Source organism: Carex rostrata, chromosome 34 (assembly GCF_964058835.1).
Source record: "Carex rostrata chromosome 34, lpCarRost1.2, whole genome shotgun sequence".
Classification (NCBI taxonomy): Eukaryota; Viridiplantae; Streptophyta; class Magnoliopsida; order Poales; family Cyperaceae; genus Carex; species Carex rostrata.
In genome coordinates this window covers 3,618,198-4,098,758 of record NC_135951.1, presented here as the reverse complement: position 1 = coordinate 4,098,758, position 480,561 = coordinate 3,618,198, and the positions used below count along the sequence as shown (strand labels likewise).

The following is a 480,561-nucleotide window of genomic DNA, read 5'->3' as shown; positions in this document are numbered from 1 at the left end:
GTACTTACAAATCAAATTTTACATTTTTTTCTTAAATCTTTTACTATTTTTCTGGATAGGTAAAAAATCATTCCTTTCGGATATAATCTAGAATCTTTAGATCATGTGATTTTCTACATATCTAAAAAAAAAGAAAAAATATGCTAAATAAATATAAATATTTGTTTGCAAATATATTTTGATAAATTCATCTAAATCGTCTCAAATGTCAACACAAACTAAAAACAAATTAAAATAAATAAATGAATCATATGTATTAATAGAGTGAATTCTGCAACAATTGTAAAGAAAAAAAAAAGACTTTATACTAAAGAAAAAGATAGAAGAAATTAAAAGGATATCAATTTGAAAAGCAAATAAAGATTACAGGTGAGGTGAAAGTTTGACCCGCCACATGAACAGTTGCACGGAAACATGGTTCATGCGGCAAACCTCTTCAATGTGGAATTGGTATCCTCTGAGATATCTCAAACTTTGCATGATTTTATGGAAAATCTCAACCGTTTAAGTACGTTTTGCACGAATCTCAAAGCACACAATACTGACTCCCTACATCACCCCCGAATAGGCACCGGACACGTCGGTCACGCAAAAGTTGAGATATCTCAGAGGATACGCACTCTTCAATGTGTAAATGCTTTCACTTTGTACTTCACACCTCTTCAATGTTCAATGTAGGGAGTTATTGCATCTCTATCGTCCATTCTACAATGGACAGCTCAGATTACTTCTAATCACCTTTCAAAAGAAGCATGTAGAAAATATGTTCCAATTTCATAACAACTCCAGTATAGTCCAGACGTTCACAATTTTTTTTTTAATCAATAAATTTGACTATTAGTGGCATATCATGGTTTTTTTAAATAAGAATTAATTGTATGCATAAAAAGGTTTTTGTGTATTTGTGTTTTAAGTAAAGCAATGAAATCATTATATTTATTTGTTTCTTTTTTTTCATAAAGTTAGAAATATGTTATCTTTTTAAGTTGATTTATTACTTTCTATTCTCGTTCTTATAAGTACAAGTAATTAAAAGGGGAAATATAAGCTTTTCTTTGGTATCTGACTTCCATTGACAGGTGGGCCTCAGCTGCCAGTACCCCTGTTAAGCGTCTCCAAGTCGTATCAGGTTTTGGTTAGGGCATTCTGCTAGCTAGGCTTCTCTCATAATTCTTCATATATAATTTTATCATGAATTTAATTTCATGAAAACCATTGTTCATAAAAAATGAGAATTACACTCTTCCTTCAATACTCTTTGGTTCTATAATTAACATTATTCAAAGATCAATATTTTTTTTTTTTGTGATTCCTTCATAAAAACATACAAAATTGTAATTGATTTTTGTGCAGTTATATATTAGCATACAAGACCTTGTCAGGAACCAAATATTTTTGAAAAATTGCAATTAGTGGCCTTGATTTTTGGAGCTGATTGGAAGTTGGGCTACCTACAAATTTCAAAATGAAAGAGGAATTAATCCACAACTTTTATAGCCTCCATTTTGTTTTAATTTTATTTGACATACATGTTTGTATGTTATTTGTAATAGTATTAGCGGTTGCGGTAGCTGCTTAAACGAGGTGATAAGAGAAGATATGACGAAGGTTTTTTTTGCAATTGGGTTCGAAGGAGATGGTGATCCACTGTCAGAGCGGTGGGTATAGAGAAATAGGTCCAGTTGCAATTAATCACTGATTAGTTGTAGTTTTTAAAATTGATTAGTTGTAGTTTTTAAAATTGCAAACATAATTAGTTTGAATTTTTAGTATCTCTCATTCTTATTAAGGAGTTTAGTGTCTAGATCCTGCAAGGATTCTGATTTATTATTTTTTTTTCGGAAGGATGCTCAGCGTTGAATTTCCAGATCGCATATAGACGAATTTTTGAAATTATGCGCTTCAACAATTATAAAATTGTAAACATAATTAGTTTGAATTTTTAGTATATATTTATTATATATTTAAGTTATATTGAATAAATATGTGAGTTGTTAGAATTTATAATAGTAAATATGTAATTATATAATAAGAAATTGTAACAAATCAAGAATCATTTTATTTTCCAATTTTTTAAATTTTTAAATTTTCAAGTTTTCTCTGCTCATTAGTTAATAATTTAAACCATAACAAATCAAGAAACAAGTTTCAATTTAAATAAGAATAACTTAAGACACCTTATGAAATTTTTTATTTTTAGTAAAATTGAGGATTAATTAGCCACCCAAATGTTTTTAACATCCACAAATAATTATCCTATATGAATTTAATCTTAAAATATTGAATTTAAGTAGCAACTAAACAAGCGTAACCTTTCTTTCTTTGCTTAAATACCGGATTAATAATAAGCCTAATTAATAACGGGTGTTATTTCAAAACCCGGAGCCAGATCCGACACAATCCGGAAAGCCCGGGAGAGGTCTAATTTCAATCATGGCCGTCCATTTCAAAGATAGAAATGTGAGGCCTACATGATTTCTTGAGAGGCATGGAGAAGTCCAGCACAGCTATATATATATATATATATATATATATATATATATATGAAAAGTTATTTGCAATAACGCCAAAGATAGAAGCAGCTTTTAATTCTGATTTTGACACCTCAATTTCCTATGATTTCAACACCTTACCCAACCCTACAATTTATTTATTTAGACAAGTACCTAATTTATTGACATTTCACATTTGTAAATTGTAATTATTTTGGCTGAAGAGTTATTTCAATAATTAGGATTCACAGATTGTTTCTAGTTTTTTTCACACACAAAAAAAAAATGTACAACTATGTATTGTGTAAGATGGAGATAAATTGAAATCTTGATTCTATATTGGAATAATGAGGCCCTATTTTATATTGAAAAAAAAAAGATTGTTTCGAGTGTTTTCACACAAAAAATAATAATAAAATTGTACAATAATGTTTTCTGTTAGGTGGAAATAAAATTGAACTCTAGATTTTATATTGGAATAATGAGGCCCTATTTTATATTGAAGTAAATTTAACCAACAATTTTGTTTTCAACAACCGTAAATCTTACATCTTTCTACCCACATATTTAACACCACAAAATTAAAAGAAAACAAAGATAAAAGAAAAATTAAAAAAAGAGGCAAAAGTAATCTACCTAGTAAACACTAGCATAAAACTCTCTTAAGCTAATTTATTAATTATGCACAAGGAAAAATCCTAACAATACCACTGTGATTGAATTGCCGAAAATTGTACCGGTGCGTGCCAAACTATAAGCCGATGATCTTGGAGGCGGTGGCGGGTTCTTGTAGTAAAAGGGGAACCAAGGCAATATAGGGTTAGGCGGAGGCGGTGCCGGGTACATGTAATTAGAAGGCTGAGAAGGTGGAGTGAAATAATTATTCGGCGTGGTACCCAGAGGTGGAGGAGGGTAATAATTATTCATGTCCCCGGGATTCACCCCTAGAGGCGGCGGAGGCGGATACAAGTTGGAAGAATCGGGAAATTGAGGAGGTGGCGGGTAGCTAATTGCGGCACCGATCGGAGGTGGTAAACACGGGTAGGGACACACCGGGGATGAACTTTGTGTCATGTAACATGGCAACAATGTGTTTATGAGGAGAAGAAACAGTGTTGATTTGGTGATTAAGTGATTTGAGAAGATTAGCATTTTGATTTACAAATGGAGAGAGAGAGAGAGAGGAGGAGGAGGAGGGGGTGTAGCTGATAAATATATGGAGAGAGAGGTAGTGTTTGATTTTGTGTTATTGTATTAGTGTTTGGTAGACTTAATTAGTATTAATTAGAGGATATTGCTTTGTAATTAATTAAATGGGTCCATAAAATTGACTTGCATCATCAATTTTCCCTTTAATTGAGGATAAATGTCATGTCAAGGAAGTGAGCCCATAAATTATTTTATACAAATGATGGATGGGATTATTATATATTGTTGTTGTTGTGATTGTTATGGTTATTATTATTTTATTTTATTTGTCTAATTATTATATAGTGTTGATTCTCAACCTCAAAATTGGTACAAATAACATTTTTTTTTTACCATATCAGCTGTCTTAGTAATTATTACTCAATATATTTTATATCATCTCTAATCTTACAATTTTATTTGTGTCTAGTAGTTTTGTAATTTTAAAATTTGTATCTCCTTATAATTGTGAATTATAAGTTGACATGACACTTTCAAAGATATTGTTATATAAATTAAGCAATTCATTTTCAAGTTTTCAGGTTTTCAATTGAAATTGAAATTGCTTAATTTGTCATCATTTGCAATTATTTTGTAAGTGGAATTGATGCTCTAACAAATTTATTATGACGATAATAACGATTTTTTTTTTTTTTTAAATATAGACTAACTTCGGATTTTTTTTTTTTTTTAATTCTAACTAAAAATATTTGGTATGTTCTCACGTGCATCTTCAAACTACCAATATATTTTCTCAAAAATCTTTGGATCATCTGATTTTGATGAAACGATTAAAATGGATTTGCCTGATCCTTATCACAGGATACAATTTTATTTTATTAACAATTCCTTATTTTTTTTTAATAAGTTAATTTCCTATTTTTTTCTTGTAATTTGTTGCGTGCATGTAGGTGAATTAATTTTACTTACAAGATCATGAACCAAAGCTTACATTTTACCCTTTTACTTATGGAATGATAATAAAAAACAATAAATCAACTTTACTGCATCGTTTGAAATTAATGTTTTAAAAAACGTCCGGAAACGTACAATTAATCCACCAATGAGTTGTTCGCAGTTATCAAATCGTTACGAATTTTCTTAATTAATAGGCTAATTATTTTTTATTATGTCTTATTATTCTCAATTATTTCTAATTAATCGCTTGACGACGTACCATATCTGTCCAACAAGCACAAATAGTCACACAACTAGTGTCTAATTCGTGTTTTATTCGTTTTTTTTTATGTTTTTGTTACATTCTGTAAAATACAAATATGAAATTAATAAGTGATGATAATATACGAATATATGAGGGACATTTTTCAGGTAAATACATAACATTTAATAGAATAAATTTTACTAATTCGAAGTAATCACCAATAATTATGATATCTAAAAAAAAAGGTATTCGACTGTATAATGAATATTTTTTTATAAGGAAGTGTTTAATAAAGATGTTTTCAAACAATTTTGGATTAGTTATCAATTAAGAAAATTTGAGGGTTTATTTTATAAAATGTGTAAGCAAAACAATATTAAAAAAAAGAAAGAAAGAAAGGAACACCGTGGCTTTTGTGCCACGCGGCTCTCCTCCATTAAGCATCACCCTCTAACCGACTCACTACCCTATGCTATCTGCCTCTCTTCAATTCTCTGAAGGAGAAAAAGGAAACAAATAAAATGAAAAAAGAGAGAGAGAAGAATACGGTAACAGAGAAAGGGAGAGGAAAAATAATGGAAAAAGAGAGAAATATTAAAAGGGAAATTGGTAATATGTTTAATTGAAAGTAAATAGAAGCTATTGCTATCCGTCGTCTTAATTATGAAAGAGATTGGCGAGACAGATGTGATGCAATTTTTCGAAGTAGTACGGCTTACGAGTTCATTGTTTTTCCTACGATATCAGGTGCGGGGTTACTGGATTTGTTTGATATTACATTTTTAGAATTAAATTATTATTTGTTTTTCATGTTGAACAACTAATTGTTGCATTATTTGAGATGTGTGAATCATGTGCATAGCCCAATCAAATTATAACTGGATTTTTGTGATACTGTTGACCTATCATTTTGAATGGTTTACCGTTTGTATGAATCTCCTATTCTGAACTATAGTTGAGTCACTACAAGTTTATGTTTATGGAAATCTATTGAGCTCTGCAAAGTCTAGAGTCATGACTAGACTTTGGTTACGGAATCCTTATGCGCATATGGTGAACGGCCCTCGCTAATCCCAGTACCGGTTGGGAGGGGGAAATCTGATTCTGATTCTGATTCTGACGGTGATTATGGGTGACTATAAATAGACGTCTGATTGATGTCATATCCAGTCTGGGACCGGAATGACAGGTTTATTTAATGTGTTGAGAATTACCGATTCTGAGTTTATTGCATACGAAATATTATCTGACTATGAACCAGACTTTAATTAACGGTATAAGCCTAAGCACATCAGATGAGGGTCAGTGGATGGTATTGAGTACCGGCAGGTGTGGGTTTAGCGTGGCCACCTGTGTGACAAGTTGGTGGATCATCTGTTTGTGATACCAGACCTAATAATCTGAGTTTAAGCCAAATATATCTCTGTTGAGCTTCATTTGAGATTCTGTGAGTTGAGATTCGATTGAATACTGTGATTGAGCATTTGCATTCACTTATATATAAACTGAACTGTTAATGTTAAGTTGCAAGGATTTAATTCTAGATATGGATTGATTGCAAGTCCAGTGGCCTGATTGTGGCAAATTCGCACTGGGAGATAATATTTATATTATTTCTCACCCCCCACCTTTTGGGTTATTTTCAGGTTTATTACACGGATACGGAGAGACGGTTTTGGATTGCATCTGACAGCATAACCACATAATACTGAGGTTTTGGGTTGTTATAACTGACAGGATGCGGGAGACATTTCTAAAATATATAGTTTGCCGTATTATGTCAGATAATTTCTTAAATATTGGGATTGTGGTTAATATGTAATGGTGCTATTGGTAATGCATATAAAAGATCCACTGCCTTACGTATATGTTTTAATAAATATACGTGGCAGGCTGTTATACCCGATTTGGGGTGTGACAGTTTTCGAACTGAACTTTGAATAAAACTAAAAAAAAATTATTATTCGAATTATTCGCGAGAAAAATGTGAATTTTTTTCGGAATTTTTTTTTGGGGTTTTTTTCTTGGTTCTTTATTGTACCAAATCATTTCCGAACTATATCCGAATTATATCTAAATCACGAATTTTTAACCCTGCCAAACTAAATTTGAACTATTCATTTGTCACCATACGAGCACATACCGTTATTTACACCACTGTTTGAATAAAGCTTACTCGTTTTAGATAACATATTTGTGACTTCATGTCAAATAAAGAAATAAAGCAAAATAATTAAATAATTTTTCAGTCATAAAACTAATACAAAGTAATTTCCTTATAAAAACAATAACGTTTTAATGCATACAATTAATAGTCAAATTTGGAACATTTAGTGCATCGTTTGAATCCTGTTTGATTCGAAGTAATCTGAGCCGTCCATTGAAGAATTAACGATAGAGATCCAATAGTTCCCTCCATTTGATTGGAGAGGATCTGAACCTGTGAGTGGGGAAAAGACTGTGTGAATCCACATCCTCTATACTAACGCACCTTGTGAGATTATCTCCAAACCATCCGATCAGAATCCCGACCATTCCAAATCTAAATCGGACGTCATAGATCTAAACCTAAAATTTGAGGTAACTCAGTGGAACGAATTCGGGTAGTACTAGATGTGGAAATAAATCTGCTGTGATCCAAAAGTATTGCAGGTCCCTGTTATCTTCAAACTACCAATTTTCTTGAAAATATCTGGACCGTCTGATTTTTATCAAACGATTGAAATACTTTGGCCTGATCTTTATCATAAGATACAACTTTATTTTATTAACAATTCCTTATTTGTTTAATAAGTTAATTTCCTATTTTTTTCTTATAATTTGTTTGGTGCAATCAATATATAGGTGAATTAATTTTTCTTATGGAATGAGAATAAAAAATAATAAATCAATTTACTGCATCGTTTAAAATATCAATGCTTTAAAAAACGTTTGAAAATAGACAATTAATCAACCGATTATTCATTGACAGCTATCAAATTGTCACTAATTTTTTTAATAATTGGCTAATTATTTCTGATTATGTCTGAGTATTCCCAATTATTTACACCACTGTTTGAATAAAGCAAATAAAGAAAAAAGGAAAAAAAATAATGTTTCATTTATAAAACTAATACAAAGTAATTTCCTTATAAAAACAATAACGTTTTCACTTTTCATGCATACAATTAATAGTCAAATTTGGAACATTTAATCCGTCGTTTGAATCGTTGTTCAATTAGATGTAATCAGAGCCGTTCATTATATTATAAACGATACAGATCCAACAGTTGTCTCCATTTGATTGGAGAGGATCTGAACCTATATAACAAGTAAAACGATAAGCTCGTGACACCGGAAAAGACAGTGTGAGTCCACAATCCTCTGCACTACCGTACCGTCTACGGTTACATGTAAACCGTCTAATCACAATCGGACGGTTTATATCTAAACTCATAATTTGAGTTATCTCAGAGGATAGGAATTCGAGTGGTAGTAGATGCGGAAATAAATATGCTGCAGTCTAATGAATTGGTGGTCCCTGTTATTTCAAATCTAACCTTTCATTTTTGAAGTGCCCTAATCTCGAAAAAAATGAAAGGTTCGATTTCAATTAACAAGTCTCTGTAATTCCTTTGGATCACAGGAGATTTATTTCCGTAGTAGATAGTAGTGGGTACTGTAGGTGAAAGCATTTACTCAGAGAAGGTGAAGCAAAGCGGTAAAAACCTAGAAAATTACTGAGCAATGGAGGCGACTTCTTCTTCTTCCAGTAAATCTCTCTCTTTAGGCTGTTTTCTTCTCCAAATTAAGATTCAATTTAGCTCCAAAATTGAGCTAATGCCATTTTATTTACTATAATTTTTCATTACAGAGATGTATTTATACAAAGGCAAGCTAATCACCTATGCTACAACACATGGCTTTGACAAACCAGACTACCAATTTGAAAGCCAAGGTTTGCCGCATGAACTGTGTTTCCGTGCAACTGTTCATGTGGCGGGTCAATCTTTCAGCTCACCTGAAACCTTCAGTCGCCGCAAAGATGCGGAGCATTTTATATCCAAGTTGGCATTTGAGAGCCTTTCTACTCAGACCCAACCCAATGTGCCTTCCATCTCTTTTCTCCAGGTATCTTACCAGTATGTCATACCAGTATAATATTTGCACTTGTTGGATTGCCATATCATTGCTAATAACTTGTGTGTTGATTCTCTTTCCAATATATCATACCAGTATATCTCTGGTATATCATACCAGGATATATCATTGTGCCTTCCATCTCTTTTCTCAAGGTCTATTAATTAATTACTTCTAGTAAATGTTCATTATATCATACCAGTATATATAATGAACCAGCTATGAGGACTTCGTTATATCATACCAGTATAATATGTGCTAATTGAATTATTACAGGGTTCCAAATTATGCAAAACCATACTCCATGAATATAGTGTGAGGAAAGGACAGCTGGATTTGCCTTCGTATAACACTAAAGTTCCCGAGAGCGGGCCCTCCACTGTGTTTGTATCAGAAATTGAGCTTGATAACAAAACATTTGTGGGCCCGCTTTCAAAGAGTAAGAAAGAGGCTGAGCAAAATGCCGCACGGTTTGTCATCAATTCTCTCTTAGGTAATTATCTGTTAATCTCTTTTAATTCAGACTTTTGCTTTTCAAATTGATCTTTTATTACTTTTGACTATTTGATATTTCAGAGAACTCTGAAACAAGGTGCTTGATGTCAGAAGTAATAAAAAAATTCGCGCCAGCGACAGCTGAAAGTGGCCCCAACCCAAACCCTAACCCTGATTGTGATGCTGTCTCTCAAGTTGACTCTGCTCAGGAACCTGTACAAGTTACAGAAGCGAATCCTCCCGTTTTCCCGCAATGTCTAATTGCGGTAAACTATCTCTTCTTACACTATTTCATTTGCAAAAAAGAATTTTATAGGATGTAATTTTTTTGAAATTTTTAAATTTTATGGAACACAAATATGGTATATGTTGAATGCAGAATAACACATTTAAGTCGATCCTAAAAGAATATGGAGATAAGAAAGGAATTCAGGATGTGCCGGTGTATAAAATCTACACACAGGAAAGTGGGCCCCCACTGAAATTTGTATCCACTGTCTCTTTCGAAGGGAATACGTACTATGGACCACTAATGAAGAGTAAGAAAGAGGCCGAACAGGCTGCTGCCCGTGTTGCCATTGATTCTATATTAGGTACAAAAATGAATTTCTTAGTAGGTCTATCTAACATATCTACAAACATTTGTTTTTGGTTAAGTGTGTCATGCAAAAATGAATTACATTTGTGAGTGATTGCTATATGCACACACAAGAATTGCACACATTATACTAAAGAAGAAAACAAGTACCTCCAAAGATTTGACCTAAAATCTGATGACATAAATTATTTATCTTTTTTTCTTAAATTTGCAGGAAACCCTGTTTCAAAAAAATTTATGTTACAGGCAATGCAATCCAAAATTGAACTCCAGCCCTCTTTGGATGTCAATTTGATATCTAACCCTAGTGCCAACCCAAATCCTGATCAAGTAAATACCCCTCCGGAGCAAGTTAGCACTAATCTAAAAGCGAAACAAGTGGCGGACAGTAGTATTGTTTCAGTGGAGTCTCTTCCATCGGTCAAGTCTAGTGTGGGCCAAAGCGAGGAAATAAAAGTAGAAAACCTGTCAGGTGTGGGACCCAGCAAGAGTGCACGAAAGCGTGCTAGGAAGAAGGAAAAGAAGCGGGAGGCTAAGAAGGTTAAAATGGAGTAATTATATTTATATATAGTGTTCGTAGAGTTGTAGGCTAATTATAGTGTTTTGGCAAAACATTTGTATGCAAATGCTGTTTTAAATCTCTACATCTTACTTAATTTGCTTGTGTCAGTGTTAAAACACTGTTTCTCTTGTGGATATGATAACTTATTAAGGTTATGTGATAAATATGCTAAATTGGTTTAAATTAAATGACTTGTGCTTATGTGGAGGTAAAAGGGATTAATTTGAGCATCTTCAGTAAATGCTCAGAATTCGTGCAAAAATGGATGACACACACTGTTACTGGTACAATTACCAGGAGGATTGGGCTCAATTTCTTATTGGTTCACCTTTACAAATTAATGGTTGGTATCCTAAAAAAAAGTATATTTAATTATGAATTAAGCATGTCTGTTTATTTCTCATAATTATACCGATTTATATTTATATAATAGATGTAGCTAGCATTACACAGGGATGTTTGATGGAGTAAATTTGGGCCAACTCAACCAGGCTAATAATACCCGGGAATTTCCATCTCCATTCCACCCTAAAATGAATATCTCCAGTGGAAATTCCAGTGGGTCAAACGGATCCAATGCAGCAACTATTGAAGCGGCTTTTTGTGTGTGAAGATGATCCATTGATTTGTACTTTCCTGATTCTATCTCAAATATCAGCAAATATGAGGGTTCTAAATAGCACGTTATAGCACTACTACAGTGTTTTTGGATCATTAAAACTATGATGCTATTGGTGCTATAACGTGCTATAGTGACGCAATATGGTCATAGCTCTATTTTTTTAACTGTTCTGCTGTGATGCGATAAATACTATTTATAATACCAAAAATTATTTACTCACTTTTGACCACTAATTATTTATATATTTATTACTGTCAACTTTCTAATTGTACATCTTTTTACAACAAAGACTACTTTTATAAATTCCCATATTTATTTTTAGGAAGCTGATAATTATACCCCAAACAAAGTATCCGTGTGCGTCCCCCAACCTTCTAGAATATTAGAGACAAAAAGATCAGGTTTTACTTCATACAGTGCAACAACAGTATCAATCTTTCTTTATTGTATAGAATTTCGCTGCATGAAGAGAAAAACGCTCTGTTAAACAAATTTAACAAAAGCACCGCCAAATGCAGCGAAACAATCGTATAATTTAAACATATAAATGAAAACGTTTAATCTACTGCGTTCAAGTGTTTAACTTTCATTGTAAATGAGTTAAATTTTTTGTTTTAAAAACAAAAACGAATCCCGGAATTCGTCCCCGAGCAAAAATTTACAAATCTAAACTGGAACCAATCCCAAAGCGCGTCCCCGAGCATGAAATTTGGGTGCATTTGAACCCAAAAATTATAGATCGCATCTAACGGTTCGGATTGACTATTCGGACTTTGAAAACGGAGAAAAAGGATATGGTGGATTTGGGTGCACAAAAATTTGGGTGCATTTGAACCCTCTTGTTTTGAATGTCTTTACGATAAATTCAAGCCGTTCAACATAATATTTATATGAAAATGTACTTGCAGATTAAATTATATATATTTAAATTAAAAACTATTTTATTAAATATAAAAAATCACTTGATTTAAAAATTGTAGACTATTTAAAAACAATAATTTTTTAGATGATAAAATGTTTCTAAAAAAAAATGTATTAAAATTTGAGTGCTAAATTAAGTGCATTGCTGATCACTACATTTTGTTTCTCTCAATCAGTAGCTATATTTGCCACCAGTTAATTTCCCATAAACATCGTTAATAATAAATTTTGCTTGGAAGTTACAAATTTAGGTAACGACAGTTGTTTAAAGCTTAACTAAAGTAGAAGGCGGACAACAAATTAATATTGGGCTTTTGGGCCTAACTGGCTTACCCCAAATCTTTACAACTACCGGACTCATCTCAAACTATTGTTTTCAAATTACAAAAGCAAAATAAAGCAAATTGGAGTTTAAACTACAACTCCGAATCTAAACACATAAAAATATCAAATAATGACAATTTCACTTTCAAATGGTAAACATCATTGCGGTACAAGGGGAAGCAAAGCAAACCAAACCACACAAAACAAACACAAGGAAAAGGAAAATTAACAATATTACAGGCTTATTAATTAAGAGAACAAGATTACAAATTGTAAAGAAATCAAAACTGAAAGCTAATTAGTTCCTTGGGTTGTAGTATGCATAGATAGTGTAGAATGTCGCAAGTACCGTAAGAATTAGCAGGATCACACCTGCGAACACCGAGATGCCCGCCCATGGACTATTGAAGTAGTTATTCTGCAAACTCGCCAATCTACGGTTCCAACTTGACTTATAGTATTCCTCGACATTCTTAAACAAGTCGCAGAAAGGATTCCTGTCCTTGTCGATCGAACAAAGGTTACCAATATCATTGAAGAAAGTGGCCGCCTTTGTGTGAGTGGTCAGTGTGTTAAAGATAATGCCAAATTTTTGAGTTAACTCCACATCCTTTTCAGAATCGATAAGATCATCCAAAAGTTTTATGTATGTGCTAATAATTCGAATGGGGGATGGTAAGGAGTTCTCAAAAGCGATGAGATTTACAAATAAGGTCACCATAGTTGAGTCAATCTTTAGGCAACGCATCCGCATGATGCCCTTTGAAAATTGAACTTGAACACCTCGAGGATGTTCACTATCAGGACTGGACTCAGATAAATCACGTTGAAATTTTATACCTGCGATATCGTAAAGTTCAGTTGCATTTGCTATCAACTTTGGCAATGACCCGTCCCAATTATTTGCCCAGCTGGTTGTTTGCTGCTGCTTGTACTCCGGAATATTGTCCCTATTCATTAGTACAAAAATTCCACCAAGAAAGTCTTCCGTCCTTGGCACGGAGCTTTTCCAATAAAAGTCGAGCAAATGGTCTGATTCGAAAGCCAAGCAATTTAAACTGTATTCCCATGGCAAATCGAGATATATAAACCATATAAGGGGACCATGAATTTGCATGTACTTGTGCGCATTTGGAAAAAGCCGGTAATACAGCACGTTAATAAAAAAGAGGGGAATTTGATTTTCCAACAGAAGCAAGTCAGATTTTACCTCTTTTATGTTCACCTCTAGAGAACCCTTACTCTCCGCTATCGCTCCACACAGAGAGAGTAAAATTCGGATAACAAAGCAACTGTCCAGAAGTAGCATCTCAACAAATTCGACATCACTAATTTGGTCGAACTTCTCTTTATAGAAACTACGAGCACGCCTTACAAACTTCATAAATGAGTCGACAGGCACACGATCCATATTGCTTTCACCTCTATAATATAACTTGCTTTCTATTTCACCTTTACTTTTATCACCTACTCGCATCATAAGAAGGTCTGACATGCACCAGACTTTTTTCTCTTCCATTGGTTGGAGGTTTGGACGTCCACGGTGGTAGGGGCCAATAGAAACCAACTTAGGCTCAAAATCAGATTCTCGACCGTATCTCATGTGCTCTGGGGCACGGAAAATAGAATCTGATGATGAGTTGGAATCGTACCTCCAATATTTTCGAACCTCCAGGCCCTCTGCAGCAGATGTCTCTTCAATCTCTGGGGCCTCTGCGGCTGATGTCCCGCCAACCTCCGGGCCCTCTACAGCTGATGTCACCTCGATCTCTGGGGCCTCTGCGGCTGATGTCACTTTGATCTCGGGATCCATTTGGAGTGAAAAGTGAATATGGATTGAGGAATATCTTTGCTTCGGCGTTGGTATGTTTCGTGTTTTGGATGTTATAGAAGCAAAAAAATGATTCGGGATGCTGTTGTGTTTATATTATGACCAATTTGTGTATCAAATCTCAAATAAGAGGTCATCACGGAGGCATTGTATCTAGGTCGTCCTTTATACTTGAGGTCAGGTAGCCAGAAGAGATATACTCCAGCTAGGGGTGGTGCAAACGGATCCCATGTGGACCGGACAATGCTGAAATCATATATACGTATCCGTTTTTATTTTTCAGATACAAATAGATATGGATTGAATATTAAATAGATACTTATCGGATATCTTTCTTTTAGACGGATACAAATTTTTTATTTTAATTATTCTTACCGCTACAAAAAATTTAGCCTAAAAATATTAATCCGAATTATTTGTCAAGGTCATTCTAATAAATCAAATTATATAGTATTTCATCTATTTTTAAAGAAATATATAAAATATTTCAATATAAAAAATAAATAAATTATAAGATTTTCTGTTTAATTAGAAAAAACTTAAAATTGGAAATTTAAAATCCCAATTTTGGAATTCCAAAACCAAAATAGGAAATTTATTGTTTTGATTGTGGAATTTCAAAACCGGAAAATAAATTTGCGGCAATTCTCCTAAAACCGAGAAATAAATATGAGGTTTGGATAGTTTTCAAAATCTTGTCAAACAGAGTTCTGATTTTGAAATTTAATTTTTTTAATATTAATAATAATTTCGGCTAACCTTCAATTGAAATAGAATAATGAAGTACTTGCCTCTAAAACCGATACTTCAACTCTAATTTTAGGTTGACTAATATACAAAATATATATTTCAATTGTGAAGTATTTGCCTTTATTTGCATTTATCTTTTTACATAAACAATGTCTTTAATACATTCATAAAATTTAATTTAGGTCAAAAATTAGATTTTGGCTACCTCCAAATTCAATATTATTAAAACTACACCAATTCGTTTGCACCCGATCATTTGCACCTAATCAGATAGGTCTTATCTGATCAGATTAGTTCATAGACATAACTGATAATTAGGCACAAAGCACGCCTAAGTCAAAGAGAGAGGATTTTGTCAATCTTTATTAATTTACGTGCCCAAAGACAGCTAGTAATTTACAAAAAGTTAAAGGTATACAGAGACTTCAGAACATAATTTATAACGGAAAGTAGTGAAAATACTAATGCCATGAATGATTTCGTCACAGGATGGAATACATGTCGATCAGCGCATAGCCTCCAATCTGAAAATTCATAAAGCATGATATGACACACAAATCGATTTGATCGCAGCACGTACGGCACATTCTTTTCAAAATTATTTCTTTATTTTACATTTTTTCCATTTTTTTTTTCTTTTAATATTTTTTCTGATTCTTCTCAAAAAACTAACTTATATTATAAAAAATAATTAAACGTTTGACTTACATAACAAAATGTGATCAGTCACAATAAATATGATCACGAATAACTAATGTGTCGTGACTGTCTTTTGATAATTTAGTCTTATAATATATAATACGTAAAAAAACTATAATCACGAGTGACTAATGTGTTGTGACTACCTTCTACTAATTTAGTCTTATAATACATAATACGTAAAAATTTGACTTAAATATGTCATGTGAATAAAATAATAACGTATTATTCACAGCATGACATACATAAATTTAATTCACTAAAAGAAAACTGCATTTACTGCTCAAAATGACTTTGTCAGAATATAATTCAGGACAGGTAAATGTTATCTTCAACCAACAAGTATCTACACGGATATGTATGATCATGACACGCACGGCATCCTTTCTGTAAACTAATTTATGAAATTTTTTTTTTTTTTGTTGTCAATCAGATAAGGTTTATATTTTCTATTATATCTGAGTTGTGTATGGCTGTACATCTCTCTTCTTTCCGCAGTTGATAAAACAAGCAAACAATTATCTTAATCTAACTAATTAATAATTGTTTTTCAGGATCTTGTCATTGTAGGCTATTTCCTAACAGATCATGGGCACCATTACACAAATATGTAAGTGCAAAATCAATTAGGCACAGAGCATACCTAGCTCCCACGATTTTTAATTAGAAGTCAAAGAGAGAGGATTTTGTCAATCGTATTAATTTACGTTCCCAAAGCCAGCTAGTAATTTATAACAAGTTAAAGGAATACAGAGACTTCAGAACATAATTTATAACGGCAACTAGCTAGCTAGCGTGAAAAAACTAATGCCATGAATGAATGAATTTTTTTAGAGTAAAGATTGGAGGTCAAGTCATCTAACTATTTAATACCCTTGTTAATTATTATAATAAAATATTTCTTCCATTCGGATTTTGAACTCATGACCTCTTATATGGAAACCATGAGCCTTTATCACTAGACCAAATGCTAATCCTTAATGCCATGAATGATTTCGTCATAGAATGGCATACGGTCGGTTAGCGCATAGCCTCCAATATGAAAATTGATAAAGCATGACATGACTCACAAACCGACTTGATCGTAACACGGAACATTTCTTTTCAAAATTATTTCTTCATTTTACATTTTTCTTTGCAATTTTTTCATTTGTTTTTTTTTATATAATTTTTCTGATTCTTTCCAAAAAATAACTTATATAAGAAAATATAATTAAACGTGATGAAACGTGACTTAGATAAGAAAATATGATCAGTCACGGTAAGTTTGTTCATGGTACATATGATCACAAGTGACTAATGTGTCGGTACTAATTTACTTTTTAAAATCTCAATTTTGGAATTCCAAAACCAAAATAGGAAATTTATTGTTTTGATTCTGGAATTTTAAAACCGGAAAAAAAATTTGCGGTAATTCGTCTAAAACCAGAAAATAAATATGAGGTTTGGATAGTTTTCGAAATCTTGTCAAACAGAGTTCTGATTTTGAAATTTAATTTTTTTTAATATTAATAATAATTTCGGCTAACCTTCAATTGAAATAGAATAATGAAGTACTTGCCTCTAAAACCCATACTTCAACTCTAATTTTTATGTTGACTAATTATAATATACAAAATATATATTTCAATCGTGAAGTATTTGCCTTTATTTGCATTTATCTTTTTACATAAACAATGTCTTTAATACATTCATAAAATTTAATTTAGGTCAAAAATTAGATTTTGGTTACCTCCAAATTCCATATTATTAAAATTTCATGGCGGCGGACAGATTGCCACGCCCGGTTTCTCAACACATATCATTGCGCGCAGCTTTTTTAAATGGATCCACTATTAGCAACTCCTTTACTGGTACGTCCCAATACGAGCAATATTTAAAGTTTTCAGAAAACAAAGAGGTTATAAGGTACGACGCCTGAAAGTTGCGAGCTGTACAGTCCTACATTTCTATATAAATGTTTCAAACATATTTAAGTATCGCATTTGGGACTAAGGAATTGTTATTATTTGATTGTGGGAACGTTTAACTCCCGACGGATGTAAGTTCCGCTGTTAATTACATCAACAGACCTTTTGAGTCAAACTGAATACCTCGTTCATTACAGAATTTGTGCCTATTTTGTTGTGAACTGAGTAAATAGGACTAAAAGAGGGGCTCATGTAAAGTTCCTATTGGTCATTTGATTGGTTCTCGTTTGCTTGGACATTTATACTAGCATGTGTGTGTATGTATCATTTCAAGGAGTCAATTTAGAAATATATATCTTAGTCATTGCATTTATTTAGAAATATCAATTGCAAAGGAGGTGTGTTTTGGTAATTTCATAATGTCATTGAGAATTTATAATTTTCCATACTTAATTATAACTTTAGATGCATAAGACTTTTCATGGGATTTTAATTTGATGCATGAGATATTGTAGTTTTAACTTTAAAATTAAGTCAATTTGGTTATAAAGGACATTTTGGTCATTTCAAATTTTGACTGAAGTTTGGATATGTTTGAATTTGGCTTAGGAATATATAGAATTTGATTTGGGTTCATTTGGAATTAGTTTGAGTCGATTTGGACTTAAATTGGAGAAGTTATGGCTGAAAATAACTTGTTTATAAACATTTTTATTCCTCTAGGGACCTTTTGGTAAATATCTAGGGACCTGGAGATGTAATTTGGACTTTCGGCAGGGTCTGGAGTGAATATTGGGCTTCCAGGGACTTGTTTGAGAAGATTTTTAAGGGGCCAGGGGTCTATATGTAAATTTTCAGGGACTGTGCTGCAAATTTCTCATTGTCAGAGGGACTTATTTGTAAGATGGCTTTGTTTAATTATTTCTGAGCTTTAAGATCGGCGTTTGGGCTTTGAGATTGGGATATTGGACCTTGAGATGTGCACTGGACATTGGATTCATTAAAATAAACATTCAAATATACTACCAACAAGAATAACTCTATTTATTAGTTGTGAGGATAACTTAGATTAAATCACACAAATTTGATAATATGTATAGTATATATATTTAGTGTAGAACTATAGATTTAGCTTTTTACCGAAAAATAAAAAATAAAGGAAATAAAATAAGATATCACTAATATATAAATAAAATAAGATATTAGAAAAAATCAATAATAACTAAGTACTTTCATAAACTAATGATTTTAATTTTGAATAATAACTCAAGAATTATACAGAAATATATACTCTACATACTAATAAAGCTGTATTTTATTAACAATTCGATCCTTGTTGCAAACAGTAAGAAAAGTAATTAAAAAATGTATAACAAAAAAAATTAAAAAATAAGATATATAACAAGAAACTTAACATATTCCATAGTTGAAAAGTTTGTAGGATTTAGTTGATCACGTTATCGGAAAACACTTGTTCAGACGCCTGTTCATGAGATCTAGCCTAATCAAATGTTGTATTGTGAAGCTTAATTTGCTGGAGCGGGCTAAAGAAAAAAAAAAACCTAAATTGGGCTGGAAAGATGGGCCCAAACTAATTTAGAAGAGAAACATTGATCCAATTGGGATCAGTCAAGTCACCAATTGAAAGCGAGGTGTTTTTACATCTAGATAAAGCTTTACACCATGTTTAGTTGTGGCATAAAGAGTGAAATAAGGACTAATCTACAAGTTTCACACTTCTATTTATTATATATTTATAGTAAGATATATAGTAAATGAAATGAGAGTGCTCCTCTTGAACTTGATACTCTGAGGGAAAATTTTCCCATATTTTGTATATCTATAGCATTTTAATTTGCCCTCTTTCTTTCATTTAAAAAATGTTTGGAACTTTAGATTAACTAATATATAATTGGTGGAATCAATAGCGGTCAATCCGGAACAATATTCATTTAATAGTTTGCAAGTACATTATAACTAATCTATATTTGGTTTTGAATTTTGCAAAAAAAAAAATTATAACTTCTCACATACCTAGGAGCATTGACTAAGACCATTAGTAAATTAAATAGACCAAATTAACTTAAAATAAGTATTAAGGAACGTCCTGGGAAATAATTAATTAACTATGCATTAATTTCCAATTATATAAGACTAGAACCAAATTAAGCTAGATTAATTTAACACTAGCAAGATTAGTTAGTTTCAGAATCTATAACAAGTTCTCTTGAGACCAAAGAATCCCAATTAAGCTCCAGAATTATATTAATGGCTAGCGACGATATTGTATTTGTTGGGGATGGGGTACCAGTAGAGCTCTCTGAATCTAAATGCAACAGGTAATATATATATAGAGAGAGAGAGAGTGTGTGTGACTAATGTGCATTCGTATGCATATGGTTCGATATACATACGGTTCAAATTTGAAATTTCAAAATTTAAAATGTCGATCTGAACCGTTCATCTTGTTCTCCATATTAATATGTACTTGGAGACCAAATTTTATATTTTTATGAATTTGTTTACTATTTATTAAGCCACTTTAAAAATTGTTGATCCAACGGTGATTGCTGATTTTACTGTTTTGTTAAGCCACCGTTGGATCAACAATTTTCAAAGTAGCTTAATAAATAGTAAAAAAATTCAGCAAAATGAAAAATTTGGTCTCCAAGCACATATTAACATGGAGAACAAGATGAATGGTCCAGATCGACGTTTTGGATTTTAAAATTTCAAATTTGGACTGTATACACATTGGGTCATATGTATACAAATGCACATTGGTCACTCTCTCTCTCTCTATATCTCCATTCTATTATTAAGCACGTTGGGTGTCCGATCCGCCAACGGCTACGATTGAAAGATGAAATTTCAGATTTGATCTTAGCCCTTCAATTACATAATTTGTATTCTTTTGATTAAATGTATTTGTTTTATGTATAGAATTCTAAATTTAGTTAAAAACATACTCACCACATGTGCTGCCACACGATACGTTACAATTAAAATTGAACAGACTCTGAAATTTAGCGATATATTTCTATGTTTACTTATTTCTTTGTTTTCATATTTCTCCTCTTCAATTGAGAAGACTCCACCTTCCATTTTCTTATTTCTTTGTTTCTATACGGATCACAATGGAAATCAATTTTTATTTCCTTTTTTTCTTTCTTTGGGCAATTTAGAATATATTTTCAATATATAATATATCAATGTGTGTGTGTGTGTGTGTCTATATATATATATTCTAAATTGTAAACAAATAAGAAGAATATAAATTGGAAACAAAAAAGAATATAAATTGGAACGTGTAAGTGAATATATATTTCTCTTATAATATGTGTGTTTGTGTATTATATATCTTATACATTCACACGATAACACTTTTTTATTTATGTTTTTTGATATCATATTATATATATGTCGATATTGAATTGTTGTACGATATTTGATATTAGATTCGAATCAAGCTATTATTTGATATCATTAGTACTTAAAAATAAAAAATCATCACATCATCAAATTGTTGTCAGAGATCCGATTAAAGTTCATTAAAAATATAGAATCATATAAATTTTCTATTAACATGTGTCTTAATTTTTGGATAATTATTATTTTCATTGATATTTTTTTTTCTTATAATATGTCCCCGTTGCAACGCACGAGTATGATACTAGTGTATATATATATTGGGTTTTGTCCAAAGGGTTTTATTCGACAACTCTCATTCAAAACCGGACTTTAACTGTCTCTATTGGATTAATAGTCGTGCATAAAATAAATTTAAAAATTAAGTTAGCAAATTGATAGGTAATGGTTTTTAATTTACTAGACATAAATTACAAACATGTATTTTTTTATAATTTTATTATACTGAAAATTATTTTATTTATCAAATATTCTGAATTTATTTTTATACAACAACAAATATTATAAATTTAATTACTATTAAAATAAGTTTATTATGTTAGCCTTTAATCTTTCACTAAGTTTATTAGACGTCGCTAACGTCTCACCATGAAAAAAAGAAACAAATTTATGTTGACAAAATTGCCCTTTTTTCCTTATCTAAGGAAACAACTTTATTAGTGGGTTAATATGTCATGTACCCTCCATATTTCATTTATACAAGGAGAAAGAAAGGATTAAAAAGAACAAGGCACTTATAGGCTTCATGGACTACTGAAGTAGTTTAATTTGTTGATAGTTTCGTACATGAATGACAATTTCAAATAAAGTCTTTATCACGTCAAACCTTAAAAAATAATAACAAAGGATATGAATTCGTACATTAATGACAATTTCACTTTCAAATTGTAAACATCATTGCGGTACAAGGGGAAGCAAACCAAACCAAAAAAAAAAAAAAAAAAAAAAAAAAAAACAGAAGGAAAAGGAAAATTAATTAACAATATAACAGGCTTATTAAGAGAACAAGATTGCAAATTGTAAAGAAATCGAAACTGCCGCCTAATTAATTAGTTCCTTGGGTTGTAGTATCCATAGATAGTGTAGAATGTCTGAAGTACCGTAAGACTTAGCAGGATCACACCTGCGAACACTGAGATGCCTGCCCATGGGCTATTGAAGTAGTTATTCTGCAAGCTCGCCCATCTACGGTTCCAACTTGAGTTGTAGTATTTCTTGACATTCTCAAAGAAATTTTCGAAGTAGAAGGAAGAAGGATTAAACTCCTTGTCAATCAAACAAAGGTTACCAATATCATTGAAAAAAGTGGCTGCCTTTGTGTGAGTGCTAAGTGTGTTAAAGATAATGTCAAACTTCTGAAGGAACTCCACATCCTTTTCTGAATCAATGAGATCATCCAAAATTTTTATGTAGGTTCTAATCATTTGAAAGAAGGGTGGTTTGGAGTTCTCAAAGACGATGAGATTTACTAATACGGTTGCCATAGTTGAGTCAAGCTTTAGGCAACGCATCCGCACGATGCCCTTTGAAAATTTAACTTGAACGCCTCGAGGATCCTTATAAGGATTCCCACTATATAAATCACGTTGGAATTTTATATGTGCGATATCGTAAAGTTCATTTGCATTTGCTATCAACTTTGGCAATGAGCTTTCCCAATTAGTTGCCAAGCTGGTTGATTGCTTCAGCAGCTTTTTAATATTCTCTTCAAATATTTTTTGTGTAAGTACTGGGTCCGCGTATGGCACGGAGCTTTTCCAATAAAAGTCGAGCAAATGATCTGATTCGAAAGCCAAGCAATTTAAACTGTATTCCCATGGCAAATCGCGTTGTATAAACCATAAAAGGAGAACTCTAATTTGTATGGACTCGTGCGGATTTGGAAAAAACCAGTAATACAGCACGTTAAGAAAAAAGAGGGGAATTTGATTTGCCAACAGAAGCAAATCAGATCTTACCTCTTTTATGTCCACCTCTAGAGAACCCATACTCTCCGTTATTGCTCCAATGATAGAGAGTAAAATTCGGATAATAAAGCAACTGTCCAGAAGTAGCATCTGAACAAATTCAACATCACTAATTTGGTCGAACTTCTCTTTATAGAAACTACGAGCACGACTTTCAAACTTCATAAACGGGTCGACAGGCACACGATCCATATTACTTTCACCTCTATAATATAACATGAATTCTTTTTCACCTTTATTTTCATCACCTGGCCGCATCATAAGAAGATTTGACATGCACCAGACTTTATTCTCTTCCATTGGTTGGAGGTTTTGACGTCCACGGTAGTAGGGGCCAATAGAAACCAACTTAGGCTCAAAATCAGATTCTCGACCGTATCTGATGTGCGCTGGGGCACGGAAAATAGAATCTGATGATAAAATGGAATCGTACTCCCAATATTTTCGAACCACCAGGCCCTCTGCAATTGATGTCCCGCCAACCTCCGGTCCTTCTGTGGCTGATGTGACCTTGATCTCTGGGTCCTCTGCGGCTGATGTCCCGCCAACCTCTGGGCCCGCTGCGGCTGATGTGACTTCGAACTCTGGGGCCTCTGCGGCTGATGTCACTTCGATCTCCGGGCCCTCTGCAGCAGATGTCTTTTCAACCTCCAGGCCCTCTGCGGTTGATGTCACCTCGATCTCTGGGCCCTCTGCGGCTGATGTCCCACCAACCTCCGGGCCCACTGCGACTGATGTCACTTTGATTTCGGGATCCATTTGGAGTGAAAAGTGAATATGGATTGAGGAATATCTTTGCTTCGACGTCAGTATGTTTGGTGTTTTGGGTGTAGGAGTGTTATAGAAGAAAAAAATTGATTCGGAATGCTGTTGTGTTTATATTATGACCAATTTGTGTATCAAATCTCAAATAAGAGGTCATCACGGAGGCATTGTATCTAGGTCGTCCTTTATACTTGAGGTCAGGTAGCCAGAAGAGATGTACTCCAGCTAGGGGTGGTGCAAACGGATCACATACCGGAATAGACAATGCTAAAATCATATTCCTATCTATTTTTATTTTTCACATGCAGATATGAATTGAATATTAAACGGATACAGATGGATACAAATTTTTTATTTTAATTGTTCTTACAGCTGCAAAAAATCTGACCTAAAAAATATTAATCCAGATTATTTAATTTGTCGCAATCTTTCTAATAAATCAAATTATATAGATTATTTATTTTTAAAAAATATATAAAATATTTCAATATAAAAAAATTATAACATTTTATGTTTAATTAAAAAAAAACTTAAAATTGGAAATTCAAAATTCCAATTTTGGAATTCCAAAACCAAAATAGGAAATTTATTTTTTCAATTCTGGAATTTCAAAAACGAAATTTTTTTTTTTAATATTAATAATAATTTCAGCTAACCGTCAATTGAAATAGAATAATGAAGTTCTTGCCACTAAAATTGGTACTTCAACTCTAATTTTTAGGTTGACTAATTTACAAAATGTTTCAACTGTAAAGTACTGCTTCTATTTGCATTTGTCTTTTTACATAAACATTGTCTTTAATGCATTCATAAAATTTAATTTAGGTCAACTGTAAAGTACTGCTTCTATTTGCATTTGTCTTTTTACATAAACATTGTCTTTAATGCATTCATAAAATTTAATTTAGGTCAAAAAAATGAATTTTGGCTACCTCCAAATTCCATATTATTAAAACTACATGGCGGCTTGAAGAATTATTTTTTACATAAATCAAAACTTATGTTTAATTTATAACCATATCATAATATAACTTTTATTTCTGGTTCCATATAGCATAATAAATTTAATTTAGTTGCATGAGCTAGATAGACCAAAATGACTCATACAAAATGAAAAGAAAACAAAAAAAGAGGAAAAGGGAAATTTTGACGAAATAAATACTTGTATTTGGAATACATACCGTAAATAATTAGATAAAATATAACAGAAAATTAATCTGATAAAAAATTATATTTGCATGAATAACCTACCTGCTAAATTCATTTGCAACTAGCAGCCTCAATTATGTACAATTATTCATGACCCCATGTGCAATTATAGCTTTGCAGGTGCATTATTGCTTCGACACATGTAGTGTTCCGTCGTTGTGTTTCAATCTAATAAAATATTATAATAAAAACAAATGTGAATATTAGAAAAAGGAAACATTCTAATAAAAACAAATGTTAATATTAGAAAAAGGACGGATTGCAGAGTCACGGGACAAAAGTAATTGAAGCAATAAGTGTTTTTGTGAAAATCCAAAACAGCATTTACTGACAGTGTGGCGGGTCACTGACTAGTGTGTTATATTCACCTGCATGGATTATAACTCTGTGAATGCCACATAGCATCTGTTATTCTACAATAATGCAAAAGACACGAGATTTTGAAGTCAAGCTCTAGAGTGCGTTCTATTCACTTGCACGTTCTCTCTTTCCAAATCTCTTATTCTCATCTCTCTTGCTTATCAACCAACCAATCTCTGCCTTTAGTTATCAATCAACCAATCTCTATTCAATATTCATCTCCACTCTTTTAATATCGCTGTTTCTGATTCTCTCTGATTCTCCTGCCTTTGTCCTCTGCTCGATCTGTGGCCATCGGGTACACAATATCTCTTTCCAAAATCTATAATTCTCATCTCTAGCTCTTGCTTATTAATTACCAACCAATCTCTGCCTTTTGCTAGTGAATTGCTCACGGGCCGGGCACAGGCGGGCCGGACACAACCGGGCACGGGCACTCACAGACACAGGAGTCACGGGCATACAGGCACCACGGATTTTTTTTTTTCAAAAACTGTGCCCACTGTACCCTCAGGGGCAGGGCAGTCCGAGTAGGGGCGGCCGGGCGGTCCATATTTTTTTTTTTTTTTTTTACAGTGTCGTACGAATATATCAAATAGTGTGTATATATATACATAAAATTATCAAGTCACATCTTTATAATTTCTAAATAAATAAAATTTGTAACTTATATATAAAAATTATTCGTGCAAAAATTTGTATATTTATTCGACTAAGTAAAAATGTATTTATTTATTTCTTTACACGAGTTGTTTTATTTTATTTTCAAATTCTCATTCTAATTATATAGTTTCATAATTTATTTATATCTGAAAATTTTTATTTTACATTTTAAATTGATAATATATTTTCTAAACATTCATTTTAAATTGATAATATATTTTGTAAACGTTCATTTATTTTCAATAAGTTAAATAAAAAATATCTTAAATCAATTACTTTAAAACAATAAAATAAAAATAAAAAATTTCTTAAATCAATTACATTAAAAATAATTATGAATTATTTATTTTTTATTTTTATGAACATAAATAATTCACAATTTTTAATATTAATTTCCAAATAATAATATTTTCTTATTTCATATTTTTTTTTTAGTTCATTTACGTTTAAATTTAAAAATAGTTATATCCATTTTAATTGCTTATGTAATTATATCTTTCCTATAAAAATAAATAATACATATATACAAAACGAAATAAGAAAATCAAAAGATAAAAATTTCATTTGTTGTGAATCAAAGTCATAAATGTTCAATTTTTGAAAGTAAAAAACTAATTGAGATAAATGAAGGAAAAATAACATTGAAGTAAAGGAAATCACAACTAGGGCACAGGGTGGGCATGTAAAAATTATACAACGTCGAGATAATCCTAATCAGAATTAGAGTTCCACTACTTCTTTCATTTTCTCTTTTTCCTGCTTGGCTTGGACTTGTCTAAGGCGCAGGGTGGGCATATAAAATGCTTGAACCTTATATCCTCCCTTGTGCGTGCCGAATAGGCGCTAATGCAGGGAGGGTGGAAAGCTTGCAAACATTCCGCGCAACAGAACATCTCGCTCCTCTTCTCATATTGCTGACAGGGATTGCAAAAATCCACATTTTCTTTGTTTGTACGTTGTTGAGACTTTTCATGAAGGTTCTTGGGGTTTTCTTCTTTCATAAGTTCCTCGAGATCTCTTGAGTGGAAGTAGGGGAGGGCTCGCGTATGAGATTCCGCTGTGTTGGCACTCATTCTTAATAGAATAAATTCAGTTAGAATTAATTAATGAATACACTAATGAATATAAATTCGGTTAGAATTAATAATGTTAATAGGTCCGTTTGCATAACTTCGAATTCTTCTTTAAAATGAATATTTATATGAGCAATTCTTCATTAGTAATTCTTCTTTGAAATGAATATTTTTTGAAAAATCCAGGGCCATTCCAATACATCACCAAAACAATTTCAGTATAGACTCTTTTGCACGTGCATCCCTTGGGTCGATGTTCTGATACCAATTTTTTTGGTGATGTACCAGAATTGCCATGGATTCTCTTTCCTAAGTAGGCACCATAGCCTGTCTTGAGCTGTTTATGTTGCCCTCCAAATCTACAAGGGTATGTCTAGTTAGTTTAAAAATAGGTTATTTAAAAATAAATCTAACCTATTTTTTTAACCTATTAAAAATAATCCAAATTTTAAAAATAAAATCTAACATATTCAAAACAAATCTAATTACTTCACATATTTACAAAAATAAATCTAACTATTTTTTTAACCTATTAAAGATAAATTCGAATTTTAAAAATACAATCTAACATATTCAAAACAAATCTAATTACTTCACATATTCACAAAAATAAATATAATTACTAAACATATACCATAACATGTATCGATCGTGTTAGGCTTATATTGTTATAACTATTCTTATAATTGGTTAACGAAAACAATACGAAATCAGTATTCAATATTAATCATTTTTCACCATACGAAACAATCTGGAACAATGTTACAATGCTGTCATATCGGAAAGAAAATCAATGATAAGACAGTTACCACAGTTCATTAGTCTCACAGTCACAATTCACAATTTATTCAATAACCCTTACCCAACCGGTACTCCCGGGAAAGTGAAGAAAGAAGCGAGAAGCCGGCCGAATATCTCTCCTAGCTCTCCCATTGGTACTCATTTCTCTTCTCTCCTCTTCTCTCAAAACCAGAATTTTCGCCATTGTTACGATTCTTGTTTAAACCCAAAATTGGTGGATCAATTGCAAGTAATACCTCTCATTTGAGCTTCTTTGTTGTTTATTTATCGATTCTTCTCTCGATTTCCTCTCAATTTCAGATTTCTATTTCGGGGTTTTGAACCAAATCCGAATTTTGGGAATAATTGTGAATTGTTTAGTCCAATCCAACCAATTAGTGGTGTAATCGGTAAGTTTACTTCTTAATCTCGAAGATCTATAAATTAATCTCGGTTTCGATCAAATTAGGGTTTAAGTGTTCGAAAAATTGAATTGGTATCTCTAAAATCTTTTAGGTGACCCACCACCAAATTAGCTCGAGAATGAATTGATCAAATGAGTATAGTTGAAGAAAATTGTTCGGTTATCTTTTAGAATCTTTACACATTCAACCCTTAAATTGTTATGTAAATTTCATTAGTAAATTGAGGAATGATTAAATGGTTATTCTTACCAGTTGTTGCATAAATGGAATTGTGTATGGTCTAGAGGACCTAGATGTAAATTGTGTGAATTTTGTTGATGTTAAGTGATAAAGAAGAATAAAAAGGATCGGTACAAAAGTATAAGGATTATGTTAAGAAAAGTATAATTAAGCTCAAACAACTCAAGTAAACATATCGATCATCGAACAAAGATTAAATCAAGTACGTATGTAATATAGGTGTAGGCTCGGTTGAGCAAGACTTTGTGGGACCATTCGAGACGTCTGAACCGTAAGCGTGAGATAAGCTCTTCGTAACCAGGTGCTGGGTTCTTGGACTTTTTTGATATTTTATTTTCAGGAATTAAATTCTTTATTCGTTTATCATGTTGAATGTCTGATTGTTGCATCATTGAATTGCGTAAATCATTTGCATAGCCCAATCAAATTAAATTCGAATTGACGTGACTTAAATGATTTGCATGCTTATATAGTTGTCAGTTGTGTTGATCTATTATGATCTGATTATGGTTGAGAGTCACCACGAATTGCTGATTGAGAATGTACATGTGAGTGGATTTACGAAGTTGAGCTGTATAGGTGACTTGGATCTAACGAATTTGCAAAGTTGAGCTGTATAGCTGACTTTGAGCTTGGGATTCTTCTAGCGCTTTAGGTGAATGACCCTCAGTTTTCCCAGTACCGATTGGGACGAGGGGTGAGTGATTATATTCATATGTGAATTGAAATCGTCGGTGACAACTGTAACGTCTGTGGCTCGGGGGCATTTTCCTACGTGTTAATGCGTTTGGACGGTTAATTGAATATTACGGCAATTAGAATGATTTCAAAGTGAATTTTCTTTATATGACTTGAACTAGACCTTAATAAATGGTTAAGCCAAGCAATTACAGATAGATGTCAGATAAAGGGTCCAGCTCGGTGGAACGTCTGTATGTGTCAGTAACCCTACAGACGAGGGTCAGATAAAGGGTCCGGCTCGATTGAACATCTGTAGTTGCTACAAGCTCTAATAAATAAATGAGTTAAGCCAAATATGTGTTTGTTGAAATTTCGTTAATTGTGATTCACTTGATTAATTGTTGTCGAGCATATGCATCTCTTTAATTATGAATATATGTATCAGTTTGAATTGCTATTGTATGGGTTTCATTTTTGAATATGGAGCTTGATTGCAAGTCCAATAATCCAACTGTGGCATATTCGCATTGAGAATTTATTCTCACCCCCCACCCTTCGGGTTATTTTACAGGTTCTGGTGCGACTGATTTCGGGGAGGCACGCAAGTAGTAGGCCTTCGGTAGCATGCCCTTATATGATATAGTAAAAAAATCAGAAGCCACCGTTGGATTAGCGATTTTCAAAGTGGCTTAATAAATAGTAAAAAAATTCAGAAAAATGTAAAATTTGGTCTCCAAACACATTTTAATATAGAGATTAACTTGAACGGTTCGGATCGACGTTTTGATCTTTGAAAATTAAAAAACGATTTGGTAGCACCAAAGCCCAGGAACTACCACTTTGATCTTAGCCAACCCCTCTCTCTCTCTCTCTCTCTCTATATATATATATATATATATATATATATATATATAGAGTTAGGCTGGGGTGCTATGGATAGCATAGTGGCCTCTATGCTACGGCTCAATATTCGAGTTTTCAAAATCCAAACGGTCGATCCGAACCGTTCATCTTATTCTCCATATTAATATCTGCTTGGAGACCAAATTTTACATTTTTCTGAATTTTTTTACCATTTATTAAGTATTTTACAAAATTGTTGATCCAACGGTGGCTGCACAAAACAGTAAAACCGTTGGATTAGCGATTTTCAAAGTGGCTTAATAAATAGTAAAAAAATTCAGAAAATTATAAAATTTGGTCTCCAAGCAGATATTAATATGGAGAATAAGATGAACGGTTCGGATCGACCGTTTGGATTTTGAAAACTCGAATATTGAGCCGTAGCATAGAGGCCACTATGCTATCCATAGCACCCCAGCCTAACTCTATATATATATATATATATATATATATATTGTTGTATAGCTTTAGGGTAGGACTTATGGTTAGTATCCGGATGAGATACTTTTGATATATTAAACTCTGACCAGACTGTGTACTCAGGATTTATATTTATAAACTCGGTTTTATATTATTTGGTTGTGAATTTATGAATGTAAATTGAATTGCCTTGTAAGCATACACGGAGTTGAATGCTTACGGCGGGGTACTGTCGCGACCCCTGGCCGCGGGGTTTGACAGCCATACAATTCAACATCAGTTTATGTCAACATATTTAATCATAATATCAATTGGGTCTAGATTTTCAATAACAATAGTTTCTTTCCAGTTGGAATCCCTGAAACAGGCGATTCCCAATATTCCAGTCCATTAAAAACAACTTCAGTACCTAGACCCCATATTTTAATTAAATACACTATCATAATCCGATTACTCAATTCAATATCCAATTCAAACATTCAATTTAAACCACACAAATCGAAAACACAAATTATATAGAAATATGATTACCTTATATAGATCAGTACGGAATTCCAATTCGAGTTACAACGACTATTCGGACCGAAATTTTTAAAAATACCATTTTATAATAAATATTAAACCAAAACACCAATTTCGTTTGGATTTGTCACAATTCGCATGGCCGCTTCCAGGGCAAGCGGGCACCTGGAGCTGGGCCGCTTAGCAGGGAAGCGAGCACCTTTTATGGGTCGCTTTGGGGGCCAGCGGCCAGGGCCGCTTCCTGGGGGAGAGGGCACCCTGAAATAATATATATATATTAACAGAGTTGTATTATCAGCTACCGGACAATTCGCCGGTCGCTGAAAGTCATTTTTCCAAAAAAAAAAAATAGAAATACCAAAAATTATTGGCGACCAAAGAAAAAAACTGGCGCCAGACCAAAACCCTCCCGCCGATCTCCCAAAACCCATCGCGTCTTAGACACATCAGACCAAAACCTATCGCCTCGACTCGCCTCTCTGGCTCCTCCCCAACCCGATCCTTTCTCTCCCCATGCACGGCGTCGCCTTTCAGATTGAAAGAATCGACGAGCTCTTTCACTGTCTTCTGCTCTAGCGCTGGAAACCCTATCTCCGACGGACACTTCTCGAAAGGATTGTCGCTGGATTTGAGTAACGGAACTTCGATCTCTTCTAATGGTTCGTCCGCGATCGATTTTCTCACCCTCTGTCACCGACTCAAGGTATGCGATGATATGTCAGAGGAGAAATTTATATTTTTCCTTCTTTTTCGTTTTTAGATTTGTTTAGTTATTTGATAAGTGGGGCGTCTCTTGCATGTAGCAATTGCAATGTTTTAAAATGCCGTTGTGAGCTGTGACTTGGCTATTGCAGAATATTATTTGGCTAGAGGGTTGTCTCTTGAATGTAGCAAATGTGGTAATTTTAATTGGTAAAGAATTATTTTAGATGCATCAACATAGAAATTATAGAATGTGCTCAACTTGGTTTGTGTTATATGCAAAGCAACTTTCTCCACTTAAGATTGCTATAAAATTTTGACTGGTTATACTTATGCTGATTGCTGTGAAGTTAAAATTGTAATTAATACCAAATTATGAAAGAAAATGACAGTTTTTCATGTTATATAGGATAGTGCTGTTTTCTTATCCAATTAGTTGTCTTGCTGTTTTCTTATCCAATTGTATTCCAATTTCTTGTTAATTTGATTAAGATTGAGGGTTTAGAAGTGTGTTATTTAATTTGAATTTTTAGCTTTTATCATGGAATTAGAATTGTGGCATTGTACTTAACTTTTCTAACAAAAAGGCAAAAGGAGAGAACATATATTAAACAATTTGAGACATTACAATTGATGTCGGTAATTCAACCATGTGTTATACAACCAGACTATTAACATATCTCGGGATCAGCAACATGAAGAGGTTGGTTCCCCTATGATCGAACAGCCGCTTGCTGCCTCACTGGCCTAAGAGAGGAGGCCGATGAAGAAGAACATGAAGAAGCTGAATCAGGCCTCTTTCTTTTCTTTCTTTTTTCTAATCTAATTGGTGTCAGTAGAAACCCAATTATTTAGTGAACTACTAAACTGGTTCTATAAGTTTGCATGATTTCACAAATATAAATAAAACAAAACCAAGGACTAATTTGCATAATTACATCTAATATCTGACAGAAACTGAGCTTGAATTTTCTTTGAAATTTTGGTTTTCTTTTTTTGCTCATTGTTTGATTTTGTAATTAGATAGGAGAAACAGCTTGGAGAAAGAGGTACTACATCTTTTAGTGCATATTTTTATGAACTACTCATCTGGCTTGGAGAAAGAGGTACTACTCATCTTTTAGTGCATATTTTTTGCTCATTGTTTTCTTTTAGTGCATATTTATGCAAAGCTTGGAATTTTGTTAAATTTCTAGAATTCAAGTCTAAAAATAGTTTCTAGAGAACCTTGTACATTTACTAGTTTATGTACTCAAATTAGGCCAGTGGATGGAATTGCATAATTTGACGAATTTGCGTAAGTTCTTCATTGTATATTTGTTGATTTTTAAGTGAGAACAAATTGTTAATGGATTTGAAATAGGATAAGGTTGTTATTAGACTTGGAATTAGAACTAGGTTCTTCATTAGTGGACCTATTACTCAATGGTTGACAGGTCATGAGGGGGTTCTTTCATGTTTTCCATTTGTTGTCTTTAGATGATATATTTTAGTAATAATTTTACTTAATAATGAAGCTTTAGTACAATTAGGGTTTTCCTGTCACTTATTTCCTGCTTTTATTTTGTTTCATACTTTCATTTGGAGAATTTGATGTTTCAAGATTGGGCCAGTGCTTTTTCCTGTCACTCAAATTAGGTCAGTGCTTTTTTTATGTTTTCCTGTCCTATATTAATTTTTTGTTTCTGGACCTTTTTTAGGATGAAGGTAATGACTGAGCTGGACATGAATAGCTGGGTTAGAACTTTATTAATTACGTTATATGTGCTGTTTTGTTTCATGACTTGAGAATTTTGAGGAAATTGTAATTGATGTTATGGCAAAATTAGAATTGTTGTGTTGATATTGTTACTGTTGTATCTCAAATCAAAACCGTAATTTTGAATAATATTTGATGTTACAATTGAATCGATCTATTGTGTATGTTTTGAGAAAAGTAAAATGAAAAAAACCCCAAAAAACTGACAGAAAAGTAAATAACAAAAAAAAAAACTGACAAAATAGTATCAGCGACCGGATTTGACTATTAGCGACCGTCTCTTTGGTCACAGATGCCCTTTCATGATGTCAGCAAAAAACAACAACGGCAAAAAAAAATTGGTCGCAGAAAAAGTATCAGCGACCGGATGACGTCATTCAGGGACCGGCGACGTCATCAGAAGAGTATCTGCGACAATGCTTTCAGCGACCGGGTTATAAGCGACCGGAATAACTATCTGCGACCGGCGACGTGACTATCAGCGACCGGAAAACCGGTCTCTGATAGCCTTTTCTGCTGTAGTGTAATGATGACCTTGTAGGATATCAATTTTTACTATTTTTTATGATTATGAAAGATGACAAAAAATGGTCTAAAGGTTTTTATTGGACAATGTTTCATTCAAAGTCGGATTTGAACTGTCTGTATTGTATTAAGATTCGTGCAAAAAAATAAATTTAAAAATTAAATTAGCAAATTGATAAGTAATGACATTTAATTTACTTGAAATAAAAAACAAATATGAATTTTCTATAATTTTATTATACTGAAAATTATTAAACTTTTATATAACAACAATTATTATGAATTGAATTACAATTAAAAGTATGTTGATTATATTAGCCTTTAATCTTTAACTAAACTTATTAACGTCTCACCATGAAAAAAAAAAGTAAAACAAATTGAGTTAGATATAATGTTATTTTTCTCCTAATTTTAACTTATACTAGATGGAAAATAAATTCGAACTCAGTCTAATTAAAAATGATTCCCGAATAAAAGATGAGGATTCTTTTAAAAAATATATATAATTAGAAAAACACAATTTAGGAAACCAATTTGATTTTTTTTTCTTTACAAAAATTATAAGTATTGAATAGTCTATTCAGTACCTCTCATTTACATTTAAGCGGTACCGAATAGTCTATTCGGAACCATCCAATTTTACCTTTTTACTTGGCAGAAACTACGAAAAAATTGTAAAATTGAGAAACACCAAATAGGATATTCGGTACCGCTTAAATGTAAATAAAATTTACCAAATAGCCTATTTGGTACTTAAAATTTTTGTAAAAAAAATCAATCAAATTGGTTCTCTGTTTACTTTTAACAATGATGGTTTAAAAAAAAAAAAACATTGAGAAGTTTGTCCCATGGGGTTTGGAATTCGCATCCTCTGAGATATCTCATATTTTGCGTGACTTTTTGGAAAATCTCAACCGTTCACAGACATTCTGCACGAATCTCAAAGCTCAAACAATACTGGGCCCCTGTGCTATCCCCGAATAGGAATCGATATCTCACGGGATACGCACTCAGGGGATTGGCCCAATAACCAATAAACTCGTGTTCCATGTGATAATAAAAGTAGGGAAAAACCTGGTTCATTTAGTATCACTTGAGATAACGAATCAAACAACACTACAGTTGGTGTTGTGGGGTCCAAGGACTGTACTGAAAGGAACGTACGGTATAGACCAAGTTTGTCTACAGACATAATACAAAGTGGCTTGCGAGGAATATCAACGTGTCAAGGACGATAACTAATCTTTTACATTTTTTTTTAATTTAAATTTTGTTGACGAAATTGCCCTTCTTTATTTTCCTTATCTAAGTAAACAACTTTATTAGTGGGTTAATATGTCATGTACCATATTTCATTTATATATGGAGAAAGAAATAATTAAAGGAAAAACGAATCTTATGGGCTTGACTTGCTGAAAAAAAAGAAAAAAAAAAAGACGACACAACAGGCAATTTCGTCCAAAATATTTCTCACGCAAAAAAGAACAAGACACAGGGGGAATTTCTATTGGTGGGAATTTAATATTCTGACCTTCATTTTAAAATTTATTTAATTAGGATATCGTATTGTGCATAACATGAATTAATAACACAAATTAGTCTCTACTATATACGAATATTTTCATTTTCAAAATTTAAATAGTTATCTGAATTATTCAATTTGATTTTCATATGAAAATATATTTGTAGATTAACGTCTACATTTTTTAGATATTTTTTATATAGTTAGAAAATCATTATTTTAAAATAATCTAGAATCTTTAAATTGGTTTATTTTCTAGCTATCTGAAATCATAGTAAAATTATTTTAGAAAAATATAAAATTTGGTCAGTAAATACATTTTCGTACAACAATCAAATTGAACGTTTCAAATTACTTGTTTGAACTTTTAAAATAAAGATATTCATTGTATATATCCATTGTATATATCAATATCCAAAAACAAGTTTGAATAATAGAATGTCTGATTCCCTAGAAGCCCATCCTCTAAACACTTAATCTACTATCATTTCTTTTTTGTAATCTAACATTACAACTGAGAAACTAACAATCAATCAACCAAAACACTCTCAAGCAACCTAAAGGAACTGATAACCTAGACCTTAGTTTACATCTTAGATCTCTTAATATACCATCCCTGCGGATAGACACTTCAATCTCAATTATCTTTTTTTTTTCCTTGTGGTTCTAGATGAAGTCTGAAAGTATTAATACCCAGTATTGTAAGTATTTATATCTCATAATGTAAGTATTCATAATTATAACTGAAATATGAATTGTTACATTGAAAAATATCTTAATTTAATATTTTTTACAAATTACTCTGTTTGGTACTTAATTGTATTAATACGTAATATGAAAAATATTAATACTTGTGCATTTATGTACTAATATTTACGTTGTAGACTATGTTGCATGGATACGGCCGGGTACGGATATCGTATCAGATACGATACAGATACGATAATATGGCAATTTTCAAAAATCTAGAATATAATATAGCTATTATATATATTCTTTTTTTATTATTTTAATTATATTATTAATTCAACACAAAGATACAAATAAAAATTGATAAAGTTTCATGATTTTCCTATTCTACCTGTCACATTGTTTTTAAAGAAAGACCAAAAGGCCAACTATATATTAAACACTTGTGCATTAATCAAATTAAAATTTTTCTCTAACACAAAAGATATTTATTTCAAAAAATGAAAAATATAAATTTAGATTCGAGACTCGGGTATCATTGCCATATCTTGTTAATTTAGATGCTAAACAACTTGCACAAGGTGGCACTGCTATTGGTACTGGCATGCATGAACACCAAAAAGAGGTACTCATGCAAATCACGCCTTTTTATGATCTCTAAATATTTGTTGACATCTCATATTTCTTTTTTCATCAAGTAAAATTATTGAAAATTAGCTGAACTTTTTTTTTTTTTTTTTTGTTGAAACTATTTCAGATTTGATGTGAAAATTGCTAATGCAGTGTCTGAAGAGACGAGCCTACCTTTTGTGACAGCAAAGAATAAGTTTGAAGCATTGGTTAGTGTTTGTGTATAGGTTTTGTACTAGTAGTATGAGTAAATTATATTGGTTATATATGCTAGTTTTTATTAGATTAACCCCCCCCACATCCAATAGGTGGCACATACTGTAGTAGTATGTGACATACATGATGCATTTGTTGAAACAAGTGGCGCTTTAAAGATAGTTTTGACCTCTCTTATGAAGATTGCTAATGACCTAAGCTTTTCTGAGATGGTACTATATTTTTACTAAGAAAGCATCTCATATACTTGCTCAAATTACGAAATGAATCTGTTTAAATATGAAAAATGATCAAACCTTACATATAGAACTGAGATTCTTTTAAAAAATCGGTGTACTTGTTACACCAAACTAATGACCTATAGTAAATGTTCTTCCTCAAAAGTTTATTAAATTTGAATGATTAATTTCTTAATGTACTGTTTGGTTTATTTATTTATTTTGTTCTTAAATTTTGTGGACGTTGAGTTAGTTATAGAAAAGTTATTAGATGGGAGATAAATGATGGATAGAAGATGGGGATACAAAAATTTATTATTTTAATTTGACCTGGTTAGTCTTTCTTTCATTTAAAAAATGTTTGGAACTTTGGATTAATTAACTAGTAATTGGTGGAATCAATAGCGGTCAATCCGGAACTATATTCTAGATCTACATTTAATTGTTATTATCACGTACCTTTGTTGGAACCACGTATATAATCACTTAATTTTTTAGGTACATTAATCGATATATATAGAGAGACGATCCACTTACACTATTTCTGATTACATCCTGCATTTTCAAAGTTTAAACAGTCGATTCAAACTGTTCAACATGATGGATATATTTACATATCAGATTTTAATTTTTGTATTTTTTTTTACCAAGCCTTTAAAAAAAAAAGGAATTATTTTTTTTTAAGTTTTTACTATTTATTAAGAAGGGAACAAAAATTCAATGGACTGAAAATAACAATTATGTAAAATACTTAATAAATAGTAAACAAATTAAAAAAATATATAAAATTTGATCTGCGAGCACATTTTAATATATCTATCATTTTGAACGGTTTAGATCGACTATTTGAACTTAAAAAATATAGGATGTAATTCGGTGTCAAAAAAAATAGTATAAGTGATCCCTTGTCATATATATTTGTGTGTGGGGGTGGGTGGTTTGAATTTTGCAAAAAGAAAATATTTTGATAACTTGTCACATACCTACCTAGGAGCATTGACTAAGACCATTAGTGAGATAGACTAAATTAACTTAAAATAAGTACCAACGAAGACTGGAAATAATTAACTAAGACCATTAGTGAGATAGCGCACTGGGGAAATAATTAACTATGCATTAATTTCCTAATTATATAAGACTGGAACAGTCCTCTAGCTATACATTTCTTCCCAAATCTCTCATATATAACAAGTTCTCTATTAATTTGACACTAGATAGATTTAAGTTTCAGAATCTATAACAAGTTCTCTTCAGACCAAAGAATCCCAATTTAATTATAAGCTCCATATATAATTATATTAATGGCAAACAATGTAACGAGTTCTCTTGCGACCGGAGAGCCCCTCGAGGCGGCTAATGAGGGCAACCGGAGCGATTTGGTGCAGCTTCTTGCATTGAACAATGAACAACCTACCTCTCATACAAATGTACCTGTTGGGGATGGGGTACCAATAGAACTCTCTGAGTCTGAGTCTGACCACCTCAGAAGTGCAACAGGTAATATATATTGGAATTAAGTTTTGTCTAAAGGATTTTATTGGACAATGTTTTATTCAAAGTCGGATTTTAACCATTAGTACTGTATTAAAATTTGTGCGTAAATAAATTTGAAAATTAGATTAGCAAATTGATAAGTAATGATTTTTAGTTTGTTTGAAAATTAGTAGCTGCAAGGAATAGCAGCATGGACGATAACTAATCTTTTATATTAATTTTCGCACAACATGTTTAAAACTAGTTTAGATTAATGTTACAACTTCATTGTCAATATTTTGTTGACCAAATTGCCCTTCTTTGTTTTCCTTATCTAAGGAAGCAACTTTATTAGTGGGTTAATATAATAAATATATCATGTAACCATCATATTTCATTTATATATGGAGAAAGAAATAATTAAAGAGAACAAGAATTTCATGGGCTTGACTTGCTCAAAAAAAAGAATTTCATGGGCTTGATTAATTAGTATGAGTTACTATGTCAACCAATTAATTATGATTAATAAGTATGAGGAGATCGAGACAGTAAATTTGGTTTCAAGTTTCACACTTCTGTTTATTTATTTAGAGTAAGATATACCGATTTTAACAGCTACAAATTTAATTTGTGCAGATTTATGGTGAGAGAAATATTTTTTATGGACCAAACTGTCCTTTGTTCGGAAAGGAAATAATAAAAATGGATTTCAAATCTTTTAAATTAAAAAAATATTCTGGTGTGGACCCCGACCCCACCGACATTTATTTCTTAGAAGAAAATTTATACAAGTTCTTTTACCTGTACAGTTGAGCAAAATTAGTTAAAATATTTATAGATTTTCAATTCTAATTCAACTCAGATGTCCATTTCATTTTAATTCTCAATTTTCAATATCAGTAATTCAAAATTTATTACTGCAATAATAAAATTACACTATTAGCTTTTCATTCAAATAAGAAAAGTTAATTATATTTTATACCTTATTTTGTTTACTTGATGAATATCGATGAGTTGGCAGAACATGAGGTTGAAAATTTTTGAATCATTCAATTTCAGGTACGAAACTCGTGAAGATATACTTAATAATGTTTGATCGTTTTACTCAACTAAATGATAAGCATTATCTATTTATAATTCAAGATCATAGAAGTATGTGATTTTACAATATGACAGACCGATGGTCCATACTATATATCACATGAGAAAAGATATCGGAAACATGTCGGATCGATTGTACTTTTAAAATTAGAAATAAAAAGACAGATAAAGAAATATTGTGATACACGCAACAAGTGCAAGTTTTGGCGACCAAAATAACAAAGAACAAGAAGTTTTACAAATTGAAGAAATTAATATGTGCCAACAATCAAACTCTCAAGTCAATGAAGTGGTGAATGAAATTGAAGACTTTAATATGACCTTTAAAAATAATATTGCTACGTACTATGCTTAATTTAAATAATTTTTTCATTTTTTTTTTATGTTTTTAGTTATTTTGTTAGAATAATAATAATAATTTGTGCATCGGACATCCTATTTAAATTTATATTGTTAAAATAGTGTTTTTAGCTAGGAGTAGTGATTTTTATTTAGATCGTATGTTTTTAATTTAATTTTGTTTTTCTATTTTTTATGTTTTGTTTGTTAAGTTGTTAACTTATAGTTTGAATTTGTATGAATCTTTATAAATATCTACTGATAGTATTATAATTTTATGGAGCTTTTATGCATTTATGTATAATTTTGGAATCCATGCATATAACTTTGTAATTAATGTTGGCAGGTTAAGATAACTTGTTAATTTAAGATTTACATTCAACTTTATTATTTCCTTTTCAAATAAAGGACGGTTTGGTCTATAAAAAGATTTCTCTCATCACAGATTAAATGAAATGAGCGAGTGCTCCTCTTGGACTTATCACCTTTGTTGGAACCACTTAATTGTTCTTATCACCTTTGTTGGAACCACGTATGTAATCACTTAATATTTTTAGGTAGATTAATTGATATATATATACAGAGAGAGAAAAGGGATCCACTTAATATTTTTAGGTACATTAGGTACATTAGGTACATTAATTGATATATACAGAGAGAAAAGAGGGATCACTTAATATTTTTAGGTACATTAGGTACATTAATTGATATATACAGAGAGAGAGAGAGAAGAGGGATCCACTTAATATTTTTAGGTACATTAATTGATATATACAGAGAGAGAAGAGGATCCACTTACACTATTTTTTGGTGACATCAATTACATCCTGTATTTTCAAAGTCGATCTAAACAGTCAATCCAAACCGTTCAACATGATGGATATATTTGTATATCAGATTTAATTTTTTTATTTTTAGTTTTATACTATTTATTAAGATGGGCAAAAAATTCAATGGTCTAAAAACAACGATTTTGTAAAATACTTAATAAATAGTAAACAAATTCAAAAAAATATAAAATTTGATCTGTGAGCACATTTTAATATATCCATCATGTTGAAAGGTTTGGATTGACTATTTGAATTTTAAAAATATATAATGTAATTCGGTGTCACAAAAAAATGGTATAAGTGATCCTCGTTATATATATGTGGGTGGGTGGGTTTGAATTTTGCAAAAAGAAAATATTAATTTTGATAATCTTGTGACATACCTACCTAGGAGCATTGACTAAGATCATTAGTGAGATAGACTAAATTAACTTAAAATAAGTACTAAGGAAGATAATGCACCGTTACAGCGCACTGGGGAAATAATTAACTATGACTGGAACAGTCCTCTAGCTATACAGTTCTTCCCAAATCTCTCATATATAACAAGTTCTCTATTAATTTGACACTAGATAGATTTAAGTTTCAGAATCTATAACAAGTTCTCTTGAGACCAAAGAATCCCAATTTAATTATAAGCTTCATATATAATTATATTAATGGCAAACAATGTAATGAGTTCTCTTGCGACCGGAGAGCCCCTCGAGGCGGCTAATGAGGGCAACCGGAGTGATTTGGTGCAGCTTCTTGCATTGAACAATGACCAACCTACCTCTCATACAAATGTACTTATTGAGGATGGGTTATCAATGGAGCTCTCTGAGTCTGAGTCTGACCACCTCATAAGCGCAACAGGTAATATATATTGGAATTAAGTTTTGTCTGAAGGATTTTATTGGACAATATTTCATTCAAAGTCAGATTTTAACCATACGTATTGTATTAAAATTTGTGCGTAAATAAATTTGAAAATTAGATTAGCAAATTGATAAGTAATGATTTTATTAGACAATGTTTCATAAGTACTGAATAGACTATTCGGTACTAATCAAACGTGAATAAAATGTACCGAATAGTCTATTCGGTACTTGTGATTTTTGTAAAAAAAAAAATGAGCAATCAAGTGATTTTCTAAATTTACTTTTAAAAATTATGGGTTTTAATAAAGAAATATTCAAAGATTGAGAAGTTTATCCCAAGGGGATTGGCCCAATAACCAATGAACTCTTGTCCCATGCGATAATAAAAGTAGGAAAAAACCAGGTTCATTTAGTATCACTTGAGATAACGAATCAAACAACAGTGCAGTTGGGGTTATGGGGTCCAAGGACTATACCTAAAGGAAAGTACGTACGGTATAGACCAAGTTTATCTACAGATATGATACAAAGTAGCTAGCCTTGGACGATAACTAATCTTTTACATTTTTTTTAGTTTAAAATTTAAATTTAATGACGTTAGATATTAATTTTCTCACAACAAGTTTAAAACTAGTTTAGATTAATGTTACAACTTCATTGTCAATATTTTGTTGACCAAATTGCCCTTCTTTGTTTTCCTTATCTTTGGAAGCAACTTTATTAGTGGGTTAATATAATAATATGTCATGTACCCTTCATATTTCATAGTATCACTTGCTCAAAAAAAGAAATAAAAAACGACCACGACACAAGGGGCAATTTCTATTCGCCGAAATTTAATATTCAGACCTTCATTTTAAAATTTATTTAGTAAGGCTATGTTACTGTGCATAACACGAATTGGTCCGTACTATAGATTATATTTTCGTTTTCAAAATTTTAATAGTTTATCTGAATTATTTAATTTGATTTTCATATGAAACCGTATTTGTAGACTAAATTCTAAATCTTTTAGATTTTTTTTACTATTTTTTATATAGTTATAAAATTATTATTTTAAATAGTCCAAAATATTTAGATCAGTTGATTTTCTAGCTATCTAAAACCATAGTAAAATTATTTTACAAAAATATAAAATTTGATCAACAAGTATATTTTTATATGACAACTAGGTTGAATGGGATAAATTAATTGTTTGAAATTTGAAAATAAAGATATCCATTGTATATATCAATATCTAAAAAAATTTAAATATATCATTTTGAAAAAGGGGTTAAACTAAATTATCACGATTTGCCCAAAATTCCAATTTTAATACGATCAAAATATGAAATTGCAGACAAATGAATGTTCATAATAACTTATTTTTTGTGGTCTTTAAACTTTTTAGCCAATCAAAACACCTTAAAAACAAGATTTTGGTCAAAATCGTTGAAAAAAAAAAGTTGTTGTTCGCAATAGAAAGTTGCGGTACTCAATATCTGTTTGTAATTTTATGTTGCGTCTGTGTCAATTTTTTTTTTTAATGGTAAAAATTAAAATTTCAGTACCAATTTACGATGTTTGTATCAGTGTTGTCAAAAAAGTCCGTTTAAGCCGATTAGTCATTGGCGGTAATCAAACCGTTATGAATTTTTCTGATCAATCAAATAATTATTTTCAAATATAGTTAATTATTTCAAATTATTCTTAATTAATTATTTAGCGGTATCTGACGATCGCATACCGTTATTTGCATCACTAGTTTGTACCATAGCCACACTAATATCTAACATATCAAAAATATATGTGTATTGGTTGGAATTTTATATTAAGACCTTCTAGACGTTTAATATTAAAACTGAAGACTTTCTCAATAAATAAAAAGGAAGAAAAAAAGTGCCAGCCTTTTTTGTATTTTTTTTTTATAAAAAAAAGTGCAAAAGAGAAAAAAGAGAATCTGCTATTAACACCTTCAGTTTTGCTGCAGCAGCAGCACAGTATCGATCCAACCTCTCTCTCTCTCTCTCTCCCCCTCTAATGGCGATCCTACTAGGCGCATCAAGGCGGTTAGCTAGCCGATCCGGTCTGGTCAAGTCGGTGCTGATCCGGTCTATTTCGACCGGGTTCAGAGAAGAGCGCGATACTTTCGGCCCCATCCTGGTTCCCTCTGATAGGTTATGGGGAGCTCAAACGCAGAGATCGTTGCAAAATTTCGATATTGGTGGAGAGACTGAACGAATGCCTGAGCCCATTATTCGCGCATTTGGTGTCATCAAGAAATGTGCTGCTAAGGTTTCTTTTCTCTTCTCTTTTCAGACTGAAATCTAGGGTTTTACTTGTAAATTTTCCCCATTTACTGGTAAATTGTTTGCAGTTAACCACCTGATTATATTGTAATTCTAATTTAAACGAGCAGGAAAGTGGGCCAGTTTTAAATATTTTTAAAAGTTGTACTGGTACCAGTGTGTGGGTACAGGTACCAGTGTGTACTGGTAAATTATTTGCAGCTAACCACCTGATTATGCTGTAATTCGATTTGAACGAGCTAAAAAGTGTGTTAGCTTTAAATATTTTTGAAAGTTGTACTGGTACCAGTGTATGCTGTAATAACTCTTTGGTTTTCATATTAATGGTAATTGGTGGCCTAATCCACTTGTTAAAATAAATAAATATATATTTATATATATATAAAATGACTGAAATCTTTCTCAATAAGAAAAAGGGATCAGTTCTTCATAACTATTTCCAAATGCAATATAGGTGAACATGGAGTAGTATTGGTACCAGTGTGTACCAGTTTGTTGGTACTGTTAGCAGTGTATGCTGTAATAACTCTTTGGTTTTCATAGTAATGGAAATTGGTTGCCTAAGCCACTTCTTTAAAATAAAAAGAAATGGACTGACATCTTTCTCAATAAGAAAAAAAGGATCAGTTCTTCTTTAACTCTTTCAAAATGCAATATATAGGTGAACATGGAGTACGGGTTAGACCCGACAATAGCAAAGGCCATAATGCAAGCGGCTCAGGAGGTGGCAGATGGGCAATTAAACGATCATTTTCCACTAGTCATTTGGCAAACTGGCAGCGGGACCCAGAGCAACATGAATGCCAATGAGGTTTCTTCTCTGTTTCATGCTCCCGCTTTTCAAATTTTATTATTTTTGGGGGAAATTTCATGTATACCTCTCAAAAATCTCAAAATTACGTATTCCCCCCCTCTAAAATTCATAGTATCATATTTTTCCCTTCTAAATTTCAAAAACTCACAAATTTTAGAGATCGGTTGGAATTTGGTGCATCATTCTTTGAAGGCTAATATCAGCAATTTTGCATTAGATAGTCTTTTATGCTGGTTTTTCACTATTACTTTTGTGCAACGTTTTTCAAATTTTGACTTATTTTTGATTGAATTTATAAATAGGTGATAGCAAATCGAGCAGCTGAAATTCTAGGACATAAGCGTGGCGGAAAGTTTGTACACCCAAATGATCATGTTAACAGATCACAGTCTTCGAATGATACCTTCCCAACTGTGAGCTTTTAATTCCCTCGAGACTCATGCTAGCTTGTCTTTTACATATATACTGATGTATTATTTGGTTTTGCATTTTATAAGGTGATGCACATAGCTGCGGTCACAGAGATTAACTCTCGGTTAATTCCAAGTTTGAAAACCTTGCATGAGTCGCTTCATTCAAAGGCAAACTCTTAACTGAATTTCCTTTAATATTTCAGATTATATATTTTTGAGAAATGAACTAAACTTGCATTTTAACAATTTGCGAAAATTTATAGTCTGTTGAGTTCAAAGACATAATAAAGATCGGTCGAACACATACTCAAGATGCAACTCCTCTCACTCTAGGACAAGAATTTAGCGGTTACACCACTCAGGTTATTTCCCTTTTTTTTTTTTTTTAACATTTTTTAGCTGTTGGCCTAATTTAAAATTTCTTTAGTTGAACATTACTTGTATGATTTGCTAAAGTGTTTTACTGAGTGTTTAGGTGAAATATGGCATTGAACGGGTCATTTGTACCTTACCTCGCATGTACCAGGTACAAGTCATTTTCTTCTGATTCATGGCAAAAATATATATATATATAATACGAAATTATGTCAATTAATTTAACTTATCATGCTAAACAGCTTGCACAAGGTGGCACTGCTGTTGGTACTGGCTTGAACACCAAAAAGGGGTACTCATGCAAATCACGCCTTTTTCTTGACCATCTCATATTTCTTTTTTGATTGAGTGAAATTATTGGAAATTAGCTGAACCTTTTTTATTTGTTGAAACTATTTCAGATTTGATGTGAAAATTGCTAATGCAGTATCTGAAGAGACGAGCCTACCTTTTGTGACAGCAGAGAACAAGTTTGAAGCATTGGTTAGTGTTTGTATAGGTTTTGTACTGGTAGCAGGAGTAAATTATATTGATTATATATCCTAGTTTTTATTAGATTAACACCCCCCCTCAATCCAATAGGCAGCACATGATGCATTTGTTGAAACAAGTGGCGCATTAAAGACAGTTTCGGCCTCTCTTATGAAGATTGCTAATGACATACGTTTTCTGGGAAGGTACTACATTTTTACTGAGGACGCATCTCATATACTTGCTCAAATTTACGAAATGAATACGAAAAAAGTTCAGTAAATTGCAAAGATTTAAAAAATCCATCTGGTGACCTGTTAAATACATAAATCGTTAAAAATTATGTACTTGTTACACCGAAATGTTTTTCCTCAAAAGTTTATTAAATTTGAATGATTCATTTTTTAATGACCTGTTTGGTTTATTTAAACTTTTTTGTCCTTAAATTCTGTGGATGTTACTGACATAGTGGGCCCCGCTGTGGACTTGGAGAGCTTATCCTGCCAGAAAATGAACCCGGAAGCAGCATCATGCCTGTATAGTACCCCTCTTTTAATTTTACGTGTTCTTAAATTAGGTACAGTCCCTCTCACCTGTAGGTATCAATTTTATTGTTTATTTTATTTTACAGGGAAAGGTCAATCCCACTCAATGTGAGGCTCTCACCATGGTTTGTGCTCAGGTCAGTAATATACTCTTAAATATTACCAGTATTACCAGTACCATTGAAGCAATCTGAATATTATAGTTATCCTCTTTTGTTGACCTTTACTCTTTGATTTCTTCAGGTGATGGGTAATGATGTAACCATCACAATAAGTGGTTCAAATGGCCATTTTGAATTGAATGTGTTCAAGCCTGTGATCGCAAGTGCTCTTCTTCGAGTAAGATTTCCTCGCAATTTATAAAATTTGTTTAAAAAATTTCTGTAAATTAATAATAAAAAAGATTTTCTGTTAGTTTGTCTTATCTTATCACTTATATAAATTATGTTATTTTCTGGGACAGTCTGTGCGTTTACTGGCAGATGCATCGGCCTCTTTTGAGAAAAACTGCGTAAGGGGTATCCAAGCTAACCGTGCCAGAATTTCTAAATTGTTACATGAGGTAAGTTGTGCCATCTCACATATATTTCTTTATATATTTTCTTGTTTCTTTTACTGTTGAATAACAATTAATTTGCTCTCGTCTTTTTTTTTATTATCTGTGTAGTCGTTGATGCTTGTGACAGCTTTGAACCCGGTACGTACTCAATCTATAAGCTGTTTTTTTTTTTTTATTTCTTTTATTGCTTTACTTAAAAATCTTTGTTATTTCATTTTAATTGAATGTAATTTTATAACTATTTCAGAAAATTGGATATGATAATGCTGCAGCTGTAGCTAAGAAGGCGCATAAAGAAGGAACCACTCTTAAGGTATTGTTTTAGTTGTATAATAGCAAAGATGAGAAGATACTTCCCAGTTCTGATCTAGAAATAAGGATTACTTGAATGAGTGAAGCTATAGTACTATGCATAGCGCATAATAGTCTGTACTATGAATCAATTTCTTCAATTTCAAAGTCCAAACAATCAATCAGAACCGTTCAACATGATCCCTATATGAAAATGTTCTTGTAGATCAAATTTTACATTTTTTAGATTTATTTTTACTATATTTTTAGATAGGTAGAAAATCAATTGATCTAAAAATTCTAAACCATTTAAAAGTTGTGATTTTCTACCTATTTTAAAAAAATAGTAAAAAAAAATCTGAAAAATATTAAATTTAGTCTACAAGTACAGTCACATATGGAGATTGTGTTGAACAGTTCAGATCGACTATTAGGAAATGACTCAAGAGTTATTTGTGCTTTTGTTTGAAATAATTTTTCAGGAAGCTGCATTAAATTTGGGAGTATTAACAGAGGAAGAATTTCACCAATATGTTTTGCCAGAGAAAATGATCGGACCCACCGATTAATAAGATATTTTTTCGTGCCTAAATAAAGAGCCATTTTGAGATATATTTTGCTCCTGAAAATTCACATGGAGCATTTGTTTTGAGCTTTTTTTTTTCCTTTTGATTTGCTGTAACTACAGCAAATATTTTGTTGGCATAAATAAAAGCCAAGTATAAATTACTCTCCTTAGTAAATTTTTGATCAATTTGTTACCGTTATGGACTCAACTACTTAATTTCTCTCTAATTTTTGTTCCTACTTTTTAATTCCCACTTGCTATATCATGAATTATTATAATTTTTTCAACCATAAAACACGAACAATCAACAATTTACCCAGAATTTGGCTTTATGTGATTACTTGATTAATTAAATTTGGCTTAATTGATTATCAATAATAATTGTTTCAGATTCTTTTAGCTTGTTAGTATTTTTGCTATTTAGTTTTTATTCTAGTTTAAACCGTAGGTGCATGTTACATTTTAAATTGGAATTCTTAATTTCAGCTTTAATTTAGATTTAGTTTAAGCTTAAAGTTAATTTATGTTTAAATTTCTTCATGCTGTTTATACAATAATTCCAATATTTTTATTTTTGTCTTTTTCATTTTAAAAAAGGTATTATAAATATAATGTCTTCATTATTTAAATACGGATTTTTCGTTATATGAAAAAAAATCTTTTTTAGCACCATAGAAACTTTTTATTTTTTTGAAGATTAGTAGTTTTAAATGGATATTAATGATTTCATTGATAAATAATGTATTTACACATACCCTGTTTTATTCTCAATTCTAGATCAAACTCATTTATTATCGTAAATTAATCTAACCTACTCTAATAATCCAATTTATCTAAACAACGTATTGACCTGACATGATATATATTAACCAATTAGAATCCCTTATAAATGCCTTCACTTGACTAATTTATCTAATAAATTTTTTTACCAAATTGAGCAATGGTTTTTCAAAAATAAAAAATTTCAAGCATATTAGACTATTTGGTTATTTATCATAGTTTAATATATACACTGTTACAAATTTTAAATTTTCAGTAAAACATGGATCCAGTCTCATGATATTTTATATACATGACATGTATATGAAAGTTATTCATTATATGAATTATAGAAGCCATATAAGTATTCGAAAAGTTGATAAATTAGCATACATGATAGAATATTTAGTATACCTCTTAATTATCTTCTTTTCAGTTTATACTGTAGAAAAGCTGAGAGAAATACTGGATAGTGAAAACATGGATTTTGATGCATTAGTTTCACTGATCAGAGAAGTCGAGCAAACTTTGCCGGTAAATGATTAGATTTATTGTTTTATTTTGTTCCGTGTTGATTTTATGTAATTTCTGAGGAGAGATTATTTTGGGAAAACAATTATTTCATTCAGTTCTAAATGTGTTCTCCCCACTGTAGATGAAATATAAGAATCCATCTGCATCTTTTTTGTCCTCGTATAATTTCGAAATTATAGTCCCTTGTACCTATGTACAGTATACCTATTTATTGAATATATGCAAGGAGGTCCTTTACTTCCTTGATTTAATTCTAGCTTTCTATATATTTCTAGATCTATGATGATTATTAATTTGAGATCCTAGATCCTATTTCTCAACATTCCGACTTTTTACGATTTAATGGGTAAGTATGCTATTAAGTCCGAAACTTCATAACATTATTTAGTATTAGGAAACTTCCAAGTAACTTCACTTTAGTACTTTACTTACCCACTAAATAAAAAAACAGAAAAATAGAAAACATATCAGCACAAAAATAGCATTAACCTAATTTATGAAATTTTGGTTTCGTGTGCAAAATGACATTGGTGCCATAGACCTAATTTATGAAAAATTCCTACTGGAATTCCCCTTATGCTATGCATTTTGGGTCAAGTATGGAGCCCATAAGTTGCGCCTATGTGGGCCCAATGAGGTGGTACAAGTGTTTGAAAGAGCGGTACAAGCATAGACCTTCTCTGTGGATCTATGGTGTAATTATTGCACATTTGGTACTCTAACATTTAATGATCCATCTGATATCAGAAGGTAAACTAATGGGAACAAATAGGAGAGATCAAATTTCAGTTTGTTTGGTTCAACCGAAATAGGAGAGATTAAATTTCAAAAGGTCAAAACTCAATACATACACAAATACATTTAAAAATCATAGAAATAAATATCAAGATATATCAGTTGAATTGAAATAAGAGAGATTAAACCGGACCAAAGTAATTCAAAAATTCAACCGAACCAAACCATTTATTCCAAAATTTGTGTATTCAGCATTGAGCAGTGAACACCCCTAGCATAACTTTATTGATTGTTCTGTCCTTAATTGAATTGAATCAGATTCTAAAAGTTTGCTGGGATTGATCCGGATTATGATCAGATGGTCTGAATTGAAACTCAAACGGTGTGGCAATGTAGAGGATCCAGACTCGAAGATAGTAGGTGCATCCCCACAGTTTTTGAATAATTTTTGAGTTTGGAATTCTGGTCATCCAATTAGAATTTGATTCAATTCAATTAATTTGAAAATTCATAAAATTGTTTTCAAAATCATATCAATTTTAGCCGTTACTTTCAACAATTCGTTATTACAACATATATACTACAACAACATAAATTACCACAACCGCTGTCCAATTTTACATATAATACATATTTAGTGGATCCCTTTCTCTTCTTTTTCAATCCTTTTTTCTTAGTCTCTATGACCTAAGCAACTTTGTTCGTGTTGAGTTCAACTCCTTGGTAACATCTTTGATAGAAATACGCTCTTTTGACGACTCTTTGGAGCACAGAAGCCCGCATTGAATCACTGAAACCAAACAACTATAGACATTTTCAGGTGCATACAAATTGTGTTTTCCATCAGTTTCAGGGAATAATTTGGGGTCGACTATGTCCATGACTTGGTCGGGGAAAACCATCTCAACTTGCTTCCGAAGGCTCAAACCATCTCTGATTCTCTCGTCAGTTGGACTTACTCCAGTGAACAACTCGAGCAGAAGAACTCCGTAGCTGTACACATCTCCTTCTACCGATGGCCGACCACCCATCCCATACTCTAGACAATAAAAAGTTAATAGTTACATCCCTAAATTTAATTAGTACAGAAGCACAGTGAGCTGTGACTCTACCTATTAACATAAGTCTAATTCACCTAGTTTGGAAAACATGGGTCACATGATTTTTTAAAATTTTATAGCCCAAGACAGTAAATTAAAAAAGTATAGGTAGATAATAAAATTCAGTCTCAATCATGTCACTATAAATGAGGCAATAAATATTTTTCCCTTGGGCCTTGCCAGTGGAACAGCCTTGGCCAATTTTTTTCTTTGAACCTTAACAAAGTCTATAAATAATTTTGTAGCAGCAACATAAAAAAATTACTTCTCAAATAATAAGCTCTGCTATATATACCTGGAGGAATGTAGCCAATAGAACCTTTAATTCCAGCGGTGCTCGACATTGATTGAGAAGGCATAGTATCAGGTCGAACCAAAAACCTTGCTAATCCAAAATCACTCACATGTGCAGTCATGTCATCATCCAAAAGAACATTACTAGGTTTGAGATCACAATGCACGATTGGTGCAGTTAAATGGTAATGGAGATAATCTAGCGCTGCTGCCACATCAAATGCAATGTTCAATCTCTGGATGAAACTGAGGCTTTTGAATGGCCGATCCGTACATGCATTTGGATGCAACCATGTTTCCAAGCTACCATTTGGCATGTACTCAAAAACCAAAGCTTTGAAATCATTACCTTGGTGGTTTATGCTAGAACACAAACTCAACACTTTAATAAGGTTCCGGTGTCTCACATTTTTTAATGCCTCGCATTCAGATAAGAAACTTCTAGAAGCACTGTGTTTCTCATGGTTTAACACCTTCACCGCAACGGTTGTCACATTCTCGAAGCTCATAACGGCTTTGTAAACTTCTCCAAATGAACCTCTTCCAATTAGATTATTTGGGGAGAAATTTTCAGTAGCTCTAAGAAGGTCATTGTATGAAACAGGCTCTAACCCATATTTCAAAGCTTTATCAGATTGTGGTTTGTTTTGAGGGTTGTTTCTAGTATAATAAATCACTAACAAGCAAATGATTGCAATTATGCAAATAAAAGAACCAACAACAGAACTTATGAGCACCATGTTTCTTCGAAAGTGATTTCTCTGTGCGGAAGGTTGTGAAATGCAGTGTGGCAAATGCATTTGAGATACTCCACCACAAAGCTTTGGATTTCCTCTTACATCTAGACCACTAGCATTCTTGAAAATTCCTTCTTTTGGTAATTCCCCCTCGAAATTATTGAAAGAAATATTCAAATATTGCAAGTTCATTGTACCTAGGAATTCAGGGACTCGACCAGAGAAGGAGTTGTTAGAGACATCAAGGATTTGCAGCCCTGTTAGTTTGCTCAAGCTGGATGGAATTGTTCCTCTTAATAGATTGCTATCAAGATAAAGGGCCTCAAGTACCTGACATTCTTCAATTGTGCTAGGAATCTCTCCACTCAACTTGTTATTTGAGACACGAATTGATTGCAGGTTTTTCAAGTTACCAATTTTTGGTGGCAAGATGCCAGTTAGATAATTGTGTGACAAGTCCAAACTGATGGAAAGAGAAGGAAGACCCATGATTTCTTTGGGAATTTCACCTACCAACTTATTATTTGAAATCTCTAGGAATTCTAATGATTTCATGCTACTTAACTCTAGTGGTATTCTCCCTTCTATTGCATTATTATCTAGATATAGCTCGGTCATTTGGGTGAGGTTTGCAAAAGTTGCTGGGATTTGACCTGAAATCATGTTAATCTCCAGATCTAATATTTCCAATTTGTAAAGATTACCAATTTCTACCGGAATGCTGCCACTGAGAAACATTTCGCCTAGGTCAAGCCAGTTTAAGTTATTGAGTTTTCGGAGCTCTGCTGGTATGCTTCCAGAAGTTGGGTTATTAGTCAGTGAGAGTGTAAGAAGACTATTAGAAAGGTTTGTTATAGAACTAGGTAACACTCCTCGTAGTTGGTTGTCGCCAAGTTGTAAAACTTCTAACAATGTACAATTGGTCATAGCATCCATGAAACTCCAGTCAAGTGGTCTCTTGGCTTCTAGTTGATTAAAAGAAAAAACAACTTTTTGAAGATTTTGTAAGGCTCCCAAGCTAGATGGTATCACGCCAGTGAAGTAATTATTATCTAAATCAACATTAATAAGAGCAGAACAATTGGATATGGAATATGGGATCTGTCCTTTGAGTTGATTGTGATAGAGGAGTAGATATTTCAAGTTTGGTAAAGAATTGCACATATCGAAAGGGAGAGTTCCATCTAGCTGGTTATTAGCAAGATCCATAGTAGACAATGTTGATAGGTTGTAAAGGGAGTGAGGTATTTCGCCCAAAATGTTGTTATGATAAACATTAAAAAACTTCAGGTTTTGAAGCTTCCCTAGTTCATTAGGGATGAATCCACTTAACATATTTTCGGAAAGATCAATAACTGTTAAACCATGAAGATTACCCAAGGTATGTGGGATGGAACCATATAATTTATTTTGGGAAATAGTAAGTTCCAGTAAGTTAGTAAGGTTGCCCAAGCCAGATGGGATGTGACCACTAATGCTATTTTGGTCAAGATAAAGATATATTAGGCTACTAAGGTTGCCCAAGGTGGAAGGAATTGATCCTGTGAAATTATTGCCATAGAGTGATAATAATTGGAGCTGTGGAAGGAGGCCGAATTCCAATGGTATGCCTCCTGTGAGGAAGTTATTCGCTAGACTGATCTTTTTCAGATCTTTGCATTGCGCTAAGTTAGATGGGATGGTTCCTTGGAAATTATTATTTCTCAAATGAATAACTTCTAGATTTGAACAATTACTTAGAGTAGATGGAATACTACCATCGAGAAAATTCACACTCATGTTGACAAAATGTAGCCTACCCAAGTATCCAATCTCTACTGGGATGCTTCCTCTGAGTTGATTATCAGAGAGACTCATCCTTTGGAGGAATGTGAGGTTTGCTAGAGATGGAGATATATAACCTGACAATTGTTTGGAGTCGAGAACGAGGGCAGTCACTCTATCTGGATGGTGGCGGCCACACAAGATCCCTTGCCATTGACAGTGGTGCAGTGACTCGTTCCATGAGGAGAGGACTTCAAATGGGTCATCATGTATTTGGGACTTGAATGAGAGAAGTGCTGATAGATCAGTTTTACTAGTGGTTACTATGGCAGCGAGAGAAAAAGAGGATAAGGTTAAGAGACTTAAGAGGAGGTGAATAGTGAGCATGCTATAACAATGCTCCATGATTTGTGAAATGATGGTAATGGGTTTCTCTCTCACAGAGTACGTGCTGCTCTTCTTATAGTTAAAGGGAGATGTATGGTTAGAAAAAAGTTGACCACAAGAATCCCCTCATGAGTCGTTCTAGTGCTAACTGCTCTTCTGTCTTGTATGGACGTCTTATTTCGAAGTTTTGTCTTGAATTGTAAGTAGAAACTGACTAGATTGGACTTGACTATTTTCTTAATTGGAACCGGAATTGTGGCTCATTTTACATTGAACGCACTGATAGTATTTTGAATATGACTCATGCTAAAAAGGTCTAAATGCAGAATGTGAAAGCTGGAGATGACTGGATATGAAATAAATAAAGTATGACAGGAGATGAAAATATATTATAGTTTACACAAATTAGTACTTTTCGAATTAGAGAATAGCATGTTGAACAAAACACATTACTCATATAAAAACATATATATAGTGTGCAATATCGGTGGCGTAGCCAGGATTTTGATCAGGGGTGGGCAAAAAAAATGAAAAAAATTACAAATTTAATCCAATTTTTTAAATATTAATTATATTTTTTGACCATATCCTTATCCAATTAAAAAATAGGAAAATAAAAATGTAGAAGGAAAAATAAAGGTAAGAAAAAAAATATAAAACAAATTCAAACACAAATAAAACAACACAATATTAGGAGAAATGGAGGTGTACTGGATTTAAAATGAGAGTAAATGGATGGAAATGGAGACATCTTATTAATTTAAAATGGAGTGGAGGAGAAAAATATGGAGCCGGCTCTTCTCTCAATAAATCTCACATATTGCCTCTTTATGTTTGATATTTTATTGTATGGGCATAACTCACATAATTTCATTACAATCTCTTTTGATGGCTCATATGCTCACATAATTTCTCTAGGGAATATTTGAATATCCAAGATACAAAACTAGATCTGAATAAAAATTACGAAAATGGAAAATGAAACGAAAATTTCAAAATAATTACTTACAATTAAAGGAAGAGGGAGTTAAAAATAATACATTTGCCCCTTTTCACTGTAGGGGTGGGCAAAATTAACAATTTGGGGTAAACAAAAACTCAAATATACAGAGATTTAAGCTTGTTTATCAAAATTCAGGGGTGGGCAGTTGACCAACATGGTATATTGTAGCTCCACCTCTGCAATATGTTGCACAAACAAAGAAGTTCACAACAAGAAAACATGACTAATAAATTAAACCTAAAAAAAGACAACCTCAACAAATAATTCAGCATTTCATCCATCCATCCAATTGCAAAAATATTACACATAATATATATCACGGAGTAGAGGGCAGGGAAAGGATTTAGAAATATATATAAGTTCCGATTTTCCAAAAAAACGAGAAACAACTTGAACGCACTCACGCTTCAATGATGAGGAATAGAATTTCCGAAGTGTTTTGGACATAATTTTATTTAGATGTGTGTGTCTATCAGGCTTCTAAATAGCTAGCTATAGCGGCGCTATAGCTTTTCCGGACCATAAACGCTAAGCTATGAGATAAAATTGCGCTAACTCAGCTACGGCCGCTATAGCTATAATAGCTGACTGCTATTACCGCTATATGAGACCCGCTATAGCTACCGCTATGCTACATGATTTTTTTTTTGCAATTTATATGGACTTCTGTACTTCTATTCTTTTTTCTAATGCTACATGGTCTTCTACGATAAGTATACTAAACCAAACTATATGCTTCTATTTTTATTTGTGATTTATTCTATCATTCTATATCGAGAAATATTCAAATACTAATTATTCATTTTGATTACTCTTTTTATAGTATTCATTAGTAAAATTATTATCGTTCGTTTTAATTGAAAGCTGATTTTGATTATTATTATAATTATAAAATGTTTAAATATGTATATTGACTTCATTTACCTTATAAAATTAATTGCTCTTTGTCTATTATAATATGTAATACTGTGAAGTATAAACTATTAAATAATGTTACTTTTTAGATTTTTTTTCATTCTTATTTCCGTAATTGATAAAAAGTATTGACTTAGATTAGTTGTCATTTAGTTGTTACATCAATTCTCTAATATTGATTATGTTGATAATTAGTAGAAATATAGAATATAAAGTTTGAAAAGGAAAAATCGCTATGTGTGATAGCTTCCACTATAGCTACGCTATTCGCAATAGCTTTTTTTTTTGTCTCCCCGCTATGCCGCTATAATCGCTATTTAGAACCTTGGTGTCTATATATATATATATTAGGGTTAAAATGCACCCTCTCTTTTGTGCTCCTAATGTGCACCCTCTCCTCATATCTTCATTTTCAAAGTTCAAATAGTCAATTTGAACCTTTCAACGTGTTCTTCATATTAAAATGTGCTTGGAGACCAAATTTTACATTTTTTTTCAAAAATTCTAAAAAAATAGTAAAAAATTTCCAAAAAAATGTAAAATTTGGTCTCCAAACACATTTTAATATTAAGAACATGTTGGAAGGTTCGAATCGACTATTAGAACTTTAAAAATAAAGATATGAGGAGTGGGTGCACGTTAGGAATACAAAAGGGATGGTGCATTTTAACCCTCCTCATATATATATATATAAACATACTTTTTGTTTATATACATATCTTCAATTAATTTAATTGTCCCGACGACTTCTAAAAGACTAAAACAGTACCCATTCATAAACCCAAATAAGTAACAAAAATTATATACATGTCTTCAATTTTGTTTGTGTTCTTCCTCCTCCCTTTCACCTCTTCCGTGTTGTCTAATAAAGACAATGAAATTGTGCTCCTCAAAACGAAGAAGAAGCAACTAGGTAACCCTGACAGTCTTAGCAGGTGGGTCAAAAGATTAGTGATCCATCCACTACATTAGTGATCCATCCACTAGACCACTACATTAGTGCTCACTCACTAAAATGTATTACAACAATCATTCTTTGGTAGTATAAGTCGTCTGACACTGACCATGTTAATAAGTCATGAGAGTTATCGGAGCCTGATTATTCGATCCGAACCATAGGACATGCCCGACCCGATATCAAAACATGCAAGGAAGGGAAATGTTAACGTTGCATTGATTTATCACAGTGCTCATCCACTACAATAGTGGAATGGGTTTTTCTCTCACAGAGTGTTCGTCTCCTTAAAGGGAGATGTATGGTTAGAAAGAAGTTGACCAAATATTTTTCCTAATGAGTCGTTATAGTACTGACCTACTACAATAGCGATCCATCCGGACTTTGTATATTTTTTCTCCTATGCTCTAATTAATCTTTTAATGTTATCCATGGTGCTGCCACCTGAATAAATTTATAGGGTTTTGAACAAAAATGAATGCGAAATTGCATCATAAACAGACGTGCACACATGCGCACACACCATTAATTAAGTGACAAGTTAAGATAATTTTCTAATCCATATGCTTATTACCATTAAGCTAATTTTTAATTTTAATTTTTGTACTTTTCTAATAAGAAAATAAATTAAGGAAAACAATAATATTCATATTGGCTTTATTCATCGGATACAAGTCTGATAATGATCACGTAAACGAATTGTATTGAGACTCCTAATTAATATCAAAATTAAAATAATCCTGCACTAAATTTATGTTGCTAATGTAATTTTGCTCTTCTAGTTAGCTTGTTCTTACAGGTTACAATTTTAACAGATGGAAACCAAACTTGCTTCAGTATATTAGCAGTGAAATCAATAATGAAAAACAAGACAAGGATGAAGCAAGCATTTTACTTGATTTGACCAAAATTCTGCGAAGGAGAGTTGCATACAGCTGGAAAGTGAGACATAGCAAACTTGCATATAGCTGGAGACAACATATTTGACTGTATGTGAATTGTTTAGTTTATTTATAAATAATGCATGTGACTAGCTAGTATAGTAGTGCGTTGCTGTAGTTTAGTTGATCTATAAAAAAAGTGTTTTCTATTTGTAATACTTGTATTATATTATATAATTAATGAATTAGTTGATTGTAATATTTTGTTTTAACATATATTTTTTTACTATTTTCTTATATTTTTTTTTTGCTACAAAACAAGTTTCTGCCTAAAAAAAAATATGAATTTCCAATTCCAGCAGATACATCTTTCCAATTTCGAGTTTGATCATAAACCATGCTTTTATTCCAATTTTTGGTGCTCCATATATACTCGTTCAATTTCATGTTTTTTTTTGTTCTTTTGATGGTGTTATATTTTTAATTTATCAATAAAATGTAAGATTAGAAGTTTATCCTATCTTATTTTTTTTTTTTAAATAAGGATTCTCAAGTTGTCATCATCTTATTATCCTGTTATTTTATTTGTTTTTCTTGGTATTGGTACTATGTTTAATTAATATATTTTCCATGTTATTTACTGGGGTTGGCAACGAGTTGTTAAAGTGGGTCAAACTCAATGTTCACCCATTACATTAGTGATCCATCCACTACATTAGTGCTCAGTCAATACAATGCATTCCAACAATCATTTTTTGGTAGTATAAGTGGTCTGACACTGACCATAACAATAAGTCATGAGAGTTACCGGAGACTGATTATTAGATCCGAACCCTAGGACATGCCCAACCCGTTATCAAAACATGCAAGGACTTGGAAGGATAATTTCGTGGGGTACAATTGGGTGTTGACTTGAGCGTGGAATTGACTATGAGTCTATGAGGCTCTCAAAAAATCTCTGCCTTATCTTTGATTCTAAAGACATCTTTTAAGTGACAGCATCACAGCAATCTCTTTTATATCAGATGAGAAGTCCAACCAAGGTCTTTTGAAGTGGCCCTTACATAGATGTATGGTTTTTTTAATTGATTTAGATGGGCTTGGGCTTTGGCTTGGGCTTGGCCTAGGGGCAATTTTTGTTCACCAAATCTACGGCCCGGTTACTCAAAAAATGGAATGGCTGCCTTGGAGTGTTGTAAAACCTAATATATGAGATAGTGTAGCATGCATGTGCTATATAAGGTGTTGTTAGTTGAAGATTATTTTATTTATTTATTTATTTAAGTATTTCAAAATTATTAAAACTGGCAGTTGAAATTCATATATTTTCTTTCCAATTACAGTTACTCTACGTCTGTTGCTTATCTCTTCTTCTCCAACAAAATCAATACTACAATATATTTCATATATCTTTCACAATAGATTATGGACCTCTTAAGTAATTTTGAAAGTCGCTGATCTGATGGTCCAGAAAATTTTACTGTTTTTACTGTTCACAGCAAAACAATAAATTAAAAAATGCTTAATAAATAGTAAAAAATTCTAAAAAATGTAAAATTTGGTCTCCAAGCACATTTCAATATGGATTAAACATCTAACGGTTCGGATCGGTCGTTTGGATATTCAAAATAAAAATACGGCATGAAGTAGAAACGCATTTTACTTCGCAACTATATATATATACGTGAATTTTTATTTTAAAATCCGCATATGCATCCGCATACCGTATATGCAATATGTAATGATCTTATGCATGCATGAACAAAATCACATTTTAAAACACTGATTAAAGTGACAAACAAAACAAATACATGTCATGAAATTTCACATGATATATTCAAGAAAAAATATGCTCCACGTGTTCACCTCATCTGGGATCGACGAACTATATTTTTATCCCAGTTATTTCTCTCTCAAATGAAGCACAAAAGACTCAATTAGGGAAGCAGTTTTAGCTAATTAAATGCAATTGTTTTCTTAGCTATCCAAGACCGTTCAGGCGCGACTAGTACATCTGCGATCTACAATAAATCATACAAATAAATATGCAAATCACCAATTAAACACTACAACAAAGTAGACACTTTTTGCGAGGGAAAAAACGCATTTATGACGGTCGTCTGTCGCAAAAAGTACTGTCACAAAAAGAAAAAGCTGAACAATAAGAGTAGTCCGTCGCAAAAAGTCATTTTTTTATCCTCGCGAAAAGTGTCTCATTCTTGGTGTAATGCGAAGAAAATAGATAAAAGATGAAGAGTGAGGCTATGGTACTATGCATAGCACATATTGGTCCGTATTATCGATCAATATTTCCAATTTTCAAGAATAAACAGTTCATCCGAACTGCTTAACGCCTTAACATAATTTTCATATGAAAATATATTGGACGATCAAATTTTATATTTTTTAGATAGGTAGGAAAACACTTGATCTAAAGATTTTGAACCATTCAAAAGTAGTGATATTCTATCTATCTAAACAAATAGTAAAAAAATTCTAAAAAGTGTAAAATTTAGTCTGTAAGTTCATTTTGATATGGAGATCACGTTGAACGGTTCATATCAATTGTTTGGACCTCGAAAACAAAGATATTGATCCATAGTACGGACCAATGTGTACTATGCATAGTACCCTAGCCTCACTCAAAGATGAATATAAATTATATTTTCTTGATTCAATATAAACAAATTATATTTATTAACCTGTGCATTTTCAACACAGACAAAATCTTTGTGCCATGCTTCCATCTGTAACTTTAATGTTTAAACCAGCTAACCAGCTGCGTTTTAATGTTTAAACCATATTTAAATTAAGTTATCATACAATTTTCAAAATATTTGACGGTTAAAAGCGAAAAACATCTCTCTTCGATTCCCTCAATAGGATTTTGAGGATCTGGATCCTCGATCTTAGTGGTTTTACCACCCTTTAACCCTTTTACTTTAATTGTCCCCTGTAACTGTAATTGAAGCCTATCAAGAAAAGAAAAAAAAAGAGTTAGAAAAGAAAAAAGAAATTGAATATATTATTTTGGAAGAAAAGTAAGACTAATCCACAAGTTCCCTTTATAATAGCCTCAAAATATCATATATGTCCCTCAGAAATACAGCAACTAGTGACTTCACTAAATATGGATCTAAGTGATTTGAGACACTAGGTACACAGCTCGGAGGTGAAGATAATGGAGAGATGCACAGAAACACTGATGAGATCATTAATATATATATATATATATATATATATATATTGGTATTTTCAGGTGTTCCTTCTGAAGAAAAAGAGAATAGTTCAATATATAAATATGCAGCATTGATCCAATTCACTCATTGCAATATTCTTGTTTAATTGAGGGCATACAAAAGGTCTTTCAGTTGAAATGCTTAGACCCCCTCCCCCTCTTCCCCCAGAATTTGTTAATAGAAAGAAATAATATACATTATTACAACATATATACTAAATCTAATTCACTTTTCTGATAGAAGTGAGTCAAAATCTATCTAATTCACTAGTGATCACTACAATTATCTAACATTTTGGTGACGACCTATTTGAGAATAACACAATATTTTCACAAATATATTTCTTATAATGATGAACTATTGTGATTGTCACTATTTTACTACATAATAATGTAAAAAAAATCAATTTATTATCACTAAAATAATATACTGTGACAATAAATTGTTTTGATAACTTTGTTGTTTACACTGGTAGAATTATTTTGTTGTCATGAACTATACTTTTATATTTGGTCTAGCTACTGCATCTGCACTCATCACAATTTAAGTGAGCTAAAATACTTCTACATATATCAATATAACTGCAAATTTTAGACAATTTGTGATAACTCATACTTTTAAATATCATTAATTAATTAATCGTAGACCATAACTATAAATAAAAAAAAATTATAGATAATTGAAATTTAAATTAAAGATAACAACAATTTAAACTGGATTGTGGAAAACTGTATATATTTTAACTTTACATTCTACATATTTGTTTATTTAGAGATGATATAATCTTTTACTCTAAGATACTATATTGTCAATTTTAGGTATTTATTTTGGGATTTGGGGCTATTAGTCCAGGATTATATTCGGAAATTATTTTCGTTATCATATGCTTCTCAAACTTTCAAAATTCAAATTTTATCATCTATTGCCTAAAAATTCATATCATGTCACGTGCGCATACTGAGTCACATTTCATCAGTTGTCGTTTATATTGTTTTTGGTAATTTTTTTAACATAATGTATACTTTTTTTCTTTGACAATTAGGGTTTTATTGTTAAAATGTTATCTGGTTCTGTTAAGTTAAAATGTATCTGTACTTCTTCCTTTTTCTTTCTTTCTTTCCTTGAATTTTTATTCCTCTATTCATGTAAACTCTTTTTTGTCTGATTTAATGAAATTATGTAGTAGGTGAAAACTTTCTCAAAGAAAGGGGAAGGAAATTGAACTACGTCGGCGCTGTACGTCACTAGCTAGCTAGTCATGACTTTGAACTATTTTTTTAATAACTTAAGTTAGTAAGTTAAAAAATATATATAAAATAATGTAAAAATTCAGAAAAAAAATATGAAATAAAGAAATATGTTGGGAAAAAAAATATGTGTAAAAAATTAAATTATTAATGGCAAACTAAGAAGCGTGCAAAATTGGGTAGAGTTTTTTTAAAATTTAGTCTTTATATACATTTTCATATGGTGATCATTTTGAACAGTTCAAATCGCCTGTTTGGATTTTGAAAACTAAGATATTGATCCATAGTACAGACCAATGTGCGCTATGCATAGTACCATAGCCAATTTGCAAACAACCAGCAGTCTAACCAAGGAAAGGAGATGCCTCAGGTTTTTGCATAATTTTTTTATTAATTTGTTTATAATTTAAATTATATTTATGGGCTATGACACTTGAGCTAATTCAAATTTTGTGTGAATTTTATGCACTTTCAATTGTTTGCAGGATAAAGAACAGGTAGCATTTTCGCATCGGTCAACTCCTATCAAATAATCTTTGTTTTGAACTGGATATGTGGGGGCAATCAGTGGCTTCTTCAATTTTTGTGTTTTTTTTTTCTTGATAGATCTAATGGACTAGGTTGTAGTTTAGATGGAATTTGATGAAATATATTCTTGTTTTGGAGATGATTTAACAAATTGCATAGTGTTATTTAAAAGTTGTATCAATTTGCGCTTTATAACATTGCAGTTTTGACTTTGTATATTGCACTGGCTGTAGAATCAAAACAACATTGCTTATGCTTCGGGCGCTGCAGGAAGCAATAACTGCTCTGTTAAGATATTTACTCAGATTTGTGCTGGGTTTGTAATATCCTTGCATCTGATTTTTAACTATTCGTAATTAAATAATAATAAAATTAAAATATCAGAAGTATGTTAGTGTTAACTTTTACATAATGGTTTATCAGTAGTTTGAAATTACTTTTGTAATTGGGATACTACTTATCTCCCAATTAGCTTATTACCCAATTGATTCCTTAATTGTGAGGTTGTGCTGCTAAAATCAGTAGAAATAAAACCCAAATAGTGTTGTTATACCGCTCAAATGAAATCAGCCAAAATGTACTCCAGTTCATCAAATAAAGTAGCTCACAAGGAAATTTCTTATTTTCTGTTGGAATTTGAAATTTTCTTTTCTGCTTGATCATTTGCTGTTGAATCTATTTTATCTAATTTTTGCATCTCAAATTGCTAAAAAGTGTAAATCATCTTACTTTGATAATTAAAAAGAAGCTTTAACATATTTTGTAAATAAAATAAAATAAAGTTCCTTTCTCCAATTTTTTTATTTTTGCACACCTAAATCAAGTGTTGGAATAAATAAAGTGTTTTTACATTGATATATAAGAAAACACTTTAGTTTACACCTCTTTTTTTTTTTGATGGTTGACGGCAAAGCCGACAACAAATATATTGAATAAGAAAAAATAATTACAAAGATCGTTCTTGTGGCGAAGAGTTCTCCCACACTATTCACATCTAATGAAGTAACTCTATGCCATTCCTAATTCCTAACTCCTCTTTGATATCGCTAGCTATTGCCTAACCACTTGTCTATCTCTAGTGATGTGTCATTGATGAGATGACCCACCGTCTTTTCTTTGTTAGAGAAGCATCTTCGATTCCGCTCTCTCCAAAGTGCCCATGCCCCTGACGCCCATATTACGTCCCACCTACCTCTCTGCGTGCGTGTCATTGACAGTCCTGTTTTTATCCATAGTTCTAGGGTATTAGAGGCCCCTGCTGGTTGTATATTCTGTTGTGCCTGCATGCCTACCCAGAATCTGGTTGCATACGTGCATCCCCACATGATATGGTTCCTTGTCTCCCTCGTATCTTCTGAGCACAAATGACAGCCCCTCTGTACCGCGCATCCCCTTGCTGTTAGAACCTGTTGTGTTAATATCTTGTTATCCAATATTAGCCATATAAAAATTCTCACTTTCATCGGTACCTTAATTATCCACAGTCTCCTGTATATCGGTGAGATTATACCAGAGTTGTGCATCATATGGTATGCCGATGCACATGAGAAGGAACCTGATGTCGTCCATTTCCAGGTCTTATCTCCTCCCGCTTCCCCTGTCGTCTCAGTCGATACTGAACAGAAAGGTAAAATTGGTATTAGATCTTTGAGCAGAAATGATCCTTCGGCGCTTCTTTGTCTTAGATGTGCCGCTGTTGTTATGCCATGCAGTGATCGCATTGTATTGGTCCACAGTCCCTGCTGTCCTCCTTCGAGTTGCCATATCCATTTTGCTAATAAGGCCTCATTCTGACATGCCAGGTTAATTATGCCCAGTCCTCCATTTTCTTTTAGGGCACAAACCCTGTCCCAATTAACCAAGCAATTAATACCCTTGCAGGTCTCCGTGCCCTTCCAGAGAAAGCTTCTTCTCATTCTGTCGATGTGCTTCATTACCCCCACCGGTATTTTAAAGGCCTGCATATAATGTAGCGGCATTGCTGACAGAACTGCCTTTACTAAAGTGATTCTACCTCCATAAGATAAGAATTTTGAGGTCCATCCTTCAATTCTTCGCTGTACCGCCTCCAACATCGGTTGAAAATCTACCTTTCTTTAGTTTGCACCTCTACACGTGGTGCTTTTCTTTGACTACAATAAGACATCATTTTGATTGTTATTACAATAGCCACGTGACAATCACATGACAGCATCCCCCTTGCATTTTAGTTTTTAAGTTTCATCAATTAGTGTTGTGTTTTAAGATTTGAGAATCTTTATTGAGCCTTGATTCTCAGTCAGGCCATGTCCCACTGTCAGAGAAGAGAACGGAATTCATATTATCTAAGATACATTTTTTTTTGGGTTTAAATATGATTCGTTCATTACATATTAGCACGAATCTTAAAGAATCCATGTGCATTAAAAGTTTGACGGGATTGATCCGGATTATGATTAGATGGTCTGGATTAAAACTCAAATGGTGAGGTAATGCAGAGGATCCAGACTCGAAGAGAACAGGTGCATCAGCCATGGTTTTTGAATAATTTTTGAGTTTGGAATTTGAATAATCATCCAATTAGAATCAGATTTAATTGAATGAATTGGAAAATTCATAAAATTGTTTTGAAAATCATATCAATTTTAGCCGTTACTTTCAACAATTTGTTATTACAAAATATATATACTACAATGCCATAAATTACCACAACCACTGTCCAATTTTACATATAATACATATTTAGTGGATCCCTTCCTTTTCTCTTTTGATCCCATTTTTCTTTGTCTCTATGGTCTAAGCAGCATTGTTCGTGCTGAGTTCAACTCCTTGGTAACATCTTTGATAGAAATGCGCTCTTTCGCCGACTCTTTGGAGCACAGAAGCCCACATTGAATCATTGAAACCAAACAACTATAGATATTTTCAGGAACGTAAAGATTGTGTTCTCCATTAGTTTCAGAGAATAATTTGGGGTCCACTATATCCAGGACTTGGTCGGAAAAAGCCATCTCAACTTGCTTCTGAAGGCTAGAACCATCAATGATTCTCCCGTCGGTTGGACTTACTCCAGTGAACAACTCAAGCAGAAGAACGCCGTAGCTATAGACATCTCCTTCTATTGATGGCCGACCACCCATCCCATACTCTAGACAATAAAAAGTTAATAGTTACAACCGTAAATTTAGTACATAAGCATAGTGAGCTGTGACTCTACCTATTAACGTCTGTATAATTCACCTAGTTAATTTGAAAAACTTGGGCTCACATGATTTTTTAAAATTTTATAACCCAAAACAGTAAATTAAAAAAGTATAGATAGATAATAAAATTAAGCCTCAATCATGTAAGTATAAATGAGGCAATAAATATCTTTCCCAGGCAATAAATATTTTTCCCTTGGGCCTCGCCAATGGAACAGCCTTGGCTAATTTTTTTATACGAACCTTAACAAAGTCTATAAATAATTTTGTAACAGGAACATAAAAAAAAAATCTCAAATAATAAGCTCTGCTATATATACCTGGAGGAATGTAGCCAATAGAACCTTTAATTCCATCGGTGCTCGACATTGATTGAAAAGGCATGGTATCAGGTCGAACCAAAAACCTTGCTAATCCAAAATCACTCACATGTGCAGTCATGTCATCATGCAGAAGTACATTACTAGGTTTGACATCACAATGTACGATTGGAGCAGTTAAATAGTAATGGAGATAATCTAGTGCTGCCGCCACATCAAATGCAATGTTCAATCTCTCGATGAAGCTGAGGCTTCTGAATGGCTGATCCGTACATGCATTTGGATGCAACCATGATTCCAAGCTACCATTTGGCATGAACTCAAAAACCAAAGCCTTGAAATCATTACCTTGATGGTCTATGCTAGAGCACAAACTCAATAATTTAATAAGGTTCCGGTGTCTCACATTTTTTAATGCCTCGCATTCAGATAAGAAACTTCTAGAAGCACTGTGTTTCTCAAGGTTTAACACCTTCACCGCAACGGTTGTCTCATTCTCGAAGCTCATAACGGCTTTGTAAACTTCTCCAAATGAACCACTTCCAATTAGATTGTTCGGGGAGAAATTTTCAGTAGCTCTAAGAAGGTCATTGTATGAAACAGGCTCTAACCCATATTTCAAAGCTTTATCATGCTGTGGTTTGTTTCGAGGGTTGTTTCTAGTATAATAAATCACTAACAAGCAAATGATTGCAATTATGCAAATAAAAGAAGCAACAACAGAACTTATGGGCACCATGTTTCTTTGAATGTGATGTTTATGTGTGGAAGGCTGTGAAATGCAGTGTGACAAATGCATTTGAGGTACTCCACCACAGAGCTTTGGATTTCCTCTTACATCTAAACCACTGGCATTCTTGAAAATGCCTTCTTTTGGTAATTCCCCCTCAAAATTATTGAAAGAAATATTAAAATATTGCAAGTTCATTGTACCCAGAAATTCAGGGACTTCACCAGAGAGCGAGTTGTTAGAGACATCAAGGTTTTGTAACCCTCTTAGTTTGCTTAAGCTGGATGGAATTGTCCCTCTAAACAAATTGCGATCAAGATAAAGGGCTTCAAGTTCCTGGCATCCATCAATTGGTATAGGAAACTCTCCACTCAACTTGTTATTCGAGAGACAAATTGATTGTAGGTTTTTCAAGTTACCAATTTCTGGTGACAATATGCCAGTTAGATAATTGTGTGACAAGTCCAAACTAATGGAAAGAGAAGAAAGACCCATGATTTCATTGGGAATTTCACCTACCAACTTATTATTTGAAATATGCAAGAGTTCTAAGAATTTCATGCTACTTAATTCTGGTGGTATACCCCCTTCTAATATATTATTTTCTAGATATAGCTGGGTCATTTGGGTGAGGTTAGAAAATGTTGACGGGATTTGGCCTGAAATCATGTTATTACTGAGATCTAATGCTCCCAATTTGAAAAGATTACCAATTTCTATCGGAATGTTGCCACTCAAAAACATTTCGCCTAGGTCAAGCTTGTTTAAGTTATTGAGTTTTTGGAGCTCCGCTGGTATGCTTCCTGAAATTGGGTTACCAAACAGTGAGAGTTGAAGAAGACTAGTAGAAAGGTTTGTTATAGAACTAGGTAAAACTCCTTGTAGTTGGTTGTTGTCAAGATATAACCATTGTAACAAAGTACAATTGGTCAAAGCATCCATGAAACTCCAGTCAAGTGGTCTCTGCGCTTCTAGTTCATTAGAACCAAAAACAATTGTTTGAAGATTTTGTAAGGCTCCCAAGCTAGATGGTATCACACCACTCAAGTGATTATTATCTAATTCAAGAAAAATAAGAGAAGAACAATTGGATATGGATTGTGGGATCTGTCCTTGGAGTTGATTGTGATAGAGGTGTAAATATTGTAAGTTTGGTAAAGAATTGCACATATCAAAAGGGAGAGTTCCATCAAGTTGGTTATTACCAAGTTGCATAGTAGACAGTGCTGATAGGTTGTAAAGGGAGTGTGGTATTTTGCCTGAAATGTTGTTATGATAAATTCTAAAAAACTGGAGGTTTTGAAGTTTCCCGAGTTCATCAGGGATGAATCCACTTAACATATTTTAAGGGTTTAGGGTTTAGGTGAATAGTGAGCACGAGAGCAGTCACTTTCCATGACTGCAAACCTCACGTTTCTCCAGAGGAGGTGAATAACAATTGGTTATCAGAGAGACTCATCCTTTGGAGGAACGTGAGGTTTGCTAGAGATGGACATATATAACCTGACAATTGTTTGTAGTCGAGAACGAGAGCAGTCACTCTATCAGGATGGTGCCGGCCACACAAGATCCCTTGCCATTGACAGTGGTGCAGTGACTCGTTCCATGAGGACAGGACTCGAAATGGGTCATCATGTATTTGGGACTTGAAGGAGAGAAGTGCTGATAGATCAGTTTTACTAGTGGTTACTTTGGCAGCGAGAGAAAAGGTTAAGAGATTTAAGAGGAGGTGAATAGTGAGCACACTTTCCATGATTTATGTTATGAGTGTCATGGGTACTTACTTTCTCACAGAGTGCTCTTCTTATAATGAAAGGGAGATGTATGGTTTGAAAGAAGTTGACCTCAAAATGTTTCTTCTTGAGTCGTTGCATGAAATATATATAGCACGGAAGTTGTTGTTGTAGTGCTGTACCTACCACAATAATGATCCATCTGGGCTTTGTTTAATTTAATTGCTAACTTTAAAAGCAATTGGTAACAAGAGTCATTTTTTCACCTATGTAAAATCAAGAATAAATGGTGCTAGTGTGCATATATGCGCGTGCACAAACACTATTATGTGACAAGGCTTGCTATTTTTAATTCATTTGCATAATTACCAATAAGCTATTTTTCTAAATCCGTGTCCTTTTTTAATAAGCTAATAAATGAATGAAAAAAAATTATTCATATCCGACTTATCCATAATGTACAATTCTGATAATCACGTAGACGGGTTTTATTGAGATTCTTGATTAATATTAAAAGCAAGAAATGACTTGCAAATTTCCAGGACATGCTCTTCTTTTCCTGTTGGACGAAGACTTGAGTAGACCGCATCTCTTATGTTTTTATTCCAATCCCAGCTTTCTAATTTCTGTAATTTGCTATGAAATGGAGCTCTAATTTTCATATTATGCAAAGAGATAAAATCGAATATTTAGACATAACTTTTGTTTTATTTTTGAGTTCGTCAGTCAAATATTATCAGAAATGTAATATTTATTCTAATTTATCAATAAAATACAAGATTACGAGCTTGATCCGTTCTTATTTTAACAAAAATTAGATTGCCAGTATTGAGTTATTTTACTTTATTTTCTTGATTTTAGTAATGTATTTATGTGTGTCTTCATTAACTCACATAAATCTAAGAGTTTATGACTTGTATCCTACATGCATGAACATGCAACACGAACTCTAGTTGTGTGAGTTAATGAAGACACATAAATATGTCGTCCGTTGGTCGATCTGATCGAACCGTTCAAATTAAAGAGCATCAGATTTATTGTATTGTACCAAAGTTTGATCAAATTTTATTTTCATTTATCTATCCTTCAAGTTGACGGAAAATTGAAACATCAAAGGGCTATAAACACTTCACGTTGGATCGAACTACATAACTTTTTTGTTGGTTATGTTCAATGTTTTTCCTTAATAATTTCAAAACCAATTCGGAATCATTTAATTTCAAATTGATCATCCACCGCTCATGTGAAAATGAACGATCCATAAATATTAGCACACACTGACAGGGCAAATAATGCTGAAATTATATAAAATTGACAATTATAAGTATGATTTTGTCATAGAATATATAAAAAAAATCAAAATATTTTAATAAATATTTTTTTCATATTATTTGTACATATGTAATTTGAATCATCTGATTGGTGATGTGTTGTCTTGATAATTAATGGACGACTCCATTTAATAGTCATTTTAAAACAAAGAAGCAACATTCATTCACACACACTCATAACTCCATCAGTTGGTTTCTCTCAGTCGATGGTGTAGTTTGTCTTTATCAACTATTGGACAAAATGAACCAATGGCAAAGGAGGGGGGCTATCAACAACATCGGTTGGTTCGACCGAACAATCGGTACAAAGTTCAAAATAGTTACAACGCTGCCTCTAGTTACATCCACCATCTATGCCGAATGACATCCGATGATAAAGGGGCGATAGTAAATGTGTTTTTTTTTTTGTAGTGAGATGATCCTATGCTCTAACCTTCTATAATGTGCATGGTGCTGGCACTTGGACTGACAAAACCTAATGCATATTTGGCCAACAAAAAATTATTGCTTATTTCTTGCCATCAGCACACAATCATCTTTAAACATCTAAATTTATTGGGTAGTGAATTAGCTCTCACACACACACCATTAAGTGATAAGCCAACAAACTTTTTTAATCAAAATCATTTTTCAAATTAGCCAATTACAAATGAATGTTAAATTATTCGCTCTTGATTACTTTAAAAAGCAAGAATGTTAATATTCGTATGGTTGTGGCTGCAATGATTACATTTAATTAAGTACATTGCCTTAATTACATACATTGAGTGCTCCGAAAACACTTTTCTTTTATTAATACCAATATTGTTAGTGGCACCTTGCCAACTAACTTTAAAAATTCTTAAAAGAATATAGCATGACCTGCAAATGACATGAGGATAGCATTGTCCACAATAATAATTCCAGTCTAGATCGCAACGACGAATACTTAAAATGAGACCGTGTCTCTTATGTTTTTAATCCGATTCAAGATTTCTAAATTCTGTAAATTGTTATGAAATGGAGCTGCAATTTTAAGACAACAGTTTCATCTAATTTTCATATTCTGAAGAGAGATGTAATAGAATTTTAAAGACATTTTTTATTCTATTTTTGAGTTGCTTGGTGAACTACTATATGATAGATGCAACTTTTATTCCATTTTTTATGCTCCAAATTCAATGAAAAATTCATGCTTTTTTGGATCTTTTGATTGTTTTCTATGTCTAATTTATCAATAAAATATAGTATTAGAAGCCTGACCCCTTTCTCTCTTATTACACCAAAAAAAAAAGGATTGCCAATTTGTCATCTTGTAGCAGCAAAATATTTTATATTGTACCCGTGAACACTAGGCTAGAGATGACTAACTCTGAAAGTTGGGACATGGGACCCGAATTGTGTATCATTTTGCACTAAGAACGCGCTATTGGAGGCTTTTGAACGCACTAAGAAAATTCGTAGAACCAACGACAAAAACCAATATCAATACTACAAACTAATGAACTTTATCTCACTTTAATGAGATTTAGCTTTATCTTACTTTAATAAGATATAACTTTTGATGGTAGTCTGATAAATTAAGAACTACAAATCTCGGAGTCAACTTCAGATCCTCATCTCTAACCTGGGGTGGGGGATGGGGAGCTGTTGAAAGGAAGTGGAGGGTGGTCTAATTGGCATCGGATCAAATTCAGTCGGATATTCGGTCAAATTCTTTTGATTAGCGTCAAAATTTATGCACACTTGATCAACACAAATTAAAGTTGTGTATGTGATTCTTGATGTGGATCGGATATCTTTGATTGGTCATCGGATCTAATTTGATATGATGTCCAACGGAACCATCCTGGATTCCGTGGAAAGAACCTCATCATATCTATACAGCGAAAAAAATGGAAAATTTAATCATTTTTGTTTTCGAAAATTGAAAACAAATATAGTCTCCTCCAAATTGTTAGTGGCATCCATTTTGCAGCTCACTCTATATATTTTGCTTTTTTGTTCTGAAATTTCATTTAGCTTACCGATATATATTTTTTTGAAGGTTAGTGGCTTTAAGTGCCAACTAACAATTTCATTAAAATAAAAAAAATATTTACAATGGTTCAAATAACCATAAATTATAAATCTACTCTTTTATTCTTATAAAATATTTTAAACTAATCTAGTATTCTACCACCATCACACTTCACGACTAGATTCGCATCTTCGACTACCGCCGCGCTCCGACGGCAACCGGATACTTACCGTCACGCTCTAATCGAGATGTTGATCACCATAATTAATCGCCATCTCGCTCTACGATCAGATCTTCTTCTTCAACCGCCACCGCACTTCGACGATAGTTGGATCTACTCACCATCGCGCTCTAATCGAGAGTGAAACTTTACTCTCCAAACTCCGATGATACTGCACTCCAGCTCTGTTTGACTCTGTTCGGCTCCGGTTCCTCCCCCCTACCTCATTCTTCTCTCCACTCGAGAAGATAGAACTGAGAGAGAGAAGAGATGTTAAATGAAACTTTATTATGAAAATAAGGATCTTATTTGCCTTCGGTACCGATATATATATAAATGGAACTTTATTATGAAAATAAGGATCTTATTTTCCTTCCGTCAGTACTAAAATACGTACCGCGAAATCCAAAATTAGGAAAGTGTAGATCAAAAGCCTTGTTTTATTGCTTCCATCATTTGTGTGAGACTGGAGACTTCCAAATGCAATATTAGGGAATTTTAGATCAAGCTAGCCTTGTTTTGTCTTTCATTATTTGTGTGAGCCTAGAGACTTAAACAATTAGCTTATTTCAATTTGTCTTTCATTATTTCTATTGATGAATTAGCTTATTTCAACTTCGTCACATACACAATTATGCACTGGCAAGCAATAATTGAATATGATTAACACACATATATAGACATCCAGTAGTCTCAGAATTGTTAATTTTAACCAAAAATAAAAGAAGAGTAGTTTATTGCCTACTCTGTATTTAAAAAAAAAAAAAAAAAACTGATATATCGTAGTTTTAAACATTTTGACAATACTATTTTCAAATTTTCAAATCGATAAAACATCAACCTATTATATTAGGCCCAAACCCAACCCTATTATCCCTTTCAACAGGTAAACCTCATATATATGCTGTACATGTCTTTGATGTATAAAAAGACCCAATGCAACCTAATTCAAAAATAAGCCTATCTATCTCAGATCCACACCTTAAACTCCACAAATTAATGTCCAACCAGTCTTCTCTCCACCTAACCCCTTATCTCTCAAATCAGGTAATCTCGATCACTTTCTTTCTCTAGATTATACTTCGTCAACTGTGCAAATTAATTTCTCAACCGTCCATCTAGACTGTTTAGAAACTTATACAAATAATCAAGGATCAATTTATTTTCACAGATAGTTTAATAAACATTTTTTTTTTCTTCTCTTCCTTACTATTTCAGCAGAGTAAAACTGAAAACCACTTACACCTAAGGTACATGGTCTTTATTGTTGGATCTTAATCCAACATTGAGCATATATGTAATATAATTATGAATTGTTTACTGTCATGTATGGTTGTTACAATTCAAGTGATCTAATATGGAATTAAAATATTAGACAATCTATGTATTCAATAGGATGTGTTCCATAAATGTGTTGAAACAATTTAGGCAAAGACCAAATCATTGATGGACTGATTCTGAAATTTGCAAATACAAAAAAACTACTTTCAGAACCCTGAGTGTAGATGCACTAAGCCCCAGTGCGGACGCACTCAGTACTTAGTCATTTTTTGGGAACTTCAGGACAACACAAGAAAAAGTCCGAGTCTAATGCGGACGCATTGGACCCCAGTGCAGACGCACTCAGTACTTAGACAAATTTTCTGAAGTTCAGCGTAGAGCACAGAAAAAAGTCCCTTAAGCCCAGTGAGGACGAACTCAGGACTTAGGTAAAATTCGGGGCTGAAAGAAAAGCAGTCATTTGGATACGTCTCAACCCAGTGCGGACGCACTCAGTCCCAGTGCAGACGCATTCGTGCTACCAGATGTGTAAACCTATATAAGGATGGGTCCCCAAGGCATAAGATAACCAACTCAACTCAGAATTATGAAAGTGGTTATTTTTTATACATAATTTTGATAGTCTTCTCCTTTCTTCCACCATCAAAGAATTGAGAGAAGAAATTCATTAGAAATTTGGAGATGATTTCTCAAGGGCGAATCTTGTTGCTTTGAAAGACTTAATCCATGATTCAACCAAAAAGGCGAGAGGGAAATCTTGGCATCAAGAGTCTTCTCTCGTGCTCACAAAGACGGTTGTTGCTCCACCATAGACTTTTATATTCCATGGAAAACGGCATGGAATTAAGTATTATATTACGCACTAAAGATTATGTTTTTAGTCTCTTTGGCATAGGACGGTCCTTAGGTTAAGATGGTCATTGTTTCTTCTTTCCCGGGGTGTAAGTGTTTGACCCCTAGATGAGATATAAGTGTTTGATCTCTAGATAAGGGGTAATTGTTTGGCCTTTATGATTCCCAACATTATGTGAGAAGCCGTGAGTTCGAAACCTGAATGGGAAAAATATTTTATTATAATAACAAAAGTATTAAATAATTAGGTAGCACCTCCAACCTTTATACACAAAAAAAAACCCACCACTTACACCTAACTCATTTCCAAATACTCCGAAATTTTGTTCTGAACATTTTTCAATAAATTAGCTGATCGTTTAACCAAAGAGTTTCCTCAAGTCGAAAAACTATAGCTTGAAACTCTGCAAAATGTAAGTCATTGGGAGTGATAAGAATTAGAGATTGGATGGTTAATAAGCAAAAGTGTTTCACGGAAATCTCTGTTATGTTAATAAGCAAGAGAGATGAGAAATAATGATTTGGAAAATACAAACGCGTACCCTACGGCAAAAAAGAGGAGACAAATAGAGATTGAATGCAGTAACAGAGTAGCTTGACTTCAAAATCATAAGTCTTTTGAAGTCAAAAGTGGAACACTTTATTCCATCATAAAACTCTGTGATATTGCTCCAATTACTTTTGTTATGTGAGAAGCACTTTATTCCATCGTGAAAGAGATCGAATAAAATGCTTTTATTTATCCTACTCTGCAATCCGTCCTTTTTCTAATATAAACATTTGTTATGTGGGAAGTCTGTTTCTCACAAACGTTAACCCAATACATAGTGTTCTTAATAGAGCAGTTGTTAATAGCCCGTGCCCATCCCTCAATTGAGAATTAATAATTAAATTTTTTTACTAGTTAAAAGGTATTGCTCAATTCTCCTAATTATTACCCTTCACAAACATATATACAGTAGTTCTTAAAAGTCATGCAAACGATCAGTTCACTTCAAACCAAACAAAATTAATCGAAATTTATTTCGGTTTATTTGGTTAAATCCCACTTCGACCTGGAAAGGGACGGAAGGAAACCCAAAAAATATAATAAAAGAAAAGGTCGGTCACTTTTTTCTGTAGCATTAAAGGATAATAGAAGAGAGACATATGAAATGGAATTGTATTGCCTTGATTGTTCTTTGATTACAACTATGCTCTATATATAGAGTCTTGTCTAATTACATTTCTGCCACTAACAACCTCTTAACAACTCTAACAATATTTCTAACATCCTCTTAACCACTTCACTAATTACAACATATATAATACTAACTATCAAACGTAACTAACGCTATTAAGCATAAAAGAAAATTAAACCCATGGCAACAGAATATAGAATTCATACAATGAGAAAATAAGAGGGATGTATGGTTGGAATTTCCTCAATTGGTGCAAAATAATGAGATTACCAACATGTATATATAAGTTATACTGTATTTAATCACCGGAAATCTTGTATTTGTTATCATATATTACAAGAGGAGGGTTCAAATGCCTCCATGTTTTTGTGCCTCCATCTCTCTCTATCATTTTCAAAGTTCAAACAGTCGATCCGAACCGCTCAACCTAACCTCCATACTAAAATATGTTTGGAGACCAAATTTTATATTTTTAGGAATTTTTTTACTATTTTTTTAGATAGGTACAAAATCAGTAAATCTGAACCATCTAAAAACAGTATTTTTTTACCTATCTAAAACAATAGTAAAAAATTCCTAAAAATATAAAATTTCGTCTCCAAACATATTTTAGTATGGAGGTTAGGTTGAGCGGTTCAGATCGACTGTTTGAACTTTGAAAATGATAGAGAGAGATGGAGGCACAAAAACATGGAGGCATTTGAACCCTCCTCATATTACAATGCAATTAACAAGTCTTATCAAATAGTAATTGAAAGTATTGGAATTTTAATTAAGTTAATTACAAGAAAATTTAAATTTAGTTCATCAACTAGTTTCATCTTAATTAATTTGCCTTTAATATATAAAATACCAATTATTTCTACTTCGCTAAATATCCTATACATTAAAAATATCTAATTGCGCCATCAGTTTTTATATAAAAGTAGTAAACATCAATATCAAAATTATTTAATATTTGATAATTGATAATTTTTCTAATAATAATAATAATAATAATTGTAAGGATATATATCGATGAATAAATTTTTAATGGTTACTGTAAAAAATGACTATAATTATGAACTATTATTGTAAACTATAATAAGAAATAGTGCAATTGATGGAAAAACCTAGATCTGGTAGGCACTTACAATTACAATTTGAGATGAATTGAGGCCAGCGAAGTTCACATTTGTTATGGGCTAAGCGAGAGCAACAAATTGGTTTTTGCGCTAAGACTCAATTTGGTTTTGGGCTAAGAGTCAGCGAATTCCATCTTCGGCCCGTTATTTTTCTTCTTAAACAGCACTGAAGGTCTGGAAGTGGTTTTGGGCTTGGCCCGTTATATATTTTATTATAACTGCGCTGAAGAAGAAGATTTGAACTTACAAAGAAAAACTGAGCCTATATTTTTTCACTAAAATATATTTTTGTCGATTATTATATGTATTAAATTTTATTATCTCCCTTAAAAATGATTATCTTATAATAGAATCTACAAATACTGTCATTAATGCCTCCCTGGTGGAATCGGCCAATCCATTTAATTTGTTTCAATGTTTTCTAATTTTTTAAATATTTTTTGTTATTTCTTTAAAGAGAAAAACAGAAAAGGGGTCCAGTTCAGTCCAGTCCAATCAGGTTAGACAGGTCCCGACTCGACCCGAGCAAGGACCCATACTTTTCTCATTATTCTGTCAGACCAAGTCGAGCCAAGTCAATTATTGACATGTTTATGTGGGGCCAATTGAAGGGAATTGGTTCACACTTAAAGCTTTGGCATAGTGAATTGAGTAAAACCAGGGTGTTTTTAAATTTATCAAGTTTATTTGTGAATTCAATTCTAAAATTTATTAGATTGGCTTTAAACGATGAATTTCGAAAAGTTGAAATTCATCTGCCTACGATAGATGCGTCTACATATAATTTTTTTTTTAATATTTGAATAAATTTTGTATAGAGTTAAGAGGTCAAAATTATAAGAACTTTATATTACTTTGATGAGTGAGCAACCCCACACACATCCGCCACGGTTTTTGAATAATTTTTTTAGTTTGGAATTCTGATCATCCAATTAGAATCTGATTCAATTCAATTAATTTTAAAATTCATAAAATTGTTTTCAAAATTATATCAATTTTAGTCGTTGCTTTCAACAATTCGTTATTACAAGATATATACTACAACACCATAAATTACCACAACCGCTATCCAATTTTACATATAATACATATTTAGTGGATCCCTTTCTCTTCTCTTTCAATCCTTTTTTCTCCGTCTCTATGACCTAAGCACCTTTGTTCGTACTGAGTTCAACTCCTTGATAACATCTTTGATAGAAATACGCTCTTTTGGTGACTCTTTGGAGCACAGAAGCCCACATTGAATCACTGAAATCAAACAACTATAGACATTTTCAGGTGCATACAAATTGTGTTCTCCATCAGTTTCAGGGAATAATTTGAGGTCGACTATGTCCATGACTTGGTCGGGAAAAACCATCTCAACTTGCTTCTGAAGGCTCAAACCATCACTGATTCTCTCGTCAGTTGGACTTACTCCAGTGAACAACTCGAGCAGAAGAACTCCGTAGCTGTACACATCTCCTTCTACCGATGGCCGACCACCCATCCCATACTCTAGACAATAAAAAGTTAATAGTTACATCCCTAAATTTACTACAGAAGCACAGTGAACTGTGACTCTACCTATTAACATATGTCTAATTCACCTAGTTTGAAAAACTTGGGTCACATGATTTTATAAAATTTTATAGCCCAAGATAGTAAATTAAAAAAAAAGTATAGGTAAATAATAAAATTCAGTCTCAATCATGTCACTATAAATGAGGCAATAAATATTTTTCCCTTGGGCCTTGCCAGTGGAACAGCCTTGGCCAATTTTTTTCTTTGAACCTTAACAAAGTCAATAAATAATTTTGTAGCAGCAACATAAAAAAAAATCTTCTCAAATAATAAGCTCTGCTATATATACCTGGAGGAATGTAGCCAATAGAACCTTTAATTCCACCGGTGCTCGACATTGATTGAGAAGGCATGGTATCAGGTCGAACCAAAAACCTTGCTAATCCAAAATCACTCACATGTGCAGTCATGTCATCATCCAGAAGTACATTACTAGGTTTGAGATCACAATGCACGATTGGTGCAGTTAAATGGTAATGGAGATAATCTAGCGCTGCTGCCACATCAAATGCAATGTTCAATCTCTGGATGAAATTGAGGCTTCTGAATGGCCGATCCGTACATGAATTTGGATGCAACCATGTGGCCAAGCTACCATTTGGCATGAACTCAAAAACCAAAGCTTTGAAATCATTACCTTGGTGGTCTATGCTAGAGCACAAACTCAACACTTTAATAAGGTTCCGGTGTCTCACATTTTTTAATGCCTCGCATTCAGATAAGAAACTTCTAGAAGCACTGTTTTTCTCAAGGTTTAACACCTTCACCGCAACGGTTGTCACATTCTCGAAGCTCATAACGGCTTTGTAAACTTCTCCAAATGAACCTCTTCCAATTAGATTATTCGGGGAGAAATTTTCAGTAGCTCTAAGAAGGTCATTGTATGAAACAGGCTCTAACCCATATTTCAAAGCTTTATCAGATTGTGGTTTGTTTTGAGGGTTGTTTCTAGTATAATAAATCACTAACAAGCAAATGATTGCAATTATGCAAATAAAAGAACCAACAACAGAACTTATGATCACCATGTTTCTTCGAAAGTGATTTCTCTGTGTGGAAGGTTGTGAAATGCAGTGTGGCAAATGCATTTGAGACACTCCACCACAAAGCTTTGGATTTCCTCTTACATCTAGACCACTGGCATTCTTGAAAATTCCTTCTTTTGGTAATTCCCCCTCGAAATTATTGAAAGAAATATTCAAATATTGCAAGTTCATTGTACCTAGGAATTCAGGGACTCGACCAGAGAATGAGTTGTTAGAGACATCAAGGATTTGCAGCCCTGTTAGTTTGCTCAAGCTGGATGGAATTGTTCCTCTTAATAGATTGCTATCAAGATAAAGGGCCTCAAGTACCTGACATCCATCAATTGTGCTAGGAATCTCTCCACTCAACTTGTTATTCGAGACACGAATTGATTGCAGGTTTTTCAAGTTACCAATTTTTGGTGGCAAGATGCCAGTTAGATAATTGTGTGACAAGTCCAAACTGATGGAAAGAGAAGGAAGATCCATGATTTCTTTGGGAATTTCACCTACCAACTTATTATTTGAAATATCCAGGAGTTCTAATGATTTCATGCTACTTAACTCTGGTGGTATTTTCCCTTCTATTGCATTATTATCTAGATATAGCTCGGTCATTTGGGTGAGGTTGGCAAACGTTGCTGGGATTTGACCTGAAATCATGTTATTACCCAGATATAATATTCCCAATTTGTAAAGATTACCAATTTCTAATGGAATGCTTCCACTGAGAAACATTCTGCTTAGGTTAAGGAAGTTTAAGTTATTGAGTTTTCGGAGCTCTGCTGGTATGCTTCCAGAAATTGGGTTACTAGACAGTGAGAGTTTAAGAAGACTATTAGAAAGATTTGTTATAGAACTAGGTAATACTCCTTGTAGTTGGTTGTTTTCAAGATGTAACCATTGTAGCAAAGTACAATTAGTCAAAGCATCCATGAAACTCCAATCATGTGGTCTCCTGGCTTCCAGTTGATTAGAATAAAAATAAACTCTTTGAAGATTTTGTAAGGCTCCAAAGCCAGATGGTATCATGCCACTGAAGTAATTAGAACCTAAATCTAAATCAATAAGAGCAGAACAATTGGAGATGGATGGTGGGATCTGTCCTTTGAGTTGATTGTAATAGAGGAGTAGATATTTCAAGTTTGGTAAAGAATTGCACATATCAAAAGGTAGAGTTCCATCAAGCTGGTTAAGACCAAGTTCCAAATAATACAATGCTGATAGGTTGTAAAGGGAGTGTGGTATTTTGTCCGAAATGTTGTTATCATAAATGGTAAAATACTGGAGGTTTTGAAGCTTCCCGAGTTCATCAGGGATGAATCCACTTAACATATTTTCGGCAAGATCAATACCAAATGTTAAACTTTGAAGATTACCCAAGGTATGTGGGATGGAACCAAATAATTTATTATTGTTAAGAAGAAGTTCCAGTAAGTTAGTAAGGTTCCCCAAGCCAAGCGGGATGTGACCACTAATGCTATTTTGGTGAAGATAGAGAAATGATAATTCGGTAAGGTTACCTAAGGTAGCTGGGATGGAACCAGTGAAGTAATTATTGTAAAGATAAAGACGTGATAGGTTAGTAAGTTTGCCTAAATCATCTGGAATATCGCCATAAAAATCATTTTGTTCAAGATAAAGATATATTAGGTTACTAAGGTTGCCCAAGGTGGAAGGAATTGATCCTGTGAGATTATTTCCATACAGTCCTAATAACTGGAGCTGTGGGATGAGGCCGAATTCCGACGGTATGCCTCCTGTGAGGAAGTTATTCGCCAGATTGATTTTTTTCAGTTCTTTGCATTGCGCTAAGTTAGATGGGATGGTTCCATGGAGATTATTATTTCTCAAATAAATAACTTCTAGATTTGAACAATTGCTTAGAGTAGATGGAATGCTACCATCGAGAAAATTCCCACTCAAGTTTAGAAAACGTAGCCTACCCAAATATCCGATCTCTACTGGGATGCTTCCTCCCAACTGGTTATCAGAGAGACTCATCCTTTGGAGAAACGTGAGGTTTGCTAGAGATGGAGATATATAACCTGACAAGTTTTTGGAGTCGAGAACGAGAGCAGTCACTCTATCAGGATGGTGTCGGCCACACAAGATCCCTTGCCATTGACAGTGGTGCAGTGACTCGTTCCATGAGGAGAGGACTCCAAATGGGTCATCATGTATTTGGGACTTGAAGGAGAGAAGTGCTGATAGATCAGTTTTACTAGTGGTTACTATGGCAGCAAGAGAAAATGAGGATAAGGTTAAGAGACTTAAGAGAAGGTGAATAGTGAGCACTCTATAACAACGTTTCATGATTTGTGTAATGAAGGCAATGGGTTTATCTCTCACATAGTGCTGCTCTTCTTATAGTTAAAAATTAAAGAAGTTGACTACAAGATATTCCCTCATGAGTCGTTCTACTGCTAACTGCTATTTCGTCAGCTTGTATGGACTATTGGAATTTTTGTTTTCCTTCTAGCTACTTTTGAATGGTAGAAACCGACTATTTTCGTGTTCCTTCTATCTAACTTGTGGCTGCGAAGTAGAAACTGACTATTTTTTTTTCCTTCTAACCGTGGCTGCTATGAAAGTTCGGTTTACACAAATTAGTTGTTTTTGAATTAGAGAATAGCATTTTGAACAAAACTTGCACACTGCTCATATGAATGAATGAATGAATGAAGAACAATTGGTTACTGGGCCCAAACCCATCCCTCTTTGCCATTTCAACACAAACTCCATATATTTCTCTTTTCCACTAAAATAAAATTTTCTTATCTTTAATTGAGAAATTTGATCAAGGTATGAGTTCATTATTTTAAAATAAATATTTTTTTATGAGTGACAGAGCTATTAGCGAGAAATCATAAACATTGCTCTGATTTGAGGATTAAAATTGATCAACTCTGCACATAAATACATCATTATATTATTAATGTATACACCTATATGTCTAACACTTGGCAGTTGGCACACTAAAATTATCATCATTCTCGTTTTTAATTGCTACATAAAAAAATGTATCAGACACTTGGCAGTTGGCACACTAAAATGATAAAAAAATGTATTATAGCTTACAACCCAAAAAAAATACAGGTCATGAAAATTTCACATGATATATTGAAGAAAAATATGTTCCACATGTTCACCTCATATGGGATGAGCTATATTTTAAACCCAGTTATTTCTCTCTCAAATGAATCACAAAAGACTCAATTAGCAAAGCAGCTTTAGCTAAGTGAAATAGTTTGCTCTGCTATCCAAGACCGTTTAGGCGCGACTTGCACATCTTCAATCTACAATAAATCATAAAAATAAAAATGTAAATCACCAATGTGAAGAAAATAGATAGAAGATGTAAGGCTATGGTACTATGCATAGCACATATTGGTCTGTACTATCGATAAATATTTCCATTTTCAAAGTATAAACAATTGATCAAATTTACATTGGTCCGTACTATCGAACTGCTTAACATAATTTTCATATGAAAATATATTGGTAGATTAAATTTTACATTTTTGAGAATATTTTTTACTAATTTTTAGATAGGTAGAAAATCACTTGATCTAAAGATTCTAGACCATTCAAAAGTAGTGATATTCTACCTATCTAAAAAAATAGTAAAAAAGTTCTAAAAAGTGTAAAATTCAGTCTGCAAGTACATTTTGATATGGAAATCACGTTGAACGGTTCAGATCAATTGTTTGGACCTTAAAAATAAGATATTGATCCATAGTTCAGCATCTACCAGGCTGCATCTCTTGAACTTTCTCCCCAACCCAATCCAAGTGCTCCATTTCTTTCTCAGTCATTTCTATTTGTCACTTTTTTTTAAATGTCCCTTAATTCTAGTGCAGATGACGATCCTATAGTCGAACAGGCTGGAAAGCAAACTGATGCTTAGTATAATTTGATTTGTTATTAATTGCAAGTTAACCATGCTGCTCCTACTAATTAAGTGAATTTTTGAACCCTACTAGGTAAATATTGTACATGCTAATTTGTTCTTTCGGCAAAAGCAAAGAACAAAGAACATCAACAAAAGAAATACATCACAGTACCAATAAAGAAGAAATGTACAATAAACCAAAAATAGTTTTTTGACCTAGCAACAAAAATAATATTCTTCTTGTAAGAGGCCACATATTAATAATCATAATAAGAGATCTCTTGTGAATATTAACTCAGTTGGGTGCGTGGTTTGAGCCCCACTTTACTCAAATTGAAGAAATACGTACGTAAATTTTCTGAGCTCCAATCTTTTCTTCACAGCTGCTGCCTCATCATATAATATTGGCTTGATACAAATATATAATGTTTAACTATGCTCGAAAAATATAAATGATCTCATATAGAAATTATTAAAAAAAACACCTACAGCAAAAGAGCTGGAACAGCCTAGTACTGTCGTTAAATCTGTCGTCAGAGATAATTAAGATACCTGAGATTTGCCAATAGCCATATGGAAGAAAAAAAATTATATAATCTATATACCCTCCAACTCTTCTATATATTTCTTCTAAAAAGAAAATTAATCTGAAGCAAAAGATATTAAAAAATTAAAGAATGCTTATTTCTCTTCTCTCTGTCCATCAATGACACTATTAGGCCACCCTCTGTTCATCTTGTGATTTACCTCAAATATTCAAATGTGTGGCTCTAGCAAGTTACAAGTGCAGGTTTCATCAGAAATTAAACTTAAATGTCGTACTTACTTTTGTCTCAATATTGTAATTGAAAACGCAAATCAAATTTCAACGGATTTGCATTTTATATTACAATATTGTGAGGAAAGTAATTACGCGTTTTAAATTACAATATTGAGACGATGATTACTTCATTAGCAATTACTAGTAACTTCATTAGATTTTTTTTCCTTCTTTTGTTTATAACATTAATAATCCAATCTGGTTTAAAAAGTGTAAAACTTTTTTGCATCATTTAGTTGTTACCTCAATTCTCTAATATTGATTATGTTGATAATTAGTAGAAATATAGAATATAAAATTTGAAAAGGGAAAATCGCTATGTATGATAGCTTTCGCTATACGTACGCTATTCACAATAGTTTTTTTTTTGTCTTCCCGCTATGCCACTATAATCACTATTTAGAACCTTGGTATTGTGTTATGTTCAACCTGCTATATATTCTTTAAATTGAAAACTATTAATTTGTGTAAAGTAAAATATATTTTCATCTTCATTCATTCATCCTCAAAATCTTTACAAAAACCAAACTATAGATTAAAAAAAATTTAAAAGAGTTGCGTAGAGAATATGTGCAGAGGTATTATTGGGATTTTTGTTTTCCTTCTAGCTAGTTTTGAATGGTAAGTAGAAACTGACCAGATTGGACTGGTAGCTGCGAAGTAGAAAGCGACTATTTTTGTTTTCCTTCTAAACGTGAAGATTGGATTGGAGATGACTAGCTATGAATGTTTGCACATGGAATCGGAATTATAGCTCATTTTACACTGAACGCACTTATGGAGTCTTTTGAATATGGCATATATAATAGGTCTAAATTCAGAATATGAAAGCTAGAGATGACTGGCTATATATGAAATTATGAGAATGGTACTACTCAACTGAGAATATCCCTATAGAATCAACAAGCAAAATAATATCATTACGACACAGGTATGGAAGTTATCTTAATTAATTACTTAAAAGTAAGATTTAAATAACAAAGAAGCGGGGATTAATGAATCTTTTGAGTACCGTTGACGGTGATCAAGTCTAGTGCCCAATGAGGTGGTACAAGTGTATGAAATTAGAGTGGTACAAGCCTTGACCTTCTCTGTGGATCTATGGTGTAATTATGGCACATTTGGTACTCACACATTTGATGATCCATTTGATATCAAAAGGGAACCTAAAGGGAACAAATACACTAGTTAACTTAGGGGTGTTCATTGAGTTGGTTTGGATAAAACCAAATTAAAATGGCCAAATCAAAATTTTATTCGGTTTTCAAAAATCAAACCGAACCAAAAAACCGAAGTAAATTTTCGGTTTGTTTGGTTGAACTGAAATGGAAGAGATTAAATTTCAAAAGGTAAAACTCAATACATACACAAATACATTTAATAATCATAGAAATAAATATCAAGATATATATCAGTTGAATTGAAATAAGAGAGATTAAACCGGACCAAAGTAATTCAAAAATTCAACCAAACCGAACCATTTATTCCAAAAAATTTCTATTCTGCATTGAGCAGTACGTGAACACCCCTAGCATAACTTTATTGATTGTTTTGTTCTTATTTGATTTATTACATTTTTTGAATAATTTCAGGTTATTTGAGAGGGCCTTGTCTTATGTTTAAAAGGATTATGGCATAAATACATAGAGTTTGAATATTCTCGTAAACAGTGGCACCGGCTTGTTAATATTTACATTCTCATCCTCAAATTCCCTACTACGTAGAATGATATTAGGAAATGTATATACATAAAATGATATGTACTTTTGAGGAATGTTCATTTTGTGAAAACTATATTGTGTTCTCATTAGACACAAGTGATTAGAGTTAGAATTCGAGAGCAGTGTGATGAACAATAGGAGGAACAAATTTGGAGGTCTGAGCTCTAGAGTTTAGGTTTTAGGGTTTGGGGTTTAGGGAATGCTCATGCTAGTAATGATTGTTTGTAATTTTCAAAAACTAGCAACCAATGGTTTCTTCTCCCCTTTTATTATTATTATTATTATTATTATTATTATTATTATTATTGTTAAAACCCCTACTCATATAAACTGAATCCAGTTGAACTAACAAAAGAAATATGATAGAATGGAGATACCTCAGGTTTTTGTATAATTTTTTTATTAATTTGTTTATAATTCAAATTATATTTATGGGCTACAACACTTGAGTTAATTCAAATTTTGTATGAATTTTGTGTTCTTTAAATTGTTTGCAGGATAAAGAGCAGGTAGCATCTTCGCATCCGTCAACTCCTATCAAATAATCTTTGTTTTGAAATGGATATATGAGGCAATTAGTGGCTTCTTATATTTTTGTATTTTTTATCTTGATAGATCTAATAGACTAGGTTGTAGCTTAGATGGAATTTGATGAAATATATTTTTGTTTTGGAGATGATTTAACAAATAGAAGTGTTATTTAAAAGTTGTGTCAATTTGCGCTTTCTAACATTACAGTTTTGACTTTGTACAGCGCACAGGCTATAGAACCAAAACAGCATTTCATATGCTTAGTGCGCTGCATGAAGCCCAAACTGCTCTATTAAGATATTAACCCAGATTTGTGCTGGGTTTGTAATATCCTTGCATTTGATTTTTAACTATTGGTAATTAAATAATAATAACTCAAGAAAGCAATTAGCACATCGAATCTAACAGGACTAAAGTTCCCAAAAAAATTTAACATTAAAATATCAGAAGTATCTTAGGTTAAATTTTACATGATAGTTTATCGTAACAAATTTTAAATTGGGTATTCAAAATCAATAATTTGAAATTACTTTTGTAATTGGGATATCACTTCTCTCCCAATTAGTATGAGACACAATTAATTCTTTAATTGGAGGTTGTGCTGTTTAAATCAGTAGAAATAAAACCCAAATAATGTTGTTGTGCTGCTCAAATGAAATTAGCCAAAATGTACTCAAGTTCATTAAGTGAAGTAGCTCAATTTTCGTTTTTGCTTGATCATTTCGTGTTGAATATATTTCATCTGATTTTTGCATCTCAAATTGCTAAAAAGTGTAAATCATCTTGCTTAGATAATTAAAAACAAGCTTTAACATATTTTGTAAATAAAAAAAAATAAAGGTCCTTTCTGCAATTTTTTATTTTTGCCCACCTAAATCACATGCATATCTAATATGGAATAAATAAAGTGTTTTTACATTGATATTTAAAAAACACTTTAGTCTTCACCCCTACACGGCTACACCTTTTCTTTTTTTTTTTTTTTTTTCAAACCTGAACGTGGTGCTTTTGTTTGACTACAATAAGGCATCCTTTTGACTGTTATTACAATAGCCACGTGTCAATCACGTTACAGCAACCAGCTTGCATTTTAGTTTTTAAGCTTCATCAATTAGCCTTGTGTTTTAAGAGTTGAGAATCTTTATTGGGCCTTGATTCACAATCAGGCCACCGGCCCACTGTCAGAGGAGAGAAAGGAAATCATATCACCTAAGATGCATTATTTTTTGGGATTGTTTTGGATTATGATCAGACGGTCTGGATTGAAACTCCAACAATGATGTGATGCAGAGGATCCAGACTCAAAGATAGTAGGTGCATCCCCACACAAATCCGCCACTGTTTTTGAATAATTATTGAATTTGGAATTTTGATCATCCAATTGGAAGCTGATTCACTTCAATTAATTTGAAAATTCAAAAAATTGTTTAAAAAATCATATCATTTTTCAGCTGTTACTTTGAACAATTCGTTATTTCAACATATATACTACAAAACATAAATTACCACAACTGCTATCCAAATTTTACATATAATACATATTTAGTGGATCCCTTCCTCTTCTCTTTCAATCCTTTTTTCTGCCTCTATGACCTAAGCACCTTTGTTTGTACTGAGTTCAACTCCTTGGTAACATCTTTGATAGAAATGCGCTCTTTTGGCGACTCTTTAGAGCACAGAAGCCCACATTGAATCACTGAAACCAAACAACTATAGACATTTTCAGGTGCATACAGATTGTCTTCTCCATCAGTTTCAGAAAATAATTTGGGGTCGACTATGTCCATGACTTGGTTAGGGAAAGCCATCTCAACTTGCTTCTGAAGGCTTAAACCATCTCTGATTCTCTCATCGGTTGGACTAACTCCAGTGAAAATCTCAAGCAGAAGAACACCGTAGCTGTAGACGTCTCCTTCTACCGATGGCCGACCACCCATCCCATACTCTAGACAATGAAAAGTTAATAGTTACAGCCCGAAATTTAGTACAAAAGCATACTAAAAAAAGTACTACTCAAATAATAAGCTTTGTTATATATACCTGGAGGAATGTAGCCAATAGAACCTTTGATTCCAACAGTGCTCGACATTGATTGAGAAGGCATGGTATCAGGATGAACAAAAAACCTTGCTAATCCAAAATCACTCACATGTGCCGTCATGTCATCATCCAAAAGTACATTACTAGGTTTGAGATCACAATGCACGATTGGTGCAGGTAAATGGTAATGGAGATAATCTAGTGCTGTCGCCACATCAAATGCAATGTTCAATCTCTGGATGAAGCTAAGGCTTCTGAATGGCCGATCCGTACATGCATTTGGATGCAGCCATGTGGCAAAGCTACCATTTGGCATGAACTCAAAAACCAAAGCCTTGAAATCATTACCTTGGTGGTCTATGCTAGAACACAAACTCAACACTTTTATAAGGTTCCGGTGTCTCACATTTTTTAATGCCTCGCATTCAGAAAAGAAACTTCTAGAAGCACTGTGTTTCTTAAGATTTAGCACCTTCACCGCAACGGTTGTCACATTCTCAAAGCTCATAACGGCTTTGTAAACTTCTCCAAATGAACCTTTTCCGATTAGATTATTCGGGGAGAAATTTTCAGTAGCTCTAAGAAGGTCGTTGTATGAAATAGGCTCTAACCCATATTTCAAACCTCTATTAGATTGTGGTTTGTTTTGAGGGTTCTTTCTAGTATAATAAATCACTACCAAGCAAATTATTGCAGTTATACAAATAAAAGAACTAACAATAGACGGTATGAGCACCATGTTTCTTCGGAAGTTATTTTTCTGTGTGGAAGGTTGTGAAATGCAGTGTGACAAATGCATTTGAGGTACACCACCGCAAAGCTTTGGATTTCCTCTGACATCTAGACCACTGATATTCTTGAAAATTCTTTCTTTTGGTAATTCCCCCTCGAAATTATTGAAAGAAATATTCAAATACTGTAAGTTCATTGTGGCCAGGAATTCAGGGACTCGACCAGAGAATGAGTTGTTAGAGACATCAAGGATTTGCAGCCCTGTTAGTTTGCTCAAGCTGGATGGAATTGTTCCTCTTAACAGATTGCTATCAAGATAAAGGGATTGAAGTACCTGGCATCCACCAATTGTGCTAGGAATCTCTCCACTTAACTTGTTATTCGAGAGATGAATTGATTGTAGGTTTTTCAAGTTACCAATTTCTGGTGACAAGATGCCAGTTAGATAATTGTGTGACAAGTCCAAACTAATGGAAAGAGAAGGAAGACCCATGATTTCTTTGGGAATTTCACCTACCAACTTATTATTTGAAATATTCAGGAGTTCTAATAATTTCATGCCACTTAACTCTGGTGGTATACTTCCTTCTAATGCATTATTATCTAGATATAGCTGTGTCATTTGGGTGAGGTTGGCAAGAGTTTCCGGGATTTGACCTGAAATCATGTTACCACTCAGATCTAATATTCCCAATTTGTAAAGATTACCAATTTCTACCGGAATGCTGCCACTGAGAAGCATTCCGCCTAGGGCAAGGGTGTTTAAGTTACTGAGTTTTCGGAGCTCTGCTGGTATGGTTCCTGAAATTTGTTATTACACAGTAAGAGTTGAAGAAGACTATTAGAAAGGTTTGTTATAGAACTAGGTAACACTCCTCGTAGTTGGTTGTTGTGAAGGTCTAAAATTTCTAACAGAGTACTATTTGTCAAAGCATCCATGAAACTCCAGTCAAGTGGTATCTTGGCTTCTAGTTGATTAAAACCAAAAAGAACTCTTTGAAGATTTTGTAAGGCTCCCAAGCTAGATGGTATCACACCAGTGAAGTAATTATAACTTAATTCAACTTTAATAAGAGCAGAACAATTGGATATGGATGGTGGAATCTGTCCTTTGAGTTGATTGTAATAGAGAAATAGATATTTCAAGTTTGGTAAAGCATTGCACATATCGAAAGGGAGAGTTCCATCCAGCTGGTTATAACTAAGTGCCAAATTATACAATGCTGATAGGTTGTAAAGAGAGAGTGGTATTTCGCCTGAAATGTTGTTCTGATAAATGTTAAAAAATTGGAGGTTTTGAAGCTTCCCGAGTTCATCAGGGATGAATCCACTTAACATATTTTCAGAAAGATTAATATCTATTAAAATTTGAAGATTACTAAAGGTATGTGGGATGGAACCATAGAATTTATTTTTGTTAAGAGAAAGTTGCAGTAAGTTAGTAAGGTTGCCCAAGTTAGATGGGATGTGACCACTAATGCTATTTTGTTTAAGATAGAGACGTGATAGTTTGGTAAGGTTACCTAAGGTAGGTGGGATGGAACCTATGATGTTATTATTGGAGAGATAAAGTTCTGATAGATTAGTAAGTTTGCCTAAATCACCTGGAATACTGCCATCAAAAAGATTTTGGTGAAGATAAAGATAAATTAGGTTACTAAGGTTGCCCAAGGTGGAAGGAATTGATCCTGTGAGATTATTGCCATACAGTGATAATATTTGGAGCTGTGGAAGGAGGCCAAATTCCAATGGTATGCCTCCTGTGAGGAAGTTATTCGCCATACTGATTTTTTTCAGTTCTTTGCATTGTGCTAAGTTAGATGGAATGGTTCCATGGAGATTATTATTTCTCAAAGAAATAGCTTCTAGATTTGAACAATTACTTAGAGTAGATGGAATGCTACCATCTAGAAAATTCACACTCAAGTTGACAAAATGTAGCCTACCCAAGTTTCCAATCTCTACTGGGATACTTCCTCTCAGCTGGTTATCAGAGAGACTCATCCTTTGGAGAAATGTGAGGTTTGCTAGAGATGGAGATATATAACCTGACAAGTTTTGGGAGTCGAGAACGAGAGCAGTCACTCTATCAGGATGGTGCTGGCCACACAAGATCCCTTGCCATTGACAGTGGTGCAGTGACTCGTTCCATGAGGAGAGGACTCCAAATGGGTCATCATTTATTTGGGACTTGAAGGAGAGAAGTGCTGATAGATCAGTTTTACTATTGGTTACTATGGAAGCGAGAGTGAAGGAGGATAAGGTTAAGAGAATTAAGAGGAGGTGAATAGTGAGCACGCTTTCCATGATTTTTGTCATGAGTGTCATGGGTTACTCTCTCACAGAGTGCTCCTCTTATAATGAAAGGGAGATGTATGGTTTGAGAGAAGTTGACCTCAATGTTCTCTCTCATGAGTCATAGTGCTCACTCACCACAATATTTTCCCTAATGACTCGTTATAGTACTGACGTACTACAATAGTGATCCATCCGGACTTTGTACATTAAATTCCAATGCTAACTTAAAAGCAATTGACATGTGCGGTAACAAGAGAAGTCATTTTTTCTTCTATGCTCTAATTAACCTTTTACTATTGTGCATGGTGCTGGCTCCTGAATGAATTTATAGGGTTTTGAATAAAAATGAATGCGAATTGTATCATAAACAGTCGTGCACACCATTAATTAAGTGACAAGCTATGAAAATTTTCTAATCTATATGTTTACCATTAATCTAATTTTAATTATATTTTTTTTCCTTTTCTGATAAGTTAATAACTTAAGGAAAAAAATAATATGCATATCAAAATGGATTGTATTGAGAATAATATGCTATGAAAATAATATGCTTATTCATCGGATAGAAGTAAATGGATTGTATTGAGACTCTTGATTAATATCAAAATTAAGAATGATTACAAACCTGTATTTTGTGTTGACCTGCAAAGGCCTTGCAAAAATCCAAAAAAAATATTTTTACCATTTAAAAAAAAAATCCTTTTAACCATTTTTTTTTAATTTTGTTTTTATCAGGTTCGCAAGTTTATACTACCGAACCAGAAGGAAGGTTCCTATAAAAGATTAAAATAGATTAATTTAAGGATTTGGTGATCTGGTGATCATTTATTTCTCTCCATGCAACTGCCATTACCCATTAATCTTTCTTTAATACATTTTTTATCTTTCTTGAAATAAATAAATAAATAAATAAAAATTGTAGTGGGGCTGGGGGCTCAACCCATGTAGTGGGGAACACGTATCCTCTGCATTAACTCAAAATAGAATCTTTTGACTAAATACATCTTGGTCATTTGATTTTAAATGGAATTAATCTGACCATCTGATTTTAACACAGTGATTCTTTAATATTAGTGCAGATATAGTCCGCATAGATTTTAAAGCGGATCGAATGGTCCAGATGTATTAACTCGAAAGATTCATTTTTGAGTTAATGCAGAGGATACAAATTCTGTAGTGGGGCCACACTTTTTAAAAAACAAAAGCCTTTTGCAGTGACCTTTGTTAAAAAAAAAAAAAAGTTGGCACGGCAAATTTAAACATGCGGACCTATTGTGGTCCAAAACGTACGAAACCAGTAATTTGATTTTGTAGGTTTAAAATACGGACATGATCTTTATTTTAATTCAATAAGAATAGACCGCATCTCTTAATTATGAATTTAGTCTAATTCAAGCTTTCTAAATTCTGTAATTTGCTACAAAATGGAGCTGCAATTTGAAGACAATATTTTCATCTAATTTTCATATTATGGAGAGATACTGTAACATCCCAATTTTCGTATATTTGGTTATTTTGTTTGACATAAAGTGAAACACGTAATTGAAGAAATTTTATAGTGTCGTTGTAACTTATTATTATTTATCTTGATTTGTAAGAATTGACTATTTGGAAGTTATTTGATTGTGTAGTCAAACTATGATTAGATAAATTTTCTATTAGCCTTGAAATATTTTTCAAACTTTCTAACAACATGTTAATTAGAAAGTTATTATGTTATAAACTAATTTGGACACTTAAAAAAAAAGAGTTTTGCACTAATCAACTAATTATTAACTATTAAGAATAACTAAAAGAATGTTATTTTAAAATTAAAATTTGTAGGTGAGGGACACCTGTCAGCCATCTTGAATACTTTTCACCTAACTCTATTAATTATATATGCCGCTGAAAATTTTCAATCCAATGTTTGAGGATTAAATATGAAAAGATATAGATTGTTGAACTTATTCAATTATAAAATTATATCCATATTAACCATTTCAAAATTTAAAATAATGGAGAGAGGCCATCTTAGAGCATCTACATCTCTGAAACTCTTGGAGTTTCTAATATGATGTGGCAGTTTCTAAACCAGTTTCAGGGATGCAGATAGGTTTCTTATTTAACAACTTTACTTCAAAGTTTTTTAATAAGAAACCGTTTATAAACTCTGACGTGGCCAAATAATTCGTTGAAATTCTTTTCTCCTGTAATTTATTTGCTAATGTGGCAATTAAGAAACTTTAATTTTAGTTTCAGAGATGTGAAGGTTTAGAAACTTTCAGAGACAAAATTTCTAAAAATTAGTTAACAGTTATTTAGAAACTCCAAGAGTTTCACAGATGTAGATGCTCTTATTTTATTCGTTATTTTTTTTTTTTTAGGGAATCGTTTTATCTCTCTGGGGATTATTTTCTTTTGCTCGGTCGATAAGGAAGAACCATTCATATTTTTATTGCGATCAGTCCAAGAAAAAGAAAAAGAAACAAAAAAAGGGATACAGCAAACGTGAGAAGGAAACAGAGCTGACTGCAGTTGATGGGTTTGCAATTGGTTGGTTTCTTGAGATCTATGGTTGGTTTCGGATCACTCAGATAGCTTGATTACGAACAACAGACTTGACTTCGAGCCCCATTTTGCCGTTGATAATAGGTGCAGATTTCGAGTTATTCTCAACTCCTTCCATCCCGCTTATTTGTTTCTTGGTTCTTTACTTGAGAATTGTGGTTGCTTGAGATTTGTTTGGCTTGCTTGTGATTTTTAATTGGTTGGTCAAGTATTATCAGAGATGTAACTTTTATTTATGGATGTGAAAATCAAGTTGACAAGGCCAAGTCAGAACGGTATTTGTCGGGTCCGAGCCAATTTTCATCTAAGTCTCACGCCCATTCAATTTTTTCATCAAAAGTCAGTTGAATTGGGTTGACTCGGCTGAGTTATCTTATTTTTGGTCCGAGTCAGGCCGACTTCTTTGGTTAGAATCAAGGTTGTTTTTTTTTGGAATCCCTCTCTGTGAATTGTTACGATACCCCTCCTCAGTACCTTGTTAGTTGTTACCAACATTACTCTGTTTTGAGATTATTTTTGAACTGACAGGAACCAAAGTGAGAATATTTTAGATAGAGGGGCATATTTGCAATTATGTAGATCCTTGGTATATTTCTCTGGTTATGCGGACCTCGGTGCAAAATTTGGAGAATTTAATTTAAAGGTGTCGACTTGAAATGAACGAAAGAAAATAATAAAAAGAAAATGGAAATGTTCTCTGACTTGTGCCGAAATACATGAGAATATGAAAAATTTAATTTGATTGGGCAAACTAATTGAGATGTATTTCACCAAAGAATTTAATGAAACAAAAATTTTAAACTAATTACTTGCAGTTAAAGGAAGAGGGAGTTAAGAAAAATACATTTGCACCTTTTCACTGTAAGGGTAGACAAAATTTACAATTTGAAGTACGCAAAAACTCAAATATATTGAAATTTAATCTTGTTTATCCAAATCTAGGAGACAGTATTTGCCCACCCCTGGTATACTGTAACTCCTCTGTGCAATATGTTGTTCTCAACAATAAATATCCCTGGCATACTGTAGCGCCGCCTTTGTGCAATATGTTGCACAAACAAAGAAATTCACAACTAAATATTATTCTCAATCGACAATAAATATGACTAATAAATTAAACCTAAAAAAATACAACTTCAACAAATAATTCAGCATTTCATCCATCCAAATGCAAAAATATTACACATAATAACACCGAGTAGAGGGCTGGGAAAGGATTTAGAAATATAAGGTTACTTAATTGTTCCGATTTTCCAAAAAACGGGGAACAACTTGAACTTATTCACGCTTAAATGATAAGTAATAGAATTTCCAAACTGGTGGGTTTATTATCCCAAAGTGCTTTGGACATAATTTTATTTAGATTTATATAAACAGACATTTTGTTTATATACATATCTTCAATTAATTTTATTGTCCCAGCGATTTCTAAAACAGTATCCATTCATAAACCCAAATAAGTAACAAAAATTATATACATGTCTTCAATTTTGTTTGTGTTCTTCCTCCTCCCTTTCACCTCTTCCGTGTTGTCTAATAAAGACAATGAAATTGTGCTCCTCAAAACGAAGAAGAAGCGCGCAACTAGGCAACCCTGACAGTCTTAGCGGGTGGGTCAAAAGATTCGACTACAATGTTCACCCACTATATTAGTGATCCATCCACTACATTAGTGCTCACTCACTACAATGTATTCCAACAATCATTCTTTGGTAGTCTAAGTCGTCTGACACTGACCATATTAATAAGTCATGAGAGTTATCAGAGCCTGATTATTCGATCCGAACCATAGGACATGCCCGACCCGATATCAAAACATGCAAGGAAGGGAAATGTTAACGTTGCATTGATTTATCACAGTGCTCATCCACTACAATAGTGGAATGGGTTTTTCTCTCACAGAGTGTTCGTCTCCTAGTTAAAGGGAGATGTATGGTTAGAAAGAAGTTGACCAAATATTTTCCTAATGAGTCGTTATTGTACTGACCTACTGCAATAGTGATCCATCGATCCGGACTTTGTATATTTTTTCTCCTATGCTCTAATTAACCTTTTAATGTTATCCATGGTGCTGGCACCTGAATAAATTTATAGGGTTTTGAACAAAAATGAATGCGAAATTGCATCATAAAGAGACGTGCACACATGCGCACACACCATTAATTAAGTGACAAGTTAAGATAATTTTCTAATCCATATGCTTATTACCATTAAGCTAATTTTTAATTTTAATTTTTGTACTTTTCTAATAAGCAAATAAATTAAGGAAAACAATAATATTCATATTGGCTTTATTCATCGGATGCAAGTCTGATAATGATCACGTAAACGAATTGTATTGAGACTCCTAATTAATATCAAAATTAAAATAATCCTGCACTAAATTTATGTTGCTAATGTAATTTTGCTCTTCTAGTTAGCTTGTTCTTGCAGGTTACAATTTTAAGAGATGGAAACCAAACTTGCTTCAGTATATTAGCAGTGAAATCAATAATGAAAAACAAGACAAGGATGAAGCAAGCATTTTACTTGATTTGACTAAAATTCTTCGAAGGAGAGTTGCATACAGCTGGAGAGTGAGACAAAGCAAATTTGCAAATAGCTGGAGATAATATATTTGACTGTATGTGAATTGTTTAGTTTATTTATAAATAATGCATGTGACTAGCTAGTATAGTAGTGCGTTGCTATAGTTTAGTTTTTCTATAAAAAGTGTTTTCTATTTGTAATACTTGTATTATATTATATAATTAGTGGATTATTTGTGTGTAATCTTTTGTCTTAATATATATATATTTTTTACTATTTTCTTATATATTTTTTTGCTACAAAACAAGTTTCTGTCAAAAAATAAATCTGAATTTCCAATCCGATTCTTCTAATTCCAGCAGATACATCTTTCCAATTCCGAGTTTGATCAGAAACCATGCTTTTATTCCAATTTTTTGTGCTCCATATATACTCATTCAATTTCATGTTTTTTTTTTGTTCTTTTGATGGTGTTATATTTTTAATTTATCAATAAAATGTAAGATTAGAAGTTTGCCCTATCTTATTTTTTTTTTAAACAAGGATTCCCAAATTGTCATCATCTTATTATCCTGTTATTTTTTTTTTTTCTTGGTAATATTGGTACTGTGTTTAATTAATATCTTTTCCATGTTATTTACTGGGGGTGGCAACGAGTTGTTAAAGTGGGTCAAACTCGATCAATGTTGTTAAAGTAATCCATCCACTACATTAGTGGTCAGTCAATACAATGCATTCCAACAATCATTTTTTGGTAGTATAAGTGGTCTGACACGTTAGTGGTCATGAGAGCTACCGGAGACTGATTATTAGATCCGAACCCTAGCTAGGACATGCCCAACCCGTTATCAAAACATGCAAGGACTTGGAAGTATAATTTCGTGGGGTACAATTGGGTGTTGACTTGAGCGTGGACTTGACTATGAGTCTATGAGGCTCTCAAAAAATCTCTGCCTTATCTTTGATTCTAAAGACATCTTTTAAGTGACAGCATCGATCACAGCAATCTCTTTTATATCAGATGAGAAGTCCAACCGAGGTCTTTTGAAGTGGTCCTTACATAGATCATAGATGTATGGTTTTTTTAATTGATTTAGATGGGCTTGGGCTTTGGCTTGGGCTTGGCCTAGGGGCAATTTTTGTTCACCAAATCTACGGCCCGGTTACTCAAAAAATGGAATGGCTTCCTTGGAGTGTTGTAAAACCTAATATATGAGATAGTGTAGCATGCATGTGCAATAATAAGGTGTTGTTACTTGAAGATTATTTTATTTATTTATTTATTTAAGTATTTCAAAATTATTAAAACTGGCAGTTGAAATTCATATATTTTCTTTTCAATTACAGTTACTTTACGTCTGTTGCTTATCTCTTCTTCTCCAACAAAATCAATACTACAATATGTTTCATATATCTTTCACAATAGATTGTAGACCTCTTATTCTCTTTCATATCTCTCATGGTCTTTTGATGGCTAAATATGCTATTAAGTCCGAAACTTTATAACATTATTAGTAAACTACCTAGCTAGAAGAATCCAAGTAACTTCACTTTAGTACTTCACTAACCCACTAAATAAAAAATTAGAAAAACAAAAAACATAACAGCATAATCCTAATTTATGAAATTTTGGTTTCATGTACAGAATAACATTGGTGCGATAGACCTAATTTATGATAAATTTCTACTGGAATTCCCCTTATGCTCTGCATTTTGGGTCAAGTATGGAGCACATAAGTTGCACCTATGTGGGCCCAATGAGGTGGTAAAAGTATATGAAAGAGCGGTTTGGTTGAACCGAAATAAGATATATTAAATTGAACAAAATATAAAAAACCAAAGTAATTCAAAAATTCAACTGACCCAAACCATTTAGACCGAAAAACCAAACCATTCATTTTGTCGGTTTGGTTGAAAGCCAAATAAACCGGATCCAATGGACACTCCTACTTAACTTTATTTAAGGGCCATTAATTGTTGTGTTATTATTTGATTTATTACAAAGGTTAGGGGCGTTCATTGGGTCGGTTTGGTTAAAACAGTATTAAAATAGCTTGTTTATTTGTTTGGTTCAGTTAAAACCGAAATTAAATAGCCAAATGAAAATTTTATTCAGTTTTCGAAAATTGAACTGAACCAACTTGAATTAAACTTGTCAACTGAATAAGAACCGAACAAAAAAAACCGAAGTAAATTTTCAGTTTGTTTTGTTGAACCGAAATATGAGAGATTAAATTTCAAAAGGTCAAAACTCAATACACACAAATACATTTAATAATCATAGAAATAAATATCAAGATATATATCAATCTAATTGAAATAAGAGAGATTAAACCGGACCAAGGTAATTCAAAAATTCAACCAAACCAAACCATTTATTCCAAAATTTGTCTATTCTGTTGAAAACCAAATAAAGGGATCCATTGAACAGTGAACACTCCTAGCATAACTTTATTGAAGGTCATTGATTGTTGTGTTCTCATTTGATTTATTACATTTTTTGGATAATTTCAGATTATTTGAGAGGGCCTTGTCTTTTGTTGGAAAGGATTGTTTTGTCCTTATTTGATTTGTTACATTTTTTGGATAATTTCAGATTATTTGAGAGGGCCTTGTCTTTTGTTGGAAAGGATTGTTTTGTCCTTATTTGATTTATTACATTTTTTGGATAATTTCAGATTATTTGAGAGGGCCTTGTCTTTTGTTGGAAAGGATTATTTGTGCTATGAAATATGGGATAAATACATAGAGTTTGAATATTCTCATAAACAGTGGCACCGGATTGCTAATATTTACATTCTCATACTTAAATTCCCTACTAAGAAGTTACATGCATATTATGAGAGGTACATATCATTCTATGTATATACATTTCTTCTTTTGTTGAATATTTTGGAGTAGTTACAGTTTATACTCTGTAACTTTAATATATTTTGTAAATGACCAAGATCTCTTTTATTTGCTCCAGTAAGTACAAACATTTTTGTTTATTTGTTTAAAGCATACACTTATGTGTCAAACAAAGCTTAAGTAATAAAAAATCACTGAACTGCCGTTAGCCTTTTCTTTTAAATTCACCAAAATTGCTTCCAAACTGTATTTCTACCAAAAAAAGTTTCGGTATAGATGGGAGCAAAATTGCCAATATTTACAAAAAATTTCAAATATGAGAACTGCCGGTTTATGTCCAAATATTAAGCATTATTTGGAAGGTCTCAGTATTTTTTTTATTGGAAGGTCCCATTTTTAAGATAGGTTACACTTTATTGCTTTCTAAAGGATTGTTTATTTTCAAATAAGTGATTCAGTTTTAAGAAGCTAGCCTCTCTACTTGAAGAAGAAGCATCAATTCAAGGCATAGAACTTGTGTCACTGTCAAATCAAGATGGAGAAACAATGAAGAATATTAAAATTTCAGATATTTCAGTGCATGTAATTCAAGGCTGTACGGATGCTGACAGTCACAAAATTGATATTGACATGATAAAAAAGTATTTATGGGCTGGGAAGCAATTGTACCGGAGATCATGTGAAATTGAGAAGAAAATAATTTGCTATGAGAACAATATAACAAGGCACTATTTTCATGTGAAACCACTTGATGATTCTCAGCTTGAGAATTGGCACCAGTATCTAGATTTTGTTGAGACACAAGGAGACACTACAACAAAGTAGACACTTTTTGCGAGGGAAAAAACGCATTTATGATGGTCGTCCGTCGCAAAAAGAAAAAGCTGAACAATGAGAGTAGTCTGTCGCAAAAAGTCATTTTTTTATCCTTGCGAAAAGTATCTCATTCTTGTTGTGAGATTTTGATTGGGTACGAAACTCTTTATTTCCAATTATGCCCCTTAATGGGGTGGTACAATCTATAACCTTTACTTACATGTATATCTCTGGAAAGTATTTTTCTCTCCTCTTGATGGCCTATATCTAATGGTTATATTTTCTCTTTTAGATTTTTGTTATTAAGCGACTAATAAATTGAGGCATTTGAATCCTCCTCTATAGTTGATTACTTATTTCTAATATAATTTTTGTTATTTTTCTCTTTTTTTGTTGCTAGATGGTAAAGCTTTATGAAAGATGTTTGATTCCATGTGCCAACTACCCTGAGTTTTGGATTTGGTACATGGATTTTGTACATGCACAAGGTGGGAAAGAAATTGCCAATAATGCCCTTGGCCGTTCACCTCCATTCTTCCAGAAGGTAATTTTATTTTCTCGCAGTATATAAATATTATTTGCATGAGGGTTAGTGTACCGGACTACCGGCTTTTGTTGAATTGAAGTTGAGTAGGTATTAGGGTTAGTTTGGGGATTAAGCATTAAATTGTTACCAAACACCATACTAGGGATTTTGTTGTAATATCAGTATCAACCTGTACTTTGTACCATTTTTTTTGTCAATTTTTTTTTTTAAATTTGCCTTTTTTCTTTGAATGATAAACTGCCTTTTGTGAATTCTCATTTTGAGATAGAAAGTGCCAGCGTATTGTATGTACTGTGCAATGATGAAAGAGGAGTTGGGAGATTCACCGAGTTCTCACTTGTTACTTCTCCATAATTTCAACTGTTTTTCTTCTAATTATATTAAAGATATTTACCGGGGGCTAATTTGGAAAAACGCAAGGTAGGATGTTATTCCAACTAATTCAATTTTTTGGTTTAACCCTAAACCCTATAAATAAATAAAACTTTATTCCAGAAAATAAGCCTATATTCTTCTATATTCTAGTCTTAACCCTCTCTATTCTACTATACTCTAGAATAAAAAAACTTCATTCTAGAAAATAAGCCTATATTCTAGTCTTAACCCTCTCTATTCTACTCTACTCTAGAATAAGGATCTCTATTCCAGATCTACATTCTTCTTATTCCCCTTAATCCTCCCAAAATCTGAAAAATATTACCCTATTATCCTATTCTTACATATCTACTCTCTTTATTCCCTCTGTTTTCATGCCTTGTGTTAGTGTGCCAAGAATTTTTATTTATTGCTGTTTTATTTTCTGTTCCTTTAATTTTCTTTTACTTATTTTCATTATTTTTTATTTATATCAGGGAATATCAAGGGTGCTTCCGAGTTATATGAGAATGAAATTGAATATGCTATAGAGAAAGAATGTTGAAGTTGCTTCAAGTCTTTACATTAACTTTGCACAATTCACGTTTGCGGTATGATACAAAAAAAATTTAATTGTGAGGATTCAGCTGCTTTGCAAACTGTATGCCCCGATCATGCCTCCACATTGGAAAATAATTATAATTGAAATTTTAAAATTAATATCATAAAATAAATCAGAGGTATGATAGAAATTATAATATTTTAATTAATCCCCTTATAAATTTCTTGCAATTTTTTGTTTTTTTATAGGCAATTGGTAGCAAGGATGCGGCTAGAGAAGTACGTCTTTCTTAGGGGGATTAAACAAATGCCATGCAATTCTCTAATCAAAGTTGTGTAACTTTAAATAAATTATTACTATATTTTCATCTGTAAATTTTTCCAAGTAATGATTATTGAAAGTTGTAGGGTTTGATTCAATTTGAGATGATCCATGGTGGGACCAGTCATATACTGATTTTAGATTCGATAATATCTAATGTGATAGAACCTCAAACCAATGAATCTACACCTTTATGTTATGAAGAACGTGAAGAGATCTCTATGTTGTTTTTTGATGTGAGTGCCCTTTTTTATAAATATGCAATTAACTGATTATTCTTTTTGACTGTTGTTCCCATGTACTATATGTCTCTGTATAACATACCTAAGTTCGTGATCAAAAAAATTGACCAAATTAGATGTTGTTTCCTTTGGCAAGGTACCACTGTTAGGAAAAAATACTCTCTTTTGAATTGGTAAACTGCTTGCTTAGCAAAAGAATTTGAGGGATTAGGAATCCTTGATATAAAACAAATGAATATTGCACTTCTCATGAAATGGTGGTGGAAGTATAAAGACCACACTTATACTAGTGCATGGAAGTATATGCTATTGCAAAAATACATACATTCCTCTTTTCCTACCATGTCTGAATTTTGGTCAATAATTTCCTCTTTAGAAAATTTAGGATCTATCAGTGTATAATATACCCCTGGCATCCATACTTCTGTTCTGTTCTGGTCGGATATATGGTACCAAAATTGTCCCATGGCAACCAAATTTCCATATCTTTTTGAAATTTGCTCAACACCTGATATCACCCTACAACAAGTAATCAATTCTCAAGGAGATGCCCTTGGATTTAGGAGATCCCTTTATGGCATATTATATGTGGAATGGATTGAATTGCTTGATATCATTAGTCATTTATCGTTTACGCATCTAGAGGATAAACTTAGTTGGAGATGGGATGCAAATGGAAAATTTGCAGTCAAGTCCTTGTATAAATTCTTGAATTATAGAGGGGTCAAACTCAAACATACGATGCTTTGGTGGATAGTACCAATCCCTCTCAAGATTAGAGTCTTTATGTGGTTAACTCATAAAAATAGAATTTTGACCACGGATAATTTGTTGAAAAAAGGTTGGCAGGGCAATACTATATGTCAATTCTGTAATCAGCCGGAATCCATTAACCATTTGTTTGTTACATGTGCATTTACTAAACAAATATGGTTTTTCATGGGGTCATGTCAATCTGCTAGTATATTGTGGACTAAATTTTCTGATATTGTATATTTTGCTAAGCAGTTACCTAAACATCAAAGAACTGCCTTGTTGCTTGTTTGTAGTGCGGTTTGTTGGACACTTTGGAAACATCGCAACAAACTCTGCTTTGAAACAGGTAAGAAAAAATCACCACGACATATCATTCTTCTAATTATCTCCCTTGTGCATTATTGGACAGGTCGGGTCAAACCTCAAGTACAGGACTATCTGTCTCTCTGGCTGCCAGTGGACACGGAGGCTATTCCAATCTCTAGTTGGCATCCAGATGATCACTCCATGGAGCAGCAGACAACATCATCACCTGAGCAATATGGAACACCATCCCCTGTTGAGATTGAGCTCCCGATGGTTTTTTATGAAGAAGCTGCGCAATAGATGGCAGACTCTGGTTCTAATGGCCAATTTTTACTTAGCTAAAATTTACCCCAGCCCTTTGTGGCTTGTTGTCAGGCCCTTCTTGTGGCTTAGAGTTATAAAGTTAGATTTTATATTGCTGGTTTTATATGCAGTTTATCTTGTGGATTGCGTTTATTGCTGTTATTCGACTCTCTTTTGTTGCGGATATTAGATAATGAACACATGATGCTGTAAATTAACTTTTTCTTGAATGAAAAGGGCTTCGGCCTCTCTTATAAAAAAAAAAAACTGATTATTCTTTTGTTCAAACAAAGCATGGATCAGTCCGTACTATGGATTGATATCTCTATTTTCATATGAAAATGTAGTTGAAGACGGATTTTACATTTTTTTTAGAATTATTTTACTATTTTTTTAGATAGGTTGAAAACCACTACTTTTGTGTAACATCTCAATTTTCGAATACACGAAAGTTTATTTAATTGAAATAAAGTGATTTTAAATGGTAATGTGGATATTCAAGTAAATTTACTAACTTTTGCATTTTAAAAATCAGTAATTACTACTATACGTATAAACACATAAGATGTACTAATTCGAAAAAAAAAATTCTAATAATATTGTACCTAATATATTCCTACTAGACTTAAAGTTATGTGAAATAATCTAATTCATTATAGAAAATTCAATTACTTTTAAAGTCTTACAATGGTTATAAATATTTAGTTTAATTTGAGGTATTTTGAAGTATATCTATAACTTTATCTTAATTAAAATCTTAATATTTAAAATGGTCAAGTATATTTCTTAAAATGCAAAGGATTTAGGTGTAAAGATGCTAATCATTTCATTGAGAATAATAGATAATTGAATATCTTTTAAATGAATAAAATATATTTTGGAGACAAATATCCCCTACCTTTTTCTATTATAAAATTATTTATTTCTACCACTCACCTAATCTTACTTTTTCACTCATGGGACGTGTCACTCTCTCTGTTAATTATCTAATTCGGTTTTGCCACTCACCTAACCCCAATTTCTAACCCGTGTCATTCATTCTTCCCTTATTTCATTCCTTTTGTCTCCCAATTAGACCTCTACTCTCTCTCTCTTCTTGCAATATTTTTTATTGGTGAGTCCGTCAATTACATTTAGCACCCCTGTCATGCCATCTCGCTCTCATCGCCATCTGTCTTCCTTGAGTCATTACTAGAAACTTGTCAATTAAGGCATGGTGGCTCCAGCTCAAGCAAAGCATGGGAAGGAGCAATAGACGTTGCTCAAGACTCCTTGTCACTTAATTTTTGGGTCATGGTACTCTTCACCCTTGTTCATATCTTTGCTAAAATTTTAGTTGGGTTGTCATTAATTAATGGTGCCTTATTATTAGGTTGTAAATAACACTTGAATTTGTGATTAATTTTTAAATTGAGACTAATTATGAAGAAATTTTGAAAGAGTCTTGAGTCCCAATTTGATCAAGCTGTTGGGCAAATTTGGAAAAGAAAAATAGAAAAGAACACTTAATAAATGTCTTAGATTTTAAATAGTCAACAACCTAGAAAGTTTGAAGTTCCCAATCTAGACCTCAATTTGTATATGGCTAATAATAATTTAATAAGGGATCATTATATTTATACATTTCTGTCAAAGAACACAAAAATATAATATTTTGCTCAAAAGCTTAAATTAATTATTACGTACTAGACTTTTGTATAACATGTGTCCCCAAATTTTTATTGGTTTATAAATTTAGAAACTCCTTTATGTCCTTCACGAATATCATTCAGGAAGTTCATAAGTTGCACAAGAGGTGGCTGACAAAATTAACAGAAGACGTCATTCAATTACCGAACCAATCTAATAACTTGGCATAGGTGTGAACTTTGCATGATTGGATCAAGTAGGATTGTATAGTGAATCCACTCTGCTAGCGACACGCTAATCACATCGGCTCAACATTGCTAAGGTGCGGATTTCGAGTTATTCTCAGATTCCTCGAACTAATTTTATTACTGTTGTTTTCTTGTCAATTTCTATTGTTTGCTTGATATTGTTGTTGTGTGATGACCGTGCTGTGGGTAGCTTGCTTTTAATTGTCGAATCGTTTAATTGATTTCTAGATAAGTGTAGATAAGTTATATGGTTATGGTTCAAAATTGCATGGCTTAAATATGTGTTATAATGTAAGAAGCAATAACTATATACAAATTTTGTAATTAGTACATGCATGACGAAATAAAACCTGAACCATGAATTTGGTGCAAACAAATTCTGTTTGCATAACATTAACTGTAGAGTTTATAGAAATGAATTGCATTAGAAATTAGTAGATATTCTAATAACTTTTGTAGAGAATTGTTAACCAAATCAGTATGCATGGTGACAATCTTTAGACGAGATGTTATAATTTAGGCAAGTATGCATAAACCTCAAGTATAGTATTTAATGGTTGTTGTATTAATTGGTAAGATTAGACCACAGTATGATTTCAATCAATTGGTTTGACATTAGTTGAATCATGTGTTGGTTTCCATGGTTGCTAATTTATTGTCTGATGCTTGTTGTTCACTTGTTTGTTAATTGAACTATATTTGCTTTATTACTTGATTGGTAATTAATTATAGTTAAACTCTTGAATACAATTTTGAATGGCATATGCATATATGACATAAGACATGAGTTGAATCATAAATTTTGCATGATATACTTGATGCATGATACATAGCATGATAAGAACTATCTACTTGTTATAAATGAAATGTTTTAAAGAACCAGATGTCTGAAACCTGACGATCATGTATGCGCCCTATTCGGGGTAAGCGTGTAATTTCTGTTATGTAGGTGCTGAACTTGTAGCGCATAACAGAAATTGCATAGGCGCCATATTCGGAGAAATTGCATAGGCGCCATATTCGGGGTAAGCGTGTAATTTTTGTTATGTAGGCGCTGTACTTGTAGCGCATAACATAAATTGCATAGGCGCCATATTCGTGGTAGCGCATGACTTGGTCATGTAGGCGCTGTACTTGTAGCGCATAACTTTAGTCATGTAGGCGCCCTATTCGGGGTAAGCGCATAATTTCAGGTTATGGCCATAACAGAAATTGTGTAGGCGCCATATTCGTGGTAGCGCATGATCGGAGTCCTGAATGAGTCTTGACGGTCATGTAGGCGCTGGACTTGTAGCGCATGACCGGGGTCATGTAGGCGCTGTACTTGTAGCGCATGACCGAATATTGTTAACACCAAAATAGTTACCTAATATAATGATATTTTATTCTATCATGGATAGTCTTGAACAAAGCATAATTATATGAGATGGTTGCACAACTAAATTGGATTCAACTTTTACATCTATTGCACATGAACATTGCATGTCATAATATTTATTTTGCTTGATTGTTATTGCTATAAATTGTTTCTATAGCTTGTTGATTTTCTTTCGCGGTATTGAGCATTTCTTGAAGTGAAACTTATATTTAGTTTATTGATTGATGATAAATGGTAGCTAAGATTCTTTGATTCTTATACTATTATTGTAGTCTATATTTTTGGTACTCGGTGCTGTTTTAGTTTCAGTTGGTCGGATCGAGGAATAACTCGATTGGAACTGAATACCGCACTGGGAGATTTTCAATCTCTCATCTTTCCACTTTGTGGGTTCCAGGTACCAAGCGCGATATTCGGAAACAAGTTGTAGAACTTGAAGATATGCGGGAGTTGCCACAGAGTAAATTATTTGCTTCAAATAAATCTGCTATGGTATTTAGTTTGCATATTTTATACCGTAGTAGGTTTGTTTTCAATTGGTTTATAAAATTAAATTTATTCATGCAATGTGGCTCTTGTCTATGTCATTGGTAATTTATGTATATATTTGATTGTGTATGATAATTGAATCGTCTTGCGCTGACAGCGCGGCGGGTTGGCGGCCCCGTTGTCGGGGTGTGACATTTTGTATGGTCCATAATTTTTAAATTAGGTGATTTTCTACTTATTTTAAAAAATAGTAAAAAAATTCTAAAAAAAAATGTGAAATTTGATGTCCCAGAACATTTTCATATGAAAATCATGTTGAATGGTTCGGATCGACTGTTTGAACTTTGAAAATGAAAATATGGATCCATAGCACGGATCAATGTGCGCTCTGCGAAGTACCATAGCCTCACGCTCATAATTGAGATAACCTTATTTTTGTGTACAGTTTGTAGACCTTTATGGAAAACCCGCACAAACCAGGAAGGCCTGGGCCCGCCACTGCGTACTTTTTCCCAAGGAATCCCGAAATGCAATAAAAGAGCAAAACTAGAGAAAAATGAGGCCATATTAGGAGAAAAGGAGGTGATTTTGCAACCGAATTCGGAATCAATAGTATTGAAGGAAACTCAAAATCCAGAATCAAAAACCAACTTTGCTGTTCGTGCACCTGATAATAATTTTACTAGCAATAACAGTATCGATCATAGTAGTGATGTTGAGAAAACAGACCTGGTAAGAGCAAATCCAGAATCTGAAACTATAGACCCGAAACTTGACGAGTCTTTGCAAATAAGCCCAATTAGGCCTGCTAGCCCAATTCAGGTCGAATGCTCGAAGTCAGAAGTGGAATTGGGTCAAGATCGACCTGTTTTGAATCCAGACCTGGCAAGATCTAATAATCCAATACAGACTTCACAACAGCCATATCAGACATTTCCTACAGGAGCCTTGGCACAATATTTGGTTAGTGTTTTTGTGCATTTTGTACTTTTTTTTTTTTTTTTTTTTTTCATTTTAAGAGTCTATTTGTCACATGTGCTTGCTTGCACGAATATATAGCTTATAGCCCTCGTTTTACAACCCATAAATGTAAAATCACATGTATCCTTTAATAGAGAAGGGTTAATTTAATACAAAAGCTTCCTTACGATGACATTTAACAGAAGTTCTTTGGCCTATAACCCTCATTTTTTAGTTGACAAGAGTGAATTTAAAAATTTCCATCTAAATTATTGTGAAAACTATATTATGTTCTCATTAGACAAGTGATTTGAGTTAGAAATTTAGAGAGGTGTGATAAACAATAGGAGGAATAAATTTGGAGGGCCCTTGGAGAAATTACCTTGGTCTGACCTCTAGAGTTTAGGTTTTCGGGTTTAGGGTTTAGGGTTTAGGGAATGCTCATGCTAGTAATGGGTGTTCGTAATTTTCAAAATACCAGCAACCAATGGTTTCTCCTTCCCTTCATTTATTATTATATTTTGGTTAAAGACCCCTACTCATATAAACTGAATCCAGTTCAACTAACAAAAAAAAAATGGTAGAATGGAGGCGTACAATCAGGGCAAGTGTGTCCATCTCAGATGTGGCAACACAACCAAAACCAACTACAACAGATGTTCTATTGCCTCCAGTTACAGCAACAGGTTTTACAGCAAAATCAGTTGCAGTCCGATCATTCCTCGCCTAGGAACAACTCTTTACAGGAGAAGCAACAGCAGTTGCAGCAACAGACGATGCATTACCAGCAAATGTACCAGATGTATTTGCAGCAGTCGATGCAAGTTCAACAGCAACAGCAGCAGCATTGGTACCAGTTTCAGAAACAGCAGATGGCACTAGCCAATGCACCTCACTTTCAGGTCTTTAGTTTTTATGTTGTTTATTTTTTTTTATTTGAAAACTTTTTTATTTAAGTGATGCATAGCGCTGATTGGTCCGTACTATGGATCAATTTTTTCGCATGCAAAGTCCAAATGGGCAATCTGAACCGTTCAACATGATTTCCATATGAAAATGTACATGCAGATCAAATTTTACATTTTTTTAGATTTTTTTTACTATTTTTTAAATAGGTAGAAAATCACTTGATCTAAAGATTCTTGACCATTTAAAAGTAGTGATGTCAACCTATCTAAATAAAATAGTAAAAAAATTCTAAAAAAAAGCAAAATTTAGTCACTATGTACATTTTCATATGGTGATCATTTTGAACGGTTCATATCGACTGTTAGGATTTTGAAAACAAAGATATTGATCCATAGTACGGACCAACGTGCTCTATGCATAGTACCATAGCCAATTTGCAAACAACTAGCAGTCTAACCAAGGAAAGGAGATACCTCAGATTTTTGTATAAATTTTTTATTAATTTGTTTATAATTTAAATTATATTTATGGGCTACAGCACTTGAGTTGATTCAAATTTTGTATAAATTTTTTGTTCTTTCAATTGTTTGCAGGATAAAGAGCAGGTAGCATCTTCGGATCCGTCAACTCCTATCAAATAATCTTTGTTTTGAAATGGATATGTGAGTCAATTAGTGGCTTTTTTTTATTTTTGTATTTTTTATCTTGATAGATCTGATGGACTAGGTTGTAGTTTAACAAATTGCAGTGTTATTTAAAAGTTGTGTCAATTTGCGCTTTCTAACATTGCAGTTTTGACTTTGTACAGCGCACAGGCTATAGAACAAAAACAGCATTTCATATGCTTAGTGCGCTGCATGAAGCCAAAACTGCTCTGTTAAGATATAACCCAGATTTGTAACTATTGGTAATTAAATAATAATAACACAAGAAAACAATTAAATACTAATAACACAAGAAAACAATTAGCTGATCGAATCTAACAGGACTAAAGGTATCAGAAGTATCTTAGTGTTAAATTTTACATGATGGTTTACCATAACACGTTTTAAATTGGTTATTCAAAATAAATAATTTAAAATTACTTTAGTAATTAGGATATTACTTCTCTCCCAATTAGTTTGACACAATTAATTCTTTAATCGGATGTTGTGCTGTTTAATTCAGTAGAAATAAAACCCAAATAGTGTTGTTATGAACCAAAAATGTACTACTCAAGTTCATTAAATAAAGTAGCTCAATTGGAAATTTCTTATTTTATGTTGGAATTTTGAAATTTTCCTTTTTGCTTGATCATTTGCTGTTGAATCTATTTTATCCGATTTTTGTATCTCAAATTGTTAAAAAGTGTAAATCATCTTACTTTGATAATTAAAATAAGCTTTAACATATTTTGTAAATAAAATAAAATAAAGGTCCTTTCTGCAATTTTTGTATTTTTGCCCGCCTAAATCACATGCATATCTAATAATGAATAAATAAAGTGTTTTTACATTGATATTTACAATCACGTGGTGCTTTTCTTTGACTACAATAAGAGCATCTACAGCGGCTTTCATTTCCACTTGCAAAAGCTGACGTGTCATTTCAAGTCCGCAGAGGTAGCGATGTAGAGATAATTTCAGAAACGAAAGCTTTCAAGATTTGCAAGCTTGCAAATCGCTTGCAAAGCGCTGAAAGTTTCCGTTCGCTTCGCTGAAAATCCCGTTCGCGCGCACTCAACGGAAAGAGAGAGAGAGAGGATGGCGGATCTACTGGTCGTGGGCTTGCCTCCGACATTGGCGCCGGAGCGCCGGAGGTCAGATTCCCCTGCTCCGGTGTCAGGTCCAGCACCTCCCCCAGCTCTCCCACTGAATAGCGCTCTCAAGCGGAGCAAACCCTCCTCTCGCGCTACTGGTCGCTGCCATTCGTGAGTCAAAGTTCCTCTCCCCTTCTTCCCTTTTCCGCTGTCCCCGTTCCTCCTCAAATTATTGAAATACACTCAAATTGAGAGAAAAAATGTGGATGTCTAAGACCGAAAAATTAGATTCAAATATGCTAATTGAGCCTGCTTTGGTAGACTATCTGATTCATACTCAAATCTTAGCCTAAGTATTCCAATATCCAGAATTTTGTGAAATGGTCATTTCCCATGCATTCTCAGAACTGTATCTAAAAGGTGATTAAAATATTTTAAGTATTTGGTTCTAATTACCGAAACACCAGCAGTTCGCATGAGGAATTGAGATGTGGAATGTTTATTATATCAGCAGTAAGCCAGAAAGTTTACTGGCACATCTTATCTGACAAAAACTGATTTCTGGAAGTATACAGTAGTAAACAAAAAAGTTGCACTTATTTTTGTAGAGTCCTTTAATTTAAAATATCAATTTGGTGACAGATTATATCGGATGTGACATCTGTTGGTGGAAGGCTAATGCTAGTTGACATGGCCGGCTCAGAAAACATCGAAGCTGCTGGTCAAACCGGCTTTGAAGCTAAAATGCAGGTACTTATTTCTCTTGATTTCAGTAAATCAGAAAAATCATATGGATAACTAACAGGCTTTCAAGTTTCTACATATTTAGTTTCTGGAACACTATATATTATGCCTACTTTTATGTTATTTCTATAACATATGGCAACTTTAGGTACACATAGTTGTAAACAATATATTCTTTTTTGTGGGTGATTATTATTTCGTGTGCAAACCCTGAAACCATTCTCTGTAAACCTACAATATCTTTTGAAATATAACCAAAGGCTGTAATTAAATGATTATGCTAACTTATTTCTCTTGTCAATTATGTAACAGACCGCAAAAATAAACCCAGGAAACATAGCATTGAAGAGAGTGGTGGAATCCATCGCCAATGACGACTTGCATGTGCCGTTTCGTGACAGCAAATTGACCATGCTCCTCCAGGTCACTATTATTTTATAACTTTAATTTATTTTCTATTTTTAGAAGTCTATAATCAGTACAAGGATACCAATTTCAATCTGGTACACATCATCTTCTTCATGTTAGCACTTAGAATTACCAATTAAATGCGACGGACCAAGGGCTTGATAGGAAGAAAAATTCACTGAACAAATTAAAATTATAATACTTAATGAATTGGTGTTCATGCTGGACCAAATTAGTAAAATAGCAACCTAATTATATGAAAATTAAGAAATTTGCAATCACACCCTACTTTGCTGGTGCCAGAAACCACTGTTAGGCTGATACTACTGTTGTTGTTATTTGATTGTTACTTCCAGGTTTTCATCGGTGAAGAGTTTTCCATATATATGTTGTTTATTTTTGTCACTTACCCAAGATCTAAAGGTAGCTTCTACCCTTATGAGACAAGTAAGCTTTTTATTTGAATTGTTGCTCTTAGTTTGTAGCTGTTTTTCTAGTAATTAGTTGAGTATTTCTTAGAGCTAAATATCCAATATCCATATATTCAGCTAAGACCTGATTTCGACCAAAATTAGAATACATGAACCCTTGAATTTTAATAAGCTGGTAATTAGTTTATGGATAAATTTTCATATATATACTATTTATCTAGTTTGAAACATTAATTCTGTAAATTTTGATGATTTATTTTGTTGTACAAACTGCAGAGCTGCCTGAGATCGGTCCAGTGAAACAGAAGACCTTCAACACATCATGCACACAGCTACCAAAACTTCAGTGAAGATAATGGAAATCATCTCCTTGGCCAAATTTGCTAAATTTTTTTGTTATTCTTTATTTCTTTATTTTTTGTAGTATTAATGTGCTGCACCTATCCTAAACTTTGTAATAAGCTCCAAATAGGTCGTTGATCTTAAACATGAAGAGGAAAGGAGCGAGAGAGAGGGAGAAATGTTTTTGTTGTTGCTATTATCTGTTTTAGTTGGGCGGAGTGTTTTTTCTGTTTCATGGAGAGGAAAGGAGCGAGAGAGAGGGAGAAATGTTTTTTCCTTTTTTCTGTTTCTGATAAGCATGAAGAGGGTATCGTAGAGAGAGAGAGAGAGAGGGAGAGGGAGAGGGTGTCGTAGAGAGAGAGGAGAGAGGGATAGAGGGTATCGTAGGGGAACAGAGAGCGATCCGGGTTTTACGTATTTTGAATTTATAAATTAGTTAACGGAAAAAAATTACGCTGAATTTTGCTGACGTGGCATAAATGCAATTGAAATGCAATTGCATTGATGTATAGCATTTGAAATTATGTTTGAAGTTAATTTCATTTGACAGTTATTTTCTATTTGCAATTGCATCTCAATTGCATGAATGGAGATGCTCTAAGACATCCTTTTGATTGTTATTACAATCGCCACGTGACAACAACCACCTTGCATTTTAGTTTTTAATTAGCTTCATCAATTACCCTTGTGTTTTAAGATTTGAGAATCTTTTATTGGGCCTTGATTTTCAATCAGGCCACTGGCCCACTGTCAGAGAAGAGAAAGGAATTCATATCACCTAAGATACATTGTTTTTTTGGGTTTGAATCTGATCCATTCATTACATATTAGCACTAATCTTAAAGGATCCATGTACATTAAAAGTTTGACAGGATTGATCCGGATTATGATCAGACAGTCTGGATTGCAACTCAAATGGTCAGGTAATGCAGAGGATACAGACTTGAAGATAGTAGCTAGGTGCATCACCACACAGGTCCGCCACGGTTTTTGAATATTTTTTTAGTTTGGAATTCTTATCATCCAATTAGAATTTGATTAAATTCAATTCATTTCAAAATTCATAAAATTGTTTTAAAAATCATATCAATTTTAGCCGTTACTTTCAATAATTCATTATTACAACATATATACTACAACACCATAAATTACCACAACTGCTGCACCTTTTGATCCTATTTTTCTCTTTTGATCCTATTTTTCTCCATAAATTCAATTACTACATATAATACATATTTAGTGGATCCCTTCCTCTTCTCTTTTGATCCTATTTTTCTCCATCTCTATGACCTAAGCACCTTTGTTCGTGCTGAGTTCAACTCCTTGGTAACATCTTTGATAGAAATGCGCTCTTTTGGCAACTCTTTGGAGCACAAAAGCCCACATTGAATCACTGATACCAAACAACTATAGACATTTTCAGGTGCATATAGATTGTGTTCTCCATCTGTTTTAGAGAATAATTTAGGGTCGACTATGTCCATGACTTGGTCAGGGAAAGCCATCTCAACTTGCTTCTGAAGGCTCAAACCATCTCTGATTCTCTCGTCGGTTGGACTTACTCCAGTGAAAATCTCAAGTAGAAGAACACCGTAGCTGTAGACATCTCCTTCTACCGATGGCCGACCACCCATCCCATACTCTACACAATGAAAAGTTAATAGTTACAGCCCTAAATTTAGTACAGAAGCATACTAAAAAAAGTACTCAAATAATAAGCTTTGTTATATATACCTGGTGGAATGTAACCAATAGAACCTTTGATTCCACCAGTGCTCGACATTGATTGAGAAGGCATGGTATCAGGTTGAACCAAAAACCTTGCTAATCCAAAATCACTCACATGTGCAGTCATGTCATCATCCAAAAGTACATTACTAGGTTTGAGATCACAATGAACGATTGGTGCAGGTAAATGATAATGGAGATAATCTAGTGCTGTCGCCACATCAAATGCAATGTTCAATCTCTGGATGAAGCTAAGGCTTCTGAATGGCCGATCCGTACATGCATTTGGATGCAACCATGTGGCCAAGCTACCATTTGGCATGAACTCAAAAACCAAAGCCTTGAAATCATTACCTTGGTGGTCTATGCTAGAGCACAAACTCAGCACTTTTATAAGGTTCCGGTGTCTCACATTTTTTAATGCCTCACATTCAGAGAAGAAACTTCTAGAAGCACTGTGTTTCTCAAGGTTTAGCACCTTCACCGCCACGGTTGTCACATTCTCGAAGCTCATAACGGCTTTGTAAACTTCTCCAAATGAACCTTTTCCAATTAGATTATTCGGGGAGAAATTTTCAGTAGCTCTAAGAAGGTCGTTGTATGAAATAGGCTCTAACCCATATTTCAAACCTTTATCAGATTGTGGTTTGTTTTGAGGGTTCTTTCTAGTATAATAAATCACTACCAAGCAAATTATTGCAGTTATACAAATAAAAGAACCAACAACACAAGGTATGAGCACCATGTTTCTTCGAAAGTGATTTCTCTGTGTGGAAGGTTGAGAAATGCAGTGTGACAAATGCATTTGAGGTACTCCACCACAAAGCTTTGGATTTCTTCTTACATCTAGACCACTGGCATTCTTGAAAATTCCTTCTTTTGGTAATTCCCCCTCGAAATTATTGAAAGAAATATTCAAATATTGTAAGTTCATTATGGCCAGGAATTGAGGGACTCGACCAGAGAACGAGTTGTTAGAGACATCAAGGATTTGTAGCCCTGTTAGTTTGCTCAAGCTGGATGGAATTGTTCCTCTTAATAGATTGCTATCAAGATAAAGGGCCTCAAGTATCTGGCAACCATCAATTGTGCTAGGAATCTCTCCACTCAACTTGTTATTCGAGAGACGAATTGATTGCAGGTTTTTCAAGTTACCAATTTCTGGTGGCAAGATGCCAGTTAAATAATTGTGTGACAAGTCCAAACTGATGGAAAGAGAAGGAAGACCCATGATTTCGTTGGGAATTTCACCTACCAACTTATTATTTGAAATATTCAAGGTTTCTAATAATTTCATGCTACTTAACTCTGGTGGTATACTCCCTTCCAATGCATTATTTTCTAGATATAGCTCGGTCAATTGGGTGAGGTTGGCAAAAGTTGCGGGGATTTGACCTGAAATCATGTTACTCTCTAGATCTAATATTCCCAGCTTGAAAAGATTACCAATTTCTACTGGAATGCTGCCACTGAGAACCATTCCGCCTAGGAAAAGGGTGTTTAAGTTATTGAGTTTTCGGAGCTCTGCTGGTATGCTTCCTGAAATTTGGTTATTATATAAGTAGAGTTCAGAAAGACTAGCAGAAAGGTTTGTTATAGAACTAGGAAACACTCCTTGTAGTTGGTTGTCTCCAAGATCTAAATTTTGCAACAAAGTACAATTGGTCAAACTATCGATGAATCTCCAATCACGTGGTCTTTTGGCCTCTAGTTGATTAGAACCAAAAATAACTGTTTGAAGATTTTGTAAGGCTCCCAAGCTAGATGGTATCACGCCAGTGAAGTAATTTTCTCCTAATTGAACACCAATAAGAGCAGAACAATTGGATATGGATTGAGGGATCTGTCCTTGGAGTTGATTGTAAAAGAGGAGTAGATATTTCATGTTTGGTAAAGCATTGCACATATCGAAAGGGAGAGTTCCATCAAGCTGGTTATTACTAAGTTCCAAAGCAAACAATGCTGATAGGTTGTAAAGGGAGTGTGGTATTTCACCCAAAATGTTGTTATGATAAATGTTAAAAAACTGGAGGTTTTGAAGTTTCCCGAGTTCATCCGGGATGAATCCACTTAACATATTTCTGGAAAGATCAAATGATGTTAAACTTTGAAGATTACCCAAGGTATGTGGAATGGAACCATATAATTTATTTTTATCAAGAAAAAGTTCCAGTAAGTTAGTAAGGTTGCCCAAGCAAGGCGGGATGTGACCACTAATGCTATTTTGGTTAAGATAGAGAAGTGACAGTTTGGTAAGGTTAACCAAGGTAGGTGGGATGGAACCTGTGAAGTTATTATGGTAAAGATAAAGTCGTGATAGGTTATTAAGTTTGCCTAAATCATCTGGAATATTGCCATAAAAATCATTTTGGTCTAGATAAAGATATATTAGGCTACTAAGGTTGCCCAAGGTGGAAGGAATTGATCCTGTGAGATTATTGACAGATAGTCCTAATAATTCGAGCTGTGGGAGGAGGCCAAATTCCAATGGTATGCCTCCTGTGAGGAAGTTATTCCCCAGAATGATTTGTTTCAATTTTTTGCATTGTGTTAAGTTAGATGGGATGGTCCCATGGAGATTATTATATCTCAAAGAAATAACTTCTAGATTTGAACAATTACTTAGAGTAGATGGAATGCTACCATGGAGAGAATTCTTACTCAAGTTGAGAAAACGTAGCCTACCCAAGTTTCCAATCTCTACCGGGATACTTCCTCTGAGCTGGTTATCAGAGAGACTCATCCTGTGGAGGAATGTGAGGTTGGCTAGAGATGGAGATATATAACCTGACAATTGTTTGGAGTCGAGAACGAGAGCAGTCACTCTATCAGGATGGTGGCGGCCACACAAGATCCCTTGCCATTGACAGTGGTGCAGTGACTCGTTCCACGAGGAGAGGACTCCAAATGGGTCATCATGTATTTGGGACTTGAAGGAGAGAAGTGCTGATAGATCAGTTTTACTAGTGGTTACTATGGAAGAGAGAGAAAATGAAGATAAGGTTAAGAGACTTAAGAGGAGGTGAATAGTGAGAATGCTATAACAACGTTCCATGATTTGTGAAATGAAGGCAATGGGTTTTTTCTCTCACACAGTGCTTCTCTTCTTATAGTTTAAGGGAGATGTATGGTTAGAAAGAAGTTGACCACAAGATATTTCCTTATGAGTCGTTCTAGTGCTGACTTTTATTCTGTCTTGTATGGACTATTAGGATTTTTGTTTTCCTTCTAGCTAGTTTTGAATGGTAAGTAGAAACTGGCCAGATTGGACTGGTAGCTGCGAAGTAGAAAGTGACTATTTTTGTTTTCCTTCTAAACGTGAAGATTGGGTTGGAGATAACTAGCTATGAATGTTTGGACATGGAACAGGAATTATGGCTCATTTTACACTGAACGCACTTACGGAGTCTTTTGAATATGACTCATGCGCATATATGAAAGGTCTAAATTCAGAATATGAAAGCTCGGGATGACTGGCTATATATGAAAGTATGAGAATGATACTAAACTCAGAATATCCCTAGAATCAACAAGCAAAACAATATCATTACAACACAGTAATGGAAGTTATCTTAATTACATAGAAAGTAAGTTTTAATTAACAAAGAAGCGGGGATATTTTGCGAATTTTTTCAAGTACCGTTGACGGTGACCAATAAGTCTAGTACACGGAAAATGCAGTACTCCTTTGTTTGTGGACTACAAAAATATTCAACTAATTGATGAAATTTCAATTTGTCACTAAGCGCAGAATATTTTAACTAGGTCTGGAAAGAAAAGGATTATTTCTGGAAGATTTTAGACAATATATTATTCAATGTTTGTTTACATTCGAGAATCTGAGTAGTAGAGGCAATGTCCTCGGTATAAGAAGTAACTATTCTATTTCTAAATCCCTCTCAGCCCTCTACTCAATTTCCTTGATTTTGCAATTTTATTTCTTATATTGCAGGTGCATCCAGGACACAGTGATAATTTGTTCCATATTTTTGCAATTTGATGGATGAAATGCTGAATTATTTGTTCAATTTATATTTTTTTAGGTTTAATTTATTAGTTATGTTTTATTGTTAAGAACAATATTTAGTTGTGAACTTCTTTGTTTGCACAACATATTACACAATATATATGTTTTTATATGAGTATTGTGTTATGTTCAACCTGCTATATATTCTTTAACTTGAAAACTATTAATTTGTGATAAGATGAAAATATATTATTTTCATCTTCATTCATTCATCCTCAAAACTTTTATAAAAACCAACTATATATAAAAAAAAAAAATTGTTACATAAACAATATCGTCGCACCAATCAAAAGAGTTGCGCAGAGAGTACGTGCACAGCTATTATTTGCGTCCCTGTGAGTAAATTCATGTCAACTTCTTATGCATGGTACAAATGTAATATTAAATTCACATTATAATCCGGTTCCTCCCAAAGAATAAACCTCTGTAAAAAGTTATTAATTATCCCGGTGGGTAAATTCCCAACAATTTTGTTTGGCAAATTTCCCACAATATTTTTACTATCTTCGCGCTAGACCACCAATTATCTATCTCGCAATTTGTCACTAAGCTAAGACTGTTCTAACTAGGTCTGGAAAGAAATGTGCTTGGATTTTTTGAGAATTTTATACTACTTCTTTAGATAGGTACAAAATTAATGTTTTTCAGAAGATTTTGGACCATCCAAACAAAAAGTGATTTTGTACCTTTCTAAAAAAAAGTAAAAAAAGGAAATGATGTGGAACGGTTCACCGTTTAAACTTTAAAAATAGAGATAATTAAGGATCTAGGGCATAATTGGGGCACAAAAACAATGGGCATTTGAGCCCTCATCTTCAAATTCAGATTAACAGATGGGAATAAATATGTTCCCATATTAATTCTGAACCAGAATTATTCATTACCGACGATGACCAAATTAAGGAAATTATTCAAGCAAAACCCATGATAATAAACAAAATTTAAAAAAAAGAAGAAAAAAGTAGGGAATTATTAGCGAATCTTTTAACAATTGACGGTGACCAAGTCTGGTACACGAAAAATGCTTACTGTATAATTCTGTATTTACAAAGCCACTCCTTTCTTTGTGGAGGAAAAGATCCTCAACTAGTTCAGGCAATTTCAATGCATCCTGGACCAACAATTATTTTTCCCTCAATTTGTCACTAAGCGAAGAATGTTCTAACAAAGGTATGGAAATAAATGGAGTTTTGTCCGAAAGATTTTAGAAAATATCTTTCGATCAACGTTTTATTCCACAAACTAAGTTGGTGTGCAAATTGCTACAAATTATACGGACAATTCGATCAACTTTTATATTACAAATTATACGCAGAACATAAAAAAATTTAGGCCAAAAATTTCAAACAATTTAGAATGGAACTAAAAAAATAAATAAAAATTGGTGCACATACTGATGGTGCGCACCAAAAATAAAAAATAAAAAAAATCAATTTGTTGCGCAGACTATGTATGCGTGGGTGGTAAAAGCTGAAATTTGAGAGGTTGGGTGGTGTTTGTTTAATTCTAATTTATTAGGCTGCTAACTAAGAAAATTTCGGGTCGGTGTTAGAATCTTCTACATGATTTCTAGTACTTTATAATTTTTTTCTTAGTTCTGTTCTAAATTGTTTGAAATTTTTGGTCTAAATTTTTTTCTGTTCTATTCTATTTTGTTTAGTGGTATTTAGAATTGTATGTACACATAAAATTTGACGGTGAAATTGTAGAAAATAATACACACTTATTTAACAAATAAAATTTTGGAAAAATTTGAACTAAAAATTACTACAACAAATTGTACGAATAATTTGAGCAGCGTTTTGTACTAAGTTGGTGGGCAAATTGGTACAAATTATACGCACAATTCGATTAACGTTTTATACTACAAATTATACGCAGAACAGAAAAAAAAATTAGGTCAAAAATTTGAAACAATTTATAACAGAACTAAAAAAAAAAATTGGTGCACATACTGAGGGTGCCCACGAAAAAATAAAAAATTTAATTTGGTGCGCATACCCAGTTCGAACTGGGTATGGATGAGTGGTAAAAACTGAAATTTGAAGGAGTGGGTGGTGTTTTTTTAATTCTGATTAATTGGGTTGCTAACTAAGAAAATGTCGAACACCGACATATACTACTATAAATAGAGCTGATCAAGTATGTCGTGAATAAGAGAGTGAATGAGAAGTGTGAGAGTAGAAACATATCAAAGCTTTGTACTTAAATACTTGTACTTCATTAAATAAAAGAAATCAAGTTATATAAACTCCTCTCTTCTATACCCACAATCCGAGTTCTATTTCCAACAAAAACATTATACATTGAACTGATTATTCATATATGATATGTAACCTAACAGTTTCATGCTTGTTGCAAGTATCTCAAAAATGTCGATTACCAGTAGCAATTAATTTAAAAAGTTCTGTCATTTTTCTAATTGCCTACTCATTTATATTTTTATATACTAAAACTGTCAATTAATAAGAATATTAAAGCACTTGGAGTGTTAGCATAAATGTAATGAAAATGCATATAGCCAAATGTAACGTTTAAGATGAGAGATTATAAAAACTCTTTTTTAGTACTATGAGGGCAAAATTATCATATTTAGATGAAGTATAAAAGTTAAAATCAAAAATTAATCAAAGACCTGCCTTATACTCTGTGCATATTTAAAGGGAGTTGTATGGTTACTTGGTTAGAAAAAAGGGCAATGAGTTTCTCGATCACACGGAGTGCTCTTCTTATATATAGTTAAAAGGGAGATGTATGGTTAGAAAAAAAGTTGACCACAAGATATTCTATCGTGCTAGTGCTGAATGTTATTCTGTTCTGTATGGACAATTAGAAACTGAGTGGATTGGACGTGTGACTGTTATTCCCTCGTGGCCATGAAGGTGAAGGTATGGCTGGAGATAACTGATAGGAGCTTTTGAATATGACTTATGCATATAAGTGTTGGAAGTTTCGAAAAATAGAAAAACAGAAAATACAGAATCTGGATTTTTCTAACTCAACTTATTCAATAACTGATACAAGATACATAGTATTTAACACATAACATAATCCTAATTTAGAACCAACTACTCCCACTACAGACAGCTATATTTAGACCCCACTAATCCCAAAATAATTCTGCTATAACTAGCCTATAACCAACCCACTACATGACAAACTAAATATAGAAACTACCCTTTCCTGCACACATCTAAACAGAGAACGTGGCTGCCTATAATTAACAACCAGATTACAACTAATTCTTAACAAAGATAGACCTACAACTAAAAACGTAGCTTCTAGAAACTGCAGTTCTTATGCACCTTGCTGACTTGGCTGCTGACTTGGATTACATTCAACACTCCCCCTTAATCCAAAGTCATCTACATCCATCATTCTTCGACACCAAACAAACTTCTCTCTTGCAAGATGCCATTCTTCATTTTCTGCTGCTTCTTCATTGGTTGCTGCGTCTACAACAAATAATGCTTGTGTTGTTTCGTACAATTCCTGCACAGATTTCATCTTTCTTACAGGTGTTTCTGGAACAATGTGACGCCTGCTGTACACTCTTATTGTTGGTGTATTTGGGTCAGGGTTTCGATTCCTATCAGGACTGTCTGGAGATAAATCAGCATCAAAACTACTGCTGTTCAGATCTGAACTGATTGAGTTGCTTGGCTGTTGAAGTATTTCATCTTCCACATCATCTAAATCTGCAAATTCAACAATCTCCACTCCTTGCTTTTCTTCATTCCATTTCCAATTTGAATTTTCTTCAAACATTACATTTCTGCTCACCATGACTTTACCACTTTCTGGACTATATAGCCGATACCCTTTTGATTGTGTACAATACCCGATGAAAATACATTTTTCAGATTTTTCATCAAGTTTGGTTCTCTTTTGTGGATTGACAAATGCATAGGCTACACATCCAAATACTCTTAGATGACTTACCCCTGGTTTCCTCTCAAACCATGCCTCAAATGGAGTTTTATTCATCACGGCTTTTGTTGGTGAAATGTTCAGCACATACACCGCAGTTGCAACTGCCTCAGCCCAGAATTTGTTTGGTAATCCTTTTTCTTTCAACATGATTCTTGCTAATTCTACCACAGTTCTATTCTTTCTCTCAGCAACCCCATTTTGCTCAGGTGTATAGGGTGTGGTTAGCTCACGGTGTATCCCTTCATTTTCACAGAAATTAATGAATTCTTTTGAGAGGAACTCACCACCTCGGTCTGTTCTTAATGCCTTCAACTTCTTTTCAGATTGCTTCTCTACAACAGCTTTAAACACCTTGAAACTTCTGAATGCCTCTCCTTTGCTTTGTAGGAAATACACCCAACTCATCCTACTATAATCATCTGTGAAAAGTAGAAAATATTTGCTGCCTCCAAGAGATTCGGTTTGCATTGGACCACACAAATCCGCATGAACCAACTCAAGCACTTGAGTTGCTCTCTTGGCTTGGCCTTTTTGGAATGGAAACTTGGCTTGTTTACCGAATATACACCCTTCACAAACACCTATTTGGTTGATTTCGGGTAGGCCATAAACCATTTGTTTTTGGTTCAATAATTTCAGACCATTGATATTCAAGTGACCATATCTAAGATGCCATAACTCAGATTGGTTCAAATCTTTTCCAACCATTGCTTTTTCCTTTACATTTGAAACCTCCAAGGGAAACAATTTATTGGTTTCCATGTTCACTTCTACCAATACCTGGTTTTTGGATTTTATTACACAAGTTTTTCCTTCAAACACAATTGAATAACCACAATCCATCAACTGCCCGACACTCAGCAGATTTTGAGTCAAGTCCGGAATATAATACACATTATGCAAGAATTTCATACCGTTTTCTTTGGTGTGCACTGCAATTGTGCCCTTGCCTTCTACCTGAATATGCTTGTCATCGCCAAGTTTAACCTTCAACTTGTATGTTTCATCCAAATCTTCAAACAACTGCTTGAATCCGGACATGTGATTTGAACATCCGCTATCGAGAAACCAGATGCTGCTTGCCTCAATTTTGTCAATCGCGCTGCTGGCCATGAAGAGAGTTGGTTGAGCATCCTCCTCTTCTGTATAATTTGCTTGACTCCCTTCTCTTTGCTTCTTCTTGTAGCAATCAGCCTGCACATGGCCGATTCTGTGACAATAGTGGCATTCAACGCCTTGCTTACCTTGTCCGTCTTCCCTCTTCTTCTTGTAGCAATCTGCCTTGACATGACCAAACTTGTGGCAATAGTAGCACTCGATATCCTTCTTTGTTGTTTGTTGATGTTGACGGTTGTCTCCACTGCTCGTGCCTCTTCCACAACCTCTACCACTGCGACCTCTTCCTCTACTTGAGTTGCCTCTGGTGAGGAACGCCTTAGAATCGTCCTTCTCTTCAGATCTGAGAAGTCGTACTTCATGGACTTGCAGCGAACCCATCAACTCATCGAAAGAGTATGTGGACAGGTCCTTGGACTCTTCGATTGCTGCCACGACATGGTCGAATTTTGAGGTAAGGCTGCGGAGCACCTTCATAACCACGATCTTTTCAGCAAGATCTTCATCACAACTCTTGATTTGGTTGACGGTGGATGTGACTCTTGTGAGAAATGCTTGAACAGATTCGCCTTGATTCATGTTCAGCGTCTCAAACTCTCTTCTCAAGCCTTGTAGTTTTATCTCGCGGACTTTCGAACTTCCCTGGAATGCAGTTTTCAGGGTTGTCCAGGCCTCCTTTGCCGATTCTGCTGCTGCTATTTTTGTGAACACCGTGTCTACAACGGCTTGTTGAATGAAGAACAACGCCTTCGCATCTCGCTTTGTGACGCAAAGCGGTCCCGATACGATTTTGCCCGTTAAGCTCACGTACCGGTTTAGCAGCAAAGAGGAGAAATATAGAGTCACAAACAAAACGAAACAACAAACAATCAAACTTTTCTATTAAACGACATTGCCCCAACATAGGGGATTCGTTACATATTTATAGTAAAACAAAATTAAAAACTATCATAGGAATTGCTAACTAATAAATGCTAATTTTTAGTAAACCAACAAATTAAGTTTTAATTCTTATCAAGACCCATGCGTGCATGGTCAAAGAAATAAAAACTTGATTGTTTCAAGACTCCTAGAAGACCATGACATTTAATTGTTTCTTAGAAGACTGCTCATGTCATTATTTCGGATTAAATTTCAAGTTGTAGATATAAATTCTTGATCGGCTTGGATCTTATGTGGCCATTGTTTACGTCCAAATCTGAATCAAACATTTCTTTGATACGCACTGCGTCAAGCTCCCCGGGTTGGTTGAAGCTTGTCCTCAAGCTTGCATCTTTTTCGTAGTACTTGTGAATATGATTAACATTGAACTTATTGGAGATATGGAAATCATTGGGTAATTTCACGCGATAGGCATTCGCTCCAAACTTCTTTTCTTTGTAGAACTCTTTAAAACAATATAGTTTTAGATCACGTACCATTAAATCTTTGCAATCCTCTTTCAGATTGGATTTTCTATGCATGTGTTTCCACTGCACTACTCTAGAAATTAATGAACTAAAGCCAACTTCAATCGTAAATGGTTTGACACTTGGTTGTAAGAATGGATCATTGTAGTTGACCGGCAAGGCTTCATTGTTGGTGGAACACAAATGTTTGGTTTGCAACAAAAAATCATATTGAACCTCTATGGACAAAGAATTTGCTAAATTACCCGTAAGCATCGGAAAATTACCAACAAAGACTTCTTCAATGTTTGAAGAGTTCTCAACAATCACTGCTTTTGTCTTGAGTTCATCTGTCAAGGTGTTGGCTTCGTCTTCATCATCGAGCTCTTGAATTTCTTCAACCGTGACAAGCCTATCAACAAGCTCATCCGGCTGTTCTAGGTGCTCTTCTACTGGAGTGGTTGCCTTTCGGTCTATGACCTGCTGGGAACATGTGCTCAGTGAGGTGTTGTGTTGATGTCGAGCGTCTTCATCACATGAGACCAATGATTTGCTGCCGTGAAAGGGGTTCATCTCTTCTTCTACTCCATTGAAATTTTCTCCTTTTGAATCATAAGGCAAATGATTGAGGATTTTGGGATAGTTATCTCTCTGTTGGAGGTGAGGAGAAGGAGAAATAATATTAGTGGAGATATTGTATCGGTGTTGAGGAGAAATGTTGTTGTAGCTCGGTGGTGAGGAGAGATGTTGGTGGTTGTTTTGATTGTTGGTGGGAGCAAGGCGTTCAACAAGATTAATGATCAGTTGCATGGTTTTGGCATGGTTTTGTTGCATACGATCGAGAATAGCGAGAAGGTTAGGATCGGCCATGGTGTTGGCGATAGGTGGGAATAGCGTGAGGTTTTGTTGATGGAGGTGGTTGTCGAATTTGCCGATTGGTGGTGATACAACTTCACGCAAGCATGAAGGTGGTTGTCGAATTTGGCGGTTGGTGGTGATACAACTTCACGCAAGCATGAAGGTGGTTGTCGAATTTGGCGGTTGATGATGATACAACTTCACGCAAGCGTAAAGGTGGTTGTCGAACCTGGCTCTGATACCACTTGACGCAAAGCGGTCCCGATACGATTTTGCCCGTTAAGCTCACGTACCGGTTTAGCAGCAAAGAGGAGAAATATAGAGTCACAAACAAAACGAAACAACAAACAATCAAACTTTTCTATTAAACGACATTGCCCCAACATAGGGGATTCGTTACATATTTATAGTAAAACAAAATTAAAAACTATCATAGGAATTGCTAACTAATAAATGCTAATTTTTAGTAAACCAACAAATTAAGTTTTAATTCTTATCAAGACCCATGCGTGCATGGTCAAAGAAATAAAAACTTGATTGTTTCAAGACTCCTAGAAGACCATGACATTTAATTGTTTCTTAGAAGACTGCTCATGTCATTATTTCGGATTAAATTTCAAGTTGTAGATATAAATTCTTGATCGGCTTGGATCTTATGTGGCCATTGTTTACGTCCAAATCTGAATCAAACATTTCTTTGATACGCACTGCGTCACTTTGCTGTTTCTGCTGGTGTGGGATCTGCGGTCGGTGCTCCCGTCTCCACCAATTCCCATAGACCTTGTGACTTGAGCAAAGTTCGTATCTTGATGCTCCAAAACTCGTAGTTGTCTCCCTTGAACAGCGGAATCGATGGATTCGAAACGCTCATGTTCTCTGCCATGGTAGGATCTGCCCTGATCTCTAACCTTAGGCTCTGATACCATTCTATTGGGATAAACTAAGCAATACTGCACTGCTTTGTGCCAGTATGCAAAGGATTGAAGAGAGAAAAATATTTTTCTGAATAGAAACAACGCTTTATTTCCTTTCTCTCTTACTCGATTACATAAAGTTATGCAGTATTTAAAGCAATACAATGTTCCTAAAATAAGCACCCACAACTTTCCTAAATTAAGCACCCACTACACAACATGCTAAAAATAACTAACCACTACACTAACTAGTCTGAAAATAACTATGCTTAAAATAACCAATGCCCAAAATAATCCATGCAGTTTTTATGCTGTTAAAAACTGATTTGTACATGCTTTAATCAATTTGAATTAATTTTCAACACTCCCCCTTAATTCAAAATTGATTATATCAAGTTTGATTCTGAATTCTTCAAACTTTTCTCTTGCAATGCCTTGATCAGAATGTCAGCCTTCTGTTGTTGATAACTTGCACTCTTCATCTTCATTGTTCTTGCTGCTAGCAATTTTCTTGCAATGCTTGATGCTAGTTTTTCATTTTCTACCATTTCTTCAAAGATTGTGGATCTTTGCCTTCCACCTGCTATATACACCATGAAAGGTTGCTCTTTTTTTTCTTCTTCTTCACAGCATGCTTGCTGTTCTTCCCTCTGTTTTCTGAAACAATCGGCTTGCACACAGCCATATCTGTTCTGCTGGAAGAACTGGACATCTTTTTGTCGTGCTGAAACTCAAAATCGCCAAATCTACAATGGCCACGTCCACCTCTGCCTTGAGAGGACTCCCCCTTTCCGTAGAACGCCTTTTCATCGCCTTTCTCCTTTGATATGAACTTTGCTTCATGGGTCTGCAGTGATCCCATCAATTCATGAAAGGAATAGGTTGAAAGATCCTTTGATTCTTCTATTGCTGCAACTACATGATCAAACTTGGGTGTTAGGCTCCTTAACACCGTCGCCACCACCGTCTTCTCTTCCATGGTGTCTCCAAATGCTTGAATTTGGTTGATCACCTCTTGTACTCTTGAGAGGAAAATTTGCACGGATCCCTCCTTGTTCATCTGCAATGTTTCAAAGTCCCTGCATAGGCCTTGAAGCTTTATTGCCATGACTCGAGTACTCCCTTGAAATGCTGTTTTCAGGGATGTCCATGCCTCCTTTGCATTGATGGCTGCTGCAATTTTCGAGAAGATCGTGTCATGCACTGCTTGTTGGATGAAGAACAGCGCTCTTGCATCTTTCTTCATGGTTTCTTGTGGATTTGGATCAGGATTGGGAACTCCTTTCTCAATCAAGTCCCATAGGCCATGCGATTTGAACAAGGTTGACATCTTGATGCTCCAAAACTCATAATTCTCTCCTTTGAAGAGAGGAATTGCTGGTTGCATCACATTCACCAAGCTGTTGCTGTTTTCTGCCATTGAAAACGCCCTAATTCTTCAACGTTGCACAACAATCAACTCTACCATCAATTGCAACTTGACTCTGCCTTCAATTGCTTGCCCACCGAACCTTCGGCTCTGATACCAAAATTGTTGGAAGTTTCGAAAAATAGAAAAACAGAAAATACAGAATCTGGATTTTTCTAACTCAACTTATTCAATAACTGATACAAGATACATAGTATTTAACACATAACATAATCCTAATTTAGAACCAACTACTCCCACTACAGACAGCTATATTTAGACCCCACTAATCCCAAAATAATTCTGCTATAACTAGCCTATAACCAACCCACTACATGACAAACTAAATATAGAAACTACCCTTTCCTGCACACATCTAAACAGAGAACGTGGCTGCCTATAATTAACAACCAGATTACAACTAATTCTTAACAAAGATAGACCTACAACTAAAAACGTAGCTTCTAGAAACTGCAGTTCTTATGCACCTTGCTGACTTGGCTGCTGACTTGGATTACATTCAACAATAAGGTGTAAATTCAGAATATGAAAGCTGGAGATGACTGGCTATGAAAGTATGAGAAGCGGGGATTAGCGAATCAACAAGCAAAAAAATATCATTACGACACAGTAATGAAAGTTATCTTAATTACATAAAAAAAAAGATTTAATTAACAAAGAAGCGGGGATTAGGGAATCTTTTTAAGTAGCGTTGATGGTTACCAAGTCTACTACACGGAAAATTCTCCTGATATAATTCTGTATTGGAAAATGCAGTACTTTATTTGTGGAGAAGACATATTCAACTAGTTGGAGGAAATTTTAATGCATCCTGGATCACCAATTATATATCTCTCAATTTGTCACTAAGCGAAGAATGTTATAAGTTCTAACTAGGTCTCGAAAGAGAGGGAGTTTTGTCCGAATGATTTAACAAATTTCATAGTGTTATTTAAAAGTTGCATAAATTTGCTCTTTCTAACATTGCAGTTTTGACTTTGTACAGTGCACAGGCTATCAAAACAAAACAGCAATAGCATTGCATATGGTTAGTGCGCTGCCTGAAGTCAGAACTCCTCAGTTAAGATATTGAAAACATGTTAAAAAAAGATTTAAAAACGTGACACCTCATCTTTTGTTTAAAGAACATATAACTACGTTATTCTAGTACAATCATCAACAAACAGTACAAATCATTTATTTTCAATAAAAGAATTAAATGGGGAAGGACCCAAACACCAAACTGAACTAAATCAAATGGAGTTGTAATTTTATTCAAATTACTAGGAAATGACACAAAGAAAAGTGTTTTTTTAAATAATGAATGACGCCCTTTTGTAAAGATGGAGTTTTAATTTTTATTTAATCCATAGGTGCCGAATGATGCCCAATGGTAAATGGACGATAATACATGTGTTTTTTGAATATGACTCATGCATCAAAGATCTAAATTAAGAATATGAGAGGTAGAGATGACGGGCTATGAGAAGCGGGGATTAGCAAATCAACAAGTTAAACAATATTATTACGACACAGTAATAAAAGTTATCTTAATTACTTAAAAAGTAAGATTCAATTAACAAAAAAGAGGGGATTAATGAATCTTTTAAGTACCGTTGACAGTGACCAAGTCTAGTACACAAAAATTATGCGGACAAAGAAATATTCAACTAGTTGAGGAAATTTCAATGCATCCTAAATCACTAATTATCTATCTCTCAAATATGTCTCTAAATCCGCAAATATCAGATTGGAGATAACTAGCTTGCTATGAAAGTTGAGACATGGAACGGAAATTGTGCTGGAATTTTTATTCACAGAAAATGAAAAATGGAAAAGGTTGAATGGTGTTTTTAAAAATGAGAAGACAGATATATGGTATGCCGTTCCACTCGGATGTTGTACAGTATTTATGGGAAGTTATCTTCGTGTACATTGTATAGTCAACTTATTATCAAAATCATCAAAAAAATAAAGATTTTTCCTAAGTGAAGATGGAATATTTTGCTGGGAAATCTTAGTTATCATTCAAAACCCAGCGTCTCACTGCTTTGTTGCTCCTCAGCTTCTCTTTCAGCTATATATATGTTGTTTCAGGTGCAGTAAGGTTGTTTGGAAAGTATGGTGTCTTTTTATTTATTTATTTTTTTTATTAATGGGTGTCAGGATAGTATGGTATCCCACTTATATATATATATATATATATATATATATATATATACATACACTATATATATATATATATATATATATATACACTATATATATATATATATATTTTTTGCTGGGCGTGGCTGTATCAGAATATGCGTCTAGCTGAGACGTCATATCATGTATCTGTCTTTTCATATTTTAGAAGGGTAAAAATGATAATATGAATTTCAAAAAAAGAAATTACATAATTTTGATATTTTTGACTGGTATACATGAAAATATGAGATCAAAATTGCCTTCTTATTTTGTCAACGAGAGGTACATCCATGTATGGGTTGTATATAATAGAAGTTAGAACAATAATATATATATGGCGCTTCTAGAAAGCACCACCACCACTACCAAATTAATTAGATCAGTCAAGTCAGGGCTCTGTTGAAAATAAAGAAGATCTCATATGTAATGATCAACGATCTAGGGTCAAGATTTAATCAAGGGAACTAGAATTAGGAATTAGTACCAAGGGCTCTATTTGAAGCCTTGTACCAAGAGAAAGAGAGGTTCCTGTACAACATGCATGCTAATTTCATTAGTCTAACAACATCTACATTCCAGCTACTCAAATGAGTTTCTAAATAGTTGTTAACCACTTTTTAGAAATTAAGGTCTCTAAAATTTTCTAACTCTCACATCTCTAAAACTTAAGTCACATCAGCAATAAATTAGAAAGGAAAAACAATTTGAACCAATTATTTGGTCAGCATAAAGTTTATAAACAGTTTCTTAATAAAAAACTTGACTGCATAGTTTCTAAATAAGAAAGTCTCCCTCTTAGACATCCTCTTCCTCTTCCTCTTCCTCTTCCTACAAGTGATGAACCAACCTCTTTTACAAGTGCCAATAAATTGCCTGAATGGCGTGAGGCGATGTCAAAAGAATTGAATGCACTTGCCCACAACAAAACATGGATTCTTATACCCCCCTTCTCCAAATCAACAAGTCATCGGTTGCAAATGGATCTACAAAATCAAGCGCAAGGCCGATGGTACCATTGAGCGTTACAAAGCCCGCCTTGTTGCCAAAGGTTTTAGTCAAGAAGAAGGCATCGATTACCATGAGACGTTTAGTCCCGTTGTAAAACCAACGACTATTCGTCTTGTTCTTTCTTTAGCTGTTTCTCGCAAATGGTCAATGCGTCAACTTGATGTCAATAATGCCTTTCTCCATGGCGATCTTCAAGAAAATGTTCTTATGGCACAACCACCGGGCTTCGTTGATCCTCTTCATCCCTCTCATGTGTGCTTGCTCAAGAAGGCTCTTTATGGCCTTAAACAAGCTCCTCGTGCTTGGTTTCATAAATTAGCTTCCGCTCTAACCGACCTTGGGTTCAAGCCCTCTCAATCCGACTCTTCTTTATTTATTCGTTTTTCTAACAATTCTATTACTTTAATTCTTGTTTATGTAGATGACATTATTATTACCGGTTCTCACCCCTCTCTTATTACATCTCTTGTTAGTGATCTTGCTTCTAGGTTTTCACTTAAAGATCTTGGTCCTCTCCACTTTTTCTTGGGCATTCAAGTGTTATCCACTCCTCATGGTGTTCATCTCTCGCAGCCGAAGTACATTCGGGATCTTCTTGTTCGTTCCAAGATGGACGGTTCCAAGCCATGCTCTACACCATGTACACCAGGCCATACTCTCTCCAAATTTGATGGTTCTCCCATGGCCGACCCTCAACTCTATAGGAGCATAGTTGGGGCCCTCCAATATGCCACTATCACACGCCCAGATATCACCTTTGCGGTCAACAAAGCTTCGCAGTTCATGCATGCACCCACCGACGAGCATTGGGGTGCGGTTAAAAGAATTCTTCGTTATCTTAAAGGAACTCTTTCTCATGGCATTCATCTTCATGCCTCTTCTTCTTTCGAGCTCCACGCATATTCCGATGCCGACTGGGCAGGTTGTCCAGACGATAGGCGATCCACCACCGGTTTTTGTGTTTTCCTTGGATCCAACTTGCTATCTTGGGGCTCAAAGAAACAACCTACGGTGTCTCGTTCGAGTACTGAGGCCGAATATCGCGGCATGGCCACAGCTTGCACCGAGCTTATCTGGCTTCAACAACTTCTTCGTGAGCTTCGTGTGCCTTTACTTCACAAACCGACCCTCTGGTGTGATAATCTCGGTGCTACCTTCTTAGCCTCCAATCCGGTGTTTCATGCACGTACAAAGCATATTGAGATCGATTATCACTTCGTACGTGAGCGTGTTGCCTCGAAAGATTTAGAGGTGCGGTTTATTTGTTCCAAAGACCAACTTGCGGATTTTCTCACCAAAGGGCTCGCCTCTCCACGCCTTCACCTTCTCTGCTCCAAACTTGGTTTAGCTCCAGCTCCTCCTTCGTTTGCGGGGGGCTCTTAGACACAGCTGTTAGGAAGTATTTTAGATCACTTGACAACCAACTGTTTTATTATTTTTGTAGGATGGGTAACAAGGATGGTGGAACAGAGAGGGTTTGTGGAAATAGTAATGTTTAAAGGGATGGTGCTTGAACCGGGTATCAGGTACATCTCATCAGAGACAAAAGTGCAAGGAGGGGAATCATTGGTGTGCGTCAAAGCAGGGGCGGAACCAGGATTTGACTATAGGGGGGGGCTAAACATCATATTAAGAAAATTTTAATTGAAAATAAAATTTATATAACACAGGATAATAAACTCTTTCACTATTTGATTTCATAAATATATACAATAGAAATGTAAAGGCAAAAAGTTTGACATCTTTTACTATTTGTTTTTCTATTAATTTAACTCTTATTGTTTTTTGAAGATAGATTAATTTGTTGCTTTGGTTTGAATAAACTGGAGATATTGCTCTGCTAGAATTTGAAGATTTTCTTCCTTCATTGGACACTGCCTTTTTTATTTATTTTCTTCTATACGTTTGACATACTTCCAAAATCAAAAAGTTTCTCTTTTTATAATACAAATGATATGGAAACCGAAGAGTCAATATGGAAATGAAAAAGGCTGTCAGAAGTTTGCTTTTAAAAAATTTATCATTCAAGACCTTATAAATTTGTGATATTGTATAGGAGGGGCTATTATGTATGAAAAGTAAAATTCAATTGAAATTCTATGTACTTAGTAAGATAATTTTGAAATGATAGGGGTGGCTTAGCACCCCCAGCGTACACTATGTTCCGCCCCTGCATCAAAGTGGAGTTAATTAAGCCAAACTGGATGAAGTAATAGGGGTACTCAGAGTGAGTGAGATGGCTCTAGGGATGATAAGGGAGAGTAAGATAAAGAGAAGAGTTGTTTGATGTAAAAACTCCATTAATTAAAAAGAGATGAAGTTATCGGTAGAAAAAGATAAAGGATGAACAGATAGATATCAGCCAGGTATTAGAGATAGAATAAAGATATCATGTTTTGTTGGAAGTATAATTTCGTGGAGTACAATTGGGTGTTGACTTGAGCGTGGACTTGATCCAGTTTGGCTTAATTAAAGTGACAGCAATTAAGCCAAACTGAGGACATCTTCAAAGTGACAGCAATCTCTTTTACAACCGAGGAAAAGTCCAAAAAAGGTCTTTTGAATTGGTCCTCCATAACATAACATATATAGATGTGCGATATTTTTGAAATGATTTTGTTCGGCTTGGGCTTTTCGCCAGAAATTGGGTCCGGTTACTAAAAAAAATGGAATGGTTGCGTTGTTGTCTTCGCCAAATATATGAGATAGTGTAGCATGTAGCTAGAAAGGGGAGGTAACACAATTAGTTAGAAAAAAAAGTCATATGACTTGGTTACTCAAATGTTGAGAGTTCGATTCCTCCTCATGACTGTAGTCTCTGCAAAGGTTTTCAAAAAAGAGAGATAGTGTAGCTTGTACATTAACAAAGGTTTGGTTACTTAAAATTTTTTTTGACTTATTTTGGATTCATTTAAGTATTTAAAAATTGTTAAAACATATCATATAGTATTGCATTTTCAGCTGCTTGTGTGTATCCTAGATGTTTTTTATTATTTGAGTGAGACTGGAGACTTCCAAATGCAATATTAGGGAATTTAGATCAAGCCTTGTTTTGTCTTTCATTATTTGTAGGAGCCCGGAGCCTTAAAGATATATAAAGAGTGCTTTGGATTTCTATTGATGAATTAGATTATTTCAACTTCATCACATACACAATTCTGCACAGGCAAGCAATAATTGAATATGATTAACACACAAATATAGACCTCCAGCGCGCTGTCTCAGAATTGTTAATTTTAACCAAAAAGAAAAGAAGAGTAGTTTATTTGCCTATTCTGTATTTAAAAATAAAAAAAATGATACATCGATCATAGTTTTAAACATTTTGACAGTATATACTATTTTGAAATTTTAAAATCGAAAAACATCAACCTCCTTAATTACAGTTGGACCACTTTCACAATTGGTTTCTGGTCATGAAGATCACTCCTATTAATTATATTGGGCCCAAACCCAACCCTCTTAGCCCTTTCAACACGTAAACCTCATATACAGGCTGTACATGTGCTTCATGTATAAAACGATCGAATCAAACCTAATACTAATCTAAGACCATCTCTCTCTCAACCCTCCATCTCTACATAACTACTGTTTATAAGAACTACTACAAATTAATTATCAATGGTCAATTTATTTTTCATGATAGTTTAATAAAGATGTGGCTTTTTCTTCTCTTCCTTACTATTTTATTCATCGATCGAGTTTCACATTTAAGCAGAGAGTAAAAATAAAAACCAGTTACCTAAATCATTTCCAAATATTCTGAATATATTTTTTTCGTAACATAAATTTCCTAGCATTTTGAGTTATCCCGTTGGCATTTTCAGTTCCCAACATAAAGTCCCGTTGGCATGTACAAAAAGGATATGAACAAAAAACTTCAAAAGATATATGTAACTCTAGTTTGGAATTACGGACCATGCATGGTTATTTGTGACAGACCACCTGCATAATATCCAACTGGTGAGATTTTTTATTTTTACTGTAAAAGTTCAATTTTTCCCATGCTGGAGCTTGCTCCGGCCGAATTGGATCTGAAACTTGAATTTTTTTTTTTTCAAAAACTTATATTTTCTACTAAAAAATAGAAAGGTTAATAAAACATTAATTTTTCAAAAATTGAGGTTATGAAAAAGAAATTAATGGGTGTAATATTCATCCCTTAAAAAAGAAAAGGAAAAAAAAAATTAGACAAACAAATCAGAAACAAAGAAAATGGAGGTGTCCAGTGAAAACAAAAATGGAGCAGGAAAAAACAAGAAGAAATTTTTTTTAAAAAGAAATCGAACTAGACTCGGCCAATATTTTATAAAATGGAGAGCGAGAAAAACGAAGGGACCTTCTCCCCCAACCGGTCGCAAACAAAAAAAATGAAAATGTCTCCCTCAATCCGTCGCGGTGATGAACGATGAACGGTGATACCAAGCTGCTGGGAATTGGCTAATTAATAAAGGAAGAATCAGTGATGAACGGTGACGAATCGCTTGATCGGCCGAGTCACCACTGTGAGACCTGACTTTTCTCCTATTCCGCGTAACTCAATTAAATATCAGCTCGGTCTAGTCTGATTCCTATCTGACTCAGCCAAGTTTGCCTTCTATGCTAAAAACACTACACTTTTTCAATACAAACATTACAACCAATAATTTCATCATGGATCACTTTCAAACTACAAATTATTTTATTTTTAATTTATTTTATCACTTTAGAATATAAGTACAACTTCATAGTTCACTTTATTTTACTTTAGCCCAGTAAGAAAAAAAAAGATAACAGAGTGCTCAATCCGTGATTGAATGGGTTGGATATATTGCAAATTACAACACTGATATGTACATGCAGTTAAGTTTCTAACAACAAAAGTTCGTATGTTGTGATGGTAGTTGTATGCGGCTATGCGCCTCCTCTTAATCAAGAGGTGCCAGGTTCAATTCACGCGGGAATTTTTTTTGGAGATTGTTATATGTAGGTTCGGTGGAATCGGATAATTTCGGCTGAAATTTGACTGGAATCGGTTCGTTCCGGTTGAAATTTGACCGGAATCGGTACGTTCCAGCCGAAATTGGACGAAATAATTACTAACCGTGTGAATTGGCCTAAAATCGGATTGGTACAGTCCGATTCAGCTAAGGATCAGCCTATTCCGTCCGGAACGGCCGATTTTTTCTTCTATGCCGTGTGCTTTGATTAGTGATAGTTTCAAAATTGTAGTATGCATGCATGTATGTCATTTTTTATTTAATCGTTTGTGTCACAAAACTCGAGTCCGATTCTGATTGGACGTTCAATTTTTTCTCATTCTTTTAGTCCTTAAGAGAATAAGGACCATGCTTTCAAGTCATACCAGAAAGAGGTTGATTGTTCTTCAAAAGGGATGCATATTTCGCAAGCAATTACTTGATTACAAGTCAAAGCTGATTGCTTTCCTTTCCTGATACTTAGCATCAGTAAAAGGTACACAAGAAAGTTTATATTATCTTCTACATGTATCTAGCTTTTCTATGATATGAATGCCTGTGTCATATTTTGTTACAGTTTTATTGCATTTCTTTTCTGGTGTTTGTTGAGAGCTATTGGTCAAGCAATCAGCTTTTTCAGATATACAACAGCTTCAGCAGAAAGGTATGTTCAATTAATTCTTCAGTTATTTTGCAGTGGTTGTCACAATTTAGATTTCGTGTAAGGAATTTATTGAATTTAGAGAAGTATAAAAGATGAACAATGGTTTTTATTGATTGTATTTTCTAAATTTTACAAGCTCTATTGTAACATCCCATTTTCTTAACAGGTGGAAAATTTATTTGACATGAATTACTTGTATTATTTTTTTTCAATCAAAAATATTTCATGATAGTCTTTGTAATATTTTAAATAAATATATATTCCTACAAATTTTACATTTTCTTGCTTTTTTTTTTACTATTTATTAAGATGGGTACAAAATTCAATTGTCTGAATTTGACTAGTTTTTTGTAAAATACTTAATAAATAGTAAAAAAAATTCTAAAAAAATGGTTGAACGGTTTGGATCGAAGATTTGGTTGAACGGTTTGTAAAATACTTAAAAAATTTGATCTGCAAGCACATTTTATTGTGGAGATCATGTTGAACGGTTTGGATCGAAGATTTGGACTTTGAAAATGTAGAAAATGGTTGTGATAACTCAAAATTGTGTTAATCGGATCAATGTGCACTTTTTAAAGTACCATAGCCTCACACTCATAATATAGATAATCTTTTTTGCGAACAGTTTGTAGACCTCTATGGAAAACCCACACAGATCAGAAAGGCGTGGGCCCGCCACTGTGTACTCTTTCCGAATGAATCACGAAATGCATTCCCCCTAACTGATTCCACTAGGGGTGGCAACGAACCGAACCGAACCGAACTTACCTTAGGTTTGAGTTTGGTTTGAATTAATTTTGAACCGAACCTGGTTTGATTCGTTTCGAACTGAACCCATTTCGAACCAAACCCATTTCGAACTACACATTTTTCGAATCAAACCTGAATCGAATCACGAACTAAATTATTTTTTAGCAGTCCTAGTTATACCAGTAGTTTATACATTAATTTTTTCTCGTGGGACAATTCACATGGCTTCCTTTTACCGGTATAAACTATGAAATGAGTGTTTGTAAGTTGAAAAATTGTTCATGAAAAAATACATCAGAAACAGCTTTCCTAGTATGAACTATGAGAGACGACCGAAGAGAGAGGAGAGACAGTCATCTAGGCTGGAGAGAGGAGTGACAGCGAGAGAGACAGCCAGTCGCCGAGAGCGTCAGCTAGATTTTAGAGCTAGAGGGAGAGTAAGTTAGGGAGAGGTGGAGAGAGAACTAGGTTATTGAGATTTGAGAGCGAGGGAGTGTCGGCTAAGTTAAATTATGACTCTCTATCTTGGATTTTAATTTCATCAGGTAAATGGACGGCCGATGTTATTATGAGATTCGAACCATAAAAATGATCGAACCCATTTCGATCGAACCAGGCTAGGTTTGGGTTTGGTTCGAATTAATTCCGAACCGAACCTAGTTTGGTTCGTTTCAATTCGAACCCATTTCGAATCGAATTAAACTCGAATCAAACCCGAATCAAATCCGAATCGAATCACGAACCTCTAATTTTTTTGCCAGCCCTAGATTCCACTAGCAATAAAAGAGCAAAATTAGAGAAAAATGAGGCCATACTTGGAGAAAAGGAGGTCATTTTGCAACCAAATTTGGAATCAATAGTACTGAAGGAAACTCAAAATCCAGAATAAAAAACCAAATTCGGAATCAATAGTTCCTGCACCTGAGATAAGGGTTAATTTAATAGATAAGGGTTAATTTAATAGATACGCTTCCTTATGATTACATTAAACAGAAGTTCTTTGGCCTACAACCCTCATTTTTTAGTTGACAACGGTGAATTTAAAAATTTCCATCTAAATTATTGTGAAAACTATATTATCTATCAATAACTAGCAACCAATGGTTTCTTCTCCCCTTTTATTATTATGATTATTTTTTTTTGTTAAAACCCCTACTCATATAAACTGAATCCAGTTGAACTAACAAAAGAAATATGATAGATGGAGGCGTACAATCAGGGCAAGTGCGTCCATCTCAGATGTGGCAACACAACCAAAACCAACTACAACAGATGTACTATTGCCTCCAGTTACAGCAACAGATTTTACAGCAAAATCAGTTGCAGTCAAATCATTCCTCACCTAGCAACAACTCGTTGCAGGAGAAGCAACAGCAGTTGCAGCAACAAATGATGTATTACCAGCAAATGTACCAGATATATTTGCAGCAGTCGATGCAAGTTCAACAGCAACAGCAGCAGCATTGGTACCAGTTTCAGCAACACACTCTCAGGTCTTTTAGTTTTCATGTTGTTCATTGTTTTCTTTTATTTAAAGAGTGAGGCTTTGGTACTATGCATAGCAGGAATGGGTCTGTACTATATATGGATCAATTTTTTCACTTGCAAAGATCCAAATGGGTGATCTGAACCGTTCAACATGATTTCCATATGAAAATATACTTGTATATCAAATTTTACATTTTTTTGTAGATTTTTTACTACTTTTTAAATAGGTAGAAAATCACTTGATCTAAAGATTCTTGACCATTTAAAAGTAGTGATGTCAACCTATCTAAATAAAATAGTAAAAAAAATTCTTAAAAATGTAAAATTTAGTCTCTACATGCATTTTCATATGGTGATCATTTTGAACCGTTCATATCGACTGTTTTGATTTTGAAAACGAAGATATTGATCCATAGTATGGACCAATGTGCGCTATGCATAGTACCATAGCCAATTTGCAAACAACTAGCAGTCTAACCAAGGAAAGGAGATACCTCAGGTTTTTGTATAAATTTTTTTATTAATTTGTTTCTAATTTAAATTATATTTATGGGCTACAGCACTTGAGTTAATTCAAATTTTGTATGAATTTTGTGTTCTTTAAATTGTTTGCAAGATAAAGAGCAGGTATCATCTTCGCCTCCGTCAACTCCTATCATATAATCTTTGTTTTGAAATGGATATGTGAGACAATTAGTGGCTTTTTTTATTTTTGTATTTTTTTATCTTGATAGATCTAATGGACTAGGTTGTAGTTTAGATGAAATTTGATGAAATATATTCTTGTTTTGGAGATGATTTAGCAAATTGCACAGTGTTATTTAAAAGTTGTGTCAATTTGCGCATTGCAGTTTTGACTTTGTACAGCGCACAGGCTATAGAATCAAAACAGCATTGCATATGCTTAGTGTGCTGCATGAAGACAAAGCTGCTCTGTTAAGATATTAACCCAGATTTGTGTTGGGTTTGTAATATCCTGGCATTTGAGTTAGGGGGACATTTAGGGAGCTGGAGTAGGGGGACTGTTAGTTGATCCAACATCTAAATTTATTGGGTAGTGAATTAGCTCTCTCACACACACCATTAAGTGAGAAGCCAACAAACTTTTTTAATCCATATCATTTTTCTAATTAGCTAATTACAAATTAATGTTAAATTATTCGCTCTTGATTACTTTAAAAAGCAAGGATGTTAATATTCGTATGGTTGCTGCTGCAATGATTACATTTAATTAAGTACATTGCGTTAATTACATACATTGAGTGCTCTGGAAACACTTTTCTTTTATTAATACAAATATTGTTAGTGGCACCTTGCCAACAAACTTTAATTTTTTTTTTTTTAAATATAGCATGACTTGCAAATGACTTGAGGATAGCATGGTCCACAATAATAATTCCAGTCTAGATCGCAATGACGAATACTTAAAAATGAGACCGTGTCTCTTATGTTTTTAATCCGATTCAAGCTTTGTAAATTCTGTAAATTGTTACGAAATGGAGTGGCAATTTTAAGACAACAGTTTCATCTAATTTTCATATTATGAAGAGAGATGTAATTGAATTTTAAAGACAATTTTTATTCTATTTTTCAGTTGGTTGGTGAAGTACTATTATGATAGATGAAACTTTAATTCATTTTTTATGCGAAAAATTTATTGAAAAATTCACTTTTTTTTTTGGATCTTTTGATTGTATTGTGTCTAATTTATCAATAAAACATAGTATTAGAAGCGTGACGCTTTTGTATCTTCTTACACAAAAAAAGGAATTGCCAATTTGTCATCTTGTAGCAGCAAAATATTTTATATTGTACCCGTGAAGATCAGGCTAGAGATGACTGACTTTGAAAGTTGAGACATGGGACCCGAATTGTAAATTGTTTTGCACTAAGAACGCGCTATTGGAGTCTTTTGAACGCACTAAGAAAATTCGTAGAACCAACGACAAAACCAATATCAATAGGACACACTAGTTAGCTTTATCTTACTTTAATAAGATTTAGCTGTCTTACTTTAATATGATTTAGCTTTATTTTACTCTAATTAATAAGATATAACTTTTGATGCAAGTCTTATAAATTTAGAACTACAAATCTCGGTGTTAACTTCAGATCCTCATCTCTAACCGATGGCAAAGGGTGGGGGATGGAGAGCTGTTGAAAGGTAGTGGAGGGCGGTCTGATTGACATTGGATCAAATTCAGTCGGATATTCGATCAGATTCTTTTGATCAGCGTCAAAATTTATGCGCACTTGATATCCACACAAATTAAAGTTGTGTGTGATTCTTGATGTGGATTGGATAGCTCTAACCGGTCATTGGACCGAATTTGATATGAAGTCCAACGGAACCATCCCAGATTCTGTGGAAAGAACCTCATCATCTCTATACTACAAAAAAATGGAAAATTTAATCATTTTTTTTTTCGAAAATTGCAAACAAATATCCTCTCGTCCATATTGTTAGTGGCATCCATTTTGCATCTCTCTCTATATTTTGTTTTTTTGTTCTGAAATTTCATTTAGCTTACTGATATATATTTTCTTGACAGTTCGTGGCTTTAAATGCCAACTAATAATTTCATTAATAAAAAATATATTTACAATTGGTCAAATAATTGTAATTTCTATATCTATTCTTTTGTTCTCATAAAATATTCTAGACAAATATAGTATTCTAATCACCATCTCGCTTAACAACCTGTTCCGCATCTTCGACTGCTGCCGCGCTCCGACGGCAACTGGATACTTACCGTCGCGCTCTAATCAAGATGTTGATTACCGTAATCAATCGCCTTCTCGCTCTAAGATCGGATCTACTTCTTCAACCGCCGCGACGACTGTCAGATCTACTCACCGTCGTGCTCCAATCAAAATGGTAACTCTACACTCCGAACTCCGACGGTACCGCACTCTCAGCTTCGTTCGGCTCCACTCAGCTCCGGTTCCTCCCCCATTGAAAAATAGTTGTAGGTGGAGAACTTACTAATATTTATAATTATGCGTAATCAATAAATAAAAAAATTTACATCCCTTTTGCAAATAGTTAGGTTGAGAATTCACTAAATATTTGTAATACGTAATCAACGAAGATCCCATTTTTAACATGTTGTGTAATAATTGTTCCAGTCCAATCCACATTTTGGTCAACTTTTGTTTTCAAATGATGTGTAATGCATTCATTAAATATCTCTTCATTGTTTCCGGTAACAATTAAATCATCCCCATATAATAAATACAATTGTGGTTGAATTTTGTTTATTTTTTTATGAAATGGATGAATTGATCAAGTTTTTGGCAAAACCGAATACTAAACGGGCATGCCAAAAACCGAATACTAAACGGGCATACTACGTGACTGTTTGAGATCACATTTATATTGACTTTTGTCATTTGCATACAAAATATTTATTATTTTCTTTTAAACAGCTCTGTGTTAGGTTCATATTATACACTTCCTCATCTAATGTACCTTGCAAGAACAGATTTTTAATATCCATTGAGCATAATAGCCAACCTTGATTTACCGCAACCGAAAGTACTAACCTAAACGTAGTCATTATTACAATAGATGCAAATATTTCTTTATAATCTATTCCATCAGTTCCAATAAAATCTCTTTCCTACTAACTTAGCTTTATTTCTTATAATTAAGTCATCACTATTATATTTTATCTTCATATTGGGTTTGATTCGATATAGAGCTTTAGCTTAAATTTTGGGGCGGCATTATCAAATGACACCTGTTTTTGATTGGGCCAAGTATTTGTATGATATGTTATAGAATCATTTAGTCCCTGACTAGTACAGAAAATGCGACCATACACAATATATCATACACGGATGTGAGAAAATTCAACATTAATAGTGTGTAATAGGAGAAGGCGCTTGTGAAAAAAAAAAAAAAAAAACTCATACATATCCACACTGACATTTAAAACCCAACCGTGTACTAAAGTCACCTAATTTTGTACACGGTTTATTAATACTGAACCGTGTACATCTCTGGGACTATATACACGGTTAATAGTTTAGAAACCGTGTATAGTTGGTAAAAGTATCCAAACACTGATTTCTCTCTAAATCTGTGTAAAATTCATTCGCACCACAATCGACTGAACTAGTTAAAAATTTGTATGTATTGATTGAATTTGTATATATCTGTATTTGGAGTTCAATTGCATTCTTATTTCATAAACACATGTTATCAGATTAATTAATTTTTGTATCTTAAATTATGATTAGAAAATTAACATGGAAAATTGTCATAACATTAATTAATTATAAAACTCTTATGAGAAAAATATATATACACATTAAATAACACCCAACAAACAAGAAACATAAAAAAACAAAAAATATATAGATGAAAGTCAATATCATACATATTAAACAAACAAAATTACATAAATAAGTGTTAAATAGAAGCAACTTTTTTTTCCCTAGAGACTCCAGTAGTGGCGTGGCTGAAGTGGTGGACAGATCCTTTGGTTGGGCGTGGCTGAGGTGGTAGATGGTCTCTCATGCTGCAACATCGCTCAGACATTGGTGGCTATGACCAATTTCTCGTGGATGGTCTTTCACGCTGCAACATCGCTCAGACATCGGTGGATGGTCTCTCACGCTGCAACATCGCTCAGACATTGGGAGGGGGTCTGACTTCTTGATCTTCGTATCATTGGAGAGGGGGGGGGGGGTTGTGTGTGGGGCTTGAATTAAGGACATCTCACCACTCTCCAATTAATTGACATCATCAAGTTCTTCTTTTGGCTGAATTTCAAGATACTGATTACAAGCCATTGGAATTGATGAATTGATTTTTTTTTTGCTGAGAATTTGAAATATAAAACGACAAATTGAGAAAGATTAAAATATATGGAATTTCTTTTTCATATTATTTGTAGTAGGTACATAATTTTATTTGTACATATGTAAATTTGAGTTGTCTGATGGATGATTTTGTCTTGATAGCAATGGAGATCTCCATTTAATAGTCATTTTAAACCAAAGAAGCAATTTTAGTTCACACACACAGACGACTGTGGGAGAAAAACTATGGAGCACATTTTTATATTTAAAACATCACCACCTGTTTATATCTATGGACATTTGGTGTATATGTGACCTAGGTTCTAAGTATTCACAACATTTCCCATGATAATGTATGCTATATGTTCAATATAGTAAACAGTTGGGGTTGATCTACCCAACAAGAACAGCTCATATGGACCAACAGTTGACAAAGATGGACCCATAACACAATCGGTTGGTTTATCTCACCCGATGGTGTAGTGTATGTCTTTATCAACTATTAGACAAAATAAACTAATGGCATAGGAGGGGAGCTATCAACGACATCCGTTGGTTAGACCCAACAGTTGGTAAAAGTTCTATGTAATTAATGAGCTACCCATGGTTATAAAGACCATCCGTGCCAAAGAAAATCTCATAATAAAGGGGCAATAATAACTATGTTTTTTGTAGTAGTGAAAAGAAATAATGCCATGCCCTAACTTTCTACTAATGCATGTGGATGGTGCTAGCACCTGGATGACAAAACCGAATGCATATTTGGCCAACAAAAGTTCTTGCTTATTTCTTGCCATAGCACACAATCATCTTTAAACATCTAAATTCATAGGCTAATATATGAATAAAAATGAATGCGAATTAGCTCTCTCACACGTACCATTACGTGAGATGCTAACAAAGTATTTTAATCCATATGCTAACCAATAATTAGCTATTTTATTAATCCATATCAATTTTCTAATAAGCTAATTATAAATGAATGATAAATTATTCTCTATTGATTACTACTTTTAAAAGCAAGAATGATTACTGAACTAAAGATCCCTACAAAGGACATAATATTCCTATGGTTGTTGCTCAATGATTACATTTAATAAACTACATTGCGTTAATTACACACATTTAGTGCTCTGGAAACACTTTTCTTTTATTAATACAAATATTGTTAGTGGCACCTTGCCAACTAACTTTAAAAATTCTTAAAAAATATAGCATGACCTGCAAATGTCTTGAGGATAGCATGTTTCACAATAATAATTCCAGTCTAGATCTCAATGACGAAGGCTTAAAAATGAGACCGTGTCTCTTATGTTTTTAATCCGATTCAAGCTTTCTAAATTATGTAAATTGCTACGAAATTGAGCTGCATTAGGACAACAGTTTCATCCAATTTTCATATTATGAAGACAGATGTAATTGAATTTTAAAGACAAATTTAAAATCACGCTTTTTTGGCACTTTTGATTGTATTGCATGTCTAATTTTCATATTATGAAGAGAGATGTAATTGAATTTTAAAGACCTTTTATATTCTATTTTTTAGTTCTTAATTTTTATTCTATTATGATAGATGAAACTTTTATTCCATTTTTATGCTCAAAATTCATTGAAAAATTCACTCTTTTTTGGCACTTTTGATTGTGTTGCATGTCTAATTTATCAATAAAATATAGTATTAGATGCCTGACTCATTTCTATCTTACTACACAAAAAAAGGAGTGCCAATTTGTCATCTTGTAGCAGCAAAATATTTTATATTGTACCGTGAACACCGGGCTGGAGATGACTGACTATATATGAAAGTTTGGACATGGGACCCTAATTTTGAATCATTTTGCACTAAGAACGCGCTATTAGATGCTTTTGAAAGCACTAAGAAAGTTCCAAGAACCAACGACCAAATCCAATATCAATACGACACACTAATGAGCTTTATCTTACTTTAATAAGATATAGCTTTATCTTACTTTAATATGATTTAGCTTTATTTTACTTAATTATGAACTACAAATTTCGGAGTCAATTTCAGATCCTCATCTCTAACCTGGGGTGGGGAATGGGGAACTGTTGAAAGGTAGTGGAGGGCGGTCTGATTGGCATCAGATCAAATTTAGTCAGATATTCAGTCAGATTCTTTTGATTAGCGTCAAAATTTAGGCGCACTTGATACACACAAATTAAAGTTGTGTGTGTGATTTTTGATGTGGATCGGATAGCTCTGATCGGCCATCGAACCAAATTTGATATGATATCCAACGGAATGCGAAAAATTTCTTGCTTGTTTCTTGATCATTAAACATCTAAATTTATGGGGTTATGAATAAAAATGAAATGCGAAATAGCTTATGCGTGCACAAACACCATTATGTGACAAGGCTAGTTATTTTTAATTCATATGCATAATTACCAATAAGCTATTTTTTTTTTAAATCCGTGTCGATCCTTTTCTAATAAGCTAATAAATGAATGAAAAAAATTTATTCATATCCGATTTATCCATCATGTACAATCAAATCACATAGACGGATAATATTGAGATTCTTGATTAATATTAAAAGCAAGAAATGACTTGCAAATTTTCAGGACATGCTCTTGTTTTCCTATTGGACGAAGACTTGAGTAGACCGCATCTTATATTTTTATTCCAATCCCAGCTTTCTAATTTCTATAATTTCTTATGAAATCGAGCTCTAATTTTCATATTATGTAAAGAGATAAATCAAATATTTAGAGATAACTTTTGTTTTATTTTTTATTTCGTCAGTCAAATATTATCATAAATGTAATATTTATTGAGAAGGGATCCACTTATAACATTTGAAAGTTACAACATCTTACAACAATTCGATTGTGTGATTTTCAAAGTCTGAACAGTTGATCCAAACCGTTCAACATGATATCTATATTAAAATGTGTTTGGAGATCAAATTTTACATTTTTTTGAATTTTTTACTATTTCTTAAGTATTTTACAAAAATGCTATTTTTCAATGGTTCAGAATTGTCTAAAAATAACAATTTTGTAAAATACTTAATAAATAGTAAAAAAATTCAGAAAATGTAAAATTTGATCTGAAAGTACATTTTAATGTAGAGAACATGTTTAACGGTTTGGATCGACTATTTGGACTTTGAAAATTGCAAAACTAAATTGTTGTAAGATGTTGTAACTTTCAAATGTTGTAAGTGGATACCTGCTCATATTTATTTTAATTTATCAATAAAATATAAGATTATGATCTTGATCCGTTCTTATTTTAACAAAATTAAGATTGCCAATTTGTCATCTGCTTATCCAGTTATTTTATTTTATTTTCTTGGTTTTAGTAATGTATTTATTTGTGTCTTCATTAACTCACATAAATCTAAGAGTTTATGACTTATTTTCTATATGCGTGAACATGCAATATGAACTCTAGTTGTGTACGAGTCAATGAAGACACATAAATATGTCGTTCATCGGTCGATCTGATCGAACTGTTTAAATTAAAGAGAACCATCACATTCATTTTGTTGTACCGAAGTTAGATCAAATTTTATTTTCATTTACCTATCAATTAAGTTGATGCAAAATATAAACATCGACACTTTACGTTTGATCGAAACTCAGACATAATCAAACTTCAGAACTTTTATGTTGGTTATGTTCAATATTTTTCCTTGATCATATCAAAACAAATTTGTATTCATTTCATTTCAGATTGAACATCCACTGCTCATGTGAAAATGAATGGTCCATAAAAATTAGCAAACGTTGAAAGGGCAAATAGTGATGAAATTCTATAAAATTGACTTGCATACAATTAATGAGTGGGAGTGAGGGTATTTAATTATTATATGATCCCACTAATTATCATTCTAAAAAGATATTATATGATTACCACTAATTATTTTCTAAAATGTTTTCGATTCTCTTTCTCTGTGGTTCCTAGTAATTAAATGGTACCTCCTTTCCCAGTCTCCACACTCATCTCGCGTCAACCTAAAAATATTTGATAGACAACATATTAATACTTTGATACGTAACTTGTTATGATCATCTTTTTTTCCAGTTCCTCAATCGTCCTCGCGTCAACCTTCCTCTAATGAAGTCGTGGGGACCCTGTATCATTGCATCAACATTCTCAATCGTTCCCGCGTAAAACTTTCTCTAACAAAAATAATTGACCACATAGGTATAAGTACTTCAATACGTGCATAAGTATAAATACTTACAGTACTTGATATTAATATTTTCATATGTCATCCAGTATCATAAGTAAAAAATACTTGCAAGTATAGGTATAAATATTTGCAAGACGAGACAAATACTTGTGTAATGATAAGCCTGAAAGTATATCATCATGGATATCATTTGAAAGAGAAAATTACGTAGAAGACGTTCATGGTTTTAGATTCGAAAAATTTCACATAGATTGTTAGAAATATGGACAAGATTGAACGGAGAAAAAAAAATCACCTCTAAGAGCGTGTATGGTATTGATGGTGCGGGTATGTTTTGAAGATTTGATTGGGAAGATAATTATTTACGTAAAAATTGTTTACATAATATGTATAAATATAAGTATAAATATTTCCTTACATAGGTATTAATACTTTAGAAAAAAATAAGTCTAGAATTTTTGCGATTTCCTAAATAGTTATGGTAGTTATATGGTGCGGGTACTGTAGCTCGGATACTATTATCAGCTTCCTAAAATATAAAATGAGGAGCTTGATCCGTTCTTATTTTCACAAAAACAAGATTGCCAATTTGTCATCTGTTTATGCATTTATTTGATTTGATTTTCTTTGTTTTAGTAATGTGTTTAATTGCTTGGTTTTTCACTTTGAGTACTAACACAAATAATTAAATGTGATAAAGTAAAAATGAACATCCGAGCCCTAGCGGTATATAATTCCGTCTTGTGCCTAGGGAGTATTTTATAGACTACCCATGAAGACCGGGCTTGAGATGACCGACTATGAAAGTTGGGACATGGGACCCGAATTTTGAAACATTTTGCACAAAGAACACACTATTGGAGGCTTTTGAACGCACTAAGAAAATTCGTAGAACCAACTACCAAAACCAATATTAGTACAACACACTAATGAGCTTTATCTTACTTTAATCAGATTTAGCTTTATCTTACTTCAAAAATAGAAAACAAATATTCTCCCCTCTAAATTGTTAGTGGCATCCATTTTGCACTCTATATATATATATATTTTGTTTCTACGTTCAGAAATTTCATTTAGCTTACCAACATATATAAATGGAACTTTATTTTTTAAAATGAGGATCTTATTTTCGTTCCGTCAGTACTAAAATACGGCGAAATCCAAAATTAGGGAATTTTAGATCAGTTGCCTTGTTTTACCTCTTTCATTGTTTGTGGGAGACCGGAGCTAGACTTAGACATATACGAAGAGTGCTTTGGATCACTACTCGATCTCTTGATGGGCTTTTCGATTTCTATTGATGAATTAGCTTATTTCAAATTCATCACATACACAATTCTGCACAGGCAAGCAATAAATGAATATGATTAACACACAAATATAGACCACCAGCAGTCTCAGAATTGTTAATTTTAACCAAAATGTAAAGAAGAGTTTGAAACATTTTGACAATACTATTCTCAAATTTTCAAATAGAAAAACATGATCAACCTCCTCACAGGTAGCCCAAACACCATGTTGGACTGGTTTAACAATTGGTTTCTGGTCACGATCTCTCCTATTTATATTGGGCCCTAAACCCAGCCCTCTTAGCCCTTTCAACAAGAAAACCTCGTATATAGGCCTGTACATGTGCTTCATGTATAAAAGGACCCAATGAAACTTAATACAAATCTAAGTCCATCTATCTCTCACCCACCTCAAACTCCTCCACGACAAAAGCTTACATTATGTCTCAACCCTCCATCTATACATAACTATTGTTTATATATAAGAAACTTATACAAATTATCAAGGGTCAATTTATTTTATTCGTCGAATTTCACATTTCAGCGGAGAGTAATAAAAAGAAAAAAAACACACACACACACACACACTTAGACCTAACTCATTTCCAAATACACCGAATTTTTTTTTTTTGTAACATAAATTTCCCAGCAATTTTAGTTATCCCAAATACTTTTTGCAAATCAGTCCCGTTGGATAGAATACCTGCATAAATTACCGACCATGCATGGTTATTAATTTATGACAGAACACCTGCATAATATCCGACAGGTGATTTTTTTTTCCAGTAGGTGGGAAATATGACACACCGGAGCTAGCTAGTTCCGGCATGGAATGGGACACAAAACAGCACGTCACATGTGTCAGCTACATACTGTGACTCGTGTGTCATGACCACTTGCGTTTCATGACCAGTTCTTGGAAAAAGGACAAGACACATCACAACACGAAAACGACATGGAACGTCGTAAAACAGCACAGAAAGACACGTAGACACATGAGATACTGCATGGTATTTTTTCCAACATTATTTCTTCATTTTAAAATTAGTAAGAATAATTTTGTATTTTTCAGGAACTTCTCTGAAATTTTTTCAAAATTTAAAAAATTTAAATTACAAAAAAATTAGTTAAATATGATAAAACATAATGACTAATGTGACCGGTCATAGAACGTTTGACCACAACATGTTTGGCCACGACACGACTTGGTTAGGGCGTGAGTCACGTGACATGAGCATTGGCATGCCGTGACCACCCCTCGTCATTTTGGTCACGGCACGGCACAACACGTGAAAATTTGACTTGTTAACGGGATGACATGGCACATGACTAAAGTCGCGACATGTTAGTCATGGTATGTCATACCAAACTGACCAAATCTTTCCTCTCTTGACTCCAGGTTCTCTCTCACGAGCTTCTCAACTGTGTTGAGATGGTGCTTTTCTAGCTGATGAAGCAGCTCAAAGCCAGAGTGTAGGCTTCATTTTTCTTGGTTGGCGCTTTGGTGGCTCCTCTCTTACTCACAAGCTTCTTATAAAAACCTTTTTTAACCTCTCTTTACTCCCTTGGCAGCACTTCCGTTGACTTGATTCTTCTGTTTTAATACCATATTATCATTGATCAATTGAGTCCATATTTAGGCCTAATTGTCCAACTGACGTTAAATTGCTGGTGGGTTGTTTAAGGTTAATGCATAATTTTTTTTCCCTTTCTGAAGTAAAAAAATGTTTTTTATTAGAATAAACATAAATTTTTGAAGATGCAAATAGCATAGCATAGCAAATTTAGATTAAGAATTGGTTCTTAAGCTGTTTTCATATCATGTTTCTGAAATATTTGCTGGATTTGAAACCACCAGTTCACCTCTACAAATATATCCTAGGGACTTGTTTGTAAGAAAAGATTGAATTGGATGTACAATCTGTTAGATTCTGGAAGTTAGTAATTAAAGCATATAGGAAGGACTTAAATGAAAATGTAAACTTAAAAATCTGTTTTGAGCTTGGCCGGAAATAAATATGAGAATTTTGAATGGGCTCTTCGACTTGTCAGCCTCGGTTGAGAAAATTATGAAAAAAGAAAAATAAGCTTTCAGATGGGCTTTTCTTTTTTGGGCCGAATCTTAAAATGATCTAGAAGCAAATAAACAAAAGGGCTTTCTTCTTGTGGGCCTAATATGAAAGTAAAACAAAAATTGAATTTAGAGGACTTTGAACCTCCTTTTCAGAATTTGAGTTCGGTTCGGTTAAGAAAAAATATACGAAGGGTTTACTTTCATAATTCCACCAAAACGAAGGGTGTGGATTCATACTTCCAATATGGACCGGGTCTAGGGCAAATAAAAAAAAAAAAATACTCCTCTCACGTACAGCCGAAATCTTAACACATGAGAAATTGTAAGCTGGACCTGGTCTTTATACAGGTTTACACCTGTTCCACGAGTTCGCTTAATAATGGAGGAATCTATAGCTGCTGAAACCGGTTCTTCTGACCACCCACTGGACATCTCCAGTTTTTTTCTCTCTCTCTCTATCTGAGATTGTTGAGTGTAGGTGTTAAAGAATTGAAGTGTGAAAGTGATTTGGGCCAATTTTTGTCAAAATCTGATACTCTATGTGATTTGAAGAAGAAATTCAAATAATATACTTAAAGTAACTATGTGTAATATTTATTAGGACTGAAATGTTGCAATTTATTGGTTCATCAGTTTATCTCAGAAAAGATGCAAAACCTATTTTTATATTCAAAAGATTTATACTATACTCTTTTAAGTAATTAATTGGGAATTATTTTTGTTACAGAACCATGACTAGTAGATCAAATGTGACACTTCACTTGACCTGATATGAATACATGATATGTATGAACCTATTAGAGTCCCTTATAAATGGCTTGGCCTGAAAATGGTGATAATGATTTCTCAAAAATAAAAAAAAATTAAGTACACTTTGTTTGCCATATATTAAGATTGCCAATAATTTATCAAGCAAGTTACAGTACTGTCTGATTTTTTTATCATAGTTTAATACACTGTTACAATTTTTAATTTTTCAGTAAAACATGGATCCAGTCTCATCATCTTTTATATTCATGGGAAAAGTTATTCATTATATGAATATAGAAGCCATATCATGATAAAATATGTTAAATTTGCATACGTGATAAAATATTGTTGACAGATTGCCTCAATCTAGGATTGTAAGAGCAACACTAGACTCAGTATACTTCTTAATTTTCTTCTTTTCAGTTTATACTGTAGAAAAGCTGAGAGAAAAGCTGGATATTGAAAACACGGATTTTGATGCATTAGTTTCACTCATCAGAGAAGTTGAGCAATCTTTGCCGGCCGGTAATACCAGATTAGATTTATTGATATATCTTGATCCAATTTTTTGTTACTTTTTAATGGCTAAATATGCTATTAAGTCCCAAACTTTATAACATTATTTAGTATTAGTAAACTACCTAGAAGAATCAAGTAACTTCACTTTAGTACTTCACTTTATTTAGTAAACTCTTTACAGGAGAAGCAACAGATGATGTATTACCAGCAAATGTATCAAATGTATTTGCAGCAGTCGATGCAAGGTCAACAACGACAGCAGCAGCATTGGTACCAGTTTCAGCAACAATAGATGGCACTGGCGAATGTACCTTACTCTCAGGTCTCTAGTTTTTATGTTGTTTATTGTTTTTTATATTTAAGTGAGGCTATGGTACTATGCATAGCACATATTGGTGTGTACTACGGATCAATTTTTACACTTGCAGAGTCCAAATAGTCGATCTGAACCATTCAACATGATTTCCATATGAAAATGTACATGCAGATCAAATTTTACATTTTTTTTAGTTTTTTTTTTTACTATTTTTTAAATAGGTAGTAAATCATTTGATCTAAAGATTCTAAACCATTTAAAAGTAGTGATTTTCTACCTATCTAGATCAAATAGTAACAAAATTCTAAAAAATGTAAAATTTAGTCTCCAAGTACATTTTCATATGGTGATCATTTTGAATGATTCAGGTTGACTGTTTGGATTTTGAGAATGAAGATATTGATCCATAGTACCATAGCCAATTTGCAAACAACCAGCAGTGTAACCAAGAAAAGGAGATACCTCAAGTTTTTGCATAATTTTTTTATTAATTTGTTTATAATTTAAATTATATTATGGGCTATGGCACTTGAGTTAATTCAAATTTTGTATGAATTTTATGTTCTTTCAATTGTTTTCAGGATAAAGAGCAGGTAGCATCTTCGCATCTGTCAACTCCTATCAAATAATCTTTGTTTTTAACTGGATATGTGAGGCAATCAATGGCTTCTTTCATTTTTATGTTTTTTTTTTCTTGATAGAACTAATTGACTAGGTTGTAGTTTAGATGGAATTTGATGAAATATAATTTTATTTTTCGAGATGATTTAACAAATTGCATAGTGTTATAAAAGTTGTATCAATTTGCGCTTTCTAACATTGCAGTTTAGACTTTGTACAGTGCACAGGCTATAGAATCAAAACAGCATTGCTTATGCTTAGTGAGATGCATGAAGCCAAAACTGCTCTGTTAAGATATATATTAACCCAGATTTTTGCTGAGCTTTTTTTTTTATCTTGATAGATCTAATGGACTCGGTTGTAGTTTAGAAGGAATTTGATAAAATATTTTCTTGTTTTGGAGATGATTTAACAAAATGCAAAGTGTTATTTAAAAGTTGTGTCAATTTGCGCTTTCTAACATTGCAGATTTGACTTTGTATAGCCCACATGCTATAGAATCAACACAGCATTGCATTTGCTTAGTGCACTGCATGAAACTAAAACTGCTCTGTTAAGATATTTTCCCAGATTTGCACTGTTAAATAAGAATAACACAAGACATCAATATCAAATTTTAACATTAAAATATCAGAAGTATCTTAGTGTTAAATTTTACATGATGGTTAAACAATATCTCTCTCAAAATTTTGGTGTTAAATTACAAAAGTTGTGGTTAAATTTTGGTTAAATTACTTTTGTTAAATTTTACAAATGACATGTCAAATTACACAAGACATGTTAAATTTAAAATTACTATTGTTAAATATTACATTTCGGGTTAAATTTTGGTGTTAAACAAATTGTCTTTGATAATATCTCTCTCAAAATATGCCTACCATGTCAATTACAAAAGTAATTTCAAATTTTATCATAACAATATGAGAAGTATCTTGAGATGGGCTATGGTGCATTGCAATGCATAGGCCATGGTGTGCATTGGATAATAAATCACCGATTCAAAGTCCAAATGACCGATCCAAACCGTTCATCTTGTTCTCCATATTAATATGTGCTTGGAGACCAAATTTTATATTTTTTGGAATTTTTTTACTATTTATTAAGCCACTTTGAAAATCGCTGATCCAACGGTGGCTTCTGATTTTACTGTTCCAAACAGTCACCGTTGGATCAGCGATTTTCAAAGTGGCTTAATAAATAGTAAAAAAATTCCAAAAAATATAAAATTTGGTCTCCAAGCACATATTAATATGGAGAACAAGATGAACGGTTTGGATCGGTCATTTGGACTTTGAATCGGTGATTTATGGTCCAATGCACACCATGGCCTATGCATTGCAATGCACCATAGCCCATCTCAAGATACTTCTCATATTCTCATATGAGAAGTATCTTAGTGACAATCACGTGACAGCAACCAGCTTGCATTTTAGTTTTTAAGCTTCATCAATTAGCGTTGTGTTTTAAGATTTGAGAATCTTTATTAAGCCTTGATTCTAAGTCAGGCCACCGGCGCACTGTCCGAGAAGAGAAACAATTTCATATCACCTAAGATACATTATTTTCTGGGTTTGAATTTGATCCGTTCATTACATATTAGTACGAATCTTAAAGGATAAATGTGCATTAAAAGTTTGATGGATTGATCCGGATTATGATCAGATGGTCTGGATTGAAACTCAAACGGTGAGGTAATGCAGAGGATCCAGACTCGAAGAGAGTAGGTGCATCCCCACACATATCCGCCAAGGTTCTTGAATAATTTTTGAGTTTGGAATTCTGATCATCCAATTAGAATATGATTCAATTCAATTAATTTGAAAATTTACAAAATTGTTTTAAAAATCATATCAATTTTAGCCATTATTTTGAACAATTCGTTATCACAACATATATACTACAACAACATAAATTACCACAACTGCTATCCAAATTTTACATATAATACATACTTAGTGTATCCCTTCCTCTTCTCTTTCAATCCTTTTTTCTCTGTATCTATGGCCTAAGCACCTTTGTCTTTCAATCCTTTTTTCTCCGTATCTATGGCCTAAGCACCTTTGTTCGTGCTGAGTTCAACTCCTTGATAACATCTTTGATAGATATGCGTTCTTTTGGATACTCTTTGGAGCACATAAGCCCGCATTGAATCACTGAAACCAAACAACTATAGACATTTTCAGGAACATACAGATTGTGTTCTCCATCAGTTTCAGAGAATAATTTGGGGTCGACTATGTCCATGACTTGGTCGGGGAAAGCCATCTCAACTTGATTCTGAAGGCTTAAACCATCTCTGATTCTCTCGTCAGTTGGACTGACTCCAGTGAAAATCTCAAGCAGAATAACGCCATAGCTGTATACATCTCCTTCTACCGATGGCCGACCTCCCATCCCATACTCTAGACAATAAAAAGTTAATAGTTACAGCCCTAAATTTAATACAGAAGCATAGTGAACTGTGACTCTACCAAAAATCATGGGTTCACATGATTTATTAAAATTTTATAGCCCAAAATATTAAATTAAAAAAGTATAGGTAGATAATAAAAATAAGTCTCAATCATGGTGGAACAGCCTTGGCCAACTTTTTTCTTTGAACCTCAACATAGTCTATCAATAATTTTGTACCACGAACATAACAAAAATACTTCCCAAATAATAAGATTTGCTATATATACCTGGAGGAATGTAGCCAATAGAACCTTTGATTCCACTGGTGCTTGACATTGATTGAGACGACATGGTATCAGGTTGAACCAAAAACCTCGCTAATCCAAAATCACTCACAAGTGCAGTCATGTCATCATCCAAGAGTACATTACTAGGTTTGAGATCACAATGCACGATTGGTGCAGGTAAATGGTAATGTAGATAATCTAGTGCTGTCGCAACATCAAATGCAATGTTCAATCTCTGGATGAAGCTAAGGCTTCTGAATGGCCGATCCGTACATGCATTTGGATGCAACCATGTGGCCAAGCTACCATTTGGCATGAACTCAAAAACCAAAGCCTTGAAATCATTACCTTGGTGGTCTATGCTAGAGCACAAACTCAGCACTTTTATAAGGTTCCGGTGTCTCACATTTCTTAATGTCTCACATTCAGAAAAGAAACTTCTAGAAGCACTGTGTTTCTCAAGGTTTAACACCTTCACCGCAACGGTTGTAACATTCTCGAAGCTCATAACGGCTTTGTAAACTTCTCCAAATGAACCTCTTCCAATTAGATTAGTCCGGGAAAATTTTTCAGTAGCTCTAAGAAGGTCATTGTATGAAACAGGCTCTAACCCATATTTCAAACCTTTGTCAGATTGTGGTTTGTTTTGAGGGTTCTTTCTATTATAATAAATCACTAACAAGCAAATGATTGCGGTTATGCAAATAAAAGAACCAACAGAACTTATGAGCACCAAGTTTCTTCGAAAGTGATGTCTCTGTGTGGAAGGTTGGGAAATGCATTGTGACAAATGCATTTGAGGTACTCCACCACAAAGCTTTGGATTTCCTCTTACATCTAGACCACTGGCATTCTTGAAAATTCCTTCTTTTGGTAATTCCCCCTCGAAATTATTGAAAGAAATATTCAAATATTGTAAGTTCATTGTGGCCAGGAATTCAGGGACTCGACCAGAGAACGAGTTGTTAGAGACATCAAGGATTTGCAGCCCTATTAGTTTGCTCAAGCTGGATGGAATTGTTCCTCTTAACAGATTGCTATCAAGATAAAGGGATTGAAGTTCCTGGCATCCATCAATTGTGCTAGGAATCTCTCCACTTAACTTGTTATTCGAGAGATGAATTGATTGTAGGTTTTTCAAGTAACCAATTTCTGGTGACAAGATGCCAGTTAGATAATTGTGTGACAAGTCCAAACTAATGGAAAGAGAAGGAAGACCCATGATTTCTTTGGGAATTTCACCTGCCAACTTATTGTTTGAAAAATTCAGGAGTATTAATAATTTCATGCTACTTAACTCTGGTGGTATACCCCCTTCTAATACATTATTTTCTAGATATAGCAAGGTCATTTGGGTGAGGTTAGAAAATGTTGATGGGATTTGGCCTGAAATCATGTTATTACTCAGATCTAATGCTTCCAATTTGGAAAGATTACCAATTTCTACTGGAATGCTGCCACTGAGAAACATTCTGCTTAGGTCAAGGAAGTTTAAGTTATTGAGTTTTCTGAACTCTGCTGGCATGCTTCCTGAAATTGGGTTACTATCCAGTGAGAGTTCAAGAAGACTATTAGAAAGGTTTGTTATAGAACTAGGTAAAACTCCTTGTAGTTGGTTGTTTGAAAGATGTAAAAGTTGTAACAGAGTACAATTAGTCAAAGCATCCATGAAATTCCAATCATGTGGTCCTTTGGCCTCTAGTTGATTAAATTCTAAATGAAGTAAATTAAGATTTTGTAAGGCTCCAAAACTAGATGGTATCACGCCACTGAAGTAATTATCACCTAATTCAACAGCAATAAGAGCAGAACAATTGGATATGGATGGTGGGATCCGTCCTTGGAGTTGATTGATATAGAGGTATAGATTTTTCAAGTTTGGTAAAGCATTGCACATATCGAAAGGGAGATTTCCATCAAGCTGGTTATTACCAAGTTCCATAGTAGACAATGCTGAGATGTTGTATAGGGAGTGTGGTATTTCGCCTGAAATGTTGTTCTGATATATGTTAAAAAACTGGAGGTTTTGAAGCTTCCCGAGTTCATCAGGGATGAATCCACTTAACATATTTGTGGAAAGATCAATTCCTGTTAAACTTTGAAGATTACCCAAGGTATGTGGGATGGTACCATAAAATTTATTTTCATAAAGATAAAGTTCCAGTAAGTTAGTAAGGTTGCCTAAGCCAGGTGGGATGTGACCACTAATGTTATTTTTGTGAAGATAGAGAATTGAAAGTTTGGTATGGTTACCTAAGGTAGGTGGGATGAAACCAGTGAACTTATTATTGTAAAGGTAAAGTTCTGATAGATCAGCAAGTTTGCCTAAACTATCCGGAATATCACCATCAAAAAGATTTTGGTGAAGATAAAGATATTTTAGGCTACTAAGGTTGCCCAAGGTGGATGGAATTGATCCTGTGAGATTATTGACAAATAGTCCTAATAATTCGAGCTGTGGGAGGAGACCGAATTCCAATGGTATGTCTCCTGTGAGGAAGTTATTCGCCAGATTGATATTTTTCAGTTCTTTGCATTGCGCTAAGTTAGATGGAATGGTTCCATGGAGATTATTATATCTCAAAGAAATAACTTCTAGATTTGAACAATTACTTAGAGTAGATGGAATGCTACCATCCAGAAAATTCACACTCAAGTTGACAAAACGTAGCCTACCCAAGTATCCAATCTCTACTGGGATGCTTCCTCTCAGTTGATTATCGGAGAGACTCATCCTTTGGAGAAATGAGAGGTTTGCTAGAGATGGAGATATATAACCTGACAATTGTTTGGAGTCGAGAACGAGAGCAGTCACTCTATCTGGATGGAGCTGGCCACACAAGATCCCTTGCCATTGACAGTGGTGCAGTGACTCGTTCCATGAGGAGAGGACTCCAAATGGGTCATCATGTATTTGGGACTTGAAGGACAGAAGTGCTGATAGATCAGTTTTACTAGTGGCTATGGCAACGAGAGAAAAGGAGGATAGGGTTAAGAGACATAAGAGGAGGTGAATAGTGAGAACGCTTTCCATGATTTCTGTTATGAGTGTCATGGGTTACTCTCTCACAGAGTGCTCTTCTTATAATGGAAGAGAGACGTATGGTTTGAAATAAGTTGACCCCAAAATGTTTCCTCTTGAGTCGTTGCATTAAATATAAATAGTACGGAAATTGTTGTTGTGGTGCTGTACCTACTACAATAATGATCCATCTGGGCTTTGTTTAATTTCATTGCTAACTTTAAAAGCAATTGACATGTGCGGTAACAAGAGGAGTCATTTTTTCTCTTATGCAAAATCAAGAATAAATGGTGCTAGTGTGCACCTGAAAATGAAACATCTAAATTTCTTGCTTGTTTCTTGCCATCAGCAGAATCATCATTAAACATCTAAATTTATGGGGTTATGAATATTAAAAATGAAATGCGAAATAGCTTATAGGCATAATTATGTGACAAGGCATAGCTGTTTTTTGAAATCCGTGTCCTTTTCTTATAAGCTAATAAATGAATGAAAAAAATTTATTCATATCCGACTTATCCATCATGTACAATTCTTATAATCATGTAGATGGATTTTATTGAGATTCCTGATTAATATTAAAAGCAAGAAATGACTTGCAAATTTCTAGGACATGTGCTCTTGCTTTCCTGTCGGCCAAAGACTTGAGTAGACCGCATCTCTTATGTTTTTATTCCAATCCCACCTTTCTAATTTCTGTAATTTGCTATGAAATGGAGCTCTAATTTTCATATTATGTAAAGAGATAAAATCGAATATTTAGAGGTAACTTTTGTTTTATTTTTTTGTTCGTCAGTTAAATATTACCAGAAATGTAATATTTATTCTAATTTATCAATAAAATACAAGATTAGCAGCTTGATCCGTTCTTATTTTCACAAAAATAAGATTGCCAATTTGTCGTCTGCTTATCCAGTTATTTTACTTTATTTTCATGGTTTTAGTAATGTATTTATGTGTGTCTTCATTAACTCACATAAATCTAAGAGTTTATGACTTATATCCTATATGCGTGAGCATGCAACATGAACTATAGTTGTGTGAGTTAATGAAGACACACATAAATATGTTGTCCATTGGTCGATCTGATCGAACATTTTTTTTTAATTCATATACATAATGACCAACAATCTACTTTTTTTAAAATCCATGTCCTTTTCTAAGAAGCTAATAATAAATGAACGAAAAAAAAATATTCATATCCGATGTCCACTGAGTACAATTCTTATAATCAGGTAGATGAATGATTACAGAACTGTATTCTGGAGTTGACCTGCAAATGACTTGGAAATTTCCAGTCTAGAATTTCAGTAAATTGCGACGAAATGGAACTGCAATTTTAAGATAACTGTTTCATCTAATTTTGATATTATGAAGAGGATGTAATTGAAATTTAAAGACAATTTTTATTCTATTAATTTTGAGTTGGTTGGTGAAGTACTATTATGATGGATGAAACTTTTATTCCATTTCTTATGCTCAAAATTCATTGAAAAATTCACGCTTTTTTGGCACTTTTGATTGTATTGTATGTCTAATTTATCAATAAAATATAGTATTAGAAGCCTAACCCCTTTCTATCTTATTACACAAAAAAAAGGATTGGCAATTTGTCATCTTATAGCAGTAAAATATTTTATATTGTACATGTGAACACTGGGCTGGAGATGACTGACTATGAAAGTTGGAACATGGGACCCGAATTGGGAATCATTTTGCACTATTGGAGGCTTTTGAACGCACTAAGAAAATTCGTAGAACCAACGATTAAAACCAATATCAATACGACACAGTAATGAGCTTTATCTTACTTTAGTAAGATTTAGCTTTATCTTACTTTAATAAGATTTAGCTTGATCTTACTTTAATATGATTTAGCTTTATTTTACTTTAATAAGATATAACTTTTGAAATAATGAGTTGGAAAATACAAACGCGTACCCTACGGCAAAAAAGAGGAGACAAATAGAGACTGAATGCAGTAACAGAGTAGCTAGCTTGACTTCAAAATCTTAAGTCTTTTGAAGTCAAAAGTGGAACACTTTATTCCATCATAAAACTCTGTGATATTGCTCCAATTACTTTTGTTATGTGAGAAGCACTTTATTTATCCTACTCTGCAATCCGTCCTTTTTCTAATATATACATTGAGTGAGTCTATGGTACTATGCATATTACGATTTGGCACCGTGCTACGGCTCTATATTCGAGTTTTCAAATCCTAACGGTCGATCCGAACCGTTCATCTTGTTCTCCATATTAATATGTGTTTGGAGACCAAATTTTACATTTTTTGAAATTTGTTTACTATTTTTTTAGATTTATTGAAAATCACTGTTTTTGGATGGTCCAGAATTTTCAGATCAAGTGATTTTCTAAATATCTAAAAAAATAGTACAAAAATTTCAAAAAATGTAAAATTTGGTCTCCAAACACATATTAATATGGAGAACAAGATGAACGGTTCGGATCGACCGTTAGGATTTGAAAACTCGAATATAGAGCCGTAGCACGGTAACAACCCGTGATATGCATAGTACCATAGACTCACTCTATATACATTTGTTATGTGGGAACTGTGTTTCTCACAAAACCCAAAACATAGTGTTCTTAATAGAGCGGTTGTTAATAGCCCCTCCCCATTCCTCAATTGAGAATTATTAATTTAGTTTAAAGGTGCAGATAACAAAGTGCTTACTTACCCAATGATATTTCTAATTTACTCCGTAAGTGAAGAGAGGAAAAAAATGTTATTCATATATTTACATGCCGTCACAATAAAAAAATAAAAAAGTTTATTATTATGTGTAGTATGTAGAACAACAATAGGTACGTAGTTGTTTCTTTTCATTGTAATTGATCTACTATTAATTATTGCATGAATTATTGTGCGCAGGAGGAGTCTTTACATCGCAAAATAAAAAGAGACTAAATGCAAGTAGAGGATATCACACAATAATGCATATCCCCTCTCTGCCTAGAGACGCATGGTTGCTAGATTGTATGTTCCCTTTTTGAGTTAATTTGTTGTTGATGGATGGCTCTACTTTTCATACTTGCCATGGTTGCTATATTTAATTTTCTATTGTCTGTAGATTTTTCAATTTTATCATTGTAATTGTACTCTTAAATTTTGCACAGATTTGGATTGCGTTGGGTTGTTGTGGTTTCAATTCTCCTAATTATTACCCTTCACAAACATATATACAGTAGTTCTTAAAAGTGCCATGCAAACGGTCAGTTCGCTTCAAACAAGACCAAATTAATCGAAATTTATTTCAGTTTATTATTTGGTTAAATCCCACTTCTACCTGAAAAAGGATGGAAGGAAACCCAATAAATATAATAAAGGAAACGGTCGGTCACCTTTTTTTCTGTAGTTTAAAAGGATAATAGAAGAGAGAGATATGAAATGGAATTGCATTTCCTTGATTGTTCTTTGATTACAACTATGCTTTATATAAAGAATCTTGTCTAATTACAATTCTGCCATTAATAACAATATCTTAACAACTCTAACTATATTTCTATCATTCTCTTAACCACTTCACTAATTACAACATAATACTAACTATTAAACATAACTAACTCTATTAATTAAGCATAAAAAAAAGGAAGCAGCTAACAGTCCCCCAAAAATCTCCGGATATTTTCAACTAATTATGTAAACATCAATACTAAATCCTGTAAACATCAATACTAAATCCTATAAACTAATTCAACAAATCCTGTAAACATAAAAACGCTTGAAAATTGTTAAAAACGCGTGACAGGTGTTAAGAACGCGTGACAGCTGTTGAAAACGCGTGACAGCTGTTGGGGACCACCTTCTGTGAACATACACATAATATCATGTAAACATACACATATTATCCTGTAAACATATACACATATTATCCTATAAACATACATATATAATTCTATAAACATACATATTGTACTTGAAATTATAGCAGTTGAAATTATGGCAGTTGTGGCAGTTAAAAACGCATCAGAACTAAGCTAAAAAGTGAACGTTTTTATACACGGAGATTTTTGGGAGACTGTAGCCCGGGAGACATTACTTTTTCTCTAAATAAAATTAAACCCATGGCAACAGAATCTCCACATTCATAACATTACCACAGCCTTTGTAGTCTACAGCAGCTCTAGTGGTGCTGCTGTTTATTGTGGCTATAAGCAAATAAACAAATCAGCGTGAAACTTTTGGGGGATGATAAGAATATACGATTCATACAATGAGAAAATAAGAGGGATGTATGGTTGGAATTTCCTCAATTAATGCAAAATAATAAGATTGCCAACATGTATAAGTTATACTGTATTTAATCACCGATCGAAGATCTTGTACTTGCTATCATTACAATGCAATTAACAGGCCTTATCAAATAGTAATTAATTTAAAGTATTGAAATTTTAATTAAAGTTAATTACAAGAAAATTTAAATTGATTTCATGAACTAGTTTCATCTAAACTAATTTGCCTTCAATATATAAAATACCGATTATTTCTACTTGGCTAAACATCTTATACATTAAAAATATCTAATTAGGCCAACAGTTTTTATAGAAAAAAAGTAAACATCAATATTAAAATTAATTATATTTGATAATTGATAATTTTCATAATAAAAATAATAATAATTGCAAGGCTATCGATGAATACATTCTTAATTGTTACTGTAAAAAATGACTATAATTATGAACTATTATTGTAAACTACAATAAGAAATAGTGTAATTGATGGAAAAACCTAGATCTAGTAGGCACTTACAATTTGAGATTTATAGGAGCTACTGAAATTCACATTTGTTGTGGGCTAAGCGAGAGCAACAAATAACTCAATTTGGTTTTGGGCTAAGAGTCAGCGAACTCCATTTCTGGCCTTTTAAACAGCACTGAAGGTCTGGAAGTGGTTTTGGGCTTGGCCGTTATATATTTTTTTAAACTGCTCTGAAGAAGAAAATTTGGGCTAACCAAGTTGAGGAGGGGCAGGGAAGAACTAATCTGCCTATATTTTTTCACTAATATATATTTTCTCGATTATTATATTTATTAAATGTAGCCCCTTTGTATTAAATTTTATTATCTTCCCTAAAAATGACTCTCTTATATTAGAATCCATTTTGTTTCAATGTTTTCTAATTTTTTAAATAATTTTTGTTTCTTTAAAGAGAAAAATAGAAAAGGGATCTAGTCGATCTAGTCCATTCCAATCAGGTTAGATATAGGTCCGACTCGACCCGACTTGTATCGATCAGAGAAGCAAGGACCCAAACTCTTCCTATTATTCTGTCATATCAAGTCAAGTCAAGTCAAGTCAAGTCAATTATTGACATGTTTATGTGGGGCCAGCTAAAGGGAATTGGTTCACCCTTAAAGCTCTGGCATAGTTAATTGAGTAGAACTAGGGTGTTCTTAAGTTCATCAAGTTTCTTTGTAAATTCAACTCTAAAACTATTAGATTAACTTAAAATGAAGAATCTGACTCGCTAAAATTCATCTACCTACGAGTGATGCGTCTATATACAATTTTTTTGAATTTTTAAATAAATTTTGTATAGAGTCAAGTGGTCAAAGTTATAAGAACTTTATATTACTTTGATTTTTATTTTTTTTGCACTATGTAAAATCTTTCAAGGAAGTTTTTTCATAATTCCACCAAAATTAAGGGCATGCTTTAATAATTCCACCAAAAATTAAGGGTCTGTTTTAATAATTCCACCAAAAATTAAGGGTTTGCTTTCATAATTCCAATATGGACCAGGTCTAGGACAAAGAAGAGACGCTCCTCTTGCTCTTTCTCTAGTTTTCGACAGAGAAACAGATGAAAAATCTGATACTTTATGTGATTTGAAGAAGAAAAAATAATTAAATACTTAAGTAACTATGTCAAATATTTATTTTTTTAGGATAGAAATAATGCAATTTGTTGGTTTATCATTTTATTTTTCCATATGCAACCCTTATATGAAAGAAGGGTTTTTGAGTTTGGATTCCCTGTTTAAAACCAACCTGGTTGGTTTTTGAGTTGGTTATATACATGAATCAGTGTTGTAAATAACAGTATGCGCTCGTTAGACGGATAGGATACCGCCAAGAGATTATTCGGGAATAATTGGACATAATTAGAAATAATCGAACAATTATTAGGGAAAATCCGTGACGGTTTGATAACTGTCAATAACTAATCGGCCAATTAATCGACCTAAATAGGCATGTTTTACAAAATCGATATGAATTATAGAAGCCATATAAGTATTTGAAAAGATGTCAAATTAGCATACATGACAAATATTGTTGACATTTTGCCTCAATCTAGTATTGTAAAAGCAACACTAGACTCAGTATACTAATTAATTTTCTTGTTTTCTGTTTATACTGTAGAGAAGCTGAGAGAAATGCTGGATAGTGAAAGCACGGATTTTGATGCATTAGTTTTCACTGATCAGAGAAGTTCAGCATTCTTTGCCGGTAATACCAGATTGGATTTTTTTTTTTATCTTCATCCAATTTTTTACTATTTTAATGGCAAAATATGCTATTAAGTCCGAAACTTGATAGCATTATTTAGTACAAGTAAACATCCTTGAACAATCCAAGTAACTTCACTTTAGTACTTTACTAACCCACTAAATAAAAATTCAGAAATACAAAAAACATATCAGCAAAAAAATAGGCATAAACCTAATTTATGAAACTTTGGTTTCATGTGCAGATTGATATTGGTGCTATAGACCTAATTTATGATAAATTTCTACTGGAATTCCGCTTATGCTATGTATTTTGGGTCAAGGATGGAGCACATAAGTTGCCCCTATGTGGGCCCAATGTGGTAGTACAAGTGTATGAAAGAGCGGAACAAGCTTTGACCTTCTCTGTGGAACTATGGTGTAATTATTGCACATTTGGTACTCTCACATTTAATGATCCATCTGATATTAGAAGGTAAACTAATGGGAAAAAAATACAATGGTTAACTTAAGAGTGTTCATTGGATCGGATTGGTTAAAACCAAATTGAAATTGCCAAATCAAAATTTTAATGCGGTTTTCAAAAACGGAACTGAACCAAAGAAACCGAAATAAATTTTAGTTTGATTGGTTGAACCAAAATAAGAGAGATTAAATTTCAAAATCTCAAAACTCAATACATACACAAATACATTTAATAATCATAGAAATAAATATCAAGATATATATCAGTCGAATTGAAATAAGAGAGATTAAACCGCATAAATTTGTCGATTGTTGCGTCCTTATTTGATTTATTACATTTTTTAGATAATTTATTATTTGAGAGGGCCTTGTCTTTTGTTGGAAAGGATTATTTGTGCTACAAGATATGGGATAAACACAGAGAGTTTGAATGTTCTCATAAACAGTGGCGCCGGCTTGCTAATATTTACATTCTCATCCTCAAATTCCCTACTAAGAAGTTACATGCATATTATGAAAGGTACATATCATTCTATGTATATACATTTCTTATTTTCTTGGATATTTTGGAGTATTTACAGTTTACACCCTGTAATTTTTTTTTTTTGGGTAATGACCAAAATCTCTTTTATTTGCTAAAGTAAATACCAACATTTTTGTTTGTTTGTTTACAGCATACACTTATGTGTCAAACAAAGCATAAGTAAAAAAAAATCAACAAAATTAAATTCAACAAAATTGCTTCCAAACTGTATATTTACCAAAAACAAAAAAGTTGGCATAGTTGGGAGCAAAATTGCCAATATTTACAAAAATTCGGTAGGTCTCATGAATTTTTTTTTTATTGGAAGGTCCCATTTATAAGATAGGTTACATTTTATTTGCTTTCTAAAGGAGTTGTTTATTTTCAAATAAGTGATTCAGTTTTAAGAAGCTAGCCTCTCTACTTGAAGAAGAAGCATCAATTCAAGGCATAGAACTTGTGTCACTGTCAAATCAAGATGGAGAAACAGTGAAGAATTTGAAATTTCAGATATTTTGAGTGTAATTCAAGGTTTTACGGATGCCGACAGTCACAAAATGGATATTAACATGATAAAGAAATATTTGTGGGCAGGAGAGGAAATGTACAGGAGATCATGTGAAATTGAAAAGAATATAATTTGCTATGAGAACAATATAACAAGGCACTATTTTCATGTGAAACTGCTTGATGATTCTCAGCTTGAGAATTGGCACCGATATCTCGATTTTGTTGAGACATAAGGAGATTTTGATTGGGTATGTGACTCTTTATTTCCAATTATATACCTCAAAAGTTTTTTTTTATATATAATTTTGATTGGGTATGTGACTTCTAAATAATATGCATGCGGTTACCTTTCGAAGGTATTTTTTTATCAAAATGTAGTAGTTGTTATTGAGGGGTTTTAAATGAGTTCATCATGCCTCTTCTTTATGTGCATGTACTTCATTTTTCTCTTCACTTTGATGGGCATTGAGAGTTTGAAAAAAAAAATGCATATAAAATAGTCCACATTAGTGGATATTGACAAACCACTTGATGGTTCTTTTTTTCTTTTAGATTTTGTTTGCAACCCCTCAATAATAACTAAAAATGGAGGCATTTGAATCCTCCTCTATGGTTGATTACTTATTTCTAAAATATATATATATATTTTTTTTTTTCGTTTTTTTTGTTGCTAGATGGTGAAGCTTTATGAGAGATGTTTGATTCCATGTGCCAACTAGCCTGAGTTTTGGATTCAGTACATGGATTTTGTACATGCACAAGGTGGTAAAGAAATTGCCCATAGTGCTCTTGGCCGTTCACCTCCATTCTTCCAGAAGGTAATTTTATTTTCTCGAAGTATATAAATATGATTTACACGAGGGTTAGTGTCCTGGATTTTCTTGAATTGAAGTTGAGTAGGGAGTAGGATTAATTTGGGAATTGAGTGAGTAATATGGAATCAAACACACATCACACTTTTCTGCTACTTGCTGTAAGAGAATTAGGTGAGTAAATATGTAACCCCTATCATACTTTTTTTTATACTAATTTTACTAGTAATATTTAAATCGGTACAGTGTGAAGTATCAACCTGTAATTTGTACCATTTTTTTTGTCAAATTATTTTTAAATTTTCCTCTTTTTTTTATTTTTTTTTGGAATGATAAATTTCTTCTTGTGAATTCTCATTTTGAGAAAGAAAGTGACAGCTTAACGTATGTACTGTGCAATGATGAAAGAGGAGTTGGGAGATTCGCCGAGTTCTCGCTCATTACTCCTCCATGATTTCAACCGTTTTTCTTCTAATTATATTAAATATATTTACCGGAAGGCTAATTTGGAAAAATGCAAGGTAGGATGTTATTCCAACTAATTTAATTTTTTTTTTAAAGTTAGTGGTCCAAATTCCTAAAAATAGAAAAAACTCTATTCTATAAAATAATTCTTCTCTATTCTAGTATTAACCCTCTCTATTCTACTCTAGGCTAAAAAAAAACCTCTATTCCAGATTTAGATCCTTCTTATTATTCCCCTTAATCCTCCCAAAATCTGAAAAATATTACGCTATTCTCCTATTCTAACATATCTACTAATTCCCTCTATTTTGTTTTTTATTTGACCAAGAAGTAAAGATGTTATCATGCCTTCTGTTACTGTGCCAAGAACTTCTCTTTTTTGCTGTTTTATTTTCTGTTCCATCAATTTTCTTTTACTTATTTTCCTTATTTTTTATTATATCAGGAAAATATCAAGGGTGCTTTCGAGTTATATGAGAATGAAATTGAATATGATGTGTAGAGCAAAAGAATGTTAAAGTTGCTTCAAGTCTTTACATTAACTTTGCACAATTCACATTTGCGGTATGCACAATGCCTTCTGTTGGGCCGTTGTTGGGTCCAGCCCAATAGGCAACAGAAGAAACAAAAAGAAAAAAAAAAGGGTGCTGGTTGGCTGTTTCGCGTGAGACACAGAGAGAAAGGGGAAAAACACAGAGAGGAGACGGAAAGAAGAAAAGAGAGAGAAGAAGAAGAAGGAGAGAGAGAAAGAGGAGGTGGAGAAGAAGAAGAAAACGAAGAGCAAGCTAGTCTCTTCGATTTCACTACCTTGATCGACTTTCTTCTTGTTTGTAAGAGGGGAATTTCTCGTTTTCTCAAATCTAGGGTTTGCTCGGGTTTGAATGAAATTGGAAGCTTGAAAGGATATTTCTTTCTAATTCGTTATCTCTTGGTTTTTCTCATTATTATTGTGTGTATACCTCAGTTTAGGGCTTAAACTTGAGAAGAACAATTGTACCCGTTTCTTGTTGGTATAGTGAAATTTGCCGGTGTGCCCCGTGGTTTTTTACCCTCCAAGTTGAGAGGGTTTTCCACGTAAATCTGGTGTCTTTTGTGATTGTGCTTGATCTCATATTATCTTGATTTGGCTTGTGCATTTTGACATTTGAACTTTTCGGTACCAACTGGTACGGTGCTTATATTACCCATCTCTCTCAAATTAGTTGATTATACAATAGGCATTTCTCTCAACTGGTATTATTTTTAAAATTCCCAACAAGTGGTATCAGAGCCTCAGGTTTCTTTTCTTTTGAGAGTGCTTTTGTAGGTTGAGATGGAAGGCAGTAGCACCATGATCAGGTTGACAAATAACAACTGGCAGATCTGGAAATCCAAAATGGAGGATATCCTTTATTGAAAGGACTTGTATGAGCCAGTTGAAGGAGATAGTGCGAAGCCGGAAGATATGGCTGACGCTGATTGGACTAAATTGAACCGAAAAGCGGTCGGCACAATCAGACAGTGGCTCGATGACAGTGTGTACCACCATGTAGCGAGTGAGAAGAGTGCACATGAGTTTTGGAAGAAGCTGGAGTCACTGTATGAGCAGAAAACAGCAGCTAACAAGGCATTTCTGATCCGAAAGTTAGTAAATCTGAAATTCAGAGAAGGCACAAGTGTTGCTGAGCATTTAAATGAGTTCCAGAGCTTGATTAATCAATTGTCAGTGATGAAGATGACCTTAGAAGATGAGTTACAGGCCTTGTTGCTTTTGGGATCATTGCCCGATAGTTGGGAGACCTTGGTTGTGACAATCAGTAATGCAGCTCCGAATGGTGTGGTTACTATGAGTATAGTTACTAGCAGCTTGTTCAATGAGGAGACAAGAAGGAAGTCAACTAATACAAATAGTGCACAGGCCCTAGTCACAGAGAACAGGGGAAGAGCTGAATACCGACAACAATCAAGAGGCCGTAGCAAGTCCAAAGGCAGATCAAAATCCAAGGGAAGACAGTGTTATCACTGTGGTAAAGAAGGTCACATGAAGAGAAATTGTAGAGCCTGGAAAAGATTACAGAATGAGGGCAAAAATCAGAAGAAAGATGATGACAACAAAAATATCACAGCCACGGTAACTGCAGATGATGTAGTGATTCTCTCTTGTGAAGAGGAACAATGTCTACATGTGGAAGGTCACCAAGGAGTTGAGTGGATAGTTGATACAGGTGCTTGCTATCATGCTACACCGAATAAAGAGTTCTTCACGACTTACAGGGCTGGAGACCTTGGTACAGTGAAGATGGGTAATACTAGCTACTCGAGCATTGTGGGTATTGGTGATATTTGTTTGCAGACAGAATTGGGATATCAGTTAACACTGAAAGATGTGCGACATATTCCTGATTTACTTCTAAATTTGATATCAGGTGATGCATTGGACAAGGATGGATTCAAGCATTACCTAGGTGGTGGAGAATGGAAGCTTAGCAAGGGATCAATGGTTGTAGCAAGAGGGAAGTCGTGGCACTCCCTATACAGAACCCATGTGAAGGTACTCAAGAATGGATTGAATGCAGTACAAGCTGAAAGCTCTCTGAATCTGTGGCATCAACGCCTTGGCCACATGAGTGAGAAAGGGCTGCGAATTCTGGTGAGGAAGTCACACATCCCCTCGACCAAAGACGAGGTTCTGGATCTATGCGATTACTGCCCTTTTGGTAAGCAACATCGAGTCTCTTTTAGTCAAACATCAGAAAGGAAACATAATGTGTTGGACTTGGTTTATTCTGATGTGTGTGGTCCTTTTGAGGTGGAGTCGTTGGGTGGCAATCGATACTTTCTAACATTCATTGATGATGCATCTAGAAAGGTGTGGGTTTATTTCTTGAGAACGAAAGACCAGGTATTTAATTGCTTTCAAGAGTTCCATGTCATGGTAGAGAGAGAGACAGACAAGAAGTTGAAATGTCTTCGCTCTGACAACGGGGGAGAGTATACCTCCAAAGAGTTCAAAGCATATTGTGCAAAATATGGGATTCGACATGAGAAGACAGTACCTGGAACCCCACAACACAATGGTGTGGCTGAGAGAATGAATTGCACTATTGTAGAAAAGGTGAGATGCATGCTGAAGATGGCAAAGTTGCCGAAACAGTTTTGGGCAGAAGCAGTTCGCACAACTTGCTATCTCATAAACAGGTCACCATCTGTTCCTTTGAAGTTTGAGATACCAGAAAGAGTATGGTCCAAGAAGAATGTTTCATACTCTCATCTAAGGGTGTTTGGATGCAAAGCATATGTGCATATTTCAAAGGAGCACAGATCCAAGTTGGATGATAAAACAACTCCATGTATTTTCGTTGGATATGGAAATGAGGAATTTGGGTACAGATTATGGGACCCAGAAAAGAAGAGAATTGTTAGGTGCAGAGATGTTGAGTTCTACGAGGGTCAGACAGGGATAAATTTGGAAATCAACAAGAAGTCAGAGAGAGTTGATGAGTCCATAGAACTCATACCAATTCCTTCATCTGTACAGTCAACAGCAGCAAATGAAGATGAACAAAATGAAGAAGCCACTGAGGAAACCTCTGACATGAATGGTAGTAATGATGATGAGATCATTTATGATGCTCCTGGGCAGGGGGAGCAACATCATCAAGATGAGCCAGAAGAGCTCCAGGTAAGAAGGTCCGAAAGAGAGCACCAACCTTCTAAAAGATGCCCTTCTTCAGAGTACATCTTATTGACGGAAGAAGGAGAGCCAGAAAGTTTTCAGGAGGCACAAATTCATAAAGACAAAGCTAAGTGGCAAGATGCAATGAAGGACGAGATGAAGTCATTGCAAGAAAATGGCACATATGAGCTGGTGGAGCTTCCTAAAGGCCGAAAGGCATTGAGAAACAAATGGGTGTTCAAGCTAAAGAGAGATGGAAATGGAGAACTTATGAAGTACAAAGCCCGACTGGTAGTGAAGGGTTTTGGACAGAAACAAGGCATTGACTTTGAGGAGATTTTCTCACCAGTGGTGAAGATGACCTCCATTCGTGCTGTGTTAGGTCTAGTAGCTGGCTTAGATCTTGAGCTTGAACAACTTGATGTAAAAACTGCATTCCTTCATGGTAACTTGGAAGAAGAGATCTATATGGTGCAACCAGAAGGATTTGAAGTAAAAGAGAAAGAGAACATGGTTTGCAAATTGAAGAAGAGTCTATATCACTAGTGGAAAATATGGAATCAGGATCGGTTATATACACATATCAGTATCGGAATCCAACCGATCCTGTTGAAGGCGATACTGATACTATCAGGATCGGTTTTATATTTTTTAAAGAACCGATCCAAATAGAAACTATTAGGATCGGTTTTTTAACAAAACCGATCTTAATAGTTGTTATCTAGATCGGTTTTTGACTAAGAACCGATCCAGATACGTACTATCAAGATCGGTTTTTATAAAAAAACCGATCCTGATACAAATTTTTTTTTTTCAAAAAAATTTCTGCAAAAAAAAAAAAAAAAAAAAAAAAAAAATCAAGGTCGGTTTTTAATAAAAAACCGATCCTAATAGTATTAGGATCGGTTTTTTATTAAAAACCGACCTTGATTTTTTTTTTTTTTTTTTTTTTTTTTTTTTTTTTTTAAAATTGTATCAGGATCGGTTTTATTGCTAAAAACCGATCCTGATAGTACTATCAAGATCGGTTTTTATATAAAAACCGATCTTGATATTTTTTTCGAATTTTTTTTTAATTAAAAATTACATATCAAGATCGGTTTTTATATAAAAACCGATCTTGATAGTATTTTCGATTTTTTTTTTAAAATTACATATCTAGATCGGTTTTTGAATAAAAACCGATCTTGATACGTACTATCAAGATCGGTTTTTATATAAAACCGATCCTGATGTTTTATTGAGGCTAAAAAAAATATTTTTATTTATTTGACCAGCTTCCATATATATTTTGCTGGCCAGCATCCTAAATTTTTTTTTTTTGCACAGTAAGAAGCAATAATCAATTAAATATCATATACACATTCTAAATTAATTATCATACACATCTTAAACTATTACAAAAAATTCATGTACTTCATACAAAGTTTTGTGAAGCATTACATATTATAACAATAAATTTAAATCCAAAAAAAAAATTAATTAACAAACATACAAGTGACTAATTGGGCTATTTCTTCAATTAACACACATTTATGCAATATACACAATTATGCAATTAATGTAAAGCACAACAATAAAAAAATCAATAATTACCTCTTTTGCAATCACATCACTTGAGATTAAAAAAAATCCTAAAAACAAAAACAAAGGTAACAATTAGATAGAAAAACATTTTCCAATAAAAAATACAAAAAAATGTGTTTTAAAAGTATAATAATGAGAAAATTAGATAAAGCTAATACCATGATAGTTGATCGGCCGGATGATTAAGTAACTTGAGAGAGATGTCCTCAAAACTGTAAAACAATATACAAACACCATTAATTCATTTTTGAAACAATAAAAAAAATAAAAAATTGGCACAATTGAGCCGGAGGTGCGAGATGCTCGGATTTGAGAGGAAGAGACGGAGAGAAAGATAGAGAGACACACGGAGGAGAGAGAGAGACGGAGACAGAGAGAGAGAGTACTGAGGATTTGAGAGGGAGATACGGAGACAGAGACAGAGACGCTAAATTGAAAATGAGAGGCGCGAAATGAAAATAAGAAGAACCCTAGCTAAGCTGGTTATATAGAAAGTTATCATTAGGATCGGTTGTTTATAAAGAACCGATCCTAATAGTATCAGGATCGGTTTTTATAAAAAAACCGATCCTGATACTAATTTTTTTGAAAAAAAAATAGTATCAGGATCGGTTTTTTATTATAAAAAACCGATCCTGATACAATTTTTTTTTTCAAAAAAATTTCTGCAAAAAAAAAAAAAAAAAAAAAAAAAAAAAAAAAAATCAGGGTCGGTTTTTAATAAAAAACCGATCCTAATACTATTAGGATCGGTTTTTTATTAAAAACCGACCCTGATTTTTTTTTTTTTTTTTTTTTTTTTTTTTTTTTTTGCAGAAATTTTTTTGAAAAAAAAAAATTGTATCAGGATCGGTTTTATTGCTAAAAACCGATCCTGATAGTATCTGGATCGGTTTTTAGCAATAAAACCGATCCAGATAGTTTTTTTCTTTTATTTGGAAAATCTTTTCATATGGTTATGTTTAAATAAATATAAAAAATTACATATTAGAAATATAAGTTAATTATTTAATAAAAATTTTATTTAATTTTCAAATGACTTGTGCATATAATATATTTTCTTTTCATATGGTTATGCATCAATGACTTGTGCCATATAATATATTTTATTTTCCATTTCAACACTTAAATAAAATGAAGGAAGGGGATTTTTTTTTTTCAGCTATATGTTTAATTTGATTATCTTTAGATATATATTGTGGTATATGTATAATTACAATAATAATTTATGGAAGAAACTTTCTTATTAAAACAACAGTTATCGGGTTAATAAATTAACAATGGCTATTTATATGATTTTTATGTAGGAGATTCTCTCTGATTTATAACAATTGACGACCAATGTCAAATTCATTAATTTCTATGTATATTTTGACCGGTTTGAAATGATCAGATTTGCAACGACCAATATTGTTGCTCTTTATACTAGAATTGTTATTGGTCGTCAAAAGAACGACCAAAATGACTTTAAGATTCTCAAATATCATTAATAATAAGACAATAAACTTTTACATTTTTTTTAATTAATGTATATATATATATATATATATATATATATATATGACAAATGATGTAAGCCTCATATACATATAGTGGTAAGTATAATATGAGTAAGGCTGGGGTGCTATGGATAGCATATAGGCCTCTATGCTACGGCTCAATATTCAAGTTTTTAAAATCCAAACGGTCGATCCGAACCGTTCATCTTATTCTCCATATTAATATCTGCTTGGAGACCAAATTTTATAATTTTCTGAATTTTTTTACTATTTATTAAGCCACTTTGAAAATCGCTAATCCAACGGTTTTACTGTTTTGTGCAGCCACCGTTGGATCAACAATTTTGTAAAATACTTAATAAATAGTAAAAAATTTCATAAAAATGTAAAATTTGGTCTCCAAGCAGATATTAATATGGAGAATAAGATGAACGGTTCGGATCGACTGTTTGGATTTTAAAATATGAAATATTGAGCCGTAGCATAGAGGCCTCTATGCTATCCATAGCACCCAGCCTTACTCGTATAATATATATGGTTCATCTCTCATGAGTCATGATTATTAGATACATGCATTAATTTTGGATTGAGAAAAAAAAATGCACGCTTTCTAAAATTTCTATTAAATAATTAACTTATATTTCTAATATGTAATTTTTTATATTTATTTAAACATAACCATATGAAAAGATTTTCCAAATAAAAGAAAAAAACTATCTGGATCGGTTTTATTGCTAAAAACCGATCCAGATACTATCAGGATCGGTTTTTAGCAATAAAACCGATCCTGATACATTTTTTTTTTTTCAAAAAAATTTCTGCAAAAAAAAAAAAAAAAAAAAAAAAAAAAAAAAAAAAAAAAAATAGGGTCGGTTTTTAATAAAAAACCGACCCAGATTTTTTTTTTTTTTTGCAGAACCAATTTTGAAAAAAAAATTGTATCAGGATCAGTTGTTCTAAACAACCGATCCTAATAGTTTAACTATTAGGATCGGTTTTTTAGAACAACTGATCCTGATAGTATCAGGATCGGTTTTTTAGAACAACCGATCCTGATAGTTCACAAATTTGGATCGGTTGACTAAAAAACCCGATCTAACTAGTTTTTAGGATCGGTTTTGTTCAGAAAACCGATCCAGATAGGTATTAGTATCGGTTGTTTCATATAACCGATCCAGATAGGCCGATCCTGATTCATGTTTTTCCACTAGTGTATGGTTTGAAACAAGCTCCAAGACAGTGGTACAAGAAGTTTGACTCTTTTATGATGAGTCATGGGTACCATAGAACCAAGGCAGATCCATGTGTTTACTTCAAAAGATTTTCTAATGAAAAATTTCTAATCCTTTTGCTTTATGTTGATGATATGTTGATTGCAGGACATGATGCTCAGATGATTGCCGTGTTGAAGAAGGAGATGTCCAAGTCATTTGACATGAAGGACATGGGCCAAGCACGTCAGATATTGGGCATGCAGATTACTCGTGACAGAAAGGCCAAGAGACTTTGGTTGTCACAAGAGAAGTACATTGAAAGGGTGCTTGAGAGATTCAACATGCAAGGAGCAAAGGAAGTAAGCTGTCCACTTCCTAGCCATTTGAAATTGAGCAAGAAGCTGTGTCCATCAACGGAGAAAGAAAAGGATGAAATGTCAAGTGTACCATACTCCTCAGCTGTAGGGAGTTTGATGTATGCGATGGTTTGCACCAGGCCAGATATAGCTCATGCAGTCGGTGTGGTAAGCAGATTTCTCTCTAATCCAGGAAAACAACATTGGGAAGCAGTGAAGTGGATTCTTAGATATCTAAGAGGCACTTCCAATTTGTGTTTGAGTTTTGGAAATGGTGAACCTGTGTTAGAAGGTTACACAGATGCTGATATGGCTGGAGATCTGGATCACAGAAAATCCACTTCGGGTTATGTGTTTACTTTTGCAGGGGGAGCCGTGTCATGGCAGTCTAAATTGCAGAAATGTGTGGCTTTGTCAACCACAGAAGCAGAATACATTGCAGCAACTGAGGCTGGTAAGGAGCTATTGTGGTTGGTTAGATTTCTCCTAGAGCTTGGTATGCAACAGGAAGATGCAATTGTTTTCTGTGATAGTCAGAGTGCTATAGATTTGAGCAAGAATGCTACATATCATTCCAGAACTAAGCATATTGATGTGAGATTTCATTGGTTAAGAGATGTAATAGAAAATCAGCAGATGAAGCTGAAGAAAATCCACACGAATAAGAACCCGTCAGACATGTTGACGAAGATAGTTCCGAAAGACAAGCTTGAGCCTTGTTGCCGGCTTGTCGGCATGAATACCAAGTGATGACTTGAAGATTGGCGTGCCTCTCTCCGTGGGCTGGAGGGGGAGATTGTTGGGCCGTTGTTGGGTCCAGCCCAATAGGCAACAGAAGAAACAAAAAGAAAAAAAAAAGGGTGCTGGTTGGCTGTTTCGCGTGAGACACAGAGAGAAAGGGGAAAAACACAGAGAGGAGACGGAAAGAAGAAAAGAGAGAGAAGAAGAAGAAGGAGAGAGAAAGAGGAGGTGGAGAAGAAGAAGAAAACGAAGAGCAAGCTAGTCTCTTCGATTTCACTACCTTGATCGACTTTCTTCTTGTTTGTAAGAGGGGAATTTCTCGTTTTCTCAAATCTAGGGTTTGCTCGGGTTTGAATGAAATTGGAAGCTTGAAAGGATATTTCTTTCTAATTCGTTATCTCTTGGTTTTTCTCATTATTATTGTGTGTATACCTCAGTTTAGGGCTTAAACTTGAGAAGAACAATTGTACCCGTTTCTTGTTGGTATAGTGAAATTTGCCGGTGTGCCCCGTGGTTTTTTACCCTCCAAGTTGAGAGGGTTTTCCACGTAAATCTGGTGTCTTTTGTGATTGTGCTTGATCTCATATTATCTTGATTTGGCTTGTGCATTTTGACATTTGAACTTTTCGGTACCAACTGGTACGGTGCTTATATTACCCATCTCTCTCAAATTGGTTGATTATACAATAGGCATTTCTCTCAACTGGTATTATTTTTAAAATTCCCAACAGGGTGCTTTCGAGTTATATGAGAATGAAATTGAATATGATGTGTAGAGCAAAAGAATGTTAAAGTTGCTTCAAGTCTTTACATTAACTTTGCACAATTCACATTTGCGGTATGATACAAGAAAATATTTAACTTTGAGGATTCAGCTGCTTTGAAAACTGTAATGCCCCAATCATGCCTCCACATTGGAAAATAATTATAATTAAAATTTAAAATTAAAATCATAAAATAATTAGGTATGACAGAAATTATAATATTTTAATACATCCCCTTAACAATCAATTCATTTGAAATCTTCTCTTTTACTATCTGTTCTGAATTATATTTCTTGCAAATATTTGTTTTTATAGGCAACTGGTAGTAGGGATGCGGCTAGACAAGTCTTTCTTAGGGGGATTAAACAAATGCCATGCAATTCTCTAATCAAAGATTTGTAACTTTAAATAAATTATTACTATATTTTCATCTGTAAATTTTTCCAAGTAATGATTATTGAAACTTGTAGGAGTTGATTCAATTTGAGATGATCCATGGTGGGACCAGTCAGATACCGATTTTAGATTTGATAATATCTAATGTGATAGAACCTCAAACCGATGAATCTACACCTTTGTGTTATGAAGAACGTTAAGAGATCTCTATGTTGTTTTTTGATGTGAGTGCCCTTTTTTATAAATATGCAATTAACTGATTATTCTTTTGTTTAAATAAAGCATGGATTGGTCCGTACTATGGATTCATATCTCTGTTTTCATATGAAAATGTAGTTGAAGACGGATTTTACATTTTTTTTTTATAATTGTTTTACTATTTTTTTAGATAGGTTGAAAACCACTACTTCTGTATGGTCCATTATTTTAAAATTAGGTGATTTTCTACTTATTTTAAAAAATAGTAAACAAATTATAAAAAAAATGTAAAATTTGATGTCCCAGAACATTTTCATATGAAAATCATGTTGAATTGTTCGGATCGACTTTTGGACTTTGAAAATAAAAATATGGATCCATAGTACGGATCAATGTGCGCTTTGCGAAGTACCATAGCCTCACACTCATAATTGAGATAACCTTATTTTTGTGTACAGTTTGTAGACCTTTATGGAAAACCCGCACAAACCTAGAAGGCGTGGGCCCACCACTGCGTACTTTTTCCCAACGAATCCCGAAATGCATTCCGCCTAACTGATTCCACTAGCGATAAAAGAGCAAAACTAGAGAAAATGAGGCCATATTAGGAGAAAAGGAGGTGATTTTGCAACCGAATTCAGAATCAATATAGTACTGAAGGAAACTCAAAATCCAGAATCAAAAACCAACTTTGCTGTTCCTGCACTTGATAATAATTTTACTAGCAATAACAGTATCGATCATAGTAGTGATGTTGAGAAAACCGACCTGGTAAGAGCAAATCCAGAATCTGAAACTATAGACCGGAAACCTGACAAGTCTTTGCAAATAAGCCCAATTAGGCCTGCTTTGAATTGCTCGAAGTCAGAAGTGGAATTGGGTCAAGATCGACCTGTTTTGAATCCAGACCTGGCAAAATCTAATAATCTAATACAGACTTCACAACCGCCATATCAGACATTTCCTACAGGAGCCTTGGCACAATATTTGGTTAGTGTTTTTCTACATTTTGTATTTTTTCATTTTTTTTATTTTTTTATTTTAAGAGTCTATTTGTCACATGTGCTTGCTTGTGCGAATATATAGCTCATAGCCCTCATTTTACAACCCATAAATGTAAAATCACATGTATCCTTTAATAGAGAAGGGTTAATTTAATACAAAAGCTTCCTTACGATTAGATTTAACAGAAGTTCTTCGGCCTATAACCCTCATTTTTTAGTTGACAAGAGTGAATTTAAAAATTTCCATCTAAATTATTGTGAAAACTATATTATGTTCTCATTAGACAAGTGATTTGAGTTAGAAATTTAGAGAGGTGTGATGAACAATAGGAGGAATAAATTTGGAGGGCCCTTGGAGAAATTACCTTGGTCTGATCTCTAGAGTTTAGGTTTTAGGGTTTAGGGTTTAGGGAATGCTCATGCTAGTAATGGGTGCTTGTAATTTTTTGATTGAAGACGCCTACTCATATAAACTGAATTCAGTTGAACTAACAAAAAAAAAATGGTAGAATGGAGGCGTATAATCAGGGCAAGTGTGTGCATCTCAGGTGTGGCAACACAACCAAAACCAACTACAACAGATGTACTATTGCCTCCAGTTACAGCAACATCAGTTACAGCAACAGGTTTTACAGCAAAATCAGTTGCAGTCAGATCATTCCTCGCCTAGCAACAACTCTTTACAGGAGAAGCAACAGATTATGTATTACCAGCAAATGTATACCAGATGTATTTGCAGCAGTCGATGCAAGTTCAACAGCAACAACAGCAGCATTGGTACCAGTTTCAGCAACAGCAGATGGCACTAGCCAATACACCTCACTCTCAGGTCTTTAGTTTTTATGTTGTTTATTTATTTATTTAAATACATTTTTATTTAAGTGATGCATAGTGCTGATTGGTCCATACTATGGATCAATTTTTTTGCTTGCAAAGTCCAAATGAGCGATCTGTACCGTTCAACATGATTTCCATATGAAAATGTACATGCAGATCAAATTTTACATTTTTTTTAGATTTTTTTTACTATTTTTTAAATAGGTAAAAAATCACTTGATCTAAAGATTCTTGAGCATTTAAAAGTAGTGATGTCAACCTATCTAAATAAAATAGTGAAAAAAATTCTAAAAAAAGTAAAATTTAGTCTCTACATACATTTTTATATGGTGATCATTTTGAACAGTTCATATCGACTGTTTGGATTTTGAAAACGAACATATTGATCCATAGTACGGACCAATGTGCGCTATGCATAGTACCATAGCCAATTTGCAAACAACTAGCAGTCTAACCAAGGAAAGGAGATCCCTCACGTTTTTTTATAAAATTTTTATTAATTTGTTTATAATTTAAATTATATTTATGGGCTACAACACTTGAGTTAATTCAAATTTTGTATGAATTTTGTGTTATTTTAATTGTTTGCAGGATAAAGAGCAGGTAGCATCTTCGCATCCGTCAACTCCTATCAAATAATCTTTGTTTTGAAATGGATATGTGAGGCAATTAGTGGCTTTTTTTTATTTTTTATGTTGATAGATCTAATGGACTAGGTTGTAGTTTAGGTGGAATTTGATGAAATATATTATTGTTTTGGAGATGATTTAACAAATTGTACAGTGTTACTTAAAAGTTGTGTCAATTTACGCTTTCTAACATTGCATTTTTGACATTGTACATCACACAGGCTATAGAATCAAAATAGCATTGCATATGCTTAGTGCGCTGCATGAAAATATCAGAAATATCTTAGTGTTAAATTTACATGATGGTTTATCATAACAAATTTCAAATTGGGTATTCAAAATCAATAATTTGAAATTACTTTTGTAACTGGGATATTACTTCTCTCCAAATTAGTTTGACATACAATTAATTATTTAATTGGAGGTTGTGCTATTTAAATCAGTAGAAATAAAACCCAAATAGTGTTGTTATGTTGCTCAAATGAAATCAGCCAAAATGTAAAGTTCATTAAATAAAGTAGCTCAATTGGAAATTTCTTATTTTCTGTTGGAATTTTGAAATTTTCTTTTTTGCTTGATCATTTGCTGTTAAATCTATTTTATCTGATTTTTGCATCTCCAATTGCTAAAAAGTGTAAATCATCTTGCTTTGATAATTAAAAAAAAAGCTTTAACATATTTTGTAAATAAAATAAAATAAAGGTCCTTCCTGCAATTTTTTATTTTTATTTTTGCCCACCTAAATCATATGCATATCTAATCTGGAATAAATAAAGTGTTTATACATTGATATCTACAATCACGTGGTGCTTTTCTTCGACTACAATAAGACATTTTTTTTACTGTTATTACAATCGCCACGTGACAATAAGGTGACAACAATCATGTGTTTTAAGATTTGAGAATCTTTCATTGGGCCTTGATTCTCAGTCAGGCCACCGGCCCACTGTCATAGAAGAGAAAGGAATTCATATCACCTAAGACACATTTTTTTTTTGTTTGAATCGGATCCATTCATTACATATTAGCACGAATCTCAAAGGATCCATGTGCATTAAAAGTTTGACGGGATTGATCCGGATTATGATCAGACAGTCTAGATTGAAACTCAAATGGTGAGGTAATGCAGAGGATCCAGATTCGAAGATAGTAGCTAGGTGCATCCCCACACAGATCCGCCACGGTTTTTGAATAATTTTTTAGTTCGGAATTCTGATCATCCAATTAGAACCTGGTTCAATTCAATTTATTTCAAAATTCATAAAATTGTTTTAAAAATCATATCAATTTTAGCTGTTACTTTCACCAATTCATTATTACAACATATATACTACAACACCATAAATTACCACAACCATTGCCCAATTTTACATATAATACATATTTAGTGGATCCCTTCCTCTTCTTTTTTGATCCTATTATTCTCCATCTCTATGGCCTAAGCACCTTTGTTCGTGCTGAGTTCAACTTCTTGGTAACATCTTTGATAGAAATGCGCTCTTTTGGCGACTCTTTGGAGCACAGAAGCCCACATTGAATCACTGATACCAAACAACTATAGACATTTTCAGGTGCATATAGATTGTGTTCTCCATCTGTTTCAGAGAATAATTTAGGGTCGACTATGTCCATGATTTGGTCAGGGAAAGCCATCTCAACTTGCTTCTGAAGGCTCAAACCATCTTTGATTCTCTCATCGGTTGGACTAACTCCAGTGAAAATCTCAAGCAGAAGAACACCGTAGCTGTAGACGTCTCCTTCTACCGATGGCCGACCACCCATCCCATACTCTAGACAATGAAAAGTTAATAGTTACAGCCCTAAATTTAGTACAAAAGCATACTAAAAAAAGTACTACTCAAATAATAAGCTTTGTTATATATACCTGGAGGAATGTAGCCAATAGAACCTTTGATTCCACCAGTGCTCGACATTGATTGAGAAGGCATGGTATCAGGTTGAACCAAAAACCTTGCTAATCCAAAATCACTCACATGTGCAGTCATGTTATCATCCAGAAGTACATTACTAGGTTTGAGATCACAATGCACGATTGGTGCAGGTAAATGGTAATGGAGATAATCTAGTGCTGTCGCTACATCAAATGCAATGTTCAATCTCTGGATGAAGCTGAGGCTTCTGAATGGCCGATCCGTACATGCATTTAGATGCAACCATGTGGCCAAGCTACCATTTGGCATGAATTCAAAAACCAAAGCTTTGAAATCATTACCTTGGTGGTCTATGCTAGAGCACAAACTCAACACTTTAATAAGGTTTCGGTGTCTCACATTTTTTAATGCCTCACATTCAGAAAAGAAACTTCTAGAAGCACTGTGTTTCTCAAGGTTTAGCACCTTCACCGCAACGGTTATCACATTCTCGAAGCTCATAACGGCTTTGTAAACTTCTCCAAATGAACCTTTTCCAATTAGATTATTCGGGGAGAAATTTTCAGTAGCTCTAAGAAGGTCGTTGTATGAAATAGGCTCTAACCCATATTTCAAACCTTTATCAGATTGTGGTTTGTTTCGAGGGTTCTTTCTAGTATAAAAAATCACTACCAAGCAAATGATTGCAGTTATACAAATAAAAGAACCAACAATAGAAGGTATGAGCACCATGTTTCTTCGAAAGTGATTTCTCTGTCTGGAAGGTTGTGAAATGCAGCGTGACAAATGCATTTGAGGCACTCCACCACAAAGCTTTGGATTTCCTCTTACATCTAGACCACTGGCATTTTTGAAAATTCCTTCTTTTGGTAATTCTCCCTCGAAATTATTGGAAGAAATATTCAAATATTGTAAGTTCATTGTGGCCAGGAATTCAGGGACTCGACCAGAGAATGAGTTGTTAGAGACATCAAGGATTTGCAGCCCTGTTAGTTTGCTCAAGCTGGATGGAATTGTTCCTCTTAACAGATTGCTATCAAGATAAAGGGACTGAAGAACCTGGCATCCAGCAATTGTGCTAGGAATCTCTCCACTCAACTTGTTATTTGAGAGATGAATTGATTGTAGGTTTTTCAAGTTACCAATTTCTGGTGACAGGATGCCAGTTAGATAATTGTGTGACAAGTCCAAACTAACGGAAAGAGAAGGAAGACCCATGATTTCTTTGGGAATTTTTCCTACCAATTTATTACTCGAAATATTCAGGATTTCTAAGAATTTCAGGTTACTTAACTCTGGTGGTATACTCCCTTCTAATAAATTATTTTCTAGATATAGCCGGATCATTTTGGTGAGGTTAGAAAATGTTGATGGGATTTGGCCTGAAATCATGTTAGTGCTCAGATATAACATTTCCAATTTGAAAAGATTACCAATTTCTACTGGAATGTTGCCACTAAGAAACATTCCGCTTAGGTCAAGCACATTTAAGTTATTGAGTTTTCCAAGCTCTGCTGGTATGCTTCCTGAAATGGGGTTATTATTGAAGCCGAGTTGAAGAAGACTAGTAGAAAGGTTTGTTACGGAACTAGGAAATTCTCCTTGTAGTTGGTTGTCTCCAAGATCTAAAGTTTCTAACATAGTACAATTAGTCAAACCATCCATGAAACTCCAGTCACGTGTACTCTTGGCTTCTAGTTGATTAATACCAAAAATAACTCTTCGAAGATTTTGTAAGGCTCCCAAGCTAGATGGTATCTCGCCACTGAAGTAATTATTTCCTAATTCAACTTTAATAAGAGCAGAACAATTGGATATGGATTGAGGGATCAGTCCTTGGAGTTGATTGTAATAGAGGTATAGATATTTCAAGTTTGGTAAAGCATTGCACATATCGAAAGGGAGATTTCCATCAAGCTGGTTATTACCAAGTTCCATAATAGACAATGCTGAGAGGTTGTATAGGGAGTGTGGTATTTTACCCGAAATGTTGTTCTGATAAATGCCAAAAAACTGGAGGTTTTGAAGCTTCCCGATTTCATCAGGGATGAATCCACTTAACATATTTTCGGAAAGATCCATTTTTATTAAACTTGGAAGATTACCCAAGGTATGTGGGATGGAACCATATAATTTATTTTCGTCAAGATAAAGTTGTTGTAAGTTACTAAGGTTGCCCAAACTAGACAGAATGTGACCACTAATGCTATTTTGGTCAAGATAGAGAAGTGATAGTTCGGTAAGGTTACCTAAGGTATGTGGGATGGAACCAGTGAACTTATTGTTGTAAAGTTGAAGTTCTGATAGATTAGTAAGTTTGCCTAAGCTATCTGGAATATCGCCATCCAAATTATTTTGGTCAAGATAAAGATCTATTAGACTACTAAGGTTGCCCAAGGTGGAAGGAATTGATCCTGTGAGATTATTTCCATACAGTCCTAATCCTTGCAGATGTGGGATGAGGCCGAATTCCAATGGTATGCCTCCTGTGAGGAAGTTATTCCCCAGACTGATAATTTTCAATTCTTTGCATTGCGCTAAATTAGATGGTATGGTTCCATGGAGATTATTATTTCTTAAATAAATGAATTCTAGATTTGAACAATTACTTAGAGTAGATGGAATGCTACCATCAAGAAAATTGCTACTCAAGTTGAGAAAACGTAGCCTACCCAAGTATCCAATCTCTACTGGGATGCTTCCTCTCAGTTGATTATCAGAGAGACTCATCCTTTGGAGAAATGTGAGGTTTGCTAGAGATGGAGATATATAACCTGACAAGTTTTTGGAGTCGAGAACGAGAGCAGTCACTCTATCAGGATGGTGGCGGCCACACAAGATCCCTTGCCATTGACAGTGGTGCAGTGACTCGTTCCATGAGGAGAGGACTCCAAATGGGTCATCATGTATTTGGGACTTGAAGGAGAGAAGTGTTGATCGATCAGTTTTACTGTTGGTTACTATGGTAGCGAGAGAAAAGGAGGATAAGGTTAAGAGACATAAGAGGAGGTGAATAGTGAGCAAGCTTTCCATGATTTGTTTTCTGAGTGCAATGAGTTTCTCTCTCACTGAGTGCTCTTCTTATAATGAAAGGGAGATGTATGGTTTGAAAGATGTTGACCCCCAAAATATTTCCTCTTGAGTCGTTGCATTAAATATAAATAGTACGGAAGTTGTTGTTGTGGTGCTGTACCTACTACAATAATGATCCATCTGGGCTTGGTTTAATTTCATTGCTAACTTTAAAAGCAATTGACGTGCGGTAACAAGAGGAGTCATTTTTTTCTCTTATGCAAAATCAAGAATAAATGGTGCTAGTGTGCATATATATATGGTGTTAGCACCTGAAGGCAAAAAATTTCTTGCTTGTTTCTTGCCATCAGCACAATCATCATTAAACATCTAAATTTATGGGGTTATGAATAAAAATGAAATGCGAAATAAATGACAAGGCTAGCTATTTTTAATTCATATATATGCATAATTACCAATAAGCTATTTTTTTTTTAAAGTCCGTGTCCTTTTCTAATAAGCTAATAAATGAATGAAAAAAAAATATTCATATCCGACTTATCCATCTATGTACAATTCTAATAATCACGTAGACGGACTTTATTGAGATTTTTTATTTATATTAAAAGCAATAAATGACTTGCAAATTTTCAGGTCGTTTGCTCTTGTTTTCCTGTCGGATGAAGACTTGAGTAAACCGCATCTCTTTTGTTTTTATTCCAATCCCAGCTTTCTAATTTCTGTAATTTGCTATGAAATGGAGCTCGAATTTTCACATCATGTAAAGAGATAAAATTGAATATTTAGAGATAACTTTTGTTTTATTTTTGGGTTCGTCAGTCAAATATTATCATAAATGTAATATTTATTCTAATTTATCAATAAAATACAAGATTAGGAGCTTGATCCGTTCTTATTTTTACAAAAATAAGATTGCCAATTTGTCATTTGCTTATCCAGTTATTTTATTTTATTTTCTTGGTTTTAGTAATGTATTTATGTGTGTCTTCGTTAACTCACATAAATCTAAGAGTTTATGACTTATATTCTATATACGTAAACATGCAACATGAACTCAAGTTGTGTGAGTTAATGAAGACACACATAGGTATATTGTCTGTTGGTCGATCTGATCAAACTGTTCAAATTACAGAGCATCACATTCATTGTATTGTACCAAAGTTTAATCAAGTTTTATTTTCATTTATCTATCCATCAAGTTGATGAAATATTGAAATATCGAAGGGCTATAAACACTTCACATTGAATCGAAACTCAGATATAATCAAACTACATAACTTTTATGTTGGTTATGTTCAATGATTTTCCTTAATCATTTCAAATCAAATTTGGAATCAATTCATTTTAAATCGACCATCCATAGCTCAAAATGAGCAGTCCATATATATTAGCACACGTTGAAAGGGCAAATAATGATGAAATTTTATAAAATTAACAATTATAAGTATTATTTGGCCATAGAAGATATAAAAAAATTGATTTTTTTTTTTTTTTTTTTCATATTATTTGTAGTACATGCATAATCTTATTTTTACATATGTAAATTTTAGTCGTCTGATAGGTGGTGTGTTGTCTTGATTATCAACTGAAAATCCATATAATAATCATTTTAAAACAAAGAAGCAGTTTTCATTCACACACACCCATAACACCATCGGTTGGTTTATCTCAATCGATAGTGTAATTTATGTCTTTACCAACTGTTGGACAAAATGAACCGATGGCAAACGAGGGGGGCTATCAACGACATCGATTGGTTAGACCGAGCAATCTATAAAAAGTTCAAAGTAATTACAGTGCTGTCACTAGTTACATATACCATCTGTGTCAAAGGACATCCGATGGTAAAAGGGTAATAGTAAATGTGTTTTTGTAGTAGTGAGGTAATCCCATGCTCAAACCTTCTACTAATGTGCATGGTGTTGGCACCTCGACGACAAAACCTAATGCATCTTTGGCCAACAAAATATTGTAGCTTATTTCTTGCCATCAGCACACAATCATCTTTAAACATCTATATTTATTGGGTAATGAATAAAAATGAATGCGAATTACCTCTCTCTCTCACACACACACACCCCATTAAGTGAGAACCCAACTAACTTTTTTAATCCATATGGTTATGAATAAGCTAGTTTTTTTTAATCTGTATCATTTTTCTAATTAGCTAATTACAAGTGAATCATAAATTATTCGCTCTTGATTGCTTTTAAAAGCAAGAATGATTACAGAACTAAAGATCCCAATGCTTTTAAAAGGACACAATATTCGGATGGTTGGTGCTGCAATGATTATATTATCGTACATTCAGTGCTCTGGAAATACTATTTTTTTTTAATAAAAATATTGTTAGTGGTATCTGCCCAACTAACTTTAAAAATTCATAAAAATTATAGCATGATTACAGAACTATATTTTGGTGTTGACCTGCAAATGACTTGCATATTTCCAGTCTAGATCGCAATGACGAAGACTTCAAAATGAAAGTAGACCGTGTCTCTTATATTTCTAAATTCTGTAAATTGCTACGAAATGGAGCTGGAATTAATTATAAGACAACAGTTTCATCTAATTTTCATATTATGAACAGAGATGTAATTGAATTTTAAAGACAATTTTATTCTATTTTTCAGTTGACTAGTGAAGTACTATTAAGATAGATTAAACTTTTATTCCATTTTTTGTTGCTCAAACATCATTGAAAAATTCACGTTTTTTTTGGCTATTTTGAATTTATCAATAAATTATAAAATTAGAAGCCTGACCTCTTCCTATCTTATTAAGCAAAACAATAAAAAGGATTGCAATTTGTCATCATCTTGTAGGCCAGTTATTTGATTTGAAGGAATGTAAAAGAACCTTTCAAAAAAAAAAAAAAAAAAAAAGAGAAGGAATGTAAAAGAAAAAACAAGGAAAACACTTTTGATATTTTCTTGGTAGTATTAATTAGTATTGTGATTTTTGTGTTATTCCACTTTGATTCCTAACACACTTGAATGTGATAAAGGAAGTGGTGTTGACCTACAAATGACTTGCGAATTTCTAGACTAGCAAGGCACACTTGAATGTGATAATGGAATTTCTAGACTTGATGAATAGACCGCATCTCTTCTTTTTTATTCCAATCTCAGCTTTCCAAATTCTATAATTTGCTATGAAATGGAGCTCTAATTTTTATATTATGTAAAGAGATTAAATCGGATATTTGGATATAATTTTTATTTTACTTTTGAGTTGGTTGGTCAAATATTATCAAAAATGTAGCATTTATTATATTTTTGTACGCTCAATACTCATTGCTCACTTTCATACTTTTTGGTTGTATCGTATTTTTAATTAATCAATTAATATAAGATTAGGAGCTTAATCCGGTCTTTATTTTCACAAAATAAGATTGCCAATTGGTCATCTTCTTTCCAGTTATTTTATTTTATATTCTTGGTTTTAGTAATGCGTTTAATATCTTGGGTTTCCACTTTGATAACTGACACACTACTACAAAAATGGGATATTTAATGCCCATTTTCTTTCGGTTTAAACTAATTTTGATCTGAAACTGATAGACCAACGCTGTGGTGGCAAGTTTGTAAATAAGTTGTCATTTTCTTATATAGGTTCTGACTTTTCTTACCAATAGTAAATAGTCTCAATTTTCTGATATCGGTCGGTAACTGCATACCGTAGAAGATAAATGACTTATTTTAGCGGAACGTATGTTCTAACTGATATAACTATTTCATGATCTTCTGATATCAGATCTTATATTAGTTTCGATATAAGGAAGTCGAACTTGTTCTGTTGGTTGTATTTTGAACCGTTAAAATATAAAGACATTAATTTCACGCCTCTTCCTGGAGCCTGGAGGTCTTCTTCCTCTTTATTTCTCTTCTCTCTCTTTTACGGTTTAGTACCTGCTCTATTTCTCTTACATAATCAAGTTGTCCAATCCATTACTAAAGTTCGATATACAAAAGTTGTGAGATTTGTCACCCCCAAATTTGGGTGTAGCGAGAGTGAAATTAGCGCTCATCCTTCCCTTCCCTTTCTTCTCCCTTCCTCTACGTCATTGTTTGTGGAGCATAACCTTAATATTTCTTGAAATCTTCTTCAGATAGATTTTAATATTTCTTAAAATCTTCGTCAGGAATTTTAAATCATTGAAAAAAAATTGTACATTATATAAACCTTGTTGAAATCTTATTCAACAAGATTTATAGAAATCTCGGTCTCTCTATGGCTACACCCTTAGGATTACTATATAACCCCTCATGTAACAGGAATTAGTGTGCATGTTTCACTTGTGTAAGCCCATTGATTAGAGTAGAATTGTGTGTGTAAATTCTTAAGTTGGAGAAGGGAAAGCTCTCGAAGTCCTAGGCAGAAGAAGAAGGCATCATCTAAGAAAGTCGAGGTTTCCAATTTCTCTAGGTTTTAGGTTGTCTTTCTTATTGTACTTCTTTTATTTTGTCATGGCTTTGATTAGCTAAGCTTCTTCTCTCTAAGGTTTGGACGTAATGAATTCTATATTATATTTTTATTATATTTATTTTTCTTTTATGTTTATTTGAGATTTCATTTTTCTTTGAATGATATTAAAATATGTCATTGTATACATAGTTCTGTCTACTATATGCAATTGTCCTCCATATACCAATAGGTGCTAAGTCATTGTACCTCAGTATGAGAGGGGATACAAGTAAGTACTATAAACACTTTGGTTAACGAGGCTTGGCAGTGGTTCAAAGACTAGGGTTAAAACCTAGCGGGCTTCCATGACAGGATATAGATTAGATCTCATCTCGAATTATAATTAGGAATTTATTTATTACTTGTAATGAGTATGGTTTGGGGTTATTACTTAGCGAGTAATAGGAGAATGTAATTAATTAGGTTAGTGTGAGTAGCTTAATTTGTATATTACATATTGTGACAATCTGAATTGTTCCCCACAAGCCAACCTTAGAGTCGGAGAACGTTTCAAATATGCATAGAATCGAACCAAGGCATCCATAGGGAATAACAATACAGATATGCGGCTCTATCTGCGGGGTGGTCTATACTGTATGCGGTAGTGACAGAAGGTCATATGCAGGTAGAGATGAGTGCCATAAATATATTTTTAAATAATGAGAAGAATTTCATCTAAAATCTTAGAGGCTCCCTATTCTTTAGCTTACAGCAATTAGCATCTCCACTTATACCACTGCCAGAGTAAACTGTAAAATCACCCTTTACTACTATTATTATTAAAAGTTACGCACACGCAAACAAACCGAAGAACCTAGACTAGTGTTAAGTTGTTAAATATTTATAGATATATCCCTATGGATCGACACCTGACACTACTACACAGTAGGATTATGCGCTTGTAATCTGACAGAGTAGAATTAGAGTAACTAAGTATATATTTTATATACTAAAAGTTAGTAGTCTAATTTTGAGTCATCAGTCACTTCTAAATAAAAATAAAAAAATATTGTGGTCATTCTTTTTTAAAAAAAAAGTTGATTCTAACAAAATTGTCAGATGAAATGAAATTGCGGTTTTGACCGTGAATTAAATTCACGGTAAAGCCTAAGACCTTTACCCTATAACCGCAAAAAAAAATTCGGTTTCCCAAAACCTTGGATTTGTTCTACAGTTTTCGAGGGACTAATACCATGGATTTAATTTGCGGATTGTTGACCCCAAACTGTGAAATAAAATTGCGGTTTTAGCATATTTTAAAATCTTTTCAAACAGGATGTAGAATTCAATTTTTTTTTTTTTGAATATTAATAAAACTTTTGGCCGTGTCTCTTATGTTGGAGTTAAGAAGAATACATTTGCACCTTTTTCACTGTAGGAGTGGGTTAAATTTACAATTTGGAGTAGGCAAAAACTCAAATATATTGAGATTTAAGCTTGCTTATCCAAATTCAAGAGTGGGCAGTTGCCCACCGCTAATATACAGTAGCTCCTCCTTTGTGCAATATGTTGCACAAACAAAGAAATTCACAACTAAATATTGTTCTCAATGTTCACCCACTATATTAGTGATCCATCCACTACATTAGTGCTGGTAGTACAAGTCGTCTGGCACTGACCATAACAATAAGTCATGAGAGTTACCAGAGCCCAATTATTAGATCCGAACCCTAGGACATGCCCGACCTGATATCAAAACATGCAAGGAAGGGAGATGTTGCATTGCTTTATCACAGAGTGCTCATCTACTGCAATAGTGGAATGGGTTTTTCTCTCACAGAGTGCTCATCTCATAGTTAAAGGGAGATGTATGGTTAGAAAGAAGTTGACCACTATTTTTTCCCTAATGAGTCGTTATAGTGATCCATTTTTCTTCTATGCTCTAATTAACCTTTTACTATTATGCATGGTGCTGGCACCAGAATAAATTTATAGGGTTTGAATATAAAAAAATGAATGCGAAATTGCATCATAAACAGTCGTGCACAGATGCGAACACACTATTAATTAAGTGACAATCTAAGAAATTTTTCTAATCCATATGCTTACCATTAAGCAAATTTTAATTTTAATTTTGTTACTTTTCTAATAAGCAATTAAATTAAGGAAAAAAAATAATATTCATATCCGCTTTATTTATCAGATACAAGTCTGATAATCACGTAAATGGATTGTATTGTGACTCTTGATTAATATCAAAATTAAACTTGTATTAATTTTAATGGAACACTAGGTCCTTATTTTAAATGCAAACGGGGTTTAAGACAGGGTGATCCTCTGTCTCCCTTACTTTTTAATTTAGTGGCCGATGTTTTAAATAAATCGTTACAACAAATCCAGGCCGCAGGGTTTATATCTAGTATTGGTAATTTTGCCAATGTTGGTCCAGTTTTGAACTTACAATTTGCAGATGATACTTTATTATTTCTTCAAGCTGACTCTCGAATGGTGGAGGCCCTTAAATTACATTTGATTGCCTTTAAGAATCTTTCAGGTATGCGAATTAATTATGCAAAATCAGAAATGGTACCATTTAATTTAACAGATCAAGAAGGACTACATTTGGCAGATTTGTTTGGTTGTAAAATTGCATCTTTACCTATTACTTACCTTGGATTGCCTTTACATTTTAAAAAACCTAATATGTTAGATTGGCAAGCTATCATTGATAAAATCGAATCTCGCATTCAAGGTTGGAAAGGGAAGCTTCTGTCATATGGGGGGCGAGTAACACTTTTAAATTCTGTCCTGTCTGCCATACCTATTTATTGGTTGTCCGTCTTTCTTATGCCCGCAAAAATTAGATTGTGAATTGATAAATTAAGACGGAGATTTCTTTGGTTTGGGGGTAATTCAGTGCGAAAAAAATACTATTTGGTTTCATGGTTAACTGTTTGTAAAAGTAAATCACAGGGGGGTTTGGGTTTAATTGATCTCAAACGCCTTAATCAGTATTTGCTTGCTAAATGGTGGGTACGGTTTAAGGATCCTAATATTAGTTGTAAATGGAAATCAATAGTTCTGTCTAAATATGGCCACACAGGTTTTTCTTCCACTTGCTCTCCTTTTTGGAGAGGTATCTTAAAGGGTGCCCATGTAGTCAATACTGGGCTAGTCAGATCTTTGGGTAATGGTCTTACCATTTTATTTTGGAAAGATATATGGTGTTCCGAACATACTTTAGCTTGTTTATATCCAACTCTCTTTACTATAGCTTGAGATCCTGATTTGTTGGTCAGTGAGGCTTTCGAACATGATTTTTTAGATATCTCTTTCAACCGCCAATTAACAGGTGTCACTTTTCATGAGTGGCATAATCTGCTTTCTCATTTCAATAATTGTAGGCTTAACCCCGGCCCTTTTAAATGACACTTTGTTATGGAGGTGGTCTTCTCTTGGTAAGTTCACAGTACATTCTTATTATATATGGCTTGAAAATGGAGGTATTCCTAATTTTGAATTTACATCTATTTGGTCATCCAAAATTCCTTTGAAAATCAAAATTTTTCTCTATCTTCTCAAACGAAATAAACTTCTGACCAAAGAAAATCTTACTCATAGAGGTTGGGTGGGTAATACATCATGTCATTTTTGTGGTTCATTCGAATCTACTGATCATTTATTTGTGCATTGCCCCATCTCTTTTCAAATATGGAATTGGATTGCTCAACATAATAACTTTTTGTTTGAGGGTTCAACTATCGATGATATATGGTTTTTAAATGCCTTTATTCCCCTTAAGGATAAACCTTTGGTAGAGCTTGTTCGAGGGGCTGTGCTTTGGTGTTTATGGCTTGTAAGAAATAAGCTTTGTTTCCAACAATCTCGTATGCCTACTTTAAAGGCCATTGGCTCCAAAATTATTGCTTTAGCTACATTCTGGTGTAAGACTTTAAATAATGGTTCTTTGCTTAACCTATCTTTAATTTTGTCTTTGGACACTAATGACTTGCCTTCTCAGTATTTGATTATAGTAGGCCCACGGGCAACGGTTCACGAGGGGGATCCAGCGCTAGAGGTAGAGCACCCTCTGCTGGCACAGGAAGATTTAATCCATATGCTTGGGTTAGAGTTCCTCAATGATTAGTTTGTGATTTTTTTTCTGGTCTCTTGCTCTTAGATGCTTACTTTAACATGGCTTTGTTGTGTTGACTATTTGGCTAGGCATGATACTGTCTTGCCTAGGTGGTTTTTTTAATTTCTTCATACTGTATGCGTTTCTCTCTCCAGTTTAGTTGGAGATTGAAGCAAAAACAATTTTGTGATTTCTAATGAAATCGGTGGTTCACCACTTTTTCAAAAAAAAAAAAAAAGAATGACTAAAAACCTGTATTTTGTGTGGACCTGCAAATGCCATGCAAAAATCCAAATTTTTTATTTTTACAATTTAAGAAAGAAAATGTTTTAACCACTTTTTTTTTAATTTTATTTTTATCAGGTATGCAAGTTTATACTGCCGAACAAGAAGGGAGGTTTGCAAGTTTAAGGATTTCGTGATCATCCTATCTGGCAATACGTACACGTAGTCCTTTGTTGAAATGTAGTGGGACCCACCCTTTAATCTTTGTTTAATACACTTAGATCTTTCTTGAAATAAATAAATAAATAAATGTATGAGGAGGGTTCAAATGCCTCCATGTTTTTGTGCCTCCATCATGCCTCCATCCTTCTCTATTATTTTCAAAGTTCAAACAGTTGATCCGAACCGCTCAACCTAACCTCCATACTAAAATATGTTTGGAGACCAAATTTTATATTTTTAGGAACTTTTTTACTATTTTTTTAGATAGGTACAAAAATACTGTTTTTAGATGGTACAGATTTACTGATTTTGTACCTATCTAAAAAAATAGTAAACCAATTCCTAAAAATATAAAATTTGGTCTCCAAACATATTTTAGTATAGAGGTTAGGTTGAGCGGTTTAGATTGACTGTTTGAACTTTGAAAATAATAGAGAAGAATGGAGGCATGATGGAGGCACAAAAACATCGGCCATTTTTATTAATACCCAAAAAAAAAAACATTTTTACAATAATAACCTGACAATTTTTTTTTTTTAAATCTGACCAGACCGCCGGTAATTGGGGCGGTCCGATTCCATACCAGACCGCCAGGACCCTGGGCGGTCCAGTAGGGACCAGACCGCCGGTAATTGGGGCGGTCCACTATGCTGCCATATAGCAGCTCTGTCTGCTGTCTCTCTAGCACAGTATCATTTATTAAACCACAGAGAAGAAAGAGAGAGCGATTTTGAAGCGATTTTAAGCGATTTAGAGGCGATTGCTACAGGTATATTATTTTTTATTTAATTATTTTATGTTTAATTTTTAATTAATAATTATTATACCCGCAGTCTGTAAAAACTATAAATTAGGCTTTAAGTAATATTATAATTAACTTTTAAATTCCAAAAAATAATGAATCTATTATACTGTAATTCTTATGAATGTTTTTTTTTAAATGTAGTTTGTTAAGGACAAAATGCTGGTTGCACTGTACGTGGGCGGTAGGCTAATTAAGGGTGCAGATGGCGTGTATTACTCGAAAGATGCCTCATTCGGCTTGCAGGTTAATGAAAGAACCACATTTATTGAACTTAAGCAACTAGTATATGAAAAGACTGGTGTGAACCCCGACCGGTATGAATTAGAATTGGCTACCCGAATTGACACACAACGGGCTGGGGCGGGTAGACCTTACTTTGTGAGTTTTCCTATAACAGATGAGGAGTTGTGGAAGGCTGTGTACCAACAATTTGAGTCTAGGGGGGTCGCTATGATAGACTTATATTCCAGGAGGGTTCCCCAGGCCGGGGCTAGACCTTTTAGTGCGGCTGGGGCTGGACCTTCTAGGGCTCCCCCTGCTGGACCTTCAGGTTATGACAATTCGGCTTATGACAGCCAGGGGTACCACCACTCCCCTCATGACAGCCAGGGGTACCACCACTCCCCTCATGACAGTCAGGGGTACCACCACTCCCCTCATGACAACCAGGGGTACCACAGTCCCTGTTATGACAACCCGGGGTACCATAACTCCCGTGAGTTTACTGAAGTTGTACCACCACCACCACCACCGCCCAGACAGACACCCATAATCCCTACATTTCCAGCTATACCAGAGTCATTACCGATACAGTTATCCGTTAATCCAAATGATACTAATATTGATGTTGATGCTATTGATGCCATACCGGAAAGAGAAATGGAAACCGGAGATGAATACCAAGGAATTTGGGAATCTGATGACTTATCAGATGGTGATGCAAATGTACCAGGTTTGTCCAGGGAAGAAAAATTCCCAATCAGGGGTCGAGGGAATAGGCATCCTGTCGCCACATTCAACGATACCACAGCTTTTGAAGAGGCTGACATTAGTTTCTTTGGTCCTCGTGTTGTATACAATCGTGAACTTGCCCCAGGGCAAGTCTATACCAACATAGATGAACTTGTAAAGAAAATCTATGAGACTCACGTTCACGGCAACTGGGAATGTATATTAGAAAAAAGAGAATCAAAAAGATTGGTTGTGATATGCAAAAATGCCCCTCGTTGTGAGTTTCGCCTTTATGCAACCCCTGCGGGTTCGGGGGAAGCATGGATAATTAAAAAGTGTGAACCACCTCATACATGCAAGTCTGCGTCCACAAGGACAGACCATTCAAACCTGACAGCATCACTAATTGCCGATGCAATTGAGGCAGACATTAAGTTGGACCCATCGATGAGCATCAAGGCGGTGGCTATGGCCGTCAGACACAAATACATACATGTAATCCCAAAATATAACAGGTTGTGGAGAGGTCGTGAACTTGCGATTTGCAGAATATTCGGTAGTTGGAAGGATTCATACAACTATCTGACACCATTGCTCCAGGCTATGGCAAGTACAAATCCCGGCACTGTATTTCAGCGGTGGCATGGCCCCATTTATGATAAGAATGGAGTACTAATAGAGGGAGTTCAACAATTCAAGGGCATTGCATGGGCTTTTGGTCCTTGTATCCAAGCTGTGCCATTCATCAGACCCGTTATCAGCATTGATGCATGCTTCATGTCTGGCCGTTACGAGGGGAGGCTACTGATAGCATGTGCATATGATGCTGAGAACCAGCTGTTGCCTTTGGCGTTTGCAATTGTTCGGAAAGAGGATGGTGAGAACTGGGGATTCTTTATGCAATTTTTAAGAAGACGGGTGGTTGGGCCAACAAAGTTTTTCTCTGTAATATCAGACCAGCACAAAGGAATAAAATATGTTTTTGATCATGAAGAATACGGTTGGTCAACACATACTGGCGAGTGTGTGCACAGGTTGTGTATGCAACACGTTGCGGAGAACCTTAGCAAGGCAACCGGAAACAATAGCTGGGTCCTAGAAACATTCAGACGTAATTGCAAAAAGAAGAAGCCAAGAAGGGTGGAAGAGATGAGTAGAGAATTTGCAAAGGTATGTGTTTGTTGATTGTTTACATGTCTTATTGTACTTTGTTAACATATTTTTATTTTAATTGTTTACTTATATTATTTTATTTCCTTATTTATATGTAGTATATGCCGAAAGCAAATCTGTACTTAATGAAGGTGGGCAAAAATAACCCCAGAGATGTCCAAGAGCCACCAGCATACGAGAAAATATTTCAAGCACGTGATGGAGGTTACCGTTGGGGAATTATGACCACCAACGGCTCTGAATCGCTGAATGCAGTCTTCAAGGAGAGCCGGACGTTGCCGGTGGCTGCAGTTGTAGAAGACACTTTCTACAAGTTAAATACATGGTTTCAGGAACGGCGTGCTAAGGCCGCAGAATTAATAAGGATGAACCAGTCATTTTCAACAAGGGTGGAGGAGAAACTAAAAAAACACAGGAATAAAGGTGCAACTATGACCGTGATCCCGATGGGTAATGACGGTACAGAATTCGAAGTGCACAATCCAAATGAGTACGTTCCTTCCAGCCGTAGACCAGATGGCACTATGGAGTTTGTGAAGAGGGCTTTCAAGTACGTAGTGCAATTCGGAGAGGCAAGAGAGGTGACCTGTACATGCCAAGGACCCCAACTAGCTGGAATACCTTGTAGTCACGTGATGGCGGTATGCCGAGTGAGAAACTTCTGCGAGGATCACTATGTCGCCGACATGTATCGTACCGATTACCTTGCTTCTACTTGGGGTGGATCTTTCCATTCTTATCCCAACCAGCATGAGTGGCCTGCGTATGTCGGTGATAGAATACTCCCTTCAGAAGGATGGATAAGGAAGGGGAGGAGGAGACACAAACGTGCTATAATGACCATGGACGAGATGGGTGGTAGGAGGCCATCGGGAAATCAGGCTCGCCGTTCCGTTTCTGACAGGCGCAGGGCAGGTAGGTAGCATTTTTCAGAATTAATTTATGTTTTTATTATATTGATAACTGAACTCTGTTGTTATGTTCAGATGCCATAAACGAACACAATGAAAGAGAAAATGCGAGAGTTGTTGCTGAAGCAACTGGTAGAAGACAACCACCTCCTGCGACCCAATCATCTAGTAGCCAAGGGTCTACAAGTACTGCTGCACCTGCAGCTGGCACCAGAAAATCTTCCCGTCTATTGGGTCTATTCCGACGTCGTGAAAGATGAACTTATTATTTTGCTTGGGAGAACTTATTTTGTTTGGTTTGAACTAACTTATGAATATTGGTGAACTTCAGTTGTATCATTGAACTTTAATTGTATTCGTGGACTTTACTTGTTAGACTATGTTAGACTACTTCCGAACTACAGTTATATTATCTAGCATATTCAATAATTAATTCAGAGATAACTGATAAATTGTCTGACAAGATGATAAAATACATCAAGAAACATCTCACAACGAAAAAACCAAATTGACGAATTTAAAATCCTATTTCTTAGCAGTCGGCTTCTTACTAACTGACTTCGTAGCAGCCGAATTCTTAACAGCCGTATTCTTAGCCGCCGGCTTCTGATTGGTGACACCCGACGATGTGCTCGCCGAATTTTTTTTCATACCATATCCATATGGATTTTCCACAAAGTCATCGTCTGAAAGGGGTGGATTTTCAATGGGACATTTGACACCAACTCTTTTCAAAAGAAGTATTGCATCACAGTGACATTTGGTAGCATGAGTACATCTTTCGCTATTGTCCATCCTGTTGAACAGAACCACAAACGTAGACTAATTGTACAGTAAACATAGACTAATTATAAAATAAAAAAAAATACCTGCGGATTTAGTAGTGGAGAAAATCGTCTGAAATCGCCGAAACAATCGTCTGCGCTCTCTTTCTCCTTCTTTGTAGTGTGTGTTGGAGAGAGAAAATGCTGATTTTGTAGGACAGCTAGTGGACCGCCAGGGATACCAGCGGTCTGGTCCGTAGCAGCTGATTTTGTATTCGTGAACTTCACTTGTTAGACTATGGTAGACTATAATTATAAGTGGTGTCATAACTCTTTATAAGTTTGATGTAATTTGATTTGATAATGCACATATTTTTGGGCGATTTTGAGGCGATTGCTACAGGTATAAGACCGTTTCGATGAAATTGCTTAGTTTTAACACTTGATTACTTATAATTTGACGAAACAGATATGTTGTAGTTTCATAAGACCGTTTCGATGTAAAGTAGAAAAAACATAAAAACCATGGATCAACATAAAATAAAACTGCAATCATAATAATACTACAGTCCAAAATACATCATAAAAAACTGCAATCATAATAAAAACATCATTAAAAACTGCAATCATCTCTTATGCTTCTTCCCCGAGGGACTGAACCTAGCAGCTGCTTTGCCTTTGAGCTCCCTGTCCGGCTGCACACGCCTCGGTATCTGCTGGGAGTGAGGACTCATATCTCCTAAGTCCTCCTCTCCACCCTGACTCTCATCACCAGTGAGGTCAACCTCCCCCGGGCCCTGTGTATACATGTACGGCGTACCCGTATCGGCTCCCCATGGATCAAATGGAATGACTGATCTGGAATCGGTGGTCTGCGTACGCATCTCCCATGGATCCTCAGCCCAGCTAGGTGCATAGGTGGCAGGAGGCGGTGCGCCAAATAATGCAGATACAAATCCATCTGTGGTCTGAGATGCACTCCCACCAGACTCATAGTCGTGCTGCATCGTATCTCTGTATCTCGGTCTCGAAGAGGCAATCACCTCGTCATCTGTATCCTCACAGGGAAGGTCGTTCGTGCTAAAACCGAGGGGGTCTTGCCGAGCAGGTACTCCATCCTAAATTTAAATAAGGTCAGATCTAATATATACAAAAAAAACTCTGCTATAGAATGTAGAAAGCTGACATACCGGGCCAATCTCCACCGGAACTCCATATTTATTGTAGTAAGCGTCCCATCCTTGGGTATTCAGAATCCACTCGTGGAATGCCCAACCTGAGTCATCAGCTGCATAATTGAAAGTTAACTTAATTAGAACCGAGAATTCGAGGAAAATGAAATGATTATGTGTGTCCTACTTGTAATATTAAATTGTAATCACCTGCAGGAGGTGGCGGCATCTCGGAGGCGTAGATAGGGACTGGTGGCTCATCCGGATTTCGCCTGGTAGTCTTGATCGCCTCCCGCCAATTGATGTTCTCTCCAGCATCGCGCATCATGCCAATGAGGCGGCCTTCCCAACCGCCTACCTCCACGACTGGTGCCGTGTGCTCGAGCATTTGGCATCCTATGGCTCGCCAAGCATCCCTCGCCATGCAGACCAAACTGTGTCCAACCCCTCTCACAGCTGCCAGTAACTGCACACAACATATCATCATGATTATGACAACAATAAGTAATTAAAACTTGCAATTTTTAATTAAAGTATATTTCAGTTGTACTTACCGCACGAGCATGGATCGGACCCCAAGGCAAGAAACTCCTAGATGAATCCTCCATCAGTCTACGTCGAAGGGTGTCGCCGTAATGGCCTGTAAGGTAGACTGACGGCATGCCGTGTCTCTGGTACCAGACCTCATATCTCAAACGTCCGGGACCTACAGGCACTGACTCAGGAGATGGCGGACTCCATAAGTGCTGCTCCGGATGTCCAGCCCAGTCGTACTCCAAGCTGAAACGCTGCCTCCAGTCGACTTTGGGCTTGCAGTGAGTCGTTCTGCAAGTACAATTAATTAGAAAGTCCAGAAACGAAATTAAAATGACAATAGTAAAGTGATAACGATATTTGTTCCTTTGACGATAGTACTTACTTGTGGAACCTGTCCGTCTCATCCTGACCAATCAGCGGGTACTCCGGGATGAAGGCATCCAAGCCGAACTGTCGGGACACCCGATCGGGATAATGGTACTCCACTATCCAGTAACAAACTAACGGTCCCTGATAAAACGAGAGTGGTCTCTGCTCCAATGTCAACCGACTCAGAAGACCGCTACGATAAAATGCACGATACGGGAACCAATCGATGTTACAATGTCGGAGCATCTGGAGTTGACCCCGGACATAAGAAACCCCCTTGCCCGTCTCCTGGTAGTCGTGATCCCTGCCCCATATAGCAGCATATGCGGGGCATCTGTCTGGGTCTGGAACTCTCCAACGGGGAGGTGGATGTGGTATATCTGGCCGACATATGGGCAGATGTGACCACGACCAATGCTGGAGTAGAAGAAGTGGCCCTTGAATCTGCTTGTTCTTCACCTGAAATTTTAACTGTAAATATGAACTCGGTATGAATTTTCAACTTTAAAGTAACAACAAAATTAGTACAGACTTACCAAACAAGCGTGACACAGGGATCTGTATAAATGGGCGAGAACGGCTCCACCCCAGTTCCACCTCTTAGGCTTATCAAGGTCCCTCAGCAATGAGAGAAACATAATCGGGACCGAATCACCGCTAGAGTCCACGAACATGACGGCACCGCACAGATCCAGCACAAAAGCCCTAATATACCTGCAACATGAAACAATCAATATAAAACATTGAAATTATTGAGATTACGAATATGAACAATATTAACAATATTGAAAAGCGTAATGGTACCTCCTGACCGCCTCAACATCGTCTGTCTCAGGGAATATCTGATTCTGATTCTGGAAGAAGTGAGCCCGGAGTGATCTCAGAGAAATACAGTAAGCAGAAGACCGGGCCTCTTCCTCCTCCCCCTTCTTCTTGTTGAACTTCTTCTGTAGCTGATTCGGATGACACCCTAACAACTCCGGTATCATCCTCTGCAGGTCTGGATGGTCTGAGACGCCACCTATGGGCTCGCCATCGATAGGCAATCCCCACAATGCGCTCACATCACCGAGGGTGACTGTCATCTCCCCAGGCGGGAGATGAAATGTATGCGTCTCAGGTCGCCATCTCTCCGCTAGACCGTGCATCAGATACGGATTGATATTACTCTGTGGCATCATGGCAATCTGATACAACCCAAGCTGCAAGAGGCATTGGGTCATCAGCGGATGGGGAACAAACGGAATCTCAGACCTGCGGTGCCTCACCATAAGTAAGCCATCGTCCTGTATTTATTATAAATTTATGAGACTCAAATCGTGTTATTTTTTTAGTAATATGTACATTACGCATAATAATCACGTACCTCAAGAGATGCCAATGAGACACGGTGCTTAACATGATGGGTCCACAGAAGAGGACTGAAGGTGTCAGGATCGTGGCAGCGATAACTAGGCTCGGCCTCAGACGACTGACCCGCTCCAGTCGGATGCTCAAATCCTGCTCCATCTCCAGCCACATCCTCATCAGACGACGGGCCCGCTCCACCCGGACCCGCTCCAGGCGTAGGCCGTAGTCCCCACCGTCTAGATTTAGGCATACTACATTTAAAAAAAAAAAATTAAACAGTTCAAAAAATAAAATATTATGTATATGTGTATGTGTATGCCAAAAGATAAAATATTTGATATATTTACGAAGTGATATCGTAAATTTTTATAACTTTGATTTTTATTTTTATTTTTATTTGTTTGGTGAACTATATGTATAATATACACATACACATACACTTATTTCTAGCATATTCAAAAATAATGCAGCTCATGTTCAACTAAAATACCAGGAATTTAAAATTCATAAAATCCATATACATTACTAAATAATACAGAACCGTCGAGTCCATAGAATAAGGTAACATAAAATTAATACAGCAACAACCAGTTCAAATAGCAATTATACAAACCGTTACAGTTAAAACATAAAATACTACAACAACATACAATTGGGGTCTAAGCCTTACGAGACGAGGAGCTTGCTCCCTTTTTTTCCTCACCCCGACGCACGCACGCAGGACACTCCCACGTAGTGAGACGAGCGTCATTCAGCAGATCTGCATGCAGGTCCATGCAATTGGGATGAACAGCTTTGCCACATTTATAACAGAAGAACATATCCACCATATCTCCCTTCAGCTCACATAAGCAGCACTGTCCCCATCCAGGTGGAGGGACCCTGTCCACCCAGCCTTCCATCAGCATTTTTCTAATTGATGAATCAAGAGTGCTCAGAAATTCTTCATTATTTTTGGGTGAAAACAATCTTTCCAAATTCCGCATCGCGTAGGCTTCAGCCGTCCAAAAATTATTAATGAGTGCTCTTTTTGCTTCGCGTTCGGTTTCAGTTCTTCCTCTATTTTTTCCAACTTTGGGTGCCATTATAACTAGGGTTTCAAGTGACAACAATTGATTAGGAAGGCTAATTATGTGCGTAATTAAATACTAACTGTACAGTAATTGATTAGGAAGGCTAATTATGTGCGTAATTAAATACTAACTGTACAGTAATCAACGACTAATTAGAAAATAATAACAAAATATTTAAAAAATAATTGACATAAATATTTTAAAAATAATTAAAATAAATATTTTAAAAATAATTAAAATAAATATTTAAAAATTAATTAAAAGAAATATTTACAATTTTTACAAATAATTAAAAGAAATATTTAAAAAATAATTAACTAAATAACATACTTACAATTTTTAAATTTCTAAATTCAAACAACAATGTTGCATAATATAAAAAAAAATTATGATTTTCCTAAGAATATTCGGAACCATTATATTAAATGATATAATATATTAATATTTGTATTTAAGTGGTCAATCCAAGCTACAAATAGTAGGGTCCTCATATCAGATATATAAGGCTTAAAATTATAAGTATAACCAATTACAAGTGCATAAATAGAATAATAGATACATAAATAGTTATTAAAGGAGAAGCTTCCATAAACATACAATTTAACAGAGTTATGACTTATAATTCCTAATCAATTCTTACAAATTCTTAAAAATTATCAATTTTGTTCTTAAAACCCTAAACTATCAATTTGAGTTTTTATCCGTAAACCCTAACCATAAATTTTTATTAATAACCCAAATTTTAACCAATTCGACAAATTCGACCACAATTTTACAATTCTAAAGCCGATATCCAACTAATTTTATTCAAATATAGCCCAACAACAAAGTCATGGCCCCAATTCCATACAAATTCAACCAACAACAATCTTACGAACTAAACCAATTAATTTACAGATTCAACCGATTAATTTACAAAACCAACCAATTAACACAATTCATTTACAAATTTAACCAATTAACCCAAACCCTAAACCCTAATCGGGTCGCCTTCCGGGAAAATCAACAACCCGGGAAGGTCACAAGCAATTCGGAACAACCAATTCATAACGAGTTTTGATTTAGATAATTACCTGAGATAGCTTGAACACACAACGAGTCAGCGGGTTGCGGTCGGTTTCGAGATCCTTCGCTTCGCCTCCAAACCTTCCCAAAAGCACCAAATCACGATCAATGTACCACAAAGACACCCCTACGAGAGAGAGAGGGGCAAAAATATTCAAAATTGGTTAGAGAGAGAGAGAGGGAGAGTGAGGCAGAAAGAGAGAGAGAGGGAGAGAGAGAGGCAGAAGAGAGAGAGAGGGGCAGCAGAGAGAGAGAGTGCACCTGGCGGAGCCGAGCGGCGGGCGTGGCGGAGCTGGGCGGGCGTGGCGGAGCTGGGCGGGGTGGGGGGCGCGGCGCTGCGCTTTTCTTTTTTTTTTTCGTTCTGGTTCGGTAAACAGAGAAAGGAAGAAGGGGAGGGGGGGCTAACGGGTCGGGTATCTGGCAGCATAGTGGACCGCCCCAATTACCGGCGGTCTGGTCCCTACTGGACCGCCCAGGGTCCTGGCGGTCTGGTATGGAATCGGACCGCCCCAATTACCGGCGGTCTGGTCAGATTTAAAAAAAAAAAAATTGTCAGGTTATTATTGTAAAAATGTTTTTTTTTTTGGGTATTAATAAAAATGGCCGCAAAAACATGGAGGCATTTGAACCCTCCTCAAAATGTATTGGGACTGTGGGGCTCCATCTAATTCTTCTTTTCAAATGTAGTGGGGCCACCCTTTTTGAAAAACAAAAACCTTTCGCAGTGACGTTTGTAAAAAAGTTGGCTCGGCAATTTAAACATACGAAACCAATAATTTGATTTCGTAGGTTTAAACCAAGCAGAATTTATTGCAGACAGGTATTCTTTTTCTTCCTGTCGGACGAAGACTTCAATAAGAGTAGACTGAATCTCTTAATTATGAATTTTGTCCAATTCAAGCTTTCTAAATTCTGTAATTTGTTACAAATGAAGACAATATTTTAATTTAATTTTCATATTATGGAGAGATACAAATGAATTCTTAGTGACAGTTTTTGTTTTATTTTTAGTTGGTTGGTCAAGTATTATCATAGATGTAACTTTTATTCATGGATTGGAAAATTGGCCAAGTCCAGGTTGACTTGGCCGAGTAAGAATGGTATTGGTTGGGTCCGAGCCAAGTTTCGTCTGAGTCTCACGGCCATTCGTTTTTTCATCAAAACTCGTTTGAATCGTATTGATTTTGCCAAGTTATCTGATTTTTGGTCTGAGTCAGGCCGAGTCCCTTGATTATATTATGTTTTTTTCCGGATAGTTGATGATCTATGATTTCAAATAAAAAAAAAATCAAATTATGCAAACATAATTTGAACTAGAAAAGTTCTTAACACATACTTTGTCAAAATAATTATGCACTAAATTTATGCTGCTAAAGTAATTTTGCTCTTTTTTACATAAATTCTAACTAGCTTAAGCTTGTTGTTACAGGTTACAATTTTAAGAGATGGAAGCCAAACTTGCTTCAGTACCTGGGCAGTGAAATCGATAATGAAAAACAAGACAAGGATGAAGCAAGCTTTTCATTAGATTCGACTAAAATTCTGCTAAGGGGAGTTGCATACAACTGGAGGGAGACAAAGCAAATTTGAATATAACTGGAGACAACATATTTGAGTACTGTATGTGAATTGTTTAGTTTATTTATAAATAATGTATGTGACTAGCTAGTATAGTAGTGCGTTGCTATAGTTTAGTTTATCTATAAAAAATGTTTTGTATTTGTAATACTTATATTATATTATAAAATTAGTGAATTATTTGAGTACAATATTTTGTTTTAACATATATTTTTTTCTACAAAACAAGTTTCTGGCAAAAAAAAAAATTTGAATTTCCAATCCGATTCTTCTTATAAAATTTGAATTTCCAATTCTGAGTTTGAGAAACCATGCTTTTATTCCAATTTTTTTTGCTCAATATATACTCGTTGTTCAATTTCATGTTTTTTTTTGTTCTTTTGATGGTGTTATATTTTTAATTTATCAATAAAATGTCAGATTAGAAGTTTGAGCCGTATCTTATTTTTTTTTAAACAGAAGGATTCCCAAGTTGTCATCATCTTATTATCCTGTTATTTTATTTGTTTTTCTTGGTATTGGTACTGTGTTTAATATCTTTTCCATGTTATTTACTGGAGGTGGCAACAACTTGTTAAAGAGCAAGCTGGGTCAAACTCATAATAAATCTATATGTGGGTCAAACTCAATGTTCACCCACTACATTAGTGATCCATCCACTACATTAGTGCTCACTCACTACGTAGAATGTATTCCAACAATCATTCTTTGGTAGTCTAAGTCGTCTGACAATGACCATATTAATAAGTCATGAGAGTTAACGGAGCCCGATTATTAGATCCGAACCCTAGGACATGCCCGACCCGATATGAAAACATGCAAGGAAGGGAAATGTTGCATTGCTCTATCACAGAGTACATCCACTACAATATATATTGAAATGGGTTTTTCTCTCTCACAGAGTGCTGCTCTTCTTATAGTTAGTTAAAGAGAGATGTATGTTTGGTTAGAAAGAAGTTGACCACAATATTTTCCCTAATGAGTCGTTATAGTACTGACCTACTACAATAGTGATCCATCCGGACTTTGTATATTTTGTTCTCCTATACTGTAATTAAGCTTTTACTACTAATGCGAAGTTGCATCACAAACAGACGTGCACACATGCGCACACACCATTAATTTAAGTGACAAACTAAGAAATTTTTCTAATCTATATGCTTGCCATTAAGCTAATTAAAATTTTTTTTTCCTTTTCTAATAAGCAAATAAATTAAGGAAAAAAATAATATTCATATCCGCTTTATTCATCGGATACAAGTATGATAATCACGTAAATGGATTGTATCGAGACTCTTCATTAATATCAAAATTAAGAATTATTACAAATCTGTATTTTGTGTGGACCTGCAAATGCCATGCAAAAATATAAATTTTTTATTTTTACCATTTAAGAAAAAAATCTTTTAACCATTTTATTTTATTTTATTTTTATTAGGTGTCGCAAGTTTATACTACCGAACCAGAAGGGAGTTTCCGATAAAAAAAATGAAAATATATTAATTTTTTTTATTTCGTGATCCTTTATTTCTCCCCATGCAACTGGCATTAAACGTGCTCCTTTGTTGAAATGTAGTGAAACCCACCCTTTAATCTTTCTTGAAATAAATAAATAAATAATGTAGGGGGGCTGTGGGGCACCCGTTTTAAAAAAAATATTTGGAGTGACCTTTGTACGTAAAAGAAAAAAAAAAGTTGCTCCACAATTTAAACCTACAAAACCAGTAATTTGTTTTCGCAGGTTTAAACTGCGGACATGATCTATATCGAATTTTCAAGAAGAAGTGGTTATTTATTTTTTATTTTTTTTGAAAGAAGGTAAATAAAAAAAAAATCGTGCAAAAATTTCCAAGCTAGCTAGCTAGCAGGATGCACAACAATAAATTCAAGTCTAGATCAACATAGCAGTATTTATTGCAGACATGTATTTTTTTTTTTTTCCTGTCGGACGAAGACTTCAATAAGAGTAGACTAATTATGAATTTAGTCCAATTCAAGCTTTCTAAATTTTGTAATTTGCTACAAAATGGAGCTGCAATTTTAAGACAATATTTTCATCTAATTTTCATATTATGGAGAGATACAAATGAATTTTTAGTGACAGTTTTTGTTTTATTTTTACATGGTTGGTCAAGTATTATCAGATATGTAACTTTTATTATATTCATGGATTGGAAAATCGGCCAGGTCCAAGTTGACTCGGCCAAGTTAGAACGGTATCGGTCGGCTCTGAGCCAAGTTTCGTTTGAGTGTCACGCCCATTCGATTTTTCCAACAAAAATAGGTTGAATCGTGTTGACTCGGCTGAGTTATCTGATTATTGATGCGAGTCAGGCCGAGTCCTTTGGTTATTTTACGTTTTTCCCTGATAATTGTTGATCTATGATTTCAAATCACAAAAAAAAAACAAATCAAATTATGCAAATATAATTTGAACTAGAAAAAAAACTTAACACATATGTTGTCAAAATAATCCTACACTAAATTTATGTTGCTAATGTAATTTTGCTCTTCTATGCATAAATTCTAATTAGCTTGTTCTTACAGGTTACAATTTCAAGAGTTGGAAACCAAAATTCTGCGAAATCAATAATGTATATTAGCAGTGAAATCAATAATGAAAAACAAGACAAGGATGAAGCAAGCATTTTACTTGATATATTTGACCAAAATTCTGCGAAGGAGAGTTGCATACAGCTGGAAAGTGAGACATAGCAAACTTGCATATAGCTGGAGACAACATATTTGACTGTATGTGAATTGTTTAGTTTATTTATAAATAATGCATGTGACTAGCTAGTATAGTAGTGCGTTGCTGTAGTTTAGTTGATCTATAAAAAAAGTGTTTTCTATTTGTAATACTTGTATTATATTATATAATTAATGAATTAGTTGAGTGTAATATTTTGTTTTAACATATATTTTTTTACTATTTTCTTTTTTTTTTTTTTTTTGCTACAAAACAAGTTTCTGCCTAAAAAAAATCTGAATTTTCAATTCCAGTAGATACATCTTTCCAATTCCGAGTTTGATCAGAAACCATGCTTTTATTCCAATTTTTGGTGCTCCATATATACTCGTTCAATTTCATGTTTTTTTTGTTCTTTTGATGGTGTTATATTTATAATTTATCAATAAAATGTAAGATTAGAAGTTTGTTTTTTTTGTTCTTTTGATGGTGTTATATTTATATTTATATTTATAATTTATTCTTTTGTGTATATAACCGATCCTGATTCCATATTTTCCACTAGTGAAGGATTCCCAAGTTGTCATCATCTTATTATCCTGTTATTTTATTTGTTTTTCTTGGTATTGGTACTGTGTTTAATTAATATCTTTTGCATGTTATTTACTGGGGGTGGCAACGAGTTGTTAAAGTGGGTCAAACTCAATGTTCACCCATTACATTAGTGATCCATCCACTACATTAGTGCTCAGTCAATACAATCATTCTTTGGTAGTATAAGTGGTCTGACACTGACCATAACAATAAGTCATGAGAGTTACCGGAGACTGATTATTAGATCCGAACCTTAGGAGATGCCCAACCCGTTATCAAAACATACAATTGGGTGTTGACTTGAGCGTGGACTTGACTATGAGTCTATGAGGCTCTCAAAAAATCTCTGCCTTATCTTTGATTCTAAAGACATCTTTTAAGTGACAGCATCACAGCAATCTCTTTTATATCAGATGAGAAGTCCAACCAAGGTCTTTTGAAGTGGTCCTTACATAGGTGTATGGTTTTTTTTAATTGATTTAGATGGGCTTGGGCTTGGGCTTGGCCTAGGGGCAATTTTTGTTCACCAAATCTACGGCCCGGTTACTCAAAAAATGGAATGGCTGCCTTGGAGTGTTGTAAAACCTAATATATGAGATAGTGTAGCATGCATGTGCAATAACATAAGGTGTTGTTACTTGAAGATTATTTTATTTATTTCTTTATTTAAGTATTTCAAAATTATTAAAACTGGCAGTTGAAATTCATATATTTTCTCTTTTCAATTACAGTTACTTTACGTCTGTTGCTTATCTCTTCTTCTCCAACAAAATCAATACTACAATATGTTTCATATATCTTTCACAATAGATTGTGAACCTCTTATTCTCTTTCATATCTCTCATGGTCTATCTCCTCGTTTTTTTTTTTTTTTGGGAGGGGGGAGGTGAAACTTCATTGACTGGTGATCGGATCAGTCGCTGATACAAGTCGTTGAAGACCGATTTTGTTGTAGTGACTCTATGGAAAGAATCGCTGAAATGCTTTTCTTTTCCAATTAAACTTTTCCATGGAACAACAACTACTTTTTTAGGATTGCAAATAGGACCTTTTTGTCTACAATTTTAATCTTACTATATAGTTAATAAAACCATGGATGAATGGTGATGGTCGTGCCATGTGGACCCCGCTGGTCAATGAAATAATTCTTATGTTTCAAATTTCAGAATCTAAATAGTCAATCATCGACATATCCAAATCATTCAATTAAAAGTTAATTTAATTATGATCAAATTGATATTTTCTCTAATTAATTTTTTTCAAATATTAATTATGTAAATTTCGTTTTATTTATTTTTAATTATGGTTTACGATTAATTAACAAGGGATTGGCTAATATCAAAATATTTGTTCCGGAGCTGTAATGCAACCAATTAGTTTTTCGATTTTCAAAGTCCAACAGTTGATCCAAACTGTTAGATGTGATATTTATATAAAATGTACTTGAAGATCAAATTTTAATTTTTTTGCAAAATTTTTACTATTTGTTAAGATAGTTTTAAAATCGCCTATTTAAATAAACAGTGAAATTTTTTTTTGATCATTGAATACACTGATTTAAAACTGAGTTAATAAATAGTAAAAAATTCCTCAAAATGTAAAATTTGGACTCATAGCACATTTTAATATAGATTGAATTTTGAACAATTTGAATCGCCTGTTTAGACTTAAAAAATATAAAACCAAAATGTTTGTTCCATGGCTTAGAAACAAAAGTTTTGATATTAACCAACCTCAATTAACAATATATACAAATATGCATTATATATCTTATCACAAATTGACTACAACTGACAGTTAATTTCATATATGTAACTTGACAACCCACTGTTTTATTATTTTTGTAGGATGGGTAAATAACTTTCATATGAATAAAAAATAATCAAATCCGATTTACTTTTTTTTTTTAATCACAATACATATTTATAAGCTTTATGTTGTAGCATTGATTGAGTTCCGCATTATCTGAATTAATGTCATTTAAAAAAATATTTCGAATATAATACAAAAATTATTGATATAAAAATATTTAACATGGAAAATGATGATCATTAATATTTAAAAACATTGACAAATAAAGTTTACGCCTAATATAAAGTTTGCGGACTACAAAAATTAGTCACATCAAACTTTACGGCCATTTTTATTAATACCCTTAACAAAAAACTTAATTTTAAAAATGTCATTTTGTACCGTTTTTTGTCAAAACTACCCCGACCGCTAGGCCCACGGGCGGCCCAAAAATCCAACCAAACCGCTCGTGGCTGGGGCGACCCACGGGCTGTTTTTTTTTTTTTTTTTTTTGGAGATTTTAGTATTTTAATTTAAATAATTTTGTGAAGAAAAAGTTTTCTTGTTTAGAGTGTATGCCAAAAAATAAGCATTTAAAAATAATTGAAAAAACACTGTTGGATATTATTCTCATTTTATTGAGTAAGCATTTAAAAATAATTGAAAAAAATGTTGACTCGGCTAGACTCGGACAGACTCGGCCAGACTCAGGTTGACTTGGCCTGAAAATCGGATAACTCGGCCGAGTCAAACACTGTTCAGCCGAGTTTTGCTGAAAAACCATGCAAAACACTGTTCAGACATGGACGTGAGACTCGGGTGAAACTCGGATTGGACACGGCCGATACCGAGTTGACTCGGAATCGGCCGAGTTTCCAAACCATGCATTTGCGGTATGATACAAGAAAATATTTAACTTCGAGGATTCAGCTTCTTTGAAAACTGCTATGCCCCAATCATGCCTCCACATTGGAAAATAATTAGAATTCAAATTTTAAAATTCAAATCATAAAATAATTAGGTATGATAGAAATTATAATATTTTAATTAATCCCCTTAACAATCAATTCATTTGAAATCTTTTCTTTTACCTTTTCTGAATTATATTTCTCGCAAATTTTTGTTTTTATAGGCAACTTGTAGCACGGATGCGGCTAGAGAAGTCTTTCTTAGGGGGATTAAACAAATGCCATGCAATTCTCTAATCAAAGTTCTGTGTCAATTTATAAATTATTACTATATTTGCATCTGTAAATTTTTCTAAGTAATGATTATTGAAACTTGTAGGGGTTGATTCAATTTGAGATGATCCATGTATGGTGGGACCAGTCACATATTGACTTTAGATTCGATAATATCTAATGTGATAGAACCTCGAACTGATGAATCTATACCTTTATGCTATTAAGAACGGGAAGAGATCTCTATGTTGTTTTTTGATGTGAGTTATCTTTTTTATAAACAGTAATTGAGGAGTGATGCTATATTACTTTGCATAGTGCGGATCGGCCCATATTATGGATTTATATCTTTGTTTTTAAAGTTCAAACTGTTGATCTGAACCACTCAACATGATCTTTATATGAAAATGTAGTTGAAGAATGAATTTTTTTTTTCAATTTTCTGACTATTTTATTAGATAGGTTGAAAATCACTACTTTTGTATGGTTCGTAATTTTTAAATTAGGTGATTTTCTGCCTGCTTATTTTAAAAAATAGAAAAAAAATATAAAATTTAATCTCTTAGTACATTTTCATATGAAAGTCATGTTGAATAGTTCGGATCAACTATTTGAACTGTGAAAACGAAAATATGAATCCATAGTATGGATCAATGTGCACTTTGCAAAGTACCATAGCCTCACTCATAACTGAGATCTTATATTTTTATGTATAGTTTGTCGACCTCTATGGAAAACCCGCACAGATTAGAAAGGTGTGGGCCCAACACTACATACTTTTTCCGAAGGAATCACGAAATGCATTCCCCCTAACTGATTCCACTAGCAATAAAAGAGCAAAATTAGAAAAAAAGAAGCCCATATTAGGAGAAAAGGAGGTGATTTTGCAACCGAATTTGGAATCAATAGTAGTATAGTACTGCCAAAAACTCAAATTCCAGAATCAAAAACCAACTTTACTGTTCCTGAACCTGAGAATAATTTTAATACCAATAATAGTATCGATAATAATAGTGATGTTGAGAAAACCGACCCGGTAAGAGCAAATCTAGAATCTGAAACTATAGACCCGAAACCTGACGAGTCTTTTCAAATAAACCCAATTAGGTCTGCTAGCCCAATTCAGGGCGAATGCTTGAAGTCAGAAGTGGAATTGGGTCAAAATCGACCCGTTTCGAATCCAGACCTGGCAAGACCAAATAACCCAATACAGATGTCACAACAGCCAACCAGACATTTCCTACAGGAGCCTTGGCACAATCTTTGGTTAGTGTTTTTGTGCATTTTGCACTTTCCTTGTTTTTTATTTTTTTTATTTTAAGAGTCTATTTGTCACAGGTGCTTGCTTGTGCGAATATAGCTCGTAGCGTACCCATAACTGTAAATTAAAATGTATTCTTTAATAGATAAGGGTTAATTTAATAGAAAAGCTCCCTTATCATTACATTTAATAGAAGTTCTTGGGCATATAACCCTCATTTTTTCAGTTGACAACGGTGAATTTAAAAATTTACATCTAAATTATTTTTCCTTGGCAAATCTCCCCTATCATTGTTGTGCATGAAAACTATATTATGTTCTCATTAGATAAGTGATTAGAGTTAGAATTTTAGAGAGGTGAGATGAACAATAGGAGGAACCTTGGAGAAATTACCTTGGTCTGAGCTCTAGGGTTTAGGGTTTAGGGTTTAGGGGCTCATGCTAGTAATGGGTGTTTGTAATTTTCAAAACACTAGCAACCAATAGTTTCTTCTGCCCTTTATTTATTATTTTTTTTTTGGTTAAAACCCCTACTCATATAAACTGAATCCAGTTGTACTAACAGAAAAAAATGATAGAATGGAGGCGTACAATCAGGGAAAGTGTGTCCATCTCAGATGTGGCAACACAACCAAAACCAACTACAACAGATGTACTATTGCCTCCAGTTACAACAACAACAGTTACAGCAAAATCAGTTACAGTCGAATCAATCCTCGCCTAGCAACAACTCTTTGCACGAGAAGCAACCGCAGTTTCAGCAACAAATGATGTATTACTAGCAAATGTACAAATGTACCAGATGTATTTGCAGCAGTCGATGCAAGTTCAACAGCAACAGCAGCAGCATTGGTACCAGTTTCAGCAACAACAGATGGCACTGGCCAATGCACCTTTCTCTCAGGTCTTTAGTGTTTATGTTATTTATTGTTTTTTTATTTAAATATATTTTTAATTTAAGTGAGGCTATGGTACTGTGCATAGCATAGATTGGTCCGTACTACAGATCAATTTTTTCACTTGCAAAGTACAAATAGTCGATCTTAACCCTTCAACATGATTTCCATATGAAAATGTACTTGCATATCAAATTTTACATTTTTTTAGATTTTTTTACTATTTTTTAAGTAGGTAGAAAATCACTTGATCTAAAGATTCTTGACCATTTAAAAGTAGTGATTTTCTACCTATCTAAATAAAATAGTAAAAAAATTCTAAAAAATGTAAAATTTCGTCTCTACGTACATTTTCATATGGTGATCATTTTGAACGGTTCAAATCGACTGTTTGGATTTTAAAAACGAAGATATTGATCCATAGTACAGACTAATATGCGCTATGCATAGTACCATAGCCAATTTGCAAACAACCAGCAGTCTAACCAAGGAAAGGAGATACCAGTAGTCTAATTTATGGTTATTGCATAAATTTTTTATTAATCTGTTTATAATTTAAATTATATTTATGGGGTATGGCACATGAGTTAATTCAATTTTTTTATGAATTTTATGTTCTTTCAATTGTTTGCAGGATAAAGAGCAGGTAGCATCTTCGCATCCGTCAACTCCTATCAAATAACCTTTGTTTTGAACTGGATATGTGAGGCAATCAGTGGCTTGTTTTATTATTTTTGTATTTTTTATCTTGATTGATCTAATGGACTCGGTTGTAGTTTAGATGGAATTTGATGAAATATATTCATGTTTTGGAGATGATTTAACAAATTGCATAGGGTTATTTAAAAGTTGTGTCAATTTGCGCTTTCTAACATTGCAGTTTTGACTTTGTACAGCGCACAGGCTATAGAATCAAAACAACATTGCATATGCTTAGTGTGCTGCATGAAGCCAAAACTGCTCTGTTAAGATATTAACCCAGATTTGTGCTGGGTTTGTAATATCTTTGCATTTGATTTTTAACTATTGGTAATTAAATAATAATAACTCAACAAAACAATTAGCACATCGAATCTAACAGGAGTAAAGTTCCCAAAAAAATTTAACATTAAAATATCATAAGTATCTTAGTGTTAAATTTTACATGATGCATGGTTTATCATAACAAATTTTAAATTGGGTATTCAAAATCAATAATTTGAAATTACTTTTGTAATTGGGATATCACTTCTCTCCCAATTAGTTTGACACACAATTAATTCTTTAATTGGAGGTTGTGCTGTTTAAATCAGTAGAAATAAAACCCAAATAGTGTTGTTGTGCTGCTCAAATGAAATCAGTCAAAATGTACTAAGTTCATTAAATAAAGTAGCTCAATTGGAAATTTCTTATTTTCTGTTAGAATTTTGAAATTTTCTTTTTTGCTTGATCATTTGCTGTTGAATCTATTTTATCTGATTTTTGCATCTCAAATAGCTAAAAAGTGTAAATCATCTTGCTTTGATAATTAAAAACAAATTTTAACATATTTTGTAAATAAAATAAAATAAAGGTCCTTTCTGAAATTTTTTATTTTTTCCCACCTAAATCACATGCATATCTAATATCGAATAAATAAAGTGTTTTGTTTGACTACAATAAGACATCCTTTTGACTGTTATTACAATCACCGCGTAACAATCACGTGACAGCAACCAGCTTGCATTTTAGTTTTTAAGCTTCATGAATTAGCCTTGTGTTTTAAGAGTCGAGAATCTTTATTGGGCCTTGATTCTCAGTCAACCCACTGGCCCATTGTCAGAGAAGAGAAAGGAATTCATATGACCTAAGATACATTATTTTTTGGGTTTGAATCTGTTCCGTTCATTACATATTAGCACAAATCTTAAAGAATCCATGTGCATTAAAACATTGCTGGGATTGATCAGGATTATGATCAGATGGTCTGGATTGAAACTCAAACGGCGAGGCAATGCAGAGGATCCAGACTCGAAGATAGTAGGTGCATCCCCACAGTTTTTGAATAATTGTTGAGTTTGGAATTCGGATCATCCAATTAGAATCTGATTCAATTCAATTAATTTGAAAATTCATAAAATTGTTTTCAAAATCATATCAATTTTAGCCGTTACTTTCAACAATTCGTTATTACAACATATATACTACAACAGCATAAATTACCACAACCGCTGTCCAATTTTACATATAATACATATTTAGTGGATCCCTTTCTCTTCTTTTTCAATCCTTTTTTCTCAGTCTCTATGACCTAAGCAACTTTGTTCGTGTTGAGTTCAACTCCTTGGTAACATCTTTGATAGAAATACGCTCTTTTGGCGACTCTTTGGAGCACAGAAGCCCGCATTGAATCACTGAAACCAAACAACTATAGACATTTTCAGGTGCATACAAATTGTGTTTTCCATCATTTTCAGGGAATAATTTGGGGTCGACTATGTCCATGACTTGGTCGGGGAAAACCATCTCAACTTGCTTCCGAAGGCTCAAACCATCTCTGATTCTCTCATCAGTTGGACTTACTCCTGTGAACAACTCGAGCAGAAGAACTCCATAGCTGTACACATCTCCTTCTACCGATGGCCGACCACCCATCCCATACTCTAGACAATAAAAAGTTAATAGTTACATCCCTAAATTTAATTAGTACAGAAGCACAGTGAGCTGTTTCTCTACCTATTAACATAAGTCTAATTCACCTAGTTTGAAAAACATGGGTCACATGATTTTTTAAAATTTTATAGCCCAAGACAGTAAATTAAGGTAGATAATAAAATTCAGTCTCAATCATGTCACTATAAATGAGGCAATAAATATTTTTTCCTTGGGCCTCGCCAGTGGAATAGCCTTGGCCAATTTTTTTTCTTTGAACCTTAACAAAGTCTATAAATAATTTTGTAACAGCAACATAAAAAAAATACTTCTCAAATAATATGCTCTGCTATATATACCTGGAGGAATGTAGCCAATAGAACCCTTAATTCCACCGGTGCTCGACATTGATTGAGAAGGCATGGTATCAGGTCGAACCAAAAACCTTGCTAATCCAAAATCACTCACATGTGCAGTCATGTCATCATCCAAAAGTACATTACTAGGTTTGAGATCACAATGCACGATTGGTGCAGTTAAATGGTAATGGAGATAATCTAGCGCTACCGCCACATCAAATGCAATGTTCAATCTCTGGATCAAGCTGAGGGTTCTGAATGGCCGATCCGTACATGTATTTGGATGCAACCATGTTTCCAAGCTACCATTTGGCATGAACTCAAAAACCAAAGCCTTGAAATCATTACCTTGGTGGTCAATGCTACAGCACAAACTCAACACTTTAATAAGGTTCCGGTGTCTCACATTTTTAATGCCTCGCATTCAGATAAGAAACTTCTAGAAGTACTGTGTTTCTCAAGGTTTAACACCTTCACCGCAATAGTTGTCAGTTGTCACATTCTCGATGTAAACTTCTCCAAATGAACCTCTTCTAATTAGATTATTCGGGGAGAAATTTTCTGTAGCTCTAAGAAAGTCATTGTATGAAACAGGCTGTAACCCATATTTCAAATCTTTATCAGATTGTGGTTAGTTTTGAGGGTTGTTTCTAGTATAATGGATCACTAACAAGCAAATGATTGCAATTATGCAAATAAAAGAACCAACAATAGAACTTATGAGCACCATGTTTCTTTGAAAGTGATGTTTCTGTGTGGAAGGTTGTGAAATGCAGTGTGACAAATGCACCTGAGGTACTCCACCACAAAGCTTTAGATTCCCTCTTACATCTAGACTACAAGCATTCTTGAAAATGCCTTCTTCTGGTAATTCTCCCTCGAAATTATTGAAAGAAATATTCAAATATTGCAAGTTCATTATACCCAGGAATTCAGGGACTCGACCAGAGAGCAAGTTGTTAGAGACATCAAGGATTTCCAGCCCTGTTAATTTGCTCAAGCTGGATGGAATTGTTCCTTGGAACATATTGCTATCAAGATAAAGGGCTTGAAGTACCTGGCATCCATCAATTGTGCTTGGAATCTCTCCACTCAACTTGTTATTCGAGAGATCAAATGATTGCAGGTTTTTCAAGAGACCAATTTCTGGTGGCAACATGCCAGTTAGATAATTGTGTGATAAGTCCAAACTGATGGAAAGAGAAGGAAGACCCATGATTTTTTTGGGAACTTCACCTACGAACTTATTATTTGAAAAACTGAGGACTTCTAATAATTTCATGCTACTTAATTCTGGTGGTATACCCCCTTCTAATACGTTATTTTCTAGATATAGCAAGGTCATTTGGGTGAGGTTAGAAAATGTTGATGGGATTTGGCCTGATATCATGTTATTACTCAGATCTAATGCTCCCAATTTGAAAAGATTACCAATTTCTACTGGAATGCTGCCACTGAGAAACATTCCGTCTAGGTAAAGCCCATTTAAGTTATTGAGTTTTTCGAGCTCTGCTGGTATGCTTCCAGAAATTGGGTTACTAGACAGTGAGAGTTCAAGAAGACTATTAGAAAGGTTTGTTATAGAACTGGGTAACACTCCTCGTAGTTGGTTGTTGTCAAGTTGTAAAATTTCTAAGAAAGTACAATTTGTCAAAGCATCCATGAAACTCCAGTCAAGTTGTCTCTTAGCTTCTAGTTGATTAAAAGCAAAAACAACTGTTTGAAGATTTTGTAAGGCTCCAAAGCCAAATGGTATCACGCCACTGAAGTAATTATTACTTAATTCAACACTAATAAGAGCAGAACAATTGGATATGGATGGTGGGATTTGTCCTTTGAGTTGATTGGAATAGAGGTATAGATATTCCAAGTTTGGTAAAGCATTGCACATATCGAAAGGGAGAGCTCCATGAAGCTGGTTATTACCAAGATTCATAATAGACAATGTTGATAGGTTGTAAAGGGAGTTTGGTATTTCACCCGAAATGTTGTTATCATAAATGTCAAAACTTTGGAGGTTTTGTAATTTCCCGAGTTCATCTAGGATGAATCCACTTAACATGTTTTCGTAAAGAGCAAGTTGTAGTAAGTTAGTAAGGTTACCCAAGCCAGGTGGAATGTGACCACTAATGTTATTGTGGTAAAGATAAAGAATTGATAGCTTGGTAAGGTTACCTAAGGTATGTGGAATAGAACCCATGAAGTTATTATTGTAAAGGTAAAGTTCTGATAGATTAGTAAGTTTGCCTAAATCATCTGGAATATTGCCATAAAAAATATTTTGGTCAAGATAAAGATATATTAGGCTACTAAGGTTGCCCAAGGTGGAAGGAATTGATCCTGTGAGATTATTGACAGATAGTGATAATAATTGGAGCTGTGGGATGAGACTGAATTCCAATGGTATGCCTCCTGTGAGGAAGTTATTTGCCAGATCGATAGTTTTAAGTTCTTTGCATTGCACTAAGTTAGATGGGATGGTTCCATGGAGATTATTATTTCTCAAATAAATAACTTCTAGATTTGAACAATTACTTAGGGTAGATGGAACGCTACCATTGAGAAAATTTACACTCAAGTTGAGAAAACGTAGCCTACCCAAATACCCGATCTCTACCGGGATGCTTCCTTCCAACTGGTTATTAGAGAGACTCATTGTTTGGAGGAACGTGAGGTTTGCTAGAAATGGAGATATATAACCTGACAAGTTTTTGGAGTCGAGAATGAGAGCAGTCACTCTATTGGGATGGTGCTGGTCACACAAGATGCCTTGCCATTGACAGTGGTGCAGTGACTCGTTCCATGAGGAGAGAACTCCAAATGGGTCATCATGTATTTGGGACTTGAAGGAGAGAAGTGCTGATTGATCAGTTTTACTAGTGGTTACTATGGCAGCGAGAGAAAAGGGGGATAAGGTTAAGAGACTTAAGAGGAGGTGAATAGTGAGCACTCTATAACAACGTTCCATGATTTGTGAAATGATGGCAATGGATTTCTCTCTCACATAGTTCTGCTCTTCTTATAGTTAAAGGGACATGTATGGTTAGAAAAAAGTTGACCACAAGATATTCCCTCATGAGTCGTTCTAGTGCTAACTGCTATTCCATCTTGTATGGACGTCTTATTCGAAGTTTTGTTTTGAATGGTAAGTAGAAACTGACTAGCTGCGAAGTAGATATTGATTATTTTTGTTTTCCTTCTAACCGTGAAGATAGGTTTGGAGAAAAATAGCTATGAAAGTTGAGACATGGAACCGGAGTTGTGGCTCATTTTACATTGAACGCACTGATAGTCTTTTGAATATGACTCTTGCTTAAAACACGGTCTAAATTCAGAATATGAAAGCTGGAGATGACTGCATATGAAATAAATAAAATACGACAGGAGACAAAAATATATTCTAGTGAACACAAAACACACATTACTCATATAAAAAGATATATATATACAGTGTTCAATATCGGTGGTGTAGCCAGAATTTTGATGAGGGGTGGGCAAAAACAATGAAAAAACTACAAATTTCATCCAAATATTTAATGTTAATTGTATTTCTCTTCCATGTCCTTATCCAATTAAAAAAAATAGTAAATAAAAATGTAGAAGGAAAAATAAAGGTAAGAAAAAAAATATAAAAAAAATTCAAACACAAATAAAAACACACAAAATTAAGAGAAATGGTGGTGTACTAGATTCCTAAATGGAGAGAAAGAAGAGAAAAATAGAAAGAAATGAGAGTAAATAGATGGAAATGGAGACATCTTATTCATATAAAAGATGGAGCCAGCTCTTCTCTCAATAAATCTCACATATTGCCTCTTTATGTTTGATATTTTATTTTATAGACATAAGTCACATAATTTCATTACAATCTCTTTGATGGCTCATGTGCTCACATATTTTCTCTCGGGAGTACTTGAATATCCAAGATACAAAATTAGATATGAAAAAAAAATTACAAAATTGGAAAATGAAACGAAAATTTCAAGCTAATTACTTGCAGTAAAAGGAAGAGGGAGTTAAGAAGAATACATTTGCACCTTTTCACTGCAGAGGTGGGCAAAATTTACAATTTGTGGTAGGCAAAAACTCAAATATATAGAGATTTAAGCTTGTTTATCCGAATGCAGTGTCCACCCCTCATATATTGTAGCTCTGCCTCTGTGCACTATGTTGCACAAACAAAGAAGTTCACAACGAAATATTGTTCTCAACAATAAAACATGACTAATAAATTAAACATAAAAAGGACAACTTCAACAAATAATTCAGAATTTGATCCATCCAATTGCAAAAATATTACACATAATATCACGGAGTAGAGGGCTGGGAAAGGATTTAGAAATATAAGGTTACTTGTTCTTATTTTCCAAAAAAACGAGAAACAACTTGAACGTACTCACGCTTCAATGACGAGAAATAGAATTCCCAAACTGGTGGGTTTATTGTCCCGAAGTGTTTTGGACATTATTTTATTTAGATGTATATAAATAGACTTTTTGTTTTATATACATATCTTCAATTAATTTTATTGTCCTGGCATATCTTCAATTAATTTTGTGATGTTCCTCCTCCCTTTCACCTCTTCCGTGTTGTCTAGTAAAGACAATGTTCACCCACTATATTAGTGATCCATCCACTACATTAGTGCTCAGTCAATACAATGTATTCCAACAATCATTCTTTGGTAGTACAAGTTGTCTGACACTGACCATAACAATAAGTCATGAGAGTTAATTACCTGAGACTAATTATTAGATCCGAACCTTTGGACATGCCCTACCCGACATCAAAACATGCAAGGAAGGAAATTTTGCATTGGTCTATCACAGAGTGTTCATCCACTACAATAGTGGAATGGTTTTTTTCTCTCACAGAGTGCTCGTCTCATAGTTAAAGGGAGATGTATGTTTAGAAAGAAGTTGACCACAATATTTCGCATTCACAGAGTACTGGCCTACTACAATAGTGATCCATCCGGACTTTGTATATTTTTTCTCCTATGCTCTAATTAACCTTTTAATATTATCCATGGGGCTGGCACCTGAATAAATTTATAGGGTTTTGAATAAAAATGAATGCGAAATTGCATCATAAACACGCATGCACACACGCGCACACACCATTAAGTGACAAGCTAAGAAATTTGTCTAATCCATATGCTTACCATTAAGCTAATTTTAATTTTAATTTTTGTACTTTTCTAATAAGCAAATAAATTAAGGAAAAATATAATATTCATATCCTCTTTATTCATGGGATACAAGTTTGATAGTCATGTTAATGTATTTTTTTTGAGACTCTTGATTAATATTAAAATCAAGAATGACTATTTATCGGTATGTTGTGTCGACCTACAAATGTCATTAAAAAGTCCAAAATTTTAATAAATGCCTACGGGCTTTGTCTGCAACAAAAAAGAAAAAAAGAAAAAAAAAGAAATCATTACTACATTATGTTTCATATCTCTTCCACAATAGATTGTGGACGCCGTATTCTCTGTCATATCTCTTTCATGTCTCTTTCACAATAGAAATTATTGAGGTAATTTCTACCCGGTCAAGCACTTTCCCTCTGTTCAAACCATGCACCTTTTTCCACACTACCTTGACATTAAATGCCTACTCTCTCATGGTCTATCTCCTTTTTTTTTGTTCTGGTCATGATGTATACACTGATAAACATCACTGATCCAAGCGAATCAAGAATATGCACTCTATGGAAAGAATCGCTGAAATGTTTTTAATTTTTCCAATTAAACTCTTCCATGGAACAACATCTATTTTTTTAGTATTGCAAGTAGGACCTTTTCGTAGCAATGGGTCTAAAATTTCAATATTACTAAATAGTTGTATGTAATCAATAAAACCATGGATGAATGGTGATGGTCCTGCCATGTGGACCCTGCTGGTCAATGAAATAATTCCTAAGTTTCTTATTTTTCAAATAGTCAATGATCAACAAATCCTAATCATTCCATTAAAAGTTAATTTAATTAGGATCAGATTGTTCTTTTCTTTAATTAATTTTCTTTTTCAAATTTTAATTATGTAATTTTTTTTTTAATTATGGCTTATGATTAATTAACAATATTTACAAATATGTGTTATCTTATCACAAATTGACTACAACTGACAGTTATATTCATATATATTGAAGTATTTTAGATCACTCGACAACCCACTGTTTTATTATTTTTGTAGGATGGGTAAAAAGGATGGTGGACTAGAGAGGGTTTGTGGAAATAGTAATGTTTAAAGGGATGGTGCTTGAACCGGGAATCAGGTACGTCTCATCGATCATAGACAAAAGTGCGAGGAGAGGAATCATTGGTGTGCGTCAAAGTGAAGTTAATTAAGCCAAACTGGATCCAGTAAGGGTTATTCAGAATGAGTGAGATGCCTCTAGGGATGATAAGGGAGAGTAAGATAAAAAAAAATAATAAATAGTTGTTTGATGTAAAAACTCCATTAATTAAAAAGAGATAAAGTTCGAGTCTCTAAAACAAAAGGTGTCCTTTTTAAGTTGGATTTTGAAAAGGCGTATGATTTAATAAATTGGGAATTTCTACAAGAAGCTTTACTTGCTCGGGGGTTTGGGTCTAAATTTAGACGATGGATTTCTGATATTTTGCAAGGTAGTCGGACGTGTATTAGTGTAAATGGTTGTTTGGGAGAATACTTTAGTTGCAAGAGAGGATTGCGACAGGGGGATCCTCTATCTCCCTTTCTATTCGATATAGTGGCTGAGGCTTTGCATAAAATTTTACAAAAAGCTAAAATGGCAGGTTTTCTTAAAGGTTTGGGTAATTTTGTAGGTGTTGGGGATATCTTGAATCTGCATTTTGCAGATGATACCTTATTGTTTTTGGAAGCAAGTGACAAGATGGTCGAAACTCTTAAATTACTATTATTGGGTTTTGAGAATATGACTGGTCTGAAAATTAATTATCACAAGAGTGTTATGATACCACTGAATTTAAATGAGTTAGAAAGTAAGAGATTAGCGGATAGGTTTGGTTGCACCATAAGTCAATTACCTATAACTTACTTAGGAGTACCTGTGCATTGGAAATCTATTCCTGTTGAATGTTGGCATGTCCCAATCGATAAAATTGAGAAAAAACTACAGGGATGGAAAAGTAAATTACTTTCTATAGGGGGTAGAGTAACATTACTAAATGCAGTAATTTCTACCATTCCTTTGTATTGGCTTGCTCTGTATAAAATGCCTATTCAAATTAGAAAGCATATTGACAAACTTAGGAGAAGGTTTTTACGGTATGGGGGTAGTTCAGTTAGAAAAAAGATTTCTTTAGTTTCATGGTCAGTAGTTTGTGCTAGTAAGTTGCAGGGGGGTTTGGGTCTTTTAAACTTGCATACTATTAATATAGCTCTATTAGCTAAATGGTGGTACCGATATAATGACCCTGCAGTTGTAGGGATGTGGAAGTATATTATTCTAGCTAAATATGGGTCGCAAGAGTATAGTTGTAGGATGTCAGCTTTTTGGAGGAATGTTCTCAAACTAAGACCATTTGTTGACTTGGGGTTTCAGAAAAAAGTAGGAAATGGTAAGGAGGTTTTGTTTTGGACAGATAGATGGATGGGCGAATATCCTTTAAGTGATTTATATCCCCAAATGTTTTTAGTTGCAACTAATATTGGTATATCTGTAGCTTCAGTTCTAGATTCTGGGAATATTAACTTAGCTTTTAGGAGACAACTAACAGGGGACCTTAGGGATGAATGGTATAGTTTAGTTTCTCAATTGAGGGTAGTGCACTTGGATATTGATGTGATGGATAGTTTGAGTTGGAGATGGAATACTAATGGTCGATTTACGGTAAATTCTTTTTATAGTTGGCTTGAGTATGGAGGGATTCAAAATGTTACTTTTAATACTATTTGGAAAGCAAAGATTCCATTTAAGATTAAGATTTTCTTGTGGCTTGTTAAGCAGGATAAGATACTTACCAGAGTAAATTTGAGCAAAAGAGGATGGCTAGGAGATGTAGCTTGTTAGTTTTGTGGGGCACCTGAAACAATAGATCACTTGTTTGTGCAATGCCCCTTTTTCTGAACAATTTGGAATTGGATTGCTGATTATAATAATTTCGCATTTGATATTACAACTATGGAGGAATTGTGGTTTATTGATGCTTTAATTCCTTTTAAAGATAGGTATTTGATCGAATTGGTAAGAGGAGCAGTATTGTGGGTCATGTGGTTAACTAGAAATAAACTATGTTTTCATGGGATACATACTTCTCTTAGATCCATAGGATCTCAAATTATTTCTTTAGCACAATTTTGGGTGAGATCCAAAGGAAGGGGTACTCTTCTTACACTATCCTTAGTTCTACCTACTGATGCCATGCAATTGCCTGTTTTCTTTGATAATTTTCTATTGCAGGAGGAGAGGGTAGCTGGAACAAATGGGTTAGAGCATCAGATTGATGATGATACCTTCCTGGTAGTTCATTCGGTCGTTTCTGACATTTAGCTAGTTGATATGCATGTTATTTCGTATATGTTGCTGGTTTTGATGGCTTTGTGTTGCCAACTATTTCTATAGTTTCAATTTGTAGTATGCTACGTGATTTTCTTTGATGTATCGTTTATAGGATGTGTGTAAACAGGTACCAGTGGTTTGGTACCACGTTTGATAAACTCTGTAGGTTTCGTTTCTTAATGAAATCGGTGGTATGTACCACTTTTATTTTATTTTATTTTTTTTTAAAAAAAAAGAGATAAAGTTAGAGGTAGGAGAAAAAGGATGAGTAGATAGATAGCAGGCAGGTACTAGAGACAGAATAAAGATATCATGTTATGTTTAAAGTATAATTTCGTGGAGTACAATTGGGTGTTGACTTGAGCGTGGACTTGACTATGAGTCTATGAGGCTCTCAAAAAATCTCTGCCATATCTTTTGATTCTAAAGACATCTTTTAAGAGACTGCAATCTCTTTTATAACAGATGAGAAGTCCAACATAGATGTATGGTTTTTTTAATTGATTATGATGGGCTTAGGCTTGGGCTTGGGCTTGGGCATGGGCTTGGCCTAGGTGCAATTTTTGTTCGCCAAATCTATGTTAGGGCTTGGGCTTGGGCATGGACTTGACTATGAGTCTATGAGGCTCTCAAAAATATTTTTGCCTTATCTTTGATTCTGAAGACATCTTCAAAGTGACAGCATGTACATTAACATAAGGTTTTAAAAAAAAACAAAAAAACAAAAGAGATAGTGTAGCATGTACATTAACATAAGGTTTGGTTACTCGAAGATATTTTTGCCTTATTTTGGATTCATTTAAGTATTTAAAAATTGTTAAAACTGACAGGTAAGCTTCAAATATAATTTCATATACATACAAATATTTACTAGATCAATTTGAAAAAAAAAAAAATTTAAGAAACATATCATATATTGCATTTTCAGCTGCTTGTGTGTATCCTAGATGATTTTTATTATTTGTGTGAGACTGGAGACTTCCAAATGCAATATTAGAGAATTTAGATCAAGCCTTGTTTTGTCTTTCATTATTTGTGGGAGCCCAGAGACTTAAAGATATATAAAGAGTGCTTTGGATTTCTATTGATGAATTAGATTATTTCAACTTCATCACATACACAATTCTGCACAGGCAAGCAATAATTGAATATGATTAACGCACATTTATAGACCTCCAGCAGTCTTAAAATTGTTAATTTTAACCAAAAAGAAAAGAAGAGTAGTTTATTCGCCTATTCTGTATTTAAAAATAAAAAAATGATATATCATAGTTTTAAACATTTTGACAATATATACTATTTTCAAATTTTCAAATAGGAAAACATCAACCTCCTTGCAGGTAGCCCAAACACCATGTTGGACCACTTTCACAATTGGTTTCTGGTCAATATCTCTCCTATTATATTGGGCCCAAACCCAACCCTCTTAGCCCTTTCAACACGTAAACCTCATATATATATAGGCCTGTACATGTGCCTGTCCATGTGCAATAATACAAATCTGAGCCCATCTCTCTCACCCACCTCAAACTCATCGACGACAAAAGCTCACATTATTTCTCAACCCTCCATCTAAACATAACTACTGTTTATAAGAACTACTACAAATTATCAATGGTCAATTTATTTTTCATGATAGTTTAATAAAGATGTGGTTTTTTCTTCTCTTCCTTACTATTTTATTCATCCATCGAGTTTCACATTTCAGAAGAGAGTAAAAATAAAAACCAGTTACCTAACTCATTTCCAAATATTCCGAATATTTTTTTTCGTAACATAAATTTCCTAGCATTTTCAGTTATCCCAATTACTTCTTGTAAATAAGTCCCGTTGGAATGTACAAAAAAGATATGAACAAAAAACTTCAAAGTGATATGTAACTCTAGTTTAGGATTACGGACCATGCATGGTTATTTGTGACAGACCACCAACATAATATCCAACAGGTGAGATTTTTTATTTTTTATTTTTACTGTAAAAGTTCAATTTTTCCCATGCCGGAGCTTGCTCCGGCCGAATCGGATCTGAAACTTGGATTATTTTTGTCAAAAGCTTATTTTCTACTAAAAAATAGAAAAGTTAATAAAACATTAATTTTTCAAAAATTGAGGTTATGAAGAAGAAATTAATGGGTGTAATATTCATCCCTTAAAAAAGAAAAGGAAAAAAAAATGACAAGAAAATTAGACAAACAAATCAGAAACAAAGAAAATGGAGGTGTCCAGTGAAAACAAAAATGGAGCAGGAAAACAAAAAATAATTTTTTTTTAAAAAGAAATGAAACTACACTCGGCCAATATTTTATAGGGTAATTATAATTTCCCCACTTAATTATTCATCCCCCATTTCATCTCCCAACTAATTTTCTATTTTAACTATAACTATAACTACTATTTTTAACAACATTTATTTCTTTCCTCTTTCTCCCTTTCTCTTCCACCTTCATCTTCTTGTAATTAATCCCTTTCATGTTTATGTTCCCCTTCCTCATGAAGTAGCGAGTTTTGCAAAGAACAAAGCTTTATTAATGGTGAATTAGGCCACTGCATATTAAATAAATGACATAAAAACAAATTTTGATAAAAAAAATAGAGATATATGAATGAATACTTGATGTCTTAGAATGAATACTTCAATGTGTATAAATGAATACTTAATATCTTAGGTATGAATACTTACGTGACAAGATATTAATACTTGTGCAATGAACAACTCGAAAGTATGTCATCATGGATCTCATTTGAAAAAAAAAATTGTATAGAAAACGTTAATGGTTTTAGATTTGCAAAATTCTTCACAGATCGTCAGAAATATTAGTTAGATTGAACGGAGAAAAAAAAACTCACCTCTAAAAACGTGTAAATATGGATGAGTGATGTTTCCAGTTTTTATATTTGCACTTGCACGACGAGGATGAATACTTTCTTGATAACGATGAATACTTGTACAACGAACAACTCGAAAGTATATCATCATGGATCTCATTTTAAAGATAAAATTATGTCAAAAACATTCGTGGTTTTAGATTTGCAAAATTTCTCACCGATCGTCAAAAATATTGATTAGATTGAACGAAGAAGAAAAATCCCACCTCTAAAAATGTGTTTAGCTTTTTTTTTTAATACTTGATATATTAGGTTTGAATACTTGATGTGTTACAGATAAATACTTGATGCATTATAATGAATACTTGTGCATGCCAGTTGTAAAATCTTTCAAATATTATGTGGTCTCCAAATAGTAAGTGGTCCTCCTAGATAGTTAGTAGTTATTGAAGTAGTTAATGACTGGGGGATGAAATGAGGAATTGTTACGGGAAGATAGCTAGGTGCTCCCTATTTTATAAAATGGAGAGCGAGAAAAACGAAGGGACATTCAATTTTTTCTCATTCTTTTAGTCCTTAAGAGAAAAAGGACCATGCTTTCAAGTCATACCAAAAAGTGGTTGATTGTTCTTCAAAAGGGATGCATATTTCGCAAGCAATTACTTGATTACAAGTCAAAGCTGATTGCTTTCCTTTCCTGATACTTCGCATCAGTAAAAGGTACACAAGACAGTTTATTTTATCCTCTACATGTATCTAGCTTTTCTATGATATGAATGCCTGTGTCATATTTTGTTACAGTTTTATTGCATTTCTTTTCTGGTGTTTGTTGATAGCTATTGGTCAAGCAATCACCTTATTCAGATATACAACAGCTTCAGCTACTTCAGATATGTTCAATTAATTCTTCAGTTATTTTGCATTATATAGCTGTCACAATTTAGATTTCGTAAGGAATTGAATATATAATCATATTTACAGTTCTGTAAATTCGACTAGAATATAGTTGACTGTCAATAAGTACGGTCTATATTCATTAAAAAGTGGGTTATCACTTTATGATTTGTTATGGGAACCAGTGTTTGATGCCTTTGTTCAAGGTTTCGGTTTGATAGCTTTCATTCGGCCTGTTTGTGACACTTGGCAGACAGCTCAGAGGTGAAGGCAACTAATATGGATCATGAAAAAAAACTCTGATGAGATCATTAATATTAGGCATTTACATGCGTTCCTCCGGAAGAATAAGAGCTCGAATAATCCAATATATAAATATGCATCATTAATCCAATTCACTCATTACAATATTCTTATTTAATTGAGTGCATATATATAAAAGGTCTTTCAATTGAAATACTTAAGAGGCCCCCCTTATTTGTCAATTAGAAATAAATAATATTTGTTATTACAACATATATACTACAACACCATAAATTACAACAACAGTTATCCAAATTTTACATATAATACATATTTAGGGGAGCCCTTCTTCTCTTTTGATCATATTTTTCTCTGTCTCTATTGCCTAAGCACTTTTGTTCGTGCTAAGTTCAACTCCTTGGTAACATCTTTGATAGAAATGCGTTCTTTTGGAGACTCTTTGCAACACATTAGCCCACATTGAATCACTGGAACCAAACAACTATAGACATTTTCAGGTGTATCCAGATTGTGTTCTCCATCAATTTCAGAGAATAATTTGGGGTCGACTATGTCCATGACTTGGTCAGGGAAAGCCATCTCAACTTGCTTCTGAAGGCTTAAACCATCTATGATTCTCTCATCGGTTGGACTTACTCCAGTGAACAACTCAAGCAAGAGAATGCCGTAGCTATAAACATCTCCTTCTACCGATGGCCGACCACCCATCCCATACTCTAGACAATGAAAAGTAAATAGTTACAGCCCTAAATTTAGTACATAAGTATAGTGACCTGTGACTCTACCTATTAACATCTGTATAATTCACCTAGTTTCAAAAACTTGGGCTCACATGATTTTTAAAATTTTTATATATAGCCTAAAACGGTAAATTAAAGAAGTATAGAAAGATAATAAAATTAAGTCTGAATCATATCAGTATAAATGAGGCAATAAATATGTTTCCCTTTAGCCCCGTCAGTGGAACAAATTTGACCATTTTTTTTCTTTGAACCTTAACAAAGTCGATGAATAATTGTGTCGCAGGGACATGTAAAAAAAAGTACTTATCAAATAATAAGCCCCGCTATATATACCTGGAGGAATGTAGCCAATAGAACCTTTGATTCCACCGGTGCTTGACATTGATTGAGAAGACATGGTATCAGGTCGAACCAAAAACCTTGCTAATCCAAAATCACCCACATGTGCAGTCATGTTATCATCCAAAAGTACATTACTAGGTTTGAGATCACAATGCACGATTGGTACAGCTAAATGGTAATGGAGATAATCTACTGCTGCCGCCACATCAAATGCAATGTTCAACCTCTGGACGAAGCTGAGGCTTCTGAATGGCCGATCCGTACATGCATTTGGATGCAACCATGTGGCCAAGCTACCATTTGGCATGAACTCAAAAACCAAAGCCTTGAAATCATTACCTTGGTGGTCTATGCTAGAGCACAAACTCAGCACTTTTATGAGGTTCCGGTGTCTCACATTTTTTAATGCCTCGCATTCAGAAAAGAAACTTCTAGAAGCATTGTGTTTCTCAAGGTTTAGCACTTTCACCGCAACAGTTGTCACATTCTCGAAGCTCATAACGGCTTTGTAAACTTCTCCAAATGAACCTTTTCCAATTAAATTATTTGGGGAGAAATTTTCAGTAGCTCTAAGAAGGTCGTTGAATGAAATAGGCTCTAACCCATATTTCAAAGCTTTATCAGATTGGGGTTTGTTTCGAGGGTTTTTTCTAGTATAATAAATCACTACCAAGCAAATTATTGCTGTTATGCAAATAAAAGAACCAACAATAGAACTTATGAGCACCATTTTTCTTCGAAAGTGATGTCTCTGTGTGGAAGGTTGTGAAATGCATTGTGGCAAATGCATTTGGGGTACTCCACCACAAAGCTTTGGATTTCCTCTTACATCTAGACCACTGGCATTCTTGAAAATGCCTTCTTTTGGTAATTCGCCCTCGAAATTATTGAAAGAGATATTCAAATATTGCAAATTCATTGTACCCAGGAATTCAGGAACTCGACCAGAGAGTGAGTTGTTAGAGACATCAATGGTTTGCAGCCCTTTTAAATTGCTTAATTTGGTTGGAATTGTTCCTTGGAACAGATTGCTACCAAGATAAAGGGCTTGAAGTACTTCGCATCCATCAATTGTGGTAGGAATCTCTCCACCCAACTTGTTATTCGAGAGACGAATTGATTGTAGGTTTTTCAAGTTACCAATTTCTGATGACAAGATGCCAGTTAGATAATTGTGTGACAAGTCCAAAGTAATGGAAAGAGAAGGAAGATCCATGATTTCTTTGGGAATTTCACCTACCAACTTATTATTTGAAAACTTCAAGAGTTCTAAGATTTTCATGTTACTTAACTCTGGTGGTATACTCCCTTCTAATGCATTATTTTCTAGAGATAGCTTGGTCATTTGGGTGAGGTTGGCAAGAGTTACGGGGATTTGACCTGAAATCATGTTACTATTCAGATCTAATTCTCCTAGTTTGAAAAGATTACCAATTTCTACCGGAATGCTGCCACTGAGAAACATGTTGCCTAGGTCAAGCGTGTTTAAGTTGTTGAGTTTTCGGAGCTCTGCTGGTATGCTTCCAGAAATTAGGTTACTAGACAGTGTGAGTTTAAGAAGACTATTAGAAAGGTTTGTTATAGAACTAGGTAAAACTCCTTGTAGTTGGATGTTGTCAAGTCGTAACAATTCTAACAAAGTACAATTTGTCAAAGCATCCATGAAACTCCAGTCAAGTGGCCTCTTGGCTTCTAGTTGATTAAAAGACAAAACCACTATTTGAAGATTTTCTAAGGCTCCTAAGCTAGATGGTATCACGCCAGTGAAGTAATTATAATCTAATTCAACTGCAATAAGAGAAGAACAATTGGATATGGATTGTGGGATCTGTCCTTTGAGTTGATTGTCATAGAGGCGTAAATATTTCAAGTTTGGTAAAGAATTGCACATATCAAAAGGTAGAGTTCCATCAAGCTGGTTATAACCAAGTTCCATGGTAGACAATGCTGATAGGTTATAAATTGAGTGTGGTATTTCACCCGAAATGTTGTTATGATAAATGTTAAAAAACTGGAGGTTTTGAAGCCTCCCAAGTCCGTCAGGTATGAATCCACTTAACATATTTTCGGAAAGATCAATAGCTGTTAAACTTTGAAGATTACCCAAGGTATGTGGGATGGAACCATAGAATTTATTTTTAGAAAGAGAAAGTTGCAGTAAGTTAGTAAGGTTGCCTAAGCCAGGCGGGATGTGACCACTAATGTTATTTTGGTTAAGATAGAGAAGTGACAGTTTGGTAAGGTTACCTAAGGTAGGTGGGATGGAACCTATGAGATTATTGCCATACAGTGATAATATTTGGAGCTGTGGGAGGAGGCCGAATTCCAATGGTATGCCTCCTGTGAGAATGTTATTGCCCAGACCAATTTTTTCTAATTCTTTGCATTGCGCTAAGTGAGATGGAATGGTTCCATGGAGATTATTATTTCTTAAATGAATAAGTTCTAGATTTGAGCAATTACTTAGAGTAGATGGAATGCTACCATCGAGAAAATTCACACTCAAGTTGACAAAACGTAGCCTACCCAAGTATCCGATCTCTACCGGGATACTTCCTCTCAGTTGGTTATCAGAGAGACTTATTCTTTGGAGGAACGTGAGGTTTGCTAGAGATGGAGATATATAACCTGACAATTGTTTGGAGTCGAGAATGAGAGCAGTCACTCTATCAGGATGGTGGCGGCCACACAAGATCCCTTGCCATTGACAGTGGTGCAGTGACTCGTTCCATGAGGAGAGGACTCCAAATGGGTCATCATGGATTTGGGACTTGAAGGAGAGAAGTGCTGATAGATCAGTTTTACTAGTGGTTACTATGGCAGCGAGAGAAAATGAGGATAAGGTTAAGAGATTTAAGAGGAGGTGAATAGTGAGCACTCTATAACAACGTTCCATGATTTGTGTAATGAAGGCAATGGGTTTATCTCTCACATAGTGCTGCTCTTCTTATAGTTAAAAATTAATGAAGTTGACTACAAGATATTCCCTCATGAGTCGTTCTAGTGCTAACTGCTATTTCGTCAGCTTCTATGGACTACTGGAATTATTCTTTTCCTTCTAGCTACTTTTGAATGGTATTACAAACCGACTATTTTCGTCTTCCTTCTACCTAACTTGTGCTGCGCGCGAAGTAGCAACTGACTATTTTTGTTTTCCTTCTAACCGTGGCTGCTATGAAAGTTCATTTTACGTACAGTGAACGCACTGATGGAGTTTTTGGAATAAAAGGATGACTGGCTATGAAATTAATAAAGTATGACTGGGAGATGAATATATATTATAGTTTACACAAATTAGTTTTTTTCGAATTAGAGAATACCATGTTGAACAAAACTTGCACACTGCTCATATGAATGAATGAATGAATGAATAAAGATCTTTAGCTCTGCAATCCGTGAAAAACAATTGGTTACTGGGCCCAAACCCATCCCTCTTTGCCATTTCAACACAAACTCCATATATTTCTCTTTTCCACTAAAATAAAATTTTCTTATATTTAATTGAGAAATTTTATCAAGGTATGAGTTCATTATTTTAAAATAAATATTTTTTTATCAATGACAGAGCTATTAGCGAGAAATCAAAACACTTGCTCTGATTTGAGGATTAATAATTGATTAACTCTGCACATAAATAAAAACAAAGAACATTAACAAAATAAAAACAAAGAAAATTGATTAAAAAATACACATGCTTTTCCGAAATAAAAACAAAGAACATTAACAAAATAAATACATCACAGTACCAATAAAGAAGAAATGTACAACAAACAAAAAAAAAAAATTACCTAGTAACAAAAATAATATTTTTCGTGTAAGAAGCCACATATTAGTAATCATAATAAGAGATCTCTTGTTAATATTAACTCAGTTGGGTGGTTTGAGCCCAAATTTGCTCAAAATGAAGAAATACTTGCATACATTTGCTGAGCTCCAATCTTTTCTTCACAGCTGCTGCCTCATCATATAATATCGGCTTGATACAAAGATATAATGTTTAATTACGCTGGAAAAATATAAATGATTAAAAAAAGCACCTGCAGCAAAAGAGCCGGAACAGCCCAAGCACTGTTAAATCTGTCCGCGGAGATAATTAAGATTGAGATTTGCCAATAGCCAGATGGAAGAAAAAATTATATAATCTATATACCCTCCAACTCTTCTACATATATATTTCTTAAATCAACAATTCACAGGTATCGCACAGTTTTCGCAAATTGAAGTCAAATCGATGTCGAAAGTATTGTACTAGACTAATTTAATATTATACATCTCGAAAAGTTTTAATTAGGTTTTTCCAAAGCTTGAAGAAATGAAGAGATATACAATACCGAGTACAAAAACATAAATATTATGTCATTGTAATTTAGCAAATTAATTAGTTTGATGCTTTTACTTAATTTCTGATTTTCAAAGTGAATCAGTGCATATTGAATACATCCTATTCGGATTCAGATGTAGACGATGGCCACAACAAGTCTAGACAGATCAAGGAATTATATATACAACTTGAAATTTCATCCACATATTCAAATACCTAGGCTGTATTTCTAAAAAATTAATTCAGCAATTTGACTGAATGAGCTTTTATCAAAGAACAAATTATCGTTGACTGCATGAGTGGAAAACTAAGGGTCTGCATGGCGGTCTTCTAAACAAATACATTGCTTTGTCCACATTGGTTTTGATAAGAATTATTTTTTTGTTGGAACTGTCATCTTCTTATCCAGTTATTTGATTTGAAAACCAATGTGGACAAAGCAATGTATTTTTGTTGGGCTGTCCTCTGCATTAACTCAAAAGGGAATCCTCAGAATTCTAAACAAAAAAAAGATTGGAATCTGTCATCTTCTTATCCAGTTATTTGATTTGAAGGAATGTAAAAGACAATTCAAGGAAAACACTTGATATTTTCTTGGTATTAATTAGTATTGTATTTTGTGTTTTGTCCACTTTGATTACTAATGTACACATGTGAATGTGATAAAGTAAGAATGACTTGAGACCTGTATTTGGTGTTGACCTTCAAATGACTTGCCAATTGTTTTCCACAATAATAATTAATTCCAGAATTTATTGCGGACAAGTGCTCTTACACTAGTGGAGAACATACAATTAGTGTCGCCTTAAAAAACCGACACTAATACTTTAGTATCGGGCATTTAGAAAAAGCCGACACTAATAATATTAGTGTCGGCTATTTATAAATAGGCGACACTAATAACTGAGAATTAGTGTCGGCTGTTTATAAAAAGGCGACACTAATGTATTAGTGTCGGCTATTTATAAACAACTGACACTAATACTTAACCATTAGTGTCGGATATTTATAAACAGCCGACACTAATACTTAGCGTCGGATTTTTAATTTCAGCCGACACTAATGCAGCGAAAAATGTAGTGATCAATATTTCAGTCCCGCCGTTCTCTCTCTCTCGCGCGCATCTCTAGGGTTTTTCAAAACCGCTTCTTTCTCCCTCCGCACAGCTCTTCCTCCCACTCACCTTAGCGTATCACCTCCGCTCATGCGACGCTCACCACCGATGGTTAAGCCTTACTCCAACCCTTCTCCTCCCCTCTCTCTCTCTTCTCGCTCGCTCTCATTAGGTCGCTCTGAGAGGATCGTCGCGTCGCAATAATGGGGTCGTCTCTTCCACCAAAGGAAGTGAATCAGTTCAAAGTCATCGTTGTAAGCTTTCTATCTTACTTAGTCCTTCCATTGTGAGTTTGATTTTGATTAGATTTTTTGTATTTAGTTTAACGCAGTATAGAGGGAACTATAGTGTATTGAATCAGTAATTTGGGGCTTTTCGGGAGTCTATTGGTTTGCTCAATTTGTAGGGTTTTGTAGTCGAAGTGATCAATAATTAGAGGGTTTCGAGTTCGTTTGATTGGGGTAATTTTGTGGAGGTTGATTGGGGTTAAATCAGCTTCAAATTGTGAAGAAAGCACTTTCTTTAGTTACACTTGAACTAATTTGATTGAGTATTTTTTTTTTTTCATTTATGGCTTGGATAATGGTTGTCTTCAAAGCTGAATTATGTTGTAAAGCAAATGCTATATATCAAATTGTAAAAACTATTAGAAACATTAGCTTAGAAAGTACATTTAAGCCGTGGGATAGACTAGTTAGATTTCATACAATCTATGGTTATTTTTAATTTGTTTCTGTTCTCATATGAACCTTTTCAGAAATTATATGAAACAAAGCAATACAAGGGTCTGAAAGCTGCAGATGCCATATTGAAAAAGTTCCCCGAGCATGGAGGTAAAGCTTGAAATTTCCAATCTAGATTATTGTCTAAATGTGCCAATTATCTTTCTGGGTTTGTAGATTTACTATGTTTTCTGGTTTTGTTGATATGGCTGATAATTAAGAACATATACAGGGGCTTGATTTGTTGCATGAGAGAAATGGTTGAATTGGGACTTTGTGCAAAGCAAGAGAAGGCAGACAGATTCCAGCATGTAAAAAAAGAAATAAATGAGATGGTCAAACTGCGTGTTTCTCAACTCAAATCCAAGGCACATCTTATACTTTTCTTTCCTTTATTCCACAATATTTTTTTAATAAATGCGGAGGACGATGATTTTTTTTTGTTGGGATAAAAGGTAAACGGAACAATAATATAATGGGTTGTCACCAATTTTCTAAATTATAGCTTTAGTAGGAGAAATATAATAATTCAAAATGCAAGCTCTTTTCTATTAGGGAGCAGTTTTGCTTTTCATTAAAATCAGGTCAAGTTACTATGCCAAACATAAGTTTTAGCTGTCTCATGTATTGACCATATTCATAAATTTATTTGTTATGTAGATGCAAGAACAACAGCAAGCAAATGGATCAGGTGATGATTTTCAAGTAGTAGGATATAGTGGCGCATTGAAAGGGAAGTTTACTATGGATAATGCTCTTGAAGATAAGATATATGCGATCTCTATGATTTGTATGTTGAGGTAAGGATCTTTAGCTATGTGCATGGTTCACATCTTTAATCATCTCTTTAACAATACGGCATTGGTTAATTATAGGGGATGGATGAAGACAAGGGCCCGCAGTGTAGGAAGCTATATGTCGAGGTACTTATTTCCTTTATCCTTAGTAATGACTTAAATTTTCCCTGTATATGTTTGTTGATATATAGGATCTAATACTTATCCTTTTTCAAGTGTAATTTGCGTGTGGCATATATTTTACTTGACATGATTTCTAACTAGTGGTATTTTAAATGGACTCCCTAAATGAAAAGAATTAAACAAGTGCCAATAATCATATTAGATAAACAGATCCGAGTTAGAAATTCCAACCATCAAAACTTACCTCAAGTTATTCCCAAATTCCAATCACCAAAAGGTACATTAGATGTGTGCTGGTATGCTATCAGTATCGTGTTTATTTCTTGGTTAATAGGCAATGTGTTTTTTTTTTCTTGGTTCATTAATTGATTAATATGTTATTTTGTTTTAATTGTTATTGCATTCAATTGTGGTATGTAGCTAGTGGAGAAATTAGCAAATGGGATAGAAGCAGGAACTAGGGACCAACACTTTGATGCATTGGTTTGTTTCTCAAAAAACCCTTCTTATCAATAATTGTGATCACATTTCATTTCAACCCTTATTTTTGTCAGTACTACCCATGTACTGTTAAACATGTATAATTTGTTTATTTGCATTTGGCCAAGTTAGATAACCTTACCTCTGAGATCTAATATCTAGGGGCATAATAGTCATTCTTTGTTTTTCGGTGCTGGGGCATGTATGGTAGATATAGTGAGTAACATTTTTACTGTATCTTCACTATTCAGTGTCTAACTAATAGGAGTATATCATCATGAAGCACGAGGAAGGTGCAAAAACAACTATCTTGCTACTGACGAGGAGAGGAGTTCGCTGCGATTTGATTAAGTCCTAGATAAGTGCTTTTGAGTAAAATTATATGTGAATTGTGCCCATGCGATTTGATTTTAGTTTTTTTTGCTGATTCTAGATTTATGAATTTGTCTGGAATAATGATAAACGTTGTAAATGTGATATTTGGCAATTTGGATGATATTTTATTTAGTGAGTATTATTTGTAAATTAGGATGTGTTATTTGATATCTTCAGACTGCTTGTTTTATATATAGGTCAGCAAAAATATATGGTAGCTGTCCAAATAATCAAATTTATTTTAAAAAAATAAAATAAAATATAGTGTCGGTTTTTTATTAAAAGTCCGACACTAATAAGTATTAGTATGTGTTATTTATTAAAAGTCCGACACTAAAAGTATTAGTATGGGTTATTTATTAAATAACTGACACTAATAAGTATTAGTGTCGGACTTTTAATAAATAACCCATACTAATACTTTTAGTGTCGGACTTTTAATAAATAACACATACTAATACTTATTAGTGTCGGACTTTTAATAAATAACCCATACTAATACTTATTAGTGTCGGTTATTTATTAAAAGTCCGACACTAATACTTATTAGTGTCGGCTATTTATTAAAAGTCCGACACTAATACTTATTAGTGTCGGCTATTTATTAAAAGTCCGACACTAATGCTTTATTTTTAGTGTCGGTTATTTACAAAGTATTAGTATCAGCTCCATTAGTGTCGCCCAAAGTCCGACACTAATACCCATAAACAACTGATACTAATTCCAAGTTCTCCACTAGTGTTATTTTCCTGTCAAACGAAGACCTGAGTAGACTGCATCTCTTTTGTTTTTATTCCAACCCCAGCTTTCTAAATTCTGTAATTTGCTTATGAAATGGAGCTCTAATTTTCATATTATGCAAAGAGATTAACTCGGATATTCGAAGATAGTTTTTATTTTTCTTTCGAGTTAGTTTGGTCAAATATTATCAGAAATGTAACATTTATTCTTTCTTTCTTTTTTCTCAATACTCATTGTTCACTTTCATTCAATTTGGTTGTATCATATTTCTAAATTATCAATAAAATATAGAATAATTATTTAAGTACTCTCCTCCAGTACTGCCAAAATTCCCGCACCCGTTTAGAGAAATTATGTACTATCTTTCCCACAAATTATATGATCCCTACTAATTATTATTCTAAAAAGATATTATATGCCCTCCACTAATTATACGGTCTCACTAATTATTGCTTTATAATATCTGCAGCCATCTTCTTCTATGGTCTACACTAATTTATATGGCTCCCCTTTTTTTCAGTTCCTGCACTCGTTCTCACGTCAACGTTCATAGATAGAAATATTTGAAAGATAAAGATAATATATTAACACTTGAAAAATAAGATATTAATACATTGATATGTAACTTGTTATGATCATTCATTTTCCAGTTCCTCAATCGTCCCCACATCAACCTTCCTCTAATGAAGTCGTGGGGATCCCGTATCACTGCATCAACATTCGTCAATCATCCCCGCGTCAACGTTCATATCATACAAATAATTGACCACATAGATATAAACATTTTAGTGCATAAGTACAAAAACTGGCAGTACTTGATATTAATACTTTTAGACGTCATTCAGTATCATATGTAAAAATATACTTGCAAGTATGGTATAAATACTTGTATGACAATGAGTCCCAAAATATGTCATTGTAAATCTTATTTGAAAGAGAAAATTGCATAGAAAATATTTGTAATTTTAGATTCGAAAAAATTCTCATAAATTGTCAGAAATATGAATGAGATTGAACGAAAAAAAAAATCAAACTCTAAAAACGTGTATGGCCGCCCCATGTAGTTTGAGTGGTCTCCCATATGTAAGTTTGGGAGATTTGGTTGGGGAGAAGTAAAAATGAATAACCGAGCCTTAGGGGTAATTCCGTCTTGTGCATAGGGAATTTATAGACTACCCATGAGGACAGAAATGCATATCCTCTGCATTAACTCAAAAGAGAATCTTTTGAGTTAATGAATCTCAACCGTCTCATTTTAAACGGAGTCAGTTTGACCTCTGCTTATGATATAGGAGGTCCTTTAATATTAGTGCGGATCTAGTCTGCACGAATCTTAAAACAAATCGGATGGTCAGAATTCATTAACTCAAAAGATTCCCTTTTGAGTTAATGCAGAGGATACGAATTCTGAGGACCGGCTGAAGTTGACTGACTATGAAAGTTGAAATATGGGACCCGAATTCTGATCATTTTGCACTAAGAACCCGCTATTGGACGCTTTTGAATGCACTAAAGAAAATTCGTAACCAACGACCAAAAACAATATCAATACAACATACTACAAAATGCTAATTATCATTAAATCCGTGTCGAAAGTATAAAAGGGCGCCTTCAAAAGATTTCTGCAACGTTCATACACGATTTGTTGAGCCTGCCATCCGAAACTGTTTGTTAGAACTCCCTTAATAAATCCTTTTTCCTTATCTCATTTCCCTTAATAAATCTTCTTATGTATTTAATTTTAGTATCTCTTGGTTGAAACAAATTAGTTGTGAACCCGAGAAAGTGATTGCCAATCTTTTTGAAATAAAATTAAGTTGCGAGACTTGTTTTACTAGTAAAATTTATCAATCATTAACCTCCCTTTAGAGCATCTCCATCAGTGCAAGCCTTTGCATTTGCAATTTCAATTGATTTTAATTGCAACGACTCTACATCCATGAAATTAGATTTAATTTCATTTTGACTGTCACGTCAGCAATTTTTTTTTTCGGTTAACCACTTCCTTTCTTCTCCATGCGTTTCTGTTCCCTTCTTCCGTTCATTTTTCAAAACAACTCTCCCTCCACGATGACCAGCACAAGCTCCCCTCTCTCTGCTGTCTCCTATTTCTCTCTCTCCATACATTCTTGAGTGGAGAGGTCCATAGTGCAAGTTGCCCTTAAAATCAGTGCACACGCATCCACCCCAAAATTTCGTACCCAAGGCAACCAAACTTCAGAACCAACAATACAAACATGAGGAGATTAAATAATTAAATAATATTGGAAAATCTAAAATAAAAAGTTTGATATCTCTCATTACTACAAGATCAGTCATTTCTTGTGATAGTGAGAACAAAAAATTACATCCAAAACCTTAATTACTAAGAAATTACAACAATTTGATCTCTAAACAAAAATTAGCAGACCCATTCATCTTCTCCTTTAACATCTCATACTGATCCTACAGTACCAGTAGTTTTGCCTATCGGACAAACATGAGCTGCAGGAAATTGTTTTGCCTGTTCTGGAGATACATGATGTTCCTGAATCAGATGCAGAGAGAATAATGCGAGATTTGATTAACAGGCTCGAGATGATCAGGATGCCAAACTCCATCACCACCGAAGAGAAAAGTACTACTAATGTGAAAATCGAAGTTAGCAAAAAAGACTCAGGAAAAGGTCAAACAAGGAGATGATGTAACTATTCCAGAGGATTTTCGGTGCCCCATTTCTCTTGAGCTAATGCGAGATCCGGTTATTGTGTCAACTGGACAGGTTTGTAAATGGGGTAGCAATATCTGAGAGCAATTAATTGTTCCTGTGTACATAATTTTGCTGGACCTGACAAGTACCTGCCCATACAGTTACCGGGCACCAGTAAAACAGTATATATTTTACCAATACAGTTTATCTACTTCATACACAGATATAGGTAGCCAAAGGTATGTGGCTATATTTAGATATATGGTGTTGAAACTTGTGACTGAAATCTTTGCATGAAACACCTAGGCCCTAGCATGCCAAAACCAAATCACACGAAAAAAAATCAATGAGTACCCTCCCTTTTGAAACGGTTCCATATGTGCTCAACCAAGTCCGCTTTGAGTTGTTGATTTGTTGATCTATTACAAACTTTTAAATGATTTTGTTGATATTGTTGAAATTCAGAAAGACGACCTCGAGGGTCTAGCAGTTGTACACTTTACCTTACCTTGGAAGAGACAGTGAAAGGACTTGAAGCTCCTGCCTGGAGTTTCTTCCCTCATACCCTCGCAACACCACATCACCCTTCATTCAATCAAACCCAAACACATATTCACAAAACAACAATTCATCTCTTTGACTAGTCAAAAGAACATTTTTTTAATAAAATCATACGATAGAAAACCAAAAGAAACCAAGAAGAACATGAAGACCTGGTAAGAACAGAAACCAGCAAGAGTGAGAATAGAAACTGCCATGCCTTCGAAGCTGCACTGCACAATCGACAACCCAAACAGCACTATCACTGGCATCCTGGGTCCCACCATTCCTTCCCTAATCTCTAATCGATTGATTCAATTCCACGGCAATTCCACCTATAATCAGAAAATGAGAGAAGTTAATGAAAACCCAGTGCCTCTGCACATAGTTAATGAATGATACGTTCTATCTATAATTATGCCTTTTTTATTCAAGAAAAATTGCCAAGAGTAAAAAATCATGAATTTTTATTTAAAGGACAAAATTGTAGCAACTTGGAGGTGTGGTAGTTGGGGGCTCAACCTATTTAATTTTTCAGTATACCAGAATAGTGTGGCAAGCTGAGTAGTGAATCTAACTTAACTGGTAAGAAATTATCCAAAAAAAATGAACTACAAGATAAGCAAAACGCCAGGCCGCCTGAGAATCTAACTTAGCTGTATTAATAAGAGAAAATCTTACCACAATGGGGTAACGCCAGGCCACCTGGGACAGCAAAAATTGGGAGGCGCAGCCATTAGAGAAGAGGAGGTCGCCATTCTTCCAGCGTTGTCATGTACAAACTTCAAATGGGTGCTTCAGCCCTTGAAGGAGGGAAGCGTAGAGTGAGAGAGGGATCGGAGGTCAGGAGCGCTGTCAGCATCGCGGGATGGAGGCGAACGGGGAGAGGAAGAACGGAGGAATGTAGGAATGTAGGCGGAAATGGTGACAGCGGAGGTATGAGCAACGACTGCTGGGAGATCTGAGTAGCGATGACTGGCAGGTCTGAGAGATAGCGATTTGTTATTTTCAGCGATTTGCAAGGGCTTTGCAAGCTTGCAAATCCTGAAAGCTTTCGTTTCTGAAATTACCGCTACATCGGTGCCTTTGCGGATTTGAAATGACACGTCGGACTTTGCAAGCGTAATTGCAAGTCAATGGAGATGCTCTTAGATCGCTACAAAGAAATAACAAAGTGATATCAGAGAAATACAAATCCATTTAAATAACATTTAATTTGACAAATTATGTTCTAGGAATGGTGATCAAGTTATATTACTTAAAAATTTAAGAAAAAATTAACACCGGAATAAAATGTATGATAAACTCATTAACGATCTTAATTTATTGTTTAAGATATTGTTCGAAAATGTTTTCAATCAAAATGTGATAATTATCAATAAAAAATAATTTTTCAGTCCTAAAACCTTAAAAATGAACATGATATTAATTATTTGTTGAACTTAGTTTCTTAATGTATTTTGAAAATCTTCAAATTTTTCGAATGACTATGAAACGTTAAAATCCTGAACCGGTAGTTTGTATTAATTAGTTTATATAATCTCATGCTTTTCAATGAATGAGAGACCATCTGACCCAGCAACAACGTCTGATCAATCATTGGTTGGGATTCTATTCATAGTAAAACAAGTCCCGTGACATGTACAGAAATTTTATATTACCACAAGGGTTGTTTCATGGAAGCCACCATATGTGGAAAAATTGCCGAGGCCCCTCTATAATACAACATCGGGCAAGACAATCCGCAATTCAACATACAAAGTCCTTTTGAGGAAGCGTCTAATTGTCCACAGTCTTTTGTCCACCATTTGTCCACAACTTTGACTTGCGCGAATACTGTAAAATTACTTCTACATGCTGTATAATTATACAATATATCACATAAAATATATCAGTTAATCACAAAACATCCAACAACTATTTGAAGTGGTCTCATGATAGTTAGAAAAAGATTGCAACTTGCACAACATCACAAAATAAATGTACTTTCAAACTGTACTTTCAGAAATTACAGTTATAGGAAGTTATTGGCAGTTATAGTTAGTTATTAGCGGTTATTAGCGGTTATTGGCAGTTAGAGTTAATTATTACCGTCCGCACTGGGTTGAATCTTGTATACTGTAAAATTGAATCTTGTATACAGTAAAATTTCCAATTGAATCTTGTATACTGTAAAATTGGATCTTCTACACAATAAAATTTATAATTGAATCTTGTATACTGTAAAATTGAATCAGCAGAACTGTAAAATTAAATCTTGTATACAGTAGAATTTTCAATAGAATCTTGCATACTGTAAAATTGAATCTTGTATACTGTAAAATTTTCAAATAATACTGTAAATTTTCAATTGAATCTTGTATACTGTAAAATTTTCACATAATACTGTAAATTTTCAATTGAATCTTGTATACTGTAAAATTTCTAAAACTAAACCATAAAATAATACCATATATACTGTAAGATAAAATGTAACAAATGCTACATTTCAGTTTAAACTACAACCTACAAAGAATCATGTATACTGTAAAATTGCAAAATATAAACCATAAAATAATACCATGTATACTCTAAAATGGCTAAATCTATACATACATCCATCCATCATCACACAAAAAATATGTTCACCACAAAACAACATATGTTCACCACAAACAACATTTGTTCAACACAAGATAAAAATATTCACCGCAACATTCAGAATAGCATAATAGCAACAAAAAAACTATGGACAAATAACTTTTACATTAAAAACCTCTTGTGTTCATTGTTCGGATGAGTAAGAAGCCTCTTTATCATCTCTTTCCTTCAGATTTTCACAAGATAAAAACTGTAAAATTACAAGATGAATACTGTAAAATTACAAGATAAATATTGTAAAATTAACAAATCAATACTCCATATCGCCTTTCTATCATCTCTTTTCTCCAAATTTTCACAAGATGAATACTGTAAAATGACAAGATGAATACTGTAAAATTAACGAGGCAATACTATAAAATTAACAGATCAATACTCCATATCGCCTCTCTATCATCTCTTTCTTTCAGATTTCTACAAGATGAATACTGTAAAATGACAAGATGAATACTGTAAATTTAACAAGGCAATACTGTAAAATTAACAGATTAATACTCCATATCGCCTCTCTATCATCTATTTCCTCCAGATTTCCACAAGATGAATACTGTAAAATGACAAGATGAATACTGTAAAATTAACGGGGCAATACAGTAAAATTAACAGATCAATACTCCATATCTCATCTCTACCATCTCTTTCCTCCAGATTTCATTTGAAATGCTAGATCTGTTACTGCATACAACGAAAACAACAAATTCAACAGAATTAACTTACTAGATTTGAATTTTGTCGTGCTCTTCAACAAAAACACCTTCTATTCGATCGCGCTCCACGATTGAAGGTTCCATTGCGATCATGTATAAAAAACGAGATCGAGTCAGTAATCTCAATTAAAATCGACATTGCAAAGGAAAAATGAATCAGAGAAGGTAAATACAAAAAAACAACAATTACGATTTTGTTGCCGTCGCGGCCGTTCCAGATTATTTTTCCAATCCGATCTGATCAAAGATGAAAAATGTCATAAGCAGATTATATAAGAAAAAAAAATAAAAAAGTTACAGATTATTATAGGAAAAAGAAAAAAGTTACAAATTGAAGAAAGAGGACAAATTGAAAAATCGGAGCAAATATTAGTTTTCTTCACCCATCCAAATCGATTTCTTGAAACTTAAAGTCAAGAAGAACTTCTTAGGAGGAAGAGCGAGCAGCTGATCTCACTTTGACTACGATTCGATCTCTCTCAGACTTCATAAAAGGGGACTGACTCTTCCACTGCTACATGAACAATAAAGCATCGGTCGAATAAATCAATCGGTCCAATCCTTTTTTGAGTAAAGAATAAGAGATCGGAGAAAAAAGTTACCGATTGAAGAAAGCGACAAATTGAAAAATCGAAATTTAAGATATCGGAGAAGAAATCGGCTCGGAAATTTTTATCCGCTTTATGGAGAAGAAATCGCCTCAAAAATTTAAGATATCGGAGAAGAAATCCTTTTTCAGATATCGATCGATTTTTAGATTCAGAAATTTTTATCTCCGTAAAGCAAAAAAGTAATATCGGAAAGAAATCGCCTCAGAAAGGAAACAAGTTGATCGGAGAAGAAATATTTTGAAAATGAGATTCACAAAAGGGAATAGAGGCACAGAAGGAAGTTAAATAGGCGGAGTAAGTGGTTAGAAGTGGGGACCGGTGTCCGTTAAAATTAGTTAAACACGGGGTGGATAGCGCTGTGGACAAATGGTGGACAGAAGGCTGTGGACAAAAACCTTTTCTCTTTTGAAAATATTAGGTGGAGAATTTACACGCAATAAGAAAGAAAGAAACATTTAACCTTCCTTTCGAAAATAGTAGTAGGAGGACAACTTAGTAATATATATTTATATTAATCAAGAAAAATTACAGAGGCTCCTAATAAAAAAAACATTGGATTAGACAATCAAGACCATGTGTTAATCAGCAATTCAATATACAAAGCCACTTGTGTCACCGGGTCCTAGTATTATTACGTGAGATGCCAACAAACTATTTTAATCCATATGCTAACCAATAATTAGCTATTTTATTAATCCATATCATTTTTCTAGAAGCTAATTATAAATGAATGGTAAATTATTCTCTATTGATTAGTTTTAAAAGCAAGAATGATTACAGAACTAGAAATCCCTACAAAGGACACAATATTTCTTTGGTTGCTACTACAATGATCACTTTAAGTACACTTAGTGCTCTAGAAATACTTTTCTTTTATTAATACAAATATTGTTAGTGGAACCTGGCCAACTAACTTTAAATAATTATAAAAAAAATGTAGCATGATTACAAAACTGTATTTTGGTGTTGACCTGCAAATGACTTGCAAATTTCTAGGATAGCATGATTCACAGTAATAATTCTAGTCAAGATCGCAATAACGAAGATTTCAAATAAGAGTAGATCGTGTATATCTCCTAAAATTTTTATTAATATCCCAAAAGAAAAAAAAATCGAATTGTACATCCACTTTGACAAGATTTTGAAAAAGGGATCGACTAACTATCATCCAGTCAATTTCCCTCATTCATCCCTCAGTCAATAACTACTTGTAGGGACCATTAACTAACTGAACTTCATTAATTACTTGGGGACCACTTAATATTTAATATATTTTATAACTGACGCGTGCAAATATGGAAACCTATGCGCACAAGTGTTAATATATAATATATCAAGTATTCATACCTAAGATACCAAGTATTTCGAAAAAAAACTGGACACATCACACACACATCTTTTACACATTTTTAGAGTTGGGTTTTTTTTTTCTCCGTTCAATTTCATCAATATTTATGACGATCTATGAGAAAATTTGTAAATCTAAAACCATGAATGTCTTCTACGTAATTTTCTATTTCAAATGATATCCATGATGACATACTTTCGGGTTGTCCGTAGTGCAAGTATTCATACCTCGTCGTGTAAGTATTCATATCTTGTTGAGCAAGTATTCATACCTCGTAATGCATTACCTATGGGGACCGCTAATTAAGTGGGGGATCACTAACTACTTAGGTAACCACTTAATATTTGATAGATTTTACAACTGTCACGTGTAAATATGGATGCATATGCGTGCAGGTGTTAATATATAATATATCAAGTATGAATACTTGCGCGGCGGACAACTCGAAAGTACTTCATCATGGATCTCATTTGAAAGAGAAAATTACGTAGAAAACGTCTGTGACTTTAGATTCGCAAAAAAATTCACAGATTGTCAGAAATATGGGCGACATTGAAGTAAGAAAAAAAAAATCATAAAATGTTTAAATTCACGGTTTTAGGTCCCAAAACCACAAATTTAATTTACGGTTTTAGCCCTCCCAATACCCCAAAACAAACCCACGGTTTCGTATAGTCAAAAATTTAAATTGCAGTTTAAATCTCAAAAAATATTTTTTTACATAAAACCGGAAATTAAGTTGACTGTTTTCTTTTTTTAGGTTTTTATTATTAAACAGAAAAAATTATAATTTATTTATTTTTTGTATTGATATATCCGAAATATTTTTATATATTTTTTTCAAATAGATGGAATACTATATAATTTGATTTATTAGAAAGACGGCGACAAATTTTCCGCATCAATATTTTTCAAGCCGGAATTTTTGTGACTGTAGAAAAATTAATTTATTTCTTTGTTTGTTATTGGAAAAAAAATAAAAATATTTTGAATCTGAGTTATTGATCACAGTTTAAAATTCACTTCTAAATAAAAAAATATATATTGTAGTCCTTTTTTTAAAATAATAGTTGGTTCTCACAAAATTGTCAGATGAAATGAAATTGCAGTTTTAGCCGTTAATTAAATTAACGGTAAAGCCTTAAACCTTTACCCTACTACCGCAAAAAATAATTTCCGGTTTTACGAAATCTTGGATTTGTTTTCCGGTTTTGGAGGGTCTAATCACTACTAGAATCTGGGTTTATTGCATGGATAAAAATATTTGTTGCATGGATAAAAATATTTGTTGCATGGGTAAGTAGTGTCCATGCAACAAATGACTTGTTGCATGGATACTCTGACTTGTTGCATGGGCTTACCCATGCAACAACCCCCCAAAAAATGTCAGTTGCATGGATTATCCATGCAACAAGTCGAAAATTGAGTAGTTGCAACGAGGGTTGTTGCAACGGTATTTTTTTGGGCTTGTTGCATGGATAACCCATGCAACTACTCAATTTTCGACTTGTTGCATGGATAACCCATGCAACAAGTCGAAAATTGAGTAGTTGCAACGAGGGTTGTAGCATAGGTAAGTCGATGCAACAAGTCAGAATTCTAGTAGTGAATACCGTGGATTTAATTTGTGGATAGTTGACCCAAAATCGTAAAATAAAATTGTGGTTTTGGTATATTTTAAAATCTTTTCAAACGAGATGTAGAATATTAATAAAAATTTCGGCCGTGTCTCTTATATTGAGGGAGTTATGAAGAATACATTTGTGCCTTTTCACTGTAGTGGTGGGCGAAATTTACAATTTGGAGTAGGCAAAAACTCAAATATATTAAGATGTAAGCTTGTTTATCGAAATCCAGGAGTGGGCATTTGCCTACCCCTGGTATATTGTAGCTCCTGCTCTGTACAATATGTCGCACAAACAAAAAAGTTCACAACTAAATATTGTTCTCAACAATAAATATGACTAATAAATTAAACCTAAAAAAATACAACTTCAACAAATAATTCAGCATTTCATCCATCCAATTGCAAAAATATTACACATAATAACACCGAGTAGAGGGCCGGGAAAGGATTTAGAAATATAAGGTTAGTTGTTCCGATTTTCCAAAAAGAGGAAACAACTTGAACTTATTCACGCTTAAATGACAAGGAACAGAATTTCCGAACTGGTGGGTTTATTGTCCCGAAATGTTTTAGACATAATTTTATTTAGATGTATATAAACAGACTTTTTGTTTATATACATATCTTCAATTAATTTCATTGTCCCAGCGGCTTCTAAAACAGTATCCATTCCTAAACCCAAAGTAAGAAAAATTATATACATGTCTTCAATTTCACCTCTTCCGTGTGTTGTCTACTAATTAAAGACAATGAAATTGTGGTCTTCAAAATGAAGAAGCAACTATGCGACCCTGACAATCTCAGCTGGTGGGTCAAAAGATTGGACTACAATGTTCACCCACTATATTAGTGATCCATCCACTACATTAGTGCTCACTCAATACAATCATTCTTTGGTAGTATAAGTCGTCTGACACTGACCATAACAATAAGTCATGAGAGGTTGCCACTAAGCATTATTGAGAATTATTTAATAATGGAAAAGTATTTCTTTTTATTTTCTCTTGCCACGAACCAGCATTTCTATTTTGTGTGCATTAGTGACACTTGATTTGGGAGAAGCTGTTGAAGGGAGGTTTGACTTTGTCAATGGCTATCTGGAGTTAGTCAGGAAAAGAAGAACTGAGATTAAGCGTTGGGCCTAACAGGCCCAGTATGGAAAACATGGGAGCTGTGCTATTAGGCCCACAGATGAAGACCTCAAGTTCTATCAAATTTCCTTGTTAAATCGACATTTACTAGTCTTCAATAATTCAAACATTTACAGATTTATTATTCAATTTACCAATTCAGTTCATATCATTTTTATTTTTCTCTTGTCAATCTCAAGGAATTCTATTGAAGCAATCACATTTGTGGTTTTAGCAATTCAGATTTCCATTATTCTCTAAATATTTACAGGTACAGTCCCCAGCTATGCACACTGAAGCTAATTATTTTAGACCAATTAATTTATCCTGTTTCATCCAGATAAATGGAAAGAAAAACAACAAGTAAAATATCACTTGACAGCATTTTTTCTACAAAACAAAAATTTCATTAAAAAAAAAAATTAAATGCTAACAAGATCTTGCTAATATATTAATTTGACCCCTTGAAATAACAGAAATTTCAAATTTACGAGATACAAATGAAAAACAAGATTCGTTGTACTTCATCTCACATATAGGAACCTTATGATTCAAATTCAAGCAAAAATAGAGTCAAGCGATCTCCATATATAAAAAAAATTGTGGGTTTTTTGTCCAAACGGCTTTGGACAAAGTCTCATCCAAAGCCAGACCTAAATTGTCTGATCTGCATCAAAATTAATTTGCACATATATTTAGATTCAAAAAGCTATTTAAATTTATTAAGATTTAAATATGTTTGCACGAATCTCAATACATATCGGACGTTTAAGTTTGGCATTGGATGAGACTTTGTCTAAAGCCATTTGGACAAAACCCAATCCCAAAAAAGAATTCATACAATCTGCCTTAAAATATATTATAAAGTTGTGCTAAAAGAATAACACATTATAATTTTTGTGATTATCAATTCATCCATTAATGCTGTAATTATATTAAGCACATGATTACTTAATTACAAATCTCTTACGAGAGTTGAAATTAAGAAATATAATATTTAACAACACAAACATTAGACAGAATTTTTATTTTTTATTTTTAAAAAAGAAGAAGAAGAAGGAAGCATTTTTTTTAGACTAATATATCTTAGCACTAGTACTCATTTTAAGCTGATCAGATTTTATTCCTAAATTCAAATTTGGCCCAATTTTTGAAATGCTACTCGTTAAGTTCAAAATCTGATACTTTATGTGTTTTGAAGAAGAAGAAAATAATTATATACTAAAGTAACTATATCAAATATTTATTTTTTTAGGACAGAATGATGTAATTTGGTGGTTTATCATTTTATTTGTCCATATGCAACCCTTTATACGAAAAAAGGATTTTTGAGTTCGGATTCCTCATTTAAAACCAACCTAATAGGTTTTGAGTTGGTTATATATATGAATCAGTGTTATAAATAACAGTATGTGCTCGTCAGATAGACAGGTAACTGCCAAGCGATTATTCGGGAATAATCAGGAATAATGGGACATAGTCGGAAATAATAGAACGATTATTTAGAAAAAATCCGTAATGGTTTGATAACCGCTAATGACTAATCAGCCAATTAATCGGTCTAAATGGATGTTTTTTACATCACTGATATGAATTATAGAAGCAATATAAGTATTTGAAAAGATGTCAAATTAGCATACATGATAAATATTATTGACATTTTGCCTCGATCTAGTATTGTAAGAGCAACACTAGACTCAATATACTAATTAATTTTCTTGTTTTCAGTTTATACTGTAGAGAAGCTGATAGATGCTGGATAGTGAAAGCACGGATTTTGATGCATTAGTTTCGCTGATCAGAGAAGTTCAACATTCTTTGCCGGTATACCAGATTAGATTTATTTTATTATCTTCAACCAATTAATTATGTTTTAATTTTACCTTAATTATGATTAATAATAATTTATTTATTTTAAAATCTGAGTTATTACAATGATAAACATGACCCATATTTTAAAAATAATATTTCTATTATAGACAGTCTTTGATATATACAAAATAATTATTTTATAAATATTTAAAAAAAAATATGTTCATGAAGCTTCAAAAGTTACCATCGTCGGCGCAAATGCATGAAAGATAATTATTTCAAAAGATAACGTTTTACATTATTATTTTTCAAATTAAAAAAAAGAGAGTTATATATCATTTGGAACTAGTAATTGATATATAGTTTTCACTTCATTCGTACTAATTAATATATAATTTAATTACACAAATTTATAGTACAAATAAATATTAATTTGTGCAGAATTTACGTTCATAAAAGATGAACCATGTATAAATTTGAATTAAAAAAGAGAGGAGGGATCCGATTACCACAATTTTGAGTTACCACAAATTTACTATAACTATTTTCTAAATTTTCAAATTCCAAATCATCGATCCAAACCATTCAATATGATCTCGACAATAAAATGCGTTTCCAGATCAAATTTTTCATTTTTTTTGTTTTTTTTTACTATTTATTAAGATGGATACAAAATAAAATGATCTAGATTTAACTAATTTTTGTAAAGAAAAAAGGTATTGTCCCCATTGTTCAGTCCCCAAAAATCCCGCACTACACTGGATAAGGCTTCAACAGTTTTTAACGGTTCGCATTAAATAAGTTTCTCTATCTGTTCCGTTCTCTCTCTCCTACCAAATTTCCCAATCTCTCTACTCCCATTAATCCATCTCTTCTCCAATTCTTTTTTTCTCAAATCTCTCAGTTCACGAGCTTCGACGGCCGTGTCAGATCTCCTTCAACCTTCGACGGCCTCCCCTCCGACAAAATCCATGACCGTGCACTCCTCCGACAAATCTAGATCGCCAGCTACAATGCTTCCATGACCTTCTAGACAGTATCATTGGTGATTTAGCATCAAAGTTCCACCGGATCACTCGTATGAGTTTGGATCGGATTCTCAAGGAGAAGGAGGACCTGCACCTCTACCGGCAGCGTAGGAGGAAAATAAGGAGTTGGAAAGACAAATTTCGCTGCTTCTCTTGCAGGAAAGTTTGCAAACAGTGGCATCCTACCCTAGTGGTGTCTACCTACCCATCGCACTCTCTAAGTGCCGAGTTTTTTAAAAATACCCAAATTTATTAATATTTTATTATAAATAACCAGAAGTTTAGAAAAATTATATTTTTACCCAAACCGTATGAAAATTTTACGGTTTGAATTAAAAATTCAAACCGTAAGATTTCCATACGGTTTGAAAAAAAAAATTTATTTTTTTTGAATTTTTTTTTCAAACCGTAAGATTTACTTACGGTTTGAAATTTTTTTTTTTTTTTTTTTAGCCCAACTTTGTACCTCTGGTTAACATAACAAAACACCTTCAAAAATCATGAAAATTTACCGACATGCATTTTTGACTTCATAGAATAAGACTGTAAAGTTTCATACAAAATCTCAAAACAGATCGTGAGATATCGGCTCTCAAAAATTGCCCGAACTGCTGAAAGAGTGTTTCTGAGCCCAACTTTGCACCTCTGGTTAACATATCAAAACACCTTCAAAACTCATGAAAATTTACCGACATGCATTTTTGACTTCATAGAATAAGAATGTGAAGTTTCATACAAAATCTCAAAACAGATCGTGAGATATCGGCTCTCAGAAATTGCCCGAACTGCTGAAATAGTGTTTCTGAGCCCAACTTTGCACCTCTGGTTAACATATCAAAACACCTGCAAAACTCATGAAAATTTACCGACATGCATTTTTTACTTAATAGAATAAGACTGCGAAGTTTCATACAAAATCTTGTTCGCACAGAATATATGCATACAAAGTTTCGGTATAGCAAACTATACCTTTTAAACCTTTGTTATACTCTGTCAAATCAGGTAGCAAGTGTACTACCCTATCGATGAGTATGCTCAGATATCGATCCAAGGAACAGAAGAAAATAACCGGACTCGTCTTAAAATTACTTGAGATTCTAGAAGTAAGAGAAGTTGGTTTGATTTAGTTCTAACAATTCTAATGATTTATGACAAGTATGAAAGACAATAAAAAGAATTAAAGTTGTTTTCAATTAATAAAAAGACATTTTCAGGGTTCAGATTTCATTTTTGTTCAGCCCCAAGGCATACGGCCCGTACGGATTCCCGTACGGCCCGTAGGGCACCCCCGGTAAATGCTGCAGCTACTGTTTTCTGTGTTGGTGCTAATGTTTAGGGTTTCTATCGACCAGATCTAGGTACCTAACCTCAACTTTCGCATTTTGGCTTAGTACCCGATTACCGGACTCAAATACTTCCCTCTTAGATGCGTTAAACCTCAACTTTCGCATTTTGGCCTAATTTATCTAAGTTACTTGTTGGTCTACTAAAAGTATCAAAGGACTTTCGCCTCAAGGAAAGTTTCACCTTTCAGGTACTCCTTGGTTTCACCCTACTTCATATACTTTATTCGGTTGGATTAAATGTCATAGACTTGGTTCCTAACGCCTAAATGTGCGCATTCATCTAAGGGGATGACTAATCAATTCAAGCAAGCACAAATAAAGCAATCAAAATACTACTCAACAAGATAAAAACAAAGCATTCAACACAAAATCCAAGTAGCATGCAACAAAACCAAACTAGAAACTACATCTTAACTCTAGAAACAAAGTAAATTAGCTACTCATGTTCATAAGATGACACAAATAACAGAAAATAAAAGAGTTCATGACAAAACAGTGGAGAAATCCGAAGATCCGTTGCAAACTCGCGTTTTGCACTTCTCTTCTCCTCTCCTCCTCTTGTCTTTTGCTCCAAGAAAGGTTGTCTAAGTTCCAGTGGTGAATCTCCCTCTTTTTGGTGAGGAAATATCTCATTTAATGCCCCAGATCACGCCCCCAGAGGCTTCCTTTTCGGCCTCCTTAAATTATGCTCATTTAAGATTCCAGCTGGATTTTCCGAATTAGCGCCGTACGGGCCGTATGGGACCCCGTACGGGCCGTATGCCTGTGTTTTGTCTTGGAGACTTCATGCCTCTGTTGTGGAAACCTTCTGCGTGGTTGGGCAAATCCTGTACGGCCCGTAGGGAACATCATACGGGCCGTATGAAATGTTGTCAGATGCAGTTTTTCGCCCTTTTTCCTGCAAAATACCAAACAAAACATAGCAGTACCACATTTCATCGAAATACAAGTAAAAAATCCACATTTATAGGCTTTAAAACACAGGTTTTGGTGCAAATTAGGGCTGTAAATTAGTCATAATATGGAGATATCAAATCTCAAAACAGATCGTGAGATATCGGCTCTCAAAAATTGTCCGAACTGCTGAAAGAGTGTTTCTGAGCTCAAATTTGCACCTCTGGTTAACATAACAAAACACCTTCAAAAATCATGAAAATTTACCGACATGCATTGTTGACTTTATAGAATAAGACTGTGAAGTTTGAAACAAAATCTCAAAAAATATCGTGAGATATCGGCTCTCAAAAATTGCCCGAATTGCTGAAAGAGTGAAAAGTTGGGCTCAGAAGCACTCTTTCAGCAATTCGGGCAATTTTTGAGAGCCGATATCTCACGATATGTTTTGAAATTTTATATGAAACTTCACAGTCTTATTCTATGAAGTCAACAATGCATGTCGGTAAATTTTCATGATTTTTGAAGGTGTTTTGATATGTTAACCAGAGGTGCAAAGTTGGGCTCAGAAACACTCTTTCAGCAGTTCGGGCAATTTTTGAGAGCCGATATCTCACGATCTGTTTTGAGATTTTGTATGAAACTTCACAGTCTTATTCTATGAAGTCAAAAATGCATGTCGGTAAATTTTCATGATTTTTGAAGGTGTTTTGGTATGTTAACCAGAGGTACAAAGTTGGGCTAAAAAAAAAAAAAAAAAAAAAAAAAAAAAAAATTTCAAACCGTAAGGAAATCTTACGGTTTGAAAAAAAAATTCAAAAAAAAAAAGAAAAAAAAATTTCAAACCGTATGGAAATCTTACGGTTTGAATTTTTAATTCAAACCATAAAATTTCCATACGGTTTGGGCAAAAATATAATTTTTTCAAACTTCTGTTTATTTATAATAAAATATTAATAAATTTGGGTATTTTTAAAAAACTCTGCTCTAAGTGACTCCTTTGCTCAGGTTAGTGTGCGGTTTTTGCTTTGGCATTTCATCAAACAGTTTGTGCATGACTTGATTTGTGATGGTATCATTTTTTATTGTTTAGGATTTGACAGGTGAACTGTCAAGTCCATGGATTTCATCTCTCTTAGGATCAAAGAGCCTGTTGAGGTATAATCTTGCAATTAAGTTGATTTAATATTACAAATCTGTTTATGAGATTGAAATTTTTTTCTAATTACTATTATAATTACTAATTGCCTATTGTTGAGCAACTGGATGTCTATGAGTTTCTTGTATTGTCTATTCTTGAAGGTATTCTACAGTGAATCTGAGCAACTGGCCATCTTCGCCATTCCTTTGTCTGATCTGAGTTTAATTCATGAATTTAGGCATAAATCTACATGGAGAAAGTAAGGTGCATATACCTTCTAATTCTAAGTACACAGGATACTTCAAGCAATGATTTTTTTTTTTTTTTACTTGCATCTCCTGTTGACTATTTCTCAAGAGAAAAGGTAATGGTATATGTGCATGTCTTTATCTAGGCACCTCATTTAGTTATCAAAGGACAATCTGCAGATAAAAGAGAGTAAGACTCAGGGCATTTTCATTTCAAGTGCAACTGAGGCATGCAATTAATAGTACTTTTATTTCATCATGTACTATTTTAATTGTTTGTGGTATGATTATGTTGATGTTTATTGTAGATACCAATAATGAATACTTCAGAAGCCCTATGATGCCTTTCTTTCTGTAAGATAACTTACATTGATCAGACCTTATCTTTTCTTTACTAACTATGCATGGCATAAAATAAAATAAATGGTAATATATGTATATAAAAAAGGGACCTTTTGAATAATTGTTTATGTGAGGGTGGCCTTGATTGATGCTTGACAGCACCTTTTCGCAGAAATCACATGAACACATGCTAAAAAGGATTTAAATATGTGTGTTTTGTACAAAAATTAGGTATGTTAGATGGGATCAGTAATTGTGGTTAACGATTGATGTCTTTTGTGACAACCCTCTAATTTGTTTTACTTTAGTTACCCATCAATGCAATGCAGTAGAGACCAATGTTACTGTTGATACTTGTGTTACAAAGTATCATCTACATACTTCTTTAATTATTTTTCAAGAGGGGGTTATGCTGGAATGATGCAACTTGGCCAAATCAGAAATGAATTGTGGTCCTTGAGGCTTCTAAGTTTCGAGTTAAGGTGTGAATCACTGATGATAAACCTTGGGATTGGTTTATTTTCTGACAATGACCCCTCTTTCCTAATTTTGATAATTTTGTATGTTTTACAAAGTATCATTTACTTCTTTAATCATTTTTCAAGAGGTGGTTCTGCTGGAATGATGCAACTTAGCCCATAGGTGTCAGAGATGCTCAATTACATCACTTGTACAATTGAAGCTCTATGAAGTCAAGCCTGATTTGATACAGATTGATATTTTTGTCTTGATAGGTGAGATTGAGAGCCTATGCTCAGAGTTTCTGACAGGCGGGCCGACACTACAGCGACTGCTCTCCAATGGATCATGGTCAATTTCGTGCTATAAAGGAATGCTGAAGAAAATGTGGCTGAGATATAAAGGAATGCTCAGTTTCGTGCTATACAGCTTAACACATCCATTTTTTCATTTGTTGAAGAAAATGTATGTAATTTACTTCATAATTTTAAGAGGAAATTCCAGAAAGAGTGGTCTCCAGTCACTGGTATTTGCAATAGGTGCTAGTGGTTTGTCTTATTTGTAGAGATATCCGACAATAAGCATTTTAGACTAAAATAATTGTTGAAAATTGATCCAAAAATAGGAGCACGTTTTTTAGAATAACTGTTAGTAGTGCTAAGTTATTTTGAGTATATGTTAATAATAGCAAGGACATATTAGTGGGTGCTAAATTTAGAGTAGGCATAGTGGTTAGTTATTTTTAGCCTGTTGTGTAGTGGGTGCTTAATTTAGGGAAGTTGTGGGTGCTTATTTTAGGAACATTGTATTGCTTTAAATACTGCATAACTTTATGTAATCGAGGAAGAGAGAAAGGAAATAAAGCGTTGCTTCTATTCAGAAAAATATTCTTTTCTCTTCAATCTTTTGCATACTGGCACAAAGCAGTGCAGTATTGCTGAGTTTATCCCAACAATAATGACCATATTACCCCTGAGTCAATAATACCAACAAAAACTGTAAATCATTTGGATATCTTACTACAGTAACCAGAAATGATTCTTCTCAATATCTAATTATCCTAGTAATTTCCTTTTTTCCCTTTTATTTTGTCTTGTTTTTCTAAAAATTGTAACACCCTAAAAATGAGACAAAACACCTGTTTCATTCAATTATGAAAAACTGGACCAAACACTGAGACAACCATCACCTGCACCAATGCCATCACCTTTGACATGTGAGGAGCAGGTCAGTCCACGGGTCGAGCTTCTTTGTCTGGATTTGCTGAGGTTTAAATTTATTTACTTTTTGTTTGCTTGCAGAATTCGTTGAATCGGTTTACATGATTTATTATTGAATTTTACAGAATCTCGGAAAGAAGTTTACAAACACTTTTCAATTGAATTCGAGGATAATCCGGATATTATTGTTCGGAGGCTGTTAACAGCTTCCTAAAAAAAAGAATGAAGCAACAAATATCATAAGTACTTTAAAGCTGGTACTTAAGAATGGAACGTTAGGCATTATGGATCTTTGGAAATTATAATTAATAATAAATAAAGTTCAATTTGGAAATAAAGAATCAATTGCTTTTCTGTTTTGATTATTTTTCTCACTTGTTTCGTACTCACTCCACATGATATGTGCTCAACCTCTGCCTTGATTCGCCTCCTATTACTAGCATGCCTGGTATAACTGGTATAAATTATGCCAGAGAGGTCAATTGGGTCATTTGTACATCTCTTTTTCAAAAATTGGACATCCATTACCAAATTTAAAAATTAATTAAGGTATGACTGATATTACTGGTATGAATTAATTTGAAGTAGCATCTAGATCTAGAATTAATTTGAAGTAGTCAGAAGTGGAATTGGGTCAAGATCGACCTGTTTTGAAACCAGACCAGGCAAGATCTAATAATCCAATACAGATTTCACAACAGCCATATCAGACATTTCCTACAGGAGCCTTGGCACAATATTTGGTTAGTGTTTTTGTACATTTTGTAATTTTTTATTTTTTATTTTTTTATTTTAAGAGTCTATTTGTCACATGTGCTTGCTTGTACGAATATATATCTCATAGCCTTCATTTTACAACCAATAAATGTAAAATCACATGTATCCTTTAATAGAGAAGGGTTAATTTAATACAAAAGCTGCTTCTCTTGTAGTGAAGTTTTGGAGATGATTTAACAAATTGCAGTGTTATTTATTGCGTCAATTTGCGCTTTCTAGTATTGCAGTTTTGACTTTGTACAGCGCACATGCTATAGAATCAAAACAGCATTGCATATGCTTAGTGCGCTGCATGAAGCCAAAACTGCTCTATTAAGATATTAACCCATATTTGTGCTGGGTTTGTAATATCCTTGCGTTTGATTTTTAGCTATTGGTAATTAAATAATAATAACACAAGAAAACAATTAGCAGATCGAATCTAACAAGACTGAAAGTGCCCAAAAAATGATAACATTAAAATATCAGAAGTATCTTAGTGTTAAATTTTACAGGATGGTTTATCATAACAAATTTTAAATTGGGTATTCAAAATTAATAATTTGAAATTACTTTTGTAATTGGGATATTATTTCTCTCCCAATTAAATTAATTATTTAATTGGAGGTTGTGCTGTTTCAATCAGTAGAAGTAAAACCCAAATAGGGTTGTTATGCTTCTCCAATGAAATCAACCAAACTGTACCCAAGTTCATTAAATAAAGTAGCTCAATTAGAAATTTCTTATTTTCTGTTGGAATTTTGAAATTTTCTTTTTTTCATCTCAAATTGCTAAAATGTGTAAATCATCTTGCTGTGATAACTAAAAATAAGCTTTAACATATTTTGTAAATAAAATAAAATAAAATAAAATAAAGGTCCTTTCTCCAATTTTTGTATTTTTGCTCACCTAAATCATATGCAAATCTAATATGGAATAAATAAAGTGTTTTTACATTGATATATAAAAAACTGTTATGAAATAATAAATAATAGATATTTCACCTTCTCCACCTCCACTATATATTAGATTTAATTTTTGTATTAACTCTCATGTTAATTGTATGGCTTTTCATTTGCATTATCTAGCCTATAAATAGAGGTTTTGTAAGTGGTTCAAGAGAAATTGAGATTGAGATATAATATAGAAATAAGATTTAGCCTCTCCCCAATATTGTTTTGTTTTGTTTTATAATACGTTATCAGCACGAGTTTGCTTTAGTCAAGTTACGATGTGATTTTCTCAAGAAGATGGTCATCTTTAGATTACATTTCATAACTTTACTGTTAGTAATAATTTTTATTTTTTGAATGAAATTTTCTTATTTTATATTGCTTGCTGTTAGTAATAATTTTTATTTCTTGAATGAAATTTTCTTATTTGAATGAGAGTAATATTTTCATTCCCTGAAGAGAATGATAAAGCAAGTACAAGATAATATCCAGATGCTTTTGTACATACTATAGCTAGAAGCTTTTTCTAAAAGAACCTGAAGTTCTTAATCATAATTTTTTTTTATACAAGAGAACCTGAAGTTCTTAGGTAATAGTTTTTATATATTAAAAAAAAAGAAAAAAAAAAGAACCAGAAGTTCTTATATGAACCAGAAATTCTCATATAAAATACAATAACTGGAAGTTATTGTATGCCACTGAATGTTTTTATTTTACCTAACAACTAAAAGTTATTTATATTTATGATAATCGGAAGTTATCAAATAAATAAAATGTCTCCAATACTTAATTTTCTTAATAACCTGAAGTTATTAATTCTCTTAATAACCTGAAATTATTAAGATTTTTTTTCTTCAATCGTTTTTATTTTTTTTTATTTATCAAGCACAAATGAATATTTAAGTAAATTAGTTAATAATAGTAGCATTTTTTTTATTTTGCATCCTTTTGATAGTATAACCCATATCTCAAGAACCCAAAATTCGTATTACCAATATAAAATAATAACTTGAAGTAATTGTTAGAAATATTTTTGCGCATCTGTTTTGGCCTCAGTTTCGGCCTTGGCCGAATATACTGTTTTTCAATATTTTTTTTAGCCAGGAACTATCTGTTTTGGCCAGGAACTGTTTCTGTTTAGAACCTGAAGTTCTATTAGAAATTTTAGTATAAAATTAATATAATAACCAGCAGTTATTATAGGCCACTGGATGAATAATAATATGAAATTATTCTCAATTAAAAACTTGAAGTTTTATTATAAATTCTAAAAAAAAATCAATATAATAACCATAAGTTATTATAGATCATTAGATGAAAATATAACCCGAAGTTATTTCAAATTAAATTCTACAATTGCACGGTCAAGTAATTTAATAACCGGAAGTTATTAAATAAATATTTTATTATAACTTGAAGTTATGTAGAATATTAACCTGAAGTTATATTAAACTTTATTTATTTACCACAATCGCTATCCAATTTTACATATAATACATATTTAGTGGATCCCTTTCTCTTCTCTTTCAATCTTTTTTTCTCCGTCTCTATGACCTAAGCAACTTTGTTCGTGCTGAGTTCAACTCCTTGGTAACATCCTTGATAGAAATACGCTCTTTTGGCAACTCTTTGGAGCACAGAAGCCCGCATTGAATCACTGAAACCAAACAACTATAGACATTTTCAGGTGCATACAAATTATGTTCTCCTTCAGTTTCAGGGAATAATTTGAGGTCGACTATATCCATGACTTGGTTGGGGAAAACCATCTCAACTTGTTTCTGAAGGCTCAAACCATCTCTGATTCTCTCATCAGTTGGACTTACTCCAGTGAACAACTCAAGCAGAAGAACTCCGTAGCTGTACACATCTCCTTCTACTGATGGCCGACCACCCATCCCATACTCTAGACAATAAAAAGTTAATAGTTACAGCCCTAAATTTAGTACAGAAGCACAGTGAACTGTGACTCTACCTGCTAACATATGTCTAATTCACCTAATTTGAAAAACTTGGGTCACATGTTTTTTTAAAATTTTATAGCCCAAGACAGTAAATTAAAAAAGTATAGGTAGATAATAAAATTTAGTCTCAAACATGTCACTATAAATGAGGCAATAAATATTTTTCCCTTGGGCCTCGCTAGTGGAACAGCCTTGGGCAATTTTTTGCTTTGAACCTTAACAAAGTCTATAAATAATTTTGTAGCAGCAACATAAAAAAAAATTATTCTCAAATAATAAGCTCTTCTTTATATACCTGGAGGAATGTAGCCAATAGAACCTTTAATTCCACCAGTGCTCGACATTGATTGAGAAGGCATGGTATCCGGTCGAACCAAAAACCTAGCTAATCCAAAATCACTCACATGTGCAGTCATGTCATCATCCAAAAGTACATTACTAGGTTTGAGATCACAATGTACGATTGGTGCAGTTAAATGGTAATGGAGATAATCTAGCGCTGCCGCCACATCAAATGCAATGTTCAATCTCTGGATGAATCTGAGGCTTGTGAATGGCCGATCCGTACATGCATTTGGATGCAACCATGTTTCCAAGCTACCATTTGGCATGAACTCAAAAACCAAAGCTTTGAAATCATTACCTTGGTGGTCTATGCTAGAGCACAAACTCAACACTTTAATAAGGTTCCGGTGTCTCACGTTTTTTAATGCCTCGCATTCAGATAAGAAACTTCTAGAAGCACTGTGTTTCTCAAGGTTTAACACCTTCACCGCAACGGTTGTCACATTCTCGAAGCTCATAACGGCTTTGTAAACTTCTCCAAATGAACCTCTTCCAATTAGATTATTCGGGGAGAAATTTTCAGTAGCTCTAAGAAGGTCATTGTATGAAACAGGCTCTAACCCATATTTCAATGCTTTATCAGATTGTGGTTTGTTTTGAGGGTTGTTTCTAGTATAATAAATCACTAACAAGCAAATGATTGCAGTTATACAAATAAAAGAGCCAATAACAGAAATTATGAGCACCATGCTTCTTCGAAAGTGATTTCTCTGTGTGGAAGGCTGAGAAATGCAGTGTGACAAATGCATTTGAGGTACTCCACCACAAAGCTTTGGATTTCCTCTTACATCTAGACCACTGGCATTCCTGAAAATTCCTTCTTTTGGTAATTCCCCCTAAATATTATTGAAAGAAATATTCAAATATTGTAAGTTCATTGTGGCCAGGAATTCAGGGACTCGACCAGAAAACGAGTTGTTAGAGATATCAAGGATTTGCAGCCCTGTTAGTTTGCTCAAGCTGGATGGAATTGTTCCTCTTAACAGATTGCTATCAAGATAAAGGGATTGAAGTACCTGGCATCCACCAATTGTGCTAGGAATCTCTCCACTTAACTTGTTATTCGAGAGATGAATTGATTGTAGGTTTTCCAAGTTACCAATTTCTGGTGGCAAGATGCCAATTAGATAATTGTGTGATAAGTCCAAACTGATGGAAAGAGAAGGAAGACCCATGATTTCTTTGGGAATTTCACCTACCAACTTATTATTTGAAACATTCAGGATTTCTAATAATTTCATGCTACTTAATTCTGGTGGTATACTCCCTTCCAATGCATTATTTTCTAGATATAGCTGGGTCATTTGGGTAAGGTTGGAAAAAGTTACTGGGATTTGACCTGAAATCCTGTTATTGGCCAGATATAATTCTCCAAGTTTGAATAGATTACCAATTTCTACCGGAATGCTGCCACTGAGAAACATTCCGCTTAGGTCAAGGAAGTTTAAGTTATTGAGTTTTCGGAGCTCTGCTGGTATGCTTCCTGAAATTGGGTTTTCATTCAAGTTGAGTTCAAGAAGACTAGTAGAAAGGTTTGTTATTGAACTAGGAAGTTCTCCTTGTAGTTGGTTGTTGTCAAGTTCTAAAGTTTCTAACAATGTACAATTTGTCAAAGCATCCATGAAATTCCAATCAAGTGGCCTCTTGGCTTCTAGTTGATTAAAAGAAAAAACTACTGTTTGAAGATTTTCTAAGGTTCCTAAGCTAGATGGTATCACGCCACTGAAGTAATTATGGTCTAATTCAACATCAATAAGAGTAGAACAATTGGATATGGATTGAGGGATCTGTCCTTTGAGTTGATTGTGATATAGGAATATATTTTTCAAGTTTGGTAAAGCATTGCACATATCGAAAGGTAGAGTTCCCTAAAGCTGGTTATTACCAAGTTCCAAAGTATACAATGCTGATAGGTTGTAAAGGAAGTGTGGTATTTCGCCCAAAATGTTGTTCTGATAAATGTTAAAAAACTGGAGGTTTTGAAGCTTCCCCAGTTCAGGGATGAATCCACTTAACATATTTAGGGAAAGATCAATAACTGTTAAACTTTGAAGATTACCCAATGTATGTGGAATGGAACCATATAGTTTATTGTCGTAAAGGTTAAGTTTCAGTAAGTTAGTAAGGTTGCCTAAGGTAGGTGGGATGAATCCACTTAACATATTTTCGTGAAGATAGAGATGAAGCACGTTAATAAGATTGCCCAAGCTAGATGGAATGTGACCACTAATGCTATTTTGGTGAAGATAGAGAACTGATAGTTTGGTAAGGTTGCCAAAGGTACGTGGGATGGAACCCGTGAAGTTATTATTGTAAAGAAAAAGATGTGATAGGTTAGTAAGTTTGCCTAAATCATCTGGAATATCGCCATCAAAATCATTTTGGTGAAGATAAAGATATATTAGGTTACTAAGGTTGCCCAAGGTGGAAGGAATTGATCCTGTGAGATTATTGCCATATAGTGATAATAGTTGGAGCTGTGGGAGGAGGCCGAATTCCAATGGGATTGTTCCATGGAGATTATTAAATCTTAAATAAACTAATTCTAGATTTGAACAATTACTTAGAGTAGATGGAATGCTACCATCGAGAAAATTGACACTCAAGTTGAGAAAACGTAGCCTACCCAAATACCCGATCTCTACCGGGATGCTTCCACTCAGCTGGTTATCAGAGAGACTCATCCTTTGGAGAAACGTGAGATTTGCTAGAGATGGAGATATATAACCTGACAATTGTTTGGAGTCGAGAATGAGAGCAGTCACTCTATCAGGATGGTGCCGGCCACACAAGATCCCTTGCCATTGACAGTGGTGCAGTGACTCATTCCATGAGGAGAGGACTCCAAATGGGTCATCATGTATTTGGGACTTGAATGAGAGAAGTGCTGATCGATCAGTTTTATTGTTGGTTACTATGGCAGCGAGAGAAAATGAGGATAAGGTTAAGAGACTTAAGAGGAGGTGAATAGTAAGCACTCTATAACAACGTTCCATGATTTGTGTAATGAAGGCAATGGGTTTCTCTCTCACATAATGCTGCTCTTCTTATAGTTAAAAGGGGAGGTGCGGTTAGAAATTAAAAAAGTTGACTACAAGATATTCCCTCATGAGTCGTTCTAGTGCTAACTGCTTCGTCAGCTTGTATGGACTATTAGAATTTTTGTTTTCCTTCTAGCTACCTTTGAATGGTAGAAACTGATTATTTTAGTTTTGCTTCTACCTAACTTGACTATTTTTTTTTTCCTTCTAAACGTGGATGCTATCAAAGTTGATCAGTTTACGTACAGTGAACGCACTGATGGAGTCTTTTGAATATGGTTCATGCTATGAAATTAATAAAGTATGACTGGCCTGCTATGAAATTAATAAAGTATGACTGGAGATGAAAATATATTATAGTTTACACAAATTATTTGTTTTCGAATTAGAGAATAGCATTTTGAACAAAATTTGCACACTGCCCATATGAATGAATGAATGAAGATCTTTAGCTCTGCAATCCGTGAAAAACAATTGGTTACTGGGCCCAAACCCATCCCTCTTTGCCATTTCAACACAAACTCCATATATTTCTCTTTTCCACTAAAATATTTTTTTTCTTATATTTAATTGAGAAATTTGATCAAGGTATGAGTTCATTATTTTAAAATAAATATTTTTTTATCAGTGACAGAGCTATTAGCGAGAAATCATAAACATTGCTCTGATTTGAGGATTAAAATTGATCAACTCTGCACATAAATACATCATTATATTATTAATGTATACACCTATTTGTCTAACACTTGGCAGTTGGTACCCTAAAATTATCATCATTCTCGTTTTTAATTGCTACATAAAAAAATGTATCAGACACTTGGCAGTTGGGACACTAAAATGATAAAAAAATGAATTATAGCTGACAACCCAAAAAAAATACAGGTCATGAAAATTTCACATGATATATTGAAGAAAAATATGTTCCACATGTTCACCTCATCTGGGATGAACTATATTTTTATTATCCCAGTTATTTCCCTCGCAAATGAATCACAAAAGACTCAATTAGCAAAGCAGCTTCAGCTAAGTGAAATAGTTTGCTCTGCTATCCAAGACCGTTTAGGCGCGACTTGCACATCTTCAATCTACAATAAATCATAAAAATAAAAATCTAAATCACCAATGTGAAGAAAATAGATAGAAGATGTAAGGCTATGGTACTATGCATAGCACATATTGGTCTGTACTATCGATAAATATTTCCATTTTCAAAGTATAAACAATTGATCAAATTTACATTGGTCCGTACTATCGAACTGCTTAACATAATTTTCATATGAAAATATATTGGTAGATTAAATTTTACATTTTTGTGAATATTTTTTACTAATTTTTAGATAGGTAGAAAATCACTTGATCTAAAGATTCTAGACCATTCAAAAGTAGTGATATTCTACCTATCTAAAAAAATAGTAAAAAAGTTCTAAAAAGTGTAAAATTCAGTCTGCAAGTACATTTTGATATGGAAATCACGTTGAACGGTTCAGATCAATTGTTTGGACCTTAAAAATAAGATATTGATCCATAGTTCAGCATCTACCAGGCTGCATCTCTTGAACTTTCTCCCCAACCCAATCCAAGTGCTCCATTTCTTTCTCAGTCATTTCTATTTGTCACTTTTTTTTAAATGTCCCTTAATTCTAGTGCAGATGACGATCCTATAGTCGAACAGGCTGGAAAGCAAACTGATGCTTAGTATAATTTGATTTGTTATTAATTGCAAGTTAACCATGCTGCTCCTACTAATTAAGTGAATTTTTGAACCCTACTAGGTAAATATTGTACATGCTAATTTGTTCTTTCGGCAAAAGCAAAGAACAAAGAACATCAACAAAAGAAATACATCACAGTACCAATAAAGAAGAAATGTACAATAAACCAAAAATTGTTTTTTGACCTAGTAACAAAAATAATATTCTTCGTGTAAGAGGCCACATATTAATAATCATAATAAGAGATCTCTTGTGAATATTAACTCAGTTGGGTGCGTGGTTTGAGCCCCACTTTACTCAAATTGAAGAAATACGTACGTAAATTTGCTGAGCTCCAATCTTTTCTTCACAGCTGCTGCCTCATCATATAATATTGGCTTCATACAAATATATAATGTTTAACTATGCTCGAAAAATATAAATGATCTCATATAGAAATTATTAAAAAAAACACCTACACCAAAAGAGCCAGAACAGCCTAGTACTGTCGTTAAATCTGTTCTCAGAGATAATTAAGATCACTGAGCTTTGCCAATAGTCAGATGGAAGAAAAAAAATTATATAATCTATATACCCTCCAACTCTTCTATATATTTCATGTAAAAAGAAAATTAATCCGAAGCAAAAGATATTAAAAAATTAAAGAATGCTTATTTCTCTTCTCTCTGTCCATCAATGACACTGTTAGGCCACCCTCTGTTCATCTTGTGATTTACCTCAAATATTCAAATGTGTGGCTCTAGCAAGTTACAAGTGCAGGTTTCATCAGAAATTTAAATGTCGTAATTAATGAAGAGATATACAATACCGAGTACAAAAACATAAATATTATGTCATTGTAATTTAGCAAATTAATTAGTTTGATGCTTTTACTCTTAGTTTGAAGACATATCCTATTCAGATTCGGATGTACACGATGGCCACAACAAATCCAGGTAGATCAAAGAATTATTTATACAACTAGGTAGGACTGATTTCTAAAGAATTAATTCAACAATTTGACTGAATGGCCTTTTATTAAAGAACAAATTATCGTTGAGTGCATGACTAGAAAACTAAGAGTCTGCATGGCGGTCTTCTAAACAAATACATTGCTTTGAGCCTTTACCACATTGATTTTGATAATAATTAAATTTTCGTTGGGACTAGTATTAAAAGTATTTATTTGTTTTCATTTTCAATGTTATCTTTTAATTTTGCTTTCCTAAATATTTATGAAAGTTTCTGTTGAAGGATGTTAAGTTTGAATAGAAAGTTTTAGTGTTTTGTTGTTTTATTCTATTTTTGATTCAATATTTTTCTCTATTACTACTAAATCAGTACATGAAATCGTAATGAAATTGTAACGGACCCTTTGCGTCAGAAAGATAAAATATTTTTCAGGACAAATCGATCTCCCGAATTTTTTATTAATATCCAAATTTAATATAAATTTTCAAAAAATATCCAAGCGGCAACGGTTTTTCCAAAACTACCCATTCCGGAAAAAAATTTTCCGGAATTAAACCGAGTTTCCGGAAAAAAATTTTCCGGAAATTTGGTTCTATTCCCGGAAAAAAAATTTCCGGAAATAGGATTTTTTTTTTTTTTTTTTTTTGCTATTTCCGGAAAAAAAATTTCCGGAAATAGGATTTTTTTTTTTTTTTTTTTTTTTTTTTTAGGAAATTTTATTTTCCGAAAATTTTTTTTTTCAGTTTCTGTTTATAATTTATTTATTTTTTGTATTGAAGTATTACAAATATTTAATATATTTTTTAAAAAAATAGATGGAATACTATATAATTTGATTTATTCAAAAGACTGCTACAAATAATTCGGATCAATATGTTTCATGCCGAATTTTTTACGGCCGTAAAAAAAATAATATAATATAATATATGTATAGTATATGTATATATAATATAATATAATATATGTATATGTAATATAATATAATATATGTATATGTAATATAATATAATATATGTATATATATATATAATATAATATATGTATATATATGTATATTATATATGTATATATATGTATATATAATATAATATATGTATATATATGTATATATAATATAATATATGTATATATATGTATATACAATATAATATATATGAAAATGAAGATCGTTGAATGCCTACCGTTGAATATAATATAATATAATATATAATATATGTATATATATAATATAATATATGTATATATAATATAATATATAATATACATATATATACATATATTATATACATATACATATATTACATTATATTACATATACATATATTACATTATATTACATATACATATATTACATTATATTACATATATATATACTATACATATATTATATATACATATACTATACATATATTATATTATATTATTTTTTTTTACGGCCGTAAAAAATCCGGCATGAAAAATATTGATCCGAATTATTTGTAGCAGTCTTTCGAATAAATCAAATTATATAGTATTTCATCTTTTTTTTTTTTAAATATATTAAATATTTGTAATACTTCAATACAAAAAATAAATAAATTATAAATAGAAACTGAAAAAAAAAAATTTCTAAAAAAAAAAATTTTCGGAAAATAAAATTTCCTAAAAAAAAAAAAAAAAAAAAAAATCCTATTTCCGGAAATTTTTTTTCCGGAAATAGCAAAAAAAAAAAAAAAAAAAAAAAAAAATCCTATTTCCGGAATTTTTTTTTCCGGAAATAGAACCAAATTTCCGGAAAAATTTTTTCCGGAAACTCGGTTTAATTCCGGAAAAAAATTTTCCGGAATGGGTAGTTTTGGAAAAACCGTTGCCGCTTGGATATTTTTTGAAAATTTATATTAAATTTGGATATTAATAAAAAATTCGGTCGATCTCAATCCGATCACAATGTAGAACGGAGAATGAACCGTAAATTGCACTGACCGAGCCAGATCAATGATTGGTTGTTCATAGTAAAACAAGTCCCGTGATCTGTACAGAAAGTTTATATTCCACAAGGGCTGTTTTGTAGGAGCCACCATATGTGGAAAAATTGAAGAGGCCCCTCTATAATACAACATATCTCGGATAAGACAATTCGCAATTCAATATACGAAGCCACTTTTGTTTCTCCGGGTCCTAATATTCACACATAATAATAAATACAAAATTGAAGAAGCCACTTTTATTTTGCGTGCATTAGTGACACTTGATTTGGGAGTAGCTGTTGAAGGGATGTTTGACTTTGTCAATGGCTCGAGTGAGTCAGGAAAAGAAGAAATGAGATTAGGCGTTGGGCCTAACAGGCCCAGTATGGAAAACATGGGAGCTGTGCTAATTGGGCCACAGATGAAGACCTCAAGTTTTATCAAATTTCCTTGTTAAATCGACATTTACTCTTCAATAATCCAAATATTTACAGATTTGTTATTCAATTTAGCAATTCAGATCATAGCATTTTTACTTTTCTCTTGAGTTAGTCAAATATTTACAGATTTGTTATTCAATTTGCTATCTGGAGTTTGTCAGGAATTTTTTTACTATTTTTTTAGATAGGTACAAAAATACTGTTTTTAGATGGTTCAGATTTACTGATTTTGTACCTATATAAAAAAATAGTAAAAAAATTCCTAAAAATATAAAATTTGGTCTCCAAACATATTTTAATATGGAGGTTAGGTTGAGCGGTTCTGATTGACTGTTTGAACTTTGAAAATGATGGAGAGAGATAAAGGCATGATGGAGGCACAAAAACATGGAGGCATTTGAACCCTCCTCTATAAGTATTTGAAAAGATGATAAATATTGTTGACATTTTGCCTCAATCTAGTATTGTAAGAGCAACACTAGACTCAGTATACTAATTAATTTTCTTGTTTTCAGTTTATACTGTAGAGAAGCTGAGAGATGCTGGATAGTGAAAGCACGGATTTTGATGCATTAGTTTCACTGATCAGAGAAGTTCAGCATTCTTTGCCGGTATACCACATTAGATTTATTTTATTATCTTCAACCAATTAATTATGTTTTAATTTTACCTTAATTATGATTAATAATTATTTATTTATTTTAAAATCTGAGTTATTACAATGATAAACATGACCCATATTTTAAAAATAATATTTCTATTATAGACAGTCTTTGATATATACAAAATAATTATTTTATAAATATTTAAAAACAAAATATGTTCATCAAGCTTCAAAAGCTACCATCGTCGACGCAAATGCATGAAAGATAATTATTTCAAAAGATAACGTTTTACATTATTATTTTTAATTACACAAATTTATAGTACAAATAAAAATTAATTTGTGCAGAATTTACGTTCATAAAAGATGAACCATGTATAAATTTGAATTAAAAAAGAGAGGAGAGATCCGATTAATTACCACAATTTTGAGTTACCACAAATTTACCACAACCATTTTCTACATTTTTTATATTTCAAATCGTCGATCCAAACCATTCAATATGATCTCCACAATAAAATGTGCTTCTATATCAAATTTTACATTTTTTTGGTTTTTTTTTTACTATTTATTAAGATGGGTACAAAATTCAATGTTCTGAATTTGACTAGTTTTTGTAAAATACTTAATAAATAGTAAAAAAATTCTAAGAAAATGTAAAATTTGATCTGCAAGCACATTTTATTGTAGAGATCATGTTGAACGGTTTGGATCGAAGATTTGGACTTTGAAAATGTAGAAAATGGTTGTGGTAACCATAGTAGGAAATATCGGTATCGGGATCGGGATCGGCCCCGGCCGATACCGATCCGGGATCGGCGTATCGGCCGGTATCGGCCGATTCGGATCGGAAAATCGGACTTTTTTGCCAGAAGCTTGTTTTACACTAAAAAAATAGGAAAAAAATGATAAAAATTAATTTTTCAATAATTTATGTTTAGATAAATGATTACAATCAAATAATCCACTAATACAATATAATACAAGCATTAAAACTATAAACATATTCTTTTACTTCCATAAACTATGTCGTGCTGGCTGGATCACTTCATCGCTGTCTGTATTATAATAAAAATGGGGATATTGTTGTCCGGAACTAAAAAAAGAAGACATTGTAGATCCAAACGAAGGATTGTTAACATCTTCATATCTATATGCATATGGTGGCTGATTATACCCCCCACTAAACCCTGATGTACTCGACATCTCATCATAAGAACTAACATTTTGACGTCTTGTTAGTTCATTAATATTTTTAAATCGTGTTTCTCTTAGTTCAATTCCTGAGGTAGAGTTCCGTGGTTGTTCTCTATGCTGATTATCAGGTTCATAATCTTCATTTTGACTTTCTACATATGTACTAGGGACGACATCTCCTGAAGGACTGCTGCCATCATTACTTCTTGAACCATTGCTTTCATAATCACTGTTGCGTGCATTATGTTCATCATTGGTGGTTTCCTCATTTAGCCACGAGTTATCTCTATCATCAAGAACAGCGTCTTCATTCTCTCTAATATTAAAACAATGATTAAAATTTAATTTCTTATTTATTTCATAAATTTTAATCTCATAAAATAGATTTATCACCTGATCCAAGATTGAAGGGGGTCATCTTCGTGGAATATTTGATCAAGATCAATTATCTGATTGGACTCGTCATCTTGTGTTCTTCTCAATTGTCTTTCACGGAGACGCATATTGTAATGGCAAAATACAAGATGCATTAGTCGCTCCATTCCCAATTTATTTCTCCTTTTTGTGTGTATTATATCAAATTGTCTTTCACGGAGACGTATATTACTCAATTTCACATCCCTTCTCCATTTCTGAACCTTTTTATATGGAGTTCTATTTAATCACGGGTACTTGGCAGCATATATAAATCTTTTACTGCTACGTGGTAGTTGGGTATTGGACCAAAACAGCATAAATCGGATCAAAACAGCATAAATCGGACCAAAAACAGAAAAACCATCAGTATCGGCTCGGTATCGGATCGGACTCGGCCGATACCGATACGTATCGGCCGATCCGGATCGGTATCGGCCGATATTGCCTACTATGGTGGTAACTCAAAATTATGGTAATCGGATCAATGTGCGCTTTTTAAAGTACCATAGTCTCACACTCATAATATAGATAATCTTATTTTTGCGAACAGTTTGTAGACCTCTATGGAAAACCCACACAGATCAGAAAGGCGTGGGCCCGCCACTGTGTACTTTTTCCGAAGGAATCACGAAATGCATTCCCCCTAACTGATTCCACTAGCAATAAAAGAGCAAAATTAGAGAAAAATGAGGCCATACAAGGAGGAAAGGAGGTGATTTTGCAACCAAATTCGGAATCAATAGTACTGAAGGAAACTCAAAATCCAGAATCAAAAACCAACTTTCCTATTCCTGCACCTGATAATAATTTTGCTAGCAATAACAGTATCGATTATAGTAGTGATGTTGAGAAAACCGACCTGGTAAGAGCAAATCCAGAATCTGAAACTATAGACCCGAAACTTGAGTTGACGAGTCTTTGCAAATAAGCCCAATTAGGCCTGCTAGCCCAATTCAGGTCGACTGCTCGAAGTCAGAAGTGGAATTGGGTCAAGATCGACCTGTTTTGAATCCAGACCTGGCAAAATCTAATAATCCAATACAGAGTTCACAACCGCCATATCAGACATTTCCTACAGGAGACTTGGCACAGTATTTGGTCAGTGTTTTTGTGCATTTTGTACTTTTTTACTTTTTTATTTTTTATTTTAAGAGTCTATTTGTCACATGTGCATGCTTGTGCGAATATATAGCTCATAGCCCTCATTTTACAACCCATAAATGTAAAATCACATGTATCCTTTAATAGAGAAGGGTTAATTTAATACAAAAGCTTCCTTACGATTAAATTTAACAGAAGTTCTGGCCTATAACCCTCATTTTTTAGTTGACAAGAGTGAATTTAAAAATTTCCATCTAAATTATTGTGAAAACTATATTATGTTCTCATTAGACAAGTGATTTGAGTTAGAAATTTAGAGAGGTGTGATGAACAATAGGAGGAATAAATTTGGAGGGCCCTTGGAGAAATTACCTTGGTCTGATCTCTAGAGTTTAGGTTTTAGGGTTTAGGGTTTAGGGAATGCTCATGCTAGTAATGGGTGCTTGTAATTTTTTGATTGAAGACGCCTACTCATATAAACTGAATTCAGTTGAACTAACAAAAAAAAAATGGTAGAATGGAGGCGTATAATCAGGGCAAGTGTGTGCATCTCAGGTGTGGCAACACAACCAAAACCAACTACAACAGATGTACTATTGCCTCCAGTTACAGCAACATCAGTTACAGCAACAGGTTTTACAGCAAAATCAGTTGCAGTCAGATCATTCCTCGCCTAGCAACAACTCTTTACAGGAGAAGCAACAGATTATGTATTACCAGCAAATGTATACCAGATGTATTTGCAGCAGTCGATGCAAGTTCAACAGCAACAACAGCAGCATTGGTACCAGTTTCAGCAACAGCAGATGGCACTAGCCAATACACCTCACTCTCAGGTCTTTAGTTTTTATGTTGTTTATTTATTTATTTAAATACATTTTTATTTAAGTGATGCATAGTGCTGATTGGTCCATACTATGGATCAATTTTTTTGCTTGCAAAGTCCAAATGAGCGATCTGTACCGTTCAACATGATTTCCATATGAAAATGTACATGCAGATCAAATTTTACATTTTTTTTAGATTTTTTTTACTATTTTTTAAATAGGTAAAAAATCACTTGATCTAAAGATTCTTGAGCATTTAAAAGTAGTGATGTCAACCTATCTAAATAAAATAGTGAAAAAAATTCTAAAAAAAGTAAAATTTAGTCTCTACATACATTTTTATATGGTGATCATTTTGAACAGTTCATATCGACTGTTTGGATTTTGAAAACGAACATATTGATCCATAGTACGGACCAATGTGCGCTATGCATAGTACCATAGCCAATTTGCAAACAACTAGCAGTCTAACCAAGGAAAGGAGATCCCTCACGTTTTTTTATAAAATTTTTATTAATTTGTTTATAATTTAAATTATATTTATGGGCTACAACACTTGAGTTAATTCAAATTTTGTATGAATTTTGTGTTATTTTAATTGTTTGCAGGATAAAGAGCAGGTAGCATCTTCGCATCCGTCAACTCCTATCAAATAATCTTTGTTTTGAAATGGATATGTGAGGCAATTAGTGGCTTTTTTTTATTTTTTATGTTGATAGATCTAATGGACTAGGTTGTAGTTTAGGTGGAATTTGATGAAATATATTATTGTTTTGGAGATGATTTAACAAATTGTACAGTGTTACTTAAAAGTTGTGTCAATTTACGCTTTCTAACATTGCATTTTTGACATTGTACATCACACAGGCTATAGAATCAAAATAGCATTGCATATGCTTAGTGCGCTGCATGAAAATATCAGAAATATCTTAGTGTTAAATTTACATGATGGTTTATCATAACAAATTTCAAATTGGGTATTCAAAATCAATAATTTGAAATTACTTTTGTAACTGGGATATTACTTCTCTCCAAATTAGTTTGACATACAATTAATTATTTAATTGGAGGTTGTGCTATTTAAATCAGTAGAAATAAAACCCAAATAGTGTTGTTATGTTGCTCAAATGAAATCAGCCAAAATGTAAAGTTCATTAAATAAAGTAGCTCAATTGGAAATTTCTTATTTTCTGTTGGAATTTTGAAATTTTCTTTTTTGCTTGATCATTTGCTGTTAAATCTATTTTATCTGATTTTTGCATCTCCAATTGCTAAAAAGTGTAAATCATCTTGCTTTGATAATTAAAAAAAAAGCTTTAACATATTTTGTAAATAAAATAAAATAAAGGTCCTTCCTGCAATTTTTTATTTTTATTTTTGCCCACCTAAATCATATGCATATCTAATCTGGAATAAATAAAGTGTTTATACATTGATATCTACAATCACGTGGTGCTTTTCTTCGACTACAATAAGACATTTTTTTTACTGTTATTACAATCGCCACGTGACAATAAGGTGACAACAATCATGTGTTTTAAGATTTGAGAATCTTTCATTGGGCCTTGATTCTCAGTCAGGCCACCGGCCCACTGTCAAAGAAGAGAAAGGAATTCATATCACCTAAGACACATTTTTTTTTTGTTTGAATCGGATCCATTCATTACATATTAGCACGAATCTCAAAGGATCCATGTGCATTAAAAGTTTGACGGGATTGATCCGGATTATGATCAGACAGTCTAGATTGAAACTCAAATGGTGAGGTAATGCAGAGGATCCAGATTCGAAGATAGTAGCTAGGTGCATCCCCACACAGATCCGCCACGGTTTTTGAATAATTTTTTAGTTCGGAATTCTGATCATCCAATTAGAACCTGGTTCAATTCAATTTATTTCAAAATTCATAAAATTGTTTTAAAAATCATATCAATTTTAGCTGTTACTTTCACCAATTCATTATTACAACATATATACTACAACACCATAAATTACCACAACCATTGCCCAATTTTACATATAATACATATTTAGTGGATCCCTTCCTCTTCTTTTTTGATCCTATTATTCTCCATCTCTATGGCCTAAGCACCTTTGTTCGTGCTGAGTTCAACTTCTTGGTAACATCTTTGATAGAAATGCGCTCTTTTGGCGACTCTTTGGAGCACAGAAGCCCACATTGAATCACTGATACCAAACAACTATAGACATTTTCAGGTGCATATAGATTGTGTTCTCCATCTGTTTCAGAGAATAATTTAGGGTCGACTATGTCCATGATTTGGTCAGGGAAAGCCATCTCAACTTGCTTCTGAAGGCTCAAACCATCTTTGATTCTCTCATCGGTTGGACTAACTCCAGTGAAAATCTCAAGCAGAAGAACACCGTAGCTGTAGACGTCTCCTTCTACCGATGGCCGACCACCCATCCCATACTCTAGACAATGAAAAGTTAATAGTTACAGCCCTAAATTTAGTACAAAAGCATACTAAAAAAAGTACTACTCAAATAATAAGCTTTGTTATATATACCTGGAGGAATGTAGCCAATAGAACCTTTGATTCCACCAGTGCTCGACATTGATTGAGAAGGCATGGTATCAGGTTGAACCAAAAACCTTGCTAATCCAAAATCACTCACATGTGCAGTCATGTTATCATCCAGAAGTACATTACTAGGTTTGAGATCACAATGCACGATTGGTGCAGGTAAATGGTAATGGAGATAATCTAGTGCTGTCGCTACATCAAATGCAATGTTCAATCTCTGGATGAAGCTGAGGCTTCTGAATGGCCGATCCGTACATGCATTTAGATGCAACCATGTGGCCAAGCTACCATTTGGCATGAATTCAAAAACCAAAGCTTTGAAATCATTACCTTGGTGGTCTATGCTAGAGCACAAACTCAACACTTTAATAAGGTTTCGGTGTCTCACATTTTTTAATGCCTCACATTCAGAAAAGAAACTTCTAGAAGCACTGTGTTTCTCAAGGTTTAGCACCTTCACCGCAACGGTTATCACATTCTCGAAGCTCATAACGGCTTTGTAAACTTCTCCAAATGAACCTTTTCCAATTAGATTATTCGGGGAGAAATTTTCAGTAGCTCTAAGAAGGTCGTTGTATGAAATAGGCTCTAACCCATATTTCAAACCTTTATCAGATTGTGGTTTGTTTCGAGGGTTCTTTCTAGTATAAAAAATCACTACCAAGCAAATGATTGCAGTTATACAAATAAAAGAACCAACAATAGAAGGTATGAGCACCATGTTTCTTCGAAAGTGATTTCTCTGTCTGGAAGGTTGTGAAATGCAGCGTGACAAATGCATTTGAGGCACTCCACCACAAAGCTTTGGATTTCCTCTTACATCTAGACCACTGGCATTCTTGAAAATTCCTTCTTTTGGTAATTCTCCCTCGAAATTATTGGAAGAAATATTCAAATATTGTAAGTTCATTGTGGCCAGGAATTCAGGGACTCGACCAGAGAATGAGTTGTTAGAGACATCAAGGATTTGCAGCCCTGTTAGTTTGCTCAAGCTGGATGGAATTGTTCCTCTTAACAGATTGCTATCAAGATAAAGGGACTGAAGAACCTGGCATCCAGCAATTGTGCTAGGAATCTCTCCACTCAACTTGTTATTTGAGAGATGAATTGATTGTAGGTTTTTCAAGTTACCAATTTCTGGTGACAGGATGCCAGTTAGATAATTGTGTGACAAGTCCAAACTAACGGAAAGAGAAGGAAGACCCATGATTTCTTTGGGAATTTTTCCTACCAATTTATTACTCGAAATATTCAGGATTTCTAAGAATTTCAGGTTACTTAACTCTGGTGGTATACTCCCTTCTAATAAATTATTTTCTAGATATAGCCGGATCATTTTGGTGAGGTTAGAAAATGTTGATGGGATTTGGCCTGAAATCATGTTAGTGCTCAGATATAACATTTCCAATTTGAAAAGATTACCAATTTCTACTGGAATGTTGCCACTAAGAAACATTCCGCTTAGGTCAAGCACATTTAAGTTATTGAGTTTTCCAAGCTCTGCTGGTATGCTTCCTGAAATGGGGTTATTATTGAAGCCGAGTTGAAGAAGACTAGTAGAAAGGTTTGTTACGGAACTAGGAAATTCTCCTTGTAGTTGGTTGTCTCCAAGATCTAAAGTTTCTAACATAGTACAATTAGTCAAACCATCCATGAAACTCCAGTCACGTGTACTCTTGGCTTCTAGTTGATTAATACCAAAAATAACTCTTCGAAGATTTTGTAAGGCTCCCAAGCTAGATGGTATCTCGCCACTGAAGTAATTATTTCCTAATTCAACTTTAATAAGAGCAGAACAATTGGATATGGATTGAGGGATCAGTCCTTGGAGTTGATTGTAATAGAGGTATAGATATTTCAAGTTTGGTAAAGCATTGCACATATCGAAAGGGAGATTTCCATCAAGCTGGTTATTACCAAGTTCCATAATAGACAATGCTGAGAGGTTGTATAGGGAGTGTGGTATTTTACCCGAAATGTTGTTCTGATAAATGCCAAAAAACTGGAGGTTTTGAAGCTTCCCGATTTCATCAGGGATGAATCCACTTAACATATTTTCGGAAAGATCCATTTTTATTAAACTTGGAAGATTACCCAAGGTATGTGGGATGGAACCATATAATTTATTTTCGTCAAGATAAAGTTGTTGTAAGTTACTAAGGTTGCCCAAACTAGACAGAATGTGACCACTAATGCTATTTTGGTCAAGATAGAGAAGTGATAGTTCGGTAAGGTTACCTAAGGTATGTGGGATGGAACCAGTGAACTTATTGTTGTAAAGTTGAAGTTCTGATAGATTAGTAAGTTTGCCTAAGCTATCTGGAATATCGCCATCCAAATTATTTTGGTCAAGATAAAGATCTATTAGACTACTAAGGTTGCCCAAGGTGGAAGGAATTGATCCTGTGAGATTATTTCCATACAGTCCTAATCCTTGCAGATGTGGGATGAGGCCGAATTCCAATGGTATGCCTCCTGTGAGGAAGTTATTCCCCAGACTGATAATTTTCAATTCTTTGCATTGCGCTAAATTAGATGGTATGGTTCCATGGAGATTATTATTTCTTAAATAAATGAATTCTAGATTTGAACAATTACTTAGAGTAGATGGAATGCTACCATCAAGAAAATTGCTACTCAAGTTGAGAAAACGTAGCCTACCCAAGTATCCAATCTCTACTGGGATGCTTCCTCTCAGTTGATTATCAGAGAGACTCATCCTTTGGAGAAATGTGAGGTTTGCTAGAGATGGAGATATATAACCTGACAAGTTTTTGGAGTCGAGAACGAGAGCAGTCACTCTATCAGGATGGTGGCGGCCACACAAGATCCCTTGCCATTGACAGTGGTGCAGTGACTCGTTCCATGAGGAGAGGACTCCAAATGGGTCATCATGTATTTGGGACTTGAAGGAGAGAAGTGTTGATCGATCAGTTTTACTGTTGGTTACTATGGTAGCGAGAGAAAAGGAGGATAAGGTTAAGAGACATAAGAGGAGGTGAATAGTGAGCAAGCTTTCCATGATTTGTTTTCTGAGTGCAATGAGTTTCTCTCTCACTGAGTGCTCTTCTTATAATGAAAGGGAGATGTATGGTTTGAAAGATGTTGACCCCCAAAATATTTCCTCTTGAGTCGTTGCATTAAATATAAATAGTACGGAAGTTGTTGTTGTGGTGCTGTACCTACTACAATAATGATCCATCTGGGCTTGGTTTAATTTCATTGCTAACTTTAAAAGCAATTGACGTGCGGTAACAAGAGGAGTCATTTTTTTCTCTTATGCAAAATCAAGAATAAATGGTGCTAGTGTGCATATATATATGGTGTTAGCACCTGAAGGCAAAAAATTTCTTGCTTGTTTCTTGCCATCAGCACAATCATCATTAAACATCTAAATTTATGGGGTTATGAATAAAAATGAAATGCGAAATAAATGACAAGGCTAGCTATTTTTAATTCATATATATGCATAATTACCAATAAGCTATTTTTTTTTTAAAGTCCGTGTCCTTTTCTAATAAGCTAATAAATGAATGAAAAAAAAATATTCATATCCGACTTATCCATCTATGTACAATTCTAATAATCACGTAGACGGACTTTATTGAGATTTTTTATTTATATTAAAAGCAATAAATGACTTGCAAATTTTCAGGTCGTTTGCTCTTGTTTTCCTGTCGGATGAAGACTTGAGTAAACCGCATCTCTTTTGTTTTTATTCCAATCCCAGCTTTCTAATTTCTGTAATTTGCTATGAAATGGAGCTCGAATTTTCACATCATGTAAAGAGATAAAATTGAATATTTAGAGATAACTTTTGTTTTATTTTTGGGTTCGTCAGTCAAATATTATCATAAATGTAATATTTATTCTAATTTATCAATAAAATACAAGATTAGGAGCTTGATCCGTTCTTATTTTTACAAAAATAAGATTGCCAATTTGTCATTTGCTTATCCAGTTATTTTATTTTATTTTCTTGGTTTTAGTAATGTATTTATGTGTGTCTTCGTTAACTCACATAAATCTAAGAGTTTATGACTTATATTCTATATACGTAAACATGCAACATGAACTCAAGTTGTGTGAGTTAATGAAGACACACATAGGTATATTGTCTGTTGGTCGATCTGATCAAACTGTTCAAATTACAGAGCATCACATTCATTGTATTGTACCAAAGTTTAATCAAGTTTTATTTTCATTTATCTATCCATCAAGTTGATGAAATATTGAAATATCGAAGGGCTATAAACACTTCACATTGAATCGAAACTCAGATATAATCAAACTACATAACTTTTATGTTGGTTATGTTCAATGATTTTCCTTAATCATTTCAAATCAAATTTGGAATCAATTCATTTTAAATCGACCATCCATAGCTCAAAATGAGCAGTCCATATATATTAGCACACGTTGAAAGGGCAAATAATGATGAAATTTTATAAAATTAACAATTATAAGTATTATTTGGCCATAGAAGATATAAAAAAATTGATTTTTTTTTTTTTTTTTTTCATATTATTTGTAGTACATGCATAATCTTATTTTTACATATGTAAATTTTAGTCGTCTGATAGGTGGTGTGTTGTCTTGATTATCAACTGAAAATCCATATAATAATCATTTTAAAACAAAGAAGCAGTTTTCATTCACACACACCCATAACACCATCGGTTGGTTTATCTCAATCGATAGTGTAATTTATGTCTTTACCAACTGTTGGACAAAATGAACCGATGGCAAACGAGGGGGGCTATCAACGACATCGATTGGTTAGACCGAGCAATCTATAAAAAGTTCAAAGTAATTACAGTGCTGTCACTAGTTACATATACCATCTGTGTCAAAGGACATCCGATGGTAAAAGGGTAATAGTAAATGTGTTTTTGTAGTAGTGAGGTAATCCCATGCTCAAACCTTCTACTAATGTGCATGGTGTTGGCACCTCGACGACAAAACCTAATGCATCTTTGGCCAACAAAATATTGTAGCTTATTTCTTGCCATCAGCACACAATCATCTTTAAACATCTATATTTATTGGGTAATGAATAAAAATGAATGCGAATTACCTCTCTCTCTCACACACACACACCCCATTAAGTGAGAACCCAACTAACTTTTTTAATCCATATGGTTATGAATAAGCTAGTTTTTTTTAATCTGTATCATTTTTCTAATTAGCTAATTACAAGTGAATCATAAATTATTCGCTCTTGATTGCTTTTAAAAGCAAGAATGATTACAGAACTAAAGATCCCAATGCTTTTAAAAGGACACAATATTCGGATGGTTGGTGCTGCAATGATTATATTATCGTACATTCAGTGCTCTGGAAATACTTTTTTTTTTTAATAAAAATATTGTTAGTGGTATCTGCCCAACTAACTTTAAAAATTCATAAAAATTATAGCATGATTACAGAACTATATTTTGGTGTTGACCTGCAAATGACTTGCATATTTCCAGTCTAGATCGCAATGACGAAGACTTCAAAATGAAAGTAGACCGTGTCTCTTATATTTCTAAATTCTGTAAATTGCTACGAAATGGAGCTGGAATTAATTATAAGACAACAGTTTCATCTAATTTTCATATTATGAACAGAGATGTAATTGAATTTTAAAGACAATTTTATTCTATTTTTCAGTTGACTAGTGAAGTACTATTAAGATAGATTAAACTTTTATTCCATTTTTTGTTGCTCAAACATCATTGAAAAATTCACGTTTTTTTTGGCTATTTTGAATTTATCAATAAATTATAAAATTAGAAGCCTGACCTCTTCCTATCTTATTAAGCAAAACAATAAAAAGGATTGCAATTTGTCATCATCTTGTAGGCCAGTTATTTGATTTGAAGGAATGTAAAAGAACCTTTCAAAAAAAAAAAAAAAAAAAAAGAGAAGGAATGTAAAAGAAAAAACAAGGAAAACACTTTTGATATTTTCTTGGTAGTATTAATTAGTATTGTGATTTTTGTGTTATTCCACTTTGATTCCTAACACACTTGAATGTGATAAAGGAAGTGGTGTTGACCTACAAATGACTTGCGAATTTCTAGACTAGCAAGGCACACTTGAATGTGATAATGGAATTTCTAGACTTGATGAATAGACCGCATCTCTTCTTTTTTATTCCAATCTCAGCTTTCCAAATTCTATAATTTGCTATGAAATGGAGCTCTAATTTTTATATTATGTAAAGAGATTAAATCGGATATTTGGATATAATTTTTATTTTACTTTTGAGTTGGTTGGTCAAATATTATCAAAAATGTAGCATTTATTATATTTTTGTACGCTCAATACTCATTGCTCACTTTCATACTTTTTGGTTGTATCGTATTTTTAATTAATCAATTAATATAAGATTAGGAGCTTAATCCGGTCTTTATTTTCACAAAATAAGATTGCCAATTGGTCATCTTCTTTCCAGTTATTTTATTTTATATTCTTGGTTTTAGTAATGCGTTTAATATCTTGGGTTTCCACTTTGATAACTGACACACTACTACAAAAATGGGATATTTAATGCCCATTTTCTTTCGGTTTAAACTAATTTTGATCTGAAACTGATAGACCAACGCTGTGGTGGCAAGTTTGTAAATAAGTTGTCATTTTCTTATATAGGTTCTGACTTTTCTTACCAATAGTAAATAGTCTCAATTTTCTGATATCGGTCGGTAACTGCATACCGTAGAAGATAAATGACTTATTTTAGCGGAACGTATGTTCTAACTGATATAACTATTTCATGATCTTCTGATATCAGATCTTATATTAGTTTCGATATAAGCAAGTCGAACTTGTTCTGTTGGTTGTATTTTGAACCGTTAAAATATAAAGACATTAATTTCACGCCTCTTCCTGGAGCCTGGAGGTCTTCTTCCTCTTTATTTCTCTTCTCTCTCTTTTACGGTTTAGTACCTGCTCTATTTCTCTTACATAATCAAGTTGTCCAATCCATTACTAAAGTTCGATATACAAAAGTTGTGAGATTTGTCACCCCCAAATTTGGGTGTAGCGAGAGTGAAATTAGCGCTCATCCTTCCCTTCCCTTTCTTCTCCCTTCCTCTACGTCATTGTTTGTGGAGCATAACCTTAATATTTCTTGAAATCTTCTTCAGATAGATTTTAATATTTCTTAAAATCTTCGTCAGGAATTTTAAATCATTGAAAAAAAATTGTACATTATATAAACCTTGTTGAAATCTTATTCAACAAGATTTATAGAAATCTCGGTCTCTCTATGGCTACACCCTTAGGATTACTATATAACCCCTCATGTAACAGGAATTAGTGTGCATGTTTCACTTGTGTAAGCCCATTGATTAGAGTAGAATTGTGTGTGTAAATTCTTAAGTTGGAGAAGGGAAAGCTCTCGAAGTCCTAGGCAGAAGAAGAAGGCATCATCTAAGAAAGTCGAGGTTTCCAATTTCTCTAGGTTTTAGGTTGTCTTTCTTATTGTACTTCTTTTATTTTGTCATGGCTTTGATTAGCTAAGCTTCTTCTCTCTAAGGTTTGGACGTAATGAATTCTATATTATATTTTTATTATATTTATTTTTCTTTTATGTTTATTTGAGATTTCATTTTTCTTTGAATGATATTAAAATATGTCATTGTATACATAGTTCTGTCTACTATATGCAATTGTCCTCCATATACCAATAGGTGCTAAGTCATTGTACCTCAGTATGAGAGGGGATACAAGTAAGTACTATAAACACTTTGGTTAACGAGGCTTGGCAGTGGTTCAAAGACTAGGGTTAAAACCTAGCGGGCTTCCATGACAGGATATAGATTAGATCTCATCTCGAATTATAATTAGGAATTTATTTATTACTTGTAATGAGTATGGTTTGGGGTTATTACTTAGCGAGTAATAGGAGAATGTAATTAATTAGGTTAGTGTGAGTAGCTTAATTTGTATATTACATATTGTGACAATCTGAATTGTTCCCCACAAGCCAACCTTAGAGTCGGAGAACGTTTCAAATATGCATAGAATCGAACCAAGGCATCCATAGGGAATAACAATACAGATATGCGGCTCTATCTGCGGGGTGGTCTATACTGTATGCGGTAGTGACAGAAGGTCATATGCAGGTAGAGATGAGTGCCATAAATATATTTTTAAATAATGAGAAGAATTTCATCTAAAATCTTAGAGGCTCCCTATTCTTTAGCTTACAGCAATTAGCATCTCCACTTATACCACTGCCAGAGTAAACTGTAAAATCACCCTTTACTACTATTATTATTAAAAGTTACGCACACGCAAACAAACCGAAGAACCTAGACTAGTGTTAAGTTGTTAAATATTTATAGATATATCCCTATGGATCGACACCTGACACTACTACACAGTAGGATTATGCGCTTGTAATCTGACAGAGTAGAATTAGAGTAACTAAGTATATATTTTATATACTAAAAGTTAGTAGTCTAATTTTGAGTCATCAGTCACTTCTAAATAAAAATAAAAAAATATTGTGGTCATTCTTTTTTAAAAAAAAAGTTGATTCTAACAAAATTGTCAGATGAAATGAAATTGCGGTTTTGACCGTGAATTAAATTCACGGTAAAGCCTAAGACCTTTACCCTATAACCGCAAAAAAAAATTCGGTTTCCCAAAACCTTGGATTTGTTCTACAGTTTTCGAGGGACTAATACCATGGATTTAATTTGCGGATTGTTGACCCCAAACTGTGAAATAAAATTGCGGTTTTAGCATATTTTAAAATCTTTTCAAACAGGATGTAGAATTCAATTTTTTTTTTTTTGAATATTAATAAAACTTTTGGCCGTGTCTCTTATGTTGGAGTTAAGAAGAATACATTTGCACCTTTTTCACTGTAGGAGTGGGTTAAATTTACAATTTGGAGTAGGCAAAAACTCAAATATATTGAGATTTAAGCTTGCTTATCCAAATTCAAGAGTGGGCAGTTGCCCACCGCTAATATACAGTAGCTCCTCCTTTGTGCAATATGTTGCACAAACAAAGAAATTCACAACTAAATATTGTTCTCAATGTTCACCCACTATATTAGTGATCCATCCACTACATTAGTGCTGGTAGTACAAGTCGTCTGGCACTGACCATAACAATAAGTCATGAGAGTTACCAGAGCCCAATTATTAGATCCGAACCCTAGGACATGCCCGACCTGATATCAAAACATGCAAGGAAGGGAGATGTTGCATTGCTTTATCACAGAGTGCTCATCTACTGCAATAGTGGAATGGGTTTTTCTCTCACAGAGTGCTCATCTCATAGTTAAAGGGAGATGTATGGTTAGAAAGAAGTTGACCACTATTTTTTCCCTAATGAGTCGTTATAGTGATCCATTTTTCTTCTATGCTCTAATTAACCTTTTACTATTATGCATGGTGCTGGCACCAGAATAAATTTATAGGGTTTGAATATAAAAAAATGAATGCGAAATTGCATCATAAACAGTCGTGCACAGATGCGAACACACTATTAATTAAGTGACAATCTAAGAAATTTTTCTAATCCATATGCTTACCATTAAGCAAATTTTAATTTTAATTTTGTTACTTTTCTAATAAGCAATTAAATTAAGGAAAAAAAATAATATTCATATCCGCTTTATTTATCAGATACAAGTCTGATAATCACGTAAATGGATTGTATTGTGACTCTTGATTAATATCAAAATTAAACTTGTATTAATTTTAATGGAACACTAGGTCCTTATTTTAAATGCAAACGGGGTTTAAGACAGGGTGATCCTCTGTCTCCCTTACTTTTTAATTTAGTGGCCGATGTTTTAAATAAATCGTTACAACAAATCCAGGCCGCAGGGTTTATATCTAGTATTGGTAATTTTGCCAATGTTGGTCCAGTTTTGAACTTACAATTTGCAGATGATACTTTATTATTTCTTCAAGCTGACTCTCGAATGGTGGAGGCCCTTAAATTACATTTGATTGCCTTTAAGAATCTTTCAGGTATGCGAATTAATTATGCAAAATCAGAAATGGTACCATTTAATTTAACAGATCAAGAAGGACTACATTTGGCAGATTTGTTTGGTTGTAAAATTGCATCTTTACCTATTACTTACCTTGGATTGCCTTTACATTTTAAAAAACCTAATATGTTAGATTGGCAAGCTATCATTGATAAAATCGAATCTCGCATTCAAGGTTGGAAAGGGAAGCTTCTGTCATATGGGGGGCGAGTAACACTTTTAAATTCTGTCCTGTCTGCCATACCTATTTATTGGTTGTCCGTCTTTCTTATGCCCGCAAAAATTAGATTGTGAATTGATAAATTAAGACGGAGATTTCTTTGGTTTGGGGGTAATTCAGTGCGAAAAAAATACTATTTGGTTTCATGGTTAACTGTTTGTAAAAGTAAATCACAGGGGGGTTTGGGTTTAATTGATCTCAAACGCCTTAATCAGTATTTGCTTGCTAAATGGTGGGTACGGTTTAAGGATCCTAATATTAGTTGTAAATGGAAATCAATAGTTCTGTCTAAATATGGCCACACAGGTTTTTCTTCCACTTGCTCTCCTTTTTGGAGAGGTATCTTAAAGGGTGCCCATGTAGTCAATACTGGGCTAGTCAGATCTTTGGGTAATGGTCTTACCATTTTATTTTGGAAAGATATATGGTGTTCCGAACATACTTTAGCTTGTTTATATCCAACTCTCTTTACTATAGCTTGAGATCCTGATTTGTTGGTCAGTGAGGCTTTCGAACATGATTTTTTAGATATCTCTTTCAACCGCCAATTAACAGGTGTCACTTTTCATGAGTGGCATAATCTGCTTTCTCATTTCAATAATTGTAGGCTTAACCCCGGCCCTTTTAAATGACACTTTGTTATGGAGGTGGTCTTCTCTTGGTAAGTTCACAGTACATTCTTATTATATATGGCTTGAAAATGGAGGTATTCCTAATTTTGAATTTACATCTATTTGGTCATCCAAAATTCCTTTGAAAATCAAAATTTTTCTCTATCTTCTCAAACGAAATAAACTTCTGACCAAAGAAAATCTTACTCATAGAGGTTGGGTGGGTAATACATCATGTCATTTTTGTGGTTCATTCGAATCTACTGATCATTTATTTGTGCATTGCCCCATCTCTTTTCAAATATGGAATTGGATTGCTCAACATAATAACTTTTTGTTTGAGGGTTCAACTATGGATGATATATGGTTTTTAAATGCCTTTATTCCCCTTAAGGATAAACCTTTGGTAGAGCTTGTTCGAGGGGCTGTGCTTTGGTGTTTATGGCTTGTAAGAAATAAGCTTTGTTTCCAACAATCTCGTATGCCTACTTTAAAGGCCATTGGCTCCAAAATTATTGCTTTAGCTACATTCTGGTGTAAGACTTTAAATAATGGTTCTTTGCTTAACCTATCTTTAATTTTGTCTTTGGACACTAATGACTTGCCTTCTCAGGATTTGATTATAGTAGGCCCACGGGCAACGGTTCACGAGGGGGATCCAGCGCTAGAGGTAGAGCACCCTCTGCTGGCACAGGAAGATTTAATCCATATGCTTGGGTTAGAGTTCCTCAATGATTAGTTTGTGATTTTTTTTCTGGTCTCTTGCTCTTAGATGCTTACTTTAACATGGCTTTGTTGTGTTGACTATTTGGCTAGGCATGATACTGTCTTGCCTAGGTGGTTTTTTTAATTTCTTCATACTGTATGCGTTTCTCTCTCCAGTTTAGTTGGAGATTGAAGCAAAAACAATTTTGTGATTTCTAATGAAATCGGTGGTTCACCACTTTTTCAAAAAAAAAAAAAAAGAATGACTAAAAACCTGTATTTTGTGTGGACCTGCAAATGCCATGCAAAAATCCAAATTTTTTATTTTTACAATTTAAGAAAGAAAATGTTTTAACCACTTTTTTTTTAATTTTATTTTTATCAGGTATGCAAGTTTATACTGCCGAACAAGAAGGGAGGTTTGCAAGTTTAAGGATTTCGTGATCATCCTATCTGGCAATACGTACACGTAGTCCTTTGTTGAAATGTAGTGGGACCCACCCTTTAATCTTTGTTTAATACACTTAGATCTTTCTTGAAATAAATAAATAAATAAATGTATGAGGAGGGTTCAAATGCCTCCATGTTTTTGTGCCTCCATCATGCCTCCATCCTTCTCTATTATTTTCAAAGTTCAAACAGTTGATCCGAACCGCTCAACCTAACCTCCATACTAAAATATGTTTGGAAACCAAATTTTATATTTTTAGGAACTTTTTTACTATTTTTTTAGATAGGTACAAAAATACTGTTTTTAGATGGTACAGATTTACTGATTTTGTACCTATCTAAAAAAATAGTAAACCAATTCCTAAAAATATAAAATTTGGTCTCCAAACATATTTTAGTATAGAGGTTAGGTTGAGCGGTTTAGATTGACTGTTTGAACTTTGAAAATAATAGAGAAGAATGGAGGCATGATGGAGGCACAAAAACATGGAGGCATTTGAACCCTCCTCAAAATGTATTGGGACTGTGGGGCTCCATCTAATTCTTCTTTTCAAATGTAGTGGGGCCACCCTTTTTGAAAAACAAAAACCTTTCGCAGTGACGTTTGTAAAAAAGTTGGCTCGGCAATTTAAACATACGAAACCAATAATTTGATTTCGTAGGTTTAAACCAAGCAGAATTTATTGCAGACAGGTATTCTTTTTCTTCCTGTCGGACGAAGACTTCAATAAGAGTAGACTGAATCTCTTAATTATGAATTTTGTCCAATTCAAGCTTTCTAAATTCTGTAATTTGTTACAAATGAAGACAATATTTTAATTTAATTTTCATATTATGGAGAGATACAAATGAATTCTTAGTGACAGTTTTTGTTTTATTTTTAGTTGGTTGGTCAAGTATTATCATAGATGTAACTTTTATTCATGGATTGGAAAATTGGCCAAGTCCAGGTTGACTTGGCCGAGTAAGAATGGTATTGGTTGGGTCCGAGCCAAGTTTCGTCTGAGTCTCACGGCCATTCGTTTTTTCATCAAAACTCGTTTGAATCGTATTGATTTTGCCAAGTTATCTGATTTTTGGTCTGAGTCAGGCCGAGTCCCTTGATTATATTATGTTTTTTTCCGGATAGTTGATGATCTATGATTTCAAATAAAAAAAAAATCAAATTATGCAAACATAATTTGAACTAGAAAAGTTCTTAACACATACTTTGTCAAAATAATTATGCACTAAATTTATGCTGCTAAAGTAATTTTGCTCTTTTTTACATAAATTCTAACTAGCTTAAGCTTGTTGTTACAGGTTACAATTTTAAGAGATGGAAGCCAAACTTGCTTCAGTACCTGGGCAGTGAAATCGATAATGAAAAACAAGACAAGGATGAAGCAAGCTTTTCATTAGATTCGACTAAAATTCTGCTAAGGGGAGTTGCATACAACTGGAGGGAGACAAAGCAAATTTGAATATAACTGGAGACAACATATTTGAGTACTGTATGTGAATTGTTTAGTTTATTTATAAATAATGTATGTGACTAGCTAGTATAGTAGTGCGTTGCTATAGTTTAGTTTATCTATAAAAAATGTTTTGTATTTGTAATACTTATATTATATTATAAAATTAGTGAATTATTTGAGTATAATATTTTGTTTTAACATATATTTTTTTCTACAAAACAAGTTTCTGGCAAAAAAAAAAATTTGAATTTCCAATCCGATTCTTCTTATAAAATTTGAATTTCCAATTCTGAGTTTGAGAAACCATGCTTTTATTCCAATTTTTTTTGCTCAATATATACTCGTTGTTCAATTTCATGTTTTTTTTTGTTCTTTTGATGGTGTTATATTTTTAATTTATCAATAAAATGTCAGATTAGAAGTTTGAGCCGTATCTTATTTTTTTTTAAACAGAAGGATTCCCAAGTTGTCATCATCTTATTATCCTGTTATTTTATTTGTTTTTCTTGGTATTGGTACTGTGTTTAATATCTTTTCCATGTTATTTACTGGAGGTGGCAACAACTTGTTAAAGAGCAAGCTGGGTCAAACTCATAATAAATCTATATGTGGGTCAAACTCAATGTTCACCCACTACATTAGTGATCCATCCACTACATTAGTGCTCACTCACTACGTAGAATGTATTCCAACAATCATTCTTTGGTAGTCTAAGTCGTCTGACAATGACCATATTAATAAGTCATGAGAGTTACCGGAGCCCGATTATTAGATCCGAACCCTAGGACATGCCCGACCCGATATGAAAACATGCAAGGAAGGGAAATGTTGCATTGCTCTATCACAGAGTACATCCACTACAATATATATTGAAATGGGTTTTTCTCTCTCACAGAGTGCTGCTCTTCTTATAGTTAGTTAAAGAGAGATGTATGTTTGGTTAGAAAGAAGTTGACCACAATATTTTCCCTAATGAGTCGTTATAGTACTGACCTACTACAATAGTGATCCATCCGGACTTTGTATATTTTGTTCTCCTATACTGTAATTAAGCTTTTACTACTAATGCGAAGTTGCATCACAAACAGACGTGCACACATGCGCACACACCATTAATTTAAGTGACAAACTAAGAAATTTTTCTAATCTATATGCTTGCCATTAAGCTAATTAAAATTTTTTTTTCCTTTTCTAATAAGCAAATAAATTAAGGAAAAAAATAATATTCATATCCGCTTTATTCATCGGATACAAGTATGATAATCACGTAAATGGATTGTATCGAGACTCTTCATTAATATCAAAATTAAGAATTATTACAAATCTGTATTTTGTGTGGACCTGCAAATGCCATGCAAAAATATAAATTTTTTATTTTTACCATTTAAGAAAAAAATCTTTTAACCATTTTATTTTATTTTATTTTTATTAGGTGTCGCAAGTTTATACTACCGAACCAGAAGGGAGTTTCCGATAAAAAAAATGAAAATATATTAATTTTTTTTATTTCGTGATCCTTTATTTCTCCCCATGCAACTGGCATTAAACGTGCTCCTTTGTTGAAATGTAGTGAAACCCACCCTTTAATCTTTCTTGAAATAAATAAATAAATAATGTAGGGGGGCTGTGGGGCACCCGTTTTAAAAAAAATATTTGGAGTGACCTTTGTACGTAAAAGAAAAAAAAAAGTTGCTCCACAATTTAAACCTACAAAACCAGTAATTTGTTTTCGCAGGTTTAAACTGCGGACATGATCTATATCGAATTTTCAAGAAGAAGTGGTTATTTATTTTTTATTTTTTTTGAAAGAAGGTAAATAAAAAAAAAATCGTGCAAAAATTTCCAAGCTAGCTAGCTAGCAGGATGCACAACAATAAATTCAAGTCTAGATCAACATAGCAGTATTTATTGCAGACATGTATTTTTTTTTTTTTCCTGTCGGACGAAGACTTCAATAAGAGTAGACTAATTATGAATTTAGTCCAATTCAAGCTTTCTAAATTTTGTAATTTGCTACAAAATGGAGCTGCAATTTTAAGACAATATTTTCATCTAATTTTCATATTATGGAGAGATACAAATGAATTTTTAGTGACAGTTTTTTGTTTTATTTTTACATGGTTGGTCAAGTATTATCAGATATGTAACTTTTATTATATTCATGGATTGGAAAATCGGCCAGGTCCAAGTTGACTCGGCCAAGTTAGAACGGTATCGGTCGGCTCTGAGCCAAGTTTCGTTTGAGTGTCACGCCCATTCGATTTTTCCAACAAAAATAGGTTGAATCGTGTTGACTCGGCTGAGTTATCTGATTATTGATGCGAGTCAGGCCGAGTCCTTTGGTTATTTTACGTTTTTCCCTGATAATTGTTGATCTATGATTTCAAATCACAAAAAAAAAACAAATCAAATTATGCAAATATAATTTGAACTAGAAAAAAAACTTAACACATATGTTGTCAAAATAATCCTACACTAAATTTATGTTGCTAATGTAATTTTGCTCTTCTATGCATAAATTCTAATTAGCTTGTTCTTACAGGTTACAATTTCAAGAGTTGGAAACCAAAATTCTGCGAAATCAATAATGTATATTAGCAGTGAAATCAATAATGAAAAACAAGACAAGGATGAAGCAAGCATTTTACTTGATATATTTGACCAAAATTCTGCGAAGGAGAGTTGCATACAGCTGGAAAGTGAGACATAGCAAACTTGCATATAGCTGGAGACAACATATTTGACTGTATGTGAATTGTTTAGTTTATTTATAAATAATGCATGTGACTAGCTAGTATAGTAGTGCGTTGCTGTAGTTTAGTTGATCTATAAAAAAAGTGTTTTCTATTTGTAATACTTGTATTATATTATATAATTAATGAATTAGTTGAGTGTAATATTTTGTTTTAACATATATTTTTTTACTATTTTCTTTTTTTTTTTTTTTTGCTACAAAACAAGTTTCTGCCTAAAAAAAATCTGAATTTTCAATTCCAGTAGATACATCTTTCCAATTCCGAGTTTGATCAGAAACCATGCTTTTATTCCAATTTTTGGTGCTCCATATATACTCGTTCAATTTCATGTTTTTTTTGTTCTTTTGATGGTGTTATATTTATAATTTATCAATAAAATGTAAGATTAGAAGTTTGTTTTTTTTGTTCTTTTGATGGTGTTATATTTATATTTATATTTATAATTTATTCTTTTGTGTATATAACCGATCCTGATTCCATATTTTCCACTAGTGAAGGATTCCCAAGTTGTCATCATCTTATTATCCTGTTATTTTATTTGTTTTTCTTGGTATTGGTACTGTGTTTAATTAATATCTTTTGCATGTTATTTACTGGGGGTGGCAACGAGTTGTTAAAGTGGGTCAAACTCAATGTTCACCCATTACATTAGTGATCCATCCACTACATTAGTGCTCAGTCAATACAATCATTCTTTGGTAGTATAAGTGGTCTGACACTGACCATAACAATAAGTCATGAGAGTTACCGGAGACTGATTATTAGATCCGAACCTTAGGAGATGCCCAACCCGTTATCAAAACATACAATTGGGTGTTGACTTGAGCGTGGACTTGACTATGAGTCTATGAGGCTCTCAAAAAATCTCTGCCTTATCTTTGATTCTAAAGACATCTTTTAAGTGACAGCATCACAGCAATCTCTTTTATATCAGATGAGAAGTCCAACCAAGGTCTTTTGAAGTGGTCCTTACATAGGTGTATGGTTTTTTTTAATTGATTTAGATGGGCTTGGGCTTGGGCTTGGCCTAGGGGCAATTTTTGTTCACCAAATCTACGGCCCGGTTACTCAAAAAATGGAATGGCTGCCTTGGAGTGTTGTAAAACCTAATATATGAGATAGTGTAGCATGCATGTGCAATAACATAAGGTGTTGTTACTTGAAGATTATTTTATTTATTTCTTTATTTAAGTATTTCAAAATTATTAAAACTGGCAGTTGAAATTCATATATTTTCTCTTTTCAATTACAGTTACTTTACGTCTGTTGCTTATCTCTTCTTCTCCAACAAAATCAATACTACAATATGTTTCATATATCTTTCACAATAGATTGTGAACCTCTTATTCTCTTTCATATCTCTCATGGTCTATCTCCTCGTTTTTTTTTTTTTTTGGGAGGGGGGAGGTGAAACTTCATTGACTGGTGATCGGATCAGTCGCTGATACAAGTCGTTGAAGACCGATTTTGTTGTAGTGACTCTATGGAAAGAATCGCTGAAATGCTTTTCTTTTCCAATTAAACTTTTCCATGGAACAACAACTACTTTTTTAGGATTGCAAATAGGACCTTTTTGTCTACAATTTTAATCTTACTATATAGTTAATAAAACCATGGATGAATGGTGATGGTCGTGCCATGTGGACCCCGCTGGTCAATGAAATAATTCTTATGTTTCAAATTTCAGAATCTAAATAGTCAATCATCGACATATCCAAATCATTCAATTAAAAGTTAATTTAATTATGATCAAATTGATATTTTCTCTAATTAATTTTTTTCAAATATTAATTATGTAAATTTCGTTTTATTTATTTTTAATTATGGTTTACGATTAATTAACAAGGGATTGGCTAATATCAAAATATTTGTTCCGGAGCTGTAATGCAACCAATTAGTTTTTCGATTTTCAAAGTCCAACAGTTGATCCAAACTGTTAGATGTGATATTTATATAAAATGTACTTGAAGATCAAATTTTAATTTTTTTGCAAAATTTTTACTATTTGTTAAGATAGTTTTAAAATCGCCTATTTAAATAAACAGTGAAATTTTTTTTTGATCATTGAATACACTGATTTAAAACTGAGTTAATAAATAGTAAAAAATTCCTCAAAATGTAAAATTTGGACTCATAGCACATTTTAATATAGATTGAATTTTGAACAATTTGAATCGCCTGTTTAGACTTAAAAAATATAAAACCAAAATGTTTGTTCCATGGCTTAGAAACAAAAGTTTTGATATTAACCAACCTCAATTAACAATATATACAAATATGCATTATATATCTTATCACAAATTGACTACAACTGACAGTTAATTTCATATATGTAACTTGACAACCCACTGTTTTATTATTTTTGTAGGATGGGTAAATAACTTTCATATGAATAAAAAATAATCAAATCCGATTTACTTTTTTTTTTTAATCACAATACATATTTATAAGCTTTATGTTGTAGCATTGATTGAGTTCCGCATTATCTGAATTAATGTCATTTAAAAAAATATTTCGAATATAATACAAAAATTATTGATATAAAAATATTTAACATGGAAAATGATGATCATTAATATTTAAAAACATTGACAAATAAAGTTTACGCCTAATATAAAGTTTGCGGACTACAAAAATTAGTCACATCAAACTTTACGGCCATTTTTATTAATACCCTTAACAAAAAACTTAATTTTAAAAATGTCATTTTGTACCGTTTTTTGTCAAAACTACCCCGACCGCTAGGCCCACGGGCGGCCCAAAAATCCAACCAAACCGCTCGTGGCTGGGGCGACCCACGGGCTGTTTTTTTTTTTTTTTTTTTTGGAGATTTTAGTATTTTAATTTAAATAATTTTGTGAAGAAAAAGTTTTTTTGTTTAGAGTGTATGCCAAAAAATAAGCATTTAAAAATAATTGAAAAAATAATTGAAAAAACACTGTTGGATATTATTCTCATTTTATTGAGTAAGCATTTAAAAATAATTGAAAAAAATGTTGACTCGGCTAGACTCGGACAGACTCGGCCAGACTCAGGTTGACTTGGCCTGAAAATCGGATAACTCGGCCGAGTCAAACACTGTTCAGCCGAGTTTTGCTGAAAAACCATGCAAAACACTGTTCAGACATGGACGTGAGACTCGGGTGAAACTCGGATTGGACACGGCCGATACCGAGTTGACTCGGAATCGGCCGAGTTTCCAAACCATGCATTTGCGGTATGATACAAGAAAATATTTAACTTCGAGGATTCAGCTTCTTTGAAAACTGCTATGCCCCAATCATGCCTCCACATTGGAAAATAATTAGAATTCAAATTTTAAAATTCAAATCATAAAATAATTAGGTATGATAGAAATTATAATATTTTAATTAATCCCCTTAACAATCAATTCATTTGAAATCTTTTCTTTTACCTTTTCTGAATTATATTTCTCGCAAATTTTTGTTTTTATAGGCAACTTGTAGCACGGATGCGGCTAGAGAAGTCTTTCTTAGGGGGATTAAACAAATGCCATGCAATTCTCTAATCAAAGTTCTGTGTCAATTTATAAATTATTACTATATTTGCATCTGTAAATTTTTCTAAGTAATGATTATTGAAACTTGTAGGGGTTGATTCAATTTGAGATGATCCATGTATGGTGGGACCAGTCACATATTGACTTTAGATTCGATAATATCTAATGTGATAGAACCTCGAACTGATGAATCTATACCTTTATGCTATTAAGAACGGGAAGAGATCTCTATGTTGTTTTTTGATGTGAGTTATCTTTTTTATAAACAGTAATTGAGGAGTGATGCTATAGTACTTTGCATAGTGCGGATCGGCCCATATTATGGATTTATATCTTTGTTTTTAAAGTTCAAACTGTTGATCTGAACCACTCAACATGATCTTTATATGAAAATGTAGTTGAAGAATGAATTTTTTTTTTCAATTTTCTGACTATTTTATTAGATAGGTTGAAAATCACTACTTTTGTATGGTTCGTAATTTTTAAATTAGGTGATTTTCTGCCTGCTTATTTTAAAAAATAGAAAAAAAATATAAAATTTAATCTCTTAGTACATTTTCATATGAAAGTCATGTTGAATAGTTCGGATCAACTATTTGAACTGTGAAAACGAAAATATGAATCCATAGTATGGATCAATGTGCACTTTGCAAAGTACCATAGCCTCACTCATAACTGAGATCTTATATTTTTATGTATAGTTTGTCGACCTCTATGGAAAACCCGCACAGATTAGAAAGGTGTGGGCCCAACACTACATACTTTTTCCGAAGGAATCACGAAATGCATTCCCCCTAACTGATTCCACTAGCAATAAAAGAGCAAAATTAGAAAAAAAGAAGCCCATATTAGGAGAAAAGGAGGTGATTTTGCAACCGAATTTGGAATCAATAGTAGTATAGTACTGCCAAAAACTCAAATTCCAGAATCAAAAACCAACTTTACTGTTCCTGAACCTGAGAATAATTTTAATACCAATAATAGTATCGATAATAATAGTGATGTTGAGAAAACCGACCCGGTAAGAGCAAATCTAGAATCTGAAACTATAGACCCGAAACCTGACGAGTCTTTTCAAATAAACCCAATTAGGTCTGCTAGCCCAATTCAGGGCGAATGCTTGAAGTCAGAAGTGGAATTGGGTCAAAATCGACCCGTTTCGAATCCAGACCTGGCAAGACCAAATAACCCAATACAGATGTCACAACAGCCAACCAGACATTTCCTACAGGAGCCTTGGCACAATCTTTGGTTAGTGTTTTTGTGCATTTTGCACTTTCCTTGTTTTTTATTTTTTTTATTTTAAGAGTCTATTTGTCACAGGTGCTTGCTTGTGCGAATATAGCTCGTAGCGTACCCATAACTGTAAATTAAAATGTATTCTTTAATAGATAAGGGTTAATTTAATAGAAAAGCTCCCTTATCATTACATTTAATAGAAGTTCTTGGGCATATAACCCTCATTTTTTCAGTTGACAACGGTGAATTTAAAAATTTACATCTAAATTATTTTTCCTTGGCAAATCTCCCCTATCATTGTTGTGCATGAAAACTATATTATGTTCTCATTAGATAAGTGATTAGAGTTAGAATTTTAGAGAGGTGAGATGAACAATAGGAGGAACCTTGGAGAAATTACCTTGGTCTGAGCTCTAGGGTTTAGGGTTTAGGGTTTAGGGGCTCATGCTAGTAATGGGTGTTTGTAATTTTCAAAACACTAGCAACCAATAGTTTCTTCTGCCCTTTATTTATTATTTTTTTTTTGGTTAAAACCCCTACTCATATAAACTGAATCCAGTTGTACTAACAGAAAAAAATGATAGAATGGAGGCGTACAATCAGGGAAAGTGTGTCCATCTCAGATGTGGCAACACAACCAAAACCAACTACAACAGATGTACTATTGCCTCCAGTTACAACAACAACAGTTACAGCAAAATCAGTTACAGTCGAATCAATCCTCGCCTAGCAACAACTCTTTGCACGAGAAGCAACCGCAGTTTCAGCAACAAATGATGTATTACTAGCAAATGTACAAATGTACCAGATGTATTTGCAGCAGTCGATGCAAGTTCAACAGCAACAGCAGCAGCATTGGTACCAGTTTCAGCAACAACAGATGGCACTGGCCAATGCACCTTTCTCTCAGGTCTTTAGTGTTTATGTTATTTATTGTTTTTTTATTTAAATATATTTTTAATTTAAGTGAGGCTATGGTACTGTGCATAGCATAGATTGGTCCGTACTACAGATCAATTTTTTCACTTGCAAAGTACAAATAGTCGATCTTAACCCTTCAACATGATTTCCATATGAAAATGTACTTGCATATCAAATTTTACATTTTTTTAGATTTTTTTACTATTTTTTAAGTAGGTAGAAAATCACTTGATCTAAAGATTCTTGACCATTTAAAAGTAGTGATTTTCTACCTATCTAAATAAAATAGTAAAAAAATTCTAAAAAATGTAAAATTTCGTCTCTACGTACATTTTCATATGGTGATCATTTTGAACGGTTCAAATCGACTGTTTGGATTTTAAAAACGAAGATATTGATCCATAGTACAGACTAATATGCGCTATGCATAGTACCATAGCCAATTTGCAAACAACCAGCAGTCTAACCAAGGAAAGGAGATACCAGTAGTCTAATTTATGGTTATTGCATAAATTTTTTATTAATCTGTTTATAATTTAAATTATATTTATGGGGTATGGCACATGAGTTAATTCAATTTTTTTATGAATTTTATGTTCTTTCAATTGTTTGCAGGATAAAGAGCAGGTAGCATCTTCGCATCCGTCAACTCCTATCAAATAACCTTTGTTTTGAACTGGATATGTGAGGCAATCAGTGGCTTGTTTTATTATTTTTGTATTTTTTATCTTGATTGATCTAATGGACTCGGTTGTAGTTTAGATGGAATTTGATGAAATATATTCATGTTTTGGAGATGATTTAACAAATTGCATAGGGTTATTTAAAAGTTGTGTCAATTTGCGCTTTCTAACATTGCAGTTTTGACTTTGTACAGCGCACAGGCTATAGAATCAAAACAACATTGCATATGCTTAGTGTGCTGCATGAAGCCAAAACTGCTCTGTTAAGATATTAACCCAGATTTGTGCTGGGTTTGTAATATCTTTGCATTTGATTTTTAACTATTGGTAATTAAATAATAATAACTCAACAAAACAATTAGCACATCGAATCTAACAGGAGTAAAGTTCCCAAAAAAATTTAACATTAAAATATCATAAGTATCTTAGTGTTAAATTTTACATGATGCATGGTTTATCATAACAAATTTTAAATTGGGTATTCAAAATCAATAATTTGAAATTACTTTTGTAATTGGGATATCACTTCTCTCCCAATTAGTTTGACACACAATTAATTCTTTAATTGGAGGTTGTGCTGTTTAAATCAGTAGAAATAAAACCCAAATAGTGTTGTTGTGCTGCTCAAATGAAATCAGTCAAAATGTACTAAGTTCATTAAATAAAGTAGCTCAATTGGAAATTTCTTATTTTCTGTTAGAATTTTGAAATTTTCTTTTTTGCTTGATCATTTGCTGTTGAATCTATTTTATCTGATTTTTGCATCTCAAATAGCTAAAAAGTGTAAATCATCTTGCTTTGATAATTAAAAACAAATTTTAACATATTTTGTAAATAAAATAAAATAAAGGTCCTTTCTGAAATTTTTTATTTTTTCCCACCTAAATCACATGCATATCTAATATCGAATAAATAAAGTGTTTTGTTTGACTACAATAAGACATCCTTTTGACTGTTATTACAATCACCGCGTAACAATCACGTGACAGCAACCAGCTTGCATTTTAGTTTTTAAGCTTCATGAATTAGCCTTGTGTTTTAAGAGTCGAGAATCTTTATTGGGCCTTGATTCTCAGTCAACCCACTGGCCCATTGTCAGAGAAGAGAAAGGAATTCATATGACCTAAGATACATTATTTTTTGGGTTTGAATCTGTTCCGTTCATTACATATTAGCACAAATCTTAAAGAATCCATGTGCATTAAAACATTGCTGGGATTGATCAGGATTATGATCAGATGGTCTGGATTGAAACTCAAACGGCGAGGCAATGCAGAGGATCCAGACTCGAAGATAGTAGGTGCATCCCCACAGTTTTTGAATAATTGTTGAGTTTGGAATTCGGATCATCCAATTAGAATCTGATTCAATTCAATTAATTTGAAAATTCATAAAATTGTTTTCAAAATCATATCAATTTTAGCCGTTACTTTCAACAATTCGTTATTACAACATATATACTACAACAGCATAAATTACCACAACCGCTGTCCAATTTTACATATAATACATATTTAGTGGATCCCTTTCTCTTCTTTTTCAATCCTTTTTTCTCAGTCTCTATGACCTAAGCAACTTTGTTCGTGTTGAGTTCAACTCCTTGGTAACATCTTTGATAGAAATACGCTCTTTTGGCGACTCTTTGGAGCACAGAAGCCCGCATTGAATCACTGAAACCAAACAACTATAGACATTTTCAGGTGCATACAAATTGTGTTTTCCATCATTTTCAGGGAATAATTTGGGGTCGACTATGTCCATGACTTGGTCGGGGAAAACCATCTCAACTTGCTTCCGAAGGCTCAAACCATCTCTGATTCTCTCATCAGTTGGACTTACTCCTGTGAACAACTCGAGCAGAAGAACTCCATAGCTGTACACATCTCCTTCTACCGATGGCCGACCACCCATCCCATACTCTAGACAATAAAAAGTTAATAGTTACATCCCTAAATTTAATTAGTACAGAAGCACAGTGAGCTGTTTCTCTACCTATTAACATAAGTCTAATTCACCTAGTTTGAAAAACATGGGTCACATGATTTTTTAAAATTTTATAGCCCAAGACAGTAAATTAAAAAAGTATAGGTAGATAATAAAATTCAGTCTCAATCATGTCACTATAAATGAGGCAATAAATATTTTTTCCTTGGGCCTCGCCAGTGGAATAGCCTTGGCCAATTTTTTTTCTTTGAACCTTAACAAAGTCTATAAATAATTTTGTAACAGCAACATAAAAAAAATACTTCTCAAATAATATGCTCTGCTATATATACCTGGAGGAATGTAGCCAATAGAACCCTTAATTCCACCGGTGCTCGACATTGATTGAGAAGGCATGGTATCAGGTCGAACCAAAAACCTTGCTAATCCAAAATCACTCACATGTGCAGTCATGTCATCATCCAAAAGTACATTACTAGGTTTGAGATCACAATGCACGATTGGTGCAGTTAAATGGTAATGGAGATAATCTAGCGCTACCGCCACATCAAATGCAATGTTCAATCTCTGGATCAAGCTGAGGGTTCTGAATGGCCGATCCGTACATGTATTTGGATGCAACCATGTTTCCAAGCTACCATTTGGCATGAACTCAAAAACCAAAGCCTTGAAATCATTACCTTGGTGGTCAATGCTACAGCACAAACTCAACACTTTAATAAGGTTCCGGTGTCTCACATTTTTAATGCCTCGCATTCAGATAAGAAACTTCTAGAAGTACTGTGTTTCTCAAGGTTTAACACCTTCACCGCAATAGTTGTCAGTTGTCACATTCTCGATGTAAACTTCTCCAAATGAACCTCTTCTAATTAGATTATTCGGGGAGAAATTTTCTGTAGCTCTAAGAAAGTCATTGTATGAAACAGGCTGTAACCCATATTTCAAATCTTTATCAGATTGTGGTTAGTTTTGAGGGTTGTTTCTAGTATAATGGATCACTAACAAGCAAATGATTGCAATTATGCAAATAAAAGAACCAACAATAGAACTTATGAGCACCATGTTTCTTTGAAAGTGATGTTTCTGTGTGGAAGGTTGTGAAATGCAGTGTGACAAATGCACCTGAGGTACTCCACCACAAAGCTTTAGATTCCCTCTTACATCTAGACTACAAGCATTCTTGAAAATGCCTTCTTCTGGTAATTCTCCCTCGAAATTATTGAAAGAAATATTCAAATATTGCAAGTTCATTATACCCAGGAATTCAGGGACTCGACCAGAGAGCAAGTTGTTAGAGACATCAAGGATTTCCAGCCCTGTTAATTTGCTCAAGCTGGATGGAATTGTTCCTTGGAACATATTGCTATCAAGATAAAGGGCTTGAAGTACCTGGCATCCATCAATTGTGCTTGGAATCTCTCCACTCAACTTGTTATTCGAGAGATCAAATGATTGCAGGTTTTTCAAGAGACCAATTTCTGGTGGCAACATGCCAGTTAGATAATTGTGTGATAAGTCCAAACTGATGGAAAGAGAAGGAAGACCCATGATTTTTTTGGGAACTTCACCTACGAACTTATTATTTGAAAAACTGAGGACTTCTAATAATTTCATGCTACTTAATTCTGGTGGTATACCCCCTTCTAATACGTTATTTTCTAGATATAGCAAGGTCATTTGGGTGAGGTTAGAAAATGTTGATGGGATTTGGCCTGAAATCATGTTATTACTCAGATCTAATGCTCCCAATTTGAAAAGATTACCAATTTCTACTGGAATGCTGCCACTGAGAAACATTCCGTCTAGGTAAAGCCCATTTAAGTTATTGAGTTTTTCGAGCTCTGCTGGTATGCTTCCAGAAATTGGGTTACTAGACAGTGAGAGTTCAAGAAGACTATTAGAAAGGTTTGTTATAGAACTGGGTAACACTCCTCGTAGTTGGTTGTTGTCAAGTTGTAAAATTTCTAAGAAAGTACAATTTGTCAAAGCATCCATGAAACTCCAGTCAAGTTGTCTCTTAGCTTCTAGTTGATTAAAAGCAAAAACAACTGTTTGAAGATTTTGTAAGGCTCCAAAGCCAAATGGTATCACGCCACTGAAGTAATTATTACTTAATTCAACACTAATAAGAGCAGAACAATTGGATATGGATGGTGGGATTTGTCCTTTGAGTTGATTGGAATAGAGGTATAGATATTCCAAGTTTGGTAAAGCATTGCACATATCGAAAGGGAGAGCTCCATGAAGCTGGTTATTACCAAGATTCATAATAGACAATGTTGATAGGTTGTAAAGGGAGTTTGGTATTTCACCCGAAATGTTGTTATCATAAATGTCAAAACTTTGGAGGTTTTGTAATTTCCCGAGTTCATCTAGGATGAATCCACTTAACATGTTTTCGTAAAGAGCAAGTTGTAGTAAGTTAGTAAGGTTACCCAAGCCAGGTGGAATGTGACCACTAATGTTATTGTGGTAAAGATAAAGAATTGATAGCTTGGTAAGGTTACCTAAGGTATGTGGAATAGAACCCATGAAGTTATTATTGTAAAGGTAAAGTTCTGATAGATTAGTAAGTTTGCCTAAATCATCTGGAATATTGCCATAAAAAATATTTTGGTCAAGATAAAGATATATTAGGCTACTAAGGTTGCCCAAGGTGGAAGGAATTGATCCTGTGAGATTATTGACAGATAGTGATAATAATTGGAGCTGTGGGATGAGACTGAATTCCAATGGTATGCCTCCTGTGAGGAAGTTATTTGCCAGATCGATAGTTTTAAGTTCTTTGCATTGCACTAAGTTAGATGGGATGGTTCCATGGAGATTATTATTTCTCAAATAAATAACTTCTAGATTTGAACAATTACTTAGGGTAGATGGAACGCTACCATTGAGAAAATTTACACTCAAGTTGAGAAAACGTAGCCTACCCAAATACCCGATCTCTACCGGGATGCTTCCTTCCAACTGGTTATTAGAGAGACTCATTGTTTGGAGGAACGTGAGGTTTGCTAGAAATGGAGATATATAACCTGACAAGTTTTTGGAGTCGAGAATGAGAGCAGTCACTCTATTGGGATGGTGCTGGTCACACAAGATGCCTTGCCATTGACAGTGGTGCAGTGACTCGTTCCATGAGGAGAGAACTCCAAATGGGTCATCATGTATTTGGGACTTGAAGGAGAGAAGTGCTGATTGATCAGTTTTACTAGTGGTTACTATGGCAGCGAGAGAAAAGGGGGATAAGGTTAAGAGACTTAAGAGGAGGTGAATAGTGAGCACTCTATAACAACGTTCCATGATTTGTGAAATGATGGCAATGGATTTCTCTCTCACATAGTTCTGCTCTTCTTATAGTTAAAGGGACATGTATGGTTAGAAAAAAGTTGACCACAAGATATTCCCTCATGAGTCGTTCTAGTGCTAACTGCTATTCCATCTTGTATGGACGTCTTATTCGAAGTTTTGTTTTGAATGGTAAGTAGAAACTGACTAGCTGCGAAGTAGATATTGATTATTTTTGTTTTCCTTCTAACCGTGAAGATAGGTTTGGAGAAAAATAGCTATGAAAGTTGAGACATGGAACCGGAGTTGTGGCTCATTTTACATTGAACGCACTGATAGTCTTTTGAATATGACTCTTGCTTAAAACACGGTCTAAATTCAGAATATGAAAGCTGGAGATGACTGCATATGAAATAAATAAAATACGACAGGAGACAAAAATATATTCTAGTGAACACAAAACACACATTACTCATATAAAAAGATATATATATACAGTGTTCAATATCGGTGGTGTAGCCAGAATTTTGATGAGGGGTGGGCAAAAACAATGAAAAAACTACAAATTTCATCCAAATATTTAATGTTAATTGTATTTCTCTTCCATGTCCTTATCCAATTAAAAAAAATAGTAAATAAAAATGTAGAAGGAAAAATAAAGGTAAGAAAAAAAATATAAAAAAAATTCAAACACAAATAAAAACACACAAAATTAAGAGAAATGGTGGTGTACTAGATTCCTAAATGGAGAGAAAGAAGAGAAAAATAGAAAGAAATGAGAGTAAATAGATGGAAATGGAGACATCTTATTCATATAAAAGATGGAGCCAGCTCTTCTCTCAATAAATCTCACATATTGCCTCTTTATGTTTGATATTTTATTTTATAGACATAAGTCACATAATTTCATTACAATCTCTTTGATGGCTCATGTGCTCACATATTTTCTCTCGGGAGTACTTGAATATCCAAGATACAAAATTAGATATGAAAAAAAAATTACAAAATTGGAAAATGAAACGAAAATTTCAAGCTAATTACTTGCAGTAAAAGGAAGAGGGAGTTAAGAAGAATACATTTGCACCTTTTCACTGCAGAGGTGGGCAAAATTTACAATTTGTGGTAGGCAAAAACTCAAATATATAGAGATTTAAGCTTGTTTATCCGAATGCAGTGTCCACCCCTCATATATTGTAGCTCTGCCTCTGTGCACTATGTTGCACAAACAAAGAAGTTCACAACGAAATATTGTTCTCAACAATAAAACATGACTAATAAATTAAACATAAAAAGGACAACTTCAACAAATAATTCAGAATTTGATCCATCCAATTGCAAAAATATTACACATAATATCACGGAGTAGAGGGCTGGGAAAGGATTTAGAAATATAAGGTTACTTGTTCTTATTTTCCAAAAAAACGAGAAACAACTTGAACGTACTCACGCTTCAATGACGAGAAATAGAATTCCCAAACTGGTGGGTTTATTGTCCCGAAGTGTTTTGGACATTATTTTATTTAGATGTATATAAATAGACTTTTTGTTTTATATACATATCTTCAATTAATTTTATTGTCCTGGCATATCTTCAATTAATTTTGTGATGTTCCTCCTCCCTTTCACCTCTTCCGTGTTGTCTAGTAAAGACAATGTTCACCCACTATATTAGTGATCCATCCACTACATTAGTGCTCAGTCAATACAATGTATTCCAACAATCATTCTTTGGTAGTACAAGTTGTCTGACACTGACCATAACAATAAGTCATGAGAGTTAATTACCTGAGACTAATTATTAGATCCGAACCTTTGGACATGCCCTACCCGACATCAAAACATGCAAGGAAGGAAATTTTGCATTGGTCTATCACAGAGTGTTCATCCACTACAATAGTGGAATGGTTTTTTTCTCTCACAGAGTGCTCGTCTCATAGTTAAAGGGAGATGTATGTTTAGAAAGAAGTTGACCACAATATTTCGCATTCACAGAGTACTGGCCTACTACAATAGTGATCCATCCGGACTTTGTATATTTTTTCTCCTATGCTCTAATTAACCTTTTAATATTATCCATGGGGCTGGCACCTGAATAAATTTATAGGGTTTTGAATAAAAATGAATGCGAAATTGCATCATAAACACGCATGCACACACGCGCACACACCATTAAGTGACAAGCTAAGAAATTTGTCTAATCCATATGCTTACCATTAAGCTAATTTTAATTTTAATTTTTGTACTTTTCTAATAAGCAAATAAATTAAGGAAAAATATAATATTCATATCCTCTTTATTCATGGGATACAAGTTTGATAGTCATGTTAATGTATTTTTTTTGAGACTCTTGATTAATATTAAAATCAAGAATGACTATTTATCGGTATGTTGTGTCGACCTACAAATGTCATTAAAAAGTCCAAAATTTTAATAAATGCCTACGGGCTTTGTCTGCAACAAAAAAGAAAAAAAGAAAAAAAAAGAAATCATTACTACATTATGTTTCATATCTCTTCCACAATAGATTGTGGACGCCGTATTCTCTGTCATATCTCTTTCATGTCTCTTTCACAATAGAAATTATTGAGGTAATTTCTACCCGGTCAAGCACTTTCCCTCTGTTCAAACCATGCACCTTTTTCCACACTACCTTGACATTAAATGCCTACTCTCTCATGGTCTATCTCCTTTTTTTTTGTTCTGGTCATGATGTATACACTGATAAACATCACTGATCCAAGCGAATCAAGAATATGCACTCTATGGAAAGAATCGCTGAAATGTTTTTAATTTTTCCAATTAAACTCTTCCATGGAACAACATCTATTTTTTTAGTATTGCAAGTAGGACCTTTTCGTAGCAATGGGTCTAAAATTTCAATATTACTAAATAGTTGTATGTAATCAATAAAACCATGGATGAATGGTGATGGTCCTGCCATGTGGACCCTGCTGGTCAATGAAATAATTCCTAAGTTTCTTATTTTTCAAATAGTCAATGATCAACAAATCCTAATCATTCCATTAAAAGTTAATTTAATTAGGATCAGATTGTTCTTTTCTTTAATTAATTTTCTTTTTCAAATTTTAATTATGTAATTTTTTTTTTAATTATGGCTTATGATTAATTAACAATATTTACAAATATGTGTTATCTTATCACAAATTGACTACAACTGACAGTTATATTCATATATATTGAAGTATTTTAGATCACTCGACAACCCACTGTTTTATTATTTTTGTAGGATGGGTAAAAAGGATGGTGGACTAGAGAGGGTTTGTGGAAATAGTAATGTTTAAAGGGATGGTGCTTGAACCGGGAATCAGGTACGTCTCATCGATCATAGACAAAAGTGCGAGGAGAGGAATCATTGGTGTGCGTCAAAGTGAAGTTAATTAAGCCAAACTGGATCCAGTAAGGGTTATTCAGAATGAGTGAGATGCCTCTAGGGATGATAAGGGAGAGTAAGATAAAAAAAAATAATAAATAGTTGTTTGATGTAAAAACTCCATTAATTAAAAAGAGATAAAGTTCGAGTCTCTAAAACAAAAGGTGTCCTTTTTAAGTTGGATTTTGAAAAGGCGTATGATTTAATAAATTGGGAATTTCTACAAGAAGCTTTACTTGCTCGGGGGTTTGGGTCTAAATTTAGACGATGGATTTCTGATATTTTGCAAGGTAGTCGGACGTGTATTAGTGTAAATGGTTGTTTGGGAGAATACTTTAGTTGCAAGAGAGGATTGCGACAGGGGGATCCTCTATCTCCCTTTCTATTCGATATAGTGGCTGAGGCTTTGCATAAAATTTTACAAAAAGCTAAAATGGCAGGTTTTCTTAAAGGTTTGGGTAATTTTGTAGGTGTTGGGGATATCTTGAATCTGCATTTTGCAGATGATACCTTATTGTTTTTGGAAGCAAGTGACAAGATGGTCGAAACTCTTAAATTACTATTATTGGGTTTTGAGAATATGACTGGTCTGAAAATTAATTATCACAAGAGTGTTATGATACCACTGAATTTAAATGAGTTAGAAAGTAAGAGATTAGCGGATAGGTTTGGTTGCACCATAAGTCAATTACCTATAACTTACTTAGGAGTACCTGTGCATTGGAAATCTATTCCTGTTGAATGTTGGCATGTCCCAATCGATAAAATTGAGAAAAAACTACAGGGATGGAAAAGTAAATTACTTTCTATAGGGGGTAGAGTAACATTACTAAATGCAGTAATTTCTACCATTCCTTTGTATTGGCTTGCTCTGTATAAAATGCCTATTCAAATTAGAAAGCATATTGACAAACTTAGGAGAAGGTTTTTACGGTATGGGGGTAGTTCAGTTAGAAAAAAGATTTCTTTAGTTTCATGGTCAGTAGTTTGTGCTAGTAAGTTGCAGGGGGGTTTGGGTCTTTTAAACTTGCATACTATTAATATAGCTCTATTAGCTAAATGGTGGTACCGATATAATGACCCTGCAGTTGTAGGGATGTGGAAGTATATTATTCTAGCTAAATATGGGTCGCAAGAGTATAGTTATAGGATGTCAGCTTTTTGGAGGAATGTTCTCAAACTAAGACCATTTGTTGACTTGGGGTTTCAGAAAAAAGTAGGAAATGGTAAGGAGGTTTTGTTTTGGACAGATAGATGGATGGGCGAATATCCTTTAAGTGATTTATATCCCCAAATGTTTTTAGTTGCAACTAATATTGGTATATCTGTAGCTTCAGTTCTAGATTCTGGGAATATTAACTTAGCTTTTAGGAGACAACTAACAGGGGACCTTAGGGATGAATGGTATAGTTTAGTTTCTCAATTGAGGGTAGTGCACTTGGATATTGATGTGATGGATAGTTTGAGTTGGAGATGGAATACTAATGGTCGATTTACGGTAAATTCTTTTTATAGTTGGCTTGAGTATGGAGGGATTCAAAATGTTACTTTTAATACTATTTGGAAAGCAAAGATTCCATTTAAGATTAAGATTTTCTTGTGGCTTGTTAAGCAGGATAAGATACTTACCAGAGTAAATTTGAGCAAAAGAGGATGGCTAGGAGATGTAGCTTGTTAGTTTTGTGGGGCACCTGAAACAATAGATCACTTGTTTGTGCAATGCCCCTTTTTCTGAACAATTTGGAATTGGATTGCTGATTATAATAATTTCGCATTTGATATTACAACTATGGAGGAATTGTGGTTTATTGATGCTTTAATTCCTTTTAAAGATAGGTATTTGATCGAATTGGTAAGAGGAGCAGTATTGTGGGTCATGTGGTTAACTAGAAATAAACTATGTTTTCATGGGATACATACTTCTCTTAGATCCATAGGATCTCAAATTATTTCTTTAGCACAATTTTGGGTGAGATCCAAAGGAAGGGGTACTCTTCTTACACTATCCTTAGTTCTACCTACTGATGCCATGCAATTGCCTGTTTTCTTTGATAATTTTCTATTGCAGGAGGAGAGGGTAGCTGGAACAAATGGGTTAGAGCATCAGATTGATGATGATACCTTCCTGGTAGTTCATTCGGTCGTTTCTGACATTTAGCTAGTTGATATGCATGTTATTTCGTATATGTTGCTGGTTTTGATGGCTTTGTGTTGCCAACTATTTCTATAGTTTCAATTTGTAGTATGCTACGTGATTTTCTTTGATGTATCGTTTATAGGATGTGTGTAAACAGGTACCAGTGGTTTGGTACCACGTTTGATAAACTCTGTAGGTTTCGTTTCTTAATGAAATCGGTGGTATGTACCACTTTTATTTTATTTTATTTTTTTTTAAAAAAAAAGAGATAAAGTTAGAGGTAGGAGAAAAAGGATGAGTAGATAGATAGCAGGCAGGTACTAGAGACAGAATAAAGATATCATGTTATGTTTAAAGTATAATTTCGTGGAGTACAATTGGGTGTTGACTTGAGCGTGGACTTGACTATGAGTCTATGAGGCTCTCAAAAAATCTCTGCCATATCTTTTGATTCTAAAGACATCTTTTAAGAGACTGCAATCTCTTTTATAACAGATGAGAAGTCCAACATAGATGTATGGTTTTTTTAATTGATTATGATGGGCTTAGGCTTGGGCTTGGGCTTGGGCATGGGCTTGGCCTAGGTGCAATTTTTGTTCGCCAAATCTATGTTAGGGCTTGGGCTTGGGCATGGACTTGACTATGAGTCTATGAGGCTCTCAAAAATATTTTTGCCTTATCTTTGATTCTGAAGACATCTTCAAAGTGACAGCATGTACATTAACATAAGGTTTTAAAAAAAAACAAAAAAACAAAAGAGATAGTGTAGCATGTACATTAACATAAGGTTTGGTTACTCGAAGATATTTTTGCCTTATTTTGGATTCATTTAAGTATTTAAAAATTGTTAAAACTGACAGGTAAGCTTCAAATATAATTTCATATACATACAAATATTTACTAGATCAATTTGAAAAAAAAAAAAATTTAAGAAACATATCATATATTGCATTTTCAGCTGCTTGTGTGTATCCTAGATGATTTTTATTATTTGTGTGAGACTGGAGACTTCCAAATGCAATATTAGAGAATTTAGATCAAGCCTTGTTTTGTCTTTCATTATTTGTGGGAGCCCAGAGACTTAAAGATATATAAAGAGTGCTTTGGATTTCTATTGATGAATTAGATTATTTCAACTTCATCACATACACAATTCTGCACAGGCAAGCAATAATTGAATATGATTAACGCACATTTATAGACCTCCAGCAGTCTTAAAATTGTTAATTTTAACCAAAAAGAAAAGAAGAGTAGTTTATTCGCCTATTCTGTATTTAAAAATAAAAAAATGATATATCATAGTTTTAAACATTTTGACAATATATACTATTTTCAAATTTTCAAATAGGAAAACATCAACCTCCTTGCAGGTAGCCCAAACACCATGTTGGACCACTTTCACAATTGGTTTCTGGTCAATATCTCTCCTATTATATTGGGCCCAAACCCAACCCTCTTAGCCCTTTCAACACGTAAACCTCATATATATATAGGCCTGTACATGTGCCTGTCCATGTGCAATAATACAAATCTGAGCCCATCTCTCTCACCCACCTCAAACTCATCGACGACAAAAGCTCACATTATTTCTCAACCCTCCATCTAAACATAACTACTGTTTATAAGAACTACTACAAATTATCAATGGTCAATTTATTTTTCATGATAGTTTAATAAAGATGTGGTTTTTTCTTCTCTTCCTTACTATTTTATTCATCCATCGAGTTTCACATTTCAGAAGAGAGTAAAAATAAAAACCAGTTACCTAACTCATTTCCAAATATTCCGAATATTTTTTTTCGTAACATAAATTTCCTAGCATTTTCAGTTATCCCAATTACTTCTTGTAAATAAGTCCCGTTGGAATGTACAAAAAAGATATGAACAAAAAACTTCAAAGTGATATGTAACTCTAGTTTAGGATTACGGACCATGCATGGTTATTTGTGACAGACCACCAACATAATATCCAACAGGTGAGATTTTTTATTTTTTATTTTTACTGTAAAAGTTCAATTTTTCCCATGCCGGAGCTTGCTCCGGCCGAATCGGATCTGAAACTTGGATTATTTTTGTCAAAAGCTTATTTTCTACTAAAAAATAGAAAAGTTAATAAAACATTAATTTTTCAAAAATTGAGGTTATGAAGAAGAAATTAATGGGTGTAATATTCATCCCTTAAAAAAGAAAAGGAAAAAAAAATGACAAGAAAATTAGACAAACAAATCAGAAACAAAGAAAATGGAGGTGTCCAGTGAAAACAAAAATGGAGCAGGAAAACAAAAAATAATTTTTTTTTAAAAAGAAATGAAACTACACTCGGCCAATATTTTATAGGGTAATTATAATTTCCCCACTTAATTATTCATCCCCCATTTCATCTCCCAACTAATTTTCTATTTTAACTATAACTATAACTACTATTTTTAACAACATTTATTTCTTTCCTCTTTCTCCCTTTCTCTTCCACCTTCATCTTCTTGTAATTAATCCCTTTCATGTTTATGTTCCCCTTCCTCATGAAGTAGCGAGTTTTGCAAAGAACAAAGCTTTATTAATGGTGAATTAGGCCACTGCATATTAAATAAATGACATAAAAACAAATTTTGATAAAAAAAATAGAGATATATGAATGAATACTTGATGTCTTAGAATGAATACTTCAATGTGTATAAATGAATACTTAATATCTTAGGTATGAATACTTACGTGACAAGATATTAATACTTGTGCAATGAACAACTCGAAAGTATGTCATCATGGATCTCATTTGAAAAAAAAAATTGTATAGAAAACGTTAATGGTTTTAGATTTGCAAAATTCTTCACAGATCGTCAGAAATATTAGTTAGATTGAACGGAGAAAAAAAAACTCACCTCTAAAAACGTGTAAATATGGATGAGTGATGTTTCCAGTTTTTATATTTGCATTTGCACGACGAGGATGAATACTTTCTTGATAACGATGAATACTTGTACAACGAACAACTCGAAAGTATATCATCATGGATCTCATTTTAAAGATAAAATTATGTCAAAAACATTCGTGGTTTTAGATTTGCAAAATTTCTCACCGATCGTCAAAAATATTGATTAGATTGAACGAAGAAGAAAAATCCCACCTCTAAAAATGTGTTTAGCTTTTTTTTTTAATACTTGATATATTAGGTTTGAATACTTGATGTGTTACAGATAAATACTTGATGCATTATAATGAATACTTGTGCATGCCAGTTGTAAAATCTTTCAAATATTATGTGGTCTCCAAATAGTAAGTGGTCCTCCTAGATAGTTAGTAGTTATTGAAGTAGTTAATGACTGGGGGATGAAATGAGGGATTGTTACGGGAAGATAGCTAGGTGCTCCCTATTTTATAAAATGGAGAGCGAGAAAAACGAAGGGACATTCAATTTTTTCTCATTCTTTTAGTCCTTAAGAGAAAAAGGACCATGCTTTCAAGTCATACCAAAAAGTGGTTGATTGTTCTTCAAAAGGGATGCATATTTCGCAAGCAATTACTTGATTACAAGTCAAAGCTGATTGCTTTCCTTTCCTGATACTTCGCATCAGTAAAAGGTACACAAGACAGTTTATTTTATCCTCTACATGTATCTAGCTTTTCTATGATATGAATGCCTGTGTCATATTTTGTTACAGTTTTATTGCATTTCTTTTCTGGTGTTTGTTGATAGCTATTGGTCAAGCAATCACCTTATTCAGATATACAACAGCTTCAGCTACTTCAGATATGTTCAATTAATTCTTCAGTTATTTTGCATTATATAGCTGTCACAATTTAGATTTCGTAAGGAATTGAATATATAATCATATTTACAGTTCTGTAAATTCGACTAGAATATAGTTGACTGTCAATAAGTACGGTCTATATTCATTAAAAAGTGGGTTATCACTTTATGATTTGTTATGGGAACCAGTGTTTGATGCCTTTGTTCAAGGTTTCGGTTTGATAGCTTTCATTCGGCCTGTTTGTGACACTTGGCAGACAGCTCAGAGGTGAAGGCAACTAATATGGATCATGAAAAAAAACTCTGATGAGATCATTAATATTAGGCATTTACATGCGTTCCTCCGGAAGAATAAGAGCTCGAATAATCCAATATATAAATATGCATCATTAATCCAATTCACTCATTACAATATTCTTATTTAATTGAGTGCATATATATAAAAGGTCTTTCAATTGAAATACTTAAGAGGCCCCCCTTATTTGTCAATTAGAAATAAATAATATTTGTTATTACAACATATATACTACAACACCATAAATTACAACAACAGTTATCCAAATTTTACATATAATACATATTTAGGGGAGCCCTTCTTCTCTTTTGATCATATTTTTCTCTGTGTCTATTGCCTAAGCACTTTTGTTCGTGCTAAGTTCAACTCCTTGGTAACATCTTTGATAGAAATGCGTTCTTTTGGAGACTCTTTGCAACACATTAGCCCACATTGAATCACTGGAACCAAACAACTATAGACATTTTCAGGTGTATCCAGATTGTGTTCTCCATCAATTTCAGAGAATAATTTGGGGTCGACTATGTCCATGACTTGGTCAGGGAAAGCCATCTCAACTTGCTTCTGAAGGCTTAAACCATCTATGATTCTCTCATCGGTTGGACTTACTCCAGTGAACAACTCAAGCAAGAGAATGCCGTAGCTATAAACATCTCCTTCTACCGATGGCCGACCACCCATCCCATACTCTAGACAATGAAAAGTAAATAGTTACAGCCCTAAATTTAGTACATAAGTATAGTGACCTGTGACTCTACCTATTAACATCTGTATAATTCACCTAGTTTCAAAAACTTGGGCTCACATGATTTTTAAAATTTTTATATATAGCCTAAAACGGTAAATTAAAGAAGTATAGAAAGATAATAAAATTAAGTCTGAATCATATCAGTATAAATGAGGCAATAAATATGTTTCCCTTTAGCCCCGTCAGTGGAACAAATTTGACCATTTTTTTTCTTTGAACCTTAACAAAGTCGATGAATAATTGTGTCGCAGGGACATGTAAAAAAAAGTACTTATCAAATAATAAGCCCCGCTATATATACCTGGAGGAATGTAGCCAATAGAACCTTTGATTCCACCGGTGCTTGACATTGATTGAGAAGACATGGTATCAGGTCGAACCAAAAACCTTGCTAATCCAAAATCACCCACATGTGCAGTCATGTTATCATCCAAAAGTACATTACTAGGTTTGAGATCACAATGCACGATTGGTACAGCTAAATGGTAATGGAGATAATCTACTGCTGCCGCCACATCAAATGCAATGTTCAACCTCTGGACGAAGCTGAGGCTTCTGAATGGCCGATCCGTACATGCATTTGGATGCAACCATGTGGCCAAGCTACCATTTGGCATGAACTCAAAAACCAAAGCCTTGAAATCATTACCTTGGTGGTCTATGCTAGAGCACAAACTCAGCACTTTTATGAGGTTCCGGTGTCTCACATTTTTTAATGCCTCGCATTCAGAAAAGAAACTTCTAGAAGCATTGTGTTTCTCAAGGTTTAGCACTTTCACCGCAACAGTTGTCACATTCTCGAAGCTCATAACGGCTTTGTAAACTTCTCCAAATGAACCTTTTCCAATTAAATTATTTGGGGAGAAATTTTCAGTAGCTCTAAGAAGGTCGTTGAATGAAATAGGCTCTAACCCATATTTCAAAGCTTTATCAGATTGGGGTTTGTTTCGAGGGTTTTTTCTAGTATAATAAATCACTACCAAGCAAATTATTGCTGTTATGCAAATAAAAGAACCAACAATAGAACTTATGAGCACCATTTTTCTTCGAAAGTGATGTCTCTGTGTGGAAGGTTGTGAAATGCATTGTGGCAAATGCATTTGGGGTACTCCACCACAAAGCTTTGGATTTCCTCTTACATCTAGACCACTGGCATTCTTGAAAATGCCTTCTTTTGGTAATTCGCCCTCGAAATTATTGAAAGAGATATTCAAATATTGCAAATTCATTGTACCCAGGAATTCAGGAACTCGACCAGAGAGTGAGTTGTTAGAGACATCAATGGTTTGCAGCCCTTTTAAATTGCTTAATTTGGTTGGAATTGTTCCTTGGAACAGATTGCTACCAAGATAAAGGGCTTGAAGTACTTCGCATCCATCAATTGTGGTAGGAATCTCTCCACCCAACTTGTTATTCGAGAGACGAATTGATTGTAGGTTTTTCAAGTTACCAATTTCTGATGACAAGATGCCAGTTAGATAATTGTGTGACAAGTCCAAAGTAATGGAAAGAGAAGGAAGATCCATGATTTCTTTGGGAATTTCACCTACCAACTTATTATTTGAAAACTTCAAGAGTTCTAAGATTTTCATGTTACTTAACTCTGGTGGTATACTCCCTTCTAATGCATTATTTTCTAGAGATAGCTTGGTCATTTGGGTGAGGTTGGCAAGAGTTACGGGGATTTGACCTGAAATCATGTTACTATTCAGATCTAATTCTCCTAGTTTGAAAAGATTACCAATTTCTACCGGAATGCTGCCACTGAGAAACATGTTGCCTAGGTCAAGCGTGTTTAAGTTGTTGAGTTTTCGGAGCTCTGCTGGTATGCTTCCAGAAATTAGGTTACTAGACAGTGTGAGTTTAAGAAGACTATTAGAAAGGTTTGTTATAGAACTAGGTAAAACTCCTTGTAGTTGGATGTTGTCAAGTCGTAACAATTCTAACAAAGTACAATTTGTCAAAGCATCCATGAAACTCCAGTCAAGTGGCCTCTTGGCTTCTAGTTGATTAAAAGACAAAACCACTATTTGAAGATTTTCTAAGGCTCCTAAGCTAGATGGTATCACGCCAGTGAAGTAATTATAATCTAATTCAACTGCAATAAGAGAAGAACAATTGGATATGGATTGTGGGATCTGTCCTTTGAGTTGATTGTCATAGAGGCGTAAATATTTCAAGTTTGGTAAAGAATTGCACATATCAAAAGGTAGAGTTCCATCAAGCTGGTTATAACCAAGTTCCATGGTAGACAATGCTGATAGGTTATAAATTGAGTGTGGTATTTCACCCGAAATGTTGTTATGATAAATGTTAAAAAACTGGAGGTTTTGAAGCCTCCCAAGTCCGTCAGGTATGAATCCACTTAACATATTTTCGGAAAGATCAATAGCTGTTAAACTTTGAAGATTACCCAAGGTATGTGGGATGGAACCATAGAATTTATTTTTAGAAAGAGAAAGTTGCAGTAAGTTAGTAAGGTTGCCTAAGCCAGGCGGGATGTGACCACTAATGTTATTTTGGTTAAGATAGAGAAGTGACAGTTTGGTAAGGTTACCTAAGGTAGGTGGGATGGAACCTATGAGATTATTGCCATACAGTGATAATATTTGGAGCTGTGGGAGGAGGCCGAATTCCAATGGTATGCCTCCTGTGAGAATGTTATTGCCCAGACCAATTTTTTCTAATTCTTTGCATTGCGCTAAGTGAGATGGAATGGTTCCATGGAGATTATTATTTCTTAAATGAATAAGTTCTAGATTTGAGCAATTACTTAGAGTAGATGGAATGCTACCATCGAGAAAATTCACACTCAAGTTGACAAAACGTAGCCTACCCAAGTATCCGATCTCTACCGGGATACTTCCTCTCAGTTGGTTATCAGAGAGACTTATTCTTTGGAGGAACGTGAGGTTTGCTAGAGATGGAGATATATAACCTGACAATTGTTTGGAGTCGAGAATGAGAGCAGTCACTCTATCAGGATGGTGGCGGCCACACAAGATCCCTTGCCATTGACAGTGGTGCAGTGACTCGTTCCATGAGGAGAGGACTCCAAATGGGTCATCATGGATTTGGGACTTGAAGGAGAGAAGTGCTGATAGATCAGTTTTACTAGTGGTTACTATGGCAGCGAGAGAAAATGAGGATAAGGTTAAGAGATTTAAGAGGAGGTGAATAGTGAGCACTCTATAACAACGTTCCATGATTTGTGTAATGAAGGCAATGGGTTTATCTCTCACATAGTGCTGCTCTTCTTATAGTTAAAAATTAATGAAGTTGACTACAAGATATTCCCTCATGAGTCGTTCTAGTGCTAACTGCTATTTCGTCAGCTTCTATGGACTACTGGAATTATTCTTTTCCTTCTAGCTACTTTTGAATGGTATTACAAACCGACTATTTTCGTCTTCCTTCTACCTAACTTGTGCTGCGCGCGAAGTAGCAACTGACTATTTTTGTTTTCCTTCTAACCGTGGCTGCTATGAAAGTTCATTTTACGTACAGTGAACGCACTGATGGAGTTTTTGGAATATGAGTCATGCATAAAAGGATGACTGGGCTATGAAATTATAGTTTTTTTCGAATTAGAGAATCCCATGTTGAACAAAACAATTGGTTAGCACACTAAAATTATCATTATTCTCGTTTTTAATTGCTACATAAAAAAATGTATCAGACATTCAGACTCATGTATTATAGCTGACAAACCAAAAAAAATACAGGTCATGAAAATTTCACACGATATATTGAAGAAAAATATGTTCCACAAATTCACCTCATCTAGGATGAACTATATTTTTATCCCAGTTATTTCTCTCTCAAATGAATTAATCACAAAAGACTCAATTAGCAAAGCAGCTTTAGCTAAGTGAAATCGTTTGCTCTGCTATCCAAGACCGTTCAGGCGCGACTTGTACATCTTCAATCTACAATAAATCATAATAATAAAAATGTAAATCACCAATGTGAAGAAAATAGATAAAAGATGTAAGGCTATGGTACTATGCATAGCACATATTGGCCCGTACTATCAATCAATATTTCCATTTTCAAAATATAAACAATTTATCAAATTTACATTGGTCTGTACTATCAAACTGCTTAACATAATTTTCATATGAAAATATATTGGTAGATCAAATTTTACATTTTTGAGAATATTTTTTACTAATTTTTAGATAGGTAGAAAATCGCTTGATCTAAAGATTCTAGACTATTCAAAACTAGTGATATTCTACCTATCTAAAAAGATAGTAAAAAAGTTCTAAAAAGTGTAAAATTTAGTCTGTAAGTACATTTTGATATGGAGATCACGTTGAATGGTTCAGGTCAATTGTTTGGACCTGAAAAACAAGATATTGATCCATAGTTCGGCATCTACCAGGCTGCATCTGTTGATCCAAGTGCTCCAAGTGCTCCAAGTGCTCAATTTCTTTCTCAGTCATTTCTATTTGTCAATTTTTTTTTTAAATGTCCCATAATTCTAGTGCAGATGACTATCCTATAGTCGAACAGGCTGGAAAGCAAACTGATGCTAGTATAATTTGATTTGTTATCTCAAGTTAACCATGCTGCTCCTAATTAAGTGAATTTTTGAACCCTACTAGGTTACTATTGTACATGTTAATTTGTTCTTTCGGCCAAAGCAGATCTTTATTAATTGATGCACCTGCTTGAAGAAAAACTATACAACGTGTTTGGTCTATTAAGATTCATACTCATCTATAACATTAATTAATTTTATAAAATTGGAGACTTTATGCATTGAACAATAAATAAGGATTGAGTTAGTAACGTTTGGTTGGTAGATAATTAAGATTAAAAAAAGGAAGTAATTTTTAAATATTTTCAACTTGTAGGTATTTGACAAAGAAAAAAATGTAGGTATTTGACAAAAAAAATGTCACATTTGCGTGTGGACTGGGGTCACATTCTGTTGTTACATGGCCAGAAAATTATGCCCCCAATCAATTCGTAACAGAAAATTAATAATTGTTTTATTGATTTTTACATTTAATAAAAATGTGATGTAAAAGTTAATTAAATTAATATTAAAAAATAGTGAAATTGATGGGCATCAGAGTCTATTATTTTTACATATATTTATTTCTGTGCAATATTGTTGGACAATTAAATTGACAAATTTATGTAGGAAAAAGAGTTATATTTGCTAATCTATTTCTATTGATTGAGTTAGCTACAGCCGTCCAAAACATGATATATCTTATTTAAAGAAAATTGATTAAAAAATACACATGCTTTTCCGAAATAAAAACAAAGAACATTAACAAAATAAATACATCACAGTACCAATAAAGAAGAAATGTACAAAAAAAAAAAAAAAAAAAATTACCTAGTAACAAAAATAATATTTTTCGTGTAAGAAGCCACATATTAGTAATCATAATAAGAGATCTCTTGTTAATATTAACTTAGTTGGGTGGTTTGAGCCCAAATTTGCTCAAAATGAAGAAATACTTGCATACATTTGCTGAGCTCCAATCTTTTCTTCACAGCTGCTGCCTCATCATATAATATCGGCTTGATACAAAGATATAATCTTTTCCAACAGAGGATCACCGGACCTCACAACCTTCCTAAGCAGGCCTCTGAATGCTCCTTCATCTCCCAATGTAATTCTGAGATACTTTCATGCTTGGAGCATACGGGACTGTATTTCTAATTTCCAGTGATTCCTATTGTAGCCGCTCGCTTCATAAATAAGCGAATGCAACTCTTCTAGTGAAATTTTTTTTTCAACCCAATACGTATTTACTGGAGGTTTGGAGTAACGTACACCATACTGGTCATTTATGAACTTTCCTCCAAAATGTACTGAAATTCCAATAGACATGGCCAGTGAACTACATTCATAAAATGTCAAATATTTGGTCATTTTATTGATTTCAATTGTCAACAGTTGAGAACAGTACTTGAACAGTATTTCTACAGCTAATGAACAGTACATATGAACAGTATTTAAACAGTGATTGAACAGTATTTGAACAGTACTCCAACAGTAATTGAACAGTACGTGAACAATGAACGAACAGTAGGTGAATAGTCCGTGAACAGTCAATACGTATACATACATGTATATGAACAATGCATTGAAAAGAAAATACATAAATACATAAATAGTAAATACGTATATATATGAACAGTGCATACCTGATTTACCAGCTGAACAAATACGTCTCCTTCTTTTCCTTCTCTTCCTCTCTTCTTCTCCTTCCTCTCTTTCTCCTTCTCCTTCTCTCTCTGACTTCTCTCTGATCTGAATATTTATAACAAAAAATTGTGCCAAAAAATAAAAATAAAAATAAAAGCGTCGGGGCGCGGATAAAATCCGCAGGGGGGCTTTTTTAATCGGGAGAGCGGATATTATCCGCGGGGGGGATTTTAATTACGGAGCGCGGATAATATCTGCGGGGTGGGTATTTTTATAATTTTGGTGATAACGTGGTTATTTTTAATAATTTTATTTAATGTCTGGGTATTTTTAAAAAAATCGGCCTTCTTCTCACTATCCTTCTTTTCTGTTTTTCTAGCGAATAAAGGAAGGGACGATATGAATACGATAGACAGAAGGAAATATTAAATGGACATATCCATTTACAATTGGAAGGGTATAATTGTCATTTTATATTTTAAATAATTAAATAAAAAGAAAAATAAATAAATGGGGATATGAGAAAAAATTTAAAATTTGTATGACGATATTGAATATTATAATATTTTGATTGGGAAATTGATTATTTCAAATATTTAAATGGATACACCGGAAATTTTCCCTTTTAAATAAGAACTTCCCGAGATTTTTATTTTTACTCAAAAAAAAAATAATTTTATTATAAATAACCACGTTTTTCGAAAATTTTTATTTCTACCCAAACCGCATATATTCTGTGCGGCCCGAATTAAAAATTCGGACCGTATAGAATATATGCGGCCCGAATATATATATATTTTTTTGGATTTAAAAATTCAGACAGCATAGAACATTTGCGGTCCGAATTTTTTCTTTTTCTTTTTGTTTTTCTTAAATGGGCTAGGCAATTTTTGAGTGGTAATATCTCACACTGTTTAGAGATTTTGGATGAAACTTCACAGTCTTGTTGTACGATGTCAAGACAACATGTCGGTCAATTTTCATGAATTTTGAATATGTTTTCCTATGTTAACCAGAGATGTAAATTTGGACTCAGAAGCACTCCTTTAGCAGTTCGGACAATTTTTGAGTGATGATATCCCACGATCTGTTTAGAGATTTTGGATGAAACTTCACAGTCTTGTTCTACGATGTCAAGACTACATGTCGGTCAATTTTCATGAATTTTGAAGATGTTTTCCTATGTTAACCAGAGATGCAAATTTGGACTCAGAAGCACTCCTTTAGCAGTTCGGGCAATTTTTGAGAGATGATATCTCACGATCTGTTTAGAGATTTTAAATAAAACTTCACAGTCTTGTTCTACGATGTCAAGACTACATTTCGGTCAATTTTCATGAATTTTGAAGATGTTTTCCTATGTTAACCAGAGATGCAAATTTGGACTCAGAAGCACTCCTTTAGCAGTTCGGGCAATTTTTGAGAGATGATATCTCACGATCTGTTTAGAGATTTTAAATAAAACTTCACAGTCTTGTTCTACGATGTCAAGACTACATTTCGGTCAATTTTCATGAATTTTGAAGATGTTTTCCTGTCGGACGAAGACTTGAAGAGTAGACCGCATCTCCTATGTTTTTTATTCCAATCCCAGCTTTCTAAATTATGTGATTTGCTATGAAATGGAGCTCTAATTTTCATATTATGTAAAGAGACTAAATCGAATATTTAGGTTGGTCGGTCAAATATTATCAAAAATATATTTATTCTAATTTTTATGCTCAATACTCATTGTTCACTTTCATACAATTTAGTTGTATGGTATTTCTATTTTATCAATAAAATATAGAATAATTATTCAAATATACTCACTCCACTTCAGTACTCCCAAATCCCACTCATTATATGATCCCACTAATTATTATTCTAAAAGGATATTATATGGTTCTCTCTAATTATTATTCTAAAATGCCTTTAGCTCTCTTTCTCTATGGTTCCCATTAATTATATTTTATAGATAAGATATTAATACTTGAAAAATAAGATATTAATACTTTGATACGTAACTTGTTATGATCATCTTTTTTTTTCAGTTCCTCAATCATCCCCGCGTACAACTTTTTCAAACAAAAATAACTGACCACATAGGTATAAATACTTCAGTACGTGCATAAGTATAAATACTTGCAGTATTTGATATTATTATTTTCAGATCTCGTCCAGTATCATAAGTAAAAAATACTTGCAAGTATAGGTATAAATACTTGCACGACGAGGCATAAATACTTGTGTGACGATATGCCCGAAAGTACGTAATCATGGATCTCATTTGAAAAGAAAATTGCGTAGAAGATGTTCGTGATTTTATATTTGAAATTTTTTTATAGATTGTTAAAAATATGGATGGCATTGAAAAGAAAAAAAAATCACCTATAAGAATGTGTATACCCCCGCCCCCCCCCCCCCCCCCCCCCCCCCCCCCCCCCCCCCCCGCCCCACCAATGAAGTTTGAGTGGTCCCCTACAGGTATTGATGGTGCGGGTACATTTAGAAGATTTGATTGGAAAGATAATTATTTAAGTAAAAATTGTTCACTTAATATGTATAAATATAAGTATAAATACTTTCTTGCATAAGTATTAATACTTTTGAAAAAAAAAATCAGTGTTAGAGTTTTTGCAGTTTTTGAAAGAGTTATAGTAGTTATGGTGCAAATACTGTAGAGCGGGTACTGTTATTAACTCCCTAAAATATAAGATTAGGAGCTTGATCCATTCTTATTTTCACAAAAACAAGATTGCCAATTTGTCATCTGTTTAACCAGATATTTTATTTGATTTTCTTTGTTTTAGTAATGTGCTTAATTGCTTGCTTTTTCACTTTTAGTACTAACACAAATAAATGTGATAAAGCAGAAATGAACAACCGGAGCCCTAGCAGTCCGTCTTGTGCCTAGGGAGTACTTTATAGACTACCCGTGAAGACCGGGCTAGAGATGACCGACTATGAAAGTTGGGACATGGGACCCGAATTTTGAATCATTTTGCAGAAAGAACGCACTATTGGAAGCTTATGAACGCACTAAGAAAATTCGTAGAACCAACGACCAAAACCAATATTAGTACGACACACTAATGAGCTTTATCTTACTTTAATCATATTTAGCTTTATCTTTAATAATATTTGAGCTTTATCTTACTTCAATAATAGAAAACAAATATACTCCCCTCCAAATTGTTAGTGGCATCCATTTTGCACTCTGTATATTTTGTTTCTTTCTTCATAAATTCATTTAGCTTACCGACATATATAAATGGAACTTTATTTTTAAAATGAGGATCTTATTTTCGCTCCGTCAGTACTAAAATACCGCAAAATCCAAACTTAGAAAATTTGAGATCAAAAGCCTTGTTTTATTGCTTTCATTATTTGTGTAAGACTGGAGACTTCAAAATGCAAGATTAGGGAATTTTTTTATCAAGCCTTGTTTTATTGCTTTCATTATTTGAGAGACCGGGCACTTGAGAGATATATGAAGAGTGCTTTGGATCACTAGTCTCTTGATGGGCTTTTGGATTTCTATTGATGAATTAATTAGCTTATTTCAAATGCATCACATACACAATTCTGCACAGGCAAGCAATAAATGAATATGATTCACACACAAATATAGAAAAACATTTTGACAATACTATTCTCAAATTTTAAAATAGAAAAACATGATCAACCTCCTCACAGGTAGACCGAACGCCATGTTGGACCAGTTTCACAATTGGTTTCTGGTCACGATCTCTCCTATTATATTGGGCCCTAAACCCAGCCCTCTTAGCCCTTTCAATACGTAAACTTCATATATAGGCCTGTACCTGTGCTTGATGTATAAAAGGACCCAATGAAACTTAATACAAATCTAAAGCCCATCTATCTCTCACCCAACTCAAATTTGATCGTGACGATTAAATTTGGAATAGCAATGGGACAGTAAATATCCAACCCGTTTCCTCTCCAACTAAACCATTATCTCCATTCAAGTTGATATTTGGAATAGCAATGGGACAATATCTGCGACCGATATTGTCGTTATATCCTCGCGAATACTACCGTCGCTAATAGAAAAAGCACCTTTCTGTCGGTATACTCTCTCATTCTTGTAGTCGTGTGTTGAACGAGGTTTTGCATTAGAGCGATTCAAAGCAATTCGAACTCGTGAGACAAGACTCGAGGATTCGAAAGGAAAGAGGACCCTAGATGTAGCATTCGATCTCATATTCTTCTCGACTAACACCTTGGTATGTGAACTTTGAGGTTCCTTATTTTGAGAACTACTAAGGCACCTAAACAAGGGTGGCTAAGGAGCTGGCAAGCCTATCTCGCTCCAATTGTTGGAGAGGTATGATATCTAACACTTGCTCCATTGTGCGTGTGGCACAAACCATTAACTACATGAGATTGATTGCATGTTATAACATAGGATTGTCTCAAAACACTAGAAAATTGAAAAAATGCATACTAATTTAGCCTAGAGCACTACCCGACAACTAATTATAAAAGTGTATACTAATTATAAAAATTAATACTCATTTATGACTAATTATACTAATGATCTAATTATAAAAATTAATACTCATTTATGACTAATTATACTAATTATTAACTAATCATAACAATTTCTAACTAATTTCTAACTAATTTGGTACATTTTGAACTAATTTTGTACTTTCTAACTAATTGGACTACATAATAATAATAATAAAGTAGATAGACTTAGATGCAAATTCCCCAAAATCACCTAGACAGAGAGAAAGAGAGGAGAGAGAGTATGGTAAAAAAGATGATGAGCGGTTAAATTCGGAATGAAATTGAACCGCCATGACTCCTAGCAGTTTGGGTAGCTATGAAAATATCCAAAAACTATGGATATTTTGTAATTTTTATTTTATGGTGGATATTAATAAAAAAATTGGCCTGCCGACCCGCTCTATATAATGTTCAAAAATATTGTGCTCTTCTCTCATGTTTATTTTCTTATGTCGTTGAGAAACATTTCAGTAGCTCTTTCCACTTCTACATAAAAATATGTCAAATTCACAGCATACAAGGCTCTATCTATGCGAATTTGTGGCAGTGCATCTTTGCAATGAAAAAATTATTATTTGTATATCTCTTTTTTTGGGGGGAAATACAACAATGAATGACACATTTATACTACACCACACACTGATTTAATGACAAATAATTTATTAACTATATGCACATAAATACATCATTATATTCTTAAATGAATGGAATAAAATATTCATATCGGCCTTATTCATCTGATACAAATCTGATAATCATGTAAACAGATTTTATTGACACGTACCCTTGACTACGAACCTGTATTTGGCGTTGACATGCAAATGACTTGCAAAAATATCCAGGCTAGCAGGATGCACAATAATAAATTCAAGCCTAGATCAACAGTCCAGAATTTACTTGGTTTTGTTTTTTGTTTTACCTTGATTCAAGTCTAAATTCAAGTCTTGATTAATTTGTTTTACCTTTATGTTTAATTTGTATGAAATTTATGAATTAGGAATATAATTGTGTTTTTTTTTTCTTAGTAAGTTGGACAGACAGGTTACAAATTTTGTAATGCTGAAGATAACAATTGTTATATTTTAGTTTAATTGGGCCTTGGAAAAAAGTAGGTTGAAACTGTTGAATTTCACAGCACCGAAGGCCCAAGGCCCAAATACTCCTGGATTGTTCAAGAAACATCATATATAAACCGAAGTCGGTAGTGTATAGAAGTACTAGAAATTATGTAGAAATACCTTAATTACTTAAAAAGTAAGATTTAATTAAAAAAGAAGCGGGGATATTTAGCGAATCTTTGGAGTACCGTTGACGGTGACCATGTCTAGTGGACAAAAAATATTCAACTATTTGAGGAAATTTCAATGTCTTTGGAGTACCGTTAACACACAAACTCCATATATTTCTCTCGTTTCCACTAAAATAAAATTCTCTTATATTTAATTGAGAAATTTGAGATATAAGTTCATTATTTAAAAATAAATATTTTTTTATCAGTGACAGTGCTATTTTAAAATAAATACTTTCTTATAATTGATTAACTCTGCACATAAATAAATCATTATATTCTTAAAGTATGCACGTGTACGTCTAACACTTGCCACACTAAAATTACTAAGACTTGTTTAATACTTGGAAAACATGATATGAAACACTATTTACTCAAAAGTAATTTATATTTTCTGTATACAGGACTCATTTATTATTATTCTTGTTTAATTGCTTAAAAAAAAAAAATCGTATCACACTCATGTATTACAGCTGGCAAACAAAAAAAAAATACAGGTCCTGAAAATTTCACATGATATATTAAAGAAAAATATGCTCCGCATGTTATTTATCTCTCAAATGAAGCACAAAAGACTAAATTAGCAAAGCAACTTTAGCTAAGTGCGATCATTTGCTCTGCTATTCAAGACGGTTCAGGCACGACTTGTACATCTTCGATCTACGTACAATAAATCATACAAATAAAAATGCAAATCACCAATGCGAAGAAAATTGATAAAGATGAGGAGTCAGTCTATGGTACTATGCATAGCACATACTGGTTCATACTATCGCACAAATAAAAACAATGGTTGATTGTTGTTAACGAGGGATGCTTAGCAAGTGGTTGATTGCAGCAATTACTTGATTACAAGTCAAAGTTGATTGCTTTCCTTTCCAGATACTTAGCATCAGTAAAAGGTACACATGACGTAGTTTATATTACCTCTTCTAGCTTTCCAGTGGTATGAATGCCTGTGTCATATTTTGTTACAGTTTTATTGCATTTCTTTTCTGGTGTTGCTGATAGCCTGGTCAAGCAATCAGCTTTTTCAGATAAACAACAACTTCTGCTCAAAGGTATGTACTCAATTAATTATTCAGTTATTTTTTCAGTAGCTGTCACAATTTAGATTTGGTGTAAGGAATTGAATATATAATCATATTTACAAGTTCGGTAAATTCGACTAGCATATAGTTAACTGTCAATAAGTACGGTCTATATTCATTAAAAAGTGGGTTATCACTTATCATATTTGTTATGGGAACCATTGTTATGCCTTTGTTAAAGGTTTCGGTTTAATAGCTTGCATTCGGACTTTTGGTGACACTAGGTACACAGCTTGGAGGTGAAGGCAAGTAATATGGATAGATGTACAAAAACTCGGATGAGATCATTAATATTAGGTATATACATGCGTTCCTTCGGAAGAAGAAGAGAATACTCAAATATATAAATATGCAGCATTAATCCAATTCACTCATTACAATATTCTTATTTAATTGAGTGCATATAAAAGGTCTCTCAATTGAAATACTCAGATCCCCCCCACCAAAAAAAAAAAAATTTGTTAATATAGAAAGACACAACATTCGTTATTACAACACATGCATGTATACTACAACACCATAAATTACCACAACTACTATCCAAATTTTACAGATAATACAGATTTAGTGGAGCCCTTCTTCTTCTTCTTCTCTTTTGATCCTTTTTTTCTCAGTCTCTATGACCTAAGCACCTTTGTTCGTGCTAAGTTCAACTCCTTGGTAACATCTTTGATAGAAATGCGTTCATTTGGAAACTCTTTGGAGCACATAAGCCCACATTGAATCACTGAAACCAAACAACTATAGACATTTTCAGGTACATACAGATTGTGTTCTCCATCAGTTTCAGAGAATAATTTGGAGTCGACTATGTCCATGAGTTGATCGGGGAAAGCCATCTCAACTTGCTTCTGAAGGCTCAAACCATCTTGGATTCTCTCATCTGTTGGACTTACTCCAGTGAACAACTCAAGCAGAAGAACACCGTAGCTGTAGACATCTCCTTCTACCGATGGCCGACCACCCATCCCATACTCTAGACAATGAAAAGCTAATAGTTACAACCCTAAATTTAGTACAGAAGCATATAGTGAACTATGACTCTACCTATTAACATATGTATAATTCACCTAGTTTGAAAAACTCGGGCTCGCATGATTTTTTAAAATTTTATAGCCCAAAACAGTAAATTAAAAAACTATAGGTAGATAATAAAATTAAGTCTCAATTATGTCAGCATAAATGTGGAAATAAATATTTTTCCCTTGGGCCTCGCAAGTGGAACAGCCTTCACCAATTTTTTTTCTTTGAACTTTAACAAAGTCTATAAATAATTTTGTAGCAGGAACATAAAGAAGGTACTTCTCAAATAATAAGATCAACTATATATACCTGGAGGAATGTAGCCAATAGAACCTTTAATTCCACCTATGCTCGACATTGATTGAGAAGGCATGGTATCAGGTCGAACCAAAAACCTTGCCAATCCAAAATCACTTAGATGTGCAGTCATGTCATCATCCAAAAGTACATTACTAGGTTTGAGATCACAATGCACGATTGGTGCAGGTAAATGGTAATGGAGATAATCTAGCGCTGCCGACACATCAAATGCAATGTTTAACCTCTGGACGAAGCTGAGGTTTTTGAATGGCCGATTCGTACATGCATTTGGATGCAACCATGTGTCCAAACTACCATTCGGCATGAACTCATAAACCAAAGCCTTGAAATCATTACCTTGGTGGTCTATGCTAGAGCACAAACTCATCACTTTTATAAGATTTCGGTGTCTTACATTTTTTAATGCCTCACATTCAGAGAAGAAACTTCTAGAAGCACTGTGTCTCTCAAGGTTTAGCACCTTCACCGCAACGGTTATCACATTCTCAAAGCTCATAACGGCTTTGTAAACTTCTCCAAATGAACCTCTTCCAATTAGATTATTCTGGGAGAAATTTTCAGTAGCTCTTAGAAGATCATTGTATGAAACAAGCTCTAACCCATATTTCAAAGTCCTATCAGATTGTGGGTTGTTTCGAGGGGGGTTGTTTCTAATATAATAAACCACTAACAAGAAAATGATTGCAGTTATGCAAATAAAAGAACCCGCAACAGAACTTATGAGCAACATGTTTCTTCGAAAGTGATGTCTCTGTGTGGAAGGTTGTGAAATACAGTGTGACAAATGCATTTGAGGTAGTCCACCACAAAGCTTTGGATTTCCTCTTACATCCATACCACTAGCATTCTTGAAAATGCCTTCTTTTGGTAATTCTCCCTCAAAATTATTGAAAGAAATATTCAAATATTGCAAGTTCATTGTACCTAGGAATTCAGGGACTCGACCAGAGAGCGAGTTGTTAGAGACATCAAGGATTTCTAGCCCTTTTAGATTGCTCAATCTGGTTGGAATTGTTCCTTGGAACAGATTTCTATCAAGATAAAGGGCTTCAAGTTCCTGGCATCCATCAATTGTGCTAGGAATCTCTCCACTCAATTTGTTATTTGAGACACGAATTGATTGCAAGTTTTTCAAGTTACCAATTTCTGGTGGCAAGATGCCAGCTAGATAATTGTGTGACATGTCCAAACTAATGGAAAGAGAAGGAATATCCATGATTTCTTTGGGAATTTTACCAACCAACTTATTATTTGAAATATTTAGGATTTCTAAGAATTTCATGCTACTTAACTCCGGTTGTATACTCCCTTCTAATGCATTACTATCTAGATATAGTTGGGTCATTTGGGTGAGGTTGGCAAAAGTAGATGGGATTTGACCTGAAATCATGTTATTCTCCATATATAATACTCCCAATTTGAATAGATTACCAATTTCTACCGGAATGCTGCCACTGAGAAACATGTTGCCTAGGTCAAGTATATTTAAGTTATTGAGTTTTCGGAGCTCTGCTGGTATGCTTCCAGAAATTTGGTTATTTTCCATTGAGAGTTCAAAAAGACTAGCTGAAAGATTTGTTATAGAACTAGGTAACACTCCTTGTAGTTGGTTGTGTGAAAGATCTAAAATTTGTAACAAAGTACAATTGGACAAAGTATCCATGAAATTCCAATCATGTGGTCTCTTGGCTTCTAGTTGATTTTCTTCTAATTCAAGGTTTTGAAGATTTTGTAAGGCTCCAAAGCTTGATGGTATCATGCCAGTGAAGTAATTTTCACCTAAATCAACATTACTAAGAGCAGAACAATTGGATATAGATGTTGGGATCTGTCCTTTGAGTTGATTGGAATAGAGGAATAGATATTTCAAGTTTGGTAAAGCATTGCACATATCGAAAGGGAGAGTTCCATCAAGGTTGTTATTACCAAGTCCCAAATAATACAATGCTGATAGGTTGTAAAGGGAGTGTGGTATTTCACCTGAAATGTTGTTATGATAAATGCTAAAAAACTGGAGGTTTTGAAGCTTCCCGAGTTCATCAGGGATGAATCCACTTAACATATTTTCGGCAAGATCAATAGCTGTTAAACTTTGAAGATTACCCAAGGTATGTGGGATGGACCCATTGAATTTATTTTTGAATAGAGTAAGTTCCAGTAAGTTAGTAAGGTTACCTAAGCTAGGCGGGATGTGACCACTAATGCCATTTTGGTGAAGATAGAGAAGTGATAGTTTGGTAAGGTTACCTAAGGTAGGTGGGATGGAACCAGTGAACTTATTATTGTAAAGGTCAAGTTCTGATAGGTTATTAAGTTTGCCTAAATCATCTGGAATATCGCCATCAAAATCATTTTGGTGAAGAAAAAGATATATTAAGTTACTAAGGATTCCCAAGGTGGAAGGAATAGATCCTGTGAGATTATTCCCATACAGTGATAATATTTGGAGCTGTGGGAGGAGGCCGAATTCCAATGGTATGCCTCCTGTGAGGAAGTTATTCCCCAAATCGATAATTTTAAGTTCTTTGCATTGCGCTAACTTAGATGGGATGGTTCCATGGAGATTATTATTTGTAAAAGAAATACCTTCTATATTTGACCAATTACTTAGAGTAGATGGAATGCTACCATCAAGAAAATTCACACTCAAGTTGACAAAACGTAGCCTACCCAAGTATCCGATCTCTACCGGGATGCTTCCTCTCAGCTGGTTATCTGAGAGACTCATCCTTTGGAGGAACGTGAGGTTTGCTAGAGATGGAGATATATAACCTGATAATTGTTTGGAGTCAAGAAGGAGAGCAGTCACTCTATCAGGATGGTGCCGCCCACACAAGATCCCTTGCCATTGACAGTGGTGCAGTGACTCGTTCCATGAGGTGAGGACTCCAAATGGGTCATCATGTATTTGGGACTTGAAGGAGAGAAGTGCTGATAGATCAGTTTTACTAGTGGCTATGGCAGCGAGAGAAAAGGAGGATAAGGTTAAGAGACAGAAGAGGAGGTGAATAGTAAGCACAGTTTCCATGATTTCTGTTATGAGTGTCATGGGTTGCTCTCTCACAGAGTGCTCTTCTTATAATGAAAGGGAGATGTATGGTTTGAAAGAAGTTGACCTCAAGTCGTTGCATTAAATATATAGCACGGAAGTTGTTGTTGTAGTGCTGTACCTACTACAATAATGATCCATCAGGGCTTTGTTTAATTTCATTGCTAACTTTAAAAGCAATTGACATTTGCGGTGACAAGAGGAGTCTTTTTCTCCTATGCAAAATCAAGAATAAATGGTGCTAGTGTGCATATATGGTGTTAGCACCTGAAGGCAAAAAATTTCTTGCTTGTTTATTGCCATCAGCACAATCATGATCATTTAAAATAGTACTGTGTTCTTTGTTTTTTGTCCACTTTGATTACTAACGTACACGATGTGAATGTGATAAAGAAAGAATGACTAGAGACCTGTATTTGGTGTTGACCTGCAAATGACTTGGGAATTTTTAGACTAGCAGGGTCCACAATAATAATAATTCCAGAAATTATTGCGGACATGTGCTCTTGTTTTGCTGTCAGACAAAGACTTGAGTAGACCGCATCTGGAATTTTTTTTATGAACTATAATTATAAGAAAAAAAAAAAAATATGAAACCATGATTATTTTTTAAAAAAAAATTATAACTGAAATGTAATTTCGATCTAAACATTTCTTCCGGAGCGGAATAGTAATTCGGTCCGAAGTGGTTTCACAGTTTTTCTTTTTTGCTCAATACTCATTGTTCAATTTCATACTATTTGGTTGTATCGTATTTTTAATTAATCAATTAAAATAAGATCAGGAGCTTGATTCAGTCTTATTTTCACAAATAAGATTGCCAATTCGTCATCTAGCTTCTTTCCTGCTATTTTATTTTCTTTTCTTGGTTTTAGTAATGTGTTTAATAGCTTGGGTTTCCACTTTGATTCTAACACACTACTACAAAAATGGGATCTTTAATGCCCATTTTCTTTCGGTTTAAACTAATTTTGGTCTGAAACTGATAGACCAACGCTTAGGTGGCAAGTTCGTAAATATATTGTCATTTTTTTATATCGGTCCTGACTTTTCTTACCAATATTAAATAGTCCAAATTTTCTGATATCGGTCGGTAACTGCATACCGTAGAAGATAAATGACTTAATTATTTATGTTCTAACTGATATAACTATTTCATGATCTTCTGATACCAGATCGTATATTAGTTTCGATATAAGGAAGTCGAATTTTTTCTGTTGGTTGTATTTTGAACCGTTAAAATATAGAGACATTAATTTCGCGCCTCTTCCCTGGAGCCTGGAGGTCTACCTTCTTCCTCTTTATTTCTCTTCTCTCTTTTATGGTTTAGTAGCTGCTCTATTTCTCTTTTTACTATTTTGCCTTCCATTATGCAATGATGTGTGATTACATAATCAATTTGTCCAATCCATTACTAAAGTTCGATATACAAAAGTTGTGGGATTTGTCACCCCCAAATTTGGGTGTAGCGAGAGTGAAATTAGTAGGGGTGTCAATGGCACCCTTTTATCCATTTACCCGACCCATACCGTATCCGATAAGACGGGTATAGGTAAGATTTTTTTTTCATAAACTTATCGGGTATGGGTACGGGTAAAGATTTTTTTTCCGTTATCAAAACAGGTAAGGGTACGGATAAGGCCTATTTCGTACCCGTTACCCGATTGGGTAATTATATATATTATATATCTTAAATTTTTAATTAGCATTGATTTATTATCCTCCAACAGTCCAACTGCCAACTCTTTATCTTGGAAAACAAAGTTAAACATAATTAACCATTAAAGCATTCCACGCTTTCCAGTAATTCCAAATTTCCAATAAGTTTAAAAGCCTACTGTTACACCAATATTTCTTAACAGTTTAGAAGAAAGATATTATCTCTCCAAGCACAAAACAATACCTCCCTTAAAGTTTACTAGAAAGATGGCATCTACAAAAGATTCTGACATTGCCAAGCAAGATACAGAGTCATACAATAGCATAGATCATGATGACGAGTAAGAATGAAAATCTTTTGTATATTTCAATTTTTTTTTTTTGAAAATTTCCATTTATATATAGTTATTAGTATTTCTATGATACTTGTATTTGCAAAAAATGCAAATATGCAACGTCAGTATAAGAACAGACTCAAAAAATAAAAGAAGAAAAATTGGATTACCACTTACCAGTATCAGCCTAGGGGCAAAAGGGTAAGTTATAATTTCAATAAACTACAGGGGGGTTTTTAGAAAAATCAGGGGCAGCATACCACTGGTACGAGAGGCCCTAGTTTTTATAGGCGCTATTCAACTTCCTATTTGAGTCTTTGGTTTGGTTTTTTTGTCTCTTTAGGAATTATGATGTTTTTTTTTGTTTTTTATTTTATTTTATTTGTTGTTTAAGATTTTTCCTCTGGTACCGACTGGTACAGAACAGAAATGATGCAAAGATGTTTTCAGTTTAGTTCTAAATATATTTCAAGTATTAACCGTTATTTATCCGCTACCGTCCCGACAACTACAACGGGTAAGGGTAGGGTACGGGTAAGGTAGGGTACGGGTAAGGATAATTTGTGACGGGTATGGGTATGAAAATGCTTCCACCCGACCCTTACCGTACCCGTTGACACCCCTAGAAATTAGCGCTGATCCTTCCCTTTCCTTTCTTCTCCCTTCCTCTACGTCATTGTTTGTGGAGCATAACCTTAATATTTCTTGAAATCTTCTTCAGGTAGATTTTAATATTTCTTAAAATCTTCGTCGGGAATTTTAAATCATTGAAAAAAAAATTGTACATTATATAAACCTTGTTGAAATCTTATTCAACAAGATTTATAGAAATCTTCTCATTATAAAATTTGTATATCATATAAAAAGATTTATAGAAATCTTCTCATTATAAAATTTGTATATCATATAAATCTTCTTGAGGAAGATTTCTTAAAAGCTTCTTATATTAATTTTGTACATCATATAATCAATTTAAACATTTTAAAATAAAAATGCACTTCATGTAAAATTATATGAACCATATTAAACATCTTAAAATAAATGTACATAAATTGATAAATTATTCCATTTAGCAATTACTTCAAATCTTCAACTAGTAGAGCTCTTGTGCTAATAACATGTTATAAAATAAAGACAAAGAATAATAAATAAGAGAGAACATATAAAAGATGACAATATCTTTATTCATATATTTCTCATGTGTGTAATACAAGATTATAAAGCCTCTATTTATAGACCACAAATTGTAAATGCAAAAACTATCTAGAATAATTAATGAAGAAATGAATTCCAATAATAATGAAGTATAAATTACAATGTAGTGAAACTGTGGAAAATGAATGAGGATTACTATTTTTAGAGTTACAAAATGAATGAGGATTACATTTATGTAAAATAGTACTATGTTCTTTGTATTTTGTCCACTTTGATTACTAACGTACACATGTGAATGTGATAAAGGAAGAATGACTAGAGACTTGAATTTGGTGTTGACCTGCAAATGACTTGGGAATTTCTAGACTAGCGGGTCCACAATAATAATTCCAAAATTTATTGCAGACATGTGCTCTTGTTTTGTTGTCGGACGAAGACTTGAGTAGACCCCATCTGAAAAAAATTTTATGAACTACAGTTAGAAAAAAAAAATTATGAAACCATGATTTTTTTTTTTACAAAAAAAATATAAAAACTGAAATGTAATTTTGATCTAAACATTTTTTTTCGGATCGAAATGACAATTCAGTCCGAAGTGGTTTCACAGTTTTAAAAAAAAACATGTGTAGTTTTCGGTGTACAACCCATGGACCGAGATACCATTTCAGTCCAATGTTTTTTTAGCCTGGACCAAAATGACACTTCGGTACAAACAATTTTTTTTCTTTTAGGGTTTGCTTATAAATAATAATGGAATTTTGAGAGTTGAAAAAAAAAGAGAGTAGGTTCGGGTGGAAAGAGAAGAGGAGAAAGGAGAAAGAATAGAAGAGATAAAGGTTATTTCGTGTTTAACAAAAAAAATAGGAAAACTTGTAAAACTATCTCGATCTGAGTTGTCATTTCAGTCCGGAAAAAAAAAAGTTGGACCAAAATGGCATTCAAATTCTTATGATTTTTGTAAAAAAAAAAAAGTAACAATGTTGGTTTCATAAAATTCTTTTTTTAATTATGGTTTATAAAAAATTCCCGCATATCTTATGTTTTTATTCCAATCCCAACTTTATAATTAAATTCTGTAATTTGCTATGAAATGGAGCTCTAATTTGCATATTATGTAAAGAGATTAAATCGGATATTTGGAGATAGTTTTTATTTTACTTTTGAGTTAGGTTGGTCAAATATTATTAGAAATGTAACATTTGCTTTTTTTTTTTTTTTTTTTTTTGCTCAATACTCATTGTTCACTTTCATACTTTTTGGTTGTATCCTATTTTTAATTAATCAATAACATATAAGATTAGGAGCTTTGATCCAGCCTTATTTTTACAAAATAATTAAGATTGCCAATTGGTCATCTTCTTATCCTGTTTTTTTTTTTTTTCATGCATTGTTTTAGTAATGTGTTTAATACATAGCTTGCTTTTCCACTTTGATTACTAATACATATGAATGTGATAAGTAAAAATGAACAACTGAGTCATTGCTAGCTGTCATTCCGTCGTGTAGCTGGAAATTATTTCATACGAATGAGGGATGGAGATGACTTGACTATGAAAGTTGGGACATGGGACCCGAACTGTGAATCATTTTGCAGTACGAACACACTATGAATATTCGAGTTAGGCTGGGGTGCTATGGATAGCATAGTGGCATCTATGCTACTGCTCAATATTTGAGTTTTCAAAATCCAAACGGTCGATCCGAACCGTTCATCTTATTCTTCATATTAATATCTGCTTGGAAACCAAATTTTATAATTTTCTGAATTTTTTTACTATTTATTAAGCCACTTTGAAAATCGCTAATCCAACGGTTTTACTGTTTTGTGCAGCCACCGTTGGATCAACAATTTTGTAAAATACTTAATAAATAGTAAAAATATTCAGAAAAATGTAAAATTTGGTCTCCAAGCAGATATTAATATGGAGAATAAGATGAACGGTTCGGATCGACCGTTTGGATTTTGAAAACTCGAATATTGAGCCGTAGCATAGAGGCCACTATGCTATCCATAGCACCCCAGCCTAACTCATGAATATTCCTAGAACAAACAAGCAAACAAATATCAGTACAACACACTAATGAGCTTTATCTTACTTTTAAAGAATTACAAATCTCGGAGTTAACTTCATATCCTAATCTCTAAGCTGGGATAGGGGTAGAGTGGGAAAAAGGGCACCGCGAAGCCGGCTCCGTCACGGAATGGCACGACACGCATGTTAGTTACGTACTGTGATTCGCATGTCCCATGCCGTGACTATTTGTATATTATGACCATTTTTAAAAAAATTGGTACTACATGGTACATTACGCGAAAGATCTAGTCACGAAAGGGCATGTGGTCGTGCGATGTAATTAGGACCGTTAGATCTTGACCAAATAGTGATCTTGAATAAGCTAACCTAAATTATGATCAAATAGTCGCGCGAGTCACGTTACGTTTGGACACAGCGTGACTTACGTGGTGTGATCATTCGCTTGCTATGACCACTCCTTAAAATTTTGATTACGGCGCGACACATGAAAAATTAACTTGGTCATGTCACAGCATGGCACGAGATCAAAGTCCCGGCATGTTAGTCATGGCACGGTGCACGCCACGACACATGCTTGGCCGGAACTCATTTTCCCGTCCAGACAAGAAAGCTAAAAAAAAATTTCTTCATGCCTCGATTGATCCCTCTTTTTCTGTCTTTCTCTGATGTCTTGAGAGAAGAAACAAAGTACAACACTTGTTCTCACTCTCTTCACTAATCATAGTGGGTTAATTACTCAAATTAATTTGAATGAAATCGTCAAATTTTCCTCATTTTAGGATGCTGGATCAGTATTAATTGTAAATATTCAGACTTTAAATTTAATTTCTGTTGCAATCAATTGGAGATTTGAAGGTGTCACTTCCACGCTCGTTGACTTATTTTTAAGATCTTATTTAGGACCACTGCTTGCACTGTTTAATGCAATCGTAATTTTTTTTTTCAATTAATCTCACTTAAAATACTAAAAAAAAAAAAAAACACTTTCTCCTTTATTTTTTTCTGCTTCTTCTCTGGACGGAATAAAGAATCCTGAACCAATTTTTTTTTTTTTTTAATTTCACTGGGATTTGAACTAAGTGAATGTCCGTCCCGTCCGGACGGGAATATTTATCTTATAAAACGAGATATTCTAAAAATATCCTCTTTCGCAATAATTTTTTATTTTTTTCTATTAATAAAAAAGTCGGGGCCAAAAAATATTTATTATTGTTTCAATGGTTTCCTGGCTTTCAAAGGGAGGCCTATCAGCAACAAAAACTCCATATTATTTTAATAAGGATAAATCTCGTTGGAGGTTAAATTTTGTTCTTTGTCACAAATTAGATACTTAAGTTTAATTTATTTTTTTATAGTGACTCAATTTTTAATTTATTTCCATTTAGTCATTCTATAATTTTTTCATCCAAAATATTAACCGAATATGCTTTTTTGGTCCAAAATTTTACTGAAATATGCTCATTTCGTTAAAAATACTAGCAGAAAATTTATACTTAATTTTATTTTTTGGAATTTAAAAGTTATAGGGTAACTTGATTGAGACAAATTAAAAATTTAGTAACTACAGAGAGACAAATGAGTGTCCAATTCGTGACGAAGTATAAAATTTAGTGATCTTCAAACTAATTAATCATTTTAATAAACTTATGTTTCTATCATTTTAGAATGAATATATAGTATTCTGGTCTAGAGCTGACAACGAGCCGAGCCAGTCATAGTTTGTAACTCACTCAGTTTCCAGCTCAAATATCAGGAAACACCAAGGATTTGTTACTCAGTTAGCACGTAATTATTAAAATACTTATTATTGTGAGCTTTCTAAATGTACCCCTTTTTAATAAGAACTGTAAATTCCCAATATTTATTCCCTTTTTAAATGTCTCTTGTGAACAAAAAAACCTACATCTCTTCAGAGTGATGTGATCCACCACAATATGTGTCAGGTCCCTAATTTTTTTCATAATTACAGCCTAATTATACTAAGACATTATTGTTTTAATTTTCCTTTACAACAATTTGTAGTAAAAGATCCTGCTCAGCAAAAAAAAAATATATCAATCAAAGGAGAAGATGAAAGCATAAAGCACCCCCAGAAACAAGTGAAAATTGTCTCTGCTTATTTTCTCCTGCTATACATTGGAAATTTATAGAGATATGAAACCAAAAATAAAAATGGATCATACAATAAAGAATATGCATATTTGTCTCAAATAAAAATTCTCCTATGTTTCAAGTACAATATTAGCAAAAGCTCAACTCATTTCTACCAAATTTTCTTCTTCACATGTTACCCTCTGCTCCTCTACTAAGTTTTCTCCTTCACATGTCTCAGCCCCTAACTTTCCAGAGAAAAGAAAAGAAAAAGAAAGAAAAAATAAAATAAAGCCAAAAAAAAGTTTCTGTCAATTTTGAGAATATGAGATTAAGATAAAATATACCAACAACCCTGATGAAATGCAAAATTTACTATTCCCAACTAGTACAAAAAATGCAAAATGTACTACATGTCAAAACTTTAAACAAGTAGGGATTATAGTAACAATGTTCGCGTTTAATTCGCAAATTAAACATTTTTCAGCCAATTAACATATCAATTCGCATATAATACGCTAGTTTGCGAATTAAACGCCCTATTTGCGCATTTACCGTATTTTATGAATTAAACGTGTTTTCTAAAAAAAGTTCGGCACTGTTCATCACGCCATCACGTGGCCTCTCTTAGAAAAAAAAGTGCCAAGAAATGAAAATTTCCATCTGTGGGCCCATTACGTGATTGTTGGCATTGATTAACTTGGCAGTAACTTTTGTTGTAGTGAAAAAAAAAAAAAACTTTTGTTGTAGTAACTTTTCAAAAGAAAGAAAAATCTAGGATGCAATGTGAAATATTTTATGTAACTTTTGTAGAAGCAATTTAATAATTTATAATTTGTTGTTACTTTGTTAAATCGAATTAAGAAATTTAAAATTCTCCTTTTAAACTTGTAGCACGTCTTGTTTAAGCCACGAACTAATCCCGAATTATATCCGAATCATGAATTTTTGACATCGCCGAGCCGAACCCAAAGTATTCATTTGTTACTATGGACTAGGGATCACCTACTAAAAAAGACAACATATTTGTCTACTCTGAAATACCCTTATGGGGGCATCATTTTTAGCAGTGCTAGGACTAATAAATGCGAGAATAACAATTCCACCAAGTGCAGCAATAAGAATTTCAAGCGAATTAATTAAATATGCCTCGGAGCAGTAGTGAGATATCTATCTTCGCACCCTGTATAAATGTTGTCTTTTCTAAAAGACTAGTGATCGATCATTGGTCTTTTAGAAAAGACAACATTTATGCACTGTGCGAAGCGAGGCATATTTAATTAATTCGCTTGGAATTCTTATTGCTGCACTTGGTGGAATTATTATTCTCGCATTTATTAGTCCTGTTTTTTATAAACAACCGATCAGGATCGGTTTTTATAAACAATCAATCCTAATAGTTATAGTATTATGATCGGTTGTTTGTAAAAACCGATCCAGAAATTATCAGGATCGGTTTTTAGAAACAACTGATCATAATAGTTCACAAATTAGGATCGGTTGACCAAAAAACCCGATCTGATTAGTTTTTAGAATCGGTTTTGTTAAAAAAACTGATCCAGATAGATATTAGTATCGGTTGTTTCATATAGCCGATCCAGATAGGCCAATCTTGATTTCAGTTTTTCCACTAGTGTGAGGTTGCAACCGCCAGTGCATAAATGTATCCACCAATAAATACGTGCCACGTCAGCACAAATGCCCGATTCATTCCGGATCCACCGAGGTACCAGAATGTTATGAACCCAACACCCCACTGTAAAAAAGAGAAAAGAAAAAAAAAAAAATAGGATTAATTTTGTAAGGAGCTCTTTGACCTATGGTTGTTTTACATTTGGTCCCTATGAATCTATTTTGCTAAAATTTACTTATTTCAAGCTTCAGAAATAAGGAATAAAAAGGAATAGTCCTGGTAAAATAAGAAGTTATTATCATTCGAATCCAATTTGGCCCAAAATCAAGGCCACCAACTGCAATGTTAAGTGCAGAATTTTTGTGAAATTTTTGGTTCCTGACGAGGTCTTGTATGCTAATATAGCTGCACAATAATCAATTACAATTTGTATTAGTTATAACCCATAATTTTAAAATCGATTAATTAGTGATTAAAAATTTAGATTATAAATAATTAACTAAAAGTAAGTTTATGAATGAGTAAAATTAAAAAAATAAATAAATAGAAATTATTTAAGGTAATTAATTAAATTCAACGTCCTAACATCAATAACTAAACAAAAAAAAATTAAAAATTCAAACCTATCAAATTAAAAACTCAATTTGTAGATTAACAAAATTTCAATATTTTATGAATTTCCAATTTCAAATATAGATTAATTAAAAAAAAGATAATTAACCATGAATAAGTAGTCAATATTGATTTAAATAAAATAGAAATTCCACTACACTTTAAAATCAAACAATAATCAATAATCAATAACAAATAAATGAAATTAGATATAAATGAGGTATGAGACAACTCGCCACATGAATGACAACACATCCATCACTTCTTCTCTCTCATCTTTCTATGTTCTTTCACAAGTGGACCCCACCTCATTAAATTCCCCCTATCATTTCTCTTCTTTCCGGAAAAGGAATTGGGCCAATTGGCTCACGATAACCCAATCAATTTTTTTTTGGATTTCAAGTCTGCCCCATCTCTCTCTTTCTATTCCCATGATATTCGGCCCCTACTTGAAACCCTCTCTCATTTACATGCGGACTCCACCTAAAATTTGTCTTCTTTCCTCCTTGGAGAAGGAACCATCTTTCTCTGTTTCTTTCTCCCACGCCAACAGAGGCGAATTCGCTTCCCTTGCGCACGCCACTAGTGTGGGAAAAATGGCACGGCAGAGCCGGCTCTGTCACGGAACAGCACGGCAACGGCATGGAACAGCACGGGTGTTACTGTTCCATGCTGTGACTCGTGTGTCGCGTGCCGTGACTACCCTTTAACATTTTGGTCACGGCACGGCACGCGAAAGATCCGGTCATAGCACGGCACGGCACGTAATCACGCGAGTCACGTGTAATTAGAACCGTTAGGTCTTAATCAAATAGTGAATTTTGAAGAAACTAACTTAAATTATGAAAAAATAGTTAAACGTAAGAAACGTGACCAGTCACGTTTGAACACGGCACGTAAATAGTCACAGCGTGACTAGCGTGCTGTGACCACCCCTTGACATTTTGGTCACGACACAGGTCACTGTTCACTTGGTCACGGCACGGCACGAGATCAATGTCACGGCGTGTTAGTCACGACACGGCACGTTTTTTCCACACTACATGCCACCACTCTCTCAAACCTAACCGTACAAGCCCTGTCCCATCTTACTACGTGCACACTCGTACAATGGTCACGAGGCCGTATCTACTTCTCCTCTCTAGGTCTCTCTTTTTCTGACTCTCTATATCTCTCTGTTTTCCCTCTCTCGCTGTCACTCCCTTCCTCAATTCTCTTGCGAAATCTCTGATTCGCTCTCGCTATTTTCTCAGTCTTCAAATCCGATTTGGGGCTTTCCCTTTTCCACTATATTTTGTTGTTATTACTTGTGGGTGTTACAAACCGATTGGAGTTTATCAAATCGTTTCTGTGACTTGGCCGTACGCTTGCGGAGAAAGCAATGTCCGGCAATTAATAGATTCTCAATGATTTTGTAATTTCTGTTTTGCCTTGTGATGGCATGAGGGCATCGACACTTTTTGACTTGATTCTGAATTGCTTCATCTATTTTGTTTGTTATCAGGTTCTCATATCTAATTTCATTTAGGTGTTGTTAATTGCTTGGTTGTCTTTTGAATATGAAATTGAGTATTGAATTGAGCCCATTGATATGTGAATTGTCAGAAATTTCTTATGATATTTCCTAAAGAGTTGAACCTCTTTCTTCTTCTTTTTTATCTTGTAAATTGTTGGCAATTAGTTGTCGCGGCTCATTTACTTGTGAATTTGGATGCCAAATGGTTGCTCGGCTACACTTTGTTGTTTCTTGTTTAAATTCCAAAATGTGTGAATTTACAACTCAAATTCGAGCCCCCTCAATTAGTGTAATGGTGAAATGCTTATTCTGGTGCACTAATTAATTGATAGGATGTAATTGTGAATTTTATAAATCAAGGTGTTAGAATGTTAATTTCTAATGGGTATATAATAACCTCTTTTAGAGGGGGTTGAATGAATAAAAACGCATTTTTAATAAATAGGACTCTGTTGTTAAATCAAAATCGAATTGGACATTTTTCTTTTTTTGATCTAGGCTCGGCCTTTAATGGTTTGAACTGTAGGCCTTGGCTATAAATATGCTTGAAATTAAATTGGATATGGGCTTCGCTATAAATATGATTTAATAGGGGCTAGAGCCTTTTTAACTGGGGCTTATGATTCGGACCTGACTGTGCAAGCCCAAACAGAAATTATAAATAAAATAAAATGCGAATAACAAATTTAATGTTTAATGTGTAATTACTTTTATATATAATTACTATATTTGATATAGTATGATTTCAACATAGAGTATCTTACATACTAAGCATGCGTTAAATCATCACATAAATAATACAAACATAACATGTAATCTAAGCGTATGTATAGGCAAATTCTCATTAAATTAAACAAATAATGCATCACAAGACAGTTCAATCTCGACTTGCTCTGCTAACCAAGACTGTTTTCAATCTCGACTTGTGCATTTTCGATCTGCAATAAATCATACATATAACGATGCAAATCACCAATGTGAAAAAAATAGATAAAAGATCAAGAATATTGGGGCTGTGGTGCTATGCATAATGCATATTGGTCCGTACTATGGATCTATTTGTAGATTAAATTTTACATTTTGTACATTTTATTCACTATTTTTTTAGATAAGTAGAAAATCACTTAATCTAAATATTCTCTAGACCATTCAAAAGTAGTGATTTTTCTACCAAAACTAAATGTAGTAAAAAATTCTATAAAATGTAAAATTTTGTATGCAATTACATTTTCATATGGGGATCATGTTGAATGGTTTAGTGTTACGGTACAGTGTAGACCAGATCTTATTGTATACAAGCAATCAATTACACGCAATTTATGGATCACGACACACGCATGATCTAGCAAAGTATTATTGAGTCATACCTCTCCAATCAAGTGGAGCGCGAATCGGTTACCTGCGTCTTAGTCTCCCTTGAAGAAGTTTTCAAAATAGGAAACCTCAAGCTTCGCATACCAAGGTGTTGTCGAGAACAGGAGGAGATCAATACTAGTCGATCAAATCCCCGTGCCTTGCAAATTCTAATCTCAATTCACAACACAATCTCGAACGCTTCTTGATGATCCAAATCTCAACTTAATCGAGGAGGTAAAGAAAGATCAAGATCTAAGATCAAAAAAGAGATAGAGGATTGGGTGACGGTTGGCGGTTGGCGGGATGGCCCACACGGCGGCGGGAGGCAAGGCTGAGCACGGCTCAGCTCGGCTTGAGGTGGCGGACCTGGATCGGCAACATTTTGGTGACGATCTATTTGAGAATAACACAATATTTTCACAAATATCTGCATCTGTATTCATCACCATTTAAGTGATCTAAAATACTTCTACATATATATATCAATATAATTGGAAATTTTAGTCAATTTGTGATAGCTCATATTTTTAAATATTGTTAATTAATCATAAACCATTACTAAAAATAAATAAAACAAAATTTATAGAAAATTAAAATTTTAAATTAAAGATAACAACAATCTAAACTGAATTATGGAAAACTGTACATATATATCTTAACTTTTCATTCTACATATTTGTTTATTTAGTGATGATATAATCTTTAACTCTAATTAAGATACTATATTGTCAATTTTAGGTACTTTTTTTGGGATTTGGGGCTATAATTAGTCCAGGATTATATTCCGAAATTATTTTAGTTATCACCTCAAATTTTAAAAATTGATATCATGTCACGTGTGCAGACTGAGTCACATTTCATCAGCTACATGTATCCCTTTTTTCATTGACAATTAATTAGGGCTTTATTAATTGTTATAATTTTCTCTGGTTCTGTTAAGTTAAAACGTATTTGTACTTCATCCTGTTTTTTTCGTTCTTTTTTCCTTAAATTTTTATTCTCTCTATTCGTGTAAACTCTTTTTTATCCGATTAAATGAAATTCAGTAGTAGGGAAAACTTTCTCAACTCAAAAAAAGGGGAAGGAAATTGAACTAGCTAGCTAGTCACTTTTAACTATATATTTTTTTAATAACTTAACTTAGTAAGTTGAAGAAAAAGGATATAAACTAATGTAAAAATTCGGAAAAAAAATATAAAATGAAGAAATATCTTGGGAAAAAAATTATGTGTAAAATAAATAAATTATTAGTTGCAAACTAATTAGAAGCATGTAAAAATTGCGTAGATTAATTTTTTTTACACACCCTATTATGTAATTTATTGAATCAAATTCCTAACTCTGCTACTTGTTTGAGATACGGTTTGGCTTGAATACGTAAAAACATCAAGTCATTATATTTTATAAATCATTAAAATATAATAATTAAAGCGTGTAGTTTTGGAGGTTTATAAAAATCGAACAACTTTTTTGTCACTATATATATATTATTACAGATCATATGCATGTGATTACAATTAATATTTCTTTTTTATGATGAAGTGCAATGTTGTGTGCGCGCCATGCTGTAATGCATATTAATTTTCATGTCGTGTTGTATTATTTTTACTATGAAAGAGCGAGCATGATGAAGTGTAGTGTCGTGCCATGTTGTAATCAGATTAGTTTGCATGGTATGTCATTTTGTATCATTTTTACTACCAAGGAGCAGTTACCACACGTGCTGTACACACAACTTATATATCACTATATGTAAGGGCAGACTCGAACATGGTTTAAAACTTTAGATTTGGGTGGGACCTAGTTTCAAATTATTAAATTGTTAGTTTTTATTTAATATGTGGTTTATATTATTATTGTGCATCAATTTTATGTATATAATTAATAAAAAGGTACAAGTATTTTTAATGGAAAAACTTGGTATATATTGTTATTTATAAAATTATACAGGTTCCAAAGATTATTTCAGAGTTATTAAATACTTCTTCTCTTATTTGGATGCATTAATATATTGGTATTTTTTATTAATTATGTTTGTTTTAAATTATAAATTCATAATTACTTGTTGAAAGATTTACGTAATTAATCAATAATACCAATAAATTTAAAACGATGAATAATATACTTACAACATTTAAAATTAAAATTTGAGCACATTATACTCTATTTACATTTATACGTTTGAAAAATCCTAATTAATTCAACAATTATATTTGAAATTTTATGTAATAAATAAATTGAGATGGAAATATAATCCAAAGAAATCATATCGACCTAAATTAAAAAGGTTCAAAGGACTCGAAACCTTTAAGATCAATTGGGATTGAAGCTTTCTTTGATAAGAAAATGAAATTGATATATATAAGGAAATGAAAATACCTGACCGCACGATTGGCCGCACAGACCCTTTCCTGACGCACTCTCTTCCCTTCTCAATTGGTCCGGAAAGGTCTATGATGATTTTCATAGATATTTAATTATTAATTATTTTCTGAAAGCTGGTGCTAATCCCAATATATCCAATTACGTCAGCTTAAATATTTATTTATTTTCTTTCATTTCACTTTACCTAAATGGTTAATTAAGTATGGGAGAAAGGAGGGAAGAGAACAAATGGGACTGGTAAGGAGGAGAAATGTACGGTCCACAAGCCATTTTGTTAATAATTTTAGAATAGAGTCATATTTGTTTGATGGTTTTTTTTTTTTAAAAGAAGAATACATTTTGTAAAAAAAAAAAAAAAAAAAAATCAATTTGATCAATTTTGATTGTTGTTATTTTTAATTTAAAAGTTTTTGAACTTTGATTTATCTATAAATTTTGTTTTGTTTATTTTGAGTTGTCTTATGATTAATTAACAATATTTAAAAATATGGATAGTAAAAAATTGACTAAAACTCACAGTTATATTTTATGATCTAATATTTTAAAGATGAGGGTTCCAATGTCTCATCTTTTTCATATCTCATCATACCTCATATTTTATATCTTCGTTTTCAAAGTCCAAATTGTCGATCCGAATCATTGAACATAATATTTATACTAAAAATATGCTTATAGATAAAATTTTATATTTTTTGAAATATTTTTACTATTTTTTAAAATAGGTACAAAATCATTGTTTTAGAACCATTCAAAAAACATTGATTTTCTACCCATCTTAAAAAATAGTAAAAAAATTTCAAAAATTATAAAATTTCATCAATAACTATATTTTAGTATATACATCATGTTGAATGGTTCGGATCAATAATTTGGACTTTGAAAACAAAGATATAAAATATGAGGTATTATGAGATATGAAAGACATGAGGCATTGAAACCCTCCTCTATTTTAAATCGCCTGACAACCCACTGTTTATTATTTTTTTAGGATAGTTAAATAACTAGTCAGATCCAATATACATTTTTTTAATCACCATACGCATTTATAAGCTTTAAGCTGAAGCATTGAGTTCCACATTAAATCAATTAATGCAACTTTTAAAACAAAATCTTGAGAACAACAAAATAGTTTTAGTCAATTTTAATCGCAAATAATGAGAGATTCTTTACACATGATGCATTGGTTGAAACAAGTGGTGCATTAAAGACAGTTTCGGCCTCTCTTATGAAGATTGCTAATGACATTCGTTTTGTGGGAAGGTACTACATTTTGATTGAGAAAGCATCTCATATACTTGCTGAATTTACCAAATAAATTTGTTTAATTAAATACGAAAACTTGTGTTTCCCAAGAAAAGTTCATTAAATTGCAAACATTTAAAAAATCCATCTGGTGACCTGTTAAATACATAAATCGTGAAAAATTATGTACTTGTTACACCGAACTAATGACCTATAGTAAATGCTTTTCCTCAAAAAGTATATTAAATTTGAATGATTAATTTTTTAATGACCTGTTTGGTTTATTTAAACTTTTTTGTTCTTAAATTTTGTGGACCTTACTGACACAGTGGGCCCCGCTGTGGACTTGGAGAGCTTATCCTGCCAGAAAATGAACCCGGCAGCAGCATCATGCCTGTATAGTACCCCTCTTTTAATTTTATGTGTTATTAAATTAGGTGATCGAGTACCTCTCACCTGTAAGTAGCCTTCTTGTTTTAATTTAATTTTATTTTATTTTTTACAGGGAAAGGTCAACTCCACTCAATTAAAGTGAGGCTCTCACCATGGTTTGTGCTCACGTCAGTAATATACTCTTTTTCAGTATTACCAATTTTACCAGTACCATTGAAACAATCTGAGTATTATATATATCCTCTTTTGTTGACTTTTACTCTTTGATTTCTCCAGGTGATGGGTAATGAAGTTGGGGAATCATAAATGCCAAATAATTACGCCTTATTTAGAGATCAAACAATTACATCTTATTTAGGGTCAAACACTTACACCTCGGAGAAGGAGAAACAGTTCCTCACCTTATAACTTAAGGACCGTCCTATGCCAAAGAGATCCAAAACATAAATCTTAAGTGCAGAACATAATACCTGATTCCATGTCGTTTGTCATGGAATAACCAAAATCATAGCGGAGCAAGCCGTCTTCGTAATCACGAGATAAGTCTTCAATGGCAACAAGTCATTCTCGCCTTTTGTCGTCGGGTCGAGGAATAAGTCTTCCAAGACAACAAGGTGTGGCCCTTGAGAAATCATCTCCAAATTTTCGTAATGGATTTCTCTTCTCTATTCTTTGATGGTGGAAGAAGAAGAGAAGACACACAGAACTGCATTTTTCTTAAGAGAAAAAACATATATTTAGTTTCTGTGCTTTTCTTGGTTACCTTGTGCCTTGGGAACCAATTCTTATATATAATAACTTTTATGGTTATCTGCCAAATTGAGGTATAATGTGATGTGCATCAAAAACCGTGCTGGCGCATTAAAAACTGTGCTACTGCATCGATATCCGTGCAGACAGCACAACCATCCATAAAGGAAGATTTCTAACCTCTGAAAATGTATTTTTCTGAATTGCAAATTTCTATTTTTATTATTTTTGGATTTTTTTTTTACTATTTTTTATGATTTATAAAAGATAGCAAAAAATAATTTAAAAATAAAAGAAAATTATCAATGTTTTAGGCTATTTTTTACCATCTTTCATAAATCATAATAAATAGTAAAAAAATCCAAAAATAGTATAAATTGGTATTTACAAGTTCATTATATAACCAATTTACTGAGCTTCTTAAATTGAAATTTGAAGTTTATATGATATATTTTTTAGACCATAGCACGAATGGCCCTATGCTATCCATAGCACCGAAGCCTTACTCATATACAATTCATACAATGAGCAAATAAGAGGGAAATCATCACCGAAAATCTTGTACTTGGTTTTAGATGTATTGGGTTATGCACAAAATTCACACCATTTCCATTTATGCGACAATCAAACATATAACATGGCAATCGAAAAAGAATTTAATTTATGAAAATGAAACATCAAATAAATTCAAGAACCCCGCACCTGATTACAAATAGCATATCGCGCACCTATGGTTCGGACGTCTCGAAAGGCCCCGCAATCTCTTACTCAACTGAGCCTATATCTATATCAACATATATAATTGATTTAATCTTTGTTCGACGATCGATATGCTTACTTGAGTTATATTAGTTTCTTTATACTTTTCTTAACATGATCCATATACCTTTGTGTCAACCTTCTTTATGTTAACAATAGAGAGTGCTATTGGAGGAAGAGAAAACAAGAACACAATTTCTTTCTATTAACTCTTAAAATTTGTATACAAAATAAATGAAAAACAGAATTCTAAACAACAGCCCTTAATTCTGACCCTTGGTTACTAAAACTGCAATAACTTTTTATAGGGAACTCCAAACGACTTGAAACTTAAACCATCAGAAACTAGACTCCAAGACACGTCAAATAGACTCATCATTTGTCAAGAATGATTTAGAATTGCCCTTTCAAAATCGCTCATTAATCAGCCTCAAAATCTGTCCACTGTGCAGTCACGAATTTAATGGCAAATCAAGTTTATTTATCAACACTTTATTCATCTTTATTACTTAACATCCATCTGTCTATTCTCATACCAAATTGGATAGTTGAACATATAAAAGATTTAAGAGGTAACAAATCAATTTCTCCACTATCCAAACCCTAGATTAATTAAAACCGAAATAAATTCCAAATTTTAAAAGTGAGAGAAGCTTGTCACTTAACACCTCTATTTGTTTGATTAGACTAGATTAACCACAACTCATCTCTAATGAACATGGATTACTCACAACTTATACAAAAATTTCAGATTTAATCAAAACCCTAAACAAGGAGAAAAATTCCAGATTTTGAGAAAAGAGGAGAGAAAGAAAATACCAATTGAAAAACGAAATGGCTACTAAAGAGAGAGATAATTAACCCTTTTTCATTCCTTTCTTCAATTTTTCAAGATTTTTGGTGGATTTTTGAGGGAGAAGAGAGCGAGAGATCTGTCCTTCTCTTTCTTTTGGCGGACACACACAGGGAAGAAATGAAGGGAGAGAGAGTTTGTGCATTTTGGAAATTTTACTAAATAGACCCTCCACTTGTTTGATATTAATAAAAGAGGAAGTCTTTGCCATATAATTATATTTATATATATACATGTAATTTAATTTATGAGATATAAATTTCAAGATTCGATTAAGTTTGACTGTTTCGAAATTTCAAACTAATGTTATAGTTGTTTTAATTTTAGACTCCTAGTTCGTCATTAAAATTTTCAATTATGTTTTAAACATTCTAATTTTTATTGTTGAAAACTTCTTGACGTGACAAGGTCCCACTTTTCATGACACATATTAAACCCGATAAATAATACTTAATTTGATCACTTCATAATGGGTTTAATTAGATATTTGATAGTCTACTATTTAATATATATTTATATCACATATAAGTCGACATGTTGTAATTAATTGAAATTAATTCCAACTATTTATAGCAAGTGGTCAATATATGTAAGCACTCGACCTCATTGCCAACAGAGTATGATGAGCATGGCAACATAAATAATGTTATTAGGGTTGGTGATATTGCCCAAATATTCTCCTTCTCTAAGCACCTTCATATAACTGTACGTATTTTATTTTTACTCGTATATTTAGGTGCCTTGTCAGGTGCTATAATTCGGAAGTATATTTGGTCGAAATTTGATTTAGTGATTTGCTGTTGATTTGGGATATATTATAATTTTCTCTTTCCAGTAATGCCCCAGCTTGATCAGTCTAGGTTTGTTTTTAGTTTTAACTTTTCTAGAAACAAGGAAACAAAGAACTCCACCTTTAAATTTTTAATATTTTTTTTTATCATAATTCAACACGATATATTTTAGTCTATGTATCTTAGCACCATGTTGTGAGAAATCTCAGTCATACAATCATCTTTGCTTTTATTATATACCAGTTTTCAGATGTGAAACAATATTTTCATATTTTTGAAATTTGACATGTTGTAGGACCCGTTGGCAGTTAAGGTAATAGAGAGCCGACTTTTTTATTTACAGGAAAATAAATAAATATTGAAATAGAGTAGGATTTTGTGAAATTTCGAAATATAAGAAGAACATGATGATTTATCACGTCCAGCTAATCTAAATCATATCGTAACCCCCACACTTATTAATTAACAAAAAAAAAAAAAAATTACTGGACATGATAGTCAAACACGTCCAACAAATATTTTTTCTGCTTTGGCCATTTTTAATACAGTGAAGAGTAAAGAGTTCACATTTTAATTGATATTAAAATAAACAGTTAAAATGAAAACAGTAACGATTTTTTTTTTTAAATATAGTAATGAATATGAATTTCTTTTGAAGGACATTGTTCAAAGGCATTGTCAATTCATTGATATAAAAAAGTTATTTACAAAGATTACGCCTAAATTTATTTATATACACACAAGTAATTAAAATTCCTAATCTACAGTATTCGGTACCAATGTAGCGCCTCTTCTCTAGCTGAATTGACCAAAACCTGTATGGTTCTTTACTGCTGGCTAAATAGTCTTCTGTTGCTTTGTTTCCACGGGCCCAGCACCCTACTGCCCAAAGAGAATCCCACAATTTCCTTAGCTTTGGCAGCATGCCTGATTCCACAATAGGTTGCAAAAGTATTCGTTTGCAAATCTGGCAATAGTTATATGCCAGCCGTTTAGAAGTTCCTTCCACAAGCTAATCGCATATGAACATGAGAAAAGGATATGTTTTGTTGTTTCAGCTCCCTAGTCCCTGCATAGGTGTCATCTGTTAGAAATATGCTATTAGAAACTGCAAATGGCTCATTTACTTTTAACCTTATGCAGTTTCTAATATTAATGTGACCCGATTAATTAAGTCATAAATAGATCGTTCTATAATTAGAGCATTAGATCTGTGATTAATCTTAAGCGTTGAATTGGTATATGATAGACGTACCAGATTTAGAGTTAAATGTTATATAAAGGATTGGGTCCTCTCTCTCCCAGCCAAGAGTCGCATTCTTCTCCATCAAGAAACGCATAAAGAAATAGGGTTAGAGAGAGAAACCGAATTCTGAGAAGAAGAGTAACCGTCAGGAGTCAGAAGAAAGAAGATGGCAGCCATTACATCTTCTGCTGCTAATCAAGGTATGTCATCTTAAACAATAGATCATATTAAGTTTTGAATGTGAAATATTCGGTATTGGTGATCTTTGGGCTGTTAATTGAATTGTTCATAATTAATCATGAAAGATCTCAAAAGAAAAGAATATTTTACATTTGGTATCAGAGCAACCAATCAATAACTGAATATTTCCTATGATTGCAATTGATCTGTTCTGTGCTTTACTCATGATGTTTAATCAAGTTCTGCGCATGCTTCACAAAAAGGGGTGTAACTTTTGATCCGTCTGTCGGATCGGGCTTTGTTACGTGGCAAACTCTCAAAAGAAAAGAATATTTTACATCATCCTGCTGGAACGTGGCAAACTCTCATTCTCAGCCTTTGTTACGTGCAGGGGCGCGCGGAGCCAGGATTTTCGTTAGGAGGGGGCAAAAAAATATCGAATCGGATTTAAACTCATTAACTAGCTAATTGGGTACTCGATAAAAAAATAATACTTTGACTTATATTTTCTAATGCTCTGACTTGTCATTCTAATGTTTTAACTTAAAATTCTAATTACCAATCATAATTCAAGAAATTTATTTTAATTTGAACACTCAATTTAACCCGAATTACAAATCAAACACTCAGACGGGGGCAAAAAAATTTCTAGGGGGGACAAAGTCGATCGGTATCGATAAACCACCACTAAAATTTGAAATTCAGGGGGGGGGGGGCGCACAACAAGAATGAGACACTTTTCGCGAGGATAAAAAAATGACTTTTTGTGACGGACTACTCTCATTGTTCAGCTTTTTCTTTTTGCGACGGACTACCGTCATAAATGCGTTTTTTCTCTCGCAAAATGTGTCTACTTTGTTGTAGTGGCGGCTGCCCCCCTGGTCTATGCTGGATCCGCCCTTGATTGCGTGAGTAATCTATTTTGCATTCCCACCCATATAAATATCCTTACCTTCAATTGAATTTTAAGTTTCCATATACTCACATTAGTTCTATTCCTTAGCCCTCTATATATTATGTAGCTGTGCGTAAACCGAAGCGGTCGTGAACATACAGCTAGTTGACCATTTCCAACCCACTATATTGCTGACCGGCTGTTCAGTTATTGAGACCCAATAGAAAGAGTAACGAATATGAATTGAAACAATGAGATTTACAAAAGTAGCGAACATTTAAATTGGACTATAAAACATTGAAGAATGCAAATTTAATTGAACTACATTTAAATTGGACGACATTTATTTTCTAGAACATCATCTCGTAATTCAAGCACATGAATTTGAACTGCTCAAATTTTCAAGAAAAACAACGCACATGGTCCCCATCAGTTTGAATTACATGGTTTTGACTGGACGTGATTGAGTATCACGTCCAGTTTTTTTTTAAAGTTAATTACTAAGTGCAGTGTTTATGATTTAAATTAATTAGACGTGATGGTTTATAATGTTCAGCAGACGTGATAAACAATCATGTTCTTCCTATATTTAGAGATTTCACGACATCCTTCTCCTAAAATTTATTTATTTCTATTAATAAAAAAATCGGAATAGAGAAGCCGCTGACAAAGGATGAGAGGTTCTTATTGGCTTTTGCAGTACGACTTATGGCCTAAATAATCTCTCTCTCTAGGTATAGAAATGTAATCTTTAGAACGCCTGGAATGTTTAGCAACCGAAATTTTTTAAGTTAGAATCCCCGAAATTAATTGATTAATTATCACCCTACTTGTTTCTCATCAATCCGGTGCACACACTGAGGACGTGCAGCAATCGGTGTGCATATTGGGTTGGCGCACCATTTCAATTCAATAAAATGTGATTATCACATAGGGAGCTATCAAATCGTAACAGCAGCTGATAGTAGTCAAAGTTGAATAGTTTAAAAAAGCTAAAAAGATTTAAGGAGGACAGTATCATAATATCCCGAAATTTTTATTAATATCTAAAAAAAATATAAAATTTCAGAAACTATTCAGGTTTTCATCATATTTTGAAATTTATCCAAACCGCAAAATTTTTTTTGCGGTAATTTAGTCTAAAACTGCAAAAAAAATTTTGCTGTTTTGGAATTCCAAAAACGCAAATTTTTTTTAAGGTTTTAATAAAAATAAAAAGAGAAACCGCAAAAAAATTTTTGCAGTTTCAATTTTTTTTTCATTTTTCAGATTTTTTATTTAAATAGAAATATTTATAATTTATTTATTTTTTCTATTCAATTATTAGAAATATTTAATATATTTATTTGAAAATAGATGGAATACTATATAATTTAATTTATTAGAAAGATTGTTACAAATAACCAGGATCAACATTTTTCTTGCCAGATTTTTTGCCGTTGTAAGAAAAATTAAGTTATTTAATAATACAACTTTTTATAAATTAAATGTACTAGAAGAATTAAAATAATTTTCGTATTACCTGGAAGTGATTTTTAAACCGGGATCATTAACTTAGTATTATCCCAGCATTTTTTTTCCAATAACTTATAAAAAAACATATTAATTTTTCTTACAGCCGCAAAAATTCCGATATCAAAAATGTTGATCCGTGTCATTTGTAGCAGTCTTTCTAATAAATCAATTTATATAGTATTCCATCTATTTTCAAAGAAATATATTAAATATTTCTAATATTTCAATACAAAAAATAAATAAATTATAAATATTTATATTTAAATAAAAAAAATTGAAACCCCAAAGTTTTTTTGCGGTTTCTCTGTTTTTTTTCTTTGGAAAAACAGCAAAATTTTTTTGTGGTTTAGGAGTTCCAAAATTGTAATTATTTTTTTTGCGATATTAGACTGAATTACTGTAAAAAAATTTTGCAGTTTGAATAGATTTCAAAATATAGGAAAATCTAGATAGTTTCTAAAATTTCATATTTTTTTATATTAATAAAAATTTCGGCATAATATTACTAGCTACTTGTTATTATTTTATTATTTCATTTTTCATTGCAATAAGCTCATGTCACCGTCCATGAACAGTAAGGTGCACTGAATCTAGACAGCCTTTGATAATAAATGAGAGAGACATTATCACATGGGCCCGTTCTTTTCCTCTCTGAATAAGAAATTTAGACAAACCGAAACCTAAAAAAGAAAAAAAATGAAAGCTTGATGCTCACACTGAATACGAATTGACGAGGACAGCATCATATTATCACTAGCTACTTGTTATTATCTTATTATTTCTTTTTAATTGCAATAAGCTCGTGTCACTGCCCATGAACAGTAAGGTGCACTGAATCTAGACAGCCTTTGATAATAAATGAGAGACATTATCACATGGGCCCATTCCTTTGCTCTCTGAATAAGAAATTTAGACAAACATAATAGAACAAAAAAAAAAAAAAATGAAGGCTTGGTGCGCCAACTTAGTTTGCACACCAAATTAGTGTGCATCTCCGGTCTACGTACCAATTCAATTTAGTGCTCCGACTTAGCACGCATGGGTAGTAGATTTTGAGATCTGACCAATTGGGTGGTAATTAATTAATTTTGATTTATTAGAATGCTAACTAAAAAACTTTCAGGTTTAGCAATAGCTAATTTATAATTTTGTGATTATAAAAAGTACTACACGAGTCCTTTGATGAGAAATAGAAACTTGTGTTTTAATTTGATCGTCAGAAGGGTGTACATGCTCTAAAACTGTTCTATATTTTTGTTGGTTATTTCTACTTGTTGTTGGTTCCTTAGTATCTTTACGAATGTCTTCATTCTGTGTACCAGCTGCTTGGTACCGGTATTGTAAATAACTTATTAGTTTCAGTTGATAGCAATGCAGACAGATCAATGATTTCCTGGTGCGTTTATTCAAAGGTAATAAATTCTGTTTAGCACAAATAGATATTTAATTTCTAATAGGAGATATTACAAAGTACATTTTTTTTTTGGCTGAAAGCCCGTAGGCTATTGCATTGATCAAAATAATTACAAACTAGCTATTACATAAGATTAGACAACGAGTGTCTGTGAAAACATACAGCTGTAAACAAAGAAAAATACACAGGGCATGTGCATCCTATGGACACACAATTGGATTATCCTTGCTTGATTGGAATGAGAGAAGCCAAATGATTATAGCCTATGTACGCATACACAACAGAGAATGCACTGAATCCAAACTGGACATGGGAACTAAATCGATTGGACCAGAACAATCACCAATCAGTCGAAAAGGCACTGGATCAAACCGGATTGTGATCTAAATCAACCAGTTCGGGATAGTCACCTCGAGTTAGAGAGAGAAGAGAAGAGGTAGAAGAAGAGAAAGTAGGAAGTAACACAAAACATCATACAAACATACAAACTAAAAACGGAAGGTACACCTACTGTACACAAACGGGAGACCACTCGCCCTTCCGTCACCGAAGAGGAGAAGGCACCCGTGACTGAGCCGTTACTTCAGTCAGACACTTAGCACGATGGGACGAGCTTAGAAAGAAGTGTCATAATTTTTCGGTTGAGTTCGCCTCCATTCGCCTGGTATGTCGCTCCATTCGTCAGGCAAGTCGCCACCGCTCACGCGCCGCTTTATTTCTCATTCAATATTACAAAGTACATGCACTCTACAATGTACAACATAGATGTATATCTTTACTAAGGTAAATATTGATGTTTTACAAATTCACCCTCAAGGAATAGGAGATATTACAACTTTTCCGATAGCTCGACCGGTTTCAAGATAGGAGAAAGCCTCAACCACTTGAGAGAAAGGAAAGAGACCTTTCGGGTCAGTAATGGGTTTAACCTTGCCGCTTTCTAGAAACGGGTTGAGTTTTGTCAATGCAGACCCGTCGGAAGTTACCACGAACAGAAATCCTGGCAGAGTGACGGCACCTGTCAGAACAACCACACTTCCCCCTTCTTTTATTGCTTTCACAGCCTTCTCACATTGTCCTAAAAACATGAAAGAGAAAAAAAAATGATAGCTATCTTTTACTAGAGAACTAGAGAGCACTTGTGAAGAATCAGTCTTCATCTCTGAAATTAAAATTTGTTACAATAGATGTCGAAAATTCTTACCAACTGCATCGTATACTACATCGAACTTCTCTGGTAGTTCCTCGAAGTTTTCCTTCGTGTAATCGATGGCCAAATCTGCTCCTAAGCTCTTTATCAGCTCCAGTTTTCCTGTACTTGCAGTTGCCGCAACTCGTGAAGCACCAAAAACATGCTTTGCTAACTGTTACACCAAAAAAAAAAGGCACAAGTTATCTCAATCAGTTTATAAGTGATAGCTAAATGTACTGAAACATGCACTTTTGTTAGAGAAATTGGTGCTTTACCTGGATGACTAAGGACCCGACTCCACCGGCGCCACCCAAGACAAGAATTGATTTACCGGGTCCGAAACCAGCCCGTTCTAGCCCTTCGTTTGCCGTCTCAATCGCAAGTGGTAGCCCCGCTGCTTGTGCAAAATCCAAGTTTTTGGGTTTCAAAGCGAGTAATTTCTCTTCTACGGCAACATACTCAGCTAGAGAGCCGTATTGCTTCGGGCCATCCAATGCCTTCTCACATACATCTCCATATACTTCATCTCCTTCTTTGAGGCTTTTTACTTGACTACCCACCTTCACAACTGTACCGGCCACATCATATCCTGGTACTGTCTACTGATATAAATTACTATTAATATAATTTCTTTGATGTATGAATGTGATTGCATTTTTTTGTGAGGTATACTATCAAGCAGCAAGTACTAATTGCAATTAACCCCCCCCCAAAACATGAATTTTGTACTTTTCGTCACTTTTTTTTTATATTTTACAATCATTTGCTTTGAAATCACAATTATTTATCATAAGTTCATAACCTTGTATCACCTACTGTTAAAAAATATACTTCTGTTATATGTTTAACATATAAGTATTTTATTGTAAGAACATTTAGCAAATGGCACTCACCGGCAATGGAGAGTCGGTGGCCTTAAATATGCCGAGCCGTCTCTTAAAATCAACTGGATTTAATGCAGCTGCGGCCACCTTAACTAAAACTTGGTCGTCCTTAATTTCTGGTACCGCCACACTCTCATCGAATCTCAACACGCTCACATCTCCATAATCATCATATACCCAAGCTTTCATTTGCACCAGTACAGCCTCGCCGGAGACTGCGGTACTGGCAGGAGAATTAGCCACTTTCAGAGGGGTAAATTTGACAACAGGGTTATTTGTTAGAGGAAATTTGGTCTTGAAATTGATTGATTTGGGGTTGAATTTTGGTGGAACTAATGGAGAAATGAGTTTGGGTTTGAATTAGGTTGTGCAAGAAGAGAGGAGAGGACCATCCATTTCTTCACACCTTAATCCCTTATGGTTACAATTAAATGCTTTATCTTTTTAAAACTTTTGAAAGGTTGATTTTTCATGTTATAACAACAAGTGTATATATATATGGTCACCGGTCGGTAAGGATATGAAACCAAAGATATGGTCACCTTTGTTTTTTGTCTACTTGAGATGTCTCCCTTCTATGTTACCCACCTGGATAAACCATATACACAATTTATCATTTAAATTGGATTAATTCTGATTTATTTCCGGTTTTCATGTACTAATTTGTTTCTTTATTTTTACATTTGTTTTGAATAAGTTCAAGAGGTTGAAAAATGAATTATTTTGATGTGTTTAGTAATTTATTTTACTGGTTTTCAACCTCTTAATCTTATATCAAACTTTAGAGCTTTTATATATGTTGGTTATGTTCAATGTTATTTCCTTAATTATTTCAAAATAAATTTTGAATAATTTCAGTTTAGATTGACCGTTCACCGCTCATGTGAAAATGAATGGTCCATAAATATTAGCACGCGTTGAAATGGCAAATAATCATGAAATTCTAGAAAATTGACAATTATAAGTATAATTTGGCCATAGAAAATATAAAAAATTTGAATTTTTTTTTCATATTATTTGTAATATATACATGCATAATCTTATTTGTACATATGTAAAGTTGAGTCGTCTGATAGATGACGTTTTGTCTTGATGTTTAATGGATGTCTCCATTTAATAGTCATTTTAAAACAAAGAAGCAATTTTAATTCACACACACGGAGAGGCGGCTGTGGGAGAAAAACTATGGAGCAACTTCTTATATTTAAAACATCACCACCTGTTCATATATATGGGCATTTGGTTTATATATGTGACCTTGGTTCTATGTATTTACAACATTTCCCCTTATAATATATTCGATATCTTCAATACATTAAACAGTTTGTGTTGATCTACCCAACACCAACAACTCATATGGACAAACAGCTGGAAAAGGTGGACCCATAACACAATCGGTTGGTTTATCTCAACCGATGGTATAGTGTTTGTCTTTATCAACTGTTGGACAAAAGGAACCGGTGACAAGGGATGGGAGTTATCAACCACATCGGCTGGTTAGACCCAAAAGTTAGTAAAATTAGTTTTAAGTAATTACAGCGCTGTCCATGGTTATAAACACCACCTGTTTTTGGTGTTGACCTGCAAATGACTTGCAAATTTCCTAGATAGCATGGTCCACAATAATAATTCCAGTATAGAGGTGAGTTTTTTTTTTCTCTATTTAATCTCATTCATATTTCTGACATTCTATAAAAAAATTTCCGAATCTAAAACTATGAACGTCTTCTACATAATTTTTTTTTCAAATGAAATTAATGATAACATACTTTCAAACTCATCGTAACAAAGTATTTATACCTATACTTACAAATATTTTTAACACATGATACTGGATGACGTCTAAAATTATTAATATCAAGTACTGCAAGTTTTTATACTTATGCACGGAAATATTTATACCTATGTGGTCAATTATTTTTCTTAAATGAAGATTGATGCGGGGAGCATGGGGGAATGTTGATGCAGTGATACGGGGTCCCCATGACTTCATTAGAGAAAGGTTGACGTGGGACGACTGAGGGACTGGAAAGGGGATGATGATAACCAGTAATGTATAAAAGTATTAATATCTTATTTTTCAAGCGTTAATATCTTATCTTTATCTTCTAAGTATTTATATTTATGAAGGTTGACACGGGGACGAGTGTGGGGACCGAAAAATAGAGGACCATATAATTATTGTAGGCCATTGAGGAAGATGGCTGCAAACATTATAGAATAATAATTGGTGGGATTATATAATATTTTTTTTAGAATAATAATTAGTGAGGATCATATAATTAATGAAAAACATAGTATATAATTTTTTTTTAATTAGTGCGGAGATTTTGAGGATACTGAATGGAAGGTACTTAAATAATTATACAGATATCAACCACTTCTCCACGAGATAATTTTTTGGGTTACGTGATATTTTTCAATTAAATATATTTATATGAAGGAATTAGAATATAAATATATAAATATTTACATCAATATTTAATTTAGTATTTCAATTACATAGCGTTACATAATTGATTATTTTTTAAGATTCCTACTCATCCATACATGTAATTAATTAATTATTTTTTTATATAGAAAATGACTTGATCACGTTTCGTCGGAAGAGTAATTTAAGATAAAAACAATTAATTAATTATTTAAATATTGATAACTTGTGGTTATTCGCTAGAGTCATCGATCCTGTATCGCATTCTGTCGTTGCATGGTGTTCCCCCAATCAATTGTTAACAGAAATTAAATAATTTTTTACTGATTTTACATTTAATAATAAAAATGTGATGTAGAAATTAATTAATAGAAGAATGAAATATAGTGAAATTGATGGGCATCAAAGCCTAATATTTTAGACGAATTTATTTCAGAGCAACATTGTAGGACGACTAAATTGTTAAATTCAAAGTCTAACACTACTAAAAAAACGTTAATTACCATTAAATCCGTATCGAAAGTAAAAAATGGCGCTTTCAAAAAATTTCTCCAATATTCATACACGATTTTTAATAAAAGACGTGTACTTAGATAATAAGCCTGCCATCTGAAATTGCTTGTTAGAACTCCCTTAATAAATCTTTTTTTTTTCTTATCTCATTTATTTTTATTTGTTTTCTTGGATAAATAAACTCCACTATATATCCTCTTAGGTATTTATCTATCATGAACCTCCCTTTAGTTCGCTACAAAGAAATAACGAAGTGATATCAGAGAAGTAGAAATCCAGTTAAATAACAATTAATTTGAGAAATTATGATCTAGGAATGGTGACCACTACCTCTATATATGTCAATGATCAAGTTATATTAGTCAAATTAATGACAGTATTCCATTAATTTATATATATATGCGATCTCTTTTCATCTCATGTAATATGTTTCCCAATGAATGAGTGGCCAACCGATCCAGCAACAACTGATTAGTAATCATTGGTTGGGGTCTTATATATTATCACTTGGTTGTTCAACTGATCCAGCAACAACGTGAAACAAGTCCCGTTGCTATTTGGGCCACAGATATCACTTCTATTTTGTATTTTGTCTGCATTAGTGATACATAATTTGGGATCAGTAGCTGTTGAAGGGAGGTTTGACTTAATTTGTCAATGATCAATGGATCGAGTTAGTCGGGAAAAGAAGAACTGAGATTAGGCGTTGGGCCTAACAGGCCCAGTATGGAAAACATGTGAGCTGTGCTATTTGGCCCACAGATGATATGGAGACCTGAAGTTTTATCAAATTTCCTTGTTAAATCGACATTTACTAGTCTTCAATAATTCAAACATTTACAGATTTATTATTCAATTTACCAATTCAGTTCATATCATTTTTATTTTTCTCTTGTCAATCTCAAGGAATTCTATTGAAGCAATCACATTTGTGGTTTTAGCAATTCAGATTTCCATTATTCTCTAAATATTTACAGGTACAGTCCCCAGCTATGCACACTGAAGCTAATTATTTTAGACCAATTTATCATGTTTCATCCAGATAAATGGAACGAAAAACAACAAGTGAAATATAACTTCACAGCATTTTTTCTACAAAAAAAAATCAATGCTAACAAGATCTTGCTAATATTTTAATTTGACCCCTTGAAATAATGTCAGAAATTTCAAATTTACTAGATACAAATGAAAGACAAGATTCGTTGTACTTCATCTCACATATAGGAACCTTATTATTCAAATTCAAGCAAAAATAGAGGAGTCAAGTGATCTCCATATATAAAAAGATGGGTGGGTTTTTTTGTTCAAACGGCTTTGACAAAGTCTCATCCAAAGTCAGACCTAAATCGTCTGATTTGCATCAAAATTCACACATATATTTAGATTCAAAGAGCTATTTAAATTTATTAATATTTAAATATGTTTGCACGAATCTGATAGTACATATCGGACGTTTAAGTTTGGCTTTGGATGAGACTTTTGTCTAACGCCTTAAAATATATCATAAAGTTGTGCTAAAAGAATAACGTACACATTATAATTTTTGTGATTATCAATTCATCCATTAATGCTGTGATTATATTAAGCACATGATTACTTAATTACAAATCTCTTACGTAGAATTAAAATTAAGAAATATAATATTTAACAACATGAACATTAGAACGATTTTTTTTTTTAAAAAGAAGAAGAAGAACAACGAAGCATTTTTTTTAGACAAATATATCTTAGCACTAGTACTCATTTTAAGCTGATCAGATTTTATTCCTAAATTCAAATTTGGCCCAATTTTTGAAATGCTACTCGTTAATTAAGGTGCAAAATCTGATACTTTATGTGATTTGAAGAAGAAAAAATAATTATATACTAAAGTAACTATGTCAAATATTTATTTTTTTAGGACAGAAATGATGCAATTTGTTGGTCTATCATTTTATTTGTCCATATGCAACCCTTTATACGAAAGAAAGGTTTTTGAGTTTGGATTCCTCGTTTAAAACCAACCTAATAGTTTTGGGAGTTGGTTATATATATGAATCAGTGTTATAAATAACGGTATGCGCTCGTCAGACGGATAGGTAACCCGCCAACAATTATTCGGAAATAATCAGAGATAATCGGACATAGTCGGAAATAATCGACCGATTATTTGGAAAATATCTGTGACAGTTTGATAACTGCCAACGACTAATCGGCCAAACTGGACAAAGAAGAGACGCTCCTCTTCCCCATTCGAGTTTTCGACAAAGAAAGAGACGCTCGTCTCTCGTACAGCTGAAACTCTAACAGTGGAGAAAATTGCAAACTGGACCCGGTCTTTCTACAGCTGTTAGACCACTGTCCCGAGTTCGCTTAATAATGGAGGAGGAATCCAGAGCTGCTGAAAACGGTGCTTTTGACCACCCAATGGACAACTCCAGTTCGCGCTCTCTCTCTCTCTATCTCTCGCTGAGTGTGTTGAGTGTAGGTGTTTAAGTGATTTGAGCCAATTTTTGTCAAAATCTGATACTTTATGTGATTTGAAGAAAAAATTCTAATAAATTTTTTTAGGACTGAAATGTTGCAATTTATTGGTTTACCAGTTTATTTGAGAAAAGATGCAAAACCTATTTTCATATTCAAAATGTTTATATTTTACTCTTTTTAAGTAATTAATTGGGAATTATTTTTGTTACAGAACCATGTCTATTAGATCAAATGCCTTATAAATGCCTTGAACTGACAATCTTGATAATGTTTTACCAAATTGACCAATGGTTTTTCAAAACTAGAAAATGTTTATTAAGCTTGCCTATGAAATTTGAAGCAAATTAGAGTACTATTTGATTATTTATCATAGTTTAATTATACACTGTTACAAATTTTCATTTTTCAGTAAAACATGGATCCAGTCTCATCATCTTTTATATACATGACAAGTATATGAAAGCTGTTCATTATATGAATTATAAAAGTCGTACAAGTTTTTGAAAAGATGATAAATTAGCATACATGATAGAATATTTAGTATACTTCTTAAATTTCTTCTTTTCAGTTTATACTGTAGAAAAGCTGAGAGAAATGCTGGATAGTGAAAGCATGGATTTTGATGCATTAGTTTCACTGATGAGTGAAGTTGAGCAATCCTTGCCGGTAGTACCAGATTAGATTTATTGATTTATTTTGATCCAACTTTTTATTTTTTTAATGGCCAAATATGCTATTAAGTCCAAAACTTTTATAACATTATATAAGTAATCCTCGAAAAATCCAAGTAACTTCACTTTAGTACTTGCCACTAAATAAAAAATCAGAAAAATCAGAAAACATATCAGCACAAAAATAACATAAACCTAATTTATGAAATTTTGGTTTCATGTGCAGAATGACATGTTGAAAGTTAATTCAAAATTATATTTAGATAATCTCTGCATATGTTTAGTTTAGTTAGAAGCAGTTTTTAGACGCATAAAAACTGCATGAGTTATTTTAGGCATTGGTTATTTTCAGCATAGTTATTTTAGAACTAGTAGGCATAGTGGTTAGTTATTTTTAGCATGTTGTGTAGTGGGTGCTTAATTTAGGGAAGTTGTGGGTGGTTATTTTAGGAACATTGTATTGCTTTAAATACTGCATAACTTTATGTAATTGAGTAAGAGAGAAAGGAAATAAAACATTGTTTCTATTCAGAAAAATATTCTTCTCTCTTCAATCCTTTGCATACTGACACAAAGCAGTGCAGTATTGCTTAGTTTATCCCAACAAAATGGTATCAAAGACGATGGTTCGGTGGGCAAGCAATTGAAGGCAGAGTCAAGTTGCAATCGATGGTATAGTTGATTGTTGTGCAACCTTGAAGAATTGCAGCAGCAACAATTGCTAAAGAAGCATTGACAACCTTGAAGACGGCATTTCAGGGAAGTTCTCGAGTTGTAGCAATCAAACGGAAAATCCTACACGGAGATTTGTTGCATATGAAAATAGAAGAATCAATGCAGATTTTTCTGGTGAAGAGTCATGATCGTTGTCATCCAAATTCAAGCATATGGAGACAACATCTTAGAGCAAACCATGGTGGAAAAGGTGCTGAGAAGTGTAGCACAAAATTTGATCATGTTGTGGCAGCAATTGAAGAGTCAAAAGATCTCTCAACCTATACCTTTGATGAAATGATGGGATCACTGCAGACCCATGAAGCGAGGCTGTCCAGATCAGAGGAGAAAGATGATGAAAAGACGTTCTACGGAAAGGGGGAATCCTCTCAAGGCAGAGATGGACGTGGCCATTGTAGATTTGGCAAGTTTGAGTTTCAGCATGACAAAAAGATGTCCAGTGCTTCCACTACAAAAGATATGGCTTTGTGCAAGCCGATTGTTTTAGAAAACAGAGGGAAGAACAGCAAGCATGCTGTGAAGAAGAAAAATAAAGAGCAACCCATGCTTTTCATGGTGTATACAGCAGGTGGAAGGCAAAGATCCACAATCTTTGAAGAAATGGCAGAAAATGAAAAACTAGCATCAAGCATTGCAAGAAGAAATATTAGAAGCAAGAACAATGGAGATCAAGAGTGCAAGTTCAGAAGAACATAAGGCTGAAATTCTGATTAAGGCATTGGCAAGAGGAATGTTTGAAGAATTCAAAGCAGTTTTTTGGCATAATCAATTTTGAATTAAGGGGGAGTGTTGAAAGTTAATTCAAAATTATATTTAGATAATCTCTGCATATGTTTAGTTTAGTTAGAAGCAGGTTTTAGACGCATAAAAACTGCATGAGTTATTTTAGGCATTGGTTATTTTCAGCATAGTTATTTTAGAACTAGTAGGCATAGTGGTTAGTTATTTTTAGCATGTTGTGTAGTGGGTGCTTAATTTAGGGAAGTTGTGGGTGGTTATTTTAGGAACATTGTATTGCTTTAAATACTGCATAACTTTATGTAATTGAGTAAGAGAGAAAGGAAATAAAGCATTGTTTCTATTCAGAAAAATATTCTTCTCTCTTCAATCCTTTGCATACTGGCACAAAGCAGTGCAATATTGCTTAGTTTATCCCAACATGACATTGGTGCTATAGACCTAATTTATGATAAATTTCTCCTGGAATTCCCCTTATGCTATGCATTTTGGGTCAAGTATGGAGCACATAAGTTGCGCCTATGTGGGCCCAATGAGGTGGTACGAGTGTATGAAAGAGCGGTACAAGCATTGACCTTCTCTGTGGATCTATGGTGTAATTATTGCACATTTGGTACTCTCACATTTGATGATCCATCTGATATTACAAGGTAAACTAAATGGCAAAAACACAATGATTAACTTAGGGGTGTTCATTGGTTCGGTTAAAACCAAATTAAAATTGCCAAATCAAAATTTTGTTCGGTTTTCAAAAACCAAACCGAACCAACCAAACCAAAAAAACCGTAGTAAATTTCAGTTTGTTTGGTTGAACTGAAATAAAATAGATTAAATCGAACCAAATATAAAATAACCAAAGTAATTCAAAAATTCAACCAACTCGAACCATTTAAACTGAAAAACCAAACCATTCATTTTGTCGGTTTGGTTGAAAACCAAATAAACCAGATCCAATGGACACTCTATTGAAGGGTCATTGATTGTTGTGTTCTTATTTGATTTATTACATTTTTTGAATAATTTCAGATTATTTGAGAGGGCATTGTCTTTTGTTGGAAAGGATTATATGTGCACCAAGATATGGGATAAATACACAGAGTTTGAATATTCTCATAAACAGTGGCACTGGATTGCTAATATTTACATTATCATCCTCAAATTCCCTACTAAGAAGTTCCATCCATATTATGAGAGGTACATATCATTTTATGTATATAAATTTCTTCTTTTGTTGGATATCTTGGAGTATTTACAGTTTACACCCTGTAACTTTAATATATTTGGTAATGACCAAGATCCCTTTTATTTGCTCAAGTAAATACAAAACCTTTTTGTTTGTTTGTTTACAGCATACACTTATGTGTCAAACAAAGCTCAAGTAATAAAAAATTACTCAACTGCTGCTAACAAAATTGCTCCCAAACTGCATATCTACCAAAAAAAAAAATCGGTATAGTTGGGAGCAAAATTTCCAATATTTACAAAAAATTTGAAATATGAGAACTGATGGTTTATGTCCAAATATTAAGCATATTTGGAATGTATCATTATTTTTTATTGGAAGGTCCCATTTGGTTACATTTTATTTGCTTTCTAAAGGACTTATTTATTTTCAAATAAGTGATTCAGTTTTAAGAAGCTCGCCTCTCTACTTGAAGAAGAAGCATCAATTCAAGGCATAGAACTTGTGTCACTGTCAAATCAAGACGGAGTCACAGTGAAGAATTTTGAACTTTCAGATATTTTGAGTGCAATTCAAGGTTTTACAGATGTGGACAATCACAAATGGATATTGACATGATAAAGAAATATTTGTGGGCTGGAGAGGAAATGTACAGGAGATCATGCGAAATTGAGAAGAAAATCATTTGCTTTGAGAACAATATAACAAGGCACTATTTTCATGTGAAACTGCTTGATGATTCTCAGCATGAGAATTGGCACCGTATCTGGATTTTGTTGAGACATAAGGAGATTTTGATTGGGTATGAAACTCTTTTTTTTTCCAATTATGCCTCTAGATGGTGGTTATTTCCAATTATATCCATCGAAAGTCTTTTTCTCTTTACAATTTAATTTGAAGCGGGGGTTATTTAATATATATGACTTCTAAATTATATGTGCATGTCATAACCTTTTGAAGAATGTTTATTATCAAACTACAGTAGTTATTGAGAGGTTTAAAATGGGTTCATCATGCCTCATTTTTTCTTTTTCTTTTTCTAAAAGAATAATAACAAAAAATATCCCTAAATTGAATAAAAGAAGTTTACTATTCGATATGGTTTATACCATTTCTTTATGTGCTTGTACTCCATTTTTCTCTTCACTTTGAAAAAAAAATACATATAAAATAGTCCACATTAATGGATATTGACAAACCTCTTGATGATCTTTTTTTTCTTTTAAATTTTGTTATCAAGCACTAATAAATGGAGGCATTTGAATCCTCCTCTGTTGTTGATTACTTGTTTGATTTCTAAAATAGTTTTTGTTATTTTTCTCTTTTTTTGTTGCTAGATGGTGAAGCTTTATGAGAGTTGTTTGATTCTATGTGCCAACTACCCTGAGCTCTAGAGCTAAAGAAATAACGAAGTGATATCAGAGAAGTAGAAATCCAGCTAAATAACATTTAATTATGATCTAGGAATGGTGACCACTACCTCTATATATATATGTCAATGATCAAGTTATATTAGTCAAATTAATGACAGTATTCCATTAATTTATATATGCGATCTCTTTTCATCTCATGTAATGTTTCCCAATGAATGAGTGGCCAACCGATCCAGCAACAACTGATTATTAATCATTGGTTGGGGTCTTATTATCACTTGGTTGTTCAACGTAAATTAAAACAAGTCCTGTTGAGAAATTTTTATATTTCCATGAGGGTTGTTTTATAGGAGCCACCATATGAGGAAAAATTGAAGAGGCCCCTCTATAATACAACATATCTCGGATAAGATAATCCGCAATTCAACAGACAAAGCCACTTTTAATTTGTCTCTCGAGATCCTAATATTCACACGTCATAATAAATACAAAATTTAATTAATGTCCCTTTTGAAAATATTAGGTGGAGAATTTAAAGTCCCTTTGAAGATATAGTAGTAGGTGAAGGAAACTTACTAACATTTAAACATAATTAATTAATAAAAAAAACATTAACACCCCTTTTAAATATATATTATATTATGGTTGGTAGAGAACTTAAAAATATTATATTTATACGTACGTAATCAATAATGAAAAATTTAACGACCCATTGAAAATAGAAGTCGATGGAGAACTTGTATGTAAGTGTCAGAATAGAATAGGCATCATGACATGATTGGAGGGAGGTTTGACGAACCAGCATTTCTATTTTGTCAGAATAGGCTCGAGTTAGTCAGGAAAAGAAGAACTGAGATTAGGCGTTGGGCCTAACAGGCCCAGTATGGAAAACATGGGAGCTATTTGGGCCACAGATGATATGGAGACCTGAAGTTTTATCAAATTTCCTTGTGAAATCGAGATTTACTCTTCAATAGTCCAAATATTTACAGATTCGTTTATTCACTTTAGCAATTCACTTCATAACATTTTTATTTATTCTTTTCAGTCTCAAGGAATTCTATTGAAGCAATCACATTTACATTTGTGGTTTAGCAATTCAGATTTCCATTACTCGAAATATTTATTTTAGACCAATTTTATCCTGTTTTCATTCCGATAAATGAAAAGAAAAACAACAAGTGAAATATAACTTTGACAGCATTTTTTTTACAAAACAAAAATTTCATAAAACAAAAAAAATAAAAAAAATTCAATGCTAACAAGATCTTGCTAATCTTTTAATTTGACCCTTTCAAATAACAGAAATTTCAAATTTACGAGATACAAATGAAAAACAAGATTCGTTGTACTTCATCTCACATATAGGAACCTTATTATTCAAATTCAAGCAAAAATAGAGCAGTCAAGTGATCTCCATATATAAAAAGAAGGGTGGGTTTTTTTGTCCAAACGGCTTAATTTGGACAAAGTCTCATCCAAAGTCAGACCTAAATCATCTTATCTGCATTAAAATTTGCACATCAATTAGATTCAAAGAGCTTTTTAAATTTATTAAGATTTAAATATGTTTGCACAGATCTCAATATATATTAGACATTTAAGTTTGGCTTTGGATGACAAAACCCAATCTCAAAAAAGAATTCATACAATCTGCCTTAAAATATATCATAAAGTTGTGTTAAAAGAATAACACATTATAATTTTTGTGATTATCAATTCATCCATTAATGCTGTGATTATATTAAGCACATGATTACTTAATTACAAATCTCTTACGTAGAATTAAAATTAAGAAATATAATATTTAACAGCATAAACATTAGAAAGATTTTTTTTTTTTTTTAAAAAAAGAAGAAGAACAACGAAGCATTTTTTTTTAGACAAATATATCTTAGCACTAGTACTCATTTTAAGCTGATCAGATTTTATTCCTAAATTCAAATTTGGCCCAATTTTGGAAATGCTACTCGTTAAGGTGCAAAATCTGGTACTTTATGTGATTTGAAGAAGAAAAAATAATTATATACTAAGTAACTATGTCAAATATTTATTTTTTAGGACAGAAATGATGCAATTTGTTGGTCTATTATTTTATTTCTCCATATGCAATCCTTTATATGAAAGAAGGGTTTTTGAGTTTGGATTCGTCATTTAAAACCAACCTAATAGTTTTGGGAGTTGGTTATATATATGAATTAGTGTTATAAATGTATGCGCTCGTCAGATGGACAGGTAACCGCCAAGCGATTATTCGGAAATAATCAGAGATAATCGGATATAGTCAGAAATAATTGACCGATTATTTGGAAAAAAATCTATAACGGTTTGATAACCGCCAAAGACTAATCGGCCAATTAATAGGCCTAAACAAACGTTTTTTACAGCACTGATATGAATTATAGAAGCCATATAAGTATTTGAAAAGATGTCAAAGTAGCATACATGATAAATATTGTTGATATTTTGCCTCAATCTAGTATTGTAAGAGCAATACTAAACTCAGTATACTAATTAATTTTCTTGTTTTCAGTTTATACTGTAGAGAAGCTGAGAGATGCTGGATAGTGAAAGCACGGATTTTGATGCATTAGTTTCACTGATCAGAGAAGTTCAGCATTCTTTGACGGTATACCAGATTAGATTTATTTTATTATCTTCAACCAATTAATTATGTTTTAAGTTTACCTTAATTATTATTAATAATTATTTATTTATTTTAAAATCTGAGTTATTACAATGATAAACATGATCCATATTTTAAAAATAATATTTCTATTATAGACAGTCTTTGATAAATACAAAATAATTATTTTATAAATATTTAAAAACAAAATATGTTCATCAAGCTTCAAAAGCTACCATCATCGACGCAAATGCATGAAAGATAATTATTTCGAAAGATAACGTTTTACATTATTATTTTTCAAATAAAAAAAAAACAGTTATACACACTAGTGGAAAAACAGGAATCAGGATCGGTTATATACACATATCAGTATCGGAATCCAACCGATCCTGATGAAGGCGATACTGATACTATCAGGATCGGTTTTATATTTTTAAAGAACCGATCCAAATAGAAACTATTAGGATCGGTTTTTTAATAAAACCGATCTTAATAGTTGTTATCTAGATCGGTTTTTGACTAAGAACCGATCCCGATACGTACTATCAAGATTGGCTTTTATATAAGAACCGATCTTGATAGTATTTTCGAATTTTTTTTTTTTAAATTACATAACAACCGATCCTGATACGTACTATCAAGATCGGTTTTATATTAAAACCGATCTTGATTGTATTTCAGATCATAATTCCAAAAAAAAAAAAAAAAACTTTTAGGATCGGTTTTTATTTAAAAACCGATCCTAAAAGTTTTTTTTTCAAAAAAATCATAATTCCAAAAAAAAAAAAAAAAAAATTTAGGATCGGTTTTTAAATAAAAACCGATCCTAAAAGTTTTTTTTTTTTTTTTTTTTTTTTTTTAAGAATTAGGATCGGTTATTTTAAACAACCGATCCTAATAGTAGTAATCTGGATCGGATGTTTAAAATTACCGATCCTGATGTTTTATTGAAGCTAAAAAAAAATATTTTTATTTATTTGACCAGCTTCCATATATATTTTGCTGGCCAGCATCCTAAATTTTTTTTGTTGCACAGTAAGAAGCAATAATCAATTAAATATCATATACACATTCTAAATTAATTATCATACACATCTTAAACTATTACAAAAAATTCATGTACTTCATAAAAAGTTTTGTGAAGCATTACATATTATAACAAGAAATTTAAATCCAAAAAAAATTAATTAACAAACATACAATTGACTAATTGGGCTATTTCTTCAATTAACACACATTTATACAATATACACATTTATGCAATTAATGTAAAGCACAACAATAAAAAAATCAATAATTACCTCTTTTGCAATCACATCACTTGAGATTAAAAAAGACCCTAAAAACAAAAACAAAGGTAACAATTAGATGGAAAAACATTTTCCAATAAAAAATACAAAAAAATGTGTTTTAAAAGTATAATAATGAGAAAATTAGATAAAGCTAATACCATGATAGTTGATCGGCCGGATGATTAAGTAACTTGAGAGAGGTGTCCTCAAAACTGTAAAACAATATACAAACACCATTAATTAATTTTTGAAACAATAAAAAAAATTAAAAACTGGCACAATTGAGCCGGAGGTGCGAGAGGCTCGGATTTGAGAGGAAGAGACGGAGAGAAAGAGAGAGAGAGACACGGAGGAGAGGGAGAGACGGAGACAGAGAGAGAGAGACAGAGTACCGAGGATTTGAGAGGGAGATACGGAGACAGAGACGCTAAATTGAAAATGAGAGGCGCGAAATGAAAATAAGAAGAACCCTAGCTAAGCTGGTTATATAGGAAGTTATCATTAGGATCGGTTGTTTATAAAGAACCGATCCTAATAGTATCAGGATCGATTTTTATAAAAAAACCGATCCTGATACTAATTTTTTTGAAAAAAATAGTATCAGGATCGGTTTTTTATTATAAAAAACCGATCCTGATACAATTTTTTTTTCAAAATTGGTTCTGCAAAAAAAAAAAAAAAAATAAAAATCAGGGTCGGTTTTTTATAAAAAACCGATCCTGATACTATTAGGATCGGTTTTTTATAAAAAACCGACCCTATTTTTTTTTTTTTTTGCAGAACCAATTTTGAGAAAAAAATTGTATCAGGATCGGTTTTATTGCTAAAAACCGATCCTGATAGTATCTGGATCGGTTTTTAGCAATAAAACCGATCCAGATAGTTTTTTTCTTTTATTTGGAAAATCTTTTCATATGGTTATATTTAAATAAATATAAAAAATTACATATTAGAAATATAAGTTAATTATTTAATAGAAATTTTATTTAATTTTCAAATTCTACTTAAATAATATTAAACAGCAGATAGGTACTTTTTGACATTGATATTTCATTAATGTAATTTTGATGAAAATTAATGTAATTTATATTATTAAAATTTATGTGATAATATAATTAATTATTTGACATTGATATTTCATTTTGAAGTCATTTTGACTATTGAATTTTTTTATACAATCATGCATGATGCATCAATGACTTGTGCCATATAATAATATACATAGGACTTGAACCCTTGTTGTGTGGGGTTGTGAAGGAACGAATACGAACATTAGCATTTGGTCGATCAGAACCGTTAAAATGAAAGAATGTCATATTAATTTCACCATTATAAAATTTGATACAATTCGGGATTCATTTACTAGTTCATGAAAGCAAAACAATATAGAAACATCGCACGGCCGTAAATAGTTTACGTTGGATCTTAATATTATTTAAGTAGAATTTGAAAATTAAATAAAATTTCTATTAAATAATTAACTTATATTTCTAATATGTAATTTTTTATATTTATTTAAACATAACCATATGAAAAGATTTTCCAAATAAAAGAAAAAAACTATCTGGATCGGTTTTATTGCTACAAACCGATCCAGATACTATCATGATCGGTTTTATTGCTAAAAACCGATCCTGATACAATTATTTTTTTTCAAAATTGGTTCTGGAAAAAAAAAAAAAAAAAAAAAAATCAGGGTCGGTTTTTTTATAAAACCGATCCTGATAGTATCAGGATCAGTTGTTCTAAAAAACCGATCTTAATAGTTAAACTATTAGGATCGGTTGTTTAGAACAACTGATCCTAATACTATCAGGATCGGTTTTTCTAAACAACCGATCCTAATAGTTAAACTATTAGGATCGGTTTTTCTAAACAACCGATCCTGATAGTTCACAAATTAGGATCGGTTGACTAAAAAACCCGATCTAAGTAGTTTTTAGAATCGGTTTTGTTCAGAAAACCGATCCAGATAGGTATTAGTATTGGTTGTTTCATATAACCGATCCAGATAGGCCGATCCTGATTCATGTTTTTCCACTAGTGACATCATTTGGAACTAGTAATTGATATATAGTTTTGACTTCATTCGTACTAATTAATATATAATTTAATTACACAAATTTATAGTACAAATAAATATTAATTTCTGCAAAATTTTCGTTCATAAAGTGAACCATGTATAAATTTGAATTAAAAAAGAGAGGAGGGATCCGATTACCACAATTTTGAGTTACCACCAATTTACCACAACCATTTTCTACATTTTCAAATTTCAAATTGTCAATCCAAACCATTCAATATGATCTCCACAATAAAATGTGCTTTCAGATCAAATTTTACATTTTTTTTGCTTTTTTTACTATTTATTAAGATGGGTACAAAATTCAATGGTCTGAATTTGACTAGTTTTTGTAAAATACTTAATAAATAATAAAAAAATTCTAAAAAAATGTAAAATTTGATCTGCAAGCACATTTTATTGTGGAGATCATGTTGAACGGTTTGGATCGAAGATTTGGACTTTGAAAATGTAGAAAATGGTTGTGATAACTCAAAATTGTGGTAATCGGATCAATGTGCGCTTTTTAAAGTACCATAGCCTCACACTCATAATATAGATAATCTTATTTTTGCGAACAGTTTGTAGACCTCTATGGAAAACCCACACAGATCAGAAAGGCGTGGGCCCGCCACTGTGTACTCTTTCCGAATGAATCACGAAATGCATTCCCCCTAACTGATTCCACTACCAATAAAAGAGCAAAATTAGAGAAAAATGAGGCCATACTAGGAGAAAAGGAGGTGATTTTGCAACTGAATTCGGAATCAATGGTACTGAAGGAAACTCAAAATCCAGAATCAAAAACCACCTTGGCTGTTCCTGGACCTGAGAATAATTTTAATACCAATAATGGTATCGATCATAGTAGTGATGTTGAGAAAACTACAGATCTGGTAAGAGCAAATCCAGAATCTGAAGCTATACACCTGAAACCTGACGAGTCTTTCCAAATAAGCCCAATTAGGCCTGCTAGCCCAATTCAGGGCGAATGCTCGAAGTCAGACCTGGCAAGATCTAATAATCCAATACATACTTCACAACCGCCATATCAGACATTTCCTACAGGAGCCTTGGCACAATCTTTGGTTAGTGTTTTTGTGCATTTTGCGCTTTCAACCTTTTTTTTTTTTAATTTTAAGAGTTTATTTGTCACATGTGCTTGCTTGTGCGAATATATAGCTCATAGTGTACCCATAAATGTAAAAAACATATATCCTTTAATAGATAAGGGTTAATTTAATAGAAAAGCTTCCTTATGATTACATTAAACAGAAGTTCTTTGGCCTATAACCCTCATTTTTTAGTTGACAACGGTGAATTTAAAAATTTCCATCTAAATTATTGTGAAAACTATATTGTGTTCTCATTAGACACAAGCGATTAGAATTAAAATTCTAGAGAGGTGTGATGAACAATCCCCATTTTTGGTTGTGGCCTAAAGTTAAGGAGGCCTAAATTGGTTATTCCAATTTAGGCCAGTCTAAATTATTCATGTTTGGTTGAGGCCTAAAGTTAAATCATAATTTAAACTATTCCTCGTTTGGTTAGAGTTGGTGGAGGACTAAAGTTTTGAAAGCCTAAATTGGCTAATTATTTATAATAATATACTAATTATATAATATTAATATATTAATAATAACTGTAATATATATTATATATTATTCTAAAATTTATTTAATATATTAATAATATACAATATTAATTATATATTAATAATAATTTACTAATTATATAATTATAAATTAATAATAATTATTAATAGAAAGATACTAATTATATAATATTAATATATCAATAACAACTATAATATATTATAATATTATTGTAATAATGATTTACTATATTAATAATATTAATTATTAATTATATAATTATAAATTAATAATAATTATTAATAATAAGATACTAATTATACAATATTAATATATTAATAACAACTATAATATATTGTAATATTATTATAATAATTATTTAATATATTAACATATTAATAATATAATTACATATTAATAATAATTATGAATAATAAAATATTAATTATATAATATTAATATATTATAATATTATTATAATAATTATTTAATATATTAACAATAGAGGATATTAATTTTATAATTATATATTAATAATAATTATTAATAATAAGATACTAATTATATAATATTGATATATTAATAATAACTATAAAATATTATAATAATTATTATAATAATTATTTAATATATTAACAATATAACATATTAATTATATAGTTATATATAGTTAATAAGATACTAATTACATAATATTAATATATTAATAATAACTATAATATATTACAATATTATGTAATAATTATTAATAAAGAATATTAATTATATAATATTATTATAATAATTGTTTAATATATTAACAATATAATATATTAATTATATAATTATATATTAATAATAATATACTAATTATATATTAATAATAATATACTAATTATATACAAATAAAATATTGTTATAATCATTCAAGTTAGGCTACAAGGTGGAATAAAAATTAAACCACCATGTGAAGTGGTTTAATTTAGGCCGACATAAAGATTGGCTTATGCCATCTTAGTCCGGCTCAATTAAGGCACGTTTGGTGGAATAACGAGGCCTAAACTCCTTATTCCACCCTTTAGGCCACAACCAAACATAATGATAGGAGGAACAAATTTGGAGGTTTGAGCTCTAGAGTTTAGGTTTTAGGGTTTGGGGTTTCGGGAATGGTCATGCTAGTAATGGGTGTTTGTGATTTTCAAAAACTAGCACCCAATGGTTTCTTCTCCCCTTTTATTATTATTAACTCTCTTTTTTTTTGTTAAAACTCCTACTCATATAAACTGAATCCAGTTGAACTAACAAAAGAAATATGATAGAATGGAGGCGTACAATCAGGGCAAGTGTGTCCATCTCAGATGTGGCAACACAACCAAAACCAACTACAACAGATGTACACTATTGCCTCCAGTTACAGCAACAGGTTTTATAGCAAAATCAGTTGCAGTCAAATCATTCCTCGCCTAGCAACGACTTGTTACAGGAGAAGCAACGGCAGTTGCAGGAACAAATGATGTATTACCAGCAAATGTACCAGATGTATTTGCAGCAGTCGATCCAAATTCAACGGCAACAGCAGCAGCATTGGTACCAGTTTCAGCAACAACAGATGGCACTGGCCAATGCACCACACTCTCAGGTCTTTTAGTTTTTATGTTGTTCATTGTTTTCTTTTATTTAAAGAGTGAGGCTTTGGTACTATGCATAGCACAGATGGATCTGTACTATGGATCAATTTTTTCGCTTGCAAAGTCCAAATGGGCGATTTGAACCGTTCAACATGATTTCCAAATGAAAATGTACTTGCAGATCAAATTTTACATTTTTTTTAGATTTTTTACTACTTTTTAAATAGGCAGAAAATTACTTGATCTAAAGATTCTTGACCATTTAAAAGTAGTGATTTCAACCTATCTAAATAAAATAGTAAAAAAATTCTAAAAAATGTAAAATTTAGTCTCTACGTGCATTTTCATATGGTGATCATTTTGAACAGTTCATGTCGACTGTTTGGATTTTGAAAATGAAGATATTGATATATAGTACGGACCAATGTGCACTATGCATAGTACCATAGCCAATTTGCAAACAACGAGCTGTCTAACCAAGGAAAGGAGATACCTCAGGTTTTTTGTATAAATTTCTTTTTTATTTCTTTATAATTTAAATTATATTTATGGGCTACAGCACTTGATTTAATTCAAATTTTGTATGAATTTTGTGTTCTTTAAATTGTTTGTAGGATAAAGAGCAGGTAGCTTCTTTGCATCCCACTACTAGAATCTCGGTTTGTTGCATGGATAAAAATAATTGTTGCATGGTTAAGTAATGTCCATGCAACAAATATTGGCATTTCTGACACAGTTAAATTTGTTGCATGGGTAGTCCCATGCAACAGTTACTCGTGCAACAAGTTTGATAGTTATCCATGCAGCTGCCTCTTATTTATCCATGCAACAAATATTTGATGACCCGTAACCCGCTAGCAAGGATAGAAAGTGTATTCTAATGAATGTTCATGCAACAACTCATCCCATATCCATGCAACAAGTCTCCCAAATTTAGACTAAACAGTTGCATGGGTTGCATGGATAACCCATGCAACAATTATTTGAGAACTATTTGTTGCATGGACTTGTCCATGCAACAAATCTCTAAAATCTAGACTAAACAGTTGCATGAGTAACCCATGCAACAAGTCTGGAGGATTATTTGCGAACTATTTGTTGCATGGATTACCCATGCAACAAGTTTTGACGATTTTTTTGAACTATTTGTTGCATGGGACTACCCATGCAACAATTATTGAATTTCTGGACAGTGGCTTTTCTATATATATTTGATCTCTCCTTTCAAATTAAATATATTCTTATACATTACAACAGTATATTAATTTCTTCACATCCTACTTAATATTGTTCAAATTTAGAAGGAAATTTGATCTCTCCTTTTAAATTAAATATATTTTGTAAATCATAGCAAAAAGAATTAGAGCAGTATATTACAAAATAAAAGAGATACACAAATAATTCGGAAACTTAAATTGTAGAATCTTGAAACTTTGGTCTTGAGAGTAAACATTAGAAAGTTATTGAGAGGACGAGCAAGCGATGAGCAGAGCCTTCATTAATTGCCTTCTCCTGTAAGTATTTCAAATAATAACCATCTTAATCAATTTGCTATTCTTTTCAACCATGTAGTTCTGCTTTAACAAGTTCCATATGAAATATATATTTTTGTTTTTATTATAATTAATACAAACTTTATATGGTTGGAAATTTGCCATGCAACCCATTACACAAAAAATTACCAATTAATAACCATCTTCATCGGATTGATCTTCGAGGTTTAGTCCGTAACCAAGTCCTTCCTCAATTTCTTGCATGTCATACTCTTGCTCCGTGTCATAACCTTCATCACCTCCCTCTATAGGGTTCTCGTTATCCACCACTATTGGTGATATCTCCATCGTATCGTCTACTAGTTCGAACTCATTTTCTCTAATTACCTCATTGTCCCAATTAAAGCCCTCTTCATTTGGTTCCAATACCGGATTATCCGTCATTTCCTAGCCTCTTGGTAAAATTCGATATTTTCATCGACAACCTCCTCGACACGAAACTTGCCTTTCGGGCTTGTTTTCATTGCTACCCACCATTGACGTCTTAGAGGAGTGTCAGATGCATAGGGAATGTAGACTACTTGAACGGCTTGACATGCCAATACATATGGCTCAAAACCTTTTAGCCGAGAAGCGTGTTTCACCTCGACAATTCCATGTTTTTTGTCCTTTTTTATCCCATTTGTAATGTCAAACCAAATACACTTAAAGAGAGCCACCTTGTTGCCTCCATCATAATTGAGCTCAACTATATCTTCAAGAATTCCGTAGTAGTCGTGTTGCTCCCCATTAAGGCTCGCGGCTCGTGGCTCGCTCGTGGTTCGCCTCTAGCTCGCTCGCTAACAGCTCGCTCGGTAGTGGACCGAGCTGTTAACGAGCCAGCTTGGCTCAGGCTCGGGCCAAAATAAACGAGCTGAGCCAGGGGTCAGCTCGGACCGGGCCAGCTCGGCTCGTTAAGCTACAGTGAATTTAGGGTTTAGTCCCGTATAATTTCAAGTCCAGTCCCATTTTTAAACGCGCAATTATGCAAAATTGATGTATTTTCGGTTTGGGAAGAAATGATATGGCTTTAGTTGCTTGAAGATGTGCCTGCTGGACAATTTCTTAAATTTTTTGAATGGGATTTCTTATTTTTTTTTATTTTTGAATTTGTATAATAACAGCCCAATAAAGCCCAACGAGCCAGCTCGTCAGCTCGCGAGCTAGCTCGGGCTGGCTTGTCACAAGCTGAGCCAGGGGTTTTGGCTCGGGTGACCTAGGTCCAGCTCGCTCGGTCCAGGCTCGGGCCAAAATAAACGAGCTGAGCTAAGGCCCAGCTCGGCCCGAGCCAGCTCGTTTACAGCCCTACTCCCCATTTTCATCCCACTCTCCTTTGATGCAAACACCGCTACTTTTTGTTGCCTTGTTTTTTCCATAATTTTTGGTGTGAAATCTATACCCGTTTATATCGTACACTTCGTAGCAGTTTGCGACTTTAGATGGCTTGAGTCCCGCCTTTCGGATGTAATTATCACAATCATCAATAGAGAGTACCTTTTCTCGTAACCAATCTCCGTAACTCTCTTGACGAACTTTGTCCAAATCTTGCGGTCTTGTACCATTGTTGAAAGAGATAGGAGGGATTAGAGAGAGGTAGAGCGAGGGAGATTAGAGAGAGAGAGGGGTAGAGGGAGCGAGGGTAGAGGGAGAGAGAGAGAGAGAGATGGTCTGTGAGATTGTTTTCGTGAGAGAGAGAGATAGAGATAGGAAGAGGTCCTTGAAAATGGAATAATGTTCAAATGGGGTCTGTGAGATTGTTTTCGTTGTGGAGCCAGAGAGCAATTCACATTTCCATAGGGGGACCGATAGAAATACTGACATTTCTTTTTTTAGTTTTAACCGCATCTTTGCATCCGTCAACTCCTACCAAATAATTTTTGTTTTGAAATGGATATGTGAGGCAATTAGTGGCTTTTTTATTTTTGTATTTTTTATCTTGATAGATCTAATGGACTAGGTTGTAGTTTAGATGGAATTTGATGAAATATATTCTTGTTTTGGAGATGATTTAACAAATTGCAGTGTTATTTAAAAGTTTTGTCAATTTGCACTTTCTAACATTGCAGTTTTGACTTTGTAATTGGGATATTACTTCTCTCCCAATTAAATTAATTATTTAATTGGAGGTTGTGCTGTTTAAATCAGTATAAATAAAACCTAAATAGTGTTGTTATGCTGCTCAAATGAAATCAGCCAAAATGTACTCAAGTTCATTAAATAAAGTAGCTCAATTGGAAATTTCTTATTTTCTCTTGGAATATTGAAATTTTCTTTTTTGCATCTCAAATTCTAAAGTGTAAATCATCTTGATTTGATAATTAAAAAGAAGCTTTCACATATTTTGTAAATAAAATAAAAAATAAAGGTCCTTTCTCCAATTTTTTCATTTTGCCGACCTAAATCACATGCACATCTAATCTGGAATAAATAAAGTATTTTTACATTGATATTTAAAAACACTTTAGTTTACACCCCTACACGTGGTGCTTTTCTTTGACTACAATAAGTCAATAAGACATCCTTATGACTGTTATTACAATTGCCACGTGACAATCTCGTGACATCGACCACCTTGCATTTTAGTTTTTAAGCTTCATCAATTAGCCTTGTGTTTTAAGATTTGAGAATCTTTATCGGGCCTTGATTCTCAGTCAGGCCACCGGCCCACTGTCAGAGGAGAGAAAGGAAATCATATCAACTAAGATACATTATTTTTTGGGTTTGAATCTGAACCGTTCATTACATATTAGCACAAATCTTAAAGAATCCATGTGCATTAAAAGTTTGCTGGGATTGATCCGGATTATGATCAGATGGTCTGGATTGAAACTCAAATGGTGAGGCAATGCAGACAATCTAGACTCGAAGATAGTAGGTGCATCCCCACAGTTTTTGAATAATTTTTGAGTTTTGAATTCTGATCATCCAATTAGAATCTTATTCAATTCAATTAATTTGAAAATTCATAGAATTGTTTTCAAAATCATATTAATTTTAGCCGTTACATTCAACAATTAATTATTACAACATATATACTACAACACCATAAATTACCACAACCGCTGTCCAATTTTACATATAATACATATTTAGTGGATCCCTTTCTCTTCTTTTTCAATCCTTTTTTCTTCGTCTCTATGACCTAAGCAACTTTGTTCGTGCTGAGTTCAACTCCTTGGTAACATCTTTGATAGAAATACGCTCTTTGGGCAACTCTTTGGAGCACAGAAGCCCGCATTGAATCACTGAAACCAAACAACTATAGACATTTTCAGGTGCATACAAATTGTGTTCTCCATCAATTTCAGGGAATAATTTGAGGTCGACTATGTCCATGACTTGGTCGGGGAAAACCATCTCAACTTGCTTCTGAAGGGTCAAACCATCTCTGATTCTCTCGTCAGTTGGACTTACTCCAGTGAACAACTCGAGCAGAAGAACTCCGTAGCTGTACACATCTCCTTCTACCGATGGCCGACCACCCATCCCATACTCTAGACAATAAAAAATTAATAGTTACAGATAGTACAGAAGCATAGTGAACTGTGACTACCTATTAACATATGTCAAATTCACCTAGTTTGAAAAACATGGGTTACATGATTTTTTAAAATTTTATAGCCCAAGCAGTAAATTAAAAAAGTATAGTAGATAATAAAATCCAGTGTCAATCATGTCACCATAAATGAGGCAATAAATATTTTTTCCTTGGGCCTCGATCGCCAGTGGAACAGCCATGGCCAATTTTTTTCTTTGAACCTTAACAAATCTATAAATAATTTTGTAATAGCAACATAAAAAAAAATACTTCTCAAATAATAAGCTCTGCTATATATACCTGGAGGAATGTAGCCAATGGAACCTTTGATTCCACCGGTGCTCGATATTGATTGAGAAGACATGGTATCAGGTCGAACCAAAAACCTTGCTAATCCAAAATCACTCACATGTGCAGTCATGTCATCATCCAAAAGTACATTACTAGGTTTCAGATCACAATGCACGATTGGTGTAGTTAAATGGTAATGGAGATATAATGTTTTTCCGAAATAAAAACAAAGAACATTAACAAAATAAATACATCACAGTACCAATAAAGAAGAAATGTACAACAAACAAAAAAAAAAAATTACCTAGTAACAAAAATAATATTTTTCGTGTAAGAAGCCACATATTAGTAATCATAATAAGAGATCTCTTGTTAATATTAACTCAGTTGGGTGGTTTGAGCCCAAATTTGCTCAAAATGAAGAAATACTTGCATACATTTGCTGAGCTCCAATCTTTTCTTCACAGCTGCTGCCTCATCATATAATATCGGCTTGATACAAAGATATAATGTTTAATTACGCTGGAAAAATATAAATGATTAAAAAAAGCACCTGCAGCAAAAGAGCCGGAACAGCCCAAGCACTGTTAAATCTGTCCGCGGAGATAATTAAGATTGAGATTTGCCAATAGCCAGATGGAAGAAAAAATTATATAATCTATATACCCTCCAACTCTTCTACATATATATTTCTTAAATCAACAATTCACAGGTATCGCACAGTTTTCGCAAATTGAAGTCAAATCGATGTCGAAAGTATTGTACTAGACTAATTTAATATTATACATCTCGAAAAGTTTTAATTAGGTTTTTCCAAAGCTTGAAGAAATGAAGAGATATACAATACCGAGTACAAAAACATAAATATTATGTCATTGTAATTTAGCAAATTAATTAGTTTGATGCTTTTACTTAATTTCTGATTTTCAAAGTGAATCAGTGCATATTGAATACATCCTATTCAGATTCAGATGTAGACGATGGCCACAACAAGTCTAGACAGATCAAGGAATTATATATACAACTTGAAATTTCATCCACATATTCAAATACCTAGGCTGTATTTCTAAAAAATTAATTCAGCAATTTGACTGAATGAGCTTTTATCAAAGAACAAATTATCGTTGACTGCATGAGTGGAAAACTAAGGGTCTGCATGGCGGTCTTCTAAACAAATACATTGCTTTGTCCACATTGGTTTTGATAAGAATTAAATTTTTGTTGGGACTGTCATCTTCTTATCCAGTTATTTGATTTGAAAACCAATGTGGACAAAGCAATGTATTTTTGTTGGGCTGTCCTCTGCATTAACTCAAAAGGGAATCCTCAGAATTCTAAACAAAAAAAAGATTGGAATCTGTCATCTTCTTATCCAGTTATTTGATTTGAAGGAATGTAAAAGACAATTCAAGGAAAACACTTGATATTTTCTTGGTATTAATTAGTATTGTATTTTGTGTTTTGTCCACTTTGATTACTAATGTACACATGTGAATGTGATAAAGTAAGAATGACTTGAGACCTGTATTTGGTGTTGACCTTCAAATGACTTGCCAATTGTTTTCCACAATAATAATTAATTCCAGAATTTATTGCGGACAAGTGCTCTTATTTTCCTGTCAAACGAAGACCTGAGTAGACTGCATCTCTTTTGTTTTTATTCCAACCCCAGCTTTCTAAATTCTGTAATTTGCTTATGAAATGGAGCTCTAATTTTCATATTATGCAAAGAGATTAAATCGGATATTTGAAGATAGTTTTTATTTTGCTTTCGAGTTAGTTTGGTCAAATATTATCAGAAATGTAACATTTATTCTTTCTTTTTTTTTCTCAATACTCATTGTTCACTTTCATTCAATTTGGTTGTATCGTATTTCTAAATTATCAATAAAATATAGAATAATTATTTAAGTACTCTCCTCCAGTACTGCCAAAATTCCCGCACCCGTTTAGAGAAATTATGTACTATCTTTCCCACAAATTATATGATCCCTACTAATTATTATTCTAAAAAGATATTATATGCCCTCCACTAATTATACGGTCTCACTAATTATTGCTTTATAATATCTGCAGCCATCTTCTTCTATGGTCTACACTAATTTATATGGTTCCCCTTTTTTTCAGTTCCTGCACTCGTTCTCACGTCAACGTTCATAGATAGAAATATTTGAAAGATAAAGATAATATATTAACACTTGAAAAATAAGATATTAATACATTGATACGTAACTTGTTATGATCATTCATTTTCCAGTTCCTCAATCGTCCCCACATCAACCTTCCTCTAATGAAGTCGTGGGGATCCCGTATCACTGCATCAACATTCGTAATCATCCCCGCGTCAACGTTCATCTAATACAAATAATTGACCACATAGGTATAAACATTTTAGTGCATAAGTACAAAAACTGGCAGTACTTGATATTAATACTTTTAGACATCATTCAGTATCATATGTAAAAAAATACTTGCAAGTATGGTATAAATACTTGTGTGACAATGAGTCCCAAAATATGTCATTGTAAATCTTATTTGAAAGAGAAAATTGCATAGAAAATATTTGTAGTTTTAGATTCGAAAAAATTCTCATAAATTGTCAGAAATATGAATGAGATTGAACGAAAAAAAAAATCCAACTCTAAAAACGTGTATGGTCGCCCCATGTAGTTTGAGTGGTCTCTCATATGTAAGTTTGGGAGATTTGGTTGGGGAGAAGTAAAAATGAATAACCGAGCCTTAGGGGTAATTTCGTCTTGTGCATAGGGAATTTATAGACTACCCATGAGGACAGAAATGCGTATCCTCTGCATTAACTCAAAAGAGAATCTTTTGAGTTAATGAATCTCAACCGTCTCATTTTAAACGTAGTCAATTTGACCTCTGCTTATGATATAGGAGGTCCTTTAATATTAGTGCGGATCTAGTCTGCACGAATCTTAAAACAAATCGGATGGTCATAATTCATTAACTCAAAAGATTCCCTTTTGAGTTAATGTAGAGGATACGAATTCTGAGGACCGGCTGAAGTTGACTGACTATGAAAGTTGAAATATGGGACCCGAATTCTGATCATTTTGCACTAAGAACGCGCTATTGGACGGTTTTGAATGCGCTAAAGAAAATTCGTAACCAACGACCAAAAACAATATCAATACAACATACTACAAAATGCTAATTATCATTAAATCCGTGTCGAAAGTATAAAAGGGCGCCTTCAAAAGATTTCTCCAACGTTCATACCCGATTTGTTGAGCCTGCCATCCGAAACTGTTTGTTAGAACTCCCTTAATAAATCCTTTTTCCTTATCTCATTTCCCTTAATAAATCTTCTTATGTATTTAATTTTAGTATCTCTTGGTTGAAACAAATTAGTTGTGAACCCGAGAAAGTGATTGCCAATCTTTTTGAAATAAAATTAAGTTGCGAGACTTGTTTTACTAGTAAAATTTATCAATCATTAACCTCCCTTTAGAGCATCTCCATCAGTGCAAGCCTTTGCAATTGCAATTTCAATTGATTTTAATTGCAACGACTCTACATCCATGAAATTAGATTTAATTTCATTTTGACTGTCACGTCAGCAATTTTTTTTTCGGTTAACCACTTCCTTTCTTCTCCATGCGTTTATGTTCCCTTCTTCCGTTCATTTTTCAAAACAACTCTCCCTCCACGATGACCAGCACAAGCTCCCCTCTCTCTGCTGTCTCCTATTTCTCTCTCTCCATACATTCTTGAGTGGAGAGGTCCATAGTGCAAGTTGCCCTTAAAATCAGTGCACACGCATCCACCCCAAAATTTCGTACCCAAGGCAACCAAACTTCAGAACCAACAATACAAACATGAGGAGATTAAATAATTAAATAATATTGGAAAATCTAAAATAAAAAGTTTGATATCTCTCATTACTACAAGATCAGTCATTTCTTGTGATAGTGAGAACAAAAAATTACATCCAAAACCTTAATTACTAAGAAATTACAACAATTTGATCTCTAAACAAAAATTAGCAGACCCATTCATCTTCTCCTTTAACATCTCATACTGATCCTGCAGTACCAGTAGTTTTGCCTATCGGACAAACATGAGCTGCAGGAAATTGTTTTGCCTGTTCTGGAGATACATGATGTTCCTGAATCAGATGCAGAGAGAATAATGCGAGATTTGATTAACAGGCTCGAGATGATCAGGATGCCAAACTCCATCACCACCGAAGAGAAAAGTACTACTAATGTGAAAATCGAAGTTAGCAAAAAAGACTCAGGAAAAGGTCAAACAAGGAGATGATGTAACTATTCCAGAGGATTTTCGGTGCCCCATTTCTCTTGAGCTAATGCGAGATCCGGTTATTGTGTCAACTGGACAGGTTTGTAAATGGGGTAGCAATATCTGAGAGCAATTAATTGTTCCTGTGTACATAATTTTGCTGGACCTGACAAGTACCTGCCCATACAGTTACCGGGCACCAGTAAAACAGTATATATTTTACCAATACAGTTTATCTACTTCATACACAGATATAGGTAGCCAAAGGTATGTGGCTATATTTAGATATATGGTGTTGAAACTTGTGACTGAAATCTTTGCATGAAACACCTAGGCCCTAGCATGCCAAAACCAAATCACACGAAAAAAAATCAATGAGTACCCTCCCTTTTGAAACGGTTCCATATGTGCTCAACCAAGTCCGCTTTGAGCTGTTGATTTGTTGATCTATTACAAACTTTTAAATGATTTTGTTGATATTGTTGAAATTCAGAAAGACGACCTCGAGGGTCTAGCAGTTGTACACTTTACCTTACCTTGGAAGAGACAGTGAAAGGACTTGAAGCTCCTGCATGGAGTTTCATCCCGCATACCCTCGCAACACCACATCACCCTTCATTCAATCAAACCCAAACACATATTCACAAAACAACAATTCATCTCTTTGACTAGTCAAAAGAACATTTTTTTAATAAAATCATACAATAGAAAACCAAAAGAAACCAAGAAGAACATGAAGACCTGGTAAGAACAGAAACCAGCAAGAGTGAGAATAGAAACTGCCATGCCTTCGAAGCTGCACTGCACAATCGACAACCCAAACAGCACTATCACTGGCCTCCTGGGTCCCACCATTCCTTCCCTAATCTCTAATCGATTGATTCAATTCCACGGCAATTCCACCTATAATCAGAAAATGAGAGAAGTTAATGAAAACCCAGTGCCTCTGCACATAGTTAATGAATGATACGTTCTATCTATAATTATGCCTTTTTTATTCAAGAAAAATTGCCAAGAGTAAAAAATCATGACTTTTTTATTTAAAGGACAAAATTGTAGCAACTTGGAGGTGTGGTAGTTGGGGGCTCAACCTATTTAATTTTTCAGTATACCAGAATAGTGTGGCAAGCTGAGTAGTGAATCTAACTTAACTGGTAAGAAATTATCCAAAAAAAATGAACTACAAGATAAGCAAAACGCCAGGCCGCCTGAGAATCTAACTTAGCTGTATTAATAAGAGAAAATCTTACCACAATGGGGTAACGCCAGGCCACCTGGGACAGCAAAAATTGGGAGGCGCAGCCATTAGAGAAGAGGAGGTCGCCATTCTTCCAGCGTTGTCATGTACAAACTTCAAATGGGTGCTTCAGCCCTTGAAGGAGGGAGGCGTAGAGTGAGAGAGGGATCGGAGGTCAGGAGCGCTGTCAGCGTCGCGGGATGGAGGCGAACGGGGAGAGGAAGAACGGAGGAATGTAGGAATGTAGGCGGAAATGGTGACAGCGGAGGTATGAGCAGCGACTGCTGGGAGATTTGAGTAGCGATGACTGGCAGGTCTGAGAGATAGCGATTTGTTATTTTCAGCGATTTGCAAGGGCTTTGCAAGCTTGCAAATCCTGAAAGCTTTCGTTTCTGAAATTACCGCTACATCGGTGCCTTTGCGGATTTGAAATGACACGTCGGACTTTGCAAGCGTAATTGCAAGTCGATGGAGATGCTCTTAGATCGCTACAAAGAAATAACAAAGTGATATCAGAGAAATACAAATCCATTTAAATAACATTTAATTTGACAAATTATGTTCTAGGAATGGTGATCAAGTTATATTACTTAAAAATTTAAGAAAAAATTAACACCGGAATAAAATGTATGATAAACTCATTAACGATCTTAATTTATTGTTTAAGATATTGTTCGAAAATGTTTTCAATCAAAATGTGATAATTATCAATAAAAAATAATTTTTCAGTCCTAAAACCTTAAAAATGAACATGATATTAATTATTTGTTGAACTTAGTTTCTTAATGTATTTTGAAAATCTTCAAATTTTTCGAATGACTATGAAACGTTAAAATCCTGAACCGGTAGTTTGTATTAATTAGTTTATATAATCTCATGCTTTTCAATGAATGAGAGACCATCTGACCCAGCAACAACGTCTGATCAATCATTGGTTGGGATTCTATTCATAGTAAAACAAGTCCCGTGACATGTACAGAAATTTTATATTACCACAAGGGTTGTTTCATGGAAGCCACCATATGTGGAAAAATTGCCGAGGCCCCTCTATAATACAACATCGGGCAAGACAATCCGCAATTCAACATACAAAGTCCTTTTGAGGAAGCGTCTAATTGTCCACAGTCTTTTGTCCACCATTTGTCCACAACTTTGACTTGCGCGAATACTGTAAAATTACTTCTACATGCTGTATAATTATACAATATATCACATAAAATATATCAGTTAATCACAAAACATCCAACAACTATTTGAAGTGGTCTCATGATAGTTAGAAAAAGATTGCAACTTGCACAACATCACAAAATAAATGTACTTTCAAACTGTACTTTCAGAAATTACAGTTATAGGAAGTTATTGGCAGTTATAGTTAGTTATTAGCGGTTATTAGCGGTTATTGGCAGTTAGAGTTAATTATTACCGTCCGCACTGGGTTGAATCTTGTATAATGTAAAATTGAATCTTGTATACAGTAAAATTTCCAATTGAATCTTGTATACTGTAAAATTGGATCTTCTACACAATAAAATTTATAATTGAATCTTGTATACTGTAAAATTGAATCAGCAGAACTGTAAAATTAAATCTTGTATACAGTAGAATTTTCAATTGAATCTTGCATACTGTAAAATTGAATCTTGTATACTGTAAAATTTTCAAATAATACTGTAAATTTTCAATTGAATCTTGTATACTGTAAAATTTTCACATAATACTGTAAATTTTCAATTGAATCTTGTATACTGTAAAATTTCTAAAACTAAACCATAAAATAATACCATCTATACTGTAAGATAAAATGTAACAAATGCTACATTTCAGTTTAAACTACAACCTACAAAGAATCATGTATACTGTAAAATTGCAAAATATAAACCATAAAATAATACCATGTATACTCTAAAATGGCTAAATCTATACATACATCCATCCATCATCACACAAAAAATATGTTCACCACAAAACAACATATGTTCACCACAAACAACATTTGTTCAACACAAGATAAAAATATTCACCGCAACATTCAGAATAGCATAATAGCAACAAAAAAACTATGGACAAATAACTTTTACATTAAAAACCTCTTGTGTTCATTGTTCGGATGAGTAAGAAGCCTCTTTATCATCTCTTTCCTTCAGATTTTCACAAGATGAAAACTGTAAAATTACAAGATGAATACTGTAAAATTACAAGATAAATATTGTAAAATTAACAAATCAATACTCCATATCGCCTTTCTATCATCTCTTTTCTCCAAATTTTCACAAGATGAATACTGTAAAATGACAAGATGAATACTGTAAAATTAACGAGGCAATACTATAAAATTAACAGATCAATACTCCATATCGCCTCTCTATCATCTCTTTCTTTCAGATTTCTACAAGATGAATACTGTAAATTTAACAAGGCAATACTGTAAAATTAACAGATTAATACTCCATATCGCCTCTCTATCATCTATTTCCTCCAGATTTCCACAAGATGAATACTGTAAAATGACAAGATGAATACTGTAAAATTAACGGGGCAATACAGTAAAATTAACAGATCAATACTCCATATCTCATCTCTACCATCTCTTTCCTCCAGATTTCATTTGAAATGCTAGATCTGTTACTGCATACAACGAAAACAACAAATTCAACAGAATTAACTTACTAGATTTGAATTTTGTCGTGCTCTTCAACAAAAACACCTTCTATTCGATCGCGCTCCACGATTGCAGGTTCCATTGCGATCATGTATAAAAAACGAGATCGAGTCAGTAATCTCAATTAAAATCGACATTGCAAAGGAAAAATGAATCAGAGAAGGTAAATACAAAAAAACAACAATTACGATTTTGTTGCCGTCGCGGCCGTTCCAGATTATTTTTCCAATCCGATCTGATCAAAGATGAAAAATGTCATAAGCAGATTATATAAGAAAAAAAAATAAAAAAGTTACAGATTATTATAGGAAAAAGAAAAAAGTTACAAATTGAAGAAAGAGGACAAATTGAAAAATCGGAGCAAATATTAGTTTTCTTCACCCATCCAAATCGATTTCTTGAAACTTAAAGTCAAGAAGAACTTCTTAGGAGGAAGAGCGAGCAGCTGATCTCACTTTGACTACGATTCGATCTCTCTCAGACTTCATAAAAGGGGACTGACTCTTCCACTGCTACATGAACAATAAAGCATCGGTCGAATAAATCAATCGGTCCAATCCTTTTTTGAGTAAAGAATAAGAGATCGGAGAAAAAAGTTATCGATTGAAGAAAGCGACAAATTGAAAAATCGAAATTTAAGATATCGGAGAAGAAATCGGCTCGGAAATTTTTATCCGCTTTATGGAGAAGAAATCGCCTCAGAAATTTAAGATATCGGAGAAGAAATCCTTTTTCAGATATCGATCGATTTTTAGATTCAGAAATTTTTATCTCCGTAAAGCAAAAAAGTAATATCGGAAAGAAATCGCCTCAGAAAGGAAACAAGTTGATCGGAGAAGAAATATTTTGAAAATGAGATTCACAAAAGGGAATAGAGGCACAGAAGGAAGTTAAATAGGCGGAGTAAGTGGTTAGAAGTGGGGACCGGTGTCCGTTAAAATTAGTTAAACACGGGGTGGATAGCGCTGTGGACAAATGGTGGACAGAAGGCTGTGGACAAAAACTTTTTCTCTTTTGAAAATATTAGGTGGAGAATTTACACGCAATAAGAAAGAAAGAAACATTTAACCTTCCTTTCGAAAATAGTAGTAGGAGGACAACTTAGTAATATATATTTATATTAATCAAGAAAAATTACAGAGGCTCCTAATAAAAAAAAACATTGGATTAGACAATCAAGACCATGTGTTAATCAGCAATTCAATATACAAAGCCACTTGTGTCACCGGGTCCTAGTATTATTACGTGAGATGCCAACAAACTATTTTAATCCATATGCTAACCAATAATTAGCTATTTTATTAATCCATATCATTTTTCTAGAAGCTAATTATAAATGAATGGTAAATTATTCTCTATTGATTAGTTTTAAAAGCAAGAATGATTACAGAACTAGAGATCCCTACAAAGGACACAATATTTCTTTGGTTGCTACTACAATGATCACTTTAAGTACACTTAGTGCTCTAGAAATACTTTTCTTTTATTAATACAAATATTGTTAGTGGAACCTGGCCAACTAACTTTAAATAATTATAAAAAAAATGTACCATGATTACAAAACTGTATTTTGGTGTTGACCTGCAAATGACTTGCAAATTTCTAGGATAGCATGATTCACAGTAATAATTCTAGTCAAGATCGCAATAACGAAGATTTCAAATAAGAGTAGATCGTGTATATCTCCTAAAATTTTTATTAATATCCAAAAAAAAAAAAAATTCGAATTGTACATCCACTTTGACAAGATTTTGAAAAAGAGATCGACTAACTATCATCCAGTCAATTTCCCTCATTCATCCCTCAGTCAATAACTACTTGTGGGGACCATTAACTAACTGAACTTCATTAATTACTTGGGGACCACTTAATATTTAATATATTTTATAACTGACGCGTGCAAATATGGAAACCTATGCGCACAAGTGTTAATATATAATATATCAAGTATTCATACCTAAGATACCAAGTATTTCGAAAAAAAACTGGACACATCACACACACATCTTTTACACATTTTTAGAGTTGGGTTTTTTTTTCTCCGTTCAATTTCATCAATATTTATGACGATCTATGAGAAAATTTGTAAATCTAAAACCATGAATGTCTTCTACGTAATTTTCTATTTCAAATGATATCCATGATGACATACTTTCGGGTTGTCCGTAGTGCAAGTATTCATACCTCGTCGTGTAAGTATTCATATCTTGTTGAGCAAGTATTCATACCTCGTAATGCATTACCTATGGGGACCGCTAATTAAGTGGGGGATCACTAACTACTTAGGTAACCACTTAATATTTGATAGATTTTACAACTGTCACGTGTAAATATGGATGCATATGCGTGCAGGTGTTAATATATAATATATCAAGTATGAATACTTGCGCGGCGGACAACTCGAAAGTACTTCATCATGGATCTCATTTGAAAGAGAAAATTACGTAGAAAACGTCTGTGACTTTAGATTCGCAAAAAAATTCACAGATTGTCAGAAATATGGGCGACATTGAAGTAAGAAAAAAAAATCATAAAATGTTTAAATTCACGGTTTTAGGTCCCAAAACCACAAATTTAATTTACGGTTTTAGCCCTCCCAATACCCCAAAACAAACCCACGGTTTCGTATAGTCAAAAATTTAAATTTCAGTTTAAATCTCAAAAAATATTTTTTTACATAAAACCGGAAATTAAGTTGACTGTTTTCTTTTTTTAGGTTTTTATTATTAAACAGAAAAAATTATAATTTATTTATTTTTTGTATTGATATATCCGAAATATTTTTATATATTTCTTTCAAATAGATGGAATACTATATAATTTGATTTATTAGAAAGACGGCGACAAATTTTCCGCATCAATATTTTTCAAGCCGGAATTTTTGTGACTGTAGAAAAATTAATTTATTTCTTTGTTTGTTATTGGAAAAAAAATAAAAATATTTTGAATCTGAGTTATTGATCACAGTTTAAAATTCACTTCTAAATAAAAAAATATATATTGTAGTCCTTTTTTTAAAATAATAGTTGGTTCTCACAAAATTGTCAGATGAAATGAAATTGCAGTTTTAGCCGTTAATTAAATTAACGGTAAAGCCTTAAACCTTTACCCTACTACCGCAAAAAATAATTTCCGGTTTTACGAAATCTTGGATTTGTTTTCCGGTTTTGGAGGGTCTAATACCGTGGATTTAATTTGTGGATAGTTGACCCAAAATCATAAAATAAAATTGTGGTTTTGGTATATTTTAAAATCTTTTCAAACGAGATGTAGAATATTAATAAAAATTTCGGCCGTGTCTCTTATATTGAGGGAGTTATGAAGAATACATTTGTGCCTTTTCACTGTAGTGGTGGGCGAAATTTACAATTTGGAGTAGGCAAAAACTCAAATATATTAAGATGTAAGCTTGTTTATCGAAATCCAGGAGTGGGCATTTACCTACCCCTGGTATATTGTAGCTCCTGCTCTGTACAATATGTCGCACAAACAAAAAAGTTCACAACTAAATATTGTTCTCAACAATAAATATGACTAATAAATTAAACCTAAAAAAATACAACTTCAACAAATAATTCAGCATTTCATCCATCCAATTGCAAAAATATTACACATAATAACACCGAGTAGAGGGCCGGGAAAGGATTTAGAAATATAAGGTTAGTTGTTCCGATTTTCCAAAAAGAGGAAACAACTTGAACTTATTCACGCTTAAATGACAAGGAACAGAATTTCCGAACTGGTGGGTTTATTGTCCCGAAATGTTTTAGACATAATTTTATTTAGATGTATATAAACAGACTTTTTGTTTATATACATATCTTCAATTAATTTCATTGTCCCAGCGGCTTCTAAAACAGTATCCATTCCTAAACCCAAAGTAACAAAAATTATATACATGTCTTCAATTTCAGTACCTCTTCCGTCTGTTGTCTACTAAAGACAATGAAATTGTGGTCTTCAAAATGAAGAAGCAACTATGCGACCCTGACAATGTTCACCCACTATATTAGTGATCGATCCACTACATTAGTGCTCACTCACTATATATAATGAATTCCAGCAATCATTCTTTGGTAGTATAAGTCGTCTGACACTGACCATAACAATAAGTCATGAGAGGTTGCCACTAAGCATTATTGAGAATTATTTAATAATGGAAAAGTATTTCTTTTTATTTTCTCTTGCCACGAACCAGCATTTCTATTTTGTGTGCATTAGTGACACTTGATTTGGGAGAAGCTGTTGAAGGGAGATTTGACTTTGTCAATGGCTATCTGTAGGGGTGTTCAAACGGTTCGGTTTAATCGGTTTTGGACCGAACCGAATTAGTTCGGTTTAAATGGTTCGGTTATTTCGGTTTATTGGATCGGTTCGGTTTGTTTTTCAAAACCGAATTATAACTTCGGTTCGGTTCGGTTTGAAAATTTTCAAAACCGAAATAACCGAACCGACCGAACTATCATATAATATGAATTTGATCGGAACCACCCCGGTTTATTTTTTAATACTCCGGTTTATTTCTTAATCAATTGCTTTAAATACTTGGTTTATTTTTAAATAACTTAGTTTATTTCTTAATACTCCGGTTTATTTCTTAATATACTTCGGTTTATTATAAATCAATTGTTTTAAATAAAAAATAATAATATATTTCGGTTTGAACCGAACAAACCGAACAAACCGAAATAAAACTTCGGTTCGGTTCGGTTCGGTTACAATGCTAATTCGGTTCGGTTCGGTTCTATTTTTAAAACCGAATTATAACTTTGGTTTGCCAAGTTCGGTTCGGTTTTAACCGAACCGAACCGATGAACACCCCTAGCTATCTGGAGTTAGTCAGGAAAAGAAGAAATGAGATTAGGCGTTGGGCCTAACAGGCCCAGTATGGAAAACATGGGAGCTGTGCTATTCGGCCCACAGATGAAGACCTGAAGTTCTATCAAATTTCCTTGTTAAATCGACATTTACTCTTCAATAATCCAAATATTTACAGATTTCTTATTCAATTTACCAATTCAGATCATAACATTTTTATTTTTCTCTTGTCAATCTCAAGGAATTCTATTGAAGCAATCTCATTTGTGGTTTTAGCAATTCAGATTTCCATTTCTCTATTAAATATTTACAGGTACAGCCCCCAGCTATATATGCACACTGAAGCTAATTATTTTAGACCAATTTATCATGTTTTCATCTAGATAAAAGGAAAGAAAAACAACAAGTGAAATATCACTTGACAGCATTTTTACTACAAAACAAATACAAAATTTCATAAAAGAAAAAAAAAATTCAATGCTAACAAGATCTTGCTGATCTTTTAATTTGACACCTTGAAAAAACAGAAAAATTCAAATTTACGAGATACAAATGAAAAACAAGATTCGTTTGTAGTTCATCTCACATATAGGAACCTTGTTATTCAAATTCAAGCAAAAATAGAGTCAAGTGATCTCCATATACAAAAAGAAGGGTGATTTTTTTATCCAAATTGCTTTGGACAAAATCGCATCCAATGCCAGACCTAAAGCGTCTCATCTGCATCAAAATTTGCACAAATATTTAGATTCAAAGAGCTATTTAATTTTTTTAAGATTTAAATATGTTTGCACAAATCTCAATATATATCGGACGTTTAAGTTTGACTTTGGTGAGACTTTGTCTAAAGCCATTTGAACAAAACTCAATCCCAAAAAAGAATTATTTGCCTAAAAATATATCATAAAGTTGTGCTAAAAGAATAACACATTATAATTTTTGTGATTATCAATTCATCCATTAATGCTATGATTATATTAAGCACATGATTACTTAATTACAAATCTCTTACGAGAATTGAAATTAAGAAATATAATATTTAACAACACAAACATTAGAAATATATATATATTATATATTTTTAAAAGAAGAAGAAGAACGAAGCATTTTTTTTAGACTAATATATCTTAGCACTAGTACTCATTTTAAGCTGATCAGATTTTATTCTTAAATTCAAATTTGGCCCAATTTTTGAAATGCTACTCGTTAAGGTGCCACTGATACTTCATGTGATTTGAAGAAGAAAAAATAATTATATACTAAAGTAACTATGTCAAATATTTAATTTTTCAGGACAGAAATGATGCAATTTGTTGGTTTATCATTTTATTTGTCCATATGCAACCCTTTATACGAAAGAAGGGTTTTTGAGTTGGTTATATATATGAATTAGTGTTATAAATAACGGTATATGCTCGTCTGATGGACAAGTAATTGCCAAGTGATTATACGGGAATAATCAGGAATAATCGGACATAGTTGGAAATAATTGGCCGATTATTTAGAAAAAATCCGTAATGGTTTGATAACCGCTAATGACTAATTAATCAGCCAATTAATCGGCCTAAACGGAGGTTTTTTACATCACTGATATGAATTATAGAAGCCATATAAGTATTTGAAAAGATGTCAAATTAGCATACATGATAAATATTGTTGACATTTTGCCTCAATCTAGTATTGTAAGATTGTAAGAGCAACACTAGACTCAGTATACTAATTAATTTTCTTGTTTTCAGTTTACACTGTAGAGAAGCTGAGAGATGCTGGATAGTGAAAGCACGGATTTTGATGCATTAGTTTCACTGATCAGAGAAGTTCAGCATTCTTTGCCGGTATACCAGATTAGATTTATTTTATTATCTTCAACCAATTAATTATGTTTTAATTTTACCTTAATTATGATTAATAATTATTTATTTATTTTAAAATCTGAGTTATTACAATGATAAACATGACCCATATTTTAAAAATAATATTTCTATTATAGACAGTCTTTGATATATACAAAAAATTATTTTATAAATATTTAAAAACAAAATATGTTCATCAAGCTTCAAAAGCTACCATCGTCGACGCAAATGCATGAAAGATAATTATTTCAAAAGATAACGTTTTACATTATTATTTTTCAAATTAAAAAAAAAGAGATAAGTTATACATCATTTGGAACTAGTAATTGATATATAGTTTTCACTTCATTCGTACTAATTAATATATAATTTAATTACACAAATTTATAGTACAAATAAATATTAATTTGTGCAGAATTTACTTTCATAAAAGATGAACCATGTATAAATTTGAATTAAAAAAAGAGAGGAGGGATCCGATTACCACAATTTTGAGTTACCACAAATTTACCACAACCATTTTCTACATTTTCAAATTCTAAATCGTCGATCCAAACCATTCAATATGATCTCCACAATAAAATGTGCTTCCAGATCAAATTTTACATTTTTTTGGTTTTTTTTTACTATTTATTACGATGGGTACAAAATTCAATGATCTGACTAAATTAAAATGTGACCACAAGATATTCCCTCATGCGTGGTTCTAGTGCTAACTGCTACTTTTGAATGGTAATTAAGCAGAAACTGACTAGATTGGACTTTTGAATGGGTTGGAAATTACTAGCTATGAAAGTTGAGACATGCACTGATGGAATCTTTTAAATATGACTCATGCATAAAAGGTCTAAATTCAGAATATGAAAGCTCGAGATGACTGGCTATGACATAAAATACAGTATGATTGGAAATGAAAATAAATTATAGTTTACACAAATTAGTAATTTTCGAATTAGAGAATAGCATGTTGAATAAAACACATTGCTCATATAAAAACATATATATAGTGTGCAATATCGGTGGCGTAGCCAGGATTTTGATCAGGGATGGGCCAAAAAAATGAAAAAGAAATATACAAATTTCATCAAAAAAATTTAATGTTAATGATATTTTTCTTCCATATCCTTATCCAATTAAGAAAATAGGAAAATAAGAATGTAGAAGGAAAAACGAAGATAAGAAAAAAAATATAAAACAAATTCAAACAAAACTAAAAATAAAAACACAAAATTAAGAGAAATTGAGGCATCTTATTAATTTAGACAAGAAAAAGAGAAAGAAATGAGAGTAAATGGATGGAAATGGAGACATCTTATTAAATTTAAATGGAGTGGAGGAGAAAAAGATGGAGCCAGCTCTTCTCTCAATAAATATCACATATTGCCTCTTTATGTTTGATATTTTATTGTATAGATATAACTCATATAATTTCATTACAATCTCTTTGATGACTCATGTACTCACATGATTTCCCTAGAAAGTATTTTGAATATCCAAGATAAAAAACTAGATCTGAATAAAAATTCGAAAATGGAAAATGAAACGAAAATTTCAAGATAATTACTTGCAGCCAAAGGAAGAGAGAGTTAAAAAGAATACATTTGCATCTTTTCACTGTAGGGGTCGGTAAAATTATGTTAATTAACGGATAAAACTTACAAAATACTCCGTTAATCTTCGTGCGGAAGCGGATCTTGCGAGCGTAGCAGTATCACTGGTTCTGCAAGGAATCACAAGCCGAAGCCGGAAGCCCTGCGTTTTCCACGACCTAAAACCTTCAAGTATTAACAGAGTACTCCTTGGTGCTCTCTACCTTTTCTCTCTATTTTTGGCTGTCACTGTACATACGTTTTTGTACTGATTATTAGTTAGAGAGAGACAGGTATGGATGGTTTATATAAAACCAATGCACCTTTTCATAATGGGTTCGCATCTATTCATAACGGGTCGGGTTTTTAGATTCCCATAATGGGCGTACCCTTTATTAAATCCAACATCTCCCACTCGCACAAAATGGGATACCCGCTATAAACTAAGAGAACGTAATCTCTAATCTCTGTTAAAATTCATACAAGGAAATAGGCCGTGACCAGCATATCTCCATTCTATTATTATGCACGTTGGGTGTCCGATCCGCCAACGGTTACGATTGAGAGATGAAACTTCGGATTTGATCTCAGCTCTCCAATTACATAATTTGTCTTATTTTGATTAAATGCATCTCTTTTATGTATAGAAGTCTAAATTTAGTTAAAAACATACCCACCACATGTGCTGCCACACGATACGTTACAATTTAAAATGAACAAATTCTGAAATATAGTTATATATTTATTTGTTTCCTTATTCCTTTATTTCCATATTTTTTCCTCTTCAATTGAGAAGACTCCACCTTCCATTTTCTTATTTATTGTTTCCTTACTTCTTCGTTTCTATACAAATCACAATGGAAATCATTTTTTTTTTTGTTTCTATAGATGTTGGTGTGGGCAATTTAGAATATATTTCCAATATATAATATATCAATGTGTGTATGTATGTGTGTATTCTAAATTGGAAACAAAGAAGGATATAAATTGGAACATGTGTGTGAATATATATTTTTCTTATAATATGTGTGTGTGTGTTTACATCCTATACATACAAACGATAACACTTTTTATTTATATTTTTTGATATCATATTATATGTTGATATTGAATTGTTGTATGATATTTGATATTATATTCGAATCGAGCTATTATTTGATATCATATTATATGTTGATATTGAATTGTTGTATGATATTTGATATTAGATTCGAATCGAGCTATTATTTGATATCATTGGTACTTAAAAATAAAGAATCATCACATCATCAAATTGTTATCAGAGATCACGATTAAAGTTAATTAAAAATACATAATCATATAAATTTTCTATTAACATGTGTTTTAATTTTTTGATAATTATTATTTTCATTGATATATTTGTTTCTTATAATATGTCTCCGTTGCAACGCACGGGTATGATACTAGTCTTAATTTGAGAGTCTATGTTGCTATCCAACTGTTAGGTATGTATAACAACATCTAAGTAGAGTAAATATGCAGTACCCCAGATCATCAAGTTACATTTTTAAGTATTACAGGATCTCTTTTAATTATTGATACAACCATACTTATATATTCACAATTATGTTACATAAACATAATTGGTGCACCAGTGAATATAACCTAATGTAACACTCAAATGATCTTTTCTTTTATCTAGAATCTCTTCATTCCAAATCAATTGTTATTCAGATATGTTACATTAGATCGTATCATTCATGATCATTGGCAACATTCCAAAATAACTAATTGAAAAGAAACTTCAAGTATTTAGTAAAAAATCGAAGAGTACTATGAGATCCTTTTGATCTCGCGGGTCTCACACAACAAAGAAGAAGAGATCATATCTTCTGTTACCCTGTTGGTCAATTGCACATATGGTATGAAACATATGTTACGGTATTATTCTCCATTTCTTATGGAGCGTATGTCTAATTTAAAATCCAATACCGTACAAGTGATAGTTCAGATATACATAATATCTAACTTGAGTCCACAACTCTACTTATCATATAAATTCAATAACAGGACTCCCACTTGGCATAAGACAATTAAGGTGAATAGTGGGTATTTCACCTTCCGTCATAATAATATATTCTATGACCTCATCTTGATTCTCTATCAAGGCGATGTATATTTTAAACACTTGCTCTCACATTTTGTATCATGTCTAGCTTAAAATCAATCTCATTTCTATGTCGTACCAAGACATAGAAGCGATTGCCTGTGTGAGAAGGCCAATCAACTATCTGACATACCTTTCATTTTATATCTCATGTGTTATGCTAAAATCACAACAACTGTTATGATATGACTTAATATAAATTATTTAATATCTAGCATAACACTTCTAGTTTTACAATAACTGTGAAATAATTTAATAATAATAATACTTATAGATTAAAATCGAAAGATCACTAAGTTTCACAATCATCATTTAATTCTATAAATTTTATTATTATTAATTATTCACTGTGTAAAACTCCCACTGAAATTATACATTTAATATATAATTTTAACAAACAAACCAAAATTTGTATAAACAGAGTAAAATAAAATCCGTACGGCCAAAAAAAATTCATGGCTAATAAAATATATATATATATATATAATTTAATATAGAGATGGGCTATGGTGCATTGCAATGCATGAATCCCCTTATGCATTACACTATAATCACGGATTTAAAGTCCAAACGACCGATCCGAACCGTTAGATGTTTAATCCATATTGAAATGTGCTTGGAGACCAAATTTTATATTTTTTGGAATTTTTTTACTATTTATTAAGCATTTTTGAAAATTGCTGTTTTGCTGTGAACAGTAAGAAACAGTAAAATTTTCTAGACCATCAGATCAGCGACTTTAAAAATTGCTTAATAAATAGTAAAAAAATTCCAAAAAATGTAAAATTTGGTCCCCAAGCACATATTAATATGAAGAATAAGATGAACGGTTCGGATTGGTCGTTTGGACTTTAAATCCATAATTTATAGTGCAATGCACAAAAGGGTTCATGCATTACAATGCAACATAGCCCATCTCTTTAATATAATATATATATAATATAGATAGTAGAGGTGGGCTACGGTGAGTTGCGAAGTAAAACGCGTTTCTACTTCACGCCGTATTTTTATTTTGAAAGTCCAAACGACCGATCCGAACCGTTACATGTTTAATCCATATAAAAATGTGCTTGGAGACCAAATTTTACATTTTTTGGAATTTTTTTACTATTTATTAAGCATTTTTGAAAATTGCTGTTTTGCTGTGAATAGTAAAAAACAGTAAAATTTTCTAGACCATCAGATCAGCGACTTTCAAAATTGCTTAATAAATAGTAAAAAAATTCCAAAAAATATAAAATTTGGTCTCCAAGTACATTTTAATATGGAGAACAAGATGAACGGTTCGGATCGACATTTTGAACTTTAAAATCGCAAAATATGAGCGTGAAGTAAAATAGTCGCTTTACTTCGCAACTCACCGTAGCCTACCTCTATATAGTATATATATAATATATATAAACAAAAATTCCAGTTGCAAAGAAAATTTTTTATCAACTTCGGTTTTGTAGTATATATAATCTATAGAATGAATAATAGAACAAGAAATAGCATGTGGCATAGTGGTAAGGTTCAAGCCCCAGCGGCTTCAAAAACGGATCTATTTTTCGCGGTCTACAAGAAAGTTATGGACCAAGTTTATTTAGTTTGAACCGGTGCATACAACCTCTCCATTTCTAACAGTAATGGACACATCCATTAGCGCTGTTTGAATTAAAATTGGATTTCATACAATCCGGAAGTATAAAAATGATCCACACTATTCATTAACCGTCCAATCCGAAACAAATGGTTCATTGGACGGTTATAATTTATTTGAATCAAACAATTGTCCAACCTAGTTGTACAAGATCCGAAAATCCAATTTAATGCCTTCTAAAGATATGCACTGTTTTGCATCTCTAATTTTGCAATGCATCTCCAAACGATGCAAATCAAAAAATCTCCAAAACAGTGAATATATTAAATACGTTTTTATAAAATAAAATTCGTATTTAGATTTATCAAATATACCAAAAAAATATTTGTAAATCAAATCTTAATACAAACAGATTTACGTAAAATAATTCTAATGTTTTCGAAAAAATTATGAAACAGATTTACATAGAATAAACAATTCTAATATTTTCGAAAAAACAAAAATTAGAATACGTAAAATATGTTTTTCAAAAACAAAAAAATATTAAATTTATGCTAAACTTGAAAATGCATAAACAAAATAATTGTGATTAAAACCAGAATACATGCCATCAACTTGGCTTGATACCAATGTTAATTAACGGATAAAACTTACAAAATACTCCGTTAATCACTAGTGGAAAAACTGAAATCAAGATCGGCTTATCTGAATCGGCTGTAAGAACCAACCGATACTAATACCTATCAGTATCGGTTCTATCACTAAAACCAATACTAATAGCGATTGAAACCACAGCACAAGAACTAATTGCATCGGTTCTTAGCTTAAAAACCGATGCTGATAGTACTATTTATTTGAAATAATTCGGATTACTATCAGCATCGGTTCCTAAGCTAAGAACCGATGCTGATAGTGCTTTTTTTTTTAATTCCATAAAAAGATATATTTTTTTTTAATTCCATAGAAGAACCAAGTATATTTTTTTTTGATTCCACAGAAGAACCAAGAGTCGATATCAAATACTTCACTTGCTCTCTCTCTCTCTTTCTCTCTCCACACTCCAAAAAGTCGGCAATGGCGAAATTATCTTCGGACGACATAGAAGGCGAAGGCGAAATGGCGAAGCGGAGAAAGACTAACGAAGGAGGAAAGACTTTGAATATTCCGTCTTCTCAAAATAAAATCAAAGAAGTAAAGACTTTGAATCCTCCATCTTAGAGTAAAATCAAGGGGCGAAAGACTTTGAATCCTACATCTCCTCAAAAGGAGACTGGAGAAAAAAATGAGATAGCCACAATCCATACCGACTTTCTGGAGTGCTCAATTTGTTTCAATCTCATGTACTCTCCAGTTATTAAAAAAAAAAAAGAGCAAGAGAGATAGAGCAATTTGTTTCAATCCATACCGACTTTTTGGAGTGTGGAGAGAGAAAGAGAGAGAGAGAGCAAGTGAAGTATGTGATATCGACTCTTGGTTCTTCTATGGAATAAAAAAAAATATACTTGGTTCTTCTATGGAATCAAAAAAAAAAAAATCTTTCTATGGAATTAAAAAAAATAGCACTATCAGCATCGGTTCTTAGCTTAGGAACCGATGCTGATAGTAATCCGCATTATTTTAAATAAATAGTACTATCAGCATCGGTTTTTAAGCTAAGAACCGATGCTGATAGCACTAGTGGAAAAACTGAAATCAAGATCGGCTTATCTGAATCGGTTCTTAGCTTAAAACCGATGCTGATAGTACTATTTATTTAAAATAATGCGGATTACTATCAGCATCGGTTCCTAAGCTAAGAACCGATGCTGATAGTGCTATTTTTTTTAATTCCATAGAAAGATATATTTTTTTTTGATTCCATAGAAGAACCAAGTATATTTTTTTTGATTCCATAGAAGAACCAAGAGTCGATATCACATACTTCACTTGCTCTCTCTCTCTCTTTCTCTCTCCACACTCCAAAAAGTCGGTATGGATTGAAACAAATTGCTCTATCTCTCTTGCTCTTTTTTTTTTTTAATAACTGGAGAGTACATGAGATTGAAACAAATTGAGCACTCCAGAAAGTCGGTATGGATTGTGGCTATCTCATTTTTTTCTCCAGTCTCCTTTTGAGGAGATGTAGGATTCAAAGTCTTTCGCCCCTTGATTTTACTCTAAGATGGAGGATTCAAAGTCTTTACTTCTTTGATTTTATTTTGAGAAGACGGAATATTCAAAAGTCTTTCCTCCTTCGTTAGTCTTTCTCCGCTTCGCCATTTTGCCTTCGCCTTCTATGTCGTCCGAAGATAATTTCGCCATTGCCGACTTTTTGGAGTGTGGAGAGAGAAAGAGAGAGAGAGCAAGTGAAGTATGTGATATCGACTCTTGGTTCTTCTGTGGAATCAAAAAAAAATATACTTGGTTCTTCTATGGAATTAAAAAAAAAAATATCTTTCTATGGAATTAAAAAAAAAAGCACTATCAGCATCGGTTCTTAGCTTAGGAACCGATGCTGATAGTAATCCGAATTATTTTAAATAAATAGTACTATCAGCATCGGTTTTAAGCTAAGAACCGATGCAATTAGTTCAGGTTCTGTGGTTTCAATCGCTATTAGTATCGGTTTTAGTGATAGAACCGATACTGATAGTCGCTATTTAGCTTTTTCCAAAGTCTGATTCTTCACAGAATCAGTTTTCTTTCTTCCTCCGTTGGTTGGCGCAGCAGCTAATTTAGTGGGCATTGATCAGCTAACTCACTCTTCTTTTCTCAGGTTCATTAATTGATTGATCATTTCTTTTCTCAAGTTTGATGTTAGATCTAGCACCATTTAAGCTCTAATTCGGCTCATTTTATAAACCCTAATCTATCTTTTAGGTTTTAATACATTTTTATATTTGAAGCTTTTCTTTATTGTGAAGATGAGGAAATTCATGAAATATATGAACTTTTGATATAACTATATTTGCACATTCATGCTATATATGAGCTTTTGATATATACCCATATATACCCTAGCATGCATCATATATATGTTATATAGGATTTGGCTAATATGCTATATATGGGTTGCATATATAGAGGCCTCCCATGCTACGGCTCAATATTTGAGTTTTCAAAACCCTAACGGTCGATCCGAACCATTCATCTTATTTTCCATATTAAAATGTGTGTGGAGACCAAATTTTACATTTTTTGGAAATTGCTTACTATTTTTTTAGAATTATTGAATATCGCTGTTTTTTATGGTCCAGATTTGTCAGAAAATCAGCGATTTTCAATAAATCTAAAAAAATAGTAAAAAATTTCCAAAAAATGTAAAATTTGGTCTCCAGACACATATTAATATGGACAATAAGATGAATGGTTCGGATCGACCGTTAGGGTTTGGAAAACTCGAATATTGAGCCGTAGCACGGGAGGCATCTATGTAACCCATAGCACCGTAGCCAAGTCCATGTTATATATATATACATCCCTTAATTAGGTTTTGATGATTTAATTTTGTAGTTTGGCTATTATTGAGAGATTTGGTGCAGCGATTTTCATCTCACTCGGTACGGCATCTAAAAAAGTTGTAAGTATAACATAAAACTCATGTTTAATTAGTTTTGTGCATGAATGTGTATTTCGATAGCTAGACTAAATAGATTTGTATTACGTATGTAGCTAGAGTATTGTCTTATGAGCCACAACCGAATGATTAATGCCTTTAGGTCATGATACCCGTTCAAAATTAATCCATTAGGGATTAATTTTGAATAGTCCCCGTTTTGGGACTGCTCTTTGAATACTTCGTCTCAATTAGGATGTGACCACGTGTTAGTCGTGTTTTAGTATTTAAGAAAATTTTTGCAGCATTTCTCCTTATTAGTTCCCCGAATACTCGGGGAACTGAGGGGAAATGCTGCCGAAATTTTCTTAAATACTAAAACACGACTAACACGTGGTCACTACTGAGACGAAGTATTCAAAGAGTGGGATAGGATGGTAACCAGGCCCCATGTAAGCCCTATTGTGAATAGAATTTAGTACCCCAAGCTTGTTCTAAATTAATTGTGTTCTACTATAATTGCAGATGGACCGCAGTTGGATGTACGAAACATCACGTCTATCGGATGAATATACGACAGGTGTCGAGGAATTTATTAGAGTTGCTATGGAAGATATGGCGAATAAGGGGAGTACAATGATGTCTTGTCCTTGTCGTGATTGTAACAATGGTCAAAAATTATCCAACCCGAACCAAGTGAGGAGCCATTTAATCCGTCGTGGATTCAAGCAAGGATATAAGTGTTGGATATGGCATGGTGAGAGTTTTCCAACCGACATAGGTACTGGTACTGAGCATCAGCAATACCATACCGTTCGAGATGAGGGGAATGACTTACGGGGATTGGAAACCGACGTAGGTACTCGTACTGAGCAACAGGAGTATCATACCGAAGAAAATGATGATATAGTGGTAGATAAATGTGATAATTTTGATCAAATGTTACGTGATATAGAAGAGGATTTTGATAATGATAAGCAGTATTGTTTGTTTGAGAATTTGTACGAAGATTCTAATAAGGAATTGTATCCTGGTTGTTCTAAATTTTCAAAATTGAAAGGTGTATTAAAATTGTATAACCTTAAAGCATCTAACGGTTGGAGTGATAGAAGTTTTACTGAGCTATTACAAACTTTAAAAGAAATGCTTCCGGAAGGAAACGAGATAACACCCAATGTTTACGAAGCAAAGAAAATATTGTGCCCAGTTGATTTGGAAGTTCAGAGAATACACGCGTACCCAAATGATTGTATATTATATCGAAATGAGTACGAAGACCTTCATGAGTGTCCAAAATGTGGCGCATCACGTTACAAACCAAAGCAGATTGCCAGTGATAAAAGTGATGATCGTAAACCGAATAAAGGACCTCCTGCAAAAGCATTGTGGTACCTCCCCGTAAAACCGAGATTCAAACGTTTGTTCTCAAATGCTAAAGATGCGAAATTACTGCGTTGGCATGCCGAAAACCGGAAGAAAGATGGGAAATTACGGCACCCCGCTGATTCTCCTCAGTGGAGGAATATTGACAGAGAGTTTTCTGAATTCGGACGTGACCCTAGAAATCTAAAGCTTGGGCTTAGTGCAGATGGAATAAATCCGCACAGTACCATGAGCAGCAAGCATGGCAGTTGGCCGGTTCTACTGTGCATTTATAATCTTCCGCCTTGGTTATGTATGAAGCGCAAATACATCATGTTGACCTTGCTCATATCAGGACCCAAACAGCCCGGGAACGACATAGATGTGTATCTAGCTCCATTGATTGAGGATTTAAAAGAATTATGGCAACCCGGAGTGCAAATGTATGATGCATACAGCAAAGAGAAATTCACTTTACGGGCCATGCTTTTCTGCACCATTAATGATTTTCCGGCTTATGGAAATTTGTCGGGTTATAGTGTCAAAGGAGAGAAAGCGTGCCCTGTTTGCCTGGATGATACAGTCGATGTGTGACTACCCAACTCCTCTAAAAATGTGTACATGGGTCATCGTAGATTTCTTCCTGCCAACCACGCACACCGAAAGAGAAAAAAAGAATTCAATGGAAAGACCGAGAATATCCGAGCAAATTACCCGTTGACCGGTAAGCAAGTTTATTCGCGAGTAAAAGATTTGAAAGTTCAATTGGGTAAATTTAAAAAGAAGGTGGTGAGAAAGAAAGGGGCTCCGAAAATATGTTGGAAGAAGAGATCAATATTCTGGGATTTATTAGCTTATTTTTAAATTTTTAATGTTATTATTTTAGTAGCTTATTTTATTTTATATTATAAGTAATTTTTAAAATAGCTTATGTACTACTAATAACACACACATAAACATCCTTTTTTTAAAATTTTAAAATAAAAATACACCATCATAAATAAAAAGCACAATTTTAAATTAATAGCACTATCAGCATCGGTTCTTCAGCTAGGAACCGATGCTGATAGTAATCCGCACAATTTTAAATATATAACACTATCAGCATCGGTTCCTAGCTGAAGAACCGATGCTGATAACACATAATCATGCTTTTTATATTTTAAAAAAACAGATAAAATACAAAAATAAAAAATAACAAATAAACATTTTCTTTATATTTAAAATGACATACACATTCTTAAATATAAAATTACACATAAAAATCCTTTTTTTAAAATTTTAAAATAGAAAAATATAAAATAACACATAAACATCATTTTTTTTATATTTAAAATGACATACACATTCAAAAATAAAAAAGCACTATCAGCATCGGTTCCTAGCTTAAGAACCGATGCTAATAGTAATCCACATTTTTTAAATATATATCACTATCAGCATCGGTTCTAGCTTAAGAACTGATGCTGATTTCTATTAGCATCGGTTCTTAAGATAGGAACCGATGCTGATAGCCTTCCCTCCCCAACCGGCGCCTCTATATTTCTAAATTTCTTCTAAGTTTTCAAAACACTCAACACACTCAAAACACTCAAAACCTCAAAACCCTCTCCAAGCCGCCGTGACCTAGCCGTGCTCCGCCTTGCCGCGCTCCCTCTCCACACTGCTGATAGTGTTCCGTCTCCTACTCCGTGACCTAGCCGTGATCGACCAATCAAAACCGTGACCTAGCCGGTGCTCCGCCTACATTCGGCTCCGTCTCTCCCTCTCAATCTCGGGTTAGTCTTCTTCTATAAATTCGATTTATTAGGGTATGAATGTGCTGATTTTGTGTGTATACCAAACTTTGAACTAACAGGGACCATTATGCAAAATTTTGGAAGTGCGATTTTGAGTGTTATACCAGATTTGAACTAACAGGGTCCATTTTGCGAAATTTTAAAAGTTTAGGGGTTCATATACAAATTGTGAGATTGTTTAGAAATTAAGAATTGGTTAGAAATTGTTTATTAGAAATTGTTTAGAAATAATTCGGGTACCAATTTAATAGATTAGGGTACCAATTTAAGAGGTACCAATTTGAGAAATTTAATAGATTAGGGTACCAATTTAAGAGGTACCAATTTGAGATTAGGGTACCAATTTAATAGATTAGGGTACCAATTTAATCTATTAATAGATTAGGGTACCAATTTAATCTATTAATTAGGGTACCAATTTAATAGATTAGGGTACCAAATTGTTAGAAATTTGATAGATTATAATTGTTGGTACCAAAATAAATGTTGTTAGTAATTGTTGGTACATTATTGGTTTGGATTTATTTGTTGATTTAATTTGAAATGGTTTGAAGTTAGTTTGGATTTATTTGGACTTTGAATTTATTTGGACTTGGATTTATTTGGACTTGCAAATTCAGATATGGAAAGCAATAGTGAGACAGCCTCGGCTAAGAAACGAGGAAGAGGGCCTAATGCAATTAAGGAGAAATTTAACGAGAAAGTGAAACAGCTGGAAGTTGACAAGTTAGGATGTGTATGATATATAATTAATTTAGGATGTGTTTTATTGATAATTAATTTAGGATGTGTTTTATTGAAAATTAATTTAGGATGTGTTTTATTGAGAATTTAGGGATTTGTGATAATTTGAAATTTCGGCCAGCTAAATAAATATGGAAGCTGGCCATTTATTAAAAAATATTTTTTAAAAATTCAACAGAGTATCGGTATCGGTTCTTAAGTAAGAACCGATGCTGATAGTGAATTTCTGAATTTAAAAAATATAATTTCAAATATATATCTGTATCGGTTGTACTGTACAACCGATGCTGATAGTGAACTTCTGAATTTAAAAAATATAATTTCAAATATATATCTGTATCGGTTGTACTGTACAACCGATGCTGATAATATTTTACTGAATTTTAAAAAATCTAATTTACAATATAGATCTGTGTCGGTTGTTAATTACAACCGATGCAGATAGTAACTAGTAGTATCGGTTGTAACAACCGATACAGATTTGTTTAGTATTTGTATCGCCCTCATCAGAATCGGTTGTGAACCGATACTGATATCTGTATATAACCGATGCTGATTCTATTTTTTCCAATGCAGATCTTGCGAGCGTAGCAGTATCACTGGTTCTGCAAGGAATCACAAGCCGAAGCCGGAAGCCCTGCGTTTTCCACGACCTAAAACCTTCAAGTATTAACAGAGTACTCCTTGGTGCTCTCTACCTTTTCTCTCTATTTTTGGCTGTCACTGTACATACGTTTTTGTACTGATTATTAGTTAGAGAGAGACAGGTATGGATGGTTTATATAAAACCAATGCACCTTTTCATAATGGGTTTGCATCTATTCATAACGGGTCGGGTTTTTAGATTCCCATAATGGGCGTACCCTTTATTAAATCCAACAAATTACAATTCGGGGTAGACAAAAACTCAAATATATAGTGCTTTAAGCTTGTTTATCGAAATTCAGGGGTGGGCAATTGACCAGTACCCCTGGTATACTATAGATCCGCCTCAGCAATATGTTGCACAAACAAAGAAGTTCACTACTAAATATTGTTCTCAACAATAAAACATGACTAATAAATTAAACCTAAAAAAAGACAACCTCAACAAGTAATTCAGCATTTCATCCATCCAATTGCAAAAATATTACACATAATATCACGGAGTAGAGGACTGGGAAAGGATTTAGAAATACAAGGTTACTTGTTCCGATTTTCCAAAAAAAAGAGAAACAACTTGAACGTACTCACGAGGATTAGAATTTCCAAAGTGTTTTCGACATAATTTTATTTAGATGTATATATATATATATATATATATATATATATATATAAACAGACTTTTTGTTTATATACATATCTTCAATTAATTTTATTGTCCAGGCGGCTTCTAAAACAGTATCCATTCATAAACCCCAAAAATTATATACATGTCCTCAATTTTGTTTGTGTTGTTCCTCCTCCCTCTTTCACCTCTTCCGTGTTGTCTACTAAAGACTATGAAATTGTGCTCCTCAAAATAAAGAACAAATTAGGCGACCCTGACAGTCTCAGCTGGTGGGTCAAAAGATTGGACTACAATGTTCACCCACTATATTAGTGATCGATCCACTACATTAGTGCTCACTTACTATATATAATGAATTCCAGCAATCATTCTTTGGTAGTATAAGTCGTCTGACACTGACCATAACAATAAATCATGAGAGTTACCGGAGACTGATTATTAGATCCGAACCCTAGGACATACCCGACCCGATATGAAAACATGCAAGGAAGGGAAATGTTGCATTGCTCTATCACAGAGTACATCCACTACAATATATATTGGAATGGGTTTTCTCTCTCACAGCGTGCTGCTCTTCTTATAGTTAGTTAAAGAGAGATGTATGTATGGTTAGAAAGAAGTTGACCACAATATTGTCCCTAATGAGTCGTTATAGTACTGACCTACTACAATAGTGATCCATCCGGACTTTGTATATTTTGTTCTCCTATACTGTAATTAAGCTTTTACTACTAATGCGAAGTTGCATCACAAACAGACGTGCACACATGCGCACACACCATTAATTTAAGTGACAAACTAAGAAATTTTTCTAATCTATATGCTTGCCATTAAGCTAATTAAAATTTTTTTTTCCTTTTCTAATAAGCAAATAAATTAAGGAAAAAAATAATATTCATATCCGCTTTATTCATCGGATACAAGTATGATAATCACGTAAATGGATTGTATCGAGACTCTTCATTAATATCAAAATTAAGAATTATTACAAATCTGTATTTTGTGTGGACCTGCAAATGCCATGCAAAAATATAAATTTTTTATTTTTACCATTTAAGAAAAAAATCTTTTAACCATTTTATTTTATTTTTATTAGGTGTCGCAAGTTTATACTACCGAACCAGAAGGGAGTTTCCGATAAAAAAAATGAAAATATATTAATTTTTTTTATTTCGTGATCCTTTATTTCTCCCCATGCAACTGGCATTAAACGTGCTCCTTTGTTGAAATGTAGTGAAACCCACCCTTTAATCTTTCTTGAAATAAATAAATAAATAATGTAGGGGGGCTGTGGGGCACCCGTTTTAAAAAAAATATTTGGAGTGACCTTTGTACGTAAAAGAAAAAAAAAAGTTGCTCCACAATTTAAACCTACAAAACCAGTAATTTGTTTTCGCAGGTTTAAACTGCGGACATGATCTATATCGAATTTTCAAGAAGAAGTGGTTATTTATTTTTTATTTTTTTTGAAAGAAGGTAAATAAAAAAAAAATCGTGCAAAAATTTCCAAGCTAGCTAGCTAGCAGGATGCACAACAATAAATTCAAGTCTAGATCAACATAGCAGTATTTATTGCAGACATGTATTTTTTTTTTTTTCCTGTCGGACGAAGACTTCAATAAGAGTAGACTAATTATGAATTTAGTCCAATTCAAGCTTTCTAAATTTTGTAATTTGCTACAAAATGGAGCTGCAATTTTAAGACAATATTTTCATCTAATTTTCATATTATGGAGAGATACAAATGAATTTTTAGTGACAGTTTTTGTTTTATTTTTACATGGTTGGTCAAGTATTATCAGATATGTAACTTTTATTATATTCATGGATTGGAAAATCGGCCAGGTCCAAGTTGACTCGGCCAAGTTAGAACGGTATCGGTCGGCTCTGAGCCAAGTTTCGTTTGAGTGTCACGCCCATTCGATTTTTCCAACAAAAATAGGTTGAATCGTGTTGACTCGGCTGAGTTATCTGATTATTGATGCGAGTCAGGCCGAGTCCTTTGGTTATTTTACGTTTTTCCCTGATAATTGTTGATCTATGATTTCAAATCACAAAAAAAAAACAAATCAAATTATGCAAATATAATTTGAACTAGAAAAAAAACTTAACACATATGTTGTCAAAATAATCCTACACTAAATTTATGTTGCTAATGTAATTTTGCTCTTCTATGCATAAATTCTAATTAGCTTGTTCTTACAGGTTACAATTTCAAGAGTTGGAAACCAAAATTCTGCGAAATCAATAATGTATATTAGCAGTGAAATCAATAATGAAAAACAAGACAAGGATGAAGCAAGCATTTTACTTGATATATTTGACCAAAATTCTGCGAAGGAGAGTTGCATACAGCTGGAAAGTGAGACATAGCAAACTTGCATATAGCTGGAGACAACATATTTGACTGTATGTGAATTGTTTAGTTTATTTATAAATAATGCATGTGACTAGCTAGTATAGTAGTGCGTTGCTGTAGTTTAGTTGATCTATAAAAAAAGTGTTTTCTATTTGTAATACTTGTATTATATTATATAATTAATGAATTAGTTGAGTGTAATATTTTGTTTTAACATATATTTTTTTACTATTTTCTTATTTTTTTTTTTTTTGCTACAAAACAAGTTTCTGCCTAAAAAAAATCTGAATTTTCAATTCCAGTAGATACATCTTTCCAATTCCGAGTTTGATCAGAAACCATGCTTTTATTCCAATTTTTGGTGCTCCATATATACTCGTTCAATTTCATGTTTTTTTTGTTCTTTTGATGGTGTTATATTTATAATTTATCAATAAAATGTAAGATTAGAAGTTTGTTTTTTTTGTTCTTTTGATGGTGTTATATTTATATTTATATTTATAATTTATTCTTTTGTGTATATAACCGATCCTGATTCCATATTTTCCACTAGTGAAGGATTCCCAAGTTGTCATCATCTTATTATCCTGTTATTTTATTTGTTTTTCTTGGTATTGGTACTGTGTTTAATTAATATCTTTTGCATGTTATTTACTGGGGGTGGCAACGAGTTGTTAAAGTGGGTCAAACTCAATGTTCACCCATTACATTAGTGATCCATCCACTACATTAGTGCTCAGTCAATACAATCATTCTTTGGTAGTATAAGTGGTCTGACACTGACCATAACAATAAGTCATGAGAGTTACCGGAGACTGATTATTAGATCCGAACCTTAGGAGATGCCCAACCCGTTATCAAAACATACAATTGGGTGTTGACTTGAGCGTGGACTTGACTATGAGTCTATGAGGCTCTCAAAAAATCTCTGCCTTATCTTTGATTCTAAAGACATCTTTTAAGTGACAGCATCACAGCAATCTCTTTTATATCAGATGAGAAGTCCAACCAAGGTCTTTTGAAGTGGTCCTTACATAGGTGTATGGTTTTTTTTAATTGATTTAGATGGGCTTGGGCTTGGGCTTGGCCTAGGGGCAATTTTTGTTCACCAAATCTACGGCCCGGTTACTCAAAAAATGGAATGGCTGCCTTGGAGTGTTGTAAAACCTAATATATGAGATAGTGTAGCATGCATGTGCAATAACATAAGGTGTTGTTACTTGAAGATTATTTTATTTATTTCTTTATTTAAGTATTTCAAAATTATTAAAACTGGCAGTTGAAATTCATATATTTTCTCTTTTCAATTACAGTTACTTTACGTCTGTTGCTTATCTCTTCTTCTCCAACAAAATCAATACTACAATATGTTTCATATATCTTTCACAATAGATTGTGAACCTCTTATTCTCTTTCATATCTCTCATGGTCTATCTCCTCGTTTTTTTTTTTTTTTGGGAGGGGGGAGGTGAAACTTCATTGACTGGTGATCGGATCAGTCGCTGATACAAGTCGTTGAAGACCGATTTTGTTGTAGTGACTCTATGGAAAGAATCGCTGAAATGCTTTTCTTTTCCAATTAAACTTTTCCATGGAACAACAACTACTTTTTTAGGATTGCAAATAGGACCTTTTTGTCTACAATTTTAATCTTACTATATAGTTAATAAAACCATGGATGAATGGTGATGGTCGTGCCATGTGGACCCCGCTGGTCAATGAAATAATTCTTATGTTTCAAATTTCAGAATCTAAATAGTCAATCATCGACATATCCAAATCATTCAATTAAAAGTTAATTTAATTATGATCAAATTGATATTTTCTCTAATTAATTTTTTTCAAATATTAATTATGTAAATTTCGTTTTATTTATTTTTAATTATGGTTTACGATTAATTAACAAGGGATTGGCTAATATCAAAATATTTGTTCCGGAGCTGTAATGCAACCAATTAGTTTTTCGATTTTCAAAGTCCAACAGTTGATCCAAACTGTTAGATGTGATATTTATATAAAATGTACTTGAAGATCAAATTTTAATTTTTTTGCAAAATTTTTACTATTTGTTAAGATAGTTTTAAAATCGCCTATTTAAATAAACAGTGAAATTTTTTTTTGATCATTGAATACACTGATTTAAAACTGAGTTAATAAATAGTAAAAAATTCCTCAAAATGTAAAATTTGGACTCATAGCACATTTTAATATAGATTGAATTTTGAACAATTTGAATCGCCTGTTTAGACTTAAAAAATATAAAACCAAAATGTTTGTTCCATGGCTTAGAAACAAAAGTTTTGATATTAACCAACCTCAATTAACAATATATACAAATATGCATTATATATCTTATCACAAATTGACTACAACTGACAGTTAATTTCATATATGTAACTTGACAACCCACTGTTTTATTATTTTTGTAGGATGGGTAAATAACTTTCATATGAATAAAAAATAATCAAATCCGATTTACTTTTTTTTTTTAATCACAATACATATTTATAAGCTTTATGTTGTAGCATTGATTGAGTTCCGCATTATCTGAATTAATGTCATTTAAAAAAATATTTCGAATATAATACAAAAATTATTGATATAAAAATATTTAACATGGAAAATGATGATCATTAATATTTAAAAACATTGACAAATAAAGTTTACGCCTAATATAAAGTTTGCGGACTACAAAAATTAGTCACATCAAACTTTACGGCCATTTTTATTAATACCCTTAACAAAAAACTTAATTTTAAAAATGTCATTTTGTACCGTTTTTTGTCAAAACTACCCCGACCGCTAGGCCCACGGGCGGCCCAAAAATCCAACCAAACCGCTCGTGGCTGGGGCGACCCACGGGCTGTTTTTTTTTTTTTTTTTTTTGGAGATTTTAGTATTTTAATTTAAATAATTTTGTGAAGAAAAAGTTTTTTTGTTTAGAGTGTATGCCAAAAAATAAGCATTTAAAAATAATTGAAAAAATAATTGAAAAAACACTGTTGGATATTATTCTCATTTTATTGAGTAAGCATTTAAAAATAATTGAAAAAAATGTTGACTCGGCTAGACTCGGACAGACTCGGCCAGACTCAGGTTGACTTGGCCTGAAAATCGGATAACTCGGCCGAGTCAAACACTGTTCAGCCGAGTTTTGCTGAAAAACCATGCAAAACACTGTTCAGACATGGACGTGAGACTCGGGTGAAACTCGGATTGGACACGGCCGATACCGAGTTGACTCGGAATCGGCCGAGTTTCCAAACCATGCATTTGCGGTATGATACAAGAAAATATTTAACTTCGAGGATTCAGCTTCTTTGAAAACTGCTATGCCCCAATCATGCCTCCACATTGGAAAATAATTAGAATTCAAATTTTAAAATTCAAATCATAAAATAATTAGGTATGATAGAAATTATAATATTTTAATTAATCCCCTTAACAATCAATTCATTTGAAATCTTTTCTTTTACCTTTTCTGAATTATATTTCTCGCAAATTTTTGTTTTTATAGGCAACTTGTAGCACGGATGCGGCTAGAGAAGTCTTTCTTAGGGGGATTAAACAAATGCCATGCAATTCTCTAATCAAAGTTCTGTGTCAATTTATAAATTATTACTATATTTGCATCTGTAAATTTTTCTAAGTAATGATTATTGAAACTTGTAGGGGTTGATTCAATTTGAGATGATCCATGTATGGTGGGACCAGTCACATATTGACTTTAGATTCGATAATATCTAATGTGATAGAACCTCGAACTGATGAATCTATACCTTTATGCTATTAAGAACGGGAAGAGATCTCTATGTTGTTTTTTGATGTGAGTTATCTTTTTTATAAACAGTAATTGAGGAGTGATGCTATAGTACTTTGCATAGTGCGGATCGGCCCATATTATGGATTTATATCTTTGTTTTTAAAGTTCAAACTGTTGATCTGAACCACTCAACATGATCTTTATATGAAAATGTAGTTGAAGAATGAATTTTTTTTTTCAATTTTCTGACTATTTTATTAGATAGGTTGAAAATCACTACTTTTGTATGGTTCGTAATTTTTAAATTAGGTGATTTTCTGCCTGCTTATTTTAAAAAATAGAAAAAAAATATAAAATTTAATCTCTTAGTACATTTTCATATGAAAGTCATGTTGAATAGTTCGGATCAACTATTTGAACTGTGAAAACGAAAATATGAATCCATAGTATGGATCAATGTGCACTTTGCAAAGTACCATAGCCTCACTCATAACTGAGATCTTATATTTTTATGTATAGTTTGTCGACCTCTATGGAAAACCCGCACAGATTAGAAAGGTGTGGGCCCAACACTACATACTTTTTCCGAAGGAATCACGAAATGCATTCCCCCTAACTGATTCCACTAGCAATAAAAGAGCAAAATTAGAAAAAAAGAAGCCCATATTAGGAGAAAAGGAGGTGATTTTGCAACCGAATTTGGAATCAATAGTAGTATAGTACTGCCAAAAACTCAAATTCCAGAATCAAAAACCAACTTTACTGTTCCTGAACCTGAGAATAATTTTAATACCAATAATAGTATCGATAATAATAGTGATGTTGAGAAAACCGACCCGGTAAGAGCAAATCTAGAATCTGAAACTATAGACCCGAAACCTGACGAGTCTTTTCAAATAAACCCAATTAGGTCTGCTAGCCCAATTCAGGGCGAATGCTTGAAGTCAGAAGTGGAATTGGGTCAAAATCGACCCGTTTCGAATCCAGACCTGGCAAGACCAAATAACCCAATACAGATGTCACAACAGCCAACCAGACATTTCCTACAGGAGCCTTGGCACAATCTTTGGTTAGTGTTTTTGTGCATTTTGCACTTTCCTTGTTTTTTATTTTTTTTATTTTAAGAGTCTATTTGTCACAGGTGCTTGCTTGTGCGAATATAGCTCGTAGCGTACCCATAACTGTAAATTAAAATGTATTCTTTAATAGATAAGGGTTAATTTAATAGAAAAGCTCCCTTATCATTACATTTAATAGAAGTTCTTGGGCATATAACCCTCATTTTTTCAGTTGACAACGGTGAATTTAAAAATTTACATCTAAATTATTTTTCCTTGGCAAATCTCCCCTATCATTGTTGTGCATGAAAACTATATTATGTTCTCATTAGATAAGTGATTAGAGTTAGAATTTTAGAGAGGTGAGATGAACAATAGGAGGAACCTTGGAGAAATTACCTTGGTCTGAGCTCTAGGGTTTAGGGTTTAGGGTTTAGGGGCTCATGCTAGTAATGGGTGTTTGTAATTTTCAAAACACTAGCAACCAATAGTTTCTTCTGCCCTTTATTTATTATTTTTTTTTTGGTTAAAACCCCTACTCATATAAACTGAATCCAGTTGTACTAACAGAAAAAAATGATAGAATGGAGGCGTACAATCAGGGAAAGTGTGTCCATCTCAGATGTGGCAACACAACCAAAACCAACTACAACAGATGTACTATTGCCTCCAGTTACAACAACAACAGTTACAGCAAAATCAGTTACAGTCGAATCAATCCTCGCCTAGCAACAACTCTTTGCACGAGAAGCAACCGCAGTTTCAGCAACAAATGATGTATTACTAGCAAATGTACAAATGTACCAGATGTATTTGCAGCAGTCGATGCAAGTTCAACAGCAACAGCAGCAGCATTGGTACCAGTTTCAGCAACAACAGATGGCACTGGCCAATGCACCTTTCTCTCAGGTCTTTAGTGTTTATGTTATTTATTGTTTTTTTATTTAAATATATTTTTAATTTAAGTGAGGCTATGGTACTGTGCATAGCATAGATTGGTCCGTACTACAGATCAATTTTTTCACTTGCAAAGTACAAATAGTCGATCTTAACCCTTCAACATGATTTCCATATGAAAATGTACTTGCATATCAAATTTTACATTTTTTTAGATTTTTTTACTATTTTTTAAGTAGGTAGAAAATCACTTGATCTAAAGATTCTTGACCATTTAAAAGTAGTGATTTTCTACCTATCTAAATAAAATAGTAAAAAAATTCTAAAAAATGTAAAATTTCGTCTCTACGTACATTTTCATATGGTGATCATTTTGAACGGTTCAAATCGACTGTTTGGATTTTAAAAACGAAGATATTGATCCATAGTACAGACTAATATGCGCTATGCATAGTACCATAGCCAATTTGCAAACAACCAGCAGTCTAACCAAGGAAAGGAGATACCAGTAGTCTAATTTATGGTTATTGCATAAATTTTTTATTAATCTGTTTATAATTTAAATTATATTTATGGGGTATGGCACATGAGTTAATTCAATTTTTTTATGAATTTTATGTTCTTTCAATTGTTTGCAGGATAAAGAGCAGGTAGCATCTTCGCATCCGTCAACTCCTATCAAATAACCTTTGTTTTGAACTGGATATGTGAGGCAATCAGTGGCTTGTTTTATTATTTTTGTATTTTTTATCTTGATTGATCTAATGGACTCGGTTGTAGTTTAGATGGAATTTGATGAAATATATTCATGTTTTGGAGATGATTTAACAAATTGCATAGGGTTATTTAAAAGTTGTGTCAATTTGCGCTTTCTAACATTGCAGTTTTGACTTTGTACAGCGCACAGGCTATAGAATCAAAACAACATTGCATATGCTTAGTGTGCTGCATGAAGCCAAAACTGCTCTGTTAAGATATTAACCCAGATTTGTGCTGGGTTTGTAATATCTTTGCATTTGATTTTTAACTATTGGTAATTAAATAATAATAACTCAACAAAACAATTAGCACATCGAATCTAACAGGAGTAAAGTTCCCAAAAAAATTTAACATTAAAATATCATAAGTATCTTAGTGTTAAATTTTACATGATGCATGGTTTATCATAACAAATTTTAAATTGGGTATTCAAAATCAATAATTTGAAATTACTTTTGTAATTGGGATATCACTTCTCTCCCAATTAGTTTGACACACAATTAATTCTTTAATTGGAGGTTGTGCTGTTTAAATCAGTAGAAATAAAACCCAAATAGTGTTGTTGTGCTGCTCAAATGAAATCAGTCAAAATGTACTAAGTTCATTAAATAAAGTAGCTCAATTGGAAATTTCTTATTTTCTGTTAGAATTTTGAAATTTTCTTTTTTGCTTGATCATTTGCTGTTGAATCTATTTTATCTGATTTTTGCATCTCAAATAGCTAAAAAGTGTAAATCATCTTGCTTTGATAATTAAAAACAAATTTTAACATATTTTGTAAATAAAATAAAATAAAGGTCCTTTCTGAAATTTTTTATTTTTTCCCACCTAAATCACATGCATATCTAATATCGAATAAATAAAGTGTTTTGTTTGACTACAATAAGACATCCTTTTGACTGTTATTACAATCACCGCGTAACAATCACGTGACAGCAACCAGCTTGCATTTTAGTTTTTAAGCTTCATGAATTAGCCTTGTGTTTTAAGAGTCGAGAATCTTTATTGGGCCTTGATTCTCAGTCAACCCACTGGCCCATTGTCAGAGAAGAGAAAGGAATTCATATGACCTAAGATACATTATTTTTTGGGTTTGAATCTGTTCCGTTCATTACATATTAGCACAAATCTTAAAGAATCCATGTGCATTAAAACATTGCTGGGATTGATCAGGATTATGATCAGATGGTCTGGATTGAAACTCAAACGGCGAGGCAATGCAGAGGATCCAGACTCGAAGATAGTAGGTGCATCCCCACAGTTTTTGAATAATTGTTGAGTTTGGAATTCGGATCATCCAATTAGAATCTGATTCAATTCAATTAATTTGAAAATTCATAAAATTGTTTTCAAAATCATATCAATTTTAGCCGTTACTTTCAACAATTCGTTATTACAACATATATACTACAACAGCATAAATTACCACAACCGCTGTCCAATTTTACATATAATACATATTTAGTGGATCCCTTTCTCTTCTTTTTCAATCCTTTTTTCTCAGTCTCTATGACCTAAGCAACTTTGTTCGTGTTGAGTTCAACTCCTTGGTAACATCTTTGATAGAAATACGCTCTTTTGGCGACTCTTTGGAGCACAGAAGCCCGCATTGAATCACTGAAACCAAACAACTATAGACATTTTCAGGTGCATACAAATTGTGTTTTCCATCATTTTCAGGGAATAATTTGGGGTCGACTATGTCCATGACTTGGTCGGGGAAAACCATCTCAACTTGCTTCCGAAGGCTCAAACCATCTCTGATTCTCTCATCAGTTGGACTTACTCCTGTGAACAACTCGAGCAGAAGAACTCCATAGCTGTACACATCTCCTTCTACCGATGGCCGACCACCCATCCCATACTCTAGACAATAAAAAGTTAATAGTTACATCCCTAAATTTAATTAGTACAGAAGCACAGTGAGCTGTTTCTCTACCTATTAACATAAGTCTAATTCACCTAGTTTGAAAAACATGGGTCACATGATTTTTTAAAATTTTATAGCCCAAGACAGTAAATTAAAAAAGTATAGGTAGATAATAAAATTCAGTCTCAATCATGTCACTATAAATGAGGCAATAAATATTTTTTCCTTGGGCCTCGCCAGTGGAATAGCCTTGGCCAATTTTTTTTCTTTGAACCTTAACAAAGTCTATAAATAATTTTGTAACAGCAACATAAAAAAAATACTTCTCAAATAATATGCTCTGCTATATATACCTGGAGGAATGTAGCCAATAGAACCCTTAATTCCACCGGTGCTCGACATTGATTGAGAAGGCATGGTATCAGGTCGAACCAAAAACCTTGCTAATCCAAAATCACTCACATGTGCAGTCATGTCATCATCCAAAAGTACATTACTAGGTTTGAGATCACAATGCACGATTGGTGCAGTTAAATGGTAATGGAGATAATCTAGCGCTACCGCCACATCAAATGCAATGTTCAATCTCTGGATCAAGCTGAGGGTTCTGAATGGCCGATCCGTACATGTATTTGGATGCAACCATGTTTCCAAGCTACCATTTGGCATGAACTCAAAAACCAAAGCCTTGAAATCATTACCTTGGTGGTCAATGCTACAGCACAAACTCAACACTTTAATAAGGTTCCGGTGTCTCACATTTTTAATGCCTCGCATTCAGATAAGAAACTTCTAGAAGTACTGTGTTTCTCAAGGTTTAACACCTTCACCGCAATAGTTGTCAGTTGTCACATTCTCGATGTAAACTTCTCCAAATGAACCTCTTCTAATTAGATTATTCGGGGAGAAATTTTCTGTAGCTCTAAGAAAGTCATTGTATGAAACAGGCTGTAACCCATATTTCAAATCTTTATCAGATTGTGGTTAGTTTTGAGGGTTGTTTCTAGTATAATGGATCACTAACAAGCAAATGATTGCAATTATGCAAATAAAAGAACCAACAATAGAACTTATGAGCACCATGTTTCTTTGAAAGTGATGTTTCTGTGTGGAAGGTTGTGAAATGCAGTGTGACAAATGCACCTGAGGTACTCCACCACAAAGCTTTAGATTCCCTCTTACATCTAGACTACAAGCATTCTTGAAAATGCCTTCTTCTGGTAATTCTCCCTCGAAATTATTGAAAGAAATATTCAAATATTGCAAGTTCATTATACCCAGGAATTCAGGGACTCGACCAGAGAGCAAGTTGTTAGAGACATCAAGGATTTCCAGCCCTGTTAATTTGCTCAAGCTGGATGGAATTGTTCCTTGGAACATATTGCTATCAAGATAAAGGGCTTGAAGTACCTGGCATCCATCAATTGTGCTTGGAATCTCTCCACTCAACTTGTTATTCGAGAGATCAAATGATTGCAGGTTTTTCAAGAGACCAATTTCTGGTGGCAACATGCCAGTTAGATAATTGTGTGATAAGTCCAAACTGATGGAAAGAGAAGGAAGACCCATGATTTTTTTGGGAACTTCACCTACGAACTTATTATTTGAAAAACTGAGGACTTCTAATAATTTCATGCTACTTAATTCTGGTGGTATACCCCCTTCTAATACGTTATTTTCTAGATATAGCAAGGTCATTTGGGTGAGGTTAGAAAATGTTGATGGGATTTGGCCTGAAATCATGTTATTACTCAGATCTAATGCTCCCAATTTGAAAAGATTACCAATTTCTACTGGAATGCTGCCACTGAGAAACATTCCGTCTAGGTAAAGCCCATTTAAGTTATTGAGTTTTTCGAGCTCTGCTGGTATGCTTCCAGAAATTGGGTTACTAGACAGTGAGAGTTCAAGAAGACTATTAGAAAGGTTTGTTATAGAACTGGGTAACACTCCTCGTAGTTGGTTGTTGTCAAGTTGTAAAATTTCTAAGAAAGTACAATTTGTCAAAGCATCCATGAAACTCCAGTCAAGTTGTCTCTTAGCTTCTAGTTGATTAAAAGCAAAAACAACTGTTTGAAGATTTTGTAAGGCTCCAAAGCCAAATGGTATCACGCCACTGAAGTAATTATTACTTAATTCAACACTAATAAGAGCAGAACAATTGGATATGGATGGTGGGATTTGTCCTTTGAGTTGATTGGAATAGAGGTATAGATATTCCAAGTTTGGTAAAGCATTGCACATATCGAAAGGGAGAGCTCCATGAAGCTGGTTATTACCAAGATTCATAATAGACAATGTTGATAGGTTGTAAAGGGAGTTTGGTATTTCACCCGAAATGTTGTTATCATAAATGTCAAAACTTTGGAGGTTTTGTAATTTCCCGAGTTCATCTAGGATGAATCCACTTAACATGTTTTCGTAAAGAGCAAGTTGTAGTAAGTTAGTAAGGTTACCCAAGCCAGGTGGAATGTGACCACTAATGTTATTGTGGTAAAGATAAAGAATTGATAGCTTGGTAAGGTTACCTAAGGTATGTGGAATAGAACCCATGAAGTTATTATTGTAAAGGTAAAGTTCTGATAGATTAGTAAGTTTGCCTAAATCATCTGGAATATTGCCATAAAAAATATTTTGGTCAAGATAAAGATATATTAGGCTACTAAGGTTGCCCAAGGTGGAAGGAATTGATCCTGTGAGATTATTGACAGATAGTGATAATAATTGGAGCTGTGGGATGAGACTGAATTCCAATGGTATGCCTCCTGTGAGGAAGTTATTTGCCAGATCGATAGTTTTAAGTTCTTTGCATTGCACTAAGTTAGATGGGATGGTTCCATGGAGATTATTATTTCTCAAATAAATAACTTCTAGATTTGAACAATTACTTAGGGTAGATGGAACGCTACCATTGAGAAAATTTACACTCAAGTTGAGAAAACGTAGCCTACCCAAATACCCGATCTCTACCGGGATGCTTCCTTCCAACTGGTTATTAGAGAGACTCATTGTTTGGAGGAACGTGAGGTTTGCTAGAAATGGAGATATATAACCTGACAAGTTTTTGGAGTCGAGAATGAGAGCAGTCACTCTATTGGGATGGTGCTGGTCACACAAGATGCCTTGCCATTGACAGTGGTGCAGTGACTCGTTCCATGAGGAGAGAACTCCAAATGGGTCATCATGTATTTGGGACTTGAAGGAGAGAAGTGCTGATTGATCAGTTTTACTAGTGGTTACTATGGCAGCGAGAGAAAAGGGGGATAAGGTTAAGAGACTTAAGAGGAGGTGAATAGTGAGCACTCTATAACAACGTTCCATGATTTGTGAAATGATGGCAATGGATTTCTCTCTCACATAGTTCTGCTCTTCTTATAGTTAAAGGGACATGTATGGTTAGAAAAAAGTTGACCACAAGATATTCCCTCATGAGTCGTTCTAGTGCTAACTGCTATTCCATCTTGTATGGACGTCTTATTCGAAGTTTTGTTTTGAATGGTAAGTAGAAACTGACTAGCTGCGAAGTAGATATTGATTATTTTTGTTTTCCTTCTAACCGTGAAGATAGGTTTGGAGAAAAATAGCTATGAAAGTTGAGACATGGAACCGGAGTTGTGGCTCATTTTACATTGAACGCACTGATAGTCTTTTGAATATGACTCTTGCTTAAAACACGGTCTAAATTCAGAATATGAAAGCTGGAGATGACTGCATATGAAATAAATAAAATACGACAGGAGACAAAAATATATTCTAGTGAACACAAAACACACATTACTCATATAAAAAGATATATATATACAGTGTTCAATATCGGTGGTGTAGCCAGAATTTTGATGAGGGGTGGGCAAAAACAATGAAAAAACTACAAATTTCATCCAAATATTTAATGTTAATTGTATTTCTCTTCCATGTCCTTATCCAATTAAAAAAAATAGTAAATAAAAATGTAGAAGGAAAAATAAAGGTAAGAAAAAAAATATAAAAAAAATTCAAACACAAATAAAAACACACAAAATTAAGAGAAATGGTGGTGTACTAGATTCCTAAATGGAGAGAAAGAAGAGAAAAATAGAAAGAAATGAGAGTAAATAGATGGAAATGGAGACATCTTATTCATATAAAAGATGGAGCCAGCTCTTCTCTCAATAAATCTCACATATTGCCTCTTTATGTTTGATATTTTATTTTATAGACATAAGTCACATAATTTCATTACAATCTCTTTGATGGCTCATGTGCTCACATATTTTCTCTCGGGAGTACTTGAATATCCAAGATACAAAATTAGATATGAAAAAAAAATTACAAAATTGGAAAATGAAACGAAAATTTCAAGCTAATTACTTGCAGTAAAAGGAAGAGGGAGTTAAGAAGAATACATTTGCACCTTTTCACTGCAGAGGTGGGCAAAATTTACAATTTGTGGTAGGCAAAAACTCAAATATATAGAGATTTAAGCTTGTTTATCCGAATGCAGTGTCCACCCCTCATATATTGTAGCTCTGCCTCTGTGCACTATGTTGCACAAACAAAGAAGTTCACAACGAAATATTGTTCTCAACAATAAAACATGACTAATAAATTAAACATAAAAAGGACAACTTCAACAAATAATTCAGAATTTGATCCATCCAATTGCAAAAATATTACACATAATATCACGGAGTAGAGGGCTGGGAAAGGATTTAGAAATATAAGGTTACTTGTTCTTATTTTCCAAAAAAACGAGAAACAACTTGAACGTACTCACGCTTCAATGACGAGAAATAGAATTCCCAAACTGGTGGGTTTATTGTCCCGAAGTGTTTTGGACATTATTTTATTTAGATGTATATAAATAGACTTTTTGTTTTATATACATATCTTCAATTAATTTTATTGTCCTGGCATATCTTCAATTAATTTTGTGATGTTCCTCCTCCCTTTCACCTCTTCCGTGTTGTCTAGTAAAGACAATGTTCACCCACTATATTAGTGATCCATCCACTACATTAGTGCTCAGTCAATACAATGTATTCCAACAATCATTCTTTGGTAGTACAAGTTGTCTGACACTGACCATAACAATAAGTCATGAGAGTTAATTACCTGAGACTAATTATTAGATCCGAACCTTTGGACATGCCCTACCCGACATCAAAACATGCAAGGAAGGAAATTTTGCATTGGTCTATCACAGAGTGTTCATCCACTACAATAGTGGAATGGTTTTTTTCTCTCACAGAGTGCTCGTCTCATAGTTAAAGGGAGATGTATGTTTAGAAAGAAGTTGACCACAATATTTCGCATTCACAGAGTACTGGCCTACTACAATAGTGATCCATCCGGACTTTGTATATTTTTTCTCCTATGCTCTAATTAACCTTTTAATATTATCCATGGGGCTGGCACCTGAATAAATTTATAGGGTTTTGAATAAAAATGAATGCGAAATTGCATCATAAACACGCATGCACACACGCGCACACACCATTAAGTGACAAGCTAAGAAATTTGTCTAATCCATATGCTTACCATTAAGCTAATTTTAATTTTAATTTTTGTACTTTTCTAATAAGCAAATAAATTAAGGAAAAATATAATATTCATATCCTCTTTATTCATGGGATACAAGTTTGATAGTCATGTTAATGTATTTTTTTTGAGACTCTTGATTAATATTAAAATCAAGAATGACTATTTATCGGTATGTTGTGTCGACCTACAAATGTCATTAAAAAGTCCAAAATTTTAATAAATGCCTACGGGCTTTGTCTGCAACAAAAAAGAAAAAAAGAAAAAAAAAGAAATCATTACTACATTATGTTTCATATCTCTTCCACAATAGATTGTGGACGCCGTATTCTCTGTCATATCTCTTTCATGTCTCTTTCACAATAGAAATTATTGAGGTAATTTCTACCCGGTCAAGCACTTTCCCTCTGTTCAAACCATGCACCTTTTTCCACACTACCTTGACATTAAATGCCTACTCTCTCATGGTCTATCTCCTTTTTTTTTGTTCTGGTCATGATGTATACACTGATAAACATCACTGATCCAAGCGAATCAAGAATATGCACTCTATGGAAAGAATCGCTGAAATGTTTTTAATTTTTCCAATTAAACTCTTCCATGGAACAACATCTATTTTTTTAGTATTGCAAGTAGGACCTTTTCGTAGCAATGGGTCTAAAATTTCAATATTACTAAATAGTTGTATGTAATCAATAAAACCATGGATGAATGGTGATGGTCCTGCCATGTGGACCCTGCTGGTCAATGAAATAATTCCTAAGTTTCTTATTTTTCAAATAGTCAATGATCAACAAATCCTAATCATTCCATTAAAAGTTAATTTAATTAGGATCAGATTGTTCTTTTCTTTAATTAATTTTCTTTTTCAAATTTTAATTATGTAATTTTTTTTTTAATTATGGCTTATGATTAATTAACAATATTTACAAATATGTGTTATCTTATCACAAATTGACTACAACTGACAGTTATATTCATATATATTGAAGTATTTTAGATCACTCGACAACCCACTGTTTTATTATTTTTGTAGGATGGGTAAAAAGGATGGTGGACTAGAGAGGGTTTGTGGAAATAGTAATGTTTAAAGGGATGGTGCTTGAACCGGGAATCAGGTACGTCTCATCGATCATAGACAAAAGTGCGAGGAGAGGAATCATTGGTGTGCGTCAAAGTGAAGTTAATTAAGCCAAACTGGATCCAGTAAGGGTTATTCAGAATGAGTGAGATGCCTCTAGGGATGATAAGGGAGAGTAAGATAAAAAAAAATAATAAATAGTTGTTTGATGTAAAAACTCCATTAATTAAAAAGAGATAAAGTTCGAGTCTCTAAAACAAAAGGTGTCCTTTTTAAGTTGGATTTTGAAAAGGCGTATGATTTAATAAATTGGGAATTTCTACAAGAAGCTTTACTTGCTCGGGGGTTTGGGTCTAAATTTAGACGATGGATTTCTGATATTTTGCAAGGTAGTCGGACGTGTATTAGTGTAAATGGTTGTTTGGGAGAATACTTTAGTTGCAAGAGAGGATTGCGACAGGGGGATCCTCTATCTCCCTTTCTATTCGATATAGTGGCTGAGGCTTTGCATAAAATTTTACAAAAAGCTAAAATGGCAGGTTTTCTTAAAGGTTTGGGTAATTTTGTAGGTGTTGGGGATATCTTGAATCTGCATTTTGCAGATGATACCTTATTGTTTTTGGAAGCAAGTGACAAGATGGTCGAAACTCTTAAATTACTATTATTGGGTTTTGAGAATATGACTGGTCTGAAAATTAATTATCACAAGAGTGTTATGATACCACTGAATTTAAATGAGTTAGAAAGTAAGAGATTAGCGGATAGGTTTGGTTGCACCATAAGTCAATTACCTATAACTTACTTAGGAGTACCTGTGCATTGGAAATCTATTCCTGTTGAATGTTGGCATGTCCCAATCGATAAAATTGAGAAAAAACTACAGGGATGGAAAAGTAAATTACTTTCTATAGGGGGTAGAGTAACATTACTAAATGCAGTAATTTCTACCATTCCTTTGTATTGGCTTGCTCTGTATAAAATGCCTATTCAAATTAGAAAGCATATTGACAAACTTAGGAGAAGGTTTTTACGGTATGGGGGTAGTTCAGTTAGAAAAAAGATTTCTTTAGTTTCATGGTCAGTAGTTTGTGCTAGTAAGTTGCAGGGGGGTTTGGGTCTTTTAAACTTGCATACTATTAATATAGCTCTATTAGCTAAATGGTGGTACCGATATAATGACCCTGCAGTTGTAGGGATGTGGAAGTATATTATTCTAGCTAAATATGGGTCGCAAGAGTATAGTTATAGGATGTCAGCTTTTTGGAGGAATGTTCTCAAACTAAGACCATTTGTTGACTTGGGGTTTCAGAAAAAAGTAGGAAATGGTAAGGAGGTTTTGTTTTGGACAGATAGATGGATGGGCGAATATCCTTTAAGTGATTTATATCCCCAAATGTTTTTAGTTGCAACTAATATTGGTATATCTGTAGCTTCAGTTCTAGATTCTGGGAATATTAACTTAGCTTTTAGGAGACAACTAACAGGGGACCTTAGGGATGAATGGTATAGTTTAGTTTCTCAATTGAGGGTAGTGCACTTGGATATTGATGTGATGGATAGTTTGAGTTGGAGATGGAATACTAATGGTCGATTTACGGTAAATTCTTTTTATAGTTGGCTTGAGTATGGAGGGATTCAAAATGTTACTTTTAATACTATTTGGAAAGCAAAGATTCCATTTAAGATTAAGATTTTCTTGTGGCTTGTTAAGCAGGATAAGATACTTACCAGAGTAAATTTGAGCAAAAGAGGATGGCTAGGAGATGTAGCTTGTTAGTTTTGTGGGGCACCTGAAACAATAGATCACTTGTTTGTGCAATGCCCCTTTTTCTGAACAATTTGGAATTGGATTGCTGATTATAATAATTTCGCATTTGATATTACAACTATGGAGGAATTGTGGTTTATTGATGCTTTAATTCCTTTTAAAGATAGGTATTTGATCGAATTGGTAAGAGGAGCAGTATTGTGGGTCATGTGGTTAACTAGAAATAAACTATGTTTTCATGGGATACATACTTCTCTTAGATCCATAGGATCTCAAATTATTTCTTTAGCACAATTTTGGGTGAGATCCAAAGGAAGGGGTACTCTTCTTACACTATCCTTAGTTCTACCTACTGATGCCATGCAATTGCCTGTTTTCTTTGATAATTTTCTATTGCAGGAGGAGAGGGTAGCTGGAACAAATGGGTTAGAGCATCAGATTGATGATGATACCTTCCTGGTAGTTCATTCGGTCGTTTCTGACATTTAGCTAGTTGATATGCATGTTATTTCGTATATGTTGCTGGTTTTGATGGCTTTGTGTTGCCAACTATTTCTATAGTTTCAATTTGTAGTATGCTACGTGATTTTCTTTGATGTATCGTTTATAGGATGTGTGTAAACAGGTACCAGTGGTTTGGTACCACGTTTGATAAACTCTGTAGGTTTCGTTTCTTAATGAAATCGGTGGTATGTACCACTTTTATTTTATTTTATTTTTTTTTAAAAAAAAAGAGATAAAGTTAGAGGTAGGAGAAAAAGGATGAGTAGATAGATAGCAGGCAGGTACTAGAGACAGAATAAAGATATCATGTTATGTTTAAAGTATAATTTCGTGGAGTACAATTGGGTGTTGACTTGAGCGTGGACTTGACTATGAGTCTATGAGGCTCTCAAAAAATCTCTGCCATATCTTTTGATTCTAAAGACATCTTTTAAGAGACTGCAATCTCTTTTATAACAGATGAGAAGTCCAACATAGATGTATGGTTTTTTTAATTGATTATGATGGGCTTAGGCTTGGGCTTGGGCTTGGGCATGGGCTTGGCCTAGGTGCAATTTTTGTTCGCCAAATCTATGTTAGGGCTTGGGCTTGGGCATGGACTTGACTATGAGTCTATGAGGCTCTCAAAAATATTTTTGCCTTATCTTTGATTCTGAAGACATCTTCAAAGTGACAGCATGTACATTAACATAAGGTTTTAAAAAAAAACAAAAAAACAAAAGAGATAGTGTAGCATGTACATTAACATAAGGTTTGGTTACTCGAAGATATTTTTGCCTTATTTTGGATTCATTTAAGTATTTAAAAATTGTTAAAACTGACAGGTAAGCTTCAAATATAATTTCATATACATACAAATATTTACTAGATCAATTTGAAAAAAAAAAAAATTTAAGAAACATATCATATATTGCATTTTCAGCTGCTTGTGTGTATCCTAGATGATTTTTATTATTTGTGTGAGACTGGAGACTTCCAAATGCAATATTAGAGAATTTAGATCAAGCCTTGTTTTGTCTTTCATTATTTGTGGGAGCCCAGAGACTTAAAGATATATAAAGAGTGCTTTGGATTTCTATTGATGAATTAGATTATTTCAACTTCATCACATACACAATTCTGCACAGGCAAGCAATAATTGAATATGATTAACGCACATTTATAGACCTCCAGCAGTCTTAAAATTGTTAATTTTAACCAAAAAGAAAAGAAGAGTAGTTTATTCGCCTATTCTGTATTTAAAAATAAAAAAATGATATATCATAGTTTTAAACATTTTGACAATATATACTATTTTCAAATTTTCAAATAGGAAAACATCAACCTCCTTGCAGGTAGCCCAAACACCATGTTGGACCACTTTCACAATTGGTTTCTGGTCAATATCTCTCCTATTATATTGGGCCCAAACCCAACCCTCTTAGCCCTTTCAACACGTAAACCTCATATATATATAGGCCTGTACATGTGCCTGTCCATGTGCAATAATACAAATCTGAGCCCATCTCTCTCACCCACCTCAAACTCATCGACGACAAAAGCTCACATTATTTCTCAACCCTCCATCTAAACATAACTACTGTTTATAAGAACTACTACAAATTATCAATGGTCAATTTATTTTTCATGATAGTTTAATAAAGATGTGGTTTTTTCTTCTCTTCCTTACTATTTTATTCATCCATCGAGTTTCACATTTCAGAAGAGAGTAAAAATAAAAACCAGTTACCTAACTCATTTCCAAATATTCCGAATATTTTTTTTCGTAACATAAATTTCCTAGCATTTTCAGTTATCCCAATTACTTCTTGTAAATAAGTCCCGTTGGAATGTACAAAAAAGATATGAACAAAAAACTTCAAAGTGATATGTAACTCTAGTTTAGGATTACGGACCATGCATGGTTATTTGTGACAGACCACCAACATAATATCCAACAGGTGAGATTTTTTATTTTTTATTTTTACTGTAAAAGTTCAATTTTTCCCATGCCGGAGCTTGCTCCGGCCGAATCGGATCTGAAACTTGGATTATTTTTGTCAAAAGCTTATTTTCTACTAAAAAATAGAAAAGTTAATAAAACATTAATTTTTCAAAAATTGAGGTTATGAAGAAGAAATTAATGGGTGTAATATTCATCCCTTAAAAAAGAAAAGGAAAAAAAAATGACAAGAAAATTAGACAAACAAATCAGAAACAAAGAAAATGGAGGTGTCCAGTGAAAACAAAAATGGAGCAGGAAAACAAAAAATAATTTTTTTTTAAAAAGAAATGAAACTACACTCGGCCAATATTTTATAGGGTAATTATAATTTCCCCACTTAATTATTCATCCCCCATATCATCTCCCAACTAATTTTCTATTTTAACTATAACTATAACTACTATTTTTAACAACATTTATTTCTTTCCTCTTTCTCCCTTTCTCTTCCACCTTCATCTTCTTGTAATTAATCCCTTTCATGTTTATGTTCCCCTTCCTCATGAAGTAGCGAGTTTTGCAAAGAACAAAGCTTTATTAATGGTGAATTAGGCCACTGCATATTAAATAAATGACATAAAAACAAATTTTGATAAAAAAAATAGAGATATATGAATGAATACTTGATGTCTTAGAATGAATACTTCAATGTGTATAAATGAATACTTAATATCTTAGGTATGAATACTTACGTGACAAGATATTAATACTTGTGCAATGAACAACTCGAAAGTATGTCATCATGGATCTCATTTGAAAAAAAAAATTGTATAGAAAACGTTAATGGTTTTAGATTTGCAAAATTCTTCACAGATCGTCAGAAATATTAGTTAGATTGAACGGAGAAAAAAAAACTCACCTCTAAAAACGTGTAAATATGGATGAGTGATGTTTCCAGTTTTTATATTTGCACTTGCACGACGAGGATGAATACTTTCTTGATAACGATGAATACTTGTACAACGAACAACTCGAAAGTATATCATCATGGATCTCATTTTAAAGATAAAATTATGTCAAAAACATTCGTGGTTTTAGATTTGCAAAATTTCTCACCGATCGTCAAAAATATTGATTAGATTGAACGAAGAAGAAAAATCCCACCTCTAAAAATGTGTTTAGCTTTTTTTTTTAATACTTGATATATTAGGTTTGAATACTTGATGTGTTACAGATAAATACTTGATGCATTATAATGAATACTTGTGCATGCCAGTTGTAAAATCTTTCAAATATTATGTGGTCTCCAAATAGTAAGTGGTCCTCCTAGATAGTTAGTAGTTATTGAAGTAGTTAATGACTGGGGGATGAAATGAGGGATTGTTACGGGAAGATAGCTAGGTGCTCCCTATTTTATAAAATGGAGAGCGAGAAAAACGAAGGGACATTCAATTTTTTCTCATTCTTTTAGTCCTTAAGAGAAAAAGGACCATGCTTTCAAGTCATACCAAAAAGTGGTTGATTGTTCTTCAAAAGGGATGCATATTTCGCAAGCAATTACTTGATTACAAGTCAAAGCTGATTGCTTTCCTTTCCTGATACTTCGCATCAGTAAAAGGTACACAAGACAGTTTATTTTATCCTCTACATGTATCTAGCTTTTCTATGATATGAATGCCTGTGTCATACTTTGTTACAGTTTTATTGCATTTCTTTTCTGGTGTTTGTTGATAGCTATTGGTCAAGCAATCAACTTTTTCAGATATACAACAGCTTCAGCTCAAAGGTATGTTCAATTAATTCTTCAGTTATTTTGCAGTAGCTGTCACAATTTAGATTTCGAGTAAGGAATTGAATATATAATCATATTTACAGTTCTGTAAATTCGACTAGCATATAGTTGACTGTCAATAAGTACGGTCTATATTCATTAAAAAGTGGGTTATCACTTTATGATTTGTTATGGGAACCAGTGTTTGATGCCTTTGTTCAAGGTTTCGGTTTGATAGCTTTCATTCGGCCTGTTTGTGACACTTGGCAGACAGCTCAGAGGTGAAGGCAACTAATATGGATCATGAAAAAAAACTCTGATGAGATCATTAATATTAGGCATTTACATGCGTTCCTCCGGAAGAATAAGAGCTCGAATAATCCAATATATAAATATGCATCATTAATCCAATTCACTCATTACAATATTCTTATTTAATTGAGTGCATATATATAAAAGGTCTTTCAATTGAAATACTTAAGAGGCCCCCCTTATTTGTCAATTAGAAATAAATAATATTTGTTATTACAACATATATACTACAACACCATAAATTACAACAACAGTTATCCAAATTTTACATATAATACATATTTAGGGGAGCCCTTCTTCTCTTTTGATCATATTTTTCTCTGTCTCTATTGCCTAAGCACTTTTGTTCGTGCTAAGTTCAACTCCTTGGTAACATCTTTGATAGAAATGCGTTCTTTTGGAGACTCTTTGCAACACATTAGCCCACATTGAATCACTGGAACCAAACAACTATAGACATTTTCAGGTGTATCCAGATTGTGTTCTCCATCAATTTCAGAGAATAATTTGGGGTCGACTATGTCCATGACTTGGTCAGGGAAAGCCATCTCAACTTGCTTCTGAAGGCTTAAACCATCTATGATTCTCTCATCGGTTGGACTTACTCCAGTGAACAACTCAAGCAAGAGAATGCCGTAGCTATAAACATCTCCTTCTACCGATGGCCGACCACCCATCCCATACTCTAGACAATGAAAAGTAAATAGTTACAGCCCTAAATTTAGTACATAAGTATAGTGACCTGTGACTCTACCTATTAACATCTGTATAATTCACCTAGTTTCAAAAACTTGGGCTCACATGATTTTTAAAATTTTTATATATAGCCTAAAACGGTAAATTAAAGAAGTATAGAAAGATAATAAAATTAAGTCTGAATCATATCAGTATAAATGAGGCAATAAATATGTTTCCCTTTAGCCCCGTCAGTGGAACAAATTTGACCATTTTTTTTCTTTGAACCTTAACAAAGTCGATGAATAATTGTGTCGCAGGGACATGTAAAAAAAAGTACTTATCAAATAATAAGCCCCGCTATATATACCTGGAGGAATGTAGCCAATAGAACCTTTGATTCCACCGGTGCTTGACATTGATTGAGAAGACATGGTATCAGGTCGAACCAAAAACCTTGCTAATCCAAAATCACCCACATGTGCAGTCATGTTATCATCCAAAAGTACATTACTAGGTTTGAGATCACAATGCACGATTGGTACAGCTAAATGGTAATGGAGATAATCTACTGCTGCCGCCACATCAAATGCAATGTTCAACCTCTGGACGAAGCTGAGGCTTCTGAATGGCCGATCCGTACATGCATTTGGATGCAACCATGTGGCCAAGCTACCATTTGGCATGAACTCAAAAACCAAAGCCTTGAAATCATTACCTTGGTGGTCTATGCTAGAGCACAAACTCAGCACTTTTATGAGGTTCCGGTGTCTCACATTTTTTAATGCCTCGCATTCAGAAAAGAAACTTCTAGAAGCAATGTGTTTCTCAAGGTTTAGCACTTTCACCGCAACAGTTGTCACATTCTCGAAGCTCATAACGGCTTTGTAAACTTCTCCAAATGAACCTTTTCCAATTAAATTATTTGGGGAGAAATTTTCAGTAGCTCTAAGAAGGTCGTTGAATGAAATAGGCTCTAACCCATATTTCAAAGCTTTATCAGATTGGGGTTTGTTTCGAGGGTTTTTTCTAGTATAATAAATCACTACCAAGCAAATTATTGCTGTTATGCAAATAAAAGAACCAACAATAGAACTTATGAGCACCATTTTTCTTCGAAAGTGATGTCTCTGTGTGGAAGGTTGTGAAATGCATTGTGGCAAATGCATTTGGGGTACTCCACCACAAAGCTTTGGATTTCCTCTTACATCTAGACCACTGGCATTCTTGAAAATGCCTTCTTTTGGTAATTCGCCCTCGAAATTATTGAAAGAGATATTCAAATATTGCAAATTCATTGTACCCAGGAATTCAGGAACTCGACCAGAGAGTGAGTTGTTAGAGACATCAATGGTTTGCAGCCCTTTTAAATTGCTTAATTTGGTTGGAATTGTTCCTTGGAACAGATTGCTACCAAGATAAAGGGCTTGAAGTACTTCGCATCCATCAATTGTGGTAGGAATCTCTCCACCCAACTTGTTATTCGAGAGACGAATTGATTGTAGGTTTTTCAAGTTACCAATTTCTGATGACAAGATGCCAGTTAGATAATTGTGTGACAAGTCCAAAGTAATGGAAAGAGAAGGAAGATCCATGATTTCTTTGGGAATTTCACCTACCAACTTATTATTTGAAAACTTCAAGAGTTCTAAGATTTTCATGTTACTTAACTCTGGTGGTATACTCCCTTCTAATGCATTATTTTCTAGAGATAGCTTGGTCATTTGGGTGAGGTTGGCAAGAGTTACGGGGATTTGACCTGAAATCATGTTACTATTCAGATCTAATTCTCCTAGTTTGAAAAGATTACCAATTTCTACCGGAATGCTGCCACTGAGAAACATGTTGCCTAGGTCAAGCGTGTTTAAGTTGTTGAGTTTTCGGAGCTCTGCTGGTATGCTTCCAGAAATTAGGTTACTAGACAGTGTGAGTTTAAGAAGACTATTAGAAAGGTTTGTTATAGAACTAGGTAAAACTCCTTGTAGTTGGATGTTGTCAAGTCGTAACAATTCTAACAAAGTACAATTTGTCAAAGCATCCATGAAACTCCAGTCAAGTGGCCTCTTGGCTTCTAGTTGATTAAAAGACAAAACCACTATTTGAAGATTTTCTAAGGCTCCTAAGCTAGATGGTATCACGCCAGTGAAGTAATTATAATCTAATTCAACTGCAATAAGAGAAGAACAATTGGATATGGATTGTGGGATCTGTCCTTTGAGTTGATTGTCATAGAGGCGTAAATATTTCAAGTTTGGTAAAGAATTGCACATATCAAAAGGTAGAGTTCCATCAAGCTGGTTATAACCAAGTTCCATGGTAGACAATGCTGATAGGTTATAAATTGAGTGTGGTATTTCACCCGAAATGTTGTTATGATAAATGTTAAAAAACTGGAGGTTTTGAAGCCTCCCAAGTCCGTCAGGTATGAATCCACTTAACATATTTTCGGAAAGATCAATAGCTGTTAAACTTTGAAGATTACCCAAGGTATGTGGGATGGAACCATAGAATTTATTTTTAGAAAGAGAAAGTTGCAGTAAGTTAGTAAGGTTGCCTAAGCCAGGCGGGATGTGACCACTAATGTTATTTTGGTTAAGATAGAGAAGTGACAGTTTGGTAAGGTTACCTAAGGTAGGTGGGATGGAACCTATGAGATTATTGCCATACAGTGATAATATTTGGAGCTGTGGGAGGAGGCCGAATTCCAATGGTATGCCTCCTGTGAGAATGTTATTGCCCAGACCAATTTTTTCTAATTCTTTGCATTGCGCTAAGTGAGATGGAATGGTTCCATGGAGATTATTATTTCTTAAATGAATAAGTTCTAGATTTGAGCAATTACTTAGAGTAGATGGAATGCTACCATCGAGAAAATTCACACTCAAGTTGACAAAACGTAGCCTACCCAAGTATCCGATCTCTACCGGGATACTTCCTCTCAGTTGGTTATCAGAGAGACTTATTCTTTGGAGGAACGTGAGGTTTGCTAGAGATGGAGATATATAACCTGACAATTGTTTGGAGTCGAGAATGAGAGCAGTCACTCTATCAGGATGGTGGCGGCCACACAAGATCCCTTGCCATTGACAGTGGTGCAGTGACTCGTTCCATGAGGAGAGGACTCCAAATGGGTCATCATGGATTTGGGACTTGAAGGAGAGAAGTGCTGATAGATCAGTTTTACTAGTGGTTACTTGTTGAATAAATGATTCAAACTTAGATAATTTCTGTTATTAGAGAAATGAGTGAAGGGCTGTGAGTAAATTTACGTTTATTAGGGTTGTCTTTGTTTATTTAAATTGCTAATTTAGGCGCACTCTATTTTGTAACTGTTTGTTAAGTGAAGGGTTGTAACTCTTCAGGGGTTGGATCTATTCTGCTTTATATATAGCAGTTAGATAATAGACAATTTGTATCTCTTTTTCAAATACATAATATTGAACTTTGTCTGCTTCTCTTATTTCCTCTCTAAATATTCCAACATTCTGGTATCAGAGCAAGGTTAGAACCATGAATCAATCTACCATTCCTCAATTCGATGGAGAGAATTACAATTTCTGGTGTATCAAGATGAAAACGCTGCTTAAGTCTCATGGGTTATGGGACATAGTTGAGGCTGGTTTGACGGGAACTGATCAAGAAAATGTTAAGAAGGATTCAAGGGCGATGTGCTTTATTCAACAAGGTGTTAGCGATGCAGTCTTTCCCAAAATCGCAGCAGCAGAAAATGCCAAAGTAGCCTGGACGAATCTGTCTACTTCGTTTGAAGGAAACACTCGGGTAAAGGGGATGAAACTTCAGGGATTGAGAAGGGATTTTGAGACACTGCAGATGAAGCCTGAAGAGAACATCCAAACTTTTCTTACAAAGGTGCAGGATGTGGTGAATCAAATGAAGGTATATGGTGATACGGTGTCAGATCAGACGGTGGTTTCCAAAGTGTTGAGAAGTCTAAATCCTGATTTTGATCATGTTGTCGCTGCGATTGAGGAATCCAAAGATTTAGCAAATTATTCATTCATAGAACTTACAGGATCTCTACAGACACATGAATCTAGATTAAAGAAAAGGGAAGAATCGGTTGGAGAACAAGCCTTTTATGTAAGAGGAGAAGTTGTGAGAGGAAGAGGAAGAAGCAGGGGTAGTTTTGCTAGAGGGAGAAGAGGCAGGGGATCGAGTTCGAGAGGGGGAAGCACCACTGGAGAATCGAATTCCAGAGGGGGAAGGAATATTGATTCGTCAGATTGTGACTCATCCGATGAGTTTAAGAAAGGAGTTAGGTGTTATAACTGCAATAAGATGGGACATTACAAATCTGAATGTCAAGAGCCAAGTAAACGGGTGGTGCGTTGCTATTATTGTAACAAACTGGGGCATCTTCAATCTCAGTGTTACACCAAAAAAAGAGAAGAAGGTCAGGCAAGTTTCGCCCAGGAGAATGAAGAGGAGTATGAGGAGACAGATGATGCACTTTTCATGGCTTACACCAGTCACAAAATTGATCCAAGCACGATTTGGTTTCTGGACAGCGGGTGCTCAAATCACATGACAGGGCATAAGGAGCAGTTTGTTACTCTTGATGAATCCTTTAAGCATCAAGTGAAACTTGGAGATAATAAGATGATTCAAGTAGAAGGTAAAGGGACAGTATCTGTTCTTACAGCAACCGGTATGAAAAATCTTCAAAACGTGTATTTCATTCCAAAATTGTCACAAAACTTGTTGAGTATTGGGCAATTGACTGATAACGGTTATTTCGTTGTATTTGATGGTAAAACCTGTACCATAAAAGAGAAGACAAGTGACCAGTTAATTGTAAAAGTAGAAATGGCTGCAAACAAATTGTTTCCTCTAGAAATGACCACTGTGATGGATCGGGCATTAATTGCAAAAGGGACGAAGATCTCTGATCTGTGGCATCAGAGATATGGGCATTTAAATGAGTCAAGTTTGAAGTTATTGGGTCATAAAGAGATGGTCTATGGTATACCTGCGATTGATGAAGTAGAATTTTGTGAGGGATGTGTGTATGGAAAACAATCCAGAATACCATTTCCAAAGAATCAAAGTAGAAAGACTGAGAACATTCTTGAGGTTGTGCATACCGACTTATGCGGGCCAATGAAGACTACATCTTTAGGTGGCAGTAAGTATTTCTTATTGTTCATTGATGATTTTAGTAGGAGAAGTTGGATTTATTTTCTTAAGGCCAAATCTGAAACATTCAATGTGTTCAAGAAGTTTAAAGCTTTGGTTGAAAAACAATCAGGCAGCAGTATAAAAGTTCTAAGATCTGATAGGGGAGGGGAGTTTACTTCAAGAGAGTTCAATGAATTTTGTGAAGTAGAAGGGATACACCATGAGCTGACCACACCGTATACACCGCAACAAAACGGTGTAGCAGAAAGGAAGAATAGAACAGTAGTTGAAATGGGAAGGAGTTTGATGAAACACAAGAAGCTGCCTAATCAATTTTGGGCTGAAGCTGTAGGAACAGCAGTTCATATACTGAACCGATCACCAACCAAGGCAGTGAGTGAAGTTACTCCATTGGAAGCTTGGTCTGGAAAGAAACCCGATGTAAGTTATTTTAGAGTATTCGGTTGTATAGCTTATGGGTTCATTGATGATCACATGAGAAGTAAACTTGATGACAAAACTCTAAAACAAATCTTTATTGGGTACAGTGAGCAGTCAAAAGGGTACAGGTTATATGATCCTGTAAGTGGAAAGGTTACAGTGAATAGAAATGTTGTTTTTGATGAAGGGTCATGTTGGGATTTGGATGAGAAGAAAGAAGCGGTAGCTGCTGAAAAAGAAACTGTTACAGTTACTGACAGTGAATTAATAGAAGATGAAAGTGATAGGAGTGAAGAGCAGGAGATATTGGATAGAAATGAAGTTGTCGAAACTCCTCTGAAAACTTATACCAGGAGGGGGAGAGATGTGCGGCTCACAAACAGGAAGACAAAAGCACTAACAGACTTGTATGAATCAACGCAAGTAATGTTAGTGGCTGATCCGACATGTTTTGAAGAAGCAGCTATGAAGGATGAGTGGAAAGTAGCCATGAAGGATGAGATTGCAGCAATAGAGAAGAACAAAACTTGGAGATTGGTAAGATTACCGGAAGGAAAAAATGTAATTGGGGTGAAATGGGTGTACAAAACTAAAGTAGGACCAGAGGGTGAAATACTGAAGCATAAGGCTAGACTTGTGGTGCGAGGGTACACTCAAGAGCAGGGAGTTGATTTTGATGAGACATTTTCTCCTGTGGCACGATTTGAAACCATAAGAACTCTTTTGGCAATTGCAGCACATTCAAAACTGACAGTGTATCAATTTGATGTAAAATCAGCCTTTTTAAATGGGGAATTGAAGGAGGATGTTTACATAGAGCAGCCAAAGGGGTTTGAAGTTCACGGGAAAAAGGAGCATGTATACAAATTGGATAAGGCTTTGTATGGATTAAAACAGGCCCCACGAGCATGGTACAGTAAAATTGATAGTCACTTTCTTGAAACTGGTTTTGAAAGGAGCAGTAGTGAACCTAATCTTTACATAAAGAAGAATGGTGGAAATGAACTGCTGATTGTGTGTCTTTATGTAGATGACATGATCTACATGGGAACAAATCAGAGTTTAGTTGATCAGTTTAAAGAGAGTATGAAAAAGAAGTTTGAGATGACTGACTTAGGAAGGATGAAATATTTCTTGGGTTTGGAAGTGATTCAAGATGACAAGGGCATTTTTGTCTCACAAAAGAAATATGCCTGTGACCTTTTAAGAAGATTTCAGATGGAGAACTGTCAGGCAATGAGTACACCCATGAACGCAAAAGAAAAATTAGTCAAGGAGGATGGAAGTGCATCAGCTGATGGTGTGAGATATAGAAGTATGGTGGGTGGCTTAATTTATCTTACTCACACAAGACCTGATATTTCATTTTCAGTTGGAGTTGTATCAAGATTTATGCACAATCCAACAAAACACCATATGGGAGCAGCGAAAAGAATTCTGAGGTACATTTCTGGAACAACTGAGTATGGGGTGTGGTACGATAGGAAGAGTACAGGAAAGTTGTCTGGGTACAGTGACAGTGATTGGGCAGGGTGTTATGAAGATATGAAGAGTACATCTGGTTACTTGTTCTGTTTGGGGTTAAGTCCTGTCAGCTGGAAATCAAAGAAACAGCCAACAGTAGCGCTTTCCTCAACAGAAGCGGAGTATGTAGCAGTATGTACAGCAGCTTGTCAAGGGGTATGGCTCAGTAGAATTTTGAAAGATGTTGAGAAGCAACAGGAAGGATCAGTAGTGATTAAATGCGACAACAAATCAACAATAGCTATGTGCAAAAATCCGATGTATCACGGTAGATCAAAGCACATTGATATTAAACTTCATTTCATCAGGGAGTTAGTCACAAATAACACTATTGAATTGGAATATGTGCCCACTGCAGACCAGAAAGCTGATATTCTGACCAAGGCGTTACCAGCAGCTGATTTTCTAGCTATGCGCAGGAAGATAGGAGTAACCAAGTTTGAATCAAGAGGGGGTGTTGAATAAATGATTCAAACTTAGATAATTTCTGTTATTAGAGAAATGAGTGAAGGGCTGTGAGTAAATTTACGTTTATTAGGGTTGTCTTTGTTTATTTAAATTGCTAATTTAGGCGCACTCTATTTTGTAACTGTTTGTTAAGTGAAGGGTTGTAACTCTTCAGGGGTTGGATCTATTCTGCTTTATATATAGCAGTTAGATAATAGACAATTTGTATCTCTTTTTCAAATACATAATATTGAACTTTGTCTGCTTCTCTTATTTCCTCTCTAAATATTCCAACATTACTATGGCAGCGAGAGAAAATGAGGATAAGGTTAAGAGATTTAAGAGGAGGTGAATAGTGAGCACTCTATAACAACGTTCCATGATTTGTGTAATGAAGGCAATGGGTTTATCTCTCACATAGTGCTGCTCTTCTTATAGTTAAAAATTAATGAAGTTGACTACAAGATATTCCCTCATGAGTCGTTCTAGTGCTAACTGCTATTTCGTCAGCTTCTATGGACTACTGGAATTATTCTTTTCCTTCTAGCTACTTTTGAATGGTATTACAAACCGACTATTTTCGTCTTCCTTCTACCTAACTTGTGCTGCGCGCGAAGTAGCAACTGACTATTTTTGTTTTCCTTCTAACCGTGGCTGCTATGAAAGTTCATTTTACGTACAGTGAACGCACTGATGGAGTTTTTGGAATATGAGTCATGCATAAAAGGATGACTGGGCTATGAAATTATAGTTTTTTTCGAATTAGAGAATCCCATGTTGAACAAAACAATTGGTTAGCACACTAAAATTATCATTATTCTCGTTTTTAATTGCTACATAAAAAAATGTATCAGACATTCAGACTCATGTATTATAGCTGACAAACCAAAAAAAATACAGGTCATGAAAATTTCACACGATATATTGAAGAAAAATATGTTCCACAAATTCACCTCATCTAGGATGAACTATATTTTTATCCCAGTTATTTCTCTCTCAAATGAATTAATCACAAAAGACTCAATTAGCAAAGCAGCTTTAGCTAAGTGAAATCGTTTGCTCTGCTATCCAAGACCGTTCAGGCGCGACTTGTACATCTTCAATCTACAATAAATCATAATAATAAAAATGTAAATCACCAATGTGAAGAAAATAGATAAAAGATGTAAGGCTATGGTACTATGCATAGCACATATTGGCCCGTACTATCAATCAATATTTCCATTTTCAAAATATAAACAATTTATCAAATTTACATTGGTCTGTACTATCAAACTGCTTAACATAATTTTCATATGAAAATATATTGGTAGATCAAATTTTACATTTTTGAGAATATTTTTTACTAATTTTTAGATAGGTAGAAAATCGCTTGATCTAAAGATTCTAGACTATTCAAAACTAGTGATATTCTACCTATCTAAAAAGATAGTAAAAAAGTTCTAAAAAGTGTAAAATTTAGTCTGTAAGTACATTTTGATATGGAGATCACGTTGAATGGTTCAGGTCAATTGTTTGGACCTGAAAAACAAGATATTGATCCATAGTTCGGCATCTACCAGGCTGCATCTGTTGATCCAAGTGCTCCAAGTGCTCCAAGTGCTCAATTTCTTTCTCAGTCATTTCTATTTGTCAATTTTTTTTTTAAATGTCCCATAATTCTAGTGCAGATGACTATCCTATAGTCGAACAGGCTGGAAAGCAAACTGATGCTAGTATAATTTGATTTGTTATCTCAAGTTAACCATGCTGCTCCTAATTAAGTGAATTTTTGAACCCTACTAGGTTACTATTGTACATGTTAATTTGTTCTTTCGGCCAAAGCAGATCTTTATTAATTGATGCACCTGCTTGAAGAAAAACTATACAACGTGTTTGGTCTATTAAGATTCATACTCATCTATAACATTAATTAATTTTATAAAATTGGAGACTTTATGCATTGAACAATAAATAAGGATTGAGTTAGTAACGTTTGGTTGGTAGATAATTAAGATTAAAAAAAGGAAGTAATTTTTAAATATTTTCAACTTGTAGGTATTTGACAAAGAAAAAAATGTAGGTATTTGACAAAAAAAATGTCACATTTGCGTGTGGACTGGGGTCACATTCTGTTGTTACATGGCCAGAAAATTATGCCCCCAATCAATTCGTAACAGAAAATTAATAATTGTTTTATTGATTTTTACATTTAATAAAAATGTGATGTAAAAGTTAATTAAATTAATATTAAAAAATAGTGAAATTGATGGGCATCAGAGTCTATTATTTTTACATATATTTATTTCTGTGCAATATTGTTGGACAATTAAATTGACAAATTTATGTAGGAAAAAGAGTTATATTTGCTAATCTATTTCTATTGATTGAGTTAGCTACAGCCGTCCAAAACATGATATATCTTATTTAAAGAAAATTGATTAAAAAATACACATGCTTTTCCGAAATAAAAACAAAGAACATTAACAAAATAAATACATCACAGTACCAATAAAGAAGAAATGTACAAAAAAAAAAAAAAAAAAAATTACCTAGTAACAAAAATAATATTTTTCGTGTAAGAAGCCACATATTAGTAATCATAATAAGAGATCTCTTGTTAATATTAACTTAGTTGGGTGGTTTGAGCCCAAATTTGCTCAAAATGAAGAAATACTTGCATACATTTGCTGAGCTCCAATCTTTTCTTCACAGCTGCTGCCTCATCATATAATATCGGCTTGATACAAAGATATAATCTTTTCCAACAGAGGATCACCGGACCTCACAACCTTCCTAAGCAGGCCTCTGAATGCTCCTTCATCTCCCAATGTAATTCTGAGATACTTTCATGCTTGGAGCATACGGGACTGTATTTCTAATTTCCAGTGATTCCTATTGTAGCCGCTCGCTTCATAAATAAGCGAATGCAACTCTTCTAGTGAAATTTTTTTTTCAACCCAATACGTATTTACTGGAGGTTTGGAGTAACGTACACCATACTGGTCATTTATGAACTTTCCTCCAAAATGTACTGAAATTCCAATAGACATGGCCAGTGAACTACATTCATAAAATGTCAAATATTTGGTCATTTTATTGATTTCAATTGTCAACAGTTGAGAACAGTACTTGAACAGTATTTCTACAGCTAATGAACAGTACATATGAACAGTATTTAAATAGTGATTGAACAGTATTTGAACAGTACTCCAACAGTAATTGAACAGTACGTGAACAATGAACGAACAGTAGGTGAATAGTCCGTGAACAGTCAATACGTATACATACATGTATATGAACAATGCATTGAAAAGAAAATACATAAATACATAAATAGTAAATACGTATATATATGAACAGTGCATACCTGATTTACCAGCTGAACAAATACGTCTCCTTCTTTTCCTTCTCTTCCTCTCTTCTTCTCCTTCCTCTCTTTCTCCTTCTCCTTCTCTCTCTGACTTCTCTCTGATCTGAATATTTATAACAAAAAATTGTGCCAAAAAATAAAAATAAAAATAAAAGCGTCGGGGCGCGGATAAAATCCGCAGGGGGGCTTTTTTAATCGGGAGAGCGGATATTATCCGCGGGGGGGATTTTAATTACGGAGCGCGGATAATATCTGCGGGGTGGGTATTTTTATAATTTTGGTGATAACGTGGTTATTTTTAATAATTTTATTTAATGTCTGGGTATTTTTAAAAAAATCGGCCTTCTTCTCACTATCCTTCTTTTCTGTTTTTCTAGCGAATAAAGGAAGGGACGATATGAATACGATAGACAGAAGGAAATATTAAATGGACATATCCATTTACAATTGGAAGGGTATAATTGTCATTTTATATTTTAAATAATTAAATAAAAAGAAAAATAAATAAATGGGGATATGAGAAAAAATTTAAAATTTGTATGACGATATTGAATATTATAATATTTTGATTGGGAAATTGATTATTTCAAATATTTAAATGGATACACCGGAAATTTTCCCTTTTAAATAAGAACTTCCCGAGATTTTTATTTTTACTCAAAAAAAAAATAATTTTATTATAAATAACCACGTTTTTCGAAAATTTTTATTTCTACCCAAACCGCATATATTCTGTGCGGCCCGAATTAAAAATTCGGACCGTATAGAATATATGCGGCCCGAATATATATATATTTTTTTGGATTTAAAAATTCAGACAGCATAGAACATTTGCGGTCCGAATTTTTTCTTTTTCTTTTTGTTTTTCTTAAATGGGCTAGGCAATTTTTGAGTGGTAATATCTCACACTGTTTAGAGATTTTGGATGAAACTTCACAGTCTTGTTGTACGATGTCAAGACAACATGTCGGTCAATTTTCATGAATTTTGAATATGTTTTCCTATGTTAACCAGAGATGTAAATTTGGACTCAGAAGCACTCCTTTAGCAGTTCGGACAATTTTTGAGTGATGATATCCCACGATCTGTTTAGAGATTTTGGATGAAACTTCACAGTCTTGTTCTACGATGTCAAGACTACATGTCGGTCAATTTTCATGAATTTTGAAGATGTTTTCCTATGTTAACCAGAGATGCAAATTTGGACTCAGAAGCACTCCTTTAGCAGTTCGGGCAATTTTTGAGAGATGATATCTCACGATCTGTTTAGAGATTTTAAATAAAACTTCACAGTCTTGTTCTACGATGTCAAGACTACATTTCGGTCAATTTTCATGAATTTTGAAGATGTTTTCCTATGTTAACCAGAGATGCAAATTTGGACTCAGAAGCACTCCTTTAGCAGTTCGGGCAATTTTTGAGAGATGATATCTCACGATCTGTTTAGAGATTTTAAATAAAACTTCACAGTCTTGTTCTACGATGTCAAGACTACATTTCGGTCAATTTTCATGAATTTTGAAGATGTTTTCCTGTCGGACGAAGACTTGAAGAGTAGACCGCATCTCCTATGTTTTTTATTCCAATCCCAGCTTTCTAAATTATGTGATTTGCTATGAAATGGAGCTCTAATTTTCATATTATGTAAAGAGACTAAATCGAATATTTAGGTTGGTCGGTCAAATATTATCAAAAATATATTTATTCTAATTTTTATGCTCAATACTCATTGTTCACTTTCATACAATTTAGTTGTATGGTATTTCTATTTTATCAATAAAATATAGAATAATTATTCAAATATACTCACTCCACTTCAGTACTCCCAAATCCCACTCATTATATGATCCCACTAATTATTATTCTAAAAGGATATTATATGGTTCTCTCTAATTATTATTCTAAAATGCCTTTAGCTCTCTTTCTCTATGGTTCCCATTAATTATATTTTATAGATAAGATATTAATACTTGAAAAATAAGATATTAATACTTTGATACGTAACTTGTTATGATCATCTTTTTTTTTCAGTTCCTCAATCATCCCCGCGTACAACTTTTTCAAACAAAAATAACTGACCACATAGGTATAAATACTTCAGTACGTGCATAAGTATAAATACTTGCAGTATTTGATATTAGTATTTTCAGATCTCGTCCAGTATCATAAGTAAAAAATACTTGCAAGTATAGGTATAAATACTTGCACGACGAGGCATAAATACTTGTGTGACGATATGCCCGAAAGTACGTAATCATGGATCTCATTTGAAAAGAAAATTGCGTAGAAGATGTTCGTGATTTTATATTTGAAATTTTTTTATAGATTGTTAAAAATATGGATGGCATTGAAAAGAAAAAAAAATCACCTATAAGAATGTGTATACCCCCGCCCCCGCCCCCCCCCCCCCCCCCCCCCCCCCCCCGCCCCACCAATGAAGTTTGAGTGGTCCCCTACAGGTATTGATGGTGCGGGTACATTTAGAAGATTTGATTGGAAAGATAATTATTTAAGTAAAAATTGTTCACTTAATATGTATAAATATAAGTATAAATACTTTCTTGCATAAGTATTAATACTTTTGAAAAAAAAAATCAGTGTTAGAGTTTTTGCAGTTTTTGAAAGAGTTATAGTAGTTATGGTGCAAATACTGTAGAGCGGGTACTGTTATTAACTCCCTAAAATATAAGATTAGGAGCTTGATCCATTCTTATTTTCACAAAAACAAGATTGCCAATTTGTCATCTGTTTAACCAGATATTTTATTTGATTTTCTTTGTTTTAGTAATGTGCTTAATTGCTTGCTTTTTCACTTTTAGTACTAACACAAATAAATGTGATAAAGCAGAAATGAACAACCGGAGCCCTAGCAGTCCGTCTTGTGCCTAGGGAGTACTTTATAGACTACCCGTGAAGACCGGGCTAGAGATGACCGACTATGAAAGTTGGGACATGGGACCCGAATTTTGAATCATTTTGCAGAAAGAACGCACTATTGGAAGCTTATGAACGCACTAAGAAAATTCGTAGAACCAACGACCAAAACCAATATTAGTACGACACACTAATGAGCTTTATCTTACTTTAATCATATTTAGCTTTATCTTTAATAATATTTGAGCTTTATCTTACTTCAATAATAGAAAACAAATATACTCCCCTCCAAATTGTTAGTGGCATCCATTTTGCACTCTGTATATTTTGTTTCTTTCTTCATAAATTCATTTAGCTTACCGACATATATAAATGGAACTTTATTTTTAAAATGAGGATCTTATTTTCGCTCCGTCAGTACTAAAATACCGCAAAATCCAAACTTAGAAAATTTGAGATCAAAAGCCTTGTTTTATTGCTTTCATTATTTGTGTAAGACTGGAGACTTCAAAATGCAAGATTAGGGAATTTTTTTATCAAGCCTTGTTTTATTGCTTTCATTATTTGAGAGACCGGGCACTTGAGAGATATATGAAGAGTGCTTTGGATCACTAGTCTCTTGATGGGCTTTTGGATTTCTATTGATGAATTAATTAGCTTATTTCAAATGCATCACATACACAATTCTGCACAGGCAAGCAATAAATGAATATGATTCACACACAAATATAGAAAAACATTTTGACAATACTATTCTCAAATTTTAAAATAGAAAAACATGATCAACCTCCTCACAGGTAGACCGAACGCCATGTTGGACCAGTTTCACAATTGGTTTCTGGTCACGATCTCTCCTATTATATTGGGCCCTAAACCCAGCCCTCTTAGCCCTTTCAATACGTAAACTTCATATATAGGCCTGTACCTGTGCTTGATGTATAAAAGGACCCAATGAAACTTAATACAAATCTAAAGCCCATCTATCTCTCACCCAACTCAAATTTGATCGTGACGATTAAATTTGGAATAGCAATGGGACAGTAAATATCCAACCCGTTTCCTCTCCAACTAAACCATTATCTCCATTCAAGTTGATATTTGGAATAGCAATGGGACAATATCTGCGACCGATATTGTCGTTATATCCTCGCGAATACTACCGTCGCTAATAGAAAAAGCACCTTTCTGTCGGTATACTCTCTCATTCTTGTAGTCGTGTGTTGAACGAGGTTTTGCATTAGAGCGATTCAAAGCAATTCGAACTCGTGAGACAAGACTTGAGGATTCGAAAGGAAAGAGGACCCTAGATGTAGCATTCGATCTCATATTCTTCTCGACTAACACCTTGGTATGTGAACTTTGAGGTTCCTTATTTTGAGAACTACTAAGGCACCTAAACAAGGGTGGCTAAGGAGCTGGCAAGCCTATCTCGCTCCAATTGTTGGAGAGGTATGATATCTAACACTTGCTCCATTGTGCGTGTGGCACAAACCATTAACTACATGAGATTGATTGCATGTTATAACATAGGATTGTCTCAAAACACTAGAAAATTGAAAAAATGCATACTAATTTAGCCTAGAGCACTACCCGACAACTAATTATAAAAGTGTATACTAATTATAAAAATTAATACTCATTTATGACTAATTATACTAATGATCTAATTATAAAAATTAATACTCATTTATGACTAATTATACTAATTATTAACTAATCATAACAATTTCTAACTAATTTCTAACTAATTTGGTACATTTTGAACTAATTTTGTACTTTCTAACTAATTGGACTACATAATAATAATAATAAAGTAGATAGACTTAGATGCAAATTCCCCAAAATCACCTAGACAGAGAGAAAGAGAGGAGAGAGAGTATGGTAAAAAAGATGATGAGCGGTTAAATTCGGAATGAAATTGAACCGCCATGACTCCTAGCAGTTTGGGTAGCTATGAAAATATCCAAAAACTATGGATATTTTGTAATTTTTATTTTATGGTGGATATTAATAAAAAAATTGGCCTGCCGACCCGCTCTATATAATGTTCAAAAATATTGTGCTCTTCTCTCATGTTTATTTTCTTATGTCGTTGAGAAACATTTCAGTAGCTCTTTCCACTTCTACATAAAAATATGTCAAATTCACAGCATACAAGGCTCTATCTATGCGAATTTGTGGCAGTGCATCTTTGCAATGAAAAAATTATTATTTGTATATCTCTTTTTTTGGGGGGAAATACAACAATGAATGACACATTTATACTACACCACACACTGATTTAATGACAAATAATTTATTAACTATATGCACATAAATACATCATTATATTCTTAAATGAATGGAATAAAATATTCATATCGGCCTTATTCATCTGATACAAATCTGATAATCATGTAAACAGATTTTATTGACACGTACCCTTGACTACGAACCTGTATTTGGCGTTGACATGCAAATGACTTGCAAAAATATCCAGGCTAGCAGGATGCACAATAATAAATTCAAGCCTAGATCAACAGTCCAGAATTTACTTGGTTTTGTTTTTTGTTTTACCTTGATTCAAGTCTAAATTCAAGTCTTGATTAATTTGTTTTACCTTTATGTTTAATTTGTATGAAATTTATGAATTAGGAATATAATTGTGTTTTTTTTTTCTTAGTAAGTTGGACAGACAGGTTACAAATTTTGTAATGCTGAAGATAACAATTGTTATATTTTAGTTTAATTGGGCCTTGGAAAAAAGTAGGTTGAAACTGTTGAATTTCACAGCACCGAAGGCCCAAGGCCCAAATACTCCTGGATTGTTCAAGAAACATCATATATAAACCGAAGTCGGTAGTGTGTAGAAGTACTAGAAATTATGTAGAAATACCTTAATTACTTAAAAAGTAAGATTTAATTAAAAAAGAAGCGGGGATATTTAGCGAATCTTTGGAGTACCGTTGACGGTGACCATGTCTAGTGGACAAAAAATATTCAACTATTTGAGGAAATTTCAATGTCTTTGGAGTACCGTTAACACACAAACTCCATATATTTCTCTCGTTTCCACTAAAATAAAATTCTCTTATATTTAATTGAGAAATTTGAGATATAAGTTCATTATTTAAAAATAAATATTTTTTTATCAGTGACAGTGCTATTTTAAAATAAATACTTTCTTATAATTGATTAACTCTGCACATAAATAAATCATTATATTCTTAAAGTATGCACGTGTACGTCTAACACTTGCCACACTAAAATTACTAAGACTTGTTTAATACTTGGAAAACATGATATGAAACACTATTTACTCAAAAGTAATTTATATTTTCTGTATACAGGACTCATTTATTATTATTCTTGTTTAATTGCTTAAAAAAAAAAAATCGTATCACACTCATGTATTACAGCTGGCAAACAAAAAAAAAATACAGGTCCTGAAAATTTCACATGATATATTAAAGAAAAATATGCTCCGCATGTTATTTATCTCTCAAATGAAGCACAAAAGATTAAATTAGCAAAGCAACTTTAGCTAAGTGCAATCATTTGCTCTGCTATTCAAGACGGTTCAGGCACGACTTGTACATCTTCGATCTACGTACAATAAATCATACAAATAAAAATGCAAATCACCAATGCGAAGAAAATTGATAAAGATGAGGAGTCAGTCTATGGTACTATGCATAGCACATACTGGTTCATACTATCGCACAAATAAAAACAATGGTTGATTGTTGTTAACGAGGGATGCTTAGCAAGTGGTTGATTGCAGCAATTACTTGATTACAAGTCAAAGTTGATTGCTTTCCTTTCCAGATACTTAGCATCAGTAAAAGGTACACAAGACGTAGTTTATATTACCTCTTCTAGCTTTCCAGTGGTATGAATGCCTGTGTCATATTTTGTTACAGTTTTATTGCATTTCTTTTCTGGTGTTGCTGATAGCCTGGTCAAGCAATCAGCTTTTTCAGATAAACAACAACTTCTGCTCAAAGGTATGTACTCAATTAATTATTCAGTTATTTTTTCAGTAGCTGTCACAATTTAGATTTGGTGTAAGGAATTGAATATATAATCATATTTACAAGTTCGGTAAATTCGACTAGCATATAGTTAACTGTCAATAAGTACGGTCTATATTCATTAAAAAGTGGGTTATCACTTATCATATTTGTTATGGGAACCATTGTTATGCCTTTGTTAAAGGTTTCGGTTTAATAGCTTGCATTCGGACTTTTGGTGACACTAGGTACACAGCTTGGAGGTGAAGGCAAGTAATATGGATAGATGTACAAAAACTCGGATGAGATCATTAATATTAGGTATATACATGCGTTCCTTCGGAAGAAGAAGAGAATACTCAAATATATAAATATGCAGCATTAATCCAATTCACTCATTACAATATTCTTATTTAATTGAGTGCATATAAAAGGTCTCTCAATTGAAATACTCAGATCCCCCCCACCAAAAAAAAAAAAATTTGTTAATATAGAAAGACACAACATTCGTTATTACAACACATGCATGTATACTACAACACCATAAATTACCACAACTACTATCCAAATTTTACAGATAATACAGATTTAGTGGAGCCCTTCTTCTTCTTCTTCTCTTTTGATCCTTTTTTTCTCAGTCTCTATGACCTAAGCACCTTTGTTCGTGCTAAGTTCAACTCCTTGGTAACATCTTTGATAGAAATGCGTTCATTTGGAAACTCTTTGGAGCACATAAGCCCACATTGAATCACTGAAACCAAACAACTATAGACATTTTCAGGTACATACAGATTGTGTTCTCCATCAGTTTCAGAGAATAATTTGGAGTCGACTATGTCCATGAGTTGATCGGGGAAAGCCATCTCAACTTGCTTCTGAAGGCTCAAACCATCTTGGATTCTCTCATCTGTTGGACTTACTCCAGTGAACAACTCAAGCAGAAGAACACCGTAGCTGTAGACATCTCCTTCTACCGATGGCCGACCACCCATCCCATACTCTAGACAATGAAAAGCTAATAGTTACAACCCTAAATTTAGTACAGAAGCATATAGTGAACTATGACTCTACCTATTAACATATGTATAATTCACCTAGTTTGAAAAACTCGGGCTCGCATGATTTTTTAAAATTTTATAGCCCAAAACAGTAAATTAAAAAACTATAGGTAGATAATAAAATTAAGTCTCAATTATGTCAGCATAAATGTGGAAATAAATATTTTTCCCTTGGGCCTCGCAAGTGGAACAGCCTTCGCCAATTTTTTTTCTTTGAACTTTAACAAAGTCTATAAATAATTTTGTAGCAGGAACATAAAGAAGGTACTTCTCAAATAATAAGATCAACTATATATACCTGGAGGAATGTAGCCAATAGAACCTTTAATTCCACCTATGCTCGACATTGATTGAGAAGGCATGGTATCAGGTCGAACCAAAAACCTTGCCAATCCAAAATCACTTAGATGTGCAGTCATGTCATCATCCAAAAGTACATTACTAGGTTTGAGATCACAATGCACGATTGGTGCAGGTAAATGGTAATGGAGATAATCTAGCGCTGCCGACACATCAAATGCAATGTTTAACCTCTGGACGAAGCTGAGGTTTTTGAATGGCCGATTCGTACATGCATTTGGATGCAACCATGTGTCCAAACTACCATTCAGCATGAACTCATAAACCAAAGCCTTGAAATCATTACCTTGGTGGTCTATGCTAGAGCACAAACTCATCACTTTTATAAGATTTCGGTGTCTTACATTTTTTAATGCCTCACATTCAGAGAAGAAACTTCTAGAAGCACTGTGTCTCTCAAGGTTTAGCACCTTCACCGCAACGGTTATCACATTCTCAAAGATCATAACGGCTTTGTAAACTTCTCCAAATGAACCTCTTCCAATTAGATTATTCTGGGAGAAATTTTCAGTAGCTCTTAGAAGATCATTGTATGAAACAAGCTCTAACCCATATTTCAAAGTCCTATCAGATTGTGGGTTGTTTCGAGGGGGGTTGTTTCTAATATAATAAACCACTAACAAGAAAATGATTGCAGTTATGCAAATAAAAGAACCCGCAACAGAATTTATGAGCAACATGTTTCTTCGAAAGTGATGTCTCTGTGTGGAAGGTTGTGAAATACAGTGTGACAAATGCATTTGAGGTAGTCCACCACAAAGCTTTGGATTTCCTCTTACATCTATACCACTAGCATTCTTGAAAATGACTTCTTTTGGTAATTCTCCCTCAAAATTATTGAAAGAAATATTCAAATATTGCAAGTTCATTGTACCTAGGAATTCAGGGACTCGACCAGAGAGCGAGTTGTTAGAGACATCAAGGATTTCTAGCCCTTTTAGATTGCTCAATCTGGTTGGAATTGTTCCTTGGAACAGATTTCTATCAAGATAAAGGGCTTCAAGTTCCTGGCATCCATCAATTGTGCTAGGAATCTCTCCACTCAATTTGTTATTTGAGACACGAATTGATTGCAAGTTTTTCAAGTTACCAATTTCTGGTGGCAAGATGCCAGCTAGATAATTGTGTGACATGTCCAAACTAATGGAAAGAGAAGGAATATCCATGATTTCTTTGGGAATTTTACCAACCAACTTATTATTTGAAATATTTAGGATTTCTAAGAATTTCATGCTACTTAACTCCGGTTGTATACTCCCTTCTAATGCATTACTATCTAGATATAGTTGGGTCATTTGGGTGAGGTTGGCAAAAGTAGATGGGATTTGACCTGAAATCATGTTATTCTCCATATATAATACTCCCAATTTGAATAGATTACCAATTTCTACCGGAATGCTGCCACTGAGAAACATGTTGCCTAGGTCAAGTATATTTAAGTTATTGAGTTTTCGGAGCTCTGCTGGTATGCTTCCAGAAATTTGGTTATTTTCCATTGAGAGTTCAAAAAGACTAGCTGAAAGATTTGTTATAGAACTAGGTAACACTCCTTGTAGTTGGTTGTGTGAAAGATCTAAAATTTGTAACAAAGTACAATTGGACAAAGTATCCATGAAATTCCAATCATGTGGTCTCTTGGCTTCTAGTTGATTTTCTTCTAATTCAAGGTTTTGAAGATTTTGTAAGGCTCCAAAGCTTGATGGTATCATGCCAGTGAAGTAATTTTCACCTAAATCAACATTACTAAGAGCAGAACAATTGGATATAGATGTTGGGATCTGTCCTTTGAGTTGATTGGAATAGAAGAATAGATATTTCAAGTTTGGTAAAGCATTGCACATATCGAAAGGGAGAGTTCCATCAAGGTTGTTATTACCAAGTCCCAAATAATACAATGCTGATAGGTTGTAAAGGGAGTGTGGTATTTCACCTGAAATGTTGTTATGATAAATGCTAAAAAACTGGAGGTTTTGAAGCTTCCCGAGTTCATCAGGGATGAATCCACTTAACATATTTTCGGCAAGATCAATAGCTGTTAAACTTTGAAGATTACCCAAGGTATGTGGGATGGACCCATTGAATTTATTTTTGAATAGAGTAAGTTCCAGTAAGTTAGTAAGGTTACCTAAGCTAGGCGGGATGTGACCACTAATGCCATTTTGGTGAAGATAGAGAAGTGATAGTTTGGTAAGGTTACCTAAGGTAGGTGGGATGGAACCAGTGAACTTATTATTGTAAAGGTCAAGTTCTGATAGGTTATTAAGTTTGCCTAAATCATCTGGAATATCGCCATCAAAATCATTTTGGTGAAGAAAAAGATATATTAAGTTACTAAGGATTCCCAAGGTGGAAGGAATAGATCCTGTGAGATTATTCCCATACAGTGATAATATTTGGAGCTGTGGGAGGAGGCCGAATTCCAATGGTATGCCTCCTGTGAGGAAGTTATTCCCCAAATCGATAATTTTAAGTTCTTTGCATTGCGCTAACTTAGATGGGATGGTTCCATGGAGATTATTATTTGTAAAAGAAATACCTTCTATATTTGACCAATTACTTAGAGTAGATGGAATGCTACCATCAAGAAAATTCACACTCAAGTTGACAAAACGTAGCCTACCCAAGTATCCGATCTCTACCGGGATGCTTCCTCTCAGCTGGTTATCTGAGAGACTCATCCTTTGGAGGAACGTGAGGTTTGCTAGAGATGGAGATATATAACCTGACAATTGTTTGGAGTCAAGAAGGAGAGCAGTCACTCTATCAGGATGGTGCCGCCCACACAAGATCCCTTGCCATTGACAGTGGTGCAGTGACTCGTTCCATGAGGTGAGTACTCCAAATGGGTCATCATGTATTTGGGACTTGAAGGAGAGAAGTGCTGATCGATCAGTTTTACTGTTGGTTACTATGGCTGCGAGAGAAAAGGTGGATAAGGTTAAGAGACTTAAGAAGAGGTGAATAGTGAGCACACTAGAACAACATTCCATGATTTGTGTAATGAAGGCAATGGTTTTCTCTCTCAGAGAGTGCTGCTCTTCTTATAGTTAATTAAAGGGAGATGTATGCTTAGAAAGAAGTTGACCACAAGATATTCCCTCATGCGTGGTTCTAGTGCTAACTGCTACTTTTGAATGGTAAGCAGAAACTGACTAGATTGGACTTGTAGCTGTCAAGTAGAAATTGACTAGATTGGACTTTTGAATGGGTTGGAAATGACTAGCTATGAAAATTGAGACATACACTGATGGAATCTTTTGAATATGACTCATGCATAAAAGGTCTAAATTCAGAATAGGAAAGCTGGAGATGACTGGCTATGACATAAAATAAAGTATGACTGGAGATGAAAATATATTATAGTTTACACAAATTAGTAGTTTTCGAATTAGAGAATAGCATGTTGAATAAAACACATTACTCATATAAAAACATATATATAGTGTGCAATATCGGTGGCGTAGTCAGGATTTTGATAAAAAATGAAAAAAAAAATACAAATTTCATAATTTTTTTAATGTTAATTATTTTTTTCCATATCCTTATCCAATTAAGAAAATAGGAAAATAAGAATGTAGAAGGAAAAATGAAGATAAGAAAAAAATATAAAACAAATTCAAACAAAAATAAAAATAAAAACACAAAATTAAGAGAAATGGAGGCATCTTATTAATTTAGACAAGAAAAAGAGAAAGAAATAAGAGTAAATGGATAGAAATGGAGACATCTTATTAATTTAAAATGGAGTGGAGGAGAAAAAGATGGAGCCGGCTCTTCTCTCAATCAATGTTATCAGAACCGGACCGGCCGACATCGACCCGGTAAAGCTCTGGGTCAATGGTTCATTGGTCGGACCGGTGGGTCAACCGGTTCAAATACTGGTTTTTTCATAAGACAACCATTGTTGTGTTTTTCATAGGCAAACAATCCGGGATTTACATTGCACACATGATAATTTTGACTATTGCTTCCATGTGTAATAAAACAACCAGTACAATTTGTTAAAGAAAAATTACTTTTCCCTGGTGTAATAAGTGAAACAGCTTAGAACCTGCACAATTGAAAAAAATTACTTTTCCCTAATGCAATAAATATACAGTGTGAAAGAGCTTGAAATCTACACAGTTTTTTTTTTCTTTTATTTTGAAAAAAAGCCCTTATGGAACTTGTCATTTAAATGAAATACAAGATTACATGTCTATTTAACAGAAAAATAAATGAAAACCTAGTGTTAGTGTTGTAAAAGTACAAACTACCTTGTTGGTAAGAAAGCCCCAATAATTTGAAAGTAAATACAAGAAAACACTAAAAACCTAAGATCATAAAAGCTTAAACCATGTGTTGAAGCGCCATTTACTGGTTAAAAAATCCTAATGCATGAAAACAGAAAACTAATTAAACTGCCAAGTTCCAGCTACATGAATTATGACGACAAATCATCATGTTTGAGTTGAGCCTAATTCACCTTGGTTTTCCGACAACTGTGCTCTCTAACCACAAATCAATTATGATCAAAATGCTCTTTAGTTCAGGCATTTCACCAAACACCTTATATGCTTGGACCTATTCAAAAAACTAACTCAAAACTTTCATGAAATTGCTTAAAGTACTTGATGATGATGCATGGATCTATTCTCAAGACTTCCATCTTGAAAACGAGATTTGAACTAGTCTTGAGAGTAGTTCAAGTTTGAAATGAGAGAGCCACAATAGAGAGGAGGTTGAAGTAGGAGATTTCAAACAAACTACTACTGGAGGAGATTGAAGTCATTACTACTGAACAAAAGCAACAAATCGAAGGAGAATGAGATTTGAGAAAGGAGACTGAGATTTGAGAAACGAATCTGTTTTGAACCGGGGTTTTTGTCGGTTTGATTCAACATTTTTTTTAATAAAAACCGACTGGTTGAACCGGATTTGAACGGTTCAGTAACTCAGACGATCCATCATAAGAATTGAACCGGATAGAGGTCCGGTTCCGGTTTTTTCCGGTCGAACCAACCGGTCCGGTCCAGTTTTGATAACACTGCTCTCAATAAATCTCACATATTGCCTCTTTATATTTGATATTTTATTGTATAGATATAACTCGTATAATTTCATTACAATCTCTTTGATAACTCATGTACTCACATAATTTCTCTAGAAAGTATTTTGAATATCCAAGATACAAAACTAGATCTGAAAAAAATTCGAAAATGGAAAATGAAACGAAAAGTTCAAGCTAATTACTTGCAGATCTGGACCATAAAAAAACAGCGATTTTCAATAAATCTAAAGAAATAGTAAAAAAAATTCCAAAAAATGTAAAATTTGGTCTCCAAACACATATTAATATGGAGAACAAGATGAACGGTTCGGATCAACCGTTAGGATTTTGAAAAGTCGAAATCCAAGGCGTTGCATGGAGGGGTTCTATGCTATGCATAGCATGCTAGCATATTCCTATATATATATATATATAAACAGACTTTTTGTTTATATACATATCTTCAATTAATTTTATTGTCCCAGCGATTTCTAAAACAGTATCCATTCATAAACCCAAAGTAACAAAAATTATATACATGTCTTCAATTTTGTTTGTGTTGTTCCTCCTCCCTTTCACCTCTTCCGTGTTGTCTAATAAAGACAATGAAATTGTGCTCGTCAAAACGAAGAAGAAGCAACTAGGCAACCCTGACAGTCTTAGCAGGTGGGTCAAAAGATTGGACTACAATGTTCACCCACTATATTAGTGATCTAGACACTACATTAATTAGTGCTCACTCACTACGTACAATGTATTCCAACAATCATTCTTTGCTAGTATAAGTCCTCTGACACTTACCATAACAATAAGTCATGAGAGTTACCCGAGCCCGATTATTAGATCCGAACCGGTACCTAGGACATGCCCGACCCGATATGAAAACATGCAAGGAAGGGAAATGTTGCATTGCTCTATCACAGAGTACATCCACTACAATATATATTGGAATGGGTTTTTCTCTCTCACAGAGTGCTGCTCTTCTTATAGTTAGTTAAAGAGAGATGTATGTTTGGTTAGAAAGAAGTTGACCACAATATTTTCCCTAATAATAGTACTGACCTACTACAATAGTGATCCATCCGGACTTTGTATATTTTTTTCTCCTATACTGTAATTAAGCTTTTACTACTAATGCGAAGTTGCATTATAAACAGACGTGCACACATGCGCACACACCATTAATTTAAGTGACAAACTAAGAAATTTTTCTAATCTATATGCTTGCCATTAAGCTAATTAAATTTTTTTTTTCCTTTTCTAATAAGCAAATAAATTAAGGAAAAACATAATATTCATATCCGCTTTATTGATCGGATACAAGTATGATAATCACATAAATGGATTGTATTGAGACTCTTGATTAATATCAAAATTAAGAATGATTACAAATCTGTATTTTGTGTGGACCTGCAAATGCCATGCAAAAATCTAAATTTTTTATTTTTACCATTTAAGAAAAAATCTTAGGTTTCGCAAGTTTATACTACTGAACCAGAAGGGAGGTTCCGGTAAAAAAATGAAAATATATTAATTTAAGGATTTCGTGATCCTTTATGTCTCCCCATGCAACTCGCATTAAATGTGCTCCTTTGTTGAAATGTAGTGGAACCCACCCTTTAATCCTTTTCTAATACCCTTTAATCTTTCTTGAAATAAATAAATAAATAATGTAGGGGGCTGTGGGGCACTTTTTTGAAAAACAAATTTGGAGTGACCTTTGTACGTAAAAGAAAAACAAAAGTTGCTCCACAATTTAAACCTACAAAACCAGTAATTTGTTTTCGCAGGTTTAAACTGCGGACATGATCTATATCGAATTTTCAAGAAGAAGTGGTTATTTATTTTTATTTTTTTTGAAAGAAGGTAAATAAAAAAAAAATCGTGCAAAAATTTCCAAGCTAGCTAGCTAGCAGGATGCACAACAATAAATTCAAGTCTAGATCAACATAGCAGTATTTAACATTTTTTATTTTTATTTTTTATTTTTTGCTACAAAACAAGTTTCTGCAAAAAAAAAAATCTGAATTTCCAATCCGATTCTTCTAATTCTAGCAGATACATCTTTCCAATTCCGAGTTTGATCAGAAACCATGCTTTTATTCCAATTTTTTGTGCTCCATATATATTCGTTCAATTTCATGTTTTGTTTTTGTTCTTTTGATGGTGTTATATTTTTAATTTATCAATAAAATGTAAGATTAGAAGTTTGAGCCCTATCTTATTTTTTTTTAAGAAGAAGGATTCCCAAGTTGTCATCATCTTATATATTATCCTGTTATTTTATTTGTTTTTCTTGGTATTTGTACTGTGTTTAATTAATATCGTTTCCATGTTATTTAGTGGGGGTGGCAACGAGTTGTTAAAGTGGGTCAAACTCAATGTTCACCCATTACATTAGTGATCCATCCACTACATTAGTGCTCAGTCAATACAATGCATTCCAACAATCATTTTTTGGTAGTATAAGTGGTCTGACACTGACCATAACAATAAGTCATGAGATTACCGGAGACTGATTATTAGATCCGAACCCTAGGACATGCCCGGACTGATTATTGGATCGGCTATTTGGCCTTCAAAACTAGAGATATGAGTGCGAATTAAAACAACCATTTTAATTCGCGAAGTAGCGTAGCATTAGTCTATATATATAGAGAGAGAGAGAGAGGGAGAGAGAGAGAGAGAGAGATGTTGGCTAAGATCAAAGTGGTAGTTTCTAAACTTTAGCGCTACCAATTCGTTTTTTAATTTTCAAAGTTCAAAACGTCGATCTGAACCGTTCAAGTTGATCTCTATATTAAAATATGCTTGGAGACCAAATTTTACATTTTTCTGAATTTTTTACTATTTATTAAGCCACTTTGAAAAACGTTGATCCAACGGTGGCTTCTGATTTTACTGTTTTGTTAAGCCACCGTTCGATCAGCGATTTTCAAAGTGACTTAATAAATAGTAAACAAATTTAGAAAAATGTAAAATTTGGTTTCCAAGTATATTTTAATATAGAGATTGACTTAAACGGTTCGGATCGACGTTTTGAACTTTGAAAATTGAAAAACAAATTAGTAGCACCAAAGCTCAGGAACTATCACTTTGATCTTAGCCAACATCTATATATATATATGTTATGAGAAAAATTCGCGAAAAATTTATAAAATACGGAAAAATTAGTAAAATTCGTGAATTATTCAGATTTAACTTGGTCAAAGTTCGGTCCACCATATAATAGAGTATTCGGTTAGACATCACTAAAAAAACAAATTATTCAGATATAATTTATGAATCTTGTGACCATGGATGTGAGTCCTCCTATCAGTTGGAGGCGAAGAGAAAATGAAAGGCTTTTGACCTTATTCGGCCAGGGCTGGGTTAAGACTGAATAGAGCACTTTTGACTTCATAGCGCGAACTAAGGGTTAAAAATTTTAACAGAGAACTAAGCCCGTCGGGTTTTTTGCTTTCATAATTCCACCAAAATGAAGGGTGTGCTTTAATAATTCCAATATGGACCAGGTCTAGGACAAAGAAGAGACGCTCCTCTTCCCAATTCCCATTCTGAAGTTGACAAGAAGAGAAGCTCCTCTCTCCTACAGGCTTACAGCCGAAACCCAATGGACAACTCCACAGCTGCGGAAAACGGAGAAGCACCATTCCTCGAGTTCGCCTAATAATGGAGGAGGTATCCACAGCTGCGGAAAACGGTTCTTCTGACCACCCAATGGACAACTCCAGTTCTCTCTCTCTCTCTCTGAGTGTGTTGAGTGTAGGTGTTAAAGTGTTTGAGCCAATTTTTGTCAAAATCTGATTCTTTATGTGATTTGAAGAAGAAATTCTAATCATATTCTTTTAGGACTGAAATGTTGCAATTTATTGGTTTACCAGTTTATTTGAGAAAAGATGCAAAACCCATTTTCATATTCAAAATATTTACACTTTTCCCTTTTAAGTAATTAATTAGGAATTAGTTTTTGTTACATAACGATGGTTTTGAAAATCGGCCAATACCAAGTCAACTTGGTGTCGGACGAGACCAGTCCGAGTTTCACCCGAGTCTTGTGCTTATGTAATTTTTTGAGCAAAAATCGGATGAACAGTGTTTAACTCGACTGAGTCATCCGATTTTCTGGTCAACTCAAGCCGAGTCAAGCGAGTCTTGACCGATTCCAGACTGATTCAGGACGATTCTCCTCCAGATGAGCAGATTTTGCCTTTTTCTTTGCGTGAAATTGGGTTTATCGGAAGTGGAGTTTTTTATTTGGGAAGAAAGAAATGAAGGAATCTGTGGAGGAAGAAAGGCTAATAGAGACATTTTAAATAAACTTGGTGTATCAAGTCTATTAAATATAGAAATCTAAAAAATATTGGTCCATAATAAATTAGGAGCATCCATAAACTTTTGATAGGGAGATGCGGCACATGTAAGGTTTAATGGTATAAAAGACCCGAATTTTTTATTATAGAAATAAAATAAAAAAATTATCGAAAAAGAAGATTAATGTTGGTTTTTTTCGAAATATAAATATGACGGGTCTAATTATCTCGTCCGAATTATCTGTTAATCCCCTCCGTTTAATCACTCATTTAACAACTTCGACGTAAAAAAAAAAAAAAAAAAAAAAGAAAAAAAAGAGAAACCCGGACGGATTTAGAGGGCCCGTCCCGAAAAAAGAAAAAAAAAGACAAACGGGTTAAGGCGTCCCGTCCAGACGCAAAAAAAAAAAAAACTGACCGGGTTAATACAACCCGTCCCCACCCGAATGAATTACATGCATCACATAACAATGTTGCGTCCATGCAAATTTGCATTACAGCTGTTTTTCCTGGACGTACTCCTGCAAATTTTTCAAATTTCCAATTGAATATATTTGTTACAGTTTGTTATTTTGGACATTAAACTAATATGAATAAAAATATTTATTTTGGTAAGGAGCATTAGGTCTTAACTGCATTGTTATCCCTATTTAAAATATATCGAGCATTTGGCACCAACAGAACCCAACTGGGTTCGAATCCCGCCTTCAGCAGAAAAAAGGGTGCGCGGTGCACAGCCTTAGTCCACATGCGCTGTGAGTAGTTCAGAGGCGCAGTCCACGGGTGCGGCGCGTGGTCTACAGGCGCTGGAATCATATGCGGCGTGACCAGTGCATGCTTAAGTGTTGAAGCACATAATTTGAAAAATTCATCTATGTGCGATCTGGAAATTCAACGGCTGAACATCCTTCCAAAAAAAAAAAGTAAATCAGGACTCTTGCAGGATCTAGATATTAAGCTCCTTAATAAGGACGATATATATATAGAGTAATGCTGGGGTGCTATGGATAGCATAGAGGCCTCTATGCTACGGCTCAATATTCAAGTTTTCAAAATTCAAACGGTCGATCCGAACCATTCATCTTGTTCTCCATATTAATATCTTCTTGGAGACTAAATTTTACATTTTTCTGAATTTTTTTACTATTTATTAAGTATTTTACAAAATTGTTGATCCAACGGTGGCTGCACAAAACAGTAAAACCGTTGGATTAACGATTTTCAAAGTGGCTTAATAAATAGTAAAAAAATTCAGAAAATTATAAAATTTGGTCTCCAAGCAGATATTAATATGGAGAATAAGATGAACGGTTCGGATCGACCGTTTGGATTTTGAAAACTTGAATATTGAGCCGTAGCACGGGAGGCCTCTATGCTATCCATAGCACCCCAGCATTACTCTATATATATATATAGAGTAAGGCTGGCGTGCTATGGATAGCATAGAGGCCTCTCTGCTACGAAACAGTAAAACCGTTGGATAGCATAGAAGCCTCTATGGATAGCATGGAGACCAAATTTTACATTTTTCTGAATTTTTTACTATTTATTAAGTATTTTACAAAATTGTTGATCCAACGGTGGCTGCACAAAACAGTAAAACCGTTGGATTAGCGATTTTCAAAGTGGCTTAATAAATAGTAAAAAAATTCAGAAAATTATAAAATTTGGTCTCCAAGCAGATATTAATATGGAGAATAAGATGAACGGTTCGGATCGACCGTTTGGATTTTAAAAACTTGAATATTGAGCCGTAGCATAGAGGCCTCTATGCTATCCATAGCACCAGCCTTACTCTATATATATATATATAAATTTGAGCAAAGCTAGGGTGTGATGTGCTCACCAAGAGAGTTTGGTGAGCACAACTCCAAAAGTATATCGAATCGATTTCAAATGTCAAATCCAAACTGTTAAAATCTATGTATATCATGAGAGATGCACATACATGCAAAATTTTAAAAGTTTCGAGATTATTTGATACAAGGTCAAGTGATCAAATAAATGAACTTTTTATAAGCTAATTTATAAGTTGTTTAACATATTCAATTTTTATCATTCCTTTGACCGCTTGACCTTTTAACAAATAAAGTCAAAACTTTCAAAATTTTATATGTGCATGCATCACTCATGAAGTACATGAATTTCAACAGTTTGGATTTAATGTTCGAAATTGATTTGATATATTTTTGGAGTTGTGCTCACCAAATTCTCTTGGTGAGCACATCACACCTTAGCTTTACTCTATAAATTTATATTTGTGTAATTTAAACATGAATTCAAAAATAATGACATTGATTAGCACTAATGATATTCCTCTTTTTTTATGAATGTCAGACCTGAAAAGTTATTGAATGGGTTGCACTATGTAGGGTTGCACAAAAAGTTAGTAGTTCGTGATTCAATTTGAATTTGATTCAAAAAAAGTTTGCAATTAATTCAATTTGAAATTAATTCGTTTTGAAACAAATCAAATCAATTTGGTTCGGATCTTATTCAAACTCAAACTCGGTATAATTCGAAACAAATCAAATCAATTTGGTTCGGATCTTATTCAAACTCAAACTCGGTATAATTTGTTTGAAATTGATTCGCGAACTATTTAGGCTCGAATCTCAAATAATGCAACTAATGGATTCAACCATTAATCTTTAATTATGCGGGAACCAAACTTATATTAGAGCTCAAAATTGTTAAAATAATTGTAACTTATAATAGGAAAATATTTCAGCATCGTAACAAATTAACAATAAAATAAGTTTTATTTGGATAGGTACATGCCGTGATTTTAATCAATCTAGCAACGTAAGGAAATCTTGAGTTGGCCCATAATCCATCAGTGTGAATTCGTGAAAGGTAAAAGGAAACCGTGTGAATTTTGTTCCGTGAGAAAAAAAACTAATGCATAAACTACCGGTATAACTAGGGCTACCAAAAAGATTTGTAGTTCGTAATTCGATTGACTTCAATTCAAAAAATTTGTAGTTCGTAATTAATTCGATTCTAAATTAGTTTCTTATAAAATAGATCAAACTAGTTCAGTTCATATCTTATTCAAAATCAAACTGACATAAATTTGATTTGGTTTGATTCGTTTGTAGCCCTAGCACTAAAAAGTAGTAATGGGCTGATTGATTGAGCCTAGCTACCAGAAATTCTAATTCAGCCTGTTATTTAAAAAATCTGATTTTTTTTGTCAGTTTTATGATTTTGTGCCTAAACTTTTAGGTCCAATCTAGACTATCGAGTCCATGATTTTTAAAGCATTTTGTGAATTTTCAAATCGGTACGAATTGCTCGAATTCAGATCAAACGGTATGATTCTAAATTCACTAATTACGTTACTTCAGAGGTGGACGGGTTGTATTAACCCAGCCAGTTTTTTTTTTTTTTTTTTTTTTTTTTTTTTTTTTTGCTTTTTTTGCTTTTGCGTCTGGACGGGACGCCTTAACCCGTCCGTCTTTTTTTTTTTTTTTTCGGGACGGGCCCTCTAAACCCATCCGGGTTTCTCTCTTTTTTTTTTTTTACGTCGAAGTGATTAAACGAGTGATTAAACAGAGGGGATTAACAGATAATCCGGACGGAATAATTAGACCCGTCCGGTGGACGGATTTTCACAACCTGTCATACCTATATTTCAAAAAAAAACCAACAGTAATCTCCTTTTTCGAAATTTTTTTTATTTTATTTCTATTAAAAAATTCGGTATAAAAGACTGCCTCCACTTTTCTTTTGAATTGTTTTTTTATGTTTTCTGTCGCCTTTTTTATTCTTTTTCATCCTTTATTTTTCTTTTTATATTTATTTATTTTAGAAATCAAAAATATTTTATTTATTAATTTCTTCTATTATTTTAGGTCAAAACAAGCTTTTGAGTTACCGATCCGATTTTTTCGATTCCGGCCGATTCATCCGAATTGCGATTCCACAGTCAAAATCCCGATTATGATTCCGAGTTTCAGAACCATGTACATAACCATGTCCAGTAGATCAAATGACTTATAATTCCCTTATAAATGCCTTCACCTGACAATCTTGATAATGTTTTACCAAATTGAGCAATGGTTTTTCAAAAATAAAAATGTTTATGTGTACTTTGCTTGGCATATATTAAGCTTTCCTATGAAATTTTAAGCAAATTGGAGTACTATTTGAATAAATATCATATATAGTTTAATATACACTGTTATAAATTTTAATTTTTCAGTAAAACATGGATCAAGTCTCATCATCTTTTATATACATGATATATAAGTATTCGAAAAGATGATAAATTAGCATACATGATAGAATATTTAGTATACTTCTTAAATTTCTTCTTTTCAGTTTATACTGTAGAAAAGCTGAGAGAGATGCTGGATAGTGCAAGCACAGATTTTGATGCATTTGTTTCAATGATCAAAGAAGTCGAGTAATCTTTGCCGGTATTACCAGATTAGACTTATTGATTTATCTTGATCCAATTCTTTTCTTTTTAATGGCTAAATATGCTATCAAGTACGAAATTTTATAACATTATTTAGTATTAGTAAACATCCTTGAACAATCCAAGTAACTTCACTTTAGTACTTCACTAACCCACTAAATAAAAAATTAGAAAAACGAAAAACATATCAGCATAAACCTAATTTATGAAATTTTGGTTTCATGTGCAGAATGACATTGGTGCTATAGACCTAATTTTTGATAAATTTCTACTGGAATTCCCCTTATGCTATGCATTTTGGGTCAAGTATGGAGCACATAAGTTGCGCCTATGTGGGCCCAATGAGGTGGTACAAGTGTATGAAAGAGCAGTATATGGATGTATGGTGTAATTATTGCACATTTGGTGCTCTCACATTTGATGATCCATCTGATATCAGAAGGTAAACTAAATGGAAGAAATACAATGGTTAAATTAGGGGTGTTCATTGGGTCGGTTCGGTTAAAACCAAATTAAAATAGCTTGTTTATTGGGTTAGTTTGGTTAAAACCAAATTAAAATAGTCAAATGAAAATTTTATTCAGTTTTCAAAAATCGAACCGAACCAACTTGAATTAAACTTGTCAACTGAATAAGAACCGGACCAAAAAACTGAAGTAAATTTTCGGTTTGTTTGGTTGAACTGAAAATGGAGAGATTAAATTTCAAAAAGTCAAAACTCAATAAATACACAAATACATTTAATAATCATAGAAATAAATATCGAGATATATATCAATTGAATTGAAATAAGAGAGATTAAACTGAACCATTTAAACTGAAAAACTAAACCATTTAATCCAAAATTTGTCTGTTTTATTGAAAACCAAATAAAGGGATCCGTTGAACAGTGAACATCCCTAGCATAACTTTATTGATTGTTTTGTTCTTATTTGATTTATTACATTCTTTTGTTGTAAAGGATTATTTGTGCTATGAGATATGGGATAAATACATAGAGTTTGAATATTCTCATAAACAGTGGCACCGGCTTGCTAATATTTACATTCTCATCCTCAAATTCCCTACTAAGAAGTTACATGCGTATTATGAGAGGTACATATAGGACTGGCAAACAAGCTCATGGCTCGTGACCCACTTACTATTCGCCCGTGACTCGATCGGTAATAGCTTGTTCGTTAGTGGATCGAGTTAAAATTAGCTCGCTCGCTACATAAAACTTTATTCCAGAAAATAAGCCTATATTCTTCTCTATTCTAGTCTTAACCCTCTCTATTCTACTCTACTCTAGAATAAGGATCTCTATTCCAGATCTACATTCTTCTTATTCCCCTTAATCCTCCCAAAATCTGAAAAATATTACCCTATTCTCCTATTCTTACATATCTACTCTCTTTATTCCCTCTGTTTTCATGCCTTGTGTTAGTGTGCCAAGAATTTTTATTTATTGCTGTTTTTATTTTATGTTCCTTTAATTTTCTTTTGCTTATTTTCATTATTTTTTATTTATATCAGGGAAATATGATATCAAGGGTGCTTTCGAGTTATATGAGAATGAAATTGAATATGCTGTAGAGAAAAAGAATGTTGAAGTTGCTTCAAGTCTTTACATTAACTTTGCACAATTCACGTTTGCGGTATGATACAAAAAATATATTTAATTGTGAGGATTCAGCTGCTTTGCAAACTGTATGCCCCGATCATGCCTCCACATTGGAAAATAATTATAATTGAAATTTTAAAATTAATAAAATAAATCAGAGGTATGATAGAAATTATAATATTTTAATTAATCCCCTTATAAATTTCTTGCAATTTTTTGTTTTTTATAGGCAATTGGTAGCAAGGATGCGGCTAGAGAAGTCTTTCTTAGGGGGATTAAACAAATGCCATGCAATTCTCTAATCAAAGTTGAGTAACTTTAAATAAATTATTACTATATTTTCATCTGTAAATTTTTCCAAGTAATGATTATTAAAGTTGTAGGGGTTGATTCAATTTGAGATGATCCATGGTGGGACCAGTCATATACTGATTTTAGGTTCGATAATATCTAATGTGATAGAACCTCAAACCAATGAATCTACACCTTTATGTTATGAAGAACGTGAAGAGATCTCTATGTTGTTTTTTGATGTGAGTGCCCTTTTTTATAAATATGCAATTAACTGATTATTCTTTTGTTTAATCAAAGCATGGATCGGTCCGTACTATGAATTCATATCTCTGTTTTCATATGAAAATGTAGTTGAAGACGGATTTTACATTTTACTATTATAAAAAGCGGATATTTGTATCCGTATCCGGTTAATATCCGATCCGTATCCGTCTAATATCCGATCCGTATCCGAAAAATAAAAACGAATACGGATATGGTTTTACCACTATCCGATCCGTATCTGATCCGTTTGCACCCCTATTTTGAGTTCGGTTCGGTTAAAAAAATATATATGAAGGGTTTACTTTCATAATTCCACCAAAATGAAGGGTGTGGATTCATACTTTCAATATGGACCGGGTCTAGGGTAAAAAAAAAAAATTCAAATATGAGAACTGCTGGTTTAATTTATGCCAAATATTAAGCATTATTTGGAAGGTCTCACTATTTTTTTTTATTGGAAGGTCCCATTTTTAAGATAGGTTACACTTTATTTGCTTTCTAAAGGATTGTTTATTTTCAAATAAGTGATTCAGTTTTAAGAAGCTAGCCTCTCTACTTGAAGAAGAAGCATCAATTCAAGGCATAGAACTTGTGTCACTGTCAAATCAAGATGGAGAAACAATGAAGAACTTTTAAATTTCAGATATTTTGAGCGTAATTCAAGTCTGTACGGATGCTGACAGTCACAAAATTGATATTGACATGATAAAAAAGTATTTATGGGCTGGGGAGCAATTGTACCGGAGATCATGTGAAATTGAGAAGAAAATAATTTGCTATGAGAACAATATAACAAGGCACTATTTTCATGTGAAACCCTCTGTTTTCATGCCTTGTGTTATTGTGCCAAGAATTTTTATTTATTGCTCTTTTATTTTCAGTTCCTTTAATTTTCTTTTACTTATTTTCATTATTTTTTATTTATATCAGGGAAATATCAAGGGTGCTTTCGAGTTATATGAGAATGAAATTGAATATGCTGTAGAGAAAAAGAATGTTGAAGTTGCTTCAAGTCTTTACATTAACTTTGCACAATTCACATTTGCGGTATGATACAAGAAAATATTTAACTTTGAGGATTCAGCTGCTTTGAAAACTGTAATGCCCCAATCATGCCTCCGCATTGGAAAATAATTATAATTAAAATTTTAAAATTCAAATCATAAAATAATTAGGTATGATAGAAATTATAATATTTTAATAAATCCCTTTAACAATCAATTCATTTGAAATCTTCTCTTTTACTATCTGTTCTGAATTATATTTCTCGCAAAATTTTGTTTTTATAGGCAACTGGTAGCAGGGATGCGGGTAGAGAAGTCCTTAGGGGGATTAAACAAATGCCATGCAATTCTCTAATCAAAGTTGTGTAACTTTAAATAAATTATTACTATATTTTCATCTGTAAATTTTTCCAAGTAATGATTATTGGAACTTATAGGGGTTGATTCAATTTGAGATGATCCATGGTGGGACCAGTCAGATACCGATTTTAGATTCGATAATATCTAATGTGATAGAACCTCAAACCAATGAATCTACACCTTTATGTTATGAAGAACGTGAAGAGATCTCTATGTGAGTGCCCTTTTTTATAAATACGCAATTAACTGATTATTCTTTTGTTTAAACAAAGCATGGATCGGTCCGTACTATGGATTCATATCTCTGTTTTCATATGAAAATGTAGTTGAAGACGGATTTTACATTTTATTTTTTAATTGTTTTACTACTTTTTTAGATAGCTAGGTTGAAAACCACTACTTTTGTATGGTCCATAATTTTCTACTTATTTTAAAAAATAGTAAAAAAATTCTAACAAAAATGTAAAATTTGATGTCCCAGAACATTTTCATATGAAAATCATGTTGAATAGTTCAGATCGACTATTTGGACTTTGAAAATAAAAATATGAATCCATAGTACGGATCAATGTGCGCTTTGCGAAGTACCATAGCCTCACACTCATAATTGGGAAACCTTATTTTTGTGTACAGTTTGTAGACCTTTATGGAAAACCCGCACAAACCAGGAAGGCGTGGGCCCCCTAACTGATTCCACTAGCCATAAAAGAGCAAAACTAGAGAAATATGAGGTCATATTAGGAGAAAAGGAGGTGATTTTGCAACCGAATTCGGACTCAATAGTACTGAAGGAAACTCAAAAGCCAGAATCAAAAACAAACTTTGCTGTTGAGAAAACAGACCTGGTAAAAGCAAATCCAGAATCTGAAACTATAGACCCCAAACCTGATGAGTCTTAGCAAATAAGCCCAATTCAGGGCGAATGCTCAAAGTCAGAAGTGGAATTGGGTCAAGATCGACCTGTTTTGAATCCAGACCTGGCAAAATCTAATAATCCAATACAGACTTCACAACCGCCATATCAGACATTTCCTACAGGAGCCTTGGCACAATATATGGTCAGTGTTTTTGTGCATTTTGTACTTTTTTTATTTTTTTTATTTTTTTATTTTAAGAGTCTATTTGTCACATGTGCTTGCTTGTGCAAATATATAGCTCATAGCCCTCATTTTACAACCCATAAATGTAAAATCAAATGTATCCTTTAATAGAGAAGGGTTAATTTAATACAAAAGCTTCCTTACGATTACATTTAACAGAAGTTCTTTGGCCTATAACCCTCATTTTTTAGTTGACAAGAGTGAATTTAAAAATTTCCATCTAAATTATTGTGAAAACTATATTATGTTCTCATTAGACAAGTGATTTGAGTTAGAAATTTAGAGATGTGTGATGAACAATAGGAGGAATAAATTTGGAGGGCCCTTGGAGAAATTACCTTAGTCTGATCTCTAGAGTTTAGGTTTTAGGGTTTAGGGTTTGGGGAATGCTCATGCTAGTAATGGGTGTTTGTAATTTTCAAAATACCAGCAACCAATGGTTTCTTCTTCCCTTCATTTATTATTATTTTTTGGTTAAAGACGCCTACTCATATAAACTGAATTCAGTTAAACTAACAAAAAAAAAAATGGTAGAATGGAGGCGTATAATATTCAGGGCAAGTGTGTCCATCTCAGGTGTGGCAACACAACCAAAACCAACTACAACAGATGTACTATTGCCTCCAGTTACAGCAACATCAGTTACAGCAACAGGTTTTACAGAAAAATCAGTTGCAGTCAGATCATTCCTCGCCTAGCAACAAATCTTTACAGGAGAAGCAACAGATTATGTATTACCAGCAAATGTATACCAGGTGTATTTGCAGCAGTCGATGCAAGTTCAACAGCAACAACAGCAGCATTGGTACCAGTTTCAGCAACAGCAGATGGCACTAGCCAATACACCTCACTCTCAGGTATTTAGTTTTTATGTTGTTTATTTATTTATTTATTTATTTGAATACATTTTTATTTAAGTGATGCATAGCGCTGATTGGTCCATACTATGGATCAATTTTTTTGCTTGCAAAGTCCAAATGAGCAATCTGTACCGTTCAACATGATTTCCATATAAAAATGTACATGCAGATCAAATTTTACATTTTTTTTAGATTTTTTTTACTATTTTTTAAATAGGTAGAAAATCACTTGATCTAAAGATTCTTGAGCATTTAAAAGTAGTGATGTCAACCTATCTAAATAAAATAGTAAAAAAATTCTAAAAAAAGTAAAATTTAGTCTCTACATACATTTTCATGGTGATCATTTTGAACGGTTCATATCGACTGTTTGGATTTTGAAAACGAAGATATTGATCCATAGTACGGACCAATGTGCGCTATGCATAGTACCATAGCCAATTTGCAAACAACTAGCAGTCTAACCAAGGAAAGGAGATCCCTCACGTTTTTTTATAAATTTTTTATTAATTTGTTTATAATTTAAATTATATTTATGGGCTACAACACTTGAGTTAATTCAAATTTTGTATGAATTTTGTGTTCTTTTAATTGTTTGCAGGATAAAGAGCACTCCTATCAAATAATCTTTGTTTTGAAATGGATATGTGAGGCAATTAGTGGCTTTTTTTTATTTTTTATCTTGATAGATCTAATGGACTAGGTTGTAGTTTAGGTGGAATTTGATGAAATATATTATTGTTTTGGAGATGATTTAACAAATTGCACAGTGTTACTTAAAAGTTGTGTCAATTTACGCTTTCTAACATTGCAGTTTTGACATTGTACATCACACAGGCTATAGAATCAAAATAGCATTGCATATGCTTAATGCGCTGCATGAAAATATCAGAAATATCTTAGTGTTAAATTTACATGATGGTTTATCATAACAAATTTCAAATTGGGTATTCAAAATCAATAATTTGAAATTACTTTTGTAACTGGGATATTACTTCTCTCCAAATTAGTTTGACATACAATTAATTATTTAATTGGAGGTTGTGCTATTTAAATCAGTAGAAATAAAACCCAAATAGTGTTGTTATGTTGCTCAAATGAAATCAGCCAAAATGTAAAGTTCATTAAATAAAGTAGCTCAATTGGAAATTTCTTATTTTCTGTTGGAATTTTGAAATTTTCTTTGTTGCTTGATCATTTGCCGTTAAATCTATTTTATCTGATTTTTGCATCTCCAATTGCTAAAAAGTGTAAATCATCTTGCTTTGATAATTAAAAAAAAAGCTTTAACATATTTTGTAAATAAAATAAAATAAAGGTTCCTGCAATTTTTTTTTTAATTGTTGCCCACCTAAATCATATGCATATCTAATCTGGAATAAATAAAGTGTTTATACATTGATATCTACAATCACGTGGTGCTTTTCTTCGACTACAATAAGACATTTTTTTTGACTGTTATTACAATCGCCACGTGACAACAATCATGTGTTTTTTTAAGATTTGAGAATCTTTCATTGGGCCTTGATTCTCAGTCAGGCCACCGGCCCACTGTCAAAGAAGAGAAATTAAGGAATACATATCACCTAAGACACATTTTTTTTTGGTTTGAATCTGATCCATTCATTACATATTAGCACGAATCTCAAAGGATCCATATGCATTAAAAGTTTGACGGGATTGATCCGGATTATGATCAGACAGTCTGGATTGAAACTCAAATGGTGAGGTAATGCAGAGGATCTAGATTCGAAGATAGTAGCTAGGTGCATCCCCACACAGATCTGCCACGGTTTTTGAATAATTTTTTAGTTTGGAATTCTGATCATCCAATTAGAACCTGGTTC

General features: G+C 33.5%; 24 protein-coding genes, 8 long non-coding RNA genes, 1 other non-coding gene and 2 pseudogenes across 42 annotated transcripts; 14 read left to right on the top strand and 21 right to left on the bottom strand.

Moving 5' to 3' along the window:
- The first annotated feature begins 8,471 nt into the window (after positions 1-8,471).
- On the top strand, positions 8,472-10,780 carry LOC144549207 (uncharacterized). Its single transcript, XM_078297938.1, has 6 exons — positions 8,472-8,593; positions 8,696-8,952; positions 9,238-9,454; positions 9,538-9,722; positions 9,836-10,049; positions 10,269-10,780. The coding sequence occupies exons 1-6, from the start codon at positions 8,569-8,571 to the stop codon at positions 10,607-10,609; spliced, it is 1,239 nt and encodes a 412-aa protein (XP_078154064.1). The 5' UTR covers positions 8,472-8,568; the 3' UTR covers positions 10,610-10,780.
- A 1,841-nt stretch (positions 10,781-12,621) lies between these two features.
- Positions 12,622-23,991, bottom strand: LOC144548771 (UPF0481 protein At3g47200-like). 4 transcript variants are annotated; one of them, XM_078297482.1, is made up of 2 exons: positions 23,520-23,991; positions 12,622-14,284 (listed from the first exon to the last, which is right to left on the bottom strand). In XM_078297482.1, exons 1-2 carry the CDS (start codon positions 23,826-23,828, stop codon positions 12,782-12,784), a joined length of 1,812 nt encoding a protein of 603 aa, XP_078153608.1. In that variant the 5' UTR covers positions 23,829-23,991; the 3' UTR covers positions 12,622-12,781. The 4 variants fall into 4 exon arrangements, with proteins under 4 accessions (XP_078153608.1, XP_078153610.1, XP_078153609.1 ...); XM_078297484.1 differs by having other exon boundaries at positions 12,622-14,251; XM_078297483.1 differs by having other exon boundaries at positions 23,553-23,991.
- Positions 23,992-43,847: 19,856 nt separating this feature from the next.
- On the top strand, positions 43,848-48,474 carry FUM1 (fumarase 1). The gene is made up of 16 exons (XM_078297635.1): positions 43,848-44,249; positions 44,925-45,074; positions 45,380-45,490; positions 45,575-45,658; positions 45,754-45,852; positions 45,966-46,016; positions 46,108-46,157; positions 46,267-46,348; positions 46,448-46,542; positions 46,806-46,872; positions 46,968-47,018; positions 47,125-47,220; positions 47,345-47,443; positions 47,549-47,578; positions 47,688-47,753; positions 48,214-48,474. The coding sequence occupies exons 1-16, from the start codon at positions 43,995-43,997 to the stop codon at positions 48,298-48,300; spliced, it is 1,473 nt and encodes a 490-aa protein (XP_078153761.1). The 5' UTR covers positions 43,848-43,994; the 3' UTR covers positions 48,301-48,474.
- A 1,524-nt stretch (positions 48,475-49,998) lies between these two features.
- LOC144548987 (uncharacterized) lies at positions 49,999-100,458 on the top strand. 2 transcript variants are annotated; one of them, XR_013509528.1, is made up of 3 exons: positions 49,999-50,342; positions 99,713-99,880; positions 100,343-100,458. It is a non-coding gene; the product is annotated as an uncharacterized LOC144548987 (long non-coding RNA). The 2 variants fall into 2 exon arrangements; XR_013509529.1 differs by having other exon boundaries at positions 100,335-100,452.
- LOC144548812 (uncharacterized) lies at positions 50,854-54,637 on the bottom strand. Its single transcript, XM_078297530.1, has 2 exons — positions 51,658-54,637; positions 50,854-51,385 (listed from the first exon to the last, which is right to left on the bottom strand). The coding sequence occupies exons 1-2, from the start codon at positions 54,625-54,627 to the stop codon at positions 51,008-51,010; spliced, it is 3,348 nt and encodes a 1,115-aa protein (XP_078153656.1). The 5' UTR covers positions 54,628-54,637; the 3' UTR covers positions 50,854-51,007.
- On the bottom strand, positions 66,111-82,244 carry LOC144548963 (receptor kinase-like protein Xa21). Its single transcript, XM_078297701.1, has 2 exons — positions 79,183-82,244; positions 66,111-66,504 (listed from the first exon to the last, which is right to left on the bottom strand). The coding sequence occupies exons 1-2, from the start codon at positions 82,232-82,234 to the stop codon at positions 66,146-66,148; spliced, it is 3,411 nt and encodes a 1,136-aa protein (XP_078153827.1). The 5' UTR covers positions 82,235-82,244; the 3' UTR covers positions 66,111-66,145.
- LOC144548982 (uncharacterized) lies at positions 88,388-92,002 on the bottom strand (annotated as a pseudogene).
- Positions 100,459-100,840: 382 nt separating the features above from the next.
- Positions 100,841-101,983, top strand: LOC144548988 (uncharacterized). Of its 2 annotated transcripts, none has more exons than XR_013509530.1 (3): positions 100,841-100,854; positions 101,101-101,244; positions 101,516-101,983. It is a non-coding gene; the product is annotated as an uncharacterized LOC144548988 (long non-coding RNA). The 2 variants fall into 2 exon arrangements; XR_013509531.1 differs by having other exon boundaries at positions 101,512-101,983.
- A 40-nt stretch (positions 101,984-102,023) lies between these two features.
- Positions 102,024-182,288, top strand: LOC144548978 (uncharacterized). 2 transcript variants are annotated; one of them, XM_078297718.1, is made up of 5 exons: positions 102,024-102,493; positions 102,571-102,720; positions 108,281-108,798; positions 109,380-109,697; positions 182,138-182,288. In XM_078297718.1, exons 4-5 carry the CDS (start codon positions 109,419-109,421, stop codon positions 182,183-182,185), a joined length of 327 nt encoding a protein of 108 aa, XP_078153844.1. In that variant the 5' UTR covers positions 102,024-102,493; positions 102,571-102,720; positions 108,281-108,798; positions 109,380-109,418; the 3' UTR covers positions 182,186-182,288. The 2 variants fall into 2 exon arrangements, with proteins under 2 accessions (XP_078153844.1, XP_078153843.1); XM_078297717.1 differs by lacking the exon at positions 182,138-182,288 and adding an exon at positions 110,298-110,460.
- LOC144548981 (receptor kinase-like protein Xa21) lies at positions 114,638-118,185 on the bottom strand. Its single transcript, XM_078297719.1, has 2 exons — positions 115,102-118,185; positions 114,638-115,009 (listed from the first exon to the last, which is right to left on the bottom strand). Exons 1-2 carry the CDS (start codon positions 118,148-118,150, stop codon positions 114,651-114,653), a joined length of 3,408 nt encoding a protein of 1,135 aa, XP_078153845.1. The 5' UTR covers positions 118,151-118,185; the 3' UTR covers positions 114,638-114,650.
- On the bottom strand, positions 117,687-160,167 carry LOC144548961 (receptor kinase-like protein Xa21). The gene is made up of 4 exons (XM_078297699.1): positions 157,026-160,167; positions 156,358-156,746; positions 156,219-156,316; positions 117,687-117,696 (listed from the first exon to the last, which is right to left on the bottom strand). Exons 1-2 carry the CDS (start codon positions 160,078-160,080, stop codon positions 156,388-156,390), a joined length of 3,414 nt encoding a protein of 1,137 aa, XP_078153825.1. The 5' UTR covers positions 160,081-160,167; the 3' UTR covers positions 117,687-117,696; positions 156,219-156,316; positions 156,358-156,387.
- LOC144548967 (receptor kinase-like protein Xa21) lies at positions 156,236-187,100 on the bottom strand. Its single transcript, XM_078297705.1, has 3 exons — positions 184,061-187,100; positions 183,556-183,965; positions 156,236-156,295 (listed from the first exon to the last, which is right to left on the bottom strand). Exons 1-2 carry the CDS (start codon positions 187,098-187,100, stop codon positions 183,607-183,609), a joined length of 3,399 nt encoding a protein of 1,132 aa, XP_078153831.1. The 3' UTR covers positions 156,236-156,295; positions 183,556-183,606.
- A 9,588-nt stretch (positions 187,101-196,688) lies between these two features.
- On the top strand, positions 196,689-199,336 carry LOC144548877 (uncharacterized). The gene is made up of 4 exons (XM_078297587.1): positions 196,689-196,858; positions 197,036-199,015; positions 199,117-199,292; positions 199,333-199,336. Exons 2-4 carry the CDS (start codon positions 197,051-197,053, stop codon positions 199,334-199,336), a joined length of 2,145 nt encoding a protein of 714 aa, XP_078153713.1. The 5' UTR covers positions 196,689-196,858; positions 197,036-197,050.
- Positions 199,337-199,355: 19 nt separating this feature from the next.
- On the top strand, positions 199,356-200,298 carry LOC144548776 (uncharacterized). Its single transcript, XM_078297486.1, has 2 exons — positions 199,356-199,933; positions 200,005-200,298. The coding sequence occupies exons 1-2, from the start codon at positions 199,384-199,386 to the stop codon at positions 200,187-200,189; spliced, it is 735 nt and encodes a 244-aa protein (XP_078153612.1). The 5' UTR covers positions 199,356-199,383; the 3' UTR covers positions 200,190-200,298.
- Positions 200,299-218,343: 18,045 nt separating this feature from the next.
- LOC144548969 (putative LRR receptor-like serine/threonine-protein kinase At3g47570) lies at positions 218,344-219,641 on the bottom strand. Its single transcript, XM_078297707.1, has 2 exons — positions 219,218-219,641; positions 218,344-218,869 (listed from the first exon to the last, which is right to left on the bottom strand). Exons 1-2 carry the CDS (start codon positions 219,639-219,641, stop codon positions 218,511-218,513), a joined length of 783 nt encoding a protein of 260 aa, XP_078153833.1. The 3' UTR covers positions 218,344-218,510.
- A 12,179-nt stretch (positions 219,642-231,820) lies between these two features.
- Positions 231,821-235,735, bottom strand: LOC144548965 (uncharacterized). The gene is made up of 2 exons (XM_078297703.1): positions 232,788-235,735; positions 231,821-232,427 (listed from the first exon to the last, which is right to left on the bottom strand). The coding sequence occupies exons 1-2, from the start codon at positions 235,690-235,692 to the stop codon at positions 232,069-232,071; spliced, it is 3,264 nt and encodes a 1,087-aa protein (XP_078153829.1). The 5' UTR covers positions 235,693-235,735; the 3' UTR covers positions 231,821-232,068.
- Positions 235,736-239,206: 3,471 nt separating this feature from the next.
- Positions 239,207-240,116, top strand: LOC144549174 (ubinuclein-2-like). The gene is made up of 3 exons (XM_078297908.1): positions 239,207-239,321; positions 239,614-239,753; positions 239,829-240,116. Exons 1-3 carry the CDS (start codon positions 239,211-239,213, stop codon positions 239,908-239,910), a joined length of 333 nt encoding a protein of 110 aa, XP_078154034.1. The 5' UTR covers positions 239,207-239,210; the 3' UTR covers positions 239,911-240,116.
- An 18,710-nt stretch (positions 240,117-258,826) lies between these two features.
- LOC144548773 (uncharacterized) lies at positions 258,827-259,586 on the top strand. Its single transcript, XR_013509468.1, has 4 exons — positions 258,827-258,849; positions 258,935-258,999; positions 259,144-259,246; positions 259,539-259,586. It is a non-coding gene; the product is annotated as an uncharacterized LOC144548773 (long non-coding RNA).
- A 398-nt stretch (positions 259,587-259,984) lies between these two features.
- LOC144549235 (small nucleolar RNA snoR127) lies at positions 259,985-260,105 on the top strand. Its single transcript, XR_013509630.1, has one exon. It is a non-coding gene; the product is annotated as a small nucleolar RNA snoR127 (small nucleolar RNA).
- Positions 260,106-264,428: 4,323 nt separating this feature from the next.
- Positions 264,429-268,302, bottom strand: LOC144548980 (uncharacterized; annotated as a pseudogene).
- An 11,132-nt stretch (positions 268,303-279,434) lies between these two features.
- Positions 279,435-283,076, bottom strand: LOC144548767 (receptor kinase-like protein Xa21). The gene is made up of 2 exons (XM_078297480.1): positions 280,037-283,076; positions 279,435-279,941 (listed from the first exon to the last, which is right to left on the bottom strand). Exons 1-2 carry the CDS (start codon positions 283,074-283,076, stop codon positions 279,583-279,585), a joined length of 3,399 nt encoding a protein of 1,132 aa, XP_078153606.1. The 3' UTR covers positions 279,435-279,582.
- A 16,607-nt stretch (positions 283,077-299,683) lies between these two features.
- LOC144548975 (uncharacterized) lies at positions 299,684-425,159 on the top strand. Of its 3 annotated transcripts, XM_078297714.1 has the most exons (5): positions 299,715-299,793; positions 299,871-300,024; positions 379,199-379,705; positions 381,511-381,830; positions 424,735-425,159. In XM_078297714.1, exons 2-4 carry the CDS (start codon positions 300,010-300,012, stop codon positions 381,703-381,705), a joined length of 717 nt encoding a protein of 238 aa, XP_078153840.1. In that variant the 5' UTR covers positions 299,715-299,793; positions 299,871-300,009; the 3' UTR covers positions 381,706-381,830; positions 424,735-425,159. The 3 variants fall into 3 exon arrangements, 1 of the variants encoding a protein (XP_078153840.1); XR_013509513.1 differs by lacking the exons at positions 379,199-379,705; positions 381,511-381,830; positions 424,735-425,159 and adding exons at positions 300,481-301,030; positions 301,603-301,928; positions 302,555-302,975 and having other exon boundaries at positions 299,684-300,024; XR_013509514.1 differs by lacking the exons at positions 299,715-299,793; positions 299,871-300,024; positions 379,199-379,705; positions 381,511-381,830 and adding an exon at positions 423,995-424,108.
- LOC144548970 (putative LRR receptor-like serine/threonine-protein kinase At3g47570) lies at positions 304,016-305,322 on the bottom strand. Its single transcript, XM_078297708.1, has 2 exons — positions 304,899-305,322; positions 304,016-304,541 (listed from the first exon to the last, which is right to left on the bottom strand). The coding sequence occupies exons 1-2, from the start codon at positions 305,320-305,322 to the stop codon at positions 304,183-304,185; spliced, it is 783 nt and encodes a 260-aa protein (XP_078153834.1). The 3' UTR covers positions 304,016-304,182.
- On the bottom strand, positions 317,371-335,694 carry LOC144548959 (uncharacterized). 2 transcript variants are annotated; one of them, XM_078297696.1, is made up of 2 exons: positions 332,572-335,694; positions 317,371-318,108 (listed from the first exon to the last, which is right to left on the bottom strand). In XM_078297696.1, exons 1-2 carry the CDS (start codon positions 335,630-335,632, stop codon positions 317,750-317,752), a joined length of 3,420 nt encoding a protein of 1,139 aa, XP_078153822.1. In that variant the 5' UTR covers positions 335,633-335,694; the 3' UTR covers positions 317,371-317,749. The 2 variants fall into 2 exon arrangements, with proteins under 2 accessions (XP_078153822.1, XP_078153823.1); XM_078297697.1 differs by lacking the exon at positions 332,572-335,694 and adding an exon at positions 318,469-321,419 and having other exon boundaries at positions 317,372-318,108.
- Positions 321,952-331,384, top strand: LOC144548991 (uncharacterized). The gene is made up of 2 exons (XR_013509535.1): positions 321,952-322,252; positions 331,234-331,384. It is a non-coding gene; the product is annotated as an uncharacterized LOC144548991 (long non-coding RNA).
- Positions 361,204-362,965, bottom strand: LOC144548968 (2-methylene-furan-3-one reductase-like). Its single transcript, XM_078297706.1, has 4 exons — positions 362,534-362,965; positions 361,916-362,239; positions 361,653-361,812; positions 361,204-361,526 (listed from the first exon to the last, which is right to left on the bottom strand). The coding sequence occupies exons 1-4, from the start codon at positions 362,711-362,713 to the stop codon at positions 361,261-361,263; spliced, it is 930 nt and encodes a 309-aa protein (XP_078153832.1). The 5' UTR covers positions 362,714-362,965; the 3' UTR covers positions 361,204-361,260.
- Positions 386,355-387,306, bottom strand: LOC144549178 (putative LRR receptor-like serine/threonine-protein kinase At3g47570). The gene is made up of 2 exons (XM_078297909.1): positions 387,190-387,306; positions 386,355-386,845 (listed from the first exon to the last, which is right to left on the bottom strand). The coding sequence occupies exons 1-2, from the start codon at positions 387,251-387,253 to the stop codon at positions 386,487-386,489; spliced, it is 423 nt and encodes a 140-aa protein (XP_078154035.1). The 5' UTR covers positions 387,254-387,306; the 3' UTR covers positions 386,355-386,486.
- On the bottom strand, positions 391,032-393,081 carry LOC144549194 (uncharacterized). The gene is made up of 3 exons (XR_013509619.1): positions 392,697-393,081; positions 391,983-392,349; positions 391,032-391,405 (listed from the first exon to the last, which is right to left on the bottom strand). It is a non-coding gene; the product is annotated as an uncharacterized LOC144549194 (long non-coding RNA).
- LOC144548891 (uncharacterized) lies at positions 394,667-395,861 on the bottom strand. The gene is made up of 3 exons (XR_013509485.1): positions 395,669-395,861; positions 395,351-395,577; positions 394,667-394,845 (listed from the first exon to the last, which is right to left on the bottom strand). It is a non-coding gene; the product is annotated as an uncharacterized LOC144548891 (long non-coding RNA).
- A 1,036-nt stretch (positions 425,160-426,195) lies between the features above and the next one.
- On the bottom strand, positions 426,196-427,502 carry LOC144548972 (putative LRR receptor-like serine/threonine-protein kinase At3g47570). The gene is made up of 2 exons (XM_078297709.1): positions 427,079-427,502; positions 426,196-426,721 (listed from the first exon to the last, which is right to left on the bottom strand). Exons 1-2 carry the CDS (start codon positions 427,500-427,502, stop codon positions 426,363-426,365), a joined length of 783 nt encoding a protein of 260 aa, XP_078153835.1. The 3' UTR covers positions 426,196-426,362.
- Positions 427,503-439,925: 12,423 nt separating this feature from the next.
- LOC144548876 (putative LRR receptor-like serine/threonine-protein kinase At3g47570) lies at positions 439,926-440,276 on the bottom strand. Its single transcript, XM_078297586.1, has one exon. The coding sequence runs from the start codon at positions 440,274-440,276 to the stop codon at positions 439,926-439,928; it is 351 nt and encodes a 116-aa protein (XP_078153712.1).
- Positions 440,277-440,425: 149 nt separating this feature from the next.
- On the bottom strand, positions 440,426-443,868 carry LOC144548811 (uncharacterized). The gene is made up of 2 exons (XM_078297529.1): positions 443,827-443,868; positions 440,426-443,501 (listed from the first exon to the last, which is right to left on the bottom strand). Exons 1-2 carry the CDS (start codon positions 443,866-443,868, stop codon positions 440,526-440,528), a joined length of 3,018 nt encoding a protein of 1,005 aa, XP_078153655.1. The 3' UTR covers positions 440,426-440,525.
- Positions 443,869-448,639: 4,771 nt separating this feature from the next.
- On the top strand, positions 448,640-458,212 carry LOC144548990 (uncharacterized). Its single transcript, XR_013509534.1, has 2 exons — positions 448,640-449,085; positions 458,062-458,212. It is a non-coding gene; the product is annotated as an uncharacterized LOC144548990 (long non-coding RNA).
- Positions 458,213-458,328: 116 nt separating this feature from the next.
- LOC144548966 (receptor kinase-like protein Xa21) lies at positions 458,329-462,451 on the bottom strand. Its single transcript, XM_078297704.1, has 2 exons — positions 459,400-462,451; positions 458,329-459,043 (listed from the first exon to the last, which is right to left on the bottom strand). Exons 1-2 carry the CDS (start codon positions 462,449-462,451, stop codon positions 458,685-458,687), a joined length of 3,411 nt encoding a protein of 1,136 aa, XP_078153830.1. The 3' UTR covers positions 458,329-458,684.
- A 5,686-nt stretch (positions 462,452-468,137) lies between these two features.
- Positions 468,138-473,603, top strand: LOC144548989 (uncharacterized). Its single transcript, XR_013509533.1, has 3 exons — positions 468,138-468,223; positions 473,130-473,227; positions 473,459-473,603. It is a non-coding gene; the product is annotated as an uncharacterized LOC144548989 (long non-coding RNA).
- The last annotated feature ends 6,958 nt before the right edge of the window (positions 473,604-480,561 follow it).

Bases quoted from the DNA above. Each gene is read 5' to 3' on its own strand.
- LOC144549207 (XM_078297938.1), top strand. From the start codon at position 8,569: ATGGAGGCGACTTCTTCTTCTTCCA. The intron at 8,953-9,237 runs GTATCTTACCAG...GAATTATTACAG, and splicing joins CTTCCATCTCTTTTCTCCAG to GGTTCCAAATTATGCAAAAC. The intron at 9,455-9,537 runs GTAATTATCTGT...TTGATATTTCAG, and splicing joins TGTCATCAATTCTCTCTTAG to AGAACTCTGAAACAAGGTGC.
- LOC144548771 (XM_078297482.1), bottom strand. From the start codon at position 23,828: ATGGATCCCGAAATCAAAGTGACATCAGTCGCAGTGGGCCCGGAGGTT. The intron at 14,285-23,519 runs GTTCGAAAATAT...ATGGATCCCGAG, and splicing joins CAATTGCAGAGGGCCTGGTG to ATCAAAGTGACATCAGCCGC.
- FUM1 (XM_078297635.1), top strand. From the start codon at position 43,995: ATGGCGATCCTACTAGGCGCATCAAGGCGGTTAGCTAGCCGATCCGGT. The intron at 46,543-46,805 runs GTACTACATTTT...TTACTGACATAG, and splicing joins GACATACGTTTTCTGGGAAG to TGGGCCCCGCTGTGGACTTG. The intron at 47,221-47,344 runs GTAAGATTTCCT...TTTCTGGGACAG, and splicing joins TCGCAAGTGCTCTTCTTCGA to TCTGTGCGTTTACTGGCAGA.
- LOC144548812 (XM_078297530.1), bottom strand. From the start codon at position 54,627: ATGGAGCATTGTTATAGCATGCTCACTATTCACCTCCTCTTAAGTCTC. The intron at 51,386-51,657 runs TAGACTTTGTTA...GGGATGTAACTA, and splicing joins TGCTGCTACAAAATTATTTA to TTAACTTTTTATTGTCTAGA.
- LOC144548963 (XM_078297701.1), bottom strand. From the start codon at position 82,234: ATGAAACGTTGTTATAGAGTGCTCACTATTCACCTTCTCTTAAGTCTC. The intron at 66,505-79,182 runs GTATATATAGCA...TTTATTGTCTAG, and splicing joins TATTGGCTACATTCCTCCAG to AGTATGGGATGGGTGGTCGG.
- LOC144548978 (XM_078297718.1), top strand. From the start codon at position 109,419: ATGTGGCAACACAACCAAAACCAACTACAACAGATGTTCTATTGCCTC. The intron at 109,698-182,137 runs GTCTTTAGTTTT...AATTGTTTGCAG, and splicing joins CCAATGCACCTCACTTTCAG to GATAAAGAGCAGGTAGCATC.
- LOC144548981 (XM_078297719.1), bottom strand. From the start codon at position 118,150: ATGGAACGTTGTTATAGCATTCTCACTATTCACCTCCTCTTAAGTCTC. The intron at 115,010-115,101 runs GTATATATAACA...TTCATTGTGTAG, and splicing joins TATTGGTTACATTCCACCAG to AGTATGGGATGGGTGGTCGG.
- LOC144548961 (XM_078297699.1), bottom strand. From the start codon at position 160,080: ATGACACTCATAACAGAAATCATGGAAAGCGTTCTCACTATTCACCTC. The intron at 156,747-157,025 runs GTATATATAGCA...TTTATTGTCTAG, and splicing joins TATTGGCTACATTCCTCCAG to AGTATGGGATGGGAGGTCGG.
- LOC144548967 (XM_078297705.1), bottom strand. From the start codon at position 187,100: ATGGAAAGCTTGCTCACTATTCACCTCCTCTTATGTCTCTTAACCTTA. The intron at 183,966-184,060 runs GTATATATAACA...TTCATTGTCTAG, and splicing joins TATTGGCTACATTCCTCCAG to AGTATGGGATGGGTGGTCGG.
- LOC144548877 (XM_078297587.1), top strand. From the start codon at position 197,051: ATGCTGGTTGCACTGTACGTGGGCGGTAGGCTAATTAAGGGTGCAGAT. The intron at 199,016-199,116 runs GTATGTGTTTGT...ATTTATATGTAG, and splicing joins TGAGTAGAGAATTTGCAAAG to TATATGCCGAAAGCAAATCT.
- LOC144548776 (XM_078297486.1), top strand. From the start codon at position 199,384: ATGAACCAGTCATTTTCAACAAGGGTGGAGGAGAAACTAAAAAAACAC. The intron at 199,934-200,004 runs GTAGGTAGCATT...TGTTATGTTCAG, and splicing joins TTCTGACAGGCGCAGGGCAG to ATGCCATAAACGAACACAAT.
- LOC144548969 (XM_078297707.1), bottom strand. From the start codon at position 219,641: ATGCGAGGCATTAAAAATGTGAGACACCGGAACCTTATTAAAGTGTTG. The intron at 218,870-219,217 runs GTATATATAGCA...TTTATTGTCTAG, and splicing joins TATTGGCTACATTCCTCCAG to AGTATGGGATGGGTGGTCGG.
- LOC144548965 (XM_078297703.1), bottom strand. From the start codon at position 235,692: ATGGAACGTTGTTATAGAGTGCTCACTATTCACCTCCTCTTAAATCTC. The intron at 232,428-232,787 runs GTATATATAGCG...TTCATTGTCTAG, and splicing joins TATTGGCTACATTCCTCCAG to AGTATGGGATGGGTGGTCGG.
- LOC144549174 (XM_078297908.1), top strand. From the start codon at position 239,211: ATGGTTGAATTGGGACTTTGTGCAAAGCAAGAGAAGGCAGACAGATTC. The intron at 239,322-239,613 runs GCACATCTTATA...TTTGTTATGTAG, and splicing joins TTTCTCAACTCAAATCCAAG to ATGCAAGAACAACAGCAAGC. The intron at 239,754-239,828 runs GTAAGGATCTTT...GGTTAATTATAG, and splicing joins TCTATGATTTGTATGTTGAG to GGGATGGATGAAGACAAGGG.
- LOC144548767 (XM_078297480.1), bottom strand. From the start codon at position 283,076: ATGGAAAGCTTGCTCACTATTCACCTCCTCTTATGTCTCTTAACCTTA. The intron at 279,942-280,036 runs GTATATATAACA...TTCATTGTCTAG, and splicing joins TATTGGCTACATTCCTCCAG to AGTATGGGATGGGTGGTCGG.
- LOC144548975 (XM_078297714.1), top strand. The intron at 379,706-381,510 runs GTTAGTGTTTTT...GAAATATGATAG, and splicing joins GAGCCTTGGCACAATCTTTG to AATGGAGGCGTACAATCAGG.
- LOC144548970 (XM_078297708.1), bottom strand. From the start codon at position 305,322: ATGCGAGGCATTAAAAATGTGAGACACCGGAACCTTATTAAAGTGTTG. The intron at 304,542-304,898 runs GTATATATAGCA...TTTATTGTCTAG, and splicing joins TATTGGCTACATTCCTCCAG to AGTATGGGATGGGTGGTCGG.
- LOC144548959 (XM_078297696.1), bottom strand. From the start codon at position 335,632: ATGACACTCATAACAGAAATCATGGAAACTGTGCTTACTATTCACCTC. The intron at 318,109-332,571 runs GTATATATAGTT...TTCATTGTCTAG, and splicing joins TATTGGCTACATTCCTCCAG to AGTATGGGATGGGTGGTCGG.
- LOC144548968 (XM_078297706.1), bottom strand. From the start codon at position 362,713: ATGAAAGCTTGGGTATATGATGATTATGGAGATGTGAGCGTGTTGAGA. The intron at 362,240-362,533 runs GTGAGTGCCATT...TTATATCAGTAG, and splicing joins CCACCGACTCTCCATTGCCG to ACAGTACCAGGATATGATGT. The intron at 361,813-361,915 runs GTAAAGCACCAA...TTGGTGTAACAG, and splicing joins TCGGGTCCTTAGTCATCCAG to TTAGCAAAGCATGTTTTTGG.
- LOC144549178 (XM_078297909.1), bottom strand. From the start codon at position 387,253: ATGTCTTCTCAATCAATATCGAGCACCGGTGGAATCAAAGGTTCCATT. The intron at 386,846-387,189 runs GTATATATAGCA...TTTATTGTCTAG, and splicing joins CATTGGCTACATTCCTCCAG to AGTATGGGATGGGTGGTCGG.
- LOC144548972 (XM_078297709.1), bottom strand. From the start codon at position 427,502: ATGCGAGGCATTAAAAATGTGAGACACCGGAACCTTATTAAAGTGTTG. The intron at 426,722-427,078 runs GTATATATAGCA...TTTATTGTCTAG, and splicing joins TATTGGCTACATTCCTCCAG to AGTATGGGATGGGTGGTCGG.
- LOC144548876 (XM_078297586.1), bottom strand. From the start codon at position 440,276: ATGGGTGGTCGGCCATCGGTAGAAGGAGATGTTTATAGCTACGGCATT.
- LOC144548811 (XM_078297529.1), bottom strand. From the start codon at position 443,868: ATGAGACTTAAGCAGCGTTTTCATCTTGATACACCAGAAATT. The intron at 443,502-443,826 runs GTAATTCTCTCC...CTCTAATAACAG, and splicing joins ATCTTGATACACCAGAAATT to AAATTATCTAAGTTTGAATC.
- LOC144548966 (XM_078297704.1), bottom strand. From the start codon at position 462,451: ATGGAATGTTGTTCTAGTGTGCTCACTATTCACCTCTTCTTAAGTCTC. The intron at 459,044-459,399 runs GTATATATAGTT...TTCATTGTCTAG, and splicing joins TATTGGCTACATTCCTCCAG to AGTATGGGATGGGTGGTCGG.